Below are 570,487 nucleotides of genomic sequence, written 5' to 3' on the forward strand. Positions count from 1 at the left end.
AGCCAAAGATGTCTGTACGGTCAGGGCACCAGGCCAGGCCTCATACCTTGTCCCTCATGCAGGCCCCGAGGCATCCCAGGTGCAGCGTTCAGGGGCCCTCAGGGTCGGCTGGCACCCGTGATTTTATCTCCCTCTTACTTGTGACAGCACTGCCCGTGCCCCCCAGGCTCCAGTGAGGGCCTGGACCTTGCCCCAGGTGCGCAGAGCCCCCTGTAGTCCCCCTCCCAGCCTTCACGTGTGCTGGCCATCATAGGCCACCAGCAGTCGGTGCTTGCCTCACAGCCACACTGCACACCTCCGCGCCATTCAGTTCCCACTCTGCACTCCGTGTGCCACTCAACAGTGACAGTAGTAAGGTTCTCCAGAGAAATGGAACCCACAGAATAGAGCGAGAGACGGTGGGGGCTGGTGAGTGAGGTCTGCAGGGCAGGCCAGCAGGCCAGGGACTGAGGGGAGAGTGGACCTTGTGGTCTGGGGTCCAAAGTCTGCAAACTCAGGGTTAGCGTGTTGAAGTCTGAAGGCAGCATTGCTGCTTTGGGAAACCTCTGTCCTTGCCCTTAAGGCCTTCCACTGACTGGATGAGGCCCACCCAAAGTGTGGAGGGTATAATCTGCTTTATCAGGGTCTGCGAAATTCAGAGCTAATCACATCTAAAGGATGCTTTCACAGCAGCATGGAGACTGGCGTTTGAACAAACAGTGGGCACCAGGGCCTGGCCAAGTCGATGTGTCGAACTGACCAACATGGTCACTCCCCTGTGCTTGCAGGGACTCAGCCGGCACACTGCTCTGTCCCGTGCCCACCTCGACGCCCAGCAACTGCTCCTTTCCCAGCAGCCGCGGGCAGTCCCACAACCTCCCCGTGTGTAGCATCGGCCCCCCGCCCCACACCGCCGTCGGACAGTTGTGTCTGCACATGTCCCGCGTGCCGTCCAGCCGTGCCGCAGCACACGCTCACCGCATTATTCAGCAGTCACCCTTGCACACGTGTCCTGTCAGCTCCACCCCCGGAACCCCTGCTCTACCACGTCCTCGCTCCTCCCACGCGTCCCACATGTCCCTCAAATGCCGGTGCTCACAGTACCCTCCAGTCGAGTGCACGGTGTGCACACCTGCCGTGTGCAGTCCAACGCCCTGTGCACACCTGCAGTACCTCACATTTGCTCCTCCTGTTCTCATCATCGAGATTTTGGCTCCAGCACACCCACTGGGTGCTATTAGACAATGTCGCACTGCACGCTCAGGCCAGGTGCAAACTTGGCATCGTTCTGTTCCTTGTAGTCCCGTCTCCACAGCCGTGGTGTGCCGTCAAGCGGTGCTCACACGTTCATGGTGCAAACCCGTGACCGCTGCACACACGGCAATTCATCAGTTGTTCCTTGCGCGTTCATGCTGTGCCATCCAACCCACTAAACCACCCAGAACTGCCATGTGTGGCCAACAGCTGCTGCTCCGTGTCGCTCTAGCTTCTGCCCCCCTCTTGCACACCCACTTGCATTCAACAATCTGCACAGTCACTGGGCCTGGGCCTGAGCCATGCTGTGCGTCCAGTTGCAGCTGTTGGGGAGGAGGGGCTGACTCAGCATTGTCCCCATCATTCACCCGTCTCTTGCCTCTGCAGGCTGTCTCTTCAGGGGAAGATGTTGGCAGTATGTGACCAGGTGCACTGGAGGCTCTCTGGCTTGCCTGGCTTGCCCTTCAGCTCCTCGTCTGGGGAAGGACCTGGAAGGGCACTCCAGCAAGCTCGGGGCGTGTGTTTGCCGCCTGGATTGGAACCATTCCAGTGTTTCATTGGTGAGGCAGTGTGCGTGCTGCCCGTGGATCGTCATGTCTGGTAGCACCCCTCTGCTCAGGCTGCATTTTCCCGCCTCCTCATGGGAAAAGTTTGCACCCCCATGACGTAACCAGGACACAGTCATGAGGCCTCAGCCAGACAGGAGTGACCACAGTGTACCTGATGGGGTGGGCGTTTCTGGGGTGAACAATTGTGCAAGGCATAGTGGGGATGCTGGAACTCCTTGTGTACAGGGAGCAGGGATGCTTATGGACGAGTTGCAACTGTGGCTCTAAATTCTGCATCACAAGTCTTTACCCTGGACAAGAAGCCAGCAGGAAAAGGAGGTCTGAGGTCAGAGACCACCCCAGGAGGGTTTAAATCTAGGTAAAGCCAAAGATACAGACGTAGTGAAAAGAAGGGGCACCTGCCCCCCCAACGTTCATAGGAGCAATGTCCGCAATGGCCAAACAGTGGAAGAAGCTGAGGTGCCCTTCAACAGACGAATGGATAAAGAAGATGTGGTCCATATATACAGTGGAATATTACTCAGCCATCAGAAAGGATGAATACTCAATTTTTACATCAACATGGATGGGACTGGAGGAGATTATGCTAAGTGAAATAAGACAAGCAGAGAAAGTCAGTTATCATATGGTTTCACTCATACGTGGAACATAAGGAATAGCATGGAGGACCACAGGAGAAGGGAGGGAAAACTGAATGGGAAGAAATCAGAGAGGAAGACGAGCCATGAGAGACTCTGGGAAACAAACAGGGTTTCAGAGGGGAGGGGCGTGGGGGGATGGGGTACCCGGGTGATGGACATTAAGGAGGGCACATGCTGTGATGAGCACTGGGTGTTCTACGCAACTAACGAATCGTGGAACACTACATCAAAAACTAATGATGTATTATACAGTGGCTAACTGAACATAATAAAAAAATAAATCTAGGTAAAGGGTTGGCTGTGAGGCCCTTGGGGAGGGTGACGGAGGTCAAGTCCTGCCTGCCCTTAGTCCACTTACTAATAATCTTACTCTGGCCACGTTGCACATTCTCACCTGTTTCGTTTTTGCTTTTGTATGATTTTCCCCACTCAGGGCTGAGGAAATTCCAGAGTTCGATCTTGAACACCGTAATTTCTCAATCGGTGGTCAGAAGAAATCTCAGCAAGAGAAGCAGAGTGTATTCCATCTTCCCCAATTGTAGCAGCTACTGTCCTGAGAAAGGAAATGGTCCTGGCAAGCACTATTTTTAAAGGCTCCCAAGTTTTAGTGGTTGCTGTGCTGAGAAAGTACCTTCAACCTCTAAATGTCAGGATTCTGGGGGGCCGTCTCTGCTCTTGTCCAGGGTCCCAACACTGAAGTGTCCTCCGAGCAAGGGGCATCTGGGTGTATCTCAGAGCACCCAGAGCAATGTGGCTGGCCCTCCTCGCTTCTCTCACCTAATAAGCTGATAAGCCTGCAAGACTTTCCACTGAGTGAGGAGTGGGTCTGTGTTTCATTTAAACACAGGAAATGAAAGAACAAAATCACAACTCCCAGCTATGGTAGAAAGAGGATTTTGATGTATTCAAGTGTAGCTTTTGCTATTTATGACCAATATTGTCCAAATCAGTAAACATTTTTTTTTTTTAACCTGTTGTACAAAAATTCAATTACCCTCTCACCTCTTCTGAAATCGTCCCTTCCCACTGGCCGCATCTCCTGTGGTCTCAGACCCCTGGTGCCTGGCATTTGCAGGGGCACCAGAGAGTATCGGTGGGACTCGGCTGCCCCTCCTCACTTGGTGAAGAGTGAGGTCCTTGAAGGGGGCCTCTCCTCTCCTGGGGGAGGGGTGGACAGGACTCTCGCTCACCATTGGCCTTGACGGTAGAATCTGAGATTCCATCTACCCTGAAAAAGGCTGTAGCAGTGCGAAGCAGTGTGGACCCTCAGGAGGGTTGTGGGCAGATGCAGACACGAGGAGGGAACTGCAGTCATCAGACCCAGTGTGTGAGCGAGTGCTCTGTTGTGCCCATGGGCACAGGGGGCAGTGACCCATAGCTGTGCAGGGGTGAGGGAAATGCCTGGCTGCAGGCAGGGCAGCATGCCCATTGGCTGTGTTCCTTGGCCAGGGTCAGCTAGTCCTCAGGCTCCCGGAAAGCAAAGTACCTAAGGCATCAGGTGGTCCACAGAGTTCCAGGCTGGCCTGTCAACTGTCAGGCATCATGCTCAGCCGTAGACCAGAGTCTGTGGTGACCTGTGCTGGCATGCTGGGGCGGGGGAGGGGGAGGGGGGGGAGGGGGGTGCTGCTGGCCTGGGCCGCTCCAGTCTGTAAGTGTTCAGCTATCTGGTCAGCCATAACCTAGAGATGGTGATCCTGAGGCTGGCATTGCCAGGGGTCAGTTAGATGCCCTTCATGAACTAGAAACAAAGCAAAGTAAACCTAAAAAAATGTTAGTAATGTAGTTGAGAACAGAAAAGCAGTAGAGAAAATCGGCAAAAGTTGTTTTTCTGAAAAAATGGAAAAAAATGTCAAAACAGCTAGATTGACTAAGAGAAATTTAGACAGGACTCAAAAAAGGGTTTATTTTAAGAGACTATGAACAATTGAACAACAAATTGGATTATCTAGATGAAATGTACAAATTCCTAGAAGCACACAAACTACAAAACATTCTATTGGTGAATACTACTAAACATTTAAAGAAAAATTAACACCACTTCTTCTCATCCAGCAAATAAGAGAGGAGGGAACACTTTTGATTTCTACAAAGCTAACATTACCCTCATACCAAAGCCAAAGGCCTCACAAGGAAACTACAGACCAATATCCCTCTGATATAGATGCAGAAATCCCACAATAAATAATACCAAACAGAATCCAGCAGCAAATTAAAGGATTATACATCATGACCAAGTGGGGTTTATCCCAGAGATTTAAAGGTTCCATATATGAAGAGCGACCTATCCAGAGTAGTAGAATGAAGTGGAAAAATTCAATCATCTCCACTGCTGCAGAAAAAGTATTTGACAAAATCCAACATCCTTTCACAATAAGAGAACTCAATCAAGTAGAAATAAAAGGGAATGTCCTCAGCATGATAGAGGGCATTTATGAAAAACCCATAAGTAACATCATGCTTAGTTGACTTAGTTTTCTCCCGAAGATCAGGAACAAGGCAAAGACATCCACTTTCATGACTCCTACTCAACATTCCACTGGAAGATCTGGACAGAGCAATTAGGCAAGAAACATAAAAGCATCCAAATAGGAAAGTTGGAGGTAAAACTGTCTATTTATAGATGACAAGCTCTTATATGTACAAAATCCTAAAGAATAGCCCCCCCACCACACACACACACATAACTGTTCACGCTAATAAACAAATTCAGTCAGGCTGCCAGATACTAGATCAATGGAATAGAAGTGAGATCCAAGAATTAAATCCATACGCATGTGGTCAATGGATTTTTTTTCAACAAAGGCACCAAGACCATCCAATGAAGGAAAGCAGTTCTTAAAACAGTAGTGTTGGGAAAAGTGCATATCTACACGCCAAAGAGTAAAGCTGAAGCCTTACCTCACAGCATATGTAAAAATTAACTTAAAATGGATCAAATGCCTAAATTTAAGAGTTAAAATTCTAGAACCCTTAGGAAAAAAACACAGGAGCCAATCTTCATGTCATTTGATTTACCAATGGTTTCTTAAATAGAACACCCAAAGCACAAGCAACAAAATCTAAAACAAATTGGACTCCACCAAAACTTAAAAATGTTGTGTATAGGGGCACCTGGGTGGCTCAGTTGGTTAAGTGTCTGCCTTCGGCTCAGGTCAGGATCCCAGGGTCCTGGGAATGAGCCCCACATCGGGCTCCCTGCTCAGCAGGGAGCCTGCGTCTCCTTCCCCACGCCCAGCTCATGTTCTTTCTCACTAGCTCTTTCTGTAAAATAAATAAATAGTTTAAAAAATGTGTATCAAGGGACACAAAATAAAACCCACATGATGGTAGAAAATATTTGCAAGTAATAAATATGATAAGGGTCTTGTATCAAGAATACACAGATATCACAGTAAGATACCATATTATACCCATCAAGGTGACTATAATTTAAAACACAAAAAATAAGTGTTGGTAAGGTCAGAAGCCTCATACGTTGCTGGAGTGGGGGGAGATGCACAGTGGTGAAGCTTCTGTCAAAAACAGCTTAGCAGTTTCTGAAGAAGTTAAACATAGACTTGCCATTTGACTAGGCAATTCTACTCCTACCCCAACAGCTGAAGACAGACACTCAGATGTATATCTGTACCTGAATGTTCATGTTTGCACTAGTCATAATAGCTGAAAAGTGGAAATAACCCACATGTCCATCAACAATGGATAAGCCCATTTACAGATATGGACATGGAATGAGTAAAATTTATTTTATTACATGTACAGTGGAATATTCAGCCTCAAGAAGGAGGACTTTTGGTACATGCTACAGCATGGATGGAACCTTGAAAATATGCTCGGTGAAAGCAGCTAGACACAAAGGCCACATAGTGTATGATTCCACTTACACGAGATGTGCAGGACAGGTAAAGCTACGGAGACAGAAAGGAGACGGTTGGTTGCCAGGGTCTGGGGGAGTGGGGGAAGGAAGATGGGCTGTTTAAGGAGGGGGATGGGGTTTCTGTTTGAGGTGAAGTGTTCTGTAACTAGACAGGGCTGATGGTTTCAAGACATTGTACATGTACTTAATGCCACTGAATTGGACAATGTAAAATGCTTTAAAAGATAATTTTTATTTTATATACATGTTAAAACAAAATACATGTAATCATCAAGCATATGAAGAAAAAGCCACAAAAGAAAAAATAAGAGAGGAAGGCAGGTCCTGGTTATGGAGCTGACACTGGAGGTGACCTGGCTATAGCTCTGGGGTTTCCTGTGGGTGTAGATCTGGCATTAGACATGGAAGTAGCCCTGGTACGAGGGCTGGTATGGAAGTGGGCGTTAGGCCTGCCTCTATCTCTGGAGCTGGTGGTAGTTGAGCTGCTTCTAACTCAGAGCTAGAGCTGTCAGCGTGCTGGTTCTAGCTGCAGAGCTGATGCAGAATCTGGCACTCGTGTGGATTTTAGCTCTGGAACTAGTTCTAGACCTGGTGGTGGAGTTAGCTCTTGCTCAGAACTTGGTGCTGTTTCTAGCTCCGGAACTAGTTCTAGACCTGGTGGTGGAGTTAGCTCTTGCTCAGAACTTGGTGCTGTTTCTAGCTCCGGAACTAGTTCTAGACCTGGTGGTGGAGTTAGCTCTTGCTCAGAACTTGGTGCTGTTTCTAGCTCCGAAACTAGTTCTAGATCTAGAGCTGTTGCTGGAGCTGGTGGTGCTGCAGGCTCTGTCTCGAGTTGGTGCCACCCCTGATGATGGAGCTGGTGGTAGCTCAGAAGGCGGTGATGACCCTCACTCTGGAACTAGCTCTGGAGCTGATGCCGGAGCTCATGCAAGAGCTGGGGTTGTGGTTGACTCCATCTCTCTGTCTGGTACCAGGGATAGTGCTAGAGTTGGTTCTGGATCTGGCTTTGAATTTGTTTATTTTTGGAGCTGGCAACAGAGCTGACTTTAACATTGGAGCTGGTGCTAGAACTGAATTTCACTTTACTATTTGTGCTGAAGCTAGGGCTAGCTCTGGAGCTGGATAGCTCTGGAACTGGCTTCAGCTCTGGAGCTGGTGCTAGATTGATGCTATGCTAGCACAGAACTGTTGCTAGAGCTGGCTCTCGTTCTGGAACTGGTGGGCAGAGTTGGTGCTGGGGCTGGTTCTGCCTGTGCAACTGGTGGCAGACCTGGCTGTGACTCTGGAAGTGGCCCTGGAGCTGGACCCAGAGGTAGCTCTAGCTCTGCAGCTGGTACCGTGGCTGCTATTTCTAGTGCTGGAGTTGAAGACACAGCTGTCATTAGCTCTAGATCTGGCTGTAGAGCAGACATGAGCTGCAGGCAGAGGACTGTTTAACCAACATGATTACCTTACCATATGACTCTCCCAACACAGAAAACACCCCCTTGCCTTCAAGCGAAACCCAAACCAACCCAAGAGATACATCCCAAGAAGTGTCCGCAGACGGCAGTTCACCAGGGGAGTGGGCTGAGGCCACGCTCTGCTCCTGTCTTCGTGGTCCAGCCCCCCCATCACAGCAGCCACCCCCCAGTTCTCCTGACCCTCTGGCTCTGCCTCAGTGGGCTTCAGCTGGGCAAGAGCATCTGGGCAGAGCAGCAGGTCCAAACCAGGCATGTTAAGTTGTGCTTGGTTCACTAGCATCCTAGAGAGGAAGGTATGGAAGCTGACAGAAACCCTCCAGAGACTGGTCCAGCCAGGCACCCAGGATTGAGGAGAAGGTGCTGGGGGAAGGCAGACAGGCAGCAGAGAGTACCCCAGAGCAGTACCCACACAAACCCCCAGCCCATACTCGGAGGGGCAGCCCTTCCCTCAAGGAGGGGATGGTCCTCCTGATGAAGCAGGAAACAGACACAGATGTTCACTTTCCCTCTTTGGCCTAGAAAATCACCACTGGGGAGCAGCCAAGGTAGGGTCTGGAGGATCGCTCTCTACAGCTGGACGAGTGTCTTGCCAGGGAGTGGAGCTTCCAAGGCCACCAGCTCAGCTGGAAGGGCCTGCCCTCTCCCAGATCCTACTCACTGCCCCCTGTTCTCCTCAGGGGTTAGGGTCCCCCAGGTCCCCCTCAGGCCCTGCCAGCTTCTGGCAGTGGCAGTAGGAAGCCTGACCTTGGAGGAGAAGCTCTGAAGCACACCTCACTGGAAAGTTCCCGCAAAAGCATGGACCAGGCCCTGACCCTGCCCTCCCAGCTCCTAGGGCCCCCAAACTTGTGGTGCTGGTGAGAACAGTCGTGAGGGTGGGGCCTGGTGAGCCCTCAGCAAGTAGAGCTGGCCAGCGCCATTGGCACCGTCTCGGCCCTGCACCCCTAATCTCAGGGCGTAGGACTCCCCGCTCCCTCCCCAGACACGTGGCCTCGTCCTGACGCCTCCCTGCCTTTGTGGCTGTGCTCCTGATTCCCTCCTTGCCACCAGTTCCGGGGCACCATGAGGTCAAGAGCTGGTATGGCCTGCAGGTCCGAGGGACCTGGGGAACTGGGTCACAGTGCTGGCCTGAGCTGGACTGGCCTCCTCGGGCTGCCCTGCTTTACTTTCGGGTCCTCTGGCCATTTGGGGTGCCTTGCCTTTGCCCCTCTGCCCTCCAGACTGTGAGCTCCTTGAGGGCAAGGACCCCCCCAGGAGTGTGGCACCTGGGTCTTACTCGTCCCCCACTCAGGAAGAGATGAGAGCATTCAGAGTCCCTCCCAGCTGTGAGGAGGTCACACTTGGGACTCAGATGGTAGTAAGAGGCAGTGTGTGCTGGGTGGGAGCCCAGGACACCAGAATGCCCATCCCTGCCCCATTGCTCCCTCAGGCCCCTTGGTGGATGGCATCCATACTGCAACCCAGGTGAGACACCGGGGAATAAAACCCACCTGTGGGCAGAGGAGTGGGTGCCAGGCTCCAGGGCTGTGAGAAAGACTGTGAGCCTCCCCTGTGTACCTGGGTGCCCAGTTCACTCACAAGGCCGTCTCACCAGACCTGGACAATGACCACGGCCCCACTGCCAAGTGAAGACCCAAGGCTTTATAAGGGTGGTTGCCTGTCTAGACTCTGGCTAGATTCGGAGTCTAATGCTCTGCCACATTCTGAACCACACCAGCTCCCTGGCCTTCTGAGTCCCCAAGCCACTCTACTAGAAGGACCACCAGGGGTCTCAAACATAGTGGGACATCCCTGGAGGAGTCCAACAGACACTTCTCTGACCATGTGGAACCCCTGGGGTCGCCTGCTCCACACACCCAACTTGTAGAGGAGGAGATAGGCCTTCTCTCCTGTAGCCCCTCCACATGAGGAGGGGCAGACACAGGACCCCAAGCCCTATCCTCTCCAGGATGCTTGACCGATGGCCCTGACCCAGGCGGGCCCCATGTCTGTCAGCCTGGCATCTTTCCCCTCCTCTTGCCCTAGGCCTGGGCATGCTGCTAGAAGGCTGGCAGAGATGTCTTCAACCTCTTTCTACTTCCCCCTTGCCACCTCCAGTGCTGCCCCTCCTCTGGCTCCCCACCCATGCTCCCCACCTGGAAGTCTGTGGGGGGGGGGTGGGGAGGGTGGGAGGATGCCCAGAGGAACAGGGCCTACACGGGAGGTGGTGGACGGGAGGTGGTGGATGGGGTCCATCATGTTCCTGGGAGATCTCATTCCCAAAGCACAGCCTGTGGGGGAGGTTTGAGTGAGCGTAGCAGGTTGAGATTTAGGAGCAGCGGTCTAGTGTCAGAGACAGGGGTCAAGTGTGCTAAGCCAGACCAGCCATTGGGGAGTAGGGTCCTGGGCTGGAGAAGGGCTGCGGTTTCTGATTGGGTCAGAGTTCAGGTTTGAGTTTGGGTTTAGTGTTTAAGGTTCAGATTTGGAGTGAAATCGTGAGATCAATGTTAAATCTACATTAAGCTTTTGGAAGAACTGCCAGACTCTTTCACAGTGACTGAGATATTTTACAGTCTCATTAGTAATGTGCTAGGGTTCCAATTTCTCCACATTCTCCAACTCATGTCCATTTTTTTTTTTTTAAGATTTTATCTATTTATTTGAGAGAGAGAGAGCATGAGAGGGGGGAGGGTCAGAGGAAGAAGCTGACTCCCTGCTGAGCAGGGAGCCCGATGCAGGACTCGATCTTGGGACTCCAGGATCATGACCTGAGCCGAAGGCAGTCGCTTAACCAACTGAGCCACCCAGGCGCCCTCATGTCCATTGTTTTTATAATAGTGCTTCTGATGGGTGTGAAGCGCACACTGTGGTCTTGATTTGCATTCCCCTGACGGGATGTCCGCTGCGACCCTGCCCATCTTGCCTCCTATCACCCTACTCTATTCAACTGCCCCATCTACTCTCAGTCACGGCTCTCCTTACCATCTCCGGATGTCTCCTTTTCCATAATGTCATATAAACTGGAACGCACGGCGTGTAGTCTACTCAGCTTGGCTTCTTCCACGTAGTAACACGCAGTAAGATCCATCCATGTCCTTGCATGGCTTGAGAGATCATTCTTTCATATTGCTGAATAGTATTCCATTCATGGGTGCTTAGATGTCCCTCACTTGGCTATCAATTCACCTATTGAAGGATACCCTGACTTTTAAAGGTGTTTGGCCATCATGGAGAGAGAGATGTGCAAAATTGCATACTGGCTTTTGCTTGGACGGGAATGTTCAAAGCAGCTGTCCAAATACCCAGGACTGCAATTGTTGGCTTACATGATGAGAGCATGTTTAGTTTTGGAAAACACTGCCACAGTGGCTGTACCCTTATGCATTCCGCCTGCAATGAAGGAAAGTTCCTGTTGCTATTTTTTTCCTTAAGATCTTGGCTATTTTAGTAGGCGTGTGGTGTTATGTCACTGTTGTTTTCATTTGCTTTTCCCTCCTGACGAATTACCTTGAGCATTATTTTGTATGCTTGTCATCTGTATATCTTGTTTGGTTAGGTGTGTTTGCAGATCTTTACCAATTTTTAATTGGATTGTCTGTCTTGTTTTCTTTTGGAATTTTTTGTATATATTTTTTTCTTTGTATATTGTTCATAGAAGCCTTCTATCAGATGTGTTTTCCAAATATGTTCTCCCAGTTTGGCTTGTCTTTTGTTCTCTTAATGGGATCTTTCACAGAGGAAGCATTTTACATTTTAATGAAGTAAACACCAGCATTTTTTTTTTCATGGGCTGGCTTTTGGTGTCTTATTTAAAAACTCATCAACCACCCCAAGGTCATGTTGATTGTTCCTCTGTAATCTTTCTAGTTTTGCCTTTGAAGCTTTATGTCTCTTTTGTTCACTTACGTGTATTTTGAGTGAATGTTTGTGTACATCCCCATGTTCCCGTTTCCCAGTGTTCCATCACCTTTGTCCCTTTGACAAATCAATGACTGTATTCACATGGTTCCCCGTTGTCCCCTTTGTTCCCCCTCTGAGAGCACACTCTCGTCACTGCTGTAGCTCTATGACAAGTGTTTGGACCCCCACGTGTGGGTTCTTCAACTGTGTTCCTCAGTCTCACGTTGTCTACACTCAGTTTACACAGTTTGACGGGAACTTGATGGGGATCCATGGAATCCGTAGATGAAGGCAGAAAGGACTGCCATGGCAAGAATTTTGAGTGTATTGCTCCTGAACAAGTAATAACTGCATTTACTTATGTTTTTATTTCTCCCATGTTTCAGTGTTCTCTGAATGCATATTTGTATGTATTTTGCTTGATTTACATTATGAAATTTAAGTTTTGCCCTGGTACGGTAATTTGTTTTCGTTTCAATTTCAATTTGTCCTATACATCATTGCTGATTGTCTGAGTCCGTCTGGGCAGCTCTAACAGAACACTGCAGACTGGGGGGCTTACAAACAGTAGACACTTGTTTCTAGCAGAAAGCACATGGGAAACCTTCACAACATTGGATCTGGCAGTGATTTCTGGGACATGACACCAAAAGCGTAGGCAATAAAAGCAAAGACAAATGGGACTACATCAAACTTTAAAACACTTGTGCATCAAAAGGCACAATCAGCAGAGTGAAAAAACCATCTATAGAATGGGAGAAAATATTTGTAAATCATGTAAGTGATAAGGGATTAATATCCAGATTTGTACACAGCTCCTACAACTCAACAGCAAAAGATCAAGTAAGTTGATTTAAAAATGATCAAATGATGTGAATAGACATTTCTCCAAAGAAGATATACAAATGACCAACAAGTATATGAAAAGATGCTCAGGACGCCTGGGCGGCTTAGTTGGTTAAGCGTCTGCTTTCGGCTCAGGTCATGATCCCAGGGTCCTGGGATCCAGTCCTGCATCAGGCTCCTTGCTTGGCGAGGAGCCTGCTTCTCCCTCTACCTGTCGCAACCTCTGCTTGTGTTCTCTCTCTCTCTGACAAATAAATACATAAAATCTTAAAAAAAGAAAAGAAATAAAAGATGCTCAACATCACTAATCATTAGAGAAATGCAACTCAAAACTACAATGAACTATCACCTCACACCCATTAGGAAGAGTACTATTAAAAAATCAGAAAATAACAAGTGTTGACAAGGATGTGGAGAAATTAGAAGCTCTGAGCATTGTTAGTGGGATGGTAAAATGGTGAAACCACTATGGAAAACAGTATGGCAGTTCCTCAAAAAAGCAAAAGTAGAACTACCATGTGACTTATCAATTTCACTTCTGGGTATAATCCAAAAGAATTGAAAGCAGGTCTTGGGGAGATATTTGCACACTCATGTTCATAGCAGCATTATTCACAAGAGGTAAACACAAGAAATCCATCAATGGATGAAAGAATAAACAGAATGTGATATATTCATATAATGGAATATCATTCAGCCTTAAAAAGGCAACCCTGTCACATGCTACACAGAATGGACATTAAGCCAAGTGATAGCAACCAGTCACAATATGACAAATACTATATGATTCCAGTTATATGAAGTATCTTAAGTAGCGAAATTCATAGAGATAGAAAGTAGAATGGTGGTTATCAGAGGTAAGGGAAAGGAGAAGGGGGGTCATTGGTTAACGGGTATAGAGTTTCAGATTTGAAAGATGGAAAAGTTCTGGAGATCCATTGCACAACAACATGAATATACTGAACACCTCTGAGTTATATGCTTATAAATAGTGAATATGGTAGATTTTGTGTTATTTGTAATTTACCACAATTTTTAAACAGATTATTAAAATGCTAAATATTGGAGAGGTTGCAGGGCAACTGGATTGCCTACACTGCTGGTAGGAACGTAAATGGTACAGCCACTCTGGAAAGCAGTTGGCAGTTTCTTTAAACACTGAATATACACTTGTCGTACAATCCATCAGTTGTAGTCTTGGGCATTTGTCTCAGAGAAATGAAAACTTATGTTTACACAAATACTTGTATACAGTTGTTGATAGTAATTCAAAACTGCTGTTTGTTTGTGACAGCCAAACTGCAAAACAACTGTAATGTCCGTCCGTCGGCAAATGTTAATCAAACTGTGGTCCACTGATATCAGGAATCTTAACAGTAAAAAGGACTTAGCTATTGATGCATGCACAACTTGGATGGATCCAGAGACTAATGCTCAGCAATAAAAACCAAATCCCAGAAGATCATGTGCTATATAATTATATGATCATATTTATGTAACAGTCTTGAAATAACAAAATTAAAGTGATGGAAAACAGATATGTGGTGGTGGGTGGATGTGAGTATAAAGAAGCAGCAAGAAGGAATGTGTGTGTGGAAGGAACAGTTTTGTATCTTGATGGAGGTAGCGGTTACACAACTCCACACATGTGATAGAATATACATACACATTGCATCACTATCAAATTGCTCTATATCGTGCTGTAATTATGAAAGATGTAACCATTAGGGGAAACTTGGTGAAGGGTTAATGCGATTTTTTCTGCCCTGACGACTTCCTGTGAATCTATAATCATTTCAAAATGAAACATTTAAATAAAAAAAATATAGATTTTTTTTTTCCTATAGTTAAAGTTGTGTAAGTTATACCATGGACCTTGTATTGAGAATTTGGTCATTGAACAAGACAAAGCAATATGCTTGTTTTATATGGAAGTTTCAGAAACTTGAAATTCAAGTCTGGAGGGAGGAGCAAGATGGCGGAGGAGTAGGAGACCTGGATTTCTTCTGGTCGCAGGAATTCAGCTGGATGGGGATCAAACCATTCTGAACACCTACAAACTCAACAGGAGATCGAAGAAAAGAAGAGCAACAACTCCCTGAACAGAAAAGCGACCACTTTCTGGAAGGTAGGACGTGCGGAGAAGTGAATCCGAGGCGATATTCGGGAGGATAGACGGCGGGGGAGGGGCCTCCGTCGGCCGCTTCTGGCAAGTGATAGAGCCCCGGAGCACAAAATCGGAACTTTTAGAGTCTGCTCCGCTGAGGGACGTCGCTCCGGTGGCTAAGTGGGGGGTGGAACCCTCGCGGGACAGTGTGGTCTCAGGACCCTCGGGGTCACAGAAAGACCGGGGGTGCCTGAGTGCGGCAGAGCTCCCAGGTATCGGAGCGGGGAAGCCAGCTGCAGAGACGGAGCCCAGGCGCGGGCTCTCAGCTCGGGGTTGTCATAAACCGTGATCCGCGGCACAGTCGGGCCACTGCTCCTCCAGCAGGGACCCAACAAGCAGCAGATCCGGGGACACTCACCTTCTTCCCCCGGGAGGAGCGGCGCGGGAGCGCACCGCGGGGATCTGCTGGGTTTGGAGACTCCACCCGGGGTCGGGGGCCAGATAGAAAGGCGCGGTCACAGGCCGGGTGAGCGCGGAGTGTGGCCAGAGACCGGGGAGACGGGAGTGACTGACTGCTTTTCTCTGGGGGCTCGCTGAGGAGCGGGACCCCGAGTTCTCGGCTCCTCCGGGGCAGAGATCGGGAGGCCGCCATTTTCACTCTCCGCCTCCAAAGCTGTACGGAAAGCTTGCAGGGAACAGAAGCTCCCGAGAGCAAACCCGAGCAGATTACTTAGCCCAGACCGGGCAAGGGAGGGGCAATTCCGCCTCCGGCAGAGACATTTGGGAACCACGGCAACAGGCCCCTCCCCCAGAAGATCAGCGAGAACAGCCAGCCAAGACCAAGTTTACCGATCAGTGAGAATGGCAGAACTCCAGTGCTAGGGGGATACTGCACATAGAATCCATGGCTTTTTTACCATGATTCTTTAGTCTTTCAAAGTTAATTTTTTTTAACTTTTTTTTTTTTAATTTTTCTTTTTCCCTTTTCAACCAACATCTTATCAATCCCTTTTTTAAAAAATCTTTTTTATTTTTCATTTTTTGAGTTATATTCTATCCCTTCATAGTAGTTAACCTTATTTTTGGTATATATATATATACATATATATATATATAAGTTGTTCTCTCTTTAAAATTTTGGGATACAGTTTCTTCTAACAGATCAAATTACACCCAAATCTCTAGTGTATGGCTTTGTTCTAGTCTCCTGCCTGATCACATTCTCCCTTTTTATTTTTAATCCTCTTCTTTTTTCAACCAACTTCTTATCTTATCAATTCCCTTTATAAAATCTTATAATTTTCATCTTTACACTCATATTCCATGGCTTCATCGTATTAACCCTTATTTTTGTACATATATATGTTTTTCTTTCTTTAAAATTTTCGGAGGCACTTTCTTCTAACAGACCAAAATACGCCCAAAATCTAGTGTGTGGCACTGATCTATGCACCAGCCTGATCATATTTAATCATATTCTGGTTTTTTTGTTTGTTTTTGTTTGTTTTTATATTTTTCTTTTTCTTTCTTTTTCTTTTTTTCTTTCTTTCCCTTTCTTTTCCCCTGGTTTCAGGTCTTTTCTGATTTGTTTAGTGTATATTTTCTGGGGACGCTGTTACCCTGTTAGCATTTTGTTCTCTCATTCATCTATTCTCCTCTGGACAAAATGACAAGGTGGAAAAAATCATCTCAAAAAAAGAACAAGAGGCACTACTGACGGCCAGGGACCTAATCAATACGGACATCAGTAAGATGTCGGAACTAGAGTTCAGAATGATGATTTTAAAGATACTAGCTGGGCTTGAAAAAAGCATGGAAATTATTAGAGAAACCCTTTCTGGAGAAATAAAATAACTAAAATCCAACCAAGTCGAAATCAAAAAGGCTATTAATGAAGTGCAATGAAAAATGGAGTCTCTAACTGCTGGGATAAATGAGGCAGAAGAGAGAATTAGTGATCTAGAAGACCAAATGATGGAAAATAAAGAAGCTGAGAAAAATAGAGATAAAACAACTACTGGATCACGAGGGCAGAATTCGAAAGACAAGTGATAACATAAGACGAAACAACATTAGAATAATTGGGATCCCAGAAGAAGAAAGAGAGAGAGGGTCAGAAGGTATATTGGAGCAAATTATAGCAGAGAACTTCCCTAATTTGGGAAGGAAACCGGCATCAAAATCCAGGAGGCACAGAGAACCCCCCTCAAAATCAATAAAAATACGTCAACACCCCAACATCTAATAGTTAAACTTACGAGTCTCAGAGACAAAGAGAAAATCCTGAAAGCAGCTTGGGAGAAGAGGTCTGTAACCTACAATGGTAGAAACATTAGACTGACAACAGACCTATCCACAGAGACCTGGCAGGCAAGAAAGGACTGGCATGATATATTCAGAGCACTAAATGAGAAAAATATGCAGCCAAGAATACTATATCCAGCTAGGCTGTCATTGAAAATAGAAAGAGAGATAAAAAGCTTCCAGGACAAACAAAAACTAAAGGAATTTGCAAACACCAAACCAGCCCTACAAGAAATCTTGAAAGGGGTCCTCTCAGCAAAGAGAGAACCTAAAAGTAACATAGACCAGAAAGGAACATAGACAATATACAGTAACAGTCACCTTACAGGCAACACAATGGCACTAAATTCCTATCTTTCAATAGTTACCCTGAATGTAAATGGGCTAAATGCCCCAATCAAAAGACACAGGCTATCAGATTGGATTAAAAAAACAAGACCCATCGATATGCTGTGTGCAAGAGACTCATTTTAGACCCAAAGACACCCCCAGATTGAAAGTGACAGGGGTGGAAAACCATTTACCATGCTAATGGACAACAAAAGGAAGCTGCGGTGGCAATCCTTATATCAGACAAATTAGATTTTTAACCAAAGACTGTAATAAGAGATGAGGAAGGACACTATATCCTACTTAAAGGGTCTATCCAACAAGAAGAATCTAACAGTTGTAAATATCTATGCCCCTAACATGGGAGCAGCCAATTATATAAGCCAATTAATAACAAAAGCAAAGAAACACATCGACAACAATACAGTAATAGTGGAGGACTTTAACACCCCCCTCACTGAAATGGACAGATCATCTAAGCAAAAGATCAACAAGGAAATAAAGACTTTAAATGACACACTGGACCAAATGGACTTCACAGATATATTCAGAACATTCCTTCCCAAAGCAACAGAATACACATTCTTCTCTAGTGCCCATGGAACATTCTCCAGAATAGATCACATCCTAGGTCACAAATCAGGTCTCAACCAGTCCCAAAAGTTTGGGATCATTCCCTGCATATTTTCAGACCACAATGCTTTGAAACTAGAACTCAATCACAAGAGGAAAGTCGGAAAGAACTCAAATACATGGAGGTTAAAGAGCATCCTACTAAAGAATGAATGGGTCAACCAAGAAATTAAAGAATTAACAAAATTCATGGAAACCAATGAAAATGAAAACACAACTGTTCAAAATCTTTGGGATGCAGCCAAGGCAGTCCTAAGAGGAAAGTATATAGCAATACAAGTCTTTCTCTAGAAACCAGAAAGGTCTCAAATACACAACCTAACCCTACACCTAAAGGAGCTGGAGAAAGAACAGCAAATAAAGCCTAAACCCAACAGGAGAAGAGAAATAATAAAGATCAGAGCAGAAATCAATGAAATAGAAACCAAAAGAACAGTAGAACAGATCAACAAAACTAGGAGCTGGTTCTTTGAAAGAATTAACAAGATTGATAAACCCCTGGCCAGACTTATCAAAAAGAAAAGAGAAAGGACCCAAATAAATAAAATCATGAATGAAAGAGGAGATCACAACCAACACCAAAGAAATACAATTATAAGAACATATTATGAGCAACTATATCCCAGCAAATTAGATAATCTGGAAGAAATGGATGCATTCCTAGAGATGTATCAACTACCAAAACTGAACCAGGAAGAAATAGAAAACCTGAACAGACCTATAACCACTAAGGAAATTGAAGCAGTCATCAAAAATCGCCCAACAAACAAAAGCCCAGGGCCAGATGGCTTCCCAGGGGAATTCTACCAAACATTTAAAGAAGAATTAATACCTATTCTTCTGAAACTGTTCCAAAAAATAGAAAGGGAAGGAAAACTTCCAAACTTGTTTTATGAGGCCACCATTACCTTGATCCCAAAACCAGACAAAGACCCCATCAAAAAGGAGAATTACAGCCCAATATCCTTGATGAACATGGATGCAAAAATTCTCACCAAAATACTAGCCAATAGGATCCAACAGTACATTAAAAAGATTACTCACCACGACCAAGTGGGATTTATCCCTGGGCTGCAAGGTTGGTTCAACATCCACAAATCAATCAATGTGATACAATACATTAATAAAAGAAAGGACAAGAACCATATGATCCTCTCAATAGATACAGAAAAAGCATCTGACAAAGTACAGCATCCTTTCTTGATCAAAACTCCTCAGAGTATAGGGATCGAGGGTACGTACCTCAATATCATAAAACCCACAACGAATATCATTCTCAATGGGGAAAAACTGAGAGCTTTCCCCCTAAGGTCAGGAACATGGCAGGGATGTCCACTATCATCACTGCTATTCAACATAGTATTAGAAGTCCTAGCCACAGCAATCAGACAACAAAAAGAAATAAAAGGCATCCAAATTGGCAAAGAAGAAGTCAAACTCTCATTCTTTGCAGATGATATGATACTTTATGTGGAAAACCCAAAAGACTCCACCCCAAAACTGCTAGAACTCATACAGGAATTCAGTAAAGTGGCAGGATATAAAATCAATGCACAGAAGTCAGTGGCATTCCTATACATCAACAACAAGTCAGAAGAAAGAGAAATTAAGGAGTCGATCCCATTTACAATTGCACCCAAAACCATAAGATACCTAGGAATATATCTAACCAAAGAGGCAAAGGATCTGTACTCAGAAAACTATAAAATACTCATGAAAGAAATTGAGGAAGACACAAAGAAATGGAAAAACGTTCCATGCTCATGGATTGGAAGAACAAATATTGTGAAGATGTCAATGCTACCTAGAGCAATCTACACATTCAATGCAATCCCCATCAAAAGACCATCCACTTTTTTCAAAGAAATGGAACCAATAATCCTAAAATTTGTATGGAACCGGAAAAGACCCCGAATAGCCAGAGGAATGTTGAAAAAGAAAAGCAAAGCTGGCGGCATCACAATTCCGGACTTCCAGCTCTATTACAAAGCTGTCATCATCAAGACAGTATGGTACTGGCACAAAAACAAGACACATAGATCAATAGAACAGAATAGAGAGCCCAGAAATGGACCCTCAACTCTATGGTCGAGTAATCTTTGACAAAGCAGGAAAGAATGTCCAATGGCAAAAAGACAGTCTCTTCAACAAATGGTGCTGGGAAAATCGGACAGCCACATGCAGAAGAATGAAACTGGACGATTTCCTTACACCACACAGAAAACTAGACTCAAAATGATTGAAAGACCTCAATGTGAGACGGGAGTCCATCAAAATCCTCAAGGAGAACACAGGCAGCAACCTCTTCGACCTCAGCCGCAGCAACTTCTTCCTAGAAACATCGCCAAAGGCAAGGGAAGCAAGGGCAAAAATGAACTATTGGGACTTCATCAAGATAAAAAGCTTTTGCACAGCAAAAATTTCTCTATTCTGAGATCTGGATTTCCTGTGTTTGCTGGATGATACAACCAGTGAACACACATCTCAGAGACCCTCAGGGCAAATTCAGGGCCAACTTTATTTCCTTAGCCTGGCATTTTGGGGATGCTTCACAAGTAATACAGTATTCATGGGAGACCACCCAAGGATGCCACAGACACAAAGGCCCACGATTCACAGAGGCCATTTCAGACCAGGCCCACAGGACTGGGATAAAACGATGAGGTCTGTTCTCCTAATCACAGGTTAGCTGGCACCCAGGCCCACCAGCCCACTGGGAAACTCAGGGCTGTCCTCTCGAGGCCCACCTGGACCACCCACTTGTCCCCCAAAGCACAGTGAGACCAAAATATGGTGCTGCCTCAGAATCAGAAGTGGGTTTATTACCTCCGTGTCAGATGCCCAGCACAGCCAATACAGGTATGATTCCACCGGGAATGGAAACGTGTTGCTGTTAAATATCTCAGAATCTGAGTGTATTTTTACTAAGAGCAGAGAGTGACATCTCCAGATCCTCCTCACCCAGAAATCCTGTGACTCTGAAGCAGGTTCAGGGAAATGGAAAGCCCAGCGTCACTACGGCCACTTTTGAAATCTCTACGTGAAGCTGAGAAGCCAATCCTCCTCTGAGCGCCCACAGCCCTGCCTAAAGCTCAGCTAGTGTAAGCAGCAGATTCGTAAGCTATTAATTATGCAGAGTTTCAACTACATTTAACTTAATTTTTTAATTATATGTTTTAATTTTTAATTAGACCCCTGAAAGTACCAACTAAACTTTTTAAGTAAAAGTGCTGTTGGTAACAGGAGTAGGGTGTAATTATTACGCCCAACAGTCAGTAACCCAGCTTCCCAGGAGAAAGGGGAGACAAACCCAACGCACTGCTGCCTTTCACACGAAGAAATACGAGGCCGCGTCTCTCCCACTTTTCCAAACCCGAAAGGACGGCCTTGTTTCCCCAGGCTACGTGCGTTACTGAAATCAGCCGAGTTCCAGCGTGAACGTCAGGCTTGGTACGTCTTAGGCACAAGCTCTTTGTCTTTGAAGCGCCCCAGCCGATCGGTCTGCCCTCCCGGTCCCCAGCTAATGAGTAACACGAGGAGGGAGCAGCACGTCCACAGGTGCTCTCAGCCCCGCACTCCCTCCCCCGACACCCCCTTCAGACCCTAGCAACGCAGACCCGCCTGGGAGCCGCACGTCTCATGAATGCTCATGAAGTGAAGGCAGGAGTTTGCCGAACGGCCTCTAAGCGCCTGGGCAGTCCCGCAGCGGCGGCCCTCAGGAGCCCCTTCCCCGGCACCCGGCCGCCGGACCCTACCTTGGTGCCGGAGCCTCTGTCGGCCGCGCGGAGAGCCATGGTGGCGCCGCCTTCGTCCGACCTCGAAGGAAAACGTCCCCATAAAGGCCACTGTCCGGCGCGCCACTCTCCCGGCGCCCCGCCCGCCCCGCCGGAGCCGGAGACGCGAGCCGGACCCGCGGGCGGGCGGCCGGGGCCCGACCCTCCCCGCCCCGGAAAACGCCCCTCCTCTGCGGGGGGCAGACCCTTCCCCCTGCCGACCCCCTCCCCGCGGGGCGAAGTCCCTCCCCCGGCGGGTCCCTTCCTCCGCGGAGGGCTCCCCTTCCCCGCCGGACGGACACCCTCCCCCCGCAGACCCCTCCCCCTGCAGACCCTCTCCCCGAGGGGCAGACCCCCTCTACTCGGCGCGGGGCGGAGGGGCTGGGAGGACTGCGGGGGGGGGGCGCCGCTCTCACCTCCCGCAGGCGCACCCAGCGCGCAGGTGCCCTCACCTGGGCGGTAATGGGGGCGGGGGCGCAGGGCTCCTCCCTCCGAAGCAAGCGGGGGTGGTGGCGGGGCGTTTGCTTTACTTTTGTGCTCACAAAGCCTCGGGAGCTGGGATTGTGTTCTCAGACCAGTGGCTGGGGCGCTGCATCCGATTTCCGCCAGTGTAGACAGACCAGACCCTGATTTTTGCTCGGGAAGACCATCAGACATTGGTTTCCCCCAGTGTAAACAGACTCGTACCTGATTTACACTAGTATAGACGGACTAGCTTTCACTTCCCCTCCAAGTGAGCACATTGGCTGACGGGATGCCAGGAGAGCCTCCTTGGGGTGGGGTGGGGGGGATCTCACAGAAGAACCCGCCCATCTTTAGGTCTCTCACCCAGCACTGTCTTGACTAGAAACATGGGCACTGGTTCATCCCACCCAGTGCGGGACAAATGTGCTCATTTAGGGATAAAGTTCAATTGTACAGAGAAATAAGCAGCTTTGGAACAGGAAGGCTCCTGGCCACAGGTTACAGAATGAATAAAGTTGAGGGAGGCAGGGATGGGTTGCCCTCCTTCACCCATCTCACTGGCTTTTTTGAATTCTTCTGATTGTCCCCTGCCTCACTCATCCGCTATGCTTCCTGGAACCTCCAGCCCTGTCTCAGTACTTGGGGACCTGGGTGTTCTTGGTCCCTGAAGCCCCCAACCATCTCTGCCTTGTCCTCTTCTCAACTACTCTCCCTGTGGGAGTCCTGCCCTTGATGCTCCAGGAATAGGAACCATTCTTTATAAACCTGTGCAGTCCCAAAATCCCTGCCAGGACAGAACTTGGGAATGTTGGCACGCCTCCAGAGCAGGCGACTTTGTCCCTGGTCAGCTCCTCCAGGATCCAGAAGCTGACCTCAGGGGAGGTCAACAGTTGTTGACCTGATGCCAGGTCAGGGTGCAGCCCTGAAATCTCACTCTTACTGGAGATTTTGGGGCCTACAGGGGAAGCCCACTTGCCACATCCTTTGCGCAGAGGGAAAGCAGAGCCTGCACAGGAACAGCCGCAGTTTTGAAGAATCTGGGTCCTTCTTTGTTGTGTATCCATAGAGTCAGGAGTGTTTTCTAAGAAGTTTTCCCCAAAATTTAGACTCCTAAGATGGCTTGATTTATTCCAAAAGTACTTATGAATCACCAACTTTTGGCCAGTCACTGCATGGCCCAGTCAGGCTCCTGGGGGCCTGACATTCCAATGGAGGGAGACAAACAATAAACCAGTGAACAGAGAAAAAAGCAAACAAACAAACAAACAAACAAAAAACACACTAAAGCAGGTGGTGCTGGCAGAGAAGACTATACAGGGACCAGAAGAGAGTGTGGAAGGGATCTGCTTGTTACTTCCATGTGTGCAAAAGCCCTGGGGTGGGAATGGTTCTGGTGTGCTTGAGGAAGGCTTTATACCTGGGAGCATGGTGAAGGAGGGCAGACGCAAAGCAACCAAAATTGGAAATGCAGCAGGGATAAGTAGGTCATGGCGATGAGCTTTGTTTTATTCTGAGTGTCGTGAGAAACCACTGTGGAGAGAGTTTGGGAAGGAAGTGACATTAGCTGATTTACATTCCAAACATGTCACCCTGGCTGCAGTGTGGAGACCACAGCTGGTTGAGGCAGGGAGACCCATCAGGAAGCAACTGCCACAGTGTCAGTGAGAATGATGGGCTGGGTTGAGGTGGGAGTGACAGAGGTTATGAGAAGCGGCCACAGTAAAGTCAGAGATCTGAGAGAACCAGCTGATAGCTGGATCCCTGGAGAATCAGGGAAAGAACAGCCGAGGAGGACAGTGGCCTGTGCCAGCCCCCAACAGCATACTCTCCTGCGTGTAGAAGCTGGAGACTGCAAAACTATGTGCCTCAGATCCCTTGCATCTGAGAGCCAATGTGCCTGGTTTTGCTAATACATGCACCACATAAAATGTGGAAGGAACCACAGGAAGTAGCGACTCTTATAGCAGATTGGCGGTGGAGGTGTTGGTTCATTTGGGCAGTTTGGGTCTCATCCCTGGCAGCTGCAGTGCTGAGCAGAAGGAAACAGGGCTGTGGGGAGGTTCCCTAAAACAATTCTCCAGTACGGTTGGGTGTTTCTCTAACATTCCTGGATGTTCCTGTTTACCTGACCTTCAGACAGAAGCTATAATCTACCTAATATCTTTTAATACATCCCTTACTGTTAAATTAGCTACAGTAGATTCTGGTGTCTGCAGTTGAGAATCAGCACCAAAACAGCAATTCAAGGATTTGGGGCCTGATCAGCAGGTGAGGAGGTTGGCCCCCTTTACTGAAGTGGGAGAGACTCGGAAGAAGCAGGCCAGGGAGGAGAAGGTATGTTGACATTGAGACGTCTGTTAGATGTGTTGGGCTGAGAGCAGAGGTCAGGCTGGAAACAGAGCTGGAAATGCCCACACATGGGTGTGTTTAGAGACGAGGGACTGAATGTGCAGACAGAAGGGAAGAGGGGCCACGATTGACATGGGGAATGTGCCCACATTTAGAGGTTGCAAGAGTAGATGTGCCTCCTCAAATTCTTCCAAAAAACTGAAGAGGAGGGAATACTTTCTAACTCATTCTATGAGGTCAGCATTACTTTGATCCCAAAGCCAGAGAAAGACATCACAAGAAAACTACAGGCCAATATCCCTCATGAATATCCAAAGACACAAACAATTTCAACAAAATTTTAGCAAATAGAATCCAACAGCAAATTAGAAGGGTTACTCACCATGAATAAGTGAGATTGATCCCAGGAATGCAAAAGTGGCTCCACATGAGAAAATTGATGGGGTACATCACCTTAACAGAACAATGGGGGGAAAAAAGCTTATCTTGATTGACACAAGAAAGGTATTTCAAAAAATCCAACACTATTTCATGATAAAAGCTCTCAGAAAACGACAACTAGAAAATTCTTCAACATGATAAACAGTATTTATGGAAAACCCAGTTAACATCATTCTCAATGGTGAAAGACTGAAAACTTTCTCCCTAAGGTCAGGAATAGGACAAGGACGTATGCTTTTGCTACTTCTACTCCACATTGTGCTGGAAGTTCTAGTCAGAGATGTTAGAGATAACAAAGGAAATAAAAGACATTGAAATTGGAAACGAAGTGGTAAAACAATCTCTATTCATAGTGACATGATCCTATATATAGAAAATGCCAATGAATCCACCAAAAAGTTACTAGAACTAATGAATGAACACAGCGAAGTTGCAGAGTACAAGACCAATACACACAAATCAGCTGTGTTTCTATACACCAGCAATGAATAATTTAAAAGTGAAATTAAGAAAATAATTCCATTTATAATACTATCTAGAAGAGTTCCTTAGGACTAAATCTAATCAAGGAAGTGAAAGACTTGTATGCTGAAAACTACCCAACATTGCTGAAAGAAATTAAAGATGAGCTAGCAAATGGAAAGACATTGCAAGTCCATGGATAGGAAGAATTAACTACGTCAAGATGTCAGTGCGACCCAAAGTCATCTAGAGATTCAACATAATTCCTATCAAAATATCAGCAGCCTTTTTTTTCAAAGATGGAAAAGCTGATCCTCAAGTGTCCCCTATAGCAAAAACAATCTCGAAACAAAACAAAACAAAACAAGACAAAGTTGGAGGACTCGCATTACCTGCAAAGCTACAGTAATTAAAACTCCCATAGTATGGCCCTGACATAAAGACAGATATATAGACAAATGGAACAGAATAGAGAGCCCAGAAATAAATATTTGCATATATGATTAAATGATTTTCGACAAAGGTGACAAGAACATTCAATGGGAAAGGACAGTGTTTTCAATAAATGGTGTTGGTAAAACTGGACATCCACATACAGAAGAATGAAACTGGACCCTTACTTCACACCATATAAAAACTAACCAAAATGGATCAAAGACCTAAATGTAAAAGCTAAGGCTATGAAATTTTTAGAAGAAAATTGGGATAAATCTTCATGATCTTGGATTTGGCAGTGGTTTCTTAGATATGACACCAAAAACCACAAGCTACATAAGAAAAAATACATAAATTGGACTTCATCAAAATTTGAAACTTTTGTACATCAAGAAAGTGAAGACAACCTACAGAATGGAAGAAAATATTTGGGAGTCATATATTCAATAAGGGATTAGTATCCAGAGTATATAAAGAATTCCTAAAACTCAACGACAGAGATAGACAATCCAGGTAAACAACAGAGGACTTAAATAGACATTTCTCCAAAGAAGATAAACAGAGGGTTAATAAGCACATGAAAAGATGCTCAACATCATTAATCACTAGGGATATGTAAATCAAAACCACAGTGAGATACCTCACTAGGATGGCTTTAAAAAGGGGAGGGTGAATAATAAGTGTAGGTGAGGGTATAGAGAAATTAGAACCCCCGTATATTGCTGCTCTTGGGAATGTAAAATTCTTCAGCCTCTGTGGAAAAGTTGGGCATTTACTAAAAAGTTAAACATAGAGTTGCTATGTGACCTAGGATCCATTCCTGAGTACATATCCAAGAGAAATGAAAATATAAATTAGCAGAAAAACTTGGACATAAATGTTCATAGCAGCACTCTCCACAATTGCCAAAAGATGGAAAGAATCCAATTTCCACCCACAGATGAATGGATAAAGAAAATGTGGTATATCTATACAATGGAATACTCTTCGGTCGTAGAAAGAAATGACATTTTGATTCATGTTACAACATGGATGAGCGTTAAAAACATTTTGCTAACTGAAAGAAACCAGACACAAAGACCACATATTGTACGATTCTATGTATGTGAAATATCTGGAGTAGATAAATCCATAGAGATGGGGGTTGGGGGTGGCTAGGGAGAGGGGCTGGGGGGTGGTTAATGCTCCAGGGATACAAAGTTTCCTTTTGAGGGAAGGGCAGTGTTCTGGAGCCAGATGGTGGTGATGGTTGCATTACATGTGAATTTACTAAATACCACTGAACTGTATACTTTGAAATGGCTGAAATGGTGAATTTTATGTTATGTGAGTTTTACCTCACTAAAAATAACTTGTAAATAGAAGAACAGAATATGAAAAGCAAACCCTTAAAAAAAGAGAAGATTGTGATGAAATTGGGATAGGGAAGTATTTGATAAAGGCAATGCACAAAGCATGAACTATGAATAAAATGACTGATATATTTGACTATATTAAAATTAAATTTAATGAATTTAAATTCCTATTCAGGGACATGTGGGTGATGAATTTAAAAGATAAGCCACAAAGTGGGGGATGTTTGAATCTGTTGTAGTCAATAGTGATCAGGATCCAGAACACCGAAAGAGTTCCTAAAAACTCAGAAAGAAAAAAAAGTGAGACAGAGAGAGACAACTGGCATTTCAAAAGACTAAACTCTAATGATCAATAAACAAAAAAATGTTCATTCTTTCTAGTAATTAGGAAAATGTAAGTGTAGACAAACTCTCATATCTGTCATTTACCGAAGTAGTTAAGGCCTAAAAATATTTGAAGTTAAAAATACTTTTTATAAAATATAATATCAAGCTAAAACATTTAATATTTTAAAATAGTGTGGCCTAAAAATCCCAAGTGTTTGGTGTTTGCTGAGTGTTGGTGGTGCGTGTCTGTGCACATGGCAACGAAACTTCACGATCAGCAAATCCCGAGAAGGCCGACAGGCACCTGAGAGGAACAGGTGCAGTGTTCTAGGGGCTCAGCAAGTCCTCACTCCAGCACTGTCATGCCAGTGTCAGAGGCACCCTAAATGTCCAACAGTGGGGGGACAGAGGAGCACGTCGTGCACTTAAACAAAGGAGCAGAGCAGATAAAATGAATGAACACAGAGAAGCGTTAAGGGCGATGTTGAGTGAAAAAGACAGCAAGTTACAAAAGGATCAGAACGGAGTGGTTCATTTAGGTAAACCCCAAATGCTCCGGATGGTTTATCAGCACGTGCCCGTGCTGTTAGAGCGTAAAACCGTGCATGGGATGTCACACGGTTTACTGTCTGGTCAGACCTCCCTGTGGGTACACAGCCTCTGCAATGCCTTCTCTCCGTGTGGAATCTTGCACTACGAACCACCACATTGCAGCAAATTGTGCTGTCTAGGGCTCTGCTGTGGAAGCTGTCAAAGGCTGGGTTTACGGCTCAAGCGGGTTTTCAACTTTCGGTCCTTATTGTATTCTACATCTGCTTCTGCCTTCAGTTTAAGTTTTAATCAGAGATTATCTTGGGAAATATGCTGGCCACACACAAGAATTACACGTGAAACCGCTGGGTGGGCGTCCCGGTGAGGCAGGATGGATGGAGCACGTATCAGGTGAGAATTCCGTAAAGGAGCAGCCTGCCCCGGCCTGCATCCGTGCCGCCACAATGCTCCGGGAGCCCCTCGCAGCAGCACGGTACGCACCCACAGGGTATGGTGGAAAGTCTCTGCAGTGGGCGTCCCATTCACCAGCCAGAGGGAAGCCTGTGCTGGGGCCAGCTTGGGTGCTCTTTGTGGAGCATCTGTGTGCACTGGGGCAGGGCCGGGCTCTGGGAGGGTCCCATCAGACCCTTGGTGCCTTCCCCCTTGGTCTCCCTTCTTCTGCAGGCTCTCTCACACTGGCGGCCTTCCTTCTGCCCTCCCTTCCTCCCTGACCTTAGGCATCCTGCGCATTGGACCAGCTTGCCCCATCTGTCCTTCGAATTTTTCACCTTTCTCTCCCAAGATAAAGGAAATGAAGACAGCAGCAAGCACAAGGAAGTGTGTTTGGGGAGTGGGTGTGGATGCCGCTCATGCATTAACCCACACCAGGGCGGCCATGAGGTTGGCCTCCCAGGGAAGCAGCAAAGAGAGGCGGGAAGCGCCCTCTTCCGTGCACCTGCTGCGCTCTGGACACTGAGCCGGGCGTGCACAGAGAGATGCGAATCCTGCTCTCAGAGGCCTCCTGTCCCAGAGGCAGAGGAGGCCCCAGCCAAACAGAAGACAGAGTGAGTTTTTTTTTTTTTTTAAAGATTTTATTTATTTATTTGAGACAGAGAGAATGAGAGAGAGAGTACATGAGAGGGGAGAGGGTCAGAGGGAGAAGCAGGCTCCTTGCTGAGCAGGGAGCCCGATGCGGGACTCGATCCAGGGACTCCAGGATCATGACCTGAGCCGAAGGCAGTCGCTTAACCAACTGAGCCACGCAGGCGCCCCAGAGTGAGTTTTGAGAAGCACTGAGAGGAGACAAGATAGAGACGGGCAGGGCTGGGGTCCAGCTATAGACACGTCGGGCTAAAGGAAGAGGGGGCTCGCTGCCCAGAGGTTAGCAGCCAGGCCCACCCCACAGAGGGAACAGCTGGTGCAGCAGCCCTGAGGCGGGATGAGCACAGTGCATTCTGGGATTACAAAGGGGTCGTGGGGGTGCTGGGGTCACGGCCTGTGCAGCTTTGGGGTGTCCTTGGGGAGATGACATCCTGGCTATGCATTGGCTTTCTGTGGCTGGAACAGGAAGTGTCTGGTGAGTGGGCTGGGTCCCCCCTGCTGACAGCAGCATGAACCTCCACCACTAAGGGTCAGGGCCTTCGTGGGCTCTGGGCCACCGCTGCAGTTTGGCCTTTACTTTTTGAGCTTTTAGGTTCTGTCGTTTGAACATTTTCAAGTCTTAAAGAAAGAGGTATTTTTGAGCGTGTTCTAAGACCCAAATTGGTTATGAATTCTGCCCTTCTTCATCTACTTGTTTGTAGAATATTTTAACTTTTCATATTTTTTATTTTATAGACACCACTTAAATTTAACATCTGGATAGTTCATATCATTTTATTTCAACCCCTTGTTTTTCTGATAAGTTATAGTAAAGGAATATAGTAACAGAAAATATTAACTTTGCAGGTGAATGTTTCCACAGTCCCGAAACATCAGAAAGTGGCCAAATGGCTGTGACCGCCCTCGGGACGCCCAGCACAAAGATGCAGGGTGCTCACACCCGGAGCAGGACTTCTGCTGCGAGGCTGTCCCCGTTCTTGAGGCGGTGCTGGCCGACTGACCCCATGCACAGGTCACGGAGCTCGCTGGGCACGGGCTCTGTTAGGTGAGAGGGCTTGTCTCCCAGACAGCCCCCTTCACAGCTCACACGGAACCCTGAGCGAAAACCCTTATGTCCTGGGGTATGCTTTTCGAAAAACTCTCCAGCATTTGCTCATTGAAGACAAAGTAGGAAAACAAAGATGAGCTGCAAATACCTGTTTGAAGCAAGTAAAAGTTTTACTAAAGAGCCGTTTCTGATGAAGGTTTTGCCGTAATATTTACATGTTTTTTTCTCAATCGGCATTTCATATTTAAATAAATACCATTGAGATAAAAATCTTTAACATGTAGAAATTATCTTACATGTTAATTTGTTTCTTCTGAGAAACAAAGAGGAATCATAGCAGGACAATCATGCAGCACATGAATTAAAATTGTTTCCAGTTCAGAAATAGTGAAAGCCAAAATAATAAGAGGGTTTAGAAAATCCACCTGTTCTAATCCTGCAAACCCTTTGCCCCCTCCAGGGAGCTCAGTGGGAGATGTGGGGAACTCATTCCATTGTACTCAGGATTTTACTCCGACAAAGAGAGACTCCCCTCCCTCGGAGGCAAACATCCAGTCAGTCTTGGAATGTGAGTTATTTCAGAGCAGGGCCTCCTGTGTGTTACAGCGCACTGGGGGGACCTGCCCCTGAGGACATGGAGAGCCCCTGTAAATGCAAGCCGGTGTGGGCTCAGACACTACCGTCCTGGGCCACCATACCTCAGCCAGGTCTGGGCTTCAGGAACATTGTGGAGGGCTGACCCATCTTCTACTCGTACAGAAGTTGTTTACTGCCCTTAAGACAGGTCGAGCCAGCTTTGGCTCCCTTTAGGGGAGTGTGGGGGCAGGAAACAAGTGGAAAGGCTCCTAGAGCCACAGATCAGTCTTACTCTGTGCCCACAGGGACTTTGCACTGCTTCTGCCCATCCCCCACCCAACTCCTGCTCATCTGCAGATCTCAGCTGAAACCCTCCCTCTGCCAAGCACCCCCACCCCACCTCTTGAGGCAGTCTGGGGCCCTTTCAAAGGCTCTCCCTGCAGCCACAGGTAGCTTTTGACCGGTGCAACTTTGCATGTTATTCCTGTGGCTGTCACAGTAGCCTCCACCTTCCCCGCTAAGGCTTTGGCTCCAGGAGGGCTGCACCCATCCTCTGTCCCCTACAGGCACCTCCAGTGAGGGAGGCGTGGCAGAAACGGAGCTTTTGCCGTGTATTCCAAGCATCACCTCAGATGAGTGTGACCAGTATACACGGTCTGCTGAGCTCAGCCTAGCGAGGAGCCAGCTGACACCATCTCCGACACAGGGACTTGAGCCAGTGACACGAGGTTCCGGTAGCAAGGGTGGAAGTGCCACCTCCCGGATGGACAGCTGTGGGTGGGAAGGCCTGGGGCCCTGGACCGGGTGGACCGCCGCAGGCCCTTCGTGTTCCCCGGGCCTGACCTCTGACTGCAGGGCCAGGAGCAGAATGGTGTGACAAGAGGCCTCGCGGTCAGGCCTGAGTGGGTGGTCAAACAGAGGAAGTGGACCCTAACCTGCAGAAGCACAAGGAGAGCTCAAGTCCCGACTATGCAGACTCAGCTCCCCGAGTCCAAGTCGAGGGTCCCGCTTTGGTTCCTCTTAGTCAGTTTTTCTCTTCTATTGTGACATGTCATATGATCCAGAGAAAATATGCATCGGTGCATATCTCCTCTGTTCAGCATCACTCCCTTGAATGCACCGAGCATCTGAAATACCTCTGAAGCCCTTTTTGTCCTTCATGCCCTCCCCACTCTGAGGCCATCTTTGTCCTGATGGGGGACACTCCCATGCCACCCACATGCACAGCTGCACCGTAGTTTAGGTCTCCTGGCGTTGAGACCTCCTACGTCGTGTATGTGAGATTCACAGATGGGTGTGGTTCTGGGTTCGTGCGGAGCTATAGCCCCTTCCTCCTGTTGTTCCGTGCAGGCCTCCATGGTACGAAACACCACACTTTGTGTGTCCACTGTCCTCCGGCACACACTTGTGTCATCTGCACTTCTTGGTCACTGAGAATAGTGCTGCCGTGAACGTTCTTGTACCCAGGAGCGTGCCCAGGAGCAGAGCTGATGGCCGTGTGCACCTCTAACTCCAGTGCAAGGCCAGAGTCTTCCCAAAGATGACCGATTTCCAAATGCTTCTTCTGTTGCCATGGAGATGATCCTAGGACTTTCTCTTCTCCTTTAATCTGTTGATACGTGGATTATATTAACTGATTTTATAATATTAAACTAGCCCTCCTTTTCTGGGATAAATCCTATTGATCGTGATATATTGCCATTGTTATACATTCCCTGTCCCAGTTTACTAAGACTTGGGAATTTCTGTGCCTGTGTTCATGCATGAGATTGACCCATACTATTCTTTTCTTGTTCCATCATTGTCAACTTGTAGTATCAAAATTTATGCTTATCTCATAAAATAAGGTAGGATATGTTCTTTCATTTTCTGTTCTTTAGAAGGGTTTATGTAACATGGGAATTGTTTGTCCCTTAGGTGTTTAATAAACTTCCCAGGGAAGCATCTGAGCCTGGAGTCTTTCTAGGCAAATGACTTTTGATGATTGATTTTGTTGTTGTTTTGTTTTTTTATGGTTATAAGACTACTTGATTTGCTACTTGTGTTTGAGTTATTTTATTTTTTCTGGGAATTTGTCTACCCCATTCAAAAGTTTTAATTTCTTAGGATAGAATTATTCAAAATATCCTCATATTTCTAAATATCTACAATATTGGTAGTTAAGTCTCTTTTTTTATTCTTTACCAAAATTGGGAAGTTTTTGACCATTATCTATTCAAGTATTTTTCCTGCCTCATTTTATCTCTCCTCTCCCTCAAGAAATCGAATTGTCCATATATAAGATCTCTTGATATTGTACCATAGATTCTTTAGGTTCTGTTATTTTTTATTTTCCCTTCAATTATCCCCTGTATTCTTAAAATTGGATATTTATATTTCTCTGTATTCCATGAATTTGGCCCTGGCCACAAGAGCCATATAGCCGACTGACCCTGTAGTCCTTTGGCCTCCTGATTGTAATAGAAACCTTTGACAGGCATATTCATTAAGAAGCAAGGATGTGGGAGCAACTGCGTCTCCCAGTGGGCAGTTTCTCTTTGAGGTTGCATGGTCTCGGAGAGTTATGAGCATGACCCACGATGGTGGCCTGCCACGTGTGGATTCTGTGTTGTGGAATAATCCTTGAGCCTCCCACTGCTTCACTGAGCAATAATTTCCTTACCAGCCTCACATTGGGTCTCTGCTCTTTGTAAAGGAGAGAGAAGAGACTGGAGAATGAGCCAGTTTGTTCTTTGGGGATGGGTGATTAATGGTGTGATTAATGTGTGACTCCTGGGCTCCCTCTTCCCAGGGACACGAGTGAGGTCTGTGCGGCTCCCAGTCTCTGAGACACTAGGATCCAATGCCCAAGGCAAGAACCTTGCATTTCCCACCAATAGCAAAGTTGCTTTTTCAGCAGTCGGAAGAGTGTCTTGCCATCGTGGGAGAACAACAAGAGCACTGGATGGGCGGCTGCAACCTCTTCCTTCCTTGGGCTTCAGATTCCAAAGCCGTGCAGTCAGTCACCAGTGATGTGGAATCTGCTGCTTTCCCAGCCCGGCATCTCTTCTCACGTCTGAGTCCAGCACCTCAGCTTGCCTTTGGGAACCCCATCTCACCTACCTCCCATCCAAACAGTTCCAGAGGGCAGACCCCACTTTCCACCCACCTCACAGATGGACGTATGATCCAAGTCTACCCAACCCCTTGCTCTATCTTCTGGGTGCTCTGATGGCTTCAGGGATGAGAATGTGACTGAAGCCGGCCCAAAGATAATTAAAGCCATGACTTTTCATGGAACCCAAGGGAAAGAGAAACCCTTCCCAGTAGAATGGATGGTGAGTGGGTGTCATCCTGGAAGTGGTGGGAGGCCCCAGATGCAGTGAGAGAGACTGTGCCTGTGAATGGGGCCACCCTAGAGCACTTAGCAGGATGGAGGGTTGGAGAGGGTCCAGGTCACATTGTGAGAGTGTGAGCCCCTGGGCCTGCCAAGTCCAAAAACACTCTTTTTTTTTTTAATTTAAATTCAATTACCCAACATATCGTACATCATTAGTTTTTGATGTAGTGTTCAATGATTCATTAGTTGCGTATAACACCCAGTCTAAAAACACTCTTAACTTACCTCTTGCAAGTATTAATTTACTTCCACCATTTAAAAAATATTAATTCATTTTAATTTAGTAAGTGTGTCCACTTGCCATCCAGAAAATGCTAGCTGACACATCAGGATCGACAGTCCCTGAGACTCCCCGGCACGCCATCCTCACTGGACAGGGCATGGCTGGGGGAGATAAGACAGTGCGTGGGATCAGGTCTTAGGGAAGCTGTTCCTTCTCTGTCCCAGGAGAGGAAAACCCCAGAAGTGAGAGGAGAACCAGCAGGAAGAAGAGGCCCTGGATGGCTAATTGGTCTGTTTGTATTTTTCTTATTTTAGGTTCATTTTGTTAAAGTGTATTTTTACTGGGAAATCACCCATTTCCTCGAGGTTTCCAGTCTGATGCAATAGGTTTCTCTTATTTGACCTCTAATTTCTACTCTCTTTCTGTTTTTCTACAGAGTTTTCACAAATAAAGAACAAATATTGATATGTTATTATTTAGTAAAGTCCATACTTTATTCAGGTTCCCTCTGTTCTGCCTTTTCCTGCTCCAGGATCCGATGCAGGGCACACATGACATGTGGTCATGATGTCTCTTTAGGCTCTCCTTGGCTGTGACAGTCCCTCAGACTTGTCTTATTTTGATGGCTTTGGCAGTATTGAGGAGACCTGCTCAGGTATTTGGTAGAAAGTTCTGCATTCAGATTTACTGTGTTTTCCTCATGATTAGACTGGGGTTATGGGTTTTGAGGAAGCAGATCACAAAGGTAAGGTGCTCTGTCATCACTTTATATCAAGGGAACATGCTCTGGAGGTCACTTGTCACTGTCCGTGTTAACACTGGTCACCTGGCTGAGGCACTATTGGTCAGGCTTCCCCACCATGAGTTATTCTTTCCCATGTGCATCTTCCTGAGCAGGAAGACACTGTGTGGAGCCCACACACTTTAGCAGAGGGAAGTTAATTTCACCTCCCTGATGGGTGGCTGAGTGTTTACATGTTGTTTGGAATTCTGTTAGGCGAGGTCTATTCAACCCATTTGTAAGAAAACTATGTAATCTGTTAATAAACCAAGTAATTTAAAAGATCTCAATCCCACTGGTTTCATTGAACAATTAATGCATCAGGTAGCATCCCATCTAGGAAATACAAAGGAGCTCCTTTAAGCTACAGGGAAGGAAAGGTTTTTAAAGATGTATTTATTTATTTTGAGAGAGAGAGAGAGAGCACGAGAGGGGGGAGGCGCAGAGGAAGAAGGAGAGACAGAATCTCAAGCAGAGAGGGGGGAGGCGCAGAGGAAGAAGCAGAGACAGAATCTCAAGCAGAGAGGGGGGAGGCGCAGAGGAAGAAGGAGAGACAGAATCTCAAGCAGAGATGGGGAGGCGCAGAGGAAGAAGCAGAGACAGAATCTCAAGCAGAGGGGGGGAGGCGCAGAGGAAGAAGCAGAGACAGAATCTCAAGCAGGGAGAGGGAGGCGCACAGGAAGAAGGAGAGACAGAATCTCAAGCAGAGAGGGGGGAGGCGCAGAGGAAGAAGCAGAGACAATCTCAAGCAGAGAGGGGGGAGGCGCAGAGGAAGAAGCAGAGACAGAATCTCAAGCAGAGAGGGGGAGGCGCAGAGGAAGAAGCAGAGACAGAATCTCAAGCAGAGAGGGGGAGGCGCAGAGGAAGAAGCAGAGACAGAATCTCAAGCAGAGAGGGGGAGGCGCAGAGGAAGAAGGAGAGACAGAATCTCAAGCAGAGAGGGGGGAGGCGCAGAGGAAGAAGAGACAGAATCTCAAGCAGAGAGGGGGAGGCGCAGAGGAAGAAGCAGACAGAATCTCAAGCAGAGAGGGGGAGGCACAGAGGAAGAAGCAGAGACAGAATCTCAAGCAGAGAGGGGGGAGGCGCAGAGGAAGAAGAGACAGAATCTCAAGCAGAGAGGGGGAGGCGCAGAGGAAGAAGCAGAGACAGAATCTCAAGCAGAGAGGGGGAGGCGCAGAGGAAGCAGAGACAGAATCTCAAGCCGACTGCACTGAGCGTGCTGCCCACCGTGGGGCTCAATCTCATGACCCTGAGGTTTCCATTGGATCCACTTCCTCTTTGATATAATTCTATCTTTGTGGGGTTTTTCTTGGTACTTTCTTACTTTCTGATACTTCAAGATTATCCTGGCTCCTATATTTACTTAGTCCTAGTATAAGCAGTTTCTTCAAAGAGCCCTGGTTCCTTTTATTAGAGAATGGTATTAAAGTCTCACCTGTGGGACCTGAATGTGCTCAGCGGACAATGCAAGGCAATATATGCCTGTATTCCCACCTATGTAAACACACCTAATTATAAGGATTTCTGTGTGGAATTGTGTCCATATTAAGCTAAAAACAAGTTTATACTGCTGTCTCCAACCTGGTCCGTCACCACATGGAGATTGTGATCTTCTCCCTTTGCTGATCTGTAACTTCCTAGTCTAACAGTGACAAACCTGGCTCTCACCACCGGCCCTTTATTTAATTCATTGCTCTGTTCCGTATTACAGATGTGGTGTTTTCAGAACTGTTAGCTACCACTCTGATGGCAGAGAACTTTATCAAATAGAGTCCACTGTGTACGTACAGTACATTTTTTTCTTTAATCTACAGATTCCATTCATTTCCAAAGTTACTTAGGTCAGCACCTTTTGTCATACAACCTACAGTGAGGGTTTCTCCCCCATATGTTTCTAATACAGTTAGATTATGTGTCATGTTCTGTATTCCATTGAAGGGGAGGAAGAAATTTTCCTCGGTCCAAGGTTCTTACCACAGGACTAAGAATGAAATCGACATGAGACAGATTAATAGGAGAAAAAAACCCAAAGTGTAATGATGTGCACATGGAGACCCAAAAATGAAACTGAGGTGTAAAGAAATGACCAAGGAAGCCAGGTTTTGTACTTTTTGGACAAAGAGAAAATACACCTGTGATGAAATCACAGGACAAGGAAAACTTAACCTTGGGAGCTTCAATTAGTAAGCAATTCTAAACAGAATTTGGGCTGGGGTAGTAAATTAGTAAAAAGTAACAAGGGTTGTTTATACAGCCTTATGGGCTCCAAATCTCCCATCTCTGGTGACGTCGAAATCTCTTTACCTCCTGGTACAGGGACATCTTCACATGGGAGATAGATTTCCTGCTTCCAGGGGGACAGAGGAGGGTCTAAGTGTCCTCATTGCATAGGCTGTCTCTTAAGTAACTTTTATTTAAAATGATCTATATGTCAAAGTGGCAGATTTGGGGCAGCCTGCCCTTGGCCCCTACACCATGCTGTGACACTCCCACATCCTAAACAACTTAATTTCAGCAGATTATGATTTACTTTTTGGGGTGTAAAAATGTTTGTTTGTGTTTTTTAAAGATTTTATTTTTAAGTAATCTTCACACCCAACATGGGGCTTGAACTCACAACCCCAGGATCAAGAGTTGCATGCTCTACCGACTGAGCCAGCCAGGTGCCCCAAAAGGTTTGGGTTTTCACAAATGCATAGTGGCAGGTATATATCATTAAAATATCATGGAATTCACCCCCTGATCCTTTTATCATCTCTAGTTTTGCCTTTTCCAGAATCTCCTATAAATGGGGTCACTCAGTGTGTAAGCTTTTCAGATTGGATTCTTTCACTTAGAAAAATACATGTAAAGTTCATCCATGTCATTGTATGGGGTGATGGTTCATTTCTTCTTATTGCTGAGTAGATTAACAGGAAAAAAACAAGTCAAAGTTTAATAGCATGCATACGTCCTTTATTCATGGGAAATACCCAGGAAAACGGAATAATTCCTTGAAGTGGCCCAGCCCTCACCCTAAATGCCATCTTCAGCTAAAGACCAAAAGATTTTGGGTGGTGGGAAGGCCAGTTAAGGGATGTCATCAGGTGAGCACAGTAAACGAGGGTATGGTTGTTACCCAGATTTAAGTCTGTGCCTTCTCTTTTGGTAAGAGTTTCTTGAGTTTTAGTAATTCTGTTCCTATACAGAGGGAGACAGGCTTACAAATGGGGCGTTCCTTTATAAGCGTACATTTCACTCGCCAAACGGCAACTTTTACCCAGTTTTCTCAGAGATTCTCCCATGTCTGCTGTTTCTTAAAATTAATCAGCCCAAATAACCCTTGTGCCAAGGGGGCATATTTTGCGTGGCATATTCTGCTTCCTTCACATGGATGCATTCAGTTTGCTTATGGATTCATTTACGGAAGGACATCCTGGTTTCTTTAAGTTTGTAACCATTATGAATAGAGCTACTGTGCATAACTGCATGTGAGTTTTTGTTCGGAAATAGTTTTTCAAAGCAGTTGTCTAAATACTAAAAGTGCAATAGTTGGATCTTAACATGAGACTTACATAGGTTTGGAAAAAATGGCCAAAATGTCTTCTGAAGGGACAGTTGCTGCCATTCCTCACCTTCCAGCAATTGGTATTCTTGTTTTTGGAGTTTAGTATTTGTGATAGGTGTGCAGTGCTGTCTCACTGTTGTTTAAATTTGTACTTTCCTAATGATGATGTCAAACATATTTTTGTATGCTTATTTTGTATCTGTATATCTTCTTTGTCCAGGCATCTGTTCAGATCCTTACCCATTATCAATTAGGATGTCTGTTTCCTTATTGTTAAGTTCTGATAGTCTTTTGTATTTTTTTAATACAAATCTTTTACCAGATTTGTGCTTTGCAAATATTTCCTCCCAGTTTGTGGCTTGTCTTTTAGTTTTCTGAGCAAGGTCTTTCACAGAGCAAACGTTTTTTTTTTTTTTAAAGATTTTCTTTATTTATTTGACAGAGAGAGGGAACACAAGGAGGGGGAGTGGGAGAGGGAGAAGCAGGCTTCCCACGGAGCAGGGAGCCCGATGCGGGGCTTGATCCCAGGACTCTGGGATCATGATCTGAGCCGAAGGCAGACGCTTAAGGACTGAGCCACCCAGGCGCCTGCAAAAGTTTTAATTTTAGGAAGTTCATGTTATCAATTTTTTTCTTTTGTGGATTGGCTTTTGGTGTTGTGTGTTAAAGCTCATCACCGAACCCAAGCCCATGTGGATTTTCTTTTGTTTTCTTTTTGTTTTTTAAAAGATTTTATTTACTGGGCGCCTGGGTGGCTCAGATGGTTAAGCGTCTACCTTCGGCTCAGGTCATGATTTCAGGGTCCTGGGATCGAGTCCCGCATCGGGCTCCCTGCTCCTTGGGAGCCTGCTTCTCCCTCTGCCCCCCCCCCCCCGTCTATAATGAATTAATAAATAAAATATTAAAAAAAAAGACTTTATTTATTTATTTGACAGAGGGAGAGAGAAAGAGAGAGAGCAAGCACAAGCAGGGGGAACAGCAGGCAGGGGAGAAGCAGGCTCCCTGCTGAGCAAGGAGCCCGAAGCGGGGCTGGATCCCAGGACCCTGGGATCACGACCTGAGCCGAAGGCAGACGCTTAACCGACTGAGCCACCCAGGCGCCCCCTTTATTTTGATAGTTTTACATTTTAAATTTATCTACAATTTTGAATGAATTTTGGTGTAAGTTGTAAAGCCTGTGTCTGCATTTCACTTAATTCCGTATGGTTTCTAGTCAATTGTTTCTATTTCTGGAGAAGTCAGGGGATAATTGGACTCCATTTCAGTTCGAATTTCCAAAATGTCATGTATTCAGCTGGACCCCAGAAGGGACAGGGGCCTCCACTGAACTGAGCGCACCGCATCCTGCACTGCCCCCACCTCCCGCAGGGGGCGCCCGAGTCCCGCTCCGCGACCCCTGCGGGGCATGCGCGCTCAGCCCTCCTCCTCCTCCCTGCGCTGACCGGCGTTCCAAAGCCTCAGGACCCATTCTGCTGACGCTCAGGTTTCGGGAGGACGTGGGGCCTCATCCAAGTCAGGAGCCGGATCTCCTCAGGACCCTATGTGGAGACATCGGGAGGACGTGGGTCCGCGTCCACGCTGACGGGAGCCGGATCTCCTCAGGACCCGCTGTGGAGACTCCGGGAGGACGTGGGTCCGCGTCCACGCTGACGGGAGCCGGATCTCCTCAGGACCCGCTGTGGAGACTCGGGGAGGACGTGGGTCCGCGTCCACGCTGACGGGAGCCGGATCTCCTCAGGACCCGCTGTGGAGACTCCGGCAGGACGCGGGTCCGCGTCCACGCTGACGGGAGCCGGGCCTCGTCAGGACCCGCTGTGGAGACTCCGGGAGGACGTGGGTCCGCGTCCACGCTGACAGGAGTCCGGCCTCGTCAGGACCCGCTGTGGAGACTCCGGGAGGACGTGGGGCCGCGTCCACGCTGAGAGGAGTCCGGCCCCCTAAGGACCCGCTGTGGAGACTCCGGGAAGAGGTGGAGCCGCGTCCACGCTGACAGGAGCCGGATCTCCTCAGGACCCGCTGTGGAGACTCCGGGAGGAGGTGGGTCCGCGTCCACGCTGACAGGAGCCGGGCCTCCTCAGGACCCGCTGTGGAGACTCCGGGAGGACGTGGGTCCGCGTCCACGCTGACGGGAGCCGGATCTCCTCAGGACCCGCTGTGGAGACTCCGGGAGGACGTGGGTCCGCGTCCACGCTGACGGGAGCCGGATCTCCTCAGGACCCGCTGTGGAGGATGTGGGTCCGCGTCCACGCTGACGGGAGCCGGGCCTCCTCAGGACCCGCTGTGGAGACTCCGGGAGGACGTGGGTCCGCGTCCACAAGGGCAGGAGTCCGGCCCCCTAAGGACCCGCTGTGGAGACTCCGGGAGGAGGTGGGGCCGCGTCCACGCTGACAGGAGCCGGATCTCCTCAGGACCCGCTGTGGAGGATGTGGGTCCGCGTCCACGCTGACAGGAGTCCGGCCTCGTCAGGACCCGCTGTGGAGACTCCGGGAGGACGTGGGTCCGCGTCCACACTGACGGGAGCCGGATCTCCTCAGGACCCGCTGTGGAGACTCCGGGAGGACGTGGGTCCGCGTCCACGCTGACGGGAGCCGGATCTCCTCTGGACCCGCTGTGGAGACTCCGGGAGGTCGTGGGTCCGCGTCCACGCTGACGGGAGCCGGATCTCCTCAGGACCCGCTGTGGAGACTCCGGGAGGACGTGGGTCCGCGTCCACGCTGACGGCAGCCGGGCCTCGTCAGGACCCGCTGTGGAGACTCTGGGAGGACGTGGGTCCGCCCCCACGCTGACGGGAGCCGGATCTCCTCAGGACCCGCTGTGGAGACTCCGGGAGGACGTGGGTCCGCGTCCACGCTGACGGGAGCCGGATCTCCTCAGGACCCGCTGTGGGGGACGTGGGTCCGTGTCCACGCTGACAGGAGCCGGATCTCCTCTGGACCCGCTGTGGAGACTCCGGGAGGACGTGGGTCCGCGTCCACGCTGACAGGAGTCCGGCCCCCTAAGGACCCGCTGTGGAGACTCCGGGAGGACGTGGGTCCGCGTCCACGCTGACGGGAGCCGGATCTCCTCAGGACCCGCTGTGCAGACTCCGGGAGGACGTGGGTCCGCGTCCACGCTGACGGGAGCCGTATCTCCTCAGGACCCGCTGTGGAGACTCCGGGAGGACGTGGGTCCGCGTCCACGCTGATGGGAGCCGGATCTCCTCAGGACCCGCTGTGGGGGACGTGGGTCCGCGTCCACGCTGACAGGAGCCGGATCTCCTCTGGACCCGCTGTGCAGACTCCGGGAGGACGTGGGTCCGCGTCCACGCTGACGGGAGCCGGGTCTCCTCAGGACCCGCTGTGCAGACTCCGGGAGGACGTGGGTCCGCGTCCACGCTGACGGGAGCCGGGTCTCCTCAGGACCCGCTGTGCAGACTCCGGGAGGACGTGGGTCCGTGTCCACGCTGACGGGAGCCGGATCTCCTCAGGACCCGCTGTGGGGGACGTGGGTCCGCGTCCACGCTGACAGGAGCCGGATCTCCTCTGGACCCGCTGTGGAGACTCCGGGAGGACGTGGGTCCGCGTCCACGCTGACAGGAGTCCGGCCCCCTAAGGACCCGCTGTGGAGACTCCGGGAGGACGTGGGTCCGCGTCCACGCTGACGGGAGCCGGATCTCCTCAGGACCCGCTGTGCAGACTCCGGGAGGACGTGGGTCCGCGTCCACGCTGACGGGAGCCGTATCTCCTCAGGACCCGCTGTGGAGACTCCGGGAGGACGTGGGTCCGCGTCCACGCTGATGGGAGCCGGATCTCCTCAGGACCCGCTGTGGGGGACGTGGGTCCGTGTCCACGCTGACGGGAGCCGGATCTCCTCAGGACCCGCTGTGGGGGACGTGGGTCCGCGTCCACGCTGACAGGAGCCGGATCTCCTCTGGACCCGCTGTGCAGACTCCGGGAGGACGTGGGTCCGCGTCCACGCTGACGGGAGCCGGATCTCCTCTGGATCCGCTGTGGAGACTCCGGGAGGACGTGGGTCCGCGTCCACGCTGACGGGAGCCGGGTCTCCTCAGGACCCGCTGTGGAGACTCCGGGAGGACGTGGGTCCGCGTCCACGCTGACAGGAGCCGGGTCTCCTCAGGACCCGCTGTGGGGGACGTGGGTCCGCGTCCACGCTGACGGGAGCCGGATCTCCTCTGGATCCGCTGTGGAGACTCCGGGAGGACGTGGGTCCGCGTCCACGCTGACGGGAGCCGGGTCTCCTCAGGACCCGCTGTGGGGGACGTGGGTCCGCGTCCACGCTGACAGGAGCCGGATCTCCTCTGGACCCGCTGTGGAGACTCCGGGAGGACGTGGGTCCGCGTCCACGCTGACAGGAGTCCGGCCCCCTAAGGACCCGCTGTGGAGACTCCGGGAGGACGTGGGTCCGCGTCCACGCTGACGGGAGCCGGGTCTCCTCAGGACCCGCTGTGCAGACTCCGGGAGGACGTGGGTCCGCGTCCACGCTGACGGGAGCCGGGTCTCCTCAGGACCCGCTGTGCAGACTCCGGGAGGACGTGGGTCCGTGTCCACGCTGATGGGAGCCGGATCTCCTCAGGACCCGCTGTGGGGGACGTGGGTCCGCGTCCACGCTGACAGGAGCCGGATCTCCTCTGGACCCGCTGTGGAGACTCCGGGAGGACGTGGGTCCGCGTCCACGCTGACGGGAGCCGGATCTCCTCTGGACCCGCTGTGGAGACTCCGGGAGGACGTGGGTCCGCGTCCACGCTGACAGGAGCCGGATCTCCTCAGGACCCGCTGTGCAGACTCTGGAAGGACGTGGGTCCGCGTCCACACTGACGGCAGGCGGGTCTCCTCAGGACCAGCTGTGGAGACTCCGGGAGGACGTGGGTCCGCGTCCACGCTGACAGGAGCCGGGCCTCCTCAGACGTGCTGTGGAGACTCCGGGAGGACGTGGGTCCGCGTCCACGCTGACGGTAGCCGGATCTCCTCAGGACCCGCTGTGGAGACTCCGGGAGGACGTGGGTCCGCGTCCACGCTGACGGGAGCCGGATCTCCTCAGGACCCGCTGTGGAGACTCCGGGAGGACGTGGGTCCGCGTCCACACTGACGGCAGCCGGGTCTCCTCAGGACCCGCTGTGGAGACTCCGGGAGGACGCGGGTTCGCGTCCACGCTGACGGGAGCCGGATCTCCTCAGGACCCGCTGTGGAGACTCCGGGAGGACGTGGGTCCGCGTCCACGCTGACAGGAGTCCGGCCTCGTCAGGACCCGCTGTGGAGACTCCAGGAGGATGTGGGGCCGCGTCCACGCTGACAGGAGTCCGGCCCCCTAAGGACCCGCTGTGGAGACTCCGGGAGGAGGTGGAGCCGCGTCCACGCTGACAGGAGCCGGATCTCCTCAGGACCCGCTGTGGAGACTCCGGGAGGAGGTGGGTCTGCGTCCACGCTGACAGGAGCCGGGCCTCCTCAGGCCCGCTGTGGAGACTCCGGGAGGACGTGGGTCCGCGTCCACGCTGACGGGAGCCGGATCTCCTCAGGACCCGCTGTGGGGGACGTGGGTCCGCGTCCACGCTGACAGGAGCCGGATCTCCTCAGGACCCGCTGTGGAGACTCCGGGAGGACGTGGGTCCGCGTCCACGCTGACGGCAGCCGGGCCTCGTCAGGACCCGCTGTGGAGACTCCGGGAGGACGTGGGTCCGCGTCCACGCTGACGGGAGCCGGATCTCCACAGGACCCGCTGTGGGGGACGTGGGTCCGCGTCAACGCTGACAGGAGCCGGATCTCCTCAGGACCCGCTGTGGAGACTCCGGGAGGACGTGGGTCCGCGTCCACGCTGACGGGAGCCGGATCTCCTCAGGACCCGCTGTGGGGGACGTGGGTCCGCGTCCACGCTGACAGGAGCCGGATCTCCTCTGGACCCGCTGTGGAGACTTCGGGAGGACGTGGGTCCGCGTCCACGCTGACGGGAGCCGGGTCTCCTCAGGACCCGCTGTGCAGACTCCGGGAGGACGTGGGTCCGCGTCCACACTGACGGCAGGCGGGTCTCCTCAGGACCCGCTGTGGAGACTCCGGGAGGACGTGGGGCCGCGTCCACGCTGACAGGAGTCCGGCCCCCTAAAGACCCGCTGTGGAGACTCCGGGAGGAGGTGGGGCCGCGTCCACGCTGACAGGAGCCGGATCTCCTCAGGACCCGCTGTGGAGACTCCGGGAGGACGTGGGTCCGCGTCCACCCTGACGGGAGCCGGATCTCCTCAGGACCCGCTGTGGAGACTCCGGGAGGACGCGGGTCCGCGTCCACGCTGACGGGAGCCGGATCTCCTCAGGACCCGCTGTGGGGGACGTGGGTCCGCGTCAACGCTGACAGGAGCCGGATCTCCTCAGGACCCGCTGTGGAGACTCCGGGAGGACGTGGGTCCGCGTCCACGCTGACAGGAGCCGGATCTCCTCAGGACCCGCTGTGGAGACTCCAGGAGGTCGTGGGTCCGCGTCCACGCTGACAGGAGCCGGATCTCCTCAGGACCCGCTGTGGAGACTCCGGGAGGACGTGGGTCCGCGTCCACGCTGACGGCAGCCGGGCCTCGTCAGGACCCGCTGTGGAGACTCCGGGAGGACGTGGGTCCGCGTCCACGCTGACGGGAGCCGGATCTCCTCAGGACCCGCTGTGGGGGACGTGGGTCCGCGTCCACGCTGACAGGAGCCGGATCTCCTCAGGACCCGCTGTGGAGACTCCGGGAGGACGTGGGTCCGCGTCCACGCTGACGGGAGCCGGATCTCCTCAGGACCCGCTGTGGGGGACGTGGGTCCGCGTCCACGCTGACAGGAGCCGGATCTCCTCTGGACCCGCTGTGGAGACTTCGGGAGGACGTGGGTCCGCGTCCACGCTGACAGGAGCCGGATCTCCTCAGGACCCGCTGTGCAGACTCTGGAAGGACGTGGGTCCGCGTCCACACTGACGGCAGGCGGGTCTCCTCAGGACCAGCTGTGGAGACTCCGGGAGGACGTGGGTCCGCGTCCACGCTGACAGGAGCCGGGCCTCCTCAGACGTGCTGTGGAGACTCCGGGAGGACGTGGGTCCGCGTCCACGCTGACGGTAGCCGGATCTCCTCAGGACCCGCTGTGGAGACTCCGGGAGGACGTGGGTCCGCGTCCACGCTGACGGGAGCCGGATCTCCTCAGGACCCGCTGTGGAGACTCCGGGAGGACGTGGGTCCGCGTCCACACTGACGGCAGCCGGGTCTCCTCAGGACCAGCTGTGGAGACTCCGGGAGGACGTGGGTCCGCGTCCACGCTGACGGCAGCCGGGCCTCGTCAGGACCCGCTGTGGAGACTCCGGGAGGGCGTGGGTCCGCGTCCACGCTGACGGGAGCCGGATCTCCTCAGGACCCGCTGTGGGGGACGTGGGTCCGCGTCAACGCTGACAGGAGCCGGATCTCCTCTGGACCCGCTGTGGAGACTCCGGGAGGACGTGGGGCCGCGTCCACGCTGACAGGAGTCCGGCCCCCTAAAGACCCGCTGTGGAGACTCCGGGAGGAGGTGGGGCCGCGTCCACGCTGACAGGAGCCGGATCTCCTCAGGACCCGCTGTGGAGACTCCGGGAGGACGTGGGTCCGCGTCCACGCTGACGGGAGCCGGATCTCCTCAGGACCCGCTGTGCAGACTCCGGGAGGACGTGGGGCCGCGTCCACGCTGACGGGAGCCGGATCTCCTCAGGACCCGCTGTGCAGACTCCGGGAGGACGTGGGTCCGCGTCCACGCTGACGGGAGCCGGATCTCCTCAGGACCCGCTGTTGGGGACGTGGGTCCGCGTCCACGCTGACAGGAGCCGGATCTCCTCTGGACCTGCTGTGCAGACTCCGGGAGGACGTGGGTCCGCGTCCACACTGACGGCAGCCGGGTCTCCTCAGGACCAGCTGTGGAGACTCCGGGAGGACGTGGGTCCGCGTCCACGCTGACGGCAGCCGGGCCTCGTCAGGACCCGCTGTGGAGACTCCGGGAGGACGTGGGTCCGCGTCCACGCTGACGGGAGCCGGATCTCCTCAGGACCCGCTGTGGGGGACGTGGGTCCGCGTCAACGCTGACAGGAGCCGGATCTCCTCTGGACCCGCTGTGGAGACTCCGGGAGGACGTGGGGCCGCGTCCACGCTGACAGGAGTCCGGCCCCCTAAAGACCCGCTGTGGAGACTCCGGGAGGAGGTGGGGCCGCGTCCACGCTGACAGGAGCCGGATCTCCTCAGGACCCGCTGTGGAGACTCCGGGAGGACGTGGGTCCGCGTCCACGCTGACGGGAGCCGGATCTCCTCAGGACCCGCTGTGCAGACTCCGGGAGGACGTGGGGCCGCGTCCACGCTGACGGGAGCCGGATCTCCTCAGGACCCGCTGTGCAGACTCCGGGAGGACGTGGGGCCGCGTCCACGCTGACGGGAGCCGGATCTCCTCAGGACCCGCTGTGGAGACTCCGGGAGGACGTGGGTCCGCGTCCACGCTGACGGGAGCCGGATCTCCTCAGGACCCGCTGTGCAGACTCCGGGAGGACGTGGGTCCGCGTCCACGCTGACGGGAGCCGGATCTCCTCAGGACCCGCTGTGGAGACTCCGGGAGGACGTGGGTCCGCGTCCACGCTGACGGGAGCCGGATCTCCTCAGGACCCGCTGTTGGGGACGTGGGTCCGCGTCCACGCTGACAGGAGCCGGATCTCCTCTGGACCTGCTGTGCAGACTCCGGGAGGACGTGGGTCCGCGTCCACACTGACGGCAGCCGGGTCTCCTCAGGACCAGCTGTGGAGACTCCGGGAGGACGTGGGTCCGCGTCCACGCTGACGGCAGCCGGGCCTCGTCAGGACCCGCTGTGGAGACTTCGGGAGGGCGTGGGTCCGCGTCCACGCTGACGGGAGCCGGATCTCCTCAGGACCCGCTGTGGGGGACGTGGGTCCGCGTCAACGCTGACAGGAGCCGGATCTCCTCTGGACCCGCTGTGGAGACTCCGGGAGGACGCGGGTCCGCGTCCACGCTGACAGGAGTCCGGCCTCGTCAGGACCCCCGGGAGGAGAAGGTGAGGAGAAGCCGCCTGAGCGGGGCCTGCGGAGGGGGTGCGAGCTGCCAGGACCCCGCGGAGGAAGGGCGCGCTGTGGAGATGCCGGGGCTTTGTGTGCGCTGCCGTGGGGTCCCGCGCGGGGCTGGGCGCGGGGCTGGGCGCGGGGCCGTCGGCTCTCCCCGTCCTGAGCTCGGATCCGCTCCGAGGTCCCGGGGTCTGTGTCTATGCGCCACTCGGATTCGGTTCCTGGGGCCGCTCAGTCTGCAGTCAGGGAGGGGACCCCCGCCGCGGTGCTCGTGCTCCCCTGGCCTCGGCCCTGCGGGCTCCTTCCCGCGTCCACGCGGTCAGGATCCGGGTGGGGCTCCGGCTCCATCACGGAGGTTGGCGTCTCTGCTGCTCCAGGAGGTGCTGACGCGGTCGTTCGGAAGAGTAACCGACTCCGCGGTGAGCCTGTCCCCGCAGCACAGACACTCGGTCTCCGCGCTCAGACCCCCCGCTGTCGTTCGCTCCCCACAGTCACCACGTCACACGGGCGCGTCAGTGCGCTTGACCCCGAACAGGGACACTGTCCCGCGGACGCAGCACGTAACCCGAGGTGCGGAGATCGTCCCGGTGTCCACACTGTGACCCAGCCCGCAGGCCCACTTCCCCTGTCACTGCCGGCCCCGCTGTCCGAAGCGTCCTTTTCCCCTCGGATCCGGTTTTCTTCTTCTGGAACTGCTCCCCACACTTTGCCTTATGCGGGTAACCTTGGTGGATGTAAAGAGCGAGATGGTTCCAATCTGGACTTTTCTGTCTGGCTTCTGTCCCTGCGGCTGTTTTCAGTGTCCACCCACGCTGTGACCTGCATCAGTCCCTCATTCGTCTTTTCACTGCGACTGAACATAAGAATATTGACCACTTACCACATTTCAGGTGCACAGTGCTCTGGCCTCAGCTGCGTCCCCGCGGTTGTACATCCTTCTCCCCGAGGGGGACTCCGTGCATGAGACACCAGCTCCCCGTTCCCCTTCCCCTCGGCCCCTGCAGCCACACTCTACTTTGTGTCTCAGGACACTTCCTGTAAGTGGCATCACACGGTATCTGTCCCTCTGTGACTGGCTGATTGCACTCTGCGTAACGACTTCCAGGGTCAATCCGTGTTGTAGCCCGTGTCAGAACTCCCTTCGTTTTTAAGGCTGAATCGAGTTCCACTGTGTATATACCACCTTTTGTTTATCCATTCATCCGTCAGGGACACTTGGGTTGCTTCCACCTTTTGGCTGTTGTGAAAATTGCTGCTCTGAATAAGGGTACTTCTACTTTCAATTTTGGGGGGCATATATGCTGCAGTGGAATTCTGTGTTCAATATTTTGAGGAGCCACCATATTTTTTTCCACAAATGAACCATTTTACTTCATTCCTTCATAGGGCAGAACAAGATTGCCATTTATGGATCTACCTTATTTTGTTTATCCTTTTCCCCATTGATGGACATTTGCATAGTTTCTGGGTTTTGCCTATTGTGAACACTGCTGCTATGAATATTTCTGAACATTTTTGTTTGTTTGTATCAGTGTTTTCAATTTTGGGGGTATACATCTAGGAGTATAATTGTTGAACCATATGGTAATCCTACTTTGATCTATTTGAGTAAATGCCAAAATATTTTATACGTAGACTCACCATTTTTCACAAGCAAGGTGTAAGGGTTTCAGTTTCTCAACATCCTTTCCAAAATTTGTTATTTTAGTTTTCTTGATTATAGCGATTCTATCGTGTGTAAAAGGACATCTAACTGGTTTAAATCTTCATTTCCATAAAGACTAAGGATGCTTAACATCTAGTCACGTGCTATTCACCATTTGTAGGATTTCTTTGGAGGAAGGTCTACCCAAGTCCTTTGTCTATTTTAAAAAATGGGTTGTCTTTTTGCTGAGGAGTTGTGAAAGCTCTTTACATATTCTGGGCAACAGACTCTTATTAGATAAATAATGTGCAAATATTTTCTTCCATTCTGGGGGCAATCTTTTCACTTTCCAGATAGTATCTTATGATGTACAGATTTTTATTTTTTTTTACATTTCTTTTTTAAGAGTGAGTGAGAGAGAGTGTGCGAGTGGTCGGGGCAGAGGGAGAAGGAGAGAGAATCTTAAGCAGGCTCCACACTCAGTGTGGAGCCTGATGTGGGCTCAATCTCATGACCCTGAGATCATGATCTGAGCCAAAATTAGGAGTCGGACGCTTAACCAACTGAGCCACCCAGGCACCCAGAACAGATTTTTAATTTTGAGGATATTATTTTATCTATTTTTTTCTTTCCTTTCTTATGCTTTGGTGTCAGATCTAAAAGCATTGCTAGATCCAAACTTATGAAGATTTATCCCCATTTATTTCTTCTAGAGTTTATAGTTTTACCTCTTACATTTAAGCCTTTAATTTATTTTGAGTTTATGTTTATATGTGGTGTGAGGTAAGGGTCCAGTTTCATTCCTCTGTACATGGATAGCCAATTGTCTAGCACCCTTTGTTGAAAAGACCATTCTCTCCCCCAGTGTAATGTTGCCACCCTTGTCAAAATTCAGTGGACCATAGATGAAGGGGTCTATTTCTGGGCTCTCAGTTAAATCCCACTGATCTGTATGCATATCTTTTTAAAAAAATTATTTTATGTATTTATTTTTAAAAATGTTTTAAATTTAAATTCAACTAATTAACGTATAATGTATTATTTGTTTCAGGGTGAATGCATACCTTTATGACAGTATCACAATGTTTTATTTACTGTTGCTTTGTATTAATATTTGAACTTTGGAAGTATGACCTTTCACCTTTTTTTTTTTTTTTTTTTTTTTTTTTTTTTAAGATTTTATTTATTTATTTGAGAGAGAGAATGAGAGACAGCACAAGAGGGAAGAGGGTCAGAGGGAGAAGCAGACTCCCTGCTGAGCAGGGAGCCCGATGTGGGACTCGATCCCGGGACTCCAGGATCATGACCCGAGCCGAAGGCAGTTGCTTAACCAACTGAGCCACCCAGGCGCCCATGACCTTTCACCTTTGATTTTCTTTTTCAAGATTGTTTTGGCTATTTTGTGGTCCCTTGAAATTCCATATGACTGTTAGGATTAGCTTGTGCATTTCTTTCCAAAGGCCTTTGTGAATTTTCTTGGGAACACATTGAATTTCCACATCGCATTGTGTACTATTGCCATCTTATCAATAGTATGTCTTTTCATCACCATGGGGTCCTCAGATTTATTTAGGTTTCCCTTTCTTTCAGCAATGTTTTGTAATTTTCAGTGTACAAGCCTTGCACCTTGATTACATCTATTCCTAAATATTTTGTCAATGTTAATGTTCCCTAAAATGGAATTGTTTTCTTAAATTATTTTTTGGATGATTCATGGCTAATGTATACAAATAAGAGAGATTTTTGTGTATTGATATTAACTGGCTGTAATCATTTTTTGTTGATTGTTTAGGAAGCTCTCTATATAAAATGATGTCATCTCTGGTCTCTGAATAGACATAGTTCTACTGTTTTCTTTCACATGTGGATTTCTTGCCTTATCATTCTGGGTAGAACTTTCAGTACGATACTGAGCAATGAGTGAAAGCCAGCATGATGGACTTGTTTGTGATTTCAGAGTAGAGCTGTCAGTCCTCAAAATTGAGCATGATGTTTGATTAGAGTTAGGGTTAGGTTAGGGGTTAGGGTTAAGGGTTAGGGTTAGGGTTAGGGTAGGTGACCCTGTGACCCATGCAGCCCCACAGTCAGCATGCTGGAGCCAGGAACACTCCCCCCTGTGCTGAGCTCCCGGGCAAACCCTGCAGGTCCCCTCCCCTGGCTGACCCCCTGAATGTTTTGTCCCCACCTGCCATGAGTTGGAAGTCCCCACAACCTCCTCTTCAGGTTTGAATAATCTGCTCCAGTGGCTCATGGAACTCAGAGAAACATGTGTGATTCTTGGGCACAGCCATGAATCTCAGCTTCTTCATGATGGGGGGCAGCCCAGCAGCTGAGTGACCATGCAGGGCTGCCTCTGCAAGTAGGGCAGCAGCAGCTGGGTTCTGCACATCGCTTTTATTTCATTTTTTATCAGAAAAGCAAGGGCAGATGCCTCAAAGCGTGGGAAAGGAGGCCAAAGGGATGGCAAGTATCCTGAAGCTGTAAAGCAGTCCTGCACCCTCCCCTAGGGGCAGGCACGCAGGGAGGCAGTCATGGGATAAGGGAAGAGCGGGATGTTTGTGCTAGCAAACGCCAGGTGCAGAAAGGGGGCCTGAGGGTGACATTCTTTCCTAGCTCCTAACCTGTGCCCTGCCCCTGGGGATCATGGGATCCTGCTCCTACTGGGCCGTTGCGTTCAATAGTCTGAGAACAGGAACGCTGCTGACGTTTCAGCTGCTTCCACAATCACTCCTGAGGGCTTACAATATATTTTCTAAGAATAACTCCACACTTACTCCGTGAGGTGGACTACCTGGTATGCACAGAGGTGGACATGAAGTTCAGCGACCACGTGAGTATGGAGATCCTGTCCCCCCTCTTCGGCACCCTGCACCCCGGTTTCTACCAGGCAGCCCGCAAGGACTTCAGCTACGAGCACTGGCCACAGTCCCAGGCGCACATCTCCAGGGACAAGGGCGACTTTTACTACATGAGGGCCTTTTTTGGGGGGTCAGTGGTAGAGGTTCACCGACTGACCTTGGCCTGTCACCAGGCAATGGGGGTCAACCTGGCCACTGGGATTGAGGCTGTGTGGCACAATGAGAGCCACCTGAACAGGTACCTGCTGGACCATAAGCCCATTAAGGTGCTGTCCCCAGAGGACCTGTGGGACCCTCAGCTGCTGGGCTGCCCCTGGAGGACCTGTGGGACCCACAGCTGCTGGGCTGTCCCCGAGAGGACCTGTGGGACCCTCAGCTGCTGGGCTGCCCCCGGAGGACCTGTGGGATCCACAGCTGCTGGGCTGCCATCTATCATGAAGAAGCTGAGATTCATGGCTGTGCCCAAGAATCACCAGGACATCAGCAGTGGTTATTACTTGAGGAGTCATTTTGGTTCCCACCGGGTCTTTCACTTGAGTTAACAGATGAGCCCGAAGGAAGGATGTCATCAGTTAGGAAGTACAGACGAAGGTCAGAGTGGAGGTGGTTAAAGGCCTCTTTCACTCAGAGAGCGGGGGAGCTCCAAGCTTCTTCTACACACCTTGCCCTGCTCATCGCTTCCAGCTGCCTGGCCCTGAGTTCTGTCCTTTCAATGAATTGGTCATCTAGGAAGTAACATGCTTCTCTGAGTTCCATGAGCCACTGGAGCAGATTATTCCAACCTGAAGAGGGGGTTGCGGGGACCTCCAATCTGTAGCCCATAGCTCGGAAACAGGGGTGACCTCTCTGCCCAGCCACTGGCTGACCACTGAGTTAACAGCACAGGGATTCAGTAGCCACACACAGCAAAGAATACAGACTTGACAAAGTTAGTTCAGAAAAGTCACTAAGCCACCAGTAGCAACTCCAACGAGCAGCAATCATGAAGCCTGGCGTGGGGAAGGTCTGATGTTCAGGATGCTTCCATTATAATATTCATAATCACACCTTGGACTTGTCACTGGGGCCAAGTCCCCCGGCTGGGGGCCAGGTAGCTCCTACATGTTCCACGGGCCTCTCTCTGGCTCCCCCAGCCGTGCACAGTCCTGTGCTGCTTCCCAGCAGAGGTCGGTTTTAACCAAAGCCAGGAAGATGGGATGGGTTTTCCTGACTCCCCACCCCCTGCCCCACAGTGCTGCAAGAGAGGAAAAAGTTTTCCTCCACCCTCTTAAGGTCCCTGGCTGAGTCTGGAAATTGACAAAGACAGATGAACAGGAGAAAAGCAAGCAAAATGGATTGATTGTTTTGGTGGGAGCCTCACAAGACCATGAAGGCCAGCAGAGGTGACTGGAGCAGACAGCTCTTCTACCTTTTAGACAAAGAAGCAGTAAGTGTGTGAAGAATTGACAGACGCAGGGGTTTGGACTAGGGCTCGTAAACGGTAAAGAAGGAACTAGGAAGATAAGGGTTAGTTTCACCAGGTGTGTTCGTATAGACCCCGTGGTCCTAAATTCCTTGACTCTGGTGATAAGCACGTCATCCCTGTGGTCCGGGGAGAGAAAGTTCCACATGGGAGTATTCTGACCTGCTTCAGGGAAGAAGGGCTGATGACCGGGGGTCAGAGAGAACTTCTCGCTTCTGCTCTATGCAAAAGTTCTTTTAGCTTCTATATTTAATTTGCCAAGGTGCCATATTTGGGGTCGTGTGTCCTGACCCTCACTGGCCTGGTGCTGTACTCTGTCTCCTAGTATCCAGGACATTGGATGTGCTGCTGTGGAGACCTTCCAGCCCTGGGCTAGCCCCGTGTCCAGGGAGGCAGCTGCCTCAAGGGGAGGGTTGCTAAGGGTGGCCGCCCCTCCTCAGGGAGATTGGGTGGGAGAGTGCAGATCTTACTTCGAGAAACCGACTTCATTTCCTGAAAGGGTCTACCTGACAGTGGGATCATACAGGAGTTCTATTTTTAGTATTTTGGGGAAGCTCCATCCTTTTCCCAGCATGGCTGTGCCAACCAAAGTCAATTCCGGATGATTTTTCCCTATAAACCAGAGATTTTTCAAGAACCTCTCCAGCAGAGAACATGAGGAGAACATTTTCAAGACCTTAGACTGCCCCCTCCTCTCTGCAGAGGGCTCTCTCCTGCACCAGTTGCCTCCTCCCCTGCCAGTCCCTGCCAGCCTGCAGCCTGGGAGGGTGGATACCCTGCCAACCTCCAGCCCTGGGGACAGAGCCAGTGCGACGTGGTCTCCCAGCAGGTCTGAGCACCAGGCCCCCACATTGCTCACTCTCCTCCTGTGGGCTCACTGTGCCACGTCCTCCCTCAGGCTCCCTGGGCCCAAGTCCTCCTCCACTCAGGGACCACTCTCTGCCCAGGCTCCACATGCTGAGACTGGGAGCAGGTCATCTGGACCTTCTGGACTTGCGCTTCCATGCCCGTGACATGGGCACAGGCCGGCCTCACAGACTGCTCAGAGGAGACCCAGCACAGGAAGATGCAGGCCGCTGCCAGGGGAGATGCCAAGTGACCCCAGAGGGAGCGCACAGGCCTTACACAAGGGACTGGGCTCATGGGGTCCAGTGTGGGATGCGGGCGCCCAGCCAAGGGGCATGGGGAATCCTGGTGAGGGCGGCCCTGGCGGGGTGGGGGGGAGGGGGAAGCCATGGAAGGGTCCCAGAAGAGGCAGGAGACAAGGAAGAGGACAGGACAGAGCTTTCCAAGGAGGTCGATGGAAGGATCAAAGGATCACAGAGGCCCTTGGGAAAACTCGGAGGCCTTGGAGATGGTGGCTGAAATGCTGTCATTTGTTCTGAAAAGTTGTGTCACAACCCCCCAGTTGACCCTGGATGATTTACTCTTTGTTGGTTCTAGGATTCAGTGCGTACCTGCCATTAGAACTCACACTGCATGAAGTCTAGGATATATTTACTTTTCATCACTTTTCAGGACTAGATTTTTCTAGAGGAAGTGCTAAGCATGGGTGTCTCCATTCTTTTCTTTGTGCAACTGGCCTCTGTTTTCAGGAGCAGATTCCTGGTGCTCATCACCAGTGCTAGCCCTGAGGACTGCCCCCATCACCTCCCACAGTGGACGTGACCATGGGGGTTGGGGGGTGCTCACTGATGAAGCCCCAGTGCTCAGTACACAGCAGGGACCCCAGATCCTGTGCTGAATGAGGGAGGATGGGAGTGAGGGAAAGAGAGAGGGAGGGATGATGGGAGAGAAGGAGGGGAGAGAGGGAGGAGGGAAGGGAGGATGGGAGGGAGGCAAGATGGGGAGAGGGAGGGGAGAGAGGGAGGAGGAAAGAGAGGATGGGAGGGGTAGAGGGGAGGGAGGGAGGCAGGGAGGCAGGGAGGGAGGGAGTGGGGGAGGGAAGGGAGGGGTGGAGGGGAAGGAGAGAGAGGGGTGAATGAATGAGGGAGTGAATAAATGACGTAGGGAGGGAGGGAGTGAAACCACAGAAGCTGGATCCATACCTCAGGAGCCATTATTTGGGGTGAGGTCTAAGGGCATCACAGCCCGGGCCCTGGATGGTGGCTCAGGGCACGTCCAAGTGTCCTCCCAGTGCTGACCTTCCTTCTCCTGGGACCCGCTGTCATCCTGGATCCTCTCCACCTCCTGCTCAAACAATTCTCAATGTTTCCAGGAACAGGGTGGCAGGAGGGGGTCTCAGGAGGGGCTTCCCGGATTCTGTGCCCTGAATGACAACATGACAGTAGCTACGAGGTATTCTATCATGAGGACTGGGACCATGGATCCCATCCATCTCCTTGGGCATTAGCGTTGTTCCATTCCCTGCTCTCTCCAGCACTGCTGTGATGAACACTCCTGAAAATACATGTGTGAAAAACCGAGCCAGAGTTTCCGGGGGTGAGTCCGAGGCTGAGCATACCGGGTGATGGGTGCCCTGTGGCTTGGGATGGGTGCTGCTCACTGTTCTCCCAGACAGGGGTGCCCGTCACCCTTTCCTCCAGGGGACCTGCATTGGACCTCCGCTTCCTCACGTTCTTCCCAGACCAGACATCTGCCAGTCTGAGGGTGACCAGTGCTGCCTCCATAGGGTTTCCTTTGCCGGAGTCCTTCCCTGGGAGCTCCCACATCTCTGACTCCCCCCGTGCCTGTCCTCCCCTTGGACTTGCATGTGTTTGATCTCTGTCCCTGTGGAACCCTGTGACTTGGAGCATGATTTGGACCAGAGTCAGGTGAAACCTTTCTCTGGCCTTGGGTTGTGAGCAATGCTTTTGCCCATTGTGGTGTGTCTTCCAGCTTTCTGCATTTCCCTGGTTTCTGTGTGGGCCACAGGAGGAACCAGCCGTTTCCTGTCTGGGGTCAGGCTGTGGTGTCCCAGCAGGAACAGGGGTCTCGGCCCCAAGATTGTGCCCATAATTCCTAAAGTGGCCTCTATGATTACATCTGATCTGTAATCCATCGGGGATTTCAATATCGAATAAGGGAAATTTGTGACAAATAAACACAGAAGAAAATGAATCCCCTGTGAAAATAGGTGGGCAGACACAAAGGCACCTATTGCGTGATTCCACTTACAGAAACATCCAGAACAGGGAAAGGAACAGGGAGAGAAAGCAGCTTAGGGGTTTCCAGGGTCTGGGCTGGGGGAGAAATGGGCAGGGGGGGCTTCTGGTTCGGGGACTCCTTTGGGACATGAGATATTCCGCAGCAATGTTCTGTGGTGTGGTGGCACATCGTTGGGAAGGTACTTAATGCTCATGATGTGTTGAATTGAAAACAAGTAATTTTATTTAAAACAAATCATAAACAGTATACAGAATATGAAAAGATAAAATAACAGTTAATATGAACCAGAGAGAAAGAACATAGGGGGAGGGGATGAAACAATCTGGCGGGGCCGGGGTCCAGCGATGGAACTAAGGGTAATTGTACAGGGAGCTCTCCCCGCAGGGCTGTGGGCTCTGGATGTGGCTCTGGGAGCCCTGCAGGAGCAGGAGCAGGAGTAGGGACAGGTGTAAGAGCAGGGGCAGGGGCAGGGGCAAGTGGAGGGACAGGATCAGCAGTAGTGGCAGGTGCAGGATTCAGGGCAGGACCTGGGTAAGGAGCAGGAACAGGAGCTCCGGCAGGCGCAGGGGAAGGGGCAGCGGGTCTGGCAGGGGAAGAGGCAGAAGCAGGAGCAGGAGAAGGAGCAGGAACAGGAGGTCAGGCAGGGGCAGGGGAAGGGGCAGCGGGTCTGGCAGGGGCAGGGGAAGGGGCAGGGACAAGAACAGGAGCCCAGGAAGGGGCAGGGGAAGGGGCAGCGGGTCTGGCAGGGGTAGGGTTATGGGCAGGAGCAGGGGCAGGGACAAGAACAGGAGCCCAGGAAGGGGCAGGGGAAGGGTCAGCGAGTCTGGCAGGGGCAGGGACAGGAGCTCAGGCAGGGGCAGGGGAAGGGGCAGTGGCTCTGGCAGGGGCAGGGGAAGGGGTAGGAGGAGGGGCAGGAGCTGGTTTGAGCAGTGGCAGGTGCAGGATCCAGGGCAGGAGCTGGGTCAGGGGCAGGATCCAGGGCAGGCGCTGGGTCAGGGGCAGGATCCAGGGCACGAGCTGGGTCAGGGGCAGGATCCAGGGCACGAGCTGGGTCAGGGGCAGGATCCAGGGCAGGAGCTGGGGCAGGGGCAGGAACAGTAGCAGGAGCTGGGTCAGGGGCAGGTGCCAGTTCTTCCTGGTCCGCGTCAGGCTCTCCGTGGGCGGGTGCCGGGTCACCTGCCGGCTCCTGGTCTCCTGCTGAAGTCGCAGGCTCCACCCCTCCCTCCAGAGCTGCCGATGGAGCTGGAGCCGGCTCTAGGTCCTCAGGTGGTGGAGCAGCTGTGAGAGGAGAAAAGCTCATCCCCGTGCCTGCTCTCCGTGGGCCTTTGCGGAGACAGAACCCAGCCCAGGGCCTCCCAGAGAAGCCACAGCCAGGAAGGAGCCCTCCCCGGGACGTCTCCCCGACTGCAGTCCACCCGCTGGGCGCTCTGTGCCCAGTCGTTGCTCCTGGCCCCACACCAGCCTCTGGGAGCTCCTCCCTGTGGGGCCAGCACCGACCCATCCCCACACACCACAAACACCCAGCCCCAGCCTTCTCACCCTCGGGCTCGGCCTCCGTGGGCTCCGGCTCCTGGACCACTGTCCGGTGACCAACCACCTGGGACAGTGGTCTGGGTGGTGGTGGAGGTTTTGCCCGGCAATCCCCAGCACCTGTTTTTGGGGATACCTGTGGGGTCAACCCCTCTGTCAGGGAGGAGGGCATGTCCGCCAGCCGCCTCTGGAGGTCATCCGTGGCCTTCTGCAAAGACAGGGATGGGTAGTCGGCTGGAGGCATCAAAGCCCTGCCCGGCCATCCTCACTGTCCTCTTGCTCAGTCCCCCTGCTGCTCCCAGATCAGACGTAGACCTGTGTGTGCACAGCCCTGCACCCGGGATGCAGTGACCCATCCCTGCAGGGCTCTTGGGATAAACCCTGGGCAGAAGCTCGCAGCCCCCCACACCCCATCCCACCCAGCCAGCCTTGACCTTGAACATGACCTGCCCACTGGGTATCTGACCCCTCATCAGCCTGCTCCTGCTCAGGGTGGCCCCACCCCACATGACCCTTCTTTACACACGCACACACACAGACACACACACACTTACACGCACACTCACACACAGACACACACACACAGACACACACACAGACACACACACACACGGAGGGGACCTGGGGCTACACAGGTCAGATCAGAGCAAGTGGGGCTGGGTGGCCAGCTCTGGGCCTCCTGGTGTCACCTTTCTGTCCTTCCGGCCAAATGGCCAGAGGCGGTGGGGAGCCCTGACACAACATCCCCAGCGGGGGACAGCGTTTGCAGGGCGCTCTTTCTTCAGCCTGCAGCCTCTGGACTTTGGGAAGCAACACCCGAACATGCTTTTGGTTGGAGGGTCTCCAAAGAAATGAGCTGGGCAGGGGGCTGTCTCTGGAATGTGGGTGCCTGGTTACCGGGGTTCCAAATTCTGTTGGGCTCTGTTGTCAGGGAAGTGAGGTCACCACTGTGTGCGGTCCCCTTACCCAACTTCCTCCTTACACAAGAGCCCCCCGAGGGCCCCCTCCCCCAGCTGCTCAATGCTCACCCTCCCCCCATGCCCCATGCATACAGTGACACCCAGACAGCCCACCCACAGCCCCCGGGAGGCCTGGGTGCAGCCGGTGTCCCCGCTGTGAGGACACAGAGCTGGGTTCAGACCGGGCTCCTGCGCGTGCCCAGGGCCGTGACCCTGGACAGACCCCGTGCCTCTCAGGGCGTCCCCAGGCTCCCCATCTGCACAGTGGGGTATTCTGGCTTCTACTTCTAGGGACGCCATCAGGGGTGGGACCTTTACATCCATTCCGTACCTGCTATCACAGGAGGCTGGTGCACACTTGGCAATGCTAGGATGAGCCAGGGGCTGGGCTTGGCATGGAGCACAGCTCAGAGGGGCCTGGGTCTGCTCTGGGGTCTGGGCAAAGCCACCCCCCTCCTGCCTGTGTCCCAGCCCCCGTGGGAAGGTTGTAATGAACTGATTCTGACCTTGTCCTCTCACAACACAGACTTCCAGGGGCTCCCATTAGGGTTAGGCTCAGGTCCCAGGGCCTCGTCTGTGCCCATGTGCTGGGCAGTCCCCACAGTGGCTCCCAGCATCCCCGAATCCTGGTCACACATCCCTATGGAATCCCCTCCCCTCCAGGGTGGATGGCCTCTCAGGAAGAGAATGGGGCAAAATGCTGGGATGTCATTTCCAAGCTGATGGAGGAAAGTCTGTGACTTCTGGTTCCCTCTGTCCTGGGTTCATTCTCTGTCTCCTTCTCTGTCTCTGTCTCTGTGTCTCTCACAGGAGCAGGATCTGTAGGCTCCTCGGGCGATGTGAGAAACCTCAGAAGCCTCCCTTGTCCCTGATTCCCTCTCCTGTCCTGGTGCTCCGTTCCTTCCTAAGGCCTCCTCAGCCTGACCAGAGCAGTGATTCTGGAACCTCTTCCAAATGGGGACCCTGAGGCTGCAACAAGGAGGGTCTTGACCTTGGTCCCCAGACCAGTGGTCAGTGCTCTGCCACGTTCTGCGTACCCAGGTCCTCAGCCCCCCAAGCCCCCAGGCTGTCCTCTGCTCAGAAGGACCTCGAGGGAGTCCAAAGCATTTTCCCAGGACTGGGAGCACAGTGGGTCAGGGATGGAGATCCAAGGCCAACAGGCTCTTCCACAAGCCTGTGGGACCCTAGGGACACCGCATCTCTACAGCCCAAGTGACAGAAGAGTAAGCTGAGGCCTTTTGTGCTGTAGCCCGTCTGGACTTGGGGGTGGGTATCTCTTCCTGCTTCCAAGTGGCCAGGGTGGTGATGGATACCGGAACCCAGACCCTGTCCTCTCCCAGTGCCCTGGCAACCCCCCTGGGCCCCTTGGGGACCCCTGAGCATCAGCCTGGCCTGTCTCCCCTCCCATGCTATGGATCTGGGTCCTTGCCAGGAGTCGTGATGCCCTGCCCCATGGCCCAGCTGTCTCCAACCTCTTCATTCTTTCCCCCTTGTCCCCCACCTCGCTCCCAGGGTGTCCTCCCCTTCTGACCCCCAGCTGGGCAGCCAGAGCGGTGTGTGTGTGTGTGTGTGTGTGTGTGTGTGTGTGTGTGTGTGTGCACGTGCGCATGCCTCTACGTGCCTGGGGATGACCAAGGTCATGTCCCCACAGGGGACAGGGTGGGTAGCTATCCCCGAGGATCTGAGGGGCTCTCACCCCCAAAGCAAACCTCATGGGAGGGTTGGGGCTGGCCTAGGGCTGGAGAGCAGCCCTGCTCCTTGGACTCTGCACCCCTCAGTTGTCCTGGGACAGTCCCTGCCTCTCTTGACCCAGGTTCCCAACTGTCCCTGAGGGTTGGACATGGAAACGCTTGAATGCGGCCACTCCTCCAAGGGTAAGTGGGGGACAGGTGCACCAGGCACACAGGCCTCCCCACTGAGAGGGGCAGCAGGTGTGTCACGGCCAGGTGTGCACAGGGGACCTGCCCACAGCACCTGTACTGTGAACCAGCCCTGCAGCGGATGTGCACGAGACCCATGGCTCCGCACCTGACCGGTCCCCCACGTTCTGTCACCACTGCCAACTGCTCTGTGGCTCCAAAGTCCACCAAGCCCTGCAACCAAGCCCGCCCTGGGCGGCAGGCCTCAGGGTGCAAGGCCAGGTGGGGTGGACATCTGGGGATGCAAAAGTCACTGAATACCCCCCACCCAGCTGGCCTGGAATGCAGATACCCTCTCAGGGTCCAGCTAAGTGCAGGGCTGGGCCAGAGGACCTGGAGGCATCTGTGGAGGCCAACTCAGGGCAGGCCGAAAACCAGTCCACCCCTTCCCCTTTTCCTCTCCTCCTTCTGCCTTGTCTTCATGGCAGGACCCGGGACAGAGGTCCAGCCTGTCCCTGGCTGTAGCCCTGGCTAGAGTCAGAGGGGCGGGAAGGAGGCCGGGGAGGAGGGGCCCCCCTGCAGGATGCCCGAATGTGAAGGGGGTCATTACTCTAATCAGGGACCCCATGGGCATTCAGGGATTTCAGCCCGAGGACTTGGCCCCTGCCCCATCCTTCACCCTCCACAAGGCCCCGCATCCTCCCCAGCCCAGTCCTTGTCTGCAACCAGTCCTCCCTCCAGCCCCAGGTAATCCAGCTGCTCCGGGGGCTGCTAAATCATTACAAGCTGGAGCTGAGCCATCCCTATGGGGCCCGGTTCCGGGTCCTGCAGCCCCACAGTGAGGAGAGGTGAGGCCAGGCAGGAGCGGGGAGAGGGCAGAGTGGACTCTCCCTGGGGGCCATGGCTCCCCAGTCAGCACAGACCCTGTTGTGTGCTGGCCCCTAGGGCACCCAGACTCCTGCTCCTGGGCAGGCTCCGGGAGGGAGACCCGAGTGTGGCTCCTGCTAGCTCAGACGTGTCACTCTGTCCTGTATCTACAGCCTGTCCCCCGAGCTGGACTGCCCCTCCTAGTCGGCCAGCAACACCTTCAGGGCCAAGAACAGGCCATCATGAAGCTCGGGGGCCAGTGCGTGGCTGGGCAGGCAGGGCAGGGCTCGCTTTCAGCTCAGGGAGTCTGTGGCTGGGCTAGCAGGGGTTCTGGAGCACTGGCCTTCCAGCTTCTCTGCTGACCAGCCCTGGGACTGGAGTCATTTACCTCCCCTCTCTGGGCCTCGCTCTCCTCCTCTGTGCAATGGGGTGATGCTGAATGATCCCTCCCATGGCAGGAACATGTGGAGTGCTGGTGATTGACCTAAGCTGGGCACAGAGCCTGGATTGCAGAGTGCAGTGGGGGATGGTGAGTGGTGTCGGCAGTGAGCACCCCTCCGCCCAAAAGCAATCCAGCCCTTCCATGCAGCCCCCAGGCCCCTGGCTGGGAGCCCAGGAGCAGTGGCCGAGCACACTCCTGACACCGGGCCCCTGTGTGTGGCTCTTCCTCAGGAATGGGGATGTGGTGGGGACCTCGTGACATGGGGCCAGCTCCTCTCTCTGACGGAAGGAGAACAAAGAAGCCTTTCCCTGGGGTCCCCTAAGGCCACGTAAGAGGGGAGGAGGGTGCCCCCAAACAGTACCTTGAAATTCTGCTTCTGTTAGAACATGAGTGTTGGGGTTTGGTTCTTTCCCTTGCTGGGCTGTGAGACACACACAGTCTCCATGACTCCTCCTCAAATGAAGAGCTGTTGCAGGTCCCGGGCGTCCTGGACCTGGGGAGGGGAGAGGGGCCCGTTCCCTTCCTGGCTCCTGACGGAGACCTGTCCTCCCAAAGACAGGATGGTTTTGGGTTGCGATCCTGGGCCAGGGCTGGAGACAGCCCCTCACTGCCCCTGACTCTGGGGCTGAGGGGGCCTTTCTCTGGCACAGCAATGCCCACTGAAGGCGGGGGCTTCAGAAAGAACACACTCCTGGACCCGGTCCTGCCCCAGGACGGTGGCTGCCTTCCCCAGATCCGGAGGAAGAGGGACATCCTGTGCTTCTTTGGGCAGTGGTCCTCTGACCCACGAGCAAGGAGTGGAAAGTTTCTCGTCTGCCTCTGGAAGTGCACCGGGAATGAGTGGGCCAGTCACTGTGCACACACGAAGACGGACATCGTGCTAAGGAAGCGCGGGAGGTGATCCTGTGCAAATGGTCTGCGGGTCGGTGGGGCTGGCTGCTTCAGTGTCCTCCAGTGGGCCCCCTTTCCCTGGACGGGAATCCTCGTGGAGTCTCCTCTCCTCCCACGGACTCCATTCCTGCTGGTTTCAGGACCATACCTTGAGAACATTTCATTTGCACATTTGAAATTCTGTACCCATTTTAGAGTTAGAGTTACGGTTTGGGATTAGGGGTTCGGGGTTCAGCTTAGGGTTAGGGTTAGGTTTAGGGTTAGGGTTCGGGTTAGGGTTCGGGTTAGGGTTAGGGTTCGGGTTAGGGTTCGGGTTCGGGTTACGGTTAGGGTTAGGGTTCGGGGTTAAGTTTTAGAGGTTAGGGTTAGGGTTGGGTTAGTGTTTGGTTAGGGTCAGGGTTAGGGTTTCCTTATCCTGTGCTCTTGAAAGCCCATTCTCCTCTGATAACCAGAGTGATTATTTCGGAACATAACCTCTGAGCCTCTCAGTGGTCTGCTCCCCAACTTCCCTTCTCTCCAGCCTCTGCTCTCTCTCTTGCCCCCCTCCACTTCTGGACCACCAAAGAGTGTGTTGTGCCACATGGGCATGTGTTGTGCCCTCTGCCCAGTGCACTCTTTTCTCCCCCTGCTTTATGTCTGGCTTGTTCTCCCATTGGCTGGGCTTGGACTTCTCCCCTGGTGACCTGAATCCTGTCAGCTGGGTATGTTCGCTTGTCCTCTATTAAGTGGATGTCCTCCTACTCCGTGTGAGCTACTTACTAACCTGACAGTTATGAGGTAGGAACAGGGAAGTAGTGTGCAAAATAATCAGTCTCAGAGAGGCTCATCACACCTACCTGACAATAGCCGAGCTACTGTCCCCACAGTGGGGAGCAGGTAGCCCCCTCAAAAGGGGACCAGCCATATGAGGCAGTTGGACAAGACTTTCAACATCTTGGGTGTGGGGAGATGTCGACTTGGACCCAGAAGCTTATACTCTTGGATTCAAGGCAAGCGCCCTCTTCTTCCAGAGATCCTCTGTCCCCTTCCATGCCCACATACTGGACCTGATTCCTGATCTGGGGCAGTTCAAGGGTGCCCCCTCCTAGGAATACCAGTGGTTTACTGAGGACCTTGTCAGCAAGATGCCGAGTAGCCTTCAACGGAGGACCCTACGGGGGTGGAGACAGCTCTGTGGGGGCCAGCAACAGCCCACTGAAAGCAAAGTGGGGCAGGTGGACAGCCCTGCTTGTTCTACCCAGTCTGTAGGGCATAGAAAGAAGGGCTGTACCCAAAAGTGCTTAACTCCTGGCAGGTGGGGACAGGACCTGCAGAGGGTCGGCCAGGGGAGGGCACCTGTATGGTTTGCCCGGGAGCTCAGCACAGGAGGAGTGTTCCTGGCTCCAGCATGCTGACTGTGGGGGAAGTTTCCAGCCTCTGAAGACTCAGGCTCCCCTTTTTACGATGGGGTGCTGATGGCCCCCATCTCTAGGAGCAGAAGTTAGGGAGATCCTGCCAGCAGACTCACTCAGGACAGACCAGGAGAGTGGCAGTTGCTTAAAGCAGCCCAGGGCCTGCCCCCTTGAAGAAGGTGCACATGTACACAGCCCAAATTTTGGGGTCCTGCTGCCAGCATCTGACAGTGACCCTCTTTCAGAGAGCAGGGAAGCTCCGAGCTTCTTCTACACACCTTGCCCTGCTCATCGCTTCCAGCTGCCTGGCCCTGAGTTCTGTCCTTTCAATGAATTGGTCATCTAGGAAGTAACATTCTCTGAGTTCCATGAGCCAATGGAGCAGATTATTCCAACCTGAAGAGGGGGTTGCGGGGACCTCCAATCTGTAGCCCATAGCTCGGAAACAGGGGTGACCTCTCTGCCCAGCCACTGGCTGACCACTGAGTTAACAGCACAGGGATTCAGTAGCCACACACAGCAAAGAATACAGACTTGACAAAGTTAGTTCAGAAAAGTCACTAAGCCACCAGTAGCAACTCCAACGAGCAGCAATCATGAAGCCTGGCGTGGGGAAGGTCTGATGTTCAGGATGCTTCCATTATAATATTCATAATCACACCTTGGACTTGTCACTGGGGCCAAGTCCCCCGGCTGGGGGCCAGGTAGCTCCTACATGTTCCACGGGCCTCTCTCTGGCTCCCCCAGCCATGCACAGTCCTGTGCTGCTTCCCAGCAGAGGTCAGTTTTAACCAAAGCCAGGAAGATGGGATGGGTTTTCCTGACTCCCCACCCCCTGCCCCACAGTGCTGCAAGAGAGGAAAAAGTTTTCCTCCACCCTCTTAAGGTCCCTGGCTGAGTCTGGAAATTGACAAAGACAGATGAACAGGAGAAAAGCAAGCAAAATGGATTGATTGTTTTGGTGGGAGCCTCACAAGACCATGAAGGCCAGCAGAGGTGACTGGAGCAGACAGCTCTTCTACCTTTTAGACAAAGAAGCAGTAAGTGTGTGAAGAATTGACAGACGCAGGGGATTGGACTAGGGCTCGTAAACGGTAAAGAAGGAACTAGGAAGATAAGGGTTAGTTTCACCAGGTGTGTTCGTATAGACCCCGTGGTCCTAAATTCCTTGACTCTGGTGATAAGCACGTCATCCCTGTGGTCCGGGGAGAGAAAGTTCCACATGGGAGTATTCTGACCTGCTTCAGGGAAGAAGGGCTGATGACCGGGGGTCAGAGAGAACTTCTCGCTTCTGCTCTATGCAAAAGTTCTTTTAGCTTCTATATTTAATTTGCCAAGGTGCCATATTTGGGGTCGTGTGTCCTGACCCTCACTGGCCTGGTGCTGTACTCTGTCTCCTAGTATCCAGGACATTGGATGTGCTGCTGTGGAGACCTTCCAGCCCTGGGCTAGCCCCGTGTCCAGGGAGGCAGCTGCCTCAAGGGGAGGGTTGCTAAGGGTGGCCGCCCCTCCTCAGGGAGATTGGGTGGGAGAGTGCAGATCTTACTTCGAGAAACCGACTTCATTTCCTGAAAGGGTCTACCTGACAGTGGGATCATACAGGAGTTCTATTTTTAGTATTTTGGGGAAGCTCCATCCTTTTCCCAGCATGGCTGTGCCAACCAAAGTCAATTCCGGATGATTTTTCCCTATAAACCAGAGATTTTTCAAGAACCTCTCCAGCAGAGAACATGAGGAGAACATTTTCAAGACCTTAGACTGCCCCCTCCTCTCTGCAGAGGGCTCTCTCCTGCACCAGTTGCCTCCTCCCCTGCCAGTCCCTGCCAGCCTGCAGCCTGGGAGGGTGGATACCCTGCCAACCTCCAGCCCTGGGGACAGAGCCAGTGCGACGTGGTCTCCCAGCAGGTCTGAGCACCAGGCCCCCACATTGCTCACTCTCCTCCTGTGGGCTCACTGTGCCACGTCCTCCCTCAGGCTCCCTGGGCCCAAGTCCTCCTCCACTCAGGGACCACTCTCTGCCCAGGCTCCACATGCTGAGACTGGGAGCAGGTCATCTGGACCTTCTGGACTTGCGCTTCCATGCCCGTGACATGGGCACAGGCTGGCCTCACAGACTGCTCAGAGGAGACCCAGCACAGGAAGATGCAGGCCGCTGCCAGGGGAGATGCCAAGTGACCCCAGAGGGAGCGCACAGGCCTTACACAAGGGACTGGGCTCATGGGGTCCAGTGTGGGATGCGGGCGCCCAGCCAAGGGGCATGGGGAATCCTGGTGAGGGCGGCCCTGGCGGGGTGGGGGGGAGGGGGAAGCCATGGAAGGGTCCCAGAAGAGGCAGGAGACAAGGAAGAGGACAGGACAGAGCTTTCCAAGGAGGTCGATGGAAGGATCAAAGGATCACAGAGGCCCTTGGGAAAACTCGGAGGCCTTGGAGATGGTGGCTGAAATGCTGTCATTTGTTCTGAAAAGTTGTGTCACAACCCCCCAGTTGACCCTGGATGATTTACTCTTTGTTGGTTCTAGGATTCAGTGCGTACCTGCCATTAGAACTCACATTGCATGAAGTCTAGGATATATTTACTTTTCATCACTTTTCAGGACTAGATTTTTCTAGAGGAAGTGCTATGCATGGGTGTCTCCATTCTTTTCTTTGTGCAACTGGCCTCTGTTTTCAGGAGCAGATTCCTGGTGCTCATCACCAGTGCTAGCCCTGAGGACTGCCCCCATCACCTCCCACAGTGGACGTGACCATGGGGGTTGGGGGGTGCTCACTGATGAAGCCCCAGTGCTCAGTACACAGCAGGGACCCCAGATCCTGTGCTGAATGAGGGAGGATGGGAGTGAGGGAAAGAGAGAGGGAGGGATGATGGGAGAGAAGGAGGGGAGAGAGGGAGGAGGGAAGGGAGGATGGGAGGGAGGCAAGATGGGGAGAGGGAGGGGAGAGAGGGAGGAGGAAAGAGAGGATGGGAGGGGTAGAGGGGAGGGAGGGAGGCAGGGAGGCAGGGAGGGAGGGAGTGGGGGGAGGGAAGGGAGGGGTGGAGGGGAAGGAGAGAGAGGGGTGAATGAATGAGGGAGTGAATAAATGACGTAGGGAGGGAGGGAGTGAAACCACAGAAGCTGGATCCATACCTCAGGAGCCATTATTTGGGGTGAGGTCTAAGGGCATCACAGCCCGGGCCCTGGATGGTGGCTCAGGGCACGTCCAAGTGTCCTCCCAGTGCTGACCTTCCTTCTCCTGGGACCCGCTGTCATCCTGGATCCTCTCCACCTCCTGCTCAAACAATTCTCAATGTTTCCAGGAACAGGGTGGCAGGAGGGGGTCTCAGGAGGGGCTTCCCGGATTCTGTGCCCTGAATGACAACATGACAGTAGCTACGAGGTATTCTATCATGAGGACTGGGACCATGGATCCCATCCATCTCCTTGGGCATTAGCGTTGTTCCATTCCCTGCTCTCTCCAGCACTGCTGTGATGAACACTCCTGAAAATACATGTGTGAAAAACCGAGCCAGAGTTTCCGGGGGTGAGTCCGAGGCTGAGCATACCGGGTGATGGGTGCCCTGTGGCTTGGGATGGGTGCTGCTCACTGTTCTCCCAGACACGGGTGCCCGTCACCCTTTCCTCCAGGGGACCTGCATTGGACCTCCGCTTCCTCACGTTCTTCCCAGACCAGACATCTGCCAGTCTGAGGGTGACCAGTGCTGCCTCCATAGGGTTTCCTTTGCCGGAGTCCTTCCCTGGGAGCTCCCACATCTCTGACTCCCCCCGTGCCTGTCCTCCCCTTGGACTTGCATGTGTTTGATCTCTGTCCCTGTGGAACCCTGTGACTTGGAGCATGATTTGGACCAGAGTCAGGTGAAACCTTTCTCTGGCCTTGGGTCGTGAGCAATGCTTTTGCCCATTGTGGTGTGTCTTCCAGCTTTCTGCGTCTCCCTGGTTTCTGTGTGGGCCACAGGAGGAACCAGCCGTTTCCTGTCTGGGGTCAGGCTGTGGTGTCCCAGCAGGAACAGGGGTCTCCGCCCTGAGATTGTGCCCATAATTCCTTTTTTTTTTTTTAAAGATTTTATTTATGTATTTGACAGAGAGAGACACAGCGAGAGAGGGAACACAAGTAGGGGGAGTGGGAGAGGGAGAAGCAGGCTTCACGGTGAGCAGGGAGCCCGATGTGGGGCTCGATCCCAGGTCCCTGAGATCATGACCTGAGCCAGGGGCCTGGGGGCTGCATGGAACGGCTGGATTGCTTTGGGGCAGAGGGGTGCTCACTGCCGACACCGCTCACCATCCCCCACTGCACTCTGCAATCCAGGCTCTGTGCCCAGCTTAGGTCAATCACCAGCACTCCACATGTTCCTGCCATGGGAGGGATCATTCAGCATCACCCCATTGCACAGAGGAGGAGAGCGAGGCCCAGAGAGGGGAGGTAAATGACTCCAGTCCCAGGGCTGGTCAGCAGAGAAGCTGGAAGGCCAGTGCTCCAGAACCCCTGCTAGCCCAGCCACAGACTCCCTGAGCTGAAAGCGAGCCCTGCCCTGCCTGCCCAGCCACGCACTGGCCCCCGAGCTTCATGATGGCCTGTTCTTGGCCCTGAAGGTGTTGCTGGCCGACTAGGAGGGGCAGTCCAGCTCGGGGGACAGGCTGTAGATACAGGACAGAGTGACACGTCTGAGCTAGCAGGAGCCACACTCGGGTCTCCCTCCCGGAGCCTGCCCAGGAGCAGGAGTCTGGGTGCCCTAGGGGCCAGCACACAACAGGGTCTGTGCTGACTGGGGAGCCATGGCCCCCAGGGAGAGTCCACTCTGCCCTCTCCCCGCTCCTGCCTGGCCTCACCTCTCCTCACTGTGGGGCTGCAGGACCCGGAACCGGGCCCCATAGGGATGGCTCAGCTCCAGCTTGTAATGATTTAGCAGCCCCCGGAGCAGCTGGATTACCTGGGGCTGGAGGGAGGACTGGTTGCAGACAAGGACTGGGCTGGGGAGGATGCGGGGCCTTGTGGAGGGTGAAGGATGGGGCAGGGGCCGAGTCCTCGGGCTGAAATCCCTGAATGCCCATGGGGTCCCTGATTAGAGTAATGACCCCCTTCACATGCGGGCATCCTGCAGGGGGGCCCCTCCTCCCCGGCCTCCTTCCCGCCCCTCTGACTCCAGCCAGGGCTGCAGCCAGGCACAGGCTGGACCTCTGTCCCGGGTCCTGCCATGAAGACAAGGCAGAAGGAGGAGAGGAGAAGGGGAAGGGGTGGACTGATCTTCTCCCTGCCCTGAGTTGGCCTCCACGGATGCCTCCAGGTCCTCTGGCCCAGCCCTGCACTTAGCTGGACCCTGAGAGGGTATCTGCATTCCAGGCCAGCTGGGTGGGGGGTATTCAGTGACTTTTGCATCCCCAGATGTCCACCCCACCTGGCCTTGCACCCTGAGGCCTGCCGCCCAGGGCGGGCTTGGTTGCAGGGCTTGGTGGACTTTGGAGCCACAGAGCAGTTGGCAGTGGTGACAGAACGTGGGGGACCGGTCAGGTGCGGAGCCATGGGTCTCGTGCACATCCGCTGCAGGGCTGGTTCACAGTACAGGTGCTGTGGGGAGATCGTCTGTGCACACCTGGCCGTGACACACCTGCTGCCCCTCTCAGTGGGGAGGCCTGTGTGCCTGGTGCACCTGTCCCCCACCTACCCTTGGAGGAGCGGCCCCGTTCAAGCGTTTCCATGTCCGACCGTCAGGGACAGTTGGGAACCTGGGTCAAGAGAGGCAGGGACGGTCCCAGGACAACTGAGGGGTGCAGAGTCCAAGGAGCAGGGCTGCTCTCCAGTCCCAGGCCAGCCCCAACCCTCCCATGAGGTTTGCTTTGGGGGTGAGAGCCCCTCAGATCCTCGGGGATAGCTACCCACCCCGTCCCCTGTGGGGACATGACCTTGGTCATCCCCAGGCACGTAGAGGCATGCGCACGTGCACACACACACACACACACACACACACACCGCTCTGACTGCCCAGCTGGGGGTCAGAAGGGGAGGACACCCTGAGAGCGAGGTGGGGGACAAGGGGGAAAGAATGAAGAGGTTGGAGACAGCTGGGCCATGGGGCAGGGCATCACGACTCCTGGCAAGGACCCAGATCCTTAGCATGGGGAGGGGACACAGGCCAGGCTGATGCTCAGGGGTCCCCAAGGGGCCCACAGGGGTTTCCAGGGCACTAGGAGAGGACAGGGTCTGGGTTCCAGTGTCCATCACCACCCTGGCCACTTGGAAGTAGGAAGAGATACCCACCCCCAAGTCCAGACGGGGCTACAGCACAAAAGGCCTCAGCTTACTCTTCTGTCACTTGGGCTGTAGAGATGCAGTGTCCCTTGGGTCCCACAGGCTTGTAGAAGAGCCTGTTGGCCTTGGATCTCCATCCCTGACCCACTGTGCTCCCAGTCCTGGGAAAATGCTTTGGACTCCCTCGAGGTCCTTCTGAGCAGAGGACAGCCTGGGGGCTTGGGGGGCTGAGGACCTGGGTACGCAGAACGTGGCAGAGCACTGGACCACTAGTCTGGAGACCAAGGTCAAGACCCTCCTTGTTGCAGCCTCAGGGTCCCCATGTGGAAGAGGTTCCAGAATCACTGCTCTGGTCAGGCTGAGGAGGCCTTAGGAAGGAACGGAGCACCAGGACAGGAGAGGGAATCAGGGACAAGGGAGGCTTCTGAGGTTTCTCACATCGCCCGAGGAGCCTACAGATCCTGCTCCTGTGAGAGACACAGAGACAGAGACAGAGACATAGAAGGAGACAGAGAATGAACACAGGACAGAGGGAACCAGAAGAAGTCACAGATTTTCCTCGATCAGCTTGGAAATGACATCCCAGCATTTTGCCCCATTCTCTTCCTGAGAGCGTGGTCACACAGGCCATCCACCCTGGAGGGGAGGGGATTCCATAGGGATGTGTGACCAGGATTCGGGGATGCTGGGAGCCACTGTGGGGACTGCCCAGCACATGGGCACAGACGAGGCCCTGGGACCTGAGCCTAACCCTAATGGGAGCCCCTGGAAGTCTGTGTTGTGAGAGGACAAGGTCAGAATCAGTTCATTACAACCTTCCCACGGGGGCTGGGACACAGGCAGGAGGGGGGTGGCTTTGCCCAGACCCCAGAGCAGACCCAGGCCCCTCTGAGCTGTGCTCCATGCCAAGCCCAGCCCCTGGCTCATCCTAGCATTGCCAAGTGTGCACCAGCCTCCTGTGATAGCAGGTACGGAATGGATGTAAAGGTCCCACCCCTGATGGCGTCCCTAGAAGTAGAAGCCAGAATACCCCACTGTGCAGATGGGGAGCCTGGGGACGCCCTGAGAGGCACGGGGTCTGTCCAGGGTCACGGCCCTGGGCACGCGCAGGAGCCCGGTCTGAACCCAGCTCTGTGTCCTCACAGCGGGGACACCGGCTGCACCCAGGCCTCCCGGGGGCTGTGGGTGGGCTGTCTGGGTGTCACTGTATGCATGGGGCATGGGGGGAGGGTGAGCATTGAGCAGCTGGGGGAGGGGGCCCTCGGGGGGCTCTTGTGTAAGGAGGAAGTTGGGTAAGGGGACCGCACACAGTGGTGACCTCACTTCCCTGACAACAGAGCCCAACAGAATTTGGAACCCCGGTAACCAGGCACCCACATTCCAGAGACAGCCCCCTGCCCAGCTCATTTCTTTGGAGACCCTCCAACCAAAAGCATGTTCGGGTGTTGCTTCCCAAAGTCCAGAGGCTGCAGGCTGAAGAAAGAGCGCCCTGCAAACGCTGTCCCCCGCTGGGGATGTTGTGTCAGGGCTCCCCACCGCCTCTGGCCATTTGGCCGGAAGGACAGAAAGGTGACACCAGGAGGCCCAGAGCTGGCCACCCAGCCCCACTCGCTCTGATCTGACCTGTGCAGCCCCAGGGCCCCTCTGTGTGTGTGTGTGTGTGTGTGTGAGTGTGTGTGTGAGTGTGTGTGCGTGCATGTGTGTGTAAAGAGGGGTCATGCGGGATGAGGCCACCCCGAGGAGGAGCAGGCTGAGGGGTCAGATACTCAGTGGGCAGGTCATGTTCAAGGTCAAGGCTGGCTGGGTGGGATGGGGTGTGGGGGGCTGCGAGCTTCTGCCCAGGGTTTATCCCAAGAGCCCTGCAGGGATGGGTCACTGCATCCCGGGTGCAGGGCTGTGCACGCACAGGTCTGCGTCTGACCTGGGAGCAGCAGGGGGACTGGGCAGGGGGACAGGGAGGTTGGCCGGGCAGGGATGTGATGCCTCCGGGCCGGCTACCCATCCCTGTCTTTGCAGACCACAGATGAAATTGGGAGGAGGCTGGCGGACACCCGTTCCATCTACGGGACCTGGGGCATGACCCCACAGGGGTCGCCAGGAGCAGGTGCTGGGAACTGTGGGGGAAGGCCTCCGACACCACCCAGACCACTGTCCCTGGTGGTCATTGACTGGATACTGCCCCAGGAGCCGGAGCCCACAGAGGCCGAGCCCGAGGCTGAGAAGCCTGGGGCTGGGTGTCTGTGGGTGTGTGGGGACGGGTTGGGGCTGGCCCCACAGGGAGGAGCTCCCACAGGCTGGTGTGGGGCCAGGAGCAAAGACTGGGCTCAGAGCGCCCAGCAGGTGGACGGCAGTCGGGGAGACGTCCCGGGGAGGGCTCCTTCCTGGCTGTGGCTTCTCTGGGAGGCCCTGGGCTGGGTTCTGTCTCCGCAAAGGCCGACGGAGAGCAGGCACGGGGGTGAGCTTTTCTCCTCTCACAGCTGCTCCACCACCTGAGGACCTAGAGCCAGCTCCAGCTCCATCGGCAGCTCTGGAGGGAGGGGTGGTGCCTGCAGCGACTTCAGGAGGAGACCAGGAGCCGGCGGGTGACCCGGCACCCGCCCACGGAGAGCCTGACGTGGGCCAGGAAGAACTGGCACCTGCTCCTGCCCCAGCCCCTGCCCCTGTTCCTGCCCCTGCCAGAGCCGCTGCCCCTGCCTGTGCTCTTGTTCCTGCCCCTGACCCAGGTCCTGTCCCTGCTCCTGCCCTGGATCCTGCACCTGCCACTACTGCTGACCCCGTCCCTCCCCTTGCCCCTGCCCCTGGCCCAGCTCTTACACCTGTCCCTGCCGCTGCCCCTGCCCCTGGCCCTGCTCTTACACCTGTCCCTGCCCCTATGCCAACCCCTGCCCCTCCCCCTGCCAGAGCCACTGCCCCTTCCCCTGCCCCTGCCTATGCTCCTATTTCTGCCCCTAACCCAGCTCCTGACCCTGCTCCTGCCCTGGATCCTGCACCTGCCACTACTGCTGACCCCGTCCCTTCCCTTGCTCCTGCCCCTGGCCCTGCTCTTACACCCGTCCCTGCCCCTGGCCCTGCCCCTGGCCCTGGTCTTACACCTGGCCCTGCCCCTGGCCCTGCCCCTGGCCCTGCTCTTACACCTGGCCCTGCCCCTGGCCCTGCCCCTGGCCCTGCTCTTACACCTATCCCTGCCCCTTCCCCCGCCCCTGTTCCAGCTCCTGTTCCTGCCCCTGACCCAGGTCCTGCCCTGGATCCTGCACCTGCCACTACTGCTGACCCCATCCCTCCCCTTGCCCCTGCCCCTGGCCCTGCTCTTACACCTGTCCCTGCCCCTGGCCCTGCTCTTACACCTGGCCCTGCCCTAGGCCCTGCCCCTATCCTAACCCCTGCCCCTACTCCTGCTCCTGCAGGGCTCCCAGAGCCACATGCAGAGCCCACAGCCCTGCGGGGATAGCTCCTTGTACAATTACCCTTAGTTCCATAGCCGGACCCAAACATCCCGCCAGATTGTTTCATCCCCTCCCCCTATATTATTTCTTTCTGGTACCTATTAACTGTTATTTTATCTTTTCATGTTCTGTATACTGTTTATTATTTCTTTTAAATAAAGTTACTTGTTTTCAATTGAACACGTCATGAGCATTAACTACATTCCCAATGCTGTGCCACCACACCATAGAACATTGCTGCAGAATATCTCATGCCCCAAAGGAGTCCCCAAACCAGAAGCCCCCCCTGCCCATTTCTCCCCCAACCCAGACCCTGGAAACCCCTAAGCTGCTTTCTCTCCCTGTTCCTTTCCCTGTTCTGGATGTTTCTGTACGTGGAATCACGCAATAGGTGCCTTTGTGTCTGCCCACCTATTTTCAAAGGGGACTCGTTTTCTTCTGTGTTTATTTGACATAGAATTTCCCTTATTCGATATTGAAATCCCCGATGGATTACAGATCAGATGTAATCATAGAGGCCACTTTAGGAATTATGGGCACAATCTTGGGGCCGAGACCCCTGTTCCTGCTGGGACACCACAGCCTGACCCCAGACAGGACAGGGCTGGTTCCTCCTGTGGCCCACACAGAAACCAGGGAAATGCAGAAAGCTGGAAGACACACCACAATGGGCAAAAGCATTGCTCACAACCCAAGGCCAGAGAAAGGTTTCACCTGACTATTGTCCAAACAATACACCAAGTCACTGGGTTCCACAGGGACAGACACCAAATGCATGCAAGTCCAATGGGGGAGGACAGGCACGTGGGGAGTCAGAGATGTGGGAGCTCCCAAGGAAGGACTCTGGCAAAGGAAACCCTATGGAGGCAGCACTGGTCACCCTCAGACTGGCAGGTGTCTGGTCTGGGGAGAACATGAGGAAGCGGAGGTCCAATGCAGGTCCCCTGGAGGAAAGGGTGACGGGCACCCCTGTCTGGGAGAACAGTGAGCAGCACCCATCCCAGGCCGCAGGAGCACCCATCACCTGGCATGCTCGGCCTCTGACCAACCCCAGAAACTCTGGCTCGGTTTTTCACAGATGTGTTTCCAGGAGTGTTCAGCACAGCGGTGGTGGAGAGAGCAGGGAATGGAACAACGCTAATGCCCAAGGAGATGGATGGGATCCACAGTCCCAGTCCTCATGATAGAATGTCCTGTAGCCACTGTCACATTGTCATTCGGGGCACAGGATCCGGGAAGCCCCTCCTGAGGCCCCTCCTGCCACCCTGTTCCCGGGAACATTCAGAATTGGAGGAGGAGGAGGTGGAGAGGATCCAGGATGACAGAGGGCCAAGGAGAAGGAAGGTCAGCACTGGGAGGACCTGAGCCACCATCCAGGGCCTGGGCTGTGGTACCCTCGGACCTCACCCCAAATAAGGGCTCCTGATGGATGGACCCAACTTCTGCGGTTTCCCTCCCTCCCTCCCTCCCTCTCTCTACCTCCCTTTCTCCCATCCTTCCTCCCTCTAACTCCCTCCCTCCTTCCCCCCTTCCTCCCTCATTCCGCAGAGGATCTGGGGCCCCTGTTGTGTACTGAGCACTGGGGCTTCATCAGTGAGCAACCCCCAACCCACATGGTCACGTCCACTGTGGGAGGTGACAGGGGTCAGTCCTCAGGGCTAGGAGTGTGATGAGCACCAAGAATCTGCTCCTGAAAACAGAGGCCAGTTGCACAAAGAATGGAGAGATCCATGCTTAGCACTTCCTCTAGAAAAATCTAGTCCTGAAAAGTGATGAAGAGTGAGTATATCCTAGACTTCCCGCAGTGTGAGTTCTAATGGCAGGTACGCACTGATTCCTAGAACCAACAAAGTAAATTACCCAGTGTCGACTGGGGGGTTGTGACTAACTTTTCTGACCCAATGACAGCATTTCAGGCAACATCTCCAGGGCTTCCAAGTTGTCCCAAGGGTCTCTGCGATCCTCTGATCCTTCCATTGACCTCCTTGGGAAGCTCTGTCTTGTCATCTTCCTTGTCTCCTGCCCCTTCTGGGACCCTTCTGTGGCCTCCCTGCCAGGGCCACCCCCACCAGGACTCCCTGTGCCCTGTGGCCTGGCACCCACATTCCATGGGGGTCCTGTGAGCCCAGTGCATTGTGCAAAGCCTGTGCACTCCCTCTGGGGTCACTTGGCATCTCCCCTTGCAGCTGCCTGCATCTTCCTGCACTGGGTCTCCTCTGAGCAGTCTGTGAGGCCGGACTGTGCCCATGTCACGGGCATGGAAGCGAGAGTCCAGAAGGTCCAGACGACCTGCTCCCAGTCCCAACGTGTGGAGCCTGGGCCAAGGATGGTCAGCGAGCAGAGGAGGACTTGGGCCCAGGAAGCCTGAGGGAGGACATGGCACAGTGAGCCTGCAGGAGGAGAGTGAGCACCGTGGAGACCTGGCGCTCAGGCCTGCTGGGAGACCACATCCCACCCTCACCGGCTCTGTCCCCAGGGCTGGAGGTCGTCCGGGTATCCACCCTCCCAGGCTGCAGGCTGGCAGTGACTGGCAGGGGAGGAGGCACCTGGTGCAGGAGAGAGCCCTCAGCCAGAGAGGAGGGGGCAGGTGCTCCCCCAACAGCTGGAAGAACTCGGGGTATCCACCCTCACAGCCTGTAGGCTGGCAGTGGCTGGCAGGAGAGGAGGCACCTGGTGCAGGAGAGAGCCCTCAGGCAGAGAGGAGGGGGCAGGTGTTCCCCCAGCAGCTGGAGGAACTCAGGGTATCCACCCTCCCAGGCTGCAGGCTGGCAGTGACTGGCAGGAGAGGAGGCACCTGGTGCAGGAGAGAGCCCTCAGGCAGAGAGGAGGGGGCAGGAGCTCCCCCAGCAGCTGGAGGAACTCAGGGTAGCCACCCTCCCAGGCTGCAGGCTGGCAGTGACTACCAGGAGAGGAGGCACCTGGTGCAGGAGAGAGCCTTCAGGCAGAGAGGAGGAGGCAGGTGTTCCCCCAGCAGCTGGAGGTACTCGGAGCATCCACCCTCCCAGGCTGCAGGCTGGCAGTGACTGGCAGGAGAGGAGGCACCTGGTGCAGGAGAGAGCCCTCAGGCAGAGAGGAGGGGGCAGGTGCTCCCCCAGCAGCAGGTGCACTGGGGCGGGCTGAGGGGGCATCAGTGGACAGCAGTGCCTGCAGCTGGGGTCTCCACACAGACCCCCTCCTTAGGCTCAGCACAAGCTTGTCTGGATGGCCTTTGTCCCCCAAATACAAAGTCTGGCCCAGGGCCCCCCCCACCAAGCCCTGACTCCCAATCCTTTGTACTCAGCTCAAGTGACAAGAAATGGCCAATAGTTTAGGTGGTGTTGGGTGCACAGGGACATTTGCTTTTCTGGCCCATGCTGTAACGTTGCTGGCATTTTAAAGATCTCAGGGCTTTGATTCAAAAACGGTAGGACGCCGGGGACCCTAGTCGGCTTTCTGGAAACCTGCCTCTGTGCCTTGCAGCCATCCCATCCCACCAGCTCTGCTCAGAATCCCTCCAGGCCACAGACCCACAGTCTTGGGTCCTCAGATGGCCCAGACGATGTGCCTTCAACAAGTGATCCCGGTGGGGCAGTAGGACACACTGCGGATTCCAGCAAATCCCCCTCCCAGAAACTGAGGGTAGCACTGGATGAGCTGTCTGAAAACAGCCAGGTCAGGGTTCCAGGAAGACACCAGAGGCACAGGAGTAACTGAGGGGCATCTGAAGGTCAGGTACGGGCAGTCAGAGCTTCCAGGCCCTTCTTCCCTAAAGCTCCTCATTCCTCAGCCTTTCTTCTAGTGATTCTGCTTGGTTTCTATTTGCCCCAACTGTTATCCATTGCCTAGGCAGCAGAGACTCATGTGTGCCTTTAAATGTTTTGGACAATGAATGTCCACTTCAGGACATAGCCACTTCACCACTGGGAGAGTTGGTAGCAAGCAAAAAGTCACAGAGGACTCCAAGGGTCTGGACTTGGTGTTTCCCTCTCCTGAGATGGGGACACCTGTGGGACGAGCAGGTGGCCAACTGGTGGGGGGTGGACAGGCACCTGACGTGGACAGATGGGGTAGGTGAGGCCCGAGGTCCCTGGGGTATGTGCCTGGCATCTGGACTGAACAGGTCTTCAAAGCTGCAGATTGGCTGGGATCATCTTCAGGCTGAGGAGGAAGGGGAGGGGAGCAGAAGGGACTGAGGAGGCTTGGCTTAGACAGGAGAGGGCTGAGACACTCCTTTGGGGGCAAAGTGGGTCAGGTCCAGGCTCACAGGGAGAGACCTTGAGGCCATTGTGCTATGTGAAATAAGCCAGTCCCTAAAGGACCAATACTGGAGGACCCCACTTGTGAGGGACAGAGAGCACTCTGATTCATAGAGGTGCAAGGAGCTGCTGGGTGCCAGGGCTGGGGAGGGGAAATGGGGGGTTAGTGTCTCCTGGGTAGAGGTTCAGTTTGGGATGATGACAAAGTTGTGGCAATGGATGGAGGTGGCAGGTGCAAAAGAGTGAATATACTTATTGCCACTGAATTGTACCCTGAAACGTGCTTAATGGTATCAGTTGTATGTCTATTACACAATAGGAAAGTAGCGAGTCAGGAGGACCGGTCCATCGAAAGTCCCAGAAAGGCCCAAGAGCAGGGATCCTGTATCTTAGTTCTCACTCTCATGCTCTGCGCCTTGTTGGGTGTCTGAGCTCACAGTGGTATCAGTAAATGCTTGCTAAGACACAGTGCAGGCAGATGGTCCAGAGAGAGTGCACAAACCATCTGTGAGCACTGAGGAATCCCAACAGGACATGCATCCAGACTGAATGAGTGCCCACATTTCACAAACACCAGCATAAATAGCCATTTAAAACGAAGGCAGACGCCACTCTGGAAAACACTATGGAGGTTCCTCAAAAAGTTGAAAAAAGAGCTACCTTATGACCGAGCAATTGCACTACTGGGTATTTACCCCAAAGATACAAATGTAGTGATCCAAAGGGGCACGTGCACCCCAATGTTTATAGCAACAATGTCCACAATAGCTAAACTATGGAAAGAGTCTAGAGGTCCATCAACAGATGAATGGATAAAGAAGATGTGGTGTGTGTGTGTGTGTATATATATATATAAATATATATATATAGAGAGAGAGAGAGAGAGAGAGAATATTATGCAGCTATCAAAAAAATGAAATCTTGCCATTTGCAATGACGTGGATGGAACTAGAGTGTGTTATGTTAAACAAAATAAGTCAGTCAGAGAAAGTCAGTTATCATATGATCTCACTGATATGAGGAATTTGAGGAACAAGACAGAGGATCATAGGGGAAGGGAGGGAAAAATGAAACAAGATGAAACCAGAGAGGGAGACAAACCATAAGAGACTCTTAATCTCAGGAAACAAACTGAGGGTTGCTGGAGTGGAGGGGGGTGGGAGGGGTGGGGTGACTGGGTGATGGACATTGGGGAGGGTACGTGCTATGGTGAGTGCTGTGAATTGCATAAGACTGATGAATCAAAGACCTGTACCCCTGAAACAAATAATACATTATATGTTAATTTAAAAATCACTAAAATACTAAAAATAAAACAAAAGCAGGTGACCTCAAGCTGTATTACAAAGCTGTGATCATCAAGACAGTATGGTATTGGGCGCCTGGGTGGCTCAGTTGGTTAAGCGGCTGCCTTCGGCTCAGGTCATGATCCTGGAGTCCCTGGATCGAGTCCCGCATCGGGCTCCCTGCTCGGCGGGGAGCCTGCTTCTCCCTATGACCCTCACCCCTCTCATGTGCTCTCTCTCTCTCATTCTCTCTGTCTCAAATAAATAAATAAAATTAAAAAAAAAAAAAAGACAGTATGGTACTGGCACAAAACAGACACACAGATCAATGGAACAGATTAGAGACCCCAGAAATGGACCCTCAACTCTATGGTCAACTAATCTTCCACAAAGCAGGAAAGAATACCCAATGGAAAAAAGACAGACTCTTCAATAAATGGTATTGGGAAAATTAGACAGCCACATGCAGAAGAATGAAACTGGACTATTCTCTTACACCATATACAAAGGTAAACTCAAATTGGATGAAAGACCTCAATGTGACACAGGAATCCATCAAAATCCTAGAAGAGAACACAGGCAGCAACCTCTTCGACCTCAGCCGCAGCAACTTCTTGCTAGACACGTCTCCAAAGGCAAGGGTAACAAAAGCAAAAATGAACCTTTGGGACTTCATCATGATCAAAAGCTTCTGCACAGCAAAGGAAACAGTCAACAAAACTAAGAGGCAAGCCATGCAATGGGAGAAGATATTTGCAAATGACATTACAGATAAAGGGCTGGCATCCAAGATCTATAAAGAACTTCTCAAACTCAACACCCAAAAAACAAATAATCCAATCAAGAAATGGGCAGAAGACATGAACAGACACTTCTCCAAAGACATACAAATGGCTAACAGACAATGAAAAAATGCTCCACATCACTAGCCATCAGGGAAATATAAATTAAAACCACATTGAGATACCACCTTACACCACTTAGAATGGCAAAAATCAACAAGGCAGGAAACAACAAATGTTGGTGAGGATGTGGAGAAAGGGGAACCCTCTTACACTGTTGGTGGGAATGCAAGCTGGTAGAGCCACTCTGAAAAACAGTATGGAGGTTCTTCAAGACGTTACAAATAGAACTACCCTACCACCCAGCAATTGCACTACTGGGTATTTACCCCAAAGATACAGATGTAGTGAAAAGAAGGGCCATCTGCCCCCCAATGTTCATAGCAGCAATGTCCACAATAGCCAAACTGTGGAAGGAGCCGAGATGCCCTTGAACAGACGAATGGATAAAGAAGATGTGGTATATATGTACAATGGAATATTACTCAGCTGTCAGAAAGGATGAATACCTACCATTTACATTGACATAGATGGAACTGGAGGGGATTATGCTAAGTGACATAAATAAATCAGAGAAAGACAATTATCATATAGTTTCACTCATATGTGGAATGTCAGGAATAGCACAGAGGACTACAGGGGAAGGGAGGGAAAACTGAACAGGAAGAAATCAGAGAGGGAGACAAACCATGAGAGACTCTGGACTCCGGTAAACAAACCAAGGGTTACAGAAGGGAGGAGGGTGGGGGGGTGGGGTAACGGGGTGATGGGTATTAAGGAGGGCACATGTTGTGATGAGCACTGGGCGTTATAGGCAACTAATGAATCACTGAACACTACATCAAAATCTACTGATGTACTATATGTTGGCTAATGAATTTAAATTTAAAAAATTAAATAAAATTAATAAATAAAAAATAAATCCACGCGGGAAATGGAAATAACCCAGAGGGCTCCATGCTCCTGGAGGCTGAGCTAGCGGTCACGGCCAAGGAAGGCCTCTGGCGGTGAGGGCACTAGGGTTCTGAGAGGTGGCTCGGTGCAACCCTGACCCTGAAGCCCCATGGCCATCGCAAGGTGCAAAGGACTGGGAGGGAAGACCCAGCCAGGACCCGTTCTGGCTCCATGGCTGCTACAGGGCTGCTCCCAGCCCCACCAGGTGGTGTCTGTTTAGAACCAGGGAGAAAACCTTTTCCCTCAATTGTTCTTTTTAAAAATGGTTGCTCAGCATTGACACAGAAAAACATCTGACATAAAACTGGAGCCGTTCACAGCTGCAAATGACCCAGAAGTGATGAAAATGTAGTGAACACAAAGAGAGGACGTTGTATCCCCAGGCAGGCCTCCTGTGAGCAGGTGCGGCTGGGGCGCTGGACGTGTCGTGCCCGTGCAGACAGTGCTGGACTCCACAGCCTCCCTCGAGGGGACAAAAGTAGGAACCTGCTCTGATGGCTCCGCTGAAGTCAGCACACCCCGATGGAGACGGGGACAGCCCCTCATGAGTTCCGGGTGTCCTGGTGATTCTTGGGCATGGCCCAAATCTCAGCTTCTTCATGACCCGGGGCCAGCCCAGCAGCTGCGGGTCCCGCAGGTCCTCCAGGGACAGCACCTTGGTGGGCTTGTGGTCCAGCAGGTACCTGTTCAGGTGGCTCTTATCGTACCACATGGCCTCGATCCCATTGGCCCAGTTGACCACCATCACCTGGTGACAGGTTGAGGTCAGTCGGTGAACCTCCACCACAACACCCCAAAAAAGGCCCCCATGTAGTAAAAGTCACCCTGGTCCTTGGGGATGTGGGCCTGGGACTGGGGCCAGCGCTCATAGCTTAAGTCCTCACAGGCCACCCAGTAGAAACCGGGGTGCAGGGTGCCAAAGAGGGGGGACAGGATCTCCATGCCCACGTGGTCACAGAACTTCATGTCCACAACCCCGCACACCATGTCATCCACCTCATGGAGGAAGCGCTCCTCACAGAAGCGGCTCATCGTCGCCATGTGCTGCATGGACACATCCTGCCAGCGTGGGGCACCGCGGACCTCAAGAACCACCACCCTTCAGTGCTCCTGGAGGGGCACACGGGACACAGCAACTAGCTGGTTGGTGAAGACATAGTAGATGACCCTGTGTCCACCATGAAGTGATTCTGCAGGAACACCTCCAGGAAGACCCCGTATCCACAGGGGCAGGGGACAGGGCAGGAAGAGGGTCACTGCCAGAGGCTGGTGGCAGGACCCCAGAGCTGGGGGTCATGGACGTGTGCACCTTCTTCATGGGGACAGGCCCTGTGCTGCTTTAAGCAACAGCCACCCTGGCCTGTCCTGAGCAAGTCCGCCGGCAGGGCCTCCCTACCCTCTGCTCCCAGAGATGGGGGCCATCAGCACCCCATCTTACACAGCGGAGCCTGAGGCTTAGGAGGCTGGAAACCCATGCAGCCCCACTGTCAGCATGCTGGAGCCAGGAACACTCCCCTGTCCTGAGCTCCCGGAACCCTGCAGGTGCCCTCCCCTGGCTGAACCCCTGCAGGTTCTGTCCCCACCTGCCATGAGTTGAGCACCTTTGGACACAGCCCCTGTTTCTATGCCCTATAGACGGTAGAAGCAGCAGGGCCGGCCACCTGCCCCACTTTACCTTGAGTGGGCTGTCGCTGGTCCCCAACAGATCTGTCTCCACCCCCTATAGGGTCCTCCCTTGAAGGCTACTAGGCCTCTGGATGACAAGGTCCATCAGTAAACCACTGGTATTCCTAGGAGAGGTCACCCTCGAACTCCCCAGATCAGGAATCAGGTTCAGCCCATGGACAGGGAAGGGGAAAGATGACCCCTGGAAGAAAAGGGGGCTTGCTTAGACCCCAGCCTTGAATCCAAGGGTGTAGCTTCTGGTTCCAGGTCTACATCTCCCCGGCCCCAAGAAGTTGGAAGTCTTGTCCAACCACCTCACGTGGCTGGTCCCCCTTTGAGGGGACTACCTGCCCCTCACTGTGGGGACAGCAGCTCCCCCATTGTCAGCAAGGGTTGTGAGCCCCTCTGAGACTGATTTTTTTAAAGACTTTATTTGACAGAGAAAGAGACAGCTAGAGAGGGAACACAAGGAGGGGGAGTGGGAGAGGGAGAAGCAGGCTCCCCACTGAGCAGGGGCCTCGAAGCGGGGCTGGATCCCAGGCCCCTGGGATCACGACCTGAGCCGAAGGCAGACGCTTAATGACTGAGCCACCCAGGCGCCCTGAGACTGATTTTTTTACACAGGCACTAAGACTACTTCCCTGTGCCTGCCCCCATACCTCGCAGGTTAGTAAATCGCTCACACAGGGAAGGCAGGTACTACATTTAAACAGGGGACGAGCACACTCACCCAGCAGACATGAGTCAGGTCACCAGGGGGCAAGTAGAGGCCCAGCCAATGGGAGAACAAGCCAGACATGATGCAAGGGGAGAGAAGAGTGCTCCTGGCAGAGGGCACAGAGAATGTAAAGGATTGGAGTCAGGCCCAAGGCACATGTGGGACAACCACACAGCTGGGTGGCCCACAGAGGGGGGCTGCGGTGGGAGAGGTGAGGCTGGAGAGGACAGACAGGTGGGGAGCAGATCGCAGAGAGGCTCAAAGGTTATGTTCTAAAAAGATCAATCTGGTTACCGGAGGAGAATGGTCTCTATACAGCAGAGGACAGGGAGACCCTAACCCTAACCCCTAACCCTTAACCCTAACTGCTAACCCCTAACCCTAATCAAACATCATGCTCAATTTTGAGGACTAACAGCCCTACTCTGAACTCAGGGTGTATGCATACACCCTGAAACAAAGAATACATTGTATGTTAATTAATTGAGTTTAAATTAAAAATTCTTTTAAATAAATAAAATAATTTTTTTAAAACAAGGTATGCATACAGATGGAACTGATGGAACAAGTCCATCATTCTGGCTTTCACTCATTGCTCAGTATTGTACTGAAAGTTCTACCCAAAACAATAAGGCAAGAAATAAGGCATCCATATGTGAAAGGAAACAGTAGAACTAGATCTATTTGGAGACCAGAGATGACATCATCTTATATAGAGAGCTTCTTAAAAGAATCAACAAAAAATCAACAAAAAATCATTACAGCCAGTTACCTAATTCAGCAAAGTTACAGAGCAAAATATCAATACACAAAAATCTCTTATTTGTATACACTAGCAATGAATCATCCAAAAAGGAATTCAAGAAAACAATTCCATTTTAGGGAACATCAACATTGACCAAATACTTACGGATAGATATAATCAAGGTGCAAGTCTTGTCCACCGAAAGTTACAAAACATTGCTGAAAGAAAGGGAAACTTAAATAACTCTGAGGACACCCCATGGTGATGAAAAGACATACTATTGATAAGATGGCAATAGTACACAATGCGATGTGGAAATTCAATGTGTTCCCAAGGAAATTCACAAAGGCCTTTGGGAAGAATTGCACAAGCTAATCCTAACAGTCATATGGAATTTCAAAGGACCACAAGATAGCCAGAACAATCTTGAAAAAGAAATTCAAAGGTGAAAGGTCATACTTCCAAAGTTCAAATCTTAATACAAAGCAACAATAAGTCAAACGTTGTGCTATTGTCATAAAGGTATGCATACACCCTGAAACAAAGAATACATTGTATGTTAATTAATTGAGTTTAAATTAAAAATTCTTTTAAATAAATAAAATAATTTTTTTAAAACAAGGTATGCATACAGATCAGTGGGATTGAACTGAGAGCTGAAATAAACCCCTTCATCTATGGTCCACTGAATTTTGACAAGGGTCGACAACACTACATTGGGAGACAATTGGTTATCCATGTGCAGAGGAATGAAACTGGACCCTTACCTCATACCACATAGAAACATTAGCTCAAAATCAGTAAAGGCTTAAATGGAAGAGGTAAAATTATAAACTCTATGAGAAATAAATGGGGCTAAATCTTCATAACCTTGGATTTAGCAATGTTTTTAGATCTGACACCAAAGCATAAGAAAAGAAAGAAAGAATAGATAAAATCATATCCTCAAAATTAAAAATATTTTCAGGGCGTCCAGGTGGCTCAATAAGTTAAGCATCTGACTCTTAATTTTGGTTCAGATCATGATCTCAGGGTCATGAGATCAAGCCCCATGTCAGGCTCCACGCTGAGTCTAGGGCCTGCTTGAGAGTCTCTCTCTCTCTCCCTCTGCCCCCGACCACTCGCACACTCTCTCCCTCACTATTAAAACAAATGTTAAAAAAATTTTTAAATCTTGGTACATCAGAAGTTACTAACCTGAATGTGAAAAGACAGCCCCCGGAAGGAAGGAAATATCTGTACATTATGTATCTAGTAAGAGTCTGTTGTCCAGAATATATAAAGAGCTTTTATAACTCCTCAACAAAAAGACAACCCAATTTTTAAAATGGACAAAGGACTTGGATAGACCCTTCTCCAGAGAAATCATGGGGAGTTGGGTGTTTAATGCATACAGAGTCTCCCTCGGGGAGGATGAAAAAGTTCTGGAGAATGATGTACAACCGTGGGAACTCAGCTAAGGCCAGAGAACTGTGTACCTAAAATGTTTTAGGTGGTAAATGTTATTTATGTTTAGTCACAATGAAAAAATGAATGAGGGACTAATGCATGTCACAACATGGATGGACACTGAAAACAGCCCAAGTGACAGAAGCCAGACAGAAAATACCACTCAGATTAGAGCCATCTGTACTCCTTCAATCCATCAGGGTTGTGCAAATAGCAGAAAGGCTCGGGAGCAGCTCCAGAAAAAGAAAACTGAATCCGAATGGAGAAAGACATTTCAGACTGTGGGGCAGGTGGCGACAGTTGAAGTGGGTCTGTGGTCTGGGTTATAATGTGGAAACCGAGATGATTTCCTCATTTAGGGTTACGTGGTGCTTCTGCAGGAGAGTGTCCCTGTTTGGGGTAAAACGCACTGAATCACCCCGTGTGAAGTGGTAAATGTGGTAAGGAGACGACAGCTGGGGGGTCTGAGTGTGGAGATAAAGTGTATTTGTGCTGCTGTGACACGTTTACCATACTTTGAAATCTCTACAGAGTCAATTACTCTTCCCAAACAACCATGTCAGCACCAGGTCACAGAAGCAGAGACGACATCAAACTCCAGGATGGAGGCCAAGCCTTCCGAGATCCAGTTCACCCACCATGGAGAAGCCACTCGCCCTTGTAGGAGGCCACATGGTAGCAAGAGACTCGTGGGAGGATTAGGTCGGTGGTCCCTGTGTCTTGGGTGCAGTAGAAGCAGTAGGATCTGGAATTCCAATTTTCCACAGTGCTCCACCAAAAACTGGTTAGAACTGTGAAAATGCATGAAGGCAATCCTCAGGAAAGTGGACTGGGGACGCCAGAAGGGGAGGCTGGAGGGGAGAGCCTGCCACTCAGGGTCGGTTACAGGAACAACTGTCAGTTACAGACCCAACCTTAGAACCCCCCACAGGAGAGACTCATCAGTCACAGGCCCCAGAGGGGAAGATGTAGGTTTCACCTCCTCCAAGAAATCCACCCTCCCTGCAGCTCAGCAGGTGAGAACCCTCCATCACCTGAAGCCCCGCTTTTCTCCAGTGGACTTTCCTTCAAAACAACCCTCCCAACTTCCCCCACCTTCCCCAGAAATAATGTTTCTCTCCTTTCTTTCTTGCACTTGCCTGTGATGTGGCCGTAGCTGGCTTGTCCCGGATTGCAAGTCTCTGCTATTCCCAAATAAACCCATTTTGCTGGTAAAATAACTGGCAGTTTTAGTTTAAGATTAACAGAACTAATAAATTCGATAAATTTGCGAGAAACAAAACCAACATACAAAAATCAATTGTATTTCTATGTGCTCATAACAAACTCAGAAAAAGAAGTACAGAGAACAATGTCATTTACACCTACATCAGAAAGAACACCATACCCTGGAATACATTTAACCAAGGAGGTGACGGACCTGTTCTCTGACACCCTGACGACAGGCATCGAGGGAGACACACGGAGACGGGCAGACACTCTGAGCTCACGGAAGAGCGGACACTGTGAAAATATCTACTCTCCCCCACCTTCTCCATGAAATACTGACCAGGTGACAGACCTGTCCTCTGACACACACACACACACACACACACACACACGTGAGACCCTGACGACAGGCATCGAGGGAGACACACGGAGACGGGAAGACACTCTGTGCTCACGGAAGAGTGGACATTGTGAAAATATCTACTCTCCCCCACCTTCTCCATGAAATACTGAGTGACAGACCTGTTCTCTGACACACACACACACACACACACACACACGTGAGACACTGATGACAGGCATCGAGGGAGACACACGGAGACGGGCAGACACTCTGAGCTCACGGAAGAGCGGACACTGTGAAAATATCTACTCTCCCCCACCTTCTCCATGAAATACTGACCAGGTGACAGACCTGTCCTCTGACACACACACACACACACACACACACACGTGAGACACTGATGACAGGCATCGAGGGAGACACACGGAGACAGGCAGACACTCTGAGCTCACGGAAGAGCGGACACTGTGAAAATATCTACTCTCCCCCACCTTCTCCATGAAATACTGACCAGGTGACAGACCTGTCCTCTGACACACACACACACACACACACACACACGTGAGACACTGATGACAGGCATCGAGGGAGACACACGGAGACAGGCAGACACTCTGAGCTCACGGAAGAGCGGACACTGTGAAAATATCTACTCTCCCCCACCTTCTCCATGAAATACTGACCAGGTGACAGACCTGTCCTCTGACACACACACACACACACACACACACACGTGAGACACTGATGACAGGCATCGAAGGAGACACACGGAGACGGGCAGACACTCTGAGCTCACGGAAGAACCGACACTGTGAAAATACCTACTCTGCCCAAAGCCGTCTACACAGTCAGTGCCGTCGCTACCAAACTTCCAGCGGGGTCTTCACAGACACCGAAGCAACAACCCCGAAGCGGGTGTGGACGCGGGGAGGACCCGGCAGGGCCGAGGCCGGGGGAGCACGAACACAGCGGCGGGAGGCCGCCCCCTGACCGCAGACGGCCGGAGGAGCCCCCGGAACCGAATCCGGGCGCATAAACACAGACGCGTGGGCCGCCGGAGCAGGTCCGAGTCCCGAGAGCGGAGGCCCGACGGCCCCGCGCACAGCGCCGCACACAGAGCCACGGAAACCCCCCGGGCTGTGCACCCGCCCTTCCTCCGCGGGGTCCTGTGGGCGCGGAGCCCCTCAGCAGTCCCCGCTCAGACGGCGTCTCCTCACCTTCTCCTCCCACCGCGGGTCCTGAGGAGGCCGGGCTCCTGTCAGCGTGGACACCGCCCCGTGTCCTCTAGAAGCTTCCACAGCGAGTCCCGAGGAGGCCCGGCTCCTGTCAGCGTGAACGCGGCCCCACGTCCTCCAGAGCGGGTCCTGTCAGCGTGGACGCCGCCCCACGTCCTCCAGAGCGGGTCCTGAGGAAGCCGGGCTCCTGTCCTTGTGGACGCCGCCCCACGTCCTCTAGAAGCCTCTGCAGCGGGTCCTGTGGGTATGGACGCGGACCCATGTCCTCCCGAAGCTTCCACAGCGAGTCCTGAGGAGGCCCGGCTCCTGTCAGCGTGAACGCGGCCCCACATCCTCCACATCAGGTCCTGAGGTCCGGCTCCTGTCCCCGCGGCTGCGCAGGCCGGGCTCCGGGCGGGAGCTGGGGTCGTGCGCCCTCTGCAGGCGGCGGAGGCAGCGCAGGACAAGGTGAGCTCAGCGTTCAGTGGAAGCACCTGCTCGCTCCCTGGGTCCAGCTAAAGCCATTAAATTCTGAAAATTCAAGCTGAATGGAGCCCAATATCCCCCAAACTTCTCCAAAAATAGCTAAGGAACAATTAATTGGAAACAATATGGAATGACAACAGTCCCTGACCCAAACAGTGCCACTGAACATGACCCTGGCCCTGACTGAACATGATTCTGACCCAAACTTGATCTCAAGCCTGGTCCTGACCCTAACCCAGGACCCTAACCCTAGCCTGCAACCCGAACAATGTTCACAATAATCAAAAGGTAGAAACCATGCAAATGTCCATCAGTGGTGAATGCATAAACAAAGTGTGGTTAAGGGTTCGGGTCTGGGTTCAGGGTCAAGTTTGGGGCAGGGTTCTAGATCAGGGTTTGGGTTTAGGATCAGGGTGAGGGTGAGGGTTTTGGATGAGGGTGAGGGTACTGGTTAGAGTTAGAGTTTAGGGCTTTAGGCTTATGATTTAGGGTTTAAGACTTAGGGCTTGGGGATAAAGTTCAAGGTCAAATTTGGGGTTTGGGTTCTTGCTGGGGTTTGGGTTCAGGGCTCATGACTCAGAGTTCGGGTTCAGGGTTTGGGTTTGTGGTTCAGGGCTTGGATTCAGGGCTTGGTTCAGAGTCCAGGTGTGGGGTTCAATTTCAGGTTTGGGATTCAGGGTTTCAGTTTGGTGTTTAGGGTCACGTTAGGTTTTAGGGTTAAAGTTAGGGGTTAGCGTTAGGTTTAGGGATTACACATGTTCTTCAGTTGTCATCATGGACACAAAATTTCTATCTGAAGTTTCTAAATCTGAAATCTATTTAGTCTGGGTATCAGGAGCTTGTTCAGAATTTAGGGTCACGGTAACTGCCTACCAACGGCATTCTGATCCTAGAGTCTCCCAGTCACCCAGAAGCTGTTTTTTTTCTCTTGGTTCAAACATGCCCTCTGCATAGAAGGGTGAGCTGGTGCCAAATTTGGGGTGATTTCACAGTGGTAGAGGTGTGAAACCAAATATTGTGGAAATGTTCATAGAAAATGAAAAAGGAGACAAATAATTTGTCGACTCCTGATTCTTCCACAACAACAAAGACCAAGTTCCCAATAGAATCTGATAATGTTCCCTAGGAAGGACTATGGTACTCATTACCAGTACCAAAAGAGGGCCCCCTCCCCTGGTTTAAACTAAGAATCACAGGAGGATACTTCCTATTTTGTTGTCAGAAATAAAATTTTATTATTTGGATGTTCCAGTGTACCATATGTGGAGGCATTGCCAACATTTTCCATTCTCAAATCCTCATCAACACACGGATACAATGCAGACAACATTGTAATGCACTGCTCATTGGAATACCAAGTACAAGGAGGGCTATTAGAAGTAATAAAAATATATCTACTATTAAACTCAGAAAAAGCACTCTTTATGGGCACTTAATGAGGATCCCTATCCTTAAGATCTAACATCTCATCCTATGGAATCCACCCATAAAAATCATCAATAACAATAGCCTGCCAACCCCGGTAACCACCCCATTTACCTATGGACTTGTAATACACACTCCAACCGCTAGAGGCACGCTTCTCAGCAGCAGAACAGGACTTGCCCACTCCGACATAAAAATCCCACTCCTTGGAAATCCCAGCCACTAGGACAAAGTCACAGAAACCACACCCACAACTTAATAAAGGACAGACATCTCATTAGCCGGATGCTGCAGATCACCACCACTCTCACGAAGTAACTCCACAGTGGACTCGAGATCTGTCCTCTTCCCAGGATTACAAGGTGCGCCACATTCTTCCAATACGCCACCCTTAGAACAAAACCTTTAACCGTCCTCGTCAGTCCTGTGTGCAGACTCACAGTGAGCCCTGCGAAAGCCAGACACCTTCTTGAGAGCACTCAGCCTCTCGCGCCTATCCTAGCAGATGGAGGGTGCTGCTCTCCCCGACTTCTGTACCAACTGGAAAATACTTTAAACAAGCCTTGTCATACTCCATACAAAAGGCATATTCTTCATCTGCAAAATTATTGACGGTGAAACACCACGGATTCCTCGCACCTTCTTGAACCTAGGTAAATTGGAGATACAGGTTGGCCAGAGCTATTATCCCCAATCCCCATACCCCCCGCACACACACACCCTTACCTTGTGCATTCCAGACCAGTTTCCATCAACTTTGCTCATTCTCAGCCATTGTCTCTGCAGAATAGTAGAGTAGAACTGAGGTGCCGGGACTGAGGTGCTAGGTACTAAGCCAGCACCTTGGACCCACTCACTACCAGAAATCAACACTCATTTTATCAACAGATGCATCACAGAAGACGTTGCCACCACAGCAATTAGAAAAGTCGTTGCAACAGAGGAACTAACAACCTGTACCAGTCTCCACGGCCCCACTCCCTGGCTCCAGGGATTGGCTCATCCATGGGCATGTGACCTGGTCCCAGCCAGTGAGGTGGCAGGAAACTCGGGTCTCGGCCTGCAGAGCAAAGCATGGGGTGGACCACCCAGGCCGGGGGCTTTTCCATCACGACTGCAGAAGTGGCCTAGGCGAGGCCAGTGCCAGCCCCACAGAGGGCCCAGGAAGCCAGGGGCTCGATAACATTGCTGAGGGCTGAATCGAACTCGTCCTGAAGCCCACACATGCTAGGTCCTCCACTGACTCACAAGAACCATAAATGTGTTCACGGTCTTGGCCTGAACAAGATGACCGTCTGCGTGGTATATACCCCACAAGATGTACCCTCCAGGCAATGGGGACATATTCAGCAAAACCATACCTACATGTACTTCAACCACAGACAAACATCTCATGGGAAGCTCGCGGCATTCAGATAAATGCGGGGGAGTTCCTAGGCCTTAATTGTTGGTCAGTCTCGCTATCATCTTTCCTTTCAAGTTTAGGGGCTGGGGTCAGTCAGGATAGATCCCAGTGTACGCCCACGCTGCCATTTGAAAATAAGAGCCCTCTCCCCCATTGTCCATCAGGTTGCAAATCTGGGGTGTGGGAAACTACCACCCATGGGCCAAATGTGACCTCCCCCTGTATTCTGTAAATTAAGTGTAGCTGGAACATGAGCTATGGACGGTCTGTGGCTGCTTTCAAGCCACAATGCAAGAGTGGAGTCATCGTCAGAGAGACCACGTGGATTGCAACGCCTAACAGAAAATCTTTACAGAAGACTTTACAGAAAAGTCTGTGCCGATCCCTTTTCTAAAAGGTAATATTATCATGTCACTCCTTTGACTAGAACGTAGCACTTTCTCAGTAAGAACTAATTTCTTTACCCTCGTAGGCAAGGACTTCCATCGTTTTAGCCAGAACTCCATATCCATCCTCCTCTATTTATACCTTTAATGGCACATCTACATGTCTGCTGCCCAGTGTGAATTCACTGTAGTTTACATGGTACTGATGCTCAGAAATGGAGGTGTAAGTGTGAATGTGTGAGTGTGAGCGTGTGTTGACTCTTTATTAGCCACGGTATGCGAGTAGAACACAATACAGTAGCGTGCTTTCTGTCTCACAGTGACGGCCACGTTATGTGGTTACCTAATGATATCAGAAGGAATCTACCTTCACAGAACAAACTTCATCTAGGAGGACTCTCAAAACCCTTGTCCTGGGCCCTATGCTCCACCGAGGCTGGGGGCACACAGAGGGACAGAGACTCACCCTGCCCATCAGGGTTTTGAAGGGTACCTGCTATCCCAGGACAAAAGATCCTGAAACCAATCACTCACCTGTCATCCAGCCAGGCAGCTGTGAGAGAGATCTACTCCTACAGGAAGGACAGACCGAGAGACAACACATGACAACATGGTGTGACAAGTGCCACTACAGAGGACGGGGAATGCTCCAGGAGGATGATCACAGCTGTGTCACTACAGGGGACGCTCAGGAGGACTGGGGGTGTGCAGGGTTGGCCAGAGCAGGGGCAGGGGACAGGGAATGCTCCAGGAGGATGATCACAGCTGTGTCACTACAGGGGATGCTCAGGAGGACTGGGGTGTGCGGGGTTGGCCAGAGCAGGGGCAGGGGGACCGGGAATGCTCCAGGAGGATGATCACAGCTGTGTCCTTGTGGGCTACACGTGTCAGTGTGACCGGGTATTGGCCACACAGGAAAATGACAGGGCGGGTGGGGGGAGAAGTAGCTGCACTGTGTTCTGCAAAGCAGAAGTTTCAGGCACAAGGAACGGCTGCCCTGAATGCTGCCCCTCTCTGACCGGCAGGAGAGCTTCGTTACCATGTGTCTATTCACTGTACCTCTGCTCTCAATAATTTATAGACCCCGTTTTCCCCATGAAGCTCCACTTAGTTTAATCAACTGAGAATAACCTTCATCTCTTGCTTAGAGGGTGCCCCAGGGAACCCATTTGTATGAGGATTCAGGGAAGAAAAATGGTCCTTACCTGCTTCAAAACTGCTGTACCCACACAAGTAGACCTTGAAAAAATGATTACTTTTTTTTCAGCTGGGAGGGACTTAATTGGAGAATTTCAGTCATGGGTTCTTGGCTGAAACATGTTGCCTTCCCCCCAAATTAGTAATTTTTTTTAACACTTTGCAAAACTACATTCCAAGTTTGACATGCTCTTGCTTTTCTTTACATTCAGGGCTTTGAAACAGAAAAACGAGAATATCCCTTTGTATTAAATTTGGATTTTGCCAACATTCCATAAAAATGGTCATTATTTTTATATATCTTTCTACCACCTTCTTTTTTAACTTATTTTATTTAAATTCAATTAATTAACATATAGTGTATCATTAGTTTGAGATGTAGAGTTGAGTAATTCATCAGTTGCATATAACACCCAGTGCTCATTGCATCACGTGCCCTTTTTTTTTTTGGAATTTTTTTTTTTAGATTTTATTTATTTTTTGACAGAGAGACAGCAAGAGAGGGAACACAAGCAGGGAGTCAGACTGGGAGAGGGAGAAGCAGGCTTCCCGCGGAGCTGGGAGCCCGATGCGGGACTCAACCCCAGGACCCTGGGATCATGACCCGAGCCGAAGGCAGACGCTTAACGACTGAGCCACCCAGGCGCCCCCATCACGTGCCCTCCTTAATGTCCATCACCCAGTTACCCCATCCCCCCGCACACCTCCCCTCCAGCAACCCTTGGTTTGTTTCCTATGGTTAAGAGTCTCTTATGGTTTGGAGCAGCTTCTTGCAGATTCCAGGGTATGCCTGGTTCTAAATAAAGGCTTCTTTCTTCTATTTGCACTTACAGGAGAAACATTTCTAAGCTTCTGCTCATGTACTGGTAACTTGCCCAAAGCAAAGATGCCCCAAATCTTCCTCCTTACATCTGTGTTCTAGGCCCTGATCTTTCCAGGCTTCTATTGGCCAGAAACAGGGACAGTAATAGTAGGTATGCCAAAGGTGAAAAAGAACAAAACATATTATGGGGTTTCTGATATATATTTATGATACAGTCTAAAACTGAGGAAAATTGTGCTGAACTATTTTCTCCTACCCTAAGTTCTTGGTTGTTTATTGGGCCAGTAATCTTTGCTGACCTCTGACCCACGACTCTTCTTTGTTGTCCTGAGTTTTTTGCTTCCTAACCCCAGCTTGCCTTTCCTTGATTCTACGTCCTCAGATGGCTAAGTTTTCTTCTGCTCTCTGCTCAGGGATGGCATGATTTTAGAGCTCAAGGAAACTCTTCAAGGAAGGGATTCCAGTGACCGAAGGTGGCAAGCACATCTCAGGTCACTAGAGTTTGTCACATCTGCCTCACGGTAGCAGACTGGAGAAGAGAGAGAAAGAAGAGTGCGGGCTGCTGGGGCGCCCGGGATGCACCTCACTGTCCACCCAGCACCTTCAGTGTAGACGCCCCACCTGTGTCTGCCCTCGAGCATGTGGGTACAGTGGCAGCTGGGGTGGGGGGATTGTGTATGCGAGAGAGACCGAGACCGAGACAGAAAAAGGGGACAGAGGACAGAGAGCGAGGTTTCCTCACTGGAAATCTAAAAAAAGTGCTGCTTTGGGAATTTGGTGTATCTGAAAATGAGCCATAGCTCATTTGTATGATTCTCCACAAATGGATAGTTTGGTCTTTTTGTGTTTAACTCTTACACGCAAGCTGCACTAACATTGTAAGACGCGTTGGTGCACACATCCTGAAGTTTCTGCAGGACAGATTCCTGGATGTGAGATTGCTAAGAATACATGCATTCAGCGTTTGGGTGGATCCTACCTCCAGGAAGGCCACACCTGTTGGCACACCCACCAACAACGTGAGAGTTTTCTAGTTTCTGCCACTCTCGTGGATAAAACAATTGTTTGATGTAAATTTTAATTACAAATAACATTGCACATCTTTTCATGGGCTTTTCGGCCAGTTATAGTTCTTTCTCTGGAATTTATACTGACGTACAGTATGAGGCAGAAATTAAACTTCATTATGTTGTTTTTCAAATAGAATCTAATGTGCTTACAAGCTCTCCTCCCCTCTAACTTGTGTACAAAGTTGTTCGTGTATCTTTGCTGTCATGCTAACAGCCACGGCCTGGTGGGCAGAACTCTTCTCGTCTGGCTGCCCGTGGGCCTGCCTTGGTCAGGGCCTCACTCCCGTTCTCTGAGAGGCTCCCTTTCTCTGAGGAGTAGCCGGGGGCCAGCTACCTCAGCACAGACGCAGGGCTGGGATGGCTGCTTGTAGGAAGGATGGTGCACCCGTCATCATTGTGACTGATACACCTGGGACCCACGTTTACCCACTTTTTTTTTTCTAACTCATTGTTTTATTTTTAATCTCGATTCCTTTCTGTTATCTTGCCTACGTTTATTTTTTTATTCCTAACTTCTTGACATGAGTGCTTCGTTCTTTTAATTTTGCCTTTTTATATTAATAAAAATGCACTTAGAGTTAGGATTTTACTTGAATAAAACTTTGACCACCCCCTCTCCACACACAATTTTTATATTTTCCACTGTCATTAGCTGCAAAATAGTGTGCAATTGCATTTTGGATTCTCTGTTTTCACCAAAGACCTAGGATAGTTCCCTTCCCTTCTCTTATTCTGATTAGAATTTCTAAACCTTTTCTTAGTTACATTTGGTTTTATGGCATATAATTTCTGCATTAAATGTTTTTATAATTCATATCACATAAAACCCACCATTTAAAAGTGAAACACAATTCAGTAGTTTTATGTTCACCGTGTTCTAACAGCCACCCTCACTATCTAAATTCAAATTATTTCCACCATCCAATTTCTGCTTCCTAAAATATTAAGAAAGCCATTCGCATTAACTCAAGTAAAAAAGGGGGATCTCCCAGAAACAAAGTGCAGGACCAATAGCTGGACTTCAAAGGAAAACACAAGCACCAGGAGCTGCTCTAGGGCTGTGACCCCCTCGCTCCGCAGAGTAGTTTCCTGCTCAAGCAAGCTCGGCATGACCAGGAGTCCACTTGTACAGAGCTCCCTACGTCCAGGGCTCACCCCACTGTGTGTGTAGCTTGGGCCGGATGTTCACTCCTGGTCCGATCGCCTGTGCGGCTATAAGGGATGGTGATTTGCTTAACCCTCCAGCAGGGCTAGGAACGGGGTCAAGTTCCCTCAAAAAGATTATATGGGAAGAGACGCCACATCCATCAAACCCAATCCAATGGCTTGAAATAGGATCCGTTCTTAGTAACCTCCCGTGGGCCCTGGAGAAGGCCCTCTCTGGGTCCGGAGCGTGAGTATGTGCACACAAGCGGGTGGTTGCTGCTAACTGCTGCGAGCCTGTCTTGTCCGGACAGAGGGCGGGTGGCTGTGCTGTGGTTGGCTGGCCTGTCGGTGGAGGCTGTCCCTCTAGGAACTGGGCATTCCCGCCGGCCATCATTCTGGGAAGAACCGCAGACAGCGACGACTTGGGCCTGGGGCTGGGAAAGGCCGTTGCTACCCTTTCTCATCCTGAAGGGCACACTTGTCCTGGAAGGCCCTTCCTCCCAGGTGGGAGCCCCTTGACTGATGACCAGAGCTAGCCAGCCACCTGCGGCCGTTCCCGTCTGACAAGCCTGACTGTGACGTGGGGAGGAGGGAAAAGGCCCCGGTCCACACGCAGCCTGAGGGCAGAGGGAGCGCAGGGCCGCCATCAGCACGGCATGGCTTTGCCACTGAGAAGGGACCCTCGGGAACAGGGGGCAGGCTGAGGGCCTGAGGAAAGCGAGCACGCCAGAGTGTCTGGGAAGGAGAGGAGCACCTTGGTAACACCTGCGGCCGTCTGTGGCTTAATCCGCCAGACGCGCGCCCCAGGACCATCTCCCTCCACAGCCGGTCTCAGACGGGAGCTCTGTCACGTAGGCCTCGTGTTTTTCACACAGCCTGCTGGGAGTCGAGAAAGACACTGGCCCATTACCACTGGATCTGCCCACTTCTGCACTCACTTCTAGCAATTTCTGCCTCCTGTAATTGCTTGTGGGATTTGGCGCAAAGATGTGTTTTTAATTACACATTATAGTCTTTACCCACAGACAATATTGACACACAAAACTGCTGGTCCGGGGACGTTTTTTGTGTTGAATTATATTACCTCATGCTACGCCCCGAGTTCCTGTCTTAAACTCATTCTTTTCTATTCAACCTTTTGGGTTCAAATCCGTTGCTTTTGGATGTTTCTCTCCACTTCGGTACGGTAAATTTCCACACTTGCTGATGGGCACGTTGGGGCATCTTGCCCAAAGGGCAGCTGAGACTCACGCAGCGGGCACGGGGACCCCCCAGGCAGAGCTTCTGCCCAGTCGTCACGGATGCTGCGATGCTCAGCAGATCTGGGAGGACAACCGGCAACTCACGGGTCTCCCAAGTTTTTGAAACATGAAGCAAAGTCATGGCTGGCAAACATCGGCTAACCACTCGCATGAGCAGACAGCGAGGCCTTCTCCCCTGGGACTGTGTGGTGGGCAGCAGTCAGGCTGACCCCCTCGGCTGCGAATGCCCCAGAGGGAAACAGAGCCCGGGAGTGAGGGGCGGGGGAACCAGATGCAACTCTCGGGCTTTTCAAGTTTGTCAGTGAATTCTCTTTAAGTTCGTTTGGAGTGGGTTTAACTTGCAACTGAAGAGCTCCACCTGCTTGTGCGCACATACGCGCTCCGTACCCACACAGAAGGCCTTTTCCAGGGCCCGTGGAAGGTTACTAGGAACGGATCCTGTTTCAAGCCAGGTTAGTGTGGGAAGTCGTGAGCACAAGGCAAGCGAGCACGCCAGAGTCCCTGGAAAGGAGAGGCACCTTGGTAACACCTGTGGCCGTCTGTGGCTTGATCCGCCTGACTCCGGGAATTGTCACGTCTTTACTTTTCCATACACTGTTCGTGTGAACGTCACGAGACGGATCTACCCCACATTCTCAACCTCTCAGAGTCAAATTGTTGCTTGCATTTGCGTCAGTAAGGCTTTTAGCTGTAGGAGACTCCCCAACATATTCTCTCTCTCACACGCACGCACACGCACACACCTACTCGGGCACACCTGCTCGCACACATGTGCACACACATACACGTGCACACACATACGCAGTCCGGAGGCTGGTAGCTCTAGGGCTCATTCACTGTCCAGATGATGTGATCATGGAGTCAGACTCATCTCTCTGCTCCAACGGCCTCGTGCTTCCCCTGGAGGCCAGGGAGCCGTGGGAGTGCCAAGCCTCTTGCTCTCACCATAGCCAGAGGCAACAAGCAGGGGCTGGATCCCCCCTCCTCAAAGCCTCCCAGCAGACTTTAGCTCAGTTCTCTGCAGAACTAGGGGGCACAGGCACCAACAGGCAGGTCTTGGGACAGTGAGCATCCAGCAAATAGAAACGAGGGGACGTATCAAGCGTGACTGTCCTCCTGAGTCAGCAGAAGGCCCTACCTTTCCTGAGATTAAAGTATCTCAGCCTGCAAAAGAAGGGGATCTGTTGGCAGGGGAGAAGGGGAACGGGCAAGAAGGGGCCATCAGGTGAGTGACCGCGTGCCACAGGTGCACGGGGCCACGTTTCCCTCCGGCCTCACTCTGAGAGCCTGGCTTTGTAACCAGGGGGCTCTGCTGTACAAATTCGCACGCTCAGTGAACAGGCAGGTACGTGCTGTGGTGGCGGCTTCCAGGCCCCGGATCTGAGCTGGTCTGGCTCTGCCCCTTCCTGTGTGACCACAAGCTGACCCGTCACGGCCTCCAGGTCTGGATCACAGGAGGGGTGGGGCTGGTTGTTTCCCTTTGTTCTAATAAGGCTCGACTTCATCTTGCCTCTGTGGCCTTCAGCTGTTTGCTCCCGTGCTGCTGTGAGCAGATGACCTTCAGCACGACCTTCAGCACCTCTGCTCCGGCTCTCCGCGTCCCACCGCAGCACAGGGCAGGGCTCAGGTGGACTCTGGACCGACTTCTGAGAGCGAAGGCGACGGGGTGAGGAAGGAGAGAGCGAAGATGGGGGCCGCGCAGGGGCACCCCGTTCTGCTGAGCCTCACTCCGGTCTCAGGGATGGTGAGGGCCGACACTGGGTCCCGGCTACTGCCCGACTCCTCGAAGGCAGCGTGGGGGCTCTAGGAAGACGTGTCAGATGCTTCCAGCTGGAGCAATGGGCCTGGAAGGTCCATGAAGTCCGGCCCCCACCGAAATGTCTAATTCACAGAAGCCAGCGCTCGGCCCCAGGAACGAGGCCAAGAGGGAGCAGAGCAGTGGGTGCCAAACCAGAGACGCCAGCAAGACTGAAGGAGGAGGAAGCCAAGACCCAAGGACGGGCAGATGGCAGCCCCACATTTGGACAGAAGCAGGCCAGGAGGAGCGGCGGCCCTGTGACTGGAGCCCTGCCTCCCTGTGAGCCGCGCAGGGTAGCTGACCTGGGGGTCACCAGTGTGGGTGCAAACCTCCCAGCAGCTAGCTGTGCGGGAGCGACGCGGGGTGAATATAAACCTCGGCCGCCGGCTTCCTGCGCGGCTACAGTCCAGGCTCGGGCCAGCTGAGACACTTCTGGTTCCTGCCAACCCCGAGTCCTCAAGATTCCAGTGATTCCATCCCTTTGGGCTTGGAGGAGAGGGGAGAGGAGGGGAGGGGAGGAGAAGGGAGAGGAGAGGGGAGGAAAAAACCCCACACACAGTTGGACTTTTTTTTATATAGAATTTGTACAATATATTTCTCTTCATTTGCATATTTTACCCACAACTTAACATCCTTTTTACAGGCTGAACTCACTCAGCTTGATATAATCAAAATTCTTTCTTTCAAACAAATAAGAAAAATTCAAAATCGTAAACCCGTAAGAAAACAAATTAAAAATGATGATGAAAATAAGTCACCCCTCCCATTAGGAGCAGTGTCCATCTGTACAACATACAGGGTTTGGGTCAGAATCTCTTTATGGATCAGGCACGTGTTTTCACGACACCTTTATTCTCGCCGGTTTTAGCTCTTGCCTGGCAACTCTGCCTCGGAGAAGGATCAAAGGGAGGCTGGTCTCGGAGGCGGCGGGTCCTTGGTGGCGACCGGGTGGGATGCAGGGCGACCGGGCCGGTGGGGCGAGCAGGGGAGAGCAGCAGCTGGGTGTGAAGCAGAACCTGGGCTCGCTCTGTGCAAAGTGGGCAGAGAGACCAGAACAGCCAGGGCGAGGACAGACAGCAGCGGGCCGAGGCTGGCGTTTATTTACAATTCGGCCTCCCGAGGATGGAGAGCAAAGTCGGTGGTGACGGCCCCCAGAGGCGTGACCCTGCCCTGCCCGTCTGTCCTGCCTGGGTCAGTCAGTCCGGGTCATGAGGACTGTGGATGGCAGCAAGGTGAAGGCCTGAGTGCACTGTGTTGTCTGTCTTCCAGGCCGCCCCCCACCCCCGTCAGTCGGGGCCCCGACACCTGCTCTGTGACCTCCCTCTGCACTGCGAGACCTACCTGGCTCTGGGTGGTACGCACGTGGGGCCTTCTCTGGGGGTGCAGGCAGAGCGGAAGATGAGAACGGGTTTCTACCAAGCCACAGTAGCAGCCTGCTTGCATCCCGACACCATGGGGGACCAGACCAGGCCCAGGGCCTCAGGTCACCAAGTTCCAGGACCTGCCCCCTGTCCCCTTTGAAGGGTCCCTCACAGGGCGGCTCCTCGTGCAGCTTGGGGGCTTGACTGAGAACTGAGCTCTAGGGCTGCAGGAGGCTGCCGCCCCGCGGCCTCCTGACCCAGAAGGCAAGAGTGCTTCTGCAGGAAGACCCTCCTGGGACCTGCAGTCTCGGGCCCTTCCAACCCAGACCCCTGCAGCCAGCAGTCACATGCCGGTGCTGACCTGCTCAGCTTGGCCCTGTCTGCGAGGAGCCTTCCACGGGCCCCGTGTGGGGGGACGTGCTCAGGCCCAGATGCCGTCCTGAAATGGCAGCTGCCGAGGCGCTCTTCACGCCGACGAGTCCCACGGGCCAACCCAGCCTCACACTCCAAAGCATGGCTTTGGAAAGAGAATCATCATCAGCACTTCAGGGCAAGACTGCGACCACAAAAAGAATGGAAAACAGCATTCTTGCCAGACCAATGACAGCCGAGCAAGCACGCAGAGTCCCAGAGGTGGATGCGACGGGTAACCGTGACCACAGAGAAGAAATAAAATCATCATATATTCTTTGTTTTTTGGTGTTTTTTTTTTTTACTTCTAAAATAAGATCTCATCTAACACTTCAAGTCTTCAAGTACAGAAGCTTTCACGCGAACAGCGTCTCCCCTGAATGACCGTTCCATTGGACACCCCTTGAAGCCTCGCGGGGGTCATGTGGTTCTGTTCTAAAAACGTCAGGTGGAAACTGAAATATGTGAAAACAACTAAACGCAGATGTGCTGGGAGTCAGAGCAGGAGCGGTGCACATGGACGGCCCACTGGCTGTGACCAAGGGCTCTTGTTCTCCCCGAGGACTTCTGTGGGACGGCCATGTGCATGCCTGGGGGCCAGCAGGTGGCCAGGACGAGCTCTCACCGGCTTTGGTGTGGACTGCCCAGTCTCAAGAAGCAAGAGCAAAGGAAGGGCGCCCAGGCCAGGCCGCTGCTGCTGCAGGTCCTGCTGAGAGGGCAGCTCTGGGCCGACTCTAAGCGCAGGCAGCCCCGCTCCACGGAGACAGAACGCTTTCCAGAGACGCTCCTTTCAGCTCCTCCTGGGCTGTGGCTTCCGCAGGGACAGACCCTCTGAACGACCTGCCCTCCTGAATAGCTCTGTAGTGCTCTGCTCTGTCTCACGTGCTGTGGTGCGTGCAGGTGCTAGCTTGGGACGCAGCAAGTTCTTGGAGGCATGGCTGTTTGGCATTCCACTTGGGGTGGAAGTGGGACCTCAAGGGAAGCCGGGCACGGACACCACAGGCATTTTCCTGAATGAGTTTAGATGTCTGCTCTAAAGTCCTCGTGGACAGATGGGCCAGTTCCATGCACGCCATAGCAAGGGCTAACACTCGACATTCCAGAGGCGGGTTGCCTTGTTCGGGTAGTTGATGGCCAGGCTGATAGCAGCAATGTTCTGCAGAGCCTGTGGAGGGAGAAAGGGTGACTGCCAACGTCGAACCATTCATTTGCTCATTCATTAAGTGCACACCGGACAAGACCCTCAGCTGAGCACTGGGGGTCATCGGGGGGAGTAGGGACAGACATGAGCCAGCTGTGGTTCCCCTCACCTGGAGTACCAGCCCAGAGTGAGAGACAGATTCTCCCAAGACCCCATGAGAGCTGCAAACATAGGGCAGAAATATTATCACTCCCCCGAGAGAGAGGCAGGTGCAATGCTGGTGGGCTCAGTGGACCTGGAGGACAGGGTCCACAGGGCATCTGGGCAAGCTCTTTAGGGAAAGAGAAGAGCAAAGAGGAGCAGAGGGGAGAGACAAACAGCCAGTGCTGGGCCACAGGGTGGGAGGGTGCTGGGAAGGGGTGCCCTGGAGCCAGGCTGAGGCCGCCGTACGAGCTCAGCGCAGCAAGACGCGGAGCACTGGTCCAGCACAGAGGACGGGCTGTGGGAGGGTCAGCATGAGGGCGAGGAGACGGGCCACAGGGACAGGCAAGAGGGAGCAGCCCACAGGCACACACGACGTGCAGCTCTTGGTGCCGTATGGTCACATCCCAGATTTTTGCTGTGTCATGAAACCAGGGTGGCAGTGACAGTGCGGGCAGGGACCTGTTAGAAGGGAGGGAGTTTCTACTCTGCCTACAGGTCTCCAGAGAATGCACACAAACACCTCTCAGTTGATGGGGGATTCCCGCGTCTTCCCTGCGAGAGGACCCTGTGTTCACTGAGCAGACTCGCCAGGAATAGATGCCTACTCCCACGTGACCCTGGGCAAAGCTCCCCCGTGTCTGAGCTCAGCGTCCCCATCTGCCCACTGGAGGGTTGGACCACAAGTGCCAGGATATTCAAGGGGTCTGTGAGCCTAAGGCTCTCAATGTGTGGTCTGGGCCTGGGGTTCCTGAGACCCTTTCAGGGGCTCTGCACGGTGAAAAACACTGTTGCAGGATACTAAGATATTATACTGTCTTCTCCTGCCTTCACGCTCCTGCGCACCCCGTGGAGTCTCCCAGAGGTGCCTGTGAGCCAGGATGACCACGGCCGCTGGGGCGTTGGCCCGAGGCCTCCCGCCAGGGTAGACACGAACGACCACCGTCCTCCTCGAGAACCACTGTATTTGAAAAATACAGCTGTGTTTCACAGAATGTGTGATTCATATTAACATGGCATGAGTTTATTATTTCTTAAAACGAACTGATAAGTGTTAAAATTTTTTGTTTCAATTTCTAAATTTAAAACCTCATTTAATTTCTAATGGCGTATATCAATATGTACAACACGTCAACATAAGCTTTTGGGGATCGTCAATAATCTAGAAGTGTAAAGGGATCCTGGGACCAAACTGTCAGCAGCTCTCCTATCAGGGAAAAAAGTTACATCCAAAATTATCTGAAACCTAAGTGTACGGAAACTTCAGCCAAACTGTCGATTTAAGGCATTAGTTGGTTTGGTTTCAAAGACACAAATTCTTGCTGGCATCTTCCGAGCTCATGGTCTAACGTGAATGACACTGATAAATGGGCTCAACGGCTCTCGGACAGCACAGGGAAGCGACTGGGGTGGGACAGAGCTCCATGTCGACCCGGGGGGCCGCGGGGATGGGGACGGCCAGCTCGGACAGGGAGACGGTACCTGCGCCACGCAGCGGAGAAGGTGGTCGTCAGTGGTTAAGGCCAGCAGGTAGTCCCGCAGCAGGCCGAGCTCCTGGGGGGAGAGCAGAGACGCAGCATCACCGGACCAACACCCACCCGCAACCACAAAAGTCTCGTTCTGCTGGGCACCTCATGGCACCACCTCCCTCGGGCGCTGTGGACGGGGCTGGACCGGGGGTAGCCCGGTGCCTGGTTCCAGGGGGGCTCCGCCCTGACTCACCCACAGGGTCAGTCTCCTCATGTAGAAAATGAGGGGGTAAGCTCAGGAATTTTGAAAGGCCTTTCATCTCTCACATTCAATGGGCCTACTGTGCTCATGGGAGGAAAAAATAGGAGGAACAAGAACCTGACCATTTCATCTTCCAGAATTCACTACTATTAAGGACTAACTGAAAGCAGTTCTTCCCCCTTTGGCTTTAGGCCTGACAAAATAAACAGTCTTCCCGGGGGTCGGGCAGAGGTGAGGACCTGGGACATCAGGCCACGCACACCCCCATCCCCCACCGGGGCAGCAGAGGAAGCCCTGGCAGGACCCTCACCTGAGCACGGTTCTCGGTGACGAAGAAGAGCTCGGTGAGGGCGCGGTGCAGGGGGAGGAGGATGCCAGGCTGCGTCACGTCCTCAAACAGGCTGTACTCCATGTGGGTGAAGAGCTGCCACAGCGGCTTCAGCAGCGCAAGGTCACAGAGGTCACTGCGGGGGCGGGGGGCGGGGGTCAGACGTGAGACAGACGCCAGCTGACCGACTCCCCCCACAACTAGTAAAGTCATTACCCTCCCCAAAAATATTCACCAGCAGCAAACAGGGAAAGGGGCAGAACCCAAACTTCAAAACAGGACTCCAAGGAAGCGGGACACTCTGGAGCACAGTCGTAAATCAACCGCACCTCTTTAAAATGGGTGCTACGACGAACTGCCAACGGCAGCGGAAGAATCTCAAGATGGATGTTACGTGGAAAAAAGCAACAATAAAACTGCACATACAAAATAAAACACAACTGCACATACAGTATCGTGTGACCACGTCAAAAACAACAGTGAACAAATACACAAAAAATGTTATCCGTGGTTGTCCCTGTCAGTTTCCTAGATTTTTTTTTTTTTAATATTTTATTTATCTATTTGAGAGGCAGAGAGAAAGAGAGACAGTGTGCATGCATGAGCAGGGGGAGCAGCAGGCAGAGGGAGAAGCAGGCTCCCCGCTGAGCAGGGAGCCCGATGCGGGACTCGATCCCAGGACCCTGGGATCACGACCTGAGCCTAAGGCAGACGCGTCACCGACGGAGCCACCCAGGTGCCCAAGTTTCCTAGATTTTCTGCAACGCTCGTTGCTTCAACAATCAGAGAACAAGAAAAGATTTAAAAGACGGTGATGACCAATATTACAATCTTAGGCTCATAAAACATAAGAAATATGCTAATGAGGGTGCTCGGGCCAGAACCCTTTGCAATTCTGTGGGCCTCTGGGGAGAGACTCGTTGACATTTTTGACTCAGAGGGAGGAAGTACTTTTCATTCCATTTCAACATCCTTCAGAGGAGAAAAGTTATGAAGCAAATAATATTCTGGGCCTCACTACGTGACTTTATGATTTATAATCTTAAATTTTGCCTTTTCTCTTTAATGTATGACTTTAAAAAGTATTCTGTACATTTACTCTTGGAGCCAATCACTTTCTCCCAGAGCAGTGAGCCTTCCTAAAGTAAAGCAAGGGGAAAACTTGGTTTGATTTAAAGAGACAGCTCTACAGCGGAGCTTCCAGGAAAGCGCTCAGGGAGTGAGGTCAATGCACCTGCGTGGCTCATACCACGTCTGCCCACCCTCCCTCCCCTGGGACTGCCTTTCCCCTCTGCCCACCCAGTCTTGCCCCGGGCCTGAGGAAGGTCAGCACACTGCAGAAGCACATCCACAACGCGGCCAGGAAGGGCCCAGCCGTCTGAAGACGGTTTCAAACCCATCACTCAACCAGACGGTTCTCACCGCAACCTGCTCTCAAAAGAACAGAACTGAGCCCCTACGGGCTAAGGGACCTTTCCTCACACCAGGACAAAGGGGAAACAGCAATCACAGTCCGCTTACCCCTCCCTCTGCTGCCTGCACGCAGACGGACTGCTCTCCCTGACTCGGAGAGCCCTTCATTGTAAAATTACAGCTCCGTATTACACCAGAAGATGCCCTGCTACTTCGGTATCACTCCACTCTGACTGGCACCTTGTGTCTGTGTGCCTTAAAAATGCTGGGGTCGGGGGCACCTGGGTGGCTCAGCCAGGTAAGCATCTGACTCTTGATTTTGGCTCAGGGCATGATCTTGGGGTTGTGAGAGCGAGCCCCCTGTCAGGCTCTGCACTGGGTGTGGAGCCTGCTTGAGACTCTCTCTCTGCACCGCCCCCTGCCCCCCACTCACACGCTCTCTCTCTCTCTCTTAAAAAAAGAAATGCTAGAGAGGGACACTGAACCCCTGACAGGCAGGGGTCTGAGTGTGTGGACGATGCGTGGGGCAGAGTTGCCAACACCTGCCCTCCAAGATGAGGAACGAGGCAATATATCTTTAATCCCCACTTCTACTCAATACCCTATGGGAGGTCCTGGCTAGTGCAAAAAGGCAAAAAGACAAAAAAAAAAAAAAAAAAAAGCTTCTAAGGACAGAGAGGAAGAACTAAAACCAGTTATTTGTAGATAACATGACTGTGCTCTGAATAATCTATACACGCTCTCTTAAAGTTAACAAATAGAGCATGGTCGTTGCATACAAAGGAAATACACAAAAACTAATTACATATGAGCAGAAACAATTACAAATAAGAATTCTAAAACACCAATTACAATAGCATCAAACCCATTAACTTCCTAGAGATAAATCTAATGGAACGTTGTGCAGGCCGTCTACACAGAAACCTGTAAGACGTGACTCAGACCTGAGCAGTGGAGGACTGTAGAGAGGAGCCAATATTTAACAATTGTGGGTTACGGGGTTCAGTGTTGTCAAGAGTCAAAACCCCATCAGGTGAGAGGAGGCGTGTGCACATGTGCGTGGACAGAAACAAACACGTGGAGTAGGAACTATGAGGTACCGGAAATTCTGGCCAGAGCAGTTAGGCAGGAAACAGAAACAAAAGGCATCTACACTAGAAAAGAAGATGTAGAATCGTCTGTGTGCAGATGGCATCCTACACAGAAAACACCAGACTCCACAGAAGAAACATCAGAACTAATAAATTCAGTAAAGTCACAGGGCACAAAATCAATACAGAAAATCAGCTGCATTTCTACGCACTAACAACGAACTATCAGAAGGAGAAATTAAGGAAACAAACCCATTTACAATGGGATAAAAAAGAATAAAATACTTAGAAATAAATTTTTGCGAAGGAGGTAAACAGTCTGTACACTGAAAACTGTCGAACGCTGAAAGAAACTGGAGAAAACACAAGTGTAAAGGATGATCCGTGTTCAAGGCCTGAAGAATACGGTTAAAATGTTCATGCTGTCCAAAGCAATATACACAGTCCATGTAGCACCTATCCAAATCCCAACGGCATTTTCACAGAAATAGGAAAAACCACCCTAAAATTCATGTGGAACTACAGAAGACCCTGAATAACCAAATCAATCTTAAGAACAAACCTGGAGGCCTCACACATCCCGATTTTAAACCATGATACAGAGCTACAGTAATCCAAACAGTACGGTACTGGAACAGAAACAGGCATAAAGACTAATGAACAGGACAGAGAGCCCAGAAGGAAACCCATGCATATACAGCCAATTAATTCTGACAAAGGTGCCAAGAATATGCAATGCGGAAAGGACAGTCTCCTCAACACATGTGTTGGAAAAACTGGATAACCACATACAACAGCACGAAACTGGCTCCCTCCCTTACATCACGCACAAAATCAAGTCAAAATAGATTAAAGATTTGAATGAGAGACCTCCAACTGCAAAACTCCCACAAGAAAACATAAGGGCTAAGCTCCTTGACATTGGTCTTGGCAACGATTTTTTGAATTTGACACAAAAGCAAAGAGACATGGGACTACATCAAACTAAAAAGCTTCTGCGCAGCAAAGGAGACCATCAACAAATGAAAAGGCATCTATGGAATGGGAGAAGATATTTTTAAACCACATACCCAATAAGGGGTTAACATCCAAAATATACAAGGAACTCATTTAACTCGATTTCAAAAGAACCCAAATAACCCAATTAAAATATAATCAAAGGACCTGAACGGACGCTTTCCCAAAGAAGACATGCAGAAGGCCAAGAGACACATGAAAAGACAGGGGCTTGTATCACTCATCATCAGGGAAATGCAAATCAAAGCCACAACGAGATACGGCCTTGCATGTGTGGGGATGGCTATCATCGAAAAGACAGGAGACGACAGGTGTTGGCGAGGACGCACTGCTGGTGAGAACGCACACGGGTGCGGCCACTGTGGAGACCAAGATGGAGGTTCCCCGAGTAATTAAAACCACAACTACTGTATGATCCAGGATTCGCACTACTGGGTTTATAGCAAAAGCACACAAATCATTACCTCCAAAAGATACCTGCACTCAAATGTTCACAACGGCCAAGGCTGGAAATAAACAAGAGTGTCTGCTGATGGAAGAGCGGATACAGCCAATGTGGTGCTGGGCACACAACGGAGTATTCTTCAGCCACGAGAGCATGGCTGTTTGCAACACGGACGGGCCTGGAGTAGAATAAGCCCGAGAAAGACAAACCCTGGGCGATCTCAATTCTATGTGGAAACCCACACAAACCGAATAAACTCGTAGACACAGAAAACAGAAAGGTAGTTGCCAGGGGCTGGGGGTGAGGGAGACGGGGAGAGGCCGGTCAAAGGAACAAACCCTCCAGCTGTGAGGTGAATAAGGTCTGAGGATCTAATATACATCATGGCGACAACAGGAGATAATGGTATATAGCGCTGCATCCTTTTCAGGAAACAGAAATTTCCTGAAAAGCCAGTTTCAGCAAGAGAGGACACTGTCAGTGTTGTCACACACAGCAGAGGTAACCACGTGAGGTGCTGCGTGCGTTAACTAACCCGACAGGGAACGCTTTCACCACGTGGACATACATGACATCATCACCTTCTACGCTTTAAATATACTACAATTTTTTCAGTGACACCTCACTAAAGCGGGAAAAACAAGAGAAAGGAAGCAACCAATTCTAAGATGTATGGGATATGCAGGGCTGGATAATCCAGGACATCCTCGAAGAGGAAGAACAACGGGTTTATACACTGAGATACGTACATTTGTCCTAAAGCTACAACACTGAACACAGTGAACCGAGAAGACCAAGGGATGGAAGAGAGCAGACACAGATGTATGCGTACATGGACCCTTCCTGGTGACAAGGGTGGCGCTGGAGTGAGGGGAGGGAAAAGCTGGTCTATGGGGTCAGGGGGAGACTCAAGTTCGAATAACCAACCCTGACTCAACACTTCGCATCACACACAGTAGTCATTCCATGTGGAACATAAGCTAGATGTGACAGAAGAAACAAGCTTGGAGAACATAGGAAATATCGTCACAACCCCAAGACGGAGTACGGCAAACATCTCCTAAACAGGACAATAAAAGTACTACCACTAAAAAAAACCAGAAAACAAAAATGCTCGATGAACTGTAAGATCTTAAAATCAGAAGCTTCTTTCCATCAGACACCCCTGAAAGAGAAATGACAAGCCACAGAGTGGGAGGGGGTCCTCACAGTCCAAACGCCCCGCAAAGGACCCATGGAGGGCAGCTCACCTGTGGGTGCAGCATCGGACGATCCTCAGAAGCAGGTGGATGGCTTTTAATCGCTGGTGGCCAGTCTGGCGACAAGCCACACCCACCAGCCACTCCCAAATTTTGGCCAGCGGGAGGTGTGGCACAACTCTTTCTTCTGACAACATCTGCTTCAAAATCTCGAACCCTGGCCCACACCCACAGAACACAGAGATTTAGAAACATGAACTGCTTGAGTTTCAATAAATAGAATAAAACAACTATGATCATTTAAATTTTGCCTAAAATTATGCCTTTGGTAAGAGCAACATAGGATAACATTTTCAGTTTCTCCTTTTTGCAACAAGCCCTGTGAATTCTAAGAGAAGTGTCTTCTGTGGCCCCGCGGGCGGCCCCTCCTCTGTCCACTCACGCTGACCACTAGCTGCCACAGCACATTCAGAGTGACATGTGGAAGTCTCCGAGGAAAGCAGCTGCTTCGATTTTAACAAACGTCGGTGACACTGTGGCCCCTGCGTCCACAGAGGGTCCCTGGCCGGAATAGCCTGCGGACGGAAAGAGTAGCGCACACACCTGTCTGGAATCGCCCCAGGTGTCCCGCCGTCACGGTGAATTTGTAACCCCACTCCGTGTTGCTCATGTCAGAGGTGAAGCGGTAGTACAGAGTATCTCCTGGGTCACACAAGAATCAGAAACAGCTCAGGACACCGCAGTAACGGGGAACGGCAAGTGACAGGCTCCTGATGAAAAAGGCTAAACCCGGGGTGACGCCCCCCCCCCACAACATCCCTCTTCTCAGTACTGAACTTAAATACTCGATGTGAAGTGTCTAGATGACTGAGGATGTATTTACTACCTGGGAGCTCAAAATCCTTCCATTTCTGCTGGGACCCACTGAAAGTGTGTCGGTCCTGCTGGAAGTCACCACTGCTGGACATGGCCAGCTCATCACAGCCCTCCTCTGTACTGCATTGCGAGTCGAATTTGATGGAGAGGTAGACTGCACCCGGTATGTGGACTTTATCCTGGGGAGGGGACACAAGGACACGTCTGTCATTCCCCAGGGCTTGTCTCGGGCCACGCCCTGCGACCCTAAGACAAGGAGGATGGGGAGCACGCGCCTGGGTACTGAGACAAAGGGCAGGGGTCTCCACGGTGTGGCCACATCATCAGGAGACAGTGCAGCCAGGGCTGAACCCAGGCCCGCACGCAGACTCAGTGTCGAAGATGCCAAGGGTTCCCTGAAAGGACCTTGTTGCAGGAGAAGTGAATGCCTCCCCCCAGGCCCAGAGCCCCACTGTTTCCTATTAAGACAAGGTCAGAAGACTGGGCTGTGGAGACTCCCTGGCTTTGGGGACACAGAGGGAGGACTGCCCAGAGGGGATGAGATTCTCAGCAGCTCTCGTAGGTCCTGCCAGCCACGTGCCCTGGACGTACCTCAAAGTTAGTGTTATTGTTATATGGGTGTTTCGACTCCCTGACTTGCACCTCCATCCCGGGCTCCTCCATGAACTGGCAGGCAGCCAGGGCCATGGTCCCCAGCATGCTCCCTCGGCAGCCCTGGAGCACCTTCCGCAGGATCTGGCAGGATGTGAGGCAGAGAGCGTCAGAGCCACCAGGGGCAGGAAAAAGGACGTGTCCGTTTCAACCCAAGGCCTATCCAAAGGGGCTGGCTTCACTCTGGCCCCTGGCCCCACCCCTGAAGCCAACTCTTCCAGCCACCTCCCATGGGGGTGGGCGGGGTGCTTGCTGTGGACTGGGACGCCTCCCGCGGCGGGGAGGGGGCCCTGCTGTGGACCAGGACGCCTCCGCCTCAGTCCTTCCTGAAAACACCACTTCTGGGAGCTCTGAGAAAGCCAAGAGAACCAATCAGAAGTGGTCCCGGGCCCTGCAGAGTCCTGAGCCAAGCAGAGGAGGGACGCACAGAGAAACAATGACCGTACAAGGGGACACGTGCCAAAGAGGTGTGGAACTGGGGGCTCCGTGGGGCAAGGACGGGGGGAGGCCATGCTCCCCTGTGGCACCTCCATGAGAGGAGTGGCTACGGCAAAGCTGCCAACACCTCCGAGACTGTGGGGCTGGGGACAGATCTAGGGGTCTCTGCAACCAGCGGTGTTCTTACACAGGCAAATTAAGGATGAGAAGATAAACTCACTTCCGGAGGAATCCCCCCGCAGGGCACACATGGGGGCGGTGAGGGTACACCGTGTGTGTGTGGGTGCCAAGGGGACAGGGATGAAGGCGGCGGCAGTAAATGTGACTCAAGATTTTTGCACTTGGAAGCTGGAAGGTGGTCAGAAAACTTCCCAGCTCAGCTGGAGGAGGCGTCCACGGCTTCCCCCCGGCCCAGACCAGGCCGTGTTCTGCTGTGCAGCTCCTCTGGGTGCATTCACCCTGGGAATCGCTACCCCGGCCCTGCTCTCAAAGACGACGTGGAAGATTTGACTTAAGAACAGAACCAGAGGCCTGGAAACTCAGAACCGGACCATGGGGTTAAGCTGCAGACCTCAAACCTGCCTTCCAGAGGCCGGGGCCTCGGACTGCACTTCCTCAAGACGGAACTCTCCCCGGTTACAGTGGAACAGGTGCAAGTGCCCCCAAACATCTGGGAGGCTCCTGTGCCACGGGGACAGGCCATCAGCCGTAATTCACCACGTCCCCTGGGCTCGGCACTGGACGAGAAGAGACAGGCTAGGACAAGCGCAGAGTCAGGCTCCGTGGGATCGCGCGGTCAGGTACCCTCCGCGCACCAAGTCTGCCCTAGGCTGGGAGCTCCGCTCCAGGCCAGGACCTGAGAGCGCCCAGCTGTGCCCCCACCCGGCCGCTGCTGCACCCACAGCTGTCGTGGAGCCGCACGCCCACGCAGGTGGCCTCCCGCCGGGGAGGCCCGCACCAGAGGAAGCAGGTTCAAACATGGGGGGGGGGGCGAGGAACAAAGGGGGCGAGTGCCCAGCCTGGCCTGCCCAACAATCACCTTCTCCCACTGGTGCTTTTCTTCCAGCTGCATGAACATGTCCAAAATGTAGGTCATGTGGGCCGGGCCACTGAGCTCCAGGGTGTCCTCACTCACTGGCACGTGGCCAGGCCACTCGGCGAGCAAGGAGGCCAGCACATGGCGGGCGTACAGGACGGCCGTGGCCTCGTTCACGCGGAACAGGTACTCTCGGACAGCCCTCTTGCTCTTGCAGTTCAGCTCCTTGTGCAGGAGGGCGGCGCTCTTGCTACGCCGCTGCTTGGCGTAGCTCTGCTGCAGTTCACTCTCTGTGCTGGCGATGAGCTTCTGGGTCACAGGGTTCGATTCAGCCGTGGCCTGGTCACAGCGTGCAGGCCGGGACTGCAAACCCAAGACCACCGTTACCGCGGCCTGCCCCCTCACCACTGGGTGGGGGCTGGGGGCCAGGGGCAGACATTTTGTGTCCGAGGTGGAAGCAACATACCAAACACGGTAAGATAATCATGTCTGTGTCCACGGCTTTGGCACTCTGCTCCTCTAGTCTCAGACTCCTACTGGGCTGCCACCTCTGAGCCAGGGTCCGAATCCTTTCATCCGTGGTGAGCTCATCCCCATCAAACCTGGGGAGAAGAGGCACAAGGCTGGGTACATACATCACAGAAAGCTAAGAGTTCAGCCCGCAGTGAAACTTGTCAGAAATACCGATCCGAGTTACTGTCCTGTTACTCTGCAATGACATTATCGCCCCCCATATTCTGCAATCTAGACTCACAGCACTCATTTATTTACTCGTGCACACAGACATGCACAGACCCCCTGGTGGCGGAGGATGCAAACTGTCCATCGGGATCTCAGAAACAAAGTTCCCAGAAGCTTTAGCAAGGTACACAAGCACCCAGCTGGCAACAGGGTGCCCAGCCCCTCTTCAGCTAGACGGGGTGATGCAACTAGGTCCTCGCCCACGGGAGGCAGCTGGGTTGAGGACGCCCTCCTCTCTCTACCTGCCCCCTCTCTGGGCTAGAGCACAGGTGGGTACGGGGGAGCCACGTGACACCACGCAGGAGAACAATACGCTGGTCATTCACAGAGCAGAGCTGCCCACCCACCCTGGACTGCCACGAGAGAAAAAACAAATTCTATCTTCCTTGACCCGATATTTCTGGGTTTCTTAGTTACAGCAGCTTAGACTGTGCCCTGCTTCATTTCACAAAGGATTTGAGGCAACATATAAGAAATACAGGAAAACAGAAACAGAAGATAAAAACATAAAAGAAAAATTAAATTGGAACTGAATGTAAGTTAGAATAAGAAGTCAAAACTAGGATATGACAGACAGAGGGGGAGATTAGCTGCGACAGGTAAAGTTCCACACACATTTGGGAGCTGGGCCCAACAACCAGGCTGAACTTCCTGGCCAAGAGAAAGGGAGTATTATTAACTTTATGGTAACCCTTGGGGAAATCCATGAAGATAATGTGCAAACAACACTCTGACCAGAAGGCCCTGCTTGGCACTGTCTGCCCCAGGACGACGAATGGGAGAGACCTTGGCATCTGCCCCAACGTCTGCACCCAGAGGGACACACAGCACAGCTCAAGAGGACTCAGGCCATGCGGCGCGGTCGGCTTTCACAGCGCTGCGTGAAGAACTGACAACCAGGTCCACGAGTCGGCCTCACAGGAGTTTTTACCCCGAGCTTGCTGGCAGGCGGCAATCATGGCCCTGCCCTCCCTTGCTCTCCCACTCGCTGCACGTCAGCTGCATCTCAGGGTCCTCACCTCTTCTGAACCTCCAGGAAGAAAGAATCGGTCCTTTTCATCTGCAACTCGTATATGGCCCGGAGGATGTGCAGAGGGGCATTGAGCGCATCGTGCGCCATCTGCAGGCCATGGAGGAAGCACAAGAGAGACGAACTCAAGGGATACAACAATTATTTTCTAAAGTCACCACAGGTTGTAATTTCTGAGTATCGTGTGGTCACTGAGAGCAAATAAAATTATAAACTCTAAAACATGGACTGCAGAATCTGCTCTGGGATTATAAATTCACAGAAAACATAAAGCACGGAAATAGCAGACCACTGCATGCAACGCTAACAGTCAACAGTTACTACCCACCACGGTGCCCTCCGCCGGATTCCCTGGAGCTGCCACACACTCAACTCCGACAACTGGCACCTCGGTCCAGAGATGTGCTTGCTTTTCTGATCCCTGCCCCATACTCTCTGGCTATTCTTCCTGCAGTCACCATTCGAGGAAGAGTGTATCCCCAGGGAACGTAAGAGAATGCATCTCAGAAACCACGAGGGGACACCATGCATCGAAGGGCTGCAAATTATGAGCAAAACTGCATGTGCTTATGTCATGGGAGAGATGATCTAAAGCTTTTAGGCCCAAAAAGCTTAAAAATGACTGGTGTAAAGATTTTTCCGTTCTTCTGGATCAATTCTGCACAATTCAGACTGAGTCTTCAGGAAGCGACTTCTCGGCACGTCAGACTGAGGCATTTTTGCATGAAGGCAAAAACACGGTGCAAGCCAAAGAGAACCCATCCCTCAGATTCACCACGGCCCCGGAACTCACCAAGAAACATATTCTGGTGGGCTCATCCAGGCTTTCCAGGGGATCCAGCTTCTTCTGCTCCGGCTCAGCAGGGCTGCTCACAGTGCCTTCCACCTCCTCCTCTTGGTCCCCTCGCTCGTCTTGCTCCAGGGCTGTGTGCTCGGCCAAGGTGTGAATCTCCTTCTTTGAGGAGTACAGCATGATGGACAGGATCTACAGACAGAAGACCATGCAGGGCAGGGGTGTGGGGGCTCAGTGGGTGAGATCTCTAACCCTTAAATGGTAGAAAATATTTGACCTTTTTAAAAGATGTAAGGATTCACAAAGAGAATGTAAAATTAGTAACAAAAGAAAACACATGAAAACATGTTCAATTTAGCTATCATCAAAGACATGCTAACTAAAACTGAGGGACCTCTGCGGCTGACAACGTAAGTTGGGATCACTTTGAGAACGTGCTTTGGCGAGATGTAAAGAGCTGTACCGTCTACTGCCTTTGACCCAGCCAGTAACTCTCCTTTTAGGAATAACGTAAAGCATGTTACAGTCAATGAAGCTGAGATCCACCTTCGTGTGTCATTTGCAGCCGTTACGACCGGGGTCATGAAAACCACCTAGTGACTCGGAGAAGCGGCCACCGCACTCCCCCACTGCATCTGAGGGTCACACACTATACCATCTGCATCTACACACGTGACAGGGACGCAGGTGGAAACGACTGGAATAAGGCAGTACAGAAAATACTAACAGTGGCCGTGTCTGTGGGGCGGAATTTGAAGTTTTTCTTTCTTTTCTATATTTCACATTTTCTGCAAATCTAATTTAAAATTTATTAGTTTTTCCTCAGAACGAGAGCCCAGATGCTCTGCAGGTTTTCCATTGCTATACTTCAGCACCGCTTTCTGAAACCGAACCAACCCCTCCTGTGGTGCTGGACAGCGGGCTCCTCGAGCTCAGGCCTCTGGGTGCCGGAGCAAGGCTGGCTGACCTCCCCCCGCACAGCGGCAGCCTTTCCTGGACCAGAGGCTGGCACACTCAGAGACCAGAGCAATTCCACCAAGACCAATCTGAGGCCCAGAGGGAACTCTGATAAGATGAAAACTATCAACTAAAATCCTACATAGAATAAACACATTATGTTTATATATAAGCAGATTTTAGCTCGAAGGAACTTTAAGGGAAGTAATAATTCACAGACACACTTTATGGCCGTGACGTAATGGTCAGCCACGTGTTTCCATAAAATACTTCTCCTCCAGTGTTCTCCGAACAAACATCAAATTCATTCTCTCCGAGACAGGAAGAACAGGTGTCATAATCCCTGTTTCCAACAGGGGACACCAATCTGAGACACGGTTCCAACGGATGCACAGAATGAGCGTGCCCGGGCCAGAGGCGGTACGGCTAATCCACGGGTCTCACTCCTGCGCGGGAAGCCCGCAGCAGGCGGCACACGTCTTACCTCCAGGTCCCGGAGGAGCCACGTTTTACTAAAACCGGTCCCTTTGCTGCACTTTTTCACCAGCAGCTTCAGCAAATCAGTCTGAAGGAAGGTCGCATGAGTCTCTTCAAAACCGTGAGCCTGCCAAATAAAAGGGAAATGACCTGCAGCTGCCTCGAGGGAAAGCCACGGGGAGAGAAGCAAGGTTCTTTCAGCCCAGTCTAGGCTTGTGGCCCAAGGTCACTGTGTGGGGAAATTCTAGAGTTGCAAGAAGGATGACACTACAAACCTCAGCCCCAACTGAGTCTGTCCACTCCATGTCTGATTCAGCCCTCGGCAAGCATTTCTGGAGCCCAGGACACTCCCTGTGTGACTCGCCCTCGGCAAGCATTTCTGGAGCCCAGGACACTCCCTGTGTGACTCAGCCTCGGCAAGCATTTCTGGAGCCCAGGACACTCCCTGTGTGACTCGCCCTCGGCAAGCATTTCTGGAACCCAGTACTCTGTGGGCTTCATCCTATAGGAACGACCCTCTCCAGCACTCTGCCTTCCCAAAGCTTCCAGTGCTCATCAGAACATAACCTAAGTCCTGAGTCATGGCAGACGGGGCGCTGCAGACTCCCTGCCTGCTCCTCTGGTCTTGCACAGGATCCTGAAGGCCCGGAGGTGTCCTTCCTGTCGCTGACAACCATGCCTGTTCCTGGGCCTGGCATCTGCGGCTCTCCCTGCATGCATCACTCTGCCGAGACCCCTCACCTACCACCTCACATTTCACCTCCTCAGAAAGGCTTTTTATGACTCATGGTGCCCTCAGAGAGTTTATTTTCTCTTTGCTACTATAATTAAACAACTAAAACACGAGCAGATTGTGATAAATGCCTTGGAAGCAACAAACAGCAGCTGCATGGCCTTGGTCCCCTCACCACGAGCACTCAGGGGGACCTGGGGCTGGAGTGCCATCCGTGCTGACTCCTTGTGCTGCCTGAGTCCTTCTGTGGCCTCCTGGGCAGTTCTGCCAAAGTCCAGGGACCCACAGACTTTTAAAATAAAACCCTTCTTTCATGGCTACTTCTGTGGGGAAGATCGCCCTAAAAGTGATCCCTTTCCCCTGCCAGGCCCCTCAGGTAGCAGAAGAACCATCTCCCCCACAAGTCAAGGCTTCTCCCAGCTCCTCCCACCCCAACTGCCAAGCCTATCACTCCAAGTCCCGTAGGACGCCGGTCCCCTTTGTTCTCCCCCTCCTCTGGCCCTACGATGGGCCAGAGGAGCTGTGGTTCGGAGGGAAGTGAGAAACTATTCCATCCAGTTTCTTCCCATCTTCCAAGGTTACATGCTCATCAGGCAAATACCTGGTTCCACGAAACGGTACTAAAAAACATATAAAGAACCAACTACTGGGAAAATTCTGTTTCTTCCTTAGAGTTATCCTTGTGCAAGACCTCCACCATTCCTAAAAATAATCAAGATCCTTTGGTTAACCAACCATCGAAATCAGATGGCATCTCCTTGTAGTAAATGCCCTGTAGATGTTGCATCACAGTGATTCACGAGCAAATGGAAAAAGGTCACAGTTACCTTTAGTGTCTTATATAGTCCTTTGAGGGCCAGGGACAGGACCCAGGTTGCTTCCACCGCCTCGGGACAGTGGCTCTCCACGCTGGCTTGCAGAAGGTGACTGGCGATAAAGGCAAAGTGCTGGGAGTACTGGCTCAGCTGGGCCTGAGAGTTGCTGCACTCCTGTCCTTTCTGGACCAGCTGGTAGTCCTTCACTGGAGGGTGAGGTCAGGCAGGAAGACAAAGGCATGAAAGCAGTTAATGCTTCCTGCAGCTAAGTCTCTTCCCCAGTAATGCGCCTTACCGAAGCAAGAACTGCAGACCCCAAAACACAGATCACTCTGGCTTCAAACTTAGCCATTACATCTAAGGCTGGCTGGCAGGTGAGCACAGAAATGGCACTGGGCCACCCATCCAACAAGCAACTGAGAGAGACAATTTACATTCCTACTACTGTGCACCAACAGGTTGTCTCCAAGTGCTACAGGAACTTCTTACATATAACATGCAGGTAGAACTTCCACTCCCAAACAAAACTAAGATGGACTGGATTGACTCTCCTATCTTAAACAACCAGAACATTGAAAAAGTACATGAAACAATGGTTTGCAGACAGGAGGCAACAAGCAGTATAGGACTATGATCCCCGATAGAAGGGACCTAAACCAGAGGAGCCCTCCAACAGCCTGGCTTTCTGGAGACAATTTCTAGGCTGCAGAGGAGGGACTAGAAATCTAAGCAGAGTCCTGAAGTCAATGAACTGATGAGAAAGAGGTGAGTTCAGGGAAGTCAAGGCAGCTAGAATTTACGGGGCAGAATATCACAAAGAAGGGAGAGGCAAAGACAGACAGGGTATGGGGGACCTCTCTAGACAGCCACAAGAGCTTCCTTGCGTCTTTGGCTGAGTGTGAGCTGCACAAATGTGTGGTGGGAAACCACCTAGTTCTAGGAAAGAACTACCAAAAAGCAGTTGGACGAACAATTCTTGGAGCTCACACAGACCTGGGAATGTTCTGTCTTCCCCCCACCCAGCATCCTAGCGGATACTAGTGGAAGTATCCTGGTGGAGGGGGTGGGGGTGGAGGTGGGGGGGACAACTATTTGAAGACATAATAGTTGAAATTTTTCTGAATTTGATAGAAACTGTAAATCCACAGATCCAGGAGCTCAATAAACCCCCAAGAAGCAGAAACAAAGAAAATCATGTCAAGGCACATCCTATTCAAAATGCTAAAAACCAGTGACTAAGAAAAAAATCTTAAAAGCAGCCAGAGGAAAAAAAAGACACATTTGAAGAGTAACAGAAAATGACAGCAAACTTTGCGGCCGAAACTATGTAAGCCAGAAGAAAATGGATCAAAAACTTCAAAGTATTCCAAGAAAAAACTCTTGGCCTAGATTTTTGTATGCGGCAAACTCATCTTTCAAAGATAAAGTCAAAATAAATATTTTTTTGGTTTGGTAGGACACACCAAAACAAAAACTCTGTGGCAGCAGACCTGCAATGCAAGAAATGTTAAGGGAAGTTTTTCAGGCCAAAGAGAGATGATACCAGATTGATACTTGAACTTACACAAAGAAATGAAGAGTACCAGAAATGGTAAACATGTAAGTAAATAAAAAGATATTGTTTTCTCATTTTAAAACCTTTCTTAAAATATCCTTTTATTTATTTATTTTTTTTATTTTATTAAACAAGAAATTTTTTTTAAAGATTTATTTATTTATTTGAGAGAGAGCATGTGTGCGCACGAACAAGCAGGGGAGAGTCTTTTTTTTTTTTTTTAAGATTTTATTTATTTATTTGACAGAGAGATAGAGAGAGAGCACAAGTAGGCAAAGTGGCAGGCAGAGGGAGAGGGAGAAGCAGGCTCTCCGCTGAGCAGGGAGCCGGACGTGGGGCTCGATCCCAGGATCCCAGGATCATGACCTGAGCCGAAGGCAGACGCTTAACCGACTGAGCCACCCAGGTGCCCCAGCAGGGGAGAGTTGTAAGTAGACTCTGTGCTGAGTGCAGAGCCCAGTGCAGGGCTCGATCCCATGATCCTGAGATCATGACCTAAGCCAAAACTAAGAGTCAGATGCTTAACCAACTGCGCCACCCAAGTGCCCCAAAATATCTGACTTTTTAAAGCAAAAATAAATAATGTATCATTCTGAGGTTTATAACATGTAGAAGTAAAATGTGTGATGATAATAGCACAAGGATGGGGGGATAGAAATATAAAATCTATGTTTCCTCACTGTATGTTAAGTGGTAGAATATTATTTGAAGGTAGACTACAATGAGTTAAAGGTGAATATTATAAACCCTAAAGCAACCACTAAAAAATTATCTGAAGGTAAACTATGGTAAATCCTTGAGCAACCACTGAAAAAATTAAGAAATACAGTTAAAAACCAATAGTGGAAATAAATGGAGTCATTAAAAAAAAAAAAAAAACAGGGGAAGTAGAAGAAAAGGAAAACCAAACAAGTGAGGCAAATAAAAAACAATCAAGAACTTAGTACATTGAAACTCAATCATCTTGATAACTGCATTAAGTGTAAATAGTCTAAACATCTCAATGAAAATGCAGAGATTGTCAGACTGGATTAAAAAAGAAAATTCCACTACGTGCTATCTACAAGAAATCCACTTTAAATGTAAAGACACAGGCAAGTTAAAGTGAGAGCATACAGGGGCACCTGGGTGGCTCAGTCAGTTAAGTGTCTGCCTTCAGCTCAGGTCACGATCCCAGGGTTCTGGGATCGAGCCCCGCATCGGGCTCCCTGCTCGGCGGAGAGTCTGCTTCTCCCTCTGCTGTTCCCCCTGCTTGTGCACTCACTCTCGCTCTCTCTCTCTCTGACACACAAATAATATCTTTAAAAAGAAAAGTGAGTGTACACCCCACGCAAATGTTAGTAATAAAACAAAAGCTAGAGAGGCTACATAAACACTAAAGTCAATTTTGGAACAAGGAATATTATCAGAGATTAAAACGGACATTTTGTACTGAACTGAGAAATAGACAATTACGGTTAGAGACCACAACACTCCTCTCTCAGTAATCATCAGGACAGACAGAAAATCAGTAAGAGTAGGGAAGACTTAAAAAAACACTACCAACTGACTTGACTTAAATGACACCTACAGCCAACAACCTAGTATATGAATCTCTTTAAGTGCACATGGAACCTTACTCAAACAGATCAAATTCTGAACCACAGACAAGTTTCAATAATCTTAATAGGACTAAAATAATCCAAAGTATGTTCTCTGACCCCAAGGGAATTAAACTTGAAATCAGTAATAGAAAGATGTCTGGAATAGCCTCCAAGTATTTGTAAATTAAACAATAAACTCTTAAATAATCCACAAAACAAAGAAAAAATGTTAAGATAAATGGAAAATATTCTGACCTGAGTGAAAATGATAAGATAAATGCTATCAAAAATTATGGATGCAGGGGTGCCTGAGAGGCACAGACGGCTGAGCATCCGACTCTTAATTTTGGCTCAGGTCATGGTCTTGGGATTGTGAGATCAAGCCCCGCGTCTGGCCCGCACTCAGTGTGGAGCTGCTTCAGACTCTCTCTCTCCTTTTCCCTCTGCCCATCACCCCCCCTCCACGATCTCTCTCTCTTTAAAATAATAAATAAATCTTTTTAAAAATTATGGATGCAGCTAATGCCATCCCTAGAGGGAAATTCATAGCATTACAATGTTTCTATCAACAAAGAAGAAAAATTTCAAATCAGTGATTTAGACTTCCACCCTAAGAAATTAGAGAAAGAAAAAACAGCAAATGAAATGCAAAGCAAGAAGAAATAGGAAATTAATAATGACAAAGACAGGGGCACCTGGGTGGCTCAGTCGTTAAGCTTCTGCCTTCGGCTCAGGTCATGATCCCAGGGTCCTGGGATCGAGTCCCACATCAGGCTCCCTGCTCTGCAGGAAGCCTGCTTCTCCCTCTCCCACTCCCCCTTCTTGTGTTCCTGCTCTCGGTTATCTCACTCTGTCAAATAAATAAATAAAATCTTTAAAAAAAAAAAAATAATGACAAAGACAGAAATCAGTGAAGCAGAGAACAGAGAAATAATAGCGAAAAAAATCAGTGAAAACAAAAGTTGTTCTTTGAAAAGATCAAATACATGGATCAGGGGCGCCTGGGTGGCTTAGCTGGTTAAGTGTCTGCCTTCGGCTCAGGTCACGATCCTGGAGCCCTGGGATCGAGCCCCAAATCGGGCTCCCTGCGCAGCAGGAAACCTGCTTCTCCAACTCCCTCTGCCCCTCACTCGTGCTCTCTCTGTCACTCTATCTCAAATAAATAAAAAAAAAAAATCTTTAAAAAAATACATTTGATCAATCTCTGGTGAGACACTCTAGGAAACAAACAAGAGAAGACACAAAGTACCAAATTCAGGAATGAGAGAAAGCAGCTGCTACTCCATGCCAGATGAAGAGAAATTAGAGATCTCAATTTATTCCCTAAATAAAGGGAGACATATACAGTGCTCATGGGTCATGTTAAGATGTCACTTCTCCCCAGATATACAGATTCAATGGCTCCTTGATAGAAACTGACAAGCTGATTCTAAAATTTATACAGAAAGGCAAAGGAACTAGACTAACCAAAACAATGCTGCCAAAAGAATAACAAAGTTGGAGAACCTGATTTGGAGACTTAGCATAAATCTATAATGGTGAAGAGAATGTGGTCTTCGAGTAAGGACAAATACATAGATTAATGGACTATAACAGAACTCGTAAACAGACACACACACATGTGGGTCAACGAATCTCCAACAAAGGTGTCAGGATAATTCAATGGAGAACTAGTCTGTTCAACAAATGGTCCTGAAACAACTGGATGTTAATGTGCAAAAAAGAAGAAAGACAAAAAAGGAAAAAGAACAAGAACCTTGACCGCTACCTCACACCACACACAAGAGTAGCACAGAGGGTGCCCAGCACTGAAGCTGAGTGAGACAGCAGATTATTTCAGAAGCAGAACTGGGCACATATGGTTACATACTCCAGGCTGTTTCGGGGCTGGCAAATTAAGTCAAAGGTCACTTATGATATACTTTCACTGTTCTACTGATCAAGCAAAACTGTCACCACAATTACTCAAAAGACATTTTGCACTCCTGTGGCTGTCTGACTCCACTGTATATTTAAATTACCCATTAGAAGACAAATCACCAGCCAATGACAACATTAAATATTCAGACCCTCAATGTGTCCCCCCAGAACCCTGGAGTCACATATACAAAATGACAGCACAGCTAAGATCTTCCAATTTACCCTTATTCAACCACATCACTTCAGAGATGAGGAAAAAGCAGCTCAGGGAGTTATAATTTGCTTTTTAAAATATCACATGCAGGGGCAAGAACCAGGGTATTTTCATTTATTTCAGGGTACGCAGAGATTTGACAGCTTCCCTCCATTCTTAGAAAAATAATTAGGCTTGGGACCTGTTTTCCTTTTCCGGGTTTTGACATCGACGATCACAGCCCTGTTCTTCTCCGTGAAGTGCTTCAAGATGATTACATTATGTGGCTCATTGGCGTTATCCATATACACACAGCGGGTCCCCACGCAGAGGACCTAGAACGTGACAGAGACCAAGAAGGCAAGTCAGGAGCACACAGACACAGGAACGGACCCTTCAGCAGACACAAGTCCAGTCCTCTCTGCTTGTGCCCCGGACTTCAACAGGTGCGCAAGGACGGGCACTCCTGAGTCGAGGGCCCGGTGCAGAGGTGGTTTACATGCTTGCTGGATGAAGCCATGTTTCATAGTCCTCTTTGTCCCAACCAATTGTGAGACATGAAGATTAGAAATGAGATCAAGATGAATGCCAGCTGAGAAACAACTGTACTCTGAAGTTCTGTGTGATTTAATAACTTAGTGACTTACTAGTCAAACAACTGGCTAATAAAAATGAATCAAATAGCTAAACTGTTAAAAACGCAGTTGAACAAACCATCCCATAATCTTGAAAATATACCAATACTGTAAATGCAAATTATGCAAATGAAGGGGAAAAACCTCCCAAAGCTATATGCTACAGAGCCCCTGCTGTGTGTGATGAGGACGGGAAGGTGTGGCCTGACCTTCAAAGTGAGGTACCTGTGGGAAGCCGACCAGCACGAGCAGGGTGAAGATGTTGGTGTGCTTCAGCTGGAAAGGCAGCTGCTTGACACAGTGGTCTGTGAAGGTGGCGATGACATCTCGCCACAGTGGGGCACCGCTGAGTGACCGCAGGATCTCCGCCATGGAGCACGCCCAGTCCAAGCCCACCCGGCTGGAAGGCAAGAGCTCCATTAGGCGGCAGGGCTGCACACTAACTCGGCAGAGCTTGCTCTCTACACTCCAAGGCACACGCAGCCGCGCCCAAGGGCCACTCACCCACTAGTTTAAAAACTATCAGAATGAAGCCTCTGTTACCTCTACACTCAGTATACAGTTAGGTTTTTAAAAACATCTCTATAAAGAGTCACACACGCGTGTGCACTTGTGCATCCTCGCATTTACACACAGAAAAAAACTTGGAAGGAAATGTATTAAAACAGCACCATGTGCATTAAGATGGTGCAGCCGGGGTGGGGGGTGGGGGCGCCTGGGTGGCTCGGTCGGTTGAGCATCCGACTCCTGATTTTGCCTCAGGTCATGATCCTGGGGTTGTGGGATTGAGCCCCACCATCAGGCTGCACGCTCAGCGCGGAGTGTGCTTGTCCCTCTCCCATCCCCCATTTACACACTCTCGCTCTCTCTCAAATAAATAAAATCTTAAAAAAAAAGATGATGCAGCTAGGGTGATTTTTTTCTCCATTTTTGTTTTCCAAATTTGGTATCCTGATTATGTTACTTTATAACAAAAATAGACTTATTTTCTTCAATCCTAAAGCCTACGCTTATTGCTGCCAGGAAAAAAAAAAACACCACATATATATCATCAGAAAGTTCAATCAGCAGATAGCACCCAGACCGCACAGCTGTTTTAATGTGGGTTTTCTTTTTTTTGTTGTTTTTTAACTTTTTTTTTTAAATTTATTTATTTGACAGAGAGAGACACAGCGAGAGAGAGAGCACAAGCAGGGGGAGTGGGAGAGGGAGAAGCAGGCTTCCCACTGAGCAGGGAGCCTGATGCGGGGCTCAATCCCAGGACCCTGGGATCATGACCTGAGCCGAACGCAGACGCTCAATGACTGAGCCACCCAGGTGCCCCAAATGTGGGTTTTAAGTACAATTTTAATGTCAGTTGACACCTTTTCTAGTAAAATGAATTCTATTCTCACAAGAGACGCTCAGACAACAGCACACTGAAATCAATCACCAGCCAGACCAGGGACTTAAGGAAATGAACACCAAGGTGGGACAGAGTGTGGGGGCTACCTGTCCAGACACACAGCTCCCAGGCTGAAGAGCAGGTGGGTGGTCTTCCAGCCATCGGGCACAATGGAACTGTCTCCTGATGCAAACAAGGTGTGCTTGGCGGAGAGGACCTTCACCACCGCAGCATCCACCTCTGCTGGTAAAAGGCGGGTGATTAACTGGCCGAGAAGACCCAGTGTGAGGTGGTAGGTCTCGTTCAGGTGGCCTGCGTTGGAGATGACAACCTGAAACATGAGTGGGAGGACGTGCTCCAGGTGCATCACGGGCACTGTGGGGTCCTGCCAAGAGAGGGAGAAATGCCTGTTCAACACGGGATCCACGTAGCCACACCAACTCAATGCTGCGTCCGTTCACGTCTTAGTTACAACTGGCCAGCGCCGAAGGGCCCGTGCAGTGTCCTTCATCAACAGCTACGCCCAGTCAGACATCCTCAGGCATCATCCTCTGACCCTACTTCTAACTGATTATGCTTCTCTCAGGGACACACGTGACTATGAACAGGTGGTTTCAGTAGACGGATTTCCAAAAAAACACATTTTTCCATATATACCACCACCCCTCTTCCAAAAAAGAAAACGCCATTTGTCTCTTACCAACTTTAAGGGAGGTAACATGGCTGCTAGTAATCCCAAAATCCTCTTCTGGGAACACTCAGCAAACACCTGCTCAGGGCTGGGAGTAACCCGTTTTTCCTCGGTGGGCTCCTGAGACAACACGACTATATTTTCAGCATCTGAGATGTAAAACATCACGCTTTCAGATTTCGCCAGCTTCTACGCACGTACAAATAGGCAAGTAAAGTGTCGCATGGTCCCCGTGCTGCCAGAGGACACACCTGGGACGTTGCTGAACCCATCCTGCTCAAGGAGGCCTACCCTGACCACCCGAGGTAAACGCAGAGCACCCCCTCTGCACTCACCCATCCCCTGACCCTGCTCTTTGGTGCTCAGGCCACCTTCACCCTTTAACATAGCCAATCATTGATATTTATTATTTCTACCCCCTTCCAGGTGTTCGGTTATCACAAGCGCCTAGAACTAGAGCATAGCAGGTGCTCAGTGAGCACTCGAGGATGGAACGAACTACATGTGGACCAGGACGCCGGTGCTGATGCAGACCAGAGTGGACAGGGACTGACTAGGGGTACCAGACTATTGTCCGGAAGGTAGGATTACGTGCAGTGCACAGATGGCCATCAGCCTCTTCTGAGAGCTGGCCGCACACACGGGGCAGGACGCCAGGTGCTCAGCCCTGCCTCCATCACGGAGCAGGCAGCTGGGACAGACGCTGCCTCCCCGGGCTGCCCCAACGAGGAGGCTCTTCAGCCCATAGCACCTCCATCTTCAAGCCCGTCAATCTCCTTGACACACAGCTCTGAGCGTGCCGCTGCTATCCCCAGACAGGCAGCTCAGGGCCTCCACGGCAGAGCGACACAGCACCCCCAGGGCTCTGTCCCTGCGTGCCTGCCAACGGGACTCTCCCCTGCGTTCGCCTGTGGGTTTCCTACTCTGGGGTCTTTGCTCATGCTGTTCTTTCTGTCCAGAAAGCCCTTCCCCAGAGCAGATCCTAGCGCAGCTAAGGTCCCTCGCAGCCCAACCTTTACAAGACTTTCTGCGGATACAGTCTGTTCCGGTTAGAGACACTCGTCGCCACCAGCATCCACCCACCCCTCTGTGGACAGCGCCGCATCCCCCCTCAGACTGCAGTGACCTGGACCTTGGTCTACACCCCCCCAGAATGCAAGCTCCGTGAGGGCAGGAGCCCTGTGTCTGTCTGTCTGACCTGGTCCCTGTCGCGCCCCCACCATCTAGCTCGGTGCTGGGCACACAGAAGGCGCTCAGGAAATTAGGGAAGAACGAGGCAGGAAAGCAGGCAGAGTGAAGGAAAGGTGACTTTCAAAGTGTGATCACTACCATCTGATACAAAACTGAGAAACCATGAGCCCTCGGCTGCTAACCAACTTCAAGTTATGTGCAACAGATAGCTCAGGGATTGGTCTGTGTGTGCTTTAAGATAAAAGAGATCAAGGTAATGACCAAAGAGTCTCTACCTGGATGCCCTGTAGGTGTGCTACCATCTGCAGGTGAGTCTGAAATTTGAGTCTGGCACGAAGGACCCTTCAGAGCTGATGCACCTTCTTCATCTGCCTTACTTCTCTGCTTGCTGTCTAAAGGTCCGACTTCCTTAGGACCATCTGTCTTGCCCTGAAAACAAAATGTAAAGGAATTAAGGTTTCTTCTAACAAAAGTTGGCTCATTAATGCTGTGATATAATTTTTAAAATCATTAGCCAGTCTTTACAGACTAAAATACTTTTGAATTCCCCAAGAAAATGTCCCTCATTCCTGTGACAAATCTATGCTCTAATTAAGACAGTACTCACTGCATCCCATCTCCCAAACATCTCCCAAATGCCCCTGTGTCAGAGCCCGCAGTCTCATAAGCCATGGCCCCACTACAAACCTCTAATATGTTCTATTTAGCCTTTAGAAGCCACGTACAGAAAGTTCTTCTCTTGGGAAGAAGAAAAAAAGGTGTGGAATTCTTTCTAGCACAATGAGCTGGCTTATACCTTTGAGAAATTTTATTTTGGCAAGGAGCCTTGCTAAGGGGGCTCTCGCTGGAGTGGGGGGGCTTTCCTGGGCTCAAGAGTCAGGCAGTACGCTGCCCAGATTGGCAGGATGACAGCGCCTGGCCTGCACTTCCTTAGGGCTTTTTCCTTGGGCCAGGGAACGCCTCTAAGATGAGCCCAAAACCTCCTTCTGCAACAAAAATTAAGGAAGCGCTCAAAGAAAAAGGAGTATCAGAAGGACACCGAAGCCAGGTGGGAGGAGCTTCCACTGGCCAAACAATGGACAATTTCAGCATCAAAATACACACTGAAAAGTAGTAGATTTTAAAGATTTTACTTTTAAGTAAGCTCTATGCCGACATAGAGCTTGTGAGCTCGAACTCACAACCCCGAGATCAAGAGTCACACGCTCTACAGACTGAGCCAGCCAGGAGCCCCGAAAAGCAATCAATTTTAATCCATGGAATAAAACAAATTCACCCAGGTCACTCTGGTACGAACTGATGGTAAGTGGACACACAGGGAGCAGAGTGCTCACGGGTGCGGAGACGCTAGGAGCTCAGAGGAAGACACAACTGTTCCAGGCTCAGGGGTGAAGACTGCCCCTGCTGACAATGTCCTCTCTGCCCAGCACCATCTGTGGGTGGCTCAAGTGCCGCCCGGACGAGGGGTTTTGTGGTCAGAAATGTTGGCGCCCCGGAGACCAGGCTGAAGCTGACGTGGTCTGTCTGGTGCTGCCTCTCTGGCTGAGTGAAGCTGACAGAATCCTCAAGTTTTCACCAGCCATCTTTGCTTTTGCCTCGCTCTAAAGGGCAATGGGGTCTCGGTGAGTACAACCACCAAACGGGGGATCCCTGAACTAGTGAATGTGACAGAGACGGAGGTCAGAAACACCCACCGCTCCCCAGGCCAAGTCAGGGGCGCTCACAGCACCTGAGACCTCAAGCTCCGGAGGCAGCATCGCAGAAGCTACGCTGTGCTCTCCCACAAAACTAACTTTAAGACTTCGGTCACAGGCTACCCCCAGATCCAGGAGGCTTCCCTCCTACTTACACAGGAGCGTGCAAACTACCGTGTCTGTTCGGTAAACAGAAAGCACTGAGGATTACCGTCGGCTCACTATGAGAATAGCTTCGTGGCGCCTGGGTGGCTCAGTCCGTTAAGCATATGGCTCTAGGTTTTGGCTCAGGTCATGATCTCAGGGTCGTGAGATCGAGCCTCACGTCAGGCTCTGCGCTGGGCGCGGAGTCTGCCTGAGGTTCCGTCTCCCCCTCCCTCTGATCCCCACCCCCACGGCGCGCGCTCTCTCTAAAAAATAAAAGCTTCGCATACACAGTGTTCGCCACGGGCCAGGAACGAATCTCCTTAGGTACACGGTCCTCCTTCCTTGCAATCCCACCAGAAGGCAGGTAACAGGAACAGTTAACACTGATATGGAAGGTACTACGGACACTGTCTTAAGCACTTTACACACATCAGCTGCTGCGTAATGTGTGTAAATCCTCAGAACAGCCTACGAACGGGTATTAGTATTCTCACCCCATTTCACAGATGGGAAAGTGAAGTGAACAGATGGTGGCAATGTGCCCGGGGCCCGACAGAGCAGGGGCTCGAACCCAGGATCTGCCCTGCCCCCACCTGCAAACGGCTCCCCGTGTCGACCTGAGAGTCTGCCTACTAATGCACTGTGACGTACCCTGCAGTGCACAGAAGGGCCCGCGTGGGATGGGTCCTCAGCACCCCGGACGGCTCTCTCCTCCTCTGGCGTGCGGGCGGGCACAGCGACCGAAGGGACCCGACTGTCTGGACCAGATTCACCATCTGGCAGTACACCAAGAAGAGCTAGAGCTTTCAGACCTACATAGGGAGCAAATAAGAGAACGGTTAAAAATTTTAGAATGAGGTCATTTCCTGCACATGCCATAAATCACTACGGAAGGAGATGGCTGGGTTCTCCACAAACCAAGCCGAAGCTCACTCAGTATGATCCTCCTTGGCTATTCACATCTACTTGGCCCCTGACGTCAGGCACCAAAAGTCTGAGTAGTGAGGAATGCCTGCCTGCACTTTATTAGCACAGAAGACAGAGACACAAGAGGACGGTCTACTTAGAAAATCATAAACATGACAATTCCACTGTAGCCCCACGCAACTAGATGTCTACGTCCCCGCTGGCAAGCTCGGGAACACTGGTACTGCCCACGCGCTGCCCAACACAGGCCTGAGGTCCCCACCATATCCTAGAACAGGGAGTCCCGTAATCTGAGCGGGATTCAAACACCTCCAAAGTGTAACATGCACGTTACATTCCCCTCAGTGCCCCTCAGTCAAGTCAAAGTCGTTGAGGTATTTTGTTAGTCAAACGACTTCAATTACAAACAGCTCTCATCTAGAACGCAGTTACCTGGAATAGATCTGCACTCCAGGTTAAAAACAACATTCCTTTGGCAAGCTAAGACTGGTAGGCTCAAATACTAAGTACTTCTTCCACAGACATTAAGAGTTTTAATTATTACTTTTTTCTTTTTTTACATCTTCATGTGAATATCATAGAGAAACTGAATGTATTTTGATGCCACAATTTTTCTCAGATGCACGTGGGAACCTGGAATTAGCTCCAAAGCAGGGTGAGCGCCTGTCGTGGAAAGTGGGTCAGGCTGCCTCTCACCAAGCGTGGTATTTCACTCCTGCAAAGGCCTTTCCCGCACAAGCAGCTGAGAGTCGGCTTGGTTCCGTGCACGGGGACGAGTACCTTTTCCCTGGTGAGCCTTCATCAGACAGTCCCCGACGAGCTGCATGCACTGGCCCCGCAGGGTGCTGGCACTGCCCCGGTCCCGGGGACCCAGCTTCTCCCCATCCACATCCTCCGCGCTGGCCAGGTGGGCACTGTAGAGAGCCAGGGCGGCAAACAGCAGCCAGGCGTAGTTGTGGATGTAAGGCTGGATGAGCCTCTGCCGGTCGCTGATCCGGATGGTCACCATCGGATGGGCCGTGACGCTGTGGGTGGGCAAGTGGCTGCAAAGGCAAGACATGATTATGGCCGACTTTGTGAGGGCTCAAAAAGAACAGGACCTCAGGGGCGTGTGCGTGGCCTCCACTGGGCGCGGTGACCTCTAAGGCTGTGGTAACTGAAAATTTAAAGACAGGTATGAGCCCTATCCCCAGAGAAATGAACCAACACAAACACTGTGCACACCATTTCAGGATTTCACACCCCCCACCCCTGCCCAGGCAAAACACTGCCCGTGGAAAGGGGAAGAAGAGTTCCTTATTGTGAAATTTTCCGAGTGTGATAATATCATTTTGGTAATGTCAGAAAATGCTCATAATTTTTTTTTTAAAGATTTTATTTATCAGTCAGAGAGAGAGAGAGAACACAAGCAGGGGGAGCGGCAGGCAGAGGAAGAAGCAGGCTCCCCGCTGAGCAATGAGCCTGATGCGGGACTCGATCCCAGAACCCTGGGATCATGACCTGAGCCAAAGGTAGGCGCTTAACCGACTGAGCCACCCAGGCATCCCCCTTTTTTTTTTTAATTCGATGCTCTCCCATGCTAAAAGCTTTATTATTATTATTTTAAGATTTTATTTATTTATTTGAGAGAGAGAGACTCAGCGAGAGAGGGAACACAAGCAGGGGGAGTGGGAGAAGGAGAAGCAGGCTTCCCGTGGAGCAGGGAGCCCGATGTGGGGCTCAATCCCAGGATCCTGGGACCATGACCTGAGCCGAAGGCAGACGCTTAACAACTGAGCCACCCAGGTGCCCCAATGCTCCTAATTTTTAGAGATGAATGTGAAGTATGTATGAGGGAAATGATCTAAGGTCTATGATTTGATTTAAAATACTTTAACAAAGAAAAAAAGAAAAGAATAAGCTAAGCACACAGAACAAACTCTTCCCAGCTTTTGAATCTAGGTAATGGCTATATGGGGATTCTGTGTACTAGTCTCTTTACTTGTGGGTATGTTTGAAATCTGTTATAGTAAAAAGGCTTTTAACACACACACACACACACACACACACACACACACACACACACACAGCAGAGGAATACACAAAGAAAGCGTTCCGTGGCCAGAAGTGATCAGACACACACACACACACACACACACACACACACACACACACACACAGCAGAGGAATACACAAAGAAAGCGTTCCGTGGCCAGAAGTGATCAGAACATACCCATAGGAGTATTTCTTTGCCGCATAGCACCCATAGCAGAGATCGAAGTCATCACACACATTGCAATTCATCCTCCGGCCGATGATCAAGCCCTGGCAGTGGTCACAGGTGAACTCCATGCTGACCATCTCGTGGTCATCTCCATGGCCCTCGGGCTTCACCCCACCTGGGGAAAGAATACTAGCATGAGCGGGATCGGGCAAAGGGCTCTCAGAAGTGCTAGCTTCCCAACACAAACCAATTCAGAAGCAGGGCTCTGCCAAGTTACTGCTCAGGACGTCAGGCCACGGGCATCTTCTGGAGTCCAGGGTGTTCTGCCCAGTGGCTCCGAGCAATTCAACAGTACTCTCGGCACAGAACTTCTTAGCCGTGGTACCACGCACCGACCCCCTTCCCAGTGCCACACAGAGTCTGATGGAATCTACTACCAATCCCCATCATCACCACCATCTGGCAGAAACAAAGTCCACGTGCCCATCCGTGAGCTGTCTCCCATGTGACCCCTCCTCTGACAGACATTAAGCATCTGCTGTGTATCCCTGTTAATAAGCACTGAGGAGTGACCAGGTTTTTGCTCCCACTTTTTCATTCCAGAATCACAGAGGAAAACAGACTCCACAACCTCAAACCCAATGAGTGAGAAAGTGTTTGTCGGGTGTGGTCCCAGCCCGGTGGGGCTCCGCACCCCACCACAGACCCTGCTGACCACTCCTCGCACCTGGCCCACTTCTGCCCCTGCTGCCGAGAGCCTGGTCACTGCTGTGAGCGACTCCCTGCAGGAAACCCCTGGAAGGCCGGAGCCACCTTCCCCCAGCAGAGCTCCAGGGATGTCAAAACCCCACTGTCCACAGACTCCTTCAGTGTCATGGCTGACTGCCCCAGGGTTCAGGTGTGGGCCCTCCCTGTCTGAGCCCATCACTCAGCCGGAAAGACACCTGAGTGCGCTGACCCAGACACCGCAGAGGCTCACGCCTCTGTCCCTGACTGGCTCTGCGTCAGACGGTGATGCGCTGCCTTCACAGCACCCAGCTCTGACTTTCTTCTGAGACCAATTCACCTCCTCGCAAGCCTTCCCTGCAACAGCGATCGTTACCACTTCTGAACTTTCCTAGAATACTCTGTATCAGCATGCACACCCCTGTGCTGGGGTGCTGCCATGACTGGGACATGCGCACAGAGCACCCAGCTGCTCACAGCTGTCAGCCGCACCTCAGCACCTACACATAAAGAATAGTCAAGAATTTGGGATGTCTGCTTGTGTGTATCTGACTCCTTGTAAACTCTGCACACCATCCTGAGTGGCACTAAGGATTCGGAGAGAACAGCATCTTCTGGACACTCAGCTGAGGGTACACTCAGCGGTCCCGTGCGTTTATCGAGTACCCACACCAGCAGGATGGGAGACAGAAGCATGTCAGAACAGCCCTGGAACCTGTCGTTCGGAATCTGCCACGGGTCAGAGAACACCACGGGGCAGTGCTTCCATCCCGCACACAGGACTTCAACGACAAGGTCACAGGAAACGGAACAAGGGTCCCTTGGGGGCGGCACGCACCCAGGAAGCAAGTCTTGCAGAGATCCATGTCGCTGCACTGCAGACACCGGTAGCGGTGCCAGGGCGCAATCTCGTCACACCCATCACAAGAGATGTCCACGTTTAACAGGTCACAGTAGCGAGCAATAAACATGTGCATCTGTAAGGTGAAAAACACACAATTAGCCAGCAGACCTTCTGACGTGGCCACGACTCAGCTATCACCTCACCCGCGCGGCGCCAGGTGCCAGGGTGAGAAGGTGCAAGAGCCTGGCGTCTACTTGGGAACCCCTCGAGTGAACGCACAGTGTGACAGCAGGTCTGACGGACAAACTCAGGGCCCGAGAAAACCCAGCCAGGCTATCAGCGGCTGTCAAGAAGGTCATGGAGGTAACTCTGTGTTGAGACCTGGGGGCAGACAGGTATCAGCCGGGTGGGGGTAAGGGTGGTGGGCACACCAAACAAGATCAGCAGCAAGTTCTACTGGAAGCACCGAGAGGGCAGGACGGTGGCTCCTAGGACTGGTGGTAATTCAGTGCCTGGGTGCAGAATGTGATACAGAGCGGGAGAAAGGTGGAGTAATGTGACCACTCTGAGCATTCTAAAACGTTCCTCTGGCTACTGATGGAGAATGGACTGAAGGAGGCAAGACCACGGTCAGGGAGACCGGCCACGAGAGCAGCTGTCAAGGTAGCCCCACGACGGGCTAAGGGCTGCACGGCACTGCGGGCGAGACAGCTGTGAAAGGTGGGCGGGCCTGGGTGGCACTAAGGAAGCAGAGGTGTGGCGCCTCGGGGACAGAGCGGACGCGGGTTAGGGTTAGGGGTTAGGGGTTAGGGGTTAGGGTTAGGGTTAGTCGCAGAACGGAGAGGTCGAGAACAACATCCAGATTTCTAGCTGGGATACGTGGTCAGATAGGGAAGTGTTCAGAGACACAGGGACACTGCCTACGAAGTGCTGTTTTTGCTGGCACTTAACAGGAAGACCTTCTGGGGGGACAGCAAGGGCGCCGCTCCCCAAGCAAGCTTTCCTGGAAAGGAGCCGCAGGCCTTGGCACAGTTTCTCTTTACAGCCCGGAACCATGGGAAAGAAATCTCTAAGCCGCCGCACCGCAGCAGATCAAAGCAGACCTGCCACATCACCCCCGGGAAGATACTAACAACACAGGCTGCACTGCCCCGTCCGAGCACCACAGCGGGGCTCCACGAGCAAAGTACGTGGCACACGGTAGGCGTAAAACCAACAAAATGCATGAACCAGGCAGGAGACGCCTGGCACAACATGGCGGTGGTGGACCAACGCCTCACGTGGAGAAGGACTCGGCAGGCTATCTGAGCCCGGGGCCTCCGCGCGTCTGACCACATAACTCGGGCCGTGTGTGCACGTGGCTGCTCCCGTGTGCTCAGCAGGCAGCCTGTGACGGACACGTGGCTCCGCATTATTCGCCTACAGGAAGAGCATGCTGCCCAAGGACACCGGAGCCCAGGGCCTTCGGCGGTTCTCCCACCGCAGATTAATAACCTGGCACCTCATGTCACACTTCAGCCTCACGAGCCCACACTCTGAGAGTCCAGGTCTATAGGAGGGAGCCGTGGGCTCTGAGTGTGGCCAGTCCAGGCTAAAGAGCAGAGTCAGCGACAGCTGCCTCGCTAGAGTCTGGCCAAGCCAGGGTTCAGGCCCCCTCCCCCCCCCACCCCCCCACCCCAGGCTACAGAGCAGAGTCAGCCACAGCTGCCTCGCTAGGGTCTGGCCAGGCGAGGGTTCAGGCCCCCTCCCCACTCACCCGCCCCACCCCAACCCCCCCACCCCCCCACCCCAGGCTAGAGAGCAGAGTCGGCGACAGCTGCCTCGCTAGGGTCTGGCCAGGCCAGGGTTCAGGCCCCCTCCCCACCCACCCGCCGCACCCCAACCCCCCCCCCACCCCCCCACCCCAGGCTACAGAGCAGAGTCGGGGACAGCTGCCTCGCTAGGGTCTGGCCAGGCCAGGGTTCAGGCCCCCTCCCCACCCCCCCACCCCCCACCCCAGAGGCTAGAGAGCAGTCAGCGACAGCTGCCTTCCCAGGAGGTGGACTAACCCCTGGGAACCCTCTGGAAGATAGCCCACTGGCATTCTCCCAGGCAGACTCTCCTCTCCAAACTCCCAGCCAATCACTTCAGATCACTCCAGCTGAGAGGTCTTACTTTCCTCTGCTTCTCTGGATCTTCCTGGGCTATTTTCTCATACCAGGCCTCAAACATGCCATCCTGACACTCATCCATCCATTCTGAGTTCTGCTTGGCATCAGCAAGCTCGTCTTCTTCACTCCACTGGCTGAAAGGACACAAAGAGAGAAAAGGATACCTCTCCCAATACTCTAGGAAGAGCTGGGTAGCAGACTCTGCGTCCTACCGGCCTAACGGACGGAGCATTTTCAAACTTCTGAGGGGAAGATGTGCATGTGGTTTTCAAAGCCCCAGGATTTGCGAGACTGTTGACAGAACATACCGTGGAGGGAGACGCCCTTTCCAGAGCAGACGACGATAGCTGAGGAGTTAGAGCCTGAGAGGCCGTATCTGCAGGTGTAACTCCCCGACAAGCACGTGTGGTGAACCTCCTCTGCGACTCTGGCGGTACCAGCATTAAGGGAGGCAGCAGGCCCCGGGGACTGGCTCTCCCACCAGCGGCTCTTGGGCCCTGACACTGCACTCACCCCGGGTCCTCAGTCTCCTCAGTGCAAATAGTTTCACACAGATAATCTCATGGGCTCCTTTTACAGGCAAAGTCATGAATTTCCATAATTTCAGTTTACAGTTTGTTTTAGGAACCAGAATTTTAAATATAAAAGGATATGCTCAACCACAAATGCAAACTATTTACCAACCAACCAACCAACACACACTTGTTGGTTCCTGTGTCCCAACGACTGCCGCCAGGCCTCCTTGCACTCAGCTCGGGCTGGGCGCTGAGGAACCACAGGTGGGGGGGGCCCCCAGGACTAACCTGGCGCGGGCACGGGCTCACACGCCCACCCGGCTGTGTGCACAGGAGACGGGTGTAGGTCTAGCCCCTCCTCCAGAACGCCCAGAACGTCTGAGAAAGTGAGACCTGCACCAACACTGACCCACTAACTCCCCTGTCCTGCCCCATGCCTTCCGTCTCTCGTTTTGTTCTTTCTTCCCCATGCACACGAGTAGCTGATGGGTAAGTGGACTCGAGCAGGGTGGAGACACACTCATTACAAGTGGAAAGGAAAGAAAACCCGCATACTGTTTTTTCTCATATCTTAAGTCCTTATAATGTGCAAGAGGTTACGATGGCTAAAACCCCATATACACGTCACTGAAAAAAAAAGAAAAGGATTCTCCTATTCAACAAGCTGGACTAGGGTCTCCAAAAGTGCGGAGGATCCTCGTCCTCACAGTCCCACCACCACCACCTTCCACACACTTCCACGCACGACACTGTTGTCAACCCTGAGAAACACAATTCATTTACCCTTCATGACGATCCTATGAGGTAGGTACCATTACTATGCTCCAGGCGTAAGGAGGAGGAAACGGAGGCACAGTGGGCACAAATGAGTGTCCCAAGGTCACCCAACTGGGCCGTGGCAGAGCCAGGATGCACTACGGGGAGTCTAATGCCAGCAACCGGGCCCTGAACTCCTCTGCTCCGGGCACTGCAGGGTGCGGGACTGGGTTCTTACCTGATCACACTGTCGTGCACGCTTATATTTTCTTGCGACATCTTCATGAGGAGATGTGGTAACTGAATGTCCACAAAGAAGGTGAGATCGGCGGGTTCCCAGCCCATATCCAGAAGATGGAGCAGGGCTGTCTGCACACAGGACAAGGCAGGCAGCAAGGACCTGAGGAGCCCATGAGGTGCGAGTTACCGAGGCTGCCATCCCCAGCGGGATGGCACAGATGACACAGGATGCAAGTCAGAACCTGGTGTGCCTGCAGGTGAGAGCAGACTCCCCACACTCCACACAAGCCCCCCTCCAAGGGCAGCTGGGCAAGAGTCCCGGAAGCATGACGTGAGGTGTCCGCCATGCCCGCCTCGGGGCATTTTGTGGTTTTGTGGTTAAGGACAGAGCGTAAAAATCACGACCCGATAAGCAGCCGCTCCCAAATTAGTACAGGTCATTCCTTCAGCGTGGACGGAGAGGAAGATTGTCCGACTTAAGGTTTCTGTCTAAACCACCTACGAGGGATGATACTGGGGAATGGCTTCACACCCAAGTCTTAAAACTGCACATAACACACGAAAAACTGAAAAGGACAGGTCGTACGTTCTTACATAAACCAAGAACCATCCCCTTGAAAAACGACACAGCACACAGAAAAAAGGCTGGGACAAAGTATCTGAGCAAGTTCACGCGAGCAATTAGCGCTAGATGGTAATGTCAGAGATTATCACTTTCTTTTTCACTCTGTGTTTTTCCACATTTTCAACACCGAACATGTATTTCTTCTAAAGTCAGCAAAAATAGAAATAATGTGTTCTCTAGAGATGATAAAGTGATACAGTACCTGTCACTGATGCTGCTAAATCCTTTAACTGCTTTGACCAAGAACAGAACGAACTGGTAGTAAGTGTCTCGAATCTCTTTGTGCAGATGTGCGCCACAGCCCTCCAAGTGCGCGAAATAACTAGACACAGAGAAAAGCACTGATGACTTAATTGCCGGAACAGCACGGACTTCACGGTCGTGATTCCTTCCGCAAAACAGAGCCCAGCAGCTGGGCCAAGTGGCGCGGAGGCCGGAGTCAGCGTGAGCACGGAACTTCAGGGAGTGGCGGCGCGGCAGCAAGGATCCACCTGCCGGGCCAGGAGAGAGGGAAGGCGAGGACTTCTTCTTGGTTAGTCTAACCCGCCCCCGGACCTTCACCGCAGCCAGGCCCCTCGGCCCTGCCCACCCTCCCCTCCCCTCCCCAATGACCTCAGCACCAAGCTCGCTGCCTCTTCCACCTCGACGCTTGTCCCCTGGGAGACTTCAAGATCCACGGGAACGATGCCCCGGCGCCTCCGCCATGGTCACCTCCAGCCTTCTGACCTCGTCACCACAGTGACGGCAGGACTTCTGAAATCCTGACTGGATTCAGAGCGTCCTGCTCTGCCCCCGGCCCCAACAACAGTGACTTCCACCCCAAGGAACCCCAACCTGTGACACTGCCTCAGGTCGCTGCCAGCCCGGCTGAGATCCCACGGCCCCTCACCGCCACCTCACCCGAGCAACCGCCAACTCCCTGCTGCTTTCTCCCTCCACAGACTGGCCTGCGAGAGCTTACACCGGTATCCAAACAGCACAGTGCTGCTGGAGGAAACAGCGCGCATCAGGCTGACGGGCGCCACTTTCAACTCATGACCATGATTCTCAAAGAAGCAGTCAGAGCGCTCAGCCAGTCAGACTGGCTTTCTCACCTTGCGTTACTGTTTCAACCCTCCGTGCCTCTCCTTAAACTGCCACGACTTCTCCTAGCCCTTCACTTTTAGCTAGGACTACGCGATCTTAATTTTAAAAAACAGAAAGATCACACAGACTCCCCCATTTCTGCACCACCAAACCGACCAACGGGTCTGCCCCTCCATGCGCACCATGCTGCTCAGGCCACCACAGACGGTCCCCCGGCTCTGTGCAAACCAGCCCTGTGCGTCTGCACCTGCCGTGCGATGGGCCCTCTCTTCCTGCATCACGTGTGTGTCAGGACTGGTGCTTTCCCACCAGCACATGAAATGCACTAACACCTTATCTTAAAAACCCTCAGCTGAGACCGTGTCCCCTGCAATTCTGCCTTTTCCTCTGTACCACTCTAAAGCCAAGGATCTTGAAATGATGGTCTGTGGTCTCTCCCTCCCTTTGCCCCCCCACCCCATTTTCCTCTCCACCCAGTCCAGCTGGGCCTTCAGCCCCCTAGCCCCCACAGGACTGCAGACAAATCCAGTGTGGCGCCACCTCCCACATCAGCATTTGACACAAGGGACACATTCTTCTCTTGGCTTCTAGGACCCCGTCATCCCCTGGATTTCGCTCTTGATGGCTACTCCTTCGTGATCTCCTTAGTTGACCCCTTTTCCTCTGTCTGAGCTCTGAATAAGAGGTGCCCCTCAGGCTCAGTCTTGAGCCCATTCTTGTCCATCTCTACGCTCTTTCTTGATCATCTAGTCTCATGGCTGTAAAGATCATCCACATGCTGACAGCATCAAACTCTATCCCTAGCCCTGGCTTCTTTCCAGAATCTCAGACCCTTACCTTTACTCCCTGGATACCATTACTTGGATGTGAAAAAAGCAGGTCTAACTTAATATGCCAGAGCAATGTTTGATTTTCGCCCCAATCTGTTTCTTCCGTTCTCTTCCCCTCAGTAAAATCCGTCACAATCCACCAACTGCTGTAGCCAACATCCAGCAGCCCCTTCCTCACGGTTCCTTCCGTCCAATCCATTGGTGCGTCCCGGTGACTCTACCTCCAAAGCAGATCCTGAGTGCCCTCCTTTCTCTCCATCTCCAGGACCATTCCAGGGTCCAGAGCCTGCCACTGCCCGCCTGGCCGACTGCACCGTCTCCCGACTACTTTGCTTCCGTCCACGCTTTCCCACAGAGTAGCCAGAAGTGACTTTCATAAATGTAACAGTGTGTTCCTCCTGGGCTTGGGATTCCTCAGGGGTCTCCCACCTACAACTCAGTATGAAATCCAAACACCTTAAACCCCGTCCTACAAAGATCGGCATCATCTGAGCCCCGACTCATTTCCTGAGCTGGTCTCCTGCCATCCCCTCTCACTCAGGCACGCCGGTTTTCGTGCTGTTCCTGGGGCCAAGCCCTCACCCCAGGGCCTCTGCGCTGTTCCTTCTGCATTCAGTGCTCTTCCCTCTGAGCTCACTGGTCATTCATCTCCTGGTTTACAGGCTGACTTCTCAGCCCCGCTCCCTGAACACGCAAACTACATCACTCTGTTGGAGGTCACCACACGCCTGTGATGGACACATTACATAGATGGAGGAATGGATGGATTTCTTTTATCATCCGTCTCTCCTCAATAGAATACAAGCTCCAGTAGGCACACCTGGGTAGCTCAGGGGGTGAAGCGTCTGCCTTTGGCTCAGGTCATGATCCTGGAGTCCTGGGATTGAGCCCCTTGTTGGGTTCCCCACTTGGTGGGGAGTCAGCTTCTCCCTCTCCCTCTGCTCCTCCCCCCTGCTTGTGTGCATGCACCCTCTCTCTCAAATAAGTAAAATCTTTCAAAAAAAAAAAAAAAAAAGCAATACAAGCCCCATTAGAACGAGACTCTTGTGCCTCATCCACTGCTGCACATCCATCGCCTAGCACAGTGCCTGACATAGTCAACGCTCAGGGCGGAGTTGTTCAGTGGCTATTAGAACCACGTTGTGAGGTACTCACATTAATGTCCTCACTGTAAATGAAAATTAAATTTAGTTCACAGCTTCCAGAAGCCACCTGATGGATATGGGTACACAGGGAACACAATCCTCACTGTCTGGTAAAATAAAGCTGATAAACTCATCAGGAGAAATAAACAAGATTTCTGGCATTTACTTACTAGAAAGAACCCATTTCTCCTTAGGATGAGAGAACTGACCAAAAACAAATTTGCATCCTACGTGGAAATAATAGTTACTAATTAAAGACAACTAAGGTTTCTTTACAATTACCCGGGCCTGTTTTCCTTGCAGATGTGTGATTTGTACTTACTTGGTAAACTCTTTCTGGCAGGTGAGGAGCTCCAACAGGAAGAGTATGTATGGCGGATGGAAGCAGTGAGGCTGTCCGAGGGACTCTGAGCAATACTGAACGATCCTCAGGACTTCGAGGACACTCTGCGCCTGGGCTCTCCTCAAGGCAAGAACCTTTACGACACTGCAGACAGAGGTCAAGTCAGGGGCAGCAAGAGCGCTCGAGCTGGTGCCATGGTATCAGCAGGAGCGTCACTCGGGAGGGGGACCTGGCCCTGCTGGCTCCTGTCCGTCAGTGCTCAGCGGCAACAGCACAGCTCACAAACAGCCCAGAAGCCAGACACCCCAAACTCGCAAATTCAGGAACTAGAAAGGAACTCTGATCTTTTTACTGCCCCACGGAATTCTTAGGGCAGGAAATTATTAAAACATGTAATACTTCCAGAGATGCAGACCCACTGACAGATAATTTTGTCAGAAAATCTCAAATCCTAAGTTTCTCCCAGGATTAATATAAGACACATTTATAAATGACAGCTACCAAAACCAATGTTTCTTTTTTTAATCCTAGCGTACATTACTGAGATCTAACTTACATACCATGTAATGTACAAGTCTTCAGTGACAAAATAGTTCTTAAAAGAAAAAAGTAACCACCCAATTTTGTCTCCACCGTTCTAACACAATCCTGACCTCTCCTTCAAGTACTCCCTGCTCACTCGTACGTGAACGCGGAGTACGGGGAGGGCGCTGGCGGCTCACCTCTCGTGGGAGAGGGACTGGTCCTTGATGAAGTCCAGGACGTCCTTCAGCACGGGGTACTTCTCCTTCACTGTGGGCGCTGGCCTCGCCTCCTCCACGGACCGGAAGGAGAGCAGCCGGAGTCGGCCTCGGGTGAAGGGAGGCCGCCGGGCGGGGGTAGAAGGTGACGAGGGCTCTTCGGCGGCGGCAGAGGACACCTCGGCGGCGGGGGGCCCGCTGCTGGGTGGCAGCTTCGGCTGCACATCCGAGCCAAGACCCCCAACGCCCGCAGCAAGGGCGCCCGCTTCCACGGGAGACACGGAGGCCTGGAAATGCTCCTCCACCACAGAGCTCGTCCTCGGGCGCTTGTCCCGTGGCTGGAGGTGATCCGTTTCATCTGCAGCCACCAACCTGTCACAGCTTCCTTTTGAACTCACTCCCACGGGCAAAAATCTTAGTAATAGGAGGCTCTTCTGAATACACTCTTTTGCTAAATGCAGAAAGCAAGGAAGGTAATGAAAAAAGGTCAAAATTCAATTTACTGCTTACTTTTGGAGAGAAAATAATCTCTTTAAACTCCACAATTTTGGACAAGAAATACCTCCATTAATAAAGTGACATACATCTCCCTCTGCCCCTCACCCTGTTCTCATGCTCTCACTCTCTCTCTCAAATAATCTTTAAAAAGAAATTAAAAAAAAATAAAGTGACATACACATCTTCCGAAGAAAATAAACTCTTATGTCATTATACAAATCAAAATCTTCCCAGCACTGTCAGTACACTTAAAAGGAAGTTTTCTTGTGGACATTTTTTTTTTTTTAAGATTTTATTTATTTATTCGAGAGAGAGAGTGAGAAAGGGAGGGAGGGAGAGAAAGAGTGCACTCCAGTGAGGGCAGGGGCAGAGGGAGGGGAAGAGACTCTCGAGTGGACTCCCCACTAAGCGCAGAGCCCCACACAGGACTCGATCCCAGGGCCCTGAGATCACGACCTGAGACGAAATCAAGAGTCAGCTGCTCAACTGACTGAACCATCCAGGTGCCCCTATTGTGGATATTTCAAACATACAGAGAGAAAAGACTATGAGGACCCCATCATGTACCCTGACCCTGCCCAAGGCCAGTCTCGTTTCACCAGCCACCCCCTCCCTGGACTATTTCCATGCAGATTGCAGGGATCACACTATTTCATCTAAAAACATCACATTTCTCTAAAATAGCAAGTTTTTAACATAACCATGATATCACTAATTCCTTAATCTCACTGAACATTCACTGACAGCACACTTTAAAAACAACAAAAGGGGCGCCTGGGTGGCTCAATCAGCGAAGCGTCTGCCTTCGGCTCAGGTCATGATCCCAGGGTCCTGGGATCGAGCCCCACATCGGGCTCCCTGCTCCGCGGGAAGCCTGCTTCTCTCTCTCCCTCTGCCCCTCCCCCAGCTTGTGTGCTCTCCCTCTCTCTCTCTCTCACTTTCTCTCTCTCAAGTAAAATCATCTCGAAGACGGGTCACCAGTTTCCTAGGAAGTGTAAACAGAAGGCTCAGCACACTCACCCAGGCTCTCGGGGTTCACCTCAGCCGCTTCCGACCCATGCTTTTCTTCTGCCTCGTTCCCCAGGTTTATCAGGGACTTCTGCTTCATCTCCAACTGGGGGGAGAGTTTGAGCCACACAATTAGTGTCCAGGCAGGGCCACGGCACACAGCATGACATCACGGAGAACTGTACAATTACTGTCCAACTCTTGAGGACACAGACTTCAGCTGTTTTTGTTTGTCCTACAAGTAATCCAGGCTTTGAAGCTGTCTAACAGTATGTCCGCAACACTGCCTTCTTTCCAACTATGCCTTGTTTGGGAGGGGATTGTACCCCTGATCCCATTACTTAAAAAATCGGGGCACACGGGTGGCTCAGTTGGTTAAGCGTCCAACTCTTGATTTCAGCTCAGGTCATGATCTCAGGGTCCTGAGATTGAGTCCTGCATCGGGCTCCGTGCTCAGTGCAGAGTCTGCTTCTCCCTCTCCCTCTGCTCCTCCCCCCCCCCCCCGCACTTGTGCGCTCTCTCTCTCTCAAATAAAGAAATAAAATCCTTAAACAAAACGTAGAACTTTGGAGCTGGAAGGGCCCTTATCCAAAGCCGACCTAGCACGGACAAAGAAGTGGAGGTCTAGAGAAACGAAGGGTCTTGCTAGGGTTACGCACCCAGTTCGCTGCAGAAGTTGGACCAAAATTCCATCTCTACTCTACCCTGTGTGAGGGGATGCTTGCACGTGATGCTGGGCCTGCCAGGCAGAGAACAGCGCTCCTCGTACCAGGGTAGGCAATGGTCACAGCGGGGGCCATGGTGCTGACAGCCCAGGCAGAAGGCCACGTCTGGGAGAGGAGGCTGGTGTCTTGTCCAGCTATTGGCAGTGTGTCCCACACTAAACCAGAAGCGCGATCTACGCTGTGCCTCGTCAACTGCCAAATCCTTTCACTTCGAGTGTCTGTGGCAGTGACTTTATCACTCTTTTCCTTCTGCCACTACTACAGCTTTGGTTTCCCTCCACACACTGCTGTGACCCTCCTCACACCCTCCTGATGACAGTACCTTCTAGCTTCTCTTGAGAATCTGTGCACCAATGATCTCTGTTCCGACACGTCTGCTAGATTCTTACAGGTGCCCTGACTCCTCCGGCTAGGCGTCTCAGGTCACCTGTGTGTCCTCATACTCAGCATGTCCCAGAATGAATTCACACCCCCCCACCCCGCCCACTCCCAGCTCCAAGGCCATTTCCCCCCCGTCTGGTTAATGCGTCCACGGCCCAGCAAGTCCCCAAGCCGGGAACGTGGGAAGGGTCCTGGACACCACACCACTGCACACCACTCACACCAGCCACAGAACCTGACCATTCTACACCCAGGAGCAGCCACCACACTCGTTGAAGAACCACAGTTGGTCTCCTGCTCTCAATCTCATTGCCTGTCCTCTCCAAGACTTAACGATTCCTCCCAATTACTACACGGTACTTAAGATGATTGTGAATATATGGACCATAATAATAATACATAGGGATTCAGCTCCATGCTTAAGAAAAATAAAAACGGTTCTCCTGAGCTTGATGGTCATCATTTCCAGGACTTTGAAGAATTTTACTACAAATGTACGTATCTAACGGGACACAGATTTGGGTTGTGTGTAAACTTTACATGAGAAAGGATGTACTCGTGGGTTCCTCTAGGACTTGTTTCTACTCGTCATCACGTGTCAGCTGACACAGGAGCTGACTTCCTGCACTCGCGGCAGGACAGCACCACGCACACCTCCCACGCCATGACGTCGCGTTACGCAGTAACACAACACACAGTCTCTCTGCCCGTCCTCCCACTCGAGGGCGCTTCGTCCCTCCACTGCACGGCTGTCACAAGCAACCGCACAGAGCCACTGTTCTGCAGCACAGGAGCCTCTCCCTGGAGAGTGGCCTACCCCACCTAAAGCCGCCAGCGTCCGCCCAGTCGGAGAGGCCCCGCAGAGTGGCCCTGGGGTTACTGAAGGGTGTCTGGGAGCTCACGGATGCATCCTGTTTACTCCGAACGTCCTCAGCACTCACTACACTAGGATTTCAAGGGTTCTAAGTTATTTCAGAGCTTTTCACGCCACTGAACTTCAGTAAAAAACAAAACAAAACAAAACAAAAAACTCGAGAGCTGCTTACCTTAACTGCACGAAACCATGGTGCGAAAACTCAAAATACGTAAGAATCGCATGCAAAGAAAATCTTACCATCCATATTCGAATCCCATCTGCCAAGCAATACACCTGTGCAAACTCTTCGCTCAGGGCTGTGTTGCCCCCACTTTTTACTGGGGAAAGGAGAGACGATGGAGATTATACTCAGTTAACTCAATTCAGTACTGCAACTTTAAGCACAAAGTAACTTCTAAAACTCCTAACACAGAGAAAAAGTCTTTCCCCTGATGCTCACACCGTGCAGGTGGAACGAGGGAGGGGATCAGTTAAGCCACAAACACCAGTAATGGGTTCTCTGTGTTACTACAAACTCATTTTTTTCAAATGAACAGCATCTGAAATGGACATACTATTAAATGGAGTAAAATATTTAAAGTAAAAATATGAAAGTAAAATATCAAAAATATTAAAAGTAAAATGAAAATTATTAAAAGTAAAATGAAAAGTATTAAAAGTAGGTAAAAAATAATTATTAACGTGAAAAAAGTTCATGGTATAAATTAAGTAAAAAAGATTGGTTTTGAAACAGTATAAACACAAAATTATCTATTTAAAAAGACCATACATACTAGAAACGTGATGGATATATGTGATCTATACACAGATAGATACGCCATGTAAATATGCCTAGATAAAAAGCCCAGGTATATACACAGAAAAACACTAACAGATGTGTTCTTGAAGTGGTGAGATGACAACTGACCGTTATCTTAAGCTTTCCTGTACTTTGTAGGTTTCCACGTGAATGGGTAATATTTTTATAATTAGAAAAGTAACAAAGAAGTTGTTTGTTTAAAGGAAACATCTCCTTTCTTGGCTCATAAAAACTGGAGGATCACAGACTAGAACAGCACGCAGCTCTCCACAGAACCTCCGCGGCACCGACGAACAGCGCGAGGGCCACGGCCACACACGGGGGAGGCGCTGGGCGCCCCCGCAGGCACTGGGAACGCAATGCTGAGAAAAACAGAGCTGGCTCTGCCCTCAGGCAGCTTACAGGCTAGTTGAAAAACTCCTCCCACGTACCTCTAATGCAAAAAGGTGAGCCATTTTTAGACATTTTTAGAGCTAGACAAGGCCCACCCCTCAAGGAGCTCGGCCTGGTAGGACCCAGAAAGAGCCTCTGAAGAACGGAGACCAGCTGTATCTCCAAAGCCCAGCGGTAGGTTATTCTGGAAACAACCTGTATTCAGGGAAGTTTCTAGTTCCCGTATCAGACTGTATCTCTCTCCTGAAATTAGGGATGTGCTATCTGAACATGATCTGAAAAGGAGCTGGGGAGCCTGCCACCAGCCAGAAACTTTGTTTCTCAGCTTAAACTCACAAGGCTTTCATCTGCTCATAGTTCCCGCAGGTAAAAAAGACTGTCCAGCTCTCTTACTATAATTTGATTATGAAAACATAAACTGGAATTTTTTTTTTTTTTTTAAACCTGGCAGGTCACCTGGTACCCCACCTCCTAGCAGAGACACAGTCTTCCATAGGACACTGGTTTTCATAAACCACTCATGCCTCAATGTAGGTTTTATTTATTTGAGCAGCTTCTTCAAGGAAATAGTAAGAATTGAGGGACGAAGGATTCCCTGAGATGTTTTAGAAACCAGGAAATAAACTCTGCGCTGTGAGAGCTAAACAACCGGGCGGTACGGGGCAGGAGTGACTGTCACTGGAATACTTACTAACAGCGGCAACCATCTGTGACCTGCTCTAATGGGGAAAGCACTGTTCCTGCTCAGCTCATCTGCACCATGAAAGCAACACACACCCTGCCAAAGTGCTTGGGAAAAGCCCTAGCTCCTCTTTACGTAGGGCTTGAAAGGTTCTTCCCTTGAGAGATTATGGGGAGAGAGAGGCCCTCCCTCCTGTGGGTCCCACCGGCTGCCAGCTACACACAGGACGCAGACGACATCTCGGGGGGATGCGAGCAACAGAAATGGTGAGGAGCGGGCTACCAACCAGGAAGCCTACAAAAGCTTTCAGTCTAAAGATAAGAGTGATTACATTTCCCTCCTTGGTTATCAGCACACTGAATTACCAAAACAACTCAGGGTTTAACCAGCATTTCTTAGAATGTTCGAGCTACCAACTCCCGAGTCTACAGATAAGGGGACGAAGGCACAGAAAGCTTGTGTGAGTAACCTGAAGCTGCGCAACTTCTAGTTCTCGCCCAAGACTATAACCCAAGTTAGGGTCTCCTTCCCTTAAACTTCTTGGCAGTTTTCCACAAGGATTTTGGAGAAAGAAGTGACCTGCTGATCAGGAAACTCAAGGCTCCTTGCACACACGACAATCCACTAACTATAACTGGTCACGGATCTTCTGACTGGCAGAGTAGGACTTAACGAGATGAAGTCTACAGGCGTAGAGATATATTTCAAAATGTTAGAAACGTTCCCACTGGCCTTCGGATCAGAAGTATCCCTGTAATATAAGTTACCATATTTCTGCAGCTTCTCATACAAGCCTGGAGTGCGACACACCAGAGCGGCAAAGGTGGCGTTCACAGCTTGATCAATAGCAGAACCAGCAACTATATCTGTCTTTGGGGCCTGTTTTCTACATGCCTGTATGAATCCTTTGAAAAGTTCTGAAAATGGCCCACAGAAGTTCTGGGCAGGGTCTGACTGTGCAAACTCAAGAAGAAAGTGGTGGCAGGGGTCGTCGGGGATGTTCTTGACCTGGAACAAAACAACAAGAACACATCACGTTGAACCAAGTCATTCAGACAACCAAGTTCACCCAACACTGACTAGAACACAGCGTAAGGACAGAACAGGAAGCTTCAATCTACTGCAGAAACCAGACAGAGACACGGCTTTAAAAACAAGGAAAACATAAATAAAACACCACACGCGTGAACACGAGCGCCACCGCAGAGGGCAAGGTGAGCGAGTGCCAAATGCCAGGAAGGGGAGCCCGTACTGAGAGCCCCCAGGAGAGCTCCTGGCAGGCTAGGTGATGAGGAGAAGCCTCCTGGGGGGTGTGGGCTTCAGGCTGGACCCTGACAACTGAGCAGCTCTGGCCCCTGAGGAATAAAACCATTAGCAGAAGTGGAGTCCCAGCTGGGGAGCGGAGGGGTAAGGTGAAAGGAGACTGGACAGAGCCTCAACTGTCACACTGAGGGGCTTAGGCTCCACCCTGGGGGCAACAGGAGCCATTAATGGTGCTTGGCCACAGAATATAACGAGATAATTCAGCAGTTAAAAAACCCTGGTAGGTCCCAATGTCCCAGTACAAGCGCAGGATGAGGGCCTGGAGAAAGATGTAGACGGAGGAGCTGGGAGGAGCTGAACACCCCCAGGAGAATCCACAGGGCTGGCGGCGGACTGGGCGGGAGACGTGAGAACAAGCCGGGGCGCCGTGGCTCAGCGCCGAGGAAAACAAGAACGGCAGTGACAGCAGGGAGCAGCCAGAGGAGGGACATGACCACCTCTGAGTGAAGAGGAGTCGGGACACTGACATGGAACTACCCAACGAGAGGACAGGGGCACGGCAGTGGAGCCCGGAGAAGCACCAGGGCTACGGGGCTGATGTTTCGGGAGGTTCTGCACAGACGTGACAGCAGAAGAGAGAAGACAGGACAGTGTCTTGGTGGGCTGCGGGGAAGGGGAGAAAGCCGAGTTAAGCCTCCTCTCTAGGGAAGGAAGAACAGGAGAGGCCCCCCGAGGAGGCAGGGCCGCAGCGGAGGTCAAGAGAAGACAGTGGGCTGTCACGGAGCCAAAGGAACAGAGGCTCTGAAGGACCCAAATTTAACAGAGGTCAAGGGGGGAGGCTGAGGAAGAGCCCCAGGATTCTCAGCTACCCACGGAGTGACGTGGGCGAGGGAGGGAGGAAGAGCGGTAGAGCAGAGACAGCAAACAACTTGTCCAGCTCATGAGCCACCGTAAGCCGAGGGAACACGCCGCTGTTCCACGGAGAACACAAAGTGCGCACAAATCGTTTACTCTGACAGCTGACTCAGCGGCTGCTAGAAACACACTCAATTGGCTTATTCAGCAACTTGGCCAGATTTCCTGAGCACCAACAACATGTCTCGCCGGCCCCTGGGGCGCTCGGTGTGGACACCACGTGAACAAGGGATGGCACCTGCCTTCAGGGCGCTAGGAGCTGAGTGGGGGTGAGGACGCCAACACAAGGGCTCATAATGGAAGCAGCAGCCATCAGCAAACGGACTCCATGCCAGGTAGAAAGACGCTGCAAGCGTAAATACCTCCTTACTATCCTGGTGTGGGGGAGTGGGCCAGCTCGCTGCTAATCCCAACTCTGGACTCAGCTGATGCCTGAAGACAGGTTTCCACAGCGGCGAGTTCAGGACCGACGCCATTTTGGCGGGAGGCACTGCCGTGTCACTTCCAAACTCTGGAAAGAGAAGACGGCTTGTGAGAGCCCTGTGTCTTCCCCGCGACACTGAGAGTCTGTGGGCAATCTGAAGACGTGCAGGAGACCCACCCCCATTTCCCAGCACACTAGCACACAGCCTGGATGCAGCCCCGCCACAAGGGTGCCCTACGGCGCTGCCCTTCCGTGGGACAGCCTCGGTCACGGGCACTTCTGCAATTCCTGTCAGTGCAGGAGATGAAGCGAGGTGAGGACCACCGCCAGGGAACAACCGGAGACCGGGCACAAGTGTTCAGTGGGGGAAATGTTCGCAATTTGTAAACTTAAGTTTGTAAAAAAAAAAAAAAAAACAAGACGAATTAAATACCCACCCACATGTGTTTATGAACGGACATAAAAAAAGACTAGATGGGAATACATTAAAATATTAGTAAGAGTTCATTCTGGGTGTTAGCACTAGGAATGGCTTTTCTCCTCGGTCTGTCTCCATTATGCAACTTCCATGATATTTTCCTTTTACGTTCAGAAAAACTCAAGAAATGAAATAGAAATAAAACACAGTAGGAAGTTTTATTCTATAATTCTTGTTTCTTGGGTGCATTTAATAGCTAAGTTGAAGAAATCACTTTAAGACAAAATCCACTTTCCTGTATTTAACATAAATATTCACGTGGTTAAAGGATACTGTTAATTTATTCCATTTCTGCCTTCCAAATTTCACTAACAAAATGAAGATGACCAAGGCCATCCTCCAGACAGGGCATCCTCAACACCCCCTGGGATGTGTTCCAGAGTCCACGTTGAGACACTTTACGGCCACGGCACCGAGCGGTCTACGCTGCGGTCTGGTGTGGTCTGCAGGCCCGCGAGGGCACCCCGTCCATACCTCCGCCCTGCCCTTGTGTGGAGCCGACGTGTGTGAGACTCACGGTGCGCAGACTTGAGCGCCATGCACTGGGCAGCGAGGCGTCCCATCAGCCGGGAAACGAGAAGCTGTAAGTCCAGCGCCCAGGACACGGCCACGTCGGGCAGGCCGTAGGCGGTGACGCTGAACCTGTAGCCCCACTCGTTGTTACTGCTGTCAGAGTGAAAGAGGAACTGCAGCCGAGGGCCGGCCTTAAAGGTCACTTTCTAGAGACAAGCACAGAAGCCGTGAGGTCCTTCAGGAGCAAGCATGTTCGTCACGACTCAGGAACTCTAAATCTAACATCGGTCTGCATCCTCACCATCCCACCTCACCACACCCACCCAGGTGACTGAAGGAGAAACAGACAAGGGAGCGGCTGAAATGCAAAATCCACGACTGCGCCGTGTGAAGAAGCAACATTGGCAGTTTTCTAAACCTCGGACGCCCATCTGCCCACTCCCTGCTCATCCAGAAATGGTGCTCGTGCTCCCCCGAGACCACCAGAGAGCACGCCAATGGCGGGAAGCAGCACTTCACCCCCCGCCCCGCCCCCACCATGCCCCCGAGACCACGCAAGCCTCCAGCGGGCACTCCCGGCTTTCACCACATGCTCTGCGCCTTCCTGGACCCAACGCCCCACTCGCACCAGACAATGTGACAGAAACCAGGGGTGGGCAAACTGTGCTGTGAAGAACCAGACAGTAAGTCATTAGACCTCCTGGGCTGTCCGGGCTCTATTGCGACCACTTAAGTCGGCCTCTGCAGCGCACCAGCAGCTAGAAACGACCCATCAACCGACGGGCAGGCTAGGTGCTGAAGTAACTTTATCTACAAAACAGGTGGCCGGCTGTCATTGCCAACTCTGACATGAGCCCTTCCTTTTACAGAAGTGCGAGGGAAATGCTTCCCTTCCAGACCCCCAAGGGCTGACAAAGGAGGGAGTCGGTGCAGAAGCGCGCATGTCACTTCTGGGAGCACCACTCACCTTGGGCCACTTCTCGGTGCCAACTTTGGTGTCATAGCGTGTTTTTCCACCTCTAGCGTCGGTAAATTCCAGATAATCATACCTGGGAAGGCATAATCTCCGTTACTCTCCTGCTCTCATTTTAACCCACTATTGCTTAGGAAAAGACCACGGGAGTCTTACCTTTTCTCAGTCTCACACCGCTCGTCAAATTCCACCTCAAAGTAGGTTGCCCCCGGGCTCACGAAGACAGACACCTCGTGGCAATTGTTTTCATAGTTGTGGGCAGACTCTTTTGTCCAGGTATGTAAGACCACGGGACATTCCTGCTGCCAAGTCTCTGCATCGAGCTGCACAAACAAACGAGTCAAGAAAGCAAGCTTCGGTCACTCTGTGTCCTGCCACACAGTGAACTGGGCACCTGTGTTAGCGCCCCAGACGGATGGCCAGGACACCAGACGCAGATGATCACACAAGCTAAAGTAATCCCGGTGTTCCACCTCTATACACAGGTCAGCGTGCATCTAGCCCTCAGCAGAGGACACGTGACACTAGCTTCTGTTTCCTGGCCCGACAGAGCTATTTCTTGCGATTCACTACTCGCATGAATTTCCAGTGGGAAAAACACTGAATTTGGGACCTTGGCAAATCTAAGCCCATCCTCCCTTCTCTCTCCATTTTTAGTCTTTGCTTTTTCACCTTTAAAATAGGCTTTATAATATATGCCCTTTCTGTTCTCACAAAGTTGTTTTGAGACTCAAAGAAGGTAGTGAAAATCGTTGTGTCCTATGAGGTTAAATAGGGAGAAAATTCTGTTAAATACGAAACCTTCTAATCTGCCTTCCAACATGTAGTCTCCCTTCTAGACTTCAATCTCGTTCTTCACTTACGTGGTTTTATACAACTTCACGTGCTGTGAAAGGAGACTGACCTACATACAACTTCCTTTCCAATGCTGACCACACCAGGTCAAGGTGGGCTGCCATTCATCCTCGGTGGCAAACCACTGCTAAAACATGGGGGGTGGTCTTCGGGGGCAACCTCGATGGTAGGGGTCACTCAGCACTGTCACATCGCTCTCAAGAGGGGATGCGGCACGGGCTCCGATGTCCACTCCGGTTACCTTATTCGGCGCTCCTTCCGCGTCAGCACAGAGCTGCCTCAACAGTTCTGTTAGCGTACTGAACTCTCTCAGGAGCGTGCAGTGAGAAATGTCTAAAGTGCAGAAGTCCAGCAGAAAGATGACCTGAAGGAAGATTAACGAAGCACTTAGCATCCACCTCAGACTCTGCCTGGGGCTGCAGGTCACCACCCTCCCCCTCTACAAAGGCCATCACTGTGTCTTACCAGTTGACGAGCTGCCATCGAAAACACTGAATTACATAATTTTTCTACAATGGTTTTTCCACTATACTGTGACAAGAGGGATTCCAAAATCGTTCTCATGCTTGCCAGAAACTGTCCCACATCTACCAAAACATAAAGACGGTAATTAGTATTATGTGCGGTAGACACGTCACTTGCTTGGTCGTCATGAAGGACAAAGCTGGAGAGGGTCACAGGTATGGTGGCAAGAATCCCACATCAGAAAGACCACTAGGGGTCATGTGTATGTTTTCCTCAGGGAGGAAAAGCAGTGCAAATCTCAGGGAAGGATCGCTTTTAAAGGGAGTGATTTTTTTCTGTCTTCGCTACTTTGGGATGAGGTGGAATCATCGATCGGCTGAGCAGCCCAGGGGCCAGGCTGAAGTCTCCCTCTGCTCACAACGGGCCCGTCTTCAGTGGGCCACCCCACGGTCCGAGCCGCAGGCGCCAGCACTCGACCCCGTCAGCAGTCCTGTCACACTGCTGGGACTCAATCTTCCATGTGCGCATTTCTCAGAACCTGTGGAAGGTCACGTCATTTTCTGCGGGTTTATGGGACACGAACAGGAGGATTTTTGGGGTCTGCAAAGACCACAGCAGTGGTCACATATGCCTTAGACTTTAAAAGGTCAAGACTTTCTTATTTGGGTAACTCAGTTAAAGCCCGGATGACCGGCTCTGCTGAAGAGTGTGGCGTCACCTCAGAGTGCTGCACGACGTAGGACTCCACGGTGAAAACTCCGAGGCATACCACCACATTCAGAACACTCAGGGCAAAAAGACATGCTATAGAACCCTATTTTAAGAAGAAAAAAACAACCCAGAGACAGACCTAACTTGTAACTTAGAAGAGAAAACCCTCTGTGGAACTCCACACACGAGGCACTAAAGAAGAACGTCAAAACCCAAACAGCTCTCTGTTCTGGTGGGTTTGGGACGTCGGGGGCTGAAACTCACACTGGTCAATCAGGTCGGCGGCAGCACCTCTGACTGCGGAGTCCGTGCTCTTCAGCTGCAGGTAGCACCAGGAGAGCAGGCTGCCCTGGACGGCCCAGAACAGGGAGAACAGCACAGAGCCAGTCTCCCTGTGGGCCCCCGTGAGCACCAGCAGTCCACACTAAAAGAGGCAGACGGAGAAAATGTTCACGGCAAGGGCAGAACACAGAACACAGGCATGGGCATTCTCGGACAGCAAATGTCACTGGCTAAGAAAGAGCTTTCCGTGTTTCAAACATGACCAAGGGAAACGGCAGGTGAAAGCTCCTCTCTCACCCTCCAGCTTTCCAGAGGCTTCCCAGATGGTTTTTACTGCAAGCATCCTCCCCTTCTGCCCCTTAGGGGTCTTATTGCACCAGCAACCCCCTCTCTCTTACACCTGCAAACCTCCTTCCTCTCTGGCCCCTTCCCCTGAGCCTTCAACCACACCTATCCCCACCTGAAAAGTCATTTTCCGCCCTTCTGTGGCTCCCCAGCCATCAGCTTTGTTCTCACCTGACCTCTAGGGGTAAATTCTTGCACAAAAGAACCACAAGATACGTTCCTACCATGATTTCCATGTAATTGCCCCCACCTGGAAATAACCCAATTGCCCCTCCAAAGTAAAACGGATACACGGTGGCAGGTTCACAGGGGAATACCGCGCACCAACGACAGCAAACCGACTGCGGCATGCATGTCCGCATGCACGAACCTTGAAAACGCCACGGACTGGAAGACTGTGCACCACGTGACCAGGCCAAACAAGCCTGCTGCGCAGGAAAAGCCAAAGAGAAAAGACCGACGTACACCTCACAAGGGCAGCTGCCTCCGGGGAGGAAGGCACATGGTGTGGTGGGCAGGGGACTTCAAGAGCACGCGGACTGCTCTGTCCCTGCACTCTCTGGAACGTGCGCTCCGCTGGACAAAGCTGCCTGCAGCCGCTCTGTGCCGCCGTCCCGCCTCTCCTGCCTCACCACTCACCGACACCGGTCCCCGAAGGCACCGGCTACCACCTGAGAACAAAGCCTCACCACTTAACCGTAATGTCAGTGGCTCTCCTGAGCACTGAACGTCTTGAAACTCTCTCCTCCCTGGGCTTCCGCCTCCAGGGATTCCTTGCTGCCACTCCTGTCTTTCTGGTGAGACGTCCCCCAGATGCCCACGGGTGAGGAGGGGGCACCGCAGTCGCGGCTTCAACTCTCAGCTGTTCCTCACTGGCTGCAAAATTTCCAGCACCGACTCAGCTCCTGAGTATCCTGGAGCTCCTGCCACCTCAAGTCCTACCAGAGCCATAAAGTCAGCGTGCCCACAGCCATTCTCCTCTTCAAATACTGCCTCTCCCCATCTTGTCCCTGGCCTTTTGCACATGCGTGAGCGCGGACGGTGGCAGAAATAAAGACAGATGGGAGTGAGGCATGGCTAACAGGGCTCAGAGCAAATACTGATGAGCAGTAGACTGGAGCAGGAGTTTCCAGGAAGACAGAGATGGGCCAGACAGTCTGGGAAGGAGACAGAAAGCAGAAGGTAGCCAGAGAGAACATGAATGTGACAGCAGCGATAGAGGACACAGGCTTCCCAGTGGGACAGAGACGACCCTGGACTGAAAGTCATACTAGGTCTGCACAGTGGCCAGCCCATGGGGTGACCCTGGCAAATGAGAACCTGGCACTCTCGAAGCTGTCTCCCTAAGAGCAATGCAGCCAGGAATGCATGAAATCGTGGCTCTAGCAGCAACCTGAAAACAGTAAAGCACTGACAGGAAAAAAAAAGGAAAAGACTCAGACACTCAAGTTCAGACACAGAAGAAGTTACCGTCAAGTCACCATCACTCCACGCCTCAAGCGTGTGGTCTGGCCTGGCCCACTGTCACCCCCCCCCAACCCGGTCCATGTTCTGTCCAGAGAGCAGTCCTTGGTGCCCTAGTCACGGGGTTCTGTCACGTCAGAGTCCCAGGGGTGTGCGGTGTAACACAGACTCAAAATCCTGTCCGAGAGGCTCTAAACCAGGAGCCTGGGGTGGGACCCAGAAACCCAAATTTCTGTCCAAATACACCAGGTGATTCTGATCCACCTGACACATGGACTACATCTTGAGAAACAGAATCCTTCATGTTAAAAAAATAAAGTAAAAATTTGAAAATATTAGCACAGACAAAAGACACTATCTTTTCAGACTCGATTAGCCTGTGGGTTTACTAAGTAATCTTAAATTTTAAAAAAGCTAAAGCAGTTTTCCACAGAACTCACAGCACAGACACAGGCCTAAGTGCTGGGCTCGCCAACCCGCACCCCAGGGGACGTGGCAAAGACCCCTTCCTCCTTCCCAGAGGAATGAACATGTCCACACGTTTATGGCTCGCTGACTAGCAGGGGACTGGCCCCAGGAGCGGGCGATCAGGAGCCACGGCAGGCCGTTGAGAGTTGCTGCCCACCTGGAAGGGCCACAGGGACAAAGCTACATCACACTGTGGCTAACGGGGGCGGTGCCCGCAATGATCACTGGATCAGGAGGTGAAGGGAGCGAGGCTAACGGGGGCGGCGCCCGCGATCGCTGGCTCACGGGGTGAAGGGAGCGCAGCGGCCGCCAGTTACCTCTCGAGCAGCGACGGACAGGAGGGTGCTCATGACCGCCAGCACTTCGCTGCTGTTCATGTCGGCCAGGTCACCTTTCTCAGGCAAGAGCAGAAGGCCACCCGGATCCTTATCACTGAAAGGACACAAATCTGTCACGACTCCTTGTTTCAGGCAGGGCATGCTCATGCTTTTGTCTTAAAAGTTTCCAAAAAAAGGGTGCCTGGGTGGCTCAGTTGATTAAGCGACTGCCTTCGGCTCAGGTCATGATCCTGGAGTCCCTGGATCGAGTCCCGCATTGGGCTCCCTGCTCGGCAGGGAGTCTGCTTCTCCCTCTGACCCTCCCCCCTCTCATGTGCTCTCTCTCATTCTCTCTCTCAAATAAATAAATAAAATCTTTAAAAAAAAAAAAAAAAAAGTTTCCAGAAAAGAACCCAGCAAGATTTCAGTGCCAGTTCTATGGGTTGTGGAGGAGCCTGGGTCAGGAAAAAGTCCAGGTCCCAGCTGAGTCTGGGCCACTGTCTGTCCCCCATGTCCTTAGTAAGCTCAGGCCTATAAACCCTCAAGTCCTTAGAAGAGACTCTGAGAAGTCAATCTGATGACTACATCACCTTGACCACCAAGAAGAAATACACCTAATCTCACGCTGGCTAATTTGACAATCCAGGCTGAACATCCCGGGTCTTCAAACGCTCCCCACATGAGCTCTGAGGCTCTTTCATCGCCCCTGATCCTCGAGTCCAGACCCATTTTAGAGACCTCCAAGTCTGCTCCCGCACTAGGTACAGCCTGACGTGCAGACAGGAGCTCGGGCTGTTTGTTCCCTCCCTTCTTCGAGAGCCTGTACCTCTGGTCACGCAGCCTACAGGCCCATTCGCTGCTTTGCTAGCCAAAGCACGTACAAATCTCAAGTCATCCCCTCCCAGCACACTTCCTTTGCTAAACTACCATTCTGTGCTTCTGGGTTTTCAGACTGGAGTACAGGACACCAAGCTCCTCTGGCTTCAGTTTGTGTCTTCAAGTATCACTTAGAAGCTGAAGTGCTCCAAGAGCTCCTCAGTGGGTCCTATTCGAAACGGTCTCATGAGGACTGGGCCTTAGATTAAACTCCTGGCAAGATCAGTACTCCACCACTGCTGTAGTCATTCCTGTGACTAGCGGCATCTCCCTCTAGAAAGCTGGCTGAGCAGAGGGGACGGATAGCTAAAGAAAACTTTGCAAAGATGTGAAATATTAGAGGGCCGAAAAGCACCATAAACTTACCTAAAATACGTGCACAGTGAACGGAAAGTGAGCTGCAGGGACTGCTTGTGCTCCTGCTCGGTGACATTCTTCTAGAAAACAACGGAGTGCACAATCAGAACACCTGTTCCACGACATTCCGGAGCCCGGGGCAGCATGACATGCCACTGCCCACTGTTCCCAAGCGTGAGGAAAGCTGGGGTTGGCCCACGCTTCACGGCACCCAACTGAGACTGGCTTGGTGCTCGGCGGGGGCAGGATCACCCGTCTAAACAAAAGACGGCAGGTTTACTTGGGTTCACTGCTAAAGTTCCCATTTCCAAGCTTTCCTGCAGGAAATCTTGATGCGAATGTTTAGGAGGATGTGTACTTTTCATCACTGGGCACAACATCACAAGAGGAAAGGGCAGGAACAGTGCCTTTCTTGTGAGTTTTCTCTTGGTTTTTAAACAGGACCTAAGCTTTCCCAACATAAGCCAGAGCAACCTGTAGTGACAGTTACAGGGATCATATCTCCTGACGAGGCCCTGGGCTACTTTAGGGGCACTTTCCTAATTCAAGAAACGTACCAAACACTGGCTGTTAGGCAAGGCGCAGAAGAGGAATTCCAGAGGATTTGAGACCCAGGGCCCCGCCCGGCACAGGAGGAGGGGAGACACAAGATAGGCCGTTCAAGTCATCAGCATGAGCAGGGAAAATATAACCCTACCACCGCTGTCAGCAGGGACCGGCAAAGGGAAAGTGACGGGGCTGGTAACAGATAGCAATGCCATTCGAGAGCTCATATGTCCTTTTCCATTCTTCCGTATGGAACACGTGCTAGCAAAACAAATCACTGCTTAGCGGCCTGGTAAACGCTTCTCGTAAACAAGCAAGATGGGAGTCCCGCCCACAGTCCAGTGGATCAGGCCAGCGGATGCTTCCAAGGTCATGACTCTGTGTGAAAACTGATCCTTCAGGCTGATGTGCAAATTTTGCAGAGAGCTGAAAGCAACCGAAGATCCTTCCCCCTCTCTGAAACCATCCGCAGTCACTTGGCCCCAGCACGAGTCTCCTCTACACGCATCTGCGGTTTCTTCTTGTGGCAGGTGTCCCCAGCTGGACTGTAGTCCTCTGGCACCAGAGACCACATTTTATGATTTGGTTCCCTCCTTTCTTTCTATGCATCCCACAGAGACTTTATTACATTTGCTAATTAGCTGCTGCATTTAGAAATGCTTTTTTTAAATGCCGGATCTAGTTTTCATCAAACTCCTATCAGTAATTCTACTACTTGCTTGTCTACGCACAATAAAAAACAATCTATAACCATATTACCTATAAAGAATTATTTATTTTATCCTTTCCAATTATCATGTTTAAAATTTCTCTTCCTTGTCCTACTGCACTGGCCAGACCCTCTAACACGACCTCCCAGAGTAGCAGCGGCCAATAAGCATCCTTGTCTTCCTCCTCATTTTGAGAGGGTTGCTTCTAGGATCCACCAACCAGCATATTATTTGTTAAAAGTCTGGGGCACACCCCCTCCACCAGATTGAGGGAGTTCCTTTCTGCTTTGAGTTTGCTAATGGTTTTATAGTTTTAATCATCAGAATTTAATCCTACTTAAATGTTTTCTGTATTTATTGATATAACTTTTTCCTCTGACTTCATTTACTAATTTTGTAATGTTAAACCAGCCTTGTATTCCTAGGGTAAATCCAACTCAGTCAGGACTTTGTATTTTACTAGACTGGTTTACTAATATTTTGTTAGGCTTTTCTTACAATGTTTACAAGTAAGACTGGCCTGTAATTTTTGCTTCCTTGTTACCCTTTATTTATGTTTCCCTGTGTTGTACCATCACTGGAACACTGGGAACTCTGAAGCTCCCTGACCTAGATGTTTTCGGTGTGGCTTACAGAGAGAAATTCTTTTTAAGATTTTAATAATTTGAGAAAGAGAAAGCACATGCCCGTGCATGTGCGCCTGGAGGGGGATGGGCCAGGAGAGGGACAAGCAGACTCCGTGCTGAGCACAGAGCCCGACCAGAGAGGGAAACTTTTGTTCTGTCTTACATTATCATTAATATCTTTCTCCATATATCACAGTCATTTTCACACAGAAACACTGCCCTCAGAATTAAAAATCTGGATCTCTGGACAGGATATTCCACTTGGTAACATAATGCTTATAAATACTGAAAGCATTTTTCACCCACCACTCCCGATGTCTGAGTGACGAGAAGGGGTCTGCGAAGGCTGCATTCCGTTACAGATATAATCTGAGATATTTATGAAATAATACCGGGGGAAGGGCAGGGAGACAGTGGATGAGGCAGATCACAGATGAAACAAGATTCGCCCGAGTTTACAACTGCCAAATCTACGTGATGGGTACATATGGGGCAGGAGGTATTATATTTACTCTAGTCTAGTATTTGTTTTATATTTCCCCATAATAAAAAGTGAAAATGTTAAAAAGAATGCTTGGTTGCAGGCAAATCATGAAGATGACGGGGAGACCATACTCCCCCTTTGGAAGACAAGAGGCTACGATCTGCCATCCCCTCCTCAAGGGCGGTGCTGGGTCCTTGGGCGTCTGTGTCTCACACAGAACTCTGCATACAGAGTGTTAAGTACACATCTGGAAAACTGACACTGAGGAGATAGTCAGAGAAAACAGAGACTAACAAATGAATGCCGTCCCACCAGACTTCAGGAATGGAGCCCGTCCTTCTGACGTGAATGATTACCATCATGGCGAAGAGATGGCTCCGCCGGGTCTGTCGGTCAGGAAAGAAGACAGCAGCCCCATTGAGAAGGGTATTCCTGACTTCTTGTTTTAATGTTTCCATGGGCACAGAGTCTCCGTCCACCCTGTCCACCACTGACGAAAACGAACAATGGAATCAGCTTTAGCATTTCCCATCCACTCACTCACAACATATGTATCCGCTTTCACTAGCCCATAAACTCACTGCTCCCTGTCGTGTAGTGAAAGCCTCTACGGCCAAGGCGGTATAAGGAAACAACACTGAACCAACATAAGCACTACATGTACCAGTTTTCATTTCATTACTTCCTTCTGAGCCGCAACTGGGCAAAGCCTTAAAAGTAACTTCACGTGTTCGTGTGTTTTACTCCCTGTGTATCATTACCTCTCTCCCCTCCCTCCCGTCCCAGTGTCTTCTCTACAGTAAGGACTGAAGAATGTGACAGTCACCACTCTCACTGTGACACATCTGTGCTCGGAAACCAGGAGGAAGAGGTGCTGACAAGAGAATAAATCCTGAAGTCAAAATAACAATTCAAAAGGAGATCCAAGGAAACACTCATTTTCCCACGCAGTGATCCCTCTCCTGAGCCTGTATGATCGTAGGATCCCTGTTCTTACAGCAAGAGGCCTGGCAGGCTACCAGCACAGGGTCATATTCAAGAAAAGCCCAGGGGCGCCTGGGCGCCTCAGTCGGTTAAGCGTCTGCCTTTGGCTCAGGTCATGATCCCGGGGTCCTGGGATCGAGTCCCGTGTCGGGCTCCCTGCTCAGCGAGAAGCCTGCTTCTCCCTCTCCCTCTGCCCCTCGCCCTCCTTATGCTCTCCTGCTCTCTCTCTGTGTAAAATAGACAAATCCTTTTTACAAAAATAAAGAATAAAATACAAAAATAAAGACAAGCCCAATGCCTACCGTCGCATAAGTGTGTGTGGAGCTCTTTGGCGGCCCCTGCCCCTCCTGGGGTCTGCCGGGGAGCCTTTGCCCCCCCTGAAGCGGCCGGCCCGTCCCTCTGCAGCACTGAGAAGCAGCTCTGCAGGAGCCGCAGAAGCAGGGTCTGGGCGCAGAGGCACTCCTCCCTCGGGCTACGGGAAGACAACGAGTATCAGAGAGCACAACGGCAGGCTGCTTTGACCCTCCAAAGCCAACAGCTGTCTAAAAAGGACTCTCGTCTACACAGCAGGCTCGGTAAAAAGAAGGCCAAGGAGAGGAAGCGAGGCAGAATGAAAAGAACATCGTACTGGGCAGAGTCTGAAAACAGACCCTGCCTGAGTCTGCCCACAATGGGGCAAGGACACACGTTTCCGATCCTGTTTCTTCATCTATAAAACGAGGGCACTACCACAGTGCTTGACCTGCTTTCCCCACCAGGTTGTGATGAAAATCAGACGACAAAATGTTTGCAGCAACATTGCCCGGAGTACGTTATAGAAACGTGAAATGTTATCTTCAATAATAACCAGTTCTCTCAAACGAGAACAATATAAACTAGTGAGAAGTCAAAACATCTTACAAGAAAAAAAGGTCTATTTGGAATGTAAAACTTAGTGTTTTCAGTTTTGTTTATATGATTATAACCTTATAACAAATTCTGACCTACTTTTGCTTTAATTTACTGTAAAAATTCCAGAAGATCTGCAAATCAAGACCGGCGAAGTCCAGAAAAGATTTATATCTTAAGCCACTCTCCTTCTGCTGCACCTAAAAAATCATAAAAACCAGAAAAAATAAAGTGGAAAATGCATTTAAAGAAATATTGTGATGGCTCATTTACTCCTCAATGTGAAAGGGTGTAGGATTCCCATGTGGCCGATGCTGACTCTCACCACCTCAGAAGTGCATGCACCACTATTCCTGGTGTGAAATCTTCTACAGGATGTGTGTGCGTGTGCGTGCAGATGTGAGAAAACGTGTGTGTAAACGCACAGCCCCCCCCACGAGGACTCCCCGGCTCCATACACACCACACCCGGGACACCAGCAAGACGACAGGGCCACGTGCTCTGACCCTCACCTGCCTGAATCCTGCCCCAGTGCCCCTGCGGCTCCGAAGCGTCCCACCCACCCCCGTTCATGTTTTCTGCTGTGACAGGAGAGCTTGAATAACACAGACCAAACAAACCAGAGTTAAATGGAGTCACAGCCTCCAAACTCGCCCAATGCAGAACTGCTGCCTTCCCCATGTGGGAGGGCGAGACGCCCCACCCATCCCTGAGCTAGGCCATGTTCTCTATGGTGAGGTGGCGAGAATCTTCCCTGGAGCCAGCGGTCACCGTGTTTTTATTGGTGACTGTACAAGTCAGTGTCAGGAACACAGATGATTTTAAATCCTGACATTTTGGTACCTTTAGGGAGCAAACAGAATTCACCTGTACCTCAGAAATAATTCTCCCAGGACTTAAGGGAGACGGAAATCCCATAAACTTGCTCGGTCTCCCTAGACTACCACCGGCAACCACAGCGGGGGTCTTCATGGTCTGTCTGTAGGTCTATTCCGGGGAGCCTCACTCTGACGGCCACACGCCAGATGGTCCCCCAGTGACTGACACCATGGATGCCCAGCACCTCCCTCCCCGGCTCCCCCCCATCATCACAGCAGCGTGAAGCCAGCCACACACGTCCCTACCGCACGGCTCGATAGGCCCGCTTTCACCGCGGCTGTTCACTTCCCTCAACACCACCATTAATTGTCCCCAAAGGAACGAGGTACCAGGTCATGGGCGAGCTGCTGAATGAACTGAAGTGTCCTGAGGAGCAGGGTGGCCCCACAGACACTCTCCTCCCCGTCCTTCCTGCAGTGGGCACAGACGACGTGCTGTTCCGCTTCGGCTCGCACAGGCCGGAGGTACCCGCTGATGCTAAGGCCTTGCACGCCCAAGCGCTCCGCCGACTCCTGACGGGTGCAGAGGAACTTCACCATCAAGTACTAGAAAGGACAGAGAGATTTGAGGAGAAGGACTCAGAAGCCAGACTATGAATGGAAGGGAGATAAAGGCCTTTCTGGGAAGGTCCCCCTATGACTTTAATGACTTATTAGGTCTCACTCTGCCTGGCATGGGGCACAAAATAGAAGTCCAACATCTCAACAAATGGGAAAGAAACACTGGTGCTGATTCAAGTCAGGTTTTGGGAAAGATCCCAATAAGAGAAATGGCATTACCCCATCTTCAGGGCAAACGCAGGGTAAGACAGGATGAAGCAGAGAAGTGTGTCTGCTCTGTGGCCCAGTCATTTTGAATCAGAAATCAGGTCTAGGGTGAAAACAGTCAACAACTGTCGCAAAGCTCCCAACTAGTCTATACCACCCACAGCCCAGGACACTGCGCTGTCTGCTCGAGGCCAAAGCCATTTGAAAGCCCAACTGCTATGCAAACTCTCTGCTTCTTACAGTGGAAGCTCCTCTGCCAAGAGCCACTCAGGCCCCACTACTCAGAAGCATAAATACTTACTGAATATCTACTACCTCTAAGCCCAGAAGGTAGTTCTTACTTCTCTTACTGAAGCTTCTTACTAAGAGGGACACTAAGTACGTGAAAGAAATGAAGTGGCCAGACAATCACAGTTTCCCTCACAGCCATGGAGACACATCTCTCGTGCACTCGGGCCAGCGTGTTTCCACTCTCCCCGCTGCACGCACCCTTCCCCACACGTCCTAGCCTGGCTGCGGGTGATGACTTCATCGACCTCCAACACTTGGCAGCACACCGCCTTTCCTGGGAAACCTTCCCCAGTGACCTGCGGGCCGGGTGAGACGTGCTTCCTCTGGGCGGCCACAGCCCCCGTGTGTCCCTGTACCGGGGCGTCTCCCACTGGACCACAGGCTCCGTGAGGGTCACAGTCACGGCTGACTGGCCTTCGGGGCTGGCTCCGGGGCTGGCACGGGGCTGGCGCATATGATCCACTCCGTGAACACGGACAGGGTAAAAGGAGGGAGTGGGCAAACGTGGGAAGGCCACAACTCGCTAATGCTTACTTGGGCAACCCTGCAGTGCTGCAACTTCACATCTGCTTCATCCCATTCTTCTTCCAGCTCAAACCAGCCAATGGGGTCATCCTCTCCAAGGTCATCAGATGAGCAACCAACCCTGTAAACACAATGGTGATCACAAAGCACCGTCCTCTTTCTAAACTTCTCAGGGGTCTCACGAGCAAGGCACCACCTGAGTGGCGTTGACTGGGATGGACGGATGGCCGGCCGCGAACAGGCAGGGACCGGCTGGGGCACTGCAGCATCTAAGCACGGGAGTAGTTGCTGGTGACTTCCTCCCGTTCCTCAGCCTCCTTATCTCTGACATGGGAGCTAGTACCAGTTCCAAATACAATCTGGGAACTAAAGAGGAAGTTTGCTTCTCCAGATAACTGGCATATTTGAAGAATGAGACATGAAAGCGAGGCATCTTAGATGACTCAGGAATAAGAAACAACGCAACAACCGCTGTGCGCTTCTAGAAAGATCCAAAGGAGAGGCAGGTTCAGTTTTCTTTCCCTAGGTCTGGCTACTCTATGTATGCCCAGCCTGAGGTTCGGTGCACTTGCAGCAGCTGAAGGTTAAGAGCAGGGAACTTTCAGATCCTGGAGCTCCAAAAAAGGAAAACTTCAGCCTCTGCATTTTCTCCTGTTCCTTAAAAGGTCCTTCCAGGAAAGCACCTCAGCCTCAAGGCTAAAGTAGCACAACCCCAGCCACTTCTTTTTAAAAACTAGACACTCCCGCTTCAGCAATTAAATAACCAAAGGAGAAAAAGGCAGTCTTTTCAAGTAACATTCCTAAAACTTTCCACTACTTAATCTGTGATACAGCTAGCAAGCTAGCAACACGTGAGTATTCTGCATGGATAAGCAAACGCGGGCATCCGTGCAGGAAGATTAAGGATCCAGAGTAGGTTCTGTAACAGGAAAAAAAAATGTTCTCTTCTTAACTTCAGACTTTATTAGCATCAATCTCTCATGACATAATTAATCCTAAAATCAATAGGACAGGAGGTATTCTGTCTTAACCCAAAACCATGTCAATGAGTTTCATCAATACCGTGTTTGAGGATTTTTTAATTTGCTCTGCGGCAGCCATCAAGAACTCTTTGAGAGGGAGAGACTGCTGGCCAGGTGTCAGAGCGCACAGAGAGGCAAGCTCACTCACTACACCACACCGCAGAGGGCAGAAAAGAGAGCTGAGCGTGCGTCCTCCTGAGTCTGCACAGCAGTCGCTCAGCTGGCTGGGAGCGTGCGGACTGACCATCATCTGGCCAGAAGGACAGGAGAGAGAAAAAAAAAAGGGAAGAAGATAGATGCATGTACAGTAACAATTTGATTTCAAACTGGAGAGAGACGGTGACATGCAGGCCAACCACACCAGGATTTCAGAGTAGTTCAGGCTGGAACCAGAAGCTAAAATCAGCAAGTAAGCAGCGAACAGACCTACACCTAGATTAAAAGAAAATCCTACATAAGATGTGAAAAATCTTATTTAACAGATTTAGGGGAAAAAATTTTATTTTAATACGTCCCAAGAATGGGATAGAGCTGCTTAAAAACAAGGGTAATCTCTAGTTACCATCAAAAAAAAAAAAAGGATCTTTTAGGGGCGCCTGGGTGGCTCAGCTGGTTAAGCATATTTGCCTTCGGCTCAGGTCACGATCCCAGGTTCCTGGGATTGGGTCCTGCATTGGGCTCCCTGCTCCGTGGGGAGCCTGCTTCTCCCTCTGCTCCCAGCTCCTGTCCTCTCTCACGATCTCTGTCTCTCTCTCTCAAATAAATAAATTCTTAAAAAAAAAGGGGGGGGGGAGTCCTTTAAGAAGGCACATATACGGTGGGGAGGGAGATTTTAGGAATGAAGGAGATTTGTTCCAGTTCATGTAGAGGGTTGGAATTACAGCTGTAGATTTCAACTGAACATGATCTACCCCTGAAGTGCAGTGAGTTCTCCATCGTGAGGAGTGTTCTGGAGACTGAATGACCATCTGTCAGGAATGCCACCAGAGGACAACCAGCAGACAGAGGGAGTTATTCTAGATCTGTGCTACTCGAAGTGTGGTCCGCAGGTGGGAACATCAGTCACCTGAGAGCTTCTCACAAGTCACAGTCTACACCCAGAACTACTGAATCAGAATCCACGTTGAACACAGTCCTCGGTGACGTGGATGCCGGTAAAGGGCGGCACGGTACCAGATGACGGCTGAAGGCCTCCCCTGTCACCCGAGACAGTGGCACAATGAGCAAGTCCAGGGTTCAGCTCGGTGAGTTTTAGCTTGCTACTACGAATGTGGGAGGCAGCGCTGCCCGAGGCTCACCAATGACCTCGGGCTGAAGCCGACAGGTCCCCTCGCAGACTTTATCCAAATGACCCTGGGTAACACCTGATCCCGCTGCCCGCTCCCCACTTCCTTTAACATCACCCCCCTTGGCCTCATGATGACACACAGGGGACTTCCTGCTGCCTCACTGGCTGTTTCTCAGCCTCCTTTTTTCTCTGTGGCCCTTTAAATGCTGGTGCCTCTCAGCATGCTGATCTACAGGGTCTCTCTTCTCTTCCCAGCCCACATACTCTTCCAGAAAAATCTCGCTTTAATTATCCTTCAAACGTCTCTCCTATTGGTACCTTCAGGACCTCCTCCAGGTTCCAACGCATTCATCCAAGGAGCTGCCAAGCAGCTCAAAGTCTTCCTAGACCTCAAATTCAACAGGACCAAAACTGAGCTCATCAGCTTCCCACAGACTGCTTTCCCAAGTTAGTTTCTATCAGAGAAGGGCACTCCCAGTGTCCCCACCTGCCCCAGCCAAAATCCCAAGCCTCCCCAATGCCTACAGCATCCTTCCTCCTCTGCTCTGCACTCAGTCACTGTCTGGTGGTCTCTCCGTCAGTTAGCACCTCTCCATCGCGGCCAGTGCTGCTTAGCCGAGGGGACCCAGGCCTCTGGCCGCCTCCTCTCTTTCCATCCTGCCTCCATGCTGGCTCTCCCCTGGCCACACAGCATGATCCAGAACAGTACTTGTAAAACACACATCTGGTCTCCTCGTTCTTCTCCCCGAAGTTCCTCAACACTATGCTGTCCCCCCACCCTGGCTTAAAGGATGCAGTCCAAGCCCTGAGCCAGAGACAGAAAGACCTTTAGTGACTGGGCTGCTTCCTGGCCCTCCAGCTCCACGTTCCCCACTCTCCACCTGGCAGTAACTTCTGCACTTGCAGGCCCCCGAGCCTGCCGTACTTCATCTACAAGTGCTCAAACCTGCTCTGCTCTTTGCTCAGGATCTCTCCTTCAACTGTACATCATCCTTAGCTCTTACCACAAACAACACTCCCTCCGGGGTCTTTCCTCCCAGAGCCCCCACCCCTCCTGCCCAGTGCTGACAAGACTGTGACACTGCTGGCCTGAGAGGACAGTAAGCACCACGGAGCAGGGACTGTGCCGACTTGTTCACTGTGTCTCTTCTGCGCCGAGCATCAGGCCCAGTGCAGAGTGGGTGCTTAAAAATACCTCCAATGAAAGCATGATTAGGAGGAGGAAGGTTGGGGCATCGATAAACTTCCCAGTGGCTAGGTAAGACTGAAGACAGTCCGGGCGCGTGTCAGTACCCAGCCATTCTGGAGACGTGTATGCCTGGTCACGGAAGGGACTGAGTAAAGAATCTACGAACAAATTAAAACATGTCTTCACGGATGCTGCTAGAAAGCAATGAATGCTCATGGCCACTGAGGATGGGCTAGGGGCACCACTTCTATAAACACAGGAAAGCATATTTTGCCAATAAGAAAATGCATTCAGCCTTATTAACTACAAAGATTTTTATTCCGTTCCTTACCTGCTTTTTACAAATTGCCTGAATTCCTGAAGCTTCCATTTGTCATATTTTTCAAACCTTTTGAAGTGTTCTTCTGCATGGAATTTATCAGAAGATGAGTTATAGGCAAACACCAACCCGCACTGGGCTCCAATGCCACCACGTCGAACCTAAAAACAGAGATCTAGCTCAAGTACGTGGAAGGTACAAAAGTCCTGTGGCTGTTGTGTTCCCAAGTAATACAGTTAAATTCAAAGAGCTTAAAGCAAAATCAAACCAACAAAATGATATTTAGTCCTAGAAAAATAAAAACACTGCTTCCTAAGGAGAGATCCCTTGCACTCACACATCGCCAGACAACAATCTACGCATCTCTGTGTCCCTGCCCTCTGCTACACGCCTGGCACAGAACGGTCACAACACGGGTGATGGAAACCAGTGACAGGCTCTGAAATGGAATCCCATTTTTAAAAATAGCAGTAACGTTGCTTAAAGAAGGTAGTAAGAGAATTACCATAATTCTGATCTGTGTAACTTGGAATGCAGATTCAGTTCCTGTAGAAAAAATGGTACTTGCTCTGGTCTTTCCAGTCTCTGTAAGAAACCCTGCAAAAGGTAGACAGTGAAGTGAGGATAACCGACTCATTTGTCATAACCCTAAGAACTCACAGAGACCAACCAAACACACCGGATCCTTTGAGTGTGGCAGGGGGTAACTAGTCTATCTGGTATTTTCATAAAAATCAGAAAGAGATTTCCCCTCCGCACAGGTGTGAGCTCACTGCCAACCCCTAGGTAACAGACCGTGGCTAGGTGCAGACAGCACACTGTCTTCTCAACCACACCGGCAGCCCTGCTCTGAGGTAACAAGAAAGATAAAGTTCATAAAGACTGTGACTTAAATTCAAACAGACAAAAGACCTGACAACCAATCGTCTTTCTGTGCCATTCCTAAAACCATGCCTGATGCTTGACTGGGCAGACAGAGGCACGCAGGCCTAGAGGACAGACGACAGAGGGATGACAGAACTTCCGGAAGACTCTGTCAAGAAAGACTGTGCAAGACTCTGAAATGGGCAGAAAAGATGGCTGGGTGTTTGTTCCGCTGAGCACACTCTGTGGGCTATCTCCACCTTTCGCTGTGAGCTATTTTACAACTCTGTAAACCGTAGAGTCAAGACGGTAATGCAGACGGTTCCTGCCCGCAGAAAATGCAGCTGATTATTCTTTTTTTTTTTTAAAGATTTTTATTTATTTTGACAGAGAGAGTACAAGCAGGGGGAGAGGCAGGCAGAGGGAGAGGGAGAAGCAGGCTCCCTGCTCAGCAGGGAGCCCTATGTGGGACTCAATCCCAGGACCCTGAGATCATAACCTGAGCCAAAAGCAGACGCTTAACCATCTGAGCCACCCAGGCACCCCAATGCAGCTGATTATTCTTCATGAATGTTGACCAATTTTTGTATCTATCTGTGGATTCCTGTCGGCACTCTTACCGGTCTACATGTATCTTATGCATTCTCTTTTGAACTGTTTGTAACATCTTACTGGTCCCTCACTAATTAATGAGATAAATAAAAAGTGTAACTGTTCATTTTTCATTTGTATCAAAGTCATGGTTTACCTCTTTTGTTGTTGTAAATTCACAAAAAGGTCTGCTGCTAGACCCAAGGCTGCCTTTCTCTTTCAAACCTCTGTAAATGATAAAATTCACACACATGCCCACATCAGCACCAAACAACCACTCATCCTGGAACCATGAACGGCCCGCAACCATTCTGCCTGCTCAAGATTAAACCCGCTTCATGCTGCTGCTTTCATTATACTGAACTCAATAAACAAAACTGATGAAGTTGAATCTCCATAAAACAATATGCAAAATGTGTCACCAAAACCAGGAAAATTAAAACCAAAGGAACACTGACTAGTTACAGAGAGAAGCTACGGTAGGATCTAGTTCCATCAAACAGTAATTATGTCCTCAGTTTTAAGAAGCCACACGGTCAGGAATTCACACAACTCGGCTAACGGTAAGACTAATCTATCCAGCCCACTCTCTGGTGCGCTGAAGGTCTGCCCAGGTTAACTGACCACCAGCATTTGTCATTTGTCTCAAAGTAGCTAAAGCAATTAACCAAATCAAAAGAATCAGACACTCTTTAAATGACATTGCTACCAAACACACATCTAAAGGTTTTTTTCTAAAGGCCAAAATAAATATATAAACAAAGCCTAAAAGGTAAGTAAAACTTTGTTCTTCCCTTTCTCGGTAAAAAACAAAAAAGAGCTCATGTGATGCCCTAAAGCTCCCTCTGTCTTGATACTGCTCCCCCCCCCCAATTTATTCTCTTCAAATGACAGTAAAGAAAATAACCAATCACAGATTAAAGAACCCCTTCGGTGTACGGGCAGCACCCTGCATCCCTTTCAAACACCAGACAGGAAAGCTGGGCTCCTGAGGGTCAGTGTGTGGGTCGCCTGGGCACTCACTGTGCAGCAAGAGGCACCTCTCCAGAAATGACACTTCCGGGCACCTGGGGAGCGTGAAGCACAGCCACGCAAAGAGCTATCCCCTCCCCCGCCCAAGGGAAGGAAAGCAATCCCTCCTCTAGACCCAACTGTTCTGGCCGTGAGCCTTTCCCCTGCCCCACCCATCGCCTCAGGCTCATTTTCGGTGGCGATGGCTGTGGAGGGAGTGACCAGGAGAAACCGAGTCTCCTCCCCAGGCCTACGCACGTCCCACCTGTGCGCCTGTCAGAAATACAACCAACACGACCCACAAACTACAACGACTTTACAAGATCCATCCCTCCAAGGGAAGCGGAAGGCAGGGAGGGGAGATGGGCAGATGAGATGCAGGGAGAGTAACAGTATCCGATTCTCGTAGCCACAGGAAAATCTGCAGCTGTGGACTTCCTTCTGGACTTTGAAGAATGTTACAAATCCGTATACCATTTTTTAAGATGGTGAATGTACTCTGTATGGTATTGTAACGATAGATTCGTGTCATCACACATTTGTTTAAACCCCCAGAACGTACAGCCTCAAGAGTGGACCCTGAAGGGGGCACCTGGGTGGCGCAGTCGGTTAAGCACCCAACCCTCGGTTTCGGCTCAGGTCATGGTTGTGGGATCCAGCCCATGTCAGGCTCTACACTCAGCACGGAGTCTGCTTAAGACTCTCTTTCCCTCTCGCTCTGCCCCTCCCCCTCACGCACGTGCGCTCTCCTCTCTCTCTCTGTCTCTCTCTCCTCTCTCTCTCGGACCCTAAGGTAAACTGTGGACTTGGGGCGATTATGAAGTGTTGCCGTATGCTTGTCCGTGGTAAGAAAATGTCTCCCTCTGGAGTGGTGCTCACAATGGGGGAGGCTGCACGTGCGGGGGGAATGTGTTATACGGGAACTCTGTGCCTTCCTCCAATTTTGTTATAAACCTAAAACTGCTCTAAAAAAAAGTCTTAAAAAAGAAAGAATAGATGGAGACATGATTTGAAATGGTGATATAAGTAAAAAATAAGATTAAAATAAAACAAAAGAGAGGCTTTTCAGTGGATGATGATGATGAGAGTACAAATCCATCAACATGTTTTGGGAAGGGTCTGCCTTACATGCTCTGGAGACAGAAACCCCGACTCTCCAGAGCGTGAAGGAAGAATGCAGGGGCCTCTCGCAGAGTGCTCTTGCCTTTCCTGGGTGGGGGTTGGGGTTACGGCACGTGACGGGGGAGTGTGCGGCCTGTGTGGCCCCTGGCGGCCCTAGCGGGACAGGAGAGGGACACAGTGAAGGAAACATGCCTGCAGAGACGGCGCTGCGCGGGGAGGACTGCAGCGAGTGTCCTGCGTAAGAGTCTATAGCACGCGAAGCCCACAGGGAGAGGAGACGCCTCGGGGAGAAGCACGAACACAGGAGACACGACAGAGAAGAGGGGACCACTGAGAACGTATGTGGTCCGCAATGCTGTGAGGAAGGCCAAGGAGAAAGCAAACCCAAAGCAGGAGGGCAATTCCTGCCAGCGTTTGATAACTACCCAAACGGTCCCCTTCCTGAGCCGAATCGGCGATGTTCTAAGCAGCGCAGTGAGCGCAAGGGGGCACGTGCAGGAGACAAACCGGCTGGCCAACGAGACGGGAGGAAGAGACTCACAGACACCCCGGGCCGAGGGCAAGAGCCCACCACCGCATGGGAGAGCCCCACAGCAGCTCCCGTGTTAACAGCAGGCAAGCAGCGAGGTTCTTCCGGACACTCCGGATCCAGAGGGGTCACACTGAGAAATACCCTTCTCCTGAAATTATGTTTTCAGCAGTATCGTGCCTCAGATCTGCTGAGTTTCTTAATGCTTTAGGGTAACACAATGGAAAAATAATCTGAATTTAAAAATGGAAACTTTTTATATTCCAAAAGGAAGAGTCCTTGCTTTTCAAAACCGAGGGCTCTCGAGTACCCGTAGCAGAGTACGAGGCTGCGATAAGGATGGCCCGCAGATGGTTCAAGAACCACCGCCTCGTGCAGGCCGACCTGGTGTGCAGGCTGCGAGTTCCAAGCAGTCCAAGGCCCAAGCCTCACACCGGCAGAGAGTGCACCACGGCCCTTCCACTCACCACACACGGACAGACCTACCACTCACCGTCTCTCGTCCACGGCTCCACGAGGAGGTTTTCAGGCCCTGACTTCTCCTCTTTCCCTTTGACATCACAGGCCTGAAGGGTCAACTGAAGAGGTTTACCTGATCAAAGAAAAGAGAGAGGATGAGAGCCTTAAGCTGGCACAAGGTAAAAAATAAAAACTAGCAGGCACGTCCGTGGAAATGGAAAGCAGGTGGCCAGGAGACTACTGACGGAAAACGCACCCGTTGAAAAGCTAAAACAGAAGCTGACGCCATTCTTCTATGCTTTCCTGAAGGAGACCAAGTACAGCTTTATGTCCCTATGTGATTCCAAGAAGAGGTCTCTAGAATAACCACTCCTCAGAAACAAAGCACATTATAAGATACAAGACAAATACCACAGATTCAACATGTTTGGGAGGGGAATTCCTAAAATAGTGTTTTGGAGCCAATAACTAATTTGATTACAATTGCATTTACATGTATAAATAATAGCTTAGGGTCTAGGGCTGTGTTTCTTTAATACACCTACAGGCAAATTTTGAAAGTTTTAAGAAGTTTAAAAAGTACTGTTTGCTGTAACAACCTGAAAACTTTTCCTTTTTCTTTCACGCTAATAATCTTTTAATGAATACCCATTAACCTATAACCAACCCAGAACTAGAACACTGCCAGTGACAAACATTCCCTCCTGCGTCCCTCCCCATCCAGTGTTCCCGGCCCAAATAACTGCTCATCTGAATCGATAACTTTCCTGGAGAGTATTTCCCAAACACTACGTATTCCTCCCATCCAGCCGTGCCTGCTATGGGCTCCCTACCCCAACAAAAAATGACCTTTTCAAATTTAAGAGGAAAACTGGATTTACAAGACATCAATTGTCGGACCTTAAAAATTACACATAAAATAAATTACTAAGTTGTATGAAGGCAAAAGAACAAATAGCATGGCAGAAACAGCACAGTTTGCCCGTTTAACTGAAGAAGATGGGATCCAAGACTGTACTTTGTGGACAAAACGTTAGTGCCAGAGGCCGGGCTGGCAGTTGAGTTGTTCCTCAGGTACCAACTGAGAAGGGTTAGGAGGGCCCATCCCGAGTCAACAGGAAAGCGCCAAGGGGGACGGTGGCCGGGCCCAGGGGGGCAAGGCGGTGGTGGACACACAGCTCTCACAGGGACGCAGAGCGATGCAGTCTAAGACCAGGATGCTTTGTGCCGTGTCTGGGCCAGTTCCCTCCCTCCTCCAGATGGGAGGTACTCCAACTTCCCAACCCTCTTGGTCTACACAGAGAGACGCATCTGTACCTCATCGAAGACGGCTGTGCTCAAATGACCACCAAGCCTAAGTGGTCTGGCCGGTAAACCGCGGGAGTACAGCCCAGGGGATACTCAGAGCCTCTTCCGATGCTGCCATCAACGGGCCCACATCCCCCTTCTCCCCGCCAGCCCCTGTAGGAGAGGATATGTTCATCCTGGAATCACGGGGTAGCTACAAACTGCCCAAGGAGGTAAGAAGATGCCAGGTTAATTACGGTGTTTTGGCTCGTCCACCGTGCCGTGCTCACCTACCGTATTTAAGGAGCAGGGTTTGCCTGACGGACGCCATGGAGGAGATGAGGGACGAGGCGTCGTACTGTGTGTCCAGGTGGTCAGTGATGGTACACAGGGAGCTCAGCACTTTGGCAACACTTCCTCTTGCCAGTGCAAAGGCCAGAAGAGTCAGCTCCACCTCTGGAGTCGAACAGCAGCTATAAACAAAGAGCAAAAAACTCGTCACTTCCTAAAAACATGAGAAAATCCAGGTATCCCCCAAACCCCACGTAACTGACCACCGTCAGTAAAATCCACCTGTCATATGCTTTCTATATGTTGATCAGAAATACTTTCTCAAAATCCTCAAGATAACCTAAAGAAAACCTAAGTCAACCCAGAGGACGAGGACATTAAATCCTCCCCTCTGTGCCCTTAATCTGTAACTATTAAATAATACTAACAATATCGATTTTAACAAGTCAAACTTTATAAACCAAACAATAAATAAACAAACCACAAATAAAGAAGCCGCTACAATAAACCTCTGCCACTAAGAATGATCAGCAGCCAGAGGCTCAAGGGCTCATTCCTCCAAGCACTAGCAACCTACTTTAGATGTCCTCCAAACACCTTACACTGAAACTTTTAAAACTCCCGACGTCTCTGGACCCGGTTTGTGCTCCAACCCAGTAGCGCCCTCAGGGCTGGGCGGACACAGAACAGCAAGCACTAAGTCTGTCAAGCTACTAAGGGGCCTCACCCAGGCCCACAGACCGCTGGCTTATTTGCTGGCGGGTGCCAGGGAGGCCGTGGGCTGGGGCTCCAAGTAAGCTGAGAGCGTCCGCACTGGGGACTCTAAGACACCTGTTCTGGCTGCGTCAGAGGACCCCCACCCCCTGAGGTCAGGTGGTGTTGCTACATAATGGAGCTTAGAGGGCTGAACTATGATTTTACTTTCTCTTCAGTCACTGAAAATGAGCCATTTTTAGTGCTGATCTTTAAAAGATAAAATTTTTTTTTTAAAAAAAGACTTAACAAGCATATAGACCCTCTACCCCCTACAAGCCCCATCTCATCAACCTTGACTTTACCTAGTTATCCTTATGAGGAAGCTGTCCACTTCTTCTAGAACGTTGGGAGACAGGAAAGTCGAGAAATCCGTAGATCCTGGTGAGAGGGAAAGCGGAGGCATGTGCTGCAGCGCCTTCCTGCAAGTGGGAGATGGAAAATCAGAACAAATCCAGGCAAAACGTTAATTTAATAATATTCAATGAACACCAAACTGTTAGACGCCTGTTGGGATTAATCCCTCATAAACCAAGCGTTCCCACAGAGAGCCCGGCACACAACATCGAACCAGCTTTTTTCCCCAGGAGTCACGGTGCCAAGTAACTGCATGGAGTTTCCTTCCTTTTTATTTATTCTTTCTTTTAAGAGTCTCATTTCCTTCCAAGGACACTTATTCCAGTCTTTGGGATCAAGTTTTCATTTCACACAGGGTGGGCAGAAGACATATATACTCTACAGAAAAAACCTTGGAGTTCTTAGAAAATGTGACCCCAGAGGCAGAGCAGTCTGTGGCCCAGTAAGAAGCTCATGTTACTCATTCCATCTTGAGATCTATGGCATCTAAGGACACGCCACGAATTTTCTTTCCTCCTAGGCATGAGCACCTGTCACAGTTTCTGTTCTTGCCCCGTGTTTCTTGGCCTTTCTACCTTAATGCCTGCTTCAATGTTTGTCTTCTCTCGTCTCCTCTTACGTTTATCTTTCTGAATCCCCCAAAAGCTTTACCTCCTCCAGACTCGTAGTCATCAGACAGATTGATGCAAACAAAAATGACTGGGTCCTACTCCACGCCAGCAACTGCGCTGGGTGAGCGAGTGTAGCGCGAACAATGTGAAGGTATGCAAAAAGTAACTCAAAATTCTACAACTGACAGTCATTTCAAGGGAACAGTAATGAGAATCCCTCCAACAGTATTATTCCTATTTCAAAATGGAGACAATACAGCAAGGCTAATGTTGTGTCGGCTTCCCTCTGCTCTCATTCTTCTCCCCACTCTACAAGGGGCTACACAGGATGGCAGCCACATGAACGGCAGCTGGTCAATGAGGCCAAACGCACACGAGCGTGCAGTGATTTACCAAATCTATTTCTACTGATACAACACTTTTGTTTCACGATATTCTTCTTATTGTCCCTCACTGATTTTTTTCAAAAAAAAATTACAGTAGTTTTAGATCACTGATATTTAAACATTAGGACTGAAAACATAATTGCAGATTAACAATTACAACTGTTTAGAAATATAAACTTTAAATATATCCATTCCTCAACAACTTGGCATATTTTTACAAGAATAAGGTAGAAAGCTCTTCTTCTTCCCCTTCCTGCGAATTCAGTCCATAAAGCAGGGCTGCACAAGGCAGACACTCATGTGTGTTTGGGTGGGAGGGTAGGGCACCCTGGGGGCCCATAACGGGGTGCTGAAGTGGGTACTGAGCAGAGTGAGAAAGGTATCTGCACAGAGGGACAGCCTGGCAGGAATGTGAGCACCAAGGAAGGCGGCCCAGTGCAGAGCGAGGGAACCCAAGGGGAACAAGTGGGGCCCATGCACGGGGACGGTCACAGCAACAGCCCTGCAGAGGGCGTCGGGGAGGAGGGCCATGCAGAGGCCCTGAAGCAGGCGTCGGGGAGGAGGGTGTCCAGGCAAGGGCAGGGGAGACGGGAGACGGGTTATATGGAGTAGGACTCAGTAAATAAGTAAATACAGTGGGGAGGAAGGACGGCAGTTTTCTTGTTACCCGAGAAGGGAGGTGCAAACACAGAGAGAGGAAACCAGAGTGTCCATGGAGTGTGGGTTAGAGGTGGGGGCGTCACTGCGGACTCTACAGTTCTCAGCACTACAGATGCAGAAATGACTACGGTGTGAGTGTGTGTAAGGTGCACACACACACACGTGTACTATTTATGCACAAACGTGTATTTCCTGGTGGGGCCCGCCAACAGGGCCTGAGAGAAGCAATGAGCTCGTCTGTTTAGTCTCCACTAAAAGGGATGATGACCCCTCAGAAACAATGGCTGATTCCAGGACTGAGGCAGGGAGCGATCGAAACAGGCCTGGAATAGCTTGCTGTTCTAGAAAGTAAGGAAGTGTTTCAAGTTGCTGAGGACACGTCAAAAGGACACATGAACCACACCAAGGGGGTTCCCATTGGCCAAATCTGGGCCAATCTACACCTCAACACTGTGATGTTATAAGCCAGCAACTAACACAGGAATCATGAGTCCATACCAATATAAAGTTTGAGGAAGGATGGGACATTTACAGTCTCAAAGCACCCCTCACAAAATACTTACTAATTACCAACACAAAAAATCCCTTTACAATGGAAAAATTTGGCAGACGCCCCTTCCTTCAAGGGATCAGAGTTAACGCGAGCGGGACTAGTAAGTGGACACTAAAGTCGTGCGACACCTGATAGGACGCAATGAGAACACACCATCACCTCTCTGATACTCCTGCTAAAGACACAAAACCTAAACTGAATCATTACGAAACATCAGGTGAACCAAAACTGAACGACACTCCTGGAAATAACCAACCTATAATTTTCGAAAGTGTCAAAGTCAGAACGTCCAGGAAAGACTGAGGAACTGGTCCACACTAGAGGAGACTGAGGAGACGTGACAAACGCCAAGAGTGGCCTGGGTCCTTTTGCTACACGGGACGTCACTGGGACAGCTAGCAGGACCCGAATGGGACCTGAGGACCAGATGACAGCACCATGCATCACTGGGAACTTCCTGGTCCTCTTGGTGGCAGGGAACCTTCTTGTTGACAGGAAACACACACTCGTGTACTCAGGGACAATGGGGCACCAGGTCTGCAGATTACTCTCAAATGGCTCAGAAGGAAATAAAGTTGTTTGTATTGTACTTGAGATACTTCTCTAAGTTTCTAATTGATTTTTAAAAAAAATGTTTAAACAGGAAGCAAGACAGGAGTACAGACAAATATGACTTCCCATCTGGCACCGCCCGCAGCGCTGCCGGCTGAAAAGCTTCATTCTCGGAAGACATCAGAGAACCGCCATTAGTCACTGAAATATGGTACCAGTAGCTCCTAGCTTCTAAGGCTCCATGTCACTACCCCCGCTTTGTCTGTTGTTACCACTGGGTCTTTCTGCCCTACAGGTTTTTGGTTTTGTCTTTTAATTTTTAACTTTTTAAATTTAAATTCACACAGGTGCACCCCTGCCCAGCCCAGTGACTTGCCGCGGGCGCGGGGAGTGTCGCAGAGCCCTCGTCTGTGACACGGGGACAAGGTTTACATGTACGCTTCACAACAGGAGGAGGTAAATAATGCCCGGCATCTGAAGGTGCTGTATCTGATACAAAGTGATCCATGAATGTGAGCAACTGCTCCCCCGTGGGCGAGGAACAGAACAGTGTGCGTGACCCGTCCCCGCCGCCCCCCCCCCCCAGACTGGAGCCGAAAGCGCAGACAGGAAACACCAGGGCACCCAGGGCTGAGCCACTGAGTCTCAGGGATGTGCTCTGCAGGGGGAGGGGACAAGAGGGGCACCTGGATGGGCGGGGAAGCAGAGAGGGTGACTTACTGCGTGTTTTGCAGCACTGTCTGGACAAAGGCGGGGTTTGTCTCCATGGACGCCGTCACCAGAGAGGTTAGCAGAGACCAGTACCAGATTGCAGAAGCATCTGACACCGAGACCCCAGACTTCTTAACTCTCTGAAAGCCAACAGCCCTCAGACCATGAATTCTAGTGTCACATCCATCGCTAAGACAACGTTTTATGTTAATCTGGACATCTGTCAAGCGCAAACGACAAATTCAGTATTGGATTAACTTCTTCAGTTCAGCAAATGCTAGGCTCCCAACTAAAAGCAAAATAGTAATTCACATTTTGAAAAGAAAATTCTGAAATATACTTTGATGCCAGAAATAAATAATGTGTACAATGGAGCTGGCATATAATAAACTTGTCAGAAAACCATCAACCAAACTAAGGAGTCATAAGACTACTGTGTAAATTTAAGGGTGGCTTAACCCTTTCCATCACGAAGTTTCTTAGGAATTTATGCATCTTGAAAATTAACACAAAGACCATTTTTTAAATCCTGATTAAATACATGGTAGAAAATTTCTAGAATTTTTGCTGGGGTTCTGAAATTTTGATTTAAAAAGCTGCTGCCTCACAGCAGTTGTGAGAATTTATGTTTAATAATCAAGTCCAAATAGATGACGACACAGGCATGACCCCCTTTTAAGAGCTGTCACAATCCCTTGTTTGGGCTGGAGAGGAGGAGGTGACAAGTTGAAGAGGACACAGCTAAGAGAAAGGAGCGTCTACTCCAGGAGCTTAACTACCGCTTTGCCCAGGCACGAGACACAAAGACGCTACCTCCCTAGGCCTCAGTTCCTCTGAGCAAAGTAAGGACACTTCTTTTGGCCCAGGAAAGCATTAGGAGAAATGAGACAAAACATGAAGCATCCCGGCTCCCTGAATGAAAAAAGCCTGGAAAGAAATCACAGAATTGTGATTATTTCCAAAATGCTAGGTGTGAAGCAAGGTCATAATAGTATAAAAATGGAAACAACGTACATGTCCAGGAATAAAGGGCTGGTTAAAATTAAGGCATGTTCTTACATCGCTAAGTAAAGGTGTGCAAGAACACATGGTCTGCAATATGCTAAAACATTTTACACAACAGCATGGAAAGACTATCGCCGTTTTGTAAATACATATACAGATACATTACATTTTGTGAGTACACATGCACAACGCTACGTTTTATTTTAAGCCACGAGTGTGTGCACGCTCACGGATCGTGCGCGCGCGCGCACACACACACACACACACACTAACAAGTAAAGATCTGGAAGGATCCACACTAACATATTCACAGTAACAATCCCTTGGGTAGTGGGATTTTGAATAATTTCTGTTTATATTTTTCTAATTTTCTAATAAGGAAACAAGAATAAAATATTTTTCATTAAAAAGGGCTCCTATAACTTTCTACGAAACACCACAGAGACGAAATAATGGCTACTCCCATGTGCATGAGAAGCAAATCAAACCTCCCAAGAAAATCCGACAGTTTCTCCACTGCAGAGGTCTCCCCACTAAAAACGATCCCTTCTGCGCCCCTCCCACTCCCCAAGTCAGAAGGCAAGCTGCCTCGTGGCTGACTCACAGAGCTGACTGATGCTGGCATTTTCCAGCAGTGTCACATAGCCAGTGACATTGCTGGGGATGTGCACGTCGCGGACGTCCTGAAGATCGCTGGCACTTCTCCCCACAGCTACTGTCACCTGCTGCGGCATGTAGCTCTGGTCAGTGGCAGCCACCGCGATGGACAAGTGCCGAAGCACCACGTCTGGCTTCATTTTTAAGCTGGAAAACACGGGGAGCACAAACAAGTGTGTATATGGGGCGAAGCGGGCAGCGCCCACAAGTCCCATCTCTGCAGGCTTGTACTTGATGCCATCAGACACTCTTTCCTAAAAGCAACCAACTGGAAAAGTCCTTACGACCTCCGTGTGTCTCTAAAATTCCTTTCGGTTCAAGGTTAATCTTAAATTTCCTTTTAAGCTAGCAGTACAGGCAGGAAAGTACAATATGAACACCCTAAAAAAACCGCTTGACCTGCAAGAAGCAAATTCTAAACCTCATCTGAAGAACTGAATATATTCCCTCATCTATAAATTAGATGGCTAAAGGTCACATATACTCCCCGTGAGAGAACAAGACAATTATTTCTATTTCCACCAATTGAATCAGCCCATTCTCTGAAGAGACAGGTGAAACTTTAGATGGCAGCTTCAGAACTTCTAGAAATACCAGCTTACTGCCGCCAACTCTACCCCAGGGTTCCTGCTCATCCCATCCCCTCCTCCTCTGCCAAACTGGCAAAGAGAGGTGCATACAGATTTTTTTAATGCACAGAAAGGATCTTAAAAAGTAAAATCACATCTGATATAAGAAAAGTACTTGCCCCTTGTGATGTTAATTTTCCTGAGAAACTAGTAGAAAAGATCTGAAATCAGTATGATAAAATATCAGTCAAATACTCTTTCTCCCTTAAGTACCAGGTGCAGGAATTACCCATGTTCACGAATACACGACACAGGGAGCATGACTATCCACGTTCATGAACACACAACGCAGGCAAAATGACTACCTACGTTCATGAATACATGAAGCAGGCAGCATGATTTCATGTAATTCTTTTTACTTGATTCTTCAGACGTCTCCACAGATAGTCACTTCCAATAAGAAAACAACCAGGCAGGGAAGTAGAAAACATTCTAAACTTCAGAAGCTAATTTGTGACCACACTGATGAGGTAAGAGAAAGCAAGCAGGTCCTTTTCTGGGCTCTCACCAACGCTGTTCTAGCACCCACCGAATCCAGTGCGAGCGGGCACTGCCATCTGACTGCCAGTAGGAGGACGTTTCTCCATTTGTCATCTTGTCGATGTCTGCCGGGTTGGAGGATGCTTCTATGTAAGCGTAGCACTTTGCTACTGACTTTAGTTTGTCCATCTCTGGGCTTCTGGTTAGATCTCCAGGACTTTCTGCAGGGAAAACCAGATTCTATCACATGACATCTCTTTCACAAAGAGAAATAAGGGGTCATTTAAAATACCTAACATAAATATGCTTGGTACTTTCGTCCTAGAAAAATAAGTATTCCTTAAAATCTCCTTCCAAAAAACCCTTATAAAGCAGAAATTGGCCAAGGGTTGCTCCATGAGCTCACTATAGTAAAATACTTAATTCATTGATATATTTGCAAAACCACACTAAGAGAAGAAAAGGGTATCTTACAGTTTCAATGGACATTTCTTTAAATATGTGTGAGACTTTGTAAGCCACTTGTGTTTTTGAGAGCGGCCCCATCCTACCCTCATCTAACTTTCTGCTGGGTCCCAAGCCTTCTCGCCGGTTTGTATGTTACAGGACGTAGATCCACACACACGTAACAGGTGCTGTGTACTGTGAGCCGGGCACTTCTCTGTATGTTTTCTACGTACTAATTCAGTTCAGAGATGAGGAAACCAAGGCACAGAGATTAAGTAAGTGCCCAAGGTCAGAGTTAGTAAAAAAATTCAGTCTGTCCTAACACATTACAAAATATATTTTTGTTCCCTAGAATATCATTCGTCTTTTTTTTTTTTTTTAAAGATTTTATTTATTGATTTGAGAGAGAGAGAGAGCATGAGAGGAGGAGGGTCAGAGGAAGAAGCAGACTCCCCGCGGAGCAGGGAGCCAGATGTGGGACTCGATCCCAGGACTCCAGGATCATGACCTGAGCCGAAGGCAGTCGCTTAACCAACTGAGCCACCCAGGCACCCTCATTCGTCTTTTGACTCTGCTTCTATTTTCTGCTATACAGACCTTTCAGTTTGCATAAAGTCTAATTTATTAATCTCTGATAGTTTCTGAGTCTCACATCTTGCTTAGCCAGGTCCCTGTGGCAGGAGCTGTGCAGAGTGGGACTACTCTCTTCTAGCACTTCAGTTTCTTTACAGTTGAACTTTTCGATCCACCTGAAATTTGTTTCAGTGAATGGAATGGGTTAAGAATCTGGTTTTATTTTTTTCTCCGAATGGCTGGCCAGTTGCCCTGACCTCACTTGTTGACTAATTCGCCTTTCCATCCATTTGTAATGCTGACTCTATCTGGTACTATATTCCCACACGCACTTGAGTCTCTTTCTGGACTCTATGTTCCACGGACCTGAGTGAGTCCACACTGTGTGTGGTGGCTTTCCTCCTTGACTCAACTACTACTCACAGAGTACCTACTATGTGGCAGGCAGAGTTTCGAGTGCTAAGGATAATGACACGAACAAGGCAGACAAAACGGAGAGAAATAATAATGTTACAATTTCAAATAATAAGTGCCATTTAGAACATTAAACCTACAAATGTGATGGTGACCAGAAGGGGGGAATGATGGGGAATGGGGGCGTTAATTAGATAAAGTAATGAGACCTGAACGACGAGAAGCCAGTTGTGGGAAGGAAGGAAGGCGGGAAGGAGGGAAGGGAAGGGAGAAGGGGAAGGGGAAGGTAAGGGGGAAGGGGAAGGTAAGGGGGAAGGGGAAGGGGAAGGGAAGGGAGGGAGGAGGGAAGGAGGGAAGGAAGGAGGGAAAGCAGGCAGGCTGGCTTTCAGAGATGAAGGCAGGGAGAAGGGCTGGCTGCTATGGCATGTGGAACGTGTTGAGGAGCCCCCACCACATGGGTACACGTACCCTTTTCTCTCTGGAGCAGCTGATCCAAGGACTCCTTCAGAACGGAAGCCCTCATGGAGCACACGTTCCCGCAGTGGTCCAGCATGGGGCAGGGAACAGCCGTGCCGGAGAGCCGGTTGCGGTGTAGGAAGCGCAGGATCAGGGATGCGTGCACACCCAGGCCCTCCTTGGACTCTGAAAAGATGTCTATGAAACCTAGGCAGACAAAACCCATTTTTGGTTTTTAGGAACCCACCACAATAGTGTTCCCACACCCCTTGCCTGGTGGCCTCTCTGAATTGGCTGAATTAAAAGCAGCCATTAAGAATCTTCATTGAGGGTGCCTGGGTGGCTCAGTCGTTGAGCGTCTGCCTTCGGCTCAGGTCATGATCCCAGGATCTTGGGATGGAGCCCCACATTGGGCTCCCTGCTCCTCACGAAGCCTGCTTCTCCCTCTCCCACTCCCCCTGCCTGTGTTCCCTCTCTCTCTGTCCCTCTCTGTTGAAAAATAAATTACAATCTTAAAAAAAAAAATAATCTTCACTGATATTTTCAGTTTTTTTAAAAAAGATTTTATTTATTTATTTGACAGAGAGAAGGAGAGAGTGAGAGAGGGAACACAAGCAGGGGGAGTGGGAGAGGGAGAAGCAGACTCCCCACCGAGCAGGGAGCCCGATGCTGGGCTCGATCCCAGGACCCCGGGATCATGACCTGAGCCGAAGGCAGATGCTTAACGGCGCCCCAGTATTTTCAGCTTTAATCATTTAAAAATCTAAACAAGTTTTAAGAAATGAACCAGTGGCTGGAGTGCCTGGGTAGCTCAGTCGTTTAAGTAGCCGACTCTTAAGATCTCAGCTCAGGTCTTGACCTCAGGGTCATGAGTTCAAGCCCCACACTGGGCTCCATGCTGGGCATGGAGACTATTTAAAAAAAAAAAAAAAAAAAAAAAGACAAGAAAAGAAATGAGAAATGAACCAGTGGTAACCTCAATTTAAACATTAATTTTGGGGCACCTGGCTGGCTCAGTTGGTGGAGCATGAGCCTCTTGATCTTAGGGTTGTGAGTTTGAGCCCCATGTTGGGTTGTTGAGACTACTTCAAAATAAAATCTTAAAAAAATTTTAATTTCATTTTAGTTTAATAGAATTTTAGAAGACTTACAATAAATGATTATTTGTTTCAATCCAAGCTTTAAAAAATGTATAAGCACTGAAATACTGACCAGAAGTTTTTATACAATTTTGTATATAGAATGTGGACTAGGAATCAAGTTTATCACATTAGAAAGTAAAAGTGTAACTACTTTTATATACTAAGCTACATGAGACCACGATAATGATGATGCAGCCACCACCCTGGTGACCACAGTCCCCGGCGGCATCTCACAATGCACAAGGCTCTGCCCCAGGTGCTCCTCCCGGGCTCCACGTTCTCTCCAGGGCGGCTCCCTGGAGTCTGCCCACTCTGCCCATCCCTCTGGCCACTGCCCAGGCTCCAGCCTCAACATCTCCTGTTCATACTGACCCACCCAGATCTCCTGAGTGGCTCTCCTGGCTGCCCTTTGTCTGCATTAACCCAAGTAATCCTACAAACACAACGTCTACCCATTTAAAACCCTTTCATGATCCATCATAACCGACAATACATATGCCTGGAACCAAGGTACCCATAACCCAGTGTGAAGAAGGGAGAGGGTAAACGCAACAGCTTTTCTTGGAGCTCAAATACACTTGTAGGTTTGGGGAAATTTCTCTTCTGTGTGCTTTCTAATGAGTCGCGACAGACGTAACGAAAAGCACCTACAGTGTAAGTGTACCGCTTGATGGGCTTTCACAAACAGAACACCCCATCTAAGCAGCACCTGGAACAAGGCTCCAGAAGTCTTAGGAGAAATTACTTTAAGTGTAAAACAAACAGGTTATATTCTAGAATGAGACTTCGCATTGACTTTCAAGATAGAACATGAGGCTGAGGAGAAACTGTGTGTTGGAAGCACCCCATTTTGATGACGCCCCCCCCCCGCCCCGCCCAGGCAAACCCTGGAGACACCAGTTCAATTTCCCCAAGACTCAAAAGTCCGTGCCACCCCTCACCCTCCTCATACAGTTTTTCTCCCGTTGGCAGACCCCACAGCAGCCCCACCTTCACGTGAGGACACGGCTGATGGCGCACCCGTGTGCTCAGGACGCATGGGAGAACACAGACAGCCTCTTCTAATGGGAAGTCATACAAGTCTGGCAAACACTGAGCACCAGCACGATAGGGTAAGAAAGGGACAAGTTCCAATCTCGGCTGGAAAAGAGGGACGAGGAAACAAATCCCAGGAGCCAGGCTAGCCCAGCTTACCAAGGTTCAGGCTAGGACTGTGATAAAGCAATTTCTTTTAAACTGAGCGGTGACAGAAAATTTTGACAAGAACGTCCCAGTCACAGCTCTGGTACATAAACACCTCGGGATCCGAACCCCGCGTTTTTCTCACCTAATCTCCCCAGAGCAACAATGCAGTAAGTATTATCTTGGGTGGGTTCCCTGATCTCCACCCCATCCCTCCCCTCCCAAACATCTGTTTGAGGTGTCCACATAAAGCTCCTGATGCTTCCCATGTGCTGGTAGTGCAAAAGCGGGAGTAATACGTAAATGCCAAGATATAATTTAGCTAAACATAATCCAAAGCATAATTTTAACTGCCGTTAGAGTAGGAAAAAGTTCACATGTCTGGACTACTTACAACGTTCTATAAAGATGACATAATTAAAGACAACTTGAGGAAGAATGAAAATGTGCATTCTTCACTAATACACAAACGTCATCCTTCCCTAGCTCAGCACAGCCTCCGCATTAAGCCAGAGAGGTCAAGGGCCATCAGATTCACATTTACGTATCTACCAAGTCTACCTGCCTCCACCGCTGTTCTTGCCAGGCTCTGTGCTAAGTAGTAGGACACCGAATGCAGAGCAGGAAAGTTCTGAGATAAGCTGAGGCTAAAAGGGTGATATGCAAAGTTTTTTCCTTTCAAAAACTCAATTGTTTTCTCACTGGAAAAAAAGGAGGGTAATTTAACTTTGAATCTGTCTTCTGAGTCCCCAGAAGAAACCATACAAAAACACAAAGTTTGTTCATAGGTACAATGTAGAAGAAGTATTACTTAATTTGTACGCTACTTATATTATTACTTAAATTTCTGAGCGATAGCTTTCTAATAAAACAAAACAAACAAACAAAAAAACCCACTGGGTGCCTACCATATACCCAAAATGTGTTAAATGTGAGGACACAGCAGAAAGAAAAGGCCGCTATCCTCATGGAGCTCACAGTGTAGGAGTAAAGACAGACATTTACAGATAAGTGGGTAATTAATTAATTACAGTGGTGACATGAGGCAAAAAACAAATGCACGATGCTAAGAGAACCAGGAGCCAGGGACAGCTTCTTGAGAGAGTGAAATAAAGAGATCCACTAAGGAAGGTAGGCTCACAACCAAAGTTCACAAAAATGGTAGAACTGCTCAAGCATCACAGTCCTGGGGACCCAAGGAGATGATTGCACGGACTGAGTCAGTTCCTGTGCTTAATAGAGACTCCTGGAGAAGCACATTTATCTCACGGGGCCCTCACCTTACTTAATTACAACCCATAGGACAGCAAAGTTCATCCTGGCCCTACGCTAGCACTCTCTGGCCTTCAGCACTCAGGTGAGAGCCTTACCTGGGACAAGAGAACAGGCCTGCAGTTGTCTGATGATGTGGCTTAATTCCCCCTGGAGATTAGCTCCACTGGAATTCTTGAGGGCCTCCAACATGTTCTCAGCGTCGACGGTACCATCGCCCTCCGCATCAAACTGGGCAAAGGCCTACAACATAAGAGATGCAATATAATCACGTCTGTTCCAAATCTGGACACTTTGTTGCTGCCAGTGCCCTGTGGTAGGTGGGCAAAGAGTCCATTTACATCATTCAGAGAACAATCAAATTCAGGACAGTAACTCACTGTGCTCTGCAGAATGTATGTATACAAGTATTACTTCATATACACACAATTTTATCATCTCATCTGTCTTTCAAGAGATTAATCCCCTTCTCCCAAATAACTTCAGGAAGCAAGCAGTGCAACATTTTTCAGCAAGTTACAGAGAGCCAGATAGAAAGCTAGAGTGGGAGACTGGGCTCAGAGTAGCACCTCAGGTTTAGCAGGGCTTTTCCTTTCAAACACTCTTTGGACACAAGACCTAACTGGTACTTATCTATGCCACCGCTCTGTTTTCACTAACCTTTAGCCATAATTGAGCTTGCTCCCTGCCAGTATTGGGCCATCTGGGGAAGTGGGTACAGTGTGGGATTTGGTTTGAATCCTGCTCTGTCACTAACTGGCTATATGACTACCCACACATTCCTTTACCTCCAGAAGCCTTAGCTCCTTGATCTGAAAGATGGAGCAAATATTACCAAACTCACAGGCTGCTGTCTGGACTAAGCAGCATCTGAACAGAGTCCAATACAATGAAAGCACATTAGAGTGCTTTTGAACCCGCGTCGTCACCCTCTCCTGTGTCCCTGACGCCGGCTCCTCCCATGTTCTACAAGACTCTCCTCACCTGGCGACTGCCCTGTCTCCCCAGATCTCAGTCCCTCCCGGATCAGTGGCTTCTCTCTTCCTGCTGATTCACTCACTCACAGACATCCCTCACCATGAAATACTTCAGGAGTCTCCCACCTTCTTTTCTAAGTAATCCTCTCTCTCCCTTAAAACTCCTGCCTTTTCCTTATTTCCCTCTTTGTGGAATATGGAGATGTCCCACTGAGGTTTCATGACTGACACGAGTACCCCGATTTCCACCACAGACAGACCTCTAAACACAGTGTTTAAAAGGAACATAGCAAATTCCTACACTCAGGTCCAAAAACCACGGGCATAAATGCAGGCTGGGGGACAGAGTTTAGAGCAATGTGTGAGGGAAAGACAAAGCATTCTCTTTGCATTTCCTCAACCTGACAATATTATCCAAAAAAATGACAGGATCAAAGGCTACACCACTCAAAGGATGATGTTCAAAAGGAGAGAAAATATCACCCTGTTCTTTTCTGATTAGACCCAGTCAGGAAGCTGCGTTGGGTCTGGAAGCTCCCCACCAAAAAGAAATGAAATGGAAGGGATCAGAGGAAAGAGATCATGGTGGAGAGAAGACACTGCCCATGAGGATGGATGCAGAAGCACGGGCTTTCAGGGTGAAGAACAGGTGCCTGGGATGGACTGTCACAAGAAGGGCCAGCGAAAACGAAGGTCGTGAGACAGAAGTTAGAGGGAAAAGATAAAAATTAATTAATTAATTAATTTAAGAAAGACGTTAGGGCACCTGGGTGGCTCAGTCGGTGAAGCCTCTGCCTTCGGCTCAGGTCATGATCCCAGGGTCCTGAGAGGGAGTCCCACATCAGGGTCCCTGCTCAGCGGGGAGTCTGCTTCTCCCTCTGCCCCTCACTCACCCTGCTCGTGCTTGTGCACGTGTGTGCGCTCTTTCTCTCTCTCTCAAAAATAAATAAAATCTTTTAAAAAAAAAAAGACAAAAATAAATAAATAAAAATAAAATTAAAAAAGACATTAGAGGGAAAAGCTCATTATGAAGATGGACTTGTCTGTTGCCAATGAGGTAGAAAGATGGATTAGGGACTCTGGGAAGGAACGCCCACCGCATCTGTTAAGGCTTCCGAGCAAGCTGGACCACCAGCCATCAGGAGTGTTCAAACAAATGCGTTTACCTCTACTTCCTCCTGAAATCCCACTAAGACAATATCATGAAGGGATTTTTTTTCTAAGCACAAAGACAAAGAGAACATTACGTGATGCAACAGCAACAACATTTTGGAAGCTGGAAAGCAGACGGATGCCTAGTGCTGGCCACTCCTCCACAAAAAAGTGGAGCCCTGAGCTGGAGCTGTGCAAAGCAGAGACACAGGCTGCTCCCCACTGCAGGACCCCAAAAGCCTTCTAAGGACTTGGTGGCCACGGGCGCCACCAAGGGTGGAGGTAATCGATGAGGGGCCTATTTTAAAAAGCAGTTAGAAATGACTGGCTGTAATACTGACCTTAAGGAATCACCGGGGTTTGGTTTTTTGTTTTGAAGGGAAAGGGTGATAGTAGGATTGTGTACTTTTTAAAGAGTTCTCATCTCTTAAGATATTTAATGAGACTTTTATAGATGAAGTATTTGTGGATGGAAAAGATTTGCTTCAAAATAATTTGGAGGAGGAGCACCTGGGTGGCTCAGTCGTTAAGCGTCTGCCTTCGGCTCAGGTCGTGATCCCGGGGTCCTGGGATCGAGCCCCGCATCGGGCTCCCTGCTCAGCGGGAAGCCTGCTTCTCCCTCTCCCACTCCCCCTGCTTGTATTCCTGCCCTTGCTATCTCTCTCTCCCTCTGTCAAATAAATAAATAAAATCTTTAAAAAAAATAATAATAATTTGGAGGAGAAAGTAGGTGGGATTTAGATGAAATAAAATTGGCCTTGAGTTGGTGGCTATTGGAACTGGAATGTGAGAGAGATCATTCTACGCTTATCTCGGCTTTCCTCTGTTTAAAATTTTCCATTAAACAAACAAACAAACATAAGACATCTTCAGATCCTCTCTCCAATCACAAGCCTGGGGAGTTGATTCCATCAGAGAGAGTAGCACAGAGTCTCTGGACGAGGAAATATCAGGCACTAGAGTTTACAGGGTAAAGGTTTAGAAGACTCACTCTTCCTCTCGGGCTCCCAGAATGCTAGCAGCCTGTCTCACACCCTCCAGGCAAGAGACTGCGGCACCAGACAAGCCCATGAGGACAGACCTGGACACACCGGTACTGGAGGGCTCCCCATGAAAGGGGCCAACCCGTTCACCTTACAGTGAGGTTCAGCGTCACCAGCCAGATGCATGGAGAACCCACCTCTTTAGTCTCCCACTCTTTAATAGGAGTTTCCAGCCCAGGACAACTGGACATTTGAGGAAAGGCTTCATAGGAAACACACAAATGGCAACTTGGAGAAAAGAAGGAGGAGAAGAAAATGTCAAAAAGATTATCATTAATATCTTCAGAGAAATATTTCAAAAAATATTTTTAATACCAGCTTACTGAGGTATAATTCACATATCACAAAACTCACCCTTTTGAAGTGTACAACCTAGTGGTTTTAGTATATTCAGAGTTGGGGAGGCGCCACCACCACCTAATAAAAAAGGACCCTGCATCGTCATGAAAGGCCAAGAGACTACTACTGAAAACAGTCTATTCAGAACATTTTTATAAGCTCTTGAAAGTTAAAAATACCACAGCAAAATGAAAATCTCAACAACAGATTTGGAAAGATAAGTCTCAAAAGGCTGGAAGATAAATTGACTAAAGTGCCCAGAGACTAGAGCAAAAGACAAAGTGATGGAAACTAGGCAAGGCAAGAGGAAAAGAAACGGGAGACCAGTCCAGGAATCCAATATCCAAATACTACAAGTCCCAGAGAAGGAAATACAGAAAGAGGAGGGAGGGAAATGACAATTCTTATGGTCCAAGATAATCTCTTCCAACTGAAGGACATGAGTTTTGAAACTGAAGAGGCTGAATACCCTCCGCAGTGAATAAAAGCACATCGTATTGAGATTTCATAACACGGAGAGGACAGAGAAGTTCCTACTTCCAGGGAGAAGACACAGTGTCCATGTCAGAGGTCAGGAATCAGAGGCTGATTCAGCAGTTACACAGGGAGCTGGAATAGGAGCAGGGCCTTCAACATTCTGGGGGGACTCTCTCTAACCCAGAAGTTAATACACAGTCAAAATACCACCAACTGTGAGAGAGTGGAAAAAGACATTCTCACACATGCAAGGCTCTCAAAAAATAAACTAGTTAATGCTCCCTTATTCAGAAAGCTCCTAGAGGGTGCGGTCACCAGAAAACCGAATATGCCAAGAAAGGGGAAGAATGGGGTCCAACCTAGAGAGAAAATGAATCCCCGGTTGCTGGAGATGCCAACAACCTAAAGAACACCAGGTCCAGAATAAAGCGGATCAGCGGGCTCTTGAGAAGGTGAGTCTGATGGAACTCCCGTGTGCCTGAACACAGCCAATGTGTTGCAAGAGATTCAGGCAAGTGGCAGAGAATCTGGGGTTAAATTAATGACAGAAGAACATAAAAGTAAGCACAAGAAAAGTACCAATTCTGTTGTTAACCTCAGAGAAAATACAAAGCTGTGTAAGAAAGGGGTCGCAGTCGTGGAGCGCTGCATAGCTCAGCCACGTACAGGATTTACACGCCCGTAATAACCTCCACACCAAGATGAAAGGATCTGCAGGGAGGAAAGGAGATGCGTGGATGCGGGCCCGGACAGGAAGGGGAAAGTCAACTGAGGACTCACCTTCTGCAGCGGGAATAAAACAAAGTCTAAGACTGGAAACTCATGAAGGAATGTACACATGTTGCCTCGCGATACACAGGTAAACCACTCATGAGCCAGCTGCAGGAGCTGAGGAGTGACGGCAACCCCGGGCGGGAGCACGGAGGACCACTGCTTTTAGCAGGAGCCTCATGGACTGCCTGGGTGGCTCAGTCGGTTGGGCATCTGACTTCAGCTGGGGTCATGATCTCAGGGTCCTGGGATCGAGCCCCGCATCGGGCTCCCTGCTCAGTGGCAAGTCTCCTTGTCCCTCTGCCCCTCCCCACTCATTGTCTCTCTCTGAAATAAATAGGTGAAATCTTTATAAAAAAAAATAAATTACATTAAAATTATAAAAAAAGATTCTGTTGATCTATCAATAGTTAATGAATACAATAAAAAGAATTTTCAAACAAACAAAAACAAACATATTGGGTGAAAAAAAATCAGAACAGCATTGCTAACAGCTTCACCAAATAAATATATAACTTGCCACGCTTGGAAATTGTCTTTAAAGAAACGTACAGGTTTTCAAATCCAACACTTAACACCTAGCTTGTTTTACAGGACTTCACAGAATCCAGTTTGCTCACGCGCTCACTTAACACCCTCTGATAAGCAGCCACTATACACCCGAATGCGCTCGGCTCTGCGCATGTTAAAATGAACAGGGCACAGTCCTCGCCCTCGAAAATCCTCACAGCCTTAGAAAAGACGGATGTGCAAACCAACAGTAGCAATGTGATGTGTAATGATTATCACAACAGAACTATAGCATAAACAACTACAGTACCTAACATTTACTGAGTATTTACTAAGCACCAGGCAGAGCTCCAAGCACCTCAGCTGGGTCAACTCCTATTTTCCGCGACAACCCTAAAGGTAGGTACTACCCTCTTACTAGTGAGGGACAGAGAGGTGAAGTATTTTGTTCAAGGTCACAAGGTTAGTACCAGTAAACAATGGCACTTGGATTTGAATCGTGGTACACTTTGGGATCCTACACTATGTGCCACTACGCCAGGAGCTAACAGACACTCCAGAGGCCAGAAGCCCAAAAGGGACTGGGATGTTCGGGGGAAATGGCCCTGAGAAAACCACCCCTGCACTGAGCTTTAATGAGTAACTAGGAATTTGTAAGCATGTGGAGATGAGGCAGCCATCATAGGTAGAGGGGCCAGAATGTGAGCATGGACACAGAGTGCATGGATGACCTCGAGGACTCTCCTGCTTGGTGTGGCTCGGAGGCAGGGCAGCAGACGAAGAGACAGAAGTCAGAATAGAGAGAGCCTGGCCCATCAGGCTGAGGAGCTCCATCGCATAGTAAGGGTACCAGGAGGCCACTGGAGAATATTAAGAGAGGAGAAGACTGATCATTCCAGATCTATTTAAACCCTCAAATTGGAATGGACCTACCAATCTCTTAACATACATGCCTTCGCACGGCTTGAACTCCTTCTCCAGTGTCTCTGTGACACACATTGGTGATGGGAAGCTCATGTCTTCTGACCAGTTCTGACAGCAACAACTCTCTTCTCTGTATAATGAATGGAAATGTGTCTCTCTAATGTCCACCACCTATGGGGCGCTTCAGAACACATCTGATCCCTCTGCCCCAAAACAGCCCACGGATCACTAAACATGGTGGTCAACAGGCCCCGAGTCTCCCTCAGCCAGTTCTCTATCTGCTCCGGCTTTAGTCTCATTCCCATGCTGGCTGTCCCCTCTGGGACCCTCCAGTTTGACATAACCTCAGAGCAGTGCGTCTCAAGTCTCACTGGCTGATCCACTGTAAGAAATACATTTCGGGGGGCGCCTGGGTGGCTCAGTCGGTGAAGCATCTGCCTTCGGCTCAGATCATGATCCCAGGGTCCTTGTCACCCCACATCAGGCTCCCTGCTCCGCAGGAAGCCTGCTTCTCCCTCTGCCCCTCCCCCTCCCCTCTGTTTGTGCTCGCTCTATCTCTGTCACTGTCTCTCTCAAATAAATAAAATCTTAAAAAAAAAAAAAAAAGGAAAGAAATACATTTCAGGGGCATGGCTCAGTCGGTGAAGCATCTGCCTTCGGCTCAGGTCATGACCCCAGGGTCCTGGGATCGAGCCCCGTGTCAGGCTCCCTGCTCCGCGGGGAGCCTGCTTCTCCCTCTCCCTCTGCCACTCCCCCTGCCTGTGATCTCTCTCTCTCTCTCTGTCAAATAAATAAAATAAAATAAAATAAAATAAAATAAAATAAAAAATAAAATAAAAAAGAAATACATTTCTGTGATACTGATATAAAAGTCTCATGAAACAATGTAATACTTTCTTATCAGATACAACGTACCCTAATCTTTTCTATTCCATTCTATTCTTTCGTGTTTCACAGGCAAGTTAACACTCACCAGATTCCCAACAGTTTGAAACTTTACAGCCTGGAACATGGGGCCCCAAACCCAACTGAATACAGTGGGTCTGGCCCTAACTGTGCAAAGTGAAGCAAGTCGACCTTCTCTCTAAAAACAAAGCAATGCCCCCTATTTCCAAGGAGCTAACACCCATCTCCATGCAGACAGTAACCTGGCCGCTGTATCTTCCTCCTCCTCTCCTGATTCAGGCCTCTTCCTACCACACCCACTTACGTGCTTTGCCATCTACACCGTAACCATTCGGGCAGCACCCAAGTGCAGGCCCTCTGCACGCAGCACGTAAGAGATAAAAAGTGTAACACAGTCAGACTAAGGGGAAGTGTGGATGCAAGGATGGTGCCAAATTCACCACTTCTCTGTGAGACCCGGGACAAGACTCTGGGCCCCTAAGTCTCAACCCCTCTTCCTGTCCAACCTTTCCTCATAGCTTGTTGTGAAGACTCGAAGGTCTCACAAACAAGACTATGCCTAGTAAACTGCAAAGAACTGTTATTACAATCTCGTTAGAAGGCCTGTATACCACCTGCAGATGGTTCATACTTATTGATCCACCCTGCAGACAAGAGAGAGAAGTAGACTGGTCGACTGCAGATTTCCATCCATTTGCCCCAGCCCAAGGGCAACATGGGACAACGCTCAGACCATTCCTGCTTAACCTCCTTAACCACCTGTGGGATCAAGACCACGGTACACATGAGAATGTGCCAAAATCCTCACAGACCAGAACGGGGGCACACAGCAGCAGAACGCATGCATGGGGCTTCATACAAAGGCTGGACACTGGTTCAACCTGGGAGAAACAAGCTGCATAAGAGATGTGGAGCTGGTCCCAGTCCTGCCACTTGCTGGCTGAGGCTCACCTCTCCACTTACGGCCTCAGTTTACCCATCTGTGAGATCGTGCTACCTCCATGTCTGAAAGGGCTGTCAGAAGACGGAGTAAACCCTCCTAGGGCAGGGCCGGAGCAACAGAGAAGAACACCACTAACAGCAGGAAGGGTGTGCCAGGCACTGTTCTAGGAGCTCTACGTGCACTAACTCGTCGAATCCTCATGCTAACCATACAGGGTAGCTACCGTTATCATGCGCATCTTTTAGGAGAGACAGCTGAGATGCAGAGTGGTTGTGTGAGTTAATCACATGGCTTGGAGGATGGTGGAACCAGGATTTTCCCACATGCAGTTTGACCCCAGAGCCCAAGTCTGAAACTCAGGCTGAAGAATAGTGAAACAGGTAGACATACAAAACAGCAAGTTCACTGATACTGTTAACAGACTCACCACACAGCTGTCCAGGATGTTACAGAAGGGACTCCTTTATTGGGCAAGGGGAGGGGACAGGTTGCATGCAATGCTTACTAAGGTCCCCCCCAACTCATACTCTAGACGAGGTGCCAAAGGAGTGCCATTCCCAAACTCTGCCACACTCTTTCACCCCAATTTATCTGCACATACTATACCTTTTTTTTTTTTTTTTTTTGAGAGCAAACGTGCAAGCAGGGTGGGGAGGAGGGGCAGAGGGAGGAGGAGAGAGAGAATCCAAGCAGACTCCACACTGAGCACAGAGTCCTTCACAGGGCTCGATCTCACAACCTCGCTGCAATCATGACCTGAGCTGAAATCAAGAGGCAGATGCTCAAACGACTGAGCCACCCAGGCACCCCTGTGCTATACCTTTCAACTCTATCCCTTCCTTCGTTTGCCTGGCAAATTCTTCCAGTCTCTCAAGCCCTGGTTTGGTGAAGCCTTTCCCAAACTCCATGCTACTGTTAAACGCTCCTCTGTGGTCCCTGAAAGTGAAAGGCTTAGGATGGAGCAAAGGGCTAAAGGGGGTAAAGGGAGCCAAGGACAAAATCCCATATGTATGAGAAACTGTGAATGGGCTTGGCCGGCTAAAAAGCACCAGGAGATAAGAGTGGAAAGGTATACAGACCTAAAGGTTAACCTAACATTTGAGTCTAAAAGCAATGGGGAGCCACTGCAGTTTCTACAGTACGACAGGACATGATGAAGTGGTATTTTGGAAATCAGGGGAAGGTAGAACAAAGCTGTGACCTTTCCTCTATAGCTCTTCTTCTCCAGAGAAGCCAATACCATCATCCCCAACACAGCAAAGCACACAGGGTCAAAATAACCTCCAGTTCACCCAGCATCTTTCTCTCCTACACTGCCTGTCACCATCACTGGCCATCACTCACTGAAGGCTTCCGTATGCCGGAGCAGCGCAGGCAGGTGGGCGGGGGGCCTCACAGCCAAACGGCAGGGCAAGACCAGACAGTGCGCTCCCAATGCCAAACAGGCAACAAGAGCCTCAAGGGCGGGGCCAAAACAGAGTTATACAGAAGACACGGAACCATGGAACCATGCCACGAGAAACACTTGGTCCTGACCGGGTGATGGTGCCGAGTCAGGGAATCGGAGAACTGAGAGAAACAAGGTCCACACACAGGACAAGGCAGGTGTCCCACTGGCTAGGGCACAGGGCTCGAGCAGGGGAACAGAGGCAGATGAGGCCAGCCCGTGGGCTCTCGCCCATTCTGAGCAATGTGTATTTGACTCTTCAGGCAACAGGGAGTCTCTGCAGGCTCTGAACTGAGGGCAAGTGATGTCTGTAACCTGCTTCATCTTTCCCGCACAGACAGAAGTCTCTCACACTCTGTGTCTTCAAAGGGTAGAGAATTACATCTGCATAATTCTATTAGCATAGTTCTTGGGCTCAGAGCCATTCTAAACTAACTGATTAAAACTTTTGACCTGATAATGACAAATGGTATTTTTCTCTAAATTTCCTCTAAACCAAACTAAGACCCTTTTTAAGTTTTCACTATAACTATATTTAACTGTTTCCCCAAACATCAAAAAATACCTTACTACTCCGAGGTTACAGACTGACTAGAAAGTACGAGGCTGGAGAACCAGTCAGTCTGCTAACCCAACCTGAGGGTCGTGGGGGCAGCGCACTTACCACCACAGCTGCGCTGAGGTGGTTAGTAGGTGGACGATAATGGTCCTGCCCTCAGACTTTACAGCCTAATGAATTTCACAAAGGAAGCACCAGAGCTAGTGTGGCAAATTAATAAAATAAGGCCTATTTCTCTCAAATTCCCACCTGAAAGCCATCTGCCATCATCCTCTGTTCAGCACCTCTTCCTGCCCGACACACTACATAATTTTCTGGAAGCAGAGCGTACTGAGAGCACAAACACGGACTCTCTAATCTCTGGTGTCAAACAGGTATTTATCTTTAACTCTATTCCTCATCTGTATAAAAGTCAGTTAGCTACTGCTCCCTAGGACCAAACCAGAGTCCTTCCCCATGGGCCACACCTATCACGAGAGAAGGTACGTCACTATAAAATGATAAACCTTCAGACTTTGATCTATAGTACAACTCCAGCAACTTCTTTAGGGTACCACCTCCAACAACGAAGGTCGTGGGACCATGAAGGCAAGACACCTGGGGGCGCAGAGGGCAGTGCAGATCTGGAGCCAAGGGCAGGCATATAAAACTTGGAAACACGTGGCATTATAATAATAATGTATACCAAAGGTAACCTGCTCTACTGTGCTGGGTCTCATAAAATGAAAGAAGGAAAAAAACCTCATCATTTCAGTTGCTATAAAGACATTATATTATCATTTCCCTTAAACCTTTAAACTTGAAGTATCACAATACATTTTCACAAGCTTACGTGTAAAATTAACTAAGACACAGAATTATCTACTTACTCAAACCAAAGGACAGACTTATTTTAGAGCACGGAATCACATATATGGCTAATACTTATCTTCTTGGACATTTCTCCGTATAATTACTCCATACTTACGGACAGGACAACCACTGTGAGTTATCCCAATCAGCTTTTCAAACCCTGGCTAAGCCTTCACATGCAGACAGACCTGCTCTCTTCAACTAGCAAGTGCTAACCAGCAGGAAGGGAAAGTCACCAGATCTCAGTATCAGGCCAACCCCAACTGTCCCCGTACCAAATCTAATAAAGGTGAAGAGGCTTCAAGAAAAATGCATGATGCTTTTTCTCAAATTTGAATTATTCTTGCTAGGTCTCCCTTAGCATGTAGGGAAAAATTAAAGAATTAAGGCTAAAAAAAAAAAAAAAAAATGATGAGACTAAAGAAAAATAATCCCAGAGAAACAGGTCCTTAGAGGAGGAAGGGTGCAGGGCTTGAAGTCAGAAGACTCACACTAGAGTGGTAGTCCCAGAATTTATTTCCCCATCTTACTTGAGTGAGTCCCTGAACCCTACAGTGTCTTCAGTCTCATCCTCAGTGTGGTGGCTGGGGTCACCCACCAGCCTTGCATGGCTGGCCTAAATCACTAGACACCAGGTATGTGAACACATTGTAGAGAGTGAGGGGGGATAACCATACAGATGTGAAAGAAGACTTCCAAACACGTATTTTGTGAGTTTGGTGGATGGATACTTAATACCCTATGACACAGCTCTAGGTGGCCCCAGGGATTTTTACAAAAGTAAAATAACGAACTTGCAACATTTTACAAGTCACCAGTTCTTATTGCTGGGCTTCTGACTCCTTAATGTTTATTTCTGCCACAGTGTGACTACTGGGATTTTGAGTTTCATAACAGGAAGGTACAACCACTCAGGTTTTTCTTCCCATATATTTCTCTGGTTACAGTGGCTGAACGACCTCTGGATTTAACTATGCTCAACAGTCCATGGACCACCTCCAAGGGATTTAAGTTCTCACAGAGCACACATACACACACACATCACAGTAGGAGGAAACAATGTGGCTATTTTCTCATGAAAACCCAATGAACAAACAGATGGCTGTATCTCAAGCAGACTTCTCTCCTAGGACTCCCAGTCTGAGAGAGACCTCCACTTAGCTGCCCCATGGACACATTAAGCTCAGCATGGCCAAACCAAACTCATCTTCTGTCTCCAGGTCTTCCCTTCCTGAGAAGTTTCTGTTCTCAATAAACAGCCCTATCACCTTTCCAGTTGCTTAAGACAGTAATGTTGGTGGAGTCATCCTTAATTCCTTTCCCCTTCTAATCCTCTGCTCACACATAAGTCTCAAGGGGGCTTATTCTACTTCCTAAATAGCTCTCAAAATTGTTCATGCCATTTTAGCTGCCAACACCCCAGCCCCAAGCCACTTAGTTTCTTACCTGAACTGTCGTAATAGCTTCCTAACTGATCTGCTTGGACCCACTCTAGCCCCTCTACAACCGGCTCCCCAGAAGGCAGCCACAGCATCATGTACCTTGCTCCAGTTTCCAAACTCCTATATAACAGAGGCTGCAAAGGACTCCCCATGACCTGATTCCTGCCTACTTCTCTACCCTTGCTCTTCTCCTTCTGCATTCAAGGATCTAGCCATGTGTGTTACACTACTTATTGCAACCTGGTATCTGTTCTCCTCTTTCTCAGTAATCACATCCTTATTTTTCAGCTAAATACATGGCCATTGAATAGAAATCTTTCCCAGCCTCCCTTGCAGCTCAGTGTGGCCATGTCACTGGGCTTGAGCCAATGGGAGGTGAGCCCTGCCCTTAAGAAAGGAGGTGTGGCCCTCTCCTTCCATTTCCCTTTCCTGCAGTTGTAATGCACAAAGTGACAGCTGAAGGAATCATTTGGGTCATTAGGTAGAAGGTGCCTGTGGAGGATGACAGCACAAGATGGATGGGGCCAGGTCCCTGATGACTGAAACTGCCATGTCAAACCTGGACTACCCACCTGGACTTTTTCATAAGAAGCTTGTTTACTATTTTTTTTTAAAGATTTTATTTATTTATTTGACAGAGAGAGAGCACAAGCAGGGGGAGTGGCAGGCAGAGGGAGAGGGAGAAGCAGGCTCCCCGCAGAGCAGGGGGAGCCTGATGTGGGACCCAATCCCAGGACCCAGGGATCACGACCCGAGCCGAAGGCAGACGCTTCACCAACTGAGCCACCCAGGCGCCCAGAAGCTTGTCTACTGTTTAAACTACTGATGCACTGACTTTTCTGTCCCTTGCAGCAGTTTTATCTAAGCCTCATACATCACACCATTCTTCCAGATTCTCCATTCTCTGGACTTTGACTTGTGCATGGAATTCCCTCTCCCTGAAACACCGCTAACTCTTCTGCTCCTCGTCTGTTATCTATCACCCTTCGAATCTGAGCTGAAATGTGACTTTCCAGGTAAGTTTTCCTTGACTTCCTAGGTGAGGTTAAATCCTCCTGCTATATTTTCCCTTACACCTTCCTTTGGCTAATACTCACTATACCTATAATTGCTGGGTTCACGTGAGTCTCCTTCAGTACCACACACTCTTTAAGAGCAAGTATCTGCTTTGTCCACTGTCATCCAAGTGCCTGGTACTCAGTATATGCCCAAAAAATATTTGCCCAATGAAAAATATCATAACCCTTGAGTGATTTCTGAACCACACCTTAAGGACTTCTTGGCATTGGACGCCTGGGGGTTCAGTTGGTTAAGCGTCTGCCTTCAGCTCAGGTCATGATCTCAGGGTCCTGGGATCGAGTCCCGCATCGGGCTCCCTGCTCTGCGGGGAGTCTGCTTCTCCCTCTGCCCCTCCCTCTGCCCATGCTCTCTCTCTCTCTCTCTCTAAGTAAATAAATAAAATATTTTTTAAAAAAGGACTCCTGGCCTTACATTATAGGACTCCTGTCACCTCTGCTTGTAGCTCTAGTCCTGTCAGACACTCTCAATGTAAATACTGTTTCTCTCCATTCTCTTCTGGACAATTCTGAAATGTGCCAACTCCTTCAACAGATCTACACAGCTCTTTCTAGCGCCCCTTCATTTTCTGTTAATACACCCAGAGCTAGAAAGTGAAGTATTATGTGGACGCTTGGAATTAATATATATAGATGGAGACCCTTCACTAACTAGTATGACCACATCTTCAAGAACTAGGATGTCTTACAGGTAATTTTTAAAAGAAAATATAAGAAACATACAAACCCTATTGTCTGAATTCTGACCATATACAGGAAAACATTCTTAAAGTATTTTAAAAGCCTCTGGCTGTAAAGTGTACATCACTTTTTAACGGCATTACAAGCACCTGTCAGTTTACTGCTTTATATGCTCACCCTTCACTGACACTGAAGATTCTACACGGCTTACTCACTTTCACAAATCAAGCATCTTTTTGTTGTAACACTGTGGAGTTAAAGAAATAGGGTCCCAAGAAGAAGGCAGTGGGACATAAGACAAAGAAGCAAACAAATCAAGAGATCTGAGTGCTAGGTCTTAGGTTGCCAATGAGTCAGTGGGAGACCCTGGATCAGTTCTCTTTTTAACTGTAAAATGAAATGTACAAGTAATTCCTAACACCCCTTCTGAGAAAAAAATATTTTGTTGCCGTATCAATTTGCTGTTCGTGATTTAACAGAGATGATGTTAGTGATTATGCCCAAAACTGTGTCATTACAAGTACTGTCGGGAAACCTGGTATTTGCCTGTCAGTTTCAGGTTACACGGAGATTTAAATGAGTCTTACTATCTAAAAACAAATGTGTATTTTGGAAAAGCTAGTTTTTGTGTGATGAGAATGGCTTTTAGAATGTGAGCTTTTCCAGTACATGTCATTCTCCTCCCACATTTGCTGGGCGCCCACACTGGATTCAGAAGGTGCTCTGTAAAATCCCACCGGTCAATAAAACAGAATGGTTTTCACTGCCACTCCCTTGATCCCTAGGCCTCCGTTCCCTTCAACCGTCCCGGAGCCTGATAAGGAAGCTCCGGAGAGCAGCCGAGGCAGCGTCAGGCAACAGCACAAATGTCTGCATTACAAGAACATGCAAAGACATTTGGGCTTGTCGAGCTCTTCAAATCAAGGACGGACTAGTCCAGGCTTTCCACACCTCTAGTAGAGGTTACAGAGATTCTCAGCCGTCTCCCGCGCTGTACAGGCTGGATGCGAGCGCTCCAAGCTCCCATTCTCAGAACCCGCACCCTACGGGGTCCTGCCTGGCCAGTCTAGAGCCACTGCCCACCTCTTCACACCCGCCTGCCCCCGCCCCGCCCCCGCCCCGCAGTCGCCAGCCGGTCCTGACCTCCTCGAACTGCTCGCCCGAGCAGCCGGCGCCACGAGCCTCCAGCAGCTCCCGGAACTGCTCCAGGGTGACTGACTCTTCGCCGCGGCCCAGCCGCTCTTCCAGCCAGCGCAACAGCGCGCCGTGGTGCCTAGACACCAGAGACTCGCACGGCGGCGCGGGCCGCAACGCCGCCGCCGCCTCTCGCAGTCGGGCCGGCTCCAGCAGCGCCGCGGCGGGCGGCAGCGCCGGTGCCGGGGGGCCCGAGCCGGAGATCGTGCCCGAGTCCGCGGCCCAGTCCTGGTGCGGACCCCAGCCCTCGCCCCCCGCGGCAGCCGCTTCGTCTTCACTGCTGTGACTCGGAGCGTTCCCCATGGAGTCTCCGTCTCGGGCGCCCGGCTGTGCCGCCGCCGCCGCCTCCCCGCCTCGACCTGTCAACCTCCGGCGGCACCCGGCGGGCGGGGACGGGGAGGGGACGACGGCGGCAGAGGCTTCCGGCTTCCTCGCCGTCAAGCGAGGCCTGCTGTCGCAAAGGCGCCGTCAAGCGGACTCAAGCAGATGCCGTAAGACAGAGAGCGGAGGACGGCTTGAGCAGGGGGTGGAAACCCGATTTCCCAGAGGGCGAGTCCGTCCTAACGTCTACGTCATCCCGCAGCCTCCTTTGCCGCCATCTTTGTTGGGGGTGGCAACGGCGTGGCCGAGCCTTCGGCGCTTACACTCTCGCTCTCTCTCCACGTTCACTACCTACGCTGAAAAAAAGCGAAGCCAGGGAGTGGAGCCGGGAGTGGTCTTTCGCCAAAGCCGTTTTCCCTTCAGTACCCCGTTGTCCCCTGGGTGGCGCGGGCGGGACGACGGGGCGTCGCGCCGGTGACGTCCGCCGGTGGCGTCGCGCCTGCGTCGCCGCCATCTTGGCCGCGGAAGGCGGGGCGGCCGCCTGCGGCCTGCATGCTGAGGCTCGGCGGGCGTGGGCTCTTGCTGGGCCTAGCCGCCGCAGCGGCGGCGGCGGCGGCGGCACGGTGGATGGGCTGGTGGAGCGGCCGCGCTGGCCTTCGCCTTTTCGTCCCCGAGGAGCTGGCCCGCTACCGCGGCGGCCCCGGGGACCCGGGCCTCTACTTGGCGTTGCTCGGCCGCGTCTACGATGTGTCCTCCGGCCGGAGGCACTACGAGCCAGGGGCCCACTATAGCGGCTTCGCAGGTATCAGCGAGGCGGCCGGTCGCCGCCCGTGCGTCGTTCGTCCGTGCACTCATTCATGCACTTGTTCGTTCGTTCGTTCATTCATTCATAAGCCCGTTTCTCCGCACAGTCATCAGGCTGATGTGGGGGCCGTGCTCGGCTGCACCATCCCGCTGGGGTCCGACGCCCGGGCGGGACGGTGGCCCGCTGTTAGCAGCCCAGCCCGTCCCCTCCCTGTCTTTCCCAGGCGTTCTTTGCGACGTAGGTTCGAGAAACAGGCTTCTGGCCGCTTGTCTGTTACCCCCCGGCCGGGCAGAAGCCCCCGGACAGGTGCTCCGCGCCGCACTGCGTGGCTCAGCGCGCAGCGAAGCGTGGGCCCGTGTCCTGCCCGCAGAGGTCCCCTGCTGACTCCAGTCGTCTCTTCAGGATGTCCGTGTCCAAGTTCCCCCGAAAAATAGTACGTTTGGTGTGAGTCGTTCTTGTTTCTAGTACAGACGCACTTACGTCCATTAAAGATTATCAGGTTAGAGCACAGAGAAAGGTCTGGTCACCTTTACGGTCTTTCAGAACTTAGGAGAAAGCTGCACGGATGTTAGGCCTGGAACGTTTGTCAAACGAAATTTATTCTGCTGTCCTGTTTTATAGTTGAGGGCAGTGGCGAATGGGATTTGTTGACAGGCTTTGGACCAGGACCACCAGCCTGTCCAACCAGGCTGGAGGGATAACCATCTCCCAGGTTAATAGGAACAAACAGATGCTGAGCTTAGGGCCAGTGACTAGGCTGATGTTAAATAAGCACTTTCCATTTGTCATAGTGTCAGAGTTGGGAAGCTGCCTCTGGTACTTAAATACAAGTCACTTCCTGTCTCTAGGGAGAACTTCAGAAATGGAAGCCTTGACAGAGAAGGAATTCGGGTCAGTTGGTGTTGCCAAGCTCCTCAAACAGCCCAGCAAGGAAAGGAACTTACCCGGAGCTACACGGTGATCTAGCAGCAGAGCTGGGCCTGGCGTCAGGGTTCATTCACCTGCCCGTGGAGGGCAGTCTGCAGTGCACAGCCCCATCCCACCCTGGCGTGGCCGCCCCAGCAGGATGCACGAGCGTGAACGTAAAACCTTTCATCCCCGGGGGCACTGTTCTTTGCAGTGTGCTCTGGCGTCTGCCGAGCTCCTCTGTGCCCGTTGCACACTCAGCATCTATGCACTGACCACTGCTATGCAGCCCGCCTTGTGCCAGGTGCTGAGGAATCAGAAATGCGTGCTCCCCACCACCCACACAGCCTAGGAGGGAAGCAGAGATGTGCATTCATGCAGTCAATGTTTGTATTATTGTCTATTAAGATATAATTCACACAATATAAAATCCACCCTTTTAAAGTATGCACTTCAGTACTTTTTAATATAGTTAGAAAGTTGTGCAAACATCAGCATCATCTAGTTCCAGGAATTTTATCACCCCCAAAGAAACCCCATACCCGTTAGCAGTCACTCCCCAGTCCCTCCTACCCCTCAGCCCCTGGCACCCTCTGTCCACTTCCATCTGAAGATTTGCCTGTTTGGACTTTTCATATCAGTTGGAATCATACATGAGGCCTTTGTGTCTGGCTTCTTTCACTTAGCGCAGCATTTTCAAAGTTCATCCAGGCTGTATCGTCACGTGTCAGTACTGCATTCCGCTTTGTGGCCAAGTAATATTCTGTTGAATGTATATAGCACATTTTGTGTATTTAATCATCATTTGTTGGACGTTTTGGTTGTTTCCGTTTTTTGCCTATTATGAAAACACGGCTATGAACATATATGTGCACATTTTTGTTTGGACCTATGTTTTCAGTTCTCATGTAGTAATGCTTGTGTTTCGCTTTTTGAGAAACTGCCAAGTTATTTTCTAAAGTGGCTGTACTCCTACCATCAATGTAGTAGAGTTCCAGTTTCTCCACATTCTCACCAAACTGGTCATCTTTTTGATTATAGTCATTTAATGGGTTTGATGTGGTAGCCCATTGTGGTTTTGATTATTTGCGTTTCCCTAATAACTATGATGTTGAGTATCTTTTTATGTGCTTGTTGACCATTTGTGTATCTTCCGTGAAGAAAGGTCTATTCAAATCCTTTTCCGTTTTTTAATTGGGTTGTCTTTTTACTTTGAGTTGTGAGAGTTCTTTATATACTCTGGATACTAGGCCCTTATCAGATCCATGATTTGTGAATATTTTCTCCCCTTTTCACTTTCTTGATAGTGTGCTGTAGTGCACAAAATTAAAAAAAATTTTTTTTTAAGATTTTATTTATTTATTTGACAGAGAGACACAGCGAGAGAGGGAACACAAACAGGGGGAGTGGGAGAGGGGAGAAGCAGGCTTCCCACTGAGCAGGGAGCCCAATGCAGGACTCGATCCCAGGACCCCGGGATCATGACCCGAGCCGAAGGCAGGCGCTTAACGACTGAGCCACCCAGGCACCCCCAAAATTTAAAAATTTTGATCGAGTTTATTTTTTCTTTGTTAGCTTGTGCTTTTGGTGTCCTATCTAAGAAACCATCACCTAATCCAAGGGCACAAACATTTACACCTATGTTTTCTTCTAAGAATTTTACAGTTTGAGCTCAGACATTCATGTCATTGATCTATTTTGAGTTAATTTTATATATGTTGTGAGGTAGGGGCCCATTTTCATTCTTCTGCATGTTGCTATCCAGTTGTCCAAGCACCATTTGTTGAAAACACTATTCTTTCCCCCTTTGAATTATTGAAATAATTATTGAGAATTGACTTACTGAAAATCAACTGTAAATGCATGGGTTTCATTCAGCCAATATTTATTGATAATTACTAAAGACTAGGCACTACCAGACACTGGGGAATCAATACTGAGTTTGGTGTGTTCTCTGCCCTGATAAAACTTGCAGACTAGTAGAAAAGGCAGACATTAGATAGTTATTACATCAACAATTAATGAGTTATTTTGTGACAGGTGTTAAAAGGAAGATATACTTGTGTTAACATCTATCCCAGCGAGGGGAGATGAGCTTTTCCTGGAGATGGGGATTAGGGGTTTCCAGATGATTCTCAGAAAATAAGTTCTTGAGTTGGTACAGTGCCGGCGATTTACGAGCTCATCTACTTGGAAACCTGTCTCCTGCAGGCCGGGATGCATCGAGGGCGTTTGTGACTGGGGACTACTCTGAAGCAGGCCTGGTGGACCATGTAGCTGACTTGTCGTTTTCGGAGGTGCTCGCCCTTCAAAATTGGCTTTCATTCTACGAGAAGAATTACGAATTCGTTGGTAGGTATTCCACAGGTCGTTTCCATAGATTCTATTCAGTTGTCCTGCAATTTTTTAAAAGAGTTAGAGTTCTTTGGGGATTGGACTCAAGGTTAAAATCTGTACAATACCCATGAAATTTTCCCCTTAAACTCTGGTTGTTAGTGTGGCCATGAGTCCCCGAAGGAAGTGTTTGGTACACTTGTTTCTCTCACTCATACTCTTGGGAGAGGATGATCCTGCCATTTGCTTTGGCCTCTGTGGCCCCAAAGCCAGGGGTTGCCTGCCACACCTTGAACCACCAGCTCCAGGAGCCTCGCTGGGTCCCAGGCATCGGGCTTCAGCACCCAGTCGGGAAGGCTCGAGGCCTACGTTTGTGTGCAGTTTTGACAGATACTCTTACTTAGCCCTGTAGGGAGACCAGCATTAGTCTGTGTCCATCCCAAAGGAACTGTTTCCCAAACACTTGTTAAAGCCAGTTGTGCCGGGCAAGCAAGGAGGGAATCACCTTTGAAATAGAAAGACACCTAACAGTGTCCCAAAGAAATGTTAGACTCTAAACACTAGAGTGCTTTGTAAACACTGAAAATTGGGGTGGTTGGGGCCCTTTTCCCTCTATGGAGCCCAACTGGACCCGCTGACTGCCTGGGGAGCATCAGTGCTCCTCACCACCAGAATGGGTCTCGGTTGGGAGCGTTCCGTCTCTGCCCCTAACACCTCTGACTGTCTGCTCTGTCTTGACCACTTGGGTTACCTTTTCTGAGAACCTTGGCCTTTGCCCGAGCTCCTCCGCTCCCTCCACATCCAGCTGACCAGAACACCCACAGTTCTTTCTGCGTCCAGCCCCCCCACCACACACACTTGTTGGCTCCTGCCCTCCCGGCCTGCACACCCCCTTCTGGGTTTTCCTCCGGGCTGTCCCGGGCCATTCCTGACACCACAACCACGTCTGCACTGAAGGGACTGAGAGCTCTCTGCAGACCTTCAGGAGGCTGGGTTCTCCCTTTTTCCCGGGAGGTTGGTTGAAATATTACCAGGTTAATAAGGAAAAGAAATCCTAACACAAAAGAAAAAGAATAGAGCCCTGAGAGTGGGCAAAGACTGCCAGACCAAACATGTCATCCTGATATTTGGGGAGCAAACTGCTGTGTTTGAACAGTGTTAGCGTATGTGTGTGAGGGTCGGGGAGGGACTGTAGTCAGTCAGCATGTATTTGAATACCTACTCTGGGTAAGTGATGGTTCTGGTCCTCATGGGGACCGGACCAGGGATGAGTTGAATGCAGGTCCTGCCCTCTTTTGGCTCGTTCTATAGGAGGTGGGCTATGTTAGGCTCTTTCGGGCCCAGAAAAGCCCCATCAGAGGGGGCAGTGAAGACAGGAAGCCATCTCGGCAGCCAGTGGCCAAGCCTCACAGGCAAATGAGATGTCTTTGTGTTCTGGATACAGTGTTGGCTTGGAGACCCAGCCGCTGGTGACCGCCATTCTCACAACACAGCTTCTCCAACTCTTTCTCTGTTGCCTCTATGACTCCTGCCTCTGTGGGTCTCATGTCTAAAACCCAGCACGACAGGCTTGTCGCCGTGCACAAAGAGACCCTCTAGGAGGAAGTTTTCTGCTAGATCAACTCAGAGGCTGCGCCTTGATCCCCTCCTATATTCTAATAAGCACGGAAAGTGAATGCTCTGTACTGGGCTATTTTGAGTGCTGGGGCCTCACTGGTGGGCAGGAGAGACATACAGAAACAAGTAAACCGCCCACACAATTCCAGTTGGGACTGAGTGTAAATAAAGCGGATTGACTGTGTGTGGGGTGTGGTATGTGGCACTTTTGAGCAGATGGTCAGGGGAGGCCTGTTGGAGGGGACAGTAGGTGAGCAGAGACCTGGATGTGAGGAGCCAGTCAGACTGAGGTCTGGGAAGAGTATTCCAGGCTGAGGGAACAGTGCCGAGACGGGGAGCAGCTAAGCACGGTCAGCACATAGGAAGGAAGCCAGCGTGCAGAGCCGACAGCACACTGGGGAAGGGAGGAACGGCTTGGGAAGAGTTTGCAGAAGCAAAGAGAAGTCAGATGGCAAGAGTCTTGGAGGCCTTGACAAGAAGTCTGTATTTTATCCACATGCTTTCAGAAGCCATGGCATGGAGGAGATAGGAGGTGACTCATGTTTTCCAAAAATCAGTCAGTTGCTTTGTGCAGAAAGAACTGAAGTAGCCGGATCATCAGGAAGCCGCAGCTGCAGGCTGTAGTTTGGGTGAGAAATGGAGAAGGTGGCCAGAACCGCGGTGTCTTCTAGAGGCCGGCCGGACGAGATTTGCTGTTGGATGGACATGAGCACAGGAAAGTGTATGTTGTATACGAAGGAGCAGCAGCTCCTAATCCAGGTCACACAAGTGACGTAAACAGAATTGGACCAGTCGGGATGGTTGGACGTGAGGGGGGACGAAGCTGCCCCTGGCGGCCCAGTAGTGCAGGGCTCAAGGCCGCTCAGGCACCTGCTCCTCTTGGCCGGCCCTTCCAGAAGCACTTTCTGCTGCTGCTTCCTGTGGCAGGTGCTGCGGGAAGGGGCCTGCACATCAGGACTCAGAGACGAAAGTCCCTGCCCCAAAGGAGAGCTGACCCCTCTGGCTCAGGCCTGCAGGTTCATGGACCACTTGCTGGCTGTTTCCATTCAGTTCGTGCACCGCAGGACTGAGGGAGAGAGGATGGTGGAGGGAGAGCGTGGGCGCCAGCTTCAGAGCCCTCCCAGCTACTCAGCCTCCGTCTCTCTCCTAGGTTGCTCTGAGGGTTTGCAGAATGTTGGTGAAGCACAAGCGTAGCACCTGACCCTGAGTAAATGCTCAATAAATGACTTATTGATAGTTCTGCAAGACAAAATCGTTTCACTTTGGGAAGAATTGAGCCACAAAAGTGTGACCCAGTAAGCCAGTCATTTGTCGTGCGTTTATGGAACACATCCCGCGTGCCTCCAGCACCGTGGAGCGCCGAGGAAGGAATCACATGCAGTTCTGCCCTCCAGGCAGCGCTGTCTGCATGTGGGGAAGGGTGGGCGGCCTCCGTATGGGGGAGTCCGCAGCTAGCGCAGTCTCGCTTCTATGTGGGGTCTTGTCAGACGTCAAGGGGTTCTTAGTCCTGAGCCAGAAACCCTGGGAGCTTGGGTTTCACCGTGGAGGTGACCGAGACCCTGACCTCAGCTGTCCCGTCACCACAGGAAGGGTGATAGGACGGTTCTACGGAGAGGACGGCCTCCCTACGCCGGAACTGACCCAGGTGGAAGCCATGATCAGCCGAGGCTCGGAGGCGGGCCGGCGGGCGCTGGAGGAGAAGCAGACGTTCCCACCGTGCAATGCCGAGTGGAGCTCCAGCAGGGGCAGCCGGCTGTGGTGTTCCCCGGAGAGGTACACAGGCTTCCCTCCCACACGTGACTCGGTGACACCATAACCCAGCTGTCCACCCAGGGGGACTCTTTGAAAGTACAGGCATTCTGGGTAGCGAGTCTCAACTGGCTACGTGTCCGAGGCTTCTGGGGCCCCTGACAACCAGGTGAGGTGAGGGTGGGGACCCGGGCGTGTGTTTTGTTTGCTTGCACTCCCCAGAGACCCTGGCCTGGGATGAGCAGGCCCAAGTACAGCTGCTCAATTTGGCCTGTTGATCCGTCCAAGGGCCTCTGTTCCCTCTTGTCTGCACAAATCCCGGCCGCCTACAGGGACGAGGAGGCGGGGCCGGCCCGCGGCACGAAACATGGCAACTGCTGAGTGTTTCCGAGAAGCCCTTTCCAGGAGAAATAAAGTGAGGGGAGCCCGATTAGGGTAGATGCCCCAGAGATTATTCCCGGGTTGTTTGGGGGCAGCTGGAAGAAAAACAGGTGTTTAATTATCAGGCCCTCAATCCCCTTAACTCTGATGCAGAGAATGGGACCCCCCAGCCCCGGCACACACAGCAAGCTTCAAGGGCCTCAAGTACGAGCTCAGCTCTCCCTGAGAAGCAGGGGATCCCCTTCCTCAAGTGTAAGCTGTGTACGTCCACCCTCTTCTCTGTGGAGAGGCCTTCTTGCTCTCCTTGTGCAGACGAGAGCCAACAGCCAAAGCTGCTAGCTTTCCCCAGGCCCAGCCCCTGTGTCTATCACGTTTCCTCCACCTTAATTCAGGGAGCAGGTGTGGAAGGGGCAGGAAGGAAAGCTCCTGTTCAGTTTTGAAGAGACAGGGCCTGGTCTCCAGAAGGAGGGGCTCGGGGAACCTGGCCTGCCCACCTGAGGGCCTGTTTGCCGGTCTCGGTGGCCCCCTCTGGCCTCACTGCCTTCCCTCCCCCGGCGAGTCCACCCTATCCCTGTGCCTCAGCCCGGTCTGTTTTAACTCCCTTTGGAAACGACAAAGGAGTCCTGAGTTCAGACAGGGACTGGGTGTGGAGTAAGGGGCAGGGAAGGAGTGCGAGAGGCGCTAGGATGCAGTGGGGGATTGGAGCCAGACACTGTTTCTGAGACGCTCACGGGCCAGTAGGGGAGAGCCTTTCCCAGGTGTTCGCAGTGCGGGGAAGTAGCGCTGGCTCCTGGGAAGGCACAGGGCAGGGCCCGGGAGCACCGGGACGGCAGGGGAAGCTGGAGGAAGTCAGGAGAGCCGGCAGGGTTAGGGGACGCATGCTGCAGACCGCCGCCTTGGGAAATCGCCAGGTGGCCTACCCCGCTCCCCTCCCCAGAGACTCGAGTTCCTGCTGGTAACACGTCCTTGTTCCTTCTGTCCTCAGCGGAGGTGTGAGCAGAGACTGGATCGGTGTCCCCAGGAAGCTGTACAAGCCGGGTGCCAAGGAGCCCCACTGTGTGTGCGTGAGAACAACTGGACCCCCTAGCGACCAGTCACCGGGCCTCCCTGCAGACACGAACCGTGGGGACTTGGACCACCCCAGCTTGGGGGAGTACACGGGCTGCCCACCCCTGGCCATCACCTGCTCCTTCCCGCTGTGAGCCCGTGCCCCAGATGGTGATAACCCACAGAGAACCCTGCCTGGAAGCACCCTGCCCATACTCTGCAAACATGGCCCACGCCCCTCACCGAGAGCTCACCCTCCTGTGCCTGAGACCAGAGCGCGCCGGCCTGCCCGGTACCGGTCAGCCTGTTTGTGATCTACTCGCCATCCTTCTTCAGAGCCCTCAGACGGTAATGCGTGCAAATCTGACCAACTCAAAACTAACTGGACTGCCATGCCCGGCCTGTAACTCCCCACCCGGCTAGGGCACTGGGGGCACTGGCAAATCGGAGACAGGCAGACGCGTCCAGAGAAGCCACGGATCACTCAGAGCGTCCCTGTAACTCTTCTAGGTTCCCCTGATTTTACCTCCGCCCTGAGCCAAGCCACACCCAGTTGATGGGAGCCGAGCCCAGCCGGGAGAGGGAACAATGAAACAGGGCAGGCTAATCCTGGAGGGGAAGGGCTTTCGCTTATACGGAGGCAGCAAATCCAGACGCCTCCGAGCAACAGTTTGAAGTGAGGATATTCTTTCTCTCTTAAACATTTAGAATTAGGTGTGGGAGAAGTCTGCTTTTTGATCAAAAAGTGGTTTCTCTGCTGTGATGCCTCTCCCGGTGGGGTGTGTGTCCAGGGCAACCCGTCACCCCTACGCCGACCCCACTGACCGGAGGAGCTTCTTACTGGGGACCTCCCCTGCCGCCCCCCCCACCTGCCTCATGGCGCTTCCCCCTCCTGAAGGAAACCCTCCTCTGTGGCACTGATCTACTTGTGGCCACACTGCATGTACTCAGGGTCCTTGCTCCTCAGCCCCCCTCTGCTGTGCAGCAGGCTAGACTCTGCCCTCCTCACCCCACGGCCATGGCCGTCCGGGACTGGCCACACCTGACGGCCTCCGGGAAACCCTCCCTTGGCTCTTGCCTGATCCTCTTTTCTCCCCCAGGCACCCCTCTCGGCCCATGAGCCCCCCCCCCAGGTCTCCTCACTCCCACCTCAGCTGCATCCAGATAGGCGGCTCCCTGGAGCACGTCCTAGGCACCCAGACTCCACACTTCCGGAATTCAGTCACCTTGTGATGTCACACCAAGTGAGGACCCCGGCAGCCATCCAGGATGCCTTCCTCTGCTCCTCCCCTCCTCCCACCCCATCTCAGGGCCCCGGCTCTCCCCCCAACCCCCCGTCAGCAGCCTCCCCAGCTCTGGGCTGTCATTTCTCGCGTGGAAGCAGCAAGTCTCACTGTCTTCTCCCACACCGCCCTCCGCCCTGTTGTGAGCGGTCACCCTGGATGACCAGGGCACCCCCCCCCACCTTCAGTGACTTACCACGTCCACGGCCCTCCCACCACCTCCCCGTGCACTGGGGCACCCTTCCCTGCAGCCTCGTCCACCGCACCGTGCCTGCGGAACCTCCACCAGGCTGCCCCTCCTGCCTGGACTGGCACCTCTCGGGAGGCAGGCACCTGCGCTTGCCCGGCCTGCCTGCAGCCTTGTTCTCTTGTAAGACGACAACCCAGGTTTCCCGTCCGCCTCTCTCCCTGCACAAGGACGGAGGGCTCCCCAGCTTGGTGTCCTGCACCCCCAATACCCAGCACGGGGTGTAAGTGCGCGAGTTAGCTCTTAGTCTGCAGATGAGGCAGCACAGAGCAGTGCAGCTGAGCCTCGAACTCCAGGTTCTTGCCCCGACTCCGTGCTGTTTGCACCCCTCCATAGCTCGCTGTGTCCCTGTGGGGTGGGAGGGGGCAGGCAAGGCTCACCTCGGGGAGGTTACAGTGGGCGACAGGAGCCCCGCTAGAGCCCTAGAGGCCATCCTCGGGGTGGGAGTGAGGGACAGTGTGGGGGCCAGGTGCAGAGGAGTTCAGACCCTCCCAAAACATACTGAAAATAGAAATGAACGGAACAAGGCACCCTGTCATCCCAGCCGAGTGTGGCCAGGGGGGCCCTGGGCACCCACTCTCTGCCGGACAGCAGGCTGCTCACTTCCTCTTTGCTGCCACCATGTACTTTATTGCGAAGAGCTCCTTGTGTTGGGGTGGCGGTCGAATCTTCAAAGGGCTCAGCCGTGATGAAGCTCGTGGTTACTGGAGCAGTCGCTCTGCTTCGTCCTTCCAGAGTGGCCCCAGGGCAGAGCTCTGGTGGATGGAGGCAGGCCCCCCAGGACAGCTCTGGCAGGGATGACTCGCTGGAGAGGGAGACGATGTTGGGCAGGGGGCTTCATCTGTTCTCATGTAACCTCTCTGCCAGCCTTGAGAGGGTCCGGAGAAGGGGCACAACAGAGCTGAGCTGTTCCCCCACATCTGCTTTCCTGCTGCCCCCATGAGCAGGGCTGCGTTGAGCATGCTGGGCAGCTGCCCGCCCCCACCCAGGAGTGGAGCGCCTGGGGTCAAAGGGAGCCACACCAGACCATCGCCCATCCCCGACTCGTTTAGCTCTGGGACAACTGGGATCTGAAAGACCCCGTGCACAGGTTGGGGCCCTGTCCAGAAATCCGTGGTGCCCCTCAGAGGAGGATGAAGTGAACGCCCCACCCCTGTCTTGAGAGCTCCCCCAGCAGCAGAGCCCCCAGACTCCTGCAGGGAAACCGCAGACGTTGCTCCCATCAGCCCCCACTGGAGGGGACTCTGTGTCCTTGCATGAGAGGAGGGGCACGTTACCCATTTCTGATGACCTCCCTCAAGGAAAGAAACCGCATGAGCCAGGAAGGACCGTGGTCACCACCCCGGCTTTATGGGTGCAGACGCTAAGGCCCAGAAGTTAGGATACTTGCCCAATACTGTCAGCGAATCAGTAACAGAACGAAAACCCAGTGCTCTTCCCCGGCTGGGCAAACAGTGTGGGAGTCTATGCAGGCCCGGTTCTTGTTTGTACTCACATATTAGGACTAGTGGTCCCCTCAAGGGCGGCTGTTAGGTTTACAGGAGATTGTCCTGTGGAAGCACTTAACAGTGCTCGTTAACCATGAGAAAAGCCAGCAGAGAATGAGCTCTGTCTCCACAGCTGGTCTGAACCAGGGGGGAGCAAGCTGGAAGACTGAGAAAGGGAGTGCGTCCGCCCCAGCACGTGCAACGGCCGGGGGGGGGGGGGAGGCGCAGGGCAGCAGCTAGATTTGTATGATCTACTCAGAGGCGTTGTGGGCCCCTCGACTTCACACCTTCCCTAGTGTTCTCTGAAACCCCCAGTGCCAGTCCTCCCTCTAGACCACGACCAGCAGAACCCTCGCCGGGTCTGGGTCCTCCGGAGGAGTCAGAGGGAGCGCGGCCACCCCCGCAGCCTGGGCTGACACCGCTCCAGGCGGCCGGTCGGTTATGCCTAAAACAGCTACTTTTTGACTGCTGTCGCCGATGTGCTTCTGAAAAGTGTCGGAAATCCAAACTTTCCTAGAGGGTGCGCTATTTAAGGAACGTGTTCACATGTCAGGAGTTAATGGGTTAGCCCGGTGATGGGTATTAAGGCGGGCACGTTCTGCATGGAGCACTGGGTGTTACATGGGAACAATGAATCATGGAACACTACATCAAAAAAAAATTTGTTTTTAATGCTTATTGGTACTTCGGCATTAAAAACTATGAATGTCTTATTAAAGTTTCCACTTGAAATGCACAATTTTACCTCATTTTATTGTAAGGAATTGTTACAGAAAATGCAAATATCAGTATTTGAAAATACATTCCATTACGTGGACTCCAAAGAAACAACGCCGATCAAAGCGTCCTGGTCCTACACACGACACCGACGTCCCGCACTGAGCACCGCGCCCTGGACAGCTCGGAAGCCCAAGCGACCCACCCGCACGTGCGCCTTCAGTTCCTGCCCCGCTGCCGCCCTGCCCCCGGCCTCACGCATCTGCCCCGAGGGGACAAGCCACGAAGTCGAGCGCTCCAGGTGTGTGTTGTGTGCAACAGGCTAGCGTGTGATTTATACCACAAAGGGACGGTACGGGCAGTGATCTTCCAGAGAAAGTCGTTAAGGCATCCATGACAACTTCGGGGAATTCATTAAGTGTTTTTATCTCGTCAAGCAGTCAGCTCTTCACGAACTACTTTATTAAATTACAATGCGAATGTGGCTTCCACGCCCGTCCTCTCCTGCGGCTGGCGAGAGCAGTCCCAGCGCTGCAAGACGACTTGTGTCAGGAGCTCCTTCGGTGCCCGTCGCGACAGCGTCTCACTCACCTGCGCAGTATCACCTGTCACCTGGGGGCTCGGTGCACCTTTCGGGTCTAAGCATCACCCAGCCCCTCCCGAGGCTTTCCCTCCACTTCACGCCCAAGGACAAGACCAGCGCAGAATCGTTCGGTGGCACAGGCGGGGGCCGCGAGCGGAGCGGGGGCGAACCCGCCGGCACGCTGGCCTCCGCGCAGGCACGGCCACAAATGACCCGGGGCTGAGGTAGAGGACTAGCGGGCACGGGGACCCCACTGCTGGAGAGAGTACGGCAGGCGAGCCTCGACCAAACCGCGGACTGGGGCGGGCAGCGCGCAGGCAGCAGACTGCAGACGCAACACAAGTTCTGATGCATCACGTGGCGAGACACACTACAGTCACCGAGAACTAGAAAATCCTAAGTGGAGGCACTTGAGTTGGGTGGGTGTTCCCGCGCCGGAGGATCGCAGCAAGCCAGCCGCTGGGCGCACACGCAGCGCGGGCCGGAGACCGCGGGGGACGCTGTCCAGCGGGCCCGGCGGCGAGCAGGAGGCAGGCAGGGCTGACGCCGCGGAACAACGCTCACGGGTGCGCACGCTGTGTTTCGGAAAGTTTGTTCTTCCCGCTGTACTCCTCACACCTGGCGGCTCTGAATAAAACTGAGATTCCGCTACTAGTATTTAAGCTACGGATTAAACTGTAACGAGAACAGCCCTGCGGTTCCACAGCGCGTCGAGTGCCAGCAAGGGCGGTGCCGGGGGGTCCCACGGGCAGCCGCACGCAGCCCAGCGAGCACCCCCGTGGCCCCGGAGACCCCCCGAGGCTGTGGAAAGGGGCCCTGTCTACACGTACAGGGCACAGCCTGAAGCCGGCGCAGAACTCACAAGATGCTCCCCCGTTCTGTGGCTGCTCAGTACCGCAGCCGTCCCTGGACTCCATGAAGAAACAGAAGCTGGACTCGACATATTTTAAACAGGCCTTTTAAGATTTTTAAGTGCAATAAGAGGCAAGATTGTTACTACAACTGGTAATGGCAGGGCAGGAGCTAGACCGTCAGCCTCACCCCCGATGGACTTCCCATCCTCCGCGCTCCACCATGAACATGAAAAGAGCGAGTATGAAAGTACCAACTGCCTCGATTCACATCTGAAGCGTAATTATCTTACCTTCCAACTACAGAACCAGGCCACCTCACGAAGCCCTGCTTCCTCGTGGCCCCGTTCAGGCACCAGAAAATGGAAGCTGACCACAGGCCTCACGTAGGCAAGTGTCTGCCAAGACCAGCTGTTCCTCTGTAAAAAGTCTATAGGAAATGTGTCACAGACTTAGGGGACTGGGGAACTCTTCTATTTTTTTCTTTTAAACATTGTGCACAAGCTCATATTAACATAGAAAGCTTATATATTTCATAAATCACAGAAATATTAAAAAGTAGCACTCTGGTTTATCAGCTCATTTTACACACACATTTAGGCAACAAAATGTATAAATCTACAGCAACAGAAAGAACATACTACTACCCAAAAAAATATTTAGTCCCTTTACACATATACCCATACTTCATTAATGCAAAAACAATGTAGTGGTTGTTAAATGTCTGAAAAATCAGCATTACGATCGAGACTGTTAATCTCTGAGAATAATTTAGGAACACACATGTTCATCTCAGAGTTTCTTTCTTTAAAGCAGTGCTAGAAGTTTCTCTTTACATTTTTTAAAAACTGGCCAAACCTTCCAAAGGAGACGTTCAGCGCCACAGGGTTAGCATACGCACTAGCAGCGACTAGGGCCAGGAAGCTCTGGGGCCTCATTCCGCCGACGAGCCAGCGTATTCCCAACCGGCTCGCACCTGCTGGGCGGGGCAAGCCGCTGGGAACTCGGGGTTCCTGCACCTGCCGGCCTGAGGCTGCACGATCCCCTCCCCACCGCTGGGCCCGGGTGACACTCTTGCTCCCAGGGACACTCCGCAGCTCCCTGTGCACTGAGGTCCCATCAGAGCTGATCATTAGAATCACTAATGCGTGGATGTGTGAGGCTATTTCTGAATGTGGGTTTTTAAATCGCAATCAGCCATAATGCAGCGATATAAAAAGTGCAGCACAATCAAAGTGCACCTCTACCACCATGCCCCGGTGGCAGAGCGAGGCCTCCGCAGACAGGACACAGCCAGACGAGAGAACGAGACGCTGCACTCCTGAACCCAGGAGTGTGAAGACGGGTAAAGCTTTCAGTTGTTAAGGCCACGATTTTTCAGCTCTCATCTTTGAACCCTGTTTAGAAAGATTTCACCTTTTTTAAAGGGGCAGCTCACTAAAAATCTCAGCTTAGGTTTTAAAAAAAAAAAAAAGAAAGAAAAAAGGACTTCGGGCAAGAGTATCCTATGATCTTTATGAAAACGCTGCGCACTGCCACTTACCCAGAGTGAAGACAGCGCTCACCGAGCGGCCAGACGCCCGCCTCCCCCTGTGGGGCTCTGACCGCCCGTCCGCCCGCCCGCGCAGGAAGACCACAGCAATGCTCGACACGGACACTAAGCTACTGGGAGGGGAATGGTTTTCCGAGTGTCCTTGTAAGTTGCAAGCAGAATGGGGTCCAACTCCTGTCACAGGTGCCACTGAGGCGACACGGCCTGCCCCCCCGAGTCATCCAGTGACCTCGATCCCAGTCGGACACACGGACAACCCACCGGATCCTTGAAATGGGGTCAATCACACCGGGGTCCTTAATCGCTCAGTCTGTTCCGCAGGAAGACGGGCCGGCCAACCCCTGCTCTGGGTTGGTCAGGCTGGTGGGCAGAACAGCTGCTGGGGAGGCGACCGGGGTGTGGCCTGGGGGCTCCCTAAGAGACCCCTCCCAGAGTCAGTACATCAAAGCAAATGTTGCAAACTCGCACGGGCTTGTTCAGATCAAACTTTATAATAGGAATCTCCTTGGTCGAGCATTTATGGCAAAGAAGGCGTCCGCAGTGGCGGCTGTGGAAGCAAAGCAAGGGGGTGTGAGGGGGGCCTCCAGCAGCCCCGGCAGCGCCGATTAGGTGTGCCTGCCGCACACCAACACGTGTCCTACTGCGTCAGTGCGAACACAATCCTGGCCTGTGGGCACGTTACGGGGCTAGCAGGGAAGGCTCTTCAAGATCAAGAGCCCCTCAGCGACAGCCAAGGCACGGCTCGTTCTGCCAGGGCCCAGCTCCTCGGCTCTCGGGAGCAGGGAGGCCCCCACCCTCCCCGCGCACCGCCTGCCGCGGCATCGCCCCAGCGGCTCAGGCTCCGCGCGGGGCCCTGGCGGGTTCACGGCTCCTCGCGGAGAAAGGCAGAAGCAGTGACGGGCAGAAGTGCCGTCGCCCCTCTGGCGAGCAACCCCGGGGCCTTACCAGTGATGTTTGCGAGTCGTGACTCCAAACTTGGCGGCACACTCGTAACAGGTGGACCCGTCGCACCACGGAGGCTCCTTGGACAGCATGTCTGCAAGGACAGGCGGAGAGAACCCGTCCCCATCAGAGTGACCGTGCCAGGTGGCCTGGGGGCCATCGCAGTGACACGTGGGCGCAAAAGCAACGTGCTCTGAGCCATCAGGGAAAGCGTACTGGGGAGGCTCTGGAGCCCCAGCACTTGCCAGGAGGGCTGGGGCAAGAGGGGCGGTGCTCGAGGCGCTGTGACAGCACGGCGTCTGTGGGGGACACGGGGGGTCAGGGGCGGCCAGACCGGGAGGCACACTGGGAGAGACCGGTGGCCGGGAAGACCGACAGGGGCCACACGGCAAGGGGCCCGGGCCCGTGGGGGAGGAGCAGGTGGCTGCACGGGGCTGGGCCGAGAGCGAGCAGCAAAGGTGACGGAGGGGCCGGTCTGTGGCGTGGGCACCGGCAGGAGGGGCAGGAGCGGCGGAGCCGGAGCGGGTGAGGGCCTGGTGTGAGCTGCGGAGCCCCCGGGCTGGGAACGATCAGCACGGGTAGCAGAACCACGCCAGCCCTCCGCCACGCGGAAGTGCTCTGCCCGCGCTCGCCGCCTGAGCTCACAGGGAGGGGGCAGCACGTGATCGGTCACTGCCAGCACCTTCCACACCGGCCCCCGTGGCGGCTCCCGTTCCGAGCTCTGAGAAGGCGGCCCATGTACACGGCAAACAGCGCTCTGCTGCGGAGCACGCGGGGACACAGGCAAGTCACCCACGCCAACATCACGGAGCTGCTAGGAGCCTGGGAGCGCGTGCCTCTGCCCAGACCCTGGGCTAGTAACGCCGTGCCGGCGCCACCTCGGCAGGGACGCGACGACACTGGCAAATACAAGACCACCCAGAGTGCACGCTCCTCGCTACAGAAGGAACAGAGGAGGGGTCAGTGGGGCAGAGGCAGAAGGCTGTCCTGAAGGACGCAGAGCCTGCATCGGTGGAAGGATGAAGGATGTGTAGAGAAGCTGCCGGGGGCCGAGCAAGGGTGACCTGCCCTCACGAACAGACGCATTTGTGAGTTTATGGATCGCTGGTGGGATTGGGGGGCGGGGGACGGACGGGACCCCAGAGTGCTCTGGAGACTGCTCACAGCCCCTCTCCCACCACAGCCCTCACGGAAAGTCCTATACGGGGCCAGGAAAACCGCGGGTGCGTTCTGGGGTTCCGAGGTCACCAGGACATCTGAACGACCCACGCCGTGACTGTGTCTGCCCTGGAGGGGCAGGAAGGAGCCACTCACCTAACAGTCTAAACAGAAGCTGCTTGGTGGCAACCTGGTAGTTGAAGATGTTGACTCCCTGGTTATTGTTGACCCCAAGGCGAGCCCCAGAGCGGACGACGGCACGGCACAAGTTGGCATTCCCTTTCATGTATGCTAAGAGCAGCACTGGAAAACAAAACCACAGGCAGGGCTCCTTCCCACCCGGGCCCGGCTGAGGACAGGACAGGCCCTGACCGCGTGTGTCGGCAAAGTCCCCACGCACACTCTGGGGAGACGTCCACGGGAGATGCAGCTCTGCCCAGTTGAGGGCCACAAGCCCGGGGCCACTGAGCGCTCTGCTCCAAGAGAAGTGAGCGGGGCCACACGCTGAAGAGAACACTGGCACGAGCACAGGGGTTCAAAGCTCTCTCGTTACACGACATAAATACATCTAAAGACCTGTGACGTGTGTACACATGGAGAGAAACATCGGCACGGGCTCATACTCCAGAAGTCCTTCCACCCCAGGGAGGCCTCTTGTGTGCAGGCACCGGCCCCGTGGGCGCCCAGGCTCCGGCCAGGCCTGCTGCTGGCCCCTCGCTTCCCTCCCCGGCACCCTGCATTTAAATCCTTTCACTTCATTCTCTGAACGGTGCAGTCGGACAGGGGTTATTTCACATGAGAAAGAGGCACAGAGAGGATACAAAATTACCCAGTGTCACCACCCAGAACAGGGCAAAGCCAGGCACCAGGACCCAGGCCTGTGTACTCGAAGCCTGGGGAGAAGCGCCTGCCTGCCCGTTTCCGGCTCCTGGACAGCGGCCTGCGTGGCAGCAGGTGCTGGGCCCGCAGCTCACTCCCGCGGCCGACTGCCTCGGGCTCAGGCTCATCACAACACATTCATGGGGTGAGACCAAGAACGAAGACAGAATACTTGGTGCCGTCTAAGGTTCGGGACGCTCCTGGGAGACTACACCGCTGCCAAAGGCCGAGGCAGCTCTGTTTGGCGGGAGGGAGAACGCACGGGAACACGGCAGCAGCACAAGGCTCCGGAGCCCCGGACTGGGAACAAAGAGATGTGGGTTTCACCTGTTTCCCTACTTGAAAAATGGGGACACGCTACCTGCACTGCTGACAAGAATATAAATGCAAGAGTCCATCACAAACGTGGTGACAGCTACACGAATTAATGCCGTGACCGTGGGCAGCCGAGCAGCTGTGTGTGTAACTGGCCACGTTTTCAAAGCCCATCAACACACACTGCAGCATTCCCTCCTTCTGAGGCGTGTGCAGGGACAAAGGGGAGAGGAGGACCAAAAACACAGACGGGCAGGCGTGCGGACAGGAGTATATGGCCTGGGAGCTCTAGACGCTTCCGACGTGTGTGTGTCCCAAATGAGACACTGTGGAGCGCCGCGGCAGCACCGGCAACAGATGCTCCGAGAACCCCGCCCAACGCGCCAGGCGGAGCGCCCTTCGAGGGTGACATGTGCGCCCGGGCTCTTGTCCTTCCGGGAAGCGGGAGCCCAGCGAGACGGGACATCCTCGCAGGCTGACGTACCTGTGTTTCCTTCCGCGTCCGGTTTATCCAGAGGGTACTCAGGCATGCACTCCAGGAACAGCTCGAAGATGGTTGCCGCGTTCTCTCTGCCATACTGCCCCAGGATGTGCAGTGGTGACTGGCCTCTGACGAAGCAAGTGGGAAGAGCTGGGTCACAGGTCAGCCACAGTCCCCACGCACAGATGTAACCTGCACTCTGTGATGCCGGATAAATCTAAGGACACCTAGTAGGTCACAGAAGTTTTTCCACAAACTATTTTTCAAAAAGAAACATTCTGCGGTACCAAAATTGGTCAAGTGCCCTAGTGGCCAGTTACTTCTTTTTTTTTTTTTTTTTTAATTTTATTATGTTACGTTAGTCACCATACAGTACATCATTGCTTTTTGATGTAGTGATCCACGATCCATTGTTTTCGTGTAACACCCAGTGCTCCATGCAGTATGTGCCCTCCTTAATACCCATCACCGGGCTGACTCATCCCCCCACCCCCCTCCCCTCTAAAACCCTCAGATTGTTTCTCAGAGTCCATAGTCTCTCATGGTTCATCCCTCCCTCCAATTTCCCTCCCTTCATTTTTTCCCTTCCTTCTCCTAATGTCCTCCATTCTAGTCCTTATGTTCCACAAATAAGTGAAACCATATGATAATTGAGTTTCTCTGCTTGACTTATTTCACTTAGCATAATCTCCTCCAGTCCCATCCACGTGGATATAAAAGTTGGGTATTCATCCTTTCTGATGGCTGAGTAATATTCCATTGTATATATGGACCACATCTTCTTTATCCATTCATCTGTTGAAGGGCATCTCGGCTCTTTCCACAGTTTGGCTATTGTGGACATTGCTGCTATGAACACTGGGGTGCATATGGCCCTTCTTTTTACTACATCTGTGTCTTTGGGGTAAATACCAAGTAGTGCAGTTGCTGGGTCATAGGGTAGCTCTATTCTTAATTTTCTGAGGCACCTCCACAGTTTTCCAAAGTGGCTGTACCAACTGGCATTCCCACCAACAGTGTAAGAGGGTTCCCCTTTCTCCACAACCTCTCCAACATTTGTTGTTTCTTGTGGCCAGTTAGTTCTACAGCGTGGACCGGGGACCCCTGCAAGGCACAGTGACCGCAGCTGTGAGGGGCAGGCCAGGAGACGTGGAGCCCAGGCCTCTGCTCCAGACCACACTTACTCACCGTAGATTAAAGGCTTCAGCGTCCACGGTGCACTCGGTCAGGAGGACCCGGATGTTGTTGAGCCGCCCGTGCATGACAGCAAGATGAAGAGCTGGAGAGTAAACCCTCTTACTGTGCAAGCCCAGGAGCCCACACAGGAAATATGGACTGCTCACAAACCTCCCCTGGAACGGGACGAGGCTGGAGCAGCCCGTCTACTCACACAGCCATCCCTTCCAGTCTTCACCACCCCCCAGGACGGAGCTGTGCATACAGCCTTGTAAGACTGTGCTTTCTGCTTCCACAGTCACCCAGAGCTGAGACTTCATGGTTTTACCGCAAACCGCTTTAGGGCTCTAGGGTTACCGAGCAGACGGAAAGCTGCCCAGGAATGGTCCGTGGGAGGGCAGACGCCCAGCCCAGAGCCCTCCCTGCTACAGCTCTGCTGCTGTAACCAGCCCCCCCGGGGGGTGGGGGAGGGTCAGGGTGTGGCACACCTCCACCTCCAGACTGGGGGCACTACTGAGGGCACTCAGCATGGGGCACAGGGGGATGACTGGCGACTACCATTATTTCCATTCTCATCCAGAGCAGCGAAGTCCACTGCGTTCTCCAGGAGGACAGAGCAGATGGTGGGCAGGTCCTGCTGGGCGGCGAGATGGAGGGCAGTCTGGCGATGCTTCGTTAACTCATTCACTTTGGCTCCTGCAAGAAGCTGTGGAAGCTGATTACACGAGCAGCCTCTCCACCACAACCAGCGAAGGCCCCACTCACAGGGGGCCAAGCCTGCCCGTCTCCAGACGCACATCCGCCTGGCTGGCACCACTGGGAGCACAGGGGCCTCGCACACGCTCCTGGGGAGACATAAGCCAGCCAAACCCGTCCCAAGCGGAAAGCGGCAATTATCAGTATGTGAAGAAGCCATTCCTTAGGACACAGAAACTCTACATCTAAGCCTTCTGGATAAACTACGCAGGATGACAGTGACATTCACCATACTGCGTAAGGGTGTCCACTGCTTACAGTAACAAAATGAGATCACAAGAAGGGTTCAGTTATGAAAATTACAGGATGTCTGAACAATATAATAGGTAGCCATTAAGATGATAAAGATTTATAGTTAAACATGCAAGGATGTCTGTGATAGAGTAAGTAAAAAAAAAGGCCAGTTCGAAGACAGTAGGACAGTATGATCCCGTCAGCAGAGAGAGAGAGAGAGATGCACGCACGCACACACACTCTGAAGGTATGTAAAAGCACATATACCAAACTCCAAGGAGTCGGGGATAAAAGGGAGACATGACCTGCTTCATTATCCTTACATGCTTTACGTTTTTCCCCACTAAGCATATACTATGTTTATATTATTTTTTGTTGCTATTAAGATTTTATTTTTAAGTAATCTCCACACCAAACATGGGGCTTAAACTCACGACCTCGAGATCAAGAGTCCCACGCACCAATGAATGAGCCAGCCAGGTGCCCCTCCTATATTACTTTTTAAAACTAAGAAATTAACCCAAAGAATTACAGAATCAAAAGCAGGAAGGACCTTTTGACAATATTTTCTGACAGGGTTCCAGTCTGCGGCCAGAGCCCACGGTGCCTCCCCCGCGGCCTGAGGCCACCCTGGCCTCTGCGTGTGCGGACACTGCCTCTGGGAGACCAAGGCCCTGCTGAGCGGCTCTGGTTCGGACCCTGCCTTCCCAGTCCCAGCCTCCCTAGACCTCTGGGCGCCCAGTGAGAGCACGTACAGGTCCAGGAGGACAGAGAGGGGCATCCGTGGCCACGAGTGCTGCATGCATGTACTGGGGTTCACAGCTAACCTCAGGTTGGTTAACTGGGGAGAGGGGGGTAGGTCTGGGCAAAGGCACTCTTCCGAGGCGAACAGGCTCCAACATGAAGCGGCACGGCCACAGTTTGATCAGCTGTTTCCAGGGACTCCCACCACCTGTGAGGTCAGGGAGGCAGCACCGCGACCTTGAAGGGGCCATGACCCTCTAACCTGTCGAGGCTCTCAGACGGATGGACACATGGCCTGACTGCCTGCTACTCTGAGGCCCACCTCTGCCCCCGTGGCTGGTCCCCACACCCAGTCTGACCCCCCGCCAACCATTCTCCAACCCAGCTCATGGAAACCGCCCTCACACCCCACCACAGAGGTAAATGCTCTCTCAGCTCTAACACATAACAAGTCATAAAGGTTTTCGAAGAAGTCTTTTTCAAAAACAAAAATGGGATAGGGGCGCCCAGCTGGCTCTAGTCGGTAGAGCACCTGACTCTTGATTTCGGGGCTGTGAGCTCAAGCCCCACACTGGGCACAGAGCTTACTAATTTAAAAAAGGAAAAAAAATAAAAGAAGGTAGGGCACCAAGCACCAGTCGAGTGCCCCACTGGCTAGTTGTGCAGCATGTACTGGGGCTGATGGGACAGCAGCCGGCCAGGTGACATGAAGCCTTCGCCCTGGATGTGCTCTCAGCTCAAACACTTGCTTGGCTTCTCCTCACCAAAAGGATAAAGGCTGCTCACAGTTCTTGGTCTGCAGTGTCACACCCTACAATCTGGTCCCTACCTGCCCCTCCAACCACATCTCCTACACTCTCCCCAAATGTCAACCAAACCTTTCTAGTAAAAGCACCCCCATGCACTTTCTAGTCTCCACACCCTTGCTCAGACCGTTCCCTGGCCTGCATGGCATTATGTCACACTGGAAAAGGCAGGCTTTGCAGTCAAACAGAAATGGCTAAAATCCCAGGCACACTACTGACTACCTCATAATCTTGGGGGAAAAGTTCTTTCTCAGCTTACATTTTCTCCTTTGTAAAATGTAAAAATTTTCCTACACCTCTCTGGGTGGTTTTGAGAATTAAGAGGTGGTAAGCTCCTTGACATCAGTCTTGGCGGTGATTTTTGGATCTGACTCCAAAAGCAAAAATAAACAAGTCAGGCCAGAAACTAAAAAGCTTCTGCACAGCAAAATCATCAACAAAATGAAAAGGCATGACCTACTGAATGAAAATATTTGCAAATCATATATATGGTAAGGGGCTAACATCCAAAATACATACAGAACTCATTACAACTCAATAGCAAATAAATAAAACGATTTAAAAACAGGCAGAAGGACCTGACAGACGTTTCTCCAAAGAAGACATCCAGATGGCCAATAGACACACAAAAAGATGCACTCATCATCAGGGAAATGCAAATCAAAACCACGGTGAGATACCACCTCACACTAGTCAGAATGGCTAAAATCGACAGCCCAGGGAACAGCAGGTGTTGGGAGGATGCGGAGAAAGGGGAACCTCGTGCACCGTTGGTGGGAATGCAAGCTGGTGCAGCCCCTCTGGAACAGTATGGAGGTTCCTCAAAATATTAGAAATAGAACTACCCTATGATCCAGTAATTTCACTACTGGGTATCTATCCACCTTAACAACCACGTTAACTTTGATAATCTAGACCTGCTTCTGGCCTCCTTGAGAGTTCTCCACAGAAAGGAGAGGGAGCCGCCTCCCGAGTCTGGGACCCCGCCTTCTCCTCACAGGTGCGCCCACCTCACACCGCACAGCTAGGGCCCTCACAGACGCACAGGCGGCCCGTCACTGAGGGCTGGGCCTGCAGCCCCGCCCCCTCCCACAGCCCACCCAGCCCCAGGCCACCCCCAGAGCTGTGCACGTCCTGTGTTGCTGGAAAAACACTATTCTGAAAAGCTATCTGCACCCCCCTGTTCACTGCAGCATTATTTACAAGTAAAGCCAAGACATGGAAGCAGCCCAAGCGTCCATCGACTGATGAGTGGATAACAATGTGGTGTAAATACACAATGGAATATGACTCAGCCATCAAAGAGAATGAAATCCTGCCATTTATAACAAAATGGATGGAACCTGAGGGCCTTAGGCTACGTGAAGTAAGTCACAGAAAGACAAATACAATATGATCCCACTTATATGCAGAATCTAAAAAAACAGACAAAAAACCCAAACTCATAGATACAGAGAACAGATTAGTGATTTCCAGAGATGGGGTGAGGGTGTTGAAATGGGTGAAGGGGGTCAAAAGGTACAAACTTTCAGTTACGAAATACTAGTCCTGGGCGTCTGGGTGGCTCAGTCAGTGAAGCATCTGTCTTCAGCTCAGGTCATGGTCCTGGGGTTCTGGGCTTAAGTCCCGCATTGGGCTCCCTGCTCAGCGGGGAGCCTACTTCTCCCTCTCCCTCTGCCTGCCGCTCCCCCTGCTTGTGCTCTCGCTCTCTCTCAAATAAATAAATAAAATCTTAAGAAGAAAAATAAATAAATAAAATACATAAGCCCTGGGGCTATAACGTACAGCATGAGAACCACAGTTAATACCATACTGCATATATGAAAGTTGCTAAGAGTAAATCTTCAAAGTCCTCATCACAAGAAAAAAATTTTTGTGACTCTGTGTGACAGATGTTAACTACACTTATTGTGGTGATCACTTTGCACTATATACAAATACTGAACCCCTGTGACGTACACCAGAAACTAATATAATGTTCTATGTTGATTATAGCTCAATTAAAAAAAAAAGACTAATTAAAAAGAGAGCACGCAAGTGCACACACGTGGGAGCGGCCTGAGGGACCTGCCGCATGCCCGGTGCCGGGCGCAGACGTGGGCCTCCCTTCCCTCACGGCCGGGCCTGCCTCAGCCCCCGAATCCTGCTTTCCCTCAAGGCCTCCCCCGGCACCCGCTGCGGTCGCTGCCCGCTGGGCTCTCAGGACACTCTGCCTACAGACATACCTGCTTTCCCAAGCACTGGCTTAGCACCCCAATTCATGCCGGCCTTTCAGAAAACCTGGCAAAACACCTGTGATGAGAGCTTCTGCATGCGGCACGACCCGGGGTCCACAGTCACACGCAATGTCTCAGTGACACTTACCAAGTTGCGGACAATAATCTCTGAGCCTGCTTGGACAGCGAGGTGCAAAGGGGTCAGCTTGGAGGCATCCTGGACTCTGGAATTCACATTAGCCTGGACGCTGATCAGGAACAGGACGCTCTCAATATCAGAGTTCTGAACTGCCACGTGCAGAAAATTCCGGCCCTTGTTATCCACCTAAGGCAACAAGTGGGAGCCCAAACATTAGTGGGTTCCCCTTGCAAGAGCGCCTCCTTGAGCACGGGCCAGGGGTGATGGTGTCACCAACCCCTCGGGTCCAGGAGGCTCCCTCCCAAGAACCAACACTGCACGTGCCCCCGCAACAGACCCTCTCTGCACGTGTGCACCTGACCACATGTGCGTGGCCCTGGCACCCTCCAGCAGCAGAAACTGATTTGGAAAGCTGAGCAAGAGACACCCTGCAGGACAGGAAAAGGAAGGGGTGCTCGGGGAAAAAGGTAAAGGCGAAGACTAGTCGCGGAGTCCCCTGCTCTAGCTCGGGGACAAGCACCGGCACCCTCACACCGCAGCTGCAACACCAGCCTGACCCTGAGCAGTTCCACAAGTTTCTTCCTTTATCGAGCTACAGGACACCAACACACACGGCGGAGGGAGCGTCCAGCGCGCTGCGGACGCTGCTCTGCTCACACGCAGCAGACGAGCTCACTCGAACCAGACCACAGAGAAACTGCAGTTACTAGAGCCATCGTGTCAGCGTGAGCGCTCGGGAGAAGTGAGGGGGCAGCAACATGCCACACTCGCGGGGCACACGCGTGCACACGCACACACACACGCACAGCACGTGCCGCTGTCCGAGGCGGTGTTTCGACAAAGGACTCTGATCCACTGTGCCTGTTCCACTCGTATGTGAGGACACCTGAGCGGCTGCCCGTTCCCAGCACGCGGCAGCACCTGCACAGGGCTGAGGCAAGCACCCACACAACTCGGTCACACGCACACGCTCAAGAAAGGGGCGTGGGGTAGCCTGAGCGACCAAGCGGCGGTCTTCCCCGTGCCAGCATTTCATTTTGTTCAGCTGCCAAGTTTCCACATCACTGTCATCAGCGGCCTCTCACGGGTCCTGGCAGTGCTCTACGGGCCGGATGGGACCCCAGCCCCGCCTCGGACCAGCCGCGGCTGGCACTTCCCGCCCTGTCCGCACCGCAGGGCAGCACTTCACCAGCCGCACTGAGCAGCTGCGGAAGAACCACAGAGAAGGAAAGCCTGAGGCTGCTACACTGGGCAGTGACAACTCCTCAGAAACTTTCTCCCCGGAGAGCTGCCCCAACATCTCACCAGAAGCTCCTCCTGGTCCATTCACATCTCCTGAAGACCTTCATTACCAAGGCAATGAGACCAAGCAAGAGCACATGATGACACCACTTGGGCATGCCACAGAATTCCTCTCCTGGGGCCTGGCCACCTCCAACCTCCCTGTGTGTGTGGCACCACTGCGTGGCTGACACGGGCAGCCAAGTCTCACCTGGCACTGACAGTCCGTTGGAATGGCCAGACTTCAAGAGAGGGGAGAGTAATTTCAACACAAATGTCTTTATGGCTAGGAGACCTGTTTGGCTGAGGCCATCTGTTTAGTCTCCACGTAACGGGTTCCCCCAAGCTCGGGCCCTGTGCAGAATGTTGGGGGCGGGTCCCTCACCTGCTCGGCAGCCCCAGACTCTCGCTTGAGGATGGCCTCAGCTGCCCGGTTATTCTTGTAAGTCATGGCGCAGGCAAAAGGGGTCAGCCCCTGTCTGTCGCGGACACTCAAGTGGATATCGGGGTGGGAGATCAGCAACTGAATGATGACGCTGTGCTGGTTGCTGATGGCCACGTGGACAGGTGCTCTTCCTTCTGCATCCTACAGGGACAAAGCACAATTTCAGTGTCCAGATGAAAAGAGAAACTCAGGAAAAATAGGAAGGGGATCAAATCAAATTTGGTTCTGAGAACCAATATTGCCCCCCTGTGTTTGAAATCAGCTTTTAAAGAGGCCAAGCCCAGAGGAGACCAGAAGCCACCGCCATCACCCCCACGCTCCGGTGACCCAGGGACACAAGCGTAATTGGTTTAGAAGACGTACGGTCACCCTCACCTCTGAGACCACTCCCCACCCTGCAGCCTACATCAGTCCTCACAGGCTAGGACACCGAAGAGCACCAAGGAACATAACTCAGGGGTGCCCCACGGAGCTACCGGAACATTCTCAACACAGTACTCAGCTTGAGACCAGGACAAACTCTCTCAATGGAAAGGTATAACCAACGGAGGTAAGAAGCAAAGAGAAGCTGGAGAAATGTTCCTCCTACTGTAGAAAGGACAGAGGCACAAAGTGGGAGAGTCTTCACCTGAAAGCCTTACACTTACTAGGCAGGCTGTATGACCCAGAGGAAGTCACTCCATCCGCCTGTCCCTTAGCCCCACTCACAGCCAAGCCGAGGCCCAAGACCGAGAGTCTGCAAGGCCCCTGGCAGTTAAGAGATTTCCCTAATTCTGCAGCCAGCATCCATCTCCCTGGAAAGAGAAATTCTCCATACCTGTGTGTTTACATTGGCACCGAATTCCAGAAGACACTGGACTGTCTCTTCCAGCCCCCAGGAAGCTGCCAAATGCAAGGGGGTCTGCCCATCTCTGGCCTCCTCCTCCCCTTCTCCATTAGGGCCGGGCTGCCTAGGACTGTTCACGTCGCAGCCACTGAAAGCAACAGGGAAATGAAAGGAAGGCTTCAAGAGCCAGGCTTCCAACCCAGCCAGAGGCCTGCTGATAAATGCACAGTAGCAGCCTCATCCAACGAAAAAGCTGCTGCTGCCAGGACTACTGTCTTGGTCACAAATACTGACGTCTGGGTCCCACTCTCATCAATTCTTCTTTGGTCTTAGGGCAGCCTGGGCACCAGAACTCTTCAAAGTTCCCCAAGGGATCTGTATGCACTTATAATCTGCATACCACTGCTCTAAAAGTTCCTCCCAGGCACGCTGCACTCCAAGTGTGCTGTGGACTCATGCACCTTCGGTGGGGGGGGGGGGGGAGGTGTCCCATAGGGGCCATCTGGTTTCCTCCACCCCAGCCTCCTGGCTGCATGGTGTGAACTGGTCTGACTGGACTCTGGGAGCCTCTATGGCCTCCAGAGCAGGAAGCTGGCTCAGCTTCTAGACTCTGTGATGTGGGCACCCAAGCCCTTCTCCTCAGAGGTGGGTCAAGTGCCTTAACTGGGGACACCAGACCAGCCAAGCACGCCAAGACTACAGCTGAATAAGACACGAGGAGACACCTGGGGTTCTCAGACCTGCGAATGAGGAAGCAGGCGGTCGACTCATTGTTTCCATCAATGGCCCTGTGCAGGAGCGTCTGCAGGCACCCACTGGGCCCCGGGCCCCAGCACGTGGCATCACAACCATGTCTGACCTGCAGAAAACACAGGTTACTCCCAAACACTACCCAGCAAAGTAAACATTTTATCACTGAGCTCTATGTACACCACTAGATTCATTTCTTTCAAGTGAGATACAGTTGAAATTAACTGCTAATTCTTTTAATCTGTACAAACGCAGATTAAAATGTGCTTTGTGCCAGGTCCTGTGGGACGGGTTTGGGAAATATAAGAAAGACAGAAAGACAAGTTTATCATCGCCCTCAGGAGCTGTGTCCCAGGAGGGAGAGAAAACACACACACTCCCCTGGCCTCAGCGACATACCCGGAACTCACAGGTAATCTCAGTACAACTGGGTGAGACCCCCAGCTGGAAAATGCACTACTGTCACATTTCAGAAACCTGAATGAGGACTTCCTGGGCCTGTCTTCTGAGTAAGGGAGACAAACCAGAGATCTGGGGACTTATCACTACGGTAAGAGTGAGGGCAGCCCACATCCAAGGACTCCCGAGGAGGCACCTCAGCTCTCTGGCTTCTTGGTAGTTTTGGTAAAGACAGTCTACAAGAAAGTGTTGGCCAAGGTTACGCTGAACTGCAAGTTTCTTTAACAGGACTTTCCACCACTCATCCTTGACCCAATTGGCTGCTTGGCAGATCTCCTGCTCCCTGCTAGGCAGGCACTGAATTAGTCTTGGACACGAAACACCCCCATGTGTAACCAGAGGCGGAAGCTCCGCTCATCTCACCAGGGTAGAGGCGATGTCCTCCAGGCTGTTTGCCAAGGCGAGCCACAGTGGGGGGTTCCCCTTCTCATCCGGCACGGACATATCCGCTCCCCGGGTGCATATGGCGTCCACTACGAGTGGAAGCTGGTTTCTGATGGCCAGCTGAAGGGCTGTCTCCCCGTCCTGAGTCCTGCGAGGACACGCACACCAAAACCAACGTTTGTAGCTGGAGCCAAACGATAATGCGCGCCCTCTGGACATCCCAGAGGCCAGAACCCACATGACTCACATTGATCAATATTCTTTCAGAGCAATTTAACCTGTCAAGAGCATCTGTCCCTTCTGCCTTTTTAAAAAATATAGCTGTGCCATCCTAGTGCACCCAGAAGGTAGGGGACCAACACCCCAGCACGGTGACACCTCTTGGGCATCCAGCTGCTTCCAAGAGCATCTCAATAAAATGCCATCACGGCTGCCTACTTGACAAAACATGTCTTTCACCTCAGTCAGTCAGGGTCACCTGACACTGGAGATAAATTCCTCCGAAAATACAGAAATAATAGAAACTTAAGTCTGTATTTCTCCCCCGAGGCTTTCTGACAGCTCATTTGTTGGAACGTTCTTCGTTATGCATGAAATCCCTCTCTCAACAATGGCTTCTGGACTGTTCTTCCAACGAGCTCTGGGCGGTAGCGTGGCCTGCTCCTGAAGGGTTCCCCTCCACCACCCCGCAAGCCTCAGTGAAACGGGAGCTGGTACTGTGGCGGAGAGTGCTGCTCCGGCCTACCGGACGTTTATGTCTGCCTGGTGCTCCAGGAGGAAGAGCGCGCTCTTGCTGTCCTGCCGCTGCATGGCCGTGTGCAGCAAGGTCTGCCCGTCCGACATGGCGTCGTTGATGCAGGCCCCGGAGCCCAGGAGCTGGGCTGCGATCGTGTGCATGCCTGGGACACAAACAGGCCCTGACTGCCCCACGGGCTCAACATCTTACTGCAACACACACCCCCTCTCGCCTTCTCAGAGCCGGCAGGTTCCACAGGGTATTACAGGCTTAACCCAAACCCAGTGATGAGCGCAGCCCCTCCATGCCTCCCTCCCTCCCCTCTCCCCCACCATTCCGACGCAGGTCTGTCTGCAGACGCCAGGAGCCTCAGGCACCCCTTACCAGTCCATAATGCCAGGCCCAGCACCGTCTGGTCTCGGGAATCCTTGAGGCTGAAGTCCGGAATGATTTGCAAGTTGTTGGTGGCATGAAGAGCATTAGCTAAAATTTTTAAAGTTAACAAACACTTGATTTCACCATCCCATGGACCACGCTTAAAGTATTCAAGAGCATAAGAGCTAGTTTCCAACTAACAGACTGGCTAGAATACAATCACCTCTACACAAAGAGAGTTCATAAATCTTGTCGGGGGTGGAAGCCCAGAAACCTGGTATTTTGGAGCAAAGCTTATGGGAAAAACGGAAGAGTTTTTAAAGCTTAAAATAGTGAATCTTCACAAAAGGAAAACAAACCCACTATTGAAACACATAATGATTACCTGACTGCTTACGAGAGTCAAAACCATGGCCTGGTACTGCTTTCCTACCATCTTACCACTCCCGTGAGGACCCAGAGAAAGGTGCACTCTACCTAAAATCTCGCTTCCTTCCACAAGCACAAGGCTGAACATGCTGACCTTCACAAGGATGGGGCAAGAGGAAAACAAGTTCCAGGACAGGAAAGAGGAAAACCCGAGGATGACTTTCTGAGGGAAGTGGGCCTCCCACGGCAGGGGCTGCCCTTGGTCTTCCTTCCCGCTCCTCCCATGGTTCACCTGCCGGGGAGGCTGAGGCAGGTGACAGAACAGCCGGCTTGAGCAGCACCTAGGGCTGCAGGGTCCTCGGAAACTGCTCACACTGAGGCAGAACTTTGGGAAAACACCCAACATGAGAGAGTAGTCATCACCGGTTCTACAACCAAAACCTAACAGGTGGAGTGGGCAGGCTCATCCTAATACAGGGAAACAGTGGTCAGGAGCCAGACTACATGCTTACCTAGTTTGACCTGGAAGGATTTGGGGGCAAGAAAATTCCCCAATGGAAGGATCATCGACTCTGTAACTGCTCAGAACTACTATACTGTTAACGACTCAGAACTCCTGTTCAAAGGTCAAGGTGAGGAGCAGTTCCCAGCCACCCACCTTTCTGCTCCAGGATGACAGACACCACATCCGGATGATTATAGGCAATGGCCATGTGCAGTGGTGTCTGCAGACAGACGCTGTCCAGGGAGCTGGTCGCAGACGCGGCCTCCTTCGGCAAAGGCGGGGCTCCGTCCGTCTGCAGGTTCGGGTTGGCACCCTGCTGCAGGAGCTCTGCGGTAAGGCTGGCCAGGCCATACCGACAGGCTGTGTGCAACGGTGTTTCTCCCTGAACAGAAGCAAACGGCCCACCTCAGAGCACGTTCAGGAGGGGACTTCCCGTCACAGGGCGCTAACGACAGCCTGTGTGTTGAATCGCGGGTCCCTGGGGGCAGTTGCAGCCCTTGGTTTATCCTGTCACCAGCTGACCATGAGGCGTCCACACCTACAGGTCTGTCCCTCCCTTCCCTGTATGATCAGCCTCCATTTATTTAATGTCTGCCCAAGTGCCCTCCAAACACCCTGGCCCCTCCTCTTCTACGTGTCCAAGAACCTTCCTAACCACCCTTCCAACAGTTATTACTAAACAACCTCGACGTGCCACAGAAGGAAGCCCCAGGGAGACTGGCAGAGCCTCAACTGCAGCCCCGTGGGGACAGGGCTAAGGGGGGGCACCGCGCCCCTCCCACCCCACCCCCACTGGTCTCTCTGACCGGCTCACATCAGCCCCATCTTGAACTCGGATCAAGTCCTCCTTCCACCACTTTTTAAAATTAAAAACATTTTAACCTGGTATTCCACATACTCGATTCACTATTTAAGAGGCACAAGAACATATAGTGACAAGTTTCCTCCCTGCCCTGTGCCCACACCCAAATCCCCCCCCAAGAAACCGTGGTACCAGATTCCTGCGTCCTTCCACGGACAGAAGAGTCACAGAAGGACAGGTACACAAACACACACCGCATCTTTCCACCCAAGCGGAAGGAATCCAATCGAACACGCTGCCCTGCTCCTTATTCTTATGGAAGCTATACCTCATCCCTCTAGAGTCAAAGACTCAACAAGGCTCCTTGTGAAACACACTTCCTCTTCCCTAAAAAGAAATTTTCACTTTTAACTCTCAGCTGGGTTTCTGTATTCTCCGTATTTCTAACTAACATGTTTCTGTTGCCACCACCCAGTTTTACAGGCTCAGGTACTGTATGTGGACCTCCCACTGCTGTGTCCTTGTGTCACGGGACTCAGCCCCCCCCGCCCCCACCAATGCGCCCTTCCCCATCGACCTGTGTCGCAGTGTGGAGGGCCTCACCGAGCGTCCTGTGTCCTTGTGTCACGGGACTCAGCCCCCCGGCCCCCCAACACCCCCTTCCCCATCGACCTGTGTCGTGGTGTAGAGGACCTCACCGAGCATCCTGTGTCCTTGTGTCACGGGACCTAGCCCCCCGCCCCCCACCAACACACCCTTCCCCATCGACCTGTGTTGCAGTGTGGAGGGCCTCACTCAGTGTCCTGTGTCCTTGTGGCACGGAACTCAGCCCTCCGCCCCCCACAAACACACCCTTCCCCATCGACCTGTGTCCCGGTGTGGAGGGCCTCACAACAGTGTCCTCCTCTGTGGGACCATCTTCTGCTCCAGCCCCCTCCCCTCCACATTCGCACTGGGAATGCTCACTGGCCCCTATGACCCCACCAGAGTCTGCAAGCACAGGACTGTCACGCCCAGACCTCCATCTGACATCTCTGCTCAACAGTCACAAAGTCAAATTCGCTATGCAGCAGTTCCTCCTCCTGGCAATTCTCGTTCTCTTCATGGCTGCATCTGGCTGTTCCACCCCCTCTTGACCCTGCTTCGCAGAGCCCCAGCTGGTACGAGTATAATTCCATAAACCCTTTGAAGCCTATCCCTGTAGGTCCAAATTCAGTATCCAAGGTCAGTACTACTCGCTACCAGTCTAGGTGACTCCCACCGGCCCCGGCCTCGACCTCAACGGTGCACCCACTGGGCCAGCTTCCCAGGACCACTTGTCTACTCAAAACCCTTCACATGGATCTTCTCTTCCCATAGGATAAAGTCCAAAGAACTCAACCAGCATTCCAGACCCTTCTCCACTGTCGCTCTTACTTGCCTTCAAATCGGGTCTCTTGAGGTGCATCTCAGGGTTCTCCCTGTTTTGTTAGGAAGGGTATAAGCGAAGGAACGGCTGGTAGACAATGTGAGCTCCATACCATGAGAAATGAACAGTGGGCAAAACTGATGATGCCGGAGGAGACAGACACAGACAGACACACATAACGGCCGAAGCAAAGTCGAGGAAGCCACCAGTGCACTCAGGGACATGCTGCTGCTCAGCTCGAGAGCAGGCCGTGCACGGTTTTAGGTGCAGAAAGGTGAGCACATTGAATGGTGGAAGAGGATGGTGTTGCCATCTCCCCTGAGCTTCCGAGACACTTCGGTGTGTCTCATGCACAAGCTTACTGTGTGTACTGCCTTGCCCGGCGCTGTTAAGAGAGTGTGCAACCTTCCATCCTAGACCTGAGTCTTAATGCTGGCTCCGTCACTGGTGAGCCACTTAACCTCTCAGAGCCTCACCGTTCTTTGCCCTGAAACGAGGGATTTGGACATGTCGAGAATGTTCCTTCCAGGTCCACTCTGAGAATTAAAAGAACCGACATCCTCAAAGCTCTGAGCACAAAGGTGCAAAGTAAACGTGACCTTAGAGACAAGCACAGCCTCCCTATATGAAAATAGCAGTGAAAATAACATCACATAGCACCCGATGTCCTAGCCCATTATGCTAACAAGCACTTACATGCGCCCTTTCCTTTTCCCTAATCCACACCTGATGAAATCAATGTGAATCCCATTTTGCAAAGAAGGAAACCGAAGCTCACAAAGGGTCAGTAACTTGCTTAAGATCACACAGGGCAGGGTGAGAAATGGGAAGTCTTACCCCAAGGCCATGCTTGACCAGAACACTGTGCAGTCTACCTTATGAGCCTGAGACCCAGACTAAATAAGCACCCGCACAGGAAAGATTCTGTAAACCAAAGTATTATTAAAAATGGAGATTCTATGATGGTAGTTTGTGCGTACGAGCCTGGCAGTCTCCAGCAGACCTAGATGTCCACAGCATCCAGGTCAGGACCTGATATTCCACAAATGTTTAGGGATTGGTTGCTGAATGAATCAACCGACCAGTATCTGGGGACAAAACATCCATTTCACCCTGGTTTTCTAACCAAGTACATGTATGATCAGACAAAAACTGAAAAAGAAGCTATTTTTTGCCACACAACCAGTGCTGCCTTTCTTGCATAGACCCACCCTGCTCCCCTGGCCACCCCGGCACACTTACCCACTTGTTCCTGTGATTGACCTGGGCACCACTGGTCGCCAGGAAAAGAGCCGCTGCCTCATTCCCTGCTTCAGCCGCCCGCTGCAGTAAGCAATTCCCTGGGGGACAGTGAGCACACTCGTTTCCATTTGCACAACAACAAGCCCCTCCTCGCCCACCTTCCACAACGGACAAACCCATATCCCACACCCACGTCCACACAGGCCCTCTCTGCATATGGACGCAGACACCGGATAGGCCTGGGTGGAACAAAGACTTGGTATGGGAGTCAGGAGACATTCATTCTTTCAGAGTCTGCCACTGGACGCCGCCCGGGGCCAGAGGTGAGTTCTGTCTCCTGCCGAGGATGGGTTAGAACGCGGTTTCTCAGTAGTGGTGCTGCTGCCATTTTGGGCCAGGGGCTCTTTGTTGTGAGGGGTCTGTTCTGCATACGGTATGACAACTAGATGCCAACAGCACCCCCAGCCTTGCTGTAACAAGTATGTCTACAGATGTTGCCAAAAGTCCAGGGGAGGGGGACAGTTGTCTGAGAACCTCTGGACCTAGAATGACCACTTCGAAGACAATGTGAGCTGAAGTTCTACCAGAAAATGCCCTTTACGTTTTATCCCTAAGGCCTTAAATATGTTTGTTCTTGGCTTAGAAATGTTTTGCTTAGCACTGTTTCCTAAATAAAAATCTTAGGGAAAAAAAACATGTATTTTCTTCTTTCCCTCATGGAATGTTTTTAGCCCCAAAGCATCGTTTCCCTTTCTATTAACATCCATTTCCTCTTCGGATAAACCCAGAATCTCATGTGCTGCAGCTATGCTATTTGAAAACTCAAATTAAATACCAGAACTAAAAATAGGTAAAGAAATGGGACATGGCTAAAATCAACAACACAGGAAACAACAGGTGTTGGCGAGGATGTGGAGAAAGGGGAACCTCGTGCACTGTTGGTGGGAATGCAAACTGGTGCAGCCATCTGGAAAACAGCATGGAGGTTCCTCAGAAAGTTAAAAATAGAGCTACCCTAATTGCCCTACTAGGTATTTACCCAAAGAATACAAAAATACAGATACGAAAGGGCATATGCACCCTGATGTTTATAAGTATTATCAACAATAGCCAAACTGCGGAGAGTCCAGATGTCCATCAACAGATGAATGGATAAAGAAGATGTGGTGTACACACACACACACAATGGAATATTACTCAACCATCAGAAAGAATGAAATCTTGCCATTTGCAATGACATGGATGGACCTGGACTGTATTATGCTAAGCGAAATAAGCCATCAGAGAGAGAAATACGATATGATCTCACTCATGGAATTCAAGAAAGAAAACAGATGAACACAGGGGAAGGGGGAAAAGAAAAGAAGGAGAGATGGAAACAAACCATAAGAGACTCTTAATGACAGAGAACAAACAGGGTTGCTGCAGGGAGGTGGATGAGGGATGGGCATTAAGGAGGGCACTGGGTGTTGTATGTAACTGATGAATCACTGAATTCTAATCCAGAAACCAATATTGCACTGTATGTTAACTACTTTAAAAAAAAAGAAAAAAGAAAAAAAAGAAATGGGACAAACGCTTTGTTTTCATGCCATTTTTCCTTTTCTCTCAGAGACTGTGATTCCACCCCTAGCTGAGAGCCACCCTAACTTAGAGACCCCTAATGAGGGTCCCATCTTCACTTCTGTAGTCATTCTGTGGCACACAAAACATGAACATGGGCCTCCCCATCAAATAAAGATGACCTTCAACTGCTAAAACATTATGCTGAGGAACATGCATTCCATGTATAAGGACAATTAGAACAAGGAAAAAATAATAATCCTGAACTCGCACTAAAACTCAAAGTATATAAAGTAAAACTGACAGAACAAGCAAGACAATGGATAAATCCATAATCACAATGAGGAATTTTAATATACCTCCCAAAACTGACAAATCAAGCAGTCTAACAGTAAGTTAATGTGTAAGATCTACACAGCATGATGAACATGCTTGATGCATGGACATAAGCAGAGACTAAGCAGGACATAAACAGTGAAAGAATGCACATTCTTAAGCGTCTGCCTTCGGCTCAGGTCATGATCCCAGGGTCCTGGGATCGGGTCCCGCGTCAGGCTCCTTGCTCAGCAGGGAGCCTACTTCTCCCTCTCCTCCCTGCTCATGTTCTCTCTCGCTATCTCTGTCTCTCTCTCTCAAATAAATAAATAAAATCTTAACAAAAAAAATTCTGCATTCTTGTCAAGTACGTATCAAGCTTTCATAAAAACTGGATCTGCAGGGCGCCTGGGTGGCTCAGTTGGTTGGGCGTCTGCCTTCGGCTCAAGTAATGATCCGGGAGTCCAGGGATCGAGTCCCGCACCAGGCTCCCTGCTCTGCAGGGAGTCTGTGTCTCCCTCCCCTCTGTCCCTCCCCCTGCTCCTTCTCTCTCCCTCACTCTCTCTCAAATAAATAAATGTTAAAAATCTTTAAAATAAAAAGACTGGATCTGCAGGAACCTAACATTCAAGCCCTAAATATCAAAGAACTAATTTCGTATATAATGCAATGATCATATAATATGATTACATTAGAAAACAGTAAAATTATGGCCAGTAACTACGATACCTTTATAAATTAAGAGCAATTTAGTAACAATCTCGTTTCCAGAAGCTTTTCCTGATCCCCCTGGTGTGGAGTGCCCTGCCTTTAGCTTTCATGTCACCAGAGGGGTGATTTAATTTGATCTTTATTTTTTTTTTTTTTTAAAGATTTTATTTATTTATTTGAGAGAGAGAGAATGAGAGACAGAGAACATGAGAGGGAGGAGGGTCAGAGGGAGAAGCAGACTCCCTGCTGAGCAGGGAGCCCGATGCGGGACTCGATCCCGGGACTCCAGGATCATGACCTGAGCCGAAGGCAGTCGCTTAACCAACTGAGCCACCCAGGCGCCCTAATTTGATCTTTATTTAAATTATTAACTTCTTTCAGGGAAAGGGCTGTTTAATATCCATCCTTTTTTGGCCCATTCCCCTCATCAATGACACCCACCCACGCTTTATACATAGCAATACAGATTACAATGGGATCCTTCTCCTTAAAATATCCCCATATTTTATTTAGTCAGATCAAGGAAATATCCACATTAAAACAGTGGTTCTCAAAGTGTGGTTGTTGGATTCCTGGGGGATCCTGAGTGTCTTTCAGGGGCCCATGAGGTCAAAACTGTTCCCGTAACAGTAACGCTGGATGTGTGCTCGTCCCCCAGCAGGTCACACTAAGGCGTGAGCACAAATAAACAAGGAATCCCAGCATGTACCCATAGTCACTGCATTACTCTTTACCACCATGCACCAGCCAAAAAAGGGGCAGTTCCTTGATAAAGCAGTAAAAATTACTAAATTTCTTAAATTTCAACAAGTACCTGTCCTTTTAGAACTCTGTGTGACATTTCATTTGTAACTGGGAAAATCCAATAAAAGGATATTCATTTAGAAAATAGCTATGACTTTAGTAAACATCTGATAAGAAAAGCACAAAAAAAAAAAAATACATACATAAAATAAGATACATTTCTGTGTGACAAAGTAAGTAGCATGCATAAAACCGCATCCGCGGCGTAACGAAGTCCCACAGTGGTCTCCAGGAAAGGCACGGGAGCCACTGTTTAAGCTGCAAGCTAAGCTAGCAGTTTACTTCATGGAACACAACTTTCATGAAAGAAGGACTGATTAACAAACTGGTTATTTAAACAGGAGTATCCGACAGACATTTTCCTGAAAATGAACAATGTGAGCCTATCTCTTTAAGAAAAACAACTGGCAATATTGTACCAAATGATAAAATTTGGATCTTGCAAGTGAGTATCAGAATTTTGGAAAACTTTTATCCAAAACTGCAAGTTTGGCAGCTTATCAACACTGGAAGACTTTTCTGATGAGATCACTGATGATATTAGTAAATGCCATTCTAAAATACACAAACATTTGGAAGATTGGTGTACTCAGTGAACCACTATTTTTCAAATAATCAAGTCATGATGTTATAAAATCATGTATGGAGAAAAGATCCATTCAAGCACAAATGGACCACGGATTTTCATACACCAGAGTATGAAGAATTCATTGACACACTTTCAGATTCCACATTGCAACTGACTTTAAACTATCACTTGGTCAATTCTGCTTGCTATAGAATCTAAGAAACACATCCACAATTATCTGAGAAGGCTCTAAAATATGCCTCCCTTTTCCAGCTATATAACTGTGTGAGGGAATGTTTTCTTTACATACTTTAACCAAAACAACTTATCTCAAAAGGTTGAATACAGATCTGCATCTTGTATACAAGAAACCAGTCACTCTTGCAACTAATTGTGTTTTGAACATTATTCTTCATAAAAAAATGCTATGTTAAACATATAATGGTTTGTTATTTTTTAAATTAATTAATACATCTTTTAAAAATTTCAGTTTTAATTTCTAAAATGTTACATACTGAAGCTATAACCCACCGAAACTAAAATACTTGGGGATATAATTTTTAAGAGTGTAAAAGGAGTTCTGAAGCTCACTGCACCAAATAAATGGAAGTGTTTCTGCTTAACAGACTCAGAGTCTGGTTGAACTTCTTCAAGCGTAAGATTAAAAAAATAACTCAGGCTTTTACTACAGTGAAAAGCACAGACTGATTCCCCTAATACTATGCCATTTGTTTTCTAACTTTCTGGTACAAGTGCTGATGTGATGTTTCATGGACCCCCGGACCTGAGCCCCAGCTCGGGGGGTCCACGTGTTACCTGTGACAGTGTCCGGTGCGTTGGTGTTGCTGCCCCTTTGGATGAGTCTGGCTGCAAAGCTGTTCTCATCAAATGAGGTCCCATTCACCACCGGGAGGTCTTCGAAGGGGTTCACCGAGTGGTCGGGAGACACGGTGACGTACTGCACCGCAAGCCACAGAGCTGTGCTGCCCTCGTGGTCTTTCAGTTCCAGATCCAGCCTGAAGTAAGGAAGCAATGCGAACAGCACATACAATCCTCTGCCAACAGCCTCATCGTCTCTTCATGCACATTTTGAATGACAATTTCTCGTTGACTTTCACTTATTACCATTCACAACACTAAAAGACATTTTAAAGGAGCTGTGTCTCACGCATCACCCCACCCTCCCGGCTGCTTTTCCAGCGCTCCACGTCCTACCGTTTGCACTGCAGCAACTGGCTGAACACACGTTCATTCCTGGCCACGATGCACGTGTGCAAGGGAGTCCTGTGGACGAGAGAGAAGAGGGGTCAACCCAGAACAGGCGTGGGTCAGGATGACCCAGAGGAACCCCACGTTTCTGCAACAGTGTCTCTTTCTGCCCCAGCAAACAGCTTTCCAAAATCATGACCAAGTATCAAAGAATGAAAATGGACTTGCTTCTATGTCACCATTTAGTCAAGTCAGTGACCAAAAGGACAAGAACCAACAAAAGGAAGAGAGACATAAAATACTCTCCAGTTAAATGCTGACACTCCCTATTACTCATGTTCTTAAACAGTTTCTACACATGTACACCTATTTCCCCACCTATCCTCCACAATTCTGAAAACAAGTGTTTTTCTTCCTCTAACTCTGGGTTATGCTCGAACACAGTGTGGTAACAGGTAGGGGCTGATGGGAGTGGCTTCTGACTGCCCTTCAATGCGTTTATGCAGCCCTCACGTGCCCTGAAGGACCCCCCCACCCCCGGGACCCTTCTGAGGCATACGCCACCAGCGGCTGCTGCAGCCGGACAAAGTAAAATTAAAGATTCAACAGAAGGTAAAAAGGATGCAATTATTTCAGGAAATAAAGTAATCATCACACGATAATGAGAGTTCAGAGACCCATCTGACTTAACTGTGGAATCCTTCCACACACGTCTATTTTCTTATTCTGACAACTACACAGAACTCGGTTCTTATTTTGTGAGAGGCTTTTCCAAGGTATAAAATACTGAGCTGTGACTACAGAAAGTGGGTCCCACTTGTTGGAGGTCCCCTTCTGTGCCTCCCATACTGCCGCCCCAAAGATACGCGGCCTTTCCGCAGACTCTAAACCACAAGGGGTCCTCAACAAGGTACTTCTGGGAAGAGGCAAAGGAACACAACGGCCGTCAGAGGTGTTGTGGAGGAAGACATGCGCTCTGCAGAGAGCCGACCGAAGCCAGAGAAGTCACACCTAGTGAGAACTGGGTTTAACACAGAATTTCCCAACAATCAGACCGCCTTGAGATGGAGTGTGCCCCTTCTTCACAGTACCCCACCAGCTCTGACAAAGATGCCGGGACAAAGTTCCTTTGGAGCAACTGGACCAGTGACCACTTGAACAAGACAGAAACTGCTTACAAATCCATGGACCTCAGCTCCCAGCAGGGAAATGATTTCCCCAAATGCCCCTGAGCTTAGTCGTGCCTCTCACCTGTCTAACAAACCAATGTCTGTGACTTCAGTGAAAATCACACTGAGTAACAAGCCCCTGTCTGCTAGCTGTGCGCCACCATAAAATACCACTCCGGAAACAGCACTAGGAGCAGACGTCTGACCCCGCTTACCTGCCCTTGCTGTCCTGCATGTTGGGGTTGGCACCAGCCTGCAGAAGGGCCTCTGCGATCTGGGCCATCTCAGACATCACATCTGCCGAGTGTTCCTTCGCACTGTACAAAGCCACAAGGTGCAACGGTGTCTCCTGGGCACCCAACGTAGCAGCATTGACAAGGGCGCCGTTCTTAATGAGGAAGGTGGCGGCAAAGAGATCTCCTTGAAAAGAAACAAAAACGGTCACCCAGACAACCCCAGGGCAAGCTACTGGCCAATGCTTCCTCGGAAAGTCAGTAAGTGCAGACAAAGTAGAGGAACAACCGGGCATGTCTTAGCAGAAGAACCTCTGGGACACCTGTAAGTGGAAACTCGTCATCAAGATCACGAAGTCACATACTTGAATTCCAAAGGCTTCATTCAATTTCTGATTACCTGTTGTCATCTGTCCTGCCCCCTCACCTCAACATCACTATTTAACTACACCAGGCTTCTACACTTAATGGCCTCTCCTACTCATCAGCTCTCAAAGAGGGTTTCAAGATTCCCCCCCAACACAGTTGATGCCCCTCTCTCATTTCCTGACCACAGTCTGCTCCTGAGCAACGCTTACCGCCAATCTGCTATACTTACATACAGGTTCCTGTTCAAAGTATGACCCTGTCTGATTGATTTATTGTGATTAAATGTTCTCAATCTATTACGTACAAACTAACAGTCTCAACAAGAAATTTTCAACTGAATATTTGAACCAAGAATCTGTACACATTATTCTTTACAAAAACTCCACATGGTAAATTAAGTGGTTGTCAAAACAAAGCTTCCTCCTAAGTCCCCTCCACTGCCGTAACTCTTGGAGCATTTACTGGTGCAAGAGTCTGCCTGGGACTACTTAAAAATACCAAATTAATTCTGAATAACTTACATAAAACCCAGTAAGTTCGACAGCTCAAACTGCTGTCTTTGACTATTCACAGTGCTCTGTATGAGGAAACACAGAAACTACCTTGACACCCTGACAAAAGGCCAAGAATTAAGTTTACATAAAGATACTAAAGGTGTACAGTTCTGTAAAAACATGGCTAAATTCAGAACCAAGTAATCTGACTATTTCATGTCAAAAATACTTGTGGAAAAGCAGTTAAAGTGTGCTTGTCAAGTTAACCTGGAGGATGATAGGGATTGAGCAAATAAATTTGCTGTGAGATTACTTAAAATTCAATCTTCCTTGGATTTAATTCCATGTACAACTTAAAGTATGCAAAAACACTCACTATGCATAAAAAAGTATTGGGCTCCCAGCTCAGAGGAGAGTCTGCCTCTCTCTCTACCCCTCCCCACCCTCCCCGCTTGTGCTTTCTCTCTCTCTAATAAATAAAACCTTAAAAAAAAAAGAGAAGAAGGCAAGAATAGCAATGCATCATAAGATAATGAACTATTAACAAAGCAATCACCCAGTTACAAACGCACGATGCTTGCTTAGAGGCATTCTGTCTAGCTGGAGGGGAAGCAATGGTTTCTTCTGGGCACCTCCAAGCAGCACCGATGAGCTCACTGCAGGGAAGTCTTCAGAGCACACCTCCTTCCCCTTCCGGGCCAGGTGTAACTCTGGCAGGTGTGACACAGCACTTCGCTAAGTCGTCCCAAAGGTACACCTGAGATTCAGAGCTACTTTCTGTAGATTCTGTCTCCACTTCACCAAGGTCTATAGGATCAATTTCTTACAAATCACACCCTTCTTCAGCTGGAAGATCCCCCAAAGGCAGAGCCACCGCTGCTCAGCGGACTTCCTACGTCTCGTGCGTGTGCGCAGTCTTGGGATGGGCCAGGTTGTCGAAGGTGCCGCAGAACTTCTTTGCTACGTAGATCATAGACAATGGTATTCTTTCCACAGCTGATCTGTTTTTGTCTTTGCATCCAGACATGTTCATCGATTCCTAATTCTGTTAGTGCTGTGGATAGATGTATGCTCCTTTGAATCCCAACCTCCAGATGATGATTTTCTCCTTTCAAAGTCACTTATGAGAAGTCTTCTTTTACACCTTGCAGTACCATTCATCTTCAATTATACTTCTGCAGTCTCAACATCTAGAACAGGGCTTAGGGCTCAGGAGTAGCAAAGTTCTCAAGTCTGTTATCTGTATTCCTATGCTCATTTTTTTTTAAAGATTGTATTTATTTGAGAGAGAGAGAGAGAGAGAGAGCGCACAGGCGAGCAGGGGAAGGGGGCAGCAGGAGAGGGAGAGAATCCTCAAGTAGACTCCCCGCTGAGTGCGGAGCCTAACACGGGGCTCTGTACTTTCTTCCAAGGGGCCATCTTGCCAGAGAATGTCACCTCTGGCATGGAGGTGCTCAGGCTGCCACAGCCCACTTAGATGCTGACTGATCCATTTCTGATTTTGCTTTGTACCTGCCACTGTCTTATATAAAACAGGTACCAGGGAGATGTTTGGGAAGAAAACAGATTGGTCAAGGCTATGAGATCCTACTTCAACAGACTGGCTCTGATTCCAATCAATTATGACTTTAGGCAACTTCAGATTTCTCTAACCAGCCCCTTCTTTAGCCCCCGGTTTTTTCCTGGGGCCTGGGGGAAAGTGCAATCTTTACGAACATCACATGCAAAGGACCAAAAATCAGATTTCTTTACAACAAGATATTGGTAGAGCTCTGAAAGAAACAGGTAATATGCACAATGGGGGCTAGGCTGGGTCAGGGCATTGTTATTCATATACATATACACAGTGGGGTAGGAACAACAGAGATTCGGCCTAAGACAGAATAAGCACAAACATTAGCAACAGAATACAACATCCCAGAGAAAGCCACTTACACTCTGGAAGTGAAAAGAAAATTCAGGATTGTTGGGATAAAGGCCCTTAAAATGAAAAGACTGATGTACACAATGCTAGGGGAGAGGTGGGGTATAGTTTCACACCTTTAAGCTCAGCACATATTCCAAACTAAGAGAGAAACACAGTAAAGCTAAAAGAAGACGGCTTGATGAAAAACTTAAAATACACCATACCTAGAGAAGATGAACCAGGCAAGACTGTCCACAGAAACAAGTGTATAGGACAACCGACCAATGGCTGGACTGGGATGGAAGAGGGATAATAAAAAAAGACTTTCTGTCTTAAGCCCTCTTAAAAGAATTATAGCTTTTAGATTAGATTTACTTGGATTAATAAGAGCCAAAGATTTTTTCTTTACTTATACATATATATGCACATAAATACATGCACCCCACACAAAAAGTTATTTAGGAATTACTGGAAATTGAAAATTGGGGACGTGTTAACATTAAAAGAAAGCCTATGGGTACACAATCTAGAGGGAAAAGACAATGGACATCAAAGAGCAGAACAAAGGGAGAGAATGGAAAACAGCAAAAGCACCATTTATAAAGTTTCTGTCAGTAAGAAAACTTCTAACACATCTTAGATTTCCATCAAAAACAATTACAACAAAAACCATTTGTTGCTTAAAAGTCGGTTATTCCATCAACCTCATTCAGCGGCACTACCAGGTAAACGAGGCATCTCGGTAATGACTTATCCACATCAACGTATCCCTAACAACAACAACATCAAACCTAAACTCCACATGTAACTTTTCCTTGAGTGCAGCTTCCAGAGCAGGGTTGTGTTCAGGAACCCAGTGACGTTCACCGTGAACGCAGCCGGCCTCCTGCTGCCCCAGGTGGTGGCACCGTCTGTGAAGAGACTGCAAGCAGTGCGCACAACTACTGCAGTGATTATGACAAGGTCAATGCTGATCACCAGGTATCTGTAAACAGCAAGGAGTCACCTTCTTGCCCAGACCTCTGGCCACTTGTCTGCCTCCTGTGGACTCGTCCACAGACACTAGCTGCCCATGTCATTCTTCACAGAACTGACTGGTACAGATTCTAATGGGAGCCCAGAACCAGGCCCACATCTCACATAAGAAAGATCTTTGCTCAAATTACAATGAACTTCAAGTAAGGTCGACAGTTAAAATTAAGTACATGACTCAATTTAATCACTTGGGAAGATCCACAGACTGACGGCTCAAGCTAAAGAAGGAAGAGTGCAAGAACCCCTATGGGAACTGGAGCTGGTGGTGGCACGGCGGCAGGGAGCTGCCCTACCGCCCGGCAGTCACCGTGCTGTGTGTGCTGCGAACACTGGGAAGCAGTAAGGACTCCCGCTCTGCACAAGAGGAAAAGGAGACCCAGCGGTGACTAAGTGACGGGTCCAAGGCCCCTGAGTAGGTGCCTGCGCCAGGATTCCAACCCCGGCGCACCCTAGCTCCACCGCCAGTACTCGGTCCCCCACGCCGCGCACCCCTCTCCAGAGCCGGCAGCCATCAAGACGATGGTACCTGCACTGGTATGCACAGGCTCACAGGCAACGGATCAATTCAGAGTGGAAGATTAAAGCGCCTGAAAATAAGCATCAAAAATGCATCGCCAATTCTTGGCAACTCTCGTAACTAAGCAATCACCAAAATATTTAATAACTCGTCAAAGATGCTTTTTCATCACACGTAAGAACTTAACTCCCTAAGAGGAAAGAAATACAACTCTGAGACTTCTTTTTTTTTTAAGTAACAAGTGCATTTGTTTCCAAAACAAACATCTCAGACACCACACAGTATGGGAAAAATAATTCCCCATGTGGTGGGAACCTTCCCCACTACACACACGCACACCCAGTGCGCTAAGTACCCAACGGCTCTGCACAGTGCAGAGTGAAGCCTGGGAAATGCATCTGCTCTCGACACCGACATACTCCAAGGAGTTCCTTCCCGACGATGAGCAACATTTTCCTCTCCGCCAGCCAGCAAGCTTAACACTCTAACACATGGCTTTGAGGGATATTTATATTAAAACCTTTGCCCAAAAAGAGCAAAGCCATGGCTGCAACAGGACCATATCTGAAGTAACAACATTCCACCAACTAAGAGCAACTCGTGAATTTTAATAGGATATATATACAAATAATGACAGTACAATAACGACAGTAAATATAAGAATGATGGTATAATTGCACAATAATAGCATAAAAATAGAGCATAATAATGATGGTCGCATGACTGGAAGGCTGAATACACAGGATTCAGATGTGCGGAAATCAGTACATTCTGTCTTTGTTGTCCGCATGTAAACAAAGTGGCCTTGGCCAAGCACTTCAATTGGGTCATCTACAAAATGAAGACTTTGGCAGTTGTGAAAGCTGTCACTGCATGCTGGAACTCTGCCTCTAGACAGCTTCTCACTCTGTCAGACAGGACTACTGTGAAACAGCGCAAGCAGGATCCATCTGGGACTCAAGAATTAATAAGGCCATGGGAAACGTAAAACAAAAAAGACTAGTATTTTTTTCCCTTGAAAAGTTAATTAAGATTAAAATGTTTTGATCTTAATTCTATCACTTCCATATTCTTCCCACTATGAATAACATACTCAAAATGTAGCTACAATCTCAAATAACCTTCCTGGAACAAAATGAAACTTCATCACTCTGCCATGACAGAAGTCTAACCTATACAAGTGAAAATTCTGAATCCAAGAATTTTTTTAAATGTGCATGGTTTTGATCCTTTCCCTCTTTCATAATCCCCGATACAAGTAAAGTCCTCCTGGCACAAGTCCTCGAGAAAGTGATGCATGTCAACGGTTTACAAGTCCAAGGTCCTTCTGGAGGTGCCCTCTCCTTGGTCCTTCTCCTAGGGGCACTGCTGACCCCACAAGAGCCTAAGAAACATGGTACAGACACTGGCTCCCCCTCCCACCGATCACACATCCTACATCACGTGCAGACTGAAGAAGCTTTTCACAACGTGTGCAACAAGGTCAGAGAATCTTCAAAAATTACCCAGATTAAAGTAAAATTGCTCGCAGAGAGAAATACAAAGTAGACTGCTTCTCCCTACCTCTTTGGATTCCTTTGTGTAACAAGCTCCAGCCATTCTTGTCGACCATGTCCACGTCAGCCTTGTGGCTAACCAGCGTGGTGGCAATACTCTCCAGTCGTCGTGACAGGGCTAGATCTAAAGCAAGGTCTCCGTTATGATCCACTTCATTCAGCTTCCCAGGGAGCTGCACAGATAAATTTGTAAATTAGTAACCAGCCAGTAGAGAATACAACTGATTTTAATCTCTCCCAGTTGGACTCTTACATATCATCTTCTTATATAAACACCAAATTTTAGTGCTGTAACACTACATACTCTCGAAATCCCAATGAATTCACAAACTTCTCTCGGGCCTCCTCAAGGCACATGCCTCCCAGGGAACAAAGAATTAATGGGATCACAGAGCAGACACAGAACACCATGGAAGACAATACAGGACCAAGAGGGAAATGCAGACAGTGCTGTAGGAGCACAAAGGCCAGGGCTGAGGGTCAGAGCCTGATGGGAACAGGCTAACTTCTTCATAAAAGACTGTGGCTTAATATCTAATTCCCCGCACAGCACGATGTCTCCCCGGATGCTGGACACCCAGGATAAAGCACACTATGCTCCCATCTGTCAAGAGCAACTGCATTTCTTCATAGGGCAGTGAAGTCAGCAGAGTAATAGCCCCTAAAGATGTCTATGTCCTAGTCCCTGGAACCTGTGCCACCATCCCCAACAAAAGGGACTTTGCAGATGTCATTAAGGTTAAGGACCTTGAGGGAACGCATCCTGGATTATCCTGGAGGGACCCATCTAATCAAATGTGTCCTTAGAAGAGAAAGAGGGAAGCAGAAGAGCAGGTCAGAAAGATGTGACGAGCACTTGATGCACCGACCCTGGCTCAGAAGGAGGAGGAATGTGGTGGCCTCCAGAGGCCAAGAAGAGCTCCCAGCCGAGAACCAGCAAGAAAACGGGGACGCTGGTCCTCTAACCACAAGGAAGTAAATTCTGCCAATACCCCGAACGATCAGGAAATGGATTCTCTCCTACAGTCTCCAAAGAGGAAGATAGCCTGCCAACACCTGAACTACAGATGGGTGAGGCCTGCACTAGACTTCCAACCGACAACACTGTAAGATAATACATTTGTGTTGTTTTTAGCCACTAGGTTTGCGGCAATTTCTTACAACAGCAAAAGAAAACTAAAGCAGGTTTTGGTACCTGGAAGTCAGGTACTGCTCCAACACGACCTACACACGTGGAAGTGGCTTTGGAAATGGGCAGAGGCTGGAAGGGTTTTGAGGAGCGTAAGAGGAAAAGCTCAGACTGCCCTGAACGAACCACGTGTAGACGCGTGTACATCAGAGACCGTGCTGGTGACGGCTCAGAGGGAGTGAGGGGCGCTTTAGAAAAAAACAAGCAATGTATGCTTTTGGGAAAAAGCAGCGACAGTACCTGTGAGTCCATCTCAATGAGATAGAGGAAGACCACATCCTCTCTCTCTACTTTGATCGCCTTGTGTAACGGGTACTCGGTCTTGGATTTGATCATTTTGTACAACAGCTGGGCACTCATGCTACTGAAGTCTTCCTTCCGCAGGTCGTCCTGAGGACCGAAGGACAGTGAAAAGCAGAGCAGACCCAACACACCAACAGTAACAACAACAGATGCTCATGAAGAAGCCCTCAGGATGTGTCTGGCCCTACTTTAAAGGGCTTGGCATTCCCCATCTCTAGTTCACACATGAAGAAGGTAAAGTACAAAGGGGCTCAGTAACTCTTGCTCGGGTTCACACAGGGAGTAAAAGGCCGAGCCAGGAACCAGAGCCGGAACCGTCCACCGCAGCCCCACTGTGGGACAGCAACACTGACACCCACCCAGGACACCGCAAGGAGCCCTCCAGGGGGGTGGGGAAATAGGGTCCTCACCCCCTACAAAGATGGCAGCTGCGGAGTTCATCGGAATTTCCAGAGGTGAGTCCCCCCCCAGTCACAGGTGGTCTCCACTACTGCAAATCTCTATATTTCTATCTTAGCAGAAAGAATGCCACTCCTGTTTCAATTCTTTACAATCCAATTATTTTAGACACCTTTTCTCACAATGTTGTTAAGTACAAAACAATTTGTAGGAACTAGCTTATAAAACATAGCACTAGACATGATTTTTTAGAAAATGCAAAGACAACAAAGAAATGCAAAAACTGTTCTTTATGACGAACACTTCCGAAGAAGAGCAAATCAAAACTTAACGATGCTCTCCAGGTGCTGGAGAGCCCAGAGATGCCCTGAAACAGCACTGCCGAGCACCCCAGGCCTGCGGGCAGCTTCTGCAGACAGAGGGAGCAGGCAGGTGTCCCTCTGTTCCAAGCCTGTTTCTTAACCTGAACTAACTTCTGCCTCTCTACTCTCAAATGAGAATGAGACTTTTAGAGCCCAGAAGAATCTCACATGGCATCTAACCAAGTAGGAGCCAGAGAGGTAACTTTCCACAGAAGCAGGCCCGAGCCCAGGTCTCCGGCTTGCTGTGAGGGTGCTCTGCTCACACCCCTCAATCTCTCACTCACCCAATGACTGGCAATAATTTCTGCACAATAGTTCATCAGCGTGCTGGCACTCAGCTCCTCCGCAGTCTGATAGAAGCGAATACAATTCCTGACGTTCACCAGAGACATAACACTCTTCTCACATCTGCAAGAGAATATTAATGATGAACAGCATCATTAGGACAAACGGATTCATAACTGAACAAATCAAAGCTACAACTGGTATACTGGCAGTCTATGTCCAATAACACTAACGTACAAGATAAGCAGAGGAGTGAGGAATCATTTACAGCTGAGCTACCACATTTTAAAAGTACAAGAATTGCATTATAGCACATTGACCATTCTGGTCAGAATCAAAACAACCTCTAAATAAACATGATAAGCATAACCCCCCCCACAACTGACTTATAAGTAATTCGATGAAACTCACTAATCATACACAGGCACCTGCAAAATCAAACACATAATAGGTCAAATTCACTCCCTTACTATTTCACTGTACAGGACATGTGTGCAGCTCCCACGAGCACAGCTCTATTATGCCACCAGCGAGGCTTCCAATTAGCTTCACACAGGAGGCTCTATGTTTGCTCAATAAATTAACATCTCCGAAAAGTTCTCCCGAAGTGAACTGTACGGTGTGTGAATTATCACTCAATAAAGCTGACATTTAAAAGCCCACTAGAAAATGGAGACACAACTGAGTTTCACCCATTATACCCACAGTATACACCAATGAACCCAGAGTACACCACAGTACACCCGCAGTACACCCGCAGTGCACACCCAGTGCACACACAGTACACAGAGTACACCCAGAGTATACACACAGTACACACACAGTATATACACAGTACACCCGCAGTGCACACACAGTACACACCCAGTGCACACACAGTACACCTGCAGTGCACACAGTACACACCCAGTGCACACACAGTACACCCGCAGTGCACACACAGTACACACCCAGTGCACACACAGTACACCCGCAGTGCACAGAGTACACCCATACTATACACACAGTACACACACAGTACACACAGTGAACCTGCAGTACACCCGCAGTGCACACACAGTACACACCCAGTACACACCCAGTGCACACACAGTACACCCACAGTACACACATAGATACCCAGGTACTGCCATCCTAACGTCCTACTGCAGGGACTACTGACTCATATTTGCAGAGGTCTTTGCAAAGCACTTTGACAGACAAATCCCCTTCTCCTTTCTGCTGCCAAATGGCATTCGTACCAAGATACTCAAATGTGTTTCCCGAAGGCAGACATTTTGTTTCAACCAGCAGAAAACTTCATTTTCACCTCACGCTGGGGTCCCCAAAATGCCATTCACTATTCGGAAAGCGTGTAACTAGTAACCGACATGGCTTACGTAACATAAATTTACATTTACATAGAAGACCATGTCATCTTTTTTTTTTTTTTTTTTTAAGATTTTATTTATTTGACAGAGAGAGACACAGCGAGAGAGGGAACACAAGCAGGGGGAGTGGGAGAAGGAGGAGCAGGCTTCCCATGGAGCAGGGAGCCCGATGCGGGGCCCAATCCCAGGACCCCAGGATCATGACCCGAGCCGAAGGCAGACACCCAACCGACTGAGCCACCCAGGCGCCCCAAGACCATGTCATCTTATTTAAAAATTCAGATTCTTTTTTTTTTTTTTAAAGATTTTATTTATTTATTCATGAGACACAGAGAGACAGAGAGAGAAAGAGAGAGAGAGAGAGAGAGAGAGAGGCAGGCTATGCGGGACTCAATCCCAGGACCCCGGGATCATGACCTGAGCTGAAGGCAGACGCTTAACCAACTGAGCCACCCAGGCACCCTAAAAATTCAGATTCTTAGTTCTTATCTTCTCTTTCAACAGTAGCAGGACAGACTAACTTTCCTCTGAAGCAATTTTGTTGTTCATACATGTTTTTAATTTTAGAGCACTAAAAGGATATAGATGTACAAAAACAATTTTCAAAGTACAAAATCAAGCCTGTATTAAGCATCTCACGAACTCCTGTCTGGTTTCAGTATCACTCCCATGTGCATGAATAGGAGGTGTGGAAAAGGTACTGACAGGAGAGACAACAAAACGTAAACAGTGGCTGAATTACGGATAACTTAGGGCTTTTTCTCTATATTAGTCTATATTTTCCAAATGCCATATGCTGAGCTTGTATTTTATACACGAAAACAACTATTATAGCAACTATCAATTTTTAGCATTTACTATTAATTCTCTTTAAAAAAAAAAAAAGTATCTTTCTGACAATACTTAGCAAAAAAACCTCCTTTTCATCAAACTGGTGATAGCAATCCCAAACCTCCGCGATCCCGACATTACAAACATGAGTGACACCTACTTCATACTGATGCACACATTTGTGACAACGCTTCACTTACTATCTCAGATGTGTGATTCCGCCTGCGCACAGCAGTGGGCACTCTGCGACCTTTTAAAAGCCGACATTTGACCTCCGCCCACCCCGTGTCTTCCAGTGCCACAGCAAGAGATAACAACTTAATGCCCACACCCAACGGTACAAAATTGAGCATCTGGTAATGTTGATGACTAAGAAGCCTAACCAGTCAATAAACAAACATTTTAATTAAAGAATCCATTACACAAATTACAATTACCTAAACTACTCCAACCCCAAGGCATTTTTATCAAAGCAATTTAATTTACAGGCAAGTTTGACAAGGTCAATGGAAAAAAGCTCAGTAAATCTGGAAAAAGAAAAGATACAAATCATATTCAATCTAATTAAAATCATTTTCAATTCACTCAGATGGTTCAAACACCCAAACAAACCAAAGAGTTCACAGCAAGGCCTCCACGGTCAAGTTAGCTTTGCTAACCCTGTTTGGGTTTTGTTGTTGTTGTTGTTATTGGATTCAGATATTAAAATGCACTCAAAGCTGACCTCAATCATAGAGCGTTAGGAGGAAGCTGCGTAACTCATTCACGTGGGGCATGGCGGCCCGGTAAACACCAGCCCTGTGGTGGAAAGAGCAAGCAGCTCTAGCTCTCTGAGGGCAACACAACAGGGGGAGTACCTCTTGATGGTAGAAACCATCCCTTCACTCACCCAGGAGAAAAGCCACTCCCGTGGCACCCAAGGGGATATAAGAGATCACTCAATGATGTGAAAGACATTCCTCCAACCAAATTGACCACCAAGGGCCACATCCCCAGCAGAAACCAGAGGGCATCCTGCATGACATCATAGGTGTGACACTGGGTCTTCTGTTGCTCTGGAAGGCCGACTTGGGAGAGCAACGGAGAAAATGCAATATAAAAAAACACAGCAGGCTATCTCCTTGGGAACCTAAAAAGCAGTATCAAATGAAGTAAGAGCTCAGAAACACTGTCTATGAAACTTACTGAGCTGTACTCTTGTGTATTAATTCAGGCATTAATGAGTTTCTAACAAAAAGAATATGACCAAGGACTTCACCAAGTACATATATCACATCACAAAGTAGAATAAATGTCACAAGAGGTGGTACTGGAGGGAAAGCTGAGGGTTTGGACACTATAATCTGAATTAGTTCATATTCAGTTTATCAGCTCACACAATTATGTAATCCCAGGTTTAAAAAAAAAAAATCAGTGAAAGAAAAGAGAATACCTAAAAGCTTTGGCAAAATTTAGCTTACAAAATAACACAAAGCAAGGGAGATAAAATTCTCTCCCCACTACTGCCTTTAAAAGAACACCTTGCAAAAGTTATTTACATTAGCAGAAGAAGCTGTTTTCCCAGAGCTTGGCATAATTAAAGCTCAGCCACCACCATGTGAGGTGCTTGAATAGATGTGCTGTGACTTGCCTCTCCCTGAGGAGCTGTAGCTGAAACCGATTCGCCAGCTTCATCAGCTCAGTCAGGAACACGTCATCTTCTCTGAACTCCAGCTCATCCGTGTAGATCCAACGGAGCATCGTCCTTGTCACCTCAGGGTTAGCATCTGGTTAAGGAAAGAGAGACACTGAAAACAAAGCACCAATGACACACTTAAGTCTGCTTGAGGATCCCTAAAATTTTAGGCTAATAGAGTAAATTCTGGTACCCTCAACTCAAAGAAATATCATGCAGCCATCAAAAATGGCAATTAAGCATTCTGGGCAGCATCTAACTTCAGAAAAATGTTCAAGTTTTACAAAGGGTGGTAAGTAAGAGAAGTAAACTAAAGACATAAGTCAAGAGGTGCCTGCGTAGCTCAGTCGGTTGAGCGTCCGATTCTTGATTTCAGCTCAGGTCACGATCTCAGGGTTGTGAGATCAAGCCCCACACTGGCGTGGAGCCTGCTTAAGATTCTCTCTCTCCCTCTCCCCCATCCCCTTCCCTACCCCCCTCTCTCTTAAAAAAAATAAAATAAAAAGATGTAAATCAAATAAATTGGGGGAAAATATTTTGAATATAGGACAAAGAGTTTATATTCCAATGAAAAGATCTTATAAATAAACATGAAAACTGGATAACCAATGGGAAAATGGGCAACAGCTATGAATGGTAATTTACAAAGTTAACTAAAAATGTTCGGTAAACCTTACCAGTAACTACAAACACAAAACTAGAATATATTTTTTTGTCTCTCAAAGATTCCTAAAAAGTACATAACCTCTTACACCAATTATACATGTAGATTATTACCCTAATAACTGAGCAAATACAGAGAAATATGTATACTAAAACAGTCAAGATAGTATTATTTTTAATAACAAAAAACTGGAACAAAAATCTTGAAGATTTTTTCAAAAATTTTTTCAAAATTTTCACACTGGAAAATTTTGCATCAATTAAGATTATTTAGAAAGGCTAAAAATACATGTATTAAATGATCTCATTTTTTTGAGATCTGTGTGTGTGTATATATATGTGTATGAGTATGTATACACACACATACACACACAAACACAAAGCTTTGTGTCTGTTTCCCATCCAAATAGTAACCAGATCCAATCCTGTTTAGCTTCTAAGATCAGACAAGATTGAGGACATTCAGGGTGGTATGGCCATAAACAGACTATCAGTCTTTTTTTTTTTTTTTAAGTAATCTCTACACTCAACATGGGGCTCAAACGGATTACTCCAAGGCCAAGAATCACATGCTTGACACGCTCCACCGAATGTGCCAGCCAGGTGCCCCTGTCTATCTGTTGAGACACTGGAAGGATATACACTAAAATATTAACCCTGGTAGGATCTATAACTAATTTTTCTTTGGGCTTATTTTTTATTTCTCTGATTTTTTTTTTTTTTAGAGGAGGAGGAGGGACAGAGGGAGAAGGAAAGAGAGAAAGTTAAGCAGGCTTCACATCCAGCGTGGAGCCCGACGTGGGGCTTAATCCCAGGACTCCGGGATCATGACTTGAACTGAAATTAAGAGCCAGATGCTTGACTGAATGAGCCACCCAGGCACCCTGATTCTGTTTTAAAATTTAGCTGGTTTCCTTTAATAACCCTCCCCCAATTATCCAAATCAATAAACTTGACAATTGATAAGTCAAAACCTAAATAATTTTCTTAAAAACCACAGTCAGCAGGGATTTCCTGGGAGCCCTCAAAACTTCAAATGACGTAAAGTTCAAGTGATCTCCAAGCATTCCCACTCCTGCCTTGACTCTTCCCTTCATCTCCAAACTACAGTGAAAATAAATTCATTCTGAGACTCTGACTAAGCATCCATGGGTAAAGGTGGGCAAAAAGCACTGAGCCAGGAGGAGGGCATGCGCTCTTAGGCGAATCATGCAGTCTCCTGCTACCAATCTACTCACACAAATGGCTGTTCAATTTGATGAGCCTATAAACCAGGAGGAGACGCAAAGGAATAGACTCTGAGAAATGAAGCCATTTGGCCTCCATGACCTGTGTGGTACACCTGCTGCGAGAGACAGTCACCCCTCAGCAGGCCCAGCACACACGCTGGTAAAACTCCGTGACTGCAGGGATCAAAAGAAAAAGAACACCTCAACTTCTGACTTCACAGCAGTCCAGGGTGCACAGAGCCACACTTTGTAGAGAACTTGAGATTTTCTATATGGCCAGGTTTTCTGGTTGTAGTTTTGATTTGATTTTTAAAAAATGTTTTATAATACATTTGGGAAAAATGGGAATAAACTTATTGGTAGGCAATTAGCCATTAAATGAAGCATACGGAGGAATTAATTTTGTTACTTAAATCCTATATTTATTTTTTTTTTAAGATTTTATTTATTTGACAGAGAGAGACACAGTGAGAGAGGGAACACAAGCAGGGGGAGTGGGAGAGGGAGAAGCAGGCTTCCCGTGGAGCAGGGAGCCCGATGCGGGGCTCGATCCCAGGACCCTGGGACCATGACCTGAGCTGAAGGCAGACGCCCAACGACTGAGCCACCCAGGTGCCCTTAAATCCTGTATTTAATCTAAAATACTGAGAAAAGTATTTTGAATATCCTACTATGACTCTGGTTTAACTCAATTGTCTTCAAGTTTCCAACTATTTTTTCTTCATCTACTTTACACAGAAGTTTTTGATTCATAAAATTAAAAAATTGTGATAGACAGCATCTTTTATCAGTAAAAGCATGCTCTTTAGTCATTTTAAGGATGCGCCCTTAACTATAACTTCCTGGGAATAAAAATAAACCCCAAACCATACTTCTAAATCATCCCTGTATCAAAAAGGAATAAAAGGACAGACGTTCTAGCTCTGTCTCGACAGGGTAACAACCCATCCCATTTTAACTGATTATAGCTAAAAACAACTACCTGATGATTCTGAAAGTACACAAAAGTAGCTGAATTGTAGAGGGAGGAAACCTGAAGAAGCAACCCTCCTGGATGGGTGACCACGCAGATGCCTAACCCTCTAATAAAAACTCCATCTTTCTGGCCAGGTACACCAAGAAAAGGGGTCTGGGGGAGCTGAAGAGCAAGGGAAATCTCCTCATTTTGCATATGAACAAAGGCTCACCTCTGAGATACTCATGTATGGAAGAGTCCCAGCCTAGCTTCAAGAATTGCAGTGAAAGGGGCGCCTGGGTGGCTCAGTCATTAAGCGTCTGCCTTCAGCTCAGGTCATGATCCCAGAGTCCTGGGATCGAGCCCTGCATCGGGCTCCCTGCTCAGCAGGAAGCCTGCTTCTCCCTCTCCCACTCCCCCTGCTTGTGTCCCCTCTCTCGCTGTGTCATTCTCTGTCAAATAAATAAATAAAATCTTAAAAAAAAAAAAAAAAAAAGAATTGCAGTGATGTACCCACAGAAGGTGAAACAACTTTCAGTCTGAATTTAGAGATTCAGTATTCTCCAGAGGATGATACAGGACCCAGAGTCTACAAAACATAATCACAATGTCCAGGATACAATCCAAAATCATTTGATAGAAAAAAAAAATCAGGAAAATATGGCCATTTCTCAAGGCGAAAGACAACATATTCTAACCCCAAGATGACCAGATATTGAATTTATCAAAGACATGAAAGCATCTGGTGTAATATGCTCCAGAAGGTAAAGGAAAACACACATAAAATTTTAAAAATAGAAATTTTCAGCATATAAAAAAGGAACAAGTGGAAATTACAGAATGAAGAATACAATATATGTAACTAAAAATTCAATGGGCTCAAGAGCAGAATGAAAATGGCAGCAGAAAAAGTCAGCAAATTTGAAGACAGGCAAACAGAAATGATCCTATCTGAAGAACAGAGAGAAAAATAAGATTGGGAGGGAAAAAGGAGCTTCAAAGACTTGTGGGATAGAAACAAAGGTCTAGGATGTATGTCACAGGAGTCTCAAAAGGAGAGAATAGGGGTATATGGGTGGCTCAGTCAGTTAAGCATCTGCCTTTGGCTCAGGTCACGATCCCAGTGTCTGGAAACTGAGTCATGCTCCCTGCTCAGCAGGGGGGAGGGTGGTTCTGCTTCTCCCTCTCCCTCTGCCCCTCCCCCCTTCTCGTGCAAACTCTCTCTCTCTAATAAATAAAATCTTAAAAAAAAAAAAAAGGAGAGAATAAAGAGATCAAGAAAGAAAAATATTTGAAGAAATGATGGTCAAGAACATTCCAGATTTGGTGACAGACATGAAGTTTTAGATTTAAGATCAAGTAACTCCAAGCAAGAATAAGATCTATACCTAAGCGGGGCGCCTGGGTGGCTCAGTCGTTAAGCGTCTGCCTTCGGCTCAAGTCGCGGTCCCAGGGTCCTGGGATCGAGCCCCGCATCAGGCTCCCTGCTCGGCGGGAAGCCTGCTTCTCCCTCTCCCACTCCCTCTACTTGTGTGCCCTCTCTCGCTGTGCCCTCTCTCGCTGTGCCTCTCTCTCTGTCAAATAAATAAATAAAATCTTTTAAAAAAAAAAAAAAGATCTATACCTAAGCACCTAATAATCAAATTGCCACAAACTAAACATAAAGATAGTCTTGATCACTTCGCACCCACTAGAATGGCTACTATCCAAACCAACAAACAGAAAATCACAAGTGTTGGTGAGGATGTGAAGAAACTGGAACGCTTGTACACCACTGGTGGAAATGTAACATGGTATAGTCCCTATGGAAAACAGTATGAGAATTCCTCAAAAAATGAAAAATGGAATTATTATATGACCCAGCAATTCCACTTCTGGATATGTATCCAAAAAACTGAAAATAGGATCTTGAAGAGATATTTGCACATCCATGTTCACAGCAGAATTATTCACAATAGCCAAGAAGTAGAAGCAACCCAAGTATCCATCAGGGGATGAATGGATAAATAGAATGTGGTATACAAACAGTGGATTATTATTCAGTCTTAATAAGGAAGGAAATTCTGGGTACCTGGGTGGTGCAGTCAGTTGAATGTCTGATTTCGGCTCCAGTCCTGACCGCTCCCTCTGCCCCTCCCCACCCTCAAATATATAAGTAAATCTTAAAAAAAAAAAAAAAAGAAGAGAAGGAAATTCTGAGCTACAACATGGATGAACCCTAGGACGTTGTGTGAAGTGAAATAAGCCAAACCCAAAAAGGCAAATTCTGTATGATTCCACTTATATGAAGTAATTAAAGTTGTCAAATTCATAGAAACAGAAGTAGAATGGTAGTTGTCAGGAATTAGATATGGGGAGAAATGGGGAGTTGTTTAATGGGTATGGAGTTTCAGTTTTGCAAAATTAAAAAGTTCTGGAGATAAGTTGACAGCAGTGTGAATACACTTAATGCTAGTAAACAATTAAAAATGTTTAAGATGGTAAATTTTATGTTAGATACTTTTTACTATGATTAAAAATTTAAAAAAAAGATAAAAAGTCTTGAAAGCAACTACAAAAAACAACCATTACATACAGACAAAAGATCCCCATGACTGCAGATTTCTCAAGAGAAACCACAGAGGCCAGAACAAAGTGGAACATTTTTAAAGTTCCTTAAAAAAAAGAGAGCTGTCGGGCGCCTGGGTGGCTCAGCCGTTAAGCATCTGCCTTTGGCTCAGGTCATGATCCCAGGGTCCTGGGATTGAGCCCCACATTGGGCTCCCTGCTCTGCAGGAAGCCTGCTTCTCCCTCTCCCACTCCCCCTGCTCGTGTTCCTGTTCTCACTGTGTCTCTGTCAAATAAATAAATAAATTCTTTAAAAAAAAAAAAAGAGAGAGAGCTGTCAACTCAAGTGTCTATATCCAGGGAAAATATCCTTTAGATACAAAGGCAAAATAAAGACATCCTCAGATGAGGGAAAAGAATCTGTCACTAACAGACTTGGTCTATAAGCAATGTTAAAGGAAGTTCTTCAGGATGAAGAGAAATGATACCAGAGGGAAACATGGATCTTGACAAATGAAGGAAGAACTGAAGAAATAGAAGTATCTGAGTAAATATAAATGACTTTTTAATCCTGTTAAGTCTGCTGCAGCATGAACGACTGTGAAGAGTGGGATTTTCCAGGCATGTACATGACAGCTATACCGTTAAGGTCCGTGGTCGAAGCGTGAAGGGGACCTATATGGTTGTAAAGTACAAACAGACCACAGACTACAAACAGACTATAAATATTCTATAAAAAGTGAGAGGTATATATATTGTAATCCCTACAGTAGTTCTCAACCAGGGCCGATTCTGCCTCCCAAGGGACCTCTCACAACGTCCAGTAATATTTCTGGTTGTCAAAACTGGGGGAGTGCTATTGGCGTCTAGTGGGTAAATATCCTGCAATGCACAGTACAGCTCCCAAAACAAAGAATTAAAGAGTCCAAAATATCAACAATGCTGAAGTTGAGGAACTTTGCCCTAGATCAATCACTAAACAATAATATAAAGAGAGGTAGTCAAGAAGTGAGTAAATCTAAATGGAATACTTGGCTCTCTTTAAAAATAAATAAATCTTAAAAAAAAAAAAAACTGGGAGGTGGGTAAGCACCTGGTGGCACAGTCAGTTAAGCTGCCAACTCTTGGTTTTGGCTTGGGCTGTGATCTCAGTGTCATGAGATAGAGCCCCGTGTGGAACTCTGTGCCCAGTATGGAATCCACTTAAGACTCTCTCCTTCTTCCTCTGCCCCTCCCACCTGTGCACGCTCTCTCTGTCACTAAAAATAAATAAATCTTAAAAAAAAAAAAATCTAAATAGAATACTAAATATCCAAATTATCCAGAAGAAGGCAATAAAATGAGAAGCCCAGAAAAAAGAGAAAAAAGCTGGGTCAAACAACAAAAAAAAAAAACACGGTAGCCTTCATCATAAAAATAATCACATTAAATACTGGTGGTCTAAGCACTCCACTTAAAAAGAAGCAATAAAACAGCAAGACCTCATCATGTGCTGCCCACAAGGGACACGTTTAAATAGAAAGATACAGACAAGGTGAAAGTAAACAAATACAAAAAACTATACCCTGCACACAGTAAGTGTAAGGAGACCAGAGTGACTATCTCCTATCAGAAATAGACTTCAAGACACAGAGCATTAGCAGAAATAAATTTTATCATTTCAAAATGATAAAAGCCACACTTCATCAGGAAGTCATAATAAAGGTGTATGTGTATAATGACAAGGCCCAAAATATATGAAGCAAAAATGAACAGAACTGATGGGAGACATTGACAATCCTGAAATTATGGCAGATGTTAACACCCACCTTCAAGGTACTGACAGAACTGGACACAAAAGAAAAAGAAAATATATAGAAGGTCTGAACAATATGATCAAATACATTGATCTAATGGACACGTAAAAAGCACTATGTCCAACAACTGCAGAACACACTTTCTTCTCAAGTGCATTTATGTGCACTAAGACAGACCATATGATGAGCTGTAGAACAAGTGTCAATAAATTTAAAAGGATCAAAATCATATAAAGTATGTTATTTGACAATAACAGAATTAAATTAGAAATTAGTCCCAGGTGCCTGGGTGTCTCAGTTGGTTAGGTGTCCGACTCTTGATTTTGGCTCAGGTCACCACCTCAGGGTTGTGAGATCGAGCACCCCGTCAGGCTCTGCGCTGGGTGTGGAGCCTGATTAAGATTCTCTCTCTCCCTGTCCCTCTGTCCCACCCACCCTCCATCATGTGCATGCACTTGCTCTCGCTTGTTCAAAAAAAGAAAAAAAGAAAAAGAAAATAAATTAGTCATGATAAAGTATCTAGGAAAACTCCAAACATCTGGAAACTAAGCAACATACTTCCAAATAATTCATGGGTCAAAGAAATCACAAAGAAAATTAGAACATACCCTGACCTAAATGACAACATACCAGAATCTGCAAGATGCAGCTAGAGCAGCAGTGCTTAGAGGGAAACGTGGAACTTTAAATCCTTGTATTAAAACAGAAGATCAAAAATAAATAATCTGGGACACATGGGTGGCTCAGTCAGTTAAGCATGTGCCTCCGGCTCAGGTCATGATCCCGGGGTCCTGGGATCGAGCCCCACATCGGGCTCCTTGCTCAGCGGGGAGCCTGCTTCTCCCTCTGCCTGCAGCTCCCCCTGCTTGTGCTCTCTCCCTCTGATAAATAAATAAATAAAATCTTTAAAAAATAAATAAATAATTGGATAATAAGAGAAAACTGTAAAGTCCACAACTTAGATGACAATACATAGTGACCACATGGCGTTTAGACCAGGAATGCAAAGCTAGTTTAACATTGGAAAAATCAATGTAATTTGCTATAAAGCATAAAGGTAAAAAAAACTAAAGAGTCATTTCAATAGATAAAAAAAAAAAGTGTTTGACAAAATTCAAAACCACGTCCTAGAACATCTCAAAACACTAGGAATCCTCAAATTTATCAATTTATCAAGCACATCTACAAAAACCCTACAATCAACAGGTAATATGGAGGATGAAAGATCTCACTGCTTCCCTCCGAGATCAGGAACAAGGTAGGAATGCATGCTTTCAGACAAATAACCTGTATCCAGATTATATACAGAATGCTTACAATTCAAAACTGAGAAGACAACCCAATTTTTAAAAGGGCAAAAGATGCGAACCCACACTTCCCAAAAGAAGACACACAAATGATCAATAACATGAGATAATGCTCAACATTACTGGTCCTCAGAGCCACACTGCATTCCACATCCCTTCGTATGGTGAACGCTGTAAGAAAGAACCACCTGCCTACGAGGTCAGTAAGGATCTAGAGCATGGGAGCTCTTCCGCACGCTGCTCATGGGGTGTGCGTGCTATATCCATTTCATCCATTTTCAGGAGATTCCCAACACTACACTTAGTCACTCCTAAGTATTTACCCAAGAGAAAAACAAACACATACAATCGAGCATACAAACTTCATTTGTACCAACCAAACGTCCACCAGCAGGTCCCTGAAACAACACATTGTGGTACATGCACACATTGGATACTACTCAGCAGTAACAAAGAATGAGCAGCTGAAACCACAGCATACAGAGATTTTGGATGAATCTCACAATCTGTATGTTGAGTGGAGTGAAGCTGGGCAAAAGATATTACATACTCCATGGGTCTGTTTTTACACAAGTTTAGAAAATGCAAGCTACTCTACAATGAATGAAAGCCAATCAGTGGTTGCCTGGGGATGTGGATGGAAAAGGGGTGGATTAAAAAGACATGAGAGGAAATTTTAGGGAGGTGAAAGCGTTTGTCATTCCATGTGATGGTTTTACAATTATGTCAAAAGTGATCAAACTGTACACTTTTAATATGGGCAATTTACTTCACTTCCTTTGCATCTCAATGAAGTTAGAAACAAAAGAAACCAAAAGTGAAAGGTCGCACAACACTATGGTTAATGGTATGGATTCTGTAGCCAAACGGGCTGGGTTCAAATCCCGGCTCGCATACCTCCTACCGTGTGACCAGGGTGAGTTCTTCAATCTGACTGTGCCTCACAGTTCCCTCATTAGGAAATGGGAGCCCACAATGGTACCCCCTCAAAATGCCATTCTAAAGGCAAGTCAGTGTATAAAGGTGGAGCACGTAGAGCTCGACCAGCGAACAGTTACAACTACACTAAACCTGCTGTTATGACTAGTATTAAAAGACTATTTTAAACAAAAACACAAAGTTAACATAGCCAATAATTAGGAAAAAACAAGAGCAACACCAGGATTGAGTAAGGGATATCACCACAGATAAAACAGATTTCCTAAGGCTCCCAGAGAATCTCTGGCAAGGGGTCTGAGCCGTCACAGGAGCCCACAAGGCTGTGTGATGTCCTCAGGACATAGTAGCTAGCTGCTCCCAAAGAGAAACCAAGGAGGAAGTCACGATGCGTCCACAAACCTGTCTCTGGAGGAACCTGCTGTCACTTTTTTTTTTTTTTTTTTTAAGATTTTATTTATTTATTTGTCAGAGAGAGAGCGCGAACATGCGCGCACACAAACGGGGAGCGGCAGGCAGAGGGAGAAGCAGGCTCCCCGCTGAGCAGGGACCCCCCCGATGTGGGACTCAATCCCAGGACCCCGGGATCATGACCTGAGCGGAAGGCAGACACTTCGCCAACTGAGCCACCTAGGTGCCCCCCTGTCACTTCTACCACCACCTGTCACACAGAGCTCAGTCAGCCTATACTGAGGGACGGAGAATTAGGGCCCCACCTTGGAAGGGAAGAGTATCCAATAATTGATGGACATACTTTAAAACTACCATGGATATCCTCCAGAGGAACACAGCATGATCTAACACTGAAATGGAACCACCCAGAGCTAGCAGTTCACATGGTATCCTACAGATGTCAAGTACTGCTGTGTTTCTCTTAACAAAACCCCACGCGGTCAACCGGGCAGTGCGCTCCTCCGCGCGGAGCCTGGAACCCTCTGCGTGCTCCAGGCACAGGGCGGCCTCCAGGGGGCGCTTCAGACTCAACAGGAGGGAGGAGGAAGCTTTCCGGGCTTTGAGGGGGGGCTTGACAGGACCCAGGACACATTTCAGGAGAGCCGAAAGACTCACCACCACACACAGTTATGCCAGGGAAGCATGAGACCTCTGCTGGAGAAAGCACACAAGAAACTCTATCTTCAAAGCACCCGCTCTAATGCGGGGAGCCTCTCAGAGGGCGAGCCACTCCTGCTACAGGGCTCCAGAAAGGAGATAACAAGTCCTTCTGCCTGAAGCAAACCATTTGACTTCACAAAGAAGCTCTCCTACAGGTGTGGAGATACTGCGTTGAGCTAGTAGTCATATTCTTTCTCTTCCCAGCTGATCACTCAGTATCTTTTTTTTTTTTTTTTTTTTTTTATTTATTTGACAGAGAGAGACACAGCGAGAGAGGGAACACAAGCAGGGGGAGTGGGAGAGGGAGAAGCAGGCTTCCTGCTGAGCAGGGAGCCTGATGCGGGGCTCGATCCCAGGACCCTGGGACCATGACCTGAGCTGAAGGCAGACGCTTAACGACTGAGCCACCCAGGCGCCCCCTGATCACTCAGTATCTTAACAAACATATCTTTATAGTTCAAATAATAAAGAAATAAGCAAATTTGTATCTTTCATCTTTGTGTTCTGAAATAATTTCAGACTACAGAAAAGTTCTAGAGTTCCCAGATACCCCTTACCCATCTTCCCCTTATGTTAACATCTTACACAACCATAGGACAATAATCAAAACCAGGTAATTAGGACTGATACAATACTGTTACCTAATTACAGACCTTTGCAAATTTTGCCAATTTTCCCATTAACGTCCTTTTTATGGTCCAGAATCCACACTGCATTTCATTGTCCCCTTGACCTCCAATCTGTAACAGATTCTTACCTGTCTTCCATGACCCTAACAGACTTGAGTGACACTGGCCAGTTATGTTGTGGAATGTTCCTCAATTTGGGTTTGTCTGATACTTTCTCACAACTAGATCTGTGCATCGGACCAGACACAACACACTGTACTCTCTGGAACAATGTATGGGTTAAAAAGACGCTATCTATCCAAACACGTTTTAAATACTTGGCATTTAATGCCCTACTCTAGCTTCACCAACACAGGCTAAAATTTTTACAATGATTAACACAATTAAAGTTGTGCTTATTTTGAGTTTTAAGAAACACCAGTTACACCAGAACTTCAAAAGAAAACGTGGAACTCATGATCCCAGGGTCCTGGGATCGAGCCCCGCATCGGGCTCCCTGCTCCGCGGGAAGCCTGCTTCTCCCTCTCCCACTCCCCCTGCTTGTATTCCCTCTCTCGCTGTGTCTCTCTCTGTCAAATAAATAAATAAAATCTTTAAAAAAAAAAAAAAAAAAAGAAAACGTGGAACTCAGAAAATCAATCTAAGAATGTAAGTTCCATGCAAACAGGAATTTAATTTTATTCACTGCTATGTCCCCTAGTGCCTTGAAAAGTGTCTGCCATCTGTGAGGTGGATGGAATAATTTTGAAGAAACAAAACACCAATAAATTCATAAAATGATTTTATCAACTCTATTAGTGTGGAAAAGTTCAACCACTTAAAACATCGCTTCTGAGCTACTTACACACTTGTTTATAAGAGCTTATTCCCAATCTCCCTCAAACTGCTGGCCGCCATGTGGGGTTAGTGCATATCGCATCACACACACACACACACACACACACACACACACACACAGACACACACACACACGGAAATGCTGCAGGACTGCTGGACAAACACAGTGGAGCAGGGAGTAGGTCCACCTCCACGAACTCGCCCCCGTGACAATTTCATGGATAAACTGTATAAAGTAACAACTCCATAGGCTCTACTCTCAGCTACCTTAGGAGGTGCCTGATCTACAGAAGCCACAAAACGCCTGCTCTGCTGGGGATCACTCTTGAAAGCTAACTTTCAAGACCAAACCATACTTAGTATTTATAACAGGAAGGAGACCAAAGACATTTAAAGGCATAAACATGATACTTTCCTAAACTAAACATTTTCTAATCTCCTGATTCACAGCGATGCAGTCTTGTGGTCAGTCAGTGAGTTAAAGCTGCTCTTAAATGTTATGATGTACTAAAAAAGTAAAAGCAAAATTTTAATGTTTGAATTAGGCTTTTTATACCTTAATGCAAGTCTCTGTGTTCTTACCTCATTTTGTTTGTTCTCCATTCTTACTCATTTTGATTGCATTCAATATTTCACAATTACACATGAAACTATGATAAATATCTATGCTGTCTGAATTACCTATGGCAGGATCCAACTGACAAAGTCAATGATGAGGTTCAAAGGAAGACTATTGTACAGCTCAGCTGTCTGCTTTCTAAAACTGTCAGAACCATCTGTAATATGACTGGCCATGTGCAAGAGTACCAATTTCATGAGCCTCAAACTACTGGGATCATCAATTTTTGATAATGTTTTAACAGATATCCAAAGATGACAACTTATTCTGAACTTTTTTCTTGTTAAAATATTTCCTATCTCTTATAATCTCTTCTAATCTTTGTAAACTATTTGGTCACGTAATTAAATTGAGATCCTATCATGCCTCTTGTGAATGGACTTTAAGAGTTATCCACAGTTCTGTTATATATGGGGTCGAAGATATACGGCCTCAAAGAAAAGCTCTGCTCAGAGGTCTCCATCGTACAGCAGTGAAGACTGTTTCCCAAGTAGGTGTGTTCTCACAGGCGTAGATGCACACGCACACGTGTATCCATGCTCAGATATTTGTGTGTCTGCAACTCTGAATTATGGGTCACAAGTTAAACCCTAGAAACGGGCACCTGGGTGGCTCAGTTGGTTAAGTAACTGCCTTCTGCTCAGGTCATGATCCTGGAGTCCCTGGATCGAGTCCCCCATCGGGCTCCCTGCTCAGCGGGGAGTCTGCTTCTCCCTCTGATCCTCCCCTCCTCATGTGCTCTCTCTCTCATTCTCTCTCAAATAAACAAACCTTAAAAAAAGAAAAAAATAAAACAAACCCTAGAAATGATCCTAAAGAGACAGAGTTCACTCACAGTGAAGACGCATTAGCCATCTGCTCCCCTAAACCCTTGAGATAAATGCCCACTTAACCTTTGCAACACCGCTCGAGTGACAGCCCACGCTGGTCTTCTATACCTCAGACATAAAGCAACTGTAATACTGTATGCATAGCCCTCGCCTGAAATGATCCATTATTACCCCATTTCTATATGGTGAGGACTTTGTTACAATCATTTCAGTGTTCCCAGCACTGCGCATGGAAAACAGTACCTTCTGAACTGGCAAACCTTTTGAAGAAAGACATAATTCAGCAGCATTTTCACACAGCCGATCACTTCTGCAAGTAACTCTTCACCCTACTGCCTGGGAATCTCCTTACCATGTGTTATAATTCTCATGACTATTAATAAAAGAATTAAATTTAAAATTTGCTTTTTTAAAAAAGCAGTTAGGTAAGTACTAAATGAAAATGCAATTCTGAAGTAATCTTTTGAAAATGATTTTTTTTTTAAGTCTACTTACCACCACATTTACCCAAATTCTATCCAACATAATGTGGTATAAACAATTAAGTCATACATTAAACAGCTCAATGTACCTGCTCAAATTCTGAAGCCTGATGGTCATCCTTTAATGCTAAAGAAAGACGACTCCTATTCTCTGGAGTAACTCTTACTTCTAAGTTCAAGTTCCTACAGACCAGGAAGAGCACTTTGGCAACTATGATTAAATTTTAAGCAACTGAACACCAAGTCTTTTTCTAGTAGAAGAAAAACTTTTTTCTACACATGCTCCCATATTTATAATATTATATGAAAGAGTTTCTGGACAGGTATTTTTATTTTATAAATTATAAGAATATCGTAGCTATCCAAATATGTATGATTTATTAGTCAGGTATTAAACAGAAGCGTTTGTGTTCAACCCACTTATTCACTAATTATTTAACTAGTTTATGGTCACCATCAATTGATAAGAAAAGTTTTCTACTTTCATTAAACCACTAATATTTCACACATAACCTCCTGCCAAGAGTTCTTACACTGGCAGTCGTTAAGTGCCCACAGGTCAGAGGCTCACCTGATAGGTCCAGCTCCTCGGTGGACGACAAAGTAGCCAGACTCCAGCTGTCACTGCGGGCCGCCAGCACAAACTTGTGAGCATTGATGTGCTTGCCCCCAACCTTTATCTTCAGATCACTGGTGAAGAAAAATAGCCACAGATACAAAAAGGAAAAGGTCATCATAATTAGGTATAGCTAGGATTCACAAATGATAAATATATGGGTACTGATTGATCAACATATACTTGCAAAAGAAAAATATCACAGCAAAGTTATTTCTCTGTGCTAGCACTGAATTCTCCTGGGCCATGTGTGTAATACACGTTGCTAGACATATCTGTGTTTCCAACTTCGAGTTTTGGTTCACATGGGATATTCTGCTTTTCCCTAATGGGATTCTTTTTTTTTTTTTTTTAAAGATTCTACTTATTCATTTGACAGAGAGAGAGAGAGACAGCGAGAGAGGGAACACAAGCAGGGGGGAGTGGGAGAGGAAGAAGCAGGCTTCCCGCGGAGCAGGAAGCCCAATGTGGGGCTTGATCCCAGGACCCCGGGATCACAACCTGAGCCGAAGGCAGACGCCTAACAATTGAGCCACCCAGGCGCCCCTTCCCTAATGGGATTCTTAAGGTGGTGAACCTACTGGTTAAATAGGATGATTAATATTCACATAAAATGTAAAAGAGGTTTCATGCAGAATAAATCAAGATAAATCAACAGGGAGAGAAAGAAAACGTGAAGACTATGACACGGGCTCTGGGACCACAGAGCCACACACTGTACCGCACTGACAGTCAAGCAAGGAGACGCAGAAAAGCTACAAACTGGCTTTGACCAAGCAGTCAAGAACGTGAAACCAGTACCTACATTCTTGTTCTCGACAGAAACATTCAGACCTATTATTGGACATTTTTTACTCGATCATTTATAAAGAAACGGGGTAGGAGAAATCTTTTTTTCAAACATGTTTCCATATTTATGACAAACCATTATTGTGAAAACAGCTTTCCAAATAGTTATTTATGTTTGACTCTCAAATGTCAAATGCTGAGGGAGGAAAGCGTCTGGGCATTTAACAAAAACCGAAGGATGACCCACTGGGCTGACACAAGCATGTACCATATGGCTTTGTTGGCAGCAATAATCCAAAGTCATTAATTATCATCATTCTGTGTTTTTACAAGTTCTTTTATTTTCATACTCCCCTTCAAAACGTGTTAGGTTGGAAAAGCTTTACAAGCTAAATTCACAAAAGTCACTACAATAAAAAGGAAAAAAAATCAATGATATGAATTAATGCATCCCAAGGAGACCCAAGCAGAATACTGTTTCTATATAATGCTCGACGCAGACGCAGTTTATCCCACAAACGCACCCTCCAGAATGTAAGTATGTCAGCAATTCTAGCTCCACTGAAGACCAAGCTGCAACTAATCACATTAGATCAGAAGAGCAATAGGATACTCAGTATTTCAAATTATTACAAACTACTGTTAACACAGTAGAACATTATTAATCAGTAAAAAGAAACAATTAAATATTTTATTTAAAATAGAACAAATCAGGGGCGCCTGGGTGGCTCATTTGTTAAGCGTCTGCCTTCGGCTCAGTTCATGATCCAAGGGTCCTGGGATATAGCCCTGCATCAGGCTCCCTGCTCACGGGGAGCCTGCTTCTCCCTCTCCCACTCCCCCTGCTGTGTTCCTGCTCTCGCTGTCTCTCTCTGTCAAATAAACAAATAAAATCTTTAAGAATAAATAAATAAATAAATAAATAAAATAGAACAAATCATACCCTTTGATAAAATTTCTAAAATTCAGTGAAAACAGGAAGCTGTTTATAAAACACAATTTTTAAACTCTAAATTTATGTATAAAGTATTAAATTCTAATAACTTAAATGAAGACTCATTGTTTCCTGTTTCAGCCATTGACTGACTTCTAGCCCCAAATTATAAAAATGAATGTTTCTACATATTCATGAATGTCAGGCCAAACTGGGGAAAGGGAAATACAGACAAGGACTTCATTAATAATTTCTAATAATAACAATCTCTACAAATACAATTCAAAAATGGAAGACTGGATAAGTTTCTGAGAACTCTATGCAGAAACAATCAGGAGGCTAGTAATTTTTTTAAATTTTCATTCTAGGGGCACCTGGGTGGCTCAGTCAGTTAAGCATCTGCCTTTGGCTCAGGTCATGATCTCAGGGTCCTGGGATCCAGCCCCATGGAGCACCATGTTGGGCTCCCTGCTCAGTGGGGAGTCTGCTTCTCCCTCTCCCTCTGCCCCTCCTCCCGCTCGTGCTCTCTCTCTCTCAAATAATAAAAATCTTTGAAATTTTCATTCTAGTCAAAGAGCATTTCCTTGTAAAATATGCATACTAGGAAGCTGTTACTGGAGAGGAAGCATAAATAAAGAGCTTCTTACTAGTTTCTCAAACACTTCAACAGGAAAAACTGTAAGCTTGATTGCTAGAAGAATGTATTACCATCACTTTTAACTATCTTAAGGGACAAAAGCCTTCTCCTGAACTTAAGTAAAATTAAAGGGACCAATTTCTTCCACATTTCTCAATTTGAAAACCTTTTAATTCCTACTCTTTAATTACTCCAGTTACTGAGATGTACAAACAAACAGTATTTAAATTCTTCAACAAAATGCATATTATGGGACAAAGTTTTGTGAGGTTTTTTTTTCTTATTTTGGTAAAGGACCATCTGCTTTAGAAACTGATTTTCCAACTTCTCAAAAGCTCAAGTCCTCTCTGAAAGTCCCGTTCCGCATCTGATCTCCAACCTGCACGGGGTGAGGGACAGGCTTTAGAAGCTCAGGAGAGGCCCACTGGAGCCGTAGGACCTGTACTGCAGCGACCCGGCTCATTCCCACGGCCTCCCAGAGGGGTCGAGGTATAATGGATGCACGCGATGGAATAGTAACAGAGAAAGTGAACGATGGGAGTTCTAAGGGAGAAGAGCCTTGAAGTGGGGGAAATGCGCCCACAAAAGAAATAGGTCAGGCTTTCCCCACACCAGGGTAAACAGTTTTCACTTGTCCATGGAAAAAAAGAGGGATAGAAAAGAGACAATGAACTATATTTTACAAGTAGCTACATCTGTTCAATTTAAAAGGCTGTCCTTTACTCAGAGTATGTATTTCTTATGTTTTGGGTATTAAATTTTTCTTTCTTTTATAAATAACTAAGTTTGAAAGACAGCAGTTCTAGATTTTGATCTATTTTATTTTTTTTAAGATTTTATTTATTTATGAGAGAGAGAGAGTGTGCACGCCAGCAAGAAAATGAGAGACAGCATGAGCAGGCGGGTAGGAGCAGAGGGAGAAGCAGACTCCCCGCTGAGCAGGGAGCCAGATGCGGGACTCCATCCCAAGACCCTGGGATCATGATCTGAGCCGAAGGCAGATGCTTCACTGACTGAGCCACCCAGGCGCCCCTGGATTTTGATCTATTTTAGATGTCATAATTTATTTTGTAATTTTACTAAGTCTTAGCTAGCCTGATCGTCCATCTCCTCAGTAGCCGAACTCTCCCTTGTATGCACGTTCACGCCCATGTCTCTTTTCCATACCCACTGCCACCATCCCGATTCAGCCCTTCTTCATCTCTGGTCTGGACTACACACAACATCCCAGCCGCTCCGCTGCTCTCTTCTCTGCACAGTGCTGCCTACATGATGTTACCAGGTTCGTCTTCCTGAAACACCACTTTGACAATAACATTATTGTCCAACAGCTCAAAACACTATCCCACACTGCCTAGAGGATCAAGTCCAAATTTCCCATCTTGGCCTCCCAATTCAAACCACCCTACCTTTCCCACCTCTTCCAGTGCCCCCTACATGGACATGTACCCCAAGACGGTCCCTCCTATCCTCTGAATCCTCTGCATGTTGCTGCATTTCAACCTATTCTCAGCCTCCCCTACTACCCTACTAGTAACATCGCTGTCTTTATCTACTGAATCCTGCCCAGCCTCTAACATTTATCTCAAAACTCACTTAATAACAACAGCTACTATGTGCCAGACACTGATCTAAGTGCTTAAAACACGTACTTATTTAATCCTCACAACAACACGACAGTAAGCAGCAGCAGGATCCCCATGCATGTCCTACAACTTCAGATCACACAGCCAGTAAGTGCCTGCTGAACTTCTAACACAGGCTGTGTGGCTCCAGATTCCCTCCTCAGTCATCATGCTAGCCTGCCCACTCATTCCAAGACTCCTTCTTTGATTATCCCAAGAAAAAGGGACCTTTCCCTCTGAATCCCCAGACATGTAAGCTAATTCCTGTCCACCTCATCAATGCTATCACCATGACTCCCACATTCTGTGCTAAAAATAAGCAGGAAATAAAAGAAACAAAATTTTGCCCCAAAGAGCTTACTACATTCCAGGGACTAAAGGTTTGCTAGTATCCTGGTTAGAGAGAAAAAAACTTGGGAAGAAAGTCAGTAAGAGAGGAGAAGGTACAGTGTGGCCTGGGAATCAATCAAAAGCATCCTGTGTCCACAGGCTCACCTATACTGCTCCTGCTCATAGAGGTCGGCCACGATCGTCAGCAGGCGGCTGATGAAGGACTCGTTGCTGCTTTCCTTCTTTGCTTGCGCAGCCAAAAGAGTGCATCTCTTCTCTGTCTCTGCCAACGTCTTCTGCAGCTTCACGTACTCCTGTCGGAGAAGCATCAAGTGCTTCTCCAACTTGGCCACCTCCTCTGCGAGACAGACAAAGAAGCAAGTTTACCATGGCAGGTGTGACGCAGACAGCTTTCACTAATCCCTCACCCCACAGACAGGACCACGAGCAAAAGGACTGTTTCTTAGTGATACTCCCTTCAGGACCCGTAATGTGTTTATGGGTGCCACTGCATCACTGGGCCAGAAAGACCTTAAGGTCCAGGAGTTTCTCTTCTCAGTTTCTCTAAAGATCAATACTCAATAAATGACAAGGAACAGACACACAGAAGATGCTCACAGGTACCTGCCCTGCAAATCCTTTATCATAAAAGCCAGGAGTCTCAAGGAAAGATTATCAAAATCACCTAGGACTGTTTTTTCAAACCACTAGTAATGAAAACTGATTCTTCTATGTCCCATGTGAACTCTTTCTCAGGCAAGCTTCAGAACAATCCCATGAGGTCGGCACAATCACTAGCCACCCTGCGCAGGTGAGGATGCTGGGGCGCAGAGAGAGTAAGAATTTGCCCGCGGTCCTGCAGCTGGTGGGGGGGGGGGGGCTGGGATAAGAGCCCACGCATTCTCACGCCAGGGCCTGTGGTCTATTACCCACTATCCCACACCACCTGACCTCCCCTCCTTCAGGGAAGAAGCAGGGCAGTCAATAATGGTTCAAATGAAAGCAAGTCACATCCACAGGCATGCTGAGGCGGATTAAAAAGGTTGGTTCTTAAATTCAACATTTACCGAGCATCTACTAGGTCCCAGACACTGTACAATGGTAAGCAAATTCAGATGTATCTTTCCTCAGAGCTTTTAGTTTGCTGCGGAAAGCAAACTTTTATGATTACAATAACAGTGCTAACAATCAAAGGCAGAACTACAACTCTAGGAGCACTAGAAGGAAAGAACAGAGGTGTGAGAACCTATAATAAATTTAACTTAGAACGCCAGGGACGACTTCCCTGAGGAAGTACACGGTCAAGAAACTTCCCTTCTCCATTACCTGGGCTCCAGAGCCTTGCTGAGGTTCACAGCACCATGCTAATCAGTACCTCTACAGATCATGGTTAGAGACCTGGATCTCTAACCATGGTGCTGCTCCCGTCCTCTGGGCCTTGGCCCCTTTCCCCCCTCTATCCCTCACCAGACACTGCCCTCAAGCCCACCTCCCACGCAACCTGCCTCATTCTCAGTGTCTTGAGAAAACTGCGCTACTGCCAGCAACTCTGGCCACAGCAGCAATTCCTCCCACCCACTCGGGGCTTCCTCAGGACAGGTATCTCCCTCCTATGCAAGTGCGTAATCCCTCCACCTGGGCTCCAAACCCATCCCTTTGCTCAGGTCCTTTGCTTTATCATCAACCTCCCTTCTCAGCAACTTCTCTCTCTTTCAACTGTGTCCTTCTCCTCAGCACATAAACCTGTTCAAGACTCTAGTAAAACAAAACCCTCCTTCCACAGCACATCTGACCACCCTTGCCCTTCCATCTCTAGCTACTATACACCACTTCCTCACCCCTACTCCCCTGTCATTCCCTCCTCTGTCCCCACCATTCCCTTGAAACTCCTCTCAACAATGACCTAATTGCCAAATCCAATAGACATGGGCTGTGGTTCTCCTCCTTCTTTCAGCAACCATGATGCCACCCTCTTTCCCATTCTGGTTCTCCGTCTTCCCCATGCTTCTCTGCATCCCTCCCACCGCTGACCACTGATGCTCCCCAGGGTTCTACCCCCGGCCCCCTTCTCAACCGTATGTCCTCCCAAGGCAGCTCCACCAGGTCAGGCTCTGCCGCTGATGCCACAATCTAAGTGCCAATGATCCACGAACCCATCTCTGTAGTCCAGATTTCTTTTCTTAGCTTCATCTATCCATCTGCCTAAAAGACACTGCTCTTTAGGGGCCCACAGGCACCTCAAGTTCACTATGCCCAGGACAAAACTCTAAGCAAATTTGCTCTGCCTTTGTACGGTCCCTATACTACTAAATGATACCACTGTCTAGCCCAGTGATGTGAAGGGAAAATGTGGGAGTAACCTTAAATGTCTCCCTCTCACTCACATTGCCCCAACTCTACAAAAATCAGCTTTCCCACTTAAACATCTCTGGAAATCCTTCTGTCTTCTGTCTCCCCATCTCCACCATGACTTAATTCAGGCCCTCACTCATTGCATCTGACCTCCAACGTGAAAGAATTCACATCTACATCTCAGAGCCTACCACAGGGTCTGACACACAAAGGTTCACTAAGTATTTGATCAATTCAGTTGAACAAATACAATCCAGTTAAGAGGATTCCTTTCCTCTCCTCATCTTCATCCCTCCCCCACCAACTGCTGTCCAACAGCTAATTCTTTATAAACATGGAAACAATCAAAAACTGGTTCAAAACACAAGAATGGTTAAATAAACTAAGTGTGGTACTTGATTGTGAAGTTATTATGCAACAAATGTCTTCTAAGAAGTATGTAATACTCTATATGTATTCAAAGATAAATAATATATTAACAAAAAAGCAGGCAGTGAAACTAAATATATTTTATAATTCCAATTTTATTATAAATATCCACGTGTGTAAGAAGTAAAAAAGACAAATACCACAAAACATTAGCAGATCTCACTGAGGGGGGAATTACTGCACTTCTCTGCACATTTCAGGTATTCTGTAACAAATGTGTTCTGCTTTCATAATTAGAAAAAAATATTTTAAGAGAAATCTGTACAAATACTAATAGACTGTTTTTTTCATACATATAGTAGGAAACATCTTTCCTCTCTTCCAGAGCATCTATGTTACATAAATGCCTGGAGTCACAAAGCTGGGTGTGAGTCTCAGGGGTAAATCAGTATTCCTGAGGAAACAGAGCAGAAGGCACCTGCAAGGTGAAAATGTACTTATTACAGCTGCCAAACTGATCACTGTGCTCATGAGCTACTAGGACAATTCCTAGAATACCTTTCCCAAAATATTGCAATTATTTGGCCTACATGTATTTAAACAAAATATTGCTTTCAAAACCACTGGCTAAAGGAAACAGTACTGACAATGATCCTACTACAATATTTTATTTATTTATTTTTTTTTTTTAAGATTTTTTATTTATTTATTTGATAGAGAGACAGTGAGCGAGGGAACACAAGCAGGGGGAGTGGGAGAGGGAGAAGCAGGCTTCCCGCTGAGCAGGGAGCCCGATGCAGGGCTCGATCCCAGGACTCTGGCATTATGACCTGAGCCGAAGGCAGATGCTCAACGACTGAGCCACCCAGGCGCCCCCCTACTACAATATTTTAAAAGTATCAGCACATAGCATTTACAGGTAATGCCCTTAGGTAAATAAAGCCTTTTAGGTAGGACTTAGGTAGGACTAAAAGCCCTTAGGTAGGACTCAGTCTTAATGCTTTTACTCCCGTGTTGACGATCTACAGAGGTCACTAGTTTTGAAGAGTTCTTCACAGTGGCTTTGATTAACAAGCCAAGAATTGTAATTATTAACCACAAAAGGAGAAGTATTTAGCACAAAGCATTAAGTTAATAAATTTTTTATAAGGTGTGAAATTTATACTTTTTTTTTCTGTACAGAAATAAAAACTAGCACTGAATTTCCAGATGTGGTAACAGAAAGTGTAAAAGGACAGACAATCAAGAGTCATATCAAATTCTGTTCAAAACCTGTTAGCAGTGAAGCAACACGAATCTACGTGTCAGAAGTCATGACAGTGAGGGGCGCCTGGGTGGCTCAGTTGTTAAGCGTCTGCCTTCGGCTCAGGTCATGTTCCCAGGTTCCTGGGATCGAGCCCTGCATCAGGCTCCCTGCTCAGCGGGAAGCCTGCTTCTCCCTCTCCCACTCCCCCTGCTTGTGTTCCCTCTCTCGCTGTGCCTCTCTCTGTCAAAAAATAAAAAATCTTTAAAAAAAAAAAAAAAGAAGTCATGACAGTGGCTACCTTGGGAGGAACAGCAGGAGGGGAGTAACTGGGAGGGAACGTGAGGGCCTCTGCGGTGCTGCTAACATCCTTGTTTGTTTAACTGAGTAATTAATGGATATTTCATTTTGATAATTCGCTGAGTTCTACACTTATTATGATTTGCTCTTTTCCACATGTGTCTTAGGCTCCAATTAAAAAGTTAAAAACAGGGGCGCCTGGGTGGCTCAGTCGTTAAGCGTCTGCCTTCGGCTCAGGTCATGATCCCAGGGTCCTGGGATCGAGCCCCGCGTCGGGCTCCCTGCTCCGCGGGAAGCCTGCTTCTCCCTCTCCCACTCCCCCTGCTTGTGTTCCCTCTCTCTCGCTGTGCCTGTCAAATAAATAAAAAAATCTTTAAAAAAAAAAAAAAAAAAAAAAAAAGTTAAAAACAACTGATAGACACTTATAGTGAGTTTTGGAGTCAAACTCCAAATCGTTTTAGTAACTAGCCATGGAGCTGGAGGCAAGTTCATCTCTCTGAGCCTCAGTTTATCTGTAAAATGGGGGTGGAGGGGCTGCTTCATGGTGCTCTTGCAGAACTAAATGACAATGGTACTGTGATGCACGTGTGCACTCATGACTGTCAGCATTTCCTCCACCTGCCTGCATTCCACAGTGACATAATTACCGGATAAATAGTTTAAACTATTACAACATTAGGTTTACACAACATTTTTTTTGCGTCATGAAAATCAGAATGGGATTCAAATGTTTCATTGACCTAGGATCTAAAATTGATCAGTGAAAGTCATGGCAAATCAACAGGACATTATGAGAAGTGTGAGGTGATAAAAGTCCAAACAGAGGAGCAAATACTGAGAAATATGGAATGAGCCACTTTAAATATTGCATCACCTCAGACAGCAAGTCTGCACTGACAATCCCCACACCAAAAGGCAAAGCCTGACATACTTTAAAAAGCATCACTATTATTCATTTGGAGAGGTGCAAGTTAGGCTGTGCTTTAAAAAAAACTCTCAGAGAGGCAACTCCTAATATATTACAGTAAGAAGTCACTACCACTGATCAATCTAGAAATGGCAGCATAAGCAATGTCACACAGAGGTAACCAGAGAAAGAAGAAAGTGGTCTGGGGAGGACTGAGGGATGGCACAATTTATTTTTTGCTATAAGCCTTGTAATATTTGAATTTTAATTCTATTTGCAGTTATAAAGCAAATATATAGTTTTATACACATTTTAAAGATTATGGAAAACAATTAGGATTAATTTTCTTTTTTTTTTTTTTAAAGATTTTATTTATTTATTTGACAGAGAGAGACACAGCGAGAGAGGGAACACAAGCAGGGGGAGTGGGAGAGGGAGAAGCAGGCTTCCCACCGAGCAGGAGCCCGATGCAGGGTTCGAACCCAGGACCCTGGGATCATGACCTGAGGCGAAAGCAGACGCTTAACAACTGAGCCACCCGGGTGCCCCTGGACCGCTGATTCTTCTTCCACGAGGCAAACTGAACCCTGCCACATTCTAGCCAACCTAAGTATTCTGCTCCTCCAGAGCTCCAAGCCATCAAGACTGTGGCATCAGTAAACAACTGTGCATTTCCATTTCACTTAATCTATCAATCTTTATTTATGAAGCACCTACTATGCACTAAGCATTACAGTATATTAGGAATTGCCTCTTGGAGAGTTTCTTTAAAAAGACAGTCTAGCTTGCACCCCTTGCAAACAATGTAGCACCAACCTAGTACCTACAGGGAGCTCACTAACAGGAGGGGTGAAACAAAACAGTCACAAAGAATCTGGATCCTGAATTATGAGCACATTTGCCTTCAGAATAAAAAGTCGCTGATTCCTTTATCTAACCCTTAAAATGAGGAGGTCATAAAAGTTCTGTTTCAATCATTTTCTCAAGGAATCCATATAAATTTCTTTGGCTACCAGTTATCCACACACAATTCCAAAATCTACTGCAGCAGCCCTAATCTCTCTCCAGAATTGCTGACACAAAATTCTGGCTGCCTGGACACTGACAGAAGACACACAGATTGTCATCAGAGAAGAGGCAAGATAAAAGAAGGGCTTCAGGGTGATTAAGGGCTCTTATTCGCAAAATCACAGATGTTCCGCAGCATCTCTCTAGGGAAACCCAGATCACAAGTGCACCTCTCCGTGATACCACCACCATCACACCATTTCTTGTATCACGGGGAGAGCACGCTCAGCCAAGATGCTCTTCAGTGGGAATACTGTCTGCTTGCAAACAACGCAAATGTGTCCTTGAAGTGTCATCAAGCTGTTAAGAGTTGTATAGGAAAAAGCATAAGGTTACCATTCGGAGCAATAACGAAGACAGAACCTACAGCACGGTGCAGTGGTGACGGCGGTGAAGCCACAGGCTCTGGAGCAAGGCTAACTGGGATCAGACTCTGGCCCCACACTTTCGACTTGGGACACCTAAAACCAAATGCCTCATTCTCATCTGTAAATGTGTTAAATGTGCTAACACATATAATGACCTTAGAAGGGTACCTGCCCTGCAGTATGTGGTCAGCGAATGTTTGTTACTATTACAATCCTTAGAGAGGCAACAGAATCTAGTCCTCGAGAGCATTACTCTGGAGCCTCACTTGCCTGAGCTGGAACCCAGCCTGCCCACTTACTAGCCATGTGACCTCGGGCAGTTACTGCTCTCTGTGCTTTGGTTTTCTCGGTGGAAATGGAAATAATAATAGTATCTCAGGGTTTTGCCAAGGAGGAATTAAGTCACGTTAAATCATTTAGAGCAGTGTCTGGTTTCTAACTACTACTACTTCATCAAGTGGCTGGTTTCAGCTGGAGTTCCCTCCTCTTCCTCCAACTTTGCTTTAGAAAAACAAGCCTGGAAATTTATATAACATATACAATCTATTGTTCCAACATGGCTATGCTAAGTATCAGTGAAGACTGTCAGCAGTTTGCATTATAATTTTATCATGTTTCTGTCCAGATAATAAACACCCATGTGCTCTTCACCAATGCAGTCTGAGGTCAGACATCTCAATGAGCTGACAGTTCATCAGTCTTGACTTAATAAAAAATGCATAAGACAAAAAACTTGCGTTCTCGATGACTAGCCTATACATATATATATATATATATATATATATATTTAATCAGCAAGCCATGGGAAATTCCGAAAAGCAAGTAGCAATGGTCTGCATAAGACTCTTCCTTCTAAGTCAGGCCTTGGCAAACTCTTGGGGGAAGGGCCAGACAGTAATTTGGGCTCCGTGGGCAACTACTCAATTCTGCCATTGTAATGGCAAAGCATAAATGAACAAGCAGGGCTGTTCTCCCCCAAAATTTGTTTATGGACACTGAAAACTGAATTTCATCCAATTTTCACATGCCATGAGACAGTCTTCTTTTGATTTTTTTCTTCAACCATTACAAAAATATTTATTTATTCATTCATTCATTCATTCTTAGTTCAAGGGCTGTACAAAAATAAGTCTCAGGTCAGATCTGGCACACAGGCAATAGTTGACTAACCCCTGTTCTAGATGATTTTTAAAGAATTAGTGTATCAAAATGATGCCCAGAGCCAAATAAAAGAGAAGCGTTAATCTGCCCTAAATGCCTAGAAATCTGTCTTCTCACCTCCCCTAACCAAGCCCTGTGCCATGGAAGACACCCCTGCATCTTCAAGACACCCTTCTCTGCAGGCTCATCTCCTACCCTTATAAACATGCTCTCACAGCCTATCCCAAACACACTTTGCCACACTGTTACACTCTTGATTGAATGCACCAATTTCTGAAGGGAGTCTGCTTTACTCACTGCTTCCTTCCACACCTCCCCAGTCTTCCGAAATGTGGCTTCTGCCCACACCACTCTACTGAAGCAGTCTTAGAATGTAAAATAACCCACTTCAATTACCTTTTCCTTATCCTTCAAGGTCCTTCACCTCTCTGCAGTGTCCAACTCTCAATCAGCCCATTCTTCTTGAAATTCCTTTGTTATTGGCTCCTGAACTCTGCACCCCAGGTCTCCCCTGCCTTTATTATAGACAGCCTTCTTGGCGACTAGTCTGACTACCTACTCCCTAAGAGGAAGCAGCCCTGCAAGGTTCAGACCTAGAACTAAAGTTACTCTAAACTTTCTTTCCTGAAGGTCTCATGCACACCCATATTTTACCGTCACGTCCCTGTAAGTAGCTCCAAATCTCTCAAAAGTCCCTCCTGGAGGATAACCTCCCAGTACTACAAACTCAACAAGCCCCAAATCAAACTTCACATCTTCCTCAAATCAAACTCCTCTTGCTACTTCCATTTCAACTGTTACCCAGATTTGAAAGCTCTGGGTTATCTATGTATAAACTGTGATAATCCACTTACAATAGTATAACAAATACATGAACTACTTAGGGATAAATTTTAACAAAAAAATATGCAAGACCTGCACACTGAAAACCATAAAGCATTGCTGACAGAAATTTTAAAAACCTCAATAAATGGAGAGTTATGCTATGCTCGTGGAGCAGAAGTCTCACTGTTGTTAAGACATCAATTCTGAGGTGTCCGGGTGGCTGAGTGTCCAACTCTTGATTTCGGCCAGGTCATGATCTCAGTGTCCTGGGATCAAGGCTGCGTTGGGCTCTGCATTCAGCGGGGAGTCTGCTTGAGATTCTCCCTCTTCCTCTGCCCCTCCCTCCATGCATGCTCACTCACGCTCTCTCAAATAAATAAATCTTACCAAAAAAAAGACTTCAATTCTCCCAAATTGATCTACGATTCAACATCATCCCAATAAAAATTTCAGCCGATTTTTGTTGGTAGAACTTAACAAGATGATTCCACAACTTGTATGGTAACACAAAGAACACCAAAACAATTGGGGGTGGGGGGGAGGTAAGAAAGGTGCGCACTTCCGTGATTCAATTTGAAAACCTGTTACAAGCCTGCAGTAACCGGGACAACATCCTATCGGCATCAAGATAGACATCCAGAGCTGTGGGTGGCCTGGAACCCAGACACGGACCTACACATACACAGCCAGGTGGAATGACAACCATGCCAAAGTACTTCAATGAGGAGAGGACAGTGGGGACAACTGAGTATCCATACGGAACACGTGAGCCCCAACCCTTATGCACCACTCTATGCCAAAGTTCATGCATCTAAATGTAAGGGTTAAAACTATAAAACTTCTAGACTGAAAAACAGAAAAACATATTAGTGGCCTCAGATGAGGCACAGATTTCTTAAACTGGATAAAAAGAATCAGTAAGAGAAAAAAAATTGATAAACTGGACATTATAAATTTCAAAACTTGTTCTTTAAACACATAAGAAAATGAACAGGCAAGCAACAGACAAGGAGAAAATATGTGGAATGTGTATTTCCAACAAAGGACTTCTACTCAGACTATATTAAAAACTCTTACAACTCACTATAATAAGACAACTCAATAAAAAAGGGCCACAAATTTGAACCCTTCACCAAAGAAGACAAATGCATGGCAAATAGAGTACACAAATAAAGAGATGCACATCATTAGTTATTAAGGAAATGCAGACTAAAACCACACTGACGTGGCAGTGCATACCTGCTAGACGGCTAAAATGGAAGTGCTGGCAAAGATGTAGAGGTGAGAACTACACAGCAGCACAGCCACTTTAGAAAAGAGTCCGACAGTTTCTCCAAGTTAATCACACACCTGCCTCGTGACCCAGCAGTTCCACTCCCAGGTATTTACCCAAGAGAAATGAAAACATGTCCACACAAACGAAACAACTCAAATTTCTAGCTGGTGAATGGACACAAACGGTAGTACAGAAATCTAATGGAATACTACTCCTCTGTAAAAAGGAACAGACTACTGACACATGCAACATACTATCTGAAAAGCAACATGCTGAGTTCAAAAAGCCAGACACAAAAGACTGCATACCATATAATTCCACATGAAACTGTAGAAAAGGCAAACCATAGTGACAGAAAGCATATCAGTGGTTGCCATAGGTCCAGGAATGGAACTGACTGCAAAGGAGGTCAAGGGAACTTTTTAGGAATACAGAAAAGTTCTAGATCATGATTGCAGTGGTGCTTACACTACTGTAAATATTTGTCAACTGACAAGTTAAAAACAGTGAAATCTTACTGTCAGTTATGGCTCAATAAAACTAACAGCACACTCCCTCTGGGATGCACCTTGACATCCTTCTCTTTCTTTCTGAACACCATCACACCAACATTTTCTTGAGGTCTTAAATCATTCACTCACACGCAGCCATCATCCTTCTCATACTTCCCTCGTCACTGTACTCCACACACATCATCAATGATCTTCCTAAAACATGGCTTAACCAAGCCAAACACTTTCAGCCAGTTCTCCACTGTCTAGAAAAGTACAAGCTTCCTACTGAGGTGTTCTGGCTCCTCTAAGAAGTTTCTTGAGGGCAGGAAATGTCTTCTTTATCTTTGTATTCCACTGGCCGTACTATGAACTGCATGGCATGGTCTCCGAGCATTGAGAAACTGCACAAACAGAAGAATTTTAGAAATCTTACGACTTAATAGATCAAATTACATGACACTGCCTACTATGGTAGGCTGAAAAATACCCCCATCAATATCCATGTCCTAATACCTGGAACCTGTGAATGTTTATATGGCAAGAAAAGTGATTACATTGAAGAGCTGAGGTGGGCAGGCCCCCCGTGAAATTACATGTATCCTTACGAGGAGGGACAGAGGTAGCTTTGACACAAAGAGGAAAGGCCGTATGAAGACAGAGACTTGAAGATGCTAGCCTTGAAGACTGACAAGCTAAGGAATGCCAGCAGCCCCAGAAGCTGGAAGAAAGGAACAGATTCTCTCCCAGGGGGAGTGACACTCTCCTTTCAGCCCAGTGACACTGGTTTTAGACTTCTGGCTTCCAGAGCCATGAGGAATACATTTCTGTTGTTTTAAGCACCCCAGTTTGCGGGTATGTGTTACAGCAGCCCTAGAAAACTAATACACTTATCTTTACAAGCAAAAGATCATGCACAGTAGAAGATTTTTAAGTCCTAGCAGCTTCTTGCTGGATTAGTGTCAACAGCTTTACACACAAGCTTCACACACAAGTTTTACACAGTAAATAAAATGTACAGTTTCTTGTAACATTTTGCAATAAAAAAGAGGAATTCATATTTTTTGATGTCTCCTATAGCAGTTAACTCATTATCTCATATCCTAACCAACATATTCCAAACAGTGCAGCACTTAACAAAACAGAATTCACTCAGGTTCAACGGACGGTCTAAAATTATACAATTAGCAGGACCAATCCAAGATTCAAGATATCAAGCCAAAGCCCATGCTCATCCCATTGTACCATGCTGCCAAATTTCAGCTCCAATATCAGGACAGCAAACAAACATTTATTGTTAATTCATTAACCCGGAATTAAATGTGTTCTACCAATTCCCCATCCTAAATGGGATTTCTACGCCCCTCTGCTTACTCCGATTCTAACCCAAACTTGACTCATCAAGTCTTTTTAGATTAACAAAATCTTGATGTTTCCTTTCTTCCCACTTCTCTAGTTCTTGCATTCCAGCCCCAATTTTACCAGTGAATTAGTGTTCTTCATAGAATTCTTTACTGACTAAATGACTTTATCCTCACTCTGTTTTAACTGTGTCCCTAAGATAAAAGAAAAAAATAATTGTAAAAGCTGTGACAACATTCTATTTTGAGAACTACAAGAATAACTGTTGTTTCAGGAATGTATTAGGGTCTTCCACCTAACAATATTTCATTACAATATCAACTTCTCAGAAAATACCATCTTCCTTGTCGGCATCGGAACAGATAAAAAGCTCCTCCCTGGTAATGAATTACCACCACTACAACTTTTTCTTCTCTTTCTTTCTTTCTTTCCCTTTCTTTTGCCCCGGTTTCAGGTCTCTTCTGATTTGTTTAGTGTATATTTTTCTGGGGTCATTGTTACCATGTTACCATTTTGTTCTCTCATTCACCTATTCTCCTCTGGACAAAATGACAAGACAGAAAAACTCACCTCAAAAAAAAAGAACAAGAGGCAGTACCGACTGCCAGGGACCTAATCAATACGGACATTAGTAAGATGTTGGAACTAGAGTTCTGAATGACGATTATAAAGATACTAGCTGGGCTTGAAAAAAGCATGGAAGATACTAGAGAAACCCGTTCTGGAGAAATAAAAGAACTAAAATCTAACCAAGTCGAAATCAAAAAGGCTATTAATGAGGTGCAATAAAAAATGGAGGCTCTAACTGCTAGGATAAATGAGGCAGAAGAAAGAATTAGTGATATAGAAGACCAAATGATGGAAAATAAAGAAGCTGAGAAAAAGAGAGATAAACTACTAATGGATCACAAGGGCAGAATTCAAGAAATAAGTGATACCATAAGACGAAACAATATTAGAATAATTGGGATCCCAGAAGAAGAAGGAGAGAGAGGGGAAGAAGGTATATTGGAGCAAATTGTAGCAGAGAACTTCCCTAATTTGGGGAAGGAAACAGGCATCAAAACCCAGGAGGCACGGAGAACCCCCCTCAAAATCAATAAAAATAGGTCAACACCCCGACACCTAAGAGTAAAACTTACAAGTCTCAAAGACAAAGAGAAAATCCTGAAAGCAGCTCGGGAAAAGAAGTCTGTAACCTACAATGGAAGAAACATTAGATTGGCAACAGACCTATCCACAGAGACCTGGCAGGCCAGAAAGGACTGGCATGATATATTCAGAGCACTAAACAAGAAAAATATGCAGCCAAGAATACTATATCCAGCTAGTCTGTCACTGAAAATAGAAGGAGAGATAAAAAGTTTCCAGGACAAACAAAAACTAAAAGAATTTGCAAACACAAAACCAGCCTTACAAGAAATATTAAAAGGGGTCCTCTAAGCAAAGAAAGAGCCTAAAAACAACATAGACCAGAAAGGAACACAGACAATATACAGTAACAGTCACCTTACAGGCAATACAATGGCACTAAATTTCTATCTTTCAATAGTTACCCTGAGTGTAAATGGGCTAAATGCCCCAATCAAAAGACAAAGGGTATCAGATTGGATAAAAAAAACAAGACCCATCGATATGCTGTCTGCAAGAGACTCCTTTTAGACCCAAAGCCACCCCCAGATTGAAAGTGAGGGGGTGGAAACCATTTACCATGCTAATGGACATCAAAAGAAAGCTGGGGTGGCAATCCTTATATCAGACAAATCAGATTTTAAACCAAAGACTGTAATAAGAGAAGAGGAAGGACACTATATCCTACTTAAAGGGTCTATCCAACAAGATCTAACCATTGTAAATATCTATGCCCCTAACATTGCAGCAGCCACTTATACAAACCAATTAATAACAAAATCAAAGAAACACATCAACAACAATACAATAATAGTAGGGGACTTTAACACTCCCCTCACTGAAATGGACAGATCATCTAAGCAAAAGATCAACAAGGAAATAAAGACTTTAAATGACACACTGGACCAAATGGACTTCACAGATATATTCAGAACATTCCATCCCAAAGCAACAGATACACATTCTTCTCTAGTGCCCATGGAACATTATCCAGAATAGATCACATCCTAGGTCACAAATCAGGTCTCAACAGGTACCAAAAGACTGGGATCATTCCCTGCATATTTTTGGACCACAATGCTTTGAAACTAGAACTCAATCACAAGAAGAAAGTCAGAAAGAACTCAAATACATGGAGGCTAAAGAGCATCCTACTAAAGAATAAATGGGTCAACCAGGAAATTAAAGAAGAATTTAAAAAATTCATGGAAACCAATGAAAATGAAAACACAACTGTTCAAAATCTTTGGGATGCAGGAAAGGCGGTCCTAAGAGGAAAGTATATAGCAATACAAGCCTTTCTCAAGAAACAAGAAAGGTCTCAAACACACAACCTAACCCTACACCTCAAGGAGATGGAGAAAGAACAACAAATACAGCCTAAACCCAGCAGAAGAAGAGAAATAATAAAGATCAGAGCAGAAATCAATGAAATAGAAACCAAAAGAACAGTAGAACAGATCAACAAAACTAGGAGCTGGTTCTTTGAAAGAATTAGTAAGATTGATAAACCCCTGGCCAGACTTATCAAAACGAAAAGAGAAATGACCCAAATAAATAAAATCATGAATGAAAGAGGAGAGATCACAACCAACACCAAAGAAATACAAACAATTATAAGAACATATTATGAGCAACTATATGCCAGCAAATTAGATAATATGGAAGAAATGGATGCATTCCTAGAGATGTATAAACTATCAAAACTGAACCAGGAAGAAATAGAAAACCTGAACAGACCTATAACCACTAAGGAGATTGAAGCAGTAATCAAAAATCTCCCAACAAACAAGAGCCCAGGGCCAGATGGCTTCCCAGGGGAATTCTACCTAACATTTAAAGAAGAATTAATACTTATTCTTCTGAAACTGTTCCAAAAAATAGAAATGGAAGGAAAACTTCCAAATTCATTTTATGAGGCCAGCATTACCTTGGTCCCAAATTCAGACAAAGACTCCACCAAAAAGAATTACAGACCAATAACCCTGATGAACATGGATGCAAAAATTCTCACCAAAATACTAGCCAATAGGATCCAACAGTACGTTAAAAAGATTATTCACCATGACCAAGTGGGATTTATTCCTGGGCTCCAAGGTTGGTTCAACATCCGCAAATCAATCAATGTGATACAATACATTAATAAAAGAAAGAACAAGAACCATATGATCCTCTCAATAGATACAGAAAAAGCATTTGACAAAGTACAGCATCCTTTCTTGATTAAAACTCTTCAGAGTGTAGGGATAGAGGGTACATACCTCAATATCATAAAAGCCATCTATGAAAAACCCACAGCGAATATCTATCATTCTCAATGGGGAAACCCCCTAAGATCAGGAACACGGCAGGGATGCCCACTATCAACACAGTACTAGAAGTCCTAGCCACAGCAATCAGACAACAAAAAGAAATAAAGGCATCCGAATCGGCAAAGAAGTCCAACTCTCACTCTTTGCAGATGATATGATACTTTATGTGGAAAACCCAAAAGACTCCACCCCAAAACTGCTAGAACTCATACAGGAATTCAGTAAAGTGGCAGGATATAAAATCAATGCACAGAAATCAGTTGCATTTCTATACACCAACAACAAGACAGAAGAAAAAGAAATTAAGGAGTCGATCCCATTTATAATTGCACCCAAAACCATAGGATACCTAGGAATAAATCTAACCAAAGAGGCAAAGAATCTGTACTCAGAAAACTGTAAAATACTCATGAAAGAAAGTGAGGAAGACACAAAGAAATGGAAAAACGTTCCATGCTCATGGATTGGAAGAACAAATATTGTGAAGATGTCAATGCTACCTAGAGCAATCTATATATTTAATGCAATCCCTATCAAAATACCATCCACTTTTTTCAAAGAAATGGAACAAATAATCCTAAAATTTGTATGGAACCAGAAAAGACCCCGAATAGCCAGAGGAATGTTGAAAAAGAAAAGCAAAGCTGTTAGCATCACAGTTCCAGACCTCAAGCTCTATTACAAAGCTGTCATCATTAAGACAGTATGGTACTGGCACACAAACAAGACACACAGATCAATGGAACAGAATAGAGAGCCCAGAAATGGACCCTCAACTCTATGGTCAACTAATCTTCGACAAAGCAGGAAAGAATGTCCAATGGAAAAAAGACAGTCTCTTCCACAAATGGTGTTGGGAAAATTGGACAGCCACATGCAGAAGAATGAAACTGGACCATTTCCTTACACCACACACAAAAATAGACTCAAAATGGATGAAAGACCTAAATGTGAGACAGGAGTCCATCAAAATCCGAGAGGAGAACACAGGCAGCAACCTCTTCGACCTCGGCCACAGCAACTTCTTGCTAGGCACGTCTCCAAAGGCAAGGGGAGCAAGGGCAAAAATGAACTATTGGGACTTCATCAAGATAAAAAGCTTTTGCACAGCAAAGGTAACAGTCAACAAAACCAAAAGACAACCGACAGAAGGGGAGAAGATATTTGCAAATGACATATCAGATAAAGGGCTAGTATCCAAAATCTATAAAGAAATTCTCAAACTCAACACCCAAAGATCAAATAATCCAATCAAGAAATGGGCAGAAGACATGAACAGATATTTCTGCAAAGAAGACATCCAAATGGCCAACAGACACATGAAAAAGTGCTCAACATCACTCGGCATCAGGGAAATCCAAATCAAAACCTCAATGAGATACCACCTCACACCAGTCAGAATGGCTAAAATTAACAAGTGAGGAAACGACAGATGTTGGCAAGGATGCGGAGAAAGGAGAACCCTCCTACATTGTTGGTGGGAATGCAAACTGGTGCAGCCACTCTGGAAAACAGTATGGAGGTTCCTCAAAAAGTTGAAAATAGAGGTACCGTATGACCCAGCAACTGCACTACTGGGTATTCACCCCGAAGATACAAATGTAGTGATACAAAGGGGTACATGCACCCCAATGTTTATAGCAGCAATGTCCACAATAGCCAAACTATGGAAAAAGCCAAGATGTCCATCAACAGATGAACGGATAAAGAAGATGTGGTATATATATACAATGGAATATTATGCAGCCATCAAAAAACAAAAAACAAAAACAAAAACGTGATCTTGCCATTTGCAACGACGTGGATGGAACCAGAGGGTATTATGCTAAGTGAAATAAGTCAATCTGAGAAAGACATGTATCATATGACCTCACTGATATGAGGAATTCTTAACCTCAGGAAACAAACTGAGGGTTGCTGGAGTGGTGGGGAGTGGGAGGGAAAAATAGAGCTACCCTATGACCCAGCAATTGCACTCCTGGGTATTTACCCTGAAGACACAGATGTAGTGAAAAGAAGGGCCATATGCACCCCAATGTTCATAGCAGCAGTGTCCGCAATAGCCAAACTGTGGAAAGAGCCGAGATGCCCTTCAACAGATGAATGGATAAAGATGTGGTCCATATATACAAAGGAATATTACTCAGCCATCAGAAAGGATGAATACCCAACTTTTACATCAACATGGATGGGACTGGAGGAGATTATGCTAAGTGAAATAAGTCAAGCAGAGAAAGTCAATTATCATATGGTTTCACTTATTTGTGGAACATAAGGAATAGCACAGAGGACACGAGGAGAAGGAAGGGAAAAATGGGGGGGGGAATTGGAGGGGGAGATGAACCATGAGAGACTATGGACTCTGAGAAACAAACTGAGGGTTCTAGAGGGGAGGGGGGTGGGGGGATGGGTTAGCCTGATGATGGGTATTAAAGAGGGCACGTATTGAATGGAGCACTGGGTGTCATATGCAAACAATGACTCATGGAACACTACATCAAAAACTAATGATGTAATGTATGGTGATTAACATAATAAAATAAAATAAAATTTTTCTTTCACAGCAGTTCATATCCATTCATTAATCAAGAATGCTAAATGTAGGACGACCGTTTATTTATTTTTTTTTTAAGATTTTATTTATCCATCTGAGATAGAGAGAGAGCACATGCACGCAGGAGCAGGGGAGAGGGGCAGAAAGAGAGGGGAAAGCCAACTCCCCGCCAAGCAGAGAGCCCAATGCGGGGCTTGATCCCAGGACCCTGAGACCAGGACCTGAGCCGAAGGCAGACACTCAACCGACTGAGCCACCCAGGCACCCCTAGGATGACCGTTTAATGGAGAATATGAAATAGTGGGTATATTTACTATTGAGAACTCTGGTTCACAACATACCCTACTGGAAAGGAAAAGGGAAAGAGGAGGTCGATACCATCTGGAACATGCAAAGGATCAGTTAGGGCCACAGGACCCCTGCCAGTCTGCAGCCCCCTGCTTCTCTCTCTCACCATTTGGATATTATTAAAAATATGATGGTGCTGGGGTGCCTGGGTGGCTCAGATGGTTAAGCGTCTGCCTTCGGCTCAGGTGATGATCCCAGGGTCCTGGGATCGGGCCCCGCATCGGGCTCCCTGCTTGGCGGGGAGCCTGCTTCTCCCTCTTCCTCTACTCTTCCCCCTGCTTGTGCTCTCTCGCTCTCTCTATCAAATAAATAAATAAAATCTTTAAAAAAAAAAAAAAAAAAATATGATGGTGCTAAGAGAGATTTCATATTTTGACTTCTTGCCCTTTTAAAAACCTAGCAATTGTAATTGTCATAACTTGAATGCTTTCACAAAGTACAAAAGCCATTGTTTAACCAAAGTTTGCTTTAAAAAATCCTTTTACTCTAGTTACAGATAAAATTTACTACCCAGGGGGCACCTGGGTGGCTCAGTCGGTTAAGCATCTGCCTTCAGCTCGGGCCATGATCCTGGGATCGAGTCCCACATCAGGCTCCTTGCTCAGTGGGGAGCCTGCTTGTCCCTCTCCCTCTGTCCCTCCCCCCTGCTCATGCGCTCTCTCTCTCTCAAATAAATAAAATCTTTAGAAAAAAAAAAAAAATTTACTACCCAGGACTCCTTCCTTAGGTAGGAAACATTACCTTATTTTATGCATATCTATATCTACATACACATAGACAGATATATATTTACATATACATAAACCAAACATATTTGTTTAAAAAACTGATTCAGTAAAACCACGTTTTATTCAGTAATGGCTCAGTTTGAAAAAAAAAATGTTTTGTGGGATATGTTGCTCTTCACTGAAGCCGAGTGATGCATAAATCTGGGTTTTTAAAAGCTCCCCAGGTGACTCTAATGTGCAGGGCTCTCCGTGTTGACAGCCACCAGTCCGAATCTGGAAAGGCAGCGGACAGAAAAAAACACATGTGAGAGCTAGCTTCACAGGCCCCACAGGTTTGGCGACTGAATGCAGGTCACTGACTTGAGAGTGTGGCTGGACAGTGGTGCCATCGATCACCAATGCAAGACAAAATCTGTGACTATAAAGCACAATACACATGCTTTTCTGAGAAACTGTGCCTCCCCTGTCTGCTCCAAGGCCCCATCAAGGCTGAGACTGTCTTGGTCACTCTGTCACCCCGGCACAGCAGCTTGCACCTAACAGAAATGAAATACACTTTCCTGAATGTAACCCAACGCTGTGAAGTCTTGTCCATAAGTCAGTGGCATGACACACATCCTTCAAAACCTCACTCTGTATAGCCCTGAGCATAGGGCTGGCTTCATAAGAGATACTCAATAAATATTAGTTAACTAGCTAATTTTTACCCAAATGCCAGTCTGACTGGAAATGCTTCTAATTGCCTGCTAAGACAGAACCATTGGTCGCGGCAAAGTATATCCAAAAAGGAGGTCAAGATATTTGTTCTCGAATCTGTTTCTCCTCCTCCCAGCCATTATCTGAGTCATCCAGACCCAGAACCCTTGAGTCATCTTTGATATCTCTCTTGTCAACATGTAAACAGGTTTCAAAAGTCCTGTCTTTTATACCTTCTGTAAGTCTTGCTCCTATCAGTCACCAGCCCAATGTTCCTTACCAAGGAACTCATCACCAACTGCGACAGCCTCCTCCTCCCAGATCCACCCTCTACACTGTAGACATGCCCACATGCCTCCAACGACTCTACTCATGTCACTACCTTGGCTGATATGACTCAGCAGTCTCACTCCACAGTCCACAGAGTAAACTCCAAATGCTTAACCAATCCCTTCATAATCTGCCCCTTAACATACTTTTCCAACCGCATATCCCACTATTCTTTCCATCAAGAAGAGTGATCTCTTCCCACTCCCATCTCCCCATGTCCAAAAGAGGTCTATTTTCCAAATCACGGGTCAAACACAATCTCCTGCAGCAAAGGCCTTCCCTGGCACCCAAAACATACTCCCTACCACTTTCCTAAAAAACCTCTTCCCATCTGAATTTTCAAAGTAACTCCTAGCATTTTTCTCCTTCTCTCTTACAGTACAGTTTCTTATACACATGCTTTTTACCTCCTCTCACAGACTGCAGAGTTCCCTGTGAAGAAGTTCTAGGTCTGGCTACTTTGTTTTAACCACCACTACTTCTCCCTCCTCCCACTCCATACTCATCCCTTCCTCTACCCCACAGTGCCTTACTAGGTAGAGTTCAGTAAATACCCCAGATCCTTGGCCTACTCCAATTCAAGAGAGACTAACACTTAGGAATTTCTCACTTGCCTTCCCAGTGACAGAACCCTGCATCTCTCTTCCTGCACATCCACAGTCACTGCAGTGAATGGATAAACTCTCTTTGTGGGGGAAAAAAAAAAAAAAATCCTCAAGGAGAAAGTGAACAGGTACCACTGGTGACAGAAGTGAACAAAAGGAATGGTAGAAAAAAAGGCAGCAATGGTAAAGAAAGGGATAGTGGTCAAGAGGTCTCCGGAGAATACATAATTGTCAAAAGCCTAGGACAGGTATTTGTTCAATGAGTGAAATAATAAGCAAAGGAATAAATCTGAAAATTGAAAAGAGAGCAAAGTTTCTTCTTTCCCTCTTTCTACCAGCCTATATTGATGAAGCATTTTCTGGAATAGTGCTATCCAACAGCACTTTCTGGAATGATACAAGTGTTCTGTTAATCTGTAGTGTCTGCTAGTATGGGGACCACTAAGCACACAGCTACAAAGCAACTGAAACTGGGCTAGTGTGACCAAGGAACTGAATTTTTAATTTTATTAAATTTAAAGTGAAGTAGCCAGGGCGCCTGGGTGGCTCAGTTGTTAAGTGTCTGCCTTCGGCTCAGGTCATGATCCCAGGGTCCTGGGATTGAGCCCCACATCGGGCTCCCCGCTCGGCGGGAAGCCTGCTTCTCCCTCTCCCACTCCCCCTGCTTGTGTTCCCTCTCTCGCTGTCTCTCTCTGTCAAATAAATAAATAAAAAGTCTTTAATAAATAAATAAATAAATAAATAAAGTGAAGTGGCCATATGTGGCTAGCGGCTACTGTATTGACCAGTGATTGTCCAGCATATGGAATGTATTCACCTTATATTTGAACTGTCAGAAGTATTTTCCCGACCAAATTCCAGTAAGCTAATAAAAGTCCACGGTCAATTTTCTGTTTAGTAAACCATTACATTTTTTCCAATTTTCACCTTCATTTTACTGAGGAAGGGAAGGAGAGCATGGTTGAAGAGGAGACTAAGAAAAGGGTACACGCTAGGGTCAAAATGTCAGGCACTGTGCTAGAAGTGTTCTTCGTGCACTATTTCTTCTGATCCCCCCCTCAGCTACTCCTGAGATAGAGATGATCCCTCTTTTAAAGCTGAGGAAACAGAGATGGAGAGCAATTAATTGGCTTGCCGATGATAACAGGTTATTGGGACGAGGGTTCAAATCTTCGTCTGAATGCAGACTGAGCTCCCAAGCATTACACTTGAATTGCTAATACTAAAACGGGCAGAATGAAAAGTAGGTTAGGGAGCTCCCAGGAGACTGTTATTCAGAGCACATTAAAAGCTGGTCCCGCCAGCTTACTTGACAAGAGACTAAGGATGTATCCAGGCAACTCGGTTGATGTCTGGTAAATGATGCTCAATAAACTCGACCGTTCCTTCAACCATAGGTATGATTCCAAGTTGGGATACACAGCAGTGAACAAAATGGAAGTCTCCACCCTTGTGAGGTTTATATTCCAGTAAAGGAATTAAAAAAAAATAATTAGGAAGACCTCTAAAGGTGGTAAGATCTGAACAGACACCCAAATGAGTCAGTTAGCTCTATGGAGAAAATGAAAGAGACTGTTTCAGGCCAAGGCAGCTGCAAGGACAAAGACGGAGAGGTAGAAGCATTGGGAATGTACAAAGAACAGCAAGGAAGTTAGCGTGGCAAGAGCACGGCAAATGAAAAGAGAAGTAAGAAATACGATTGCAGTTAACCAGTGGCCAGCCCTGTTGGGACTTGCAGGTCACTGGAAGGCTGGAATATATTTTTAAGATCACGGAGAGCCACGAGAGTGGACAGTGCAGATGCAGGAGGGTAAGTGTACTGAGAAGAGTGAAAGAGACATAATCTGATTTATGTTATCAAGGGAACATTGGAACTGTAAAAATAGGCTATGAGGAAGCAAAATCAAAGAGAAAAAGTAAAAGCAGGAAGTCCAAGTAGGAAGGACTTTCTTTAGTGATGAAACAAGTTTAAATTAGTAGGATAGCTGCACATGTAGAGTGGAAATGGAAACTAATTTTAGGAAAGTTTTTAGCTAAATACATCAGGTCAAACCAATACCCATGGACAGATGGAAGGGGAAAAAAGGTTGATTTCTAAACGAGTCACATTAGAAGTGAACTGTCCACTCAGTCTCTTCAGAGTCTATTAATATGCCTAGACACTACTTCCCACATGCTCACACATTTGCACCACCAAACAAAACCATTATCAGCAAGTTCCCACAGGACATGCTCACAGATAATCCAATTGTTCCATGACACAAATTTTTGCGATTTTTTTATATTTAAGTGAGTATTTCAGAACAAGTGTAGCCAGCTCCGACAAATTCTGACTAAAGTACAAGCAGCATTAAATAACACCAACACTTTCGAGCTAATCTTCCCTTCCTTCCCATAACACCTTCAATGCCCCACTCAATTCTTCCCAAAGTTTTGCAACATTGTTTCCCAAAATCTTAAAACACAGGCCAGGAAACTCAAACACCAAAAAGGTAAAAGAAAAACTGTCAAGCCAGAAGCTCATGAGTGTGCTTCCCTACCCACGATCCCTCAGCAAATTAACCCTCGAGGATGTTGGGTTTCAGGCGCATGCTCCACTGGCTAGACGTGTCCCAGGGCTATCCGAACACACATCTCAGCCGCCTGGCAGCATAACTCACTATCACTGCACGCAGCCTGCATGAGATCTCATGCCTGGAACCCGTCTGCAAGCAAAGCAGGTGCGGCGCAGAAGCGCGGGGCGATAAGCCAGCCACCCTCTGCAATTTCTACCTCGGTAATACGTTAAGGGCCAGACTACCTCCTGCCTCGCAGAAGGCCTTCCTGCTTCCTTCCCTTCTGCCGCTCCTCACCGCTCCGAGCAACAAGCTCCCCTTCACTGGCTGGCTCTGCGCTCAACCGCGTCAAACAACATCCTGTGATTTACCCCAAAACGAGCTTCATGGGATGCCTCAGCTTTCTTCCTGTCCCTTCTGTTCCTCCTCTGCTTTCACGCAGTATTCCTCCGAGGCTTCCCCCTCCAGGGGGTCTAACTCGGTGAGGAGCAGAGGGAAACGCTGGGTGCCAACGCCAGCTACCTCCGTAACTTTGGCGTCAACTCCTCCACCCAGGAAGTGGAAGGAACAGACACGCAGGCCTCCTTCACAAGGCTGTTCCCAAGGCTAATCCAAATGAGGAAACGCTGCAAGCTGTCATGTGCCGCACAATTTTAAGATCCAAGTAAAGACGGGTTCAGACAAAGCTTAGCTCAAGGCCGACAGGGCAGGTCGTGGCCAGCACACTGCGGTCCCTCGGTAAGCACCAAGTCAAAGGAGCATCTTCCTCCAACAGCGGGGTGACCGGGAGAAGCACACCGGCCGTCCCCGCAGGGAACTCCCCACCGCCGGCCTTCCAGCCCTCCCCCTGCACAATTCGGCTTTACAGTGCGGATTCCAGCACCCCTGCGCGCAGGGAGGCAGGGCTGGAGAGGCCCCATCGCCTCCGCCTGCAGCGTCACAAAGAGCGCACCAGGCGAGGGCAAGGACCGGACGGAGAGGCGACCTTGGCCGGCCCCCTCCGCCACGCTGGGGGCAGCATCCCGGCCGGCGCGCGGGGGCCCAGCCCGTCCGGACGCCGGACGTGCCAGGACAGCAGTTTCGGTTTCCCGAGAAGCTGACGTCCCCAGCCCGCGCGGCCCGTCCCCAGGGGCGCCCCCCGCACGCCCGCGGCCGCGCCCCGCCGCACAGCCGGACCGGGCTCCGCAGCCGCCGCGGCCCGCGGGGTGAGGGGCGCCCGAGGGGCGTCGCCTCAGGAGCCGCGCTCAGAACGCCGGCCCGCGGGGCCCCCACGGGCTGCGCCGGACGGCCCCGAGACCCGCCGCGCCCCGTGCGACCACGGCCGTCCGACCCCCGCAGGGCCGCCACACCCGGCCGGCAGCGCCCGCTCCGCCCCGCGCCTTCCCGCGCGGCCCCTCACACACCCTACCTTCCGCCATGTCGGGCCGGCCCTGCTGCAACCTCGCGAGAAGAGCGCCGCGGCCAGGGCGGCGCGGCCCGGAGGCCGCGGGTCTCGCGAGAGTCTCGGGAGGCGGGCGGAAGGAGCGCCAGCGGGAGGCGGGCACAAGCGGCGCGCGGTGGCCTCTGCTCCCCTCGCGCCTTCGAGGCGCTGGCGTGCGGCATGCCGACGGAGGGGTCGTGGCCGCGGCCCAGGCAGGACCTTGAACGGGATGGACGCAGCGGGCAACGCTATTCCTTGCAGAAACCTGGCCGGGAGACGGCCGAGAGAGGGCCTCCGTGCTCTCCAGGCGCTTTTCCGACCGGGGAGCTGAGGCGGCGGCAGAGGCGACAGGAACCGGGGCCGGGGCTCACCGCGGACCCCACTACGCACCCCTCCGCGGACCCCACTACAGAACCCTCCGCGCACCCATCCGCGGACCCCTCCACGGACTTCACTGCACACCCCACCAGGGACCCCACTACAGAACCCTCCGCGCACCCATCCTTGGACCCCACTACGCACCTCAGCGCGGACCCCTCCACGGACCTCACTGCACACCCCACCCGGGACCCCACTACGCACCCTCACGGACCTCACCGCGGACCCCACTGCGCACCCCTCCACAGACTTCACTATGCCCCCCACCGTGGACCCCACTAAGCACCCCTCCACGGACCTCACTTACGGACCCCCCCGTGGACCCCACTGCGCACCCCACCGTGGACCTCTCCACGGACCTCACCGCGGACCCCACTACGCATCCTACCGAGGACCCCACCACGCACCCCACCTCTGACCCCACTGCAGACCCCACTATGCACCCCACCACATACCCCACCAATGACCCCTCCGTGGACCTCACTGTGGACCCCACCGATGACCCCAATGCAGAGTTCACTGCACACCCCACTGTGGACCTCAGTGCACACCCCAGGACCCCACTGCAAACCCCACCAGGGACCAGAGGCCGTCACTTAGTCGTTTAAAGCCCATGCAAGTGGACATGAAGGGGCAGAGAGGTGTCAGGAGATCAGTTGATGACATCAGTTCACGGACCAGAGAGCCGAGAGATCTGGGGAGAGGCGTTGGGCTGGAGGGCCTGCGTCACGTGTCTCCTGTGCGTGTGAACCAGGCGCTTTCCGAGCAGAATCCCCACCTGGCTGAAAGCATGGATGATAGTGTTGGCCAGGCCTTGGGATTTCCTGTCAGACAGAGACAGAGGGCATGAGTGGACAGCTCAGGTGCTGCCTGGGTAGGGGCTGGTGGAGGGTCTCTGTCATATCGAGGGCCGTTGTGGGCCCTGTGGTCAGGGTGGCAACCGGAAGCTCCTAAGTTCGATAGCACTGGGTCATGATAAAGTCCAGGACAGGGAGTGAAACACACCCGCTGCAGTGAACCTAAGAAGCCAGGAAAATTAAGTATTGGGATTGAGAAGTAGGGAAGGAAGGAGACCCTAAGGCAGGAGCCAAAACCTTCAGTGAATCTGGGGATGTCTAATAGCAAAAAACAGGCTTAATGAGTAATATAATCAAATAGCAGGAGATCTTTCAAAACAGATTTGTACTCAAATGAGAAGCAAAAGAACGGTGATGGCACCCATTTCTGGAAGCATGAGGGCCGCAGGGGAAGTGGTGGCTGGGAGAAGGTAGAGATTGAAGAAAGGGCCTGAGAACAGGATGAGGGGTCAGAACAACAGAGGGGGGGATCCCAAGTTGGAGAAGCCGTGGGTGCTATCAAAGGTAAGCATTCGTGGGTAGTAAGGGGGAGTAGAGAAGGAATTCGGAGTTTGGATCATGGGGTTAAAGTTCTGAGAAGAGGGAGGGACACGCGGGAGATGGAAGAGAAGAGGTTGTCAAAAATGTGTCAGGACAATGGTTTGCTCAGGGAAATGATGTTCCAGCTGTGGCAGGACACTAAAGATGCACGGGAGGTGGGCAGGGGCAGACTGGCGAAGCTGGGCTGAGCAAGCCGCACTTAGACTAAGGAGGATTAGGGGAGGACTTGCCTGGCCTAACGGAGCTGCCATAGCCCAGAGCTTCCTTGTCTGTCAAGAATGGCTTAGAGGTGTGCCAAATGGTGAGCCATTGGCGTCATCAGTGTGGCCTGGCAAGCCCGTCTCCTTTGGCCACAAGCAGCTTTGTCCATTTAAGAGCACCCTGCAAACATTTTCTGGGGCATAACAGAAATGAGGTGGAAGTGTATGGGAAATACCATCAAAGCTGATGCCTGTTTTGCATCAGACCATTTATCTTGGTCTCACCAGCACCAGCCTGGTATCTGACATACAGCAGGTGCTTAATGTTTGATGAGTTGTTACCTCTGTGAGCTATACCGACAGTCAGGAGAACTAGGTTCAAGTTTGGCTCAGCCGCTGATGTGCTGCGTTGATGGAGGCAAGTCCCTGCAAGCTCATGCTCCCATCTCAGACTCTACAGCAGTTTCAACAGGGAGCTGGACTGGAATCTACAGTTCTTAATGATTTGGAGGGTCATGACCCCTTGAGAATGTGATGAAAACCAGGGACAGCAGGACACATGCAGGAAGAAACAAATTTGTTCCCTTCCAGCTTGCTTGGACTAGATGCCCACAGTCAAATGGAAACTCACTCAAGGGCTCGAGTACTTCCTCATCACAACCTCCCTCAGACGCAAGCGCAGTTCTCTTAGAAGGGCCCGGGATAGAACCCGATCCTGGGCCCTTGTCTTCTGAGTGTACTCTTAACTGGTTTGAAAGCCCTGAGCTACGGAGAGGCCTACAAAGCATCGCTAGTACTGGACGAACTAACAACACCCAGCAGGCTTCAGTGGAGATCCCAACATTAGATACGACCGGAAATAGAGACATTTTGAAAAATCTGAGCACTAGAACAGGGCTCAGTATAGACCTGGTTAGGGTTTTGCTCAGATGAAGAGGAACTTGGTGTGGAGTTATCCGGGACAGGGAGCATGAGGTGCGTGAATGGTAAATGCTGACTGCCTTAAGGGCACAAGGGAACAGGGTCTTCCTGGGGGAGAAGCACCATGTCACGGTAGAAAGGGGAAGGGAGGGAATCACTAGACCAGTGAATTGGGTTCAGGTACAAGCCTCAACATACGCACGCTCTGACTTTGGGGAAACCGTCCCTGAAGTAAGGGGTGACAGCACCCGCTATGCAAGTGAGGCCGTGGAACTGAATCCCGGCTGTGAAACTTACTTGCTCTATAGTTTTGACACACTGACCTGAACCTGTTTCCTTATGAGAAACCATTACTTTGGAGGATCCTTGTAAGAATGGGACTACATCCTTTATGAGACACACCTGTACAAGCCTGCCACAAAGTAGAAGCTGGATGAATAGAAATAGGATTTCTAGGGCTCCTAAGGAACACACAGCGTGATCATGCTTATTCCTAATGAGATACTGCTGGGAAGGGAGAAAAACCAAGTATTTTGCCTAGGACTTTCTGTGCAGCTCCTAGGTCTAAGATGTGTCTGCTTTTTGTGAAAGCCTTTTCCTTCTCCTTTGATTTATTCCATCTGTGTGAATAGGATTCAAAATTTTTTATCATTTCACTACAGCTCTGGGGGGCATGCTGGTTCAATGAAACAAAACCATAAACCCTAACCCTACCTTGGCAGTCCTGTTACACACACCTGAAACTGAGCAACCAAAAATGCCTTATCCTGAAAATAGTTTGCTCTGCAAACTGAATTCCTGCTGGGGTTTGCAGTCCTCTGAAAAGGCCTGTCTTTATGAGGGTGAGGGAGAAAATCAGCGGGTCCTTCTTTAAAGCCCAGAGCCTTGCACACAGTAGACCTAGTCCAACACCTGTTTCTTCGCATTTGAAGCAGCTTGTTTGCTATAACCTTGGGCAGATGATTGTGCATAAAACTGGTATCTAATGTTCAGGGACATCATCTGGATCCTTTTATAATTTATTTCAAATGTATTTATCAGGAAAATTAAATTTTGATGATGACCTCCCATCTGCTCTCAAGGATTTTCTTTTCTCTAACTCGGTTCTGATTAGAGATCTGGCTTCTTGTTCTTTTCTCTGGGAGGAGGAGACCTTCACAGCCACAGGCAGCGTATGTCCCAGCAAACACCCCCTCACAGTTGTAAATCCACATGGTGGAAAGCTAGGCAGTGACATCCTATTAAGAAAAAAAAAAAAAAGAAAGAAAGAAAAAGTACTCAGTCTTGCCTCTTTTCGCCGCTAACTTACTAAGTGATCCTGGGCAGGTATTTGGGCCACATTTGCCCATCTGTGTGGAGGGAGGGAGGGTGATGCTTGAGATGGTGCGTGTGGTCTCTTCCAGTTCACTTTCAAGTCTGGGTTCTTAACCTTCTAGCTTATTATGCCTGTGGTAGAGCCAATTCAGGCCGAAGACAAAATCCCCAAAAATGCCCTAAGTCAGCAGGCACACAACCCTGGTGAGGAAAAGTGCTTGGTCCCATACTGGAAATTTTAAGACTGTTACATCAGATTGGAAGTCAACTTCCCACCCTCTGGTTCTTTCTTTAAATGAAGTTTTAAGAATTCATTATCAAGATTCCCCTGTGGACCTTTTGGTATCATGTGCTGTTTAGAAATAATCCCACAACTTGCTTTTGAGACCTGCATCCTAAAACCAAAATAGCTCCGTGATACAGCCTCTAAGTCATCATTTATTGATTTACAGAGCACCCACCACATGATGGAGGTGCTTTACAATACAGCAAACATCACAACAGAACTCATAGTTAAATACAATCAACAAGTTACAGAACTAAAAAAAGCTGGAATGAAGCAACATTATGTCAAATTTCAAAGATGCTGAGAAGTGGCAGGTACAAAGAAGGTAATTCCACCAACTGGAGACCAGACAGGCAAAAATAGATACACAGGCACCACAACCCAAAATGTGCAGATTTGTAGAGGGTAAGTGAGCATATAGAATAAAATTTCACAACCGAGAATGAAGGCCATTAAAGATACCAGGACACCCAAGTGATCAGAGAACCAGTGGAATCGCCTCACAAAGAGACCGCCTTGTAATGACAAGGAAACCAATCTCACGTGGATTTTAAACTCACAGAAAAGAGGCCAGAAAGCCACTGAGATCATCCATCCCATTATGAGCACAGACTGAAATCTATAAGCCTTTACAGGAACTTGGAATCAATTTAGGAAACAGCCAACAATTCTAAAACCCATTAAGACTGTATAGATGTTGTTGATAGTTGGCACAGAGTTAGGGAGAAAAATCCTTTTCCTAAAGCAGAGAGGACTCACCTCACACTAGTGATGAGGCACTGGTGGGACAAAAGCCACCTGGATCAGTGTCACCTGAGAGTGGTTTAGTATCAAACGTGGAGGCGTGAAGTTCACACTGTCAGATGAACACGGGGAAAGGCACAGGTGACGCCCCTGGCAGAGGAGAACAGGTCACACCACCTCCCAAGGCCTGTGTGTCCCCATGTAGCACGCCAGGGCGCCAGGTGGAAAGGAGCATGAAGGGAGGGGCACTGGTTCCTGGCTCTCCCTTCGACTCCCCTAGATCTAGCCCCAAAACACACATGGTTACACCAAAGTACCTGCATGAAAGTGGCACTTAGAGTTCAGTAAGAGTTGTCCCTGAGTTAGTAGGTCATTTGCTGCTCCCTGAAGAGTCAAATCCCAGGTTTTAACTCAACAGATCACTAGCAGAATCACAGCAAGAGGAGAGCAAAATCCAGTCTCCGTTCTGCCACCAGCAACCATGTGAACAGTTTCTGATTTAAGAGTAAAAGGGATTGCATTTAAATCCCAGGCAGGTGTGCAGTACCAGCACTTTGGGGCAACGAGTTTTACAGTCTTTGAATAAAAAAAAAGTCACAAATGAACTTCTTGAAGAAAACCAGCTGCAATGAATCAAATCAAACAATTTTCACATTCAGTCATTACACATTTATGGGTTTTTATAATGCTTCAGAGTAAAGAACAGACAAGGATTTAGAAAAATCACTCTCTACTGTGTCTACATCCTCAACCATTTTACTTTTGCTTAAAGAAGGACATGCAGAGTCCACAAGGATGGGTTACTTGTAGGGACCCTTTCACTCTCTGCCAAAGCATCTATCCAAGCCCCACAGAGCAGAGACACGCCGATTCTCACGGAATCGTGTCCCATCTGGTACTGTCTCCGTTTCTGTCCCTTACAGGCCAACTACTACACTTCCCAATCCCAACCTCACACCCAACACAGGGGAACTTGGGCCTGCCATTAACACTGCACACGTTCACTTCGTCATTTCCTGAAGCTGTTTTAGAAAACATGATATGAAATATACTTATGCTCAAACACTAATAAACTCCAAGTGCACTATGTCAGTGACAGAATCTATGTGTCAAATAGCAAAGCATTCACACCCCTATAATGCTTTGAGATCCACATAAGAACCTAGATAGAGCCCAATACATACACTGCCATGGCCATGGGATTTTCAAGTATTAAGTCTGTTTGCATAAGGAATCAACCTGAGATTTTTCTAAACTGCACTTCTCTGGCATTCAGTATTATAACCTTCATTCAATACAATAAAAGCCAACAACTTGACAATTATTGGAAAAAAATTATATTTTGGAAGAACTCACTACATAAGGTGACAGAATTCCAAAATCAAATTACATGAAAATATACATCGCAATTTCTTTGTACAATAAGTGAGAAAAATCTGCAATATAGAAGAACAGAGGCAAAGAAATACGGAGGGCCACGGAGAAAGGGGCGGGAGGTCAACAACGTCTGTAAGAGCAAACCCACAAGTTAAGCAGAAAGCCTGCAGCTGTGCACACTAATCCATCCAACCTGAACGCCCAGGAACGAACGGGAAGGCAAAAGCAAAACCAAACCAGAATTTTGTACTGTCTGGGGCAAATTTCAGTAAGTTGAATTCTGAACCAACTCTTTTTAGTTCTCAGGGGTGACTGAGTTCAAGAGCTCTCAACAGCCAAAATGTGGTATTGCTACACCCGATCCAAGAGATGGTGCAACTAGAGTACCAAACGACAAGCACCTAGTGATGACCACTCCTCTGAAGTCATCGTTAAAAATCAAGTAGTTGCTTATTAAGTATTTCAGTACTGGAACTAAATGATTTGAAAACTTTCTGGCAGAGAGAAGAGAGAAAAGCAAAGGGGAGTGTGTCAAAACAAAGAAGATACAAAAGTTTAGTAAGTGAAAAGAGTTTAATGAAGCCTCAATGGTTTAAAGGAAATTAAATGGAAACTTTTAATCCTAATTGTTTTTCATCTGACATGCTTTAAGGAGTCTTTTAAAACTGATAAGAAACAATGAATAGGGAAAGAAAACCTGCTAAAATCTTTTAGAATTTACACGATTCTTATTCTACTACAAGAAAGCATTATTTGGTACAAGGTGTATTTGTGGATGTACATGAATAGTATATATATTATCCGGATCATGTTGTGCTATGTACAGGTCTTTACAATTCTTCCTGAAGGTTAAAACAGTTCATTAGAATTCAAAATGCGTAATCCTCTGTAAGTTGGCACTTGTTAGGCTCTTGTCAGCTCTGATACTGGCATGTTCTATTGCAGCCCCGCTCCAGCCAGTGTCGCCAACTTGTTACAACAGAAGTCCAGCAATAGGTGGGTAGAGTGCAGGAAAAACAGTGCCATGTTTCTCAATTGGAGACCTGCGACAAAACAAACAGCATCACATAATGAATTTACAGAAGAATTAATTGATTAGAAATTTTTATTTGTATTCTATTTCTTTGGAAACAAGTTCTTAATTTCATTTTCAGCTCACTTTTGTGCTCATCCAACATGGTAGCCACATAGGCCCATTTTATTTCAAATTTAAATTATAGTAAATAAAATTTACAATTTAGTTCAAGTGCTCAATATGGCTAGTGACTACCATACTGGACAGTACAGATGTAGAATATTTCTACCTATCAGCGCAGAAAGTTCTATTGTACTTCCCTACTTTACATTGTTTTCAATATCCCAAATGTCTGTCAACTTATATTGCATCTAGAATCAAATACAGAAGAACTACTTACAAGTCAAGTGATTTGGAAATTTATTAAGTATTTAAGGATATTCAGAGAAACAACGTAAGACTGCCATACTTCCCAACTTGTTGAATTTTATCCAACCCTATAGGTTCAGTCCAAACCCATTTTCTACGTGAAGCTGCCCCCAACGGACCCTCTACTCCAAGTACAGGTACTTCTATTACTTTGCATCTGGCCGGTCTCATGCCCTCAGTCAGCCTAGAAGTCAAGAACCCCATCTAAATAAAAGCAACTACTATCTTATCAAGCACTTATTATGTGCCAAGCAAGTTTACAAACTTATCTCAGGCAGTGTTCATAAGCACCACACGAAGGCGTTTCCCCCTGTTGTATAGAGAAAAGTGAGACACGGTGGCACAGCTAATAAGGGGCAGGGTTTCTTGCTCAAAAAGTGAGAAAAACACTAGGTTCAAGTTCAAAAAAAGAAAAAGTAGTCTAAGTTAGGGGCGCCTGAGTGGCTTAGTCGTTAAACATCTGCCTTCGGCTCAGGTCGTGATCCCAGGGTCCTGGCATCAGGCCCCGCATTCGGGCTCCCTGCTCAATGGGAAGCCTGCTTCTCCCTCTCCCACTCCCCCTGCTTGTGTTCCCTCTCTCACTGTGTCTCTCTGTGTCAAAAAAAAAAAAAAAAAAATCATAAAAAAAAAAGTCTAAGTTAATGATTGGACTTTCCTTCAGAGCTGTTGTTACTGTGTGCTCTGAGTACACAGGGGAGCAGGGAGGGGAGCAGGGAGGAGAATCCTGTTCTTCTATCAGGTCCAGATGTTCCAGAAACTCACACACCTGTTCTGCCTGCCAGGCACAGTGCTGGGCACAAAGAACCTGAACAGAAGATGACTGGAGAGTCAAAGGACATAACGTTAAGCTCCTAACAAAGAAGCCAGGCATACTCAGAGTTAGGACAAATATTTAAGCCACACCAGAGTGTGTCTTCTAAAGGCCTGAACGAATTTATCAACCTCACCATCACCCAAATTCAACCGTACCAAAGCTCTGTTGTGGGTAGAAAGCAAGCTGTGGGCCTACCCACATGTGGCCCTGCATGTGCCCATTTCCCTGACGTGGACCACCTCCCCAAAATAGCGCCTGCAAGGCAGAATGACTGCTCCATTTCCTTCCAAAGGGGTTGTGCTGGTCAACGCTCTCGGCCGCTGGCAAAGCCAGGAGCGCACCAGAAATGCGCACATCACCTTCCACAAAAGCAAGCTCTTCCACTGGTGCACAAACACACAAAATGTGCACGGATGTTTCGCTGGAAAATCTAAAGACATTACTGAAACAAAGACACATCATTACCGAATAGGCGTTATATAATTTTTAGGTGATGTTACTTGAATGTTCTTCCAAAGACTAGACCAACCACACCCAAATTAGTCCCTGGCCATTTAATCTCTCAGGGCTGAAACAGAGCTGGGTACAGAGATTCTATAATCATTCCCCGAGGATACAAACAAGAAATTTCAGGGCCATGAAACAATCATTTTAAAAACTGTGTCTGTGTAAGGTTTTAAAAAGAAAAATACTCCAGAGGGGACTGACTGCTCAGTCATTAAACACCTAAAATCAGGCAACCCAGCTTTAAATAGCATTAACTTTTTCAGCAGGAATAGAAAAATCTGTTTTCTCCCATGAACAAAATGTATTCTAAACAGGGAAAAAGCCTCAGTACAGAAAAAGCAAGTCTGTCAAGTCTTTTCTCTAGCAAGATAAATGTGCAACTGAATCTCCTGGTCACACCCTATTTATTTACATTGATGGTCCTGACCTCTGACAGTCATTTATGTTTTGTGTGTCCCATTTCCAACTTAAACTACATCTGCCTGTTATTAAAATCACATACACTTGATATTAATTGAAATTATATCAATTGTATGTCTTTATGAAATAACCTTAAGTATCTGGGTTTTTTTTACCTCAAAACTTCATATTATTCCCAATTTTTAACCTACAAATCTGGAGATGGTTCACCTCTAAAGGACATCAGTATCTTGGTCTATTTATTTCTAAAACTAGAATCAAATCAATTTCCTATGTGGCTACACAATTCAATTTTTTTTAAAGTCTAAAAAAATACATATCAGGCAAGCATGCTTCCAAATAAAAAACACTTTTGATGTTAAGGATAATAACAAAAGTAATTCCTCACTCAGGAGTAAGTGCTTCCAGTAATCTCAACCGTTCTTCACCGAGAGCAGTCCCTGCATGTGGGGGAGCTTCCCCTACCTTCCACACAGACGCCCCCGGCGCCCCTCGAGGCGGCAGCTCCCCACCAGCAGCCCACTCCTCTTCCGTGCCGGGGCACCCATGACCGTCCACAGCCACTTCTCTGCTGAGGCCCGAAGCACCTCACAGCCTGGCTCCCCTCCTGTGACCCACCAGCCCACGGGGCTGCTGCTTCCTTCTGCCCTGAAATGTGGCGACCGCGTAAGAGGCTGTCCCTGGCCCTTCTAAGTGAACCTCTGTCTCTACTCTGGGGACCCCCAGTCTCGGCAGGGCCATTCCGCATCCGCAGTGTGCCATGTGCCACATACAGCATGCTCTCCTGAGACACCACCACCTGTGCAAATGGCAGGAAATGAACCAGAATCATCAACAAGAACTGAAATGCTCAGGGTCACCTGTTCTTGGTGTCAGCTCCCACTTCAAAATACAAACCTTCATCCTTAATGATCTGCGACTGTTAAAAAGCAGACCTGTACTATCACATCAATACACATAAATCCTACTGAACTAGCAAAGTCCACGTTAAAATTTTAAAAAGTACCCTACGTCTCTGCCCGTGTTACTATCTACACACGGACATCACTTGTGTGTACGTGAGCGCTGGGGGGAGTCCGATTTCTGAGGATGAAGCTACCGTGTGTCAGTGGTCACCTCCAGGAACAGACCTTTTCCTCACATGGAGAAGCTTCTGTTTCCAGAGTGTCGTCATGCCTGCTTTGTCCCTGCAGCTGGGGACAGGAGTGAGGACAGAGGAGGGGCAGCGATGAAGAGGCAGGCAGGGAGCAGTGACAGAGGCAGAGCCCTAGCTCGCACGGGTGAGACCGGAAGACGCTTCCAGAAGGATGACCAACAGTGTCAAATCAAACAGATTAAGAGTCAAAACTCCATTAAGCTGTGGACGTGGCCAACAGGCGGTCCCCACTATCCCGATCAGTCTACCCTCCTGCGGGGAGGAAAGAAGATGAGCCCAATGTGCTCCAAAGCAGACAGTTAAGGGGAAAAGGCAAAGCCCTCTGTTTCCCAGTGCCCTTTTCCTCCCAAAGTGAAGGACCACTGCAAATTTTATGAATTTTATGTATTTCTTCAAGTCCCGGCTTTTAAAAAAGCTCTTCACCACACAGCGAGTAAGTTGTACTTTTTAACTCAGATGAACAGTACCCTACTCGATGCTGTTTTTTCTTTTTTGCAAATTGCTTTTCCTACTCAAGACTGTTGTTTGAGATTTAACCACCTGGTTACATATAACTAAGTCTACACTACACACGCATTAGTTGCTGGGTAATATTCCACTGTATCAATCGTAACTGACCAATGCTGCTGCGGGGCCTTTTAGAAACTACACACGTGCTGCAAGCGCACACGAGCCAGCCTGTCTCCAGCCACAGCCCGACCCCGCGGAGGGTGCACGGTTCAGACCCCGAATCACCAACCTGCTCTCCAACGCGGACGCGCCTCCACTCGTCCCGTACTTCAAGGACACCGTTTCCCCAAATCCTCACCAACATCTGGGTTTCTCAAACATTTTGATTTTTGACAATCCAGTCAATGTGATGCTACCTTCCTGTACCTTCGTATTTCTGATTACAAACGCAGTCATTTTTCACATTACCTACGCAGATCATTTTCCTTTGTACTGCTTGTTTTCCCACCGATTTACACAAGCTGGTGGACATTCTAGATACAAATCCTGAACACCAGATAGACAATCTTTTCCCAGTCTGCTGCTTGTTTTTAAGTTTATTGTCTTGTCATAATATTTAAGTTTTCGGTTTTGACACAGTCCAATTTATTGATTTTTCCCTTCTCCAGGTGTTTTCTGTGCCTAACAAGTCCTTCTCTACCTTGATATTCTCCTTTATTTTGTTCTAAGATAGTTGTGTTTTTCATACTAAATCTTCTGTTCTGGGACTTACTGGGGACAGCTAACAAGGTCGGGCAGGTTGCTGGTATCAGGGGGTTGCGGTTCAACAGCCCTGCAGCAGATACGGTGGAGTGTTTCAGGAGGTCAGAAAGGCTTAACATGGCAGGAGTCTTGATGTTCAGAAGCCTGCGTGAGACGCGGGGGCTAAGCCTTCAGTGACCCGAGCATGAAACCCACCAAGGATGCAGTCTGCTTGGGATCATCACTTATACCACACATGGTCTCGACTAAGCAGTGGAGAGAATATGCAGCCCCCGCCCCACTTGTGCTTTTCGCTTTCTCTCAAATAAATAAATAAAATCTTTTTTAAAAAATGTTGTTTTAAGCCACAGGATTTTAGACAATTTGTAACACAGAAGTAGAGAACTAAAATAATCCCTCTAGCCTTAACGCAGAATAATAAGATAGTCTTCTCGTCTGGGGGCCCAGAATGTGGTCCTGCTGCTGATCTGTGGGATGCAAGGATTCGCTTCTCCCCGCTGTGTCCTCTCTTCCTCCCACCCCACACCTGAATGAGAAGACAGATAAGGCTGTTAAGGTCTTTATGGAGGATGAGGTATAAATACCAAGAAAAAGTGAAATAAGGAGACAAACTCCTAGACTCAGGGCCTGGGGGAGGGCAGAGTGCTCCCGTCAGGCAGGAGGAAGACGTTCGAGGGGTCTGTTGTACACCAGTGTGCATAAAGGCAATACTGCAACGTGCACATAAGAACTGGGAAGAGGGCAAACCCTCACGTTTTTTTACCACAGTTTTTTAAAAAGTGAACTAAATAAAGTCTGGATCAAGTTCCTGAATAGTAATACTTCCATTTTTAGAAAACACAAGTCATGGATTTGGATGTAGATTTTTTTAAAACAATTTTAAATCTATTTTTGTTGAACCTCAGGAGTTTTATTTCACATCTACACCCTATGGCATGACTAAAGCTGCTGAGGACACACAGAAACAGCACGCTGACGAGCCATCAAGAGAACCAGCCTTACGAAGAGTCTGAGTGACCGGCCAGCCTGGCTATACCGGCGGCAAGGAACCGGGTTTCTGTGGCCTCGCCTCATGCGTGACAATTATGTAAGGACAGGGCATGTGAAGATCACACAGGCTCCTCAATCCAACAGCAGCGTACCAAGCTCCGTGCATCGGTGGGTGAGTACAACACAGACCTGCTTTTAGAGGACATGAGTTAAGTCATGGATTTTGATGTGAATTTTTTAAAGTCCAATTTTCAAAGGATTTCACTCTTAGTTAATCCAGATAGATGACTGGGCTCGGGTGCTTATCATGGCAACGTACTGTAGGCAACAAGAAGAGTAAGAAAACACTCATCAGTGACTGCGAGTTAAGGGCTCTGAGCCTGTCAGGCTGGCGGGCGGGTGAGTGGAGCATCTGTTTGAAGAGCAACTGCTTCAGGAGAGGAGATGGGCCTTGTCCCAGCACGTGGCAGAGCAAGGAGGAGACGCGTTCCAGAGCCCGGGCGTGGAAACTAGCTCCCTCCCGGCCGGCACTCAAACACTTCCCGAGTGATGGGGAGATGCAGCCCAGAGAGAGAAGAGCTACAGGAACAAAGGGGGAAATGACTAATAGTTTTTAACACACAACAGGTGGGACTGGGTACTTGCATGCTGGTCTAACAAGTCTGCATTAATATGCATCAATCAGTGTTTCCCAGGGAATGTCCATCTCTGCCCACAGGTGAGTGAAAGGATCCTCCTGATGAGCTCCCAACTGACAACAAAATACTAATTACTTTATTCAGTTCTTATCAACGAAAGACACACACACTTCAAGGACGATCATTTTTTACACAAAAGCCTGAGCTTAAACAGTAACTACAATGAATCATTCACAAAATTGGTGTATTAATTTTATTTAAAATTCCACTCTATCAAGGACTCCAGCTGCCGCGTGCTCTGCAGCAGTGAGAGCCATCACCACGTAGCTGGCGGACAAGCAACACGTGAGGAGGATGTTCTGTTACTGACTTTCCAATTATTGCTGCTTTACTCTTTAACTGGACGTTCTCAGTTCAGTGTCATCATTCACAGATCATATTTTCAACTAACCTATTCCATACAATGAGGTATTTTGAATCAACATTATTTTCTGCCTCTATCTTTTTGATGAGTGCACTTTACTCTTGGGAAGTATACTTTAAACACACGTGTGTGTTATGTTCCAATATAAATTAACTCTAATCCCACTAGCAAAGGAGAGAATATATAATCCCTTACAAAATTTGTTTGTGGCCCCCCATTAGTATGTATTTTATTTATTTAACTAATTTGCAATATACTGTCAAGGTAAATATAATAAAATTCTTGGTTATTTCTTAAATTTATGAAGTACTACTTATGAGATAAAATCACGTGTACCCTTGGCTTCAGTATCTGCAATTCTCTGTCGTTGTCCAACTCTCTGACTTTGAAACCGTGTGGGTAAGAGATCCCTAGGACATGGTCACATCCACGCAAGAACCCATGCGAAGAGCAGAATGGACACCGGGCACAGCGGGGGCATCCAGGACAAGCATCCGGATGAAGTACAGGCAGGAAAGCACACAGTCCCAGCAGACTGAGACGTGGTCTATGAACAACGGTAGGAAGCAAGGACCATGGAGTAGATGGGAGGAAGGGTGAGGGAGGGAAATAAGGACAGGATTATTAACAAAACATAAGCAGCTTAGACACAACAGGCTGGTGGAAAACAGAAATAATCTGAAGACCGCAGGTTGTTGCTATCCTTGGTCGTAACAGAGAGAAGTAAGGTTGACAGCCGGCATTTCTGGTCACTATGAGGAGATCAGAAACCAGGGACATCAAACATGGAAACAGGGCAAGTGGTGGGTAGACTCAGTCTTACTTCTGATTTGCACCTTTGCATTTGATACAGTTCATCATAAAAATAATAAATAAAAATGAAAACAATGTGATGCTAGTTTAGGGGTAAGATAGGCCAACTAATAAAACACATTAAGGTCAGAAACAGATCGACACATACCTGGAAACGTAACTTCCTAGTATAACCGACCCTGAGCATCGGTGGTGAAAGAACCTGCCGACAATCGCAGCAGCCAATGGTCGTGGCCTGGGGTGCGGGCAGGGCCTCACTGCACACCAACCAATTTCAGGGGCTTCAACACATATACCAAAGGCAAAGCCATACAACTTTCCCAAGACAAGATGTAACAGGAGCTTTCTGGTGGCAGAGAAAAGCCAGAACACAAGACACAACCCCGCACAGGAGAGGCCTAATCCCACTGCAGTAAAGTTAAGAACCTCTGTTCACCGGGGCGTCTGGGTGGCGCAGTCAACTGAGCGTGTGATTCTTGACGTCTGCTCGGGTCGTGATCTCAGGGTCATGAGGCTGAGCCCTGTATCGGGCTCCGTGCTCAGCACAGAGCATGCTTGAGACTCTCCCTCCCTCTCCCTCTGCCTCTGCCCCTCCCCTGGCTCAAGTGCACATGCCCTCTCTCTCTCTCTCAAAAAAAAAAAAAAAGAATCTCTGTTCATCCAGAGATTCCACAAAGAAAGGGAACTGACCAGGATACAAATCCAGAAGCTAACAGAGGAACAGCCCAAGAACAGGAATTTCCCAGGGAAAAGGCCAAACACATGAAATGATAGTCAGCTGGGCCGGCCACACACGTCAGAGCAAGGGCTCACTCCACACCCTTCCAGATGGAAACTTCACAGAGGTCTGGTGGGATCAAATGCAGGGAAGGATCCAGAGTAAATGAAATCCGTTTCCTTGTGAAAAGGAGTATAAATAGATGCAGAATTTTGGAGACAACTTGGCATTACCCAGTCCAAGTGATGTGCACAGACCCTTCACTCAACAATTCCAACCCCACGAACACACCCGGAGGGGCTCTCCCTGCGAACATGCAGCAAGAAATGAGACAGCCACACTCACTCTGTCAGCAAACACAAAGCAAAACACACAGATGAGAAACCTCTCCCCACATCAGAGGATAACTGCAGTCGAATCAAGAGCAGGACAGTGACTCATCTAATGAGGTCCCACATGACAGTGACAACAGATGGGTACAACCAGACACAACACAAACCAGTTTCAAGAATATAACACTGAGCAATACCAAGTCACAAAGGAACGCATACACGGTAGTCCACGCACACACAGTGCAGCGTCCTACAGCACGCTATTTAGGATATTACAAACTGATGAAATGATGAAGGAAGAACTGTGGTGAACACAGAACTGAGCGTATGAGAAGAGGCTGGGGCAGAAGAGGGGAACACAGGGTAAAACAGGTGGCAGGAACAGGATGCACCATGACTTGTGATCCTTTACATGCTCCATGTCCTAAATAATTTTATCACCCCAACATTTAAGAAGAAAAAAAGAAAGAAAAGAAACCAAGTAACTAAAATGTCACACATTTGGTCAGTGGCCCACACCATGTCCCCTTCTATCCTTGACTCCCTGGACGTAATAAAAACCTTCGGACAGATGGTATACAATACAAGGGAAATTTTTCCTATTGGCCCTATTAGTTATGAACAGGGAGATAAAGACCAATGAAAACATGGAAGGTAGGGGTTCCTGGGTGGCTCAGTCGGTGAAGCATCTGCCTTTGGCTCAGGTCATGATCTCAGGGTCCTGGGATCGAGCCCCACAACAGGCTCCTTCCTTGCTCAGCCGGGAACCCACTTCTCCCTCTCCCTCTGTGCTCTCTCTCTCTCTCTCTGCCTGTCTCTCAAGTAAATAAAATCTTAAAAAAAAAAGAAATTAAGAAAGAAGACATGGAAGATAGATGTTTAATGGTCTTGCCAGTTTATTACAAAATATGATCTTCCTTTAAAAAAACAACTTAGGAAGGGCGCCTGGGTGGCTCAGTCGGTTAAGCGGCTGCCTTCGGCTCAGGTCATGATCCCAGGGTCCTGGGATGGAGTCCCGCATCGGGCTCCCTGCTCTGCGGGGAGCCTGCTTCTCCCTCTCCCTCTGCCTACTTGTGTTCTCTATCTCTCTGTCAAATAAATAAATAAAATCTTTAAAAAAAAAAAAAAGAAAAAGAAAAAAAAAAAAAACAACTTAGGAAGTGAAACTTCGTGTCACCCTTTACTATAAGCCACACTGAAGCAAGTACCATCAGTGAGAAGACAGAGATCACGACCCCACACTGGCCAGTGAGACAGATACCTAGTGCAAGACGCGGAGTCTAGTGGAGCAGAACACACATGGGTCACATGGTTTCTGCTGAGAAAACAACAGACCACTGGACACTCCCACTAAAGAAATGAAGCTAGTAAAATCAGGCACTTCAAAAATCCAAATCACACAACTTCCAAAAATGTATATGCCATTTATCACAAGGCAAAAGAGTAGGATTTTAAAACGAACTCACCCTGAAATAATGAAGTTACAGCTGTTGAACAAATGTCACTCAAAAGCAGTCTCTTGGCTTTTTCTTACACAGCGGGCAACTTTCCTTTTGAATTCTCCATTTCTGTCTTCCCTCCATTCTTTCTGTAGATACAAAAGTAACATGAAGTGACTTTATCCAAGCTCTTCTTACAATCTCAAATACTAGTTTTAATTTTGAATGTTAACGCTTTGGCATCATGCACACTTTTAAAATGCTGAGAAGTTGGTAAGTCAGAAAAGTAGTCAAAAAGTACTTTTGCCAGGCACTCTGCTGGGACACAAGAGCAGAAATCCCTTAACCTGTACAGGCACAATTCTCTTAAAGAAAAAAGTCCATAGGGGCGCCTGGGTGGCTCAGTCGTTAAGCGTCTGCCTTCAGCTCAGGTCATGGTCCCAGGGTCCTGGGATCGAGCCCCGCATCGGGCTCCCTGCTCAGCGGGAGGCCTGCTTCTCCCTCTCCCACTCCCCCTGCTTGTGTTCCCTCTCTCACTGTGTCTCTCTCTGTCAAATAAGTAAATAAAATCTTAAAAAAAAAAAAAAAAAAAGGACAGTTTCATATTACTGGAAAAGGCCTTACAGGTAAGCTATTCAGGCCACGGGAAGGACTGCCGGCTCCCTCTGGAGGCTCCAGAAACTACAGCCGACACAAAGGCGAAATTTCTTCTGGAAAACCAAAAGCAGATGGCAGAGAAATGAAACATGGAGCAGAGGAGAGAAGTCTCCCTGGAACCAGAGCAAGGGAGGGACAGGGCCGACCGAACAGAAGGCACAGTTTAGACAGAGTCACTAAGATGCAGGAACGAAAACAGAGATACAGCCCAGCAGTTTGGCATTTTCCTCCCACCTATATCCAAAAGTCTAACACTTTCCTGAAAGAGTGATGACCGTTTCGGTACACTGAGAGACACTTATATGAAGAGCTCTCTCGATGTAGGGCCACTAGCGTGGGGCCGAGGACGGAACCGCCTCTCCAGTCTGGAGCTCAGGGTCTGGCTCACTGCCTGCACACTGGAGTGGAGCTGACGCTATGTGTGTGCACGTGCTTTCCTAGACCTGCATGTCCTATCATCTGGAGTCATGCATGCACAGCTGTGTAGAAAGCCTACAGGGTTCTGGCACAGACTTCAAAATACAAAAGAAACACAAAAGAAAACATTGGCCTCAGAGAATGACCAGAATTTAACTTTGAAAAATCTAATTAGAACTCGCACAAGATGGAAGAACTATTAACTTCATCAAACAGTGACAAGATTTTATGAAAAAGGAAATTAATGCAGAAAAGAACAAGCTACTTAAAATTAAGAGTAACACCGCCAAAATGAGAATTCAATAGGAACTCAGAATCAGCACAAGTTTAGATGAACCAGAGCACAAGAATCAATCTGGGCAGCAGCTACAAATCCAAATAAGGAAGGGATATACACTCAAATAAAAAATTAATAAAAAACAAGAAGGAAAGAATACTATACATGAGGGAAACTTCCCAGAGCTGAAGTCCTGCAAGTACACGCCGACCACAGGAGTCCCCCCACTACCCCCAGCCGCGGCTACGCTCTCTGTGGGCTCAGTTGCCCACGGCCGACCCTGGTCTGTCCAGGAGCAGACGGTCCCCCTTCTGACATAACACCAGAAGGTCAACAGGAGCCTCAGAGTCACTCACCCCGCTTCATCTCGTCGTGAGGGCACATGATCCCCTCATAAGGACAGTGAGCACAGGACACTGAGGTACTGAGAGCCCCACAGCACACGACTTTTATTGCAGTGTACTGTTATAACTGCTCTATTTTATTATTAGTTATCGCTGTAATTCTCTCACTGAGCCCGTAAGCTGGACTTTATCATGTGTATGTATATATAGGAAAAAACCTGATGCACATAGGGTTTGGTACTGATCCCCGGTTTTAGGCATCCGCTGGGGGACTTGGTAACACACCACTGATGAAGAAGGGGGAGTACTGTACAGAAGTGAAAAATCTTAAACTCTACACAACAACGTGAAATTTCGAAGACCAAGAATCAGAAAAGAACCTGAAGGGAACAGGGAAAACAGAGGAAGAAAGAAAAGGTCACCCACAAACGCAGAAGAGTCAGCCATGCATCAACTTCCTCATCGGCAACAATAAATGCGAAAAGATAAATTCTGTAGAAATCTGCATTCCTCCCCCAGAATTCTACAAACTGTCACTTAAGTATGAGGGTAGGGGGAACCCTCCTACACTGTTGGTGGGAATGCAAGCTGGTGCAGCCACTCTGGAAAACAGTGTGGAGGTTCCTCAAAAAGTTGAAAATAGAGCTACCATATGATCCAGCAATTGCACTACTGGGTATTTACCCCAAAGATACAAAAGTAGGGACCCGAAAGGCTACGTGCACCCCGATGTTTATAGCAGCAATGTCCACAATAGCCAAACTGTGGAAAGAGCCAAGATGTCCATCAACAGATGAATGGATAAAGAAGATGTGGTATATATATACAATGGAATATTATGCAGCCATCAAAAGGAATAAGATCTTGCCATTTGCAACGACGTGGATGGAACTGGAGGGTATTATGCTGAGCGAAATAAGTCAAACAGAGAAAGACATGTATCATATGACCTCACTGATATGAGGAATTCTTAATCTCAGGAAACAAACTGAGGGTTGCTGGAGTGGGGGGTGGGGTGGGAGGGATGGGGTGACTGGGTGATGGACACTGGGGAGGGTATGTGTTCTGGTAAGCGCTGTGAATTGTGCAAGACTGTTGAATCTCAGATCTGTACCTCTGAAACAAATAATGCAATATATGTTAAGAAAGAAAAAAAGAAGAAGAAGAATGTAGCAGGAGGGGAAGAATGAAGGGGGGGAAATCGGAGGGGGAGAAGAACCATGAGAGACAATAGACTCTGAAAAACAAACTGAGGGTTCTAGAGGGGAGGGGGGTGGGAGGATGGGTTAGTCTGGTGATGGGTATTGAGAAGGGCACGTTCTGCATGGAGCACTGGGTGTTATGCACAAACAATGAATCATGGAACACTATATCTAAAACTAATGATGTCATGTATGGGGATTAACATAACAATAAAAAAATTTATTAAAAATTCAAAAAAAAAAAAAGTATGAGGGTAGGATAAAAACCCTCCGAGACAGGTAAGGACCCAGGTCTTAATTCCTACATAGCCTTCCTGAAACATGACTCTCAGATGAGGTACAACAACAGGAAGAAGTCAACCAAGAAAAAAGAAAGAGGATCCAGGAAACAGATAATCCCATCCAGAAGAGCAGGAAGGGGAAGTCCAAGGAAGATAGACATGCAGCAGTCTGAGCCAACCTAATACGAAGCCCAAGGATGGAGGGATCCAGGAGAGGGATGTCCAAGAAAAATGGGGGTCTCCTGGAATAGCTATCACTGACTGAGAGGTCAGAAAAGCAAACAAACAGAACACCTATGAAAACATGGCAAGGTGTACAATGCGAGAGGGAAGAGCAGATGTGAAAGGTAAATGCAACTATGTGCAACCTGTGGCTTAAATAGGAGACAACTGGTTAAATCAGCAAGAGCAGCAGTGGATTTCAAGCGGTAATCAGAATGACGATGCACGGCCCATGGTGTGCAGATCTGAGGCCCATCTGCATAGTTCAGCTTCAAGCAGCATCGGGCAAGGGCTGCCCTTTCTCAGGAGTCCTTGTGGTGCCAGGACTCAGCTGCTCTGAAGAGTTAATAACTTCTGCATGTTCATACTTTCAGGTACTTGCTCTTAATTTATCCTTAATTTTAACCTTTATGAAGATTAAGATACAATTTGTCAGTTCTGATCTTACTAGAGAGAGTTATAGTTGAGCATGAATCAAAATAAACAAGAATTAGTTCCCCCTCAAAATGATTCCACAGGATTTCTTCTCCTCTCCCGCCTCTTAGAGTTCTCGGACTGACACTCGACTAAATAAAAAGCTAGGATGGTTTTCTGTCAATTTTTTACTTCAATTTGATCACTAAATATAAAAATGCAAAGGCATACATTTGAAAAAGGTTTATCAAAGTAGTGTTTTTCTACAAAGACTATATACTATCACCCAAGTTTTTGTATTAGTTACCTATATAAAAGTTACCTAAATAGAAAAGTGAATTTAATCTCCTGGCTTTGATATATACTAACAAAAGTTCTAAGAATAAGAATTACAATGAAAGGCTTTTCAAAGGAGAAGAGAAGGCTGAGGAACACTAGACTACTATCCAGAGTAAAGGAGACTAATAAAACATAAATACAGAATAAAATGTGGGTTCCCAGATTCTGGATTTAAAAAAAAAAAAAAAAGCAGGTATGAGGAACAATACTGGAGAAATCTGAGTATGAGCTGAGTATGCATGGAACAGTACTGAATCAATGACAGACTTGTGCTGTGGGTATGAGAAAGGGTGCTCTTGTTCTCAGGAGAGGCCACTGAAGTGTTTACACGTGGAGAGTCAGGGCATCGATAAAGACTTCTCAAATAGTTTAGGGGGGAAATGTAAAATCGCCACAACTGGTGAATCTAGGTGAAGCGTGTTTATAGCTATGAAAGACGAGGTCCTTATTCTTAAAGGAGGCAGGTTCAAGTATTTAGGAGTAAAGCTTAGTTATGTCTGTAACTCATTTTTGTACAGATTCAGGAGAAACATAAATGTATACAAATCGATCTGTAGACACACACACACACACACTGTCGTTCTAATCAAGTGTAACTGAAGGGGAGGGGAGATTTGCACGAGGGCCTTACCGCAGCATCAACGTTAGCAGGTGAGTCTCCGTTAGGGTCCGCCAGCATTGAAATGACACTAATCATGATGGTTTCCACAGTGTGAATAGGGAGCCAGCGTTCCTCTGGCTTTTCATAACCATATTTATCTTCCCCAGGCTCATGAAGAATGGAAATGCATACATCACCATTTTTATCAACTGCAAAATTAGAGAGTAAGAGTCCTGTTTAAAGTATTTAAAATAACATGGTTAAACATAAAGTGCCTATTATGGATGTGGCCCTGGCTCCCACGGTCCTTTATCAAACACTGAATATATACAGAAGATGATTTCCAAAAATGGAACCTGTTCACTTTTTAGGAAGACCACAGATTTTACCAAACAGGACCCATCTGTCAGAGCCAAGAGACTCTCCCCCATTTGTGCAGAACTTCAGGACACCTGGCACATAGATGGGGTCTAGCATTTTACACGCAGTAAACACAGTGAATCTGCTCTGTTTGTATATAAAGTATACGATCCAAATACCAGAACTGTCTCTATGTAATGATTTCCTAGATTCCTCACTAACTTGCTGATCTAAATTGGTGACAGTCAAACATCCAGAGACTCTCCTAAGAAAAAAATAAGAAGTAACCTCTTAATGCACTTTTTAAATCACATAAAGGCAAAATTACATTTTCAGGAAAAGGAGTGCACCCAAATTTACAAAAGGAGCATGTCATATTGCCAGTGAAAATTCATCAACGTTAAATGACAGTCATGAGGCATCTTTTCTATAAAACTAGGATTTAAAATCCAAGTCACAAATTAGTTGTTGATCAAAACAAAGGTGAACTTCGAACCCACCAGCTCATTTATATCACACAAATACTCCTTATTGGTGAAACTATCAAAATCATCACTAATCTTTTATGGTGAAGTTTTTTTCTCCACTGCAAAATACAAAATAATAATAGTAAAATATACTTATTTGGAAAATGTTAGAAAAGACAAAAAAATATAAGAATTTTCGGTGTAGGGGCGCCTGGGTGGCTCAGTTGTTAAGCGTCTGCCTTCGGCTCAGGTCATGATCCCAGGGTCCTGGGATCGAGCCCCGCGTTGGGCTCCCTGCTCTGCAGGAAGCCTGCTTCTCCCTCTCCCACTCCCCCTGCTTGTGTTCCCTCTCTCGCTGTGTCTCTCTCTGTCAAATAAATAAATAAAAAATCTTAAAAAAAAAAAAAAAAAAGAATTTTCGGTGTAAAAAGTCTTTCAACCAAATGTCCAAATCCCATCAAAAAAAAAAAAAAAAATCAATGGCAATGTCTACTTCATTCCTAACTTCCTAAGTCTAACAGATTTTTTTTAAAGATTTTTTTTTATTTATTTGAGAGAGAGAGACAGTGAGAGAGCACAAGCAGGGGGAGCAGCAGAGGGAGAAGCAGGCTCCCCGTGGAGCTCCATCCCAGGACCCCGGGATCATGACCTCAGCTGAAAGCAGACGCTTAAATGACTGAGCCACCCAGGCGCCCCCAGATTTGTGACTGGTGTAATTCTCAAGGTTATCTTTCGTCTCCTGACTTGGGCACCTCCCCTGTTGTTAAAAACTCTGGGGAAGCCGCGCCGGAGTCTACACATACTGCTGCTCTCCAGCAAACCCTTCCCGAATGCATGCTGTGCACGTGGCTGTACAAGCGCGCTCATGTCCCAGGCCCCCACCTCCCGGTAAAATCTGCTGGGTGCAGTAACTAGATCTAGAGGCAGGAAAAGTAACAACAAACTGTAAGCACACTGCAAAGTTCAACACAAAATGCTTTTACCATCTTCTTTAGATAATTTCCTCACACATTACATAAAAAGGATTTTTCCAAGTCATTTTCTTTGAAAACATGGTATTAAATGTTTCTATAAAACTCTCTCAGAGAGAATCAATTTAAGATCCATTTTCCTTTTTTGGAAATTACTGTTATAATCCAGCATCTTTAAATTTTTAACCTCGAGTCCTTTCATTTTAAACATAATTTTCTTAAATGAAAGGTTTTTAGGCTTCAGACCTATTACCAAATTACAGTTTAAAATGTGAAATACAGGTGGGACACCTGGGTGGCTCAGTGGGTTAAGCATCCGACTCTTGGTTTCAGCTCAGGTTATGATCTCAGGGTTGTGAGATCAAGCCCTGTGTTGGGCTCCGTGCACAGTGGGGACTCTGCTAGAGATTCTCTCCCTCTCTCACTAAAATAAATAAATAAATCTTTAAAATAAAAAGGTGAAAAATAATCTGGTTTTTCCTAAATGCTTTTGGGGGTGAAATTTCTCCAGGTATAGAAAATACACGTATTTCCTCTGGTGCAATGTCCATTCTTACTCTTTACTCATTTATACACTCAAATGTCTAGTTTTTTCTTGCCAAATTGCTTCCTTAGTTTTCCCCACGTAAATTTTTCCTCTCACTTTCACGCCCCAACAGTGATCTTCGCTGCCGCCCTTACTGACATGAGGTTCATTTACAAACCTTATTCTGCATTCAGTTGCACCATTTATCTTCACTCTGTTTAGTCTTTCAGGATGGGTTATGTGTGAAACTAGAAAATTCTTGCCCCCAACACCCAGCAAATAACTAATACTATTTTTTTAAAGCCACTTGAAACTGTTCACTCCATTTGGAGTTTTAATCCCCTTTTCTAAATCCACTCCCCCATACACAGCTAGCCACCAGCCTCGGCCTCGACTACCCAAACCACATGTACCCTCCCAGTTACCCCCTCCCTGGAAGCTGTGTGTCTCAAGTGACAGAAGCCCAACTGACCCCCACCCCCACCCTCTCCACACGCCCACAAAGTGGGTTCTCTCTCTCTCTCTCCTCACTGGAAACTGGCTTCTGCTCCCTATCAGGATGCCACGACTGCTCACAAAATGGTCTGAACAACCTTCTCCTGGGTGCTTTTAAAGTCCCCCTTTCTGGGTCACAATGAGGGACACTGTTGAGGACAGCTCCCTCGGCCTCCGTGACACACTTCTTCACTGGCTCTTGAGCCGATCTCTCACCTTCCAGTCTTCCTTAGTCTGACTTGTGACATTACATGATGTTACCCCACTCTCCGGCATTAGCCATCTTTTCTGCGGGGAAATTAACTCATTCTTCCCATCACAATGTTCCCCGTCCCCTCTGTCCCCCCAGTTTTGCTGAGCTGTAACTGACAGAGAACATGGTGTAAGGTGAGGTGCAGCACACAGTGATTTCATACACGCTCCCGCTCACCTTGACGCGGATCAATACCAAGGCCCTACACTCACCTTTATCTAACTATCTAAGTGGAAATGGCAAGTATACCTCAAGAAAAGCAAATCCAAAATGGAATGCATCTAAGCCACACAAAGCGAATTTTTACCTCAGAACAGCATCTCTAACAGCTTTACTGAGACGGAGGTGCACAGTTAACGGCTTCTCGCATGTTTACAGAGTTGTAAACTGTTGCCACAATCAATTTCAGAATACACGCGTCACCCCAGAAAGAAACCACATATGCATTAGCAATCACTCCCCATTCCCCACAACCTTCCCCCGAGCCTGAGGCAAGCACGAACCCGACCTTGTAGCTCTAGGTCTGCCGATCCTGACAGTCCAACCTCAACGGAGTCCCACACGGTGTGGGCTTCTGTGACTGGCTTCGCTCCCCAAGTGTCATGTTTCCAAGGCTCATCCTGTCGGTGACGCGCGCCGGGGCTGCCCTCCATAATGTGTATATATTAAGAGCGGGTTTTCTCCTCATAAATGATGGACACTGGAGCTGCTTCTACTGTTTGGCCATTATGAACACTGCTGATAGGAACATTCAAGGACAGGTGTCCTGTGGACGTGTTTTCAACGTTCTTGCTTTTCTATCTCGGAACGGAACTGCTAGACTCGTTCCCCACAGTGGCTGCACCACTTTACAATCTCACCAGGAGTACAGGAGGGCTCTAATTTGTGTGTCCTCGCCAACACTTGCTTATCATCTGCCTTTTTGATGACAGCCACCCTGGCCCGTGTAAAGTGGTGTTTTGCTGTGGTTTTGATTCTACAATTGTTTTGTGGATGTTCCGTCAATTCTAAATTCTTATCTCATCACCACCATCCACATCTGCTAGTCCACAAATGAGAGTAACTCAATTTCCCTTCCTGCTACGACTCTCCGTTCAAGCTTCCATGGTCTCTTATCCGCAGCACTGACAAAACCCTCTCCATGTCTCCTGGCGGTTGGTCTGGCTTTCCCTTCCAATCTTTCCTCCATGGGTGTCATCTTTCCAGAAGGAGACACAGTCAACGTGAAGCTACCACACAGCTTTAAAGTGCCAGAATTTAATGAGAAACCACAGCCTAAGGAACAAAGTTTAAGCCAGGCGTTCACACAGTCAAAATTCTGTGTAAGAATCACATTCTCTAGAAAGTACTCCCTGACCCTCTCTTCCACTACCCAACACCATGTGGCAGCAACACTGGTCCTCTCAACGTCACTGTGACATCTGCGTGTCCGTTCTCCCCCCTCGCAGGCCTGGACACCCTCACAGGAAGGGACCGTGACTGACGAATCATCTTCACCTCCAGTGCCTTGCAGACACTCCCGGCTGGGTTTTCCGTTCGTCCCATGTCTTCACACACCTCCTGAGTCCCACTCTCCGTGTGTCTGCCATCCCCGCCCCACCACCTCCTCAGGTTCCCTTCCTTCACAAAGCACCTCCTCTCTCCAGTCAAGTCTTCATTATTTCACTGATGCCTCTTCCCTCATGGCCTGAAAAATGATTCAACCTTAAAACAAATCCTCATTTCATCAGCTGTCCTCTTAAACCACCTAGGCCACTTTTCTCCTTCCTCCCCAAAGAAGAGAAGTCCCACGTGTTGCTCACATACGTGCTCTCACAGAGAAACTGAGGCCCAGAGAGGCTCCACCTACAATCACACAGCTAACGTGTGGTGACGCCAACACTCAGAAGCTCTGTTACATCTTCTTTTGAAATAGGTGCAATTCAAATAACTCAAGTGACGGGTAAGAGAAACTGCCAAAGCCTAGGAAGAGAGGAAACAAAGAGCAAAGCAAGAAGAGGCGAATGCGGTAGATTCAGGCATCCGCGCTCCATGGAGGACTATCGTTAATGCATTCTACCACAGACAGACTGTTAGGAGATATTTCTCTCCCTCGGCACTGATACAAGGGGGCACAAGTACAAGTACGGGGCCAGTTCTAGTCTCTCAAGACCCGTCCATTTCTCAAGCCACTGGGCTCTAATATATTCTCCACACCCTTGTAATAAAGCCTTCATTCATTCATTCATTCACTCACTCACTCACTCCTCTCTCACAGACTTTTGCTCAGACTAATACAGGAGCCTCTCTCCTTGGCAATGCAAAGTTGACTATGAGAAGCAGAATGCAGAACAGCGCAGGAGTCAAAAAACGACAACTCTGATTACAAAATACTGACAGTCAAAATACTTAGGAAAGAAATGCTTGCAAGCTCTATCACAAAAAACAAGGCCAAAAGTTCAGGGAGACTGTGTATAAACACAGTTTATCTAGCCTAACCTCTGACTCAAAGTGGATTTTAAATGGTAGCACATCTCTGGGTAAAAAAAATTCAGAGTCACCACATTTCAGGCACAGCAGGACTGGATGCTTTCCAAAGCTTCAAACACAAAGTCCAGCATCTAATGTGACCCTGTCAGTCACCTTATGAGGCAGGCAGGACACTCCCTTTTTAACAGCTAATATAGGTAAAAAGTTAAGAGCTGCCCATGGTCTAAGAGTGAAGATGAGAAATACCAATTTTTAAAACCAGGTTTAATTACTCCTATACTCTCTGTAGTAGACAATGAGTCACCTAATACCTTGGAAATTATCTCAACTGTAAGAGCTGTATTCATGGCAAGTATCACCCAATAGCCTTGCCTCTAGTTTGGAACATCAGGAGTCTCAAAAAGAGATGAAATCTAAGTAAATAAATATTTTTTATATGATGTCTATTCCTGCTGTTCTAAACAAGCTAATACAAGGCCAAGTGCATAATGAACACAGTGAACTTAGTACAAAAATCCCAAAGTAACTTCACTGAGAACTACATCTTTCTTATGGACCCTGAAAACCTCAGTGACAGGCATCATATTAGCAAATGTAAAAGTAAAACTAGATAAACTTACCATTTGGGTGCCAGATTTCTGTAATGAATTTCATTTTAGGAGGCCGGAGGGGATAATCTTTTGGGAAAGTGAGATGAGCCTTAAAAACACCACCTTCACTGGAAGAAAAACAAAAACATGTTCTTGCCTGTAAATTCCTGCATATTGACAATTATTAAAACAAACATAAAGCAAGGGTGCTAGCGCTCACACTATAAATGAAGTGAATTAATAACCTGGGTCTCAAGCAGATCGTTTACACTCAGTTTAATAGACGGGCAACACCTACAACCTTACCGAACTCCCGAGAAGTAGGAAATGAAAGAAACGGCCGGCCTTAAACCGGCATCCGTATCAGGTCACATGACTGTTGTGCTAACAACCTGTATCCCTTCCCAGGGCACTAATCTAAGTCCAGAGGCTAACTGCCCGTCAGCTCTCCATGTGGCTCTCCGACTATCACCCTTCCCTCCACTCCAGCCCATCTTCTTTCTGTTCTGCAAGCACAATAAGCTCTTTCTCACTCAGAACTTACACATAATTTGTTTGCTCCCTGTGTGGAAAGATGTGCTGACCTTCCAATCGTCCATTCATCTCATCATTTAACAAATACTTCTTCAGCCTTTACATGCCAGACACTGGCAGTGAACAAGGTATAAAGTCTCTCCAGGAGTTTACATTCCAGTGACTTTCCAGAGCAGTGCCGTCCAATACAGCTTTCTGCACACTGGAGATGTTCTACGGGCAGACTGTCCAAGATGGTAGCCACCAGGCCCCTGAAATACGGCTGGTGCAACTGAGGAACTGAGTTTTTAATTTTTTTTTTAAAGATTTATTTATTTATTTGAGAGAGCAAGCACGCAAGGGGAGGGGCAGGGTAGAGGGAGGGAGACATTCTCAAGCAGACTCCCCACTGAGCACAGAGCCCGACGTGGGTCTCGATCTCATGACCCTGAGATCATGACCTGAGCCTAAACCAAGAGCCAGTCACTCAACCGACTGCGCCACCCAGGTGCCCCTGAATTTTTAAGTTTATTTAATTTAATAGCACATATGGCCAGTAACTGCTGTATTAGTGCAGTCTTAGATCAGTGCCATTTACTTAGGAACTGTTCTTGAAGAACTGTCAAAACAGTACAATGAAGTGTACTATGTTAACAACAAAAACCAATGAGATCAAGTCAGCCTCATGGGGCATATAACTAAGTTCATGCATTAGGTCGTTAGTACTAGCCATTTCCTGTGCTTGAAATACCCTTCTCCCCTTGTCATCTTTTAGAACTCAGCTTTGGGGCGCCTGGGTGGCTCAGTCGGTGAAGCGTCTGCCTTTGGACCAGGTCATGATCTCGGGGTCCTGGGATCGAGCCCCGCATCGGGCTCCCTGCTCAGCAGGGAGTCTGCTTCTCCCTCTCCCGCTGCCTCTCCCCTGCTCATGCTCACTCGCTCACTTGTATAAATAAATAAGATCTTAAAAAAAAAAAAAAAAGAACTTAGCTTCAACGTTACCTCGAGACTTCCCTTGACTCCCCAATCTTAACTCTCCGCTGTGTCCCTCTGTCACACTGACCTTTCATTTCTTTATTCCAACATCTATTTGCACATCTGATTCTTTTACAGTTCAGTATACGCTCCATCAGAGCAGGGTCACGTGCTGATGTTTGTGTCAGGCCAGCGAGAAATGTAATTCTCAGTTCCTTAAATGGTTTTCATTCACTGAACAAATATACATTGATTACCTACTTGTGTGAGGCACTGTTTTACGTAAAATAATCAAACAGAAAACAACATTAGAGATCACTGGTTTCACAAGCACTTACCATTTTGGTGGCAGAAGAAACTATCAAGCAAAACATCACTAATAGCTACTGAAATGATATGAGCAATCTAATATTAAACTTTTAAAAAAACAAGTATCCATAGAATAAGCCCATCTGTCCTTAAGAAGGAAAAATGGGGGTATGCTTCTATACAGACAGAAAACCTGTTGCAAATACAGCCCCCGTACATAGCAGTGGTTAACTGTGGAGCCAGGATTACGGGGATCTTTTCCTTTCTGCTTTGTACATTTCAATATAGACTGAATTTTTAACCACAAGCAAGTATTAATTTTTATTGCCTTTTTCTGATCATAAAGGATTTGGGCGGGGGGAGGGTGGGGACTTAAAAACAGAGAGGCAGATCATTAATACCAAATACCTCTGAATACCTAGGGAAGGCCAATGGGCTCCCAGCACACAGGGTAACTGTGGTAACACAATTGTGGTAAAAGCAACAGGAGAAGGCCACACAGGGTGAAAGAGAGAATGGGGTGGTCAAGGACAAGCATGATGAGCAGAACAATTTAAAAAGTTTGACAGTTAAAGAACAGGATAATTAGATGGGGAAACAGCACAAATGCAAGGCTTTAAAAAGGAAGAAAAAAAAATACCCTAATTTGTTTACAAGGAGATGGGAAGGTGCTGGTAGAAAGACTAGGGACACCAGAAAAAGAACTGAGCCATTGGAAGCAGAAAGAAAGAAAGGGGAGCGAGGGGCCTCACCAAGAAGAAGAAAGAACATCTTTTCCTTTTGCACTGGAAGAAAAACAGACTGAATGTGGGACAGATATCCAGGGGTAAAAAGGAAGAAAAATGACCAGTTTTATGCCTGCCATATGGCCTCCATTTCGTAACTTACAGAATGATTTACTGAAGAGGAAAACCTGGACACCTGAGGGAGACGCTGGGAAGGACACACCACACTGGCGGGCACCTTCTTGCCCCGGCTACCCCAACTGTGCGGGTTAATGCCACAGTGGCCCTGGGACCGTTGATTGTACGGACTCGCTTTTCAAACTGGGGGTGACTCACTAACCAGTTTTCTTGTTTAACAAATAAAAATCAAATAGAAAACAAGGCGCTTCTCACAGGTAGTCTCTTTGACTTATGTAATCTGCATGCATGTTTCTACTCACTAAAATGTATGCACATAGTCTACATCAGGTCAGGATGTAGAACACTTCTGATGATGGGCTGTGGTGGAAAAAAGCCAGAAACACAGAAAACAGCTAAGAATCTATGTAAAAGGACATCAAAAGAGCTGCCACAGGCCCTCGCACTTCACCTGCTGGTAATGCTGCTCCTCGGTTGGAAGCAGCCTCCCTGGGTCCCTTCATCTCGACGGATTTGATCCACCTCGTATTAGCTGACTGGAATCCCTGTCCTCAAAAATTGCCTCCATCTCTTAAATTATTTTCAATCTTTAAAATATCAAATTTTATTAACAGAATTATCTCAAAGGGTTTAAAGCACACAATTTTCACTCTGTCTACAGCGCCCTCCCCACTCTGAACCAATCACTTTATTCCGTATAGTTTTTCTCCTATGGTGGACTCCTTGACATCTCTTTCACCTGGGGAATCCTACCTGTTTTTTAAACCAAGCTCAGTGGTCCCAACTTGTGGGTGCAAGCTTCCAGTGAACAGCCAAATTAGCAAAGATGAGTGCAAAACCCCCATGATATGAAATATTGTAAACTAAACATTAATATGTCACATATTCACTATTTTTCAAATATGCAAAGATGTTACTGTGATGAGTAAAATGACAGTTTATAATAAAAATAAAATAAAAAGCATCTGTGAATTAAAAATATCTTCCACTACTTCCACTATTCTCTTCATCACACACAATACTAATAGTACAATTATCGGCATGATGTTAAAAGGAGGTGTGAAACCAGAAGTTTCACATTAGAAAAGGCTGAGAAACCTAAGCCTAGCAACTGTCTTCCACGAGCCTCACTTACTGTTTTTGTATTAAACTGCAAAAATCTTACAAGGACCAGATTCTATCATTCCATTTTGTCAGATCCTACCACTCTGCCGTATTTACTTTATCTAAATGATACACTGTATGCTGCCGTCTCAAACTCTGCTCAACATTGTTCTTTTAAAAATATTCCTGGTGATACCTGTTTCTTGTCCATTCATTTTATCTGACGCATTTCACAATTTATTTATCACACTCATAAGATATTTGATTGCTTCCCATTTCTTTGCTGCTACATGCAACAGAACACTGAACATCCCAGACACTTCCTGGCACAGGGTTTCTACCCTAAAGACAGAACTGCTAAGACAGAGTTTAAGTAACTGGTCGAAGTCACACAGCTAACACAGGAAGCAGAGTTGGGGAGCTGCGCAGAGGCCCCAGAGCCCATGTTCTGAAGCGCTGAACAGGAAGGGATGTGGCCTGGCTGCCAACGCATCACTTGCCAAGCAATGGCAGTACAAGGTTCCTTCCTTCCAAATTCTCGTTACAGAATATATGGCGTAGAACTGTAAAAGGATTTTGTTACTGTAAAATAATATTAACCAGAGTTTGGTTAACCGACTCTACATGTTCTACATCCACTCAAGGAAAAAGGCAAAACAATAAAACGCATGTAATCTTAACATTCTCCATATTTTCCACACCCTTGTCAGTGGTAAGGAATAAAATAAACCGTACTTCCTGGGCAGACTAGCCATTGATGATGAAAGAAAAATTTAAGGGATAAAAGAAGGTGCACATTCACCATTCACTAACACGAATTTATAAAATTTGTAATTACATGGTGATATCCAGGCTCCTGAACTTCTTGAAAAACGTGCTGCCGCTCCTGCCTGAAAAGTCTACTTCTGTGGACACCACCTGATAATCGGCGAGCTGAACACGCAGGTACGCACACCAGTTTCAGCTCTCACAGAAAGACAGCCTAGAGAATCTGTTCTTAACAGACTAATGGGCAGAGGAGTAATACACATTTAATACCATGTAAAGATGAATAAAATGGCTACATTCATACTCAGGCAACGCTCAGTCTTCAAGCAAGCTGGAATATGCTGGTTATTGATTACCTAAACTGAAGAGGGTACAGTGCCCTCTAGTGACTACATGAACGCTAAGGACGTCACAGGAAGGAACACAACAGCTTTTCAGGAATGTCTGTACATTATTAATTCTTGCTATCACTACATAAATGATCGAACTATTAAGCAGTGAATTAATCAGTTAGGACATCAAAAGAGCTGCCACAGGCCCTCACACTTCACCTGCTGGTAATGCTGCTCCTCGGTTGGAAGCAGCCTCCCTGGGTCCCTTCATCTCGACAGATTTGATCCACCTCGTATTAGCTGACTGGAATCCCTGTCCTCAAAAATTGGGTACCATCAAAGCCCACATTAACTTCCACTTACTTCTAACCCCAACCCCCCCGCTCTGGGCAGGGATTTACACTTGAGGTCTGCACACCCACACCCAACAGACCCCCCCCCCCCAACAACTGCAACACGGCCTCTACCCTCTTCACACCAGTAACATCCTTACTGTTAAAGCAACACACACCATGAAATACTGGATTCACCATGAAACAGGGAGCTTACTTCTAATCACACTTTCCTCCCTTCCCTCCTCAGGGACCTGTGCTCGGGCACACTCTCGTCCTCTACCCCGAGCAAAGGCTGTGTGTGCAACTCCGTCCTGCAGGTCGCCATGCTCAGCCCCCAGCTCCCAGCCCATCTTTTTCACTATAGACAAACTTTTAGAATAACACTGTTATGAACAAATTTTTGTTGCAGAGATAAAACGCAAGTAAGCTGAAGGAAAATGAAATCCATAAACCCAAAGTTAGGATACGCAGGTTATAAAATAGAAACCTAACTGGTGACCCCTGTCCTCAATGGTTGTGAAGACAAATCCAAACTCTTCAACAGTGTTTATGAACTTCAAGTAACCCTCCACTCCCTGTTCAGCCTCATTTTCTGACCTCCCGTGTGCTCACCTCACTCCACCACCACATCGTGGAGCTGTCCCGTTTTCTGGGCCCCACAACCCAGAGTTCCCCTCGGAAATGCTGAAGCTCTGTCATTACCCCCGCCCCCCGGTCTCTGCCAGAATACCTGTCCAGTCAACGCTGACCCTAGCTGCGAACAGCTCCAAATCTCTTCCATTCCAGAAGAACTAATCTAAACCACCTGCGGCCACCTCATTCATCTTACCAGTTACTGGGTGGGAATGAGCTAGTAACTCAATTCTGACACAGGAGACAAGAGCCAGTCAGCCAGAGAGCTCCCATTGCATACAACACACACACAACTAAGAAGAAACCAGCCTCTCTTCTTCCTTTGGGTGATCTTCTGAAACACTCAAAACTCCTGTAACCATTTTGCTACCAGTGCCAGGACAACATACTTTCTTATTCTCTAAGCCAACTACAGTCAGATTTCTGTTGCTTGTAGCCAGAAGTCTACTAACTACTACACTAACTCTTAAGTTCCCATTTTAGATAGGTCTTCCTCTGGGACAAGTTCTGATACATCCCAAACCTGCCACACCCCCAGTGAGCGCCCTTCTCCACCATGGCCATCACCAATCAAGCGACCACGCGGTGACTAAAGTGTAACCTCTCTGTAGGCAGGGACGACACTGAGCTAATCCAAGGTCCTGTTCCCAGCATCTAACGTAAAACCGCTTGGAAACAGCTGAGCTAGATGAATGAGCAATGTAAATGCCAGTGTAATGCTTTATTTTTGCAACCATTCTAAGTAGGAAACTGCCCAAGGGACGGCTTAGACTCAGTAAATATTAAAGAATAAATCTTAAACCTCTTTGAGGGCTTAAAAAAAATCCCGTAACTTTCACACGTGAATTTTAGAAAAGATTTTAACAAGAAGGAATCATTTCCAGGTTATTCTGGATGGTGATTACAATGTCTGTCAATGCCACAAGGCCTCATTACTCACAGGATGCTCCCCGTGTGTGGCAGAGTTTAACTACAGCCCAGCTGTCCCATCAGGAAGGACTGCAAGTGGCCACCAGCTGTCTCCTCAGGAAGTCACACTCCAGAGGAGCTGCCACAAAGGCTTGCTTCTGCTACCCACATCTCACACCAGCAGCTAGCATTTTTTAAACATACACTGAAGGCCAGAAGTAAGTTTTTAATTGGTGGAAAGAATGGACTATTGGGGCGCCTGGGTGGCTCAGTCGTTAAGCGTCTGCCTTCGGCTCAGGTCATGATCCCAGCGTCCTGGGATCGAGCCCCGCATCGGGCTCCCTGCTCCGTGGGAAGCCTGTTTCTCCCTCTCCCTCTCCCCCTGCTTGTGATCCTGCTCTCACTGTGTCTCTCTGTCAAATAAATAAAATCTTTAAAAAAAAAAAAAAAAAAAAAAAAAGAAAGAATGGACTATTAATCAGTATGGTGAGTATTAAAAAGTGGCTGTCTTTGGTGAAGCTGAAGGTACACATTAAATACAGGTACCAGCTAACAGTCTTTAGAGATACGTGCCACCACCACACAAGAAAGTGTGAGAGTTCTGTGAGGTCCTTAGAGACAGAGCTCAGGCCTGGAAGCCCAACTCATCCTCTAGACAGACACCAGTTCAGAAGAATTCCTCCTGTTACCTCCTATCAACTGTAGGAGTAACAAGATTGTGTCACTGGAATGTCGCCGTGTCTCCCAAATAAAACTTCGGGCAATGCGTTTAGCTTGGAAAACCTGAACTTCATCAGGCTTATAAACCAGGTTATATGTATGGTTTTACGTGCAAAATTTAGTAAGAAATTTGCTTTCAAGTAATTAAGGTTGTGGGGGGATACCTCAAAGATGGTTTTCAACAATTCCTATTATCTACCCAAACACACACCATGGAATGACCAAATTGAGTTATTTTAGTTTGCAACCATCACCAATACAAACATGGCACTGAGAAATACATCAGCAAAAATTCTGATTGGAAACAATCGTGACAAAACATGAATCACCTTTCCAGACGCTCGAAAACCCGAAGTCCACACCACAACTCACTCTGTATGTCCCGTACCAGCGTGCCCTGGTACCAAGTAGCCTGAATTTTCTTTTCCATCAGGTGTTTTACTGCGGGGGGAGGATCCCCATCTCTGAACACCTAAAATGAAACTACGATATCAAAATCCTTGCCTGCTTATTAGGGCCATCGAGGACCACAGCTGAGTGAGCAAGTGTAGTCCCCAAGAAACTCAGATACAGATCTGCCCCTCAGGTGTGTGGGGCACACTGGTGACCTGAAAAGGTCACTGCATTCTGTTCAATGCCTCCACTTCTATAAACACGATGGAACTTACACTAGTCGCTAACACCAGGTAGTCACGACCCACCTTACAGAACACTGAACATTCCTAAGTTTAAGTTTGTCTGCAAACACTCAGAGCAGAAAATAAGACTGTGGTCTTTGAATCTAAAATGTAGGACAAGACCCTGAGGAAACCCCAGCTCTCTCTCTATTGCTCTTTGACTCGACTGCATCTGTTGTCTGACTTTACATCAGTTAATAAGGATTAATTAAAAGAGGTTAGCTGTTGGGGCGCCTGGGTGGCTCAGTCGTTAAGCGTCTGCCTTCGGCTCAGGTCATGATCCCAGGGTCCTGGGATCGAGCCCCACATCGGGCTCCCTGCTCTGCGGGGGGCCTGCTTCTCCCTCTCCCACTCCCCCTGCTTGTGTTCCCTCTCTCGCTGTGTCTCTCTCTCTCAAACAAATAAAAAATAAATAAATAAAAAATAAAATAAAATAGAAGAGGTTAGCTGTTTCATGGAACACTATATCAAAAACTAATGATGTAATATATGGTGATTAACATAACATAATAAAATTTTTAAAAAGGGGATTAGCTGTAACAATCACTTTTATTAAACTGGAAAAAGGTAAACATCAGTTCATTTTAGGGTCAGAACACCATGGTTCGGATCAGTATTCTGTGGGGACCCGATTAAAGAAGCCCTCAAATTGATGACCTTGAGAGTTCTCAAGCCTGGAGACACTGGTGTGTGAAACTGTGTTCTGTATGAAAATCTCCCAGATGTAATACTACACTTTAATTAAACTGATAAAGTGCTAAGAATGGAGAAGACTTCTCTTTGAAATGACAATGTTCCCTTTGGGGGTGAAGGCACAGTAAGCACAAGGGAAGGGAAGGGGAGAAACATTTCAATAAAGGATTTTCTTCTTCCCCCATCCTGCCAAAATTAACCCAATATCCAAAACCACGTAAAAAATACATTATTTATATATAGGCTCACCTTAAAAATAGCTTGTATTTCTGAAACTATTATATATTTAAGAAAGCAACAGGTTTTAGACACTAGAATTTCAAGCAGAACACAAAAACCCTAGACATGATCATTTAGTATAAATGATTTCACCTAAACACAGCCATTTCACCTGCTTTAAAAAATAATTTCACTTCAGTTTGCCAAAGCAGTTTCCATTTGAATTAATTAAGAGAGCTACTTTAGTGTCCGTTCCATGGTACTTACTAAAGTGTGTCAGGGGGACCAATGATAAGGACTTCCCACCGGTAAAGATCATTGTCATCTATTAAACCTGCTGAAAAGCCTTCCACTGGATTTTTGTTGAGTTCTGTGGAAAAAAAAAATTTTTTTGATCAAAACTTTTAGGCATATAATTTTCACCCAACAGATAAATTACAGAACCTGAATGTACATGTTATAAATTCCAAACTATTCAGCAGATATACCTGGGTCCACTAGCAAAATGCCACCTGATGGCCAAAACACTTCCATTTCTGTACCACAGGGACGTGACGTGGAAGCAAACTGTCCAGGAGATCACGTTCTAACCCCTCTCACTTCCACCCTGGTTTCCAGCTAGGCCCTTAGCATTCTAGGCAGCCCTACGGTGGTAGATGGAACTCGTTAAGATGCAGATATCCAGGCCCAGCCCTCACAGACTGTGGCCCCCAGTAAGTCAAACCAGTACTCCCAGTCATTCCTACACTGTGGTCTTTAGGGTACACTTTCAGAAGCACCAGCCGAAGCCTAAATACCTTTCTGTGGGAATTTGCTGAGCTTAGCCAACCTTCATTTATACCAGTGTGTATCTGTGTGACAAGCCCTCTGTCACCTTGGGGACACACGTCTACAGCTGGTGTTCTCAGACTCAGCAAGGAGAGAGCAGACTCCTCGTGTCTTGCCTGTGTGTGTTGACCCCGTTGCCAGCCAAGTTTCTGGCACACAGGAGTGGCTTAACAATAATAGCGAGAGGCGCGCCCCGCTGGCTCAGCCGGAAGAGCGTGCGACTCCTGATCTCAGGGTCCTGGGTTCGAGCCCTACATGGGGTGTAGAGATCACTTAATAAATTTTTTTTTTTAAGAAGGACTAGGAAGGGGGGGGAAGACGGGAGGGAGGGAGGGAGGGGGAGGGGGGAGGAGGGAGGAGGAGGAGGAGGAAGAACAGGAAAAGAAGAACAGCTGGAGCCTACAGGAATGGCAGTGGTATCATGAGAATTTTCTCTTCCAGAGAGAGTGCTCTGGCATGGATGGAAAATGATGGAAGCAAAGGACTAGTGGGGGGAGTGGGGGAGACGTAGGCCAACAAGGGAGCTTAGTGGACCAGGTCAGGAGTGCAGTCTGATGGTTCCTAGACACACAGGGCTTAATAATGACCTACTGATGGTGGGTATTATCTCAGATTTTTTAAAACAGCAGTTTAATGAGGTATAATTGACATTCAGTGAACTGCACGTATTTAAATTAGAAAATTTGATACGGGGCGCCTGGGTGGCTCAGTCGTTAAGCGTCTGCCTTCAGCTCAGGTCATGGTCCCAGGATCCTGGGATCGAGTCCCACATCGGGCTCCCTGCTCAGCGGGGAGCCTGCTTCTCCCTCTCCCACTCCCCCTGCTTGTGTTCCCTCTCTCGCTGTGTCTCTCTGTCAAATAAATAAATAAAATCTTAAAAAAAAAAAAGAAAATTTGACACATATTAATACACAAACAGGCCTGTGAAGCAATCAACACTATCATGGTAGTAAATACACACACACTGCATATAGAAATCAGCAACAGGGAGTTCAAACAGGGAACACTGACTGGCTCCAACTGAGAAGTGGGGGCCAAGCGCTGGAGAGAGAGCAGTCTGGGAGGGATGTGCTGGGGGCCTGAACAGGTGTGTGATTCTCACATGCTTCCTGCAATCAGCCTCAAAGAGTTCAGTCTAATGATAAAAGTAAGCATAATACGACCCAGAGTGTTTTTACAGAGGACTGAATAAAGTGTGTTAGTAATGGAGAAGATCTTAATTTTTTGAGGGATGAGGAGATGCTACTCAACAACTAGGATTTAACACCCCAACATGCCAGTGAAACACAGAGCCTAAAGGCAAATTTTATTTATATTTAAATATGAATGACTTTTCTCAAAAGTTGAAAGATTTTTTAGAAGTCTAAATTTTTGCCTAAAAGGCAACGTAGACCTATCTAACGTTTTAAATCAGTACTGTATTTCAAAATGCAAGAAATGTATTTTTACTTTTAAATAGCTAGTCTAAGACATTTTTAAAAGGATACTGAAAATGGAAAGACATGAAGATAAGAATTGCATTTTGTTTCTGCATGTAAACACTCCCTGAGCTGCCAGCATGCATGCGGGGAGGGCAGGGCGCAGGGAGGGCACCCGGAGCCCTACCCCAAAGTCCACCAGGGCGGGGCGGAGCCCAGACCACCGAAGTTAAGGGCAGTCATGTTCTTCATCCTAGATGAACATTATCATATTTCTCAGACCATTTTTTTCAACACTGTATTCAAGTCTTGGGAGGATTTTTTTTTTTTTTTTTAAGATTTTATTTATTTGACAGAGGCACAGCGAGAGAGGGAACACAAGCAGGGGGAGTGGGAGAGGGAGAAGCAGGCTTCCCACCGAGCAGGGAGCCTGATTGGGGCTTGATCCCAGTACCCTGGGACCATGACCTGAGCCGAAGGCAGACGCTCAATGACTGAGCCACCCAGGCGCCCCTCTTGGGAGGATTCTATAATTTATCCAGAAAATCACCCTCTTGCTGCATTTTCCATCAGAAGTCCAGTGGAGTTTTATAAATGGAGGTGGGTTAAGTTCTGCAATTAGCATATATGGTCAAAATTATCCTTAAGAATTCCCTTACATGTCCCAGAAAGTACATCACTGCTTCTCACTTTTGTCAATACACCATAATTTCTAGAACACTTTGTACATTCTCTCCATGCTTTTCTTCCACAGGAGTGATTATGTCTACTGCTTGTAACACAAAAGCAATACTGAAGATATCCGATATCTCACTTTTGTCCTGGCTTCTGCCCCTAGCAGGGGTCCCCCAGGGCCTGGACCCATAGGTATTTGACAAACTGATACCACACCTTCACCAATGTTTCCCTTTCCCATGAGGTCTTCCCTAAATAATTTACCAAATAATCGTCTTTTGACTTCTGCTAAGTTCCCAGTAATCATACTTCTGGTATGTACTCTATCCCTGACACTCGATTCCTGTGGAATCTCAGCCCCTGATTCCCATGGAAGTAAACAGGAAAGTACCATGTGTGATAAATGCTCCAACAGCAGTACAGTAATTTGGAGGGCCCAAAGAAGGGCACCTTATAATCATGAAGAGACAGAAGAGAGCTTCTAAAAAGAGACGAGACATCGGAAAAAAGACAAAGTATTTGGATGGCTGCTGCGAGGTTTAGACAGAGGAGCCTATACAAGAACTTGAAACACGGAGATCAGGAGCTGGCTAGAACAAAGCAGGGCATGCAGCCGAGAGCAGACAGAAGGTCAGAAGCTGGGCAGCAAAGGGCCTTTGTAAGCCCTGTATCCAGAGGGCAATGACAAGCCTTTGAAGGGTTTGTGTTTTGTTTTGTTTTTAAAACAATGAGGTGGCCATGAGATTCACATTTTAAAAAACAAATCTTGCAGAGTGTGAAAGATGACACAGAATAAGGCCACAGTGACAACAAAGAAACCAAAAAGGAAGCCATAAAGGTAATCCTGGAAAGTGTACCTTTAGTAGGATGCCACTGGGAATAATGACGGGAAACAAGGACATTTGGGGAAAGAATCAACCGATCAAACTTGGTGATGTGAGGGTTAAAATGACGGAGATTTCCTCAAAAAGTTAAACACAAAGTTACCATATAACCCAGTAATTCACTCTTAGGTATATACCCAAGAGGAAGGAAGACATCCACCTGTCCACATAAAAGCTCTACAAAAATGTTTATATATCAGCATTACTTGTAATGGTCCAAAGGTGGAAACAACTCGAACGTCCGTGGGTAAATTATGGAGTATGTGCACAATTGAGTATGACTCAACCACAGAAAGGAACGAAGTACTGGTATAAGCAACAACCTAGATGAACCTCAAAATCACTAGGCTCAGTGAAAGAAACCAGACACCTAAGGTCACATATTGTAGGACTCCATTTATAGGACACAACCAGAAAAGGCAAATCCACAGAGACAAAAAGCAGAACAGAGTTGCCAACAGATGGGGAAACGGGATATGGCCATGGTGGGTGTCTGTGGGGTGATGAAAAAAGTTTAGAAACTAAAGAGACAGTGGTTTGCCCAACACTGTGACTACACGCCATACACTGAACTGTACACTTTTAAAAAGCTACTTCTATGTCATTTTAATTTCATATCAAAATTTAAAAATAACACACAGGTTTCTCTGCAGAGCAACTGGGTAGAAGTCTGTTCATTCTCAGAAATGGGACATATAGGAATGAGACAGGGAAACTGAAGGACTCCATAAAACCCTGCTTTTTGCTTTTTCCCCACTTCTATTCTAGCAAGAATAGACCTGCACTCCCACTTCACACAGTCCTCAGAATGCGGTGTGTGTCCTCCTTGTAAGGGATAAGTAGTTAGTGATTTCTCCAGGACAGATAACACCTAAGGAACAACCAGGTGAAAATGACTGGACGAAGCCATCGTATACACATTTCAGACCACTGGCACTAGACAACTGGACGCCAGGGCCTACTGGCTCTAAGGAATAACGACCCTCGTCTTTGTTCTAACCTGTTCCTGGATGCACAATAAAAACCTGCAGCCCCAAAGAGGGGACTCTCCTCTCTAAGCCTCCCAGGCCCTCACTCTGCACCTGCACCCCTCCATCCCTTCAGTAAACTCCGCTTCCCCCTCCTGCCGGCTCACACTGGATTTCTGATACCACAGCCTGCCAGCATCAGAAGATGTGATCTGAGGGACGAGGGAAAGAAACGATGAGAGGTTTAATGTGTAAGAGAGAAAGACCATGAGCTGAGAGCGGGGTGGGGAGAGGGGACAGAATGACAAAGGGAGAGAGAACCTGAAGTAGGCTCCATGCCCAGCACGGAGCCCCACGCGGGGCTCGATCCCAGGACCCTGAGATCATGACCTGAGCTGAAATCAAGAGTCGGATGCTTAACCAACGAAGCCACCCACGTGCCCCTGATGATATAGGTTTAGTTTTAAAAAACCTATGGGCATAAATACACTGTTTTTTGTTTTTAATTCTTAGCTAGAGAGACTTGGAGGGTTATCAGAATACTATTGATAACTGCAGTCATAAGACTGATGGCGTCCCCCAAGGATGAGCATGAAGTGTGAAGCCTATACAGAAGATCTAACTGAATGTATTCTAGAGAATACCAATATTTTGAGGACTTAAAAAAAAGGGGGGGGTCACAAAAGTGACTAAGAACGGGAAGACAGAGAAGGAGGAAGTAACCCAAGAAAAAATTATATCAAAGAAGCCAACGGAGAAAGTTGCCAACAATAATAAATAGACACTACTCAGGAAAAAGGAGGTCTAAAATCAATCCACCAGGTTCAGCAGAAAGAAGGCCAAGGATGCCCCAGGCATCTAGTTTCAGTGTAATGGCAAGTCAGGGGCCATGCAGGCAACACTGAGTTGACAAAAAGGTGAAGGAAAAAAACACAAGTGGAAACCTTTTCTAGAAGTCTGTGAACTGAGAAGTGTGGTAGCCATACGAAGACAAAATTCCAGCAGGTTTTTTAATGGAAAAGGCCAAAGAAAAATGTTTAAACATCCTACCGACACTTCAATGTTGACAAGGGTACTTCACACTACATTCAAACCTGGATGGACTATAAGACATAATTAACCAATAAAACTTAATGAAAAGAAAATACAGAATTTTTTTTTCATAATGTTGGGTTGGAGATGGCCTTCCTAAACCACCTCCAGCAGTCAAAACTCAACAGTCAGATTATACTGCACAAAATATTTTAAATCCAGCACAATAAAGCTTCAATAAAAAGGAGAGACCAGGAGAGACTATTTGCAACACAACAGGTAAAAGTCTAATGTCCCGAATACAAAAGAAAGGGGAAACATGCAGGGGTCCAAGTACAAGGGGGAGTAGAAACCGCTAACACACACAAAATTCTGGCCTGCTGAAGACAAATGTGCAGTCATGCTGGGTTTCTGCCTATATTCCAAAGGTATTACAGAGGGGCTTTCGATGGGACAAACATGGAGATGCAGCTTTCTGGACACAACTTCAGTCGGAAAGAACTCTTTCCCACAAATCATGACTGTTCAAGCAAAATTCTAAAGTTCTAAAACAGGCAAAACTAATGATTAGTATTTGAAATCAGGACAAGAGTTGTCTTTTTCTTCTTTTTCTTTTGGAAAGGGAAGGAGAGTAGGATCTGGAAGGAGGCATAAAAGGGATTTCAGGGGTGCTGGTAATGGCTTGCTGCACAATATATTTATGCACTTTTGTCTATGTTATCCTTCAATTTTTAAAACTCAGTAAATCTTGCAGTGTCACATCACTGTTAAATGAGCATTATGTATGCCCGCAGTGAATCTGGAAATCGCTGTGGGCCAAAGTGGTCTATAAAAAATGAACAAAAGCAAACCAAGGATAAGTAAATGTCCTTGGGAGTAACAATTTGGATAGGTTTAAGTAATGGGCAATAATGCATGAGCAGACTTCTACAACAGAGTCGTTAACTCAAGGATAAGACTAAAAGAGAATGGGAATGAGGAGAACATATGAAAAATAAGAACTCTGTAGTTCTGAATTTGAATCGCAAGTTTCAATATGAATTCATGATACAGCTTTAAAAATTCTGAGCTCTGTCCACTGAAAAGGTCTAGGAAAAGTGACCAACCCTGTAGAAATGAGCATCCCTAGTGCCCAGAATAGGACTCCAGACAGCATTTACTACTTACAGGGACCAGGGATCTTCAGAGAAATGGCTGAGTGCAGGTCTGGGGTAGGACACGTTCTAGGCTCATCTCATATATACCAAATAAAAAGGAAGCTGTCAAATAATACTATGGTCTTCTTAAAAAGACTCATCCAACTTAGGTTCTCACTGGCCACATATGGGACAAAAGGTCTGAGTATCAATGAAGCTAATAATGACTAACAGTCTATAAACAGTGGTATCAAAAACAACCAACCTATTAGTCCCACCGTTTCGGGATGCTAATAAACTGTTTTTGTTGTTTGTTGTAAAACCAATTTTTTTTTTTTTAAGATTTTATTTATTTGACAGAGAGAGAACACAGGCAGGGGAGCAGCAGAGGGAGAGGGAGAAGCAGGCTCCCCACTGAGCAGGGAGCCCGATGCGGGACTCGATCCCAGGACCCTGGAATCATGACCTGAGCCGAAGGCAGATGCTTAACTGACTGAGCCACCCAGGCACCCCTGTAAAACCGATTTAAAACATTAAAAGAGTCAAGATTTATTCTTCCTTTTCTATACAAAATTGTACTACCAAGTAATCAAATAGTAATTACAATTTGATCTAATAAGGTATCTCTCTATAGAAATAGCCCAGTTAAAAAAGGAAAAATGGACACATTGTCATACTGTCATTTTAGTCCAGGCATTTTAAAAAGGAAGACAACCAGCCATTATGTATCTTCTGATAAACAAACCACCATTCAGGAAGTGATCTTGCCTCCTCACAAACCTGAGCCTGTCCACGCCCCCAGACACAATTACCAATTTCAGGAACACACAGAGAAATGTGTTTACGGACACCCCGGGACACACACAATCAGCAAAGACCACACTGTAGGGAAATTCTAAAGGGCAGGGCCTGGAACCCTCAATAAATACACCACGTGGGGAACAAGAGAGGACTGAGCTCAGACTTTTAAAAAAAATGTATGACACAAGTAAAAATGTGAAGGCTAACTAGATATTAGTTAATATTAAGATGTTAATATAACATTAATAATATTAAACAATTGTTGACTTTTTAAAATGTGGTAAAGCAATTTGCTGGTCTTTTAACCCCAGTTTTTAGAGATATATAATGAAATGTTCACAGACAAATGATCAGTGATATATGATGTTTGTGATGTGCTTCAAAATCCTACGGGCTGGATAAAACAGGACTGCTCACAACTACGAACTGCTGAGGCTAGGTGAGTACACGGAGACTCATTACACCAATCAATCTACTCTGTTATTGTATGTTTAACATTTGTCTCAGTAAGTTAGAGAAAAGCTAAAAAGGCAGTCTCATTAATGGACTCTAATGTTCTTTATCAATCACATGAAAACAAACCACCACTGAGCCTCAGCAAATATAAGAGGTCTCAGAAGAACAACATTCAAAGACCCAGCTATGTATCATTTTATACTTGACTCTTAATAAGCTACTTTAACTATAAATATACCTTGCCAAGACCAATGGTTGAGGAAGTCTAACTGCCCTAAAGCCAAATACAAACTGATATTTATAGCCTAGCACTGATTTCCCTTTGTGTCTGGGTGGTTGTGGTCTCCTGTTCCAAGGAATGTGCATTCCTGTCGAGTTTATTTATGTAACACATAACTGGCCATAAGGTGCATTTCTGTAAAGGGGCTATTTTTACACTGGCTTCTTTTTGAACTTTTGAAATTACAAAAAGAACTTTTATCCAGACACTATCTAATTACTCCTCCCAAGTATCGAGATGGTTTATTAAAATAATTTTGACATTATAAGAATAAATTACCATATTCATTTAAAACATTTAAATCACCACAAACCAACTCACCAAAATTAACAGAGAAAACATTCGTTTTCTCCAAGCTTCCATTAGTTCATCAATATTATGCAGTATTATGTCAGTCAGACCTGCGTATGAATGTCAACTCTCTCACTAGCCTTGTCATCATAAAAAAGTAGTTTCTTGCTTCTTTCTCTCTCTCTCATTCATTCATTCCTTCGGAGTCTCATCCTCCTCATCAGTAAAGTATGGTAAGACCCAGACAGCCCTGCAAGTCAGAGGAGATACTGCGTATGCAACAGACCCTCCACCTTAGAGCACAGTGTTAGTTACCTGCTTTCTTCCTTTAAAACTGCTCACTAGGCTACGGGCTATCAATGTTCTTTAGAATTGGGAGGCCTGGGGAAATACTACATACCCCACATCTAACACCACACCCCACTATTTATTTCTAGTAGGAGCTGTCAAACAAGGCCCCCATACCGAGGGCCCTAATAATGAGTGAGGGAACACAGACTCAAGCCAGGATAATGAATCTTCTGGATGACTAGTCAGTTTCCTTGGACCCCACTATATGAATGGAGCTCCCGCCTACCTATCCCAAACAGGACTAGTCAGTTTCCTTGGAACCGACAATATGAATCCAGCTCCAGTCTACCTAGCCCAAACAAGACTAGTCAGTTTCCTTAGACACTAGGATATGAATCCAGCTCCCACCTACCTAACCCAAACAGGACTAGTCAGTTTCCTGGGACATGACGATATGAATCCAGCTCCCGTCTACCTATCCCAAACAGGACTAGTCAGGTGTTCCAGGGCATTTTATTAAATAATCCATCTTTTCCCCAGGATCCGGAAGCCAGGTTATTGGTGGACCCTGGACGGGAAGGTGATCAAGCCCTAACTCACCGCTTGGCTTCGGACCCATCCGTAACAGCATTTCCTTATCAAGTGTTTCACTCCCCTTGAATATCTACCAAGAAACTGAAATAACCCCAACTGAGAGCCCCATTCCATCATCTGTGCTACATACACATAACTTCTAAGTTGGCTATACAGCACCAAAAAGGATTCCAAATAAACTATTAATAATTAAACCCCTAAATTTTCTGTAATACTTGTTTTTATGACTGAGAAAAGCTTTATTTCAGGCAAAGAGGAAAAGGGAGAACTTAATGGTAGGGAGTAAAAGCTGATGGTGTGAGTGCACACACGTGCCTTAAAATCTCTACTAGCTTTTCAGTGCTAAGACAAGTGTTCCACAAAGCCCAGGTAAAATGTGTGACAGTCATACATGTAAACTATTTCCAACTGGGGGGGAACAGCAGATCTCTAAAGAAAAAAACGGAAATAAACTATCGTATAAAAAATAAAACAGAGGGGCGCCTGGGTGGCTCAGTCATTAAGGGTCTGCCTTCCGCTCAGGTCATGAGCCCAGGGTCCTGGGATCGAGTCCCACATCGGGCTCCCTGCTCAGCGGGAAGCCTGCTTCTCCCTCTCCCACTCCCTCTGCTTGTGTTCCCTCTCTCGCTGTGTCTCCCTCTGTCAAATAAATAAATGAAATCTTTAAAAAAAAATTGTAAAAAAAATAAAACAGAAATAAAAATAAATTACAAGAAAGAAAGGAAAAAGGGAAAGGTACTGAGGCTCGAGGCAGATGGCTGCTGACCACCCACCCAGAAGGCAGGTAGTTCTAAAGGCGCTGGAACCAAAGCCAATGGAAACATTCTCTCTTTCCTCTGCTGACCAGTGGTTTGGCTTCACTGCATTCCTCCGGCTTTCAAAGGACAAAAGGAAACAACCTGACAAAGAAATGAGATGCGGTAACATATACCATCACATGAAGCTTGGGACAACACACCCACTGAACCGCGTAATGTCCCCTCCACCCACCCAATTTCCTTGATAAGCTCTACACTCAAAAGTTACAGAATGGTGGGGGCTTTGGGGCCAAAGGCACCTGATATTTACAGCACCCAAACTCTCATCATTTACTTAAGTTGGAAGCCAACTTTTGCATACAAAGCTGAGACACCAGCATGCAAGAAAAGCCAAACTCTGTGTCCTTAATGCTTTCATGTTAAAAAAAAAAAAAAAAAACCTAGGACCAGCTTGGTCAAGTTGAGTTTTCAGCCATCAGTGAAACCTTTGCACCAGGTCCAGCCAGTGCTCAGGTGTCCACTAAAGCAGGAAGTCCTCTCATGATCTTCCACGTAAATGAAGAATGTGGAAGCAGGTGTTTGTTTAAACTAATTGTTTATATAGATGTAGAATGCATCCCAGAGTTTAAAATATGTTACTGCAGATATGTGCTAAATTCTACTTAGTAAAGTCCCTACCTAGAGCTGTTTTAAATTCACTACAGCTCCAAACAGTATTTTGTATTCTGATCTGGTAAACAAAAATTAACTGTTAAATTATTAGTGAGATGAGTTTTATTTTATACACTAATTACAAATAAATAACATGCTATTCCTGCATTTACTTTTTAAAAGATTTTCATTTTTCTTAACTCATTTATTAAATAAAATCATCAATTTTTAAATATTATATTCAGATACCCATCTTAGCCCTCGTTTCTAACTTTCAGTTGATTTTCCTGGATTTTTAAAGGAGATCTGCCTTTGACAACACATCATTTGATTTCTTTGTTTCCATTATTTGTGTCTTGCTTTTTGTCTTGTTTTCCTGTACTGGCTAGAATGTTATTAAAAATATGAACAACAGGGCACCTGGGTGGCTCACTCGGTTAAGCGACTGCCTTCTGCTCAGGTCATGATCCTGGAGTCCCGGGATCGAGTCCCACATCGGGCTCCCTGCTCAGCGGGGAGTCTGCTTCTCCCTCTGACCCTCCTCCCTCTCATGGTCTGTGTCTCTCATTCTCTCTTTCGCAAATAAATAAAATCTTAAAAAAAAAAACAAAACATGAACAACAATGGCAGTATACACCTTTTTACTATTCCTGACTTGACTATACATATAATTGCTGCTGATTTTCAACAACTTTTATTTACACATTAAGGCAATCTCATTCTTTTCCTACGGCTCTAAATTGGTTTATTGTTGTTGCTGTTTTGTTTTTAAAACTTTACAAGAATGAAAGTTGGATTTTTTCAAATGCCTCTTGGCATGTATGTGTGTTATTACTGTCCCACAATAACATGGGGCTGTTTCCTCCTTAACGTATTAATGTACAGTGCTGGCAGTGACAGGAATCCATCACCTCAGCACCCCTAAGTAGAACCCACTGCTCATTTACTCTTCTGCAGGCTTCAACTTGCTAAGGTTTTACTGAGGATTCCAGCATCTGTACTGGGACTGGTCCAAAGTGATTTTCTTTTTTTAGTAAATGTTTTGAGTCAAGTTGACCATGTTCCATTGGTTTCAGGTGTGCGACACAGTGACGTGACCTCTCCATATCTTATACGATGCTCACCACACGTGGAGTTGTGTGTCACCACACAACGCGGTCACAATATCACTGACTATTCCCTACGCTGTGCCTTTTACTCCCGTGACTCATTCCTTCCATGTAACTGGAAGCCTGCACCTCCCACCCCCTTCACCCATTCTGCCCACTCCTCCACCACCCCTCTGGCCCAGGGTGTTCCCATGCTGTCAGATTTTGATATCAGGGTTATAATGGGCTCAAATGAAACAGGAAAAGTTCCTAATTTTTATGATAGAGTAATTAAAGTGAGATGACTATCAGAATAAACAGGTCAATATAACATGCTAGACAAAAATAGGCTCTTTGGGAATTTATAAAATTGTCCATCGGGGAAGAGAGGAGTAAGTCCAAAACTTACATCACATTATACATTTACACATAATATAAACTTTACCAAAATAATTTAGTTTTGATTTTTTTTTTAATTCTCTAGTTGGACTAAGCAAGATTATGAAACTCAGCTTTGTCTACACAGAAATGAATGATAGGAAAAAATTACTAGGGGGACCTGGCTGGCTCAGTTGGTAGAACGTGCAACTCTTGATCTCAGGATTTTGAGTTCAAGCCCCACGTTGGGCGTAGAGCTTACTTTAAAAAAAAAAAAAATTACTAACATATGACCAACTTTTAATGTGCTTTTGGTGCATGTGTAAGTGGACTCACATAACAAATACCAGAAAAGGTAATGTACAAAGTAAAAACTAGGGTGGGTGATACAAACTAAGTCACAAATGCGTATTAAACACAATGTTGATTCCTGGTTCTACCACGACTTCCTTTAAGTAAGCCCAATCCTCCCCCCCCCCCCCCACCCTTGCCAGAGGGAGAAAAGCAAGCTCAGCAGCAGGCGGGGCTGAGATTTCTTCCAAAGAGGAGAATAACAGGTGTGACTGAGGCGGAGACGGCAGTGATACATGGCTATATTGACCTATATCATTTATATTCATATAATCATATATATTAATTCACTTTTTGGCGCACCACCCCCATCACACCTTCAACTCCTCTTCAAACCTTTCCCTAAGGTGGTACCGACAGATGATGTTCTTCTAATTCTAATCACTATTTGTGTGTGTTTTTTTATTATTATAATCCCACTGGCAAAAGGAGAGAACCCTGCTGCTCGGTCAGAAATGGAGTGAGTGTAATATACCCTTTCCTGACAGGCATCCCATACGTTACCGTGATCTCCACATTAAGCAAACATGGCTTCTAAGAAAATGGGATGTCTGTGAAGACACAGGTGAGCATCAGCAAGAGGCCCAGAAGAGCACAGCCCTTCCAACAAAACCAAAGACAAGAGCTTGCATTTGCAACGACGTGGAAGGAACTGGAGGGTATTATGCTGAGCGAAATAAGTCAAACAGAGAAAGACATGTATCATATGACCTCACTGATATGAGGAATTCTTAATCTCAGGAAACAAACTGAGGGTTGCTGGAGTGGGGGGGGGGGTGGGAGGGATGGGGTGACTGGGTGATGGACACTGGGGAGGGTATGTGTTCTGGTAAGCGCTGTGAATTGTGCAGGACTGTTGAATCTCAGATCTGTACCTCTGAAACAAATAATGCAATATATGTTAAGAAAGAAAAAAAGAAGAAGAAGAATGTAGCAGGAGGGGAAGAATGAAGGGGGGGAAATCGGAGGGGGAGAAGAACCATGAGAGACGATGGACTCTGAAAAACAAACTGAGGGTTCTAGAGGGGAGGGGGTTGGGAGGATGGGTTAGCCTGGTGATGGGTATTGAGGAGGGCACGTTCTGCATGGAGCACTGGGTGTTATGCACAAACAATGAATCATGGAACACTATATCTAAAAATAATGATGTAATGTATGGGGATTAACATAACAATAAAAAAATTTAAAAATAAAAAAAAAAAAAAAAAAAAAAGACAAGAGCTTGACTATGATCACACCCCCTCTACCACACATAAGACTGTTTCTATGCAAGAGAAATAAAGATGAAGGAGATGCAGATGGCCCGGCATGGCAATTCCTATTTTTGTTCTGAAAAGTAGAGAAACCCTTTGCACAACAGATTTATAACCAGAGTCAACATGGATGCCACCAAACACCATGTGGATACAGCAATAGGCATTCAGTGTCTTCAAAGGTGTGAAGAAGGTGAAAAGACAGAAGACCAGGATTCAGTAGAAAAGTTTTACAGAGGAGGTCCTGGACAGTCTCAGAGGCTCAGGGACGGTGCAAGACCACGTACATTAAATATCACTGGTAAAACAGCCTCTGCTTATACGCTACAACCAATTTTCCTAGTGAACTGCAGAAAACTATTAATAAAGATGGTAATAGTGGAAAGCAAATTTGTAATCTCTAAAATAGGCCCTTTTTTGGAAATGAAAGACATCTTATATTTTTGTTTCACAAAACAAGAAAAAAATGTCAGGCTGACAGTGCTTATATACAGAAAAGCTGACAGAGAGGCTACCCTAAAACCTGTTGGTTTAACTCTGAAAATACAATACTTGAGGGGCACCTGGGTGGCTCAGTCGGTTGAGCACCTGACTCCTGATTTTGGCTCAGGTTGTGATCTCAGGGTCCTGGGATCGGCCCCATGAGGGGCTCCACGCTCAGTGCCGAGTCTGCTTGTCCTTCTCCCTCTGCCCCTCCCCCGCCTCATGCGCTCGAAAGCACGCGCTCTCTCTCTCAAATAAATAAAACCTTTTGAAAAAAATACAATACTTGAGAAAATGTTGCAAAATGGTTTTTTCTATATATAGCTTTTCAGTATTTTTTTAAAACACTTTATTTATTTGACAGAGAGAGAGAGTGAGAGAGCTCGGGCGCACAAGCAGGGGGAGGAGCAGAGAGAGAAGCAGACTCCCTGCTGAGCAAGGAGCCCAAGGCAGGACTTGATCCCAGGACCTGAGATCATGACCTGAGCTGAAGGCAGATGCTCAACCCACTGAGCCACCCAGGCATCCTGCTTTTTAGTATTTTTGAAAAAAATGGGAGGGGCACTTTTTAAAAAGCATTATGAATATTTTTATAATCTGAAAATAAAGCTATTTTCATGCCAGGAGGGGTACTGAGTTTATTTTCATCCTACACATTGTCTCCCTTCTCAACCTCCGTTTCCTGGACCATGCAGGGTCAGGATTTACTCTCTGATCACCCCTTCCATTTATGACCAGTCCCCTCAATGTAAATAAAGACCCTCTAGAGGTGCCTGGGTGGCTCAGTCAGTGAAGCGTCTGCCTTCGGCTCAAGTCATTGATCCCAGGGTCCTGGGATCGAGCCCCACATCGGGCTCCCTGCTCAGCGGGGAGCCTGCTTCTCCCTCTGCCTCTGCCTGCCACTCCCCCTGCTTGTGCTCTCTCGCTTACATGCTCTCTCTCAATAAATAAATAAAACATAAAAAAAAAAAAGACCCTCTAGTCACCCGCGCTTGATGTTCCTTCCTTCCAAAATGTCTCTAGCATCTCTCTTCTTCCAGCATTACTACTGTTAACATCATCAGCCTAGGTTTAATCCTTAAACATGATAAAACTATCCCAACTGTTTTCCACCCGTACTGAAGGCTGTCTTCTGTATTTACTGGAAGGATGTTTTTTGAGGATGTTATTTATTATATTCAAATAGTACCTTCCTTATGAGGGAAGGCATTCAAGAGAAATAATTTTCTGACCTCAGCGATGTGTAGGCTTCTTCAGAGCATACGGCTTATTTTCTTTTTATCTTATCTATCTTATCTATTCCATGAACTGTGTAACTTATCAAATCTGCCTCTAAATTTTTGCTGTGAGAATATTTAATAGCCAGTTTATACCAGCAGTTAAGTACACAGAATTGTTTGGTATGTATTTTTATTAAAAACTAATTCTAGTGAATACTCTATGCCTGTATACATTTTCCCCCTTTGCTCTCCCTTTTAATAATTGATGTCAACTTGCCTAAACTTAATCATTTATTCAAAAATTTACTTGACTATGTGGTAGGCACTGGAGATTCAGCAATGAGCAGAACAGTCGCTGCTCCCTTCGACCTTGAGAGAACAGTCTTGCGGATCGTTCATTCTGGTTGGGAAAGACATACAAGCAAATATAAAGTATACCAAGTGGTGATGCCTTCTGTGAAGAAAAATAAAGCCGCGTAAGAGAGGAGAGTAGGACCGGGATACGGCATGGGGGTGGGTGCACATGTACACATTTAGGCATTTCAAGAATCCCCATAAGCCACCATAACCACTTTTTGAATAAGAGAGGAAAAAAACAATAGTCCAAAACTCATCAAACCAAAAAACATTCAAACAGCACTTTATCTCCCAGTCTTCCCCATTCAAACACCTTTCTGGTGACGGCGATGGTTGCACAACACTGTGAATGGATGTACAACCACAAAACCGTACCCTTCCAAATGCTTAAGCCCCTCCTCTCCCGTGGTAGATCGCCAGCTTCCTCAAAGCCTCCATCCTGCTCCCCTCATGGCCTGTGCCCCCAACCACTGAGGCTGGACACACGGCCTGGGTTTAAGGATTACGCTCCCCCCGAACCTCCCTCCCCTCCAGACTTCCCTCCCTTGGGTTTGAGTGACTCTCCTCCTTCATTCCGCCCCTGCTTTCCCTCCATCTGCCCCCCAAGAAGATCCCATCATCTGCGCTTTTCCTCTGGGCATTTGCACACAAGGAAGGCTTCAAGTTCTACCTCCTGTAGGGGATTACTTCCAAATTTACCTTTCACGAGCTTTGGACAGTCCTAACAGAGCTCAACCTGGACTCACACTCCCTCCCAAACCATTCTTCCCTTTGACTTGACGTCACTCCCTTCCCCAGTCACCCAGCCTTGGAGCCGATGGCTGACCTCTCTCCAACCAGCCTCCACCGCCTCCCAGCAATCCACCCTGCACACTGCCACCAGATTATTCTTTCTCAGACATAATTCTGGTCCTCTGTGATCCGACTTCAAAATGAAGTTTTCCACCATTTTATCTCTTATTATACGCCCTCTGCACCCCTGAACACACCCACAGGGGTGCTCATGCTGACAACTGCTAAACTCCTCCAAAACCATATCCAACCCCCTTTCCTCATGCCAAACCAGGAATGTTAAGTTAACTTTCTCATCTGTGCTCCCTGGCACTTTGTATTACTGAGTTTGCCACATTCTGGCTATATAAATTAATTTAGGTTTATTTTTATAACTCAATTATATTGTAAATGCTCAAGGAGAGCCATTAATTTAGGGGAGAGGAAATGCAAAAACTCACCTGATGGCTAGAACACACAAACCCTTTAGTATAAACCCTATACTTAAAATAAGAACCATGCTAAACACACATTTCAGACAGCACTTGTTGATTTATAGAAAATTTGTATTAAGTATCTACCATTACAGTTTGCCAAAATCAAATTTAAATCCAGGCAATTCAAATGGATGCACAATCACATTTGACTATAATTATGCAGAGTGTGGGGTTTGAGAGCAGTAATTAGCAACAACCAGATCAGCTTACTCTGGGTTTCCAACCAGCTTTCATTCTTATCACAACAGGACTCTGCTCTCTAGTTCCTTTACTCTTAACCCGGGGCAAACAGACTACAACTTTAGACTGGTACCTGGTGTCCGGAGCACTGTTCTCAGACGTACAAACTCCCAGCTCTCTACTCTAGACCCAGGCTCTAGGCAATGCTGTCCTCCTGCGAACCCCGGAGCCAGTCATTCCTAGCTAATGACTTCTACCTAATACAGTGTTCTTCCTAGAGCATCCTGAGGAACAGGCTTCTGTTTTCTGACATCAGCTGATTATCCATACTGCTTTCATGGTTTTAACACTTCACGTAACTATTTCTTTACCTGAGTAGTAGTTACACGCTGTCTTGTATATGCCTCTTTAAACCACATGTATCACATCCATATTCTACATATATATACAGCATAAGAGTAAAAAGGACAAACACTTGAAAGAGACTGAAAAAAATATTTTTTAAATGGCATCCTTAAACAACCAAATTTTTTCTTCAAATATGCAAAAAGTCCACCCAAAGAGACATACAGATTCAATAAAATCCTTATCAAAATCTCAAAAACATTTTTTACAAAGAAAAACCCATCCTAATATTCATACAGAATCTCAAGGGACTCCAAAATAGCCAAAACAATCTTGAAAAAGAACAAAGATGAAAGACTCATATTTTCTGATTTCAAAGTTTCCTACAAAGCTATAATAATCAAAACAGGGTAGTAGTTACATAAAAAGACATAGAGATCAATGGATTAGAATAAAAGCCCAGAAATAAACCCTCACATATATGGTCACATGATTTTCGTCACAGAGACCAACAGCACTCAGCAGGGAAAGGACCATGTCTTTAACAAACAGTGCTAGGAAAGCCGGTCAGACTCCTACACCGTATTCAGAAATCACTCACAATGAATCAAAGACCTAAACATAGGCGCTAAAGCTATAAAATTCTCCAAAGAAAACACAAGACATCAGATTTGGCAATGATTTTTTTTTATATGACACCAAAAGCACAGGCAACACAGGGGGAAAAGGTAAATTAGACTTCATCAAAATGAAAACCCTGTGCGTCAAAGACTCCCCACAGAATGGGAGAGATCTGCAAATCACCTGACACCCAGAACAGGAAAAGTTCATACATGCTCACACACAAACACCCAATTCAAAAACGGACAGAGGACCTGAATAGGCACTTCTCCAAAGAAGACACACAGAGAGCCAGTGAGCACTTAACAAGATGCTCAACATCACTCATCATTAGGGAAAAGCAAATCCAAAATCCAGGAAGATACCACTTCACACCAATTAGGATGGCTATTATTTAAAAAATAAATAAATAAAAACAAAACAAAACAAATATTGACGAGGATGTAGGGAAATTAGAAGCCCATGTGCATTGCTAGTGGGAATGTTAAATGGTGCAGCCGCTGTAAAGACAATACAGGAGCTCCTCACAACTTTTTTAAAGTGGAATTACTGTATGGCTCAGCAATTACACTTCTGGTTATCTACCCCAAAGATTAAAAGCAGGGGCCCAAACAGACACCGGTAGACCACATTCATAGCAGCATCATTCACAACAGCCAAACAACCTGCATTCTATACACACGGTGGAATATTATGCTGCGTCTGAATATGAATGGATACATGCCACGATATGCTCAAACCTTGAAAACAGACACCAAAGAAGAGAGATTGTGATTCTGACACGGGGTACCTAGAGCAGTCCAACTGAGACAGAAAACAGAATGGTGGCTACACGGGGCTGGGGGAGGAAGGAATGGGGAGTACTGTACCATGGGTACAGAATTTCAATTTGAGATGATGAAAATGTTCTCGATATAGACAGCCGCGGAGTGTGCTTAATGCCAATGAATGACGCACGCAGGGTTAACATGATAAATTCTGTTATGTGTATTTCATCACAACAGTAAAAGCCCAATATACAAAACAGATCAATGTGGAGCCTGCCAAATGGAAGCTGAGCATCTTCCCGCCTCCTCATGTGACAGATCCTGAGGCACGGACCGCGGACGCCGTCGCTCACTCACTCTCAAGCCCGTGATGTGGGCCACCCTGCAGGAATCAATCCCCAGTCACGGTACTCTAGATTTCTCAACGCCATACACTCAGCAGCTACTCCAACCGAACACACACATGATGAGACACACACGTGCCTCTGAAACACACCTGCCCTTCTCCTCCTGCGTGGGACAGGGTTCTCCTTTGTTCTCTGTAGGTGACAAGTCCACTGGAGTCCCCGAGGTCCCAGGAAGCCAGCACCCTCACTATCGCTGCTAAAGACCCAGAGGGCGGAAGCAACCCTAGATGGGTCCGCAGACTGCCCGGGTTTAGAAGAGATATCAAATCCCACCAGGTTGAGGGCCATCACTTTTACAGAGTGGGAAGTCACAACCTAGACTAGAAAATTAACGGCTAGTCTGGGTCTCCCAGCTGAGAACCAGAATGTGAAGATGAGGCAGTGCTGGTTTAAAAAAAAAAAAAAAACACTAGAAATACTTTCCACAAACTAACATTTTTAAGTACATGAAAAGCTGCTAGTATTTTATGCTCTTCAATGAACTGACATACTGAATTATTTTTGCAGGAGCACTTTAGTACCTTATGCTACCAAAAGCTCTCACTTGTCTTGGGTGGTTTAATGGGCATAATAAACGTGAAATGAACAAACATTTCAGTAAAGCCTAAGGTCTTGGCCTGAATTCCTGGTCTTGTGCCCTGACGACCAGAGGGAGGGAAGGTGGTGGGGCACATGGCAAGGGGGAGTGTCACTGCCGGGGCATGCCAAGAACCCATGACACAACTCTGAAATCCTTGCGGTTACTGAAATGCACACAGGAAACCTAAGCACCTACAGGAAAAACTGGAATTAAAACGTTTACAAAAAAAGTCTAAGTGAGAAATGATGTGACGGGCTCTTGTGCTGCATTCCCACAAACACTGAAGACAACACACACGATCACAACATGTGCAAACAAAGTCAACACTAACACTGAAGACAGCGGCACAGGCACTGTTCAGTAAGGAGGGCAACACACACGATCACAACATATGCAAACAAAATCAGCGCTAACAGTGAAGACAGCGGCACAGGCACTGTTCAGTAAGGAGGGCAATACACACCATCACAACATATGCAAACAAAATCAGCACTAACAGTGAAGACAGCGGCACAGGCACTGTTCAGTAAGGAGGGCAACACACACCATCACAACATATGCAAACAAAATCAGCACTAACAGTGAAGACAGCAGCACAGCCGCACAAGCACTGTTCAGTAAGGAGGGCAACACACACGATCACAACATATGCAAACAAAATCAGCGCTAACAGTGAAGACAGCGGCACAGGCACTGTTCAGTAAGGAGGGCAACACACACCATCACAACATATGCAAACAAAATCAGCACTAAGAGTGAAGACAGCGGCACAGGCACTGTTCAGTAAGGAGGGCAACACACACCATCACAACATATGCAAACAAAATCAGCACTAACAGTGAAGACAGCAGCACAGCCGCACAAGCACTGTTCAGTAAGGAGGGCAACACACACGATCACAACATATGCAAACAAAATCAGCGCTAACAGTGAAGACAGCGGCACAGGCACTGTTCAGTAAGGAGGGCAACACACACCATCACAACATATGCAAACAAAATCAGCACTAACAGTGAAGACAGCCGCACAGGCACTGTTCAGTAAGGAGGGCAACACACATACGATTATAAAATATGCAAGCAAATGCATATTAAAAAGGTTGGAGAAAAAAATACACCAGAAGCATAAGTAATTGTGTTCAATTACACAGATTTTCCTCTCTTTACGATCAATTTCTCAGACATAGGAATTTACTTCTACAGCTTAAAGATTTTAATACATTGAAATTTCAGGACATTTACAACCTCAGAAAACAGGGATCCCTTCAAAATAATACTGATCTATCTCCTGCAGCCAATTCGTAAACCAATTTCTCTCTTCCCAGTATTACTTAGTTTACTATGCTACATGGCCCATTACCATGTAGACTTTTTAAAAGGTAATTTTTAAACATTTTTATAACATGTTGCTACTTATAAATACCGTAAAATGTCAGTAGAAGTTCTCTTAGTCTAAAATTAAATAAGTTCATTTTTCCCCAAAAAAGGACTAAACTAACACCAGAAGTTCCTAATGGACTTATGCCAAATATGACAAATTCCCTGGTGACATTCCATGACTCATTAGAAAAGGTTAAGTATCATTCCCTTTGAGTGGAAGACTAGTTTAGCCAGATTACCCAGAGCTCCAAGCTACTGGTATTAATAACTCCTCATCCATCTAAAAAGCTTTCCACATCATAAAGTACTTTCATGGAAGCATCTAATAATTCAACACCTCTATAGCACAAGGCACAAACCAAATTAAACTACCAGGATGGATTTTCCCAACACAAGCCAAAGGCCCGCTGTGTTTAAAGACTGCTGTCAAGTTTCTCCCCTCATCCCCCGTTTCCAAGCGACCTTGAGATTTTCCATAGTCTTTTCTGATCTTGGAAACAGCAAACATTCTAAGTGTTAAAGAAAAGGAAGAAAACACAGGAAAGCCTAAGTAACTGGACAAGTAAAAAAAAAAAAAAATTCCATGTCATAAAAGACAAACAACTAACTGCTCTCACAAACCTTTAAAACAACCAACACAAACACACACAAAATTCAAAACTGTCAAGAAGTGTTCCAACTTTTGGGGCGCCTGGGTGGCTCAGTCGTTAAGCATCTGCCTTCAGCTCAGGTGATGGTCCCCCAGCGTCCTGGAATCGAGCCCCGCGTCGGGCTCCCTGCTCCGCGGGAAGCCTGCTTCTCCCTCTCCCACTCCCCCTGCTTGTGTTCCCTCTCTTGCTGTGTCTCTATCAAATAAACAAAATCTTAAAAAAAAAAAAAAAAAAAAAAGTGTTCCAACTTTCTCAGCAATTATTGAAATAATTCCTTTTTACCTGGCAGAATCAAACATTTTCAGAAGTCCCTGACAGTATTAAGAACATAGTAAAAAGTGAATTTTAATACAATGGCAGTGAGAATGTAAATTAGCACAATCTTCCTAGAAGGCAACTGGTGATATTTATGAAGAACCTCAAAAAGGACAAACTTCCAGTTACAAGATAATGTACAACATCACAGCTGTATGCCATCCCTGAAAGTTACGAGGACAGTAAATCCTAAAAGTTCTCATTAAAAGGGGGGAGAAAAACAATTTTTTTTTCTTTGTAACTACGTAAAGTGATGGAGGTTCACAATATATGTAAGTCATGATGTTGTACACTTTAAATTTATACCATGCTGTATGTCAGCTGCATCTCAATAAAACTGAAAGAAAAAATGAACCTCAAAAAATGTTCTTCTTTGATGCAATGATGACCACTCTTAGATATTTATCCTAAAAGAAAGTAATCCAAGATAACATGTAAATATTGTTCATAAGGAAAATCCACAGAAGCATTAGCTATAATTTAAATAATTTATAATTATTTATAAATCAAAAAGAACCTCAAAGTCAAAATTTGGGGAATATTATGGTAACAGAATATGGAAAATTGCTATGCATCTAAAGTACTTTGAAAGAGCATTTAATGACATGGGGAAATGTTTAAAATTTGTTTTAAAAAGATCAAATATCGTTAAGTGTATCTCTAACTCCTAACAAACACACACTGCACATACTAAAAAACAAACAAAAAGCTGTGGCCAACCTCCAATCTCTATTCCCATTCACGGTGCCAGTATGAGCCCATGTGTTCACTTCCTCTCCTTCCTACTAATTCAATTTATCTAAACAAATTTTAAAATAACCATCTAACTAAAACTATTCTGTTGAAAGACAAGGTAGACTGCCCATGGTTCCTGAAGATGGAAAATGGGTGGGAGAAGGTGAACCGATCAGACGGCGTGCAGGGAGCAGCCCAGGATATGCCCAGAGGGGCTGCCGCCTGGGAGGAGGAGGGCGGTAGGAAGGTGGTAGTTAATCTTCTGGGCAGAACCCCCGAGTCATGGGGCGCCTGGGTGGCTCAGTCGTTAAGCATCTGCCTTCGGCTCAGGTCATGATCCCAGAGTCCTGGGATCGAGCCCCACATCGGGCTCCCTGCTCTGCCAGGAGCCTGCTTCTCCCTCTCCCACTCCGCCTGCTTGTGTTCCCTCTCTAGCTGTCTCTCTCTCTCTCTGTCAAATAAATAAAATAAAATCTTTAAAAAAAAAAAAAAAGAACCCCCGAGTCACCCGCGCCCACTCCACGAGTGCCAGTGAGGAAGGTCAGTAGTGAGAAGCAGGACTGAAAACATCTGTCACAGCAAGAAGTCAACAATCTCTAAAGTTGGTAAACAAAAAATAAACACTACAAACATATTATTTAGAAACGCGGCGCCCCATAAAATTTGCACCAGAAAGGTTTTTTAAAAGTAGCTGTCTGCCTCTGGGGAGTGGAGCTCTTCATTATTAGGCCTTTTGTATACCTCATATTTATTTTTTTAAGTGTGTGTATAATGTTGATTTGAAGTTTTTATTCTTTTTCATTTTATCCTTTCTCCCTTAATACACACAGCCCTACATCTTTCTTCCTTCCCACCAAGGCAGAGGCCACATGGCATTTAGCAGGTGTTTCTCAACCACAAGTCATGCAGTCCTGAAATAAACCTGGGGGGACACCAGCAGCACCTTTTCCCTAATAAAAAGAAACAACGAAACAGAGATACTGTTGGTGAAGCTTTCATTCCAGTCATGAATGTTCACTTACATGTGTGTGGGGGTGACACTGTTACTGTGTGTGTCCTCGACCCGACCCGGCAGCACGGGTGAGTCTGGATCAGGCCGGCAAGGTGGCCTAGGCCACAGGGCCCTTCAGAATCTGCCAGCATGTCTCGTCAACCTTCCACCTCCTTCGCTGGCTTCGGCTAACTTCTCTCCCTCACCTAACTCAATTCTTCAGTGTCAGCCTAGTTGAAAGTATGACCCCCACACTTGTACACGCTCCCTATTTCACCCCCTTCCCTGTTTTATATCCCCCACAGCCCTCTACACCATTCTCTTACCTCTGTGCACCCCCCCCCCCGAGAACACAGCTCTAAAAGGGCACAGGTGTTTGGTTACTGACGGAGCCCCGGCAATCTGATCCGAGCCATGCTACAATCCCTTGCAGGTAGTGGGCCTTCGGGAACTCTCCGGAGAATTAAGGCAGCAGTTAAAAATCTACAGGTCTGAGGAGATGCCACAATACTGACCACCAAGCAGAGCTTTAGGACTGGAACCCTTAAGACACGGATCATTCTAATAACTACAAAGGTAAGTTATGATTTGGACTCTGGAGTAGTAAATTCAGGGTTTTCACAATACTGAATACGTTGCTGGCATACCCCGTGTGCCACACTGAATGAGCGTCTACGAAAATTAATGAAGATAACCGTTGCTAACATGCACAGTAACATCAAGAACGCTTGTGTGGTGGCCATCGCTAAAAACAAACGAACAAACAAAACCATGGGGAACCTATTCCCTAAACAGCTAAAATACTTTCAAGTACACAAGTCTTGTGTCTTTTTTTAAGCCACAGCACAGTCTCATTCTCAGGAACCACAATTCCCACACACTCACAGTTTCACTGTGTCCTTCAACTCGGAAGGAAGGTCAAGGGGCATAGTGTCGATCACCTTCCTTTCTTCAGAATAGAACCAGAACAAGTCAGCAGAAGGACAAGTCCACATGCCAGGTCTGTTCTGGCCCACATGGAGGACAGCGCCCTTGTCAGTCTTGATTTCAATGAGTTTTTTCCTAGTCTACAACTCACAGGGCGGAGGGGAATCAATAGAATTATTGATTAATAGGAAAAAAGAGAAAAAAAGTCTTTGAACACTTCCCCCTCACCCACAAAAGCACACACAACAGAAATAGACTTCTGCCGTGTACAAAAAGAAGCATCTTTAAGCCTACATGTGAATAATGGCTTTTCCATATTCCATGTCATTAACAAAAGCCATCTAACAGCATGACTTGATAAAACAATCTATTATAACGCTTGTGCCCGCTGGAGAATAAATTTTGGTATTAGTTGCTTTGTAACTGGTTTTACCCATCTTCTCAAAAACAATGTGGTTTTACCTGTTTTTACAAGAAGTAATAAAGGCTTTTTTTAAAAAGAGGGAGATAAACGAGACAAACTGAAAGGGCTGCTCACAGACGTAAATAAATGCATGCGAATGCGGTGCTGAAGCCACCGGCAACATGAAAACCATCATATGAGCTTAGAAGCAGACCCGACACTGACAAAAACAATGCTGTGAAATGAAAGATACTCTCAAGCAATTACACAGAACACAGCAGAAAGGACAAAGGAAGCATTTAGAAAAGTAATAAAATGAAAGGTAGGACAGGGAGATGAACAAGCATGAAACTGGTGTTTCCCAAGGAAAGAAGAGTCAGAACGAAGGCACAGTAAAAGATGTGTAAGAAAATATTCTGGATCACAGACTGAAGTGGCTTATTGCGTAACAGGAAAACGTAACAGGAAATCACACCCAGACGGAGATATCCTGAAGAAGTTACTGGACTTCAAGGATAGAGAAAGAACCCTACCAGTACCCAGGCAGAAGCAGGTCACCTGCAAAGGGGAAAAAAAAGTCAGGCTGGCCCTACATTTCTCTAGAGTAACCCCAGATACCAGAAGACAACAGAATCATGTTTACCGGGTATTAAGGGAAGGTAATGTAGCTCCAAAATTCTATAATCAGCCGAAATATCATTTCACTTGTGAAAGCCACTGACAGACATTTCTAAACATACAAGCACTCCTCAAACAAAAATCTGTTTGATAAACATAAGATAGTATATTAAAGCTACAACTTTGTAATAACCACAGAACTATAAACAAACCACCTTATCTCATCTATTCTAAGATGCACTTTTTTTTCACTTTTTAGTGTATCTGAAAGCAGCAAGTGTATCACAACTGAAAGAACGTCCCAGTTTCTTTGGCAGCACTTCACCACCACAGTGGTTAGAATAACGAGGCATCTTAGACATAATGAAATATGATATATAACTTACAAAATGAGATGGGGACAGAAAATAAGAAAATAAACAATGTACTTTAAAGAGGAAAAAGAGGGACACCTGGGTGGCTCAGTCAGTTAAGTATCTGCCTTTGGCTCAGGTCATGATCTCAGGGTCCGGGGATAGGGTCCTGGGATGGAGCCCGGGCTCTGTGCTCAGCAGGGAGTCTGCTTGAGATTCTCTCTCTCCCTCTGCTCCTACCCCACCCATGCTTGCACACCCTCTCACTCTCTCTCTGAAATAAATAGCTCTTTTAAAAAGTAAATAAATAAATAAAATGCTTTCATTTAAAAAAAAAAAGAAAAAAGGCAATGAAGAAAACAGTATTACGAAGCAAAAACCAAACATACAACATTAATGTAAATGAATACAAAGCATCTCACACAGGTCCACAAAGACTAACTTTCATCCAGTAGTAGGGGGTCTCCACAAAACAAACATAAAAAACCAGATTCTGGGAGGTTAAAAATGAAGGTTAAGACAAAAGTATACCAGGCAAATATCAACATGCTCCTAAAGCCAATTCAATTCAAAGTAAAGAACATGAAAGGTGTCAGAGAAGGGTCATTTTTTACAATGATCAAGATCACAGTCTATAAGGAAGATATGTTTATAAAACAATATACAACAAAACCTTCAAAAAGTATATGTTTAGAGCCAAAACTTTACATACAAGGAAACTGGATAAACATAAAGGCAATCACCATTTCAGTCCTGAAAGACCAAAAGACGAAGATAATAAAATGGCTGAACACATGACAGGATGAGAGCAGATCACGGATTTAGGCCTCATCACCTCAAAATTTAGCAATCAAACTGCTCCACTTGGTGAAGGAGACTTGACCATTTATGAGCTATCTCTCCCTCAATGACTCCATTCAAAGATGGAATCCAGGGGCACCTGGCTGGCTCAGTCGGGAGAGCACGCGACTCGATCTCACGGGGTGGTGAGTTCAAGCCCCACACTGGGCATAGAACTTACTTTAAAAAAAAAAAAAAAAAGATGGAAAACAAAATTAATACAGATTACTTAGTAAGTAATAATTATAAAAACTACCTAGATAAAAGCCTTTGGTACACAAATAAAGCTATCCCCAGAAGAAGATCCAAGCCTAAATACTATCAACTTAGTTAGGAATTAAAATTAAATGTATTAAGCTTTCAACTCAAGAATAGAAAATAAATACAACTAAATAAAGATCAGAATAAAGGCATTAAAGTAACACAAAGTTACTCAGAAAACAGAAGCTAACAGATTTAATTCTAAAACCCAGAAGCTATGTTTTGAAAAGAAGAAAAAAAACCCAGATAAACCGTATTAGCAGGACTAAAAAAACAATTATGTAAAATTAGGGCTGATAAAGAAGGAATAAGATGAAACAGAGGAAACCAAAATAAGTATGACGTAAGTTTCCAGGAGGGGCGCCTGGGTGCCTCAGTCGGTTAAGTGTCTGCCTTGGGCTCAGGTCATGATCTCAGGGTCCTGGGATCGAGCCCCATGTGGGGCTCCCTGCTCCGCGGGGCGTCTGCTTCTCCCTCTCTCTCTGCTGCTCCCCGATTGTGCACGCACACTCTCCCTCCCTCTGTCAAATAAATTAAATTAAATCTTTAAAAAAAAAAAGTCTCCAATAAATCTGAAGCTACTAAATGTTGTGATGTAGATGAAGTAGGCGGTTTTCAAGGAAAATCCAGAGTGTTCTCTAGTTCCACTTGATTCTACTGGACAAACACCCCGGTGACCTCACAAGGTTGAGTGCAATGTCAGTTACCTCCCCAACCACTCCAATCACCAGTCCCAGACATTTTCACAGTAAATTCAACTTTATTCAATAAAATTATTAAATTTTATTAAACCATACAAAAAACAAAGTTTCCTATTTCATGAAGCCAATTGTGCACAAATAGCACAGAGAATACTCCTGACAAAAACTCAAAATAACAACAGCAAACACTACCATATAGTATTTACTATATTCTAGACACCCGTCCAGATAAACAATGTAGATGAACAATCTGACAAGCTGGAGGGTCCCAATACTGCCGAGCAAGTGGAGAAGACCCCCAGGCTGTCCACCGGAAGGGTACCAGAGCTCAGCTCGGCTGGAGCACAGTCTTAAAGGCCCTCTTTTTGGTGCCATGCATGACCCCTTGACTGGCTAGACCACAAGAAAGAAGGGCACAGCCAAGAAAGGGGGCAAGTACATCACATTAGTGCTCGTTCCAACGGACTGATACCACTCCCGGCCCACGAGCTGCAGACTGTTTCTTCTCCACTTCACGGTTGAGGAGGCCGACCTAAGAGAGCTTCGGTAACAGAGGCTGGTGTTGAACCCACACAATGAGGCCTTGGAGATTACACACTTAACCTCTTTCTAAAATAAATTATTAGTCAATATAACCCAGCAATAAATTTTAAAAGTGTCAATCTTCCACAAATTCAAGAAAGGCTCAATCTTTTTAGCAGACATCACATCAAGGTCCAAGGAGAAAAGGCATTCATTTTCACTGTTGTTGAAAATCTTTCATAAAATGTAGTATACATGATCTATTTTATGATAGTAAATGGAATAGAATCCCAATAAAACAGAGATAGAGATAGTACCAATATCTTTAAGAAAGACACACATAATATACATGAAGCTGCAAATATGCATATATTCATTAAGGATTTCGTATACACACATAACACATCCTGCCACGGAGGTAAAAACCACAAGTCTTCCCATTAAAGTCAGATAACAAGACAAAACGAGGTCGCCTGCCATGGCAACTACCACAGAAAATAGGAAATGAAGACAAATAATCAAATGGATGTTCCTTGAGGAAAGAAAAAATAAAAACAAACACAGTTAATATACTATTAATAAAAAATAATATAGATATCTAACACTGTTTTAGAACAACTAGGCAAAGGACACAGGTTAAAAAAATAATTAGAGATCCGAGTATGATTACTGTACAGTTAGGAAAACTGATCAAACCAAATAAAAACTATTAAAAAGTGACCAATTAAAAATCTCAACTCAAAAAAGGGTTAATTTCAACAAAATTTAAACATTAAAATAAATGTTAAACATACAGTCCAATATTAACTGATAACAAGCTATTCAAGAATAAAACACTGCACTAAAAATTTACTTACTTAAAACACACACACAAGAATATTTTAAGTCTGATCAAAAAAAAAATACAGCTATTATACCATTTGAATTTTTAAGTATTTGGGGGCAAACTTTTCTAGCTACGGAAAAAGTGTGTTCTAACTACTATTCTAAGTACACCTTCAGTAAGGCCGAGAGGTGAGTTTTTGTGTCAGAATGAAACTATTCAAGTAAGAGTCAGATGGCTTCTCCCCTGCTGAATGAAACCCTCCGTGGCTCTCCAGCTGAGTCTCTGCCCAGTCCTTACCAGGGCCCACAAGGCCCAACAGGACCTGGCACATGCCGCCTTCCTTCTCAGCTGTCTGACCCCATCACCCATTCCTCTCCTGCTTCACCTTCCCACACTGACCAACAAATTTAACCTTATTAACAGAAGTTCCAGAAAGAGGTAACCCAGAAGATAGAAAAGGGGATACACACACACACACAAAATTTTGTGAGAACTGCAAGACCTAAGTTTATAGCAAGGCCTTCAAAGTGCCCAAGACATTTAATGCAAAAGCTCATACAAAGTAAGACACATCAAAAAAAATAATAAATTTTTTTCAGAACACCAAATCCTAAAAGCTTACGAACAGAAAAAGTTGACTTTTCTTTTTAATCAAAATTTCAAAATTGAACCTCCCAAGTGATAAGGGACAAAGGCACCTGTATGAAAATTTGGTATATAATGAATTACAGCATTTCACATCAGGAGAGGGGAAAAAATGGATTAGCCAAAAATGGTGTGTTAGGACAACTGGTTCATCAGAGAAAAAAGTCAATCTCTACCTAAATCCTTACAACAAAGAAGTCCAAATACAAAAAATTTAAATGTACAAACCAAAACCATAAAAGCACAAACAAAAAATGGGAAGATGGGGTGGGAACATTTTTATGATCTTGGTTTAGGAAAAGTCTTAAAACTTAAAAAGAAAACCTAGAAGCCACAAATGAAAAGAATGAACCTTGATGATACAAAAACTCTGAATTTCTCAAAGGTTTAAAAAGGGGGAGGAGGAACCCAAAGGACACACTGAGGAAGAAACACACGTGACAGAGTTAGTCCCTGAACAGGTAAAAAGCACTAAAAAATCAATGAGATTAAACCCAACATCTGCACAAAGGAGTAAATACAAATGTCCAATAAATGCATGTTAACCTTCTCTAAAAATACAAAGACATCACTCATATCTTAAGACTGGGAAGTCATTCTCAATTTTAACCAGAACTGGCAAAGACATGGGCCAACAAGCAGTCGATGGAAATGCCGACTGATACATTTTTATACACAGCAAGTTGGCATTATTGGACTTTCTTTTTTACCCTTTTGTTTACATTTCATTTTTAGGTTCTTATTTTACAGAAAAACTGACACAACTGAGAAAATTGCCACTTAACTTATCCTAATGCACCACACCTTCAAAGTTTATTAAAAATTTCTCATCAATTATATTCACAAATACTTTTATTCACTCTTCCTAAAAAGTGTGTGCTCCTTTTTTACAGTTTCCTATTTGTTGTACTCTCTGGTAGATTTCTTCAGTTTTATCTTCTAAGAGCTCCTTTCCTTTTTCATAGAGTTCTGTTCCTGTTGACAAACCGAATATTCAATAGCGTCTTATTTTTCTTTTTTAAATGTTTTCTTCTCCTTGTCTGAGTTGCACTTCCTCCTAATTGTTTTCCATTTCTGTCGGTTTCTTTTGTGCAAGGACGCTCTTCCTCATGGGATACAACGTGATTGCCCAGAATAGTCTGAGACTAATTGGGGGCGGGGGGAGGGGTACTGGACACCACCGGGGAGGCCTGAGGAGTGGCAGGGTCCTCGCCACTAAACGGTACGGCTCATAGTAGGGGAAAAAGAGTATCTCAGTGTAGCTTTAACACAGCCTCCGAGAGTGAAGTCCAGCACTTTCAATATTCCTCAAAGCCATGTGTAATCTTCCATAGACTTCCTGCTCTTCGTCTGTTTTTCTACTGGGTCCTTGTATTCATTTATTTGTAAGAAATTTATTTTAAGAAATTTTATTTTAATTACACTTTGCCTGTGTTGTTGCAATTTTTAATAAAATTCACTTTAATTTTAAAAACTAAGAACATAGTAAATTGCTTTTCTGTGCTTATAGCTTTTTTCATTTCTATGCTCCTATGCTTTTCAAGGATATTCCCTTTCACGATTACAGAAAGTAATTTCTTTATGTGGTTGAAAACTCTACCAGAGCTTACTTGTGCTTCACCTCCTCTCACCTTCTACTCTTCCCCCCCCACCTACCCACAAGGATTCACTGGAGGAAACCAGCACGTAGGGGGAGGGGGGCATGCTCTGATTTCATTTTCACCTGAACTAATTATACCACGTACAGACACTACTCTTTCCTACCAATAATGATGCAGTTACCTGAAACATCCTCACCAACACTTCTACCTTCCACTTCCAACTCACAGCATCACTTCCTCCATGAACCCTTCTCACTAAAGGTAGTCTCCTCCTCTGATGAAAACCCACAGCATCACAACGCTTAACCTTCCTTTTGGAATATTACTTCCCCTGGTTGACAGACTATAGGATCCAGGTCTAAACATATATTTTGTATCTTAGAATGCTGTTTTCAAATGATGAACACTCGGTTATCAATGAATGGTGCCAGAAAACATAATTATACGAAAATAACTTAGGTCCAAAGGCATTTCAAACAGTAAAGTTTAAATTATTTTCAATTACCAACCTTTGATTCAGATCAAGGCCTCTTTAACCATCCTCTCTGCAGTTTCCAGTGCTCCCAGATCATTTAAAAGCTTCCTAAAGGGTTCTGACCTTCCTAGGTCTTGTCCTACCAAACCCACCTGCTCCAGTCCTATGACTTCTTATCCAACAACCCAGTCAGAACCTGGGATTCAAGATCTTATTCTGCATCAGAGAAACACTGTCTCTCAACAGAAGTTCTGGACATCTCTGATCAGATGTGGATTATCTCCCCTTTTCACCCTTACATCCCCCATGTCACCCTAAAATGACACCGATGTACTTACAGATTTTAAGTATTCGGTCTCATTTTCAAAATATGAATATTACCTAAAGCCAGTGAGAGTCTAAGCAGGTTTCCCAAGTATCCCTAGGTCCCACTCTCCCAGCTTCACAACTGGCCCTAAAGCTGCAAATACAATTTACACGAATACATATAGATTTCTCTGCTACTTCTATCCTAACAGAAGTATAAAAAGAACTGTTTTCTACTACACAATGATACAGTTTTGTTAAAGGAACTTTCACTAATTTATTAAAAAAACAAACACCCTCAACACCATCAACATAAAACTACAACGTTTCTGGTTTGAGGTATGGAAATCCTGTTTTTCTGGAATGTGCTCTAAGTTGATGTGCTGTGTGAGTAGCACGTCTGATGGCCAGCATCTTCACAAGAAACCATGGCATAACCAGAAATTACAGCCTGATCCGTATGGCAGTATTTCCAAAGTGTCACCCAAACAGAGATATAAGGAAACTGGTTATGTAAATAACTGTAACTTTATAAACAAATATTACCACCTTAACAGTCTCATACACAAATCGTTTACAGTTCTCTCTACAAGTGATGATGACAGTAGTCAACACAGCACTCAGTCTGTTCTATCATGATCCCCTTATAAGTAACAACCTATTCAATCCTCACAAAAACCCTATGAGTAATTACTGAGATCTACCACACTACACAGACCCACCCACTTCCCTCAATCTCTGCCCATATACCTTATCACCCCACCTTCTCTGTGTTGTTCTGGATGAACTGCCTATGCTCCTAGCGCAAGCTTCCAAACCGGATTGTAATTAGATCCTATTTCATTTCCCCCACTCAAAGACACTGCTCCAGAAATTCCTATCTTCCCCTCAGTCATCAATGCTCCCTTCTCTACTGAATTCAACCCCAGCAACAAACACGCTATCATTTCTCCAGCCTTTACAAAAAGAAATATGAAGCCCAAGCACATTCCAGTTACTGTCCCATTTCTCTGCCCCCGTTTCACAGCCCAACTTTGGAGGTGGGCTATGTTAAGAGGCTCCTCTGTATCCATGCCCCCAATTACCCCCTCCCATTCTCTCAAGCTCCCACTGATCTGGCATTTGCCCCAACCACACCCCTTGAAACCGTCCTTCTCAAAATCACCATTCACTTCTAGTGATCCTCTGTCAGTCCTTATCTTACCTGACCTCTCGTTTGACACAGGTCATCTCCCTCCCTCCTTGAAACTTTCTTTGGTTGGCCTATAGGCTACCATATTCTGGTTTTTCACTTACCTCCCTGACCACTCTTCCTCATATCCCCCTTCACTAGTTTCTGCTAATTTCTCTTACTCCTTACCTAAACTCTTCTCTCTGACCCCACCCAGCCTCACGGTTTATATACAATCTACATACAACTCCCAGTCACATCTCTGAGCCAAAGCTCTTCACTGAACTCCTGCTCATACATGACGAGCCGTCTACATGACTCCTCTGCATCAATGTCTAACAGGCAGTTCAAAACGGAGCCTCTGGTAATGTCTTTCCACCCCTCTGCCACATCCATCCTTTCAGCTGCTCAGGCCAACAACCCCCAAGGTGTCCTGAAACATTCTCTCTCACACATGCACCACTCCAAAAAACATCTGATCCACCAGTAAATCCTGACAGCTCTGTTCAGAAGTAGAAAAAGAATTCAACCATTTATCATCTCCACTGCCACTATCCTGGTCCAAGACAATATGGCATCCCATCTGACCTACTGCTGAAGCCTCATACCCAGTCTAGGTATTCATTTCTACCCCCGTCTCCCTGCAGTCCATATTTTCACACTGCAAGCCAAGACTGATCCTGTTCAAACAGGAGTCAGATCATGTCACTTTTTTTTTTTTTTTAGATTTGAAAGAGAGCGTGCGCGCACACGCAAGAGCAGGAGCAGAGGGAGAGGGAGAGAAAATCTCAAGCAGACTCCCCGCTGAGCATGGAGCCCCGACGTGGGGCTCAGATCCCAGGGCACTGAGGTCAGGAACTGAGCAGAAACCAAGAGCTGGACGCTTAACCGACTGCACCACCCAGGTGCCCCAGATCATGTCACTCTCAATGCTGAACAACTTCTAATGGCTTGTCTTACCTCAGAGTAAGAACCAAAGTCCTTACCTACAAAAACTATGCTGCCACTTCCCGCCGTGCTCCTCATCAGACTCTCTTCCCACCTCAGAGCACAGCCCTTAATCCACAGGCCTGGAGAGCACTCCAGACATCAATACGCCACCCCCAACCATTCATTCTCTCTCAGCCTTATTTTCTCTCCAGGGCACTTATCACAATCTAACACACCACATTTTTAACTTAATTATCTAGTTTATTATCTGTCTTCCCACACTAAATGTAAATGCTGTGCCAGCAAGACTTTTATGTTCTATGATGTTAAGTATTACTCTTAGAGAAAAAGGTACCCAAGTATTTGTTAAATGGCTACAGAATTAAATGTGATATGTCAGCATTTTAAGTGTTATATAATTTTTACAGGATCCTATGGCTTAAAAGCTATGAAATTTTCAAACAAGGTCAAGCCCTCTTTTCCTGTGTAAGGGTATACTATACTCTTCTTCAAACCACTTTCCAGAAAGGAAAAAAAAAAAAAAAAAAAGTATTACTCATAAATTTCTCTTCAGTTGCAGCAGATATAAACTCTGGAGACTAAAGCTCCAGGGACATCTCTGGAAAAAAGTAGCAAAGACTTTTAGCCAAAAGAAAAAAATTGAGGCAAACAAATATGTTGGTACCCCAGCAAGTTTCTAAAACAGCACTAAGTCCTCCATATATTGAAGGCAGAGTAGAGGTTATCCTCAACATTAAAGCAAGTTACTATGAGGAATAAACAGTATGACAAGAAAATAAACAATAAAGAGCAGCTAGTTATTGCTATCAACATTGAGCACACCACCTAACAGTTTGTACCTCAAAGAATTTAAAACTAGGAAGCCCAGTCAAAAATATGAGAAAAAGGTTCTTAACATAGCTTGCCCTAGTACCTCAAGCAAATGTCTAAATAAAAGGAATGGGTCTCAGTAGTAATTTTAACCCTAATATTAAAAAAAAAAAAATCCTTAGCCCAACCAGGAGACCCATGAATAAACTAGAAAGTTGACAAAATAAAAAACTCTAACTACAGAGAACATAAATATCCTCAAATATAAATTTCTTTCAAATCTCATTTTTATCTTAAATGTTAGGGCAAGTTTTCATTTTAACTGTGTAATATGTCCATGCTTAATTCAATATTCACGGTTTTTCTTGAATCTTCTGGTAAACCTATAGTTAGGAATATTTACACCATATTTTTTTTCCTGTAGTTTTGGGTATACCCTAGTAAAATGTATACCATTAGACAAGCAGGAATTGATGATAAATTAGAGTAACCCTACATCTGAAAAAATAAGGCATGAATTCAAGTTTCACAGATAATTCAAATTAGAAATACCATCACCAAAAAGTTCTACTGGTCTTAGTCCAAGTAAACAGCTTAAGAAAAAAATTTAACAGAAAAGAAAAGAAAAAAATTTAACAACTGAGAAAACAAATTTTCCTCATACGTAAATGAATTTTATGCAATTCAGATAGGATCAAGTCATCAACATATATGACTTTTAAAACTCAGCAAATTTTCAGCAGAAAAGTAGAATAGTGAAATGATGTACCATGTACCCACCATGCAGGTTCAATCATCAGCATGTGACCCATCTTGTTTACCTATATCCCCAACCCTACCTCAACCTAGATTTCAGAGTAAATTCCAGCTGTTATACTTTATTGGGGGGGATAAATGTTTGTTTTATTGAATAACTGATCTGAGTAATCGCTGAGGCCACTACGTACAGACAGAAGAGAGGGAGTTCCATTTCTTGGTCCCCTCCTCTTGGACAAAGTCTTAATGCTCTCCTCCCTCTTGGCCTGCAGAGCTCATGGGCATCCTCGGTCTTCAGTCTGTGGGCCTCAGCCAGCCTTGTCCGCCTTCAACTGTGGATGTGTTCCACGGGAGTCTGCCTGTTTTGAACACATGACCTTCACTTTCAGGTACGGGCTATGACACGTGGCAGCCTATCTTCTCAGATTCACAGTATCTTTTTTTTTTTTTTTTTTAAGATTTTATTTATTTATTGGAGAGAGAGAGAGTGAGAGAGAGCATGAGAGGGGAAAGGGTCAGAGGGAGAAGCAGACTCCCCACCGAGCGGGGAGACCGACATGGGACTCGATCCCGGGACTCCAGGATCATGACCTGAGCCGGAGGCAGTTGCTTCACCAACTGAGCCACCAGGCGCCCGAGATTCACAGTATCTTCTGAGCAGCCAGCACAGAGGTCTCATCCTCCTCATCCAGGCCACCTTCTCAGGCATTCGAGCACTCCAGGACCATTTTGCTTACCAATGCCTGAAGTGGTTTCCAGCACGGAGCCGGCAATGGTTTCCAGATCTACTGGCTCGAGTGGGCACTGGCGGTTTCATTGGTGTCATGGGGTCCAACCCTACCTTCTTTCTGCCACACCGGAGGGCACTGGAGGCAAGCCTCTTCTGAAGCCTGAGCACACTCACGGCTGCAGCCGCAGCACAAAAGGAATGCCAGATGTCATACTCCCATCTACCAATATTTCAATGCAAGTTCTACAACATTACCACAATATTATCATATCCCAAGGAAGATTTACAGTTTGTTAGCATCACCTATCTAGCGCTCAAATTTTCCCTTCTCTCCTTAAGACTAATCAATTAGTCGGTTAGAACCAGGATCCAACCAAACAAGATCCCCACGTAAATATGTCTCTTTAATTTATAGGTTCCCTAAGCTGTTTTCTTTTCTTGTCACACTTATTTGTTGAAACCAAGACACCTGCCCTATAGAATTTATTTCTGGATTTTACAAGTGCATCCTCTCACAGGGTCTTTAAACATGTTCTTCTGTACCTTATTATTTCCTATAAATTGGCAGATCTAAAAGCTTGATCAGATTCAGAATCGGGTTGGTGCCACTGCATCACATCAGGAAACGCAGCAGGTCTTGGCCGTCCCTACTCTTACGATCTCTGGGTGTGGGAGCTGCCACTCTTCAACCTACTGGCTTCCACAGCTGTTAACGATCATTGCCTTTATCTACTTCATTAGGCTGTGAAATGGAGATATTCTAATTCTTTTATTTCTTTATTAGCTGGGTTACTATTATAAACAAAAACTTCTCTTTATCGACTCCTGGGTTACCTGGGAAAGTCCTGAAAGATAAATACTTGATTCTTTACTCTTACCCTAGAGTGCGCTGGTTCCACACCTTCCAAGGTGACCGTCAAGGTGTTTTGCTGTTGTCACTGGCTTTCATATTATGAAGTCATGGATTTTAACACACTATGTTTTAATCCATAATTAATACTCATTTTATCCACCCAAACTGTCCCACAGAGGAATCTGTCCAATGGGAACCCTGCCCAGTGATAAAGTTGCCTGCCCATCGACCTTTGATAGCTTTCTTGCTTTCTGGTACGGAAGACAGGATGTTCCGAACATTTCCAATCCCAGACAAATCAGCCATTTCTCTGTGGAGCCCTGGTTCCATGTAGTGAGAACCAGTAATAAATATGTTATCACACCCTGTGGGCCTTTCTCCTGAAATCCCCTGTCCTTTTTCTCCACGTTGCTCCAGTGTTGACATAAATACCAACCGCCTATCCAACAAAGTTCCATGTGGCTATCTGCCCGAGTCCAGTACGTCTAACTCACCACAGATTAAGGAAAAAAGGGAGAGTGGGGAGCAGGCAAAACTCAGGGGGAAAAAATGACATAACTTTAAAAAAACAACTAAAGGACTGAGTACACCAATGTCAAAAAGCAAACTGAGGGCGCCTGGGTGGCTCAGTCGTTAAGCGTCTGCCTTCGGCTCGGGTCATGATCCCGGGGGTCCTGGGATCGAGGCCCGCATCGGGCTCCCTGCTCCGCGGGAAGCCTGCTTCTCCCTCTCCCACTCCCCCGGCTTGTGTTCCCTCTCTCGCTCTCTCTCTCTCTCTGTCAAATAAATAAATTAAAAAAAAAAAAAAAAAAAGCAAACTGAATATACAGACAAACCAGAATTTAAGAAGTAAAAGTGGTAAGAGTTCAAGTGTGGGAAAATGTATTCTATCTGCCTTTAGAAATTTCCTCCAGTACAAACAAGTTTTGCTTTACTATATGCATTCATGTGCACAAGAAATAAAAGATCAAACTTCACCTTCAAAACAAAATTATCTGAAAATTTTAAATCAGCTTTGCAAAGTAAATGGACTCATAATTAAAGTCTGATACGATGTCCTGTTAGGCCAGACACCCAAAAGGAACCACTGGAATGACAGCACCAGACGGCCAGAAATGCAAGAAAGCCCTAATCTCCTAACAAGCAATTTACTGCTCATCACTTTGGCTGGGGGGGGGAGGGGGGGGGTCGTCTCATTAGGTCTTCTCTGCAATGTTTAGCAAAGGGAATCTAACAAATAATCAAATAATTCAACCCCAGCCCCAAGCAGATTCTAATGCCTTGGACAGAATAAATGTTGCTCAATTTCAATTTTAAACAGTACTGTTTTACTTTCATTTAATAATGAAGATGTGGTTTGATCTGCAAGACTTTTTTAGTTCAACAGTCCTGGCTTATTTCCAACAATTTGTAAATATTTCATATATATTACTTTCAGTGATCCCTTAAAAAAAAACTTAAAAAATTAAACATATAAAAAATAGAGCTTCAACAATACTACCAAAAAAAAAAAAAAAATCACTTCTAGCAATTACTCACAGCAAAAAACCAACTACTGCATTTATTCTGGAATTATCTTTAGTCATAGTACCAAGAGACATTTGGTAAAGAATTGCTGTTACTGAAAACACCTCACTCAATAAATGTTTACGAACTTACTAGAACTGTTTACTCCCCTAATAGTCACCTATTACCCAATTCTCATCTTACAAGAGATCTGTTGATCTACAGAGCATGAAATCAGAGACCGCTTCAGTATGCAGGATCCACAAGTAAAAATAGAACAGACTCCAGAGACTCAAATTGAGAAGGGGGAGGAAAAACACAGCAAACCATATTTAAGAAAACAACCTAGGGTACTACTCAAAAATCAAAAAAAGGATGGTATTTCACATAATTTGAATACAAAGTATTTAATAATTCAAGACTGCACTTTTCAAACTAGTTTTAGATTAGGACTGTTAACAGGATAGTAACATCTGCTCTTGATGTTTCAACAACATAGTATTCAGAATTGCTATGCAACTTACCATTTATCCTCTTTATAAAAATGACTATACTTCCCTTAAAATATAAATATCATCTACTGCCATTAATGTGAAGACCAACATTAATTCTCATCTTAAGGTATATTTTCTACCTACTGAAAGAAGGCTTTACATGTAATCACTCTTTATACTAACCCAATGAACATCAAATATTAATGCTAGTCAAGAGTAAGTATAAACAATGTATCCAGAACTAAACTAAAATAATCCTAAATATATGGATTGGATAGTCAAACAGTTTTTATGGTCCCTCAAAGTAAGACACTGCATCTCATCTACACAGCTTATGCTTTCAAAAGGAGTCAAGAAAGGAGGAATCAACAGAGAAAAAGGTACCAATGAGGAAGCAAACACAACTGCAGAAATTCAAGAACAGACTGCCTAGGCGCGCCTGGGTGGCTCAGTTGGTTGAGCGTCCAACTCTCGGTTTCGGCTCAGGTCGTGATCTCAGCTCAGGTCATGATCTCAGCTCAGGTCATGATCTCGGGGTCGTGAGATGGAGTCCTGGGCCACGCTGAGCCCATGCTGGGTGGGGAGTCTGCTTAAGATTCTCTCTCTCCTGGGACGCCTGGGTGGCTCAGTCGGTAAAGTGTCTGCCTTCAGCTCAGGTTATGATCTCAGGGTCCTGGATCAAGTCCCGCATCGGGCTCTTTGCTCAGCTTGGGGCCTGCTTCTCCCTCTGCCACTCCCCCTGCCTCTCCCTCTGCCTCTCCCTCTCTTTAAAAAAAAAAAAAAAAAAAAAAAAGATTGCCTAGTTCTAACATCATCTGCAAGGAAGTCCCTTTCTAACAACCCTTACAGAGATTTAAACTTAGCAGTGACTTGAACGATGGCATCCATCTAACATAGATTGACTGAGTGCTCAATACCTGTCCAGCAACTACTGTACTGGGCACTAGAACAGGATGGAGCAGCCATCTGCCCTGCTGTCGGGCACAGGGGTAAGAGGACTTTTCTTGGCCCCCTTGCGGTCCGGGAGGCACCGTGGGACTACAGTTAACCAACGACTTGTACGGGGAAGCGCCTCCACTCACTTCTGGCCAGACCTTTTATCGGCTGGCCCTTCCCTGGCAACATCTGAGATGGTGGCTGCACTATTATGGAGGACCTCTGCTGCCCTGAGCCGATGAGTGTAAACCCTTGTATTTTAAGCCACTGGGACTTTCGGGTGTGTGTGTATATGTGTGTTTAACCACAATATAACCTAGCCCGTTGTAATATAAAAAGTGATGAATATAGTCTCTTTCTCACAAGCTGCCTACTGCTAAGCTAGGTGTCCCTGACCTCATACTAGCAATTTTTTTAAAAACAAGTAACTACTATCTACTATTTTAGCAAATTTTCTGCCCAACTATAGAAAACTTCCTAAATCCCGATTTTATCAACTAACCTAATGGCTATTCAATTTCTGTGATTCCTACAAACTTAGGATATACAGTAATGTCTTCAAGTGACTATTTTTTGGAATTTGATCAATCAAAGTTCAGGAACCCTGAGGCAAACCAGCAGAATGTCCATCGTGACTAATCTGAGCCAATCAACCACCACGACAGTTTTAACTGTCCAACTGTACACGCATCCCGTCTTTCACTGGCTACCAGGAACCATTCTGCCAAGTGTTTTAGTAGAATCACTACCAAGATTATACATGACTGAGGAAGGAGAGGACAGGAATGGGCATTACAAAATAGGCTACTAATAATGGACTAACCAGTTAATATCACACGAAGGGGCAAGGGCAAACACCTACATAAAAATCATAGTGAAGTACAAAATGATAAATGCCTTAAGGATAAAGAAAATACTGAGTAGAAAGGGTAAAAGTTCACTAAAAATATGTCAGGCCCTAATCTAGACATATTCTCAATGCCAACGGCCTTGAAAAACTGTTTCGCAAGGGTTAGGGTGTTGGAGAAGACGTCCAAGCAGCAAAAACATTTCAACCACTGGTCCTTTACCATAAAGGGTGAGTTTATTTTCCCAAGCAGAGATGGGAAAAAGAAAAGAACAGTCCCAAGTAAACAGTATGTGTTACATAGGGAAAGGAATATGTAACAAAAGAGGAAATCTCTGAACATAGAGGGGTGTGTTTTTAAATATCCTATCCTGCCCCCCAAGTAGAATATGCTTTATAGAGTTACATAAAATACAAAATAAGTTAGAAACAGATGAGAAAAAGAGAAACCATGAAGGACATTTAATGGAATCAGAAATATGGACATTATAAAAATGCATTAAAAGTGCATATGATGGAGCGCCTGGGTGGCTCAGTCGGTTAAGCATCTGCCTCGGGCTCAGGTTATGATCTCAGGGTCCTGGGATTGGAGACTGCTTCTCCCTCTCCATCTGCCCTTCCCCTCCCTCGTGATCTCCCTCTCTCAAATAAATATTTTTCTAAAAAATGCATATGACTCCCCCTGCTCCTTCCTTCCCTCTTTCTTTTTTCTTTTTTCTTTCTTTCTTTCCTTTCCCTCTCCCTCTCTCTCAAATAAACAAGTAAAATCGTTTTAAAAGGGGGGAGGGCGTGGGTGGCTCAATCTGTTAAGCAGGTCATGATCCCAGGGTCCTGGGATCGAACCCCACATCAGGCTCCCTGCTCTGAGGGGAGCCTCCTTCACCCTCTCCCTCTACTCCCCCTGCTTGTGTGTGCATGCGCTGTCAAATAAATAAATAAAATCTTTATTTAAAAAAAAAGGAAATATGATCGGACAGCCACAACTAAGTGCCACTAAGGTTAAAAAAATTATTTTAATGATTAAAGAGTTATATGCATTGCTAGCAAAAACAGAATGAATTTACTCCTGAAGGTCCCCTTAAAAAGGACACTGTAATGCAACATCTTCCTAACACCCACCTGAGTGTCACTGGACTGCTGCTGACAGCATACCTCCCCAGGTGGGAGATGGCAGTGATGGCATCCAAAGTACAAATCAGTCAAGACCCCCCCTATGTAGGGTAGGGGTGCAGCTCTCCGTAGTCTGAAGTAGCACTTAAGGGTACCCCAGCAGGAGGCAGGGGCAGTTAAGGGAGATCAGCAGGTAGGTGGTTTCAAAACCCTATGAGAATCTAATTAAAGGGACAGATCCTCCCTTCCCTTCACCAAATGCACAATTTTGAATACAATTTCAAGGGATTCCAGACTGCAATGTCCATCCAAGACCTCCAGAAGAAGGGATGGATTGCAGAGCCTTCAGTCAATCCTGAAAAAAAGTTTAATCCAGGCAGAGTTGAATACGGTAGCAGCAGATCTCTGCACACACTGGCTGAATACCTAGAGCGCGTAACCTAGGGTTACGTATACTGTACGTGGACAACGGAGAGTAACCCTCGTGGGGAGATGTCCTCTCAGTGGTCACTTACAACAGCTTGATACTCTTCCCAGACTGCCACCACCGCCCCAACCACTCTGGACCTCTCTTAGTTAAAGCTGAACTAAAATTCTATTCTGGGCAACCAGCTATCATGAGGCTCGTTAGGCTTTTCACCTGTCCCTACCCTTTTCAAAGGTCTGGCCGGTTCCTATTAATCATTCTTTAGTCTTAGCTTGGCTATCACTTCCACAGTGATGCTGTCCCCAACTCCTCCTGCTGTATGATCCTCACCATTTTATGGCAATTACAACGTGCCTACCTTCCGTGCTCAACAGGCACACTTCCTACGAGAAGCAGTTTCTGCAGGGTCTCCCAGGCCTGACAGCACGGTCTTAAACAACACGGTCCTGAACTGCACAGGTCCACTTACACATGGATGTTTTTCAGTAAATGTATTTGGAATGTTTTTTGGAAACGTGGAGAAATACAGTTCTATAAATGTATCTCCTCTTATGATTTTCTTAGTAACATTTTCTTTAGCTCACTTTGTTGTTAGGATACAGTATATAATACATACAACATACAAAATATCTGTTAATTGACTGTTTACATTATTGGTAAGGTTTCCAGTTAACAACAGGCCATTACGGGGGAGTGAAAAGTCACACAGAGATTTTCAACTGTGCAGGGAGTGGGCACCCTAACCCCTACATTGCTCAAGGGTCAACTGTATTTAAAGTCAGCATTCAAATATTTACCCGAAGAAGGAGACTACTTCCGGTGAAAAGTGAATTCACCTGGAAATTTTATAATCTCCCTTCTGATACACAAATGAGCAAACTTCTTTCTCACATAATATGGCTCAGGTGCCTAGCTGAGTACACGGTCGAGGCAGTTAAATCCAAATGCCACCTTGAACATTTCAAAATAAATAATAAAGCATTCAGAGAATGTCTGGCTTTGAGCAGCTACTTTCTGCTGTACTCTCCAAATTAACCTATTCGTAAAAAGTGCACCTAGGGACTGAAAGAAACAACTTATAATTACATGGCAGGGACACTGTTATTTATTTAAACCACTCTTAGATAACCTATCTTCAACATAAGGCTGCCTTCCCATTCTCTACAGAGAAAATGTTTCCACATAATTCACTCAAAAGTGGTATCAGATCATGCAGGAACCATTAAAAAGGACACTGGCCAGAACACATTCATTTTTTCTACTCTAATGTTAATTATTACTTGACCCATAAAGAAATAGTCTTCCAAGGGCCCTAAGAATGATCCAAATGGTAAATTAAAGTGTATTGGTCAAAGTTCAGGGCAGAAAACAGGAAATAGATTAGGTGTTTTAAGGAGAAGGAATTCAATGAGGAATTGGGTGCTTACAAAATTACGAGAAGGGCTAAAAGAATGAGTTAAAGAAGGAACCTCCAGGAAGACCACCAGAGAAATACAGAACTGACCCCCCCCCCCCCAGCCCTGGAGCTAAGAGTTCAAGAACAGAGTACAGCAACTGCTATCTGGATTCAGAAAGATGAAATCAAGGAGAAATCACCACATTACTTGTACTTGCAACACTATAATGCAGATCACAGGCAATGTAATAAGAAAAATAGGGATGCGTGGGTGGCCCAGTCAGTTAAGCGTCTGCCTTCGGCTCAGGTCATGATCCCAGGGTCCTGGGATCGAGCCCCGCATCAGGTTCCCTGCTCAGCAGGGGATTCTGCTTCTGCCTCTTCTTGCTCATTCTCTCTCTCTAAAATAAATTTAAAAAAATAAATAAAAATAAATAAAAGGCACACAAATCAAAGAAGTAAAACCGTGCTGATTTGCAGACCATTGCATATGCAGAAACTCCTACAGAAAACGTGAAAAAGCTAACTCAATTTAGCAAGGCTGCACAACACAAGGTCAAAATACAAAAACTTTTTTTTTTTTTTTTTAAAGATTTTATTTATTTATTTGAAGAGAGAGAGACAGCGAGAGCAGGAACACACAAGCAGGGGGAGTGGGAGAGGGAGAAACAGGTTTCCCGCTGAGCAGGGAGCCCGATGTGGGACTCGATCCCAGGACCCTGGGATCATGACCTGAGCCGAAGGCAGACGCTTAACGACTGAGCCACCCAGGCGCCCAAAAACTTTTTTTTTTTTTTTTTGAGAGAGAGAGAGAGAGAGAGAGATTGCCTGCGGGAGGAGAGGGGGGTGCCGGAGAGGGAGAGAATCTTAAGTAGGTGCCACACACAGCACAGAGCCCGACCTGGGGCTCGATCTCAAAACCCCCTGAGATCATGACCTGAGCCTAAATCAAGAATTGGACACTTAACCAACTGAGGTACCCAGGTGCCCCTGTTTTATTTCTATATATAAGCAATGAATAATTGGAAAATAAAATTTTAGATGGATTTAACCTTTTTTAAGATTTTATCTATTTATCTGTCAGAGAGAGCACAAGCAGGGGGAACAGCAGAGGGAGAGGGAGAAGCAGGTCCCCCGCGGAGCAGGGAGCCCGATGTGGGGCTCGATCCGAGGACCCCGGGATCATGACCTGAGCCGAAGGCAGACGCTTAACCAACTGAGCCACCCAGGCGCCCCTTAGATGATTTAGCTTATGGCAACATTAAAAAAACATGAAATATGGATGGATACGCTCAATAAAGCAGGTGTAAGATCTACACACGGAAAACAACAAATTTGCTAAAATGTAAAAAGACCTAAATAAATGGACAGATATGCCACGTTCGCAGGGTGGAAGACTCAGACTGGTAAGATGTTAACTCTCCGCAAATTAACCTACATGTTCACTGTAATTCCACTCAAAATCACGGCAGGCTCTTTTGTGGAAATCATCAAACTGACTTGAAAAGACCTCAACACGCCAAAACAATCTTTAAAAAGAAAAACAAAGTTGGAAGGCTTCCACCACACAATTTCAAGACTTACTATATAACGATATCCAAGAAACTATGATAGTGGCTGAAGGACAGGCATATAGACCAATGTAACAGAATTAGAGAATCCCCAAAGAGATCTGCACAATAGGTCGGTCAACAGATTTTCAACAAAAGTTCGAAGATAATTCAGAGCAAAAGGATAGTGTTTTCAACAAATGATGCTCGAACAACAGATGTAATATACTACAGCACAGATCAACCGTAAAAATAATACGGCAAGTGAAAGAAGCCATATACAAAAGAACACATATTATATTATCTCATTTACATGAAATGTCCAGAAAAGGCAAATTCACAGGGGCAAAAAGTAAATCAGCAGTTGACTGGGGCTGGGAAGGTGACCACTCACAGGCACAGGGTTTCTTTCTGTGGTGGTAGAAACATTCTAAAATTATATTGTGATGATGGTTGCAACTCTAAATGTACTAGAAGTACAGAATTATACACCTACACCGAGGAGATTTTATGGCACACAAATTAAATCAAAATAAATCTGTTTAAAAAATAAACTTCTCGGGGGGGGGAAGGAGAGAAGTTGTTCTTGGAAATTAGAAATACAATTGCCCAATGAAAAATTAAGTGGCCAAGCTAAATGACAAAACCAAGTCACTAACATAGGGGGGAAAGTAGAGAAAATCTCCAAAATATATTAACAAAAGATAGAAAATGGACAATATGAAAATAAAGAGGCAAAGAAAAGAGATTAAGGAGCTCCAACACCTGACTAGTAGAGGTTCCAAAGAATGGGTTCTGCTGGAGAATGCAGAAGATGACAAAAGAGCAAAACAAGGATATTTCTGAGCTAAAGACAGACTTAAGACCACAACCCAGAAGAGCCCACTGAGAGTCTAAAACAATGAATGAAAAAATGTTATATTTAAGAGACACACATGGGTAAAATTCTGTAAGTCTAAGTATAAAGGAAACTCTTTAGAAGGTGACAACCTCATCTCCACAGGAACAAACACGAGACTGACTGTGTGCTCAGGAGGAGTTCTGGTCACCACAGACAACGGGGCATGACGGCCCAGTTCTGTGGAGAAAAGATGTTGAAGGCACAATTCCCAGAAAACCTATCAATCAAATGTTAGGACAAAATAAAGGCATTTTTCAATATGCAAGGACTCACAGTTTGCCACCCACACACTCTATAAAATTTAGAAATACTAGGGGCGCCTGGGTGGCTCAGTTGGTTGAGTGTCCGACTCTGGATTTCAGCGCAGGCCATTATCTCGGGCTTGTGGGATCGAGCCAGGCATCAGGCTCCGCACTGGGAACGTAGCCAGCTTAAGATTCGATCTCTCTGCACACACACCTCCCCCCTCCGCTGCCACCTCTCTCCCTCTCTAAAAAATAAAAAATAAATTAAGAAATACTCTAACGAGGACAGCATAAGCTAGGAGGAAATGGGGGCTGAGTAGGAGCCGAACATCTGAGTGAGAGCAGAAGGAAGACTTGGGTTGGGGACTTACAAATTCTCTAACAAAGTTTCACTGACGAGAGTTTATACCTCCCTCTTTAGATCCAGAGTCATTATTTGGTATTACAGTGAATACATTAACATAATCATATAAATGCTATTTCCTGGTTTTCCTTTTTTGAGACTAGATAAGCCCAGAAGACTATTTCAGCTATAAAAGAGAATATAAATGTTATAAACCCTAACAATATAAAAATAAGATAATTAACAAAATCTGTAGGAGGAAAAAAAAAAATCACTTGAAGGTAAGTGAGCTAATTTCTTTATCTTTCATAGCAGGGACTCCTATGTAAGGTTGATAAATCACTTCATTAACAGTAATAAAAACAACCAGTAGAAGAGCTACAAATATATAATAAGAATTAGGGAAGCAGTGTTAGTACATTAAAATCTTCATCTTTCATATAAATTATAGTGGTAACCATGCACATGAACTCTAAATCCCCTTCCAGTGAATGGAGAAAGGAGAAGTGGATGAGAGACTTACTTTTCAATAAACTCTCTTCGATAGAACTCGAATTTTTTGCCACGAATATGCAATACTTTCATAATTTAAAGAATTGTTTTAATACAAAGAGAATTATGTTTTAGCCATACTGTGGAATACTGTGTAGATTTCAAAGAACAAAATTAAGTTCTCCATGTGCAAATACATGAGGGGCACCTGGGTAGCTCAGTCGGTTAAGTGTCCGACTCTTTATTTCAGCTCAGGTCATGATCTCAGGGTCATGGGCTTGAGCCCTGGGTCCAGCTCTGCACTGGGCACAGAGTTCGCTTGGGATTCTCTCTCCCTCTGCCCTCCCCCTCCCCCACCGCACTCTCCCACACATGCGCTCTAATCAATCGTAAAAAAAAAAAAAAGATGCTCCCTTCCCCTCTCACCCACCTCTCGCCCTCAAAAAAAAGATGGCTACACTGAAAAATCAAGATTAAGAACAAAGCATTAAGATGGTACGTGTTTAAAATAAAATGTGGGGTATAGCAACTTCAGAAGACAATTTGGCAGTTTCTTATCAAGTTAAACATAGTCTTACACCATACAATCAGCAATCATACTCCTTGGTATTTATCCAAGTAAACTGAAGAAAACTTCTATTCACACAAAAATGTGTACACAAATGTTTGCAGCAGCTTCATTCATAATCACTAAAAACTGGGAAACACCAAGATATCCTTCAACATGGGAATGGACAGGCAAACTGTGGTCCAAAGGAATGCACACAGCAAAAGGGTATACAAGGGAATGCAACTCAGTGATAAAAAGGAACAGGCTACTGATTCATGCAACAACGTGGATGAATTTTTTTTTTTTTAAAGATTTTATTTATTCATAAGAGACAGAGAGAGAGAGGCAGAGGGAGAAGCAGGCTCCCCGCTGAGCAGGGAGCCCGATGCGGGACTCGATCCCAGGACCCTGGAATCATGACCTGAGCCGAAGGCAGACACTTAACCATCTGAGCCACCCAGGCGCCCAACGTGGATGAATTTTAAATGCACACTTCTAAGTGAAAGAAGCCAGACCCTAGAAGCTGCATATGATATTCTGGAAAGGGCAAAACTATAGGGACAGAAAACAGATCAGTGTCAGCCAGGACTGGTGGAGTGGGGAGTGACTGACTGCAGTGGGGACATCTGGGGGAATTTTAGGTAATACAACTAGTCTTAGGGTCCTGCAGTGGTGGATATGTGATTTTATGCACTTGTCAAACCCAGGGAAATGTCTACCTCAAAGAATGAACTGTGACGTATGCAAAATCAATTTGAAAAATCAACAAGGATGGAATGGAGACTATGACGAATGATTAACTATCACTAATGCATGACAAAACCTCATTGAAGGGGTGGCAGGGAAAGGAGCAGACCTAAGTAACGCTGGAACCAAGTTGTGACTCTCAACTGAAAACGTAAGGACAAGAACTGTGCATAAGCGCTGCACCCCTATTGTCCATCTGTCCCCACGAGGGGAGAGTCAGCAATTCTCGAACTGCTTTCACCTAAGTGATGGGGGCTGGTTTCTCGATGTCAGAGAGGGGAGCTAGACAGAAACAAGAAGGGACATGCTGGTACTTCCTCAGAGTTGGAAACATCAGGAGGAAGCGAGGTGGGGCCTGGCAGAGACACAGATGGACTACAGAAACTGTAGGTACGTACATACACACCCAGGTAAGTGTGTGCGCACAGAGGGCCCACCTCCTCCTACAAAGAAATGACCCTCCAGGAGCAACAAGCACTTCCAATGCCCAGACCTGGGTTTCTAGATACCACATTTCACATTCTTGGAAAAGCAGCTGATTCTTGGGCTGGGCTAGAGAAGATACAAGACACATCTGATACATTCTCGAGTCATCAGAAAATAAGGAAGTGCTCAAAAATTAAAAAGATGAGTGCATGTCAGAGGAACACCAGACAACCTGAAAGAACTCTCAATGACCAACGCTGGAACAATGTGAGAACAAAATAAATGACCTAAGAAACAAAACATGTGACAGTTCATTTTATGTGTCAACTTGACCAGGCCACAGGTATTTGATCAAACACTATTCCAGGTGTTTCTGTGAAAGTAGTTTTCAGACACGATCACAATTTAAAGCAGTAACCTTTTTTTTTTAAGATTTTATTTATTTATCTGACAGAGAGAGAGGGAACACAAGCAGGAGCAGCAGCAGAGGGGGAGGGAGAAGCAGACTCCCCGCCGAGCAGGGAGCCCCATGTGGGGCTCGATCCCAGGACCCTGGGATCATGACCTGAGCCGAAGGCAGACGCTTAACCGACTGAGCCACCCAAACGTCCCTAAATCAGTCAACTCTGAGTAAAGCTGATTACCCTCCATAATGTAAGTGGGCCTCATCCAGTCAGCTGAAGGCCCTAATTTTTTTTTAGAAGACTGACCTCCCCCATGAGGAAATTCTGCCAGCACACTGCCCCCAGAGTCGAAATGCAACATCAGCTCTTCCCTAGAACCCCAGGCCACCCTGCAGATCTTGGAAGAGCGGGCCTCTACCGTCACATACAGATACACATAAACATACACATCCCCTTCCTATCGGTGCCATTTCTCTGGAGAGCCCTACTAATACAGATTTTAACCCAAAGTAGGAAATAAAATATCCAAGTCGGTGGGCGCCTGGCTGGCTCAGTCGGTAGAGCCTGTGACTCTTTACCCCAGGGTCAGGAGTTCAAGCCCCACACTGGTTGTGGAGCCTACTTAAAATTTAAACACACACACACACACAGGTCTATACACAATACATGACGGAATTAACAAATAAATGGGGGAGAAGTGACAAGTCTTCCTCATAGAAGAATTCCAAATAACGTTAAGTAAATATTCTCTCTGACATGAGGTGGGGGGCCTAGTCCCTCCTTCCCACATGAGTGTGGGCTGGACTGAACAGCTTACGAAGAAAAGGGCAGGAAAGGGGGAAAACTAACTTTACAGTGAGAAACCTGACCAACATTGCCTTAACCAAGTGACCAAGGTCCACACAATCAGTGCTGTCATGTGGTTACCATGGGCCACCGGTCTGAGGCATTCTTCCTGAAAACCCATAACCCCAGTCTAATCATGAGAAAAACATTAAACAAACCCAATTTGAGGGACATTCTACAATATACCTAACCAGTATGCCTCAAAACTGTAAAAGCCACGAAACACAAGAAAACTCTGAGAACAGAAAACTCACAGAACAGAGCACACTTCCTAGAAAACTAGGAAGACATGACAACTAGATGCAATGTGGTGTCCTGGATGGCAGGTAAAAACGACGAGAAACTGAAGTATGGACTTGTGTTAATAATAATGTGTAAGTACTGGTTCACTGGCTGTAACAAATGTACTATACTAACCTAAGATGTCAGCAACAGGGGAGCTGGGTACAGAGTATATAGGAACTCTCCGTATTATCTCTGCAATTTTTCTATAAATCTAAAACTGTTCTAAAATTAAAAGTTTAAAAAAAGAAGAAAAAACCGTATCACAGTGGTATTGCTTCCCCAACAGCCATGCACCATATGCCTTGGACCCCGAAGAGAGCGGCAGGAAATACAGCACTCTCACCCAGGCCACTGCTGCACCTGCAAGAGTTAAATATAAGCCAAACTGGATGACAGTTTTGTTCTGTTTCCACCAAGCAAATGCTAAGGGTAGAAGCAGCAGCAAGGGTATAATCCTAAGGGAGAGATGTAGAAACCAGAGAAGACGCTGAAAAATACAGTATTTCCCAGGGGAACCACCACAACATAAATGTTCACAGCAGTTTCAAAAAAGATGTTAGCACATTCTAAAGTCCTAGACTTCTGATGATGACAATATAAACTACGCTATGCAGTGCTAAATAAAAAAATATATATATATATTATCCTCTACTTACCTAGGGTAAAAGAGTATTATGGAAAGTCTCAGAGTAACATCCCTCTCTACATAAGTCTTGAAACAGACATTTTAGTTTTAGAATCCTCCAACACAAAAGATGAGAAACAAACCCAAAATATCAGGTGAGGCCATGAGCAACAGTAATTTACCTTCCGAAAGTCACAGTTTTCAGAATTTAACACACAACGTGCTATTACATTAAAAAGCAGTAGTCTTAGTAATAAGGTGACCTGGGTTTGAAACCTATTGCTGCCATTTACTTGCTAAATGAATTTGGAAAAACATCTTCTTGATCTTGGGCTAGGTTTCTTAAAGAGAATCAAGCATGTAAAAGGAATTTCAATGAACTCAACTCCAAAGAGTATGATTTTCGCTAAAATTCTTAACACTAAAGGTCCTTCCAGAATTTCAGTTTACTAAAAAGGCAAAATACAACAAAAAGAAAAATAATCAAATGTTAACAGAAGCTTTAAAGGGATGGCTGATATTTCTATCACATATGTTTTATCTTTTCTAAATCTACAATAATTATGTTCATTTGTAATTAGTAAAGTTCTTTTAAAACATACATATGACATTTTCCTCTAATATCTTGATTTAAGTTACCTAAGATTTACTTTAAATGCATCTGACTCATCCTCAAAAAAGTAAAAAAATCAAAGGAATATATGACCCCAGAGACACCCTAAGACTCAAGTAGAAAAGGGATAACTGAATCAACTCATTTTTATATTCTCTATGTAGATCTAATTTAAATACTGTTAAAGACAGGCTCAGAGATTAATGAAATCTAGTTGTCTTGGTTTTGCTATTGTGAATAAGTCAAACCTAGTTTCCTCTTCTGGAAAATGTGGTCAGCCACCTGGGTTAGAAAGCCTAAGATAGCTAAGGGAGAAAGAAGACCAGAGAGAATCTCCGAAGACATTAAAAAAAAAAAAGGTAGAGAAAAGCCAGAAGCTGGGGGGGGGGGGGTGCACAACCTTTAATTTTTGTGGCAATTTATAAATTATTAAGAATTCGGAAAACTATAGCCATAGTAGATAGAACTGTCCATTAAAGAAATTGCCTTGAGAGAAAAAATTAGAACCGTGCTGAGACACAGAAGGCGTTCCAACAAGAGTCATTTGGTCAAAGCTATACTTGTAAAAAGGGCAACAATGTCTATACTGATGTGTGAAATATCTACTTCTAATTATCAACCAATATTTGTCTATAAAACTTTGCCTTCCCCACTAGAAAGGCAAGCCAGGGATTCTATCATTTATCCCTAGGGCCACGCATACAGAAGAAATTAAATGTTTACTAAATGGAAGTATCTTCTTTTACTTTCTACCTTAAAAGATTTAGTTCACATGTCCTTAAGTCCTCAGGGGGAAAAAAAATCTAGTATAATAGTTCTAGTCCATTCAATACCTATTTATTGGTTGCTTGCTAAGTTTCAGTCACCCTTGTAGGCACCTGTGATGTCAGTTAATAGGAAAAACAAGAGTCTCTGCTCAGTGGGGGATGACGGAAATAGATATTGGGGATAAGAGCACACTTCTCCTGATGAGCACTGAGGAATGTATAGGATTGTTGAATCACTATATTGTACGCCTGAAACTAATACAACACTGTATGTTAATTACACTGGAATAAATATCTCCGCCCTCATGGAGAGAATGTAGTCTCAACATCATTCTGCACCCTTTCCAGAGCAGTGATACTCAAAATATGCTCCATTAACAGGTGCCGATCCACCAAACCATTACTGGTCTGTGACATGTGAAGCCAGAGCAAGGATTCAGAAGCTCATACAGCAATTTGACAGTCACTTCGTACGAACCTAATATTATAAAGGATGGGCTCAAATTTATGTCTTTTTAATTTAATTTCTCTAATAACTCATTTTCATTATTTTTCTAAATATCATTACATAATGAATTAGAATTTTCCTTAGAGCTGGGCTTTCATCACAGATAATTTGAGAAGCACGGGTCCAACGCACTTTGACCACATCACTTCGCCCCTCCTCAAACAGAATAAAACTTCTAACATTTTTTAAATTTCCCACAAATACCAGGCTTTCCAGATATTGTTTTCCCACTAGATCAGTTTATCATATGCTCCAACCACAATGAATTGTTTTCAGTACACACCTCTGTCTTGCTTGCTCTTTTCCCTGAACGTTAAATACTTTATTTCTGTGTCATCAAATTTTACATATGCTTTTAAAGTCAAATGCTGCCAACTCCTCAAAGCCTTCCATGAACCAGACAGGCAGAAGTAATCATTCCCTGACATTCTCCAATACTTTAAAGCAGCTCTCTTATGGGATTTTCTACAAAATACAAGTTCCTGGAACATAAGAACAATACTGTATTCATCTGGCATCCCTACAGCACGAAAAACAGGTTATCAAATTTGCTGAATGATGTTAAGACACAGCATTACATATATACAAATGAACTTCACTCAAGCGATCAGAATACTCTGAAATTATACCCAAAATTGTGTAGGTACACTTCTCTCAGGAGATAGTCTTTAACTCATTAAATTGTCAAAGGAGTCTTAAGCCACTGCTCAGGGAAGGGCTCAGGTTTCATCAGCAGACAGACCTATTTCTGCCACCCAGCTCCATCAGGGTTAGTTGAGGAAATTACCAGATATAATATAAACCTCAATTTCCTTATCTCAAAAAGGTGGTAACATTTACTTCAAAGATCTGCTGTGAAAACTGAATGTGACCACAAATGGAAAGTCCTGGGATCAGGAAGAGTACGTGACAAGCACTCAATGATTTGCTTCCTTCCCGTCCTCCTCTCTTAAATTTAAGTTTCTAGAGCTGTGAAGTGAGCAGGCTTAGGTCCTTTAAAGCTTTTTTAAATTACAAATTGCTGCCATCCCTTGAAAGTTGTGTTCAGACTCTTGGAAATCGTCAACAGAGTTAGTTGTCCCTCAGAAACACCTATTTGTTTTAAATCTTTCAACTTTAAATTTCAGCCCATCATGCCAATTTATTCTAATTACTATTTTCTTTACATGATAAAAAGGATTTCTTAAAATTGTATAACCTAATGCTCTTAAGAGAATGTAAGGGAATGAACACCTTGATTCTGATGTATCCAAATTTAGCCCTTTTCCTAGGAAGCCTTCCCTGACCTCACTGTGCCCCCTCCCCCATAATTAATCACTCTTCCTTCCACAAACTTTTGTTTACATGTCCATCAACCTCTACAACATACAGCATCTCAAGGTAGGAATCCCACATTGTCTTTGCATCCCCCAACATTTCTCAGCGCAACTGCACACAAGAGCTCAATAAATCAACTCGTATATTTTTCTTTCATTTTCAAATGGCAGCACAAGACGTTTAAGTAAGGATTATTTAAAATTAAGATGGAATTTCTATGTCAAACTATAGATTTCTCTTTCAACTTCCTGTTCCTTGAAAGTGTTAATGTGGCAATTATGTTGTTGCTTGCAACTATGAATAGTAAGTTTAAAATGGGAGTTCTCTACATGAAAAAACATTGATAAAAATGCTTTGGCTACAAGTGACATTTTAAAAACTTTTTATTTTGAAGTACAGATCTATAGGACAACAGAAAACAAAGTACAGAAAGGCTTCCTATACCCTTTACCCAGTTTCTCCCCAGTGCTGACATCCTGCATCACTACACAGATTTCATCACTCAGTGTTTCTACCAGCTCTTTACAATTTTATCACATTTGCAGATTTGTGTAACCACTACAAGATACAAAACTGTCCCATTACCACAAAGACCCCTCCTGCTCCCACAACCCCATAGCCACACACCACCATTGTCCCTAATCCCTGAAAACCACTAGCAATCCACTTTCTATCTCCATAATTGCGTCATTTCAATAATTCTATACGGGTATCAAGACCATTCAGGTGGGAAAGGGCAGTCTCTTCAACAAACGGTGATGAGAGGGGCGCCTTCGGCTCCGGTCATGATCCCAGGGTCCTGGGATTGAGCCCCACATCGGGCTCTCTGCTCGGCAGGAAGCCTGCATCTCCCTCTCCCTCTGCTGCTCCCCCTGCTTGTGCGCTCTCTCTCGCTGTGTCTCTGTCAAATAAATGAAAAAATCTTTAAAAAAAAAAAAAAAAACGGTGATGAGAAAACCGGATATCCGTGTGCCAAAGATTTAAGTTGAACCCTTATCTTACACTGTGTACAAAATGGATAAAAGATCTAAACATAAGACCTGAAACTATAGAACTACTAGGAGAGCACACAGGAGAAACGCCTGATGACACCAGGCTTGGCAATGGACTCCTGGGTACGACACCGAAAGCACAGACAACAAAAGCAAAAACAGACAAATGGAGCACCAAACTTGAAAACTTTTGTACGCCAAAGGACACAATCCAGAGTGAAAAGGCAACCTATGGAATGGGAGAATACTCGTAAATCATATTTATTACCTAATAAAGGGTTAATATCCAAGAGTACATGAAGAACTCACACAATTTAACAAAAAATCAAATAACCCGGTTAAAAATGGGTAAAGACTTGAAAGGACATTTCTCCAAAGATGATTATTCAAAGGACCAATGAGCACATGAAAAGTTGGCTCAACATCACGAATCATCAGAGAAATGCAAATCAAAACTGTAAGATATCATCTAATGCCCATCAGGACGGCTACAGTTCAAAACAAACAAAAAGGTAGTAACAAGTGTTGGCGAGGATGCGGAGAATTTGGAACCCTTGTGCACTATTGGTGGGAATGTAAAATAGTGTTAACACTACAGAAAATATGGAGGTCCCTCAAAAACATTAAAAACAGAACTACTCAACATTGGCTCATCAACTGTGACAATAGGCACCACTCGTGGAGGGTGCTGATCTTCAGGGGAGGGGGACTATGCATATGTGTGCGCAGAGTGTATGAGAAATCTCTGTAGTGTTTGCTCAATTTTGCTGTGAACCTAAACTGCTCTAAAAATAAAGTCTATTAAAAAAAAAAAAAAAGAAAACAGAACTACCATATGATCCAGCAATCCCACTTCTGGATTTATAGCCAAAAAAACTGAAAGCAGGATCTTGAAGAGATATTTGCACAGCCATGTTCCTAGCAGCAAGTGACCCAGTTGTACACCTATGGACTAATGGATAAACAACATAAGGCAGACACGACGAACATGATGTAGCTTTATAAAGGAAGGACCCCGTATCACAGGCTACAGAATGGATAAACCTTTAGGACATCACACTAAGTGAATAAGTCAGTCAGAAAAAGACAAATACTTTGAACAACAACAACAACAACAAAAAAAAGACAAATACTGTATGATTCCACTGATAGGTAAAGTTATTAAATTAACAAAAACAGAAAGTAAAATGACGGTTACGAGCGAGGGGCAAGAGAAAGGGGAAAGGGACAGTTGTTGTTCAATGGGTAAACAGTTACAGTTTTTCAAGATAAAAAAGTTCTGGAGATCTATTCCACAACAATGTGCATGCACTTAACACTACCGAACTGTACACTTAAAAATAGTTAAGATGGCCAATTTTGTGTTTTTTACCACAATAAAAAGAATTTTACATAAATGGAATCATACAGTATGTAACCTTTTGAGATTAGTTTTCTTTCATTCAGTGTAACTCCCCTGAGAGCATCCAAGTTCTTTTGTGTATCAGTAGTGTTTATTTGCATTGCTAAGAAGTATGTTCCACAGTATGGATGTACCACAGTTTATTCACCCACGGAAGGCTATCTGGGTCGTCTTCCAGTTTTTAGTTATTACTAATAAGCTACTATGACTGTTCACATACAGGTTTTTACAACGACATAAGTTTCATTTCTCTAAATGCCCAAATGTGCACTTGATGGGTGGTAAGGTAAGTGCATGCTCAGTATTACAAGAAACTACAAACTTTCTCCACAGTGGCTGTACCATTTCACATTCCCACCAACAACGTATGACAGATCAAGTTCCTCTGCATCCACTGGACAGCATTTGGTGGTTTGTTTGGTTTTTTTTTAGCTATTGTAGTAGGTATGGAGTGACAACTTAGTGTGGTTTAAACGTGCATTTCCCTAATGTCTAATAATCTTTTCATTTGCTCATGCGCCACCTGAAATGTCTGTTCACATCTCCTGTTCATTTTCTAAAAGGACTGTTTTCCTTTGCTGAGTTTTGAGAGTTCTTTATATATTCTACACCAATCGATTCTCTGCCAGATATGTAGTGTGCAAATACATTCTTCCAGTTTGTAGCTTGCCTTTTCATTTGTCTCTCGCAAACTTACATTTTTAAAGTTGGTAATGCCCAGTTTACCAATATTCCTCTTATAGACCATGCTTTCTGTGCTGTGCATAAAAACTCTTCACCTAGCACCCCACTGTCTTGAAACCGAAACTCTAATACGTACACCAGACATAAGAATAAGAAAATGACAACACACACAGTTAAGATGTGAGCACATTCAAAAGCAAATCCACACAGTGCCTAACATAAAGGACATTTAGGAAAAAATCCTAAATGTGATTAGTTGTTCTTTAAAAGCAATGCTTACTTTACAAGATTAAAGCAAAAACAGCTTTAAAAACTTTCACTGCCAGGTAAAAATTTAAATAGGTTCTTTGTTGTTTACACTTTTAACAGACCCCTAACCAACAGGGACATGGACAAGAAAGCTGGAGGAGAGTCGAGAAGAAGCAGTAGCAGTTTTTCTAAGCTATTAGGCACCGACAGAAAACATAAATAAAAGGAAAATTTCCTAACAAATTAACTTTTCACATATTTTCTAGAACTGCACATCTTAAAAAGAGGTATACATCTCTACAGCAACAACAAAAAATTACGGTATTTTCCCCCAGCTGTTTCTCGGGAGTGCCAAAATCTGACGAGGGAACAGCACTGATAAAAATGTCTGACTTACCTGAATAAGGCTAATACTACTGTGCACTAGGGGGAAAATTTTATAATGCTGTATTTTAACGTGCATGTATCTTATTTCCTAAAGAGGCATTTCATTCTTATCCTCTCATCTGTTCATTACCATAATTTGCAAAATGTTTGCTTTTTCTTATCTGTACTTTACTGTATCTGAACAACGCCACCAACCTGATATAACGACACTATGTTTACCTTGCCAGACTGTTTCCATACGCATATTCTATGCCTTTTTCTCTGAGAAGTTATTTCCTACAAACCAATCAAAGATGGCATTAAATAGAACCTTGGAGGTCATTTCACGTTTCAAATTCTAACAAAAATATTTCTCAATAATTAAGAAAGGCAAAACTTTTCATCCTGAACGGAACTGAGTCCATTAAAACAAAAGAATACTTGGCATTCACTTGCTTGAAGCAAGAACACATTCACACTACAGTTAACCATAAAATTAGTATATCCCCCTCAAAAAAACAAAAAACAAAAACTTGCACTGAAGGACCCAAAAACAAATAATCCAAGGACTGAAACTCATCTTGATAATGTAAACGAATACTCCACCTGAGAAAAGGAAATCAGAAAGCAGCAATATAGTGATAGTCGACCAATTTCCAGGTTTCCTACACCAGATACCACTCTATTAATAATCAAGGCATCTGCATTTCATGATCAACTACAGAAGTATCCCGAAATACAGTGTGTATTAACACAGAAACTACATAATAAAACTATATACTCTGGTAGTACTACAGCAAATGCAGACTATACTAGATACTAATATCTACAGATTATAGAATTTACTTCAACCTTTTAATATGCTCAGCAGCATTTTAGAAAGTGAGATCATCCATTACAAAAGACTAATGTAGGGGTGCCTGGGTGGCTCAGATGGTTGGGCGTCTGCCTTCGGCTCAGGTCATGATCCTGGGGTCCTGGGATCGAGCCCCACATCGGGCTCCTGGCTCAGCGGGAAGCCTGCTTCTGCCTCCCCCCCTGCTCATGCTCTCTCTCTCTCTGTGTCTCAAATGAATAAATAAAATCTTTAAAAAAAAAAGACTAATGTATGTTTCATTCTGAAGTAGTTTATAGAAAATTAAACTACTGCTGTTTATAAAAAAACTAAATTTAATTGCATTATCAAAAATATTCACTGAATGACAAATTATTACTTAAAAATCATTTACTCCCTAATGTTAAGAAAATTCACTTATTCACTGAAATATTAAGACTTTCCCCCATCGGGGCGTCTGCGTGTCTCAGTCAGTTTAAGTGCCTGCCTTTGGCTCAGGTCATGGTCCTGGGGTCCTGGGACCCAGCTGAGGAGTCAGCTTCGCCCTCTCCCTCTTCCCCCACAAATTGCACTCACTTGCTCTCTCTCTAATAAATAAAATCTTTAAAAAAAAATTAACACAGACTTTCCCCCAGTTTCATTGAGATACAATTGACACCTAACACTGTGTACTTTTAAGGCATACAACATAATGATTTGCCGTATATACACACTGTAGATTCTGTGATGCCACATGTCAGATATCCAATTTCTCCACTACAGGGAATGTAGTTAATTATCCAACACCCCTCCCTCAATCACAGTATTTGTTTCATTTATGCTTTTTTTTTTTTTTAAGATTTTATTTATTTGACAGAGAGAGAGAGACAGCAAGAGAGGGAACACAAGCAGGGGGAGTGGGAGAGGGAGAAGCGGGCTCCCTGCTGCAGGACTGGATCCCAGGACCCTGAGATCATGACCCTAGCCGAAGGCAGACGCTTACAGACTGAGCCACCCAGGCGCCCCTCACTTTGCTTTTTTTCTGACAGCATATTCAGTAAAACATGTAGTAGGCTCCACTATTTCTATAATAGAGGAATTTATTTCTGGATATAAAAATTCCCAGACTGTTAAACGATTATTAGTATGATGCAATATAAATTTACTTTTAGACTTCTCCTCCATTTCCATATTTTTAAACATTTTCTTCCATATGAGTTAACAACTATTAAGAATATTAATAGTTAAGAGGCACCTGTTACCGGGGCACCTGGGTGGCTCAGCCGTTAAGCGTCTGCCTTCGGCTCAGGTCGTGATTCCAGGGTCCTGGGATCGAGCCACGCATCGGGCTCCCTGCTCTGCGGGAAGCCTGCTTCTCCCTCTCCCACTCCCCCTGCTTGTGTTCCCTCTCTCGCTGTGTCTCTCTCTGTCAAATAAATAAAATCTTTAGGAAAAAAAAAAAAAGAGGCACCTGTTACCTACTGAGCTGGTAGAGCCCACAGCTCCTGATCTAGGGACTGTCAGTCTGAACCCCATGTTGGGTGTAGAGATTCCTTAAAAACATTTTTTTACTTAAAAAAAAAGAATATTAACAGCATCTATTAAGGGGGGGCTCAGTTGGTTAAGCGACCGACTCTTCCTTTTGACTCAGGTCATGATCTCATGGGTCCTGAGATCTACCATGTCAAGCTCCACCCCTAGGGGGGAGTCTGCTTTCTCCTCCTCCCTTTCCCTCTGTTCCAAACCGGCTCCTGGGCACGCTTCTCAAGCACACACATGCTCTCAAGCACACACACGCTCTCACGCGCTCCCTCTCTAAAATAAATAAATAAAATCTTTTTTAATATTAAGGGGCACCTGGGTGGCTCAGTTGGTGGAGCGTCCAACTCTTGATTTTAGCTCACATCTTGATCTTGGGGTTGTGAGTTCAAGCCCCGTGCTGGGTTCCACACTGGGCATGGAGTCTACTTAAAAATATATATATATGTGTGTATATATATAAACGCTATGTTCATCACCCAGAATCTTTTAACACTAGGGTATTCCCGTCAAAAATCAATTATTCTATTTTTGCTTGTTTAAAATTGTTAATGGAATTGTATGTTAGGGTGTCAATATATTCTAGAAAGGCCAAGAAATATTAAATCTTTCAAACTCCTCCTTTTAAGCGTATTCTTTGAATATCCTACCAACACCAGGGCTGCTAATGAAACAGCCCGGCACAAAACCAGGAACTGCAGGGAGCCCTCCAGGGGAAAGAGCTCAGGGCACCCACTCCAGTATGGCTCTGAGCCCCTGGCTTCACAGCCACCCACAGAACTCCTTTAAAAAGTGGATTATCCTGGGCATCAAGATACGTAGACTCTTTGGGGATGAGACCAGGAATCTGTATTTCCCCAAGTGATTCCACTGCACATTAAGTCCAAGAACCACACTTAACTAACTCATCACAACAACCTACTTATATGTGTAGTCAAGGAGATGAAGATTTGGGAATTTTCCAGATTACTTTAAAATACACAATCAAAATTTCTACAGTAAAAGCAGCTCAATTATTTTATTGCTACTGTATAAAAAAATTCTTCTTCCTAGTTCTGGAATGACAGGTGCCTACGAGACCCTAACTCTTGAAAAATCTATTCTACCAATGTTAAAAAAAAAAAAAAAAAAAAAAAACACCCTCAAGCGATCTTAAAAAAAAAAAAGGGCAAAAACTTCCTCGTATTCCTTATAAATGCTTGTCATATCATAAAACTTAGTACGGTAAGAGTAGAGTAAGTCCAACTAGTCCAAGGGGCGCCTTGGTGGCTCAGCTGGTTAAGCATCTGACTCTTGAGCTCAGGGTCATGAGTTCAAGCCCCCCAATGGGCTCCTTGCTGAGTGTGGAGACTACTTTAAAAAAATAAGTAATATTTCCAAGCCCAACTAGTCCAAAATTTTTCTCATAGCTAACCACCAACACCAAAAGCTCAGCAATACTTTCAGCTTATGACTTTAATTCCTGATTCTGCAGAATGTTGGCCTTAAGCTCACAACAGCTAAAATATCTTTTTACGATTACCTGAAGAAGACCACTTAGATTTTATTTATTTTTATTTTTTTTAAAGATTTTATTTATTTATTTGACAGAGAGAGAGACAGCGAGAGAGGGAACACAAGCAGGGGGAGTGGGAGAGGGAGAAGCAGGCTTCCCGCCGAGCAGGGAGCCCGATGCGGGGCTCGATCCCAGGACCCTGGGATCATGACCTGAGCCAAAGGCAGACGCTTAACGACTGAGCCACCCAGGCGCCCCATCCACTTAGATTTTAATGTGTGGTATTTTGACGATATATTTTATTAAGATAGGAACATTTCCACAATCATTTTGGTAGTTACTGGATAAATTAACTCTGAATATTAAAATTTATAAAATACTATTTCATGTTTGTGGCAATTACTGCTCCCTGGGAGGCAATATAGCCAATTAAAAACAAAGTCAAAAATAAAATAAAATAAAATAATAAGTAAATAAAAACAACAAAGTCTCCAAAATAAGAAGGCCCTCAATTTGAATGCAGCAGGACCACTCACTTACTTACTACAGCTTGACTTTGAGCAAGTAACCCAACATCTCGAAGGCACGATTTCCTTATCAGGAGGATTAAATGAGATAATACATGTAAAGCAGTCCACACAGGGCCCAGTACATGCTAGTCCTCAGGAAATACATATACACATAAACTGAGATACAGGAATCTCTCAGAAAAGGCACAAAGGAAATTATCAATGATGGCTGTTTCCAAGAAAAGAACTTGGGGTTCTTTGGGGGAGTGGAAAGACTATACCATTTTGTGCTCTGTATTTTTAACCAGTGCTTATAATACCTTCTCAAAAAAAATAAAACAATTTTGAAGTGAAATTTGGTGTGTCGGATTTCTCAGTGTTTAGTATTATGCACTGCTGCTGAACCCGCAAAGGAGTCAGAGTCTAATACTACCCACAAAGAAATACACAGCCTATCTGATTTTGTGAGTCTGTTAGGTGTTCTTACTTGCTTCACCATAGCCATCATGGTCTTAACCAAACAACCACCTTAAACCAGTGATTTTTCAATCTAGGTTGGTTTTACTCCCTCAGGGGACACTGGCAACAGTGTCTGGTTGTCACAACTGAAGGGGTATTCTACTACTGGCATCTGGTGGGTAGAGGCCAAGAATGCTGCTAAATATTCTATAAGGCACAGTATAGGCCCCCACAACAGTATCTGCCATTTTCAAAATGTCCGTAGTCCTGAGTCTGAGAAACTCTGCAACCAAAGGAACCATTCTGCCCCACTCTGAAAGGAACCAGGAGGTTCTTCATTCCAGTTACCAACAAAACAGACACACACACACACACACACACAATAAATTCTCCCCTGGAGTAATGAGTAATGAAGTAAAACCCTTAAAAGTCAGCCTCAATAAACCTAACCACTATGGACCACTGCTGTTGTAAGTTTCTGAAATTCTAGCACCTAGAATGGCTTACAGCTTTGTCTACTCAATTCAATTCATTTCAGGACTTTTAATGCATTTATCATTAAGCCTCTCAAAGTTCAGTCTAAATTTCAAGAGATTACAGTTTACCATTCTTTCCTGTTTTCAAACGATATCTGAAGAACCACAAAGCTCAAACAATGTACTACTAACATCCAACAGGGCCTTTATTTTAGTGAGTAGTTATCAAGTCTTTCCAATGAACGTTGTTATTTTTACATTTCACTTAATACACTGCCTTGGCGTACTATTTTGTCCATGTTAATTAAAATCCTCCAAATCTTTAAGAAATTAAGACCAGTCCATTGTTTCTGATCAAGAAGGCAAGAAAAATTAATCAGCAGTTAAGTAACTTTATAATGAGACCTGAAAAATTACACACCAATACATTCTCTCCTCACAGCTTAAAGCATGTTCTAATGGCCTTATCAAAAAGCCCGTCGCTGGGGGCCCGGCTGGCTTAGTCAGTGGAGCATGCAGGAATCCTGATCTCCGGGTTGTGGGTTTGAGTCCCATGTGGGGTATAGAGATTACTTAAAAATAAAATCTTAAAAGAGTCAACCATGAACGAAAACTTTGGAAAATATTTTATCAACATTTGAGATAAATCTTGTCAAAAAGTGCAAAATTGAACCGAGGGGCCATCAAAATCCAGAGCTGAGTAGGAAACTACTTTTGAAATGCTAACACTGTTATTAGTCATACTTTCTTAGTAACTGCCTATAACTTCTACACCTTTCAAAATGTATGTTTCCCACTGTGTAAGAGCTGAATGCTGTTTTCATACTCAGTATTCCAACACTGTTCACCGCATAATAAAAACTCATTAAAGAATTCTTCGCGAGACAAAAGTACATCTTAATTCCAAAACAAAATAAACGAAAAAGCGACACAAAAAATAAGATGCGTTTGCAAACACAAGATGCAGTAAGGTTATTGTTTCACAGCTTTTCCGATACATTATTCGTGATGAATTATCAGTATCACCCGAACTTCTCCATCCACTTGAAGTCATTCCCCATGAGCACCCAGAACTTTATACTTGTCCAAACCTGCTTGCTCATGGTCTAATAATAAACCTAATTATACAATCTGAACAGCCGCTGACAACCTTTTCCTTAGGAAGCCATAAAGGTGATTTAAGCAGCAGCCCAACTCCTCCTGCGCTGAGGTCCGCGCTCCGGGCTCGGGCGCGGGGCGGCGAGGACCCGGCAGGGCGCGGGCCGCGGGGCTCGCCGCCGGCCCATTTCTCTTTAAATCTGGCAGCACGTGGGGCGGCATTGTGAAGCCACCAGCCCGCCCCCCCACCGCGCACTCCGCGCACGTCCGCCCCCAGTGCGCATGCCCCGCTCGCACAGTCCTAGCGGAGTCGGAGCCAACCCCCTAAAAAGTCAACCTGGAAGCCGCAAACGGCCGGAGGCCGGGACAATGGGGGAGGGGGACGCAGGCACCTCCGGGGAGGCCGCCCGGGCCGCCGCCCCAGGCCAGGCCAGTGGGCCGCAGCCCCCGGGCTCCGCAGGCCGGCGCGGGGGGCCGCGGCGCTCGGAGCACAAAGCCCGGGGCCGGCCGCGAGCGGCTCCCCGGCCCGCTCCCACCCTCCGCGGCGGGCGGGCGAGGCGGGCGGGCGGCGGGACCCGTGCCAGGCGGAGGCAGGCCAGGCGGCGTCCCGCACCCGCCCGCCTCGCCGACAGCCGCGCGGCGCGGCCGCCCAGGCCGGCGCTTTTGTTGTCCGCCCCAACTCCGCGGCGCCGCGCGGCCGGCCAGAAGTTTTGCGCGCCTCCCCTCCGCGGCCGGGGGGCCGCCTCCCCTCGCCCGCCCGGGCCCCGCCACCCGCCCGGGCCCCGCCCGGCCCGGCCCGGCCCCCCGCGGCCAGCGGGCCCAGACGCCCCTCCCGGCCCCCCGGCGTCCCGCGGCCCCCCGCCCCCGGCCCCGGCCGCACCTGAGCCCCGGGGCCCGCCCCTCCGGGGACCCACGGCCCCTCCCCCGCAACGTCCCAATGGGCGGTGGGGGAGGGGGGCGGGCGCCGGGCCCGGTCCCCGCGGCGGGGCGCGTCCCCGCCCCCGACACCCTCCCGACGCCGGCCAAGTGCCCGGCCCAGGCGGACGGGCGCCCCGGGCTCGCCAGTGGCCCGCCCGCCCGCAGGAGGGAGGACTTGGCGGCCGCGGCTACCCGCGGCCCGGCCCGGCCGGCGCCCCGCCGCCAGCCCGCGCTCACCTGCCAGCTGTCTTCGCAGTAGCAGCGCCGACTGCAGCTCCGTCATCCTCCCGCCGAGGGCCCGGGCCAGCGCCGGGGCTTTCGGAGGGCCGAGCGCAGGCTCTGGGGGCGCCTGGAGCCGGGTGTGCTGAGGAACGCGGGCCCCCGCGACGGGAGCGCCGGAGCCGGGGGAGGCCGGGCTGGGGCGGCGGGAGCAGCGCCTCGCTGCCGGCGCGGGTCCGCTCGGCTCGGCTCCACACAGCGCCTCACGCCCGGAAGGGGAGGGCGCCCGGGCGGCCGCGGCGCGCACTGGGACTCCGCTAGCCCGCTTCCCTCCTTCAAGCCGCCCGTCGGCCCCGCCGGTGCCTTCCCCCCGCCACTGCCTCACTGCACGCAGGGCCGCTCCGCGCAGGCGCGCTGGGGCTGCCCACCTCGGCTCGGCCCGCCCGCAAGCCCGACCCCCCGGCCGCCCGGCCCCGCCCCCAGCGGCGGAACCCCGCCCCCTGCGCGCAGCTCCCCTCCCCGGGCCGCCGCCATCTTGGGAAGGTCTCGCGTGACAGACGCCGGGGCGGGGCCGCCGCTGGCCGACGCCCCGTGGACGCCATGACGAAGAGGTCGCGGAGCGTCGGGACTTCGCCCTCGGGGTTGAAGCAGGTGGTCTGGAGCGCAGGAGCCGAAGGAGCCACCTGTGGATGCCTGGTTGTTGGCGGCTGCGAATCAGTTGTTGTTAGAGCCGAACTTAGTTACTGGTGTGCCCCATTTTAAGTAAGCCCCCAAAACAGACTTAATGTATGCTGCTAATTCACTTTACAGAAAGAATGCACGAAAAGATTCCTGAAGTCAACAAATGTTGCTCCTCTCCTAGTAGGAACCGACCAAACACAGATAATGATCTATGAGTAAGGGCAGTTGAGATGAGCAAACTCAAAACGCCGTCCAGAAAGGCGCCCGCGGGGCAGAGGTGCGGGGCGCGGGGCGCTCGGATCCACCTGTGCCTTCCACGAATACCTGTTAAACCTGCGCTGATTTTTGCAGCTGGACCGTGGGAAGACGCGGGAATGTTCAGCTCTCTTCCTCCCCTCCAAAGGCTTAGTCTCCGGGTTCCGGGTAGTCCGCTCCGTCCGGATCGCAAGAACTACAGAGAAGACTGGCCTCACCCTCCCCTAGAACCGTGAACGGGAAGCCTGACTCCAGCACCTCCAGGGGAACAAACCGGGTTGGGTGAGGCCTAAAGTGGACTCAGTTTCCCTAAGGAAAAGGCGCACCCAGGAAGGCTCGGAGATGTCTATTTATTTAGAGGGGGGAAAGTAAATCACCGCGAGCGGCCCCTCTGTCTGGATCTCTTGAGGCGGGTTTTCAGAAATGCTACAGAGCGAGAAGAAATTTCAGCCCTCACGGGGGCCCTGAAGCTTCCTTAGCTCCACCCTAAAAAAAAGAAAAAAATCAGTGTCCGAAAACTCCCCTCCTTTCTGGACTAGAGATCTTTCTTTTAAAATAAATTTTTGATTTTATCAAAGTAGTAAATACACATAGTTCATACTCAGTGTACTAAGACTTCTATGGAAACACACATTCTTCGTGTATGCCTTCCCCACCACTAAATCCTGCTTGCCCCGGCCAATCGCCTTTACCGCTCAAAGCAGTTTCTTCTGGTGGTTACCTCCATTTATTCTAAATAAGATACTTTAATGCTTTTTCTTGACTCAGCCATTTTAGACCCTCTATACTCTTGCTGTAACAGATGAGAATTTAACTTTTATGTTACCTTCCAACCTTTATTCTCCTAATATCATTAAATCATCACATTTATATCAATAGCTTTTATATCAATAGTTGTTATATCAATCAACAGTTTTTACACTATTGTGTAAGATGATTCCTAGGTTTATGACTCCTGGAATAACTGGGTTGGTTTGAAAAAGGTGGAAGAGGAAATAGGTTTTGGTGTAGGGGTATCTACTTGGATGACTTCTTTTTTAGCTGTTTACTAGACATCCAAACAGAGATGTTGAATTAGCAGACACATACCTACACCTGGTGTGCAAAGAAGAGAGAGAAGAGGCCAAAGCTACAGGTACACATTTGGAGAGAGCAGCATAGGCTCCCTAGGGAGAAAATGTGGTAAGATTTTTTTTCTTAAGCCTAAAAAGAAGCCCAGACATCTGAGCACCCAGACATCTGAGGTCAGGTAGAGAAGGAGGAACCGGCAGTAGAGGCTGAGAAAATGGACAAAAGGAGAAAACCCGACATGGGAGGACATGTTCCCGGGAGGAAGGAATGGTCAGCTGCCATGAGCTGCTGAGAAAGATGTGGGCTGAGAAGTGTGCACTAAATCTTAAACCTGGGCACCCGTTGCTCACCTTGTTGGGAGAACCTTGGTAGAGCGTGCCGAGCACCGTAGGCTGAAGGCTGAGTGAGACACGAGGCCACTGGTCTCAGTGCCGAGGGCTTACACGCAGTTTGTGGTCATGAACTGAAAGTGGAGCCCGTAGGTCCAGCTCAGTAATATTTTTTCTGGTAATGTTCAGCTGCTCGGGTGCACGTGGAGAAGGATGATCGCTGGGTGCATCCGTCAGTAAATGGAGAGAGAGATGGAGACAGGCAAGTTTGTTGAGGGTGTGTGAGGAGAGTGACTATATCTTGCCTGAGTAGAGAAGGATGTGAAAACCAGAAGGAGCTGATGGGTAGTGAAAAAGTGATACAAATAATGGGGTCTTGATGAGGTTGAAGAATTGTGTGGTGCAGTCACTAAACCAAATGAGCTGGGAGGACAGGAAATGCTGGTCAGCGTGGGCGGCTTGGAATCCAGAATTCCGTTGTGATCTGTGAATGGCGCTGAGGCCGTGTCACGTGAATGTGGGACAGGCTGGCTGGTGGAAGGAGGGAGACAGTCAAGGAGGTGACAGGCAAGAGTACTGGATAGGTCATTGCCATGGGTCATGAAGTCCCCAAGGACAAGGGCCGCAGGAGGATGGAAAGGCAGGCTGTGAGGCAGGAGCCAAAGTCACTGGTGAATGGATCCATCAGGGTCCGTCAGGACTGGCAGTGAAGGGAGTAATCCGTGGACCCGCCAGATGGCATTGACCTCAAAAGAGCTAGGGTTCAGGGAAAGGAAAGGAGAAACGTCTGGACAACAGTGATGGGAGTAGCAGAGGCTAGGCCTGCCAACACAGAGACTGGTGGAGTGTCGGCGGAACAGCCTTCCCTCGAGAGGGACACGAGGCCTCCGTACATGAGGCCCAGAGGTACAGGAGCACCCACAAGTACCTCGAACCACCCCGATTGAAGCTCAGTCCCTCCTCCCCAGACCTGCTCTGTCACGAGCAGTGGTGCTCACTCACCTGGGTCAGAAACAGGAAGGCCAGCCTTGGTGCCCCCCTCACCCCTACAGCTGACCGATCACCAAGGGTTAGGGTTAGGGTTAGGCCTGGTCCTCTCGTGAACACTCTCTGCTCCTGACCACACTTTTTTCCTTCCTCCAAAAGGTTAAGGGTTTGGGTTTTGTTTTTTACATCTCTGGGTCTTTACCTTTGCTGTTGCAGGGGCCCAGAACGTTCTTTACTGCTAGGCACGTGGAGAACTCCTGCCAAGTCATCTTTCAGTCACTGAAGGAAGCAATTTCCTCCAGAAAACCTTTCTCAATCTCAAAAGTAATCTTACTTCTCTGTTTCCTATTTCCAGCGTGTATTACATGTCCTATCCCAGCAGTCATCATACAGTTTTGCGTTGTTTTTTCTTTTCACTTGTCTGTAAGCCTTGTGGTGGCAGTTTCTTCCCTGTTCTCAGAACTGAATGCAGTAACGCTGCATGGTAAGCACTCAATAAATATCTGTTGGATGATAAGTCGGCTCCATTAAGTTAACAACAGGATCCTCTTTCTATTAAGTTAATAACAGGGTCATCCTTCAACATTACTCTAGGCCGATGCTTATTAAGTTCGGATTTGTATGCCTGGCACAGGCTGGTACAGGGTGGTGTGCCAAGGTGTTCTTAAAGGTACAGAATAAGCCTCTCTTGGACTGTTAGTCTGGCTCATTTTTTTTAGATAGAAAGTAAAAAGTACTTAAAGATAAATCTATAAATTTACAGGCTTATATTAGAAAGGAAGAAAGACTGAACACTTCATAAACTAAGCATTTATTGTAAAAAGTTAGAAAAGCAAAATAAACCCAAAGAATGGTACTGAGGCAGCTAGACAGCCCGGGTACAAAACACATGGAGTTGGACCCCTACCTCACGCCATATATGAAAATGAACCCCAAATGGATCAGGCATGTAAAGATAAGGGCTGACTCTATCAAACACTGAAGGAAATCTTTGTGATCTTTTATGAGACAGCAGTTCCTAGACACCATGAGCACAAGCATCAAAAAAAATAAATTAAAAACTTTGTGCTTCACAGGACACCAAGAAGAAGGTGAGAAGAAAACCCCAAACATGGGAGAAAAATTTTACAAATCACATATCCACTAAAGGACTCATATCTAGGATATGTAAAGAACTCCTACAACTCAATAAAAAGATAAACAACCCAATTTAAAATGAGCAAAAGATCTGAATAGGCATCTCTCCAAAGGAGACAGACAAATGGTCAATAAGCCCTTTGAAAGGAGCTCCACATTATTAGCCTTGAGGGAAACGCAAAACAGAGCCACGAGGACATACCGCCTCACATCCCCTCGACAGATAGAAAAGTACTAACGAACATTCCCAAGGATATGGGGAAACCGGAACCCTCGTACGTGGTCGGCAGAAGTGTGAAAAGGTGCAGCACTCAGGCCAAGTCTCAAAGTTCAACATAGAATTTCCGTACGACTCAGCAGCTCCACTCCTAGGTGTATACCCAACAGAAATGAAAACGTGTTCACACAAAAACTTGCACAGGAATGTTCATAGCATCATTGTTCATAATAGTGAAAAGGTGAAAACAACTCAAATGTCCATCAACTAATGAGAGGATAAATACATGCATTGGAATATTATACAGCCATAAAAAAGAACAAAGCATGATTATATGCTCCAACATGCATGAACCTGGAAAACATTATTCTAACTAAAAGAAGCCAGACACAAAAGGCCACATATTATATGATTCCATTTACATGAAATACCCAGAAAGGGCAAATCCATAGAGAGAAAGTAAATGAGTTGCTGCCTAGGGATGGGGTTGGAGGGTGGGTATGGAGAGGAACAGCTAATGGGTACAGAATTCTTTTAAGAAAGATGACAATGTCTTAAAAGTAATTGTGGTGATAGCTGTACAACTCTGTGAATGTATTAACAACCCCTTGATTATGTATACTTTACATGGATAAATTGTATAGCATGTAAATTATACCTTAATAAAGCTGTTATTAAAAATATACCCAAAGAAATCAGAAAATAACAGAAACAAGAGTATGAGACAGAGAATGGAAACAATAGGAAAACCAGTAAAGAGAAATAACAAGGCCAAAAAACAGTGCTGACAAAGTTAACAAGACTCTGGCAAACTTGCTCAAGAAAAGAGAAAGCAGGGGGGTGCCTGGGTGGTGTAGTCAGTTGAGCGTCTGACTCTTGGCTTTGGCTCAGGTCGTGATGTTCAGGGCCGTGGGATCGAGCCCTGCATTGGGCTCAGCACTCAGCAGGAGGTCTGCTTGGTATTCTCTCTCTCCCTCTCCCCCTGCCCTCCCCATTCTCTCTCTCTAAAATAAATAAATCTTAAAAAAGAAAGAAAGGAAGAAAGAAAGAAGAAAGGAAGAAAGAAAGAAGAAAGCACAGATGAAATTAAGAATGAAAAGAAGCAAAACCACATGGATTAAAATGATAGCAAGAGAGGGATGCCTGGGTGACTCAGTTGGTTGAATGTCTGCCTTCAGCTCAGGTCATGATCCCGGGGTCCTGGGATCAAGTCCCACATCGGGCTCCCTGCTCAGCGGGAAACCTGCTTCTCCCTCTGCCACTGCCCCTGCTCGTGCTCTCTCTCTAAAATAAATAAATAAAATCTTTTTAAAAAAATGGTAGCAAGAGAATTATGAACAATTCTATATCAAAAATTTGAAAACTCAGATGGAATGGATAACTTCGTAGAAAAATATAATTTACCAAAAGTTACTCAAGAAGTAACAGAAGGCTGGGGCGCCTGGGTGGCTCAGTTGGTGAGGCGTCTGCCTTTGGCTCAGGTCATGATCCCAGGGTCCTGGGATTGAGCCCCGCGTCGGGCTCCTTGCTCAGCAGAGAGTCGGCTTCTCCCTCTCCCTCTGCTGTTCCCCCTGCTTGTGCTCTCTCTCTCTGTCTGTCAAGTAAATAAATAAAATCTTAAGAAAAAAAAAAAGGTAACAGAAGGCCTAAATAATCCCATTGCTATTTTAAATAAGTGGAATTGGTAGTTAAATGTCTTCCTACAAAGAAAACCAGAGGCCCAGATGGTTTTATTGATATGTTTTACCAAATTTCAAAGATCAACTGATTCTAATCTTACACAAATGAAAGTAAGGGGCCAAGGGTACCTGTTATAAAATCAGCGTAATCTGAATATCGAGACCTGATAAGGTCAGTCTGAGAAAGAACAATTGCAAATCAGTGTAAATCGTGAACATAAATGCAAAACCTTAAAAAATTAGGGAACTGAATAGGGAAACATGTAAAAAACAGTACATTGTGTCTGAGATGGATTCGTCCAGGGCGTAAGGTTGGGTTACCATCAGGAAGTCAGTAAGTATAATCGGCCACATTAACAGATTAAGCGCAGGGTGGGGAGAAGCACGTAGGCACAGAACAAACATCTGATAGAATTGGACATGCACTTTTTATAAAGTCATAATCCACGAGAAATAGACAGGAACTTCCCCAACCTATTAAACGGCCACCACAGAAAACCCTCGTGTAAGAGCAGGAACAGGGGCAGCTGGGTGGCTCAGTCGGTGGAGCGTCCGACTCTTGGTTTTGGCGCCCGTCATGATCTCAGGGTCGTGGGATCGAGCCCCGCATCGGGCTCTGCGCTGAGCACGGAGCCTGCTTGAGATGCTCTCTCTGCTCCTCCCCCACCCTGCTTGTTTGCACTCTCTCTCGCTCTTGCTCTCTCACACAAGAATAAATAAAATCTTAAAAATAAATCAAGTCTGCACGGAGTTCACGTTCTAGTGGGGCCTGACAGTCAGTAGACCTGTCAACCAAAACATCCTTGCAGATACTAACAAGAGCTGTGAGGAAAATAAGATGGGGTATCGCCAATGGGCCTGGAGATGACCCTAGCTAAGGGGGTCACGGAGGGCTTCTCTGAGGCAGCGACATCTGAACTGGGACCAGAAGAGGAGGCAGCAGCGAGAAGTCCCAAGGCTGGTGGTGTAAGGCCATGAAGAAGGCTTGGGGCTGGGGCACGAGGAAGGAGGACAGGGGACACGGGACAGGGTCAGGAGTGGACTGTACTCTCCTTGCAGTGGAAAGTTTGGAGCAGTCTCTTCTTTTTCCAGAAGTTTGACTATAAAAGAGAAAAGAGGCAGGACAGGAGCTTGGGGAAGGAATCTGTATGCACAACCCTGAAGAAGACGGAGACTTTGTCCTCAGTTACCTGTGCCCCCACCTTAACCCCCACCCCCACCCCCAGCTGCTCTCCCGGGTTTGAGCGGCAAACCCATTTGTTTGTTTGTTTGTTTGATCATGACATAGACGCCTGTAGTTCCCCCTAATGATAATTAGCTTCTTTACCCCTTAGTTCTTCCATGTGTAAAATGGCATGGAACCTATGTGCCTTCAGGAGGTGCTGAGTGTAAGGCCTCTGGGCCCCCAGAGAAGCTGTTTGCCAGGACTCCAAGCTTCCTGCAGGCTCCAGAGCAGCCCACCCACCCTCAGGGCCCTCCGGGATCCTCACAGTAACCCTGACGGTCCCATGGGACAGGGGAAGGGGCCTCCCAAGCTCCCGAGGAGGCAGAGAGAAATCCGGCGCAGGGAGTCAGGCTCGGCTCAGATTTGCCGCGGTCCTCCCAGAGCACACACACTGTGGCCAGAAACGTGATCCTGAGTCTCAGAGCCCGCTCAGATCTAGCTTCCAGAAAGCCTGACCGCCCCCCTCACCTGTCTCAGGTGTTTGCCAGCCTTAGCAACAGGGAAGGTGGTGCTTATCCCAGCAGGCACGCAGAGAATGAGGCAGCGTGCAGAGTGACTGAGCACAGCTGACTTTTTCAAGAAAGATGACCATCAGGGAGCTGAGAGACCGCGGCCGGTGGCTAGAAACTGGGGCCAATGGAGAAGCGTTTGTTGTTGGTTTTCGGTTGTGTTATCTCTTAGGATGAGGGAGTTGAGAATGAGCTGGATGCTGACAGCAAGGAGCCGGTGAAGGAGAGAGCAAAAGGACGGCGGGCGGCGCAGGGTGCCCTGGATGGGGGAGAGGTGTGCTCACGGCACAGGTGGAGGGGCTTTACACGGGAAGCAGACAAGGTCTTCCTTCGGAACCAGGGGAAGAAGGAGCTGAAGCACAAGCAGGTGGTTGTCCGTGTGAGGCAGGAGGCAGGATCCCGGCTGTGGCCACGATGGGGATGGGGTGCTGGTGGTTTAAGAACTAGAGAATGGTGGAGACAGCTGACCAGGGAAGCAAGGAAGGCTGGATGGCCAGGCCGCCTGGGAGCGCGGTTGACGCTGGACACACGTGTAGCGGTGCCGGTGTGCCCCGATGTGAGACTTTGCTCCGCGGTGCTCACCTGCCCAGATGCAGACAGAAAAGATAGGGGATGACCGGGGGCCAGTGTGACAGACGGTCGCCCGCCCACACGTGGGCGTGACTCACCAGACTCCCCAGTTACTGCGGACATGAGCGGTCTTCACATCAGAACAATCTGTTTTGTTGGCACTGTTCTTCCAGGTTGGTGGGGAAGCTCAGACCAGGCCTGAATGATTGATTGATTGAGTGATTGATTGATTTTAAAGTAGGCTCCATGCCTAGTGTGGAGCCCACCGTGGGCCTCAAACTCACGACCCTGAGATCGAGACCTGAGCTGAGATCAAGAGCTGGATGCTCAGCCGACCGAGCCTCCAGGTGCCGCCAGACCAGGTTCTTTTAATGTGTGTGCCCCTTCCACGATTGGGAACTTCACGACCCCATGAGGCATAGAACACTGCGTCAGAAAGCTGTTGGTGCCCATATGGGGTGTGCTTTCTGGGTAGCCCCCCAGCATCTTCTGAACCCACTTCTTTTATGTTGGGGATTCCCCACCTCCCAGAGGTAGGTTCTGGGACCTGCCTGCCTGACCTCCTTTGCAGCCAGGGCCGCAAAGGTTGGACCTGGCCACCCTCCAGAACTAAACTCAGGAGACAGCCATGAGGAAGGTACCATCTGCCTCGCAGGACCCCCTTTGTTGGCAGGGCTGGCAAGGTTCTCAGCATGAGCCGCTGTGCGGATAGATGTCTAGTGGTGGACAGACCCACCTCCCGCCTGGGAGCAGCCCAGCTCTGTGATTGGCATATTCTCCCTAGTTCTGGAGAAGTGCTGTCCAACAGACAGGGAGGGCGAGCCACAGAAGTAATTTTCAGTTGTTTAATAGCCACATTTAAAAAAATTTAAAAGGTGAGATCATTTTAATAGCATATTTGATTTAACCCCATATATCCTAAATGTTATTTCAACATGTACTCAATATTAAAAAGTATCCGTGAGATCATTTGTATTATTTTTTACACTAAATCTTTGAAATTCAGTGTGTATTTAATGCATGAAGTACACCTGAATTCAGACTGGCCACGGTTCGGGGATTCACGTGGCCAGTGGCCACTGTATGATAGCAGATAGAGTGCCCATCAGTGGCCTCCCAGCATGACCGTCTGGCCATCCCAGGCATCCAGCAAGCTACCAAAAACTTTCCATAAGGTCCTCTCCTGTTCAAGTGCATTACAAGTACTATGATTTACAGCTGACGACCATTTGGGGATGCTGACCACGAGGAAGAGGGACGTCTCCAGGGGCACAGACATGTCCTCCTTCCTGCTCGCCGTGGATCCCCGAGGCCCGGAACAATGCCCGGTTCTGGCTGCTTAAATACGAGTTGCATGAATGAATGTGTGAATGTGGAAAACGTTCCTCCCTCGGTGAATCTCCCGGTATGAATTCTTGACCAAAGCTTCCTTTGACCAATTTCCTGGTGGTTACTAGACATCTTCATGCCTTTTCATGAGCAGACCTGAGTCCAGCAGCACATGTGGGCCTTGAGCAATGGTGCCTGCTGTGGGGGACGTAGCAGGAAATCGCGGCTTCTCCCCCAAAGACCGGCTCTGGGAGCAGATGACGGAGGCCAGTGGCTCCCAGAGGGCTGGGGGTCTGACTCTGAAGGGGGACAAGGGACTGAAGCCAGGGGCCGTGGCCTGGGGCATCGGCATTTCATGCCACCTCTCAGGTCCACAGATATGCTGTGGACACTGCAGTGGGCAGGAACGTCCGTCCGATGTGAACTAGAAAAATCACCCAGACTCCTGGAGTCTGCGCAGACTACAGAAGCCCAAGGAGCAGCGGTGCGGCTCATCTCCCCGGCAGAGGGGCGTCCCGTGGGGCTCTGGGCTTCTGTCTGTCCAGGGCACGTGGAGCTATCTGCTGAGAAGCCGAACTTGGGCAGGAGCCACCGACCAGCAGTGCTGGGGCCAGAGGCCGGCTATGAAAAGCTGACCCCTTCCTCCCTGCCTGCCAACTGCATCTTCTCATCTCAGGAAAGGGAATGCAAGCTCACAGGATTACCGTGCGGGTTAAGTGTGAAAACACAGGTAAAACTCTGCACGGGGCTGGGCACACCAGAGGTGCTCAGAAATTCCCTGCTGGCTTGGTCCCTGGAAGCCCAGCACAAGTGTTGTCTTCTGCATGAGCTCTCTCGATGCCTCACCCCCCGCCGGACACAAAATCAATCGTTCCCTGGAATCCCAAGGCCCATTCTTGACAGCGGTAAACACACACACACACACACACACACACACACACACACACACACACGAATAAAGGAAACACACAGTTTGATGGCCAGGAAGAGCCGTGAGCTGATTTCTTCACCGTTCAAACCTGAGGGCTGTGGCAGCTGAACTGAGCATCTCTAAACAAGAACCCATTTTAAAAAATCATTTACTTCGAGGGGATCAGAGGAGGCTGATAGATAACGACCCCACTATATTCCCAACACAGTTAAACATTCTGTTAGCCTTTCAGACAATCACGTTTATTCATTCATTCACTTACTTCTTCCTCATTCATTCAGAGTGTGCAAATGAGGACAGGGCAGAGGTGAGAGGCCATCAGAACTGCCCTAACCCCAGACCTAAATCGTGCCCTTAAGAGGTTATCATTCCCGGGGCGCCTGGGTGGCTCAGTTGTTGAGCGTCTGCCTTTGGCTCGGGTCACGATCCCAGGGTCCTGGGATCGAGCCCCACATCGGGCTCCCTGCTCAGCGGGAGGCCTGCTTCTCTCTCTCCCGCTCCCCCTGCTTGTGTTCCCTCTCTCGCTGTGTCTCTCTCTGTCAAATAAATAAATAAAATCTTTAAAAAAAAAAAAAAAGAGGTTATCGTTCCCAAAGAAAACCAGGCCTAAAAGGTTCTGACCGATCGCAATTTGTCCAGTTCTTCCGCAGGACTGGTCTGGAGTGGGAGCCCCCGCACAGTGCGTGGCTCTGGGCAGCGCGGGCTGAATGCCGGAACAGCAAGCTCACGTCCATCATCTCTGACAGGGTCCCCCAGACACTCCACGAGCGAAGACACCACCCTCCAAAAAAGGCATCATGGCGCCTGGCTACCCTGAGGACCTACACTGTGGCCACTGTATGTTGATATAATTATATGATCGGAGCACGAACAGTGATTCTTCCAAAAGGAAGTGTGGCAGACGCTCCAAGCCCCGCTGGCTGACGGGGTGAGGCATGGCATCAGCACCCCACATCCCCCCGTCAGGGAGCTTCCTCCAGCTGCAGGCGGCCTGGCCAGCTTGGCAGAAACACGCCTTCCCAGCCCTGGCCATTCTCAGCGGTGGCTGGCAGGAGATGGGGTTTGCCCCGGCTCCTCAGCCCTCAGGCAGGAGAACTCCCGGGGGGCCCGTTCTACGCCAGCCCCAGAGGCCCCAGGATCAGCCCTGTTGCCCCCAGAGGTAACCTGCCTGACATTGTTTTTACTGGCTCGTGCCTTCTGCCTGTTCCCCACTTTACGCCCCAGTTCCTCTAGAGGTATTCCTGAAAAATAAACCTCTGGCGTTCAAATCTTTGTCTCCGGTCTGCTTCGGGCAAATCCAAACGAGGACGGGGCATATCGCCAAATATCAACAAAGGCCCCTGGAAATCCAACTGATTCTCGTTATCAGAGACAGTCTCTCTCCTACCCCCATAAAATAATCCAGCCTCACGGTAAACTCTGAAGCCTTTTGTCCTCACTCTTCACGAACCTCGTGGGAGGAAAGGGGACGACAGGTCAAATTCGGTGCACACTTCATTACTTCTTTCCCTTAGTTTTGACTCTTTTAGGCAGAGACAGGATTTCACATCTAAAGTTGGGGGTGAGCGTTGAGTGCACACTGATAGGAATGCCATTGTCCACGCCACGAAGTTCGTTGTTGGCTTATAACTTCTCACTGTGGAAAATCCCGAACATAAACAAAAGTAAACACAATAGGATGATGAGCCGCTACGTGCCCGGCAGCAGGTTTGGCAACGATCAGCTCATAGCCAACATTTATTTTGTCAGTATCCCAGCCACCTCTCCCCTCTCCACCTCAAATCACCTTGGAGCAAAACCCAAATACATTATTTCACCGGTAGGATTCAGTATCTCTAAAACATAAGGACTCTTTTTTTTATAAGCATAAGCATAACATCATTATCGTATCTAAAAATAATAGTTCCTTAGCATCACCAAATATTCAGTGTTCAAACATCCCCAACTCTCTCATTATCATTACTACTATTTATAGTTTCTCATTGTTACTATTTAAAACTATAAACTATTGGGGCGCCTGGGTGGCTCAGTCGTTTGAATGTCTGCCTTCCACTCAGGTCATGATCCGGGGGTCCTGGGATCAAGCCCCACATCGGGGTCCCCGCTCAGTGTCCCCACTGCTTCTCCCTCTCCCTCTGCCCCTCTCACTGCTTGTGCACGTGCGCACGCTCTCTTAAGTAAATAAATAAAATCTTAAAAAAATAAAGTAAGACTGTAAACTGCTAGTTCACAGTTTACTGAATTATAATTTAAATAAGGTCCATCTCTTCTGACTGGTTACATGTCTCTCAAGTCTTCTTCAGTTGATAGGCTGCCCTCCCTCTCTTTTTGTCTTTCCTTGCAAGTTACTTGTTGAGGAAATGTGGTCATTTGTTCCTATGAAACTTCCTGAGGTCTGGGTCTCACTGATCGTGTCATCATGGTATCATTTCACACGTGCTCCTGTTCCTCTGTGTTCCCTAAAGTGGTGATCAGATCTAGAGATTTGATCAGATTGGGGTTTAAGTTTGTTCTGAGACTTCTTCATGTGTGGTATTGGGAACTTCCATCAGGAGGCACACAGGCTGATTTTCTTTATTTTCTAGTTTCTATTTTGATTAAAAGAAAGCTGTGACAGTCCCATCGTCATGGGACAGAGAACTGTGACTCACCTTTTGTAACTTCCGTGGCTGACTTGGCAGGTGCTTCTGCGCTGCGGCCTAGCCTGTCCCTGACAGCTACAGGGTTTTCCTGCTGGGTCAGAGAGAGGGCAATGTCAGAACGGGACAGGGGCCGGCGAGGGGACCGCTTCCGCCATCCCTCTCACCTGCCCTGGCACACGCTGTGAGGACGCCGCTCCAAAGCCAGGGGGAGGCTCGGCTGGCTAACCACGGGTAAGTGGTTCAATTTCCTTGAGCCTCAGTTTGCTCAACTGTGAACTGCTATAAATAATAATCTTTCCCAAACAGGGTTTATAGTGGACCTCGTTAATGTTGTGGTCACCCAGCATCTCTTGAGAACCCGTGCTCTATGTGCCAAGACAATTTCCCAGCCTCCTACTTGCTCCCTTCGGACCCCTGGCTTCTGGGAGCAGACTCAGCAGGAATGTCCATCAACCACCTGCATCAGAACACCCCGGGGGGCACCTGGGAGCATGCAGCCCACCCAAGCCCCTGGAGAGGGACTGTGTCAGGGAGCCAGGGCCGACCTAGGACAGAAACACAGGCCCTCCGATTCTAAAACCAGACAGAAAGGAGAGAGAATGCGGGGCAGGAAACAAGTCTGGCTTTGACTCTCCTAATTTTTATTGTCATCTCCGTCTGGTTCCCATCAGTAAAAGAAAAGCAAAGCCCAGGACTGGCCCTGGCAGGGGCCTGTGGAGGGAGGTGGGGCCTCTGAGAGTAGTCTGAAGCTCAGGTTTCTTCCTCTTGCCTCCCGGGGAGGCTCAGTGCGCAGGGCACCTCAGGCCTCCCGGCTTCCCGCACAGACATCCTCCTTAGAGGAAGGAGCTGGGTGAGTCAGGAGAGCTGCCTCCTTTGAATGGCTTAGGGAGGAGCGAGGGAGGGCCCGGGCGACCTGTAAAGGGGCAGAGCCTAATCCTGCAGGGAGGGAGCCACAGGGAGGCCAGGACCTCCGTCAAAGGGGAAGTAAGCACCTTCCCTCTGCCCCACAGGACCTGTTAGGCTGCTGTCTTTAGCTCCTCCCCAGGGCCTGCCCAGGGCCTCTCGGGCAGAGGCAGGTGGGCAGAGAGGTGACGGGAGGGAAGACGCTGCTCAGCCCTGGGGAACTGACATCTGCAGGAGATGGCCGGCTTCTCAGGCCAGGAAGGCAGACTGTCGGTCCACTGCTCTGGAGCCAGACCGCCCCGTCCCTCAGCTGATACGCACTGCATCCCGGTCTCCTCAAGGCCATTCTGTACCGTCCCCCAGTACTTACTCGGTTGCTTAGCTTCAGATTTAGGAATAGTGCAGGAATCATCATCTGGTCCCAAACTCCCACCGTATAGACGGGAACCTGAGGTCTGGAAGAGACAGGGCCTACCCTGGGCCGTGCAGTATTACGTGCTCATCACCTTCTGTCACGGCACGCTGTGATAGAAAAGTAACCTACTTTTTAAATTATTTTACACACACATACACGACACACATATATGAAATATGAATTTCTAATATTTTGCTTAATTTGATAGTATTTCACAAAATACTAAAGGAAATCTCTTTCTCATTGCTATCTCTCAGCACCGGCTAGGACCCAGGCTGTTTCTTATTTATCCCTCCAGGGATATATTTGATACGTAGCAAACAGTTACTTTTATTTGTTTGTTTGACCTGCTCTGACAATTACTTGTTTTTATTTTTTAAATTTATTTTATTTTCAAAGGGAAAAACAGACAAGTTAAATACAAGTCTAAACAGAATTACTGTCAAAGGCAGCAATAATGCCAAAACGTGTTGTCACTTCCAGACACCCACCAGCATCTTCTGACTCTTCTCTCAGTGAAAAAAGGGGGTCTGACATTTTATTCATATACATCCTTCTTATCTGCAATGTGATCTATAATTTCTTGTGGACCCATTAACTTCTCTGCATCTGTATCAGGAATTTCAGACCTAAATTCGTCCTCCACGGCCATGACAATCTCCACTTGGTCCAAACTGTCTAAGCCCAGGTCTTTCACAAAGTGGGAATTGACCGAGAGCTTTTCTGGGTCAGTCTTGTCATAGAGTTTCAGGACGTAAAGAACGCGGTCATGATTCCCTCTAACGTCAAAGGGGGTGCATCACGATCCTGGCGGTACCACTGTGTGCCTGGAAACTGCGGGAGCGCCGAGGCTGGCCGTAGGGCCCCAGGCCTCGTCCTGCCCCTGCAGGGCACCGGGTGATGCTGAGCGGCCGGCGTGGGGACCCGGGCCAGTGGCGCGAAGGCTGTGGGCAGTGAGTGGACACCAGCGGAAAGGACACGAGCCGCCCTGGCTACGCCAACCCAGGATGCACTGCCATGGTTCCTTTTTTTTAAAGCACAAACTTTGGGGGCGCCTGGGTGGCTCAGCCGTTAAGCGTCTGCCTTCGGCTCAGGTCATGATCCCAGCGTCCTGGGATCAAGCCCCACATCGGGCTCCCTGCTCAGCGGGAAGCCTGCTTCTCCCCCTCCCGTTCCCCCTGCTTGTGTTCCCTCTCTCACTGTGTCTCTCTCTGTCAAATAAATAAATAAAAGCTTTAAAAATAAATAAATAAATAAAATCTAGGGAAAAAAAAGCACAAACTTTGTGTGCTGGACCCGCTGCTCTGTGCTTTGGTTTTGCACATAACAAATCTTGATTATATCATTTAATTTTAGTACCTCCCAGCCTCATTCTTTTTAATAATACATAATATTTATTTATTTTTTTAAAGATTTTATTTATTTATTTGACAGAGAGAGAGACAGCGAGAGAGGGAACACAAGCAGGGGGAGTGGGAGAGGGAGAAGCAGGCTCCCCGCTGAGCAGGGAGCCCGATGTGGGGCTCGATCCCAGGACCCTGAGATCATGACCTGAGCCGAAGGCAGACGCTTAACGACTGAGCCACCCAGGCGCCCCAATAATACATAATATTTAATTGTATGACTGGAGCACAATTTTTTTGACTAGCCTCCTATTTAGGTTCTGAGCTTGAGAAAAACGGTTCCGTGAAGATCCTCGTGCAGACGGTGTATGTCTTTGGGCACCCGTATACGTTCGGGGTGAATTTCTGGAATTTGGAATTGGAATTGGACAGAATTTATATGTTTGATCGAAATCACCATTTGCCCTCCAAAGGGTTGTACCGGTAACTCCCCACTAATAAGGTGTGGTGGAGCCTGTTTTCAGACCCCTGTGCATTCACTTCTGTTGTTTTTTGCTTTGCCAACCTGATAGGTGAAAAATGGTACCTTGTCGTTTTAATTTACATTTCTTATATTATGGATGAGGCTGAGCATCTAAGATAGAAACCCAGAGGACAGTTTTGTGCATGGAGTCGGGTCTGGCCCCCACCCCAGACTGCGCCACTGTGCTCCCCCTCCCCCGCCCCAGCGGATGCGAGGTGGCTGAGCAGCCTGGCCCTCTCTCAGCCCTCCCGAGAGCCAGCTTCCCCGCCCCCTCACCCGGGATGAGTAACAGTTTCTCCTGGGTGCCTGAAGAGGCTTGCTTTATTCAGGCACCCTGGTTTGTCCTGCTCTTCTGTCCCTGAGGGCTGGGACTTGGCCTCAGATGCAAAGGAGGGATTTGCAGCAGGGGAGTGGTGAGATGAGACCTGCTTTTATGGGAAGTAGAGCTGGGGTAGATACGGGGTGGGGAGGGGGCTGCAGCAGTTCGGGTGAGCCAAGCCGTGGGGCCTGGGGACACAGAGGCTGAGATACATCAGAGGTGGCCATGCAGGACTGATGGGGGGAGGTGGAGGAGGGAGAGAGGCAGTCAGGGGAAAGGAAGTGAGGGCGGAAGACGAGTGAGCTGGAGTTTGCTTGTGGTGTGGACGGAGGAGATGAGGAAATGTTTGTGGGGTGAATGTCTTCCTAGTGGCCACAGGACTGGAGCGGTCACATGGCCAACTGAGGGATGATTAACTCAGCTGGGTCTGGCCACAGCAGGTTAAAGCATCTCTGGGGTGTGTCCTGCTCCTGGTTTCCTGGAGAACAGTGAACACAGAGTAGCTTTACTCCTGATCAACCACCCTGGTCTCACTGCTTCCGTGGCACCTCCTCCCATCCCTCTGGCTCAGGGAAGCGTGGACTGGGGAGTGGGCTGCTGGCCTGGTGGCCAGACCAGCTGGAGCTGGAGAAAGAGCAGTGAATTGGAAGCGGGTGTCGGGGGGCGGGGGGGACGGGGAGACGGGGCTCCACTGACCTCAGGCTCCAATCAGGATTCTAGGGTGTGTTTGCTGCTCGCCTGAGAGCAGAAGGTAGCCAACCAGACCTGGAGGCCGTTGCCCATTCCAGGTCTCTGTGTTCTAGATCCTTCTCTGACTTTGGCCCATGTTTCTTTCAGCTGCCGCTCTCTCCCCCAGTCCCAATCCCAAATGAAGGAGCACCGACGATAAGCACCTTAGTCTCTCTGGTAGGGTTGACAGATCAATTTCAATTTCAGATCATGAATAATCTGTTAGTATAAGTATATCCCAAATATTGCATGGGACATATTTATACTTTTTAAAAAGTTGCTTATCTGAAATTCAAATTTAATTGGGTGTCCTTTTCTGAAATGCGCCAACTCTGGCAACCATGCCAGCCCTCCCACAGCAGGGGGGAGACAGACCCCTGCCTGACCACTCACAGGCCTGGTCCTCTAGAGGAACCGCCACCTCACGGGAGCGCCCAGGGCTTCACGTCCTCGGGTCTCACGACCACACTCCGCGGGGGGCCTTCACGTCCCTTTCTGGGGGGAGTCTCGTCCCTCGCCCCTCCTCTCCAGAATCTAAGCTCCTGGCCAGCACCCACTCAGATTGGGGCCTCAGGGCCAGGTTTCCAACTGCTGCTGAGGCAGGAGGAGAAGGCGAACCGTCTGAGGCCCCGCATGGAACAGACAGGAGGTGGCACTGGGGCGTTCAAGGTGATTTGGAAAGCCAGCCCCTCTGGGTAGAGACCTGCCCCCTCCCCAGATCCGAGCTCCTGGGTCAGAGACCCAGACCTGCCCTTTCCCCCCATCCGCACTCCTGGGGTAGAGATCTGCACCCCCTCCCACCGGCCCTGCTGCAGGGGTAGAGACCCACGCCCCTCACCCTCCATCCACACTCCGGGTGTAGAGACCCAGGCCTGTCCCCTCCCTTCTCCACCCCCTTTCACACTCCTGGGGTAGAGGCTCCCAGCCACCCGCAAAGGGTGGGGTCACGGCTACACCTGGGACACCCCAGGGGGCAATCCCCCAGTGGGCAACACTTCATGGCATGTTAGGGCTGCATGGGAAGGCCTGAGAAATCTGGTCAAAATGAGACTTAAGTAAATTGAACCTTATTTTCAGATCCTTTACCTCAATGTCTCACCTGCAGTTGGCGGAGGCTGCTGAATAGGTGAGTTTTGAGTTTTGCTTCTCCTTTTAATGTGTCACAGGAAGCTGGGGGTGGGGTGGGGGGTACTTCAGGCCACCAGGAACCCAGGAACTTTACTGAAAAGCTATAGACAAGCAAGCGAAGCCATGCGGCTGTGCATCATCTTCCCGCACAATCTGTTTGGTAACTTCGCCTTCTTATCTCGCTCTGTCCTCTAAGTGGCCCCGTGGGAAGGTGCATGAGGACACTGGAATGACCACAAGTTTCAGTTTTATTTCAAAGCTGCTGCAAAGGGAGATGCTTTGGAAAGATTCAGTCGAAGGATGTCCTCTGAGTAGAAATTTTTAATATGGAAAAAACAATGAGATAATCATTGTCAGACTGGATGTTAAAAATCTGGGTAAGCATCATTGGCCTGCTTCCAGAAGGAAGGCTAGAGTTGTGCATAGCTCTAACTTCCAGAGGAAGTCTTCATCTCAGTAAAGCCTACTTAAAACCACCCAGGTCCTCTGATCAGGAATGCTAATAAGGGAAGGGTCAAGGACTTTCATCAGGCGCAAAGTTCTGCCCCAGGTGAGGCCTGGGACGATTTGCACAGTGAGACCGGGTCCTCTGGGTCTCATCTGTAAGAGGTGCCCTGGGGCCAAGGAGCCATTGGACTACTGTGCAGAGCGGTGGGGAGTGGAGTTGGGACCAGCGTACCACGCTGGGAAGCATCCATGCACAGCCCACTCCGTAACCCGCACCTGCACTCTTCAGCAATACCCAAGGCAACAGAGTGCGTAGGGCCGCCAAAGGACATGCCCAGCATGCATCCCCAGCCCCCCCGGGCACCCTACCCCACCCATGCCCTCACCGCCCCATGCCGCCCAGCACCCCACCACCAGCCGCTGGCTGCAGGGCTCCCCTCACCTGAGTGGAGGAACAGCAGGCCGGAAAGGCAAGCTTTCCGTACCTGCGGACACCACCTGGCCAAGCTCAGAACTGTGCACTTTGTTTCTGCAGCTTTCTAGCTGGTCAGACAGGCTTCTTCTCTTCTGGGGTGAGCCCCTTGAGTCTTTGAGAACCCCATCAGCCTCCCAGACACGCCTGCATCTCTGGTTTGTGGGGTCCAGCACGCAGCAGTTCCGGCCTCCAGAGCTGGCCTCGTAGGAGCGCTGTGGGGTCAGCGCTTGGGGTCCCCCCAGCGAGGAACAGGGACTGGTGAGGTGGGGCTTTCTCTCAGGTGCTTCTGTCTGTAGATGAGGCAGGTGGCTTCAGGAGGTCGCCAGCTACAATCCCTGGGACTTTAAGACAGAGGCAGGACCCTGTGGAGAAAATAGCCACCGAGACCTGGAGACCTACTGCGTCACCTGCAGCAGACGCTGGAGACATGCGAGGCCATTTCTGGTCGCTGCAGTGACGTGGGGTGCCCCTAACGTTTTGCGCCTGTTAGAGCTCTGGGACCAGTGGGGTTGGGAGCTGGTTCCATCCAGGAATTGTCCGCACCCAAACACAATAATGACCCTCTGAGAAGCACCCGTAGGACTGAATGAAATGCCTTCCAAGGGACTTTTCAGTTGTAAGTGACTGTCATTTTAACACACAGTGCACGTAATATATGGAATACCGGCAAAATAACACCCGGAAAGGAGGATTCAGGTGTAGGCACACCCAGGTGTGTTCGTACACATCCAGGCACACAGGAGTGCACACAGGCATGCACACGGCTTGTGCACACGAACACTTACATTTACACGTGGGAACAAGTGGCAAGCAATCCTCTGGGAGAACCTTGGCCAGTAATGGACATAGTGAGCTAAGCAGGGAAAGGGCCGTGGGGGCGGGGGGAGAAGGGAAGGAGGAGAGAGGAGGGAGTCGTGGGGACAAGGTGAGTGGAGAGATTGGCCTGCATTTGGAGACACCAAGAGGCACAGTAGCCCCACTTTCCTTTCTGGAAACTCAGTCTCTCCTTGGCCAACTAGAATCAAGCCTCTCTCTGGGCCTCTGCCCACCAGCAAACATATTTGGAGCCCAGAAAATGCCATTTGTTTTGAGTGATGGAGTCAGCTGGTAGCTGGCGGGCACTGGTCCCTTGGGTTGATTTAGACCGCTAAGGATGCGTGCAGGCAGAGGGGTGAAGGATGCTTCTGCTGGTCTTGAGTATCCTCTTCCTGGACCACTGGCTCTGCCCTGATCTTACCTACCTCCTGCTGACAGCCTGCCCCCCCGCCCTCTGGCTTCCTCCCACTCGCTACCCTCCTTGACCGTGATTCCCACCCACCTGAGGATTCAGCTGTATTCCATGAACACCTGACCCAGCAACCTGTCCCCCAGGTTTCTAGGTCTGTCTTGGGCCATATGTGTGATCCACGCTGGACAAAGTTCCCATGCTCATGGGCACAGAGGCAGGAAGGGGCTCAGAAGACCTGAGGCAGAGAGAAGCTGTTTGTAATTAACAGCCTAGGACACAATTGTGGGAATAATTAACACATGGGTATTTTTTTTAAAGCATCACATTTAAAAAATCACCACTTACAGTTCTATGTTCTGCTTCAACCTCAAGAACAGCCCCAAACACATGGATGTGTTCATGCACATCCAGGTCCAGATCAGTGTGCACAGACACAGACAGACACCAGTGGGGCTGTGCCCGCACCGCAGGTGCACGTGGACGGGGTCGTGGATGCACCGCAGGTGCACGTGGACGGGGGTCGTGGACGCACCGCAGGTGCACGTGGACGGGGGTCGTGGACACATCACAGGTGTACGTGGTTGGGGGCTGTGCACACATCACAGGTGCACATGGACGAGGTTGTGCCCGCATCACAGGTGCACATGGATGGGGGTCGTGGACGCATTGCAGGTGCACGTGGACGGGGGGGGTCGTGGACACATCACAGGTGCACGTGGACGGGGGTTGTGGACGCATCACAGGTGCACGTGGACGGGGGTCATGGACGCATTGCAGGTGCACGTGGACGGGGGCTGTGCACACATCACAGGTGCACATGGACTGGGGTTGTGCCCACACCACAGGTGCCCGTGGACGGGGGCTGTGCCCGCATCACACGTGCACGTGGATGGGGGTCGTGGATGCATCACAGGTGCACGTGGACGGGGGGTCGTGGATGCATCACAGGTGCACGTGGACAGGGGTTGTGGATGCATCGCAGGTGCATGTGGACGGGGCATCACAGGTGCACGTGAACGGGGGCATCACAGGTGCACGTGGACGGGGGTTGTGGATGCATTGCAGGTGCACGTGGATGGGGGCTGTGCACACATCACAGGTGCACGTGGATGGGGGCTGTGGATGCATCGCAGGTGCACGTGGACGGGCGCTGTGCATGCATCACAGGTGCACGTGGACGGGGGTCGTGGACGCATCACAGGTGCACGTGGATGGGGGTCGTAGACGCATCACAGGTGCACGTGGACGGGGGTCGTGGACGCATCACAGGTGCACGTGGATGGGGGTTGTGGATAGATCGCAGGTGCACGTGGACGGGGGCATCACAGGTGCACGTGGACGGGGGCACGTGGACAGGGGCATCACAGGTGCACGTGGACGGGGGTTGTGGATGCATCGCAGGTGCACGTGGACGGGGCATCACAGGTGCACGTGGACGGGGCATCACAGGTGCACGTGGTTGGGGTTGTGCACACATCACAGGTGCATGTGGACGGGGGCACGTGGACAGGGGCATCACAGGTGCACGTGGACAGGGGTTGTGGACGCATCGCAGGTGCACGTGGACGGGGGCATCACAGGTGCACGTGGTTGGGGTTGTGCACACATCACAGGTGCATGTGGACACTCACAGGTGTGTTGGTTGCACTCACTGGGCACGTTCTCTTTAAGCCTCAATCTCTCTAACCCCGACCACCCCTACCTGCAGGGTCTTCCTGGAGGAAGAGCGGGAGGACGAGGGGCATGAACTATCCATACCCCACTGAAAAGGCACAGCCTCCAGTAGCAGTGTCCACCCCCCATTTGGCAGACTTCTCCAGGAGGGGGTGAGCAGGGTGGTGGGCTGGAGTCGGCTGCTCCCGGCTTGTGTGAGCGGACTGGGTGTGTACCTTCCCAAGTCTGTGTGTTTGGTGATGTTGATAGTTTGGCATGGTGGGAGAATTCATACCACAGCACTTGGCAAATGCTCCGAGATCCCCCTCCCCACTTAGTGGGGTGCTAAACATCTCCCCCTGCACACCAGTGAAACGGAACAGAATCACTTTATTTCCCAGATTTATTTGGAATTGCTCAGCCACCCTACTGTGCATGTCATGGACAGGAGAAATGCAGGGGCATAGGGTGGGGAACGGTCCCTGCTATACCAGAGGCGGGCTGGGTTAGGTGGAGCGGGGCCCCACCCTTTTGACTTTTTTTAAAAAAGATTTTATTTATTTATTTGACAGAGAGAGACACAGCGAGAGAGGGAACACAAGCAGGGGGAATGGGACAGGGAGAAGCAGGCTCCCCGCCGAGCAGGGAGCTCGATGCGGGGCTCGATCCCAGGACCCTGGGATCATGACCTGAGCCGAAAGCAGACGCCCAACCACTGAGCCACCCAGGCGCCCCCACCCTTTTGACCTTGATGCACCTTGGCACCCAGTTGTGACTCTTCCCTTTTCCTGCAAACCTGTTTCCTTCTCTGTCACAGTCTGACCCCCAGGTCCAGCTGGATTTCTGCCCACTTTGGGAGGGGTCCTGGCTGCCCCTGCAGGTTGTGGGGAGGGGGTCTGGAGCCCAGGGAGAGCCCCAACTCTGCCCCTCACCAGCTGTGTGACTTTGAGTGGGTTACCTGAGCAGAGCCTTGCTCCCTCTCTCCGAGAAAGAGGAGTACTCCTATTTATGCCGGCGCGGTGCGCACTCAGCAGCTTGGGCTGGCACAAAACTAACAGTGGATAAAAGGCAGTTTCGTTCCCCTCCTCCCGTGCAGTGCGGGCCAGATTGCTGGCACCTCTGACCAGCCTGAGTCACCGTAATTGTAAGTGCACCAACTTGGCCAGACTGACCGTCAGCTTGGACTTGAAGAGTCAAGATTCATGCTGTTTACAAAAGAAACACCTAAAACAAGGATATGGAAGGTTGAGAGTAAATAGAAAATACTAGCCGAAAGAAAGCTGGTGTGTTTCTATAAATAGCAAACAAAATGTTATTTAAGACAGAAAATATTTATGAGGGAAAACAAGAGGGCCCACCTCATGATTATAGGAATGACCTACGAAGTTGTCTCTCTCAAGTTGTATTACCTGATGACATATCCTTAAAACGTAAGGCAGATATCCAGAGCGTGGAAGGACCCCTCATGGGACAATGGGAGAAAATGTTTACAAGTCATGTGCCTGATTAGGGATTTCTATCTACAATGTATAAAGGACTCGTAAAACAACAAAAAGACAACCCCATTTAAAAATGGGTGAAGGGGGGCGCCTGGGTGGCTCAGTTGGTGGAACGTCTGACTCTTGATTTCGGCTCAGGTCCTAATCTCAGGTTTGGGGGATTGAGGCCCCCGTTGGGTTCTGCGCTCAGTGGGGAGTCTGCTTAAGACTCTCTCTCCTCTCCCTCTGCCCTCCCCACTGTGTGCGCGCTCTCTCTCTCCCTCTCTCTCTAAAATAAATAAATAAATCTTTTTTAAAAATTAAAAAAAAAAACGGCTGAAGGATTTGAACAGACATTTCTCTGAAGAAGATATAACTACTCGGAAAGATGCTCAGCATCATGAGCCGTCAGGGAAATGCCAAGCACAACTGCAGTGAGGTACCACTCCACACCCCCTGGGACGGCTGGAATCCAACGGACAGAAAGCAAGTGTTGTGACTGGAACTCTCACTCGTGGCTGGTGAGAAGGCGGAAGGTGCAGCCGCCTTGGGAAACAGCCTGGAGGCTCCTCAAGCCGGTAAGCGGGGAGCTCTCCTTCCCAGCACCCAACAAATACATTGAAAACATAGGTTCATCTAAAAACTTAGGCATTACTCATAATAGACAAAAGGTGGCAACAACCCAAATGTCCATCAAGTGGTGGACAGATACATAAATTCTGGTGCATCCGTACAATGGAATGTGATTTGGCCATCAAAAGGAATGAGGTCCTGACCCACGCATTAGTGGGGACGAACCTCAAAAACATCACGTTGGAGAGAGAAGCCAGACACAAAAGGCCTCGTGCTGCATGATTCCATTTATATGAAGTGTCCGGAACAGGCGAATCCAGAGAGGCAGGAGGCAGACGGGCGGCGGGGAGAAGCTGGGGAAATGGGAGGCGCTGCTAATGGGTGTAGGGTTTATTTTTGTGGTGATAACATGTTTTCAAGTTGATTGCAGTGCTGTTGTAAAGCTCTATACTAAAAAGCATTGATTTGTAAAATTTCAATGGGTGGGGGCACCTGGATAGCTCAGTCATTAAGCGTCTGCCTTCGGCTCAGGTCATGATCTCAGGGTCCTGGGATCGAGTCCCACGTCGGGCTCCCTGTTCAGCGGGGAGCCTGCTTCTCCCTCTGCCCCTCCCCCTGCTTGTGTTCCCTCTCTCTCAAATAAATAAATAAAATCTTTAAAAATTTTTGAATGGGTGAAATAGTGCGGTTTGTGAGTTATATTTCAATAAAGCTGAATTCTGTATAAGGGTATGTATGTGAACGCATCTTCGTTTCGTTCTGCCTGTGTGTTCCTCTTCTGTCGGAAGGAAGCTCTCCCCTGCTTGCCCTCGGGGGTTTGACAAGGACCTGGAGGCAGTGTTCCCACGACTTTCATTAAGCCTGGGTCCAAATGTGTCCCTGAAAGGGTTCCCCCTTCTCTTCTGGGGCTGGGTGGGATCAGGACGAGGGTCCTGGCGAGAGGCGTAACCTGCTGGATAGAACATTTTGGCCACTTCAATGTGTGCAGTAAAGTTCATTCTCACTGAAGGTTCGGGGTCTTGGGATGTGTCACCCTGAAGCCCCAGGCTTCCCCAACCCCCATTCCCCGGCTCTGGTTCCGTCTCTCAGAACCCACACTGATCTCCCCTGGACTCGCGCACAGCAGTTTGCTGAGTATATTTTGTGCGTGACGGTCTTGGGCAGGTCAGTGCCTCTCCCTGGGGCGCTTCTGTCCCTCTTCTGCGACCCCCGAGTGGCCTGTTGGCAAGTCTGGCTGATGGCCTGTTTGGGTGGAGCCCTGAGCTCATAATGGTTTTAACATTTGCTTTTTTAGAAGAATACATTTCCCCTCCTCCCCCAGGACGTCCCTGCGTCTCACCAGAGGAATTCTTCTGGCTGTGACTGCTCGCACCTCTGACGGGGCCTAATGACAAAGCTGTGCCTTGTCAGAGGTACCTTCCCGTGGAACATGTGGGCGCCAAGAACACACCCAGGGAAGGACATGGCCCTGCCCCTTGGGACAGAGGGAAGAAAGGGGGATCCCCTTCTCCTTTCTTATCCTCCTTCCTCCCGCCCCGATGCTGCCACAGAGGAGGGGTCTGCGCCAGAAGAACCTGTACGGTAAGTCTACACCCAATGGGCAGATGGGAAGACTGAGGCCCAGAGAACCCAGAGTCTAGCCCCAGGTCCTTTGCCTGGCTGGTCGTGTCACTGGAGATCCCCCACTTGAGGGTCGCCCCAGAAGGCATGTACTGACCCAAGTGTCCTTGGAGACCCTCTCAGTGGTGAGCTGACCACCTAGACTCTTGGGCCCGCCCCGGAACTGTCACGTAGCTAAGGCTGGTCTTGTCTTGGTGTTTAGCGACACCTGGTGGTCGCTGGCACCCCAGCGCCGATTTGCCTTAAACCTTTGCCTTTGCAGATTGACCCTAAGAAGAAAAGAGCTTATGAGGGCACGTGACTTTACTTCATAGAGAGGGTTCAGAGACTAGCACTGACCCGCCTGAAGCCACACAGCAATTCCTTCCTTTCTTTATTGGAACGAGCACAGCCTGAGTGCCATGCACCATGGCGCGGGGGGTGCAGCAGCTGCCAAGACAGACAGTGGAGGAAAAAAATGAACAAGTAAACAAGAAAACCGTCAGACTGTGATATGGAGGTGGGACAGAGAGTGACTGGGTGACTTCCTTAAATGGAGTGGTCAGGGAGGGCTTCTTGGAGGAAGTGACATTTAAGCTGATATCTGAATAAGAAGAAACCTGTGGTGCAGAGATCTCACAGAGCAGCATTCCAGGGGGAGGGGATGGTCAAAGTCCCTGAGATGGGGTTGAGCTTTGAGGAACAGAGGAAGCTGCGCAGCTGTAACAGAGTGAGCAAGGGGAAGGATGATAAGATATGAGGCCAAGATAGCAGGGTCAGGGACAAGATAAAGGGCCTGGAGGCAGGGAAAGGGATCTGGTTTTACTCCAGCCACGGTGGAAGGCCTGGGGAAAAGGCGTTCTAAGCAGGGGAGTGATTTTACAAAGATCAGGGGCTGCGGTGCAGCCCGTGGACCCAGCAGGGAGGGCTGTGGTGGGCCAGTCAGCTTCCCACTGCAGCCGTGCAGGGGAGATATGAGGGGGCCCGTCTAGGCCTGTCGTGATGGAGGGGGAGACAGGATGGACTCAAAAGTGTTCTAGAGGCGCGTTGGCCAGATTTGCTGAAGGACTGGATGTGTGGGTGAAGGAAGGAAGAGACTCACTGCGCGTTTCGCCTGTGCCCCGCGTGGATGACCGTGCCAATAGGCCCGAGAAGCCTGAGGGAGGGGGGGTTTCGGGGGGAGGAACCGGGAAGTCTGTTTGGGCCCCGTGCATTTGCGATGCCTGGCGGACATCCGGGTGGGGGCGTCAGGAGATGGTTGGAGATGTGCGGAGGCCTGGGAGTGGGGAGGATGGAAAGAAGCAGGGGTTGAAGTCTCGGGCAGATGAGGGGTGACCAGGAGGCCCACTGAGGGCGTGGGCAAGAAGTGCTTCTGAATTCTGGGCCCATAGGAGCTGTGAGATCATATTATTGACATTTTAATGACTTTATTGAAATGTCATTCACATGCCATTCAATTCACTCATTTAAAATATACAACTCAAGTGCGGTTTCTTTTTCTTTTTTTGATATGTGCAGCCATGACCATGGTCAATTTTAGAACATTTTCATTACCTCCAAAACAAGCCCTGTGCCCTCTGGCTGTCCCCCTCCTCTCCATCCCCCACCCACAGGGAGCCGCCCTTGTGTGCAGAGCTGAGGGCAGCCACGCACAAGCCAGACTCCCTCTGCGCGGTCCCAAAAGAAGTGTGTGGGGTCACGCTTTCAAACAGCGAGAGTTCTAGCTATTTTTCTGGTAAAGGCTAGAGTAACAGAAACACCTTTGCTAAAAGAGAGAGCCTACTCTTACTCCCAGGCTGGTGTGGCTGGTGCCTGAGAAGCAAGCTTCCTTCACTCATTCAGAACGTCTGTCCGTCTTGCTGCTCTGGTCAAGGACCCCAGGTGAGGCAGAAAGGGCTCACACATTGCCTCTCCCTTAAAGGGCTCACTGACCTGTGCAGGAGACAGAAAATCCCAGTAATGAGCAGTAAGCATCATGATAAAAATAAGCACCCAGCCAAGCCTGCAGGCTTCCTGGAGGAGGTGACCTCCGAGTGGAGTTTGGAAACATAACCAGTAGGAGGAATATCCAGAACTGCTACCCAGTCCTGAGATCCCAGGTGAAGAGGGGTCTCTGCTGGCACCAAGTCCTGGCTTTGCGGGTGCAGCTTCGCCCCCGGGGACCCTGCAGTCCCGACGCGGGTGCAGCTTCGCCCCCGGGGACCCTGCAGCTCTGACAGCGGCGCCACAGGTGTCGGGCAGACTCATGTCCGGCTTGTTTTGTCCCCTGCATTATTTTTGTGTGGGATGATAAGCCCATGCATGTCACTACTTTCTCCTTTCTTCTATGCAATTACAGAAATTTGGTGCATGCAAAGAAGACAAGCAGGTGGATTTGCCAGGAGGGCAGAGCACAGTTTAGAGCCAGATGGGGCACTTGTGCCCAGAACCAGTTTGCCAGCCGTGTGCGAGCCCTCCAGCCCCATGATGCTTCGTGCCCAGCCTGCTCATCTGAAAGTACGCATGCCCATCACAGCCAGTCCCCGCACATGGGAAGTGCTCTGTCATCAGTACCTGCCATTATAATTACTGGCCAGTAAAGAAAGAAAAGAGGAGGTAGGAAAACCATCACCTGTAATTCTCTGAGCCGGGAGGGGCTCGGTGAACCCTTTGGGTATATCCTTCCGCACTGTCCCTGTGTGTATATGCTATCCACGTGGCCGGTCCACCATGCGGCATGCGGTGACCTGTGTCCCGTAGTCACCCGTGCTCGCTCGTGTCCAATTAGCCCCCCGGCCCCGAGTGACCCAGGAGCTCCGAGGGCTCCCCGCGCCGGCGGGCTTCGTGCCTGCGGGTCCCGCTTGTGGCCACAGGGTGTCGCTGTGGAAGCCAGGGCCCCGCCGGTCCCCACCCCCGGAAGGATGCTCCTGGGCCTTTTTGCATCTGAAATCGTGCTACGCTCCGCGAGGGGTGCCCCAGGCTGGAGGCCCCAAGCTTGCGGCTCTCGGCGTTCCGCAGCTCTCTTTCCCGCACACCTCCCGCTAGCTTCAGGAGCTCCGGGTAGGACAGTTTCTGGCACCTGCCCCCTCCCAGACCCCGAGGTGGTGGGGATCCCCAGTAGGAGCTGGGCGAGCCCTCCAGCCACACCCCCTGTTCCCGGGAACGTGGCTGCCAGTTCGCGGACTCCGCGGTGGGCCAATCGTGGAAGACGCTTGCTCGCCCAGCGGCCACCTCCTTCCGTGCCTCCCTCACTAACGGGGCGGCCTCCTGCGGAGCCCAGCCTGCCAGTGGGTCGGAGGGAATGCCCCTGGGGCATTTGTGGGGGAGGCTTCCTCCCTGATCAACACACATGAAGGGGGGCCGGGAGAAACCTTCCTTCTTGTGCGTGGCCAGCCTGCAAGCTGGTGTCCAGCGAGGTCCCGCCCGTGGTGACGCCCCACGCAGTGCCCTCCCGCGGTGGACCAGGCTGGCCTGCGAGACCGATGGAGTGCAGCAGAGTAGGGGCCCCCACGTGAGGTCGATGCAAACCAACATTAGGTGAAGGGTTGTCTGGAGGCACCATTATTTACGACCAGTGCCCGGAAACCTGGAGCCCAGAAAGTTGCCCCTTTCCTGACAGTGTCATCACCACATTTGCTCTTTTTAATTGTGGTAAAATACACATCACACAAAACGTACCATCTTCACTGTCTGTACGTGTTCAGTTCTGGGGCACCGAGCACATTCCCCTTGTGCAGCCGGCACCGCGGTCCGTCTCCAGGACCTTCCATCTTCCCAGACGGACGCTCTGTCCCCGTTCCACCCTGACTCCCAGCCCCCCAGGCCCCCGGCACCTCCGTCCACTCTGTCTCTATGCATCCGGCTGCTCCAGGTTCCTCGTCTGAGTGGGACCACACAGCACTTGCCCTCTGGGACCGGCCTGTGTCACTCAGCGTGTCCCACAGGTTCATCCACGCTGCGGCGGGTGTCAGAACGCCCTTCCTTTTCAGGGCTGAATGCTATTCCACGGCACGGATGGGCCACATTCTTCTTATCCATTCACTCGTTGATGGGCATTTAGGCTGTTTCTGCCTTTCAGCTGTTGTGAATAGCGCTGCTTTGAACATGGGTGTGCGGGCATTTGCCTGAGGCCCTTCTTGCAGGACTTCTGGGTGTATGCCCATTGCCTTTTCAGGGAAAGTGATTTTGAGCACGTTAGACCTCACTCTGCAGAGCCCAGACGCTGCAGGCCGGACACCCTGGCTCTTGTGTTGGCTGGGAGGGGGCTGCCCCACCGTGGAGGATCTGCAGCTGGCTCGGGGGCGATCCAGCCCCTTCCTGGGACTGGGGGCTCCAGATCAGACACAGAGTTGTCTTTCCCACCCATCGAAAGCAGTGTTTCCTGTCCATGTGCACGTGGAAATGTTTCTGTTCTTGAGAAGCAGGACTTTTGGCTCCTGGCTCCTGCCTGCAAGGCCTGAAGGTAGCAGCATCTGCCTGGTGGTCCCTGGAGAAATGACCGGGTCTGCTCCCTGGACCCCTCAAGGAGTCTGCAGCCCAGCCGAGAGATAGGCAAGCACACCAACCTGGAAGCTAAGCGGACCTTCTAGGGCCTTCCAAGCGCTCCACCATCCTGACCCCCAGTGTTCAAACAGGGAGGCTGAGGCCCAGAGAGGGACACGTCCTGCTGACACCTCGCAGTGTTGGTACCCAGGCTCCTTGCCCGAGCATCCGGGACTGTGTCGCCCTGCTGGCCCCACCCCCACCCCCGGCTTCGTTGCCACAGCCCCCACTCCAGAACCTCCCCGCCGGGGGACACATCCCGGGTCCTTGGTCGGAGCCCGCACTCTGCCCTCCCGGCTGATGCCCAGCCTCCCTGATTGGACCCATCCCGGGAGCTCTGAAGGCCGGGACGGGGTGGTGTGCTGGCCTGGCGTAGTGAGGGCCGGACCCTGGAGCGGGGTGACTGGGAGCAGCCCGGTCTCATGCTCATAACGTGCAAAGCTCTTGCGTCATCGGCAGGACGCGTGCACCTGCCTCACGCTCCGGGGCTGTACTCACGACTCTACATGAGGATGTAGCTCTGCTTATCATGCGTCCGAGGGCAGGGCCAGGATCGAAGTCCCAGCCGGGGAAACTGCTCCAAAGTCCCGGGCCAGGGAAACCCCGAGCACTTCCTCAAAACCAGGCAAAGTTCTGGGCATTTTTCAAACATGATCTTGTTTACGGCACAACAACCACAACAGAGCCACAGAAGTAGGGGGCGTGTTCTATTATTACCCCGTTTTACAGGCGAGGAGCCCGAGATGTGGAGATCGGAGGGATGCCTGGTGACCCTGCCCCACACACAGGCCCTCGGCCCTGGAGCTGCGCGTGCTCCTGCTTGAGGGCCTGATTCTGAGCTTCCCTCGGCTTTGCTAAGACCACCCCCGCGGGTCAGGTGGTGAGCGTCACCCTCACAGCGGTAATAAAGCCAGCCTCCCCCTCCCCAGATGCTTCCTGTGAGCCCCCGCTCGGGCCAGCAGGGAAAGCTACACGCGCTTGACTCAGTTCATCCGCACAACTATCGCTGGTGAGGAGCCCGAGACCCAGAGAGGTTGCGGACTTGCACGAAGCATGTAGCTCGGAAGAAGCAAAATTGGAATTTGAACCCTGGCTGGTCCGCCAGCAAAGCTCATGTTCTCGACATGTCTCCAGACTGGCTTTTTCTCGGTTTGCTTTAGCTCTTCTAAAAAGTCGAGGTGAAATTCACATAACGTAAGGTTTTAAACATTTCAGAGCATATCACCCAGTGGCATTTGGTACTTTCACAGTGTTGACATCATCACCTCTATCCAGTTCCAAAACATCCCATCGCCCCAGGGGAGACCCCGAACCCATGGAGCATTTCCTGCTCCTCCCAGCCCCTGGCAACCATGAGTCTGCTTTCTGTTTCGATGGACTTAACTATCTGGGATATTTTGTATAAATGGAATCATACAGCGTGTGGCCCCTTGCGTGTGACTTCTGTCACTTAGCATGATGTTTCGAGCGTGTGGTAGCGTGGATCAGGACCCCATCCCTTTTTGTGCCTGGATTGTATTCCGTTGCACGCACAACCCACATTTGCTTTGCCTGTTTTTTGCCTGTTTTTTGGTGGGCAGCAAAGTTTATTGAGCAATAGTAAAGTTTACTGAATGATAGAGTATGAAACTCCCGAAGAGGGAAGGGACCCGAGAAGGCTACCCTGCTTTGCCTGTTTATCAGTTGATGGGCTTTTGGGCTGTTTCCACCTTCGGGGGACGGCAAATAGTGCTTCTATGGACATTTGCGGGCAAGTATTTGCTTGAGTCCCTGTTTTCAACCCTTCTGGGTATACACCCAGGAGTGGAATTGCTGGTCGTGGTGTAATTCTAAGTTTGACCTTTTGGAGAACCACTACACTGTTTTCCACAGATGCCGAACCCTTTTCCATTCCCACCAGAAATGTATGAGGGTTTCAATTTCTCCACACATCCTCACCAAACTTGTTATTATTTTTTTTTAATGAAAACAATTTTAATTCTAGTCATCTTAATGCATATGAACTGGTTTCTCATTGTGTTATTTTTTTAAGAGGCAAAGCATCTTCTGTTACACTATTCCAGTAAGAACAGAGGTAAAGCCAACACAGAGCCCACCGGGTAGCTGCTCAAAGAACATCCATCTTCGTTGTGGTTTTGATCCGCCTTTCCTTAGTGACTAGTGGTAGTGAGCATCTCTTCACGTGCATGTCAGCCGCTTGGACATCTTTGCAGAAATACCTATTCAAGTCCGCTGCCTGTTTTTAATTGGGTTGTTTTTCATTTTGTGCTTTTGTGTTTTTTATTTTGAAATAATTTTCAACTTACAAAAAAATTATAATATGGTTCGGAGAGAAACCCACACAATCTTTACCCAAACTCATCTACTCTTCACGTCTTGCCCCATTTGCTCTCGTACTATCTCTACTTTTTCCCACCCACACAATCTTTACCCAAACTCATCTACTCTTCACGTCTTGCCCCATTTGCTCTCGTGCTAGCTCTACTTTTTTTTCCATGAACCACTTGAGGGTCAGTTGCACATACGGTGGTCTGTTACCCTTAAATACTTCAGTATAAGGGCTTCATCTACGCAACCACGGTACCGTCATCAACTTCAGTATGATCGATGCTGGTGTATGTCTTCCTGGTCTACAGTCTGCATTCCAATCTTATCAGTTGATCCAATAACACGCGTTTCCCTCCAGTCTGGGGTCCATGTTGCACTAAATTATCACAGCTCTTCCATCTCCTTTGCTCTGAAATAATCCCTCGGTCTTCCTTAATCTTTTATGACTGACATTTTTGCATAATACAGTTCCTTTAAGGGGCATCTGGGTGGTTTAGTTGGTTAAGCGTCCAACTCTTGACTTCAGCTCAGGTCATGATCTCAGGGTCATGGGATCGAGTCCCTCGTAGGGCTCCACGCTCAGCTGCGAGTCTGCTTGAGATTCTCTCTCCCTTTGCTCCTCCCCACCATGTGCACACTCTCTCTCAAGTAAATAAATAAATCTTAAAAAATAAATACAGTACCTTTTAAAAAGATAGTGTTCCATACTCTTACTGTGCAATCTAGCAATTGCAATCCTTGGTGTTTACTCAAGGGAGTTGAAACTTGAGCGCACACAGCAACTCACACACAGATGATTCTGACAGCTTTATATATAATTGCTAAAATTTGCAATCAACCAACATGTGCTTCAGTAGATGAATGGATAAATAAAGTGTGGTCCAGACAATGGAATATTATTCAGCATGAAAAAGAATGACTTACCAAGCCATGAAAAGACATGGGAGCACCTTAAATGTATATTGCTGAGTGAAGAAGCCAGTCTGAAAAGGCTCCACACTGTGTGATTCTGACTCTACGGCTTTCTGGAAAAGGCACAACTATGGAGATGGTAAAAACAGTGCTTGCCAGGGGTGGGCAGGGAGGCAGGCAGCTTACAGAGGACTTTCAAGGCAATGAAACTTCCCTGCGTGATACCATTAAGGTGGACACCCATCACACACTTGTCTGAACCCCAGAACGTGCAACATCAAGAGTGAACCCTAACGTAAGCGACAGACTTGGGTGACAACGACGTGTGGGTGTAGGTTCATCAGTCATCACAAACGTCCCCCTCTGGTGGGGGTGTTGATAATGGGGGAGATTGTGGAGGGGGCAGAGGATGTACAGAAAATCAACCTTTTGCTCAATTTTGCTGTGAACCTAAAACTTTTCTAGAACATAGTCTATTAAAAAAAAAAACAGTGTCCCTCAATTTGGGTGTGTCTGATGTTTCCTCGTTAGATTCGGGCCGTGGTGCATTCCTGATTGGAACCCTGCCTAGGTGACATGTGGCCGGCTCAGGGCCTCCGGGGGGGGACACACACAATGCCCTCTGCTCTTGGCGGTGGTGTTACTTTAATCCTTGGTCTAGACATTGCCTGATTCTTCTACTGTATGGTTACTCCCCCCCCGCCCCCGCTACTAATAAACATTCTGTAAAGAGACACTTTGAGACTGTGCCAATATCTTGCCCCTGCCCCTGGATTTCGAGTCCGTTGTCCTTCCGGGGCAGCCCCTCCGTCACCTCTGCCTCCCCAGGTGGGGCACCGGAGTGGGAAAGGTGCTGACCTCGCTCACAGTTGGGTGCTGCTCTCCCGGCCAGCACCCAGCCTTCCCCATCTGGCCCGGCTCACGTCCTGCACTCACAGCCCATCTCTGTGCGGGCAGCCAGACTCTCTTTTGCAGAGCAGGGCTCCGGAGACTCATCTCATTTCCCGTCGCATGAAGCTTCTCTTCCTTGTTGCAGCCGCCGAAGCTGCAGGCGAGGTCAGGGGGACCATCATGTCCTGTCACCCGGGGGAGGCCCCCAGCGGGCTTCAGAGCCTGGGGTGGTGAAACCTTGAGGGCCAGCCTGCGGTGGGCTCAGGAGGAACCTGCGATGAGATGTTCAGCAGTTAGGGCAGCTACTTTGAGGTCGGGGGGCCGGGAACCCACAGGAAGTGACTCGGTGCAGAGCTGATGTGCCTCTGTCCCAGCAGCCATCCTGGGACAGGAGCTTGGGCTGGTGAGGCTGGGGCCATGTCGGCGCAGTGCCGGGAGCCCGGGCCGGGGGGGCACCCTGGGGCCTCGGGCGCAGGTCCGTGCCCCCCTGGGACCGCGTCCGCCCCCTGGAACCTGCCCCGCTGGTGGGCTTGCCTGGCCGCCGCGGTGCTCTGCTACATCAACCTCCTCAACTACATGAACTGGTTCATCATTGCAGGTGAGGAGGCGACGGCGGGCGGCGTCCTGGGAAGCACCTGCTTGCCACTCACTCATGGTCGCCCTGCCACCAGCCAGCACGGCGCATCCACGGTGCCCTCCGTCCTGCAAACTGTCTCCTTGTGGAGTACATCCCTGCCGTTCTCCCTGCTGGAGGGAGTTTCAGCCAAGCCCGGGGGGCGGGGGGGCATCGCGTTCCCAATCCAGCCCCAACCTAGGCCTGTGCACACAGGTGTGGGTGCGCGGTGGCGGTGGGGGCGGCGAGGGCTGCAGGGAGGGCCTTCAGGCGAAGGCCTGGAGGTTCTGGGTGGAATGCTGAGTGAGGTTGTGGAGGGCAGGGCAGCCGGGCCCAGAAATAGCTGGCTGGGTGCTTCTGGGACAGTGGGCTGTGCACAAGCCTTGCACATTTTGACTTCCTTCCTGGAGGCCCCAGGGCTCAACCTGCTCTTCTCGTTACTCACACATTCCCTTAACTCATTCATTCCTTTATTCATTCCAGATTTAACTCTCTTTTCTCTCTTCATCACTGATTCATTCAAGACTGACTGACTGAACGTGAACTATGGGGCTTGGAGACCCAGGGAGGGTCTGTCTGGTGGTTCCGAAGCTCAGGAATGCCCGTGTCGTGGGGCAGAGGGAAGCCCAGGCCGGGCTGGGGTGGGGGTCGGGGTCACCTGCAGCAGCCCTGAGGCCAGGACCCTGGTGCACCAGAGACGGGCTCAGCCCACCAGGCAGCGGCTGTGCGGTGAACAGGATCCGATCTGCAGACACGTGCAGACGCGAGTCCATCTCCGGGGAGGTCAGAGGGCACACACAGACCAGAGCAGGCTGGACATTCGCGGGGCGGCCCCAGGACGGCGACTGAGGGTTCTGGCCGAACTCAGAAGAGGGGGCATTTGGGTTGGGTCTTGAAGCTGAGAAAGTTGGCGAGGCAGGAAGTAGAGTGAGCTGAGGGTGTTGGGTGAGGGGTCGGTGTGGGCACACGGAGTGGGGGTGTGTGCTCTGGGCAGAGGTGACCAGAGGTAGGACAGCAGGGAACTCTTCTAAAAGGGTCTTTGGGGCCAGATCACAGGCTTCGTGCTTGCCAGGCTGGGAGCTCGGGCTTTCTGTTGGGGCAATATGGGGCCACAGACAATTTTTGGGGTGGGGGGACTAGAATGAGATGGGCGCAGGCAGAACAAGACGCGGGGCGTCCAGTTCCAGGGCTATTGCTGTGGAGTAGGTGGAGGCCCAAGAGGGTGTGTGGGTGTGTGGGCCAAGGGCCGGAGCTGAGCGGGGAAGAGGTAGAGAAGCAGGGTGTGTGTGGGGTGGGGGAGTGCCTGGAGCCCTGCAGGCTGGGGAGGCCCTGAGTCTGGCCAGCGGAGGCCCTTCCCTGTTGGGACTTCCTCTGGCTGGGTGGAAACAAGGCCGAGGTTGCTGGCTTGGATGAAGGAGGCCGGGAGAAGTGAAACCACGCAGAGTGAGCGGCAGGGACGGCTGGGGGGCAGGTGGTTTTCACATGCTCTTGTGGGAAGTGGCTCTGTGGGGCAGATGACGGGGGGGGGGGGCGGGGAGGCGGGGTCCACTCAAGGCCCCAGAGGGCTGGGAGGAGCCCAGGAGCAGATAAAACCAGGGGCAAGTCCTCACTGCTGCGGATGAAGGATGAGTGTGATCCTACAGAATTTTTAACTCTTTGCTTTGCTTATTAGTGTTTCTGTTTTTTCTCTCCAACGAATATGTCTTATTCGTGTAATTAAAAGTATTAAAAAGGAAGGAAAGACATACAGGCTGGTACGGTTGCATGCTGTGGTATTCGGGCCCAAAGCCAAGGTCTGAACAAAATTCTCATATGGGGCTTCTCTGCTTCTTGGGCCTTCCCCCGCCTGCTGGCGGGTCTCAGAGGGGTGGGAGGGGGCTGCTCCCCCAGCTCTGAGGGGGACACCTGCAGGGCCCAGCTCAGGGGCTGGGCCCTCCGCCGGCTCATAACTGAATGACAGCGATGATTGCTCGTCTTCCTAATGATGGGGCCTGAGCCTCCCAGCTCAGATAAGCAGGTGCCTCCACTCTGACTAACCCTTGCTGAAGCACTGCCAAAGGCTGAGGGGATTTCGGGGAATAGGGCCTGTTTCCTCTCTCTCTGTTGGGCTGAGTGCCCACTGCATTGGCCTGTGGCCCAGGGAGACCTTGGAGGGGCTCCCGAGGCCCGGCTGGTGTGGAGAAAGAGCCTGCCCCCCCTCAGGGAGTTGGGACCCAAGTGGGTCCTTCTCTGAAGCTCTCACGGGCACCATCTGTCTGCTCATGCCTCTGGAAGAACGTGCTTGCGTGTGCGCATGCGCAGCCCAGGGCATGTGTGTCTTTGTGTGTCCGTGCTCACGCATGTATGTACATCCACGAATGTCTGGAGCTGGTACCTGAGCAGGGCTGCAGCGCTGCATAGTCATTAACACTGTAGTCTAAGCGAGCCGCACACCGTGTAGCAACTTGGAGGTGCCGGTCGCTCTGATGAGGATGTGTACGGCAACCCTGCACACGTGTGTATGCGAGCAGGCCTGCGGCGTGCAGACTCCGTGGGCGTGTGTGTGGGTCTGCGCCTCTGTGGGCACATTCCTCTGGGCATGTCCGTTTGTACGTATGGATGCGGATCTGCCCGTCTGTGCACCTGTGTCCTGGGTGGGTGCTTGTGCATGAACACGGGCGTACGTTTGGGCCTCTGGGATATGTGTTCCCCTGTGTGTTGATGTGCACCCATCTCTGTGCGAGTGTGGGCTTGCATATGCGTGGCGTGGCAGAGAGGGGATGAGAGCAGTGGGTCCAGAGCCACACTCTGTGCTGCGCTGGTCAGCTGGGGCCTATCCCACAGGCGGGGGCAGCTGCCCCCAGAGGCCCAGGAGGCCACTTCCCATGTCCCGAGTGCTGTCCGTCTGTCCACAGGGATGCTGCTGGACATACAGAACTTTTTTCAGATCAGCGATAGCAATGCGGGTTTGCTTCAGACAGGTAAGGAGCGAGTCCCTGCTCTGGAGCTGGGGCCCAGGGCTCATGCTGGAGCAGGGGGTCAGGCTGAGCCCCACCGCGTCCCCTGCGAGGGCCAGTGTGGGTGGGAGGAGGGGAGAATCTGGGCCGAGCCCTGGTGCCTGAGCAGCCGTTTCGGGTTTGAGCGCAGGTGCTGCGAAGGAGCAGGGGCGTGGGGCTAGGAAGGCTCCTGAGCTTCAGATCGTGATGAGCGGTCACTCATCCCTCTCCGGCTCAGCTGGGTGCCCGATGCTGGCTGGGGCTGAGAAGTCCTGCCGCGGACTTTCCCTGAAAAGTCTGGCCCTCAGAACACAGACAGAGATCTGTACTTGCCACATGGGTTCATACGGGGTCTGGGCCCACAGGGCCGGCAGTCAGTCCAGGGGCGGGGAGCAGCCACACCTCCAAGGTCACACACACACACACGTGTGCATGCACTGTCACGGCCTGGGGTACACACCCAACATGTAACTAGCTCACGCGTGGCTCCTCCCTGTGGGCCCCCTCCCCTAACAGTCTGCTACCCCAACATCTCAGAACAAGTTTCTGCGGCGACCCCTAGGGATACACAAAAACTTTCTAGGCACCACATGAGCAGACTTTTGAGAGAATCCACTTACAGACCCTCAAGGCTGTGTTTTTCTTTCCTAAAATGGACCTGCTTGAGAAAAAGTCTCTTGTTCTTCCTCCCTGACTCCCCTTCAGGAAGGAAAACGTCTGTCTTCCCTATTCTGAGTTTACCTTTGGTGCCCCGCCCTGGGGTGGGAAAGCCTCCCGGGTGCCAGACAGAGGGGACCCCCACAGATGCTTGGCTTCTGCGGGGGAGGCCGTGCAAACCAGGCAGAGAGAATGACACAGAAACTCAGGATGTTTACTCCAGGCCACAAGCCCGTGGCAAAGTGCCAAGCCTTATCTGGCTGTCCTGCTGGTGTGACAATCTACTATTTATCTACGATTTAGAATTCAGAAGTGAGATGTTGTCTCATGGATGGGTGTCAACACATTCATTTCAATTAGAAAAAATGAAGCCAACATTTTAACATCTTTCTTACAGGCAGTCAGGCCGATTTGTTGGATTGATTTGGCAAATAAGGACTGGTTTTACTCGTTAGAGCAAATGTCCGTAGATGGCAGACATTTCCCATCAATTGAATGAATGTGATCTGCAGCCCCAAGGATTTGGATGAAAATATAGTTAAAAAATACAATAATGATGGAAATCACATCCTTTGCAACTATTTAAACTTACGATGAAAACGTTTTAAATGTCGGCTGAAAACACGTGAAGGGTACATGGGTTGATAAGCTTCTTTCTTAAAGCACTGGGGCAAAGAGCCCGCAGACCTCTGCTTTAGACCACGTGTCTTTTCCAACCGCTCTTGTCTCGAGGCGGAGGCCAGCAGCGGCTGCTGACCTTCGAGGAGCCAAAGTGAGACCCTCTGGGCTCAATCCCCACAACCTTCTAGATTAAACAGATAATGGTGGTTGAGTCACGATCTGCCTCCCCTGGTCCTCACCTCGGTGAGCAGGATCATTACTACGAGGCCTCCATAAGTGAGATGCCACGGAGAGAGAAGTGAGATGCCACGGAGAGAGAAGTGAGATGCCACGGAGGGAGAAGTGAGATGCCACGGAGGGAGAAGTGAGATGCCACGGAGAGAGAAGTGAGATGCCACGGAGGGAGAAGTGAGATGCCACGGAGAGAGAAGTGAGATGCCACGGAGAGAGAAGTGAGATGCCACGGAGAGAGGAGCGTGTGCACGTGTGTGCACGTGTGGCCTGGGGCTGGGCACGGTGTGTGAAGCGGCCCAGAGAGGTGTGTGGGGGGTGCCAGGGGTTGGAGGCCTGACAACCAGGCTCTCTCTCTCCAATGACCTCAGGTGAATCTTCACCTTCCCGGGTGGCAGTGCAATGGCCCCAAGCCCCACCCCGCTGTTTGTCCACAGGGCTCAGAGTGGAAGAAGCCCCTGAGAGGGCGTGGCTGAGTTGTACGATGGAGCAGACCCTCCCCTTCCAACGGGACAGAGAGGCTCCTGGGGTCGGTCTCCTGATGGATAATATTTAAAACCCACACTGATGTGGCCTTTACCGTGTACCAGACACTGTCTCAAGTGCCCTGTAATATCAACTCATTTACCCTTCACAACAACCCCACAGGGCAGGGATTATTATTATTATTGTGCCCATTTGCCCCATGACAAACCTGGGGCACAGAGAGGCTATGGGCTTGCTGAAGGTCACACAGCTGGGATTCAAATCCGGGCAGCCATCTGTAGAGTCCTTCTCTTCACGCCCTGCTCCTTCATTCCTTCCCCTTTGTCTCCGAAGTCATCTGAATCTGGAGCTGCCAGGAGCAGAGGAGTGCACCAGCATGAGTGTGCCTTCCCCCTGGGGGCAGGCTTCTCCATCTCAGGGCATCTGTGGGGTGAAGTTGTTTATATCCTATAAGGGATCCCTGCCCCAAATCTCATAAAATGATTAGAAGATGTAGGGAAATATTTTTATAACCTTTGGGTAGAGAAGATATGCCTTAAGAAGACAAGAAACAATCCTGGCGGGAGGAAGATTGATACCTTTGAGTACAAGGAAGCTAAACTCTTCTGTATGATGGTGGTTGAAACTATAAACGCAGTTAGTAACAACAATGAATAACATTTATGAGGCATTTACATAAAGGTAGGCACTGCCTTTTATATGCTTTATTTCATTTAAAATCTCCATAACCTTCTGTGGGAGGCACAATTACTGTCTCATATCATTGATTCAAGGGGAACAGAAGAGTTAAGGAATTTGCTCAAGGTCACACAGCTAGGCAGTCTTTGGTTCAGGATGTGAGCCCAGGTAGTTTAGCCCCAGAATTTGCATTGTAAATCCTTAAAACAAATATAAAGGACTGGGAGACATGATTTGCAAACCACAGGGAGCCCGATAGGAAAATGGGCAGAGGACGTGAGCACAGGAAGCTGCTCAGACTCACTGGACATAAGGACGATGCAGATTAAAACATCAGCGAGACACAGTGTGCTTTTCAACCGTTAAATGAACAAAAACAATATGATTGATCCTATCAAATGTCAGCAAGGGAGCATGAACTTCTGTGCCCGTGTAAATGGATACAGCCTTTTTGGAGGCCTATTTTGGCAGTAGCTATTAAAATTCTAAATACCACTGACACCAAAGACCATTCTCTGTGGAGTATTAGGTCGAACCATATTAAATTGCCGTTTTTTTGTAGGTCAAAACTGGCCTAATTTCTGCAACTGCATATGGCTCAGCCTAATACTAGAGCAGGTCGGGGGGAGTGGGAGGGGCTGGGAGGGGCTGGAACCTGAGCTGGGACGAGCCTGGACGCTCATTAGGCTCGGGCCATGTCAATCATCTGCGCTCAGCGAATGGAGGCCCAGGTATGGGGCGGGGCCTCTGGTGGAGGCGGGTCCAGGCCGCCTCGCTCCACCTGCGGAGGGTGGAGGCGGTTTGGAGCCGCGAGGGTACCTATGCGCACGGCAGAGTCGTGCAAAAGCGTGGCCGTTTCTTTGTCCTCGCAGAGCAGCAGATGTAGTCACTAATCCAGTCGCCAATTCAGAAGGGTTTACTTTAAAAAATGGTACAAATACAACCGACAGTGTCAGGGGAATGGTCTACCTACTTCGGAAAACCAGGGCTTTTCCAGCCTCCGGGAACGACCGCTCCTTCTAGACCCTGCTGGTCTGCAGAGCAGGCCCGGGCCGACCTCCCTCGCCTCCCGCCACCCCGCCCCCAGCAGGGGTGTGAGAGCAAAGTCAGACCAGCCCCGCCGGGCGCGAGGGGGGGGGGGGGGGAGTTGTGCAAAGACAGGGTCCTGGTGGGGAGCACTGGGGGCCCCCTGTGCTGCTCCAGGACAGGCTCCACCTTCACTTGGCGCTCAGCCTCCCAGGCGCTTGGGGGGCTGCTCGGAGGGGTGCACAGTGAGCGAGCCCAGCCCCTCAGCTCTTCCTCCAGTGACTCTGGCGTTGGGTTATGTGTTAGGCGGGGATGGGGGCTTCACCGTATCCTTTCCTCCTCCTGGCCCCCACCCACTGCCGGTGCCAGCTTGTGGCATCTGAGCCAGGTCCCTTCTGGGGGCCTGCGGGCCCGTCCGCCTATCCACCACAGTGGGGGACGCATGTGACCCCTGCCTGTGCCCCCAGTCTTCATCTGCAGCCTGCTGCTGTCTGCACCTGTGTTCGGCTACCTGGGCGACCGGCATGGCCGCAAAGCCACTCTGAGTGTTGGGATCCTGCTCTGGTCGGGGGCAGGCCTCTCCAGCTCCTTCATCTCCCCCCAGGTAGGTCCCCTCACCCCTGCAAGGCCCCCGGGGTCCTGCCCCCACCTGCTTCCTCCCTTGGAAAGCGGATGGGCCTGCCTCCATACATTCCGGGCTCCCGGCTCGCTGCAGGGTGCCTTCCAGGGCCTAGAGAGCACCTCCTTAGATGCTCTCAACGGGACCCTTCCTCTCCTGCACCTCCCACTGCTGCCTGTGACCGCTTCTGTCTGGGGAACCCGCCTGCCTGGCAAAGGTGAAGCCCAGAAAAAGGCTTCCCCTGGGCCTGGGGCCCCGGTGCTTGCAGGCACCAGCAGGGGGCACCCGTGTGATGCGGGGGGGTCCTGGGCTGGGAGGCCAGCCAGGGGTCTTTAGCCCCATCCCCACCTCCTCCCCTGGGGGCACGTGTCATCACTCCGGTCCCTTGCCCTGTGGGTGATCCCGGACTCACTGGCGTCTTGTGTCAGCATTCCTGGCTCTTCTTCCTGTCCCGGGGAGTCGTGGGCATAGGCTCGGCCAGCTACTCCACCATCGCGCCCACCGTCCTGGGCGACCTCTTTGTGAGGGACCAGCGGACCCGAGTGCTGGCCATCTTCTACATCTTCATCCCTGTTGGAAGGTTGGTACCACCCAGGACCCACTTCCCTAGGTGGTAGACTGAGGCCCACAGGAGCCAGAACAGAAGCTGGGCTGGGGATCGGATTGGAATCCCAGCCTGCCTCCTTCCCTGCCACGTCCGTTTACCTCTCTGGGCCTCAGTTTCCTCGTCTGTACAGGGAGGCGAGAACACTGGCCAATGGGCTGTGTTAAGGGTTAGAGATAATACAGGTGCTCCCTCTACCCTAGGCCTGCTTGGGGACTGTGTGGGGCTGGGCCAGGCACCCCCCGAGGGGGCGGTGTGGGTAGGTCAGAGTGGGATTTGCAATCCAGCCTCTGAGCTCTGATCCAGGTTTCCTGGAACCGCCTGACTCAGGCAGGGCTGAGCCTTGGGTCCTCAGATAGGGCGGCATTGGGCAGTGGTGCAGGGGACGGGCCTGGAGCCAGAGGTCACCAGTGACCTGACTAAGGGCAGTGGACATCTGGGCCTCACGTGGCTCACTTTTTCCGTGGCAGGGCTGTGAGTAGCAGGAAGCCAGCTCCTTGGGGTGGGGTGCCCCAGCACAGGCTGGCTTGGCAGCCTTGGGCCTGCCCCCACCCTCACTGCCCATCCCCCCGGCCCTCTGTTGCAGCGGTCTGGGCTACGTGCTGGGGTCGGCCGTGTTGCAGCTAACTGGGAACTGGCGTTGGGCCTTCCGAGTGAGTCCAGCCTCCTCTTCTTCCCTCCGATCCCCCTGGGCCGGCAGGGACTTTCCAGCCTCCAGTGGCCTTAGCCACTTGGCACGGTCGCTGGCGCCATGGGGGGTGTCAGACATTGGGAGCTCAGAAATTGGATGGAACACGACTGTGGAGGTCACAGCCCTGGGTTCAGATGCTGGCTGCTGGGTTTGCTAGCAGGGTGAGCTCAAGCCAGTGGCCTGTAACGTGGGTGGGGTGGTCCGGGCTGCATCATGGAATCTCGGGGAGGGACAGACAAGGGTGGGAGCAGCCCAGGGTAGGACGGGCCTGGCGGGTAGAGGTGCTGAGTCCTCCTGATCAGGCTCATGGGCCCCAAGGGAGTAGTGTCTACTGCACACATTAAAGGAAGTCCCAAGGGGACCCTACTCCCCAGAGAGACTGTACTCCTAGGTGTGAGGGCGCAGCCAAGAAATGAGCCCCCTGCCCCACCCCCAGGCACAGAGCCTCCCAGACACTGGGCCACATGGCTCGTCACCGGCAGGATCTCCTGGCTCCAGGGCGTGTATGTGTGGTCCTGAGCTTCCTGGGCCCTCCCATGCCCAGGTCATGCCTTGCCTGGAAGCCGTGGCCTTGATCCTGCTTATCGCGCTGGTTCCAGACCCGCCTCGGGGAGCTGCTGAGAAGCAGGAAGAGGCGGCCGTGGGGGACCCGAGGAGCAGCTGGTGTGAGGATGTCAGGTACCTGGGGAGAAAGTGAGTGTCCTTGCTCCTCCCTGCACGTCCCTGAGAACCCCCGTCTGCCCCAGCAGCCCTGCCCTGCCTCTCTCCGCCTCCAGGGAGCCCCAAAGTTCATAGTCTTCTTCCTCCTCTGAGCTCCCACTCACCAACTGAGGTGCCCCTCCCTCACTTGGAGGCCCCCTTCTCGCTTTGCCATGCGACAGGATGGGGGCTGGGAGGGAGGGAAGGGGGAGGCAGTGTGAGTTTTGACTCTGGCTTGGCCACTGCCTTATCCCCGAGTGACCTGAGACTTGGAACTGTACTCCCCTCATTTATTCAATGGATGTGATTCTCCCAGGGTTGCCGGGAGGATGCTGGGAGTTAATCACTCACCTCTGCAAGCCTGTGGGAGTGCGTCCATCCTCTGTCCCAGGCATGGGTGTGGGGGCAGACAGGAGTCAACTGCACTCCCAGGCCTCATGATTTACTGGAATGTGGGGCGCGGACGGGACCCAGCTCTCTTTGATACACAGCCATGCGACCCGTGGAGGGCACTTGGAGGAAGGTGGGGGCAGCGGGGACAGTGCCCTGGAGAATGTGCTGTTGGCTTTGGGCCTTCTGGGATGGGGAGAGCTGGCCCTGCAGCGAGGAGGGAGGAAGGCCCAGCGAGAAGGCAAGAGTGGAGGGGGTTGTGCAGGACTCTTAGGCAATGTCGGTGAGGATCCGGAGCCTGGAGCCTCCAAGCGCCTGGGTGACCAGAGTTTCCAGGCGTGGGGGCAGGGCCTGACAGGAGCCGCTGGGCCCTGCAACCCCAGCCCTCGCCCGGGGGTCTCAGCCAGGACACTTTCTCTTGCAGCTGGAGTTTTGTGTGGTCGACCCTCGGGGTGACCGCCATAGCCTTTGTGACTGGAGCGCTGGGCTTCTGGGCCCCCACGTTTCTGCTCGAGGCCCGTGTAGTACATGGGCTGCAGCTTCCCTGCCTCCAGGATCCGTGCAACAACCAGGACAGGTGAGGGGCCTCCGGGAGGCGTGGGCCCCTGGCCCAGGTCAGGGAGCTCTTGGCAGGCAAGTGCTCAGGCAGTTCTGAGCCCCAGAGCTCAGTGTCTCAGTGCAGAACCCAGGACTTGGGACCTAGGCGGCCCAGCAGGCCAGGATCCAGCTCTGGCTGAGCTCCTGGGGCTCTGGGCGGCCACAGGCCAGCAGCCTCGTCTCCTCTGGGCCAGTTTCCCCACTCTTGGGCTGCTGTGGGGGTCCGGAAGGCACTTGGTAGAGGGGTGAGCCTTCTCTGGGGCCTGTGGGGCCTGTGGGGAGATGGGACTTGCAGCGTGAGGCCATTTTACAGATGGCAAACTGAGGCACTGGGATGTCTCGTCACTTATGGGGCTCAGGCAGTTCACACCTGCACTCATGTGTTCTCTGCCTCGTCTGGGGCACCAAGCGTCCCGGGAAAGCTGCCAGGATGTTGGGGTGGAAGATAAAGCCACACGGAGGGCAATGTCCCGCTCCCTCCTCATCCTGCACTGTGCCCAGGCCGACACCTCTCCAGCTCAGCCCCGGGCCCCCGTTACTCCCTTTCTCCTCCTCCTCGTCTCCACCTTGCTCCTCAGTCCCTGCGGCCCTGCTCCCCGAGGCTCAGCGACATGGGCTGTGGTGCGTGACACCTGTGTTCCCCCCTTCTCCCCGGCCTCCCCTCTGTCTCCATATCCCCCACTGCAGCCCAGAGGGGGCTTCACGGGATGTCCAGAATGTCCCACGCCCTCTCACTTGTCTGTGCCTCGGCCTGAGCTGGGCCTTCTGCCTGGAGCTCCCTTCCCTTTTCCATGGTTACTTCTTAAGCGATCACGTTAGTTCAGGCCCGAATGAGGAGCATTTTACCTGAAAAACCCTCTGAGGGTTTATGGTAATAAACCCTATTGTTCCTGTATTATGGAATGAGGAGATGGAAGATCAGAAAGGTTAGTGAGTTGTCCAAGCAACAGAGCCAGCCTCAAACCCATCTGACCCGAAGCTGGTGCTCCTAGTGCCACATCCTGGAGCATCTGGAGCCGCCTGGGGCTGCTGGTGACGTGAACATCCGCGGCCTCCTGGTACACAGCAGGTGCTCAGGGGACGCATCAGGGAAGGGGTGAGGGAGGGCGTCCAGTGAGATTGTGCTGCTGGCCTTGGCTCTACTCCTAGCTTGTTATCTCCTGGAGACAGAGACCGGGGCCTCAAAGTCCCACGGCAGCCTGGACACACGGTTGGGGGGGGGGTCCCGCGGCAGCCTGGACACACGGGGGAGGGGGTCCCACGGGATCCTGGACACACGGTGGGGGGGGGTCCCGTGGCAGCCTGGACACACGGGGGAGGGGACCCACAGCAGCCTGGACACACGGTGGGGGGGGGGGTCCCGCGGCAGCCTGGACACATGGGGGGGGTCCCACAGCAGCCTGGACACACGGGGGCGTGTCCCGCGGCAGCCTGGACACATGGGGGGGCACAGGACTCACATTCTCGTTTGGCGCTCGCTGGCTCTGCATCCGTGGGCCAGTCAGTTCCCCTTTCTCAGCTTCGGCCTCGTCCTCCGACCTGGCTCCTCATGGACCCCATGTGGCCAACGACGTCCTAGGGCCCACATGGCAAGTGGCCCAGGCGTGGTGTTTAGAACAACCGAATTGTTCTCCGAGGTCCCGAGGCCAGGCGTCCAGAGTGGTTTCACCAGGCCAGAGCCAAGCTCTGCCAGGCCGCACCCCCTTCAAGTCCCCAGGGGACCGTCCTCCTGCCTCGTCCCCTCTGGGTGCTGCCGGCGTGCCCTGGCTTGTGGCCGCGTCCACGGTCTCTGCAGCCATGGTCCTGTTGCCTTGTCCTCTGTGTCTCAAGTCCCCTTTGGCTTCCCTCTCATAGAGACGCTGGTGGCTACCTGTAGGGCCCCTCGAATATGGACCCTTAACGTAATCCCAGTGACAAAGTCTGTTTTGCCATAGAAGGTAACAGTCAAAGGTTCCAGAGATTAGGACACAGACATCTTGAGAGGCATTATTCAGCCTGCCACAGAGTAGATAGAAGTCCCAGTGTCGGGGTTCTGCACCCACCTCAGCTATTACTACACCCTCCGTGGTTGGGGTAAGCCCCAGGGTGAGGGTGCGGCAAGGGCAGGAAGCTCCAGGACACAGGACTCCAGCTCAGGCTCTGGGAGTTCTGGGACGGGTGCATGAGCAGCACATTTATCTGTGCTGCTAGCATGGAGTCAAGAAAGTAAGCCAAAGCCGGTGTCTGTCCTCCAGGACGTCACAGTCTGGTGAACGACCTTGATGGTGGAAACACAGAAGGTGCTCTGGGAGCTGAAGGGAGTGAAGGAATCCGCAGAGGGGCAGGGGAAGGCATCTCCAGAGAGGGGATATTTGTGAGGGGTCTTGAAGGATGAGTAGAAGTTTGGTAGGTGGGAAAACTAGTGAAGAGTGTCCAGATGGAGGAGTGGAAGTCTGAAGTGGGGACAGAAACTCGTCTGGGGGCAGAAGAGGCTGGAGCTGGGGGACGGGGTTGAGGTCAACCAGGGTCAGACCATGAAGGGCCACGTTCATCATAGTGAGTTGGCACAAATCCAGTGGGTGTCTGAGAGCCGGTGGAGGGTTTTCGGCAGGGGTCGGGCAGATCTGTATTTTAGAAAGCACCCTCAGGGGACCCGTATGGAGTCTGCTCTGGAGGGACAGCTTTCCCCAGGGGGGGTTCAGGGGGCCAAGTGCAGCTGAAGGAGGGCCTGGGAGTGCAGTTAGGAGGGGGCAGCTTGAGAGGGTGCCAAGACCGCGTGGAACAGTGGGGTTCAGGAGGGCGTGGGCAAAGCTCGATAAGGGCCGGGGGATCCTAGGAGCTCAGTAAATAAATGTTCCCGTGCCTCCATTCCCATTTGTGTGGGGGCAAGAAGGCGAGGAGGTTGGGGCCGGAGTGGGACAATTGAGATTTCTGAGGGGGGCAGGTGGGATGCTGAGAGGTTGGAGAAGCTCACTGGAGGTGAGGCATGCTGGGCCGGTCACCCCCATGGCCGGTGACGTCCCCAGGATGAGGCAGGAACGGGGATGGGGGGAGGAGAGTACACGGGTCAGGAGCCTTGGTTCGGAGGGACGGGGAGGGGCTCACAGCCACATTCCCTGTAGGTACTCGGTCCTGCACGGGGGGCTGAACCCCAGGGCAGGGCTGACCCCACCTGGCTGACTGACCCTGCTCTGTTCTTTGTCCTCAGCCTGATTTTTGGGATTCTGACTGTGGTGACTGGCATCATTGGGGTGGTCCTGGGAGCAGAGGCTTCAAGGAGGTACAAGAAGGTCAACCCGCGGGCTGAGCCCCTCATCTGTGCCTGTAGCCTGCTTATTGCTGCCCCCTGCCTCTACCTGGCTCTCATCCTGGCCCCGGTCACTCTGCTGGCCTCCTATGTAAGTGAGGGCCCCTGGGGCGGTGGGGGGGGGGCTGGTGTGTCGCTCCCGTTCACATGGGCTGATACTGCGCCCGGTCTCTACTTCTGTCTATCACTCCTCCCGGGGAGCATTGGGCATCCCCATTTTACAGATGTGTAAACTGAGGTTTACCAGGAGTAGCAGAGCTGGGAAGGAACAGAACTGGGATTTGAGCCTGAGCCCTTCTGACTCTAGAGTGTGTCCTCTGAGCCGCTGGTTAACACTTTGGTTGGAGACAGTGGGACTCGTTCATTCCTCGAGGATGCTGTGAGCTTGAGGAGACTTAGGGTACGATGAGGGGAGTGAGGCCCAGATCGGCCACGGCCACGTGCCGGTGCCACTGTAGAGTGCCGGTCTGACACCATCCCATGTGCCCTGTCACCAGGGTGAACCAGGCCCACCAGGGCCAGCGTGGCCACGCCAGCCACAGGCTCATGCCTCCCAGCCTCTGCCAAGGACGCCCTCCCCTCCTGGGCATCCTGAATCCTCCTTCTGCAAGGCCCAGCGCAAAGGCTTCTTCTCCAAGAGCCTTTCCAGACCATTCTGTGCTCATGCTTGGGCTCAGGCACCGTGGCGTATGGGGGGGCTGTGTGCACCCCCACACACACGTGCCCAGCAGTGTCCCTGGCTCCTCACACCCCGGCCCTGATGGTCCCACCCGTGATTCTGCCCCCGCCAGACGGATTCCCCTCCCCCTCGCATCCCGCCCCAAGGCCCTGGGGTCCCCCGTCACGCATACAGATGCCCCTGAGCAGGCTGGACTCAGAAGGCACGTCACCAACGGCTTTACTAGTCTCCTACCCACGACCAGACCCCACAGATCTTCAGTTACGCTCGTGAACTAAAGAAGCCTGGTCCCATTTCAACCCAAACTTTGGTTCTGCTTCCCAGTACTCTCTGTCCAGGCCCAGAACACGGCACCAGGGCAAGAGGGAGCTGCGGTTGGTTTGGTCCCGCTCGGCCCACCTCCACTCTGTTCCCCAGGGCGGCCCTCCCTCCAGGCTGGGCGAGGACAGCCCGAGATGGGGCAGGATTCTCTGAGTCCAGAGTCGCTTTGCTGTGGCCCAGACTCTGGCTGGCTCTGCGCTCGGGGGCGCTCTGTGGGTTCAGGAGCTCTGGTATTTGCATCGTCTGATCCTTGGTGCAGGTGACCCTGTCGTCCCCATGGCACGGCCTCCCTCTGCTCAGCTCCGCGGTGGCCCCTCCGGCTGTTCCTGCCCGGACCCTGTCGCCGGTCCCCTCTCGTGACCCTCGGGCCCTCCCCGTCCATGGCGACTGTCAGACTCCTGCATGTGCTTGGGATGGGCCTCGGCCCTCTTGTCCTCGCGCTCCCGGGTGACGTGCTGGGGTGCCCCCGCGGTGCCCTCTGGCGCGGGAAGGTCAGCATGTCGCTGGCGTCCTCAGTCTGGGGGTGGGCCGCCCGGAACCCCTCCCCAGCATCCGCACTCTTCAAATGAACCCTCCGCAGCCTTCCCTCTATACGCCGGGGTGGGGGCGCTTCTCTCCTGAGGCCTGAGGGCGGGGCCGGTGCGTCTGTCGCGTGTCCAGCCGTGGGTGGGCTCCTGCCGAAATCCCTGGAGAGCAGACAGGCCCTGCGCGTGCTCCTACGTAGCCCTCACGGCACCCTCGCGGGGAAGGGCTTCTCACGCCCACTTACAGATCGGAAGACTGAGGCCCAGAGACAGCAACATGGACAGTGGGACAGACGAAACGGAGAGTCAGCCCACAGATGCCGTACTCACCCTGTCGCCCCCGGGGGAGGAGCAGAGCCTGGCGTACACTAGGCGCTAATAAGAGCCGGGGTTCCCACTGACATCCTGGCGGAGGGAGCGGAAGACGGAGAGGGGGCTGTGTGGGCCCGACCTTGCGGGCAGATGGAGGCCCATCACGGGCCTGTCCCTGCATCGGCTGGGGCCGCGGACCCCTGCCAGCCCTGCTTCTGCCACGGTCTTGGTTGGCTCTGGGAGGCGGCTCCTTGGCTGTGTTTAGGGGACACAGCTGTCTCCCCCTCTGCAGCCGGGCGCATCTCCAGAGCTGGATGCCTCGTCTGGAAGTGACATTGCGCCTGGCTGACAAAGCCAGCCGCAGAAATTCTTCTCGAGGCCTGGCCAGGGGTGAGGGGCTGCGGGGCAGGACGGCGGGCAGGCCCGGGACGCGTCCCGCCTCTGGTGCTGGGAAGCCGCTCCTTCCCGTGGCTCGTGTTCGGGCCTGGTGGGTACCGGCGGCACTGAGCCCCCAGGCCAGGCTCCAGCCTTCCGGGAGCAGCGCGGAACCTTCCAGACCTCCTGAGCAGGAGCCCGCTCCGTGCTTCCGTCTGTGCCTCTGATGTCTAACCGTCGTTCGGGCTTGAGATCCAGGCCCCGGCTGCTTCCCACCCGCCCAGCTCCCGTCACAGAACCCTCCCACGTCCAGGCCCACGCTCCTCTCCCGGTCCCCTCTGCCTGGCGTGGCGCAGGCCTTCTGTCTTTCTCCAGGACCCAGGCCAGGAGCCGCCTCCCGGGCTGCTCGCCTTGCTGCTCACCTACCACGGTCTCTCTTCCCCACGTGGCCGGTGACACCGCGGACCTTCCCGGGCTCCTTGGTGCCTCTGGAACCCAGTCCGGCTCCTCCTGTTGGCGCTCGAAGCCCTCGGGCAACTACCCGGATGGCCCTCGCGGCCGCGTCCCCCAGGCAGGCCCCTCCTGGTTCCCTCCCCGCCGCGTCCCTCCGCGGAGCTTCCCTGACCGCCGGGCCCCACCCTCGCTCCCCTCCTGGTGCTCTCAGGCCGTCTTCCTCATGCTCTGACCGCTCTCCCAGCCCAGGGGTCCAGGGCGGTTCCCATCTTCCTCAGTGCTGGGCCCGAAACACAGTGCCAGGCATTCACATCATTCAGTCATTCAACAAACACCGAGGGCCTGCAGAGGGGCGTGCTGGTTTAACTGCGGCAGGTACGGCAGCGGATAAGGACTAAAGCATCTCTGTCCTTTGGGGGTTACATCCTCGCCGAGGGAGGCAGTGGGCAGGCAAGACAGGAGTGCGCTTCAGGACGTTTCGGAGGATGCAGCGCTTGGGAGTGTGTGGGGGCGGATTTGTGTGGCCGCGGGCTCCCCGGGAGGCGGTGTTGGGCGAAGACATGTGGGCGGTCCTGCAAGGAGGTGCAGGAGGGCTGGTGTGGGTCGTTAGGGTCCCGGGGCAGATGCACACCTGCTGGGTCTGGGGAACCGCAAGGACCCCGTGCTTAGTGAGGAGGGACGGACGGGAGGACAGGAGGTCGGGGTCGCAGGGGGCCTGCATGCGTCGGCTGGGACCGGCTTGGGCTGAGTGAGGGGGTCTGTCGAGGGGCCCGCGCGGCTTGTCCTTTACCGATACGGTGCGCTGATCGCCCTGTGTTAGCCAGACTTGCGTTCCCGGCGCGGACCCTGTCTTGGCCACGCCTTCGCCACCGGAGATGCTGACGTGGGCTGTGGCGGCGACCCCACGGAACGCCCCGACAAGTCCTTCTTCCTCTTTCATTTTGGGAAGAGTTTGGGAATGATTTGTGTTAATTCATCTTTAGACATTTTTAGAATTCACCGGTGAAGCCATCTGGTTCTGGGCTTTTGTTTGTGGGAAGTTTTGTGGTTACTGACTCGGTGTTTACTTGTTATAGATCAATTAAGGCTTTTTATTTCTTTTCTGTCGCTTTCGATAGTTGGCGGCTTTCTAAGAGTGTGTACCTTTGTGTAAGCGTCTGATTTGTTGGTGTACGGTTGTTCGTAGTAACCGCTTCCAGTCTCCGCGAGGTCGGCAGGCGTGCGCCTCTCCCACCCTGGTTTTAGTGACCTGTCCTTTCTTCCTGGTCGGTGTCAGTTCGCTGCCAATTTTGGTTTTATTGATTTTCTCTATTGTTCTTCGGTTATCGGCCCACGTTTAGTAGGATCAGTCTGGTTTCTGTGGACACAGGCGTGGGCGGCGCTAGACCATTGCCCTGACCTGGATGGGGCGGCGCGGCCGCGAGGCGTGGGCCAGAGCCGCCCCACGGAGGCGGGAGGCGTGGGTGGATCACGCCTGGTGACTCCGTGTGGGGTGTGAGAGAACGCGGAGGTGCGGGGACCTCTCTGCCCGGGAGACCGGGAGAGGGCCGTGGCAGGTGCAGTGGGTTTGGAGGACGCAGTGGTGGGAGGTGCTGGTGGGGACTTAGACGTGGAGTCTGGAGCTGGGGGTCACAACGTCACCCCTGCAAACCTAACGGGTGGGGACTGGCTGCGGCCCAGCAGGAAGCACCGTTGGCAGGTCTGGGGGACGTCCGGGGCCGATGTCAGAAAGGGTGTCCAGAGAGGGCTGAGGGATTGACTTGTGTTCAGAAGAGGAAGAGTCACTTGGGTCTCTTCCATCCGTCCATCCGTCCGTCCGTCTATGTACCCCTTTACTTCCCCAGATTCCAGGAAGCAAACCGGTTCTTCCCGCACTGTCTCTGACCATCCGGGGGAGACGGATCTGGCTTCTCGGGAAGGCGGGCCCGTGTGCGCGTGCGTGCACCGTAAGGTGAATCCATTCAGGTCGTACATACGCGTGTGGACATGTGTCTTGTGTGTGTGCATCTCTGTGGGCCTACTGGTCGCGCCGTATGTGGACTGCACGTGTGTGTGTGCAGTGTAGGAGCGTGTCTGTGTGCTGTTCACGGGCCTGTGCATGAGCGTGCACACGCGTGTGTGTCCAGGCACCAAGCGTCGTGCGCACACGCGTGTCGACCCACTGCTCCGTGAGGAGGGATTTGGGGCAGCGTTGTGTGCCTGCCCCACATTTCTAGAAGTAGGGGCCATGCTGTGCTGGGTGTTTCCTGGCGGTGAGGTTCCCTGAGCTCATGCAGTCTATTCTGGGGCCTTCCCGGGGAGCCCATGCCCGGAGCCCACCTCCACAGAGAGCGTTCCATCTCTCCCTCCCTCCGGGCCCCTTGGCAGGGGAAGCGGGCTGCTCGGCTGTTAATTAGGATCCAGACACGCACAGCGGGTCTTGGCTCACACCCCCTTCCTTGGCCTCTTTCCCAGAGCTACTGCCCTTCAGAGGAGAAGGGGTTTATACTCGGAGCCCAAGGTAAGGGCTCCACCATTACCGGCCCGGTGGCTGCAGGACGCGGCTGGATGTCAGCCACCCGCCTCAGGTGGGCTTTGTGGTCCAGATGGAGGGGCAGGAGTCGGGACGGGAGTGCGTGGGCATCGAGGCTTCGGGAAGACCTGGACGTTGTTCCTGCATCTGCACTGCGAGCTGTGTGAGCCGGGGTAAGAGCGTGGCCTTGCTGAGCCCCGGTTCTTGGTAACGTGGGGTGCTAGTCCCGACCTCTCGGTTTCCCTGAGGAGCTCAATGAGCTTCCATGCCTGTTCTAGTCACTATGGGATGTGGTGAAACCCAGCAGTTTTAAAACAACAGAAACACTTGTTTTGCTCATGAGTTTGCCGTTTGGGTGGGTTGGGGGTGGGGATAACTTCTCTCCTTCCCACTTGAGGTTGACTGGGGGGCTGGGGCGGGGAGGGCCGGACCATCAAAGGTGGTGGACGCTGGAGCTGTCGGCAAGAACAGCGGCCTGTGACCTCCCCGCAGGGCCGGGGCTTCCTCACAGCATGGCGGCCGGCCCCCAACGACGAGGGTCCCGAGAGGGCCCGGTGACGCCACGTTGCCTTTATGACCTGCCCTTGAAAGTTACACAGCATCACTTCTGAGGGAACAGGTGGATATTCAGTGGCTGTTTGGGGTAAATATAATCTGGGCTCCTCCGGGCACCCAGCCATGAAGCCCCACAGGTGTGGGCCACCCTCAGGGGGCTTCTAGTCCCACCTGCTCTTCCGGCCTCACAAGCGAGAAACCTTGGAGTGGGGTCTGCACCCTCAAACCCCTGTTGGGCCCCGAGGGCCTCAAGGTGCAGAGCCCAGCAGGGTGAGGTGGCTGGGAATGAGCAGAAACGTTCGCTCACTTATCAGATACTTCCCGAGCACCTCCGTGTGCCATGCACCGTTAGGGGGGAATGTGTTCTGTGGAGACTAACAGAGCAGGGAAAGGGGACAAGAGGAGGGACCGGGGCCGGGCTAGGTGGTCAGCGAGGCCTTGCCGAGATGGTGACACCTCAGTAGCAGAGTGAGGAACGGAGCTGGGTGGACATCGGGGCACGGTGGGGAGGGAGCAGCCGATGCAGAGACCCTAGGGGGAGAGCATGGCCGGTGTGCTTAAGGAAACCTGGTGGGAATGGGTCGAGCTGGGGAAGAGCAGAGGACGTAAGGTCAGAGGCAACGGCCATGGGGTGCAGAGCCCTGTCCACGGAACAGGCCTCGAGCGTGAGAGAAGTGGGAAATCATGGCAGGATCTCTAGCACAGACATGAACTGATCTGACTCATGGTTTTGTAACAGTGACCTGTTGCTGCGTAACAAATCACCCCCAAAACAGTGAATTGCTGTTTCTTACGATTCAGTGGGTTGGCGGGTTCCACCTGTGCTCACTCACGTGGCCACCTGGGCCTAGAAGAAGGCATGGGCTGGACATCCACGTTGGCCTCCCTCCTGTCTGTCTGTGGGCTCCTGGGTTCTCCTCTGAGTGGACGCGTCCTCTGCTGTGTGGTCTGCCTTCCCACAGGGCTGTCTCAGGGCAGCACTCCCGGAAAGCATGGATGGAGGCTGCCACGGCTCCCGAGGCCAGGCCAGGAACAGCACCGCTGCCTCCGTATCTTGTCGGTCGGAGCAAGGTGCAGGCCAGCCGGGCTCACCGTGCCTGTGCAGGGTGTGGACTCCAAGATGCGTGATCACTGCGTGGCCACTGTCTTCCCTGTGATTTGACACGGCCTCTCTAGAGGCCGTGTTGTTGGCAGAGTGAGAAAGGACAAAGTCAGAGACAGGGAAACCCATGAGGAGGCTTTCCAGTAAGACAGGCTTGAGCGGCTTGCGGCGTGGGCCCAGGTGGGGTGGAGGAAGTGTGGAGAAGGGGTCAGATTCTGGGTGTGTTTGGGTTACGCGCTGGGTACCGGGGGAGAGCGGGGAGGAGCCAGGGTGACCTGGGTTTCGGCAAGCCATCCGAGGGAGCATTGCCAAATACCGATCCGGGACGCTGAGGGGGGGGCAGGGCTCTGTTCCAGAGGGGGGGGGATTAAGAATTCGATTTTCGGGGCGCCTGGGTGGCTCAGTCGTTAAGCGTCTGCCTTTGGCTCAGGTCATGATCCCAGGGTCCTGGGATCGAGCCCCGCATCGGGCTCCCTGCTCCGCGGGAAGCCTGCTTCTCCCTCTCCCACTCCCCCTGCTTGTGTTCCCTCTCTCGCTGTGTCTCTCTCTGTCAAATAAATAAGTACAATCTTTAAAAAAAAAAAAAGAATTCGATTTTCGACATGTATAATTTGAGATGCCTCTTCGGGCATTAGCTGGAGACGTCAAGGTTTGAGTCTGAAGCTCGGGAGAGCGGTCTTGGCGGTCAGGTGAAGCCGCGAGGCTGAGCGGGGTTGCCAGGAGCGCGTGCGCAGAGGGGAGGACCACGGCTGGAGGGAGCGCTCCATGCCAGGGCGTGGGTGCCTCCCGCTCTACCGCGCCCCCCTCCGCTCTACCGCGAGGTCTGGAGGGGGCAGACGGTTCAGCTCCCCACACTGTATCACATGCGTATCTTCCTTTGCGGGAAACTTAAAACACAAACGCCACAGCGGAAAGTGCAAGGAGGAAAATAACAGTTATCCACATTCCTATCCCCAGAATTGACTGCTCTCAGCATCTGGGCCTGTTTGTTTCTGCTTTTGTTTTTTAATTAGGTGACCATCATTCCATATGTGTCTCCGTAGATGGACACCAATTTGTGTTTCCATAAATATTTTTGTTAAAATGAGGTCATATAGTAGTGCAATTTTAAAACCAGATTTATTGAGATGTAATTCATGGCCCATACCATTCGCCCCTTCAAAGCGAACAGTTCATTGGCTCTTAGTATATTCAGAGCTGTGCAATCATCACATCAATTTTGGAACATTTTTATCACCCCTAAAGGAAGTTTCACATCTGTTAATCAGTCCCTCCCCGTTTCCCCAAGCCACCCCTACCCCAGCCCTGGGTAACCACTAATCCACTTTCTGTCCTATAGATTTGTTCATTCTGGATATTTCCCATAAATTGAATCATACATTTAGTTAATTTATATGAATTACCTGAAGAAATTGAAGCAAAGTAAAAGGGATTGTTTAAGTTCAAATTAATTTTTTTTTAAAGATTTTATTTATTTATTTGACAGAGAGAGACACAGCGAGAGAGAGAACACAAGCAGGGGGAGTGGGAGAGGGAGAAGCAGGCTTCCTGCTGAGCAGGGAGCCCGATGCGGGGCTCCATCCCAGGACCCTGGGATCATGACCTGAGCCGAAGGCAGACGCCCAACCACTGAGCCACCCAGGCGCCCCTTAAGTTCAAATTAATTTTAAGATTTTGGACTTAGTGGCGAATCCTGACCTGGAAAGAGAGCACCTGCCTTCTCTCTGTCTCCCATCTTATCTCCACAGGCTCCCGGTTCATGTTACGTGATTATTTTCACTTTTGCTGGATTACAACCCCCACAGTCCAAGCATGACACTCACAGATGTTTGGGGGAGTCCCAGGTTGAATGGGTTCAGCACCCGCCAACCTCCATTCCTGGTCTTCGTTTGGGTTCAGCTCCTACCTGGGTGGATTCTGGGGTGAAGCAGTTTGTATCTAGAGAGACTTCTCCTTCGGTCCGTTCGTCTGTGAGGCTGTCTTCTCTTGGACTCTTCCCTTGAACGACATCTAACTGGGTCTGATACTCTTGGATCACAGTTTCATTCCCTGCTGCTCTGCATTTCTTCTGTTGTCTTTTAGCATCAAATATTGCTGTGGAGGATAAAGTTAGCCTAATGGCTTTTTTTTTTTTAAGATTTTATTTATTTGAGAGAGAGAGAGAGTGAGCGTGAGCATGACTGGAGGAAGGGGCAGAGGGAGAGAATATCCAAGCAGACTCCCACTGAGCATGGAGCCCCACGCGGGGCTTGATCCCATGACCCTGAGATCATGACGGGAGCTGAAGTCGAGAGTCAGATACTTAACCAACTGAGCCACCCAGGCGCCCCTAGTTAGCCTAATGTTTAAAAAAATCCTTAATGTTGACTCATTTTCCCCAGCTGGATACCTGAAGATTTCATTATTTTTTCTTTTTTTTTTTTTTTTTAAGATTTTATTTATTTTATTTGACAGAGAGAGAGACAGCAAGAGAGGGAATACAAGCAGGGGGAGTGGGGGAGGGAGAAGCAGGCTTCCCGCGGAGCAGGGAGCCCGATGTGGGGCTCGATCCCAGGACCCTGGGATCATGACCTGAGCCGAAGGCAGACGCTTAACGACTGAGCCACCCAGGCGCCCCCATTATTTATTCTTGAAATTCAATGGCTCAGCCAGCATATTAGTTATCTCGTGTTATGTAACAAATCACCCCCAAACTTAGCAGTTTAAGACAAAACACACATGCTGTCTCACAGCCTCTGGGGGTCAGGTGCCGGGCTGGACCCGGCTGGGCCCTCCACTTCACAATCTCTCCCAGGCTGGGGTGGGTGCTGGCCCAGGGTCTGCAGTGTCATCCGAAGGCCTGACGGGGCGGGATCCACGACCATGCTCACGGGTGGTTGTTGGCAGCTTTCAGACCCTTGTGCATCGTTGGTTGAGGGCCTCGGTTCCTGGCCGCAGGTGCTTGCTGCGTGGGCCTCTGTCTCCTGGCAGCTCACGCCTTCCAACGTGCTGGCTGGGAAGGGGCTAGCTGGGTCTATTGATAAGGGAGTCCCGGTCTTCTCTGCCCTTCTCGTTCCTCTCTGTCCTCTGTGCCGAGCCTGGGCATGAGCGGCTCTGCTCCGATGCTGAACTTGCTTCAACACTGCGGAGAGGCTCTCCCAGCCTTCCCTGGGGCCATTCCCCCCTCACTGGGGCTGCGCGTTGGGGCTCCGGTCAGGCAGTGGGGAGTCTTTGTTAGAGCCCTGGGCCCTGCCATCCTCTGGGGGGTAAGTAAAGGCTCTGGTGCACACAGGGTCCTCCTACTTACCTTCCCGGGGAGCCCCTCTGGCCTCGAGTGAAATCCGTAACGGGTCATTGCTCATCTTCTCCACTTTTCCCCATTTCTCCCCAGCAGCCTCCCCTCTGGTTCCCAGTTAGGGGTGGGAACAAAGGACCACTACTCAGTTCACTTTCTTCCAACTGTGGTGGCTCTGGGGAGACTGAGAAGTTCTGTACTCCAGAATTATGTAATGTTTGTCTCATTAGGTTTTGTTCTTTTCTTTGGTGAAAAACATATTTTTTCTGACTTACTGTTTTTTGCTTTTGGGGGGAAGGGAAGCCTGCGATGCAGTCCAACCCTCTGTCTTTACACGGGAGTTGCCCCAGATGATGTGTAAGGCCCCTTCCAGCCCAAACGAGACCCTAACTCTGAGTCTCTGCCCGCCCAGGAGAGCCAGCTCTCACCAAGTCCTTTCCCTCAGGGAGGGGACGCTGCCCTCCTCAGCCCCGAGGACTCCTGAGCAAGGACCAGGGATGGGAGTATCTGCCCGGCCAGCCACCCCCGGGGGACTCAGAGGAGGCGGGCAGGGTCAGCAAGGATTCTCTGGTCCCTGGGGCGGCCCAGACAGCTGGGCTGGGCAGGTGCCCCAGCTCTGGGGGACTGTCCTACAACTTGGTCCTTGGGGGACTTCTCTTTCGCTTGCATCTTGAACTGGAGTAGCCAGCCTGGCCAGGGGCTGCCTGGGAGGGACCAAGAGGGACCACCCGCCCTTGCTCTGAGGGCTGTAGCTCCCTGCCAGGATCTAGCAGGTGTCTCTTCTTGGACAGGCAGCAACACCCACCCAGAGAGGCTGCAGTCTGCTGAGTTTTCCAGGAGGACGGCAGAACTCAGCCTCCTCGCTGCCTCGCTCCCCACCTGCCTGCCTCCCAGGTTGCCGGGGCCACTGCCAGACCCCGGGAACTGAGCGGTGCCCTCGCGCCCTGACGCCAGTCCCTGCAATTACCGGTTGGCAGGCCCAGGGGCAAAGTGTGCCAGCCGGCCTGGTAGCTTGCTGGCAGCCAGCGTGTGCCTGGGGCCTGTCCTGAGCGGCTTAGCCACACGGGGCACGGAGTCGATCCGAGGGAGGCCTAGGATCCAATCCTCGCGGTTCTGAGCTCAGTTACTGCCGCCTGGAAGACTGGCCCCTCCCCGCCACAGGGGTCTGCCTCCCCCCAAGCCCCCCTGTGTGTGCACCCGGAGAGTTGTGTGCAAGGTGTGCACACATCCACGAGGCCGCCAGAACACGCGCGTACCCACGCATTCACCCCGGCAGGCCCGTACCATCGCCACATGTGGAGGTGCTTTGGAAGTCATCCCTGTTGGCTCACATGCATGTACACGTGGTGTGAGTTGTGTGTGTCCGCGTGCGTGTGCACACGCGTGAGGAGTCTGTGCACACTTGTGTGGCTGCAGTGTGTGTGAGCACATGTGCGTGAGTCATGGGAGGCACGTAGAGTATGAGCGCATGTGTCTCTGGCCGGGGTGACTAAGGCCGGGGACATTCACCCTCACTGCCCCAGCTCGAGGGGGAAATCCTCTTGGGTCTGAAAGGAAAAGGCCAGGGGCTGAGGGGCTCCCCGTTTCTCAGGCTCCAGGCAGCGTTCCCAGGCCCTCTCACCCGGGGAACGAAGTCAGGGTGCAGGGAAGCATGCAAGGCGCTAAGGGGACGAGCCGCTAAGGGGACAAGGGCAGAGTCAGACCTCCCGCTCGGAAGTCCCCTCGGGGGCTGGTGTTGGGAGGCATGGCGGGGCCTGGGAACCTGGTGAGGAGGAGAGGGGAGGCCTGGACCAGGCCAGCAGCGGCGGCCGGAGGAGGGGGCGGAGCTGAGCGACGTTAGGGTGGGAATGGACCACAAGCACGTAGGAGCCCCCACCCCCATGTCCAGCCCCAGTGGCCAGGTGTAGCGGGCTTTCCCAGACAGCTTGCTGGGGGCAGCCTGTCCTGGGGTCTGTCCTGGCTGCCGTGGCTGTCCTGGCCGGCAGGAGGAGAGACAGGGCTTGGGGACCGGCTGGTGGGAGGCGCCTGTGGCCCTCTGGGCAGAGGGCGTCCAGGAGGAGCCCGGGGCTGTGAACAGCCAGCTACGTCCCTCGAGGGGACTCGACCCCAAACCAGGGCCCTTTCAGTTGGGTGTTCGCTGGAGTCCGTGTTGGCCACGGGAGCCCCCGAGCTCCGAGACCCAGTTGGCATGCGGCCCACAGGGGCCATAGCAGCACAGGCCGCGGGTGGCCCACCCCTTTGTGGGAGAGCCCTCCTGGCGCCTCGGGAGCCTCTGTAATTACAGGGCCAGGAGGTGGCCGCTCCCAGCCCGGCCTTCACCCCGCGAAGCCGCGTGTGGAGGATTGGTGACCGGGTGGTTTCCAGGTGTGTCTCAGGAAACCTGGCATCCCTGGCAGCCTGTGGCTGTGGCCTCCGCCTGCGGGCTCTATTCTGGGGTCGGGATCCACCCCGCTCCAGCTGGAGGAAGGAAAAGGTGTATTTCAGTACGTCCTGTGGGTGTGGGGGAGCCGGGGAGAGACCAGCTCCTTGGCCCAGGGTGCGGGGTGTGAGGAGCGACGGACGGCTGTCCAGGGGCGGGGAGGGCGGGGAGGGCGGGGAGGGCGGGGAGGGCGGCCGGGCTTTCTTGTGGCCCCAGGAGGCCGGGGTGGCAGACCCTTTCGGGCTGGAATGCGGGTCTGCGGCCACCTGAGACCTGCCCCAGCAACTCCCCGATTCCCACCCCATGGGTGCCCAGCCCCGGGCCGCAGAGTTCCCCAGTCTGGGCAGAGGGCGGGGGACTGGTCGCACGGAGGGAGCTCACGCCCCTGCCCCCCAGCACAGGGGGCCCATATCCCAGCTGTCTGCCTCCTGGGGGCTCTTCGGCCGGGTCCTGCCCTTCCCTCTGGGCTCTGCTTAGCGCCACCTCCACCCGAGGCCTCCCCATCCTGGGCTTCCCTCTGACTCCACTCTGCCGGCCTCATCTTGCATAGGGCCAGCAGCAGGGGTGAGGGTGTGCGGGCCTGGGAGGTGGGTGTCATGACCCTCGCCGGCAGGGGTGGCCAAGAGGGTGGACGTGCTGGTGCCTGGGAGGAGCAGGCTCCTTCCCTTCCTCTGCCCTGGGTGTTTGCAGGCCTTTGGGAACCAGAGCCCGGGCTGACCCGGGCACAGCCCCGTGACTCCAGGAATGACTAATTCCACTCCAGCAATAAGCTCTTGGAGGCTCTGAGAAATGACTTTTTTCCCCCTTCTTGCTGCTTCATTAAGCTCTTCCTGAGTGAGTGGAATGAGGATTGTCCTAATCCCCTGGCATGAGGCAGGGGGCTCAGGGACTGGGCGAGACAGGTCCACGGTGGCCCCTAGTCTCTGGCAGACACGGGGCAGGGAGGGCCAGGAACACAAGGTTATGCCAGCCCCACAGGTGCCAGGATGGCGGGGAGGTGCGCTGGACAGGCCTGGAAGTCCTGACTGCTCTCCTACTGGGCCCCAGGAGGGACCTCAAGGCCTGGGCCTGGGGGCCTGGGGGCCTGGCCCTCTCCTCTGGGTCATGGCCACCAGCCTGCCCAGACTGGAATGTCCACCCACCCTCCAGGCTGCTGGAACTGAAGAAACAGTTCAGGCCTCGCCTACCCCAGCGAATCAAATCCCATCGGCCCCTTTCTCCCTGCAGGCAGGAAGAGAATGCAGGGAGGGGTCGGTGACTGGGGTCCTTGTCCACAGGTGTTCCTGGCCCTCGGGGAGCTGCTTCTGTCCTGCAACTGGGCGGTGGTCGCTGACATCCTGCTGGTAGGTGTGGGGGGGCTGGTCCTGGGGCCTCTTGAGTGGAGGGAGCTGGAGTCTGTCTGCTCGGGGCTGGGAGGGGCTTCTGAGACCATGGGGTAGGGGAGCAAGGTCATCCTGATACTCTCAAACATATCCTCGGACCATCACCTCCATTTTGCAGATGAGCAGATGGAGGCTCAGAGAGGGCAGGTGCCCGGACCAAGGTCACACAGCATGCAAAGGCACCGAGCCAGAACAGGAGCCCAGGCCCCGTCTCAAGCACCCCCTCTTCCTTGACTACACTTCTCAGCAAGCAGGCTCTTTGGCCTAGGCTCTGGGTGTGTGGATGGGGATGTGGGACTTCAGGGTTATAGCCACTGAGCCAGGTGGGTCCAGGCTGCCCGGCAAGGGGCCAGCTCGGGCTATAACGAGGCCTGGTGCCGGCCCAGCCACGTGACTGTGGTATGTCTAGAGTCCGGCGTGGCCCATCTGAGCCTCACGCTCTCCGTCCAGCCTCCCTGCCTCCCTTTAGGAGATGTCAGGGGAGGACTTTGGACACTAGTGAGCTGTGCCCTTGTGGGTAACACAGGACCTGGGACCCGGAGACCCCCACGGGCCTCCTCCGGCCTCCTGGAAGGCTGGCATAGCCCAGCCCTGTGCACAGGAGAGCCAGGGAGGCTGGCGATGGGCTGACAGCGTCCTGAGGTGACAGGTACCAGGGCTTGGCCCACACCTGGACTTCAGCCCTGCTTCTGCCACTTCCTAGCTGCGTGTGACCTGGGCAAGTCACTCTGTGGCTCTGGGCCTCAGTTTCCCCGTGGGAACAACGGGGTGAGATACTTGTGGGTTACTGTGGGCGTGAAATGACAAGGGTGCCGGCCGGAGCTCCTCACAGGGCTCTCGCCCTTCTCGCCTCCTGGCTCCCAAAGGATGCCTGCGCCCTCAAAGCTGAGTTTGAAAGGGCCATCGAGGCCTACTTGAATACTGCCGTTGACGGGATGCTCACTCCCTGCCTAGACTTCTGCCCCGCACCCCATGGCCCAGGCTCAGTGGGTATAGACAGTGCTGCCCTTTGACGCCCCGGGGGCGTATCAGCTGCAGGGCTCCTCCCTCCAGCCCGAGGACCACTCAGCCACAGATCCGATGAATGGCCCTGGGCCTCAGTTTCCTAGTCTATAAAAAGGAGCGATCATAACTGGCCTGGCAGGGTGAGCCAGGAGAGCCCTCAGTAGACGGGAACGTGCCAGCAAACGTCTCCCCTGGGGTTGCCCACTGTTAGGCACGGGGAGCTTAACCACCCCGACCCGGCATCTCGGACGTCCAGCTGGAGCTGAAACCCGCCCCCGCATCTTCCTCCAGCCCCCATGACACTGCCCCCTTTCCACACGGCAGCCCCACAGATGTGCGAGGACGTGGCCGTGTCCCCCCAGCGTCTGTGTTTGCAAGAATGATTAACCTGGCAGGACCTCTGTAGAGCTGTCGCGGGGGGACAGGGCAGCCAGCCGCGGTCTGACCCATGCGGCCCGGCTGGGGAGCTGTCTGGAGCTGCCCAGGGGGCTGTGCTAGCGGTGGCCCAGCCGACCAGGCCTTCCCTGGGGTCCTCCCCTGGCTTGGAGGCAGCGAGTCTCTCCATCCCAGGAAGGCTTTCTGCACCCCCTTCCTCCCTCCGGAAGCCCCTCAGTGAAAGATTGCCTTTAGACCCTTTGGTGGTGGGAGCTGGACCAATCCTTGTGGTCCTTGGAGCTCAGTCGTCCCACAGAGAAAGTGGGGAGGCTCCAGGAGGGAGTGGTCTTGGGCCAAATGCAGGTGGGGGGCAGGCTGTGGGGGATGGGGTACGTGCCGCAGAGGGGCAGGCGTGGGAGGTGACAGCGGCTCGGAGGGCAAGCAGCTGTGTGGACGGAGGGCGGGTGGTAGCGGGAGCCTCGGAGGGTCGCTGGAAGCTGGTGTTGGTTTCCAGCAGTGAGGCACCCCAGGGACAGGCGGGCAGGACCGCAGAGAGGGGTCTACGGGGGTGGGATCCAGCCAGGACGCGTGTGGGGGCACCGGAGTGCAGGAGGCCCCAGCTCCTGAGGCCCGGGAGGGCCCGGGAGCCAGGAGGCCCTGCACTGGGCATATTCCCAAGGGGTCGGTGGCGGCTGCACGCCCCACATCAGGCTGCGAGGGACACCGTTCTCTCTGGCCCTCTGATCCACAAGGAGAACCCAGACTCTCTCTGGGGAAGAGACTGCAAAAGCTGCCTGGTCCAGGGGCTCTCGCACCTCAGTGAGCGTAGGAACCAGGTTTGGGGAGCTTGTTACAAACTCTGCTTCCTCAGAGTCTGCCTCAGTGGGTCTCTGCGGGCGTCCAACGGTGTGCCTTCCTCGTGAACTTCCCACGTGGTCCTGATATGGATGCTCCTCAGAGCACCCCCGGAGAACACTGGTCTAGCGCAGCCGGCTCCCCAGTCCGCGAACCGCCTGCAGGCTCTGTCCTTGATCCCATGCCCCTCTGACGGGAGGCTCACTCCCTGAACCCCAAGAAGCCCCTGCCTCCCGAAGGCTCAGTGAGGAAAAGGGTCTGGCTCCCTCACAGCCAAGGCCCTCTAGACCCACCTCCAGCACCCCCTCCCAGCCCTCCGGAGGCAGACCCCTTGGAGGGTCCTGCTCCCAGGGAGGCTGGGATCGTGTCCCCCCAGGCTGAGTTCCCTGCGCCCCCTGACTGATGCCGTCTCCAGCTGTCTCACAAGCCCCCTGTGTGTCTGGGCCCCATGAGGGCGGCCTGGAGCCAACCTTCCCACTGCTAGCATCAGGGACGAGAGCAGAAGTGGAACTCACCTGCTCTCCCAGGTCAGGTCTGTCCTCCTGCACAGAGCTCCCCTGGCCCCCCTGAGGGCATCACCCTCCTGTTCTTCCCGGGCCCTAGTAGTCTCAGTGCTTCCCTGCTCTGCCCACCCATCGGTCCCACCCTCCCCAGTGCAGCGGGGTGTGAGGGCTGAGTGGGGAGTGCAGGAGGCAGGCTGCCAGGGAGCCCGTACCTGGTGGTCGCTGCTCTGACGTTCTGCGGGCCCTTGGTTGGCGCGGGTTATGTCCCATACTAAAAAGGGAACAGCTCTTCTGAGAAAGGAGAGTCAGAAACAGAGGTGCTTTGTCTCAGAATAGAGTGGGCCTGCGGTTTTAGGAACCCAAAGCCTCTAACTTCTAAAATTACCAGCTTTGGCCCCCCCGGGCTGCATGGAGCCAACGCAACGGAACAGGTTGGGGACCCACAGCTCCAGCCCCTGGCAGCAGAACCTGGTCTGGGCCCAGCACTTCCTGGGGGCGCGGAAGGGACCTGACTCTGAGGGTCTAAGCAGCCGGCATGGACTTCTCCTGCGCCCACCCTCCAGAACCAGCGGTGCATAATCACGTAATTATGGGGCAAGAAGGAGGCACGCGGGGCCGGTGCAAAGCCAAGCTCAGCTCCTTCTCTGGCCTGTTGGCAGGTCCCAGTGAGGGGGGCAGGTCCAGCTTCTCTCGCCGCCTGGACAGAGTGGCTCAGTGTCTGACCTGGGGCCCCCGCTGCACAGTCTCACCGGCCTGTCTTGTGACCCCCAGGTGCTGGGCTCCTGCCTCCACACCTCTGCTCACTCTGCTCCCCCCCTGGAACGCCTGTCCCTCTCTCTCTGCCAGTCGTCCGCGTGCAGGGCGGGGGCGAGCTTGTCCTTCTGTCTTCCAAGCATTCTACAGCAGACAAACAGCATCTCAGGACAGGCTCCTCCTCGCTTGTAACACATCCTGGAGGAGCAGGCCCGGGGTCAAATCCCAGTCCTGCTATTTCCTGCGGGGTGACCCTGGAGAGGGGACCCACTCTCCCTGGGGAGAGTTCCCTCATCTGTGACCCGGGGATAATAATCATGCCTCCCTCTTGGGGTGCTTGAGTGGATAAAGAAAATGTATATATGAGATCTATAAAATGCATACGGGAAGCATTTAATACATGCCAGTTGTTAATCTCTGCTGGGCTCAGGTTATGGACACCTAGGTCTTGGGGATGAGCCCCCCCTTTGGGACTGTGAGGCCGCTGCTTGAACCCCTCCCTTGTGGCAAGCCTGGCACCTGGCTGGTTCTACTGGACTTGTCTGCTGGGCGGACTTCAGGCTAGTCCTCTCTGGGCCTGGCGCCCCGTTGTGCCCCAGGGAGCTCGAGAGAAGTCCGACAGGGGCCTTGCTGCCCAGACGGTGTGTGTGGGGGGAGGACAATGGAGGGACCTTCCAGTGTGGGGGGTGCACGTTCAGGTGGGGTGCACACGGGCTGTAGGGCAGGCACCCGAACTCTGGGAGGGTCAGTCCTGAAGGACAAATAGGGATGCTCCGGCTGGACCGGAGCGGGGCAGGCTGGCCAGGCAGAAGGGTCTGGAAGTGTTCTGCCTCCTGGGGTCACAGGGCATTATTTCGGTCTGCTGTCTGCATGAAGAGTGATAATGAACATATCCCCCCAGTAGGTCCTGTAATTATCCCCATTGGGGGACGCGGACGCTGAGGTCACACAGCTAGTGAGTGGGGGGTCTGGGATTGGAACCCAGACACTCCGACTCCAGAACTCATACCCTCTTCCAGGGCTCATGGGGGTCTCTCCAGGAAGGCTGCCTTTGGTCTCTGCCCAGTGGGGCTTGAACTTCCTGAGAGAAGGGCCGAGCCCTCTGTGCCCCGCGTCTGGGCATCCGTGCCCATGCCGGCCTGCACTCCCGCCTCCGTTCCTGCAGTCACAGCCCTGCCTGGTCCCTGCCCGGTCCCAGAGCAAGCCCTCGAGAGGGGGGCCCTCATCCGGGGCCGTGGCACCCCCACCCCTTGGAGGGGCCTGACGTTCCAGTGGTGGGGTGTCGCTAACCCCCTTCCATCCCACTGGCTTGGCCAGCCTGCCCCAACTCTGGGCGGTCCCAGCGGGGAGCAGGAGGTGGGAAGGAGGGGCGCCCGCGCTCTGCCCTTGCTTGGGGAGCTCCCCTGATACTCCTGTGTTTTGCAGTCTGTGGTGGTGCCCCGGTGCCGAGGGACAGCAGGGGCGCTTCAGATCACGATGGGCCACATCCTGGGGGACGCCGGCAGCCCTTACCTCACTGGCCTTGTAAGGGTGGCTCCCGGTGGGGGCGGGGGGCAGCCACTGCAGGCTGGCCGGGCGGGCCTGGCAGACGCAGCCTCTCTCTGCAGATCTCCAGCACCCTGAGGGCCGGGCGCCCCGACTCCTACCTGCAGTCCTTCCTCAGCCTTCAGCAGAGCTTCCTGTGCTGCACCTTCGTCATCGCCCTGGGTGGCGGTTGCTTCCTGCTAACCGCGCTGCAGCTGGAGAGGGACCAGGCCGGGGCCCAGCAGCCGGGCACAGGTACCCCCAGCCCTCCCACCTCGGCCAGGCTCGGGGCTGAGCCTCACAGGAGCAGGGAGCACGGGCCACCCCCGGAGCCTGCTGATTTGTTAATTTGTTCATTCATTCAAAAGTGGTCATTACTATGTGCCAGATGCAGGGGAGTGAACACCTGGGATGCTCTAGGAGATAGAGACAGACAAGAAACAGGAAGAGCAAAAGATAGAGTACGTTCAAGGTGATCAGTGCTACGGAGAGGTGTAAAGTAGGCCGGGGGGACGGGAAAACATGGGGGCAGCCTGCAGCTGTTGAAAGGCTTGTCCTAGAGGTCCTCACTGCACAGGGGACATTGGAGCAGAGGTTTGGAGGAGGTGAGGCAGTGAGCCATGCGGCTATCTGGGGGAATGGGCTCCCGGCACACAGCCAGCCAGTGCAAAGGCCCTGAGGTGAGAACGTGGGTGACGTGGCTGGAGCGGGAGCGAGGGGGGGGGTGGTAGGGATGAGGCCGGAGCAGGCACTTGGGGGCCTTGTAGGGACTGTGGCCTCAACTTTGAGACTGTGTCGTTTCCTGCAGATGGGCCCCAACGTGTTTTATTTACAGTGCGAAAGCTGTATAGTGTGGTTGCTGTGTGCAGAACAGACTGGGGGGTCAGCGTGGAGGCAGGGGGCCACCGGAGGCTCCGCATCACCAGGGGAAGCGGTGGGGCTGGGACCTTGGGGTGGCCTTGAAGGTAAGGAGAACGGGTCGCATCTGGAGCTCATTCTGACAGCAGATGTGAGGGGTTTCCCAGCCCGGTCCCAAGGCACCTTCTGCCCCCTTTGGGGCTGGCTGAGCATCTTTCCTCCCGCAGGGACCCCTGGCAGCGAGGACACAGAGAGCCGAGCCCTGCTCTCCGGCACGGGTGCCGCCGCCGAGGACCCCTGAGGCCCCTGCGCCCCAGCGAGGAGGTCCCACTCGCCTGCTGCACCCCTCCCGCCAGCCCCGGCAGCCTCAGTGCCTCTGTCCCCGTTTGGCCTTGGCTCCGGGACCCCGGCCGAGCTGCACCTGCCACTGCTTCACTCCCAGCTGGAGAGCTGGGAGTGCCTGAGGCCGGGCTGGGGACTGAGCTGTCCGCACTCTCTGCTGGGAGTGGGGGCCGGAGAGGAAGAGGAGGGCAGGGCTGCAGGGCTGCTCCCCACCCTGGACCCCTCACTCTGCAGGGCAGGAGGGCACAGGACACCCCTTTGCCAGGGTCACCCTCTGAACAAAAGGGGGGCATCCGATAGTCTTGAGGGAGGTTTCACTCTGCTGCCCATGTGGCTTCAAGCTCCTGGAGGAGGAAGGGCGTCAGATCCCCCACAGACTCAGCTGCCCTGGGACCACGCGGGGGAGGGGGCTCACAGCCCGGTCCCTGCCCACTGCTCATGCTCCGACCCCGGAACAGCGCCTGGGGCGGGCTGGCTCTGCGGGCCTCGCGCTTGCCACTGGGTTCAGCGCAGCTGGGCGCGGCAGGAGACCAACAGCTTCCAGGCGGGCAGCAGTGGGGAGGCGTGTTCTTTCTGCCCCGTGAGCACCAGCTTCTCTCCCCCTGCCCTGGTGCCTGGCCAGCAGGGGCCTGCCTCCCAGCAGCAGACTCACGCTCACCTCCTGACCCTGCCTCCCTGCCCCTACTGCTGGACAGACAAGCTCCGGGAGCTGGGCCCCCCAGCTCAGCTCCCCCATCCTCAGCCCTTCCTCAGGAGTGGCCACTGCTAGGCTGACCAGCCCCTCCACCCACAATCTGACCCTTGGAGCGCATAAAACAGGCTGCCCCTGAACTTATAAGGAAAAACCTGCACCGGTTACGGTGTTTGCAGGGGATCCCACATCTCCAAGCAGTTTTCTCCTGGCCTCCACTCATTTCTGACCCTGTGTACCGGGAGATAAGGTTAGAGTCCCCGCCCAGGGTAAGGGTTCAGTCCTACAAGACTGCTCACCCCAGCCCTGCCCACTGGATGGGCCAAGCACAGGTCCACATTGTCAGCTGTGCTTCTAACTGACCAGCTGTGAATCAGAGGCTCCCGTGCCCCCTCCTCAGGTTCTGTTAATCTGCTAGAGCGGCTCGCAGAGCTCAGGAAACTCATTTACTCATTAGATCACCGGTTTATAATAAAGGGCACAACTCAGGGACAGCAGGTGGGAGGGAGGCCCAGGGCGAGGTGTGGGGCAGGGGCAGGGCCGCCGTGCCCCCTCCAGGAGCCCCATCCACCAGCACCCCCGCGTGCTCACCCTATTCTTTTTGGCTTTCGTGGACGCTTCTTTACTTAGACACCATTGATTAAACCATTGGCTTTTGGTGATCGATTCGGCCTCCAGCCAGTCAGTCATCCGTCCACATTGGTCAGTGGGGGGACTGGGAGTTCTCCTGGCCTCCAGCCTCCCCTTAGGTGGGGTCCAAATGCCACCTCATTAACAAACAAAAGGCACCTTTAGGTCTCTCAGCATTTAGGAAATTCCAAGGGTTTTAGGAGTTCTGTGCCGGAAACAGGATGAAGACCAAACTTATAAGTCCCACGATCACACTTGCTTTCTCCTGAGAAGGAGACACCCAGTCTGTGGGGGGGCCAGGATGCCATGGACCCGCTCGGCAGCACCGGCTATGTGAGCTGGTTCATTTCCTGTAGCTCAGACTCCCAGCTGTGTTTTAAGAGGGGTGTTGAATGTGGCTTTTCCAGCCCCCATTGTATGACTCTCACAGGCTGGGTCCAGGCCCACGGAAGCCCCGCTTCAGGATCCGAACTTTCCTCCCTGCGCCCCTGGAAAAGATCCCTGAGAGGCTCAGTTCCCAGAAAATGGGCGAGGGCTTCCCAAGAGTCAAAAGAGCCACCCCACCTCCCCCACCCCAGAGTCCAGAGGCTGGGAGGAAGATCGGAAACCTCATCCATACGACTGCCAGAAATAGGCGGTGGGCAGAGACGCTGACTCTGACCCTGCCCTTGGACCTCACAGTCCAACCCAGGGCAGGGTAACACCAGGCCAGGCGTGGCACACCTGTGGGCAGAGGAAAGCGTTCCGTCCCCCAGGAGCCTCTGCGCAGGTGGGGGGCAAACAGCAGGAGAAGGTGTGGGGGAAGGGCACTCCCCCTGGAGAGGGTGGGCCCCGCAGACGTGCAGGGGGAGGGCCAGAAGGCTTCTGTGATCTTGCAGCCTTGTGTGTGCTTTGGGGGCAGGAGAGACTGGCTGGGACCTGGGGCTTGAATCCTGAACCCAGGGTTCTTCTCAGTGTATCCCGGTGTTTGGGTCGCTGGGCTGGGCAGGGTGGGGCTTGCTAGGACTGAGCTGGACAGAATGCCCAGCTCGGAGGTTATAGGGTGTTCTCATCTAAAGTTTGGGGTCAGGGTTGGGGCCTGGGCTGGCGGACTCCGGGAGTGAGACCAGGGCCTACTCTGCTGGTGGTCCTGGCCCAGCTGTGCTCACACTCCCACCACTCCTGTCTCACGGGGCTGTCACTCAGGCCTCGCTGCTCTGGGGCACAGGTGTGGGTCCCTGAGAGCCCAGCCGCTCAGGCCGGAGCTGAGGAGTGGTCAATCGATCACACCTGTCTGGCCTAAAGGACAATTCTGAGCAATCCCAGAGGCCCCGAGACTCTTGATAGCCTCGTTCGTGGGGAATGCACGGCTCAGCAGGCCCAGGCCCTTAAGCCTGACCCACCCCTCAGCGTGTTCACTGCTCGTCCCAGACAACACGTGCATTCTAGCATTCTAGCTCCCGGCTGTCATCGGGACACGCAGGTGTGTCTGTCAGAGTGCTCATCTCTGTGTCCGCGTGCGAGGGTGTGAGGGTGTGGTGGTAGGTCTGCTCTTCCTCCACCCTGACCTCAGGCTTGGAGGGTGGGGCACGGGCCTTGAGGTGGTCACCCCAGCCCTGGCTTATTCCCCTGCAACACCAGACACTGTTCAGTCCGTCTCATTCCCTGCGGTGCACGTCATTCCTCCATGTCTGAGTGGGAATGTGAAGTGTCGGTTGAATGCGGCCTCTCGAGACAGAGCCGGCAGGAGGCCGCTGGCGCCAAGCTTTACCCACACAGGAAGGTACGGGACTGCGCGCCCGTGTGATTCTGCTGGTTAGGGTTGGAGGGCTGTGTGCAGAAGACACCGAGTGGCCATCTTGGGCAAGAGAGGGATTTGTTGGAAGCACATTAGGAGCTCACAGAATTGATGGGAACAATGCAGATTTGGGAGCAGGGCTCCTGGGCCGTCTTACTGGGGACCTTCCCCAAAGTGCCAGACGATTTTCCCTATTTTCCTGCCCCCTACTTCAGATTTAAAGCCCGGGGCAAGAGAGTCCAGTTGGACCCTGTGGCCATTCCTTGATGTTTAGCTCCGTTAAGCCCAGGACACCAGGGTGCTGCTGGGAAGGGGGTTGGACTCTGAATATCAAAACAGAACAGCAATGAAAGGAAAACAAACACACACGAAGATGGTGTCCATTATAATGATCTTGGGCAGGCCACGGGCCCTCTCTCAGACGCAGCCTCTCGGCAGGACCGCGAAGAAGCTGGGCTCAGGATCCTTCAAGGGATTCTTTGTTTCTGATAGTCTGAGTCCATGATCAAAGGAGACTGAAGCTTCTATCATTTAGAAAGCATTAAAAATGTTCAAATGACAGAACAGGGACTTCTGTGTTTGTGGGGACTCAGAGCCATCTGTTCTGAGCAGGAGAGAGAGACAGGGACAGAGCATTCTGAGCAGGACTCGCGAGGCAGGCCCAGGCTGGGGGGTGGAGGGCCCCGGACAAGTCCCCTGCTTGGCAACAGTAGGAGCAGAGAGGGGCTGCCGCCTCCCCAGGGCTGGGTGCTGACCTGTGGAAAAGGTAATAGGAGGGTGGAGGCAAGGGGCACATGGAAGCTAATGGAGGGTGGAGTCAGTCAGGGAGAAAATGCCTTTTCCAGAGGGGCTAGGAGAGGAATCTGGCTGGTTTCTGAGTCACTCAGAGCAACAGATACATGATGCAAATCAACACACACTTCCTGTGCACCTGCTAAATGTCATTTACTCATTCAATCAACAAACATTCTCTGGGCACCTCCTTTGCACTGGGCTGTGGAGATGAATCAGACAGTATGGGCCCCTGAGGCTCACAGTTGGGGGTGGGGTGGGGGGGTGGACTTATGTACAAACATAATCAACACAATGAGTTTGGTGTGAGGGAAGCATACACAGGTTACTCAAGTATCCCAGAGGAGGAAATGACAATTTTCCAGGTGGGTCAAGGAGGGCTTCCTGGAGGAAGTCATGGTCTGTGCTGGGTTTTTGAGGGAAAGTGGGAGCAGTGAGCTGGGTAGACCCCCTAGGCAGAGCATGACTAAGGGCAGGGGGAGGGGGGGCTCCCAGGTGATGCTCTCCATGGTCCTGAACCGCATTGTGTTGCGGGGAGAGCAGGGACTATGCACACGCACCCCCAATTCCTGTCACCCCTCTAGGTTCCGGAAAGTATAATATCAATGAGTTCAGGGAGCTCTATTTTCAGTGCGGTGGAGTGTAAGTTTGAGAGCTGGGCAGTGGGACCTGAGGCTGGAGATTGGCACGGGTCGTGAAGGGTTCCGATGGGTCTTGGAGGTGGTGTTAAGAAACTTAGATGTTTTTATCCCATGGGCAGTGCGGAGCCATGGAAAGGTTGTGTGCAAGGTGGTGATGGGGTCATGTGTGTGCCCTAGAAAGTTATTGGCAAGAAATATGGAAAAGACTGCAGGGGGATGTTGGGGCAGGTGGTGTTGAGTTTTAAAAACGTAAGACATAGAGAGGTTTGAGCTGAGTCAGTGGGCAACGGCACACTGGGATTTTAAAGAGAAAAAGTGGACAGGCCCCAGATGTGGTTGTTGAGGGAGAAGGAGTCCCCAGTGACCCCAGGTGTCCTGTTCAGTGACAATGAGGATGACGGTGCTATTTGGCAAGAGATAAATGATACCAGGGTGGAACAGGCTTAAGGGAAGGATGATGAGTTCAGTTGTGATTGTGCTGAGTTTAGGGAGCTGTGGGAGATCTGGAGGGGGTGGTGTGGAGATGAGGCCACATCTAGAGATGAAGGTTGGGGTGTCCAGGGCACATGGATGATGGCTGAGAGCCTGCCGAGGGCGAGTGTGCCCCACGAGAAGGGAAGAGACAGGCCTGAGCCCTGGGGGATGGGCAGAGGGGACTGAGCTCCCCGTTATCAGCCTCAGGGAAGCTGGTGTTTCTGAGAGTGCTCTGCAAAGCTCTAGACACCGTACAGGATGTTCTGTGGGTCATGTCCCCAGGGGGACACAGCAGCCTATATCTCCTCCCGGGAGACTCACAGTGCACGCCCTCAGGTTAAAGGCTCTGAGACGTCCAGTCCCTCAGTCCGGAAACCTGTTGTGGTCTAGGCATCACAAACAAACATGGAAGACCTTTAGCCATCCCTGAGATCAGCCTCACCTTCTGGGGCTGCTGAGGAGCTGTGTCTTGGCGGAGCTCAGAGCAGCATCAGGGGCAGGCACACCTGGGTTTAGTGTGAGTCCCACTGTTCACCAGGCGTGCGACCTTGGGCACATTCCTTCTCTTCCCTGGGCTCAGTTTCTTCACCGGGGAGATGGGGAGAAGGGCCCTACAAGTCCTATGGCTGGTGGTCCATTGATACTGCTAGAGGCTCTCAGGAGACCACCGTGACTTGCCCAGGGCCACACAGTCAGAAAGGGCTCTTGTCCTCCCTGTCGTCCTGCCCTCAGTGGCCCAGTATCCATCCAGAGACTTGCTCTAGAGAGTGCCTTTGAGTTAAAATCCCAGAAACCCCGCACAGCAAGAAGAGCTGCTCAGAGGCGCCCCAAATTTGAAAGGCTCAAAACTCTTCCAGAAAGGGAGTGCTCCCCTTTCTGGCCAAGAGCTAAAGCTACCTCCCTGGGCAGGGCTATGGCTGAAAGGAGGAGGAATCTTGGTGAGTGGGAAGGGGACCTTGGGGTTGGGAGCCGTGGTTGTGTCTCCTTCACAGCTGGATGCAGCCCCGCAGCTGGGCACTGTCCTCTAGCTGGTACCACCCCACAGTTAGGAGGGGCATTGCCGGGGCCCAGCCCCAGCCCCATGGAGCTCGTAGGTCGTGCTGACCTGTTGAGCACCTGTCGTCCCAGGGCGCCCCGCAGAATTTCCCTTACCCGGCTTCAAGCTGGGAAGGGGCAGCCGGGAACTTTCAGAACAGTCTGTTTCGTGGCCCTCCCGTGACAGTCATCCATCCCCAACACACCAAAGCATATTTTTAGTCACTTTGCAGAATTTAAAATACACCTCAAAGGCGCCAAGAAACACCAGCCTGGGGATTAACTCTGCTCTCAGCAGGAAGAGGGTGCCTCGTGCTATGCCACCCACGGCTATGCCGTGACTCACTGTGGCCAGCACTGTCGTGGGATGCACCTGCCTGTGGACTCGGGGTCCAGAACAGCCCGCAGTGGGAACTGAGCTCCCAACCCAGGAGGGTGGTATCAGAGCCCCGGGTCAGCACGGACTCTGCCACCAGCTAGCCGCACGTCCATGATGGGGTCTTTTCTGGGCCCTGGGACCCGTCTGTGAAACATGGGGTGCTTCTGGGTGTCCAAGCTCTGTGCAGTGTTAACACTCTCTCCTCAGCACCTTGTGTGGGACTTTAATTTCAGTCAAAGCCTCAAACAGATGAAGGGGGTGGGCTTGGGGGTGGGACACAGAACTACAGCTCCTCTGAGATGGGTTGTGGCCCCGAACACAGAAGTCACTCGGCCACTCTCCACGGGAGACAGGACTCGCCCTCCTCCACAGCGGGTGGTGACCACTCAGACTTCCAGACTGAATCCTGTCCTCCTCTCTACCCCCGGAGACACACACAGACCTAGAGAGGGCTACGGGCCTGCCCAGGGTCTTCCTTTCGGGGCTGTGTCCCTTCCCCGGCGCACAGCTGGAAGTCCGAAGCTTGGGGAGGCCCCATGGGAGCCTGGCTCTCCCTGCCAGGGGCTGCGTCTCGGTGCGGCACGGGTAGGCTCTCGGCGCGCACCCAGGCATGGGACCAGGGAGGGGTCAGGGGCTGGAGCTGGGCTTCCCTGGGGCGGTGGGCAACACAGCCGTCTGCGCCCGGCCGAGGCCTGGGGCCTGGGCCAAAGCCCCCACCGGTCGCTCCTCTGGGCTCTCCCCAGGCCGATTCGATCGGGGCGGGGGAGTAGCTCTGCGGCAGGCGCCCCGCCCACGCACCCGAGACCCTCTCGCCTCTGCCCGGGACGCCGCACGCGCGCCCGGAGCTCCTCCGCGCGGGGCAGTGGGGGAGCCCGGGCTCCGGCGCCCGCGGCCGCGCGGCCCACTGCGCCCCCGTCGGCGGCCCCGGGCAGCACGTGCGGGGCGGGGCCGCGGCCGAGCCGCGCGCCGATTGGGCGCCGCCCGGTGGGCGGGGCCGGCCGCAGCTGTCAGAGCCCAGGCAGCGGCCGCGGCGGCGCATCGCTGAACGTGGGCCGCGCGCAGCCGGGCCGGAGCGCAGGAGCCGACGGGCCGGCCGGGATGGTGCAGCGGCGGCTCCGCGGCGCACGCACGCCCTGAGGGGGCCCGCGCTGGGCGCCGCGCCCCCCGCGCCCCCCGCCGCCCCGGCCCCGGCCGGCATGATGTGCCTGGAATGCGCCTCGGCGGCGGCGGGCGGCGCGGAGGAGGAGGAGGCGGACGCGGAGCGGCGGCGCCGGCGCCGGGGGGCGCAGCGAGGGGCTGGAGGGGGCGGCTGCTGCGGGGCGCGGGGAGTGGGCGCCGCTGGAGTCGCGGCCGCCGACGATGAGGTGCAGACGCTGTCGGGCAGCGTGCGGCGGGCTCCGTCCGGACCCCCCGGCGCCCCCGGCACCCCCAGCTGCGCGGCCGCTGCCAAGGGCCCCGGCGCTCAGCAGCCCAAACCAGCCAGCTTGGGCCGCGGACGGGGGGCAGCTGCCGCCATCCTCAGCTTGGGCAACGTGCTCAACTACCTGGACAGGTACACCGTGGCAGGTGAGCGGGGGCCCCACCCAGCCCGAGAACCAGGACCCCCCCCCCCGCCTGGAAGTACCCCGGGAAGCCTTTGGTCCCAGGGCCCCTGTATTCAAGCCTTACGCGGGGTTTCTAAGGGCCCTGTGCTCAGGCACAACTGGGCAAGTGAAGCCCGGTGGATCACGGGTCCAACCCGGGGACCGCCCCCCTGCCCCCCTGAACCCCGCCCCGCCGGGCCAGGGGCTAAAAGGAGTCCCCATCCCTGGAGTAGCCCGCGCGTCCTCGCCAGCCCTTGACGTCCCCTCCGTTGTCCTCTTCTCCGAGAGTCTCCTCTGCGTCTCTCTGTGTTCTCGCTTCCGCGCCCCCTCCCGCCCCAGCCTCAGGTTCCCCGGCCTCTCTTCCCCTTCCCCCAGCCCGGGCGGTCTGTCGGGGCCGTAGCGGGTCAGTTCCTTCCTTCCTCCGCCGCCTCCACTCCCCGCGTGCGTGCGGCGAGTGCGCGCGCCCCTTGCGGGTGTGCACCAGGGGAGACCGGGTGTGTGCGCGCGGGCGGCGCGGGTCTGTGTGTGAGCGCGTGGCTGACAAAGGCTCGGGGCTGCGGGGAGCAGAGGGAGGGGCGGGGCGGGTCCGCGGCGCCTGGGGACCCAGGATGCGGTCTGCAGCTGGCCCTGGCTACAGGCCTGAAGACGCCTCCCCTTGCTCTATGGCGCTTGGGGTCTGGGGTAGGGGGCAGGCCACTGGGCCTGGAGAGGGGGCCGCCTCGTCCCGTGGGAGCATCTCTGGGAACCAGCCTTGGGGATGGGGTGGGGGTCGATAGCCCTGCTAGTTTCTAGTCCCAGATTTGCCCATCGTGTGCTTGGTGTGTGACCTTGGGCCAGTCTCAGCTGGTGTTTGTGAGGTGGTTGATCCCTGGGCCCCTGGGGGATGGACAGGGTTCTGGGGTTCAGGCGGTTCACTCCCCCTCCCCCAGTTCTCAGGGGTCTGCGAGTAGGGCCCTTCCGTGGACTGAGCTGCCTCTAGGTGAGAATGGTGTAACCTTGAGAGAAAAGTACTCTGGCCAGGCTGGTATGGGGGTTCCCTGTGGGAGGCGAGTGCCACAATACACATGGGACCCTGGCCCAGAACCTGCCTAAACACAGTTTAGCAAAATCTGGAACAACCAAAAAAAAAAAAAAAAAAAAAGATAGCAGGAGGAATTTTGGACAGACTGTAAAGAGAACTTTGTAGGTTGGGGGAGAGGAGAGGAGAGCCCTGGCGAAAACCATGTGCCCCTGCGTCCCCTTCCCTTCTCCTGGCCTCAGTCTCCTCTGTTGAACAGGGTTTTGTGTCACGTAGGAGGGAAGAACTCTGATGGGAGATCCTCCTCCCCCTCTCCCGCTCTCAAAACCCCTTGGCCCTCTGTTCTCTCCCGTTCCGGGGAGTTGGAAGCGGCAATCAGTGGTGCCAGCTTCTGAGCCATGCCCAGGAGGCTCTTTCTTTGGTCTGCTGAGCAGGAAGACTCAGAACATGTTGCCCGAGACCTGGGAGCTTAGGTGTCACCGTAAAGTGGGGAGAATTCTGAGAAGGTGGGGGGCTTCTGAATACAGAGAGGAGACCGAGGCCCCTGTGCAGCCCATGTCCGAGATGGCCTGGGGAGTGCAGATAAGGCAGGCATTAGGCCCACCAGGAAGGCTCGGCCTGGGAAGAGATGCCCCACCTTTCAGGGGACACGGCATGGTGCTGCTTCTGGCTCTGCCACACTTTACAACTTGTTTTTTTCCGGCCGCAGACCACCCCTCCCTGGTATTCTCAGGGTCACTGACTTTGCCAGGGACTGAGGGGAGGGGGTGGGATCAGGGAGGTGTGGAGCTTATCTGCCCCCAGCCCTCCTTGGGTCCCAGAGTCAGCATGGGAGCACAAGATAGGAAATTCCGAGTGAATGGGTAAGGGGGGATGGAGAGTGGCAGCTAAGAGGGGCGTGGGGCCGTGGGGAGGAAGGCCCGGAAAACCCTGTGCAAACAGCATCCCTCCCTGTCCCCGGCCAGGGCTCAGGCACCACCCCTCCCCCAACCCCCAACGACAACAACGTACACAGATTTCCTCTCCGGATAAGCCTGGCTCCCTCTCCCTCTCTTTATGGCAGTCTCCCCCACGCCCCAGCCCCCAAGTTCAGTTTTTAGGAAGATTTACTGTCTCTGTGACAACTACTATGGTTTGATGTGTTTGGAGGGGGAGGGCAGGGGAGTGGTCATCCTAGGCCTGAGTCCACCTGTTGCTGGCTGGCCGAGCTGGGACACAGGAGGGGATGCAGACCCTGAATTGCTCCGTCATCTTTGACATTCGGCCCGCCTGGCCCCTGAGAACCTCACCCATGTGGCCCCGCCTTCCTCATCAAAGAACAGAAGGTGTTCCGTTCTCTTCCTTTTAAATCTGTCCTGTGCTTTCTAGCTCTATGGTATAGACCAGCTCTGTCCAGAAGGGGTATCATGCAAGCCACATACGTAATCTAAATACTTCTAGGAGCCACGTTAGAAAAGTAAAAAGAAATAAGTGAAATGAATTAATGTATTTTATTCAACCTGATAGATCTAAATATTTCATCGTGTCATCAATATAAAAGCTCTTCATGGGACCTCTTGCTCTTTTTCTCACACTGACTTTTGGAACCTGGTGCATGACCTATGGGTACAGCCACGTCAGGCGGGACTGGCCACAGCGCCCGGGGCCACTGCAGCAGGCAGCTTGAACCTCATCTTCGAGGCCAGAGTTCGAGGCAGGCTCTCAGCTTCCCAGCTGGTGACCTTGGGGGTGTCCCCTGAGCCTTCTGGGTTACCACTTCCTCCTCTCCACCTCCTGGGCTGGTGGACCACACAAGGATATTTTTAAACACCTGGGCCAAGCAGACCCCCAGGAGAGCCGCTCCATGTCAGCTGCCTTCCCCTCCGTGTGTCTGCACCTGCCGGGCCGGCCCCTGTGCCCTGCCCGTGTTTGTGTGGCTCAGGCCCTTCCAGGTCTCTCTGAGAACCCCTCCCTTGGCCACCAGGCCGGTCTCCATCCTGGGAAACTGCAGGAGCTTCTGCCTCTGCCCTAGCATTCCCAGCTAATTATGGCCTCGTCTCCTCCCCATGAGAACCCCCTGAGGGCAGCGGGCCTCAGAAGCAGGTGAGGAGGGCCAGCCCTGGCTCTGATCCGGGCTTGGCTCTGGCGCTTCTTCTGGGGTTGCTTCAGTTGGGTAAAATTGAAGTAGCCCAGAAGCCACCTCTAGACACTTCCGTCCATCTGCTTCTGTGGACAGAGGAGGACAGGCACCTATTCAAGCTCACGCAGCAAGAGGAGCAGGACCAGGACCCCTGCCCTGGGGCAGTGTTCTCTTGGTGGAGGTGGGGATGCATGCCCCCTGCTCCGGCCGGGGCAAGAGCCCTCTGAGCATGTGCCCTTGGGCTCGATGGGACAGGCAGTTGGAGGTCCCCTTGGGCACATGGCCCTTGCTCTCGTGGCCACTACGGGCCTGGCAGCCCCCTGCTCCCCACTCTGAGCCCAGTCATGGCTGCCAGCTCAGGAGAAAGAGGGAGCCCGTCAGGCGAGGGTCTCGGGGCCTCTCTCCCCAGCTCTGCTTCCTGGTGCCAGGGCTGCCTCTGGGCTCCCACTCTTCCATCTGTAAAATGGAAGCAGAGCCAAGGACGTGGGAGGCATCACTCCGCTCCCGGAGCCAGGCCCAGCCCGAGGAGCTGACACGGGCCTTGTTCGTCGTCGGAGGGGGGCTGTCGGGAGCTGAGACCCTGCCCCAACTTCCCTGAGACCCAGGTTTCTTTTCCTCCGATCCAGCCTCTGGCAGACCGGGCGCTTGAACTTGGGCAGGGTAGGGGCTGGTGAGGAGAGGCAGAGCCCTGCCCTGGGGGAGCCCTTTCCTGCCAGAGAAGCCGAGACTGGTCTCCATGGCAACCGCTCACTAGCACAAACCCAGGAGAGCTGAGCACGGGGACCCAGCCGGGCACGCAGGCCTGGCAGGACACCTGAGCGGGGTGCAGGAGGGGGCTGCCGGCCTGAGGCTCCTGGCTCTCTGTCTGGAGCTGACAGATGGGGAAACAGAGGCCCAGGGCCTTGTGCAGGGTCACCTGGCTGGGTGGAAGCCAAGTCAGGCTCCCAGCTCCGTGGCTATCTTCGTGGATAGAGATGGTCCACGGCACCGTTGCCCTGCCCCTCAGGTGGCCTTGTCCCCTTGGGTGGCCCTGCCCTGGCCACTGCCACGTCAGTGCTAAGCTGTGCCGGGCGGGGTGTCCCAGGGCCACATTCCAGAGGGCCTGTCTGGCAGGCCAGCAGGCAGGTGAGCGGCCGGGCCGGCCTGGAGTGCCAGCGCCCAGCTCCTTAGGCACCTTCCGGCTGAGCTCTTGGCCCGTCAGAGGACATGTCTTGAAACGCGCTACTTGATCGGGGACCCAGGGCGTTACCGGCCAGCTCGTGCCTTGGTTTCCCACTTTGTGACGGGCAGGAGGACCGACCGGTCAGAGAGGAGGGCCTCCTGTCCTTCCCCAGACAGGAAGTGGCTTTTGTTTCTGCCTGGGTGTGGGGGCCTGAAGTCCTGCCACCGCCCAGGGGCTGAGAGGGAGGGAGACCGAGAGAGGGGGGCTTGGTCCGCAGGCTCCTGTGGGGCCCCGGCTGCTTCCTGGTCTTGGCTGTGCCGTAACCGCCATGTCACCTGAGGCAGAGTCTGAGCCTCCCTGAGCCCTGAATGCACGATCGATGATTCTCTTCCTCCCTCTCTGTGGTCAGGATCTTGCTCCCGCGGGTCGTGTGTGGCACGTGGGCCTGCTGCGTGCACCCCCCCAGCTCTGCCTGCACCCTGCTTCCCCGGGACAACCAGGCCACTTCCCCAGTGGCTGCAAGCAGCCCAGCTCAGTCTCCCCTGGTGGGTCTCAGGGGTGCCTTGCCCTCCTTCCAGAAGGCTTCCCCAGCTCTGTGGGCTGAGCCCAACTCCCAACCACATCCTTCAGCACACCTGCCCCATTGTGAGGGGCTGAGCCTAGTCATCTGCGTGGCCCCGTAGGCATGGGGGGCTGGCCCAGGCGGGGCCCTTGTTGAGCAGCTGAGTGGCGGGGTCGGCTTGACCCGGTCCTGCCTGACCCCCGCCCATCCTTCCGGGCTGAGGGATCCTGGTAGGTTGGGATGACCCTGCTAAGGCCCAGGCCCTGTTGCTGGGGCCAGTGCTGCCCCTCTGTCCCCACCACAGCACACAGTGGGCTGTGGGCCCTGCACCTCTGGGAGGGACAGGGCGAACGTGGTCAGGAGGGGCCCCGTCTCCTCGCCCCCACGTGGGGCAGAATGGCTTCTTGGGTCTCCCCGCAGGCTGATCCCAGGCCTCTCCTGACGGCCGGGACGCTGGTGAAAGCAGTCCCTGGGGGAGTTGGGTGAAGGGCAGAGGTGTGTATGTTGGAGCAAGAAGTGAGCAGGAAGGAGGCACTAGCCAGAACCTGGAGGCCGGGAGGGCTCCCCAGTAGGCGTCCCTGACGGCCGTGGAGACCGGGCTAGGGTCCATGCCCTGCAGACGGCTAGCTCCATGTGCTCGTCACGGTCCCTTCACCGTCAAGCACGGATTTGCCAGACAGGGTCCCGGGAAGCAAGGAGCACAATCGGGCTTAGTAGACTGTCCAGGGCTGTGCCTGGGAGGGGTGCTGTTACTCGGTCACTCACTGTTTCTAGTGGTCATGTGGGCAGTTGGTGTGGAGGTGGACAGGGGCTGGTTCCAGCCTCTTTTCTGTGGTCTGTTGGGTGAGGTGGGGAACACAGGCCCCTCTTGCCTGGCTCTGCGGCCTCTACCCCATGTCACCTTCTGAATCTCCATCTGCCGTCTGAGAGGTGGGAGCGGCCGTGGGTCTCGGCTGCAGAGGCAGCTCATGGGGAGAGAGCCGCCCCGAGGCTTTATCTCTCCCCAACGCCCCGGCCTCATCCTAGGTCTGCGGGTCAGGATAAGGGTGGCCCCGGTGGTCTTGGGGGAGTCTCTGAGCCCGGCCAGGGCCGGGGGGGCGGCGCGTCAGAGAAGGAGTGGCTGTGCAGAGCCCCCAAATTACTAAGGCCAAGTCCGGTTCCAGGAAAGCTGGCCCCAAATGATAGACTAGAACCACGGGACAGAGGCCAGGCTGCCTGTCCCCGCCCACTCTGGGCACGGAGACTTGGTGGGAGCGGGGAGGGCTCTGAGCCCTGGGGGTCTGGGCTGGGGGGGGCTCCTTTCTAGGACCTGCAGAGAGGGAGAGGTACTCCAGCTGCAGTGTTATTTAGGGGCACACACTTGGATTCTGGGTCCTCTAGGAAGGAGGTGGGCATCTCTGAGGGGCTGAGGCTCTGGGGCTGGGGGCCTCAGCCTCACGATCCCTGTAGAGATGACCACCAAGCTGTTCTGACATTAATGGCCCAGATTTGTCAGGCGATGTGGGGGTAGGAGGGCCGGTGTATGTAGGTGTATGTATGACAAATGTGAAGGAGATTTAGGGTGGATGCGGCAGGGGTGTATGGGGGTCCTAGGGAGCTGTCTGATGGGCAGTCTGAGGCTCAGAGCAGGGACCAGATGCTCCCAGAGGTCACTCAGCTTCTCCCCAGGGGATGGGGGCAGGATGTTGTGGCCCCACGGAAGCTCTGGGGCAGGTTAGAAGTGAGTGTGTGTGAAAGCTGGTCCTGGCTCAGGGACTGCCTTGGCCGGTCCCCTCGGGCTGGTGGGGGGGTGGTGCCCGCAGGGCCAGCCTGTGGCTTGCAGCCCTAGCCATCCAGAGCCAGGTCAGCAGAGCCAGGCCCTCCGGCTCCTGTAATTACCGGGGCGGGAGCTGTGGCTGAGTGTTGGAGCAGGGGTGATTCCTCCGGAGCAGGCCAGCTCTGAGGCCTCCACGGAGGACCCAGTCCGTCTGAGACGGACCAGCCAATGGCAGGCATGGCCCATCCCTTCACGTCCCTAGGCCCATCTTTCCAGCCGTCTGCCCCATTTTGGAGAAAAGAAGAGTGAGGGGGCAGTTTGCCCTGTTCTCTGGTCATGGCCTGGGGCTCCTGCCCCACGAGTTAGCGATCCCTGATGACATTTAGAACATTTACTGACGACCTACTATGTGCCCCGCAATGTTCTAAGCACTTTCTATAGATTAACCCATTTAAACTCCACAACCATATGAAGCAGATCTTAAAGTTAAGACCCGTCGCAGAGGAGGATAGGGACACAGAAGGTTAAGTAACGTGCCTAAGGTCACGTAGCAGGTGAGTGGGATGTGGACACAAGGTTTGAACCCAGACGGCTGGCCTCTGGAGGCCATGCTCTTGGGAGTTCAGCTAAGTTGGCTCCGAAAGGCGGGGTGAATGCAGGGTGACGATGCCTGTGTTTGGGGGCGTGCCGGCCCTGGCTGACAAGGCAGGAAGAGAGCTCGGGTCACGTCGTCCCAGCCTTGCATCTGAGGCTGGTCTGGGCCAGGGGCTCCCAAGGTCAGGGTGATCTCCTCTTCTACCTTGGCCTTGGTGAGACCTCCCTGATAGCGGGTCAGGATCTGGACCTGGCTTCCCTGCGGTCTACTGGGGAGCCGGCAGGGATGGGGTGGGGTGACACCACGAATATCCGTGACCAGCCAGCTCTCGAGGTTACAGACACCTCCTCAAGAGCTGCGGGGGAGGGAGTCGGGGGGCGCTCTGGGAGACGTGACCTTGGGTCTGGGCCCTGGATACAGGTGGAGGGGGCCCCCCAGGAAGGGGGCCTGGCTGTCGTCAAGGCTCAGAGGCCTGCAGGCTGTGACGCGCACGTCCCAGGGGCCTTGGACCGGCCAGGCCAGCGGCTTCGAGTTCGTGAGTCCTGGGGCCTCCCCTCTGGACAGGTGGTTGTGCAGACCTGGGTCATGGGGGCCTCCCATGCTGGAAGTCTGGGCGTCGTTGGGCTGGCAGGAGACAGTCGTCACCCTCAGGGAGCTAATCCAGGTAGCACTGGGGTTGGTAGTGTTACTGATCCTGGGGTGGGGCCAGTGAGTTTTGAAGAACTCACGGTGAGTCTGAGTTCTCGCCACAGTTGACAGCTGCTGGGCCATGGCATCAGCTCCTTGAGCCCAGAGCCTGGGCCTCGGGGACGGGATAATGCGCGAGGGCTGTGGGAGGAGGCTGGTGTGGAAGAAGGGGGACTTTCTGGGACCCGCTCATGGGGCTGCAGGAGCGAGGGGGCTGTGGGCTGGGGAGCACCACGGGGCCGCTCTGGGAATGGGGAGGAGGCATGGGGCTGAGCCTCCGGGAGGGCTGGTTTCAGGGGAGTGAATGGAGGGGAGGACACTGAGTTGGGGGGGCTCTTTCACGAACTTCAGCTGTGAAGGCAGGAGAGAAAATGAGGGGCTGGCAGAGGGGGGAGGTCAGGACTGTTGTCACCACCGGGATGAGAGAAGGGTGCACACGTGTGTGGGGCTGATGTGCAGGGGGCAGAAGTGAGGCCCAGGCCAGGGGTGCCCCAGGACAGAGTCCCCAAGAGGCAGGAGGGACAGTTGGCCTTGGACAAGAGGCGAGACCCCGGGGGCTTGGGAGGGGTGTAACTGGGAGTCAGCGCTTCTGCTGCTCCAGAACGTTTTCTTGGGTCAGGGAGGAGGCCCCTGTGGGGATGACCCTGGCCGTAAATCGGGAGAGGCCGGCCCGGCAACCATGGCCGTGGGGCGGCTGGGGGCCCCACCTTGCACGCCCCAGGCTGGTGGAGGGCTTGGCCTGGGCTGTCGGAGGCTGCTCCTGGGCGGGAGGCCCGTCCTGTGACCCACCAAACCTCAGCCTCCAGGAAAGAGGCTAAAAATAAGGCTGTGGTGGGAAGAAGGGAGGGGTGTATGGGCCCGAGCCAGGCTGGGGCCCAGAGGAAAATCCGAGACGACTGGCGAGCCACTGTGACACATGATTCCCGAGCCAGCGGCCAGTGGATCCCGCCTGCCTGTGGCCGTGGCCCCTTCCTGGCTGCTCGGGGGGAGAACAGCCCCTTACAGCTTCAGTGAGGCCCTGTTCCCAGGGAAGGTTCTTCCTGGATCCCAGGCTGCGGACACAAGCCTGGACTCTGGGGTGCTGGGGTCCTTTGTCTTGGGGTCTGGCCTGCCCAGAGTTCCCAGGACGTGCATCTGGATGTGAAGCGTCCTCCCCCTCCCGGGAGCTGTGTGTATCAGGGGAGGCAAACCCTGGGCCTTGGGGAGCTGCCGGGGCGGAGCATGGCCATTGGGGGGGCTAGGCTGTGTCTCGGCGAAGAAGCAAGAGTGCTCTGATTTGCTGGGGACTCATGCTGTCTTTACAGTGACCATTTTGATGTGGCTGGCTCCCCCAGAGTGAGCCCGCTGCCCTCCTCCTGGCTGTGCCCGGGGGCCCAGGGGGAGTCCTGCCCTCCTGCTGCCGCCCAGCTGCACACCTAACATGTGACATCTCTGCTCTGGGTTCTGCAGGTGACCTGCCGCCACCCAGCTCTGCAGTGGCCCCTGCGCGTCCCCGCGCCCACCCGCCTCTGTCCACAAGCGTCTGCTGTGGGCTGGCTGGGCGCCGGGCCCTGGGCTGGGGGGGTGACAAGAGCGAGGGACATGCAGAGGCAGAAGAACATATTTGGTTTCCAGTCTCCTCTCAGACCCTTATGTGCTGTGTGACACATGGGACACGTAACGTGGGGCCGAAAATCCTAGGCAGCAGCAGGATAGAAGGAGCATCTGCAGAGCCTCCCACGGTACTTGGACCTTAGCAGCGACCACAAGCGGTGGCTCTTAGCTCGTAGCCCCGGTGGACCCAAGAAGCGCGTATCCATGTCCCTACACGTCTTCCCTGTCGAACTCGCTAATCCTAGGGTGACGAGTGCTAAAGAATGGACAGGGGAGCGTGGGGCCACCTGACTTACTGAGGGTGATGGGAGGGGAGAAACCGGGAAGACTTCCCAGAAGAGGAGGCGCCTGAACTAGTCTTGAAGGAGTGGCCACAATAGCCCACAGGGTAGATGGGGACGGGTGGGCAGTCGGGGGGCCGTGAATAGTCTGGGTGGCTGGAGCATGGCATGGGGGGCTGGTGGCGGGGTTGGGGGGGCTGGACCTGAAGCCTGTGGCCTGGTGAAGGCTGGGGTCCTCATCTGAGGCTGACGGCGTGAGAGAGGGTGGGGAACGCAGGCCCCTGCTCAGAAGTAGGAGCGAGCGGGTTGGGGCTAGGAGGGGAGTGCAGGTGGTTCCCCAAGGTTGGGCCCACTCGGTGGCCCAGGACAGGCCCCTGGCTTCCGCCTTCGGGGCATGGCCTCAGCCCGCCTCGGTTATTAAGTCATTAACTGGGCCTCACACAGCCTCTTCATTATGGGTAATTATGGTAAATGCTCGGCATTCACAAGGAGGAGGCCAGTGTCTCCCTGCTGTCAGGCCTCATCCCAGGGAAAGGCTCTCAGGACAGCCGCCCACGGGAGCCTCCCGCAGGCCTGGGGGTGCCACTCTGCCCACTTTCCTGCTCTATGACTTGGGGCGTGTGGCTTAACCCCTCGTGCCTCAGTTTCCCTGTCTGTCCAGGGGGGAATAGTCCCGGCCTCATGCGGTCACGTGGGACTCGAACCAGGAAAGCAGTTACGGCTGAGAGATGTGCACCGTCTTCATCCTCGTCACTATCATCATGATGAGCTCTGGGGATCCCCCGAAGGCAGGCCTGGTCCCTTCCTCGGTCCCCTGCATGGGGGGCGTCCGGGGCAGCCTGCCCCGTCCCCTCCTCCTTTTTCCCCTCTCCCTTCTCTGTACACATGTGCAGGGGTCCGGGGAGACCTAGCCCCTTGCTGTCCTCAGAGATAAGCCGAGGTGGGGGCCCCTGGGGCCTGCAGGGCTGGGGGCTTGCTCAGGAGCCTGGTTGAGCTCTGGGAGAGGGGAGGGGCGTCCAGGGGGTTGCTGGCCCCCATGCGGCCATGGCTCTGTCTGCCCACGGTTGTTGCTGACTTCTAGTTCTTCTGGTTGCCCTCCCGCTCCGCCGCTCCCCCCCCACCCCCCGACATGCCAAGTCCTAATGGGAGAGCAGAGATGGCCAGGACTTGGGAGAAGGGCAGGCATGGCCTCAGGGGTCCCCTTCCCCCCGAAGAAGCCTGGAGCCCTGCCTGCTTCCTTCTGCACCTCTGCTCTGGTATCAGAAAATTGGGGGTCCTGGTGATAACCCCGAGGACAGCTGGGTGGGCGTGTGCACGTGTAGGTGAGCAGGTGTGAGCCCTGCCTGTGACCTCTCTGCCCGCTCCCCGGCTGGAAGGCCTCTTGGCAGCTCTCAGGGGCTTTGTGGCCTCTCCGAGGGCAGGACCCAAGCTGTGGTGGGGCCGCAGGTGGGCAAAAGTTCCAGGCTGGCCGGTGGGAGGTTTGGCTACCTCACGGAGCCAGGTGACCCCAGAGGAGCCCTGCCCCTGTGTGCCTCAGGCCCCTGCAGTGGCCGAGTGAGGGGGTGGGAGCCTGTCCTGGGAGTGAGCACGGGAGCCCCGTGGGGGCAGCATGGCAGCTCAGGCTGCCAAGTCCCTGGTGGCCTGGCAAACTGGGCAGAGTGGCGTCCTGTAGACGGGGCCAGGTTGGGCCCTGCCAGGGGGACCGAGGGCCGGGCTTGGCTTGGGGGTCTCCTAGGCGGGCTGGGGGGACAGGGGAGGCCCAGCGTCACACATAAGCACCCTCTGTCTTCCCCTCAGGCGTCCTTCTGGACATCCAGCAGCACTTTGGGGTCAAGGACCGAGGCGCTGGCTTGGGGGTCTCCTAGGCGGGCTGGGGGGACAGGGGAGGCCCGGCGTCACACATAAGCACCCTCTGTCTTCCCCTCAGGCGTCCTTCTGGACATCCAGCAGCACTTTGGGGTCAAGGACCGAGGCGCCGGCTTGCTGCAGTCAGGTGAGGCCCCCCACCCCTGCCAGGACCCCAGGCCCCTTCCCTGCTGGTCTCCTCCTGACTCACCGGGAAGGCCCGGAACGAACGTGTACTTTCTTAGACGGCAGCCTGAGGGGGCAGCGGGAGGTGACAGGAGTGTGGCCACGGCCCTAGAGGTGACCCTTCTTTTTGGGTCCTGGGGCCTCATCAGGACCCGCAGGTCCAGGTCCCACCCTGAGGCTGGTGGAGGGAGCTCCGTAGGTTGCTGTGCTAGACGGAGTCAGGGGGCCTTGGTGACCCTGTCTCCGCACCCCCACCCCGGCCAAAGCTTCCATCGCCACCAGGCTGGGGACCCTCTCCTAGATGTCAAAGCAGGAAATCCCCTTGGTCCCCGGGCAGGGGCCTGAGAGCCTGGGTCCTCTGCCCCCTGGGCTGGGGCAGTGTGGCGGGCCGTGAGCAGTCATCCCTGCCTATCTGCCCCGTGCGGCAGGCCCATGCCTTCTTGGTCCCTGCCCGACCCACTCCGTGGCCCCAAGCTTGCTGTGTGGCCGAGGGCCTGGTTCCTTTGGCTCTGATTCTCTTTGGCCCTGGAGTCCATTTGTTGTGAGGCCTGGTCGGACGTGTGGGAGGAAGTCCATGGTCTGCATTCCAGTGTGTGAACCCCTTCCCCGGCCTGGGCTCCCCGGGGAGGGAGGGTGGAGGGAGCTGGCTCTGTCCAGGGACCTGCCTGACCTGTCTAGGCAGCATTCCAGGGAGGGCTGGGCCAGGCCTCTGCGGCCTCCGTGAGCTCCTAGAGCACCGCGGCTCAGCCAGGCCCTGCAGCCTGTGCCCGTCCCCAGGTGGGGTCTTTGGGGCTCAGAGAGAGGGTATGCGAGTTTCAGGGCTCAGCCCCAACAGACAGTTGAGTGAGCTGGGACAGGGGCAGGGCCGTGTGGTCCAGCACCCGCAGGGTGACCAGTCCCTGCCTCTGCCCACATCACTCCACCCAGGACAGGAGCCCAGACCTGTCCCCGGGCCCTTCCCCCCTTGCAGGGCCTCCTTGCTGGGCCAGAGCCAGGCAGCCTGCCCCAGGACAGGTGCCTCCAGCCTCCTGGGCTCTGAGCACAAGGTAACTGCCACTCAGCCTGGAAGAGAGCATTTCAGCCAGATGTAGCATGGGGTGGGGGTGGGGGGGTGGCAGGAGAGAGCCCAGCTTTCCAGCCCCCTCCCTCCGTGGCCCCTGAGTCCCTGGGGACCCAGCCGAGTCTCATCCCCTCCTGGCCTTGCCGCCTGACAGGGAGCCAGGATCTGCCCCAGCTTCCTCCACTCAACCCCACCAGTGGGGTCAGGGCCGGCGCAGCTCCCGGGGAGGGGTGGGAGGTGGTGAGGCTCCCAGGGCTTCTGTCCACAGCCACCTTCCTGGCTGAGAGAGAGACGTCACAGCGGCCTCGGCTGACCCCTGGTGACCTGGCTGGAGGTGGACAAAAGAGCCAGCAGCATGCTCCTCTCTGGGTCTTCCTCCCAGGAGCTTCCTTTGCAGCTTTCCTTCCCAGACGAAGGCGCAGAGGTTGAGGGAGGAGTGATGACTTGCGGGCCTGGGATGGGAACCTGTGTATGCTATCTTCTTGGCTGGGGGGGCGGGGGGGGCACACAGGCAGCCACTGGCTTGGAGAGGCCTGTCCCAGGTGTCTGAGCTTCTGGTGTCTCTGTCTTCAGGGTGGCTGCCTCTGGGCCGTGGTATCTCAGAGTCCCTTACCCCACGGCCTTCACCCTACAACCCACCCCCCGTGCAGCCGGGCTGCCACCGGGGCCCAGAAGCTAGGCCAGCTAGATCAGGATGTGACTCAGTGGGCAACCAGGCAGATCAGCTAATTGGCCTGGGCCCCAGGCACCTGTCTCTTCCCCAAGCCCTTGATAAGGTCGGAGCCGGGTGGAGGGCGCCAGCCAGGTGCTGCGGTTTGCGCAGATCAAAGGACGAGGCTGAGAGCCGGGTTTTCTGCTCATCTGTGGGCACCAGGGGCTGCTGTGCCCGGAGACGGGGTGGGGTAGGGGGGCTGAGGGTCAGGCCTGGGCCTGCCCCTGCTGTTTCTCCTGGGACCAGATCTTGAGAGCTGGCTTGGGAAGAGCCTGCCTTCGGCAATCCCCTAGCAGATCTCGGCCAGCTCGGAGCTGGGCCCGGAGTCCCTGCAGAAGCCGAGCTCAGCCTCTGTGATTACGGCTCTTGCTGTCTTGGGAAACCAGGAGCCTCCAGAGCCTACACCCGAAGGGGTAGCTGCTGCTGAGCCCACTGCTGGCCAGGCCCTGGGCTGGGCTCTGGCACAGGCTCCGTCCCCACATTCCAGTACGTTCCCTCTATCAGTGGAATGGAAAACGTGTCCAGTCACCACCAGGCACGGGGCACCGTGGGGGCCTGGGGGGGTGCTCTGCCTGGCGGCAGGTGGGTAAGACTTCCCCGAGGAGGGGACATTGGAGTGGGGCTTTGAAGGATGAGTTAGAGTTTGTTCGGGGTATAGGACGTCCAGTCACCCTCCTTCTCCCACTCCGAGCTGGAGAAAATATGCCAAGAAAACATTTAAATTACATAGCTGAGCTTGAAAGCTCAAGCTAGCAGGGGAATTCCCAGGTGCCAGAAGCAGAGAATTAAACCGAAAAACAGGAGTGGGCGCCAGTATTAAAGCCAAGTGTTGCAGAGAGCCTGGGGACCAGTATCTGTCATAGGAGCTTGTTACGGTATTTTTAGTGTAAACACTTTTACGATGAGAAATTTTAAATACACAGAAAGAGTAGAGAGAGCGGCACGATGAATCTCCACAGAGCTGTCGCCCACTCGGGCCCAGTGTCCAGGCTCCGGGGTTTCTTTGCTCTGAGGATGGGCCTGTGCAGCCTCGGCTTCCAGCGTCACATGGGTGACTTGGTTTCCCCCCAGAGCCCAGGGCTGTGCCCCCAGGGCCAGTGGCAGTTTCTCTGTCTCTGAGGGGACATGTCCATCTGGCTCGGGCTCTCTGCAGAGAGCTGGAGGGTTTCCGGGCCCTTCCACACGAGGGACCCCGCAGAGGCCGATCTAGGGCTGCTCCTCGGGGAAGCCTTCGTGATCCGGGGCCTGCGTGGGACACAGATAACGGTGCCTACTGAGGACAAATTCAAACGGAAAATGAGCAGAGCCCACAATGAGGAGGCCAGCCGGCGCTGGAGAATGGGGAAACCGGTCCCTGATCTGCCTTTAGGGCTTCAGTGCTATGTGAGCTTAGTTTCCAGAGTTCCACAGGAAGCATAGCACTTACAAGACGGGAAGAGCACCTTAGTGAACAAGAGCGGGGGAGACGCTTCAGAGACCTCAGTTCAAGATTCTGGAAGTGAAACGTGTAAGCACTGAAATTTAACAATGTGACAATTAGACCCAGTCGAAGAGAAAATTAGTAAATCAGAAGATGGGTCTGGGAAAAGCAGCAGGTCCAGGGAAGGGGAGGGAGAGTGAAGGCTCCGGTGAGTGGAGTGTGGGGAGAGCCGAGGGCAGGGGGCAGGGTCGCGCTGCAAAAGGCACCTGGCTTTCGTCTTGGGATAGTGGGGAGCCAGAGAAGGCTTTGGGGCAGGCAGTCCCTGTTGGATGTATGCATCAGGATGTTCTCTCTGGGGCAGAGCGTGGGGGTGGATGGGAGAGGGGAGGCAGCTCGGGGCTGTGGTTGGAGTGGTCACGAGGATGTTCCAGGTTGGGGATGGGGGCAGAGTGGGGACAGAGGAAGAGCCAGCTCAGACTGAAACCAGACGGCAGCTCTGCTTTGAGGCCGTCTCCTTCTGGCCTTGCTCCCTCCCCACTTCGTCCAGCAAGGCCGTAGCTGGGCCACCCCTGGGGCTGTACCCCCGGGACCGTTCTGTCCCACGGAGGCCTAAGAACCCATCGCCCCGGGGCCTGAGGGGCCAGCCCAGGGCTTCCATCCTGAGCGGTGGGTGAGGTGGCCGGGCTGCCCTGGGTCCTCCCCGTCGTTCGGCTGCCTGGGCGTCCATCCTCCACGTTCTGTGGGCAGAGCATGCCTGAGTAACCCTCCCTGCCCACAGGGGATGGAGGATGGCAAGTCTCCCCAAATAACAGTTTGGCCAGATTTGGACTTTGTAAAAATAGCCCTGGTTCAGCTCAGGCTGAGGTCGGGGCTGGACCCGAGCTCCAAGGCCACTGTGGGGGAGCCCAGGGGTCCCCCAGCTCAGACCTCAGCCGCTCCATCTCCAGGACCATCTTCCGGGGTTTGACAGGGCCAAGTGCGCCCCAGGAGGGGCTCGGCAGCCCCACAGGTGGGGTCGGAGGGGCTCAGAGTCCTCAGCGGGGTGGTCCTGGGCTGCTGGATGCGGGCCGCTCTGCAGGTCCACGGAGAAGGCCGTCAGCCAGCATGCTGCCCCTGGGGCTCAGGAGCCTGGGCAGCCCCTTACCGCCCTCTCCCCAGCCCTGTGGGGCGGGGGCACCACCCATCCCACAGAGAGGCTCTGAGGCCCTGCCCCCTCTGCCCTGGCTCCCTGCCTGCCGGCCCCATTGTCCCCGTCCTGCGGGGTCAGCACACGTGAGCTGCCGAGGGCTTCCCCACACCCGGACCACAGGATGTGCTCGTGTGGGAACTGCTGGGAAAGCCGCCCCTACCGAGATCAGGGTGGGGCTGCCCGGCTGCCCAGAAAGCTCTCCTCCGACAAAGACTGCAGGGCTGGGGTGGGGGGCAGGGGAAGCTTCTAGCCTGGCTGTGTTTATTTCCAGCCGGGTGGCCGCTGACCACGTAAGCCTCTGCGCCCCCACCAGGTAGCAGGTCCTCTGCCCTTCCTTCTGCCGGGAACGGGTTTCCTTCTCTCCCTGCCCTGATCTTGTTCGGGCCCCCATGCTGGCCTGTGACGTCCTGAGGGCCCGGGCAGGTCTCCTCTCTTGTCTGCCCCGAGCAGAGGGGAGGGTTGCACAGACTGATTGATCGCTGTCCCTCCTGACCCTTGACACCCTTGTCCCCGAGGGTCCAGGGTCAGGATGGTCGCTGTGTCCTTTTGGGCGAGTTCCTCCCCCTGTCAGTGGCCCAGCTCTAAAATGGGATGACGTGGTGGAGTTCAGCTGGGGCCAGGCAGTGAGGACAGGGTGCGCCTGCTCCCACAGGAGCCTTACCTGCGGTCCTGGGCGGCCGTTCTCTACATGGGCCGGTGGAGAGCCAGGGGTCAGCTCTGCTGTGGGCAGCGGGTGGGGGTGGCCTGGGGCGGCTCTCCCCTTGGGCCCATCCACACTCTCCTTGAAGGGGGAGAGTGGACATGCCGTGGTTGTCCACGGGCTCTTCCAGCACCTTCCCCTGCTCTGGCCTGGCCCACCTTCCTACTGTCCCCCTTCCCCTCGCCGCGGTCTGTAGTGTGATTTAGAGCGAGGACCCTGGAGTTAGACAAATGGGGTTTAACCTCTGGCTCGGCCACCCAACGAGCTGTGTGACATCACTCCTTTCAGCCTCTGTACCCTCCTGTGGGATGAAGAGAATAGTGAGGTGCTTAGGTCCAGGGTGTGTGCTTGGACCCGCGGTCGGTAAGTGTTCCGTAACGACAACTGAGGTTCTTGGTAACAGTAAGCTCCTTCCCGCCTAACCTTCACGTGGTATTGCTTATAAGACGTGTGATTTATAGTTTAGTGTATAGTCTTGATCTTAAGTATGATCATCCTGGTAAACTCCTATGCATCCTTCAGTACCCCGCTCTGATATCACCACCTCCATGAAGCCTCTCTCCACTCTGCTTGGCCCTCCTTGCTGGTTTCCAAACTGGCCAACCCATGGACTGGGGTCACTCTCACTCTGATTTTTTCTGCCTACTCCCCCCAACCCCCAGCACAGACAGGCACAGAGGGAACAAGTCTTTCTCCTGTAAGTCCTGACAAGGCCCACCTCCTGGTCTGATCTCAGGCAGGCCCAGCAGGAAAATTCCTTTTCTAGATATGAGGAAGTAATTTCTGTGTTGACTGATCTAAACAAGGGCCCAGTGTTGACCGAGGCTGCGGGCTCGGGCGGGGCCTGGCATCAAGCACCTTCGGTGCTATCTTATCCCGCACTCCGAGCAACCCCGGAGTTGCTATTTTTATCTTCATTTTACAGACGAGGAGGCGATTGTTAGATTTTCAGGAACGGTGTGAGCTGGCTGTTGCCCACAAGCATTACCAAACACCGGATTATGTGAACTCATGAACGTCTTACACTCAAAACCAAGGGAGTAAATACTGAAAACTCGTCCCCCCAGCACCTCACGGCGTCTGGCGATCAAAGGGTAAAAGGCTGTTCGCGGCCCTTGCACCTGTTCGGCGGAGGGACGCGTGTGCACGGCGCTGTGTGACCACACGCCTCCTCCTGACTCTGGTGGCCTGAGGTCAGCGCGGGGGGCGTCTTCACGCCAGCTGGCAAACCCCACCCATCGGGGCCCCCACCCCTGCTTTTTTGGAGAGCCGGTTGTTAAACATCAGCACAGCACTGAACGGAGGGATAGAGAGGTGGTGACCTGCGCAGGGTCACCCAGCTGGGGAAGAGAGCTGACTCTGCGCCCAGGCAGGGCCTCTGGTGCCCAGATCCACGCCCCTCGATGCCGGTTCTGCCCCCAGCAGCCACACGCGCGCCGTCCTGCTCACCAGGACGAGCGGGAGACCGTCACCCTCCTCCAGCCTGGGCCTCTCCCCTCGTTCACCCCGTCCCTCCTTCCCGCCCCCCTCTTTCTCCTCTTCCCGCCCACGCCTGCCAGAATCAGGTCTGAGGGAGAAGCCAAGCCCATGTGTGCACTCAGCCTGGCGGTCGCAGCCCAGCCAACTGGCCACCTCGTCTGCCCACCCTCGGCCATTGTCTGGCCATCTGCCCGTCAGCTGTGGGACTGCCTTCCAGGGGGACGCATGGGGGAGCTGCCTTGCCCCCTGACCCCTAGGGCCTACCCTGCCTCACTGGGCCTCTTCGCCCCACCTGGGGCCCCAAGGCCCCACCCATCACTGGCATCCCCAGAGTCCTCTGACAAGCCGCCGCTCTCTTGTTCTAGAAGAGCAAAACCAGGTCAGGTTGCCGCCCTGCTCAGCCGCGGAAGCCACGGTCACCACAGTGGGCCAGGAGGCCCTGCCCCATCTGGCCTCCCCACTCCGTCCCTCTGCTCCGGCCACTCTGGCCTCTTTGCTGTCCTTCAGATATGCGAGGCATACTCCTGCCCCAGGGCCTTTGCACTCGCTGTTCTTGCCCCAATATTTGCATGATTTGTTTCCTTACCTCCTCCAGGTCTTTGCTGAAATGTCACCTCCTCTGACCCTTCTGTTTAAAGTTGTAGCCTCTGTGTTGTTCCTCACACACATTTCCTGTCTCCTGTTTCTGCCCTGTTACCCTCCGTGGCACTTGTCACCGTCTGACACACCACAGTTTTCATTTTATCATACGTTTCTTCTGCCCAAGAGGGCAGGAATTTCTGTCTGTTTTGTTGAGCGGACGAATGAGTGGATGAACAAAGACCGTGTTTGCTGAGGTCAGGGAGGCGTTCTGCAGCCTGCTGGGAGCGCGGGTGGGAGACCTGGGGCTTTCCTGTATGACCTTGGGCAGGTCCCTTCCCCTCTCTGACCCTCTTTCCCAAGTGTGGTAAGGAGAGCAGTGTGAGAGGTACAAGGAACAGGGGCTCCGGGGTCAGAGAGGGGATCAAAGCGCCACAGGACTTTTGCCGCCAGCGGGGCCTTGGGCAAGTCTCCTCTCCCCACTTCTGCAAGGTGGGGTGGGGTTGGGAGCATACACACGATGCCAGGTGGTGAGCTCCTGGCACGTGAAATGCTCAACAAATCGATTTTCACTGTTTCACGGGTCTCCCAAGGGCTCGCCCGCTGGACAAGCTGGGCCTTCAGCAAAGTGGGTGGGGCTGTAGGATCGCCCTCCCCTGGGCCCAGGTGCCTCCTCCGCCCCGGCCCCAGCCGAGGTTGTCCCCTGGCCCCTGGGCTCAGGCTGGGCGGTGCGGGCCCCTGGCCCCAGCCGAGGTTGTCCCCTGGCCCCTGGGCTCAGGCTGGGCGGTGCGGGCCCCTGGCCCCAGCCGAGGTTGTCCCCTGGCCCCTGGGCTCAGGCTGGGCGGTGCGGGCCCCTGGGCGCAGCCGAGGTTGTCCCCTGGCCCCTGGGCTCAGGCTGGGCGGTGCGGGCCCCTGGGCGCAGCCGAGGTTGTCCCCTGGCCCCTGGGCTCAGGCTGGGCGGTGCGGGCCCCTGGCCCCAGCCGAGGTTGTCCCCAGGCCCCTGGGCTCAGGCTGGGCGGTGCGGGCCCCTGGGCGCAGCCGAGGTTGTCCCCTGGCCCCTGGGCTCAGGCGGGGCGGGGCGGGCCCCTGGGCGCAGCCGAGGTTGTCCCCTGGCCCCTGGGCTCAGGCTGGGCAGTGCGGGCCACTAGGCGCAGCCACAGGGACCCTACCGCCCGTCACACTCTCCCCTTCCTGCACAGTATTCATCTGCAGCTTCATGGTGGCTGCCCCCATCTTTGGCTACCTGGGTGACCGCTTCAACAGGAAAGTGATCCTCAGCTGCGGCATCTTCTTCTGGTCTGCAGTCACCTTCTCCAGCTCCTTCATCCCCCAGCAGGTGAGGCCTGTCGGGCTTCCTCCCCGCACATCCCTCCGCACATCCTGTTCCCTCCAGTGCTGGCTACTCTCACTGACCTGTCTTCGTCCACACTGGGGTTCCATCCTCTTTGCTCGAGCCCCAGACGGCGTCTTCCAAGTGCAGCGGGATGAGGGGTCTCGGGTACTTTTATAAGCTGGCCCTGCAGACAGGGAGGGCCTTCCCCTGTGCTGACCAGAGCCGGGGGGACTTGCAGCCCTGTGTGGCCTCCTCTTTCCGAGCTGCCTCTGATTTGGGGAGAAACAGCAGAACCAGTCCAGTCTAGGAGTCAGGGCCCTCTGGTTCTAGTCCTAGCTCTGCCATCATCTTGCTGTGTGACCCCAGGTGAGTCACTATGCCTCTCTGCGCCTTGCACAGTTTGCTCTTTTCTGGTGTTTTTTTTTTTAAGTAAACTCTGTGCCTAACGTGGGGCTTGAACTCATGACCCCGAGGTCAGGAGATGTGTGTTCTATTGACTGAGCCAGCCAGGCACCCTGTACACAGTTTGCTCTTTGTGCAATAACCAGCGAACTGCTCGGGTCAGAGTCCGAGGGCGGCAAGCATCACCTCGACTTAAGGAAGGTGTTTCTCCCTCGGCTTCCACAGTTCTGGGTCTGAATGTCCCGACTCTGTTGTCCGTTCAGTCTTGTGATCTGGAGAGCCTCAGCTTCTGCATCTGTGAAACGGAAAGAATTCTTCTCAGCCTGAAGTTTCCTTGTGCCCAGACCCTGGAACGTGGCAGATTGAACAAATCATAGTTTCTGTTCTTTCTTCCACAAGGGAGACCTGTTGCTTTGAGAGGTAGTGAGTTCCTATCACTAGGAGTGTTCAAGCCGAGGAAGGATGATGTTGTGGTGGTTGCTGTGGAGGGAGACAGAGGAGGAAGAAGACCAGGATCTATCTTCAAGCACTTTCAGCCTTGGGCATAAAGGAGAAGACCCTGTGCCTGTCCTTGGGGGCACCCAGGCTGGGCGTGGGAAGACGGGACGGGAGTCCCCATGCTCACAGCCTTCACAATGTACAAAGTGCTGAGAGTCCTCGCTGAAGAGACAGTAGTCTCTTCAAATCTATGGAGGCAGGGAAGGCTTCCTGGAGGAGGTGACATTTGCGCTGGGAAGGCAGGACAGGGAGGTGAGGCCTTTTGGTGGGTGGGATAGGCAGAGGGAGCAAACCCATGGAAGCAGTAATGGGTCCCCAAATGGGGAGAGTGTTTTGGCCCGAAAGGAAAGCAGGGACCAGGTCATGGAGAGCCTCGAATGCCAGGTTGGAGGGTCTGGTCTTCCTCCTGAGGGCAGGGGTGAGTCAGAGTGACACGGAGCAGGGAGAGGCTGGAGGCAAGGGCAGAGGAACCAGCAGGTTTGGGTACAACCTCACAGAGGAGGATCAGGCCCGGGTGGGCTTCAGGCCACGGTCAAAAATGGGGCCTGGACCAGACGCCTCTGGGGCCCTCTGGGCCTCGCCCTCCCACTGGCCAGGCCCCTGGCCCTCTGACCCTGGGTGCCACTTCCAGAACGGAGCTGCAAGCCCAGGACCACGATGCCAGCAGCTCCGGGGGTGTGGGCGGGCCGGTGGAGGCCGAAAGACGATCCCCCGCCCCCCCCATTAGTCTGTGGACTCCCTGCACTCACAGTCCCAGCTCCGCGCGCGTTCTCCTTGGGCCTTGGCAGTGTGATTCTGAAGCTGATTTGGCAGAGGAAATGCCCAGCAACAGCCAAGAACATGGGGAAAATGCCCGTGGAAGGGGCTCGCCCTGTGGGTCCTCACGGAGCGCCGTTCTAACCTGACAGTGGGCTGACCGTGAAGCCCTTCCGCGGGGGCCCGGTGTTGAGCGACAGGTGCGCTGCACGCGGCTCGGGCAGCTTTGCCTGTCCGTCTGGATGAAAGATAAACCGTAGTTCAAAACCAGTTCCAGACACATGAAAATGAAGTAAAAAGCAAAGTATAAGAATCTAGAACTATAAATCCGCAAGAAAAAAGCCAAATAACCCGGCAGGAAAGTGGGCAAAGGGTGGTGAACCCAGCAACTGCAGGAGGGGATGGTGCTCGACTCCAGCGCTGGGGAAATTCAAACCGAAACAACGACGAGGTGCCATTTCATACCCATCGGATGGGCCACAGTTAAGAGGGCTGACGATACCAAGTGTTATCAAAGGTAGTGACTTGGCCGCGGGGCCTCTTTGGAGAGCGAAGTGCCAGGATTCCGCAGAAGCCTCGGTGCGTGCGCCCCAGCCGCCCCCCGCGAGGTGCGCTCCCCAGAGAGGAACCCCAGCCCGCGGACAGGGCGTACGTGTGCCACGGCGTCTGTGATGGTCTCGTAGCAGAAGAGGGGGCATGCGCAGAAGAAACAGGTGCGTTCCTGCTGTGAGACTCTCGGCAGCCGGGGCATGAACTGCATCTACATCGAGCAGCATAAATGGGCTTCCGGAACACGTGAATGAGGGCAAAGCAAGGTGTGGGGCAGAAGGCACAGAATGGTCCCTTTGGGGTGCATGTTTTGAAAGCATGCGGGAGACACAGTGCTGCTCATTGTGGGGCCACGGTGTAAGGGATGCACCATGTAGCGGGTTCCTGGGGGAGGCGTAGGACTGTCCACACGCTCTCATACCAAGGAGAACGAGGAAATTTCTAAGACCTAGCAAACGATGCATTAAGGAATATTGTCATCATTTGGGGAGGGGGCAGGCCTTCCTGAGCAAGATGTGCAATCCAGAGGCCATCAGGGGAAAATCACCAGGCTGGACAGCATCGGATCAGACAGACCCCATGAACAAAGTGGAAGGGAAGATGATGAACGGCGCTCGTCACATATGTCATAAAGGGTCAATACCCACGATACCTAAAAAGCTCATAGAAATCAAGATAAGACAGACAGCTAACAGCAAAGTAGGCAAAGGCAGTGGGCAGCTCAGCCCCAGAGAGAGGGGCTGAGGTGAGGAGGTGGGGGTCACAGAGACGGTGCGAGGCGCAGGGCTGGATGGGCAGTCCGGCCATGCAGGGGGCGGGCCTAGATGGAGACGGGCAGATGGAGAGAGGGAAGCGGGAGACCTGGAGGAGGGCAGCGTGTGGGTGAAGCTGGCCGGATGGGTGGTCAGGGTGGGGCCGGGGAAAGATGACCAGGCTGGGTTCTCAGGCCCTGGGCAGCTGGGGGGATGGAGGGGCCGGGTCCACATCACAGGGGGAGGACCCTTGGCAGCTAGAACAGCCTCACCCTTCCCGGCTCAGCTGGGCTTCGCTCTTTGATGTGTGTGGGGGCGGGGGTCGCAGAGCCCACCAGCTGCCCTGCCCGCTCCTCACGCACACAGGGCCCTCCGTGCTGCCAGGGTCAGCCCGGCTGCCCTGCCTGGGGGCGGGGGCGGGGGGTGGGACGTGCGGCTCCCGAGGTGGGGCCAGAGCCCGGGGAGGAGGTCTTGCCCTTGGGGGGAGGCAGTGGGGACACCGAGGGGTCTGTCTGGGCCACGCCCGCAGCTGTCCACCTGTGGGAATCCCGGCCAGATCCTCTGAGGCCCGGGGTCAGTCCCTGCCGGGCCGTGGGGGCTGGGCAGCGGCGTGGGGGCCGATGGTGAGCCCCGCATTGTGTGCCCGTCCCGCAGCACTTCTGGCTGTTGGTCCTGTCCCGGGGCCTGGTGGGCATTGGTGAGGCCAGCTACTCCACCATCGCGCCCACCATCATAGGTGACCTCTTCACCAAGAACACGCGCACGCTCATGCTCTCGGTCTTCTACTTCGCCATCCCGCTGGGCAGGTGAGGCTCCCCCTGGCTCCCCGCCGATGTCCCACCACCGCCTCTCCCTGAGGTTGGCGTTCTGCGGCCCAAACGCGCGGTGGCCAGCAGGGGGGTGGTGGAGGGTGGCCTGCCTCCCACCCTGGTGAGCAGCCCCTGCGCGCGGCCTGACTCCCTGCGCCGTGTCCTCGGCAGTGGCCTGGGCTACATCACGGGCTCCAGCGTGAAGCAGGCGGCAGGAGACTGGCACTGGGCCCTGCGGGTAAGGACACCCCCGACCAGCCCTTACCCAGGGTCCCCCAGAGACTCAGAACCTCAGCCTCCAGGCCTCTACCTTGGGGGCCTGCACCCCCCGAGATCAGTGTACTGGGGGCACTGGGGAGCCAGACCCGGTCGTCCTGCGGCCTCAGGGGCCTGGTCAGACAGGACGAGGGATGCCCTCCCGCTGTCAGGACGTTCCAGGTCTGCAGTGGTGCGTCCTGTTCCAGCCCGGGCCTGTGCTAGGGGGAGGCCGAGACGCGGCCTCTGCGTGGGGACCCCCGGGGTCTGGAGCCCCTTCCTGTCCTGAGGGAGGGTTCAGGCGAGCCTGCCAAGGCCCCAGGACAGTGCAATCAGAGGAAACAGAGATCCCTAGGCTCGCGGAGGAGCGGAAGCTTAAGACAAAGTGTTTTTTCCTCAAAAGCAGGAAGGAAGCAGCCTCCGTGGAATTTCTTGATGAGGCACATGGAGAGGAACTCCCCCGCCCATGGGCTCGCAGGCCTCTTGGGGGGGGGGGGACGGGCCTCCCTGCTCTCCAGCGGGGGTGGGGGTGGGCTGGTGTCTCGGAGGCTCTGTTCCCGACCTTGGGCTGCACTCAGGGGACACCACGTGGGCCCCTCCCAAGCCATGACCTACCTGATCATCAGCGGGAAGCTTCGTGCCCACCAGGCGCCCCCCCAGGCCCCCTCCTCATCATGGTTCCAGAGTCGGTCCCTCTGCGTGTCTGTCTTTCTTTCCATCCATCTTTCTGGTTTTCCACCTATTAACTCATCCAGCAGTCTGTTTGTCCTTCGTCTGTCTGTCCCCCCTCCTCCATCCATCGTTCAGCCCCCTCCCATCCCACCCCCTGCTCTGGACGGCCTGTCGGGAGCTCCTGGCGGCTCAGCCCCGACGGGGCCTGGGGTCCTACCTTGTGCTCCTGCCCCACCAGGTGTCCCCCATCGTGGGCATGATCACAGGCACGCTCATCCTCATCCTGGTCCCGGCCACCAAGAGAGGCCACGCCGACCAGCTCGGGGGGCAGCTCAAGGTGCACACGTCATGGCTCCGCGACATGAAGGCCCTGATCCGCAAGTGAGTGCTGCCGGGAGGGGTCTGGCGGGAATGGGGCCGGGTGGGGGGCGGCAGGAGGACCCTCCCTGCGGGGCGGCCCTGGTCCCCGCGGCCCTGGGTGCTGAGAGTGGCGCTTGGGCCCCTGGTGGGTATGAACTCCTGCAGCCCGAGCCCGAGGGGGCGGGGAGGGCGGCCTCGGGGGCCCCGCTCAGTGTCGCTGCCCTGGCCTCTCCTCAGCCGCAGCTACGTCTTCTCCTCCCTGGCCACGTCGGCCGTGTCCTTCGCCACAGGGGCCCTGGGCATGTGGATCCCGTTGTACCTGCACCGCGCTCAGGTCGTGCAGAAGACAGCGGAGACGTGCAGCAACCCGCCGTGTGGGGCCAAGGACAGGTGGGGCCGGGCTGGGGGCCGGGGCGGCGAGGGGTGCCGTGCAAGAGCGCCGGCCCCTCCGCCCAGCCTGACCCCGCACCGAGCCGTGCCCCACTGCCCTCTGTCCCCACAGCCTCATCTTCGGGGCCATCACCTGCTTTACTGGCTTTCTGGGTGTGGCCACGGGGGCAGGAGCCACGCGCTGGTGCCGCCTGCGGACCCAGCGGGCCGACCCGCTGGTGTGTGCTGTGGGCATGCTGGGCTCTGCCATCTTCATCTGCCTCATTTTCGTGGCTGCCAAGAGTAGCATCGTGGGTGCCTATGTGAGTGCAGTGGGGGGTGCCCGGGTGGGGGGTCGGCCTCTGGCAGAGGACGTGCAGTCTGGCTCGCAGGGCCCCTCCCCGTGAGAGGCTCCTGTCTGCTGCCCACCCGTCCGCGCTCTGTGCAGGGCCTGTCCAGGGCCCTGGGCGTCCTTCCGGGCCACCGGCATGCCTTGAAGTCCCCCCATATCCTGCAAATTCCTGTGAGCCTGCGTGCTCGGCGCTGCAGACCCCGGGGAGGGGTGGGAGGCTTGGGGGGGGCTCCCTGCCAACAGCCAGGCGGAGGGCTGCGATGGCTGTTCTGGTCTCTCCTGGACAGATCTGCATCTTTGTTGGGGAGACACTGCTCTTTTCTAACTGGGCCATCACTGCGGACATCCTCATGGTGAGGTGGCCGACCCAGGCTTCTGGACCCCTGGGGCAGCCTTGGAGAGGGTGGTGAAGGGGCGGGAGGCTGGCAGGGCCTGTGGGGGGTGGACAGCAGGCTGGACAAGCTGGGGAGGCGGGCCTGGAGGCAGAAGCCTGGGCAAGCAGAGGGATGGGGATGGGACCGTGTGGGGAGAGGGCTGTCCGCAGGCTCCGCGTGGCCAGGAGGCTGGCAGTGCCAGGCTGGCCTGAGGGGGTGCTGCTCGCTAGCTCCTCCCCCGGGTCTGAGCTCCCAGGGCCCTGCCCTCCCAGCCCAGCCCGGGTCCCAGGCGTGCCTGCCCGAGCGCCCGCGGCTGGGCCGGGCGGACAGAGGCCGTGTTCACGGGGCCAACAATGGGTGCCAGACCAGCCAGCCAGGGACAAAGGGCCGTCTGAGCAGTGGCAGGGGCTGTGTCCCTGGGAGGAACTGGGAGGGGGTGTGGCCCCGATAACTTGCAGCACGCAGTCTGAGGGGCGGGGTGCCTGCAGCTCCCGTCCTTGGGGGCCCTCCCGGTCAGGGCCAGGAGGGGCTGGGAGAAGGGAGCGTGGGGCCTGCGGTAGGGAGCGTGTCTGGGAGCCGCCAGGGCGGGCCTCACCGGCAGGGCGGCGGGGGGAAGTGGCCCTTGGGGTTTGGGGCCACATATGGGACAGCCCAGGAGATCAGAGTCGGCCTGGCACTGGGGGTCCTGCCGGCTCTCCTCTTCCAGGAAGCCTGCCCTGCTTCACCTGAGCTCCCCTGCACGTCTGCTTCACTGGGGGCCAGGCTTCCGTCCGTGGGAGGAGGTGGGGGTCTGACTCAGCCCTGTGCCTCACGGGGAGCCAGGCCGGTGGTGGGGGGTGAGAGTGAAGGAGGGAGTGAATCTGTGGCGCTGGGCGGGACCCCCGTGCCTGCCTCTGGGGTCCCAGGGAAATCATGTCCCATTTTATTAAGTGTCACAGCCCCATGACTAATCACTGCTGGAAATGGGCCACGCCATCCCATCGGACCCAGCCGCCCTTCCCCCAGCCCTGGAATGAGGGGCCCCGTGGCCGGCCACCCACCCCGCTGCTCCGAGGCTTCGGAGGGCCTGCCTGGCCTGGGAGGCTCCCGGCTCTGGGGGCTGGGGGCACCCGGGGGTCGGAGTGGAGGCCGTCCAGGCAGGCCAGCCTAGGCCTCGCCGCGTCCTTGTGGAGGGGGACCGGCGTGGTCTTCAGCTTGTGGGTTCTGGTCCCAGCGCTGCCACAGTCCACGTGTCATCTGTGTGCTGGGCCTCCGTTTCCTGCGACCCCTGCACAGGCTCCCCGCCACAAGCCCAGGGCAGAACCTCAAGCAGCCGGGGTGGGGAGGCCCCGGGAAGTCCGGGGTGTGGGACCCTAGGAGTGTGGTGACCCCAGAGATGAGGCCGCTGGCTGTGGCCCCTGGGCTCTGACTCGCTGCCTCTTGCAGTACGTGGTCATCCCCACGAGACGAGCCACGGCCGTCGCCCTGCAGAGCTTCACCTCCCACCTGCTGGGGGACGCCGGGAGCCCCTACCTCATCGGCTTTGTGAGTACAGGCGCGGCTGGGTGGGGGTGGCTTCGGGAGGCGCCCCCTGACGCTCCCACCCCCACAGATCTCGGACCTGATCCGCCAGAGCACCAAGGACTCTCCGCTCTGGGAGTTCCTGAGCCTGGGCTACGCGCTCATGCTCTGCCCCTTCGTGGTGGTCCTGGGCGGCATGTTCTTCCTGGCCACGGCCCTCTTCTTCCTCAGCGACCGCGCCAAGGCTGAGCAGCAGTGAGTGGGCCGGGGCGGCCTGCTGGCGGGGTCAGACACCTGGTGGTGGGGGGCACGCAGCGTCCCCTGGCCGCCCAGCCTGCGGGAGGGGCCGCCGCAGTCGCATGCAGACGCGCAGGCGGGGGATGGGCTTCCAGGGAGGGAGCTGCGCGGTGCCCGGCACCCTCCTCTAGTTTTCTGACTTCTTTCTTCTCTCCTCTTCACTCCTGTCTCTCCTCTCCCCACCCCTGGGCTCTCCCACCTTCCCCTGGGGCTGACGAGGTCCCTGCCCGGCACGTCCGGCCAGCCGGCCCCCGAGATGCGATGTGCCAGAGCAGTGCCCGGGCCCGGCCGCCGCTGATCCGCCACCTTGACCCCCGCCCGTCTCTCCCCCAGGGTGAACCAGCTGGTGATGCCGCCCGCATCCATCAAAGTCTGAGGCCGTGAGTGCAGGCGGGCGGGCGCAGCGGCTCCTGGCGGGAGGGGAGGGGTCAGGGCTGCACCTTGTGGGGGTCCTGCGGAATGTTCTGGAAGCAGGAGCAGCTTCTGGGGCACCTCCTACCAAACCTAGGCTTGGCCCTCTTCCTCTTGAAGTGGCCCGCACTGGCTTGCTGGGTCACGGGGGCGGGCAGGCTCCCCCTTCCTTCCTCAGAAGGGCTGGGACTGGCAGGAACCCCTACCCCATCCGGGACTCTATCCTCCCGAGCTCTCCAAGAAGCGCGCCAGGCCCTGAAGCTGACCTTCCTCTGGGCCTGGCCTCCAGGGGCCACGCTTCCCAGCAGCGCAGGATCCAAGGTCACCACCCCCTCATCCCCTCGACGCAAAGAAGGCAGGCCTGTTTCTTCACAGCAGGAAGACGATGGGGAGTGTGGGTCCGGGCTGGCTCCTCCCAAAGCCCCCCGTGACCTGGCCCCTCTTTCTAGGTGCCTCTGGGACAGCGAAGAGCCCTCACGGTCACCCTACTTGGGAGGCGTGCCATGGCACCCTGGCCCTGCTGGGCCGCCTCGAAGCTTTCTGTGGGACCCAAGGCTGGCCACCCACCCTCTCTGGTCTGTGGCTGTGGAGTGGCCGTGGCTCCAAGAGACCGTGTCCCCAACGAGCACGGAAGGTTGTGTGTGGGGGTGCCGTGCGGCTGGACAGACTCCCAGCCCCAGGGCCGGGCTGCAGACCCCCTGGGGCCCGGGACGAAGAGAGCCCCCACCAGGCGTGTGGGGAGAGCCTGGCCTATCCCCGCCTTACGGGGTCCCGGGCAGGCCTCTGCCCTCCCCAGACTGCGGGGCCAGGCAGCTGGACTTCCCCGCGTGGCAGCTTTGAAGACACAGGGCTCCCGGACTGCGGAGAGAAGGCGGTCCAGCCTCAGGGCGGCACCTCAGGCTCGGGGACGGACTCAACCGGGCAGAGCCTGGCCGGTCCCCCTCAGAGGACACGGGTCTCGGCTGCCCGGCTGGCTCTATGCCCACAGGTTCCCCCCCCCCCCCCGTCGGGCCATCTGCCGGGGGGCTGGCATCTCCGAGGGTGAAGGCCCTGGCGGCATCTGCACCCCACCTATGTCCCCAGGCCCGAGCCCCGAGGCCGCCCGCCTCCCCTCCCCCACCCCGGCAGCCTGGCACAGACTCCTGCCCCCCCAGACTGGGCCCTTCCAGGGGCAGGACCCAGGGGACTATTCCCAGAACCTGCACGGCAGCAACCAGGGCTCTCGCTGCCGAGGATGCGGCCACCCCGCGAGGTTTCCTGCCCCTGGCCAGGGCCGGAGGGTCAAGGCCCGCCCCGCACGTGGGCCGCCAGCCGTCTACGCTCCTCCTCTCCCCGCGCTCCCTGCACGGCGGCTGGAACCCAGGTGGCCGCAGGAGCCCCCGCGAGCCGCCCGGCCCATGCCGAGCAGCTGGTGCGGCTTCAGCGTGTGCGGGCTCTGGGGCACCTACCGGGTGGGACCCCCAGCGACGTTTTCTTGTTGTACAAGAACCAGGTCCAAGTGTTGCCTGTTCTTCCTTCCGGAAGCCAAGCCGCTCCTTTATTTTTTAGAGCTGCTGATTGTGAATCTCAGAGTCTTAAGAGAGAAGCCAAATATATTCCTCTTGTAAATGAAGGAATAAACCTATTTAAATCACGCCGCGCTGGCTCCCAGGGCAGGGCAGCCTGGGGTGGGGACACGAGGGGCCCCGCGGACACGCTCCCTCCGGTGCCGGACGCTGGTACTTCGTGCGGCGCAAACCTGGGGGGCTCAGGGCTTCCTGGCCTTCTTGAGCGATGCTTTCTTTCTCTTGGCCCCGCTCTGGAGGAGGCTGGGGCTCCTGCTGACCAAAGACAGCCTGGCCTTCTTCCGCGGCAGCGCGGACTGGGGCGACTTGCCAGACACGCCCTTCTCCGGCAGATCCTTCTGAGGCTGCTTTTTGCCGGCAGGTGCCGCGGGGGACCCGGGCGTGGCTCCGTGCACCTGGGACAGCCTCCGCTTTTTCTTCTGCAGCTTTGGGGTTGTGGCAGGAGTGCCGGGGCTGGTGGCGTCTGGGACCGGCCTCTTGGTGGCAGGTGTCGCCTGGGCCTGGGCCGGCCTCTGGGCCTTCCTCTTGTTCCTCCTCTTCTTGCCTGTGCTGGGGGGCTGGTCCCCCCCGGAGGCTGCGGGCTTGGCCTCCTCCTCGGGCGCCGCACCCTCTGACTTGCGCTTCTTGCGCTTCTTGGTCTCTGGCAAAAACCCCTTTTTCTTCCTCTTCGTGCTAACGGGGCTCTGTGTGACGCTAGGGACTTGCTTGGTGTCCTTCTTCTCCACCTTGGGGCGCCTAGGAGACCGCATGCCGAGTAAGGAAGTGTGCGGCGGGGAGGGGAGTGACCCCCCCTGCGCTCCACAGAACCCCGAGGCACCAACGTCAGAGCGCGCGCAGCACGAGGGCGTCCCCAGCCCCTCCCAGGACCTACTGGACCCCGAGGGCCTTCATGGCCTGCCAGTAGAGGTCGCAGAGGCGGCTGGAACCGCCCGCGCGGTCCCCCGACGGCAGCTTCTGCTGCTGGCTCTGCAGCACGCCCAGGATGACAGTCAGGTCCACGGTCAGCTTCTGCGGGACGGGGGACACGGTGGCTGCAGCAGTGATCAGAGGTGGGGGACGCTGCTGGCTCTGGGTCCCCCGTCCTCCCACCCTCGCCGCCTCTCCTGCCTCACCTCGGAGGGAAGAGCCCCCCGAGCCGTGGTTGCTCCCGCCGCCCAGGCACAGGCCCGTCTCCTTGCTCCCCACTCAGGCCTCCCTCTGCTCCAAGCTCACCTTCCCGCTGCGCCCGCCTGCCGCGCACTGAATGGCTTAATTCTGAAACCCACTGGCCTCCAGAACACCCCCTCCTGGCTCTTCTTGGCCTCTCTGGAGGCTGCTCCCTGGGCGTGCCCGTGGCCCACGTGGCCTTGGCCCAGATGTCCCCTCCCCGTGGCGCCCTGCACGTGGGCTCTGACCAGCGTCCTCGCTGAGGACCTGCAGGCCTTCCCTCCTGGGCTGGACGGGGGAACCGCCGCCCCAGCTGCCTCACGGCCCACGAGCGCCTCCCTCCACGTGCCCAGCACCCCCCGGACCTAGATACCTGCCTGCCGGGCCCTTGCCGGGGCCCTCCCGTGGGGCGGGCTCACCCTCAACCCTGCCCACGCTCCCCGCTCGCCCACCCGCCTCCTGGCCCGTGCAGGGACGGTCTCCCACCTCCTGATGGATGGTCCTGAAGAGGGTGTTGAGCAGCCCCAAGGAGGACAGCTCTTTCTGCTGCTCCGACTTGGTCCGTGCCTCACCCAGTGTCCGCAGGTTCTAGGAGTAGACGCCCACTCAACACCAAAGCCTCGAGAGAGGGAACACCCCTGGGGGGCAGCCCAGACCCAGCTGAGGCCCAGGGTGCCAGAGACCCACTCGGGATGGGAACGAGGCCAGGGACCCCACACCCTTACCTCTGTGACCTGCGCCAGGACCTGGCTGACCAGCTGCTCCCACTCGGGGTCCTCAAAGCACAGCCGCAGCTCCCGCGTGGGCAAGGCTTTCTGGAGCAGCACGCAGGCTTGGGCCTGGGGGGCCACGGGGGCCTCAGTGCACAGGCCCAGAGCTCGGGGAGCCACAGGCAGCCCCCACGGGCCCCGAGCTCCTGCGCCGGGTCCCAGAGCCTGTCACGGCAGCTGTGGGCGCAGCCACCACCTGGGCCCTCTCCTCAGGCAGGGGCAGTGGGGACAGTGCCCGGCCCGCTCACCGGCTCAGCGCCACCCTCCTGCAGCCTCACGAGCCCCCATCCCACCCACCCAGGCCTGCCTGTCAGCCCGGCCCCCGGGGACAGCCAGGTCCTAGTGTGCTTGTTAAGGCGCTCGGGGCTCAGGCCACCCCGGGGCGGGGGGGTGGTTGGGGGGCGCAAAGCTTCCCCTCCCCGACAGTGACCCTGTGCCGATGGCAGGGCAGCGGCCAGCCAGGTCAGAAGGGCAGGGGTGGGTCCGCCCTCGCAGGGCACCTCCCAGGCCTCCCAAACACCCGGCCCAAGGCGAGTCGTGCGGGTAATTCCGACAGGCCCGGGGCTGGGATCCGGGCAGTCCCTACCTGATGGCGGGGCCGCGCCTGGCCCGTCAGGTGCTGGATCACGACGGGGAGCAGGCTCTTACAGAGCACCTACGGAGGGAACAACGGGGCCGTGAGCTGGGCCCTGGGCCGAGCAGGGGCCCCGGGGACGACCGGCCCCCACACGCACCGGGTGCCGGGAGAAGAGGCTGAGGAACATAGGGATGGTGAGCGGGCTGTTGCGCCTCGTCAGGAAGGAGATCAGCGCTGAGGAGTAGATTGGGGTCACGAGGCTCAGATCCAAGCAGCCAGTAGCCTGCGCCAGGGTAGAGCGCGCCCGCGTGATGCCGGGCCGAGTGCGGGGCAGGGCCGTCCGCAGGGGGCTGAGAGCCGGGTCCCGGGAGCCGTGGCCTCCACTCCCCCTCCGAGAGCCGGGCAGGTGGTCCCGGTGGCCGAGGCCTCCTGGGCCAGGGCCGGCTCACCTCTGGGCCCTTGGGCCTGGGGCCGGCTTTCTCCTTCTTCTGGGGCTGGCAGGCCGAGGCGGTGGCGCCGCCCTTCAGCACGCGGAGCAGATAGAGAGCCGCGTTGAAGTGGTACAGGGAGACGGAGGCGTCGGCCTGGCGGCCGGCCCGCTGCACCAGCTGCCCCAGCTGCGCGTACAGAGAGCCCACGCCGCGGCCCACATCGTGGCAGCAATGCCGGGAGCGACACAGGTGTCTGTGGGGCCATGGGCGGAGCGGTCACCACGTGTCCCCCTCGTGGCCCTCCCCGCCGAGCAGAGCCAGCGCCGGGGGGGGGGGGGACACGCGCGTCCCCAGGCCACAGGCTGGGAGACGGGGACCGGTCACGGCGGCAGGGGCAGGCGCCCAGGATGAGCCGGAGGAGAGACCAGCTCCGTGGCGAAGCCTGCCCCACGGGCAAACCTGACACCCTCCCCTGGCTCGGGGGCATCCGGGCCCTAAGACTCGGGTCTGCGGTGCTCAGGGCACGAGAACTAGGTCACGCAACAACCTCAACCCCGGCAGGCGGCGGGGACAGCTAGCCGAGCAAGCGCGACCTGGGGCCGGCCAGGAGACAAGTCGGGGGGGGGCCGGGGGGTGCGCGGTCTGTCCCGCTCCACTAGCTCCTCCGTGACATTCGCTCGGCCCCTCAAGGCCCCGGGCCACATCCGCGCTCGGGAAGGCAGGTCCACACCCCCACATCCTCTTTCCTGCGGGGCCCCCATCCCCAACAGCCCACCCACTGCCTGTTCCTAAAGGCAGAGCTGCCCCCGCCAAAGCCCTCGCTGAGAACACCGCTGCGGTCTGGTCCCCGAGGCTCTGCTCCGCCCACGTCTGACCCGTCCCCATCGAGCCACAGCCTTCCGCCCTCGCCCGTGGCCTCCAGGCCTGGGGAACGTGACGGCTCCCTGGTACCTCGAGACTGGCTCGGGTGCCCCCACGCTCTGCGCTCCCGTCTCCCATCCAGCCCCTGCCACGGCCCCAGTCCCCAGGACCACGCGTCTGGCACGGAGCCTGGGCAGCGGCCTGTGCTGGCCGTGACACTCACGTGAAGATGCGCGCCGTCTTGTGCAGGAGGTCCTGCTCTTGCTTCGAGCTGCTGGTGCGCATGCTGCGCCGGATGACGTCTAGCAGGGGCTCCAGGAGCTCCAGGACCAGCGGGTTCTCTGGCTGCTTGGTCACCAGCACCTCGACCAGGTCCAGGACCTGGGGCCGGCACGGGCGGGTCAGTGGGTGCGAGGCGGGTGCGGGGGGCGGGGGGACGCCCTGCTGGCGGCTCTCACGCTCACCCGGATCTGGAAGTCTCGCCGGAGCACCTTCTCCTTCCGCAGCTTGTTCTTCTCGTCCTTCCGGGCCTGGATGCGTAGCTTCTGCTCGGCGAAGAGGCTAGCGAGGCTCTGATCCAGGGCCATCATGGCCTCGTCCCCCAGCTCGTCGTCGTCGTCGTCCTCCCCGTCCACCGCACCCTGAGGGACACACACCCGCTGAGTGGCCGGCCGCAGGCCACAGGCGCAGGGTCTCCCGCACCCCCTGCCACTCACCAGCGCCTTCCCCGCCTGTAGCACGGCCATGAGCTGCTCCCGGAAGCCCTGGTCCACGTCCCCGTCCCGGTCCTCCTCGTCACTGTCCTCCTCGTCGCTATCCTCCTCGCCGGCTGAGTGTCTCTCATCCTCACTGTCCGAGCTCTTGTCCTGCAGGGTCCCTTGCGTGATGCCTCCCGTCGCCTGCCCCGTGTCTGCCCGTCCCGCCCTCCCGACACGCACCTCCCCGCTCTCCAGCTGCTTCTCGGAATCGTCTGTGATCACCACGCTGTCTTCGTCAGGACTCTTGTCGGGGTTCAGCACCTGAACAGATTCCCCAACGGCTGACCCATCTGTTGCCGCTGACCCTCTACCCTCCCGACCGGGCCCTGTCCGGTTTTGGCCAAAAGGCCCCCATCTTGGGGAGGAAAACGGAGCCCAGGAGAGAAGGGCACACCCCGCGGGACGGGCGTGCACAGCAGTGCCCAGCGAGGCTCCCATGTGCCCTGCGGCTCACGCTGCTGAGGGACGACCCTGCTGTGGGGCAAGCCCTCTCCCGGTTCCTCACACGCCCCAACGTACGTCCAAGATGAGCTGCAGAGCACGCGGGGTCAGGTGGGCGCATATGTGGCTGAACACACTCCGGGCCACCTGGCGCATCAGGTGGCTGGGCTGGGCCAGAAGGGCCAGCAGGATCTCCACGAGCACCTCCACCCACGGCGGCTCCTGGGGGGCTGTAGGCGGGAGAGGCTGAGCCCGGGGTCCGTGCTGGGCCCGGGGGGTGCCCTGCCCGCCCACCCCGGGGGCAGTGACCCACTGGCAGCCTTGGAGCGGGTCCGGCGGGTCTTCTCCCCCAGGCTCTTCCTGATGCAGGTCTGGATGTCTCCCAGGAGGTCACAGCTCTCCGCGGGGGACTGTGCAGGGCGAGGACAGGATCAGGGGCTGGCCCCACTCCCGGTCTTGCCGAGCCCCTCCCACCCAGGACGGAGGACCCCAGGTGCCCATGGCCTTTGTACCCAACAGGCCGCCCGGAGGGGCAGGGAGCCTGACAAGACTAGATCTCCCCCCACACTTACCGCAACGTCACTACAAAGGACCGGGGCTCGTTAACTGGAGCTAATTCCAATCCACTTTCGCCCCGTTGTGCCGGGTGAGCCCAGATTGCAGCCACCACCCAGGGAGTCGGGGGAGCCTAAGACCGCCTGCGGAATCCCGCACAGCGCAGCACGCGGCTTCCCTGCGTGGCTGGCGTGGCGGAGTGCAGCCGGCCCAGCTCTGCCCGGCACCCTTCATCCAAGGGGCTGCACACGCAGCTCACAGCAGGCTGAGTGCCCCGGGGCGGGCAGGTGCTCAGCGTGTCCCACACCCAGCAGCCGGCGGTCATCAGAGGCCAACGCCGGGACCGGGAGGGGCGCCGAGGCCCCCGCGTGTGCACGCACGCACACGCCGCACACGCGCACACACAGACCGATGCGCACGCGCACAGATCAACACGCACACATCGCACACGCAGACCCACGCACGCCGCACACAGACCGATGCACACGCGCACAGATCAACACACATGCACACACGCAAACACCTACACACACCGCACACATACCACACGCACGCCGCACAGACCAACACGCATGCACACGCTGCACACACACCTACAAACACATGCCACGCATACACACACCACACGCACAAATGCACAGAGACACACACCAACACGCACGCACACACGCAGACACGGACATGCGCGCACACCCCACAGACACACACAGACCCACCCACACATACGCGTGCACCGCACACGGACTGACACACACACAGACCGACACGCACACACACGCCACACACACGCACACACGCGACCTGCCTACAGGCCAGGCTCCGGCGTCTGAGGTCTGGAAGCATAAATCGCGACCACAGCCCAACAGCCAGAAGGCGGCACCAGAGCGTGAGACCCTCCTGCAGCCCGAGGGGGAGGCATGCCTCCCACCGCAGGGTCCGGACTGGCTCTGAGCCCCAGATTCAGTCAGAGCTTCGGGGACGAGAACAGCAGGGAGACATCTAGAGACACTGTCATTGAGCGTGGGACCGTCGACACACGGGCCATGACCACGGGGTGCAGAGCCCCACGCTGGGGAACCACGGGGACGCACGTTAACCCCCACCTGCCACCGTGGCTACCGGTGGGTGAGGTTCAAGGGGGAGGTCAGGGCCCTGCTCCTCACGGACCACAGCAGCTGCAAGCGCCCCAAGGGGCCACGTCTGCCCAGAGCAGGCCCCCCTGCAAGGATGCCCTTCCTCCTCCACACCCACCACCCCTGCTCGGGAAGGCAAGTCTGGAGGGTCCTGCGGGACAGTGCAGTCAGCCCCGAGACCCGCCCCAGGCTGCGGCTGTGTGGCCAGGCTACTCCGCAGGGAGTCCCGATGACCCCAGCCGACAGACAGGAGGAAGCGCCTGCCGCCAAACCGTTGGGGTGAGAGACGCTGCGTGGGACGCTCGGCACCCAAGTGGGGCCCAGAAAGTGGATGCGGTGACTCTTCCTCGAGCTGTAATTCCACCAGGGCCCACTGCCTGGTCCTGACTCGCAGAGCCCCCAGGCTGCGGACCCCGCCCCTCCAGGCCACTATACCTTGAAGAGATAGATGCCCACGAGGAAGAGCAGGTGCTGAAAGGCACTGGCCTTGGCCTTGGCCTCTAGGGAGGAGGCTTCCAGCTCCTTCAGCGTCTGCAGCATCCTGCGGTGACACGGGCATGCTCTCAGGCCACCGCTGCCCCCTGGAGCCCGGGGAGCCCCTGCCCCCTGGAAACCCCACCCCCTCACCGGTCCCAGGCCTGGCGCTGCTGCGTGCTGAAGGGCGTCAGGGGGGTCACGTTGCGGCTGTGGTTCAACAGCAAGTCTGCAAACTGTACCAGGCGGTGGGTCCAGGGCTGCCCGTTCTGGGTCTGCTCCGGCGCCTGTCTGAACTGGGTGCTGATGGTCTGCAGCAGGCTGGGGAAGGGCAGGCCCAGGGTCACAGGCCGGGGCGCGGACACGGCCCCCTCCCAGCACGCCCACACCCTGACCCACTGGAGCCCACTGGGCCTCTGCGTCCTCCCAGCTGAGAACCGAGGAAGTGAGCGACCTCATCCCACCCTGCTTGCCCACCCTGCCCGCTCCGAGGCTGGCCCACCTGAAGAAGGCACTGCCGACCACCTCCCGGGTCCGGCTCTCCAGAGGGAAGGAGAACTGCTGCTCCGTCTCCGGGATCTGGGACGTGGGTTTCTTCGTCTCAAAGAACGAGTGGAAGAAACAAAACCTGGGGAGGGCAGGAGAGCCATGGGTCTCAGCAGCCCCCTCCCAGGAGGGCATCACCCAGGGCCCAGGGGCAGGTGGTGGCAGAAGGACCATTTCCTGAGTCTGGATCTCCAGCTGAACATGACTTGGCCCCAACTGCGGAGAGAACTGGAACCTGTCCCTCGAAGGCAAGGCAGACGTGAGGCTGTCACATCAAACCACGCTACGGCCTCTGCAAACATGGGCTGCCCCCCAACCCCCGCACCATGGTGAGGGCTGAAGGAGCGCCCGGCCAGCGCTGGGGTCTGCGGCCCCCACAGCTCTGTGCTTCCTGGGCCCTTTCCTTTCATGGGCTCCCGGGGGTTTTTCCTGAACCGCCTTCTGCCCAAGGGGTAAGAATGACCGACTCCCCCTGGCAACCCGACCCCAAGGGTTCTGAATCCAGGGAGACCAAACCAGGACTAGGAAAGAGACCCAATTCCTTGGCCCCTACAGGGGGCTGGGGGCAGAGCCTGTCCCACCTGGCCACCTCCTCAATCACGTCGTCCTCCTTCTCCGCATGCAAGGCGTCCACGATGCTGACCAGGCGAAGGATGACCCACTTCCGCAGCCGGAACACAGCTCGCTCAGGCCTGGCGGGTGGGAGCCAGGTTACTGGTAAAGGGTACTGCTCTGCCCCACCTTGGAGATGGAAACTCCAAGGTCTCCCACCCCGACCACCAGCACGGGAACACACGAGGAAACTCAGGCCTTCTGGGAGAGCTGCGGCTCAGCTCTGTCCCTCCCCTCCCCTCCCCTCCCAGGGGCCGCCGTCCCATGGGAACAAGGGCCCAGCTCCTTGAGCTCTGCACGCCCACTCACCCGTGCAGCGAAGCATCCTGGGCTTTCTTCTGGTTGCTGGTGCTGAAGTCCACCAGGGAGTCCAGGTCGGGCCGGAGAAACATGTTCCGTAGCCAGGCCACGTAGCCCTTCAGGGCACCGGGACTCAGGGACCGCACGACCCTCCAGAATGTGGGCAGGACAGGGAGGCCCTGGTTGGTGATGCAGGTGAAGGCCACCACCACAGCCAACTGCCGCTCGGGGTCATCCCGGCAGCCTTCCAGGAAGGTTCCCACATACTCGTTCATCTCTGGAGCAAACTTGAACTGGTTTGGGAGCTGAGAGAGGCCAACACCGGGGTCACCAGCCAAGAGCGTCCAATGGCCCCTCCGGCCTCCTCCCCAACAGGTGAGACTGAGGCGTGGCAAAGCCCCCTGCCTCGTCCACAGCCAGGCCGAGCCCCTCCCCAACCGCGGCTCCCACCCTTCCACTGGGCATCACGGTGGGCTACAACCCATCCACTCCCACCCCAGGACAGGCTGGGTTCTAGGCTCAGGGAGAGTCCGGGCTGGGCCATCAGCCCCCTTGACCAGCTCCTAACTGTCACCGTGGGGCTCAGCGCCCAACACTTCCCAGGGGCGCACTGCGTGCCACGCACCACACCATGTGGCTTTGTGCGGCAGCAGGCTTCATCTTCGTGACAACCCTTCACCCTGGACCTCTTCTATCATCTTACAGATGAAAAAAAGATGGCAAAAAAAAAACCGGCCACTGACTTTTCAGGGCCACAGGGTTCCAAGTGGTGCCTCTGGGACACAGAGCTGTCGGCATGGCCGCCCCAGCCCCGCTCCACCCAGAACACCCACACCCAGGAGCCCGCTGTGAGCGCTCCAGGGGCTCTGACCCTGTCATCTTCACAGAACCTCTGGCGAAGACGCCGGTCTCACGGAAAAGAGGCAGGCCTGGGGCCGGGGGGCAGCCTGGCTCCCAACCCTGAACTCCTAACCAGCACCTGATTCTCCTGTCCAGTGCATAGGGCCATGGACCAGGACGACTCTGCTCACCGGAACACACCGGCTGGGGGTGGGGGAGGGCTGGGCGGGCCGCTGGCCACACACGCCTCTGCTGAGGGGCCTGAGGCCAGAAGGACTGACCCTGCCAAACTCTACTCGGAGGGGGTGGGGGGGACCCAGAGGGAAGGGACACCCAGTTCCCCAGCAGGAAGAGGGGAGGGGGGGAGTACCTACCTTAGCGGTGACTGTGTGCTCCCCAAAGTGCCGGATCAGGTCCCCCTGCATCACCAGGGCCAGCTGCTCCTTGGACAGCAGAGGCAGCGCCGCGCCCAGCAGGCGGAAGCACAGGTAGCTGAGGGGTGCGTGGCAGAGGCTGGTCAGGGGCCTGGCCGTGCTGGGTGCACTCGGGGCCCGAGCCCGCCCCACCACCAAGCCGGGGAGGGGGGGCAGAGGGCCAGGGCCCCGCGCACCTGGCGGGCCAGAACTGCTTCTTCAGCAGCCCCTGCTCCACAACTTCCTTCCAGAACCGGGGGAACCTGCCCTCCTGCAGCGACAGGCGGAGCAGGTCCAGGGCCACGGCGGGCAGCTTGCGCTCCTTCTTCACAGAAGAAGCTGCTGTCTTCAGGACGCTCACCAGTCTGGGGAGGGGGCAGAGGGGACTCAGGGGGCGTGGGCCAACCAGACAGCAGGGTCCCCGGGGGAGCCCATCCTCCCACCTCCCTCACACCTGGGGATGTTCTCATCTGAGAACAAGTTGACTGGTCCCATCAGCTCCTTGAGCTTCTCCGGCACCTTCTGCTGGGCCAAGAGGAAGAGCTCCAGGTGCTCAGGGGAGCCCAGCACTGAATTCAAGTCCGCCTTGAGGACTTTCGGCAGGATCGCCTGCAACGTGGCTTCTGGGACCTGGGGTGAGGACACAGGTTGGGGGAGGGTCGCTCCCTCCCAGCATCCTGTGCCACTTCCCCTGTGAGGTGAGCCCTATGGGCCCTGTTCCACCTGCAAGGCTTTTGTGAGGCCCCGACACAGTGCCAGTCTGAGGCGGGACAGCCACCATCCACCCTGCTAGGGACCAGGATCATGAACAGGTGTTTGTTAAAAAGCTCACCCCACCTCCAGTCCCGGGTACCTGGATTTTTAATAACTAGCCCACTAACGCTAATTAGCTATCCTTTTAATTATTCCTCTTTCGGTTTTTGCAGGACTAGTTCGTTTTCTTCTTTTAAGATTTATTTATTAGAGAGAGCGACAGAGAGCGAGCATAGGCAGAGGAAGGAATAGAGAAAGAGGGAGAAAGAGACTCCCCACTGAGCAGGAAGCCTGACATGCGGCTCCATCCCAGGACCCTGAGCCGAAGGCAGATGCTTAACCACCTTAGCCACCCCGGCGACCCAAGGGACTAGCTCATTTCTTATACAAGGTGCCCCAAGTGGAGAGCTGGGATTTGAATTCAGGTCCTTGCCTCTTCCTCAAGAGCAAAGGGTTCTAGGTACTAGCCCCCCTCCATTTCCCAAGCAGGGCAGCGGGGCCCTGGGGGGTCAGCTCTGTCCAAAACAACAATGGCAAATGTGTTTTATATGCTTGCCACGTGACAGGTGCTATTCTAGAACTGTGCTGTCCAATATGGCAGCCGCGGAGCTCTTGGAATGCGCTAATCTCAGTGGAGGTGGGCCCTAAATACAAAATACACGCTGGATTCTAGTGACTCGATGTGAGCACAACATAAAAAAACCTCTGCAAACTTCTACACCGATTGTGTGCTCAAACTTTACTTCAAGTATGTCAGACTAAATACCCTCCTACAGAACGATGCTACTCTGGAGCACTTACGTCTTCCCTGCTCTCCCAGCATTTCTACCTGAGCCCCCCCACTGGTAAGGCTGTACCTCAGAGAGGATGTCCACCAGAGCCTTCTGGGGCTGTTCCTGCAAGTGGTTGTAGTGCGGGGCCAGGGTCTGCAGCAGCTTTACTGACTTCATCAGTGCCTCCGAGTCCTGGTGCCCACAGAGGAAAGGAGATCATGAGCAGGGCATGCCACTGTCCTGCCCACTGCCAAGCCCGGCCACATACCCCCTGACCTCAAAGCTCTTACCTTCACTAGCCTGCCTGACTGAAAGAGGGCTAGCACCCCAAACAGGTTTGCAAAAAGAGCAGGTCTCATCATTGCCTAGAAAAGAATCTCAGACATCAGTGAAAAGGGCCCAGGGAACCCCACCCTGGGGCTGCCCGTCTCCCTAAGGCCACTGACTCTCACCTTCTTAACTTTCTGCAGGTCATGCTTCTCTTGTATCTGCTGCAAGACGCTGCACAAGGGGATGTCTTCGAAAGACTGTAACAGCTGCCAGGGGTTTGGAGCAGGAGGGCGAGAGGGGTTCAGTGCAGGAGGTCCAGCCCCACACAGCAGACCTCCACCTCCTCCCAAGTCTCCCTTCAACTTCTGCCCAGAGGCCCTGGGTGCCTCTGAAACGCTCACCCCCTGAACAGTGCTGGCGTGTGAACACCGCTGCTCCGAGGGAGCTCCGTCTTGCCTCCCTGCCTCAGGCCCACCCAGGCTTCGGAGTACCTCCTTTAGCTGCACGGCCTGCCCTGGGCTGCCCCCAAGGGGGCTCCTAAGGGACTGGGTCTTGAATGCCCTCCCAGCTGCCCACGTGCCTCAGGGCAGCCTGCAACCAGCGGAGTGGCCCTGGAGGGGAGAGAGCCCTGAACCCTGCAAAGGCGAGGTAACCCCCCCCCAGAGCTCACTATGCCCAGTAAATGCCCCACGGAGACTGCGCGACCCACGTGCCCAAAGAGAAAACGTGCTCGGCCTCCTAGCGCACCTGCTTCTCTGCAGACGGGCCTCGCTCAGACACTTCCGCACCTCCACGGGGGGCGCCGAGCCTCAGCCAGAAGCCGCCCCGACCGCCGCCCCGACCGCCGCCTCCGCTCGCAGCGGAGAGTCCGCCCTCCCCGCTCCCCCGCTCTGAGCAGCACGCTGGCCCCTTCCCGGAGCCGCCCCCTCACCTGCGCCAGGGCCAGACTGTAGCAGGGCCGGGCGGTTTCTCGCCCGACCCCGAGCCCGGAGATGAGGCGCTTCAGGGCGTACTTCATCTCCGATCCCTGCCGAACCAAGCGCGGCCCGCAGTGAGAACCGCCGTCCCGCACGGGCCCGCCGCCGCCCCGAGCGCGCTCACCGGGCCTCCCGGTCCGCGACCGCGCGCCGCGAGCCCCAGCCCCCGGGCCGCCGCCGCTTCCCCGCCGGAGGCACGAGCCCCCCGCGCCCGCCCCGCACCTGTGGCCTCGCGCGCAGGTACTCCAGCAGGTTCTCCGTGGCCCCCAGCCGCGTCTCCTGCTCCGGCTTCGCGATGTCCCAGAAGAAGTCCAAGAACTCGCGGCTCTGCTTCAGCAGGCCCTCACGGTCGGCGGGCTGGGGGCCGCTCTTGGCCGCCCCCCCGGGGGACACACACTCAGCCAGGCCCCGTCCCTCCATCTCCGCCATACTCCGCGAACACGTGGGCTCTGAAGACAGCCTCTTCCGGGTCAGGTCGCGGCGCGTGCGCGCTGGGTAGGCCAGGGGCGGGTCCTTGCCGGGCAGGGGGCGGGTCCTTGCCGAGTAGGGGGCGGAGCATAGCCGCCTGGGCGGGGTCTGGGGCGGGGCCAGCCCCGCCCTGGTGCATTCATTGGGGGGGTTATTACTTTTTTAAAAAGTTTTATTTATTTATTTGAGAGAGAAAAACAGAGATAGCGACAGAGACAGCGAGAAGAGAGCATGAGCAGGGAGGAGACGGAGAAGCAGGCTCCCCACTGAGCAGGGAGCCCGACGCGGGACCCGATCCCAGGAACCTGGGATCAAGACCCCATCCGAAGGCAGACGCCCAGCTGTCGGAGCCACCCAGGTGCCTCTATTTATTTATTTTAAAGATTTACTTATCTTTTTTAGACAGGGGAGGGGCAGAGGGAGGGAGAGAGAGAGAGAGTCTCAAGCAGACTCCCCGATGAGCGGAGCCTGCACCCGGGTTCATCCCATGGCCCTGAGATCACGACCTGAGCGGAAACCAAGAGTCGGACGCTTATCCCACGGAGCCACCCGGGAGCCCCTCACTCTGGGATTTTAGTATGAGCGCGGCTGGGAAGTTGGAGGGTTCTATGCATGGGCAAGCCTTGATCCTATTTACATCTTTAAGAGATTACTTGGCGCTGTGTGGGGCATGGATTGCGGGATTGCAGAGGGAGAAGCTCCAAGAATGCTTTGGGACCATGGTGGGTTGGAGCGAGGTGAAATGAGCAGGTCGGAGCCCAGCTAATTTGGAGCTGGCTGGGGGGGTGATGGATGTGGGGGAGAAGGAAAGAGAGGGCTAACGTGACTGGGTCGATGGTGGTGCCCTTCACTGAGCTGGGGACGTGAGTTCTAGGAAATCAGAGAGGACTTTTGCAATGGCAGGGAGCAGTGCTGCGGGTCACCCCTGCATCTGGACTGCAGAAGCTGTCTCTGGAGGGTTGTAATCCGGAGAGACCCCAGCCCTGGGGGACGCGGGCGGTGGGCAATATCAGGACCGACACCCCCCCCTTAAGTCCCATGCCCCCAGCTCCAGCTCCTTTGGGCCCCACTGCTCCTCCTGTCACCCCCTTCCTTGCTCTGCTGTTTTAGGAAGTGAGGTGCAGACGTTTACCTCATGTATATGGTGCCCCAGGAGCAGAGGGTGAGCAGAGCGGGGGAAGCTGGAAGACAGTGGCCCAGGCTCTGCCTCTCCGGGTGTGGGTCTGCTGTGCCGCCCGAGGGGGCGGCCACGACACCAAGCACCTCACAGGCTGGTGGGAAACTGGGAAGCAGAATGGCACAGGCATCCAGGAGATTGGATCTTTATTTTGTTTCCAGCTCAGCTGAGAGAGATGGGCAGAGAGCGGCCTGAGGCGAAGACAGAGAGGCCAGCAGTACCCCAAGCTCTGCCTGCCCTGCCCATGGGGCCTGGAGCCAAGGCAGGGGCTTGGCACTCTTCTGCCTGTCCTTCCCAGAGCTGGATCTGAACTCAGGGCTGGCCCCGGGGCCTGGGGCTCTTTCCCCAATACCGTCAGTTTCCTTAGCTGAGAAAAGAACCAGATCTGGAGTCCAGGATGCTGACCAGGCCGGAGGTTGTGGGCCTGAGCTAGCAGTGACCGCATAACTCATGCACACTGTCTATGCACTTCATCATTGCGGGGTCTGCTCTGCTCCTGCCTCCGGGCTTGAGGCCCCCACCCTCCCACCCCCTGGTAGACACGTCCCCCCGCTTAGAACCCCTGGAAGGTGCAGCAGCTACTGGGGACACTGGAGACGTGGGCGTGCTCTGCCTGAGCAGCCACCTGGAGCAGGATCCCTTGGCCACAAACACTAGTGCTCGGTGTCGGTCCCTGCTGATGCTGGGTCTGGGCCTGGGTCTGGGGCGCAGCCAGGTGACTGAGCAAGGCATGAGTCATGACGCTGGCCACTGCCGGGGTTCCCGAAGCCACCAGCCCCAACACATCAGCCTCTGTGTCATCCGCACCGCCATGGAGGATGAGAGGGCAGGCCCAGGCACTGGCCGTTGGCTTGGCCACCAGGTTGCTAAGTAGAACCCCAGTGCTCGGGGACAGGTGTCCGGAGCCAAAGGAGCTGTTGAGTGAGGAGGCGAGGAGGAGCACGGAGCCACTGCTGTCTATGGTGGCCAGGACACTGCCCACAGGGGTCACGGGAGCTTGCGGGGGCGCTGGGCAGGGGTCGGGGCTGGGCCCTCCGGAGCGCAGGGCTGCCTCCAGCACTGTCAGCAGCTCTGGGCCAGCTGAGGGGCTGGGGGTGGTGGACAGGACGCCCTGGGTCACGGCTAGCTGCAGCGCCGGCTCCAGGGCGGGCGTGGACCCAGACGAGGGCCCCTGAAGCCCCAGGTCTCTGACCAGCAGGCTCAGCAGGGCGTCCCCGGCAAGGTCTGGGGTGGGGGCAAGGGCTGCTCTGAGCAGGACAGCTGCCAGTTTGGGGTTGGTGGCTCGGGCCCCGGGGCCCAGGGGCGTCCCATCGGCGTGGCACAGTAGCGGACAGAGGCCCTTTGTGCCCCGGGCTGCCAGAGCCGCGGCCAGGGCTGCGTCCACCAGGAAGCCCTCTCGAGCCAGCGTGGTGGGGCCCACCAGCAGTCGCGACCAGGGCAGGTGGCCAAAGTGCATGTGCAGCAAGCGCAGGGTGGACAGAGCAGTCGGCAGCCCCAGGCCAGGGCCCAGGGTCTGGGCCGGGCCGGACGTCAGGGCAGTTGAACTGCGCGAGGTGCTGTTGTGGAAGAGACCCCAGAACATGGCACCTGGAGGAGACAGAGGGGTCACACAGGACTCAGTGGCCCTGGGCCAGGGTCACTCAGGGTCGCGCAGTGGCCCTGGGTGAAGGTCGCTAACTGCGGTCGGGAGTTACTCTCTGGGCCTGGAGATGGGGGTCATTAAGTAGGCCCCGGGGTCAAGATCACGTGCACCGCGGAGCAGGGGCCACAGCCTAGGTCCTGCCACTACGCGGCCTTGAGGTCAGGGCCCGAGTTCCAGGTCACGGAGCACGCCTGGGGTCGTGGGTCACTGACCTAGACCTGTGGCGTGGGGGTGCACCACTGCCAGACACAAAGCTGCTCCCACTCCTGCGTCCACAACGTTGCCGCCGGCGGCAAGCAGCTCTCGGCCCAGGTGGGAGCACGTGGCTACAGCCAGGAAGACACTGTTTGGGGAGTGGCCAGGGACCAGGGCCCCGGGCCCTCCCCTCCCCGGAGCAGCTCCCCAGCTCTGACCTGCAGGGCTGACGATAGCACCGTGGTGGTACACGCCGGGGTGGTGGGGGTGCCCGCCGGGCCGGGGGGCTGCTGAGCCCAGGCTTCCCGTAGGGTCAGCCCCGGTGTAGAGCTGCCTCGCGGCCAGGGAGAAGGCAACGACCAGCAGCAGCAGGGCAGCACCGAGGCGGGCCCAGGCCCCGGGCAGCCCGCCAAACTTGTTCCTGCCGAGAGGGGTGTCCTGAGCCAGGGCCGGGGCAGGGGGACAACCAAGAGTCCCGAGAGAACCCAGCGAATACTTCCCCAAAGGTGTGGCCTTACTCACGAGAGGGGTGCACGGTCGCCAAGGAGAAGGGCCTCCTGGCACAGCGTAGAGGAGACGTGGGGACTGGAAGGGGCTTGGGGAAACAGGACCGCCAGGGAGTGGGTCTCTGGGGAGGAGGTCGGAGAGGCAGGGCTGAGCCAGGAGGAGGGAGGCCTGAGGTGGACTTGGCCGGCTTGAGGAGCAGAGCCCAGCCGGGTGTAGCCAGGCTCCAACCTGCCCAGCAGGTGCCTCCTGAGCCAGGGGTGGGGGCTGGGGATCTTTGACAGAGTAGCCGGCACGCCTGGCTTGGGACGAACGTCCCTTCAGACACACAGACCTTGGGCTGACTGGTGGAGACCAGGTCTGGGGCCGCAGTGCCGCTTCTCTCCATTCACCCAGAAAGTTCCCGGAGCCGAACCAAGCGTGGGGGTGTCCGCCCACCGTCCCCACCTTGGGGGCTCCGGAGGGAGGGAACTGCCAGCCTCAGGCCTGAGGTGCCGGGTGCCCAGGCCCCTCCTTGACTCACCCCAAGGAGTCGTGGGGCCTCCGGGTGTCGGGAGCGACCAGCTCTGATGTCTCCTCCTCCTCGTCGTCCTCAGACCCCAAGCTGGGGTCCCAGAGAAGCAGCTTTTGGTAGAGCACCGGCCCTGCGGGCGGTTCCATGGCCCCGCAGTGCACACACCCGCTCTGCAGCCTGCCAGCCTCCCTGTGGAGTCCCAGCCTCACCTGCGCTTGGCTGGGGGGGCGTGGAGGCAGCCTTGGGGAAGGGTGGTGTGGAATCTAGAACAGGTCTGGGCAGGGCACGAGGCCAGGGAGGCTGCGTGCGAGACTGCCCCATCAGGGCACAGGCCTGGGGACTCTCAGGGCTGGGGAGCCTGGGACGGGGGTGCAGCTCCGTGAGGAAGGAGGAGCCCAGCCCCGGGGACCGCAGCCGCGAGCCTGAGACCCAGCCGGGACTCCCGCTGGTCCCCCACCCTCCGGGGAGGCAGCCGTTGGATCCCCGGCCTGTTCGGGACTCAGTGTGGCTTGGGTCAGGGCTCGGCATGTGACTAGGTGCCCGCGTGGGCGAGCCCGGCCTTCTCTGTCTGGGGAGCAACCTGGAGGGTGGGGAAGGTGACTCCTGGGCATGTCCTGCGGCTCTTGCCAGCGGGTGGCCCTGCAGACCTCCTGGGCCCACGGCCCCGACCCTGAGTCCCTGGCACCTGCCCGGTGGCGAGGTCTCACTGCCCAGAAGGCTGCTGTGGGACACGCCGTGGACCCCAGCCTCGGCGCGCTCGTCCCCCGTGCCGACCCGTCTCCCCCATGACTACTCACACCTCCAGCTCCCCGGCCTCAAATCCCGACCCTCCGATGCGCCCCGGCGGATGACCCCACCTCCCATGTCATGCAGCCACATCGAGGCCACCCCCCACTGGGTTCTCTCCTCCCCACTGCAAGGGGAAAGCCATTCCCGGCCTCTGGTTCTGGCCCCAGCCCCTCCCGGCTCCTGCCTCTGGCTGGCCCAGGACCCCACGGCCTCACTGACCCCTTCTGTCCTGCAGCTTCATGATTTCTGCGCTGGTTCCTTGTCTACGACGTCCGGAGGGCGAGAGCACAGATACCCTCCTAAGTACGGGTACGCGGCCAGCCCCACGTCACGCTGCAGGACGCGGGCAGAGGCTCCTCAGGCGAGCGCGGAAATGCAGGTGCGTCTCCCCAGCAGTGATGCGGGCCGGGGCCAGGTGGGACGACGCATTCTGTCTGCTGCTAGGGCCCAGAGATCGCAGGGCAGGTGGTGACTGGGGGAGGCGCGAGAGGGCCTCTGCGGTGCAGGTGAGGTTCTGTTTCTTAGTCTGATGTGGGTTTCCTGAATGTGCCCATTGTTGAAATGCATCCAGCTGTGCATTTATGACACAGGCTCTTTTCTGGAAGTACATTTTATTTCAATTTTATTTATTTTTTTTAAAGCTCAAGTATTTTCTACATTGAAACAACCATCACAGAAATCGTCCAATGCCGCGTGGCTCTCCGCCCCTCCCCTTTCTCTTGGCCTCTTCACACGCAGGTGGGGTGGTCTCCACTTCGCATGCATTGGAATCACTCCGGGTATTTGTGAGATCTGAGTTCTGACTCTGCTTTCCTAACTCCCGGGTGATCCTGGGACCACAATTTGAGTAGCACTGACCCACAAAAAATCATGGACACCTGCTGCCTCCCACTTCCCCTCAGCTCACTCTAAGCTGATTTCCGGGGTTTCTGATTTCTCGGCCCAATAAAAACTGAACCAACCATATGGAGATACCAGCAGAGGGTCGCCTCCTTTTTGTTTGCCAAGGGGATGTGTGTGTGGGAGGGGGTCACAAAGACCATCTGCTCTCATTTCATAAACCAGGGAAGGTTACAATCTCAGAATGAGGGTCGGTCCTTCCTTCCTAAGATCTTGTCCAGTTTCTGCCATGGACTCACCACATGGCTGTGGGTACGTGGTGTAGCTATGGGGAGTCTTGACGCCACTTCCATAAAACAGGAGTGACAACATCTGTCCTCCCAGAGCTGAGGTGTGAATCAAACCAGGAGATTCACTGAAAACCCTCAGGCCGGTGCCTGGTACGCACTGGACACCCCAGAGACGTGCGTTCCTTCCTGGGACTGCAATTTATAGGAAGAGATCTAGGTTTCGTCATCCTGTTTCCAGCGCAGAGCTCCTAAGCCCTTGCAACTTCCTCAATGCTGAGAGACCTAAAGGTGCCTTTTGTCTGTTAATGAGGTGGCATTTGGACCCCACCTAAGGGGAGGCTGGAGGCCAGGAGAACTCCCAGTCCCCCCACTGACCAGTGCGGATGGATGACTGACGGGCTGGAGGTCGAATCGATCACCAAAAGCCAATGGTTTAATCAATGGTGTCTAAGTAATGAGACGTCCACGAAAGCCAAAAAGAATAGGGTGAGCACGCGGGGGTGCTGGTGGATGGGGCTCCTGGAGGGGGCACGGCGGCCCTGCCCCTGCCCCACACCTCGCCCTGGGCCTCCCTCCCACCTGCTGTCCCTGAGTTGTGCCGTTTATTATAAACCAGTGATCTAATGAGTAAATGAGTTTCCTGAGCTCTGCGAGCCGCTCTAGCAGATTAACAGAACCTGAGGAGGGGGCACGGGAGCCTCTGATTCACAGCCATTTGGTCAGAAGTACAGGGAACGACGCACTTGCTACTGGGGTCTGAAGCAGGAGAGGGGACAGTCTTACCCGGGGGACTCTGACCCTATCTCCGGGTACGCAGGGTCAGAAATGAGTGGAGGCCAGGAGAACCCGCTGGTGTCAGAAAACCCGCCCCCAGCCCCCACTGGAACTGGGTCCAGGAAGCAATTACTCCCTCTGTGCTTTAGGGCTTCAATCTCACGGTGCTAAAGCGGTCTGGATAATTCACACCCAGCAACCCCACGCACACACTCACCAGTGGCTCTCCCTCTGAGTGTAGGACTGAAGGTGCATTCATTCCTTCTCCTAGTCTTGGGTGCACATTAGAATCACCCGGTGAGCTAAAACGCTCCTAATATCCAGGCAGACCAATTAAATAATTAAGTCAGAATCCTTAGGTGGGTGATTCATCTGTATGTTTAAAAGGTTTCCCACGGGGGACAGCTGCCTTATCTAGCCCTTTAGTGATTTTTGCAATAGGAACCACTCCGTCAATTTTCTTTTTGAGAGAGAGAGAGATCGAGCACAGGTGTGTGCACCTGTGGCTGAGGGGGGAGGGGCAGAGGGAGCGAGAGAGCAAATCTTAAGCAGGCTCTGAGCTGGGCTCGATCTCAGGACCCTGAGATCATGGCCGGAGCCGAAATCAAGAGTCGGACGCTTAACCCACTGAGCCACCCAGGTGCCCGTCTGTCAATTTTGTTTTAAGTTTTTATTTAAATTCCAGTTAGTTAACATACAGTGTAATATTAGTTTCGGGTGTAGCATTTAGTGATTCAACATTTCCATATATCACCCTGTGCTCTTCACACTCCGTCGATTTTTTAAAATACGACGATCCTGGTCTGCCCCTCCCCCACCATCAAGGACCAGCTGACTCAGTATCTCCGCAAGTGAGCCGCAGTCATCATGAGGCTTTGAAAGCTCCCCAGAGAACTGCTGCTGGAATTAGGCCCCACAGACCCATTTCTCAGGCGTGCACGGGTACCTCCTCTGGGGCCTGGTTGTTCCCCAGTCCACAAAGCACATCCTCCAGGCTCTGGTTGCTCCATCCAACCAAAGGGGTCCCAGAGGCAAGGAAGGGTGTGGGGCCAGCGGCCAGCAATCCTATGGGCTCCTGAAGCTCCGGGGAAGGCTTTCCTGCTCAGCGTCCCTCCAGCTCAGGCCTGCTGGGTGCGTGTGTGCACACACCTTTCTTCGGGTTGACTTTATAATTGACCCCCGGGACACGCTCAGATTTGACTCTGGTTACAGACTGGGAGGCAATGAGTAGAAGAACTGGCTTTTCCTCTCAAGGTGATTCTGTGTGAGGTGCCCAGAATATTGGTATTAAGAAAAAAAAAATTACTGCAGGTGATTCCAGTTGCAGGAACCACTGAAAATGGTTTTGAACAAGTCAGGAACAACCTGAACAGAGAGAGGAAGCAGTGTTAGAATGAGTGTATGCCATTTGCCATAGTAATTGTGCACATGGGAAATGAAATAGTCATGTCTTTCTGGGATTATTAAATGCTGGCGCTAAGCTAATAATTTCTGAATGCCACTGTGGTCTACAAGTCGGATGGGGACAACGATGGTGTTTGGTGTTGGTCTCAGCCTGTCAACCAGCAATGCTGCGGCTGGACCGGACTTTGTGCATCTTACCATATTGTGAGACACCCTTCAATAACCATCAGAAAACTGCAGGAACAGGGGCACCTGGGTGGCTCAGTTGGTGAAGCGTCTGCCTTTGTCCCAGGTCATGATCTCCGGGTCCTGGGATGGAGCCCCGTATTGGGCTCTCTGCTCAACGGAGTCTGCTTCTCTCTCTCTCTCTCCCTCCGCCCCTCCCTACTGCTCGTTCTCTCTCTCAAATAAATAAATAAAATCTTAAAAAAGAAAGAAGACTGCAGAAACAAAGGTCTATTACGTACAGGACCTGGAAATTACATAGCACACCTGGGCCACACAGTGAGGGGATCTGAGCTTCTGCTTTTATTGGGGTTGAGGATGGGGCCTGGGGCTCACTCTTTATTGGTGAATTTAAAACATAACAGTGAGAACTTAAAATGCAGGCGAGAAAAGACTAGTGGCCCAAACGGTCAATTATTGAAATCAACCAAGATCTCTAAAATGAAGGAGCAGTTTGCTCTGCGGGGATAGCCCATAACCACCCCTGAACTGAACACAGGGCGAGCCCGTGTGTTTTCTGGACAGTCTCTGTCAGCAAACATTCCCAGGTCACTTCAAGTTACAAAAGTCTCATTTCAGTAATTGCAATGAAGAAAGCCATCCAGGTTGGCCAAATGCATGGAGACAAAGGAGGATAGTGGTTGCCGGGGTGGGGGTGCTGTGGGGAGTTTGTGTTTAGTGGGCAAGGGGCTTCGGTCAGGGATGATGAAGTTTCTGGGGAAGGATGCACGGTGGTGTAAGTGAACTTGGTGCCGCTGAATTGTACATTTAACAACGGCTAACATGGTGTGTTAGGTATATTTTACCACAATGAAAAATGCAAAGAAAAGTACAAGGCCTCCTCCCCCCCCCCAAAAAAAACCCAAAAACCTCTCCCTTGCACCTTCTCGGTCTGTTTTGGGTTAAGCCTCCGGCAACAGGAAAAAAAGCGTGTGCATGAGGCAGTGTGTGTGTGATCGACCCCTTCCAGACTTGCCTGCCGGCTGCTGCACCCCGACATCCTCCTCCTCACCCACTAGACGGATGCTGGTTCCCCCAGGTCGAGGTGGGGGAGAGGGGCAAGCAAGGTCTTCCAACCAGCACCGCCTGAGCCGGCGCGCAGCCTCTCTGGGCTTGCGGCGTGTACGAAGCTGACTCATCTATAGTGGGGCTCTTTTGCAAGCTCTTCCCAAGCCCCGCAGCCGGTACCAGACCCGGGCCCCTCGCCCGCACCCCCTTGGCTTCCGCAGGTAGCTGAGCCTCGTGCGCTCCCGGCTGCAGGCGCCCGGTCCCTGCCTGTCAGGATCTCACCTCCCGCCAGGGGGCGCGCGCGGGCAGGCTTCAGGGGCGCCCGGAGTCTGGTCTGCGCACCTGTCCCGGGAGACCCGCGCCCGGCCCTTCTCCCCATAGATTTAGGGGTGTCAGCTTCCGGTGCAGTGAACTGCCTTCACTTTGCTCTCGAAACCGCCGTTGGCCAGCAAGTCTGCCATGCATTCCATTTTAAAAATCAGATTTTTTGAGATATAATGTATATAAAGTAAAATTCACACATTTTAATGTATACAGCCATTTACCAACACCACAATCAAGATAAAGAACGCCTACATCACCCAAAAAGTTTCCTTGTGCCCCTTGGCCTCACCTTTTACCTCTGGCCCTCGGCAACCACCAAGCTAATTTCTATCCCCGTGCGTTTGCCTTTACCAAAGGACTCCTGTTTTGAGGATTTACATGTTATCAGTGGAATCATACAATATATCATCGTTCATCTCTGACTCCTTTCACATACGGTAAAGCCTTTGAGAAGCCTCCAAGTTGTTGCATGTATTCCTATTTTTTCTTTTTTACCATGAGCAGTGTTCATTGTATCTGTATACAACAATGTATTTACTCATCAGTGGAGATGGGCTTGTTTCCATTGTTTTATTATTACGAATATAGCTACTATAAACACTTCTGTGCAAGTGTTTGAGCACATGTTTTCATCCCTTTTTTTAAAAAAATTTTTTAAAGATTTTATTTATTTATTAGAGAGACACAGAGAGAGAGAGAGCGTGAGCAGGGGGAGGGGCAGAGAGAGAAGCAAACTTCCCAATGAGCAGGGAGCGCTACATGGGGCTCGATCCCAGGACCTCGATCCCAGGACCTCGGGATCATGACCTGAGCCGAAGGCAGGTGCTTAACCCACTGAGCCACCCAGGCACCCCAGTTTTAGCTGTAGTTTTATTTAGGTCTATGATTCATTTTGAATTGATTTTGGGGAATGGCATGAGGTACAGACCAAAGTTCATTTTAATTTTGCATATAGGTATCCAATTATTCCAATGCCCCTTGTGAAAAAGACTGTTGTCTTCCTAGTTTTCAACCCTTGTTGCAAATCAATGGACTACATGTATATAAGCCGATTTCTGGACTCTGTTCTTGCTCATAATTAGCCCTGGTCTGCGGATACCTCATCTTTCCTACACAATGAGAACACTATCTTGATTATATAGTTTTATAATAAGTCTCAAAATCAAGTAGTTTGGGACCTCCAGGGTAGTTTTTCTTTTTTAAAAGAATTTTTGACTAGCATTTAGAATTGATTTGGTAGTTTTTTGGAAAGAAAGCCTATAGTGGTTTTGATTGGGGTGATGATACTCTATAGACCCACCTGGAGTGAACTGACAATATTGATTCTTATGATTCATGAACCAGTGTATTTCGCCATTTGTTTAGGACTTTTTAAATTTATCCTTGCAATATTTTGCAGTTGTTCACATACAAGTCTGCCGTATGTTTTGTTAAATATATCCTTGAGCATTTTTAAGTTTTCTGCTATCATGAATGGTACTGAGTTTTCTGCTATTGTAATTACTATTGTAAATGGTATTTTTAAAAATCTCAGTGCCCTACTAATAATGTCTTGCTCATGTAAGGAAATCCAATTGATTTTTGTGTATTCACCTTGATCCTTGTATCCTGAGACCTTGCTAAGCTCATTTATTAGTTACAGTAGTTTCTTTGTAGATTGCTTAAGATTTTCTAAGCGGACACTCATGTTTTGTGCACAAAGAGTTTGACTTCTTAACCAATATGCACGCCTTCTGTTTCTTGTCTGTTGCACTGGCTAAAACTCCTAGCACAATTTTGAACAGAAGTGAGACAAGATATGCCGGTCTTTGTCCCCTAATCTTAGAGGAGACACATTCAGCCTTTTATGGTCAAGAACTGTGTTAGTTGTAGGTTTATCCTGGCTGCTTTTTATAAGGTTGGGGAAGTTCCTTTCTGTCCCTATTTACTAAGAGGTTTTTAAAAAAATTTTAATCATTAAAGTGGATGTTGTACTTTATCAGATGTTTTTTCTGCATCTATTGAGATAATCCTGTAGTTCTCCTGGTTTGCACTGTTAATTTGGGTTATACTGATTAATTTTCAAATGCTTACCTAAGCTTGCATTCCTGGCATAAAGCTCTGATGGTCACGATGCATTATCTTGTTATGTATTACTGGATTTGATTTGCTCGAGTCTTGTGGTAATGTTCTTATCTAGTTTGAGTATCAGGAAAAACCAGGCCAGGAGCAGCTCCTTTCTTTCAAAACTTTCCTAAATGTTTCTTTTAACATTTCTTTCATAAATGTTTGGTGGACTTCATCAGTGAAGTAATTTGTGCCTGGAGTTTTAAGAAGGGTTAGCTCTTCTTTTTGAGTGAGTTTTGACACTTTGTGTCTTTGGGGGATTTATGCATTTCATTTAGTCAAATTTATAGTTCTTGATATCCCCTCATTATCCTCTCGAAGCCCGTAGGGTCTGTGGAAATGTCCTCTGTTTCACTCCTGATAATTTGTGTGTTTTCTTTCCCCCGATCTGTCTGCCTAGAGTTCCCCCCCGCCCCCCGCATTTTATAGATCATTTCAAAGAATCAGCTTTTGGATTAATTTCTGGCATAATTGACTTTATTATGTTTTTGTTTCCCACTTAATTAAATTCTGCTCTCATAGTTATGATTTTCTTTGCTTATTTCAGACTTGACTTGCGCCCCTTACTTCCTTTTCTGACTTCCCCTGGGTGCATGAAATATCACCTGTGGCTCTATTTTTATTTCTTGTGAGTTTACTGGCCGTGGCCTTTTGCAGCACTATCTCCCTGGTCGGCTTAGGGTCTATAGCGTGGTGCATCTTTATCTACCGCAGCCTGTCACCCCCTTGCAAGGGTGACACTCTGCCATTCCATGCATCTCCTGAGACCCTTACAACGGTGAAGCCAAAGCAATGAGCTGGGGCAACGGCAAACCACACCTTCCCAATGTCACTGCTAAAAAACTATTATTTCCTGTATTTTGTCTGTTTTTAGAGCATGTTGGTAAGAGGGAAAATTCAGTCCTTGTCATTCCATCTTGGCGACAAGTGGGATCTTCTTGATCTTTTGAGATTTTCATTTTACATTGTTTTTTTTGTTTTGTTTTGTTTGTTTTTTTAAGCAATTTGATTACCTTGTGGGTTGGGGTCGTTTTCTTTGTTCCTTTGCTTGGATTTTGTTGAGATTCTCAGATCTATGGGTTGATGGTCATCATTTCCTTTGGAAAATTTTAAAGCATGGTGTATTGAAATATTTGTTTTCGGTTCCGCAACGTTCTCTCCTCCCAGGGTGCCAGCCACATGTACGTGGGACGGCTTGGTGCTGCCCCACAGCCCACCGTGACTCAGTTCCAGTCTTTCCCGGTGGCTTTTCTCTTGGAGCTCATTTTGGGCAGCTTTTGTCGCATTTTCTGCAGGTCCGCTGATCTTTTCTTCGGGGGTGTCTCATCTGGTCGTAACCCCTTCGGGGGTATTTTCCATTTTGGGTGTAGTGTGCTCACGCCCCAGAAGTCCCACTTTGGTCTCTTTTGTAAATCTCCCATTTTTCTCCTTGTCCTGCCCCAATTTTCCTCAGTGATGTTTATAAGAGTCAAAACAGCTCTTTGAAAGTCTTTATCTACTAATTCCTTCATCCCTGTCATTTCTGGGTCTGTTTCTAGTAATTGTGTTTTCTCCTACGTATGGGTCACATTTTTCCATTCTGTTGCAGGTCTGGTGATGTTCTAGTAGGTGCTGAATGTTCTGCATTTTACGTTGTTGAGTGCTGTATTCTGCTGTATTTCTTTAAAGAATAATGGGTTTTGTTCTGGCTCGTGGTTAAGTAACCTGTGAATCAGTTTTATTTTTTCTGCTTCTTTTGAAGCTTTGTTAAGGCAACTTTTATTCTGGGACTAATTAGCCACACTACTAGTACATGGTTCTTATTTTACTTTTCTTTTCTTTCCCTTCTCTTCCCTTCCCTTTCCTTTCTTTTCCTTTTTTTTTTTTTTTTTTTTTTGCAGCTTTATTGAGCTATGATCTACAAATAAAATTGTAATATATTTAAAGTGCACAACATGAGGGCGTGTGTGGGTGCTCTGGTCTTGATCTCAGGATCATGAGTTCGAGCCCTGCATTGGGGGTAGAGATTACTAAAAAAATATTAAAAAAACGAAGTGCACAACATGATAATTTGATGTACATACACATTGTGAAAGAAGAATTCCCACAATCAAGTTAATTAACACGTCCATCACCTCACATGATTACCTTTGTTGTATGTGTGAGAAAGCTTAAGATTTATTCTCTTAGCAAATTTCAATGGTATAATTCAGTGTTCTCAACTATAGTCACCATGCTGTACATTAGACCCTCAGAACTTACTCATAACTGGAAGTGTGTACCCTTTGACCAACATCTCCCCATTTCCCGCAACCCCAGCCCCTGGCCACCAGCATTCCACTCTTTGCTTCTATGAGTTTGACTTTCCCCCGCCACGTGTGAGACCATGCAGTACGTGTCTTTCTTTGTCTGGTTTATTACATGTAGCGTAATGCCTGGCCGTGAATCAGCAAATGGCAGGATTTTCTTTCTCGAGGCTGAGTAATACTCTGTCGTATATGGTGTGCATATTCACACCGTGTCCACGGTGGCTGCACCAGTTTGCATGCCCACCAACAGTGCACGAGGTTCCCTCTTCCACATCCTTGCCAACATTTACCTCCCGCCTTCTTGATAGTAGACCTCCTAGGAGGTGTGCGTGATATTTCCCTGTGGTTTTGATTTGTATTTCTCTGATGATCAGTGATGTGGAGCACCTTTTAATGTACCTATTGGCCCTCTGTACATCTTCTTTGGAAAAATTTCTCTTCAGGTCGTTCGTCCATTTTTAATTGGGTTGTTCCTTTGCTATTAAGTTGTGAATTACTTATATATTTTGGATACTAGCCCTTTATTAGATAGATATGTGGCTTGCAAATATTTTCTCCCATTCTGTAGGTTGCCTTTCATTTTGCTGAAATGCATGACCCTTCTGAAGACTCTACCCAGTGCTCGAGGTACCGTGAGGTCTCTCCATTCTGACTGGTGGAAGCAGGGACTGTCGCCACTCCTGCGTGAGCCCCACAAATGGCTTGGCCTGCTACTTCATGGTGGTTCTTTCTGCTCACGTACAAGCACGTCAGTTCTTAGCAAACCTCCAGGAGACGCTCTGCAGACACCAGGAGCTTTCTCTGGAGTCTCCTTCCTCCTGGGCACTTGGCCCTGTGAATTCCAGTTGCTTCCCCTCAGTGAGACTGGGGGCTCTGTTTGGGCACCCCCCACCCCCAGCTCCAGCTTCAGCTGAGGGCTGGCACGTTGCTCCTTCTCTTCTCCCAGGGACCTGCCTGTTGTTTCTGGTCTGAAAGAATGTTTTCTGTGTTCTCGCCAGACTCCTAATTGCTTACAGTAGGCGGGGGCCTTGCCTGAGGCCATTAGCCCTTCCAGGGAAGAAATGGAGGTCCTCCTTCGCGGATGTCTGAGGTATGAGCCCTGTTCTCTACGTTACCCCTCGTTCCTGGAACACAAACAGTTACTGACTTTCCGCGTGATCCTAGTGAAGCTGCTGTCTGGGACCAGCACACCCCCCCTCTTCCCCTTTGCTGGGATCACAGGACAGGTCTCTCCAGAGAAATGATACCTCTAGGTCCTTCTAACCGCTCTTAGCCTCGTCAGCCTCTTTTGTGAGCTCAAGGGGGGGGGGGGGGTCAGCTCAGGGCCTGGTTCCCAACCACCTCCTTTGCGAGTCTGGCTTTGGTGGGCTCCCCTCACTCTGGAACATGGGAGTCATTGGCACCTACTGTCCTGGGGTCTTGGTCAGCACTGGGACAAGGCCAATCCTATTCTCACATCCTGTTACACCTGTTTAAACCATGGCAGGCAGGTTTCTGTTGCGATTCCCAAGTCATATGAGCCCCTAGAGGAAAAACAGCTCCTGGGATGCACAGAAAATTTTGACCGAATCAGAAGGCCTGGAGCAGGGGTGGCAGAGAGATTCTGTTGGGTGGGGTGGACGCGACAGGCAAGGGTGGGATGTGCTTGGAGGGACTGTATGGGCTAGGAGAAATGGATGGGGCCAGGGGGAGCGATTCGGTTGGGTTGGGGGCTTGGAGGGGCTGGAGGTCCTAGAAGGGATGAGAGAAATCAGAGGGATGGGGGAGCTGGGAGCTGGAGTGGGGAAGGAGGGGGCTCAGCCGGTGTGGGGCAGGGAAGACAGCGTATACAGGAAAAACCGTTAAATGTTTTTAAATTGTGGTAAAACGTACATACCATTGATCATTTTAAGCATTTTTTAAGTGTACAGGTGGGTGGTATTAAGCACGTTCACAACATTGTCCAACCATCCCCACCATCATTTCTGGGACTTGCTCATGTCCCCAAACAGAAACCACTGAACCCTAACCAGCCTGGCTACTGTTTGTTCTGTCTGGTGGCGGAGGGATGGGGGGCCGGGGGCGGTGGGGGGGCGGGGCAAGGCCAGTGAAGTCCTCTGGAGAATTGGGAGCACTGGGAGGAGGGGGGGCTAGGAGGAGGACTGGGGGGCCAGGGGAGCTGAGAGGAGTTTGGGGCAATTGGTGAGAAGGGGGTGGCCAGGGCTGGCCATCTCGATGAATCGCAGCCATCCCACGAACAGGGCCGCCTGGTCCCCCTCTGGGAGCACCTGCTGTGGCAGCCCCGTGCTCAGGGATCGCTGCTGGGACCCTGGCCTGGCTGGACCTGGAGTTCCCTGCTGCAGGATGGGCTCTGCCCCCACCCTGTGGTCAGCCTGCTTGGGGTGGGGAGAGAAAGGGGCCCTGGGGGACCCCCCACCGTTTCTCCTCACTGGGGTGAGGGCTGGCCGGAGGTGGCATTTCATCTTGCTGGGTTTTACGCATACCTGGCCATTTGGGAAAAAGGGAAATACTCTGCTCATGGTCCCACATGAGGCAGCAGGGAGTCTCCAGCAGGCTCGTGGTGGGGAAGTGGAGGGCGGGTGGGATGGGGGCGCTGGGGTACGAAAGACTGAGCGTCCGGAAGGGTTTGAGTTCTAGAGAGAGACTGGAGCTGGAGGGACCTCAGGAGGGGAGGGGCTTGTGCTTCCGGTGAGTGTGGGGCTGTAGGAGGTCCACGCGGGGGGGGGGGGGGGGGGGCGGTGCTGCAGGGGAAGGGCCCCGAGAGGAAGGGGGTGAGGGTCTGGGGGGCCCTGGGAAGGACAGGGAGGTAATGGTAAGTGGGGCAAGGAGGGGAGGGAAAGCTGGGAGCAAGGGGACAACCTGGGAGGGGCAGGCGGACACTCCTTCCTCAGAGGTTGAGACTCCGCGCTATGATTAATCCATTTCTCAACTCTTGTCGCTCTACCGGGTTCTGGTGGCCCCGCTCTGGGGCTGAGGTAGGAGCAGGCCTGACTGGAGCCCTCCACGCGGGCCCCATGAAAATCCACTTCTAGGGGGTGCTGACGCAAACCCTGTCCTCCCTCGCCTGAGGCGCCCCCCGAGCCCTCATGCCCCACCCTGGTGCTCCAGGCCACGTGCAGAGCGTGGGGGGCGGGAAGGCCACGGTGCAGGTGCTCCTGAGGTCTCTGCCGTGGTTTGGGCTGAGGTCCAGGGGGACCTTCTGAGGCGCTGAAGGGGGCAGGTGGGAGAAGCACCTGCAGCCACCCCCCCACCCCCCACCCCCCACCGTGGGCGCCACCCCTAGAGGTGGTAACTGCCCAGGTCCTGGAGCAGAAAGTGAAACACGCTCTGGTGAGAGCCTGTCATCCTGAGCCCCGGGGACCCCGCAGGTGAGAGCCTGTCATCCTGAGCCCCCGGGGACCCCGCAGGTGAGAGCCTCTTATCCTGAGCCCCCAGGGACCCTGCAGGTGAGAGTCTGTCATCCTGAGCCCCTGGGGACCCCGCAGGTGAGAGCCTGTCATCCTGAGCCCCCGGGGACCCCGCAGGTGAGAGCCTCTTATCCTGAGCCCCCGGGGACCCCACAGGTGAGAGTCTGTCATCCTGAGCCCCCGGGGACCCCGCAGGTGAGAGCCTGTCATCCTGAGCCCCCGGGGACCCCGCAGGTGAGAGCCTCTTATCCTGAGCCCCCGGGGACCCCACAGGTGAGAGTCTGTCATCCTGAGCCCCCGGGGACCCCGCAGGTGAGAGCCTGTCATCCTGAGCCCCCGGGGACCCCGCAGGTGAGAGCCTGTCATCCTGAGCCCCCGGGGACCCCGCAAGTGAGAGCCTCTTATCCTGAGCCCCCGGGGACCCCGCAGGTGAGAGCCTGTCATCCTGAGCCCCGGGGACCCCAGCTGCAGCTTTGGTTGCGATCGGAGGGTGAGACCACCAGCCCCGCCTGACGTGCCATCTCTTGACCGCCGTGCATGCTGTTCCCTCCCACGCCCCACGTTTGTTTGCCCTTTAGCTGATGCCTGAAAATGCAGTTAATTTCGCATCACTCTTGGGCATAGTACTGCTGTGCCCACAGCTCCAGGTGCAAGCTTACCTTCCTTCAGTCCTTTGGGAAGATCATTCCAGCTCTCAGTATTGCCCGTGAGGACTCTGTACCCCATATTCGGGCTCCTTGTTTTCCGGTACTGGGTTTGTTTTTTCTTGATCCTTGATGTTCTGAAGCTTTACCAAACTGTGAAACAACTATGAATCTGCTTGTTTGTTTATCATGCTTAGTGCGTGACGAAGTTTTTCCCTGTCTAAGGACTTCCTTCTTCAGCAATGTCTCTCCGTCCCTCCTTCTATCTCCCTGTTCTGGATCATCTACTCCCTCGCGCCTGATGGTTTCTGGCAGTTTCCATCTCTGCTGTGTTCCTGGGGATTCCTCAACTCGTCTTCATGTTCCTGACAGCTCTCTCCAGCTCTGCTCCATGAAGATAGTCAGCCCACCTTTTGAATTTTTAGCTGTAATTCTAACTTCCCATGTTCCTAATGGACTTTGTTACCCGACGCGCTCTTACCTCACGACCTCCTTTTGTGGTTTCACGGTTGCTATCCCTTTGGTTTCTCGGGGGACCTTAAAGATATCTACTTTAACGTGCTTTCCAAATTGCTCTAAAACTCTACTTTCTCTGCGAGCAGTCCTTCCATTTGCCAAATTTGTTTGCCTCGTCAGTGCTCTGTGATTACTAGTTATGTGGTTATCCAGAGATTCCGCAAAACCCAGGGCCACCTGCTAGCAGCCTCAGCTTGGTCTGCATCTGGCCAGGCTCCCGACCAGGGTTTTCTCAGCAGTGTCCACGGTGGGCCTGCACGTCACATGAGGGTCACGTCTCTGCGACAGTCCTTTGAGCCTGGTGACTCTGCTGAGCCCCAACCACGGGCATGTGGCTTTGGTGTTTGCCACGTCCCTGAAGGGTGGACGTCACGGGTCTGGTCTCTCTTCATTCACAGACACTGGGGCTCCTGACGCCGGGCCGGCCCGGCTCAGCCCCTCCGCCGTGGCCCACATGCTGCACACCCAGCTCCGCTCTCTTTCCAGCCCCGTGGACTGCCAGCCTCTGACCCCTGCCCCCTCTCTTTGAAGGACTGGTCTCTGTTTCTTGTCTACAAACATGTCCTCTTGTGTTATTCAGTTTTGGGACTCTCAAGTCTCTGGTTTGGAACTGAAGGTTTCCACCGTCTCTAACCAGCACAAGGTGACCTTTCCATGTGCGACGCAGCTGCGGTTACCTGAATGTTGCTCCCCAGCAGGCGTGCAGAAATGCACCCCGGAGCTGTGTGTCGCTCCTCGGCTGGCATTGCAACTCCTCGCGTCGGGCCGTTCTGACCTGCTGGTGAGGAGTCTGGCCCAGTCTGGGGCCAAGAGATAAAGGTGGACGCACATTTTCGCATTTATCGAGAGTCAAGGTTGAAGCCTGGATGCATTTCTGCTCCTTTTATGTAACTCACAGACGTAGTGCTATGTGCCTGTGTGTGTGCATGTGTGCGTGTACGAGCGTGTGCGTGTACGCGTGAGCGTGCGAGTGCATGTGTGAGCACGTGTGCGAGTACGTGCATGTGCGCGTGCATGTGCAAGTGTGCAAATATGAGCGTGTGAGCACACGTGTGAGAGTACATGTATGTGTGCGTGCATGCATGTGCAAGTGCGCAAATATGAGTGTGTGAGCACGTGTGTGCACACGTGTGAGAGTACATGTATGTGTGAGTGCATGCATGTGCAAGTGTGCAAATACGAGCGTGTGAGCACACGTGTGTGAGTGCATGTATGTGTGCGTGCATGTATGCATTGCAAGTGTGCAAATATGAGCGTGTGAGCACGTGTGTGCACACGTGTGATTACATGTATGTGTGCGTGCATGTATGCATGTGCAAGTGTGCAAATATGAGTGTGCGAGCACGTGTGCGCAATATACACACATGTGCATGTGTGCGCACGTGTGTGCTTGCACGTGGGGGGGCGTGAAGTCACGCTCTGACCATGGCGGGACTTCCCGCAGTGAACGAGGAGGGAGGAAGGACGAGCTGCAGACTCAGGGGCCTGGCCCACAGACACAGGCTCCTGCCCCAGACCCGCTCTGCCCGCCTCCTCCCTGCCCACTCAGATGTAGCGGCCCGAGGGCACCGCGGAGGCCTGGCTGCAGTGGAGGTGGGGGGTTCTGCTCTCTCCCCCTCACCCACCCCACCCTGCCGTCAGGGAACATCTGGAGAATGGGGGGGAACGTGAATGCCGCTCATTCTTAGAAGCAAGGGTTAACACGCCGCCCATGGTCATCCCTCCTTCTGGAGACAGGAGGATGGAAAGACGCAGGGATCCAGGGATGCAGAGAGATCCAGACATGTGGAGAGCAGAGACAGAGAGGCGTACCTGGAGGGGTGTCTGCGGTGGGAGCCTCTGGGAGAGGGGAGAGGTCGCACGCAGGGTGGGGGTGGCGGGACAGGCGCTGAGCCCCTGGGGGCCCGGAGTCCTTGGAGGCCTGGGACGGAAGGGTCTGGGCCCTCAGGGGAGAGCGGGGCTGGGGATGGAGCAGGTGCGCGTGCGCGCGTCCGGTCCCCTCCCTGGGCTGCTGGCCTGGCGTCCCTGGAGCTGGGGACAGGTGTCCTGCTTCTCCAGGCCCTCCTCCTGAGCGGGGCCAGCTGGCCCAGCCCCCCAGGGCCAGTGTCGGGTTCCAGGCTGTTCCCTGGGGGAACTTTGATCTGGGAAGAATGAGGGTGACCGATCTGGCTGCTGCCCAGGGCTGTGGCATGTCACTGACCCTGGCCTGGGCTGCCCCTGCCGCCTTCCCGCCCCAGGGACACCAGGCCGCTACTCGGGGCTCAGGGGACACGGGAGGGGTTTCTCTTGCTTCCTTTCTCTCCCTTGTTCTGTCCACCTCCGGCAAATCACTGGTCCGTGCGCCCCTTCATCCAGCTGCGGCCCCCTCGTTCACTCCTCCAACAGCGGTGGCTGATGGCGCTGGGGGCGGGGCGCTGGGGGCAGAAGGGCAAGCGAGTTCAGGAGCCCCCAGCCCTGCACCCCAGACAGAGATCACTACTCAAGACAGACATAAGCTGCACACCGGAGGACGGAGGATGGAGACATGGCGGGAGAGGAGGGATGTATTCCCATGGGCACGGTGGGGCAGGGAGTGGAGGTGAGTGGGGACAGGCCTCATCAGGGTAGGCTTCCCAGAGGAGGCGGCGTTTCTGCTGGGCTCTGAAGACATGAAGAAGGAAGAACGAGCGGGAGTGTGTCAGACAGGACCGTGGAAGGGATGCTTCAGGCAGAGGGAGGAGCGCGGGCGCGAGTGTGGGAGCGAGTTTCGTGCCTTTTACTGGAAGGGCCTTCCGTGGCACCAGAAGGCATTCCTGTTGGTGGAGGTGACCCGTGGGTCAGAGGGGCGGTTTTGTTAGAGCAAGGTGCCTCTGGGGGCTTGCAGGGTAGGTGGTGAGGAGGGGCTGGTGGGCCCTGGGACCTCCCGTGTATACCGCAGCCCCAACTCGTCTCCAGCATGCTTCTGAGGAAGGCCCCCCAGCTCGGCCTGGCCTCCCCACCCCCACCGCTCACTCTGGGCTGGCGGCCTTCTGCTGGGCTGAAAGCAGACACTGCCCAGCCTGCAGGGCCCCTGGGGAAGGCCCGAGGAGCCGGTGAGCCGTAGCCCTGGACCTCTGGCTCCTCTTGTCCTGGAGGCCACTGAGCCAGGCTCTATAAATAGTCCGGGCAGGGGGAGGGGAGCAGGCCAAGCACGGCTGGAGGGGCCAGGACTTTGGGTGGGAGGTGTGGAGGGGGCAGGGAGAAGGCAGAAGGAGCCCAGAGCCTGAGGCCCAGTTTTGCCCCCACCCCCCCACGTCAAACTAACAACAACTGCTGGCCCCTGGGTGGCGGGGTCCCTGGGGCGGGAGCAACAGGGCGGAGTCAGTGCTGGGCAGGGAGGAGGGGCCGTCCTCCTTCCTCCCATCCCCAGCCGGCTTCTGGAGGCCTGAGGGTCAGGATGTGAGCTGTGCGGGCTCCAGGCTGTCCTGAGACCCTTCCCCAGAGCCCAGGGGCCCGGCATATGCTCTGGCAGGGTGCTGGCTCTTCCCAGACCTCCGTGTCCCCTCTTGGGGCTACAGTTCCCAGGGTGCAGGCAGTGGAGACCTCCCCAGGCCGTGGGGCCAGGGCTTAGGGGCTGGGGCTCCTGGAAATGGAAAATGTGAGCCGATGGCCTTATCTGGGCTGGAAGCAGCTGTCTCCACTCCACACCCTCCCCAGCCCCTGGGTCGGCAGCGAGGACCTCAGCCACTCCAGGCCGGGATGTGTGGTGTTTGTTCTCCGGCTAGCCTGAGCCCCAGCAGAGGCCCGTGGGAAGTTCCTCCTTCACTGGGACCCAGAGGCCCAACCCGGGTCCAGGGGGGTGGGACGTCCTGCTCGATACCACTGCGTCCCCAAACCAGGGCCACCCTTAGCATTTTATGTGCAGAGAAGCCCGCAGCACCCAGGATCGGCCCCTCCCAGGGACAGACGGACTTGTGGGTCTGCCGGACACGGGCCCCGACGTGTTCCATGGAGCTGACAGAGTGGTGCACACATCTGATACAGGGCTGCACACTCAGACACGTGACATGCACGCGTGTGCACATGTGTCCTGTTAGCGTCATGGACACATCCCAGCGTCTGTGTTGGTACATGTCGTAGGCCCACACACGTGTGTGCAGAAACACACGCTCAGCACCTACGAGCAAACGCATGAAGAGCCCCCCTACAAACAGGTACGCGTGCCCTCCGCGCAGTGTGCGCGTGCGTGCAGGTAAGTGAGCAAGCACTACAGACCCCGTAACGCCCGCGTTTCCCCCACAGACGCGCCCACGGGTGTGCGTGCAGGCAGGCTGCACGCACAGACAGGCCCTCAGGTGCACGGGGAAGAGATGAACGTTACACATTCGTGTGTGGCGGGTGAGTGTCCCTGGGCATGGAGCGAGAAAGTTTGAGGTTTGGTTGGGGTGACCCAGGGACAGGACTCTGTGCCCAAACTCCCGGGGGCCTCAGGGTCCCAGGATCAGCCCCAGTGGTGCTGTTTCCCACCGGCAGAACCCCACGTGCCCCTCTCCTGGGTCCCGGCTGGAGACAAGACTCCAAGGCTGCCCGCCCCTCCTTCACAGCCTCCCCGGGCTCCCTCGGCACTTGGCTCCCGAGCCCAGCAGCCTGGCAGGACAGGGTAAATATGCGCCCTGCATCCCCACTCCTATGGATCTCGTAACAAGGCAACGGTTTCCAGGACGGAGGCTGGATTCAGGATTTGGGAGGAGGAGTGGTGGGGGATGTGTCCACCAGGGGATCCAGGCCTGGAGTGCACTTCTTGGAGCCCTTGTTAGGACTCCAAGAAGTGGAGCACGAGGTGTGGGGTGTGGCTGCTTTCTGTACCTTCCTGGGTACGAAGCTGGACTGCCGGGCCAGCTCGCTGCCCTGCAAGCTGAGGGCTGCATGAAGGGTGTGGCAGGCCCGTCTGGCCTGGCCTGTGACCCTCCAACCCGAGCCCTTCTTGGCACAGGGGCTTGGAGGGATCCCTAGTGCAAAGGCTGAGGTGACCTTGGAGATGGGCTGTGTGCAGCCCCTGTGAGTCCCCAGGGCTCACCGTTCCCTCTAATGCACCCTCTGACCCATCTTACCAAATGGCACCCCCACACCTCCCAAGTACCCAAGCATCTCTTCCGTCTCTCTGCTCATCGTCCACCCATCTAGCAGTCCTTCTGGCCCCACAGGCTCGTCGGTGAGCCCCCTCTGCCCAGGCATCCAATCACCCAGGGTTTCCTGAGCACTTTCTAAAGCCAGTGCTGTCCCAGATGTGGGGATGGATGAATGGCTGAGACAGAGACCCTCTCTCTGAGGAGGGGGTGCTACATGCTCATGCAAGTGCATGTACGCCCGGTGCCCGTGCACACGGACCTGGGGTGCAGAGGGGGGAGGGGTGGTACCAGCCAGGCGGGCAGAGGAGTGTGGAGGTCTGAGCATTCCCCTCCTCTGTCCTTTCCCCGTCCCGGTAAGCCTGATGTGACCTGTGATCTCAGGAACTGAGGAGTCTGGGAGCAGGTGGGACCTCCAGGGCAGAAGGTTGGAGGCTGGTGGGTATGGAGGGGGGCCGGAGGTGAAGCGGTGGAGATCATCAGCACGGGTGTAGGGGGGGTTGATTCTACCCAGGCAGGGCGTGCAGGTGAGAGGGGGCCCACCGTGGTTAAGGGATGAGTGCAAGAACAGTCCCTCAGGAAGGTCCCTGGGGCGGGAGACAGAGAGAAGGAGGAGGGAGTGGTCCTCGGGGACCACTGCCAGAGGGCCATGGGGGGGATGGCTGGAGCCCTCGGGGGAGCAATGCTGGGGGGGGTGTAGCCTCCAGCCGGCCCGGGGAGCACACAGGAGCTGCCCAGACTTGGCCGAGTGTGACAGTTCCCCAGGGAGGTGCCTTGGGACTAGCATGCTGGAAGAAGGATGCCCCATCTGGGAACAGGGGTTCAAGTCCTGCCCCAAGAGGAAGAGGGCCTCAGTTTCCCCATCTCAGGTCCGTGACTGACTTCCCTGACTTCATAGTTGTGGCCTGGCAAGGATTTGATTTTGAGAAGTGACAGGAGGCCAGGGGCCTGGGGAAGGCTTGTCCCACATCCAGCTTCCAGCCTAGGACAGGAGCAGGTCAGGGGCCCAGCAGGCAGTGGGGGGGTGGGCGCCAGGTGAGGGGGGCCTGGAAACACCGCACCAGAGCCCCCCTGGACCTGGGGGGAGGCCAGCCTGACTAGCTCGCTGACCTCAGGGCTGGTGAATGTGGAGGGAGTGCGGCCCCATCAGTAGGCAGCCCTGGCCTCCCTCACGGCCTGGTAGAGGGCGGGCGCTGAGCTGGAGCCCAGTGGCCACCTCCCCCAGCCTCCTCCCCATCCCAGAATCTCCTGGTTCCCCCTCCCCCACCTCCGTCCGTCCCTGCCCCTCTGCCCCTCTCTTCACGCTCCTGGTACAGCTCTCCTCTCCCAGGCTCTTCTCCAGCTACTGACTCAGTGGTCTGACAGCTGAGGGGGAGGAGCCAGGGGGACGGTTTGCTTCTTGGACTGTCTACCTTCCCAGAACCCACAGTGAGCCCCATCTCTGCCCTTGACAGAGTCCCTGCTTCCGCGGCAGAGGGAACCCTGCCCTGCCCCTAAGCAGCGCCTCCCAAATATTCTCCTGGTGGCTGGGGACAGCAGACAACTCACCCGAGGTGGGGAGGCAGGAGAGGGTGGGGGGACCCCTGCCCACGCCCACCCCCATGGATGCTGCAGGCTCATGCCCAGGAGGTCACACCTGCTAGTGCCCCCCAGGACTTCATCACACGGTTCTTCCATGGGTCCTGCAAAGGAAGGAAATGGGCTTTTTTGGCTGAAATGGGCTCTCTCAACCTCTGGCTCCTGTGCTCAGACCTGCAGGGGCCATGAGTGCTGGCTGGGGGGGGTGGAGGGTGGGGGTGGGGGGAGGGCTCTCCCGGCTTCTCCCAGCCTCTCCCAAAGGTTCTGCCCAGAGAAAGAAGGCAGGGAGCAGTTTGGCTCACCCCGTGCAGACGGCTACTTGGAACACACACTCACACACAGTCACACGCACATGAAACATGCACGCCTTTTGGCACTTGACTTTCTCATGAAATAATTGCTGGAAGGCTCCTTGGATTAGGTAACCCAGCGTTCCTTACTGTCCCCATGGTGGAGGGGAGCAAGGCGGGGGATCTGCGCTCAGCATCTGTCAGGCTGATCCACAGTCCAGGAAGCCTAACACGACAGGAACAAGCCCGGCAGACCTCTTGTTCCTGAGGCATCTGACCTCCTTCAGGTGGGCCTGGCCTGTTAAGGAGAAGGCTAGTCAGGAAAGGTTTTTGGGAAAAGGATGGGATGTTCCCATTTTTATTTTAAAACAGATTACAGTGACACAGAAACTCAGAGTATCTTTGCTCATCATCCCTCCGGTCCTCCGGAAGCAAAAATTGTTTCCATTCTTTCCTTTCTTGTGGGGTTGGTCGGTGGGGGAGGTTAGAGGGGAGGAATGTCTGGGTTTAGGCATGAAAGGGGTGTTAAGAGGGAATAGCGGTGGGAGCCCTGGCCTGTGGATAGAGACAGGTGACTGAGACTCTGATGGAGGAACAGGGCCCATCAGTCCAAAACTCACTCATCCCAGGATTTGGAGATTCAGCCCTCAGTGCACCCTTCCCTCTCTGCCAGACCTCAGCCTCTCCTGGATCCCCTACTAGGATCTCCCACCAGGGGTCCCTTGGTGAGGCTGGAGCCCTTTTGGACCATTGGTGAGAACACGAAGATGGAGCCACACAGAGTGGGGCTGGGAGGGGACCTCACACGGGTCTCCTGCTCCCTTGGCCTTCACAACAGGTGCAAGAGATTCCAGGCAAAGCTCTGCCAGGTGAGTCTGTGCTCCTGAGAGCCGTGCCCACACGGTAGAGAGGGCAGGGGCCAGGATGCGGCGAGGGTCGGGGCGGCAGTTCTGGGGGCGACTGCTGCCCTCAGGTCTCTCTGAGCGGTGGGGGGAGTCCGTACCCCCAGCGGGACCGGGCCCCGCGGGTGAGAGCCCCGAGGGAATGCATAACCCGCGTCTGTGGTCTCCAGGGTAAAGTCCCCTTGGGGGTCCAGGGCTTCTTCCGGTGGGGCGGCCGCCCCTCGCCCAGGCCGCACGCCGCTCCTCCGGGGTCGGCTGGGGGGGATCTCGGACCCGCGCTCCCCCTGCGGCCCCGCCCGTCCGGACGGCGGCGCCCGGCGGTCCCCGATCGGCGCCTCCGAGGCCCCCACGCCCCGCCCGCGCGCGCCGGCCCCGCCCCCGCCCCGAGGCCCCGCCCCCGCGCGGCGCCCAGTGCCCCGGCTCGCGGGCCCGCCCCGCCCCCCGCCCCTCCCACCGCCCCTCCGGCGAACCCAGCCCGGGGCGGCCAGTCGCGGCGCGGAGCTGCGGAGGAGCTCGACCTCTCTCCCCGCCAGGCCGGCGCTCGGAGCGCGCGCCCCGCTCGGCCATGGAGCCGGGCCCCGACGCCGAGGAAGCGCGCACGGTGCGCGAGGCGCTGGGCCGCTACGAGGCGGCGCTGGAGGGCGCGGTGCGCGCGCTGCATGAGGACATGCAGGGGCTGCAGCGCGGCGTGGAGCGGCGAGTGGCCGAGGCGCTGCGCCTGGCCGGCCCGCTGGCGCGCACGGTGGCCGAGCTGCAGCGCGACAACCAGCGGCTGCAGGCGCAGCTCGAGCGCCTGGCGCGGCAGGTGGAGGCGCTGGGCTTGGGGGCCGGGCCGTCCCCCGCGGCCGGCACTCCCGGCACGCCCAGCCCTCCGCCCACGCCCGGCGGCCCCGGCCGCGCGCCCCGCCTGGGCAGCGCACGCTTCGCCAGCCACGCCACCTTCTCGCTGTCCGGCCGCAGCCAGGTGAGCCCCGCGGAGCGCGGGCGCCGGTTTGCGGGCGCGGGGGGCGTGGGGCTGCGCGCCCCCTGCGGCCGCCCCTCCTCCGCGAGTGCGTGCGTCCGCCCGCGCGCGTCTGCTGGGCCGGGGGGGCCGCCGCCGGCCGCTGGGACTCGCTGTGGGGGTCCGGCCACCACTCGGGAGTGGGAGAGGAACGGCGAAGCCTGCCCGCTGCACCTGTCGCGGGCCCCCTCCTTTCTTTGCGGCCGGGCCCTGTTTGCCCGGAGTTCTGTCTCCCTCTCCCCTTTGTCCCGTGACGCTAAGGGCTTGGGCGCTGAGATGGGGCCCCTGACCGTTTCAACGCCTCCCAACGCCTGGGCCTCGCCGCCGGCGTGTCCGAATGGCCAGCAGCCCCCGACTCCCCCACCTCCATTCACGGGCCCCCCGCGTTGCCGCTTCACTGAGGCCTGACGACTCCCGTTATTAATTAACCCAGATTGAGAACTCAGGCCCCCTGTGTGTGTGAGAGAGGGAGAGAGGACACAACGTGGTCGGGGCAGCCGCGTTTGGGAACGGGCAGAGGGTTAGAAGAGCCGGGAAACCAGCCTTGAGCAGTCTCTGGCTTCCTGGGGTCAGTGACCCCGCTGGGGCTGGTGGAGACCGGTGTGGACCGGTCACCCCGCTGAGCATGGGGCTTCCTGGAGAGGCAGGTGAGAATGTTTCCATGGTGTGTGCGGTGGCCCTTAGGTGGGGTTTTCCACTCTGCTCGGGCATGTGCTCTGGGGTTGGGTTTCCAGGGTCTGGGTCTGAGTCGTTTGCACCTGCTGCCCCTCCTCGGTTCAATCCCTCATGCGTTCGGATCTCCTGTGTGGGCTGGGCTGCACCTCAGGGGGCGGGAGGAGGGGATCAGATCTGCACCTGCCCCTGGAGCTCCCAGCCGGGTGGGAGATGGCCCCAGACGGAGCAGTGCCAACCTTGTGGGCCCCCAGAGCGGGTGTGCCTTCCCAGGGGGTGTCCCGGGAGGCCTTTGTGCCGGAGGCCCAGGGCTCCTGCTGGGGTGCAGGTGGAGGTGGGATGGGGGCTGTGTGTGCCGGCCCCGCAGAGCTAAAAGGACTGCCTGGCCAGAGGGGAGCCCAGTGGGGATGGGGGGGGTGAATTGTGAGGGCCCCCTGGGTGCTGGGTAAGGGAGCCGGGCTTTGTCCCTGGGGGCGAGGCATCCTTCAACCTGTGGTGGTGGTAGAGCCTCTGGGTGGCCCGGTGCTCGGTGTGAAGTGTCTGGTTCTGCCCTGTGAGTACAACATGCTACACGTCCATGGTATGAAATCACCTCTGTGAGCTCACCCATGCTTAATAAACTGTGTCATCGGCTGTTTCTGCAGTTCTAACACACATGCTCACCGAAGCAGGGGCCCAAGGTTTCAGAAAAAGAGCGTGCGTGTCATGTGTATAAGAGCGTGTGTTTGCACATGCTTGCTCATACATGTGGGAGGGGGCTCTCCAGTCATCTGCCTCAGCAGTACCCCTCAGTGGGCATTCTCACCGGAGGTGAGCTGGTCCTCTTGGTTATGGGAGTGGTGGGTGAGGGGTGCTGGGCAGGGAGGGACAGGGTAGCCATCCGCAAGCTCCCGCAAGGATGGGTGTCAGGGTGGAGGGTGGCTGGAGACAGGGTGGGTGGGTTGAGTGGGATGGCCCGAGGAGAGAAGACGGTCTGACCTGGGGCGGGGGTGGGTGCATGGAGACCAGGGGCTGCCTTGGGGCGAGGTCTGCAAGGGGGAGTCGGCAGGGGGAGGCGGTGTTTGGGCACAGACAGGAGCCTGCCTGGGGAGCTGCCGGGTCACAGATCTGCTGGGGTCATGCCGCGCGTGAGGGGCTACGGGACATCCATGGGAAGCTGCCCCAGAGCGGGTGGACCACGGATCTGGGGTGCCGGGAGTGGTCGGGGCTGGACGTCCGGGAGACGCCAGAGCTGAGCTAGCAGTTGAAGCCCTGAAGTGGGCGAGGTCTTCAGGGCAAGTGCACGGAAGGAGAAGGTGAGGCAGGAGTCCTGGGTGGAGATGGAGGAGATGCCAGGGAGCCAGCAGGCCCTGGAAATCAAAAGGTTGGGGTCAGGGGTCAGCAGGGATGCTGTGGCTCTTTGGGGGACGGGGACGGAGACCCGGTTGGAAAGTAGGTTGCGGGCCTCAGAAAGGCAAGCATCGCTGAGTACTTGCGGGAGGGTTGTCAGGGTCCCCATCCGGGGGGGGTCAGCTTCCCCTTGCCTGACTTCGGAAGCGCTGGTCCCCACTTGTCACGCAGCCCACCTCTCCCAGCGCTGACGCACGCTCCCAGCCGGTTTCTGGCAGCGAAGGGGGCCATGTGGAGCTGTGTGCGCATCCCCGCTTGTGCTGCGAAGAGCGGCTCGGTCACGCACAGGGACTCGGCTTCAGGCCGGGCACCGGGCTGCCGGCTGTCTTTCACACCCCGTGTCTGTGTCGTGGGGGGAGGGTCCAGGTAGAGCTGCGGTTACCCCGCCCCTCTGATATCGGCAAGATTTAGAGAAACTTTTGCTTTCTGCCGTCTCAAACTGGGGGTTGTAGGTGTTGGAGCTGGGTCCTACTTAGCGTAGAAATGCACCCTGAACTTAATGGGGAAGAGTTGATCAAGTAATCCACTTCCGAGCTCACAAACCTTGACCTTGCTAGGGAGTGAGAAGACAGAGCTGTAGCCAGCGAAGCTCTGGGAGGAGGGAGAGGGCCGGCCAGTGGGAGCAACCAGGGTGGACTCCCTGTAGGAGGCCCAAGTCCCTGGAGCAGACAGGAGCTGCTTTTGTCACGTTTGCTGTGGGGCCTTGGGAGCCTCTCCTCGCTTTGTCTGTGTCTAAACCAGGGGGGATTGGGCCGGGCTGGTTGGGGGGGCCCCTCGCGCTGGGTGGACTGCGTTCTTCTAGCAGTGACATCTGCTGGATCCGTCAGCAGATCCGTTCACATGGGTGCGTGTGGGCTGGGGCCTGTGGTGGACGGCGGCCGCCTGAGGCCAGGCCCGGGTTGTTTCCTGCAGCTGTGCGTTCTCGGGGCGGAGGTGGTGGAGGCCCTCAGGGACGGCTGCCAGGAGCTCGGGGTCGAGGCCGGCCTGCGAGAGAAGCCAGACTCCCTTATCTGCTCCCCCCAGACGCGCTGTGTGATAGCAGAGGTCACCGCTCCGGAGGCCGGCATTTGGGTTGAGTTTTGAGAACCCCTTGGGGGGGCGGCGGGGAGCAGTCTGGGGGGCGGGCTTGGTCACTCCAGGGCTGCCCACGGAGTGGGGGAGGTCAGGCAGAACTGAGAACACCTGAAATGTGCCCGCCCTCCCAAAAGTGTTTACAAACTTCCCAGTGAGAGAGAGGACTGTGTCTCCGGAGTCCCTGAAATCACTCGCCCGCACCTCCCCACCAATGTCCCCAGGCCTGGACTCCCTAGCAGGGGGGCCCCTCCTCTTCACACAAAGCCCAGAAGGGGAACTCCGCAGGACCTGGGGCCCAGGCAGGCTGCCCCCCGGTGCTGGGAGAGGGAGCTGAAGCCCCAGGGATGTGCCTGCTCCAGCCCAGCTCCTTGGTTTCAGGGCTCTGTCCCACAGAGGTCCTGCTGGGCTGGTTACCCCAGTGTCACCCCATTTCCTCCCCCTCAGAGGGCAGGGGCTCGTGCTGCCCCAGGCTCCTGGGGGCAAGTTCGTGCCAAGTTGTCCTCTCTTCTGTGGAAGGCCAGAGCGCTTTGTGGACAGAGTCTTGGGTTGGGGTAGGAGACCTGGGTCCCAAACCTTGACTCCACCACTGCCTTTAGTAGCGTGGGGGTTTAGACGGCTGGTTGTGTGCCCATGGGATGGAGGTGGTCTCCAAAGAGCCCCTTGGCCTGCGACACAGACAGAGCCCTCTCCTCGAGTGAGGGTCAGGGGACCCGGGGGGTCTGGGCTTAGCCCCCACCCTGGCTGCAGTCTAGCTGAGACCCCAGACGGGAATCTGGCTGGCCCAGAACCTACTTCCTGTCTGGTTGTGGTGTCTGGTCCCCTGGGGCGTCACAGGGGTGGGGGACCTGCAACGTGCAGGGGTAGGCATCTGGGGCCCCGCCATAGAGACCCACATTCCTGAGAAATGGTTTCACCATCCGCCTGTCCCTCCAGGCTCCTACCTGGACCTGTGGCACCGGTTGGACCAGAGCAGGGAGGGTGGGGGGACACGGGGACCCCAGAGCTGAGTTGGCCCTGGTGACAGGTAGGGGCTGGGGTTCAGGGTGGACTTCTGCTGAGTTGGCTTCAAACCAGCTCTAGGGGTGCTCGCAGATACCCCCCTTCTGCACTGCACCTGTGAGGGGGCCTGGCCGCTCCCCCGCCCTCCTGAGCCAGGAGTTGAGGGGTCACCTGAGTCCTGTCCTTTCTCACTTCTGCAGGGACCCCACCCCGCAGAGGGTCCCTTGTCCCACCTCTTCTGCTGGAACAGCCCCTCTAACCGCCCCCCGCCGTCTCCCCTCATGCCAGAGTCTCCCCCAGCTACCCCCCCCAATTCAGTTCCTAAACCCACCAGCGGGCTCTCTGATGAACCCAACAGGCACGGTCTGGATCTCATCGCGACCTTTTCTTTGACACCAGGCCACCTTTGGGCGCTGTGGGCACGCCTGCCTTCTTGACACACGCCCCCTCTGCCCCCAGGCTTCTGCTGCTCGTCTCCCTGCCCCTCCCTCCGCTCATCCTCTGTAGATGCCTCTTCTCCCCTCCCAGGCCCAGTGCCCAGACCCGCTCTTCCCCTGCTGTGCTCGGGACTCAAGACTCCTGCTTCTCCTGCCTTCCCCCGTCCTTCCCCCATCCTTTCTCTGTCCTTCCCCCATCCTTCCCCTGTCCTTCCTCCGTCCTTCCCCCGTCCTTCCCGTCTTTCCTCCATCCTTCCTCCATCCTTCCTCCATCCTTCCCCCGTCCTTCCTCCGTCCTTCCCCTGTCTTTCCTCCATCCTTCCTCTGTCCTTCCCCCGTCCTTCCCCTGTCCTTCCTCCGTCCTTCCTCCGTCCTTCCTCTGTCCTTCCCCCGTCCTTCCTCTGTCCTTCCTCCGTCCTTCCTCCGTCCTTCCCCCATCCTTCCCGTCTTTCCTCCATCCTTCCCCATCCTTCCTCCATCCTTCCTCCGTCCTTCCCCCGTCTTTCCTCCATCCTTCCCCCGTCCTTCCCCCGTCTTTCCTCCATCCTTCCCCTGTCCTTCCCCCGTCCTTCCCCCGTCCTTCCCCCGTCTTTCCTCCGTCCTTCCTCTGTCCTTCCCCCGTCCTTCCTCTATCCTTCCCCCGTCCTTCCCCGTCCTTCCCCCGTCCTTCCCCTGTCTTTCCTCCGTCCTTTCTCCATCCTTCCCCATCCTTCCTCCATCCTTCCCCCGTCCTTCCCCCGTCCTTCCCGTCTTTCCTCCGTCCTTCCTCTGTCCTTCCCCCGTCCTTCCCCGTCCTTCCCCCGTCCTTCCCCCATCCTTCCTGTCCTTCCCCCGTCTTTCCTCCATCCTTCCCCCGTCCTTCCCCTGTCTTTCCTCCGTCCTTCCTCCATCCTTCCCCATCCTTCCTCCATCCTTGCTCCGTCCTTCCCCCGTCCTTCCCCTGTCTTTCCTCCGTCCTTCCTCTGTCCTTCCCCGTCCTTCCTCCATCCTTCCTCCATCCTTCCTCCATCCTTCCTCCGTCCTTCCCCCGTCCTTCCCCCGTCCTTCCCCCGTCCTTCCCCCGTCCTTCCTCCGTCCTTCCCCCGTCCTTCCCCCGTCCTTCCCCGTCCTTCCCCCGTCCTTCCCCCGTCCTTCCCCCGTCCTTCCTGTCCTTCCCCCGTCTTTCCTCCATCCTCCCCCTGTCCTCCCCCCGTCCTTCCTCTTCAACTGCAGCCTCAGACACCCAGCCGTCTCCTGACCTCAAGTCCCTGCTGCCCCAGGGGCATCTTACACTCAGCGTGTCCCAAACCCAAATCCTCATTTTCCCACCAGCGCTCCTCCCTTCCTCCTCACCACTCGGATCCGCAGCCCAGGCTTCGAAGAGGCCTCACCCCTCCCCGCCCTCCGCATCCACTCACTGCCCCCAGAGCTGGGAGCCCTCCTCCCTTTACCCGCCCACGCCCCGTGTCCCCTCCCCTCTGGGCTGACCCTGGGGGCTGCACGGTGCGTCTCCCCGCCGCTGGATGGGAATGCTGCAGCCTCGAGGCCTGTTTCTGCACACACAGTCACTCTGCTGGGAACGGCCGCCCCTCCTCGTCCGCCTGGCTCACTCCGGACTTGGCTTGGGCGCTGCCGCCTCTGGGAAGCCCTCCCTGACCCACTGGGCTGGAGGAAGTCTGTCGCAGGCATGACTGTCAGGCTGGCTTGGCGGTGTGTGCTCGGGGTCCTGGCTCCCGACCGACACCCGCCCCCCGGCAGAGTGGCCACGCTGGCCCTGGTTGCGGGAGCGGCTGAGCCACCTGGGGCCCGGGATGGGCTTTGTTAGTCACCTGGGAACCTTGCAGACCTCGGCGGTGTCTAGTGGAGGGGATGGCCACTCTCTCCAGGTGCCCATCGCGGCCTCTGAGGAGAGGCCTGGTAGTGGTCAGCCTCGATCCCCTTCCTGTCAGGCAGACCCCCAGACCCCGGCCTTGCAGACACTCTGGGCCCTCCCCACATCCTCACCGGGAGAAGGGAGGAGAACATCCCTCCTGGCCACGGACGTCAGCTGCTTCTCATACCCCTTTGCTGAGCCCCCGGGTTCTGTGCACCGAACGAGAGCTGTTAGCACGCACCTGGGAGGACAGAGCACATTGGTTAAGTGGCATGCCCACCAAAAGGGCCTGACAGCCGCGAGACACTCAGAGGGTCGGTGTGGAGCCGCCCTGCCTCCAGCAGGGAAACCGAGACCCAGAAGGGGCAAGACCTGAGCAAAGCGACACAGCAGTCGGCGGCTCGGCCGGGAAACCAGGCCCCTCGGTGGCTCCTGGGTTGGAGGGACCCCAAGGAGCCTGTCAGGCCCCCATACTCCAGGCACCCGGGCAAATTTTGTAGCTCTGGGTCCAACGAAAAGTCCTCGGTCCCCGTGCCCAGTGTTGGCCCAGAGAACCTTACGCTTCTGCTTATGGCTGTCTCCACAGCGGCAGCCCTGCTGGCCCTTCCGGCCTGGGGAGCAGGCCTGCCTGGCCTGGGGAGCAGGCCCTCCCGGCCAGCGTGAGCAGGCCCGCCCGGCCTGGGGAGCAGGCCCTCCCGGCCAGCGTGAGCAGACCCTGCCAGCGTGAGCAGGCCCTCCCGGCCTGGGGAGCAGGCCCATCCGGCCTGGGGAAGCAGGCCCTCCCAGCCTGGGGAGCAGTCTGGGAGAAGGCTGGGCCACCTTGTACACAGCTCAGAACCCTTGCTCCTGATCTTTTGTCCCTGGCACTCTGGGCATGTTTGTGTGGCTGGGTCCACCCCAGGGTGCTGTGTGGCCTGGGCCCACTACAGTATGTTCTAGGGGCTGCCTCTCAAACATGAGTGTTGTTTGCCCCCAGAACAAGGGGGGGGCTTTAGACAGCAATTTTGGGGGTGGGCAGCGAGCCCTACCTGACGGGGCTTCCTCGTGGCGTGTGTCTCTGTAGAGTGTGGATCACCAGGACGAGGCCAGCGAGCTGGAGACGAGGAAGGCCTCGGACTCGTGCGTCATCGAGAATGGGCACCAGCCGGGGGCAGGTAGGGGCCGACGGCACAGGAAGGGTGGCTGGGAGGTTTGCATCTGGGCCAGGCCAGCCCTTGGCTGGGAGGGGACCTGACCCTGGACTCTGACAGGTAGAGAGGCTGCCAGGAGGGCGGCTTCGCTCAGGATGAAGTAGAGCTTTTTAAACACAGGGAAACGGGAGCTCTCGAAAGGTGATGAGCTTCCCTGTTTCTGGAGAAATGCAAGCAGGGGCTGAGGAATCGTCCACGCAGTGAGAAGCATAGCTGGTGTTTACTGAGCTGACTGTGAGGGCAGTTTGCAGTAGACGTAAACTCTGGTTGGAGTGTCGAGGCGTCCCCGGAAGAGGGAGGTCAGGGAGGCCTTCCTGGAGGCGGTGGGAGGAGGGTTCGGGGAGTCTAGAGCCCTCCTGGATGCCATGGCTGACCTGCACCCCACCCCACTGGTCGTGTTCCAGGTCTGGGCGATGGACCCCCGGAGGCTGCCCAGACGTTCCTGGCGCCAGAGCCACCCAAGCCTCGCCCCGTGAGCCTCCCCTTGCGGCTGCCTCACCAGCCCGTCACGGCCGTCACTCGGGTCTCTGAGAGGTTCTCGGGGGAGACCTCAGCCGTGGCTGTCTCGCCCACGTCCGCCGCCATCCTGGGGGGCTTGAGCTCAAGCCCCAGTGAGGCCACCACACCCTGGACCCCCGGTCCCAGCGGTAGGAGCAGGAGAGCATGGCCTGGGGGCGGACCCCACCTCAAGGTGGGAGGGCAGGCAGGGCTCAGGGCCCGGGGGGTTGGCAAGAGACCCAGAAAAGCTGGGGCCATGCCACAGCCCCACCTGCGCCCACCACTGCAACCCCTTCCCGAGCCTGTCCACGCGGCCCGTCCCCGCGGGCACATCCCTCAGTCAGGACCACAGGCCCGTGCGGGGAGAAGAGGGCTCGCACCCCGCACAGTTTGGCGCGCTTCTCTGGGCCTGGCTTGGGCCTGTGGTCAGGCCGCTGCTGGTGCTGGGGTGGGGCTTCCAGAATGAGGGTTTGGGAACAAAGTGCTTGCTGGGTACACAGCTCGGGAGGCCCTGTGCCCTCAAACTCAGGGTGGGGACACTACCAGGGCTTTTATGTCCTTGTTCTATGTTCCCAGCTTCCTCTCCCTCAACTGTTGGCCGAGGTGGGGCCCGCGGAGCCTGGGGCACCTGACTGTCCAGGGACTGATGCCGGGGCAGGGGAGGGGGGCTGGCGGCTGGTCCCCCACGCCCAGGGCTACTTCTCTTCTCTCCTCGTCCCGCAGAGAAGAACCCTTCCGTCCCGCGGTCGAGCACCGGCTACGGGGCAGCGTCCACAGGCAGGAACAGCGACAGGTGGGTCAGGATGGCCTCGGGCTCCCCGGCCACCAGCGGAGGGAGGGACCCTGTGCTGAGCCAGAGCTGAGAGCCAGGGCAGCAGGGCAGTGGTGGGGGGGGGGGTTGTGCAGGGGAGGCAAGGCAGGCCTCCCCCTGGACAGTCTTGTTTGGATACGGCCGCAGCTGTGTCTGCGTGGACTCCTCAGATCAGGTCTGGGCCAGGATCGAGGAGGTGGGAGGCTGTCTTCGTCCCGGCTGGCGGGGCTCCCTCCGCCGGGTGCTTCCTGCCCAGACGGGATGGAGGAGGCACCTGGAGAGGCCCCGGGGCTGGGGCAGGTGTGTGGGGACTCCCCCCAGGCCAGCCGGACTGAGACTGGAGCTGGGAGGGCGGTGGGGGGCGGACTTGGCTTTTCTTGCAATCATAAAGGAAATTTGTGACTTTGTGGCAAACTGTTGAGAAGGAAACAAAGGGGGTCTTATCTAGTGGGGGCGGGGGGTCTGGGGTACGCCGCCCTGCCCGCCACAGGAACTGGCACCTGCTGAGGGCTGGGTGATTATGGCCAGCAGGAGCTTGGACAGAGTGGATCCCCACACCGCTTGGCGGGCTGGTCCCTTCTCTGTTCCTGCCACTTCTTTTGCCTCGGTCACTCTGTGGGGCGGGGGGACCCTGGGCCCTGGGGGCCTGGCTGTTCCCGACACGCTGGTTCTCTCCTCAGCCCACCCCTGGCGACGCCGCCCTGGTCGCCCCCGTCCCCCCCGCCGCCAGCCACCGCCCAGGCCCGGCGCCGGGAGCTGGTGAGGTCTCAGACGCTGCCCCGCACGTCGGGAGCGCAGGCCCGGAAGGCCTTGTTCGAGAAGTGGGAGCAGGATACTGTGGGCAAGTACGGACGCTCATGCCCAGTGTGGGGGCCCAGCCCCAGATGGGGGCCCGGCGGGCGCAGCTCAGCGGAGCTGGCCCTGCCTATCCCCCTTGACGAGAGCCCCTCTCCTGCCTCGTCCCAGGGGTGGCCCAGGCCGCCCTCCGCCGCCTTCCCTTGGTTCCTGGGCATGACAGGGGCTCCCAGGGGGAGCTGTGGGGTGACACCCTGGCCCTTGGAGAGACAGGGCTGGTCTTTGCATAGGGATCCAGCTCTTGGCATGACACCTGCGTGTGCGGGGTGGGACCCAGGCCTGGGGGGGGACACGCCCATCCTGGCGCCCTCCCAGCAGGGAGGGAGACTGAGCCCGCCGGCCCTGGAAGAGGACCCCCTCTCTGGCCAGGAAGGAACCCTGTCAGTGAGGGTGGCCTTGGGGCAGCTGGATGAAGGGAAGGGGGGCCATGCGGGCTCGGGGCCCCTGATTCCCAGTGTGGGAGAGACGGGGCTTGGGGGCTGGAGGGAGGGCGGGCCTGCCTGATGTCAGGGGACTCCCCGGGGGCGCAAAGCCGGTGGGGCATCCTCCCGGGGACCCGGCCACGCTGGGGACCCTGGCCGGCCCTGGGAGGAGGAGCGCCCCGCCGCAGGCTGGCTCTTGGCACAGGGGCAAGGGCGAGGCGCGGGCCGAGCTGAAGCGGTCCCAGAGCTTCGGGGTCGGCGCCGGCAGCGTTAAGCAGCTCCTGCTGCAATGGTGTCGCAAGAAGACTCTCGGCTACCAGGTGAGCCCGGGGCCGCCCTGGCCGCAGCCTGCCCGCAGCCCGTGCCCGGATCCCTGGGGCCTCCTGCGGACTGGGTGGGCGCTGGGAGGGGCTGCTGGGGGGACCTGCTCACCTCCCTGCGTTGACCCCCGGCGGCCGGAAGCACGTGGACCTGCAGAACTTCTCCTCCAGCTGGAGTGACGGCATGGCCTTCTGCGCCCTGGTGCACTCCTTCTTCCCTGACGCCTTCGACTACAGCGCCCTGAGCCCCGCGCAGCCGCAGAGGAACTTCGAGCTGGCCTTCTCCATGGCTGAGTGAGTGGGGCGGGTCCTGAGCCGGCGTCTGCCCCGGGGGTGGGGGAGCATGAGGCAGGCAGGACAGGAGGCCCTCCGCTCCGCCCGCCTGCCGGACAGCTGGTGGGGGGGTCGCCCAGACTTGCTGAGGAGGGCTCGCCACACCTGCCCTTCCTGCCAGGTGCCTTGGTCCCTGGTGTGCGTGCCGTCTGGGAGACCAGCCACCGACCGACAGGGCACAGGGGGCCGTGGGGTGGGGTCTCCCAGGGCACCCCGTCTGTCCTCTCAGGGCTGGTGGGGAGATACCGTTGCTTTTGGGTGAGCAGGAAATAGAATAACATCTGCTTGGGAGACATTTTGAAAACGTCTGCAATAAGTCGATTTTGCTTCTCTAAATGCTGTTCTGGCATCTGATACGCAATCGCTTCCTTCTTCAGACCCGCTCACCGGGGGGAGATTGGGTGGGGGGAGGTTCTGGGATCCCCAGGCTGGGATCTGGTGGTCGGCTCGGGGCTGGGATCTGATGGTCGGCTCGGGGCAGCCTGCGGTGCACCAGGGTTCTGGTGGGGGCGCAGGCAGTCCCCGGGGCTGGTCTGCCTGGCGTTCTGGGGGTGCCGGAGAGCAGTTGCGGGGAGAGGGCTGTGGATGGACCAGCTCCCAGTGGCCTGCAGTCAGGGGGCTGGGAGGAAGTGCTCTGTCCTCACGCCAGGGCCTCCTGTTGGCTGAACACCGTCAGGACGCAGAGGGCCGGGGAGCCTGGAGACGGGGCACAGAGGAGGATGTTTAGGGCCGCCTGGTGCTCAGTTTCCAGGAATCAAGGGGAAGAAGGTCAGAGGGAAGGAAGGTCCCCCAAAGCTGAGTTTCCTGGAGGGAATGCTTATCTCTCCTCCCGCAGCCTCTCTGCCTGGTGACATCAGCCCCCTGAGCATCTGCGCGTGCCCACCCAGTGCCCTGAGCAGGGGGAGGCCGCGCTCCAAGCCCAGACCCTGGGCCTGGCCAGGGAAGCTGAGGGCGCCGCCCCTCTGCCGAGCCACAGCTCCCGCTCTGGGGACGGGATGGAGACCCTGGCTCGGAGCTTCTTGGCTGAGCTGTAGGAATGTTGGTACTGCCCCTGTGGTGTGGTCTCGGGCGACACGCTTGGACTCTGGGCCCCCTTGGGGTCCCAAGAACTCCTTGTATCCTTTAAAAGCTTTCTCTTTCTTGGCTGCTTGGGATTAGCTGTCATCCTAATCACAGAAACAGCTCTGGATGGAGCGTGTTATGCAACTGGACCCAGACGGTGGTGAAGCAGAGCCAAGGGGGACGGCACGGTGTTGGGGAGGGGCGCCTCGCAGGGGGAGGCCCAGCTGCTGGGAGCCCAGGCAGGGTGGTGGTCAAACCGTGGACCGCGTGTGCGGGGCTGGGGCCCTGACGTGGGCATGTGGAGGCCCACCCCAGCCGGCGAGGCCGCATGTGGCCCCTGGAGCTCTTTTCCGTCAGGACCAGGGGGCCGTGCCCTGGAGCAGGCTGGGCCGAGCAGGGAGAGTGGTGGTCCTGCATCCCTGCATTGCAGATTGCAGGGAACACAGCCCCCCCCCCCCCCAAACCCGGCAGCCAGAGCCAGAGCCGTCTGCGGCTACGCTCTCCCAGCACGAGGGTTGGGCTCATGGAACCTCCAGACTCGGAACGCATGTTTCTTCTATTCCCAGTCTGGGAGGCGATGGTGCAGGCCGCTCCGAGCTTTGCTTTCTTCCCCACAGAGCAAACGGGGTCAGCAGCCTGGCCCTGCCTCCCTGTGGCCTGCTCGTGTCTGGGGAGGGGAGGATGGTCTGCCTGCTCCTGAGATGAGTTCCTGCTTTTCTGCCGCCTTGAGGGGGGTCGGGGGGGTGCCCCAGGCAGGCCTGTGTGGGGAGCTTGTTCGGGGTCTGGGAAGGGGCCTCCCCTGGGAGTCCTGCGGGAGATGACCTCACAGGGGCAGCCTGGGTCACCTGGTTCCCTGGACAGCAGGCTGGTCAGGAGCAGACGGTGCGGGATGGAGGACAGACAGGCCCCTCAGACACGGGGTTCACCTCCCATCAGGAAGGAAGTGCTTCCAGACCCTTCTGCGAGCAAGGGCCGTAGAGACACAAAGATGCCTGGGGAACCTTTGCCGTGTAAGGGGTTGGGGCTGCCCCTCCTCCCAGTCACGGACCGTCCCAGAGATTCCCCGCGGCCTAATCTGTGCGAGCAATGCGGTGTTGACAGCGGAGTGAGCTCCCTTGTTGGACAGGTGTCCCGGGCTTGGAAAGCAGGAAGACCAGCCCTTTTATGGAAGGGGCTGCGGTGGGTGTGTGGCGGCCTGCCCTCTGCACCCTGCCCCCCGCAGCCCCAGGCCGAGGGCAGGGCCAGAGCCGGATGTGTGGCCCGAGGCTCCCGCTTGCCCTGCGGGGAATGTGTCCTGCTCTCCGGTTACGCCCAAGCCGAAGGGGCTTCAGGCTATTTGTAGTGCCCATGTGTCTCTGTCTGAAACCAGACAGGAGGCTGTAGTCCGAGCCTGGCATCTGCATTTAGAGGAGGCTTAAATAAAAATAACCTCTCCGGTCCCTCCTCCACGTCCCTCACAGGCCAACCCCGTGTGGACGGAAGATAGAATAGAGCTGGAGTAGGAGAATCCTCTGAACCCTTCTTAACCCCAGGCAAGGTGCAGCCACGTGAACTCAGCCAAAGGTGATAGTACTTTTTCCTTTGGACTGTTCTGTGGCGTCTGAGTTCTTTCAACAAGCTGGTGTGGCGTTTACAAAAGCAGCTTGTTGATTTAAAAGGCAACTGGGTGTGCACTTCATGCAACGTTCTGTCAGTTATGCATCAACTTTCTAGGGCAATTGGGGCCTCTGATATTTTGAGACTTACGTATTTTTATAAAAGTCTGTCCCGATCATCATCTTCCTCTTCTCATATCCTGATTCTGAAATCTCATTCAGCCTGTGTATGCAGCTTCTAGGAGTCTTGACGTGACCGTGTGGCTGGCAGGGTGGGGACCAGGGCCCTGGTTGTTTGCTGGGAAGCTGGGACCTTGCCCACAGCTTCCCGTCTGGGTCATGGGGGCGGAGGCCGTGGTGAGGCCTTCGTGCCCGTCCCCACCACCACCCTGATCGCGGAAGTCCGGTAAGGGCACCCTCCGGTAATAAGGGGGGAAAGAAGCTAGAACCAGCACAGAGGAGAGAGTCCCTGGTGTCCTTTGAGCTATTTATTTTCGGGGAAAGACGCGATAGGGAGATTTTTCGGAAGATTCTCTTCCAGCGTGAGATGTGGGAAAAAATCAGGCTGAGGATGGACTTGTGGGGCCAATAGGTAGGAAGAACCCAGAGGCAAACTAGCATGAGAAATGTGAGGGCAACTTTCCTGGCCTTGGGGGAAGAGGGCCCCTGGTCTGGGCCTGGAGGACAGCCAGCCGAGCCGGGCCACCGAGGAGAGAGCACCTCCCTCCTCCCCGGTGCTCAGAGGCCGGCACTCAGTTCTCTTTCTGGGCTGAGGGTCGGGATTTTAATATGGCTCTCGTTTAACCTGGGGACCGCGGAGCCCAGCGTCGGGGGGATGGCCCGGTGTACGTGCGGGGTCGGCTCACCTGGGATCCTGGGAGGCAGCCCTGGGTGGGCGGGTGGGTGGGCAGGTGCTGACTGATCGCTTGGGAAGGTGCACTCAGGTCAGAAGGCCTTGGATTTGCAGCCCCTCCCCACCAACACAGCACCCATACAGGCCTGTCCTTTGTCAGAGCGCACGCTTCCCCGACATGGAGCCCCGCCCTGGCCCGTTGGGGATGCCAGGGTGCCCTTACTGGGGCCAAGCCCCCCATCACCTCACGAAGCCACTGGGTTCCCTCACAGGGACCCGCTCCAGACCAAGGGGGAGTTGGCAGTGGGCCCATCCGGGACAGATGTCCGTGTTTCACTGACATTCGGGGTCTGAGAGGAGGCCTGGCGTCTGGCCAGCACGCAGGGCGGGGCCCCGAGCTCGTGTTCCAGTCCCGTGTGCGGGGCCCCCAGCACTGGCCTGCGGGCCCCGGGGTGCAAGTCCAGGACGGGGGTGTGAGGAGCAGAGCTAGCCTCTGAACCCAGCTGCTCAGATTCCAAATGCCGACCTTTCCCGTCCACGCGCTTGCTCCTTACATCGAGCACGATGACAGAGATGACCAGCACCGCCGGCGTTTACCGCACGGCTCGCGGGCACGGACACCCCCCGCCACGCCGCGCAGGGCGGTTACACCAGCCGGGGCAGTCGGAGGCTAGGAGAAGTGATGTGTCTTTCTTACCCCAAGTCAGGAAGGACGGGGCTGGGTCGTGAACCCCGACAGTCACCTGCTTGCTCACGGGGGAGGAGGTCCTGCACCTGGGACCATGAAGCGCGCTCAGCCGCGGGGGGACGGACGCTGACAGCACTGGGTGTGGGCATGTGAGCCCAGTCGGTGCCACCTGACCCCACCAGGCCTGCGATTCTGGCGCCCTGGGAATCACGGGGTAGCGTTTGGAAGGACACCTGCTCTTAGGGCACGGCGCTGACCCGTCACTGGGGGTGCTGCCACGGGAGCCGGGGATGGCGGGGAACCCGCTTTCCAGCCCAGAGAACGCCCAGCTTCCCGTCTACACCAGGGCCCAAGGCTAGACCAGCGTTTCCCAGAGTGTGCGGCGAGGGGGGCCGGGGGGCCAAGGGGGTGTAGGCAACTTCCTGACCTTGCCCTTGGGACCCGTCAGCCAGCAGGTCGTGAAATCGGGTGAGCGGTTCCCGCCCGCCTTAAGTGGGGTGGGTGGGGGGAGAAACAAGCACTGTGGGGAAGTCTCGGGGGCAGAAAGCCCCTCTGTGCGACCCCGGGCACGTTCGCCTGCGTGTGCCGGGTCTCCAAGCACGCGTCTCGTAAACGTTTTAGGAGACCGTTTAGGAGCCGCCTGGGTGAATTTATTACTTTCTTTGTTTTACATTTTATAGTTTGTGCTGAATTTCCACATCCTGTCGATGTACATTCAATTTTTTAGCGGAAACGTCTTTTTAAATTAAACTAAAATTTCACTAATAGAATTCTAACACTTATAAGTGAATTTAGTGAAAGTGAACTTTAATTTCACTGACACTTGTAACCAGAAGTCTGTGAAGTGAGTTGACTTGGTGGTCCCTGGATGCAGGGGTCTGGGCAGCACTTCCCGGGGTCATCGGAAGGCCCTGGGGTGGGGGGCGCCGCAGTTCCGGCCGCGGGGCCGCGGGCCTGGCTGGTGACCGGGGCCCTTGTCCTGACGGGGCTTCTGTGTTTCAGGAATCTGGCCAACTGCGAGCGCCTCATCGAGGTGGAGGACATGATGGTGATGGGCCACAAGCCGGACCCCATGTGCGTCTTCACCTACGTCCAGTCGCTCTACAACCACCTGCGTCGCTTTGAGTGAAGCCCGTGGGGCCTGGGTGGCCAGGGCCAGCGGGAGCAGACTGTGGGGCGGCTGGCGCTCCCTGAGCGGGGCGGCCCCGCTGTGTGGTGTGAGCGCACTGCTGTTCTGTGGCGTGTGGTAGGCCGTCCGGCCCGCTGTGTTGTTTGATGTGGGCACTGCGCGCCGTGCTCTGCGTGGGCCACGGCCAGGGCTCCGCGGAGGAGGGAGAGCTGCCAGAGAGCGCGCTTGGTGCTAAGTGATTATCTCCCTTCCAATAAAAGGCTTGCCTGTGGATTCTGGAATGTGAGATCGTTTTCCCGCGGGTGAATCTGATACGTTGGCTTCACAGGGGCACGTTGGTTACCAGGTGTTTTATCACAATACCCAGAGTTCTGTACACCCCCGCGCTGTGGTGGGCTCCTCTCCTCCCTCGCGCTGGGCCTCTGCCAGGAGCGGGGAGGACACTCCGGCAGCAGCCTAACACGGAAGACCACGTCTTGGGAAGAAGCCATCTAATCTCTCCCAGGTCCTGGGCAGCAGATGACCTTCAAGTCACCCTGGTCCTCTGGGGAGATGGGAAGGGCTGTCGCCTGGTCCCAGAGCGCCCCCTCCTTCCCGGGAGCCTGGCTAAGAA

General features: G+C 51.3%; 9 protein-coding genes, 3 long non-coding RNA genes and 2 pseudogenes across 31 annotated transcripts; 6 read left to right on the top strand and 8 right to left on the bottom strand.

Moving 5' to 3' along the window:
• Positions 1–56,971: 56,971 nt before the first annotated feature.
• LOC144381165 (uncharacterized) lies at positions 56,972–65,028 on the bottom strand. The gene is made up of 3 exons (XR_013445914.1): positions 62,791–65,028; positions 58,312–58,510; positions 56,972–58,050 (listed from the first exon to the last, which is right to left on the bottom strand). It is a non-coding gene; the product is annotated as an uncharacterized LOC144381165 (long non-coding RNA).
• Positions 65,029–82,253: 17,225 nt separating this feature from the next.
• Positions 82,254–82,937, bottom strand: LOC118526926 (histo-blood group ABO system transferase 2 pseudogene; annotated as a pseudogene).
• Positions 82,938–100,606: 17,669 nt separating this feature from the next.
• ZZEF1 (zinc finger ZZ-type and EF-hand domain containing 1) lies at positions 100,607–204,338 on the bottom strand. 4 transcript variants are annotated; one of them, XM_036078417.2, is made up of 55 exons: positions 203,884–204,337; positions 188,740–188,884; positions 185,058–185,252; positions 183,205–183,376; positions 181,994–182,193; positions 180,394–180,604; positions 176,860–176,976; positions 175,805–175,983; positions 174,258–174,356; positions 170,153–170,244; positions 169,660–169,808; positions 165,839–165,950; positions 164,576–164,791; positions 163,467–163,567; positions 162,782–162,951; positions 161,852–161,985; positions 159,139–159,206; positions 157,897–158,011; positions 155,285–155,444; positions 154,310–154,431; positions 154,086–154,208; positions 153,146–153,312; positions 152,984–153,065; positions 152,021–152,222; positions 150,964–151,112; positions 149,191–149,431; positions 146,787–146,866; positions 144,579–144,672; positions 143,043–143,511; positions 142,300–142,464; positions 139,119–139,238; positions 138,290–138,451; positions 136,785–136,914; positions 134,625–134,763; positions 133,070–133,235; positions 131,638–131,900; positions 130,582–130,742; positions 128,365–128,518; positions 126,908–127,047; positions 126,315–126,592; positions 125,049–125,223; positions 124,391–124,523; positions 118,950–119,143; positions 117,397–117,516; positions 115,956–116,147; positions 115,152–115,252; positions 113,858–113,993; positions 113,395–113,754; positions 111,858–112,001; positions 111,277–111,445; positions 110,994–111,092; positions 110,442–110,607; positions 105,208–105,361; positions 104,649–104,720; positions 100,607–102,989 (listed from the first exon to the last, which is right to left on the bottom strand). In XM_036078417.2, exons 1-55 carry the CDS (start codon positions 204,235–204,237, stop codon positions 102,909–102,911), a joined length of 8,892 nt encoding a protein of 2,963 aa, XP_035934310.1. In that variant the 5' UTR covers positions 204,238–204,337; the 3' UTR covers positions 100,607–102,908. The 4 variants fall into 4 exon arrangements, 3 of the variants coding, with proteins under 3 accessions (XP_035934310.1, XP_035934309.1, XP_035934311.1); XM_036078416.2 differs by having other exon boundaries at positions 159,139–159,209; positions 203,884–204,336; XR_013445915.1 differs by having other exon boundaries at positions 102,913–102,989; positions 104,649–104,976; positions 159,139–159,209; positions 203,884–204,338.
• Positions 204,339–204,755: 417 nt separating this feature from the next.
• Positions 204,756–213,807, top strand: CYB5D2 (cytochrome b5 domain containing 2). 2 transcript variants are annotated; one of them, XM_036078422.2, is made up of 4 exons: positions 204,756–205,057; positions 208,178–208,318; positions 211,504–211,690; positions 213,033–213,807. In XM_036078422.2, the coding sequence occupies exons 1-4, from the start codon at positions 204,808–204,810 to the stop codon at positions 213,247–213,249; spliced, it is 795 nt and encodes a 264-aa protein (XP_035934315.1). In that variant the 5' UTR covers positions 204,756–204,807; the 3' UTR covers positions 213,250–213,807. The 2 variants fall into 2 exon arrangements, with proteins under 2 accessions (XP_035934315.1, XP_077923867.1); XM_078067741.1 differs by lacking the exon at positions 204,756–205,057 and adding an exon at positions 206,014–206,142.
• Positions 213,808–216,761: 2,954 nt separating this feature from the next.
• Positions 216,762–301,460, bottom strand: ANKFY1 (ankyrin repeat and FYVE domain containing 1). Of its 5 annotated transcripts, none has more exons than XM_036078419.2 (25): positions 301,369–301,460; positions 277,145–277,337; positions 272,620–272,738; positions 258,061–258,196; positions 254,229–254,352; positions 253,121–253,270; positions 251,699–251,864; positions 245,797–246,001; positions 244,419–244,487; positions 244,020–244,219; positions 239,243–239,340; positions 235,944–236,172; positions 234,926–235,024; positions 234,551–234,704; positions 233,785–233,953; positions 232,953–233,071; positions 232,204–232,360; positions 231,327–231,527; positions 229,670–229,846; positions 225,324–225,471; positions 224,778–224,868; positions 223,593–223,717; positions 222,071–222,217; positions 220,760–220,850; positions 216,762–220,361 (listed from the first exon to the last, which is right to left on the bottom strand). In XM_036078419.2, the coding sequence occupies exons 1-25, from the start codon at positions 301,376–301,378 to the stop codon at positions 220,229–220,231; spliced, it is 3,510 nt and encodes a 1,169-aa protein (XP_035934312.1). In that variant the 5' UTR covers positions 301,379–301,460; the 3' UTR covers positions 216,762–220,228. The 5 variants fall into 5 exon arrangements, with proteins under 5 accessions (XP_035934312.1, XP_035934314.1, XP_077923865.1 ...); XM_036078421.2 differs by lacking the exon at positions 301,369–301,460 and adding an exon at positions 300,483–300,943; XM_078067739.1 differs by lacking the exon at positions 301,369–301,460 and adding an exon at positions 300,332–300,456.
• A 4,548-nt stretch (positions 301,461–306,008) lies between these two features.
• On the bottom strand, positions 306,009–405,987 carry UBE2G1 (ubiquitin conjugating enzyme E2 G1). Its single transcript, XM_036078415.2, has 6 exons — positions 405,593–405,987; positions 339,107–339,209; positions 329,820–329,917; positions 323,689–323,867; positions 318,932–319,053; positions 306,009–309,040 (listed from the first exon to the last, which is right to left on the bottom strand). The coding sequence occupies exons 1-5, from the start codon at positions 405,636–405,638 to the stop codon at positions 318,967–318,969; spliced, it is 513 nt and encodes a 170-aa protein (XP_035934308.1). The 5' UTR covers positions 405,639–405,987; the 3' UTR covers positions 306,009–309,040; positions 318,932–318,966.
• A 14,912-nt stretch (positions 405,988–420,899) lies between these two features.
• LOC118526925 (acyl carrier protein, mitochondrial pseudogene) lies at positions 420,900–425,337 on the bottom strand (annotated as a pseudogene).
• Positions 425,338–440,690: 15,353 nt separating this feature from the next.
• SPNS3 (SPNS lysolipid transporter 3, sphingosine-1-phosphate (putative)) lies at positions 440,691–476,254 on the top strand. 6 transcript variants are annotated; one of them, XM_078067743.1, is made up of 13 exons: positions 440,691–441,199; positions 444,109–444,174; positions 448,356–448,492; positions 448,936–449,087; positions 449,698–449,764; positions 450,347–450,480; positions 451,316–451,468; positions 454,676–454,865; positions 468,578–468,643; positions 473,599–473,697; positions 473,781–473,952; positions 474,533–474,662; positions 474,783–476,254. In XM_078067743.1, the coding sequence occupies exons 1-12, from the start codon at positions 440,959–440,961 to the stop codon at positions 474,658–474,660; spliced, it is 1,605 nt and encodes a 534-aa protein (XP_077923869.1). In that variant the 5' UTR covers positions 440,691–440,958; the 3' UTR covers positions 474,661–474,662; positions 474,783–476,254. The 6 variants fall into 6 exon arrangements, 5 of the variants coding, with proteins under 5 accessions (XP_077923869.1, XP_035934288.2, XP_035934290.2 ...); XM_036078395.2 differs by having other exon boundaries at positions 440,693–441,199; positions 450,347–450,495; XM_036078397.2 differs by lacking the exon at positions 473,599–473,697 and having other exon boundaries at positions 440,694–441,199; positions 450,347–450,495.
• On the top strand, positions 454,913–461,926 carry LOC144381166 (uncharacterized). The gene is made up of 3 exons (XR_013445918.1): positions 454,913–457,813; positions 459,283–460,123; positions 460,443–461,926. It is a non-coding gene; the product is annotated as an uncharacterized LOC144381166 (long non-coding RNA).
• A 6,119-nt stretch (positions 476,255–482,373) lies between the features above and the next one.
• SPNS2 (SPNS lysolipid transporter 2, sphingosine-1-phosphate) lies at positions 482,374–513,164 on the top strand. 5 transcript variants are annotated; one of them, XR_013445919.1, is made up of 14 exons: positions 482,374–482,882; positions 494,600–494,665; positions 503,042–503,178; positions 506,787–506,938; positions 507,113–507,179; positions 508,107–508,249; positions 508,466–508,618; positions 508,731–508,920; positions 509,237–509,302; positions 510,749–510,847; positions 510,915–511,078; positions 511,340–511,500; positions 511,821–511,886; positions 511,981–513,164. XR_013445919.1 is itself a non-coding variant. In XM_036078393.2 (13 exons), the coding sequence occupies exons 1-12, from the start codon at positions 482,513–482,515 to the stop codon at positions 511,494–511,496; spliced, it is 1,650 nt and encodes a 549-aa protein (XP_035934286.1). In that variant the 5' UTR covers positions 482,376–482,512; the 3' UTR covers positions 511,497–511,500; positions 511,981–513,164. The 5 variants fall into 5 exon arrangements, 1 of the variants encoding a protein (XP_035934286.1); XR_013445920.1 differs by having other exon boundaries at positions 482,375–482,882; positions 511,454–511,500; XR_004912859.2 differs by lacking the exon at positions 511,821–511,886 and having other exon boundaries at positions 482,375–482,882.
• On the bottom strand, positions 513,033–526,155 carry MYBBP1A (MYB binding protein 1a). Of its 2 annotated transcripts, XM_036078388.2 has the most exons (26): positions 525,949–526,155; positions 525,681–525,776; positions 524,932–525,015; positions 524,770–524,844; positions 524,564–524,671; positions 523,408–523,583; positions 523,151–523,318; positions 522,915–523,032; positions 521,710–522,005; positions 521,370–521,480; positions 520,745–520,870; positions 520,396–520,563; positions 520,204–520,309; positions 518,394–518,490; positions 518,159–518,310; positions 517,820–517,900; positions 517,598–517,747; positions 517,346–517,522; positions 517,105–517,262; positions 516,039–516,273; positions 515,747–515,872; positions 515,599–515,667; positions 514,968–515,081; positions 514,729–514,830; positions 513,968–514,104; positions 513,033–513,831 (listed from the first exon to the last, which is right to left on the bottom strand). In XM_036078388.2, the coding sequence occupies exons 1-26, from the start codon at positions 526,153–526,155 to the stop codon at positions 513,279–513,281; spliced, it is 3,990 nt and encodes a 1,329-aa protein (XP_035934281.2). In that variant the 3' UTR covers positions 513,033–513,278. The 2 variants fall into 2 exon arrangements, with proteins under 2 accessions (XP_035934281.2, XP_077923871.1); XM_078067745.1 differs by lacking the exon at positions 513,033–513,831 and having other exon boundaries at positions 513,995–514,127.
• Positions 526,156–526,327: 172 nt separating this feature from the next.
• Positions 526,328–531,992, top strand: LOC118526891 (uncharacterized). Its single transcript, XR_013445922.1, has 3 exons — positions 526,328–526,552; positions 531,251–531,394; positions 531,657–531,992. It is a non-coding gene; the product is annotated as an uncharacterized LOC118526891 (long non-coding RNA).
• GGT6 (gamma-glutamyltransferase 6) lies at positions 527,501–530,558 on the bottom strand. The gene is made up of 4 exons (XM_036078405.2): positions 530,236–530,558; positions 529,427–529,629; positions 529,226–529,339; positions 527,501–528,958 (listed from the first exon to the last, which is right to left on the bottom strand). Exons 1-4 carry the CDS (start codon positions 530,370–530,372, stop codon positions 527,925–527,927), a joined length of 1,488 nt encoding a protein of 495 aa, XP_035934298.2. The 5' UTR covers positions 530,373–530,558; the 3' UTR covers positions 527,501–527,924.
• Positions 531,993–553,153: 21,161 nt separating the features above from the next.
• SMTNL2 (smoothelin like 2) lies at positions 553,154–570,147 on the top strand. 2 transcript variants are annotated; one of them, XM_036078403.2, is made up of 8 exons: positions 553,154–553,659; positions 561,182–561,272; positions 561,713–561,955; positions 562,530–562,599; positions 563,298–563,462; positions 564,100–564,214; positions 564,357–564,508; positions 569,748–570,147. In XM_036078403.2, the coding sequence occupies exons 1-8, from the start codon at positions 553,261–553,263 to the stop codon at positions 569,872–569,874; spliced, it is 1,362 nt and encodes a 453-aa protein (XP_035934296.1). In that variant the 5' UTR covers positions 553,154–553,260; the 3' UTR covers positions 569,875–570,147. The 2 variants fall into 2 exon arrangements, 1 of the variants encoding a protein (XP_035934296.1); XR_004912861.2 differs by lacking the exon at positions 569,748–570,147 and having other exon boundaries at positions 563,298–564,214; positions 564,357–564,390.
• The last annotated feature ends 340 nt before the right edge of the window (positions 570,148–570,487 follow it).

The sequence above is a fragment of the Halichoerus grypus genome, chromosome 2, assembly GCF_964656455.1.
Source record: "Halichoerus grypus chromosome 2, mHalGry1.hap1.1, whole genome shotgun sequence".
Taxonomy (NCBI): Eukaryota; Metazoa; Chordata; class Mammalia; order Carnivora; family Phocidae; genus Halichoerus; species Halichoerus grypus.

Bases quoted from the DNA above. Each gene is read 5' to 3' on its own strand.
- ZZEF1 (XM_036078416.2), bottom strand. From the start codon at position 204,237: ATGGGGAACGCTCCGAGTCACAGCAGTGAAGACGAAGCGGCTGCCGCG. The intron at 154,432-155,284 runs GTGAGTTTCAGC...ATGTTTTGGTAG, and splicing joins CGCCGACCTGATTGACCAGT to ATGTGGGACAGTTTCTGGCA. The intron at 115,253-115,955 runs GTGAGTTCCGGG...CATGGCCTGCAG, and splicing joins CCACCAGAATATGTTTCTTG to ATGGCGCACGATGCGCTCAA.
- SPNS2 (XM_036078393.2), top strand. From the start codon at position 482,513: ATGATGTGCCTGGAATGCGCCTCGGCGGCGGCGGGCGGCGCGGAGGAG. The intron at 507,180-508,106 runs GTAAGGACACCC...CTGCCCCACCAG, and splicing joins ACTGGCACTGGGCCCTGCGG to GTGTCCCCCATCGTGGGCAT. The intron at 508,250-508,465 runs GTGAGTGCTGCC...GCCTCTCCTCAG, and splicing joins ATGAAGGCCCTGATCCGCAA to CCGCAGCTACGTCTTCTCCT.
- SPNS3 (XM_036078395.2), top strand. From the start codon at position 440,959: ATGTGCCTCTGTCCCAGCAGCCATCCTGGGACAGGAGCTTGGGCTGGT. The intron at 449,088-449,697 runs GTTGGTACCACC...CCTCTGTTGCAG, and splicing joins ATCTTCATCCCTGTTGGAAG to CGGTCTGGGCTACGTGCTGG. The intron at 451,469-454,675 runs GTGAGGGGCCTC...CTTTGTCCTCAG, and splicing joins CCGTGCAACAACCAGGACAG to CCTGATTTTTGGGATTCTGA.
- CYB5D2 (XM_036078422.2), top strand. From the start codon at position 204,808: ATGCTGAGGCTCGGCGGGCGTGGGCTCTTGCTGGGCCTAGCCGCCGCA. The intron at 205,058-208,177 runs GTATCAGCGAGG...TGTCTCCTGCAG, and splicing joins CCACTATAGCGGCTTCGCAG to GCCGGGATGCATCGAGGGCG. The intron at 208,319-211,503 runs GTAGGTATTCCA...CCGTCACCACAG, and splicing joins GAAGAATTACGAATTCGTTG to GAAGGGTGATAGGACGGTTC.
- UBE2G1 (XM_036078415.2), bottom strand. From the start codon at position 405,638: ATGACGGAGCTGCAGTCGGCGCTGCTACTGCGAAGACAGCTGGCAG. The intron at 339,210-405,592 runs GTGAGCGCGGGC...TTTTTTCCACAG, and splicing joins ACTGCGAAGACAGCTGGCAG to AACTCAACAAAAATCCAGTG. The intron at 319,054-323,688 runs GTAAGGCCCTCG...TTGTATCTACAG, and splicing joins CTGCTAACGTTGATGCTGCG to AAAGAATGGAGGGAAGACAG.
- GGT6 (XM_036078405.2), bottom strand. From the start codon at position 530,372: ATGGAACCGCCCGCAGGGCCGGTGCTCTACCAAAAGCTGCTTCTCTGG. The intron at 529,340-529,426 runs GTCAGAGCTGGG...TCCTGGCTGTAG, and splicing joins TGCTATCGTCAGCCCTGCAG to CCACGTGCTCCCACCTGGGC. The intron at 528,959-529,225 runs GTCAGTGACCCA...TGTCTCCTCCAG, and splicing joins CCCCCACGCCACAGGTCTAG to GTGCCATGTTCTGGGGTCTC.
- SMTNL2 (XM_036078403.2), top strand. From the start codon at position 553,261: ATGGAGCCGGGCCCCGACGCCGAGGAAGCGCGCACGGTGCGCGAGGCG. The intron at 553,660-561,181 runs GTGAGCCCCGCG...GTGTCTCTGTAG, and splicing joins CGCTGTCCGGCCGCAGCCAG to AGTGTGGATCACCAGGACGA. The intron at 561,273-561,712 runs GTAGGGGCCGAC...GTCGTGTTCCAG, and splicing joins TGGGCACCAGCCGGGGGCAG to GTCTGGGCGATGGACCCCCG.
- ANKFY1 (XM_036078419.2), bottom strand. The intron at 232,361-232,952 runs GTCTGAGAACCC...TGTTGCTTTCAG, and splicing joins GCCTGCTTCCTCATTCGCAG to TGGCTGCGACGTGAACAGTC. The intron at 231,528-232,203 runs GTATGGAGAATT...TTGTCCCTGTAG, and splicing joins GTGCCAATGTAAACACACAG to GATGCAGAAGGAAGAGCACC.
- MYBBP1A (XM_036078388.2), bottom strand. From the start codon at position 526,155: ATGGCGGAGATGGAGGGACGGGGCCTGGCTGAGTGTGTGTCCCCCGGG. The intron at 523,033-523,150 runs GTGCGCGGGGCC...CGCACCCCTCAG, and splicing joins AAGCAGTTCTGGCCCGCCAG to CTACCTGTGCTTCCGCCTGC. The intron at 514,105-514,728 runs GTGGGAGACCGT...CCCGTCCCGCAG, and splicing joins TCAGGACCATCCATCAGGAG to AAGCTGACCGTGGACCTGAC.